At 44.4% G+C, this 576,716-nt stretch overlaps 5 protein-coding genes across 11 annotated transcripts in view; 1 reads left to right on the forward strand and 4 right to left on the reverse strand.

The window, feature by feature from the left end:
* Positions 1-3,582: 3,582 nt before the first annotated feature.
* ADIRF (adipogenesis regulatory factor) lies at positions 3,583-10,615 on the reverse strand. Its single transcript, XM_059729826.1, has 3 exons — positions 10,452-10,615; positions 6,078-6,140; positions 3,583-3,919 (listed from the first exon to the last, which is right to left on the reverse strand). Exons 1-3 carry the CDS (start codon positions 10,510-10,512, stop codon positions 3,813-3,815), a joined length of 231 nt encoding a protein of 76 aa, XP_059585809.1. The 5' UTR covers positions 10,513-10,615; the 3' UTR covers positions 3,583-3,812.
* Positions 10,616-44,298: 33,683 nt separating this feature from the next.
* Positions 44,299-76,565, reverse strand: SNCG (synuclein gamma). Its single transcript, XM_019497064.2, has 5 exons — positions 76,223-76,565; positions 69,077-69,118; positions 68,310-68,437; positions 47,140-47,226; positions 44,299-44,789 (listed from the first exon to the last, which is right to left on the reverse strand). Exons 1-5 carry the CDS (start codon positions 76,341-76,343, stop codon positions 44,769-44,771), a joined length of 399 nt encoding a protein of 132 aa, XP_019352609.1. The 5' UTR covers positions 76,344-76,565; the 3' UTR covers positions 44,299-44,768.
* Positions 76,566-90,026: 13,461 nt separating this feature from the next.
* Positions 90,027-158,051, forward strand: MMRN2 (multimerin 2). The gene is made up of 7 exons (XM_006263166.4): positions 90,027-90,583; positions 128,034-128,156; positions 130,288-130,394; positions 144,390-144,461; positions 145,462-145,629; positions 147,307-149,220; positions 152,653-158,051. Exons 1-7 carry the CDS (start codon positions 90,318-90,320, stop codon positions 153,039-153,041), a joined length of 3,039 nt encoding a protein of 1,012 aa, XP_006263228.2. The 5' UTR covers positions 90,027-90,317; the 3' UTR covers positions 153,042-158,051.
* On the reverse strand, positions 155,463-335,811 carry BMPR1A (bone morphogenetic protein receptor type 1A). Of its 4 annotated transcripts, none has more exons than XM_006263165.4 (13): positions 335,722-335,811; positions 264,151-264,257; positions 206,983-207,209; positions 194,114-194,276; positions 186,797-186,899; positions 181,165-181,261; positions 171,866-171,965; positions 170,804-170,948; positions 166,286-166,478; positions 165,624-165,921; positions 164,338-164,513; positions 161,585-161,715; positions 155,463-160,334 (listed from the first exon to the last, which is right to left on the reverse strand). In XM_006263165.4, the coding sequence occupies exons 3-13, from the start codon at positions 207,047-207,049 to the stop codon at positions 160,209-160,211; spliced, it is 1,599 nt and encodes a 532-aa protein (XP_006263227.1). In that variant the 5' UTR covers positions 207,050-207,209; positions 264,151-264,257; positions 335,722-335,811; the 3' UTR covers positions 155,463-160,208. The 4 variants fall into 4 exon arrangements, with proteins under 4 accessions (XP_006263227.1, XP_059585810.1, XP_019352669.1 ...); XM_059729827.1 differs by lacking the exon at positions 335,722-335,811 and adding an exon at positions 296,236-296,519; XM_019497124.2 differs by lacking the exons at positions 206,983-207,209; positions 264,151-264,257; positions 335,722-335,811 and adding an exon at positions 205,299-205,492.
* A 24,476-nt stretch (positions 335,812-360,287) lies between these two features.
* LDB3 (LIM domain binding 3) overlaps positions 360,288-576,716 on the reverse strand; it is a 222,805-nt gene continuing 6,376 nt past the window's right edge. Inside the window, exons 2-21 of one of the 4 annotated variants that reach the window (XM_059729829.1) lie at positions 567,269-567,373; positions 565,772-565,899; positions 562,242-562,366; positions 510,447-510,598; positions 462,744-462,819; positions 442,464-442,486; positions 437,764-437,967; positions 433,446-433,460; positions 425,774-425,943; positions 424,299-424,335; positions 406,494-406,529; positions 397,824-397,994; positions 395,939-396,046; positions 391,261-391,308; positions 386,941-387,080; positions 374,467-374,797; positions 373,047-373,227; positions 368,898-369,018; positions 366,973-367,088; positions 360,288-364,471 (exon numbers count right to left, since the gene is read on the reverse strand). In XM_059729829.1, the coding sequence (XP_059585812.1) occupies positions 364,382-364,471; positions 366,973-367,088; positions 368,898-369,018; positions 373,047-373,227; positions 374,467-374,797; positions 386,941-387,080; positions 391,261-391,308; positions 395,939-396,046; positions 397,824-397,994; positions 406,494-406,529; positions 424,299-424,335; positions 425,774-425,943; positions 433,446-433,460; positions 437,764-437,967; positions 442,464-442,486; positions 462,744-462,819; positions 510,447-510,598; positions 562,242-562,334 (2,112 nt within the window). In that variant the 5' untranslated portion in view covers positions 562,335-562,366; positions 565,772-565,899; positions 567,269-567,373 and the 3' untranslated portion in view covers positions 360,288-364,381. The other 3 variants (XM_019497157.2, XM_019497172.2, XM_019497171.2) reach the window with 3 other exon arrangements.

The following is a 576,716-nucleotide window of genomic DNA, read 5'->3' on the forward strand; positions in this document are numbered from 1 at the left end:
TCCACAGCTCTGAGTTAAATAGTCTTCCTATATGGTACATGGGGAGAACTGGATGACTGAGAATAGTCATCTAGACAGGAATCAGCTAAAAAAAATGCAAAACTGTACAGTGAACAGGAAAGCCGTGTCTTTAATGAGAACAGGACAGGACTTTTTAAGATTATTAGCTTTACCACAATGGAATACGTCTGTTTTAACCTTTGCAAATGTAACTCCAGAAATCATGTGCGTGTTGGTAATTCTATGGGAATAAGTACTGGAACATAGAACCATTCCTGGCTCTAGTAGGGAAGGCATAAGAACTGTGAAAGAGCCTGAATTCTATGGAGCTTTTAACATCGGGGAAGTAACCATAGAAAGTGCTAAATAATTAAGCATTAGTGAGTGTTACCCAGTAACCGAGAGTACAGCAGGGTAGTGGTTTCTCTATGTACTTGCCCTTGGGTAAATATTTGGGCTTTGAAGCTTGAAGTGACAGGAGACATTGCAGCAGCTTGCTCTGTGCAAGGTATTTCACTCTTTCTTTATTCATAGACCATGTATTATACACAGGTTCCCTATGCAGGCCTCTTTAGTGGATGTAGTCCTCATATAGACTGAAGACAACAGCTTCCCGCAGGTTTCAGTGATGAGTGGCTCTCCTGAGATTCTGTTAATAATTACTAATAGACATATAGCCTGTATGACAGACTCATTTAATCATGCATCCTAATCAATATGTGTTCCGGGGGGAGACTGCAAAGCATCTGGTTTGACAAGCCAACAGCTATATGTTGTTTCATCACACCTAACTGCTTTGGTCACTCAGGCTGCTTGTATATGCCATGGGAATTTACTTTGGTTTAACTCTTCCTAAATTGAAGCGGTGGGTTTTTAGATGTAGTTTAAAACACAATACGCTGCTGACAGTGTAAACAGCAGTGCCATTAAAGTGCAATATGCTGCTGACAATCTAAACAGCAACACCATTAAAGCAGTGCAAAAGGGCATTTAAGCTGCTTTAAAGGCCAATTTTGTGGTGTGTACAAAGGTCCTCAGCTTTTCCTGTAGTCACAGCTAGAGTTTGATTGAGAGCTGCCTAATTGAATCTGGATAGTGTGTTGAAAGAAACACACCACAGAAAGGTAAGAGTGCTTGTGTAGTCCCTCTGATTAGGAGTGTCATTACCTTTTTATTTTAAAGGATACTAGTTAGGGATCCTGTTTGATTCCAGACCATATCTATTTGTCCAGCAACCAGCACTGTGTATCAAATAAGATAATTCTTTTTTTCTCTTGGCAATCAACACTGTCCCAGACAATAGTACCTATGTAACTTCCACATGGGATTACTGCCAAGGACTGTACTCAGGGTTGCCCTTGAACACTACTCAAAAACTTCAGTTCATGTATAATGCAGATGTCCACTTAGTAAACAAAATTTCATGCTGACAGCATATTACTCTTGTGCTCCACAGACTCTACTAGTTTTCATTATTTTTCTAAGTTCAGTTCAGGGTAATAGTTCTGGTTTGTAAGGTTCTTTAAGCTTTTGATTTGTGCAGCTGGGAATGCTGCTTTCTTCTGCACCGTCCTGATCAATTTTTGAGAATGAATGAGATTCTGAAGCTGACAGTTCCTATCTGTCAGGAACTTAGCAGCAGTCAAGACCATTTGTACCTTGGGTACAAATGGTCTTGACTGTTAGCTTGACAAGGTTAGCTTGCAGGGGAGCCCAAGGCTCTCAAATTCACTTCCATCATGGTCTGAAAAAGCAAGCATAGTTAACTTTAAGCATGTTTAGTCAGGCTTTTCTGGAGGAAGTTCCTTAGAAATTAGAAGAAGGTGAAGGCAGGAGGGTTTTAAGTCTTTCTGACATTGTGTCACTGGAACTGATTGTTCATACATATTTTCAAAGTTGTTATTGTACATTCATCTCAAGATAAGGAGTCTAACCTTGCTTTCATTGGGCATATCTACATGCGTAATTAATGCACCCGAATAAACTCCAGCACTGTTCATGCCAGGGTTTATTGCTCCTGGGCACAGCATGTTTAGCTGGGGAGGCATAGCCCTGGCTGATAGGTGGCCCCAGAGGTCAGTCTGCCAACCTGGAGCTGCTTTGACCTGGTTCAACATGCTATGGAGGGACTGGCTGGGACATGAGGTTGCTATAGTGTGAGGCTAGCCAACAGGCAGCCCCTGCACTGTAGCATCCTCAGGCCCCAACCAGCCCCAGTCACTGTCCACACATGCGTTGCTATGGGGTAAATAAGTGTGCCGTAGGATAGTACTTGTGTCAGACAGTACTCCTACGGCAGAGTGAATTACTGTATTTCATGATGTATAGGTTGACACAGTGTATAAGTCGACCCCATTTTTCTGATCCCAAAAGTTAGGAATTTCATAGATCCGGTGTGTAAGTTGACCTAATTTTTTGGATCAGAAATATGGAGTTGACTTATACCAGCCCCTGCATGCCCTCACTGTGGGTCAGGCACCTGGGAGGGGGGACACGTTCTACAGTACCGCTCGCAGGGGACAGGGACGGGCTTGGCTGGCACTAACACATCCCCTGCGGGCAACACTGCTGAGTGCTGAGCCCAGCCCCATAGCCTGTGAGCAGCACTGAGCTCAGATGCTCAGCTGGAGCAGCCCAGTAAGCACCGCTTACAGGGGATGAGGGCATGTCAGCTCAGCGCCAAGCCCATCACCACTCAGGGGACAGGGATAGGTTTGGTGCTTGGCTGGCATGCCCCCATCCCCTGCTAGCAGTGCTGCCTGGGCCATGCCAGCCAAGCACCAAGTCCAACCCCATCCTCAGTGAGTGGTGCTACTGTGTCCCATCTCCTGCGAGTGGCACCAGGATCAGCTGGCATGGTTGGGCTCAGTACACAGAAGCACCACTTGCAGCAGACAGGGCCCCATCCCCTGCGAGTGGTGCCAGGCTCAGTGATTGGCTGGCGCAACCCAGGCAGCACCACTCACTCCCTTGGGGGCAGGTCCCTTGTGTCTTAACTTATCTAACAGTAGAATGGACTCAGTAGTTAGCTATTTCACACAGGGGTTATTGGCCTCAGTGGACTTTGGGCTATGGACAGAGATATTTGTGAAATACTTGGAGATCGTTTGGTGTGTAAAGCATTGGGGGCTAACCTTTTTGGCAGGTGTACCACTCCAATCCCCTTCCCCAGCCTGATTGGCTGCTGTGTTTTCTGCCTCCTGTCTGCTCCCCAGTCTACCAAGAGCCAAACACAGAGGCTGCCCATGCCATTTGTGGCTTGCATGCTACAAGTTGGTCATGCTTGGTGCTTTGCATAATTAATTTCTGTGCATACAGAAAATGTTGGAAAAGAAATCATGTATTTTTTCTTTGCTTTATTCCATTATATGAAAAATATTAGAATAAATGAACAGTTGACTTTAAATGTAACAAAAGTTTATTTTTGGCTGGGGAATGAAGATGAATTTCATAGTGGGGCTGTTTTGCTGTCCTATGTATTGACACAAATATTAGTAGTTTCATCAGTTGTATCAGTATTACTATTTTTATTCCATTTACAAAGTAACAAGTTTTACACTGCCATAAGAAGGAGACAAATCCTTAAGTCATATTAGAACTTTAATGATCCCTATTGAATAAGAGATTATGAATATAATACACAGGATTATTTTTAAATGTTAGAGTGGGGCATTCTGCATGATGTTTTTTAATTAAGTTTAAACAGTCTAAATTATCCATAATCTCAAATAATTTTCACTTTTCAACACAAACTTTGAACAGTAGAGCAAACATAGGTTTTACAATAGCTGATATCTTTTGCTTATATTACATCATTTCTTAAATGAACATTTTTTTCCAAAGGCAGACATTGCTTCAGTTGCTTGAGCAGTTGCTTTCTCAGCACCATCTTGAGCTGTCTTGCAAACGTAATCCATTGCTGAAAAAGGGAAGAAGCTCGCATAAATGCTCACATTAATGCTGCGTCTATACATCCAAGTACACACAAATAGTTACTATGGAACGGGAAGGTGAAAGACTGTATCCCCATGTTTGTTATGCCTAACTATATATTATTCAGTATATCCTTGTGCTCATGTTTACTACTTCACACCATGCACCAGCAGCTTATATTAATGAAAAAAGGCTTCTCTCTGGTACTTGTTCGTGTTTAGAAGTGATGCTGGTGAGTGATGAGTAGAGTTTGGTTCAAATTGCAGGCCCAGCTCATGGCGTGGCATCTCCTTTAATCCTGTAGTTCCACATGTGCCCCCCTATCACTTATTGACAGAGAGGCCCAGTCAGCCACACCACTTGCTGCTTGCTCCTGATGGCCGGACGGTGAAGACTGTGGTTTTAAATATGCTACAGTTTTTGCCTCTGCTTGCTGCTGACCAAATGGGAGGCAAAAACCGTGGCATATTTTAAAGCACGGTTTTTGCCTCGCAGCCCTCAGGAGCAAATGGCAAGCAGCAGGGTAAATGGGGCCCCTCTGCCAAGCAGCGGTGGTGGGAGAGGGGGATGCATGGAGGGAACTCCAAGATTAAAGGAGCTGCTGCAAGGAACTGTGAGCTGGGCCTGCAATTTAAACTGGGCCCTGGTGATGAGAGAGAGAGGCTAGGAACTGTTGGGTGGAGGTGCCTGCAGGGTGCTTATGGGTTCTAGGATTGGATGTTATTAGCTATGGTGTAGGTTGGTGGGATGAATAGTGTGGCAGTGTCTGGTAGCTGATTGTGATGGCTGATGGGTGTATGTTAGGTGCTGATGGAGAGGGTAATGGCACTGATAAGTACAGTAAGCTTCTTCCTCTTACCCAGCAAGTATATGTGTAGTGAATTACCACCTACAGCATGCAATGAGCTTATGCTGTGAGAAGTTGCAGGAACAAAACAGCTGGCTTCCTGCCATTAAGTGAAGTACAGTGTAAGCAGTGAGTGGTGGGGGAGGTGTTTTGGCAAGCAGAGATTTAGCAGCAGCAGTAAGAGGGGTGTCTTTTTCTTTCCTCCTTTTACTAACATTGCTGCTGTCCCAGTAGTGGTCATATTTTAATAGTTTTGCCACATTCTCTCTGTTATCCCAACCCCCAGTGGGAATTTGCCTGCTCAAGAGACCTATTAGCTTGAGATTTTCAGTTGACCTTTTATACCCTGACAATTCTAATTCTTCCTTTATTCATACAATCTATTTAACATTCAGTGAGGTTTTTACTTCTTTCTTTGTCAAGGTTGGCAGTTCTTGTCACCAGAAAGAAATTACTTCTACTCTTCACAATAGTTCTACTGCCATTTAATAATTAACAACATTAGCAGACACCTTGAGCTCCATGTGATGAAGCCAGGGTTAGCATTATTATGGACTCCTGCCCTCAGAGCTGGAGAAATCAAGATGCTTTACCTGCTTGCTTACTCTCTAAGAAAGAAGGGGCAACATTTGGATTGTATCACTGTGATCAGTGATGAAACCTGGGCACAATATGAAATGTGTAAGCCATGAAAAAAGGGTCACTTGATCTGACTTGGTCTATTAGCAAACATATATACAGTAAAAGATGTGTTATCTGGCACCTTACAAGCTGGCATGCTCTATTAACTGGCATGCCGGCTTGTAAGGTAAAACTGAAATTGGAAGTACCCACCATGGCGCTTCTGGTTTCGCCAAGCCCCCATGGTCTGGGGCAAAGCAGCATGTGTGGGGCCTGCCTCCCTGTCCCTTGGGGCCCGCAGAAGGGGTGGTGATGTGGAGGGAGGGGCGGCAATGCCCTGGATGCAGTGGGAGAGGCAGCAGCCCGAACAGGCAAAGACGCCTGTTCGGGCCTCTCAGTTAACCGGCATATTTTGTTATCCGGCACCCCCCATCCTCCATGGATGCTGGATAACAAAGCTTTTACTGTATACAGTCACTAAGGAGCAAATACTGAAATTCTTGCCTCTCACTAAGTTAGTGGGAGCCTTGCCTAAGAAAGTACCAAATAAAAATGAAGGAAGAACATTAGAACCTGACCTTAAGTTCATTGTACTAGTTTTCATTAAATGCTTATGTCCTTTCCTTGTTTTCCTTTTATTCTCAGTATTGCTCATATTGAAAAGACATTCTCATACCTTTTTGACTTGTGTTGGTAGCTTGATTCACTGCATCTTGTGCAGCTTGGCCCAGTGCATTTGCTGTGGTTAGAAAAGACATTGTATTTTACTTTGTTGCTCAAGCTTTATGCTTTCCTACATTCCTTTCCCTTCATCTCCATTAACTGTTATGCATAGACAATGCATAGGGTGGGTACAGGGGGGCATGTGCCCCCCCCTGAGATTGGCCCTCACCAGCCGGAGAGTGGGGGGCAATGGCCAGTGCCCCCCCCCCCCCCCGAGATTGTTGGGGCGCCGAGAGAACTGCTGGTGACACTTCCAGATTTTGCTGCTGGCACTTATGCCGGCGGTGGTGATTGGCCACTGGGGGATTTCCCCCTCCCTCCAGTCAGCAATCAGCCACTGGCGCCCCCCCAGTATCAAGAGACACCACTGTATACTGTATACACCACAAAGTATACTGACCCACTGTCAGTATACTTTGCTATGAAATTAATTTTATAAAACACAGAGCATGTTACTAATAAGAAGGTAAAATGATATGATTAGCAGCATGTTGGAATTTTGAAGTGTAGCTGTACATTGCTAATTTCAGTATGATTTTTATTTGTGTTTTAATTTATTCTTTTGAAAGTGTTTTATTATCTGACTTGTTACCATCTGGGGCAAAATGGCTTTGAAAGGCTTCTGGGCCTCCTTTCAGGATGGAAGGAAAGCTAAACTAGGAGATGAAAAGGAGCATTTTCCCCAAAGATTCTAGAGGAAAAGGAGTTAAAATACAATTCAACAAAAATATATGGGAAAGTTGTATAGGAATGTCCCTGTAACTAGTAGTTTAAAATAAAAGTTATAAGCAGTTTACAAAACACAGTTTTCTTTCAGTGCTCTTGGCTAAATAACTTGCCATATTAGTGACAAGAATTCTGTGAAAATACATAATGTTTGTGGAGGTACCTTTTTAAAAAAGTGGTAAGTACTTTTGGTAATAGGAATCGTTGTAGTACAGTGGAAAGAGCCTTTAAGGGGAAAATCTAAAACTGATTAAATTATATTTACTTCCTAATCTCTTCTGAATTGAATGTCTGTATATACAGCAATAGAAATTTCTATCTCTTGAGTGAAATGCCTTGTATCAGTATATGACCCACACTGATTTCAAGTTAATTTAATTGGAAAACTCTGATTAATGTATCATGAAACACAGATTTATTCACATGGAAGAATCTTGCAGGAAGACTCAATTTTTTTAACTGGTTGAACATTTTACTGACTGGAATTTTCAAGACTATCAAAACAGCACAAAGACACCATAACTTAACTGGGCACCTAAATAAAGCCTCCAATAAATAGGAGGAGCCTAAAAGAAAGACTTTGTTAGAATATCCATATATAAAAGTCAAAGTCGGGGTAGATTTGCCTGAGATTTAAGATTAGCACTGAAGCATCTAAATCTAATTTTAAGTCATCAGCAAATTAGATTTAACCCATACAGAGCTGTGTATACATGTGCTATTATTGCGCATGAATAAGCTTTGGAGCTCATTGCTGTGGTGTTAATTGCTCCTGGGCATGCTGTTTGAACTTGTGGCTGGGAGCAATTAACTCTGGAGCAGTGAGTTCCAGAGTTTATTCATGCACAGCATGTGGAGCTGGGTTGGAGCAGCCCTGGCTGGCAGGGGGCCCTGGGGATCAACCTGCCAGTCTGGGACTGCTGCCTCTGGCTCAGCATACTTTGGAGGGATGGCTGGGACACAAGGGAGCTTCAGGGCAGGGCTAGCCAGCAGTCAGCCCCTTCATTGAAGCACCCTTATGCCCCAGCCAGCCCCTCCATTGTCTACACATGCACTGTTGCAGAGTTTTTTACTCTGCAACAGGATAGTACTTGTAAGTACAAGTACTATTCTGCTTCAGAGTAAATTGGTTTACTGCAGCCTAATAGGGGTGCACGTGTAGACGCTGAGATGTTTACTGTGCAGTTAATTAGTCAACTATGCAGTAAATGTCTCCAGGGCTCACATAGACATGCCTTAGGAGGAGCAAGGAAGAAAAAATGAAAGCAATAGTACTAAAGAAGGACATACTCTAAAGAACAATGTCAGATTATATAACCGGTTTTCAGATTAAAACCACTGCTCTTATTATTACTTAGAAGTAATAATAAGAGCAGTGGTTTTAATATAATGTTAATGAATTGTGTTAACAAACTCAGTTGTTAAATTACTTGGGGAAATGTTAATTTGTACACATCTTTGAATGCATTTGGAACAATATCCAAGGAGAGAGATTCCAAATTAGTATCTCTGGAAACTAGGCTCCCAAAATATGTAAACGTAAAATATGGAGACATCAAACTGATCTGGCTTGCATATATGTTACAAATTTGGTCCCAATGCAGAAGAGATTTAAATATGCTTAATTTTAGGCACAAGACTAATTCCACTGAAGTCAGTGGGATTACTCACATATTTAAATTACATGTACAAATGCGTATAGGATTGGAGCCCTGGATTATATCCAAGATATTTTTCCTACCAGCAGAAGATCTTCTACTGGCTGAAAAGTCCATCTAGCCTCATGATAAACTACAGAAACTTCTGCAGAGGATAAATACATTTTTAAAAATCTATATTTTAAGGAGGTATAAAATCATACAAAGATTGTTCAAAAAAATGTTAATCTCAGATTGAAAAAATAAACCTCTCATACACAATAGCAATATAGCCACCACTGCAATTAGGCATTGCAATATGGGAAATACACTTTATAATAAAAACATATACACGCTTTCTATTTAAATTCAGAAAAATCTGGCATTCCTAGTAGAGAAAAATACACATAGTATTTTATTGATTATAAATAGTCCATTTTAACCAAGAAACACTAACATTCAGGAAAGCATTGCTGTTATTCCAGGTTTCAAATACACTTATCACAGGTAAATTATAGTTTCTTAAAGAGTAGAAATAGATGTCATCTTTCATGGCTACTGTGCTGCTATAAAAAGAATTATGGCACCACAAAGGCCAAGCAAACAGACATTCATGACTCCTGTTGCACCACAAATGCTCAAAATTTGTGGCTGTGACAAAGTTGGTACAGGAAACTGTTGCTATTCACGGTTTCAAATATTCGTGAATGCTGAACCTACATCTTAAATACACTTGAAGAGCTTCTTAGGAGCTTTGCACTTGCAGCCGCCAGGCTCCTGCCATCGCCAGCACAGCCATGCCTCCCCCCGCCAGCCACTGGGGGCACTGTGTTCATGAACGCAGATGCCATTCATGAATGCAGTGCCTTATTCACGGATTTTGCCTCCCAAGATTCCCTGGGGTGCCTCTTTGTAAGCAGGGAAAGCCAGTCAAGCATTTTGGGGGCTTATGGAACCCAGTCCTGCATAGGAAGTCCTGGGGTGTGCAGAATCTAGTCCTGCCCTTCAAGCCTTGGGAGAGAACATTGCCCATTGTCTTATAGCTTCAACAGGCAGGACAGTGGGCAGTGTGTTTGTCACCTAATGAAGGGATCAGTTTTCCTAGGACCCATCTGGACAGCACTGATCCACTTCATTTGGTGATGTCTATTTCTAGCCTAAGAGGATCCATTTAGAGATCATTACGGAGTGTGAAAAAGGTTATGTTGCACATATGTAAGCAATGTTTTTAAAACAAACGCTCAAGTATTTGGAATTGGTAAATATGAAAGGTCATTCCTTGGATAAGGCCCCTAGTGCTTGAAAAATGCAGTTTTAGAATGAGATGTTGTTAGTGTGCATGGAGCTTGGACTACCTCCCAATACTGCAATGAGAAGGTTAAGAAGGTCATTCATGTTGAGCTCACTGCAGGAACAGAGTTTTAGTCCTAAAGATGATTCTCTCTGGATCATGATCTCCATAAATAGAGAATTATAGGCAAGTTCGTTTAAATAGGACCCATAGATTGGATCCTGTTCCCATTGAAGTCAAAGGCAAAACTCCCATTGACCTCAATGAGACAGGCTTAAATCTCATATGGTAAAAGCTCTAATTTGTGCACAGATGATATCTGTCTTCCATGCTGTCAATACAGCTTTTCTTATAAGCACTAAAATACATTTTGTTCTATTTAAAAGAAATCAAATTTAGTCTCGAGTGATATCCACTAACGGTTGTCTAATACCAACTATAAAGTAATTGGATCCTTGCTGTTTTATAAAATAAAATCGATGAACCCAACCTAAAGATTAATAAAAAAAGATTTTAGGATCTTATTTGTTTCTGATTTACACCAGGGAATATCTGAAGTAACACTACTGACCTCAGTGGAGTAACATTTGGAACTATAGACTACAAGCAGAAATTAGCATTCTTTAAATCAATTCATTAAATCAAATAAAAGCATATATTTAAAGTTTCTTACCAGCATCTTGTGCCGCTCCCTCTGCCTGTTGTTTGATTCCCTGAAAACCTTTACTTGACATGATTGCTTTAGCTACCTTCTGGCAATCCTCTTCAGTTTAAAAGTAAGCAAAGCAATTTGTTTTACACTTTGAGAGAACTAATCAAAGTCGTGCTGTTTTTATTCATGTGCCAGACTCCTCCAAATGCCCACTGGGTAAATTGTTTCACTAGGTGGAGCTGCTGGAGGGCTTAGCATTTGAGCCTAATGAATGAATCAGTGCTGAAAGTGTGCAGGGAAAATGCATATTATTTACTTTTCCCAAGGAGAGGGTGTATCCACCTAGATATTTTTATATCAGCAGAATTTATTCATTTATAATCCCTTTTTATTTATAAATATTTGTAAATAAAACTAAGAACTGTCCTAGTGGAACAAAAAAATGTGATATAAAGATGTGGAAAACCACTGAAGCAAGTGTTAGTTATTGGGAGGCTAGGTTCATTTCAGTGGTGCCATTTTCTTTTCTCTTCTTCATTTCTTTCTCTTCGTGCTGTACTGAACTTGCATCTTTGGAAGTCACCAAAAGATCTACTTCACCTATGATACTTGAGTTTGTAGCACTCTGTAAATCAAGGGTGGGCAAAATGCAGCCCACTGGCCGGATATGACCCACCAGACCATTCTATCCAGTCCACAGGGCCTCTAAAAAAAATTAGAAAATTAATATTTATCCGCTCCTGTGTCACAGAGCACGGAGGTGCCCTGCTCCTAGAGAGGGGAAACTGCCAGGGAAAGAGCCCTAGCAGGGAATAAGGAGCCCAGCTGTGGGTTGCCAGGGCAACCAGGAGGTCAGCTGACAGAAAGGGGCAGGGCCTGGCTCCTATATAAAGCACAGACAGGAGGCCAGAGGCAGTTTCCTGCCGGCAGCCAGAGAGGCAGGAGCTCCCTAAGCCAGGATGCAGGAAGAAGCCTGACCGCAGGTACAGCTTATGGTAGCTCTAAGAGGCTTGATCAATGTTGTTATAGCCAGGCAGCTTATGTTTAGGTTATAGCCAAAAGGCTCGAGTTTGTTTTGTTTTATTAGGGGCTATTAGGGGTTGGAGGAGGCCTCATAGGGGACCCACAGTAGTGTGGGGACCCCAGCGCCAATAGGGGCGCAGCGTACGGGGTACATAGACCCCAGCCCCAGAGAGGAGCATTTGAGAAGCCCCAGTGCAGGAGGAGGGGGCAACACTTGAGAAGGCCCAGAGAGGGGCCTGATTGTGATAAGGCCGAGACATACGTATTCCATCGGTGAGGTGTGGACTGCGGTGTAGGGGAGGAAACGGAGCCGCAGATAGCGCCCCCTGGCAGCGGGGCAGCACAAGGGCAGCCTCCTGTTAATTAACATCAATCAATTAATTAACAGCAAGGCATGGCAGATGAGAAGGTGGGCAGTTGCCCCAGGAACAAGTGTGCGGGCCACATTTTAGCCTGGCCCAGAGCGGCCACCTGTTACAATGGTGCATTGGCTGGGAACGTTTCATACGACAGTATGCATCATAGGATGCTGGTTTGGCCGTATGAAGAAAAGAATCCTTGGGTCCAGAAAGTGAGAGAAGGGAGGGCAGATGCCTAGCCCAGATCCAGAGTTACAACCACAGGTTGTAGTGTTGCTACAACAAGCAATACAAGGCCTACAGGAACAAGCCGCCAGGCAACAGGCTCTGTTAGCCAAAATGATGGAAAGCACCCACACACGACCGGAGATCCAGGTGGGGATGTGTGGCTATGGAGCTAGGAGTGGCCCCGAGGTCGGGAGCCACCCGTGGTCACGGTCGAAGTGACAATGGAGGGCAAAAAGGTATGAGCTATGCTGGATTCAGGATCATTACAGACCAGGGTGCAGAGCAAGGTGTTACCAACAAAGAAAAAGGAGATAGTGGATCATGTACAGGTGCAATGCTGTTGCGGGGACTCCCTCAGAGTCGACAGGGTAAGGGTCAGGCTGCAGGTGGGCGACAGAACCCAGCAGATTCTAGTCAGGGTCATTGAGCGTTTACCCTACCCAGTAGTACTGGGTTGTAACTGGCCTGAGCTGTTGGGGGAGATAGCCAGGCTGAGGTCAAAGGAGAAGGTTGAGGGTTTCGCGGTAGAGACGGAACCGGTGACCCCTGAAGAAGAGGCTAGACGAGAGGTGGATGTCACCGCTTTGTGGGAAGATGAACATTTTCAGCTGGAGCAGAGTCGGGAGGCAGATTTTCGCTATGCGTTGCAAGAACACCTGGCTCGACGAGACGGCAAGGACTTACGGCCAGAGCTGATGAAGGTGACACCGAGATTCGAGGTACGGAATGGTTTACTATACCGAATTGAGTGAGGGAAGCCTGGAGGGGAAGAGGTCATACAACTGCTAGTACCTTGGCGATATCGGCGAGCTGTCTTGAAGGTGGCTCATGAACTACCTATGGAGGGACATTTGGGCCGAGACGAAACCGAAGCCCACATCAGGGCAAGATTCTTTTGGCCCAGACTGCTTGTGAGAGGTGGCGAGGTATTGCACCTCCTGTCCGGTGTGCCAAAAAGCAGACCTGAGGTGCCCCCCAAAAGCCCCTTTAATTCCTATGCCTTTGATAGAGGTTCCATTCGAGTGAGTAGCCGTGGACATTGTGGGACCACTTCCCCGAAGCAGCACTGGGAACCAGTATATCCTAGTCCTACTAGATTATGCGACCAGGTACCTGGAGGCCGTGCTGATGTGGACAATATCAGCTCCAAAGGTGGCAAATGAGTTATTGAAAATATTCTCTCGGGTAGGACTCCCTAGGGAATTGCTGATGGACCAGGGGACGAATTTTACTTCCTGCGTCTTCGAGGGAGTGAGTAAAGCCCTAGGGATTAAACATCTGAAGATGGCTGTTTATCACGCCCAAACAGACAGACTTGTGGAACGTTTTAATCAGACTCTGAAACAGATGTTAAAGAAGTTTGTGGCCGAGAGCCCGCAGGACTGGGATAAAATGATACCACCTTTGCTGTTCGTGGTAAGAGAGGCTCCCCAAGCCTCAACGGGGTTTTCAGCCTTTGAACTATTATACGGCCGACAACCCCGGGGAATACTCGATCTGATTAAAGAAGGTTGGGAGGATCAACAGGATAAAGATCAGAACTTGATACAGTATGTGATACAACTGCGAGAGCGCCTCGAGGCTGCTCGGAGTGAGGTCGTAGGAAATCTCAGACAGGCACAGCAACGTCAAGTGAGATATTACAACCGAGGCGCCTCGGTTGTAAGGAAGTTTGAGGTAGGGGACCGCGTATTAGTTCTATTACCAGATCGGGAGAGTAAGCTGCTTGCCTGGTGGCAGGGGCCCTATGAAGTTGTACGCCAAGTGGGGCCCTTGGATTACGAGGTGTATCAGGCCGACAAACAAAAGAAGAAGCAGGTATACCACATCAATCTGCTGAAGAAGTGGGAAGACCGAGAGTGTATGTATCTAGCCTCTTGGCCTGATGAACTAGAATTAGGACCCTCTTTGACAGGGGAAAGCAGACCAGGCGACGTAGAACTGGCCTCGCAATTATCAGAGGACCAGAGGGGACAGGCAGCCAAACTAATCAGGGAGTTTGAAGATGTGTTCCGGGAAACGCCTGGGGAAGCTCGGGGTGTGGTACATCAGATAAAAACTCCTCCAGGCCAGGTGATCCGGGAGAGTTGGAGACGGATTCCCCAGCGACTACAGAGTCCGATAAAAACAGAAATTGAAACGATGTTAGAGAAAGGCATCATATGCAGGTCCCACAGTGACTGGCGGAGCCCCATCGTGGCAGTACCTAAACCTGATGGAAGGATTTGTCTACGCGTTGATTTCCGGAAGGTAAATGCGATAGCGAAGTTTGATGCCTACCCAATGCCGAGAGTAGATGAACTGATAGAGAACATTGGTCAAGCTCGCTACATCTCCACCTTAGACCTGACAAAAGGCTATTGGCAGGTGCCAGTAGCACCTGAGGACCAAGAGAAGACAGCATTCACCACCCCTACAGTGCTCTGGGCGGCGTGCTGAGGGAGTTCGGTGCACAGGTGGTATTCTCTTCCATTCTACCAGTGAACAGACATGGAAGACGGCATGAGAACTGCATTAGAGAGACCAACTGGCAGCTTCAGCAGTGGTGTCTCGAGGCAGGCTTTGGCTTCCTGGACAACAACCCGCACATCACGACGAGGGACATGCTCAGTTGGGATGGGCTTCACCTGTCCCCCAAAGGTAAGCGTGTGTTTTCTTCTAGGTTGGCGGATCTCCTCCGGTGGGCTTTAAACTAGGCTTATTGGGGGGAGGGGAAGATGAGGGCGGGGGAAGCTGTGGACCACCAAACCATGTGGCACCCACAAGGACAGCCCAGCCTGAAGAAGGAGAACATTGGGAACCTGCAAGCCATGGGGCGGCCAGCAGTACAGCACAGGTAAGCAATAAGCAGGTAAGAAATAAGGGGCCCCTTGGGATTCAGAGCTGGGGGGCAGCAAAGGCACCAGTCACAGGGCTCAAGTGCTTATATACTAATGCTAGGAGCATGGGGAACAAGCAAGATGAACTAGCACTCCTGCTTGCAGAAAACACCTATGACGTAGTAGGGCCAACAGAAACCTGGTGGGATTCGCCCCACGACTGGGCGGTACATATTGACGGTTATAGGCTGTACAGAAAGGACAGGGTGGGGAAGAAAGGGGGAGGGGTTGCGCTCTGTCAGTGAGCAATATACATCGACCCTAATCAAGACAGAATCGAAGGATGAGGAAGTAGAAGGATTGTGGGTTAGGCTACATGCGGGGCAAGGAGAAAGGGATTTGGTGGTAGGGGTCTGCTACAGACCCCCACACCAAGGGGAAGAACTAGATTCGGGGCTCCTGAGGCAGCTCTCAGAGACCATAAAAGCTAAGGAGGCGGTAGTCATGGGGGACCTAAACTACCCAGACATCTGCTGGGAGACGCAGACAGCAAAGTCCCACCATTCACGCAGGTTTCTAACCTGTGTACAGGACTTCCACCTGACACAGGAGGTACATGGTCCCACTAGGGAGAATGCCTTACTGGATCTGGTATTGGCAACGGGGGATGACATGGTAGGGGACCTACAGATCGGTAGCCAACTGGGGGATAGTGATCACCTAATAATAGAATTCTTCATATGACGTCGAGTGGGTAAGGTAACTAGTAGGGTAAAAGTGCTAGACTTTAGGAAAGCTGATTTCAGTGAACTCAGGCGATTAGTCAAGGATGCACTGCAGAGTAGGAGTTTTGAAGTGATGGGAATCCAAGAAGGGTGGCTGTGCCTTAAGGAATTGATCCTTCGGGCACAAAGGGAGACAATCCCAATGCGAGGAAAAAGAGAAAGGGGCCAGGAGGCTTCCTTGGCTGACCAGAGAAATCCAGGGCAGCCTACGGGCCAAAAGGGGGGCACATAAAAAGTGGAAACAGGGAGAGATCACCAAAGAGGAGTATACCTCCTCTGCTCGTGCTTGTAGGGAAGCAGTTAGACGGGCCAAAACTACCATGGAGCTGAGGATGGCATCCCAAGTAAAGGACAACAAGAAATTGTTTTTTAGATATATAGGGAGTAAAAGGAAGGCCCAGGGAGGAATAGGACCCCTACTAAATGGGTAGAAGCAATTGGTGACGGACAGGGGGGGACAAGGCTGAACTCCTCAACGAGTTCTTTGCCTCAGTGTTCCTAAGCGAGGGGCACGACAAGTCTCTCACTGGGGTTGTAGAGAGCAAGCAGCAAGGCGCCAGACTTCCATGCGTAGACCCTGAGATGGTGCAGTCACTTGGAAGAACTGGATGCCTTTAAGTCGGCAGGCCCGGATGAGCTCCATCCGAGGGTGCTGAAGGCACTGGCCGACATCATTGCACAGCCACTGACAGGAATATTTGAACGCTCGTGGTGCACGGGCCAAGTCCCGGAGGACTGGAAAAGGGCCAATGTGGTCCCCATTTTCAAGATGGGGAGGAAGGAGGACCCAGGCAACTATAGGCCAGTCAGTCTCACCTCCATGCTTGGCAAAGTCTTTGAAAAAATTATCAAGGCTCACATTTGCGAGAGCCTGGCAGGCCAAATTATGCTGAGGGGAAACCGGCACAGGTTCATAGCAGGCAGATCGTGCCTGACCAATCTAGTCTCTTTTTATGACCAGGTTACGAAACGCCTGGACACAGGAGGAGGGGTGGATGTCGTATACTTAGACTTCAGGAAGGCCTTCGATACGGTGTCCCACCCCATACTGGTGAACAAGTTAAGAGGCTGTGACTTGGATGACTACACAGTCTAGTGGGTGGCGAATTGGCTAGAGGGTCGCACCCAGAGAGTCGTGGTGGATGGGTCAGTTTCGACCTGGAAGGGTGTGGGCAGTGGGGTCCTACAGGGCTCGGTCCTTGGACCAATACTCTTTAATGTCTTCATCAGCGACTTAGATGAGGGAGTGAAGTTTACTCTGGCCAAGTTTGTGGATGACAGAAAGCTATGGGGAGAAGTGGACACGCCGGAGGGCAGGGAACAGCTTCAAGCAGACCTGGACAGGTTGGACAAGTGGGCAGAAAACAACAGAATGCAGTTCAACAAGGAGAAATGCAAGGTGCTGCACCTAGGGAGGAAAAATGTCCAGCACACCTACTGCCTAGGAAATGACCTGCTTGGTGGCACGGAAGTGGAAAGGGATCTTGGAGTCCTAGTGGACTCCAAGATGAACATGAGTCGGCAGTGTGACGAAGCCATCAGAAAAGCCAATGGCACTTTATTGTGCATCAGCAGATGCATGACGAACAGATCCAAGGAGGTGATACTTCCCCTCTATCGGGCGCTGGTCAGACTGCAGCTGGAGCACTGTGTGCAATTCTGGGCACCGCACTTCAAAAGGGATGCGGATAACCTGGAGAGGGTCCAGAGAAGGGCCACTCGTATGGTTAAGGGCTTGCAGACCAAGCCCTACGAGGGGAGACTAGAGAACCTGGACCTTTTCAGTCTCCGCAAGAGAAGGTTGAGAGGCGACCTTGTGGCTGCCTATAAGTTCATCACGAGGGCACAGAAGGGAATTGGTGAGGTTTTATTTACCAAGGCGCCCCCGGGGTTACAAGAAATAATGGCCACAAGCTAACAGAGAGCAGATTTAGACTGGACATTAGGAAGAACTTCTTCACAGTTCGAGTGGCCAAGGTCTGGAATGGGCTCCCAAGGGAGGTGGTGCTCTCCCCTACCCTGGGGGTCTGCAAGAGGAGGTTGGATATGCATCTAGCTGGGGTCATCTAGACCCAGCACTCTTTCCTGCCTATGCAGGGGGTCAGACTCGATGATCTATTTAAGTCCCTTCCGACCCTAACATCTATGAAAACCCTGTGGGGGCTCTTCCAGTTCCGACGCATGCCGTTCAGAGTGCAGCTACGTTCCAGCATCTAATGGACAGGATTTTGGCCCCCCATGTGGGTTATGCTGCAGCATATGTAGATGATATTATTATCTATACTGAAGAATGGGCCGAACACCCCAAAGCGCTAAGGGCAGTGGTACAAGACTTGAGACGGGTCGGGCTGACAGCCAATCCAAAAAAATGTACCATAGGGAAGGAAGAAATGCAGTACCTGGGTTTCCTAGTAGGAAGTGGGAAAGTGAGACCACTATTAAGCAAGGTGGAGGCTTTGCAGAGGTACTGAGCTCCCCAATCTAAAAAAACAAGTGAGGGCTTTTCTGGGGCTAGCCAACTATTATAGAAAGTTTGTACTCCACTTCGCACATCTAGTGGGGCCGTTGACAGAGATGACAAAGGCGGGGGCCCCTGCCAAGGTAAGATGGATGCCGGAGGCGGAAAACGCGTTCCAAGCGGTGAAGGAAGCATTGTGCTTGCAACCTATGCTATATACCCCAGACTTTAATAAACCCTTCCTTGTGCAGACCGATGCATCAGAAGCGGCAGTTGGGGTGCTGTTGATCCAGATAGAGGGGGAAGAAGAATGCCCCATAGCATATATAAGTAGGAAGCTACATCCATCAGAGCGGAATTACGCCACGATAGAGAAGGAATGTTTGGCAATCAAATGGGCAGTGGAAACACTCCGCTACTATCTGCTGGGGAGACAGTTCACACTGATTACGGACCACATGCCCCTACGCTGGTTACAGAGCATGAAGACTGACAACGCTAGACTGATGAGATGGGCTCTTAGTCTGCAACCCTATTGTTTTGAGGTAAAGCATCACCCAGGCATTAAGAACATAAGCGCTGATTTCTTCTTGAGGCAGTATGAAGAAGAAGTGGGGCCAGGAGGAACAGAAAGACCGCAGCCAAGAAAGAGGAGGGGGGGTCAACCCTTTGTAAATGGTGAGTGAAGAAAGCCGAGGGACGGCCAAGAGATGGACTCCTAACTGTTTGCAATTAGTTAAAGGATGTAGGGGAAAGATAGGCCTGAATTGCACCCTACCAGGGGTGGCTAGTGTGGGGGGACTACCTGTGGCAGGGTAACTCCTGACAAATCCCACACGGTGCGCCCTTGGGTAAAAGGCGAGGAAGAGGCACCTGAAAACCTCTCCCTCCTGTATCCAAGTTGCTGGGTGCTGGAAGAAAGGCTGAGAAAAACCCCAGATCAGAGCAACACCTGACAAGAGTGAAGATTCGCCTCGGTGAGTCAGGATCTTAAGGGGGGAGGTGTGTCACAGAGCACGGAGGTGTCCTGCTCCTAGAGAGGGGAAACTGCCAGGGAAAGAGCCCTAGCAGGGAATAAGGAGCCCAGCTGTGGGTTGCCAGGGCAACCAGGAGGTCAGCTGACGGAAAGAGGCAGGGCCTGGCTCCTATATAAAGCACAGACAGGAGGCCAGAGGCAGTTCCCTGCCGGCAGCCAAAGAGGCAGGAGCTCCCTAAGCCAGGATGCGGGAAGAAGCCTGGCTGCAGGTACAGCTTATGGCAGCTCTAAGAGGCTTGAGCAATGTTGTTATAGCCAGGCAGCTTATGTTTAGGTTATAGCCAAGAGGCTTGAGTTTGGTTTGTTTTGTTGTTACACCAGTGGTTTGGGTGAGGCTATTAGGGGTTGGAGGAGGCCTCATAGGGGACCCACAGTAGCGTGGGAACCCCAGCGCCAATAGGGGCGCAGCGTACGGGGTACATAGACCCCAGCCCCAGAGAGGAGCATTTGAGAAGCCCTAGTGCGGGCATGGCGAGCCCCAGAGAGGGGTCACTGTTGAAAAGCCCCAGAGCGGGCGCGGCGAGCCCCAGAGGAGGGGGCAACACTTGAGAAGGCCCAGAGAGGGGCCTGATTGTGATAAGGCCGAGACATACGTATTCCATCGGTGAGGTGTGGACTGCGGTGTAGGGGAGGAAACGGAGCCGCAGATAGCGTCCCCTGGCAGCGGGGCAGCACAAGGGCAGCCTCCTGCTAATTAACATCAATCAATTAACAGCAAGGCATGGCAGATGAGAAGGTGGGCAGTTGCCCCAGGAACAGGTGTGCGGGCCACATTTTAGCCTGGCCCAGAGCAGCCGCCTGTTACACCCTGGCTGCTTGTCATGTGGCCCTCGTTGGCTTGCCAAAACTCAATAAGCGGCCCTCCATCCAAGATAATTGCCTGTTCCTGCTGTAACTGGTATCTTGCCCATTTTTTTTCCCCCTTTTTAGCCAGTGTAAATGTCAGATGTTCCTTGGAGATGTGTGTTCCCATCAAGAGATTATCTAATTGAGAACCAACAAAAAATCTGCTTCTCTGTCAAAACTACTTTGAAACATACAGTGCTATATTTAATAGTTGCGTTTCTTTCATGGCAGGACATTTTCTGTGCTACAAATGGTTTGCTAGCCTGGCCATTACAACAAACTAACTTAATTCATACTGGCTAAGTTTTGTTGCTGTTGCAGCTTCTGCCAGTTTCCTGAACAAAATAAATTTTATGATCAAAGCCACTTTTTGCCCATGTAACTTTATCTAAGGAAGGTTTTGCTTGTTAAGAAGCACATTATGTTCTTCATTGACATTATTATGCCAATGAGATCATAGTGCATATTTCCTGCCGGGCTCCAATTTTCTGTTAAAATTCAAAATTGATCTGTTTTCCACTAGCAATCTTTTGCATAGTGAACTCTTACTCGGATAGACTGCTGTCTTGGAAAGAAGAGAGAGTAGGTCTGTGGAAGGTCCCAGTTGTTTCCATTTATATTAATAAGATAAAGAAAGCAAACTGACATTCGCATTTTTTGGCAGGTTAAAAATTAACGGGCTATTTAGAAAGTGGAATTAATCTGGGTTTGGATTTTGACTTGTTAAAACATTTAGAGATATTTGTAGAAAGAGTTTAGGTAAACTTCCAGGAGATGTCTTTAAGTCAATAAATAAACTTCCAGGGGATAGCATTGAAAGTTTTCTGAATTAGACTCCCTAAAGGACAGAAAAAAATAAGTATATTCTCTAATTCAACATTAGCAATGTTTATGCAAATTAGCCCCTCCAAGATATTGTTTTTAAATAAATAAATTTCTGCATCTAGACAAGATGCATTTCTGTCCAGTACACACAGTCTTTTAGCTGATATTATGATAATATCATCATCATCATCATTGGTGGTCCTTTGAAGTTGAGGATGACATCCATTTAGCTCGATGGGTCCTGTTAAGGAATGCTGACTCCTGATCATTGCCACTGGAAGTCCCCCCTTGCCCCTGGAAGTACTCCTTTTGGAGAGGTGGCCTTGGAACCGGAAGTTATACCCTGTCATATGGTCTGTGTCATAAGACTCACCCACCCAACACCAAACTGCCCTGCTTGCCATATCTGTCCCAGAATCCCCTGCCCTCATCACATGATCCCCGACATTAGAAGGTGTACCCCTTGACTGGGAAACACTGCCCAACACCAGGGCCCATCCTCACAGTACATGGCCTGCTCCTGGGGCCCCAAGAGTTCTGCCCTATGGGCCACGAGGGACAGGCACAACTTGCCAGGTAGGAAGGGGTTGTGACTCTTCTAACATCCTGCCCCAGCAGTGGGGTTTCAGGGGCATCAGACCTCCCCCAGAACAGAGCCAAACCAATTGAGTCAAGGGCTGCACACACAAAATCTTTCAGAACAAGTCATTTTAAAAAGGTATAGATAAAATATCATGTACTAAAAATCAAACATCTACTATAACAGATTTTAATTTTATTTAAAAAAATAATTTGAGTAGTGGTTAACTTAACGCTCCTGAAAACAACATGGCAAGCACACAACCATAATATAAATAACTGAACTTAAATGATTAACTTAAAGACAAACACAGGAACTCAATGCGAAGAATGAAGCCTCTGATGTGTGTTAACCAGAAAATCAAAATTGGGCGTCATCTATGTTGTTGCAATGCGGAGCACTGCTGCAATGTGGCCATTGCTAATTGAAGATCTAAGGTTTGATTTGTTGATTTTCATTACAGAAAATGTCTGCTCACATACGTAGGTTGATCCAAACAGCACAAGTGTCTTTTGGGCATGAGCCTTGATCTTTGAAAACTTCTGTTCATTGAAAGAGGCATAAAAGCTAGGAAGTGGAACTGATTTGAATTGCTCTGCAAGCAGTGCATCACACTGCAGATCAATAAGCTCAAGTTGCAGGTCACGTGGAGTGCTGTCAACAGTAAATGTGAAAGGTGAGGAGACCAAAGACAAGTCTTTTTCTATTATTCGAAAATCTTCAAATCGTTGAGAAAATTCAGCATGCAGCTGCACTAATAGTGATGTGTATCTTTTTTAGGTTTTGATCAGAAACAGTAATCTGCTGCAATACAGGAAAATGGCCAAAATCTTTGTTTTCTATCTGACAGGAGAAAAGGAGTACTTTCATCATAAATGACTTGACACTGGAATGCAGTTCATGAGCAAAAAGCCCCTTCCCTTGCAGTTGTGAATTCAGATCATTCGTGTAACCCATGACATCAACGGCAAATGCAAAATCAGAGAGCCAATTTGCATCATTCAGCTGTGGGAAATCCAAATCTTTTCCTTTCATGTTCATGTTTCCTTTCATGTTAACAAGGGGGACCAGCAGGGAACTAGAGAGACCCTTTTTCCCTGAGCAGTACCAGAAGTAACTAAGAATGACGGCCACAAGTTGACTGAGAGTAGGTTCAGGCTAGACATCAGGAGGCAGTACTTCACAGTCAGGGCGGCTAGGATCTGGAACCAACTTCCAAGGGAACTAGTGCTCACTCCTACCCTGGGGTCTTCAAAAGGAGGCTAGATAATCACCTAGTCAGGGTTGTTTGACCCAGTATTCTTTCCTGCCCATGGCAGGGGGTCGAACTTGATGACTTGCTCAGGTCCCTTCCAACCCTACCAACTGTGAAACCATAAAATTATGAAAAATGAACCAATCTCAGCTCTCAGTTCCCACGCTGTTTTCAAAACATTACCCAAACTGAGTCATCTTACACTGGTATGATACAGAACATCTGTGCGCTCAGATTCAGACTCCTCAAGCAGAGTTACAAATTGCCTATGATTTAATCCTCTTGCTCGAATGTAGTTGACCACTTTTGTAACCATGTCCACAACCGTGCTTAGTTTTAGAACATTTTTACAGAGGGCCTCTTGATGCATGATACAGTGTAAAAATGTAATTTTCTGTTCTGGATTTGTTTCTTTGACTTGATCTTGAATTCTTTTGAGCAATCCAACATGTTTGCCTGTTAAGTTTGGGCTTCCATCAGCGGTCACACCAATTTTTTCCAGTCCTTTCCCAGTTTTGACACACATTGATTTACTAAGTCCAATAAATCTTTTCCAGTTGTTGTGTCTTTCATTGACTACATTGATGCCAATTCTTCTGAAAGCTCAACATTTTCAGTGATTCCTTGAATGAAAATCAACAATTGGGCTTTGTCTTTGACATTACAACTGTCATTGAGTGCCAATGCAAAGTATGAGAAATCATTTACCTTACTTTTCAATTGCTGGTGCAGGTTCTCAGAGATAGCTTCGATACGTCTCACAACAGTGCACCTTGACAAACTGACATACAAAAAACTAGAACTCCTGGTTCCAAAATGATACCTATTATTAGATCAACTGGAAAATGGCAAGAAAATTGTCCTTTTCTGCAAGCTTTTGGGATCAAAGTCCTTTCGTCAGGCTCTGGGAAAAGTGTAGATGGTACAAGATGGTAAAAAGATATAATTCTGGAACCACAAGTTCTAGTTTTTTATGTGTCTTTTTGTCTCAGACCAACAAGGCTGTCAAGTACACCCTTGACAAACTAACATTCTCAAACTGCTTTTTCTTGTCTGGGCACAAATTTGCAGCAAACTTGAGTACACATTTCTTTACAAACTCTCCATCAGAGAATGGTTTGCTCCTCTTGGTGATTATGTATGCAACCTCACAACTGGCTCTCATAATTCTGTCCTATGCTGCCAATGCTTTTGTGAAAAACTTTGCTCTTTCTGCATTTCAGCAACCATCTCCTCTGCTTTCTTTGCTTTTTCTTGGGCTGACAATTTTTCATATTTGGATGCATGCTTCGTCTCAGAATGCTGATTCAAATTGTATTCTTTGAATACAACCACACTTTCTTTGCAAATTAAGCACACAGCTTTTCTACCTACTTCAGTAAAAAAATATTCAGAGGTCTATTCCTTGTTGAAAATTTGACATTCAATATCTACCTTCTTTTTTGATGTGCTCATATCCAAATTATTCTGCTGTAGAGTGTTAAGATTAGGGATGTTATAACAGTCGCCTAGGTGATTGGGGGAAGTTGGTAGGTGTGCCAGTAACTGCACTAGGAGCACTGGGCCAATGTACCTACCCTACCTGTCCTGTTCTGGCTGTAGCAGGTAGTTGTCAGCTGAAAGCCTGGACTTGCATGTAGGGCAAGGAGCCAGCCAGGGCAAGCCTGGCAGCACCTGGTTCCCAGCTACAAGGTCAGGACCTCATGGCCAGACCTATCCCCTCCCAGCAAGTGTTCCTAGCTTCAAAGTGGGAGCTAGCACCCCACAGTACAGCAGAAACCAGCCCAGCCTGCCCTTCCCCTCACCTGTGAGGCAGGACCCAGCTCAGCCCCTCCTTACCTGCAGGACAGCAGAATGTAACCCAGCTTCTCTTCCCCTGACCAGTACTGGTCACCAGACCCCTCCCACAAGCAAGGACCCATCCTATCCCACCAGGCCCCAGGCATCAAAAGCTGGCCAACCCCCCCACCCATCACTGGTGCCAGCATGACCTGGTCCTGACCCATCCCAGCCCAGGCACAGCAGAAGCCAGCTCAGGCCCAGGTCCCCTCACCAGCACAGAACCTTCCAGTGCTGTAGAATCCCTCCTGTCCTGAGCCACAGGGGGCTCAGCCACAGCTTTCCCTCCCTGGTGTGGCCCAGCCAGCCCATCCCATCCCCTATCAAGTGGTGGCTTCCCCAGGTGCTGCTGCACTTTCCCCCTACCTGTGCCAGCTGGTCCCAAAAGGCAGGAGGCTTCACCGCCGCTTCTGCTAGCCATTGCTGACCCAGCTGGGCTCAACCCACCCCAGCAGAACATGGGAAGCTGACTTCAGCTGCATGCTGACTTTCCTGGGCAGTGCAAACCCAGCTGGGTCCGTCCCATCCAGAGCAGCATGTGGCTGTGAAGCCAGCTTCCCACACACTGCTGGGGATGGAAGGAGCCCGACCAGGTCTGCACCGGCCAGCAGAAGTGATGGCAGAGCCATGTGCTGCTCGGGACGGGACAAGCCCAGCCAGAGTGGCGGGGGCTCAGCTGCACTTTCCCCCTGCCTGTGCCGGTCAGTCCTGAGTGGCACACAGCTCTGCCACCACTTCTGCTGGCTGATGAAGATCCAGCCAGGCTCGTCCCGTCCCCAGCAGTAGATGGGAAGCTGGCTTCAGCCTCATGCTGCTCCAGATGGGACGGGCCCAGCCGGATCTGCACCGGCCAGCAGAAGCAGCAGTGGAGCCATGTGCCACTCGGGACTGACCAGTGCAGGTAGGGAGAAAGTGCAGCTGAGCCCCTCCCACTCCAGCTGGGCTCATCCTGTCCTGACCAGCACATGGCTCTGCCACCACCTTTCCTTCCTGGTGCTGACTGGGATGGAGCTGCGGCCTAGCTGCTGTTTCCCCTCCCCAGTGCTGGCCCAGCCCAACCCTGCATGGCCCGAGCGGCACTGCATGGCATGGGGAAAGCCTGCCCAGCAGCCACTTTCCTGTGCTTATCTGCAGGGTAGGGCCCTTTCTAGCCCTGTGCAGCAAAGCAGAACCTGGCCTAGACACTCTTTCCCCTCACTGGTGCCACAGGTTCTGGCCGAGCCCTGCCCCTCTCAATTTGCAAACGTGGCCTGAGCTAGGGGTGGGGCGAGGCCAGCTGCGTCAGGCTGAGGTCAGGGTTGGTAGCTTCACAACCAGAACCCAAGTAAATAGCCTGAGGTGCTGCAGCCAGCGGCTGGTGCCACCGGCTGCTGCTGGAGACTTTTAGAGAGGCAGCCGCCATTATGTGGGTTTTGAAGGAGCTCCATGGGCTGGAGGGAAGTGCTTGGGGGGGTGAATCCAGCCCATGGGCTGTATTTTGCCCACCCCTGGGTTAAGGGCTCCAGCAGGCTGGATGCTATGATGAACCTTGACCCCAAATGCTGTCATACTTTTCTTAGGATGACTGGTGGAAGTCCTCCCCACAAAGTTTATGAACACTCCAAGTAATCTCAAGTCTGTTAAAAGACTACAGTAAAATCTGAAAGTCATGCTAAGCCGAGGCTTATTCACAACAGGTAAAATACAAAACACTGATGCTGACTTCACAGTGCAAGTATAGCTAGGCTATCTGAGAAGATCCGTTCCAGTATATTCATAATAATTTCAAGCTGGCTCCTAGGTGTCTGGTTACTCCTTAAAACTTAATGTTTTTCCTGGATGTTAATCAGTTTCTTGAGATGTTCCAAACCAGGTAACCCCTTGTCACTGAAAAAGGTAATTCACTTAAATTTAAACTGTTTATATAACAGGATTTTCCCTGTCAATTATGGCTTGGGACCCTCTTGATTTACACAATTTAAAAAATGCTTTGAAGAGGCTAGACTGAGGGCATAAGAAAGCTGTAAAGCAGCAAACATTGTGCTTCAAGAGAGAGAAATCTCCCTGACACCATCTGCTGTTGTTCTCAAGAAGTTGGGAGAAAGAGATCATCTCCCCTCAAGGATTGTGCTGAGAACTTTGCTTGTCAACAAATCACCCAAGTGCCTTGGAGCGATGAGATCCCAGCTCTCGCTTTCTTTCTTTCTCTCTCTTTTTTTTCTTTTTCTCTCTAGGCATAGCTTTCTAAACCTGAATTTTATTAGTTAAGCTTGAGCTAGGTTTCCCCAAATACTCAATGAAACCAGAGTAATATTGTAATTGTTTTTGTTTATTTTCCCTTGCATCTCTGTTACTACTAATACCATTATAAATCTCATATACTTAGCAATAAATAACTTTTATAGTCAAACTGGTGGTAACTGGGTGTATTTTTCCTTTTCTACTTCCCTTCCCCACTTGCTCTGCAGCAACACTTCTTTTACCCAAGCCAAAGATCCCTGTGAAGCCCAAAAATATTGCGGGGTCCACTCATCAAGAGGCTACCACTACTAGGACAGTTGGGACAAAAGATTGGGACGTGCTGAGCTTGAGACACACAAAGGGATCAGCTTGTATAGGCTGATTGACCCGGTTTGGCTCAGATGTGCCCTAATGAACTGAATGCTGGCCCATGAGGGTGTTAGCTGGACACCCAGCTGGATTCAGAGGTATTCTGTTCACCTGCGTGCTTGTGTCTGACTGCATTTTATTGTTACCTTAATGAACTGATTCCTGGCATATGAGGGTGTCAGCCTGTACATGCTGATCAACCCAGCCGGGTCAGGCATGTCACATTGATCTGTGTCTGTGTGTGTATTTGACTGATGTGGTGGCTGAAGGAGCCCAGCTCCACTGAAACCGAGTCCTGCAAGATAGCTCCATTGGGGGTGAGGACTTGCAGAAGGGAGAGATACAGCTCCATATAGAAACACAAGTAACAAACAGCACATTGATAGAATTACAAAGACCCTAGAAACATATCCCTAATAAATGAGCACACCCCAGAGTGATAGGCAAATCTGGTAACAGTCCTCAGGTGACTGAAGAGCCTGATTCTAGATACACATGTTCTTTGGCAATGGGGGCATGTTGTTGCACAGGGAAGTGGGATTCAGTCCCAGGTTGATCGTCTTCTCCTTCCTCCACCACTGCTGTTCCACCTCAGTATTGAGTCGTTGGGCTTTGAAGTGGCATGCACCTTGGTGGACCATGTGGCACCACCCTGAACAGTCAGCAGCTTGCTCCTCCTAGCCATTGGAGTTGATGACTCCATGCTCGAGGGCAATCTTGAGTGTGTCTTTGTACCATTTATTGGTTTGTCTTGTACCATGATGACTCACTCTGCACAGGAAGTGCAAGCACAAGAAGTACAAGGAAGCTCAATGCTTCATGTAAGAGACTTGGCCTGTCGGTGAACGTTGCTAAGATGAAGGTTCTTCACCATCCCTCCCCAGGCCAGCTGAATATCCCTCACGCTATGTATGTAGATGGGGAGCCTCTGGAGTACATAAAGCACTTTCTGTATCTCAGCAGCCACCTCTCTCAACAGGCTACCATCAATGAAGAAATCCAGCACTGGGTCAACTGTGCCAGTGTCGCCTTCTTCAAGCTGTGACAATGTGTCTTCAAAAATAGAGACCTTCAGAAGTCAACATAGGTCTTGGTTTATAAGGCTGTCATGCTGACCAGCCTCCTTTACTGCAGTGAAACCTAGGCTGTCTACCAACACTACGTTAAAGCCCTCAAGAGCTTTCATCACTGATGCTTGCGTTGAATCCTGGGGATCAAATGGGAGGACTTCCAGACCAGTGCAAGTGTCCTCCATGAAGCTGCATCTACCAGCATTGAAGCCTTGCCCTTGAGAAATCAACTCCAATAGATGGGCCACTGTGTCCAGATGTCCAAGAATCGTTTCCCTCACCAGATTCTCTTCTCCTAGCTCTCTGTTGGCCAATGCTTAAAGGGCGGCCAAAGGAAACAGTTATGATAATGTATTAACAAGGTAGTTATACAAAAGAGTTTTGTGGTAGCAGGTGTAATTGGGAGTTATTTAAAAGGCTGAATTATAATAAGCATAATTAGAGCCAGTGTAGCCTTTCTGCTAGAAATCAAGAAAAATGTTCTTGAGAGGCAAAATAGGTCTAACTGGGTGAATTTACACTTGTGCTTTACTGTGGGGTTGACTAATTAACTCCACAGTAAAGTGTCACTGTCTCCACATATGCAGTAAATTAATTAACCCATATGGTGGAGTAATTTACTGTGCAGAAATGCACATGTGGATGGTGATCAAGACTGCAGCAGTTTGAGCTGGGTCATAGCAGCCCCAGGCTTGCAGCAGGCTCAGGGGTCAGTCACATACCTCTGCACTTTGGGCAGTCTCATGCCCTAGCCAGCCCCTTTACCACCCAACGCTGCCATCTGAAGCCCAGGGCTGACCCCCTGAAGCTGCTGCCAGCCCAGGGTTGCTCCACCCTGGCTCAAACTGCTGTAGGCTCAGGCAGACGTGAAGATGCTACACCCAGGAGCAGCCACACTGGAGTTTGTGGCATACTACTTGCATGTGTAGATGTGCCCACTGGCCTTGTCTAGACAAGCATGGCTGTGCAGCATGTGATGCCACAGACATATCTGTGGTACCATATACTGCACTTTCAGCTGTTCTTTGTGCTTCATGGGAGCAGTGCAGGGGTTTCTTTTGGCCCCTGGATATCCAGGGGTAAAAAAAGCCCATGCAAAAAAAAAGTGGAGCAGTGCACATAAGGGCAACGTGCTGCTCAAAACCAGAGCCTGGCAAGCCAGAGCTACACTCCAGCTGCAAGCCAGGCTCTGAGTGGCAGCATTGCCACTGGTGCAGCCCCAGGAGTCCTTCAGGACCCAGGTAAGGTTGCTTGGGCCAACCCATTGCTGGCCCAGCCTCCCCTACCCCACCTGAGGTAAACTGCCACATGCCAGAGGGCGCATGGCACAGGCATTTCCTGGGGACAACTAGTGGTGGCACAATGTGTGCTGCTGCTAGCTGTCCCTGGGGAACTAAACATCCATGCTTATGTGGACAGGGCCACTGTGTTTAAGTTTTAAGGCAGTATTGCTGACCTCAAGTGTTCAGACTGTGAGTGAGGTGCAAATCATGAAATTGTAACAACCATCAGTCAACTTGGGAGTCATTTTCTTTGCCCTCTGGCTTCTAGATTTTAGGGTGCACTTATGTAATATGTTCAAGCTTTTTATTTGAAACAGTAAGAGTAAAATCACTCTTTTCCCTACAAAAATGAAAGCAGAGGTTTTCATGCGGTTTTGTGATTTCACACAGCTTGAGTGTTAAGAACGCCAAATATCAGGGTAATGTTAGCAATTGCAAGATTTAGTAAGACTGTTAGTAGCTGGATTTCCAGTTTAACATCTGTCCCATGCAAATGGTAGAGCAAAATGCCACTAGCCCAAGGGCAGTGTTGGAAGCAGAGGAAAGAAGCTGCACTGGTGCTATATCAGTATTTCATGTGTAACACCCTGTTGCTGGGCACTAACCGCTGCCAGTGGCAATTTGTGGAACCCTGGGGCACCAGCTAGATCTATCCTTTCAGTTCCTTTGGGCTAGCAAGGAATCTCAGGATCCCAGTACAAGGATACCTCCTGTAACAGTACTCTGACAGAGCAGGTAACCATTTACAATACATATATCGATACATATGAATTTATAGTAAGATATTTACATACATACATATATTTATATTTGTATACACACACTGCTGTTTGTTCTATGGTTCAATTTGTAACTCAGTTAGCTTATGGAATAGTACTAATAAACTCAACACTTACAAATATATATAACTTTGAAACCACATATATACACATATAGGTAGGTGACCACACCCCTGGTAGGTCACCTGGTAGGTCTGTCATAGACACCCAGAATAAGTCTTTCAGTTGAGTACTGTTATTTTGAAGTCATCTTAGTTCAGGCAAGCGTAATCCATCAGGTGTGGGTGCGCTGAGAGCTCCCTCGATGGCCCTGAGGCTGTACTCCTGGTGATGGCTGGTGCCCTTGCTCAGCCTCCTGTAACACATAAACAACCTCCCCCACAACAACACCCCTTTCTGCCCCTCAGACAGAGCTGGTGGGTCTACTTTCCTGGTTGCTCACTCCCATGGCCCTCTTTGACACTCAGGGTTAGGGCTTCTCTAGTGCCCCACCCACTCCCATTGTCTTCAGCTACACTCTTGCTAGCTGAGGCTGATCTCCCCTTAAAGACCCCTACGTGACGGTTTACTCCGAAGGGAGAGGGCTATGCCCACTCACCAACTGCCAGCCCTAGGTGCTTCCCCTTTAATCTGACCCAGGGCTCACCTCTGGGCTCTGCTCGCATCCCTCACTCATGTGACAGGTGGCTTGGCTCCTGCAGCCTCCCACACTCACCGCTGCAGCCCCCCAGTGAGATCCCTGCAGTATTTCCCCAGTGGTTTGTCCCTCCTTCAGCTCCCCAATGGCCAACCTCCTGCACCAGATCTCAACAGCCAGCCCAATCCTGACTGCAGAATTCTGGCACTCTGTCAGCGACCCTGTTTCCAGGGCCTGAAGGTAGAAATGCTCCAGTCCTTTTGTTCTGTTGTCCTCAGGTGGACAAAAATCTCCCAGGCTCAGCCTGGTTTTGGCTTGCCACAGCACACCCCTTACCGGGGAGTATTTCTTCTGTTACACTTGCAAGCAAGGATGCTGAGGGAGAGAAAAAACAAGGCTTTACCCTGTTCCCAGCCTGCCTTGCCAAATCACCCACAATCTCTGTTGCATTTGCATTGTCTCCAATGCTGTAACCCATGGTTAAAGATAAACCTAGCAAAGTTTGTAGCACTACAAAACATACAGCACTATTGTTGGGCACACATACACAACCCTTTGACTGGAGTGCATCAAATTTGCCCCAGAGATACACTTTCCAACAATGGGGTGATAGAGGGCTGCTCCTTAGGTCCCCCTGCCCACAAGGGAGCCTTTAAGTGACTCTGATGATCAGCTGTTACCATTGTAGCAAAACTGATTAGCACTGGAGATAACAGCAGGGACTGATCCAGCAGTCTCTGGTCTGGGGCTACTTGCTGGCCAGAAATGTTAAGTGCTCCTGGTGCTCAAGCACCAGAAACCCTTGAAAGTTGCCAGTGCAACTGCCTACAAACTGACTGTGCAGGGAAAATGCCCAGTCAGCCCCTGCCACCACTGCAGCCCTGTCCCCGTTGCTGCCAGGTGGCAACTGAGGCAGGGCAGACTGTAAGCCTCCTGGAGTGTTCTTTGCTGGGTCAGGGAGCCAGCAGCTCTCCCTTCCTCCCTCCCTCTTGAACTGCAGAGCACTGTGGGATAGTGGTGGAGGGAGGAAGTCCTAAGATCCATCAATGCATTCAATTTTTCCTGGCAAAACAAATAATTTGCTATTTGAAACAGAAACTCCTGTGTTGTGGATCTACCATTTTTGTGGCAGATCAACCATTTTTGTAGCACAATAATGTGAAAATGTAGTCTTTCATATAAAAAGAGACAAATGTAATGTCTGCCAAGGCCCTAAGAGAGCACATTGACCCCCTTACTCTTTTGTGCAGTGACATATGGTTAGATTGTAGCCTAGAAATTAGATTTTAAATGGGTCTCTATTTGCTATTCCATGTGTCTGAGGTGCATTTATGTCCTTCTGAAATATTTTTAATAAGCCACTTTATAATATAGAGGGGAAAAGTAGCAAAAATGCATTACTTCGTATCCTGCAGAAAGCAATATATGACACACCTGTTTATGATAAAGCACAAGAGGTCACAAATTCAATGGCCTTAAGAACGCTCACAACTCTATAGCTTCTAACTTGAGCACTTTGACCAGATTTTCAGGAGTATTTAGTTGCCAGAGGAGGCAGATAGAAACAGAAGTAATATTTTTGAATATGCTTAACTGCTATTTAAATCAAAAGGATCAGGGCTTGTAGACATTCTTGAGAATCAAGTCTTATCTGCATATTTACCTAGCTAAATGGTATTTTAAAATTGTATCCTTTGTTCACTAGCTTTTTAAACCCCTGGCTAAAATTTTACTTGGGGATGGATCTGTCACCAGGGGGAGCTCTCAAAATCCATGAATGTAATGAAAATAGGCACAGTATCAAGCTTAATTGCAGTTCTTTACAGCTTTGAATAATTTAGTATGTATTACTGTTTGAATGAGAACTGAAATCATTTTAATCCTTTTCCTGGCCATTTACATTGTTGTGATGAGGTCAGCTTTGAAAACTATTGTTTTCTCTGTGATGAAAGACAGATCTGTTTAAAAAAAATAGGAGGGAAAGTTTCAGCAACTGGAAGGGGTGGAGATAGTAACCTTTGTTTTCTTTAAATCTGCATGGCATTTGTTGCAGTGACAAATTTAATTTGGAACTGCTCTAACTTGGTAGACTGGATAGTTTTCACATGTTCATGCAGTCTACTTGAATAAGCCATGACGTTAGGCATGTAAAAAACTCTTTAATCATTTAGATTACTCTGTCAGTGAAAGATTGAGTGTATTTAGTGCTTTGTATTTTCCAGTTTCATGTTTTTCAAGCAACAGGACATCCTATATTTATCACGAAAGAACACTTTACTTTAATATATTTCATTAAACACTTTAATATATTTAAACACTTTAATATATTTCATTAGTATAATTTTCTGACTTAACCAACCTACTTTTTAATTTTCTTAATTTCATCCCATTACCTCTAATTATACCTACTTGCATATGTGTTAAATCTTCCATGTAACAAACCAAGTTCAGAAATACAGTCATCATCTATTAAGCAAATACTAAATAATCTCTTGCTAGTTTTATGAAAAAAACCTCTTTTCACCTTTCCATTCTTGAGACCATTAAGTTTGTGAAAACTTGTGATTCATTATAAAGAGGTGTTACAGATCTATTAAAAAAGCAAAATTATTTCTTATGTGAGAGAAACCTATTTAGGGGCATGTGTAGACCAAACGAAATTTTCTGTTTACATCGACACAACTGCATTTGTGTTTGCATGACCTGGGATTTTCCGCTGCTTTAAAGTCCATTTAGCGTCTTAAACTAACACTACTCAGGGATGTGTTAATTTGCAGCGTTTTTGTTTTATGCCGCTCCAAGTGTGGAGTTTGTTCATTAATCCCCTCACGAGAACAGCTTGCTTTGTGGCCAGTTACAATACAAGTTCAGGAACCATGTTCAGGAATAAGGAGGTCGCCATTTACATCCCCCCCCCCCCCCCCGGGGCGCGCGCAGAGTAAGAGGCAGGGAGGGTGCATAATCACCTGCCTTACACTCAGTATTTGCTTTCTCATGGAAAGGAATTGAACTGTAATTGTAATTCTATATATAACAGAGTATATAGAACATTGGCTACATATATATGGTGGAGGCCCAGGATGTGTGTGATGAATGCAGCATGATAAGGCAGATCTACCTGCTTTGAAAAGAATTGAACCATTTCAATCATTGTTGAGCATTAATAAACCGTAATTAATATTACTCTATTACTATAAACTCTTATGAATATATTAGTATTGGAATTAATAGCTAGCTGCCTCCTACTGTTAGCATTATCTGTTGTTTATTGTAAGTCTGTATTAGGCAGGATGAAAGTCAACTATGATTAGAATGCATCATAATAGTTGTTGAGAGAATGAATCCTGAAGGAAGTGTGATGCTCTTCATTTTCTCTTTCTTTCTTCCTTTCTCTTTCTGCCTCTTGTCACACCAACAGGAATGATCAATCAGACTGCAGCTAGCAGTGGAAGGGGATCTGAAAACAGGAGGGAGGGAGGATAAAAATAATTTGTATTGGTGCCCCTTGTGCACCTTGCTTCACGCCCCTAAAATTCCACCAGCTCCGTTTACAATAAATTTGAACTAAATAATGTATCGCCTCCCCAACTAGAGTTGGCTACATATATATGATAGAGGCCAGGGATGTGTGCGCTGTGTGCAGGGTGATAAGGCAGATCTACCTGCTTTGAAACGAGATGAACTGTCAGAATCATTGACCATTAATAAATCGTCATTAATATTACTAGTAATACAAACTCTTATTTACGTATTACTACTGCAATTAATAGCTGCCTACTATTAGCATTACCTGTTGTTATATTATAAGTCTATATCAGGCAGGATGAAAGTCAACTATGATTAGAATGTAGTTGTTGAGAGAATGAATCCTGAAGGAAGTTTTCTGCTCTTCATTTTCTTTCTTTTTCCTTTCTCTTTCTGCCTCTTGTCACACTAAGAGGGATCACAATGTAGCTAGCAGTGGAAGGTGATCTATAAACCAGAGGAAGAGAGGATTAAAGGAGCATTGGAATTTGTATTGTTGTGGTGCCTCTTGTGCACCTCAAGTACCTTCCTTCACGCTCCCTAAAATTCCACCAGCCAGTCCCATTTACAATAAAATTGAACTAAGCATTGCAGGAGTGAGGGCGGTGGCACCCCAGCACTGTCCCCCAGGCCCTGCCAGAGACCACATTAAGCCACTGGTGCACGACTTTTGGCAATGCCCCACCCTGTGCAGAGCCCATCCCGCATGCCGTGGTGGCAGCAGGGGAGGGGGATTGACGAGCTTGTTTTTGCACACCCCCCCCCCCCCCCCCGGGATGATCCTTACCAATAGTGTAGTGAACCAGGGCATCCTCCTCATCAGTGTGGTGTAGCCACTTCATCAGTGTGGTGTAGCACATTGCCACTTTATGAAGTATCTTCACTGCACCCCATGTCATCAGCCTGCAGTCTTCACAAAGCCTAGATTTGCATTGCTGTGCCCCCCAAGGGCAAGTCTTGCTTCTTGTTAAATTTTCTTCATCCATGAGGGATGAGTCCTTCTCTGCCCCCATTGTGCTATTATCCCTTCCTTACCCACCTCAAATTTCCCTTGTTGATACAGTGAACGCACATCCTGACCTCTGCTCCCCCAATTTTTAGTGCTCGAGCGGGGCAACCCCCTCTTCCAGCAGCCTTGTTTTGGTGTGGAAAATGAGACAGTCTGGTGCCGGGCTGGAAAAGGATGCAAAAAGAAGGTGGAAAATGACACAAAGTCCCTGGGTTTGTGTACAGGCAAAGGTGCAAACCCCAGCTCCCCCACCCCCCCAAGGCCTTGCTCTGGGGTTCCACACATACCAGTGCCTGTCACAAGGAAGCTTTGTGTAGAGTGAGCCAAGAAAGAGCACAAAGAAGGCATGAGACCCCCTGTCCACTAGGGGATAGTCTGTCAGGATCTCTCTGAGGATGCCCATGGTGGCCTGGTTCTGCTCCATGCCTGACCGGTCTTGCACGTTTAGAGTGACATTAAAGTACCCACCAAAGACAAGGCAGTCACGAGGGTTGAGGGTGCTGATGTAAGTGGCCACCTGGCAGAAAAAATCTGCCAACTCCGGGTCCCTCACAGGGGCATATGTGTTCAGCAGGTTCAGGACCAGCCCCTGTGAAGGACTGCCCATAGGGATGCCAATTAACCAATTAATACAGAGGTTCTTAAATCCTCTGTGACCTACAGGTAGTCAGGTCAGGGCATTAAAGTAAGTTAATTTCCCTGAGCATTGATCTATTGCCCAACCCCACTTAGAGTTAAAAGAGTAGCTACACACGACAACACAGGTAGGTTGAGCAATATTGAGTATTACACAACAAAACCCACGCAACAACTACCCGACCCAATATTTCTGTAACACCCAAGCCGCAACACAATAAAATACAATTGATGGGACAATAACCTGATGCACATCCCAATCTCAATGTCCCATGTCACACAACCAATCAACTACACATTACAATGAACTTTGGTCACTATCCAGTTGACGGCTATGGAACTTCACAGACAACCCAGAAACCACAGATGGCAGCTAAAACACCCTGGACCTAGTCAGCAGGAGAAACCCTCTAACAGTCCTTGAGGATTTCTAGCTTTTCCTTGCTTAGGTACTCAGCACCTCAAATGCGAAAAGGGCTGATACTTTACCCAACTGTAGCTTCCCAATGACCAGGGCACATCAAAGAACCTTTACTCGACAAACTCCCAGACCCTGAGAGGCCGGAGTCAGAACTGTCCAGCCAGAGTGATATCAAGCCCGAACCTGAACCCCTGCTGGCTGCTCTGGACAGGATTTATAGCTTTCTAATCACACCACCTGTCACTCACCCAATGGTCCAATCATCACTATTTTCACAATACCCAATCAAATCCAGTAGGAAATTTCAATATGCTAGGAAATCTGGTTGTCACGCCAGATGACAAGGCTAACCTATTTAACAATTTCTTTGCCTCCATTTTCCTGAGCAGGGACCAGATCAGCCCAACTGCCGGGACCCCCTCAGGCCCCAGGGGAGGCGCACCCAGGCCAAGGGTCAGTGAGGATGTAGTCAGGGAACTTCTGGAGGGACTGGACGTATTTAAATCAGCTGGTCCTGATGACCTCCAACCCAGAGTGCTGAGGGAAATAGCAGAGGTCATTGTGGGACCCCTGGCATGGCTCTATGAGCACTCGTGGTGCTCTGGTGTGGTGCCAGAGGACTGGAAAAGGGCCAATGTGGTTCCCATTTTCAAAAAAGGGAGGAAGGAGGACCCAGGAAACTATAGGCCAGTTAGTCTTATCTTGATCCTGGGTAAGCTTTTTGAGAGAATTATCCTGGCTCATGTCCACGAGGGGCCAGCAGGGGAGGTTATGCTTAGGGGTAACCAACATGGGTTCATTAGAGGCAGGTCCTGTCAGACCAACCTGGTGGCCTTTTATGACCAGGTCACAAAATCCTTAGACCCAGGGGTAGCAGTGAACGTAGTCTTTCTGGACTTCAGGAAGGCTTTTGACACTGTCTCTCACCCCATTCTCATTAAAAAACTAGGGGACTGTGTCGTCGACACCTACACAGTCAAATGGGTCTCTAACTGGCTGGAAGGCTGCACCCAGAGAGTGGTGGTGGATAGGTCATTTTCGACCTGGAGGGATGTGGGCAGTGGGGTCCCCCAGGGCTCGGTCCTTGGACCCACGCTATTCAACATCTTCATCAGTGACTTGGATGAGGGGGTAAAAAGCACCCTATTCAAATTTCCTGAGGACACTAAGATGTAGGGGGATATGGGCACGCTAGAAGGGAGGAATAGGCTGCAATTGGACCTAGACAGGTTACAGGGGTGGGCAGATGAGAACAGGATGGGGTTCAACACTGACAAGTGCAAGGTGATGCACCAGGGGAGGAAGAACCAGCAGCATACCTACAGGCTGGGGAACTCCCTTCTCGTCAGTGCAGAGGCAGAAAAGGATCTTGGAATCATTATTGATGCCAAAATGAACACGGGCTGACAGTGGGGGGATGCAGTCAGGAAGGCCAACCGTACCTTGTCATGCATCCACAGATGCATCTCAAGCAGGTCCAAGGAGGTGATCCTCCCCCTCTCTGCGGCGGTCAGGCCGTAGCTGGAGTACTGCATCCAGTTCTGGGCGCCACACTTCAGGAGGGATGTGGACAGCATTGAGAGGGTTCAGAGGAGGGCCACCTGCATGATCCAGGTCAGCACGGCAGGCACTATGAGAAGAGGCTACAGGACCTGAACCTGTTCATCCTCCACAAGAGAAGGCTGAGGGGGGGATCTAGTGGCCTGTTACAAACTAGTCAGAGGAGACCAGCAGGTATTGGGGGAATCCCTGTTCCCCCAAGCACTACCAGGAGTGACTAGAAATAACAGTCACAAGCTGGCAGAGGGTAGATTCAGACTAGACATCAGGAGGCACTACTTCACAGTCAGGGCAGCTAGGATCTGGAACCAACTTCCAAGAGAAGTGGTGCTGGCTCCTACCCTGGGGGTCTTCAAGAGGAAGCTAGATGAACACCTTGCTGGTGTCGTTTGACCCCAGTGCTCTTTCCTGCCATGGCAGGGGGTCGGACTTGATGATCTGTCAAGGTCCCTTCCAACCCTACAAACTATGAAACTATGAAATCAAAACCTGGGCAATATTTGAAAGGACAAATCAATTCAAATAATTTCAACTCAGTACAAGCAACATTATCATAACTACCTTATTGATTAACATATCAACATTGATAAACAGTTGCATTACCATTATACACTATGCATGCCCAGACCTTAAAAGTAGGTCATGACTTCATCAAGGTTGAGAGTTGAAGCCCTCTAGATACTTCTCACCTCTAGTAATATGGTGCATGCATGGACTTTCTGTTCTACACCTGCACTTGGACCCAGAGATGCAGCAGGCAGCCCAGCACCACCTCAATGTCCTGGAGTACCTCCGGCTGCAGGCCTGGGGAGAACAGGGTGGTCACGCGCAAGAGGTGGCCAAGAGGTGACTAAAAAAGACCCTGCCTCCCCACTCCAGCCACCAATTAGGTTCATTGGACAGAGTCATCAGGGTCTCCTGTAAGAATGCCACGGGGTACCCCTCTTGCCCTCGGCACCCCTGGAGGCCCTTCCTGCAGCTGTGGATATTGAGGGTCATGATCTTAAATGACCTCAAGGCCAGGAGGTGTGGAGTAGATGGTTCAGTAGGGGCTTCAGGGATATCAACACCTGGTGTGGGGCCAACCTGCTCATGTAGCACCCTCCCATAAATTTAGAGGGTGTCTATGAAACTGTGGGCCTGCCTATAGATCTGGGCATTGCAGATTTTGGGTCCCTTGCCTTCCCCCACCAGTACCCTCACAGTGGCAAGGATGCTGTCAAAATTTCCCCAGCAGTCCAAGGTGAGCTGTACCTTGCTGGCAGACCACTGGGTGTACTTGTGGTCAAGAAATGCAAGTAGCTCACCCCTGTGGACTGCTGAGACTGAGAGGCCTGCAGGCTTCACAGAGCCTGCTGGTTCTTGGGTGTCCTCCTCCTGGTCTTGGGGTTCAGCAGGCTCCTTAGGTACTGTCTGAACCCCCTGGTCCACTAAGACCCCAGATTCTGGCTGGGATTGGGAGAGCTCTGCAGCCCCTTGGGATGGGGGCAGGGGTAAAGGTGAGAGTGGAGTTCCCTCACAAGATGGCAGGCAGAGCTGGAACCCTGGGAGGTCTGCATGGGGTCCCTGACAAGATCAGACTGTTGGTCTGGGGACCCCATCCCGACCCCTTCTGGTGTGGGACCATTGGGTGGGCTATTAGTGGGGTTTGACTGGGAGGAGGAGACCCATCAGGCACTGGGGTGGCATCAGTGCTTGTCTTGGGGCCCTGGGAGAGAGGACTTCCCACCACAGAACTCACCAGGGTGAGCCCCAGGACTCCCATCTCCCCTAGATTGTTGGAGGGGAGGGCTCCACTGATGGAGCTTCCATTGGGTTGGCCTTAGCCTCAGCACCCCTGGTCTCAGGGGATAGGCCCTGACCAGTGGAGTGAGGGGCTTCCTGCATGGGCTTCTGTTCAGCAGTGTCCAGCAGCTCTGAAGCCTCCTTTACTGGGATAACCCATTTAATCTTCCAAGGGGGTGGGGTGTCAGGCACAGCTGGGGAGGCAAACAGAAGCTGAACAATTCCTCCCCATGTGATGGTCTTGGGAGGGTGGAGGGAAGGGGTGTCCTCTATGTCAGAGGGCTCCAGCTATGCCCAGGCCTTTCTCTTGGCTTTGCATTTGGAGAGGACCTGCACCCACTCTGCCCTGGGGTGGTCCTCAGGTGGACAGGCTCCAGTAGGAGAAGGTGAGGGTTGGGGTGGTGGGGCAGTTACAGCGGGGACACTGCTGGGGATGGGGGGGTCCCGTTCCCCCTCTTCCTCTGGCTGCTGCCCCCCTCCCTAGGACTCTGCCAAACTTGGTTGGGGGCCAGGGTCCCCTGAGATCATGGGGGGGCTGTTAGTTGTGGCTGGGGTTCCAGGGGGGCCCTGAGTGGGGAGGGGTGCTCTTGCCAGTGGGACCTACAGATGCCCTCCCCGCCTGGCCCATGGGGCACTCATGATGCAAGTGCCCCAGGACGTGGCACTAGAAGCTTTGCAGTCCCCCAGCATATAGAAAACTGACACCAGAGCCCCCTGAAAAGGAATCACAAGGAAGGCACCCCTCAACCTCCAGCTGCACTCCTGCTGCCAGCTGGATCATAATTTGGCAATGGAAGGAGAGCACGTGGTGGAGCCTGGGGTCTTGGCACCCCAGCGAGAGGGCCACCATGTGGGAGATAACTCTCCCTAGGATTTGGAGCTAAGGACCACCCTGGTCCCCAGCTGTTCTAGGGGCTCAAGGGGGATGTACTTGCCACTTGTACGTGGGAGCGGAGGCAGCAACAGTAGCAGCATCCCAGGGCAGAAAGGGATGTGGACAACTTGTCCCCAAAAGCTCTGAGAGCAAGCCAGCAGTAAGTAGTAGCCAGAGGCAGGAAGAGGCCTGGCCATATTCTCTCCAGAAGCTTGAGACCAAGGTTGCAGCAAGCAGCAGCAGCAGCAGCAACAGCCTGGGATAGAAAAGGGCATGGCCAACTTCCTCCCAGAGGCTCCTCCCTGAGAAGTTCCTGAGGGCAAGTAGGCCTGAGCTGCTTGCCAGGGCAGGTTTTTATATTGCTGGGCTCTAGGTTCTAGCTCCCCCTGGCTGAAGTTCCAGGAGGAGCCAGGCAGGGTCAGTTTGCCCCAAATGGCACAATTTGTCCCACACCAAAGTGCATGTTCAGACACATGCGCTGAGGCAAAAATCTCCTGCATAAATTTGTGCCACTCCTATTTGAGCTGCTTCAAGCGCACATGCCTGCATGTGTGGACATGCCCACAGTGGAGCCCAGGACTCCTCTTCCATATTAATACCCTAACCACTAAGTTTTAAAGACATGCTTGATTTTTTTCCCTTTCTGTGTAGCCTACTTAATCTTTAATACAGTAAAACCTGTTTGAGACAAAACCTGTAAAAACTGGAAACTTGCTGAAGCCACAAAATTTCTATAGTCCCAGCATGAGAATTATGTATATGAGCTCTGTATAAGCTGGAAACTAATGAGGAAGTGGAAAGGAAATTTAGGGTCCATTTGTAGACTCATCCTATAGATCATAGCAAGTAATTATAGTATGTGTGTGTGTATGAAAGAGAAAGAGAGAGACTACCATCCTGTCAGCTCAGTGATCTACTTGGTCTTACTTCTGTTTTTGTGTTGAATGGGGGAGAGTTAATGTGGTAGCCATAAACACTGTCACCAATGGCAGCAGCAGAGATAAGATTTTCCCCTGTTCAGCAATCTCTACATATTTAGTTTCCAGTACCAAAATTCCCATTTATATCTCAGCCTGTCAAATGTATTAATGTTTAAAACAGATCTTTTTCTCAGTCCTGTGCAGTTCCGTCTTAGACAGGTTTCATGGTATTTGTCTTTCTGCACATAGGAATGGCTTCAGCAGGCGTATTGGAGTAATAACACTCTTGTCTTGAGGTTAGGGCATTCTTAACTCACTAAGAAATGGGAGCTGAAGGTTTCAGGCAGAGAAAGGAATCAAAATCAAAGTGGTCGTACTCAGAGGGTGGTGGTGGATGGGTCATATTCGACCTGGGAGGAAGTGGGCAGCAGAGTCCCCTAGAGCTCGGTCCTTGAGCGCACACTGTTCAATTTCTTTATCAGCGATTTGGACGATGGGGTGAAAAGCAACCTGTTCAAATTTGCTGATGATACCAAAATTTGGGGTGAGGTGGGCACGTCAGTAGGGAGGGAAAGACTGCAGAAAGACCTGGATAGGTTGCAGGGGTGGGCTAACAAAAACAGGATGCGTTTCAATATGGACAAGTGCAGGGTGCTGCAACACACTTATAAGATGGGAAACTCCCTTCTTGAGAGCATGGAGGCAGAAAGGGATCTTGGAGTCATCATTGACTCCAAGATGAACATGGGCTGACAATTCGAGGTCACGGTCGGCAGGGCTAACCAGACCCTATCGTGCATCCACAGGTGCATCTCAAGTAGGGCCAAGGAGGTGATCCTCCCCCTCTACGCGACACTGGTCAGGCCACAGCTGGAGTACTGTGTCCAGTTCTGGGCACCCCACTTCAAGAGGGATGTGGACAACATTGAGAGGGTTCAGAGGAGGGCCACCCGCATGATCCGGGGACAGCAGGGCAGACCCTACAGTGAGAGGCTACAAGACCTGAACCTGTTCAGCCTTCACAAGAGAAGGCTGAGGGGGGATCTTGTGATCGTCTATAAACTCACTAGGGGGGACCAGAAGGGTTTGGGGGAGACCTTGTTTCCCCTAGCGCCCCCCAGGATAACAAGGAATAAGGGCCACAAGTTGTTGGAGAGTAGGTTTAGATTAGACATCTGTAGGAACTACTTCACAGTCAGGGCGGCTAGGATCTGGAACCAACTTCCAAGGGAAGTGGTGCTGGCTCCTACCCTGGGGGTCTTTAAGAAGCAGCTCGATGCCTACCTGACGGGGGTCAATTAAGCCCAATTTTCCTCCTGCCCAGGCAGGGGGTAGGACTTGAAGATCTACAAGGTCCCTTCCGACCCTACTTCTATGATTCTATGAAGAGGATGCAACACCATGTGCTGAAGGTGTTTTTTATAGAAGGACTCAAATATGATGGTCACTTGCGATCCACTATCCAGAATGGCCATATACCTTTTGCCATTCACTGCCTCTGGGATCTCCTGCCCTGGCAGGGGGTTGGATTTGAAGAGCTACAAGGTCCCTTCCGACCCTACTTCTATGATTCTATGATTATGATTCTATGGTCTCTTACTTCATGATTAAATGCTCTAATTACTAAGCTACTGTATAAAAGGAGGAGCAACTCCTCCTTTGGCAATACAGCTATTCCTCACTTAATGTCCTAGTTACGTTCTTGAAAAATGTGACTTGAAGTGAAATGATGTTAAGCAAATCCAATTATGTCACAGTAGTTACTAGCAGGTGGTGGCCAAACATTATAACTGAAAATTGAGCGACTTTAAATGAATATGTTCTCTAATAGATTAGAGATGTAATAATGAAACAACATTAACCGGGACGAATTTAAGTGAGGAGTACCTGTATTTTAAAAGATATGGCAGCTGCCGTTGCTTTTGAGAGGTACCTGATCTTGGTGGTATATGTTAGATATGCTCTGTGAAGACCTGCTGGATCAAGTCCCTGAAGAGACCTGGGTACCGAAAGACCTAGTTTCTGGATCCTGAATGGGCTTTGTTATAAGACAGGTGACAGGTTTCTCTGTTCAGCTCTGAAGACTGAGGTGTTCCTGGCATGTGCAGAAGCAGTCTTGTAGGTATCTTGGGAAAATTTAAAGTAAAAATGTGGGTGCCTATACATGTGCTTTGAGGTGGGGTGAGAGGGGCGTTTTAATTAGAGCAGCTCCCAAGAGCCACTCTAATTAAAATGCTGCAGCATCTTGTGTACTCAGCATCTTGCTGCCAGCGGCGGCTGTGGGTGGTCACTGACTCTTGGTTGGCACTCGCCATCCCCACCCCCCACCACCAACAGCGCTGGCAGTATCTTTCAGGAGCTCCTCCACTTACTGCTGTCGTGCTCCCACCACTGCCACTGTGCTCCCGCCACCGCCGTGGCCCCCCACACACTGTTCATGTATCCTTGAGACTGTCAACACCTTTGTTCCTTTCTCATTTCAGGGTGGCTTTTCCCCTTAATTCAGGCTCTTAAACCTGCCCATTTCCAGGAAGTTTTGGTTTAAGAATTTTAAACTTTCTCTCCACATTTTATTGTAGCCCCATGAAGCAGGTGACTGGATTATTCTCCTTAGAATGCCAAGTGTGCACTCCCGTATATGTTTTGGACCTTGACATTTCAATTTGGGATTATTAGATGCTTAAAACAGCATTTGTAAAGGAATAGATAGAGAAAACAAAGTGAAAATTAGTTCAAACACATTTTTATTTTGTAATTAAAAAAACAAAAATTACTTCCATCATACCTAGGAATTCCAGTTCTGATGCAGATTCACATGAGTTGTTGACCAGTGATTCCAAGCACAATATACTCTCTACTAACAAATCAGACAAAAGATTTACAGTGGGAAGGTAAGGAAGCCACAAAGGAGGTGATGAGAGAGAGAGAGAGAGAGAGAGAGAGAGAGCATAGTAAACAGTTGCCCTTTACATACAATCAAGAGTTTGATGCATATATATGCATGTGTGTATGTGTGTGTGTGTGTATATATATATATATATATATATATATATAAAATGTTTGCGAGGCAAGTGAAAGACTATAGCGTTGAATGTAAGTAGCCTATGGGCAGGGTGATTTTCCTGTAATGGTGTCTCCAACCATTTCCACGTATACTCCTGAAATTCTCACTTTCATACTACAAGTCCTGAAGTTATTTAATTACCTTCATTTTCACCCTGTGAAGAAGCAAGACAAGAAAATTATTAATCTGTTCAACAGAATCTATATAATTGGAAGGGCAGATTCCCAGGGGTGATCACCACATAAAAACTACATAAATATTCCAGTTGAGGAGTTGGGCCTGTGGTGCAGGCAGTTAAGGAACTACCTTTTTGCCTTAAGAATCATATATTTTTCCATTCTAGCTCAAGTACCTGGTGAAAATTAGTTTCAGAGAAGCCCAAGGCTAGGGTGTGGGGGTAGTGTATCACACCATTGAGATGGATATGGGGGATAAAAACTGGATTTGGAAGGTAAGATTTGAGATGCACTGATATATTTTTCAGGAGACTTTACAACCTAGAGGTACACCTAGTTCAAAACCATTTTAGTCTCTTGCTTACATGAGAACTAAAAGGCATACTTAGTCTTTTATCCTGTCTAAATTTCTGTACCAGCCAGTTGAAGTTTCCTGCCTGCTCCAGATGAAATTGGCCTTCAGAATTTAAAAATGTGTCCTGGTGTTTTGAAACTAGTTTATTTTTTTCTGTATTTGTTTTTAGTATAGAAAAATCTAATATGCATTCCCTCTTCTAAATTATGGCTCAGACAGACAGAGGAAAGTTATTTCATTAGACCAGCAGTGTAACATGGGGTGAGTAGGGCATGCATCATTGATTCGGATCACTGTCCCTGATTCGATTCAGCCGAATCCAAATCTGAAGATTCGATGTTAATTCAGAGAATCAGCAATTCGGACATAGACACAGCTTTAAAAGGTTTTTCTACATTCCCTGAGGTACCAGCACGGCTTGTGAATGCTGTGGTGCCGGGGTGGATGGAGCATCCCACAGGAGTGTGTGTGTGTGGGGGGGGGGAGCCATGTGCTTGGTGGTGAATCTGCAAGCGGACCGGAAGTACTTCTGGTCCACTTCTGGGTCTACCGGGGAGTGCGTGGGGGGCCCCCCATGCCCCCACGGCTTGGTGATTGGCTAAGGGGGGACCCCAGGTGCCCCCCTCCCCCAGACCCAGGAGGCACCAGTCACCAACCCAGGGGGTTGCAGGGGGAGCCCCAGTGCACTCTCCAGAAGACCCTGAAATGAACCGGAAGTGCTTCTGATCCACTTCCAGATCTGCTGCTAAGCATGCTGGGGAGCCCCATATGCTTCTGTGGGACGCTCCATCTGCCCCAGCATCATAGCATTCATGAGCCACCTGGTACCTAGAGGTATGTAGAAAAAACATTTAAAGCTGTCTCTATGTAACAATCTCTGAAGCTTTCTGATTCAATTTGGAGAGATTAAAGTGTCCTCTGATTTGATTCAGATTCAGAGATTCAGCCACTGAATCAGGCCAAATCTCTGCCAAATTGAATCAGGGACCAAAGCTTTGCACAGCTCTAGTAATTGTAGTTTTGTAGAGCAGCAGTTTTTGCTGCCCCCATTTTTTTCTGCCAAGTTCAGCATTTTGTTTTGCCCCCTAAACATGGTCTTCAGCAGCAAAAAAATGAGGTGAATGCTTCACCCCTTTGCTGGTAGCAGCAAAATCCACTGCCTTTCTAGAGAACCTCCCAGTCTAGACATAATTCACAGAATGTCTAGCACCACCCAGCTCACTGATTTCTGCTGTTCCTATATCTGCAAGCGAGAACTTAAGCAGAGAGGAAGGGTAAGAGATGCTGTTTGAGGCACATTTTTTCCATGCTACACCTCTGCAGTAGACAGTGAAAACTATGTGAGAACATGAACTGTTATATACATAAAAGAGTGATCAATTAAAAAAACCAGCAATTGTTAAGCAATAGCACACATGCATACACACACATATATAGTATATATATATATATATATATATATATATAAATTAATCTGAATCCTAAGGCGTGTCTACATGAGATGCTACATCACCATATCGATGAGCTACAGTGATGTAGCTCATTGCTATGGCAACATAGCATTGGTGAGCACTAACTGTGATGCTGCCGCTACATTGCTGTAGCAATGAGCTACGCTGCCATAGCTTGTCGTTACAGTGACATAGGGCTGGAGACAACCCGTGTGCAGTCCTAGTGGGTACTGCAGAATCATTTAGTACTTGCTAAAGCAAGTACTAAAATGACTACACAGTACCAACTGCACAGTCATGGGTACATGTAGACATGCTCCTAATGAAGCAAATGGCAAAAAATCCACTAAAATCAACACATCATAAGAAAGTAGAAGTACTTGTCTCACTGCTGAGCAGAGAGGATCAAAAATCGCTTGTGTATAGAAAAGAAATGGAAAACATCATCAGAACATAAAAACAGCAGATACTCAGAAACCATGGAAGGATTCTAGAGTTAGCTGGATAACATCAACACTTTACCTTTCCACTTGCCCCCATGGCTTCTTCAGGGGCCTCTTCTTCTGCAGCAGCTGGTTGTTCAGGCTGCTGTGGCTGAGCCAAATCCTCCTGCAGGTTGTATAAAATGCATAGATCCTTACTGGAGAATCATCCACTTAATTTTAAACAGCCTTTTCAAATAGCCTATGAAATGAAACCCAGGATTCCTCCACATAGAAGGAAAATATCAGGTTTGATGTATAGCTTATACTGCTCTGGTTATTTTCTGTATATCCCAGCTTTAAGTGTAAGAACTCTTGTCTATTAGACAGTAGACCTGGGAAGGGATTTGAGATGGAAGTTCTTAAAGAGTGAGTAATAAACTCCCTTTCTCTTACACATAAACTTTATTTTTTCTATTCTCATATTATTTAATCTAAAGTGAAAAAAAACACACTTGCACCAAAATGGAAGTTTATATGTAAGCAACCTAGGATGACAAAATTGATTTTATTTTTCCCTGAAAGAGATTCATATAGACTTCCCATATTTTTCTGTCTTATACTAATCTCTCCTTTCAAGAGAAAGATCATCTGTTAAGAACTTTCAAATTATACAAGTGGCTTCATATGAAGAAATTCATATCACAAGCAACTCTGTATTTGGTGAAGGTATAAGTATTATCATTTCTTATCTTACTGTCAGAGTCCATTTTAAATGTGCCATAGCATGTATACAAAGTTAGAATTTATGAGGTAAGGGGAAAAACATTACTCATGGCTGGATGAACATGTGTAGTTATATGATCCTTTTCTTCCTGTTGGAAGAAAATGACTACATCTGTCACTGTATACACTAGTAACTTGTGATTCAGTTGCCCTTGATGAACATGTTGTATAGGGTCCCAACCTAGCCTTCCTCAGGGGCCTTGCATCAATTTTGCATGAAATGTCCAAGAAACTAAAGTTAAATCTCTTACGTGAAGGGAAATGATCCACCCACCTTTTTGACTGTGTGTGTATATTTGTAAGGGCAAACATTTGTATGTGGAGAGAACTGGCTATTAAAATAACCAAGACTTCATAGTTCAGGGGTGTACTTGGTAGCCATGTTGGTCTGAGACAAAAAGACATACAAAAAAACTAGAACTCTTGGTCATTTTGGAACCAAGAGTTCTAGTTTTTTGTAAGACTTCATAGAACATTAGGGAAGTTCCTCTTAAACCTTACAAGTTCCTGATGTTCCTTTTCTAATGCATCACATTGCAAGGTGCATGAAGGGTAACTACTAGTCTATCTAGAAATGCTTTCCATGTTGTTTTATGCTGATAAAGTATGGAACGGACTGGGCTGCACAGAGCAAGCCTTTTGGAGCTGGTACTGTACGAAAATCTTATGTGATGTTTCAGTGCTTTCTATGCAAACACTTACTGTTTTCTCCAATTATTCTCAAATCATCTTTTCTTCCCTAATTTGATATGAAAGACAATCTCAGGAATAATTTTTTATGCCCTCCTGGTGAGAACAATGTTACTCGTATAGGAAACAAAGTATGTCTGTGTCTTCTGCTCATAATCTGCCTGGCATTATTGGCCGGAAGTATTACTGCTATTATCAGACTGATCCATGGTTGCTGAACAAGCTTGATGATCTAATGATACTGCATCATGCAAACATGGAGTTCTTCAATTACTTGTCTTAGATTCTCTAAATTAAATGGGGCAAGGAATAGTAGAAAGGTGGCATTGCTCTGACCAAATTACTCAACTTGGGTGTTGGTGGTAGCAAGCTGGGTGGTGGTGGTAGCAAATAGCTGGGGTTTTCCTTGGGACTTTTTGCCTTTTCTTTGGAAATTTGAGCACAGGCCAAGACCAGCCACTGTCCCCCCAAAGGTCACTCTGGGGTAGAGGGCCAAACAATACCACAACAGGCAGCACTGCAACCTGGCTGCAGAAGGATTTTGTGAGTACCATCTGGAGAGGCTAGGCTGGGGTAAAGGGGTGGGTTGGAGCCCCACAGAAGAAACAGGGATTGAGACTAGGCAGGATCACTGTAAGCAGTGCCTCCTAGGAATATATTTCATCAAAGTCATGGCAGGTGAGAAAAACATAAGACCAACTTCCTGGCAGACCAGGTAATCCAAAGCCAAGGTCCACCCTGTTGCCACCCATAGGCAGATGAGCTCAGGGCAGTGGTAGGAAGCCCTACAACACTTACAGCCATTACAAATATAGACATTGGAATTCTGACACACTACAACCTGCCAGACATCAGACTCCCCAGGTACCTCTCCACTTTTATCTGCACTGCTACTTCCCCGATTCCCCCCCCCCCCCCCCCGCAACTGCAGCCTGTCCCTCCACCTCCATTTCCATTTTCACTGACTGGTTTTCTTGCCTGCACTGAATGCCAGCCTCTGGCTTCTTTACTATTCCTTCCATTCAGGAACAGCACACACACCAACTGCAAGTGCTTCCTCACCCTGACAAAGGGTTTTTCAACCCAAAAGCTGGCATCTCAGGCAGCTAAGCTGAGCTGGCCTGGAGCCTCACAACTCCACTACAACCAGCAAGCCTCAGGCCTGTCAAAGATGTGTGCATGCATGGTGGCTGGAAGTTATGGCACCTCCTACCCATCTTTCACCAGGGGGATCCTCAGTCCTGGCATATCCTGGGATTGCAATGCCACTGGCAGTCTCACCAGGCCTCCCGACTTTGACAGAGTGAAGTTTTAGTGATCATGCCCAAGACCTGAGGTCTCCTCCTTACCCATAGCCCTAGCCCATACCTCCAAGTTCATCCTGGCATGGGAGCTCAGCAGGGATATGTTCTTCCCTTGTTGGCTGGTGATGCAGTGAGTGCCCTCTCCAGCTCTGAGAGACGGGCATTAAATGGTTTTAGAAAAAAATGAAAAAAGGAAATAGGTGTGGATGGAGTGAGGAGGGTGGCATTCACTCTATCTACACACGAAAATTGAGGAACCCCAGCAGTGGGAGGTTCACCTTCAGGAACACCAGCTGCTCCACCAAACCAGGATCCAAGGAGGTGCAGTGGGGTGTTACTACATCACCAGGAATGCTGGACACCCTCTCACTTGGAACACTGGCTTGTGAACAGGACAGGTGTTCCTGGGAAACTGTGGCCAGATCTGGCCACATCTGGCTGTGGCTTGCCCAGTAGGCCAAGGGGCACACAGCAGCAGCTCCACATCCTCAGTGACATAGGCAGCCACCAGGCCTGAGTGCTACCTGCATCATGTTAGGGTCTGGTGCCTCTGGATCTCACCATGGAAGCTATGCCCTGTTGTTTGCCAGGCTTTTGTTGTTTGCTACCACCACCACCCAGCTTGCTACCACCAACACCCAAGTTGAATAATTTGGTCAGACCAATGCCACCTTTCTACCATTCCTTGCCCCATTTAGTTTAGAGAATCTAAGACAAGTAATTGAAGAACTCCATTTTTTGCATGATGCAGTATCATTAGATACTTGGCCCACACTGGCAGCGCCTGTGGTGGAGAAGGAGACGGGCTGATGGATGGCATGCTGGCATAGGACAGTGGATCCCCCTCTTCCACATCCCCCCACCTCTCCTGTTCTGCCTCCCTGACTCTTCACCAGCACCTCCATCCACTGATTTGGGCTTTGGCTGCTACATACGCTCCCCTTCACCCTCGGGTCACACATGGCGGCCAGTACAGGGACCGTACTGGATCGCAAGGGACCAAGCCATTTCCTGTTGCCCTCCTTCAGCCATCTCACCAGTGCCTGCACATCTGGTGACAGTGGCTTGCCCCAGCCAGGAACATTGATCCCCTGGAAGCTCTCCATTTGGCTCTGAAGTTTCCTCGCTATAGGGATCACCTGGCTAAGGAGTGCATTGCCAGCCCTGAGGGTCTCAGTGGCATCAAGGAAGGGCTTGAAGACCACCAAGATCTGGGAGATGGCATTCCACTCAGCTCTGTTAAGGGGGCTGCTGATCCCAATCTCCCCAAGCAAGGCCATCTCATGGATGGCCTTCTGTTGCTCCACTAGCCTCTTGAGCATCAGGTATGTGGAGTTCCACCGAGTCTCCACATCCTGCATGATTTTGTGCTGTGAGATGTTCAGCTCTGCCTGTTTGTCCTGCAGTATCTTGCCTTCCTTGATGCTCTGGTGGAAGAAGCCTGCCACCTTCCTGCATTTGGAAATGATTTTGCTGGTGGCGCTGGCATCATCACCACAAGCCCTGTCCCCCTCCAAGGTGTCCCTGACAATGAGGTACAACTTGTGTGTCACATAGTGGATGCCAACAAAATTGGCATCACAGACCACCCTAACCATATTGGCCCCGCTGTTGGTGACCATGAACCCGCAGGTGAGCTCACCCTGGCCAACGAGCCACCCCTGAACCAAGCGGTTTATGGCCCTCATGATCTCTGTTGCCGTGTAGGACTCATCCATTACCTCGGCTTGAAGGAGAGCTCACCAATGGCCTGACTGGTCACACCAGTGCCCTGTGAGGGAGAAGTATGCATGATCTTCATCCCAGCTGTTCCAGATGTCCAAGGTGAAGAGTAAGGCCTTGCACAGCTCCTCCCTCAAGTACTCCTTGCATGCCTCATACAGAGAGGGCACCACTGTCCTGCTGAAGGTGGTGTGCGTGGGCACTTGGTATGATGATGGGGCCACAAGCACCATGAGCCACCTGAACCCTGGTTGCTCAACTAAGGAAAAGGGCTGGCCATTCACAGCAAGCATCTCCCCAATGCTCTGGATGATCTCTCTCGCCCTTGCAATGCTCCCCACTTTCTGTCCGCCTCTCCCCCACTGTTCCAGGATGGCCTGCCTCGGCTTTGGGGGGGATGGGGACTTTGGAGTGAGACGGGGACTTCCCTTTGGGCATGCTCCCACTGGTTCCAGGTTAAGGAGGAGCAAGAGCAAGGGGTGTTGCCTACAGAGATGCATCAGCATCCCTGTGGTGCTTGCTCATGTGTTTTGTTCCCTTGTCCCAGCTGGGTTTTGCTTGGCAGTGCAAGCAGATAGCATATGTGGGATCATCTGCCAGCTCAAAATGATCCCAGACCACACTACCCACTCACTTCTGGGGTGTGGGTGCATGTGTGGATGCTGCAGTTTCCCCCTTCTCAGCAGGCAGAGGCACAGCAACAAGAGGAGCAGGCTTAGCTGAGTCACTTGTCTCCACACCCTCTACCTCAGCCTTCTCTGAAGTCCTTCTGGGGAAGGAGACCTGGCTCTAGGGGAAACTTAAGGGGTGTGGAGCACAATCTGAGATGATTCCGCCTCCTTCCCCTGAATTTCCCTTGCTAGGGCACTCAGCTCCAGCTCCAGCTCTTTCTCTGGCACTGGAAGGCTTAGCATGGGAAGTGAAATGGGGGTAGAGGAGACTGTCATGCTGGTGCTGCTGCTTGTTGTCATTGTGGCGGTGGAGGGGGTTATGGCTGGTGCTCTTGGAGGGGATGCAGACTCAGGCACAGGCAGTGGCACTGGTACTGCTCCCCTCTCTTTGCTGCCTGCACAACTAGTGGAAACCTCATGCCTGCTTGTTGTAGCAAAAAGGCTGTGTTTCAGTTTGGAAGGGGGGTAATTTACAGCTCTCCCTCTATCCCCTCTTCTGCCCCTCCATGAAGGCTTGCCAACTGCCTTTCCAGCATGCTTCACGGTGTGTTTCACAGTGTCTTGTCTTTGCCTTGGTGTGCTGGAAAATCTTTCTCTTCTTCTGTAATGATATCTATCTGATGTATGTAATATATGTAGATAAGATAATTGTATGTATGTGTATTTATGTAATGTATGTATGTTTGTATGTGTGTATTTATGTAATAAATAAAATAAAAATATGTATATATGTATGTTTTCCTATATAAATTCTATATTATAATATGCAATATAATAATTCTGTACTTCCCTGCACAATGAATAAAATGCACACTGAGAGAGAAAGCACAGATTTGAAAAGAATCACAGTAGACCGGGGTAGGCAATATTTTTTGACTGGAGTGCTGAAAAACACCACAATGCCTACCTCATAGTTTCATAGTTTCATAGTTGCTAGAGTCAGAAGGAACCTAAGCAGATCGTCTAGTCCAACCCCCTGCCATGGGCAGGAAAGGATGCTGGGGTCAAATGACACCAGATAGGTGGCTGTCTAGCCTCTTTTTGAAGACCCCCAGGGTAGGGGCAAGCACCACTTTCCTTGGAAGTTGGTTCCAGCTCCTAGCTGCCCTGACAGTGAAGTAGTGTCTCCTGATATCTACTCTCAGTCAACTTATGGCCATTGTTCCACCTCAGAAGGTGCCAGAGTGCTGGCATGGCAGAAAAAAAAAAAATGAGAACCAGGGGTACATGGCAGGATGCCCTGCTTGTGCCCCTTGCCCCCCACCCAAAGCCCCTAACCCCCAGCCCTGCCACCCTGTGCCCCCCACCCAAAGCCCCTCCCTCTCAGCCCTACTGCCCCTTGCCCCTCACCCAAAGCTCCCCAGCCTGGGCTCTGTGGCTGCCAGCAGCTACCCTGGCTCTGGGTAGCTGCTGGAGCCCGGGATGCTCCCAGCAGGGCTTACAGCATCCCAGCTGCCTGCTGGGAACAGCCTGGGCTCTTGGCTGGCAGCACCTCTCCAGAGCTGGGAGGCTCCAAACAGCTGTGCCGGGCTCCAGGCTCCAGCATTAGCTCTGCACCCTTGCACGCACCCAGGCACGGGAACCTTGGGGTGGACAGCAGGGCAGCGCAGCCCGCCCCAAGGTGTGCATGCAGTCACCACCAGCATGGAGCTGATGGCAGAGCTGTGAAGCCCAGCACAGCTGTTTGCAGCCTGCCCGCTGCTTGCTGCAGCTGCCCAGAGCCTGGGCTGGCTACAAACAGCTGCCTTGGGCTCCAGAACCCTGCTATCACCTCCGTGCCGGGAGCGGGGTAGAGACCGGGGCTGTGCTGCCTCAGGTCCCTCCCTCACCACCTGCTCTGACACGTGAGTGCATGGGCCGGTGTGGAGCTGATGCTGGAGCCCAGAGCCTGGCACAGCTGTTTGAAGCCTCCCGGCTCTGGGGAGCTGCTGCCAGCCAGGAGCCTGGGCTGCTCCCAGCAGGCAGCTGGGATGCTGCAAGCCCTGCTGGGAGCAGCCTGGGCTCCATTGCTGGCAGCAGCTACCTGGAGCTGGGGATGGCCGTGGTGTGCCAAGCAAAATGGCTCCACGTGCCATGCTCAGCATGTGTGCCAGAGGTTGCCGACCCCTGCAGTAGACTAAACTAAAAGAGCATTTTGGGGCAGGAATAAATTGAAAGGATGAATCAATCAATGAATATAATAATAAAATAAAAGGCTATAAAAAGAAAGCAAAAGGTATTGCTGAATCCCACTTGCTATGCTAGCAAGCAGGAAATGAATGCTAGCCTTTGTTCTCTGACACTGCTGAGCTTCTGGCAGTAACTGACCCCAAGGCAGAAAGCAGCTCAGTTCAAACAATGCTGCTTTTTATGCTGTTTTTCCATCCCTCCCCCAAATCACTGGGATTGGAAGGGACCTCAGGGAAGGATCACAGTCACTGGCCAGCTACACAGTCAATGTCAGAGCAGTCCTTCCCCCCCCCCCCCCCCCCGCCTCCCCCCCGTTCCACCTCCCTTTTCTTACTTTCTGTTTCCCTGCAGGCAAGCCCAGCTTCAGCTATGAAAATCGAAATGTTTCAAAACTTTTGAAATGTTTCAGTTGCCCTCGTTTTGTTTTGAGGCTGTTTTGAAGCCCTTCATTTCATCTTGATTTCACTGCTTCGAGCTTGAAATGAGTCAAAACAGCATCAAAACAAAACAGCCAGTGAAATTTTGCAGAGCCCTAATAAACAATAGGGATCTCCCCACTCTTAGTCCTCAGTTTTACTTCTAATATTGTTTTTCCTTCATTTTGTGTATTCGTGTGCATTTGTATACATATGTTATTTTTTATATCCTATTTTGTTATACGATATTCTCTCTCAAAATAAACGGAGGCTTTCCACAAGGCTGAAATGTTACATCTGTACATTGCCTTCTCTATTTTTCTATTGGTCTTATATGTCTATATATTAGGTTTTATGGCAGCTGAACTCCAACCAAGTCAAGATGCAAAGACTTGCTCCAGGATCTCCCCTCATCCCCAGAAGATGATGAGCACTTTACAGCATTGGGGATGCTCTCCATAAACATTAACACAACTTTTGATAGGTCATTCTGATGTATTTCCCCAAGGGAAGTTGGGGAGATTGTACATTCTGTTCCCCCCGTCCTTCCCTTTGTGGATTAGCCCAACAACATACAAGAAAAATGTTGAAATTAATCATTTCAGTGCTGTCAGTATCATTTACATTTCATTCTGACTGGTAAAGTAATCGATTTTTTCATGCATCACCAGGAAGCATATTAACTAATTAAATCACTGTGCAAAAAGAGAGGTTTTGCCTTTGTGTTTCCCTGTATCTCAGGATTAATAATGCAATGCCTGTTTACATTTTAGTGCAGGCTTTGTCTCTTTCATTTTAATCTTTGCTTTTTATACATGGCACTTATTTGGCTAGTAAGGTTAGTGTTTGTTTTGCACTTAATGTTTTATGGAACAGATTTCATTGTGTTAGCCTCCACACCATATAGCAAAGAGGTCTGCTATGAGTAAAATAATGAAGGCACAAAAGATTTCTGCTTTCTCATGGTGACTTGAGTGGTAGGTGTGACATTTTAGAGTCAAATTCTTTTAGTCAATTCACATCAGATAAGAGGAGCTGCTTTTTAACTCCTTGGAGGAACATGGATTTTCAAGCAGTACCTACTGAAGATTCTTAAATTCTCAGAATGTGTGTTTAAGATTAGATTTGCACATGTCTTTTTGGATGTTAATAAGTTAATGTCCATTGGAGAGCAAAGTGGCAAAAATCTCTATCCTATGTCTCATACGTAGTTAGAATTTCCTGTTAGTTGTATGGTCCTTTTCATTATTGACCCAAATAAGATGAAATGCTGAGCTTTCTGAAATCCCTCTAAAGTCAATGGGATTTGAGGGTGCACAGTACCTGCAAACACAGGAGTGGCCAACCTACAGAACTTGTGACACAAATGGCATGGTCAGCTTCTGTGTGTAGCATGTCAGCCTCAGGTACTCAGTAAAGACAGCCACTAGATTAGAGGCTTTCCCTGGTTCTGCAGCTGCTATTGAATTCAGGGATTTGAACCCTCATTTGCCATATAAAACTGTGGTGGTGTGGAGCCAGGAAAGGTGTTAACCTGGCTTTTCCTAGTGACACCTCTCTTGCACCAGCAACCTGCTTCTGCTCTGCTCTACAGGGCTGGATGTGAGCCCCTAAACCTCCATTCCAGTGCCCCAGGATGCAAAATCTATCAGGTATGTATCCTGGGATGTGGTTTAGAAAGAGTGGGACACTCTTGTCAGAAAGGTTGGCCCCACCACTGTTCCAGCATACGGTCAGCAGTTCAGGCCCTAAATCCTGTAGCCCTCAGCATGAACATTCCCATTAGCCCCAGTGATAGTACTGCAGTATCACTAAACGGCATCCTGCACTATAGAATCATTTGTTAGCAAGATACAAAGCATTTCTTCCCCTTTTTTATTTTGCAAATAATCTACAAATAACAAATGGGAATTTTCAGTTGCCACAACTGAATATATCTTTCTTGTGGAAGATTAATTTCAGGGGAGGCACTCCAACACTTATTTGGCAAAATTTCCATTGCATATATTCAATGGGAAAAGTACTCAAGAAAGTGACTGGAATGTGAGACATATTTCTTTACTTGAAAACTATCAGATATAACTACTTTTTCTCTCTAAACCAAAAGCTGGCAAAAACTAGTTATAATTGCTCCTGTTCCTACTGATAAATAGCTTAACCAAACACCATGGGACAATATTCTTTGTAAAAGTTGATGATGGCATTATCTGTTAATAATACAGTATTTTGTTATCATGTATTATAACTAATCTTTCAGGAATATAGTATAATTTACTATTTTTGGTAAACTTTCATGAACATAACACTCAAAGAATGATTTTATAGGTAAGCAATGTTATTATAGAGAAATGTGAGACATCCAGACAAAAATTTTACAATCCAAAACTTAATCTTAATCTTACCCCATATCATGTTCAGAATAGGCATATGATTAGTTAATTATTTCATAATTATATATATATATATATATATATATATATAGTATATTTTATATACTCTCTTTCTCTCTATATATAGTATCTCTCTATATAGTATATTTTAAGTTATGTAAGATATGTACTATCTGTAGATACTGTAAGACACACATTATATATATAGAGAGAATATTTTGAGATATTATGATGATGATTACTATAGAAGTATGTACTGTAGTTAAACTATTGAATTTGCATATTCATCAGGAGAACAATATAATTCTTTTATGTGAGGCTTTAGTGTCTCGTTATGAGACAGAGAAATGAAGTTCTGGAGGTGCCTAGCCAATATTTTACAGAATGACTTGTGGCTGAAAGAATGTTAATGTCTGTCTTTCTGTGAGAGGATGCCTCTGTGAATATGTTGTTTCATGAGCCTGCCCAGATGTATGGAGATACTCATACCTGCCACCCCCAAATATATAAAGAAAGGCAAGCAATTGTTGTTATGAAGGAGTGGAAGGTTAAATTGGGGAAGAGCATGTGTTTGGGTTTTGACCTCAAATGTGATGATGTGTTTTGGATTTGTTTGTAAAGTGAGGCAATGATTTGTGGTCCATAGGAGCGACTTGGTACCGTTGTTGTAGCTTGGTTATATGGTAACTGGTCAGAATTGATATTATAAGTGAACTGCTGAATTGCAAAACGGTTCCTTTCAGTTTTAGCTTTAAGTTTTAATTTACAGGCTTTACTTTTAACAACAGTCTAGTAAAACTAGTTTAACGTAATCATCACCATATCACTAATGATAATCTTAAATATATCTAAACAAAATTTTATTTGTTTGGGAATTTCCTAAGTCTTTTAGATAGCATTCAGAAGGAAAAATAGTATGGATTTTTTTTCTTTTACTAGAGGGAGATTATATTTTATTGAAATTATTGAAAGGGTACATACATGATAGTAAGTGAAATACAAGATAATACAGTATTAGGGGGAGACAGAAGAATGATTCAGGTGACAAAGCTTACAAATCATGGCAGATAGCTGTCCTGGAAATGGAGATTTTATGTTGGACCAGACCTTTTGGCAAAATTTATAAAGTCTATAGAAAATTCAAAAAACAGTCAAATGTTCAAATATTCATAGTGGATAACACATAAAATTAGAATGTGACCATAGTGGAAGTAGTCCTATTTAGTAGATTTTGATTTAAATGACACAAATTTGAAGTTTCTTTCTTAAAAAATTAAGATACAGGTTTACAAGGTTAAACAAAATAAATTAATGACTTTTTAGATTAACCTCAATTGTGCTAAGTTTTGCTTTGGCTACAGAGCTCACATACAACAAGGTATTTGAGAAAATGAGATTGGAGAAAATGTTGGTGTACAAAAAATCGTAACAGGAGTTGCTACAGCCCTGAATAACAGATTTAGTTTTATGATTGTGATATACTGTTACTGGGGGAAAGACTGCAAATTCTCTGGAAAGCAGGATTTCTTTCTTTAAAGCTATATAATTAGAGAAACTGATAATAACTTGGCCTACTATAACCAATAAAGGGTATACAAACTTGCAGAAGATATAGAGAGAATTTGTTCACCATGGAGCTAATGTTTTCAGGCAGTGAAGCATGAACAGTGCTCTTCGACATTAGTTCCAAGCCACTCCCTTGCAAGCAGTTTCTCTCAGGGTTTTCAGAGGTTAAACACACCAACAGATTCTGCAGGGTTGTTCAGGTGAATGGGTTTAGGATGAATGCACTCTAAATGATGTGGTAACTAAGAGAGCAGTCTTTGTTAATAATAAGCAGAGCACATTCGCATATAGCAGTGTATTACGTATATAGCATATCATAGTGCATTACAATGCATAGCTTTTCTGTCTTTAATACACAATTTATAGGGCTAAATCCTCACATGAATAAGTGTAGGATAGGTTTTTTACTCATGTGATGGCAGGGTATTCCAGGCCAAACTACTTTTGTGATCTTCTCCATGTCATGGTGAAGAACAGCTTAAGAGCTTGTCAGGATAGACTATCATGAAAACTATCCACAAAGGAGAAGAATCCCTGTTGTACATTCAACCTAATTCTGATATAATTAGACTGTTGAGTTACTGGTTCTGCCTGTGCCTGTGTAACTTTATTGATGCAGAAAATGTTTTGGTAATTCTACCACGTGAGCTTCCATACACCCTTTTGCACTGCTCCAATGACTGAATTTCACCCTAACTGAATATATATAATGAAAAAATAATTACTCAGATTCTGCTTCTAATTCCTTCAGTCAAGCCCCATAAATGCCAGTGAGATTGTACTATAGTTTGAGTAACAAAATTAGGCCCATTTATGTCAAGTCTTTGATTTCTACCCCCACCATCATATTAAAAATATGCAGCCTTTATGAAAATGTGATCTTAAGGTAATCAGTATGTATGGGTGTGGTATATCAAGCAGATAAACCAGTTATAGTTTCATAGTTTCATAGTTAGTAGGGTCGGAAGGGATCAGAGCAGAACATCAAGTCCGACCTCCTGCCATGGGCAGGAAAGAGTACTGGGGTCAAACAACCCCGGCAAGGTGTCTATCTAGCCTCCTCTTAAAGACCTCCAGATCCTAGTTGCCCTGACTGTGAAGTAGTGCCTCCTGATATCCAGCCTGGATCTGCTCTCTGTCAGCCTATGGCCATTGTTCCTTGTTACTCCTGGTAGTGCTCGGGGGAACAGGGATTCTCCCATTGCCGGCTGGTCACCCTTGGCCAGTTTATAGATGGCCACCAGATCCCCCCTCAGCCTCCTCTTGTGGAAGCTGAACAGATTCAGATCCCATAGCCTATCCTCATAGGACCTGCCCTGCTGCCCCCGATCATGCGGGTGGCCCTCCTCTGGACCCTCTCCATGTTGTCCACATCCCTCCTGAAGTGTGGCGCCCAGAACTGGATGCAGTACCCCAACTGGAGCCTGACCAAGGTCACATAGAGGGGAAGGATCACCTCCTTGGACCCGCTTGTGATGCATCTGTGGATGCATGACAAGGTGCGGTTAGCCTTTCTGACTGCATCCCCACATTGGAGGCCCATGTTCATCTTTGAGTAAATAATGACTTCAAGATCCTTTTCTGCCTCCGTGCTGGCAAGGGGAGTTCCCCAGTTTGTAGGTATGCTGCTGGTTCTTCCTCCCCAGGTGCAGTACCTTGCACTTTTCAGTGTTGATGTTATGATGTTCAACAAGTTAAATGCACACAGGGTGGCTGCAAATAACTGAAAACTACCGAAACATTTAGCCAAGTTCAATTTAGGAGGAATACAGCCACTTTAAACTGTGTGTGCCATGGACTGGCAACTACATTGTGTTACAACTAACAAAATAAGTTCTAAAGAGGCAAAAAAATGAAATAATTGAAAAATGTAAATGAAAGAAATGGAAAATTAGGTACTGGGGAAATTCTTCATCCCCAGAGGAACATTTAATATAAGACAGAGAGCACACTTGTTTCTGATCACATGATATCTGCAATGCAGCAAACTTAGTGCTGTGTCATGCAGATGAAAAGTTAATCTTTGCTCTAGGACCAAGACATTTAATGGAGGTCAGTTTGTGCAAAAGCAGTGCAATCTACCCAGAGCAAAGAGGAAATTTAAATATCTATGTTGATAGTTCTAATTCACAAAAAATGTGGCATTAAATATCTAAGACTAAAAAAACCCAACAACACTTGTTTACTGCTGAAGAGTATGTGGTTCAACAGTGGTAACCAAGCAAAGAATAGAAAAATTATTAAAAAGATTTTCTCAGTGACATGAGTGATGATGAGGATGCTTAGCACCCTCATTTGCATCCAGAGTTATCAGTCACACTTTTTCCTGTATGGTACTGAACCTCCTTTGATGTTCTCTCTTGGGTGCCAGCTGTGTACCCCCAGTGAAATTATTTGACATCATATATGCTAATCCCTCCCAGGACCATGAAATCTTAGAAACGTGGGGCTGGAAGTGACCTCAGGGAGGTCCTGTAGTCCAGTGTTTTCTACCCAGTGTGCCATGGCACAAAAGTGTGCTGTCAGAAATTAACAGGTGTGCCGCAGAATTTTGCCATGGCAATGATCTACAATAGGTATGAGGATGGGGAATGCCTTAAAAGGTGAGCCACAGCAAATTTTTATTAATGTATGTGTGCCTTGGGCTGGAAAAGGTTGGGAAACACTGCTGTAGTCCAACCCCCTGTTCAATGTAAGCGTTAATCTAACCTCTTAAAAAACTGTGGCAACTACATTAGTGCACACCTACCAAGTATGATGCCCCAAACATAAAAAAAACATTTTAACTTGGCATAGGTGTGTTACATTGACAGGTCCCTGTCAGACAAAGGAGAACATGCTCCACAGAACTGATATACAGAGTATTACATTCCAAATTCAAGAGCTGCTGCAATATTGTTGAATGTTCACTATGGAGTTACAAAATTCTTACCCCAAATATCATTGACTTGATTCCAATAGGGAATCATGTTTCTAAAAAGTGCACAGTAGAGAATTACATGTCCTATATATTTATCTTTGGCTCATCTTGACCCTTCCTTTTCAGCTTCCTGTTTAGCTCCAGGGTGTCCAAGATGGTTCCTGCCCACAAAGCCCAGGCTGGGAACTTCTGGAGGGGCTGGGAATTTGGGGGTTGGGTGAGCGTTAGTAGGACCTGCTACCAAATTCCAGCATATATCAGGTGTATTGGGGACATATATCAGAAGTGAAAGGGCAAGTGATGGGTGTGTTAATCCAGGGGCTCAGGAACATGTCATAGTTAATACTGACGTCACTGTTGCTGTTCTCCCTGCTCCTGGAGGTAGGTCTAGATCCACCTCCAGCAAAGGAATCTTGTTGTATGGATCTGGCCTGTAAGGAGCCCCTGTGGTCCAGATCCAGTCTGGAAGGGCCAAGGAAGTTTAATGGCCCTGAGCTGAACCTAACTAGTATTGTGTTAAATGCAGCGTATGACATACTTCTCTCATACACTCTTGTGACAACCCGATAGAATTCAAGAGGGCTGCCATGAGGATAATGAACAAAAGAATCAGGGCATTAGCATCTATTCTGAAAATTAAATGAAGTGGCAGGGGAAAGGAAGCAAAGGTCTGGGTTAACCCTATTAGCTCCCTTAAACTTCAGGAGTTCAAGGGTTTCTTGAGTATTTCAGTGTTACCAGCACTACTAGGAAATTTGAAACAAGCTAATCTCTTAGGCTAGGTGCAGACATTACGCTTTTTCTGGTTTAGGTGGTCAGAAGCTGATCAACAGAATGGAAGTTCAGGGCACACAGACTGCTTTAAAAATAGCAGATCCTGGTCTAAGATAGACCTAGATCAATGTAGATTTACTCAATCTAGGTTACTGGTGTCTATCGAACATCAGTGTGGGGTCTGCTCATGAATGAAGGTAGGTCGCTGTCCACTGTTGTCCCAGGGGACTTTGTGAGCCCCTGCTAGTCCTCCCTCATAGGGAGCTGCAGCTCAGCCACTCCAGCTGAGCACCTAGCCATCCCCATCCCCAAGCTCTTTTCTGCCAGCTGCAGATAGGATAGGGGAGCAGGGCTTGTGAGCTGTTGTAGGGAGGTGGTGCCAGCAGCTCCCCTTGTACAGCTGTAGGGCTCCAGTCCCTAGGGAGGGGTGGCAGTCATGCCGTTGCTGCTGCAGTCTGTCAGGGGGTGATTCTAGCACTGAGATCGGGGGCAGAAGCAGGTCCCTGTGTTGAGCTGAGTTGGCAGCAGCCCGTCCCCTGCCCCTGTAAAACAATTATCCTGAGCTGACCAGCCCAGCTGGCAGCAGTTGGCACTAGCAGCAGGCAGGGTTGGGCAAGGGCTCCCCAGGATGCAGCTTCTGTTCCCTCACTGGAATCACCCCCCACTAAGCACTGTAGCTGCAAGGGCATGCATGCCTCCCACCTCTCCAACTGGAGCCCCACAGCTGCACAGGGGGAAGTGGCTTTAGCCAGGAACTCAGAGCTGGCTCAGAGGGGGTGGAAATCCTCTGAACCCTTCCCAACCCACTCCAGTGTGTAGTCCCAGGGCTCAGGACAGAAAAGGGACTCTCAGTGCCCTGCCAACCTGGCCAGGTGCACTGCTGGCACTGCCTCTCAACAACAGCTCATAAGCCTTACTTCCTCCACCTTTGTCCTGCCTGGGGTGAACCTCCGCACCCTTCACCCTGGACAAAGCCCAGAGACCCCATGCCACTGAGTGTGAAAAAAGCATGCTTTCTTCTGCTGGCTGGCTGCAACTGAGAGCTGCCTCACAGATGACAGAGGTGGGGAGACATGTGCCCAACAGCCAGTGAAGGATAGCCCCCATTCTGCTGCTTTTGGTTGCCCTCAGCAATGTCCAACACACTGGGAGGCATGTGGGAGTGCCCTCAGCATTCTGGCCTCAGCCACTGCAGGCATCTGCCTGCTCCCTTCCACCAAAGGGTGAACATGAGTTCTGTTCACTGCTAGTCCAATATATGCATCATAAGCTAAACATGTTCTGTTCATCGCTGTCATAAGGAAGCCCAGTTTGTACTTCCCCAGTCTGGCTGTCTTGCTCCATGCCAGCACAGGTCACAGGTGGATTAATGCACAGGCCAGCTGGGCCCAGGTCCAGGGGACCCCAGAGCCTGAAGGTGGGCATAGAGAGGAAGGGTGGCAGCTTGACATAGACGAAACTGGTGGCTGGCTCAGTTTGGACAGGCCATGGCTGCCAGGTACCAGGCAGGGTGTAGGGCACAGGGTGCAACCAAGCCAGAGCCGTGGGGGTAGCTGGAGCCACTGGCAACTGGAGCCACCAACAGCAGGGAGTGGAGCCTGGCACGGTACATGGCCGGGATCTGCTAGTGGTGGGACAGTCCCAGTGCAGCCAGGTCCTACACATTTGCCGGGCACCTTTGCAGCCAAACTGACCTGCAGTGGCTTGAGGGGTCCCCTGGCGGACTGAGGTACTGTGCCCCCAGTGCCACCCAGCCATGGGACAATGTGCAGGCCCCAGGCTCTGGATCCTGCATGGACCTGTGGGTGGGGGCAGCCACAGCTCCTGCCCTGGGCCTGGGGGGCAGCGTGTTCTTCTCTGGCTTCTGCTCTGGCTGCTGCTTTTGCTGCGCCAGCTGGGGACAGAGTCTGCGACTGTGGGGCAGGGCACAGGTCAGGAGGGAGGACCTGGACTATGGTTAACAGGGCCCAAGCTGTGGTGGGGGGCCCAGGCCTAGGGCCCCAATAAATTTTAATCCACCTCTGGCACTCTGCATTCTTTCCATTCTACCTGTTTTACAAGACCATAGAATGCATGGCTTGTAGTTGTAAGTCCTCTTCTTTGCTGAAAGACTTCCATAGGGTATGGAATACCAAGTTCATCCCTTATATAGAAGTTTAGTTTCATGTAGTTACTAGATTTCCTGACCTAACAGCAAATACAGCATTAAGGGCATTTATACGTGTGCTCCAGGAGTGTTGGGGGGTGGGGGGGTGGGAAAGGGTGTCAAGAGGAGCACTTGAAATAGACTGGTTCTTGGAGCTGATCTAATTAAACAGCCCAGAGTGTCATGTGAATCAGTGTCCCCACGCTAAAAAATGGTGATGGGGGTGCTTTAACTAAAGCTTGTCAAACGAGCTTCAGTTAAAGTGCTCCCGCTGCCATTTTGCAGTGTGCAAATGTTGATACATGTGATGTTGCAGTCTGCTGGAGTACGGTAATTACCATGCTCCAGCAGACTCAATTAATCGAATCTGCTCTGAAACACTGTAATTACAGCACGTTGGAGCAGCCCCGCTGCATGTGTATAGGTGCCCTAGGTGTCTGACAAGATTAGAACAATTTTGGTCAGTCTCACTTGGGGTTGATTCAATTTGTAGCTAGGTAGTCTGAGTCTAGCTTTGGTCATTGTCAATTCTCTTGATTCAGCCCACTAACATGTTAAAAACCCAAAGAGCTACTAGCTCTATCAAAGGGCTCCACAGGGCTACAAATTAGGGGTATGCAAGGCTTCAGACTGTGCTTCGAATCCGGAGAAGCTTTGGATGCTTTTGCATCCGAAGCAGCATGTCCAGATTGAAGTTCTGGCTTCTTTAGGCTTTCTGAAGCAGTTTGGAGCTTCTGAACCATTTCGGAAAAGCTTTGGAGCCGCTTAGGAGAGCTGGCCATAGGTATAATGGGGAAATCGATTAAATATCTATAACTTTGTTGTTTTTTGTCTGATTTGGATGAAACTTGCAGAGATGGTAGCCTCTATTGAGAGCATGATGCATGCCAAGTTTCAAGAAGATTGGTGCAGGGTTTTTGGGGGAACTGCACCCCAAATTCTTGAAAGCAAAACTCATGTCACGTGTATGTGTTACACCATTGGGGGGGGGGTGGTGAAAACTGCAGCACTGGTAGCCCCTGTGGAGACCACAAAGCCTGGGAAGTTTCAAGAAGATACGTCCAGGGGTTTGGGGGAAACTGCACCCCAAATTCCTGAAAGCAAAACTCACGTCATGTGTATGTGGTAAGGCACAGTGGGGTGAAAACTGTAGGGATGGTGGCCCCTGGTTAGGCCACAAAGTCTGCCAAGTTTCAAGAAGATCAGTGCAGGAGTTTGGGGGGAACTGCACCCCAAATTCTTGAAAGCAAAGTTCATGTCACATGTATGAGCTACACCACAGTGGGGTGAAAACTGCAGGGATGGTCACCCCTGCTGAGGCCATGAAGCCTGCCAAGTTTTAAGGTGATAGGTGCAGGGGTTTGGGTGAAACTTCACCTCAAGCTGCTGACAGGCAAAACTCATGACATAGATGACCCTGTGTGTGTTAAGGTGCAGTGGGCTGAAAACTGCAGGGGTGGTGGCCCCTGCTCAGACCACAAAGCCTGCCAAGTTTCAAGGCGATAAGTGCAGCTGCTTCGGCCGGATCGAAGTGGGAACCCGGTCCAGAGCTCTGGATCAGATCGCTGGTATTCGAATCGGCCGGATCTGAAGCCGGATTGAATAGCTGCCTACTCCCACAGGCCTACTACAAATATGGTTGCTATTTACTGTCACATTGGGAAAGCATCTTGCCTAATGAACAATGTTGCCTTCATCCAGGAAGTTCTATTCTTTTATGTGCTTCTCACCCATTAATTTTGAGCCAAATAAAGCTTTCACATGGTATCTGAGAACAGAGCTTCTTTGTTTAAAACTGGCTTAACAAATGCATAATTTAGGTCACATGGTTCTTATCAACAGATGCCTATTTGTTGTCAAAGTTAGCACAGAATTGGAAAGGAAGGGTAGGACAATCTTGCATCTCTTAGGGGTCAAGTGTCTGGAGAGTAGGGACTAGATAGAACTGGTCTAAATTAGCACTGCCCTCTATTGTTGACAAATAAGTACTGTCCTAATTAAGGTGTACAGGTATTAACTCTCGAGGTGGGGAGAAGTGGCTTATATGTATATTTGAGAATGAAGTGGATTAAGAGGTGCATATATAAGGTTCTTCTAAGCTGTCTTCACAGTTCTGCAACAGAGATCTGCCTTACAAAGAGGCTGAAAGAAAGTTGTAAATAAGTGCGTTCAAAGTTTGATCACACCAACTGTCTCCACAGCTTAGACACCTGGCAGCAATTATTTTTTGAGGCCCTGTCTTGCTCTGACTTTAGTCTATGGAAGATGCACATGTTCACTTCAATGGGAGTAGAGACAAGCCCAATATTTTTATAAGAAAGCATTCCCCCACTCTGGAGTGTTCAGTGAAAATGACAGAACCCAAAAGTAAGAAATCAAAACTAAAAGGTGCTTTAGTATATTTTAATTCTATACTTGATTTTAAATTACACATCAACACAAAGGGTGATCTGAAGCAAAGCTTTGGGTCTAAGCAGACCCTCCCAAGTGGGGTGGGTCACACCTTGGGTATAGAGCCAGTTTTAGACATAAATGCTGTAGTTAAACCATAATGTTTAGTTCTGAGTACCTACTGCCTTTGGGACAACTCAAATTGAAATGCATACTTTGTGGCTTGGTACAATATATTTTATGGCCCTGCAGGACTCAAACCTGCAGTAGTTTTGAGTAAAATGAATATTCTGTTCTAACATATGTGCATTTCACAAATATGTACTGACTCATTATCAAAACACCACTGAGGTTGAAAAATATTATTTGGTCCATTTAAAACAGGATAGCAAATGCTGGCAGATTAGATATTTGCCTAATGCCACAGAAGGAACAGATGTAGTACAACTGGGAATAAAACTCACATGTTCCTGGTACCCAATCTTGTGATTTGGTTTGTAGATTGGTTCCCTAAGTAAAGCAGTGATTTTCAACCAGAGTGCCTTGTCATCCTGGGCGATATAAACCTTTTAAGGATGCTAGTGTGTCATCCAATATTAGCACTGTTAGGTATACAAACACCTACACATGACTGACAAGATAAACTTAGAGATTTCAAATAGGAATCCATAGTGGCAAAAACTTGCTGACCAGTTGTGGTCTCTCTGAGTTCTTTGCAACAGAAGAATTTCTCTATTATTTTTTTCATAGTAAAAAAAAAAAATGAAAGCTAAGAGTTGGCATTTTCTGAGGAGGGCCTTGAGTCTATAAAGGTTGAGAACTATTGATGTAAAAAAATGTAGATCATCTTAGATGTCAGGTGCTATTACTACATATTAATAACTTTAATTTCTATGCTTATAGACCGTATGACCTAACACAAGACAACTTGACATGTAGAGCATAGATGCTTATAGCATTCTTAAAGCCAGATCCAATTAAACAATCTGAACAAAAATGGAGGCACTCAAATAATTAGTCACTTTTGAGAATCTTGACTATAATGCCCAGAGTAACGCTACCTTTGAAGATTTTCTAAGTTAATATATACCTCTATATTAACCTGTGTTACATAGCAGAAGATAAGGAGGTACCTCTTTATGTAGCAATAGGAAGTATTCTATTAAACAGTATTGCGCTTGATTATCACAACAGGTTTTCTGATTTTAAAAGTGGGTACAAAAACTCAAAATGTAAGAGCCTCAGAAACCTTCTCTAAATGTTTGAGGAAAGCAATGCTAAAACAAACCTCTTCTCTTTCACAGGTCTCGAGTGAAAAAAAATACCTTTTTTACCACTCCTGTGGTTGCTACAATGGTCTCTGCTCCTTCTACAGTCTTGTTTGCCACTGTATTCACACTGGCCACCACAGCTTCACCCACAACATTGGCCTGCTCTTTGGTCTTCTCAGCAACTAGTGATCAACAAAAAGTCAACAAAAGGCTAGTGAGCTAAGTTAAAAATCAGTTTTCAATTAATTAGGTTTGACTAAGCCTATGATTGCTCTGAAATAATAGCAGAATTTAGCTCAACACTCTTCCTAATCTGGACTTTTATAATCTAGTCTGCATAGAGACCCTTTGATTTTAAAGTACAAGGGGGCTCATTCTCACCTAGACTGCTTAGCTCAAGAATAGGCAGGTATTGAAACTTAGCAGTCTTCAGTGGGCCAGAGCATTAGTACAAAAGAGGCTCTGTATATAGTAGTCTGCAGTGTACCAGACATCTTCAATCCAACCTTTTCTCAGTTCCTGTCATGAAAATGTCAGATTGTAGTTTTTTCAACCAGCTTTGCTTATGAAACATTTTTGTCCATTCACCAGTACTGAAAATGCAACATCCTGCAGCATTATCCAGTGCCATATAGAAAGCATCTTTGATTATCTCATAAGCAGAACCAATCCCCATTCTCTGACAGGCTCTAGAAGTAAATGAAGCATCCTGTAAACCATGCATGTTTGTTAATTTTTACACAGGTAAGAATTATGGCCTTATCAGTAATACATGGTTGTACATATTGATTTATACAAACCTGTAGAAGTTGAGCTCTTACCTGAACTCACACTCTGTACTACACCTTCCTTGGTTTTGGTGCCTGTAAAAGGAAACATAGAACCCTATGATCATCAATATTATCCCATATGGTTCTTACAAGCAGACTACTTTCTCTTCTCTTCTGGTACGGTGGTTCTGAGCTGTTGCTGTTGAAATATATTTGAAACAGCTGCAGAGCTCTGAAGTAGCTCTTCAATGGGAATAGTGGTAGGATTACTCCAATAAATGTTAATGTGCATTGATTTGAAGATGTTTCCACCTGAAAAGGATTGATTATTTAAGTGCCAAGTAAGAAACAATCTCCCTGATATTTTTTTCAAATTAAGAACTAGCTTTTATACATTGTAGGCAGATCAATCACAATTATTGAAAAGAAATAAATATAATTTCCTTTTTCATGTTTTCAAATATGACTTTGATCTGAAGTTAGCATTATCTGTGGCACACCCTATTTTATAGGGTCTATACAGTTCTATACAGTGAACTGGGATTTTGTCACATAGGAGTAGGTTTGGAGAAACCCAGAGTTAGATTCACAAAGGACTGAAGCTACATATACATATACCATATTTACTCAAATAAAGATGACCCTGATTTTAAGATGACCCTCCCCATAATTAGATTATATATGTGGAAAATGTATAAATTTGGTATAATTTTTCAGGTATAGAATCTAATTGGATGTTTGTCTTGAATTTGGCCTCCTCTCAGTGCTACACCAAGGAAAATAAATCTGGCAGATCTGGTAGGTCCTTTGCCCCCTACAGCTTCTTCCCCCTGCAGCTCCTTTCACTCTCCTAAATGCCAGACCCTGCTTTCCCTGAGCACATGGAAGTGAGAAACAAATTTAAAAAAACTGACCTTGAATTAAATATACCTGTAGTTATTTGCATATAGTACCCATAGACTAGTTCATCCAAAATTTATGCATTTGACTTTTAAAAACTGCTGCAAGCTTTAGCACAGGTACTTCATAAATACATTTTTAAGCAGCACTTGTATACCTACTTATATATAGTATAAACTATCTTTTTTTTTCCTTTGTCACACCATTGATTGAAATTAACAGCAGAGGCTGCCACCTCACTTAAAAGTGATGCCTTCCTGTGCCCTTCTACCACAACTCCCTAAGCCACTTGAACATAGACCCAGCAAACTATTCATGATATTCCTTGATAGTTGATTTTCTTTACTGGGCATATACTGTTTCAGCAGCAGTTCAAAGATAAATGACAATGTATTTAATGAGGTTTCCTTGTATACAAGTGCAAAATGAGGTGCTTTTCCCCCCATGCTGACTGGGGGGAAAAGCTGCATCTTGTATTCAAGTAAATGTGATGTGCATATTTCCTGTGCTAAACACTGGTGCCCTCAAGCATACCACTTCACTTTGAACTTGGAAAGAGCACAGGCATGTCCAAATGGCATGCAGGTAAGTTAATTAGTATGAAAGTAGGCTTACCAGAACTGTCATTAAGCAAATCCAAATTAGTCTGCCTAAAGCACCATGCATCAGTCTTATCTGTTCTGAGCAACTTGATACCTGTCTCATGCCTAATTCTTGTCAGGATCCACAAATTAGGTGATTCTCTGCTTATATTTCCTGCAGGCTTTGATTCAATATGTATTTTCTGAGCAAGCCTAATTAATGATTCAGATTTTTCACAAAAACCCTTAATGAAGATGATACTGTTTTATCCACTTAGTGAATAGAGCACTTGGCCAGAATGTGGAAGACCTGGGTTACATTTCCTTTTCTCCATAAGAGAATTCAAAGTCTTCCCTCCCAGGAGAGTGTCCAAACCTTGAAGATGCAGGCTCCTGTGGTGTTATTTGAAACCCACTTATCCCCTCCTGATGAACTTGCTGCATGTCTGCATGGAGTAAATAAAGATTAAGGATTAAAAATAAATTGGGCTAGAAAGACGAGGGCATGACACTGTTGCTTAGTGATGGGTCACTCATCTGGGAAGGGGGAGATCTGGATCTCTGTCACTGAATCACTGACTACTTTAATATAAAATAGTGAAATACTCTTCAGTACAATGACTAGTTTAGAACATGAGTGCTTGAACCATTAGGTGAGATTCTTGCTTGGTCTGCCTGGACATATAATCCTTTACTCATTCCATGCTAAACAGAACTCCCTCAACAAGACAGGCAGAATGCTCCCTCTCCAAAAAAGCTATAGCCTGGTGACTAGGGTACTCTCCTAAGACAGGAGAAAGGTGGGTATGGCTGCCCTCTTGTAGAAAAGGGGATTTAATCCAGGTCTCCCACATTCTGGGTGAATTCTGAAACCACTGAAGTATTACATAAAAGGGAACACTATCATGTTCTCTTGTTATTACACATTGAGCACATCTACCAGATCAGGTAAACCTGTCAGCCTAAGTGACATGGCTGGAAATTGTCCTGGTTTGTGAATGAGCTATGTGCCAAGCTGTTCAGCACTGTAGAGACTGTAGTATTTTTGCACATCTCAGAAACACACCTTTTGGCACCTAGGGTGTTGTAATTTTTAAAACTGGAGTGTCTGTGGTTATTATGTGCCTCCAGGCTGAGCTGAATGCTAAGCAAGGGTTTTGAAAATTGTGGTTTTGGCCTTGGGAGCCTAAAAGGGGAATTAGGTGAAATTTACAGATATAATTCCTTTTGTGGATCTAACCCAAAGTCTTTCTGAGGTTTCACTCTGAGACTGCCACGCACTGTAATGGTAGTGGTAAGGCTGCAGGTATTTCTAAGTACAATTTTAAATATGTATGGCATGAATTCTTAAATAGTTACTTAGTTGCCCAGTCCTGTGAGGTGCTAAAGTGAATGTAAGTTAGGGGCACTTGGCATCTTGCAGAACTGGCCCCTACAGAATGAAATTACAGACTGTACTGACCCCGTTGTACCTGGGTGCTGCAGCATGTTATGTCAGATCACTTGCTGGTTGGAAGCCCCTGCAGTGGCTCTGTTAAAAAGTGGCATCGGCAGCCTCTTGTGAAAGGCACAGTGCAGACTGGGGAGAGAGCAAGGAGAACAGTGACAGGCCAGGAAGCAGAAAGCAGAGCAGCAGATCAGGCAGGGAAGGGGGGTCACAGTGCCACTCTAGGACTGTGCAGGGACTAGCTTGTGGCATACCTGCCAAAAAGGTTAGCCCCCACTGTATTAACATATCCAGAAGGCATATTGCAGTAGTCTCCTATATAACAGCAATTAGCAGAATTGCAAACAAACTATGACTGCATGGTATGAATCCCAAAAGTCATTAACAAAGTCCCCACATATGCACAGTGCACTAAGTCCTAGTTTCATGGTTGGTAGGGTCAGAAGGGACCTGAGCAGATCATCAAGTCCGACCCCCTGCCATAGGCAGGAAAGAATGCTGGGGTCAAATGACCTCGGCAAGGTGTCTATCTAGCCTCCTTTTGAAGACCCCCAAGGTAGGAGCGAGCACCACTTCCCTTGGAAGATGGTTCCAGATCCTAGCTACCCTGACTGTGAAGTAGTGCTTTCTGATGACTAGCCTGAACCTACTCTCAGTCAACTTGTGGCCGTTATTCCTAGTTACTCCTGGTAGTGCTCGGCGGAACAGAGACTTTCCCATTCCCCGCTATTTATATGTAACCCTGCTTTCATGTTCATTGTTCCTACAAGTGCCCATCTAGCTAGGCTATCCCTTTCCAATATAAACCAGTTTTAATACTTAATATAATCTAGAACCACTCCTTGCACCAGGCACAGCTATTTATTTCCTGTCCTGCTTTGTTGTTGCTTCAATATCCAAAGAACAGTTTGCTAGGAAAGCAAGTTGCTTAATTAGCTTTCTTAAATTTATGTATTAGGATTGTTGTGTTTTTGTATGTTCTTTTCTTTTAATTTTTCAGTAAACATATCAATCCAGACAAGAATTTTAATTAGTTTTTCTTCTGTCATACATCTGATTTTTGCTAGAACTCCTATTTGACTGAAAGGAACAAGGATTTGTACATATCTATGAATTTTAAAAATCTTATTGTATAATGGGAAATAATGAGAGGAGAGAGCTTGGCAAAAGAAAAAATTCTAAGTGCATTTCATGAAAGAAGCAGAAGTGACAGCAGCAAGGATTCACTGCAGTTTGTAGCAGTATGGATTTTTAAAAATAATTTTCTCAAGACCACACCCAATGACTCAGACGTCAACATTCATAATGTGCTGCCTGTAGTCTGACCTTCCAGCACAACACTTGCCTGCAAGCAACAGCTAGTGAACTGAAGAGCATTCAGTGTATACTTACATGTTCCTACCATCCCTGTCTCTGCTGGAAAAGGGAATAAAACCTATGCTTTACAAGATGTTAATGAGCTTTGTTTTGTAAATAGTTATAGTATAGTGATAGTGTAGAACTGCGTAATAGGAACAGGCATGTACAAAAACAACAAAACAGGATGGGGTATATACTACTTATGTTTGAGACATTTGCAGTCTCCTTATCCATAAAGGGTATCTCCTGACTGATGTATGAAGTCACTCTTTGTTAAGATCTGGATCTTATTTTTTCTTTTTCATTGCCTACTGAATGTGATGATGATGATGATCTTTCCTGGTATTTCTCAGCACCTGACAAACAGTACTGCATCAGATTTGCCACTGGTGTAAACTGGTATAGCGCCACTGACTTCAGTAGATTTTATGCCGGTTTACACCAGCGAACAATCTGGAACAGTGAGTTAGCTGCTGTTTATGCCATGACTGTGGAGGAATCTGCAGCAACCATCATCTCAATAATAGCTGCAGCACGGACAGGTGGACTTGTGCTTCTCCTTTTGAAAATGCTATATAATCTTTCATTTGCCCCTTGGATAGCTATCATAGAATGGCTGTCCCTAATGGAAACACCTATGGCTGATGCCTCAACCTAAAACCGCACTGCAGTATTATCACAGGCTAGCAATCACCCAAGCACTAGTGTAGATTATGACACTGAAACTTTCTGGCCTAGTGATGTGAGTGAAGATGCCAAGTGGACCATGACAACACTGTAGACTCCAGGAAGGTGTATCCTGTAGTAGATCTTGCCAGACTGCCAATTTTACCTCATGTTCCAGTGACACATCAGTATTGATACTGGCACTTGGCTAACTGGAAATCTTAGGGATGTGGTGGCTTTTGATTAATCAGACCAAAGTAATGTTAAAAATATAGTTCAAATAAAGGAGCCTTGAACCTCTTCCATCCACCGTCTTGGTTTTTTTTAATTTCTTTTGGTTTGGGGCCTCTCCCCTGATATCTGGAAAAGACCTCAATATTCCTGAGTGGTTCCAACTACACAAGAGCTGCCTTCTTTCCTCATTAAGCTTTTAAAGTTCCTTTATACAATGTGTCTTAAAACAGTGAAGTTGTTTTTAGGTTATATGGAGAGAATGAGTTTCATTGGGTGTCATGATAACTATCCCAAAGGGTAAACAGCAAGGGAAGGTGCTTTGGCTTGCAGATTGTGACTGCATCCATTATAATAGGGGAAAGGAATGTACCTCTTCTGTTTGTTTGAACCAAATCATCATTTGGCTTTTAACAACCCCATTCTGTGAAGTCTTTGACCCCTATGAAAAGGGCTGAACATTTTCTGGCATGCAGTAGGCCCCAAGCACCATTTAGGAGAGGATCAGACCATGAATCAGCATCATGAAAAAGATGGAAAGCACTTTATAATCCTGATTAAACTACCTGATGTGAGTTTAAAAATTACCCATGAGCCTCAAAGTTGGTCTCTAACGTGATTTTTATTCAGCAATTTAACTTTAAAAGAAGGCATTAAAATTGTTGAAAAGATTAGACATAAGATCATGCCAGAATATTCTACAGATAATATGACTGGAAAAAATGAAATGACAGTCAAAGGCTGGAGATGTTAAAACTCTTTGGAAGAGATACTTATCAAAAATTTGAATGTTCGTGTTTGACCTTGCTCGTATTGCCTAGAAATGAGCAATAGGGTACAAGAACAATCTGAGCATTTGGCAGTTAGGTGTGAGATTAACAAATCACTGTTTTTAGTTATTTTTAAAGGTCTTTTAAAGGATTCTGCAGTGCTGAATTTCAGATCCAAATTAAAATGTGTACTAGATATATACTGTAAAGGGTGGGATCCACTGTACCTTGTCAGTAGATTGCTGTATAAAACTGGAAATTAAGATGTGGCCAGATTGCTACAAATAAAGTTTTTATTTCTGCTGCAGTTTGAAAATGCATATCTCAAGCTCTATAAATACAGCAATGATACTCTGTGGATAATGCAGTGTTAACAGCAGGAAGAAGTTGTATGTAAACTTTCCTATTTAAAAATCATAGTTTAGCAACAGCCAGCAAATAAATAGCAACCATCATTTTCTGAGTATGACATGGGAAAGCAATCTTACAAAAACAGTGCTATATTTTAGTTCACTGGTTTTCTCTGGCATCAGGATTACATGCATAATCACCGGATGGTGTAGTTATCAGATTTCAAGGACAACTTTCAAATGGTTGGTGTGAGGTTAATGGAAACAGAGAGAATTCATTATGCCAGAAATGTTTCTAAGGAACAGCCCATGCTGTTATGTAGCACCTAGCCATTGAGCAACATAGATTTAGAGGAGTTTGAGTTTTGTCCCTCTTGGAAAGGCAGCTGATGGATGGATGTGAGTCTGGAAAATGGAAAGAGAGCTCAGAGCTTATAGAGGAGGATGCCAGAAACAAACTGTGTGGTGGTGGTGCTGGAAACAAACATTCCTACTAGCCTAATTTAACATGAGCCATCACATCTGCAGTCACTGCACTTCTAATTGGTTGAAGGTGAAATTGAGATTGTGATCCACCCTGAAAGCAAACAGTGAATAATAATCATAACATATATCTTCCATCTGAGGATCTTGGTGCCTTTTGGACACTAAATGCATTTGCACTTGGCAACTCTCCCTTTGAAGTAAGTGTAACTCACTATCTCTGCTTTACAGATGAGGAAACAGGCATGGAAAGGTTCTGACAGCCCAGAGTTAGGCACTGAGTGTATCTGTGCTGGGGATGGGGTTCAGCCCTCCAGCTAGCCAGTTCTAAGCTTTACCTGTGCAACATTCTTCAAGATAAGATGAGGCATTTCATGCTCAATCAAGTATTAAAAATAAGTGTCTCTTACCTACATACATCACACCCTCTTTAGTCTTCTCTGCGGCTTCAGTCACTCCCTGTTTCGTCTTTTCTGCAGCAGCTACCACACCTTCTTTTGCAATGGAGAAACCTTTCTTAAAGACATCCATTCTTCCTTGATTATTTTGATACTATCTGCAGAATTTGACTGAGGAATAGTGGTAAAAAGGCACCTCAGGACACTGCACAATGCAATCTCAATGGCTGTTTAATTTTTCCCTCTCTGTCTCTCGCTATCTTTTGCTCTTATTCCTCTGCTGGACAAAGGCAGAGTGGTGAACTACGCAGCCTGTGCTGGCTCTTATTGATGAGATGCAGTGCAGTGTAGCCAATGCCTGTGAATAACTGATACTGAAATATTAATGATATGGGTCTGCTTGGTAAGGTTTAGGAAGGGAAGGGAAGGAAGAGGGAGGGTGGGAGGAGAAGGTAGGTGAGGATTTTTGGAAAAAGTCCAGATTGTTAAAGCTTTTAAGATCTGCTGCAGTGCTCTCACTTAAGGATGCTCTGCGGATGCTTTTGTCTGGAAAAAGAGGTTTTAGCAGCTAAACTCTAAAGCACTGGAGTTCTGAAAGAACTCTCTGAGATCATGGGGGGTAGAGTAAAGGGGAGTTCTTGAGGGTTACTGGAAGCTGGCAAACAGGTACAGCAGGTAGCCTTTTAAAATCAGCAAATGGGGTCTGGTTTCTTTTGCTTGCAGTTACCAGAACTCATACAGAACAGAGGTTGACAAGAACATCCCAATGTATTGAACTCTAACAGAAAGAAAGAATGAGAACCTTTAGCAAAAAGCTGAATGCACAACTAAAGGGAGTTGTAATGTTTACTTAAGTTAGGAAATTTTAAAGTTAGCATCACGAGGCACTTAATGCAAATTAGGGATTTTTCTTTGCCTGGACATCATGTTACAATCATTTGCCTTTGAAAACTCACATTAATTTGGGGGTGGAAATCCTGTTTGCTACTGGTCTTTGTGTTGCTATAACACATGGCTTAGTTGCTGCAGAATGATACAACATTTTATACAGGCATCATCGCTTGTGTCAAGAATCTGTGTTGCAGGGTATTGTGGGGAAATCAAACCTTTGAGCTGACACGGGACTGTGGAAATCTTTTAGGTTACCTATCATACCTATCCAGAATTAAGGCCTCAGTTCAGCAGAACACAAAGCATTTTCTTAATTTTATGCAAACCAGAACTATTCAAGTACTCTACTAATGTACTAGGTTGCTTTGCTGAAACAGGTCTTAAGTACTGAGTGGTATAAATAGCGATTGTCTTCCTGAGCAATTGAAATTCTCAGGACTAGCTTTGACAGCAATCTTTATGCTATTTCCTAATGTCATCCATAGCATTGACTATGTGGTCATATAAAAAGTTGACAAGATCATTTTTATTATTGTCTTGTATATTACAATTATGTATGCGCATGCATGATTGGGTTTTTTTTCCATCTTCCATTGGAGAACTGGAAAAGAATAGTGATCTGGAAAACATTACAACATCATCTTTTATCTTTTATTTCTAAGAGGTTCTTGATGATAACACAGAAGGGAATTTGTATTTGCATTGAGAAGATTCAGACCTCTGATAGATTGTAAGCGCATCAATCATTAAACATTTAATAAAAGAAAAATAGGAGAAATTGTTATGCCTCAGCTCTGTATTCTTGGGCAACCCTGGCACAGGATGCAGTCTGTTTGACTCACAAAGGACTCACCCCCTCCCTCCCCTCCTCTACCCAAACGAAACTGATTAAGATGCAGTGAGAGACGCACCTAAGACCCTCACCAGATAAGGGTGACAAGAGTGAATCAACTGCCCTAGGTCTCATTTACATCCGAGATGGAACCAGATGACCATTCATTTACATGAGAGGTGGAAAACAGAAAGCCTGAAGCAGAGACTGCAGTGAATTCTGGGACCAGAGAAGCAGGAGAGCACTGCATGATGGGGAATCTGTGCTTCCAATGTTAATCAACCCATGTTCACACACACTCAGCTCAGCATTTATCAGACCAGTTCTAATCTGGATTTGCTAAGGACTTTTCTCCCCCCAGACACACACACACAGCTCTAAGTTTAATAGGCATCTCGGGCCGTACATTCCCCGGTCCCACTATGGGAGGCCTATTTAAACTTGATTGACTAAAACTCGGTTGCCGGGTTAGGGAATGCTGAGGCAAGAGACCGAGTCAGAGGGGGTACGGGCAACATTTGAACAATGGTTAAGGGTTCATCACAGCATCCAGCCTGCTGGAGCCCTAATCACAGGTGTTGTCATATCTTTCCTGAGACGACTGGTGGGAGTCCTCTCCACAAAAGGTTATGAGCACCCCAATAATTGCTTTAAATCTGGAAAAGTCATGCTAAGCTAAGGCTTGTGCACAACAAGTAAAAATCCAAAATCCTGATGCTGCAAGCTATCTATTGTTCCTGAAGAAACCATGAGATATCCCATCAGTATATCTGCCATCCATAGAAATCTCAAGCTGGCTCCCAAGTATTTGGGTTACTCCCTAATCTTAAGTGTTTCCTGATTATCAATCAGTTTCCTGAGATGGTCCAAACCAGATAACCCCTTGTCAATAGAAAAGACAATGATTTACACTACTGAGGGTGCTTTGAAGCAGCTGAACTGAGGGTATAAAAATCTGTAAGAGTGTGTGCTTAAAGAAGAGGTAGAAAGAAAAAGAAGAAGCAGAAGGAAAGAAGAAGAAAACTCCTGTGCTGACACCATCCCCTGTCGTTCTTGGGACGCTGGAAGAACAGATCATCTCTCTCTTCAAGGATTGTGCTACGGACTGTGCCTGTCAGCTTTACAGCCTGAGTACCGTGGACTCGGTGAGATTCCCAGCGTTCTCTCTCTCCTCTCTAGGCATAAACTTCTGAACCTGAACTGTATCAGTTAAGCTTGAGCTAAGTTTCCCCAAATACTTAGTGAAACCAGAGTAGTATTGTCATTGTTTGTGTTTGTTTTTCTTTTGCATGTCTATTACTACTAGTACTATTATATATTTCATATGCTTAGCAATAAATAACTTTTATAGTCAAACTGGTAGTAATTGGGTATATTTTTCCTTCTCTGCTTCTCTTTCTCCCGTGCTCTGCAGCAACGCTTCTTTTACCTATGCTAAAGATCCCTGTGAAGCCTAAATTATTGTGGGGTCTGCTCATCAAGAGGCCAAAGATTGGGACGTGCTGAGTTTGAAACACATAAGGGGATCAGCTTGTGCAGGCTGATTGACCCAGTTTGACTCAGACGTGCCCTTATGAAGTGAATGCTGGCCCATGAGGGTGTCAGCTGGACACCCAGCCGGATTCAGAGGGATTCTGTTTACATGTGTGCTTGTGTCTGACTGCATTTTATTGTTGCTCTTATGAACTGATTCTTGGCATATGAGGGTGTCACCCTGTCCATGCTGATCAGCCCGGCCAGGTCAGGCGTGTCACGTTAATTTGTGTGTGTTTGTGTGTATGACTGATTTGGTGACTGGAGGAACCCAGTCCCATTGAGATTGAGTCCTGCAAGATAGCTCCACTGGGGGTGAGGGCTTGCAGAAGGGAGAAATACAGCTCTGTATAGTAACACAAGCAGCACATTGACAGAATCACCAAGACCCTAGAAACTATTCCTAATAAATGAGCACACCCCAAAGTAATGGGCAAATTTGGTAACAAAACAAAGGAAGTCGCAGAATATACTGATTCTGGTTTGGACAGTTCTAATAAAGAAAAAAATATGTATGCAGTACCAATACAGATCTGATTGAGATTGCAATTGTATCTGTTTTGGCTGTGCTAGGTCAATGATTCTCAGCCAGGGTGCTGCGGCATCCTAGGGTGCCATGAGATCCTTTTAAGGAGGCCACGAAATGTTAGCATTGTTAGGTGTACAAACACCTACATATGATTCACAAAATAAACATAGGGATTTTATATAGGAATCCATAATGTTAAAAACATTCTGACCTGGTTTTTCTGATTTTTTTGCAGTAGAAGAATGGGGCTGTTATTTTTCCATATTCAAAAAATGAGTGAAAGCTAAGAGGACATTTTGCAAGGGGTGCCGTGAGTCTTAATAGAGGTGTCTTGAGTCTGGATACTTCTGGCAGGGAGCACCTGAAAAAGGAAAATCTAATTTGATTAGCTGATTGGCCATAGTAGCCCAAAGATTTTTTGCACTTAAAATTAATAGAAAAACTGCCATTGACTTCTAGAAGAACAGGATTTCGCCCTGCATTTCTTCAATGCTTGCTAGTAAGACAGAGTCCAGGTAGCATCAACAGAGAGAGCTATGTTCCAGCCAGCCTGAGACAACTGTAACAAAATTATCACCTCAGTCCTGATATTAAGAGATAATAAGTAATATAGGAGGCCCCTATTCAGCAAGATGGTATAGCATGCATCTGCCTTTAAGTACAAGTAAATCTTCAGTAGGGTGACTCATATGCTAAACACCTTGTTGATTCAGAGCCGAAAACAAAATGAACTGGGAGAAAGTTTAATTTGATTTCTTCCCAAAAGAGAGATTTCTCTCATTACTTTTTATTTAAAGGTTTTAATTATAAATGGTTACAAAACATTACTGGAGGATGAGTAGATGATTACATTACTAGAGGATGAGGATTAGAAACATTGCAGTTTTGAGCATCATACATACATATATATATATATAGATATATGACGTGTAGATTTTGACCTTTCCTTCCTTATTCATGTCCTTGTGACAAGCTATTTAGCAGAATTCACAGATTCATTAGAATCTGACAGGCCCCATCATGAACGCTTCTCCTATGGCCTTGAACCTGCAATCTCTCAGCTGTCAACCATGCACCTTAGCACCTGGTTTTGACATATAGGCCTTAAATAGTATGAAATAAATACCTTTACTAGCGTACTGCTTCACCTGTTTCCAGGGGACATGTTTATGAGAGAAGGCTGACTGTAAAGTAGTCTGTGGGGATGGAACTCTAGTCTCAAATAGTCTGGATTTACCAACCTTTAGGGAATGCCTCAGGGCTCATGTCTTCCAGGTCTTTGAGGAGTGTTAGGGAAGGATACAGTACTCTCCAGGATGCAAGGTGCTATTATTTTCATCAGGAACATCTGCTTTGAAGGGGTGAGTCTGAGTTAGAAACATATTTTAATTTTCTAATTTTAAATAATTGTCCAGGGTGCTGAGGAACTGTATATACCGTACTCCATATTGTTAAAAAGCAAAGTATCAGTAAATATATGAAATATCAAACCACCATGGTTTCAAGTCATTACTGCTTTAAGGGCTTTTGTACACTCTGCTTCCCTGATGACCTTGAAAAGCAATGCAACGGAGGCACTTAATATTTTTGGAACATACTCCAAGGCTGAAAGCAGCTTATATTGGTATTGTATTACACTTAAACCCTTTCAGGAAGGCTCTGGACTCAAGACAATATCATAGGCTTAATAGTAGGCATAATTGAAAAGTTCTTTACATTGTCACTCCACAGCAATTTTGGTACCATATTTTCTATTCTGAGGAAGCTATCATTACTGATTTTGCTCTTAGCTACTCAACTTAAAGATGACTTAAGATCCATGTTCTATAAGCTTCTGTATAGCATTGGTTTTAAAGCTATATGCACAGCTGTATGCCTAAGAATTTCTCTCTTTCCATTTTCAGTAACTTACAGCAATATTCTGCAATTAAAATTTAGATTAATTGGTTGTATATTGTACTCTAATTGAAAATGTCTGTACTGTACATCAATGGTGTAAGAGTGATGTTGTACCCAGAAATTATATGAGAGGCAAAGATTTCCTACCTTTAGGTAATGCCACAGGACATGTTAGACAAACTTTTGAATGTAAGACCTTCTTCCTCAGGAATGTCTTTCATTCGAAAGGTTGTCTAACTTTGTCCCAACATAGTTGCTCTAATAAAAGATATCACCCTAAGAAATTCTTGCCTCTGTGCTATATCATCATTATTATTATTACCTATCAAATTTATTGATTGAAGGTAGATACAATAGGCAGTTTGTACACCTGGAGTTTACTTGTGAATATTGATTATTAAACTTGGTATGACATTTGTCTAACAGGCCAAATGTGGTACTTAACTATTGCAACAGCCAGATCTCTTACTTGAACTAAAAATACTTTATTGCTACTACTGTAATGGGGCTAACTTACAAACTTGGGTGCATAAGTCAGAGTACCATATTAAATGTTTGGGTACACAAATTAGCACTTAGGAAATTAAATAAATGCCACAGTTTTAGTTTACACTTAATCATCTTGTCAAGATATGTTTGTTGAAGAGCAGTAGGAAGAAGTCAAAATGTCCATTTAACTAACATATTGAATCTTATTTTAAATTCAAAATCTAACAAAAAACAGAGAAGTAACTTATGTGGAGTAACGGGAAAATGTGAGATAAGGCAAACTCATTGCCTGTTAAACCTATACATATTGTTTATTTTTGTTCATCTTATGAATCAAGACTATGAATATTTAGCTGACCTGCATAACAGAAAGAAATCACTGACTAGTATAGTAACTGTCAGGCCAATGGAAACCTCTTTCTATGGCTTTTCGCCAAATTACCCTTTCTTAATGTATATTAGGAAAAAGCTCAGGAAACCTTACAACTGAAAATAAGATACATTATTAAAACAGGTACAGTATTAAAATGGAATAGCACATAATCAACAAACTTCTTAAACAATACCCCAAAACGTATCCATTCCTGCTAACAGCCTACCCAAATAAAAAGGTTTTACACTGTTTCCCATAGATGTCCTAGATGTCCAGGCTCAGACTGATAGGCAAAGGGGAGGGAATTCCAGAGCTGAGGTGTGACTACTGAGAATGGCCTCCTGTTATTTTTTGCCAAATGAACTTGGCACACAGATGCTACTTACAGGAAGTTAAGTTGTTTTGGGCTGTCCTTAGGAATTGCAACCTTAGGTATGTAGGGCCCAAGCCACTTAGGGCTTTAGCAAGACCAGCACCAGAGCAGCACCACCACTATTAGTCTTGCTAAAGCCCTAAGTGGCCCAGACACTTAGGGCTTTAGCAAGACCAGCACCTGGACTGCTATGTTCTTCTGCAGCTTCCAAATGGTCCTTGAGGATAGCCCAAATACAGTGCACTGTAGCAGTGCAGCTTTGAGGTTCCAGGAACATGGACAATGGTAATCATATCTGAACCTGAAAGAAAGGGGCACAGCCTTCTCATCTGTTGGAAGTGGTTAAAGACACTTCTAGCCACTGCTGAGACCTGAGGATCCAGGTGCATCAAAGACTCCAGGAGCACTCTAAGGTTGCAAACCTGAGTGACAAGAGAAAGCCGAACCACATCAATGATGCGTGTTTCAATCCTTCACAGGTCAAGCAGTCTGGTTACTACTATCACTTCTCTCATCTGAATTCAGTTTCATTTTGTTCAACTGCATTTAATCCCTCACTGAGTAAGGACTGAGATTGTGGGTCCTTGGTCGGATGAAAAAGGGAGAGAGAACTCATAGCATCCAGATGTGCCCAGAGCTGTGGGGCAACCACTCATTCAATAACCTTCCCTAAAAACAGGAGGTTGAAGCTAGGGTGATAACTGACTGGAGAGTCACTGTAGACTTAACATCTGACACCTTGCCCTCCCAAAGAAAGGCACTGGTAACCCCCGCCAGCAATGGCCTCAAACTCTTTTGTTGAGCTTTTACAAGTCAGGATTGGCATGGGTTCAGTTTACAGCTGGTTGCCTGTATCCCCCCCAAGCACATCCTCTGTATTGGTGAGGGACAGTAATTGTTGATCCATGTAAATTAGATAAAACTGAGTTTTCCCAAACTTGAACTGATGCTCTCCAGGAGGAGGAATTTGATAGCCATCTTCAATTAATAAATATATATATAGAGAGAGGATGGTGACCAGTTGTTCTTCATATCCATGGATCTTGAAAGATCTCCACCTTTTTTGAACTTTTTAAATAAAGAAGCAAACATGTTTTTACCTGTTTGTCTGGGATGGCTTAAAAAGGATGAGCCTATCTTCAGGAGGGGATTGGACTAAACCCACTTCTGAAGGGGATTCTATTGGACTAAATGATCTATTCAGGTCCTTTTCAATAGTATTTTCCTGTGTTTCTATGACTGACAAAGACTCAGTGGATAGGATTTCAGTAAGATTTTTTTTTCACTTTTTATCTTTAATCTGACATTTTGATTGGAGGCTGGATACAGAAAGAGATCAGTTGCCTTTGTAAACATCCTTTGGCTGGAAGACTTATGTATGCAGAATAATATAGGCTTTGTCATACTGGATCAGACCACTGCTCTGTAGAAAGAGAGATCAGTTTCCAAAGCTCAAGTTTCTCAGCAATCTACCCCGTCTAAAATCTGTAACATATATTTAGTAATAAAACTGAAACAAAAATGCAGAAGACAAGGATTTTCCATTTCTTCATTTCCTACCTCCTTGCTCTGGAAAACGTGCCATGAAAAGCATAACCGCTCCCCTTTACTTTTTAGTGAAATTCTACTCCACTGTTTTCTTTGTGGTCCCACTGGTACAGGTTAACAGTATACTCAGTCCCAGGGGTCATTACACTGAGAGTGCTTGAGTGCGCATGTGTGTATGTGAGCATGCCTGCATGAGCATGAGACAGAGGGAAAATGAGACAGCATTTTCCTGGCCTGGAAAATCAATATTGCATGAATATTTATTCCCTTTCTGAATAGGGATCAGCAGAACTGTGCAGTCTGTCCTCAAAAATCACAAAATCCTTTTAACTTATATAGTCTGTTTGCAGAGATTTGAAACCAGAATATGTCTTCCTGAGGCAACAAATGTTCACTAAAACCATTCCAGGTTTACTACTTTTAAAAGGTGGCCCGTTTTTTGATGATCAAGCCATTCATGTTTATAGCCACAGTCTATCATGTAGATTATACTGAATTTAAATTTTCAGTGGATTTACTCGGACATAAATTAAAAAAAAAAATTAATTCTTTCCTTTTTATGTATAAAGTAAGGGCCTTGTTATACCTTACACTGTGAGCCATACAAATGTTGATCAATGTTAGTGCTAGCTTGAGCAGTTCACATTCATGCCAGCAGGGGCCTGGAAGACTGAAGGGTAAGAAACCTTCCCCCTATTCCAGGCTTACAGCTGGCCCCCTGGGGCTCCCCTGGTTTCTCTCTACTCCTGGGACTTCTCTGGTCCCCTCTCTTTTCCCAGAGCTCCCCCTGCCTCTCAGGTGTTCCCCCTGAGATTCCCCTGCCCTGCTCCACACCCCCCCCCCCACCAGATAACTTGAGCTGCCTGCATTGGCTGTCCCAGGGACCACAGAGGGACAGGGTTAACCTGTCTGCTTGCCCTTTCCACTGCCACTGCTGGGCTGCTGCTCTTCTCTAGGCTGAGCCTGCCTAGAGAGTTGTGGTGGCAGTGGCTGGGCCAGCAGGTTAACCTTTCCTTGCCTGCTTCCCCAGGCCATATAGCACAGGCAGCCACAAGTAAATGGAATCTGGGATGCTGGAGATGGCAGGGCTCAGGGCCTAATCCAGGCCAGTATGAGAGTGGGGTGGGTAGGCTGTTTACTAGGGGTGTGTGAAGTGGGCCCTGTTTGATCTGGATTTGTATTCGGCCCAAATTAGGTACAGTGATTCGATTCGTTGATTCAGATCACTGTCTCTGATTCGATTCGGCCGAATCTGAATCTGAAGATTCAATGCTGATTCGGAGAATCAGCAATTTGGCCATAGACACAACTTTAAATGTTTTTTCTATATACCTTGAGGCACCAGGCATGGCTTGTGAACGCTGCGATGCTGGGGTGCATGAAGCATCCCAGAGGAATTCAGGGGGCCCCTCCCTGTGCTCAGTGGCGAACCCAGAAGTGGACTGGAAGTACTTCCAGTTCACTTCCAGGTCTGCTGGGGAGCACATGGGGGGCCCCCCACACCCACCCCCACTCAGTGATTGGCCATGGGGGGACCCCAGGTGCCCCCCCCAGACCCAGGAGGCACCAGTCACTGAGCCATAGGGGCACAGGTGGGGTGGGGGCCCTGAGTGCTCGCCGGTGGACCTGGAAGTGGACTGGAAGTGTTTTTGGTCCACTTCCAGGTCTTCTGTTGAGTGTGGTGGGAACTCCATGTGCCCCAACATTGCAGTGTTCACAAGCTGCCTGATACCTAGAGGTATGTAGAAAAAACATTTAAAGCTGTGTCTATGTCCAAATCTCTGAAACTTTCTGAATTTCTCCAACTTGATTTGGAGGGTTCAGATTTGATTTGGAGAGATTAAGGGTCCTTTGATTGAATTCAGATTTGGAGATTCAGCCACCAAATCGGGCTGAACCTCCGCCAAATCAAATCAGGGACCGAAGCTTTGCACAGTCCTAGTGTTTACACTAAAGTATAACCTTAGGTGTAGCACTCTAGGCCAGTGCTTCTCAAAGTGGTGGTCCATGGACTGGTGCCGGTCTGCGAGTCACCGGTCGCCAGTCCGCAGTGAGTTGCCAGGAAAGAAAGAAACATATTTTCAGAAGCATAACATTGATATGTCATAGCGCCACAGTTCGTATATTCCAACACTCCAGGTGATGTCACATCGTGCGAGGTGAGGAAAGAGAAAGAAACAGCCGGTCGTGTATTTGTGTAGCACTGTTGCACGCAGTTGCTGCCACCGGCTGAACCGGGCACCTGTCCTTGACCCACTGGAAAAAAAATTGCTGGTCCACCACATCAGATAGTTTGAGAAGCACTGCTCTAGGCTACCACTTAGTGTAATACTGGTCAGAGATAGTTCTGCCCTGGAGTGGCATAACGTTGAGTGATATAACGTGTGCTTAAAACTAGTTTCAGGTGTTAATGTGAGGATAATCCAGGTATTCAGAGCTTCAGGAGCCACCCAAAATTATCATGTAACAAGGCCCTAAAGAATGAAAAACTGTGAAATGAATATATTGTTTCTAAGGACTTTTCCTCTATGAAGAAATAAATTCAAATGGCTATTGCAGAATATGCTTTGGCACAAGTCTGAAGTGCGATTCCATTTTCATCTGCTTCCAATTAAGAGTGGAAAGAGAAAAAGTCACAAGGAGAAGGGACTAAATCCAGACCTAGTGTACATGGGTGCAACTTCACTGCCTTTAATGGTAGAAGATAGGGGTAGAGTTAAGACTTTATCCTCCCAACCCATAAGCAGACATTGAAGCAGGTTTGCATGTAACTATCTAGAGGAGATGCTATATGTTTTGGGCTGTGTATTTTCCAGTCGTTTGAATTGAATGAATGACCTAATAATTATGCATCCAGATATGCACTAGACTTTTCACCCTCTTTATTTGATTCATAGATTCATAGATTCATAGTTGGTAGGGTTGGAAGGGACCTTGCAGATCTTCTAGTCCAACCCCCTGCCCTGGGCAGCAGAGAAAACTGGGCTCAAAGGATTACAGCTAGGTAATTGTCAAGCCTCCTCTAAAAGACCCCCAAGGTAGGAGCCAGCACTACTTCCCTTGGAAGTTGGTTCCAGATCCTAGCCACCCTGACTGTGAAGTAGTGCCTTCTAATGTCTAGTCTGAACCTACTCTCTAACAACTTATGGCCATTATTCCTTGTTACTCTGGGAGGTGCTCAGGGGAACAAGGTCTCTCCCATTCCCCGTTGGTCCCCCCCTAGTAAGTTTATAGATAGCCACCAGGTCCCCTCTCAGCCTTCTCTTGTGAAGGCTGAACAGGTTAAGGTCCTGTAGCCTCTCCTCAGAGGTTCTGTCCTGGTGTCCCCGGATCATGAAAGTGGCCCTCCTTTGGACCCTCTCAATGATGTCCACATCCCTCCTGAAGTGCGGCGCCCAGAAAGGACACAGTACTCCAACTGTGGCCTGATCAGTGTCACATAGAGGGGGAGGATCACCTCCTTGCCCCTGCTTGGGATGCATCTGTGGATGCATGACAAGGTATGGTTAGCCCTACTGACCCTGTCCTCACATTGGCGGCCCATGTTCATCTTGGAATTGATAATGACTCCAAGATCTCTTTCTGCCACTGTGCTTTTGAGAAGAGAGTTCCCCAGCCTATAGGTATGCTGCTGGTTCTTACTGCCCAAGTGCAGCACCCTGCACTTGTCAGTGTTGAATCCCATCCTATTCTCATTTGCCCACCCCTGTAACCTGTCCAGGTCCAGCTGTATCCTGTCCCTCCCTTCTAGCGTGCCCACCTCACCCCAAATCTTGGTGTCATCTGCGAATTTAAACAGGCTGCTCTTCGCCCCGTCTTCCAAGTCGTTAATAAAGAAATTGAACAGTGCGGGCCAAGGACCGAGCCCTGGAGGATTCCACTGCTCACATCCCTCCAAGTCGAATATGACCCATCCACCACCACTCTCTGAGTGCAGCCCCTCAGCCAATTTGCTATCCATCTGATGGTGTAGGCATCAATGCCACAGTCGTCTAGCTTTTTAATGAGATTGGGGTGGGAGACAGTGTCAAAGGCCTTGCTGAAGTCCAGAAAGACTACATCCACCGCGACACCTGCGTCCAATGATTTTGTGATCTGATCATAGAAGGCCTTCTGACAGGACCTGCCTCTAATGAAACCATGCTGGTTGCACCTGAGCATCATCCCCGCTGCTGGCCCTTCACAGATCTGCTCCTTGATAATCTTCTCAAAGAGCTTCCTCTGGATTGAAGTAAGACTAACGGGCCTATAGTTGCCCGGGTCCTCCCTCCTCCCATTTTTGAAGATGGGGACCACGTTGGCCCTCTTCCAGTCATCTGGCACCTGGCCAGAGCACCACGAGTGCTCGTAAAGCCGTGCCAGGGGCCCCGTGATAACCCCTGCCAATTCCCTCAACACCCTGGGGTGGGGAGCATCTGGACCTGCTGATTTGAACATGTCCAGCTCCTCCAGAAGTTCTCTAACTTGGTCCTTCCTGACCCTAGGTCTGGCAGAGTCTCTCCTAAGTCCATCCTGAATCTCGATGGGGAGTCCTGGTCCCTGCACAAAAAAATCTGTGTAGCTTCTTTCCTGAAAATGGTATCCTCAACCATGGTAGGAAGTTACATACTGCAAAACAGAGCAAGAGAGGCACCTCATAATCTAAAATAGAAGCAGAAACCATGCGCTGATCACCTGTTATAAAATTGTGGTGTACAGATTTCCACCATTATTTCCACCATTATTACTTTCTAAGTAGGTGGGGTGTTTCAGCAGCTATTGCATGGAAGGCTTTGTCAAATAGTGATATTTCAACAGTGACCACAGCGTCTATCATATTATATCAGTCAGGTTGAGACAAAGTGGTAGAAGCAAGGTTTTCAACTATGCTCAGTATTTGCATAATTCTATTCCCACTGAGATCTAGGATATAATGACCATTGACTTCATTAGGAGCAGAGTTAGATGAGCACTGCGTTCTTTTGGAAATCCCACCCAAGGTAGAGAAAGAAATCTTTGTAAATTGCTCATTATTCTTCATTTACCCAGGTTTACCCTCCACTCTACTCTGAGTAACACCCATTCAATGGGTAAGCCTAGCTGTAGCTTATTAAATGTACTATAACTATGCTAATCAGTGTGCCCCAGCCTTTAACTTACAGCAGAGACGTTTAAATAGATCTAGAAATGGTTGGTTTGTGATATGTTTCCTGGCTTGCGAATGTGAAACTTAGAATCTGCTACATCACTCAATATTTTTTTTCTTTTCCTTTTCTTTCTTTAAAGCTAACATCCTTTTCCTGTGCACCAGGGAGAAGTCAGCTGTTAAAGACTTAGGTTCCTGTTCACAGATAAGTTTAGAAGGCAACCAAAATCAGAAGTTCCCTGAATAAAGCATAACACCATCCCCACATTTTTCCTCTCTCTCAGACTCTTTTGAGCCCTACACAGGAACCAGCTTCACATTGTTTAGTGGCCTCTTGACATTTCCAGAGTAGCTGGGAGGGTTGAAAGTTTCTTCCGCTCTTTGTTACAACCATTTTTTTTTCTTTTCCAAGTTCTAACTTTAAACAAAATTATAGCAGGAATTCCAGGAGTAACTCAGTTTGAGCTGTGGGAAAAAGAACAAGAGGCAGGAGTGACTGGTTAGAGAAAACAACAATGATACTTCAGCTTTTGCTCATCTGCGGTGTAGTAAGAGTGGTGGAGCTGGTCACAAATTCAAGAAATCATGGATACCAACATCGTTCTTTCCACAGCTTAAAAGCACAAGTATATGGGACATCTACATATCCTCTACAACAGGAGGGTGAGTGGGAAGCAGAAGGGCTTGAGGAAGAAATCCCAGACCATCCATCAAGCACGGTCATTCCATACCAGGGAGAGAGAGATGATTCTGAAGCTGGAAACTCACAACCCAGAAATGGGTAAGTACAGAAAACGAAGATGTTTCTTTTTATATACTTAATGTTCTTGGTATCCTGTCTGCATGAAAAGGGATCCCGTAAAAAAAGGAGCAGACTCTGGGATTAGACTATGCCTGAATGAGAGAAGGTTGATTTAGTAGCTACAGAAATAAAAAAAAAATGGTGCTCTGCAGAAGCACGGATGATCTGCGTTCAGTACTTGTTCCCTGTCTAGAGGGGCCGTATCCTTATTAGATGTACAGATCACACCTAGCACTATGGGGTAATCTTGGCTGGGGCTTGAAGGTATAATCCAAGTAGATAAGTAAATAATGATATTAGGGTACTCATTCAGTGCCTTTATCTCTTTAGGAACTGATCTTGATATATAGATGTTTATTTTCTGTTTGAAGATATTCATTGAGTAGCATGTACAGAGAAATTTCAACTGAGGATATGTATGTGTGAAGCATCCATTCTGATTTTGCTCTTCATTGTTTCTGGCTCACGTGAACAGTTTGGTTGTATGATTTTGTTTCTGTTCCTTGCTGGGGTAACATTTTTAAAAAGAGGATAATAAATCTCAACTAATGAATAGAGAATAGGATCATAGTAAAGTAGGGCAGGAAGAAACCTCACAAAATGGTTCTTAGTATTTGAGAATGGTTCTTAATATTTGACCTTTGTCTCTTCAGTCTTTTGTGAGCAAAACACTGAGACTATAATTTGGCCCTAGAAATGGATAAAGATATGGAGATGGAAGGTATGTTACCAGCATAGGAGAATTAGGATATTTGGATGATAAAATAAACAACAAAATGAGCTTATTTTGAAGCAGAAAAGATCCAAAGTTATGTATTATTTGTGATAATCTATAGGGAAGAGAAATCCAGATTGTGAAGTGTGTTTTGGGGGAATATTTTCAAACTGTGCTTTTCAAAGTCTACCAGGGTATGTAAGTAGGTTTTAAAATTATTTAAAAAAGGAATCTAGGCAGGAGATTGAATTAATCTTTTATATCTCTGGCTGGTACTGCAGAGGGGGATCTGGGCCAGCTAGAGCAGCAGCCTGGTAAGTGCTGTTCATAGTTCAGTGGTTCAGGATGTACTGTCTTCTTTTTTCTCTTCTGTGAATGCCCTTGAGGAAAACCATTTTTTGTGAGGTGGAGGGGGTGAAGCACCAACTACAGCTAATGTCATGGTTCCCTTTCACACAGACAAAAATGTAGCTGGCTACTTTCAAAGCTTCCCCTGCTCTGGTGATAATGCTAACATCCCATAAATCTTCCGTCACTTGTATTCCTTCAAGCTCCATATCATAGCCATTCAGTTTTCCTTTGTGGTCTGTTTGGTATCACTTTTGAAATATCCAAAGGGATAATGATACACACTGAATGATGTATCATTGAATAATGATACATTGTCAATTCAGTACACCTTAAAACTTAGCTTTCTGCCTTTAAAACACATCCAGTGCCGTTCTAGTACACAGAAACAAAACAAACAGAGTACTCATGTCTTTCATGTTACAGAGCAAGGTGCTAAATATTGGACCACAAGCCTGGACAGTAGTGAAAGAGTTAAGCTGAAGAGGAACTGAAAGATATGCTGCTTTTATGGATAAAAGGCAATTTCTAGCTCCCAGTTCAGATTCTCAAAGTCACATGTGCTGGCATACTGCTTGCATACACGTTTGTACTTGATGTGCACTTACAGATTATGTATTCACATACTTAGTATCCAGTTAAGTGTGCATGCAAATTCTTGGCATGAAAGTGGCATTTTTCCTCAGCAAGCTAGGGACATGCTTGATTTTGAACAGTTGAGTCTATACACCCAATAGAAAAGAATTAATAAGACTAAGCAGGAGGTGGTAAATAAAGGGCAAAAGAAATAAAACTTCGTAAAAGCAGCTACAAAAAATGAGTAAAAACATGCCTCACTACCAAGTTAGGATCCATCAATAGCAATTTTGCTTTTGAAATAAGGGAATGTTAATGCCATGTCAGCTTTCTGCTAAGGGTGCAGAAAATAGTCCTGTGTCTAAATCTATGCCAAACCCTTAAAAATTCTGAGTATATCTCAAATCCTGCTACTTTTCCTGAATATTTAAGAAGCAGGGGGCATTACAAAATAGGATAATTCCCCCTTTAAAAAAATGTTATATTGTTTACTGCTTCTGTTTGATGCCACAGTGAGTAGTATGTTAAAATTACCCAAGATAATCAAAGAAAGTTAACAGATGGCTGGTAATGGCTGTAATACCTGCAGTGAGGTGTTTCATTAGCAAGTATCAGATGCTTGAATGAGTCACTTCATCAATGAGCCACTCTCAAAAATAACAAAACTATTCTAACAAAAAGAGTTTAAATAAAAGGTCTGTGGTTTATATTCTTCTTGACCCTGGACTCACATTGTGTGCATGTAAATAAACAGTTTTGCAAGATGAATGTGTTTCTCTGCTCAGAAAATTAATTAACTTATAATATAGGATTTGTCTAGAGCCACATACACCATCTTTTCCTGAGTTGGTGGAAAATGTCAAGAGCTGCACAAAAAGTGTCAATATTTCAAAACTTTAATTTAGGATCCAGTTTCATATTTGCTAAACTTTTCACACTTTTGTTAAAAATTTAAAACTATATTTCATTTTCATTCTTTCCCCACTACATACTCATTTGCAGGAATAAAGAGAATTCTCAAAAATGTTAAAGAATAAAAGGGAGGAAAAATACAGAACAAAAGGGAAAAAGAGAAATACTTCAGAATAGATAAATTTACCTCGAAAGGGGCTTTTTGTTTTCAAAGGAAAGTATCTCATTTGAATAAACTTAAGCAGTTCTGCCCTGTGTGAATTCACTGTTTACAGAAATGCCTTTCTTGAGCACTTTACTCAAACAGTGCCTTGATAAATGACTGTAAATTTGCCCATTTTTGGATCAGAATAAAGAGCAGGAGGGAAGTCATGGATTCTTAAAGAGTTATAATGAGCAATCCCCTCATTATTTAGTATCAATCAGCCTTTGTCAGATTAGATGTGGGTATGAGAGCAAGACAGAAAATTTGATTCCAGACTATACATATATTCAACACAGACAAAAATACATTTTTGGTCATTTTCTCATATTTGGGATATTTGTGCCATTTGCTTAATGTGTACAACAGATGACCTAATACAGAGTTGGCTCAGAGAAATGTCATGTTTAATTTGGCTTTCCTGCTTCTGGAGGTGGACAGTTAAAGTGAAGCTTGGAGAGGAAACTAAGGATCTGGCCAGATATGAGGAGACTCTGAAGTGGTCCAGCACTAGAATAAAAAAGGACTTTTGAAACTGCATTAGCTCAACACCCATTGTATTTGTTACCAGTAGATATAGCCAGCTGGCAACCTTAGATCCGTGCTTAATGAAAGGGACAAAATATCAGACACATGGTATGTCACTGCTCATGGCCACTCAACAGCCTTAAAACTCAGCTTAAACAAATGAGCATTTGAAGCAGTTCCTAGTGACAGTTAAATGTTGCATGTTGTCATAGGCTTGGGTAGGGCATGGTGCTGAGTTTTACCATCCCATGTGTAGAACAGGAAGGAGAAATGTCCAAAAGATACATGTGAAGGGGGGATAAACCTGTACATGGTTGACCGTTCAGACATGAGACGTATATAAGTAAAATAAGGTGTACACCACTCAAGATATACAAGGCCAGAACCAAATTAGAGTATAGTACTCTAGAATTTTGCCAGGGACTTTATTTGAATATCAGAGATCCATGTGAATAGCAAATGCTTTGCCTTTATGATTCACCACATGGTGCCAACCAAACATTATGTAACTTCAATGTATTTTAACAATGAAATGCTACTTTTCAATAACTACAAAGTAAGAATTCCTCTGATCAAACAATGGTTTAAAATCACCCAGAATTTAAAGCTAGGGATTGCATTTGCCTTAATGTAATTCTATAGAACAGTAGGTTCTGTGCAAAGCTTCAGTCTCTGATTCGATTCAGAGGAGATTCGGCCTCATTTGGTGGCTGAATCTCTGAATCTGAATTGAATCAGGAGACCCTTTAATCTCTCCAAATTGAACTGGAACCCTCAATTCGGAGTGATTTGGAAAGATTCGGCGATTCAGACATTGACACAGCTTTAAATGTTTTTTCTACATACCTCAAGGTAGCAGGCAGCTCATGAATGCTGCCATGCTGGGGCAGACGGAGCATTTCACAGGAGCGCGGGGTGGTCCCCAGTGTGCTCGGCAGCAGACCTGGAAGTGGACCAGAAGCACTTCCCTTCCACTTCCAGGTCCTCCGGGGAGCACTCCGGGGGCCCCCTTTACTCCTCCGACTCAGCGACTGGTGCCTCCTGGGCCTGGGAGGGCACCCAGGGTCCCCCCACAGCTGCTCACTGAGCCAGGGAGGGTGTGAGGGGTCCTCCTGTGCCCCCCAGTGGACCCGGAAATACTTCCAGTCCCCTTCCGGGTTCTCCGCCAAGCATGTGGGGGGCTCCCCTGTGCTCCTGTGGGATGCTCCATCTGCCCCAGCACGAGCTGTGCTTGGTACCTTAAGGTATGTAGAAAAAACATTTAAAGCTGTGTCTGTGGCCAAATCGCTGATTCTCCAAATCAGCATTGAATCTTCAGATTTGGATTCGGCCGAATCAAATTGGGGACAGTGATCCGAATCAGCAGATTGAATCACTGTCCCTGTGTTAGGCCGAATCCAAATCCAAACTGAATAGGGCCCATTTAGCACACCCCTATAGAACAGTAAGTTGCCAACTCTGATTCAGTATGGTTTAGTCTTAATGAATTACTTATTTGAATTTCATTTTTAAAACAAACCAAGCACCTGAAGTCAGAGTTAGACGAGTAAGTTACTAAACAGTTTCAAAGCTGAAATCATTGCCATCACAGAATAGACATAGCTGCTCCTGATTTGGACTTTTCAAGTCTTCAGTCAAGTTCAGTAGTATGGTTTAGACCTCTCCCTCTCTCTCTCTCTCTCTCATGCACATGCAGATAATATTTATCTACTGCAGTTTTCTACCCTGTGGAAATATAATAATTAAAGCTAGGTACAGATGTTATACTTATCACATGTTAAGCTTGCAGAATGCACTTTACAGATCTCAGGGCTGTCCCGGGGGTTGGGGGGGCAGTGAATTGGGGTGACCACCCTAGGCCCCATGCTTTGGGGGGCCCCACAGAGCCAGGTGGAGTGGTGCGGCGACTCTGCACTGCCACTGATTTCACATCCAGCCACTCAGCACCCGCCCCGACCATGCTGGCAAATCTGCCACCAGCTTCCTCGCATTTGGGGGTGGGGCCCTGCACAGGCTGATTTGCCCTGGGCCCCGCATTCTGCTTGGGTTGCCTCTGACAGCTGTAACAGAACAGATGCTCACAATACATAAAACAATTTAAAAATGGCTCCTGCTCTAAGTTAACCCTGGATGGATGTGATATCAGACTAAAGCACTTTAGGTTAGAGCACTTTATCTAATGTCTGTACCACATTCCATCCTGAGTCAAAGCAGGTTGCATTCTCCTGGCATTCCAGGGAGCCCTCACTGGATGGCTTGCTAGTCTCAGCAGGTTCTCTTCTGCTCCTAGCAAGCACTGACTCAGCCGTCCCCCACACTAGGCAGTCACAGGGAGGACAGAGAAAAGGCTCTGTCTCCTCCCTGCAAGGCCAGGTGGATGGTGGGAGAATGAAGCCCCTGTGCCACATGGACCCCTCCCCCACAGATTGCTGGGTTAGGCCTTTGCGGGGGCTGAACTGGGGCTGAGCCAGATCCATGCAGCATGAAGGTTCCCTTCCCACATCCCCCAGTTCCCAGCAAGGCAAAAAGCCAGGCCAGCTACCCCATGCTGCAGCTCCTGGCTGCATCTGTCAAGAAGCTGGGGTGAGGAAGAGGGAACCCTTGTGTTGTGTGGATCCAGCTGAGTTCCCCCAAGGACCAGACCTAGAAGTCTGGGGGGTCCTGCTCAACATGGGGGCTCCACCACCAAAAAGTGTTTGTTCAGTTCATTCCTGCTCTAGCTTATAGCACTTTAAATTAACATTTTTGAACATCCGTATTTAGGCTAAAACTACATTCCCTTAAGTATAGCAAAGGAAAAACCTTTAAAAAGATCTCCATTCATTTGATAATTACATTTATATGTTTAAGGGCATATATACACCATTCTAAGTTATTGCCTTTTCTTATTATAGCAAGTTTTCCTAAAGTCACCCTAGGTGTGTTATCTCATGATAGCACATGATCTGTCCTTCCTTTAACACAGTATTTAAGTCTGGTGCTGGAAAAGTCACAAATGATCAGGTTCCAGTTTACTTTGTTTAGGTGACATAAAGACAGAGATACTATCCAAAGTGTTGGAAGCAGATAAAAAAACAAAGCTATCTCCCCATCATTCTTATTTAAGAGGAAGTGAGAACAATGCTTAATCTCAGTAGTTTATTTGGCTTGTCTGCTTTTACAGGAAAACACCCATGGATTTAATCAAGCCTTGTTTCACATTGACTGGTTTATTCCCTCAAAGTTAAAGAGGGACTGGCTGGCTACTAAAAACTCCCATCCCAAATTCTATTTGGACAACATGTCTAAAAGTTGGGTATAAATATATTAGATGTGACCTTAAAGCACTTTCAAATGCTGGTAGGGCAGTGATTGTACAAACAAAGGGAGCAGCCATTGTGCATGAGCAATAGTTCATACAATCATGGGGCGCTTGTACACGTGAAGGGGGTTTAGTCCTCAGGGTTTTATTCTATGCCCCCTAAATTGAAACGGTGAATTTTTAATTGAAACTCATTATTTCAATTTTTCTGTCACATTACGGCGAGGGACCTGATTTTTATTTTTTAATTTTGTTGGAGCTGAAGCCTGCCCATAGCCAGGGAGCAAGCTACCGGTGGGCAAAGCAGTCCCTGAGCTGTGGCGGTCCCTGGTCCATCCCTCTGTGGCAGCAGCATCCCCCAGTGCTGCCTGGGTGGGCTGCTAGTAGGCCAGATGTTGCCCCAGCTCAGAGGCAGCATCCAGCCTGATCCAACTGCTCCCTGAGCCTGCCTGGGGAGCAGCATCCAGTATGCTTCCAGCGGGCAGGCTCAGGAAACAGTTGGATCGGGCGGGGTGATGCCTCCAAGATGGGGCAGCACCCGGCCCACTGTCAGCCCACCTGGGCAGCCCCAGGTGGTGCCACCACTGTGGAGAGAAGGACCTGTGGCCCCTGCAGTTCAGAGGCTGCTTGGCTCACTGGCATCTCGCTCCCTGGCTGTGGGAGAAGCAGGCAGGGCTCCACCAAAAAAAAAAAAAAAAAAAAGGATCAGGCCCCTTGCCTCTTCTGCCTTCAGAAGGCACCTGCTGAAAGCAGAAGCAGTGAGGGGCCTGACCCTCTTTTTCTGTGGTGCCTGCCTGTGTCTCCCATGGCTGAGGGGTGAGTTGATGGCTGTAATGCATCATTGCAAACTATGTCCAGATGTAGTTTAGTTTGCAATGATGCAAGTTCATCTAACCCCCGCTTCCCCCTCCAAACTGGTGCATCTGTAATGTGTGATGCCATTAAGTCACACAAATGACAGTTTCGTCATGTTCACGTTGAGATGACTGTCACGTGTACAAATGCCCATGGAGATTAAGGGGGATATTTTCAGGGGCAGCCAGAGTGGAAGCTCCCAGCTCCTACACAAATCAAGTTTTAACTACCCTTTATGCCTTGGGAAATTTTCACTTAAAACTAAACATTTCTTTAATTAAGACAAGGAATACTGAGCAAGGCATAGGCATTGTCCCTGCTCTTTAAAGAATACCGCTTGATTTAACTTTCTTGTGAAAACTTCCAGCTACATGCAAAAGCATCTAATTTGCAAGATTTGTTTGCATAAACTGCAGCTTTTCCACATGTTACCTATTGGTGAGTGTGGGTTACAGATCCCCCTCTGAGCCTGGTTTACACAGCATATCAATTGTTATAGTCCCTAGCCACACTAGCTATAGTAGTTTGTTCATTTAGTTTTGGAAGTCCTTTGCCCAGTCACCAGTATATAAGCCATAGAAAACTGGCCCCATTGCTGAGTAATGTAAACAGCAATGGCTGTAAAAGCAGACAGGACAGAACCACTGTCAGCGGCATTATCAAACTGATTTGAGGCATTCCTGCACTTGGGAACTTAACAATCAATGGCCAAAAATGAACAGAGATATGCCAGTGCTGACATGAAAGCGTGGGCAAGGACCGGCCACTCTGCATTATTAGTTGAGATAGGAGAAACCTTGATTGGCACGAGTAATGCAAGCCCTAGCTTACCCTGATTAGCGCCTATGGATCAGCAACACAAAGGCGACTCTGCAGATTTTCAGACATGAATTACTTTTCTCAATTATATACAAGGCCTGAGATTGAAGCAGTAGTTATTTTGTGGATGAACTTGGCCCACAGCCTCTAAAAATGAAACCAAAATGTAAACCTTCTTTGATTTGGCTGAAATCCATTCAACCCATTTTGTGGTGAGGATAATGTGAATTAGGTAGCAATCATGGCTGCTTTGAGAAGACATTAAGTATCTCATAATTGTGTCTCAAAGGACCTTGTTGCATGGAAATACAGTGGGTCATACACCAAAGAAAATCAAGCCTAATTTGCCTTCCTTTGAACCCTGCTTATAGTGGAGATCTGACTTCACGTTTCTGTAAGCCAGCCCTTACACACCAGGTTTGTTCACAAAAAGGTCTAATTGTGGATTAGGGCATGCAAGGTTCTTTGAATAAGACATTTTTAGGTAGTAATATGGTCACTAGCATCATGAGTCACACAACATGATGTGCTCTATGTCAATGAGCAATATACATCAACCCTCATCAAGACAGAATCGAAGGATGAGGAAGTAGAAGGATTGTGGGTTAGGTTACATGGGGGGCAAGGAGAAAGGGATTTGGTGGTAGGGGTCTGCTACAGACCCCCACACCAAAGGAAAGAAATAGATGCAGGGCTCCTGAGGCAGCTCACAGAGACCATAAAAGCTAAAGAGGCGGTAGTCATGGGGGACCTAAACTACCCGGACATCTGCTGGGAGATGCAGACGGCAAAGTCCCACTGTTCACGCAGGTTTCTAACCTGTGTACAGGACCTCCACCTGACACAGGAGGTACACAGTCCCACTAGGGGAAATGCCATACTGGATCTGGTATTGGCAACGGGGGATGACATGGTAGGGGACCTACAGATCGGTGGTCATCTGGGGGACAGTGATCACCTAATAATAGAATTCACCATAAGACGTCGAGTGGGTAAGGTAACTAGTAGGGTGAAAGTGCTAGACTTTAGGAAAGCTGATTTCAATGAACCCAGGCGATTAGTCAAGGATGCACTGCAGAGTAGGAGTTTTGAAGTGATGGGAGCCCAAGAAGGGTGGCTGTGCCTTAAGGAAACAATCCTTCGGGCACAAAGCGAGACGATCCCAATGCGAGGAAAAAGAGAGAAAGGGGCCAGGAGGCTTCCTTGGCTGACCAGAGAAATCCAGGGCAGCCTAAAGGCCAAAAGGGGAGCACATAAAAAGTGGAAATAGGGAGAGATCACCAAAGACGAATATACCTCCTCTGCTCGCGCTTGTAGGGAGGCAGTTAGACGGGCCAAAGCTACCATGGAGCTAAGGATGGCATCCCAAGTAAAGGACAACAAGAAATTGTTTTTTAGATATATAGGGAGTAAGAGGAAGGCCCAGGGAGGAATAGGACCCCTACTAAATGGGCAGAAACAATTGGTGACGGACAGGGAGGACAAGGCTGAACTCCTCAATGAGTTCTTTGCCTCAGTGTTCCTAAGTGAGGGACACGACAAGTCTCTCACTGGGGTTGTAGAGAGACAGCAGCAAGGTGCCAGACTACCATGCGTAGACCTTGAGATGGTGCAAAGTCACTTGGAAGAACTGGATGCCTTTAAGTCGGCAGGCCTGGATGAACTCTATCTGAGGGTGCTGAAGGCACTGACCAACATCATTGCAGAGCCACTGGCAGGAATATTTGAACGCTCGTGGCGCACGGGCCAAGTCCCGGAGGACTGGAAAAGGGCCAATGTGGTCCCCATCTTCAAGAAGGGGAGGAAGGAGGACCCGGGCAACTATAGGCCAGTCAGTCTCTCCTCTATCCTTGGCAAAATCTTTGAAAAAATTATCAAGGCTCACATTTGCAAGAGCCCAGCAGGACAAATTATGCTGAGGGGAAACCAGCACGGGTTCGTAGCAGACAGATCGTGCCTGACTAATCTAGTCTCTTTTTATGACTAGGTTACGAAACACCTGGACACAGGAAGAGGGGTGGATGTTGTATACTTAGACTTCAGGAAGGCCTTTGATACGGTATCCCACCCCATACTGGTGAACAAGTTAAGAGGCTGTGACTTGGATGACTACACAGTCCGGTGGGTGGTGAATTGGCTAGAGGGTCGCACCCAAAGAGTCGTGGTGGATGGGTCGGTTTCGACCTGGAAGGGTGTGGGCAGCGGGGTCCCGCAGGGCTCGGTCCTTGGACCGATACTCTTTAATGTCTTCATCAGCGACTTGGACGAGGGAGTGAAATGTACTCTGTCCAAGTTTGCAGATGACACAAAGCTATGGGGAGAAGTGGACATGCCAGAGGGCAGGGAACAGCTGCAGGCAGACCTGGACAGGTTGGACAAGTGGGCAGAAAACAACAGAATGCAGTTCAACAAGGAGAAATGCAAAGTGCTGCACCTAGGGAGGAAAAATGTCCAGCACACCTACAGCCTAGGAAATGACCTGCTGGGTGGCACGGAAGTGGAAAGGGATCTTGGAGTCCTAGCGGACTCCAAGATGAACATGAGTCGGCAGTGTGACGAAGCCATCAGAAAAGCCAATGGCACTTTATCATGCATCAGCAGATGCATGACGAATAGATCCAGGGAGGTGATACTTCCCCTCTATCGGGTGCTGGTCAGACCGCAGTTGGAGTACTGTGTGCAATTCTGGGCACCGCACTTCAAGAGGGATGCGGATAACCTGGAGAGGGTCCAGAGAAGGGCCACTCATATGGTTAAGGGCCTGCAGACCGAGCCCTACGAGAAGAGACTAGAGAAACTGGACCTTTTCAGCCTCCGCAAGAGAAGGTTGAGAGGTGACCTTGTGGCTGCCTATAAGTTCATCACGGGGGCACAGAAGGGAATTGGTGAGTATTTATTCACCAAGGCGCCCCCGGGGGCTTCAAGAAATAATGGCCACAAGCTAGCAGGGAGCAGATTTAGATTGGACATTAGGAAAAACTTCTTCACAGTTCGAGTGGCCAAGGTCTGGAACGGGCTCCCAAGGGAGGTGGTGCTCTCCCCTACCCTGGGAGTCTCCAAGAGGAGGTTAGATAGGCATCTAGCTGGGGTCATCTAGACCCAGCACTCTTTCCTGCCTATGCAGGGGGTCGGACTTGATGATCTATTGAGGTCCCTTCTGACCCTAACATCTATGAATCTATGAAACACTATTTAGCTTGTTTGGTGAGCAGTCTTTTTTTCTTCTAACCTTTCGGTGACACACCCTAAGGGCAAGCCGATTCACTGCTCTACTGACAAATCACATGCTATTTGTATACTTACATAAAAAATCAGTGTTTATTATGGCAAGCTTTGTTCCCACTCAGACACAGTATGCCTTTTAAAAGAGTTAACAGCCTTTTACTTCCTGCAAATCCAAGAACTGAAAAAGGTGTTATATAAGTTAGGATAAGTCAGTTTGAATTACTTTAATTCACTATTTTACCTTTATTCAACCCACAAAAATCCATTTCTGGCAACTGGAGTTTCCCAAATGAGAAAAAGCTGAAAAGCACTTTATTTTATTTTGCTTTCAAGGCTTCATTCCTATCTCATTTAACATGGTGTAAATCAGGAGTAGTTCCAGCATGACTGATTGAGAATTTCTTGTGTAAGTGTCATAAAAATCAACCTCTGTGTGTGCATGGTGGGTTCTTTTATGAGGTGGAGTTGTTTTTTTAACTTGATCATGAAGAGGAGCCAACCATTGCTCTGCTGCTGTCTTGTACTGTTCTGGGAAAATAAAGTGTTAAGAGTCCAGTAAGCTTTTTAACCCTGATGGAGATAGAGAATACTTGAGGTGATAGGACATGATTTTTCAAAATAAATAAATGAACAGAACAGAAACAGTAGAAAATGAGCAACCCAGATAAAACCAGTTCTCACTAATGGGTAATAAAATTTATGAGATATGAAGACAATTTCAGGGTCAGTCCTGCATGCTTTTTTTCAGGCTAATGTCACATTACTTTCTTTAGGCATTTTTCTTGGGCAGGGAGATCAAGGATCTCAGGCTTTTCTCTTAGAGAAGACAGGGTACATTTGCATCTTACAAATTAACCAAAGTAGCTTTAATGAGCTGAAATTTACTTAATCAGATGCTTGTCTGGAAAACTCTTCCACTCTGATAAACTGGGTCTGGATTACTCACACATGTAAAGATCCCTGGGTATACATAATGCTAAGTCTTCATAGCTAAAGGAAAGTGAGATGATTCACTGAAGTTGTCTAGCTTGCTGTAGAAGCTCTTGAAGATACATCTGTATAGACTCTACTGGGATGTCAGCAAGGAGGTCAGACTTTGGTAGAAGGGGTAGTACTAACCTCAGCCTAGTACATCACGGTAAGAACTGTATATGGTAATTAATACAAGTCAAAATATTTGCATTAGCTGTAGTCTGTAGTTTTCACATACTAAGTTCCTCTATCACCTTTAACTTGACCTTAGTTTACCTTAACCCACTAAGTCCTGTAAATACAAGAAACTGCTTTGTCTTCACTTTGGTGTTACCGTTAGTTATCATGGGTGCGTCCAGACAAGCACTCATGTGCCTCTTGCAGCATCTAAAACCCCTTTGAGATGCTGCAAGAGGCAGGTGCGGGAACCAAAAAATGATCCCCATGCTGCAAATTTGGAGCAAGGGGGAAAAATTAGACCCCTGGATATTCAGGGGTCAAAAAAACCAAAACACACTGCAAAATAGCAGGGCAAGGCATGGTCCCAGACCATGTCCTGAGGCAACCAGAGGCTCAGGTCCTCCACAGAGACATTCTGGTAGCCAGCCAGAGCATCTGTATGGCTGGCCCTTGCCCCAGTGCTGAAGCACGCTGCTTGCCTGTGCAGGGCAAGCAGCGGTGCAGGCTGCAGTAACTGGGATCTGGGTTCTGTGCCAGGTAAGTAGGGAGTGGAGGGGGCTGGAAAAGGGGGGAGGGGACCATGGAGGGAACCCCAGCTGGCCCCAGCCCACGCTCGCTCCCCTGATCATGCCCCCCATCCAGCCCCAGCCCCTGCATACTCCCCTAGCCCCCTGGTCACTGCCCCATCTGCTCCCAGCTCCTTGCTGGCTGCCCCAACCACCCCCTGTGCCACGTGGGGGGGCTCTGCCATGAGTTCTCAGTGGCCCCAATGGCCACTACTATAGCCTGTGAGTGAGGGACTTTTTTTTGTTGAGTGCCGAGAGGCTGGGGCTGGGTTGTGCAGTAATAGGGGTGGAGGCTGGAGACAAACCCCTGGAGGAAGGGGATGGAGATGAGCCACTGGAGACAAGCTAGAGATGTTCCCCTGATCACCTCCAGCCTCCTGTTTGTTTCCTTGTTCTACTCCAGCCCCTTGCTCATTCCCCTGCTTGTCTCCAGCCTTGGGAGGCTTCCAGATTGCTTTAAAATTGTAAATATATCAATAAAACATTGCCCAACTGATTTTATCTCTTTCTCTCTCTCTATAAATATATATATCTAGTGGTCTTTTGTTTTACTTATGGAAGAACATGGATTTGGGGGTATTTTAAAGAGTGATTTGGGGATTTTTTAAGCAGGGATTTTGCAGTTTTTAAATAGGGAGCACCAGAATTCCTGCTAGTGAGCCAAGTGGCAGGACCCACTCAGAGAAGCGTTCTCAGAGCTGGCACAAAGGACCCAGCTGGAGGTGGCTGACCTCCTGGTAACTTGGGGCCAGAAAGACATGCTTTGACAGTTCAAAACAGGCTGCCACACTGAGAACATCTTCTGGGTGATAGTTGCTCAGATGGCCAGGCGGTGGCACAAATGGCAGCAGTGCCACACAAAGTCCAACTGTATAGCCACAGTCTACTGACAGCTGGCCCAGAGGTGCAGATGCCTCTAATGGCCATGCAGTCCCCATCTGAGTCTGGCAGGCATGCAGCCTTCAGGCCACATGATGTCTCAGGTGGCAGCAGGTCATATCCAGGCTGCATCCCTCACTGTCAGACTGCTGCAGTGGGTAGAGGGTTCAGGGAACTGTCAGGGCTGCTTCAGCAATCCAGCTGGCACCAGGGTTAGTGTCCACAGGTACCAATTGGCTGGGCCCCAGAAGTTCCTGTCTTTGAATTTGTAACATTAAAATACTGTGGGCCCTAAGGCCCACTTGACTAACTAGTAACCCCGTGTGGGGCTAATGAGTGAGTGGTACAACTAAATTCTTGGGACAACTAATGAAAAAAACAGGATAGGAGTGTTGTGTTGGTCAGAGGGTCAAAACATGAAAATAAGTGTGCCTGAGGGGGACACCAAGCAGAGTCCCCTGGGCCACACCCATTAGTCCTCAAAGGCAACCAAGGAACCAGTGGACACTGCCCACTGGTGCTCTGCCCAGAAATGTGCATAGATAAGTGAGAGGAAAGTGTCCCCACAGTCTCTGGGCACTTTCCTGTCCAAAGCCTCCTTCCTAGTCAAATACAGGACCCACGTGGCCAGGACTAGAGGGAAGTTGACCAGAGGTCCTGGGACTTGGTGGGACTGTGAATGAGGTGATCAAAAACAAAAAGGTGGGGGGTGAAATTCAACCAGAACATCAGGAGGAGGTTCTGGAGGTGGAGGGACTGCAGCCTGTTGCACTCAAGGGTCGTATGTGCCAGCATGAACTCTGCCCACAGAATGGACAGGAGACATGGGTGTCTGTGAAGCGTGCAACATACATGACCGGGGGAGCCACCAGCTGAGGTCCCCAGTGGCTCGTGGGATGAGGGTGGAGTACAGACTCAGACACTGAGGTGCCCCAGCTATGCCCTCACTGAGCAGGTCCTGCCACTAGTTGTCTAGGCGGGACGCGAGGGCAGCATGATGGATTGTGCAGCACATGAATGTGTAGAGGTGGCAGCAATGGACATCTAAGTAGGGAAAAGCAGACCGGTCTGGTGTCCTCCAGCCAGCTTAGGTGGTGGAGTGGGGAGTGCTGTGAAGCTGGGCAGGGTGCCGGCCCCATGACAAACTCCAGTGGGCTGGAGGATACAGGCGGGTGGGGAGCGCCACCTCAAAGGATCTGGTTAACAAGGGCAAGGGCATTGGGAGGTAGGGCAGATTTCACCTCCTGGACGAGATGGCAAGTCACATGTGTCTTCAGTAGACCCATGCACTGGGCTACCACAGCGGGGTCCACCCACTTCTGCTTATCGTAGTCCAAAAGGTCTCTGATACGGGTGACATCAGCCAGGATCAACCTCTGTCACAACCGGGACCCCTCTGCTGTCAGCACCTCCAGCTGGGGGTTCATGAGGAGGGGCTTGATGAGAAGGTCAGTACCCTGGGCGAGTGTTGCAGGGGACCTGGAGGCAGAGACCAGCCTCCAGGCCTGGAGGAGGTCCTGGTAGAACTCTGGCAGCCCACACAGGTCCTGCAGGGAGAAGCCCTGCAGGCCAAGGAGCTGCCAGTCATATTGGAGTCCCTGGAAATGGAAGAAGAAGGTGCACCACAGGTAGCCCCCTGCCGCATGGCTCCTGACCATGAGGCATGGTCAGACCATATAGCAGTTGCTGCAGGGCCTGAAGGTGGAACATCAGGACCTGGTTGTGCAGGCAAACCAGGCCTTGGCTGCCTTCCCACAAGGGGAGGCTCAGGACCTCCATAATGACCCAGTGCCATCCTGGCCAGAAAAACTCCAGCACCTGTCTTGAGCCCTGCCAGGACATCAGGGGTCACAGGCAGGGTGTGTAAGCGGTGCCAGAGCATGGACAGGACCAGCTGGTTCAGCACCAGCACTCTCCCATGCAGGGAAAGACACCTCAGGAGTCCTGCCCATGCCTGAAGCCACTTCATCACCCTTGCCTCCAGCTGGTGCCAGATCTCTGGCAGGGAGGGGTTTGTGGGGGACAGGTAGACCCCAAAGTAAAGCAGTGAGCCTACGCACCAGCAGATCCTGTGGAACACGGATGGGAGTGAGCCCGCCTGCCACCTGTCACCCATCACCAGGCCAAAGCTCTTGACCCAGTTGACCTGGGCATAGGAGGGTGCCAAGTACAATGCCTGACAGGCCTCCACCTGCACCAGGTCACCTGAGTCCTGGACCACGATGAGTATGTTGTCAGCATATACTAACAGGATCAGCCACACTGCTGGCTCCTGGAACATCAGGGAGGTCTTTTTCTTGCTCCTCCCAGTTGTGGGTCATAGGCTGAGGAGGGAGACGGGTCGAGGTAGTCAACCAAAGACTGCAGCGCTGGTGTCATCGTGAAGGCTTCAGCTTCCACGATCACAGTCCACTCTTTGGTGACAGAGGCAGTGGTCTGCTGGGGAGAGATGGCCTCCACCTCACTCCACTGGGGAGGAGGCTCTTCTCAGCCAGACCGACTGACCTGCTTGACCAGGCTTTAAACTAAGACCATCGGGTTTGGAGGGATTACTGCCACTGCAAGCCCACTGGGCAACCTCTGTAAATCCAGCAGGCTAAGGCACTCAAGGGAACCCACCCCTACCCTAGCCCCGGAACGATCTGTGGGGAAGGCAAGGGCCCTTAATGGGATACTTGCCTGCCTGTATACAAATGCCAGGAGCTTGGGGAATAAACAGGAGGAACTGGTCCTCCTGCTAAACAAGAATGACTATGACATCATAGAGATAATGGAGACCTGGTGGGACTCCACCTATGACTGGGCCACAGGTATAGATGGCTATACCCTGTACAGGCAAGATCATGCAGATAAAAAGGGTGAAGGTGTATCTTTCTATGTCAAGGACAGCTACACATCTCTGCAAATTGACATTGGCACCCAGGAAGAATGGCTGGAGTCTCTCTGGGTTAAAATATGTGGGAACATGGCACAGGGGACATCATGGTAGGTGTCTACTACAGACCTCCTAACCAGAAACAAGAGCAGGACCAGGAATTCACCAGGAAACTGGCTGAGGCTGCACACTTTCAGTGCATGGCTGTCATGGGAAACTTTAACTACCTGGACAGCTCATGGGAAGAGCGTTTGGCCAAATAAGCTGATCACCTTTACTATCCATCACAAAGCTGGCAAGTCAGTCAGCAATACAGAAGTCCTTGACTTGAGGAAAGCTGACTTTGACAAGCTCAGGAGGCTCATCGTCAAGGCCCTAAGGGACCAACAGGAAGAGGAGTCCAAGAGGAGTGGTTGCTCCTCAAGGGAGGGATAGCCAGCACGGGTTTGCCATGGGTAGGTCTTGCCTGACCAATCTCATCTCCTTCTATGACCAGGTGACATATCACCTGGACAAGGGAGAAGAGATTGACGTCATATATCTGGACTTTAAAAAAGCCTTTGATTTGGTGTCCCCTGACCTCCTCATGGAAAAATTGGCCAACTGTGGCCTCAGCTTTGCCACAGTTCGATGGCTGGGTAATTGGCTCTGAGGTCAGACCCAGAGAGTAGAGGTCGATGGTAGTGAATCACCATGGTGCTCCGTGTCCAGTGGCATCCCCCAATGGGTCTGTCCTTGGACTGGTTCTTTTTAACATCCTTATCAACGATGTGGACATTGGTGTCAGAAGCACACTGGCTAAGTTCACCAATGACTAAATTTTTGGGCATAGTATCCACATCTGAGGACAGGCTAGTGATCCAGGCTGACTTGAATAAACTTAGTAAGTGGGTGGATACAAACCTGATGACGTTCAGTATCAATAAGTGCAAGGTACACCACCTTGGGGAAAAAAAACCTGCAGCATACTTATATGCTCAGCAGTGCTATGCTTGCCAGGACCACGGCTGAAAGAGACTTCATAGTTTCATAGTTGGTAGGGTCAGAAGGGACCTGAGCAGATCATCAAGTCCGACCCCCTGCCATGGGCAGGAAAGAATATTGGGGTCAAACGACCCCGGCTAGGTGACTGTGTAGCCTCCTTTTGAAGACCCCCAGGGTAGGAGCAAGCACCACTTCCCTTGGAAGTTGGTTCCAGCTCCTAGCCACCCTGACTGTGAAGTAGTGCCTCTCAGTCAACTTATGGCCATTATTCCTTGTTACTCCTGGTAGTGCTCAAGGGAACAGGGACTCTCCCATTGCCTGTTGGTCCCCCTGGGCAAGTTTATAGATGGCCACCAGATCCCTTTCTCAGCCTTCTCTTGTGGAGGCTGAACAGGTTCAGGTCCTGTAACCACTCCTTGTAGGGCCTACCCTGCTGCCCCCTGATCACGTGAGTGGCCGTCCTCTGGACCCTCTTGATGCTGTCCACATCCCTCCTGAAGTGCGGTGCCCAGAACTGGATGTAGTACTCCAACTGTGGCCTGACCAGTGTCGCATAGAGGGGGAGGATCACCTCCTTGGACCTGCTCATGATGCATCTATGGATGCATGACAAGGTGCGGTTATCCTTCCTGACCATGTCCCCACATTGGCGGCCCATGTTCATCTTGGAATCGATAGTGATTCCAAGATCCTTTTCTGCCTCTGTGCTGACAACAAATGAGTTCCCCAGCCTGTAGGTATGTACCTAGGTATGTACCTTGCACTTGTCAGTACTGAAACCCATCCTATTCTCGTCCACCCACCCCTGTAACCTGTCCAGATCTAGTAGCCTATCCCTCTCTTCTAGCATGCCCTCAAGATGAACATGAGCCACCAATGCGATGTCACAGCTGGCAAAGCAAACAAAACTCTGGCTTGTATCCACAGATGTTTCTCAAGTAAATCTCAGGATGTCATCCTCCCATTGTACTTGGCCTTGGTGAGGCTGCAGCTGGAGTACTTTATCCAATTCTGGGCTCCACAATTCAAGAAGGATGTTGACAAGCTTGAGAGAGTCCAGAGGAGAGCTGTGCACATGATCAGAGGGCAAGAGAACAGGCTTTATGAAGAGAGTCTGAGAGCCATGGGACTCTTCAGCCTGGAAAAGCGCAGGCTCAGGGGGGACCTGGTGGCTGCTTATAAGTATATAAGGGGTGTACATCAGGATCTGGGAGAATGTCTGTTCACCAGACTGCCCCAAGTAAAAACAAGGGCCAATGGCCATAAACTCCTCCAAGACTGGTTTAGGCTGGACATAAACAAAAATTTCTTTTCTGTCTGAGCCCCTAAGACCTGGAATAGACTCCCTCCAGAAGTGGTGCAGGCACCTACTCTGGACTCATTCAAGAAACATTTGGATGCTTATCTTGCTGGGATCCTTTGACCCCAGCTGACTCCCTGCCCCTGGGGAAGGGGGCTGGACTTGATGATCTTTGAGGTACCTTCCAGCCCTAACATCTATGAAATCTATGAAATCAACCCCACCACCCGTCTTTGCAGGAAAACGAGTAATGGCTCCAGGGCTTCAGGCTTGGGAAGAGCAGGGTGGCCACCCTGCAAGAGGTGACCATGAGGCAACTAAAAAATAGCCTGCTCCACCACTCCAGCTGCCAATTAAGCTCACTAGCTGGAGTCGTCAGGGTCTCCAGCAAGAATACCATGGGGTACCCCCCACTTCTGAAGGAAGGAGAGAACCTGGCATCTCTGGATACCCTTCCTGCAACTGTGGACATTGAGGGTTGCAGTCTTAAAAGACCTCATGGCTGGGGAAGGTGCAGTGGATGGTTCAGCAGAGGCCTTGCGCATCTCAATGCCTGGTGTGCAGCTCACCAGCTTGCATAGCACCCTGCCATAAGTATAGAGGTCATCTACAAAACTGCGGGCCTGTCTATAGATCCAGGGTTTGCAGCTTTTGGGCCCCTTGCCTTTCTTCACCAGTGCCCTCGCAGTGGTGAGGACGCTGTCAAAATCTAACCAGAAGTCCAAGGTGAGCTGTACCTTGTGGGTGGACTGCCATGTATCGTCGTGGTCAAGAAATGCAAGTAGCTCATCCTGGGGACTGCCAGGAACAAGAGGTCTGCATGCTTCATGGAGCCTGCTGGTTCTTGGGCGTCCTCCTTCTGGTCCTGGGGCTCAGCAGGACCCCTAGGCACCATCTGAACTCCCCGGTCCTCTAAGAACCCGGACTCCAGTTAGGATTGGGAGAGCTCTGCAGGCCCTTGGGACAGGGGTGGGGGTAAGGGTCGGGATGGGGCTCCTTCACAAGATGGTAGGGTAGAGCTGGAGCCCCAGGGGGGTCGGCACAGGGTCCCTGACAAGATTGGCCTGTTGATTAGGAGATTCCACCCTGACCCCCTCTGGTGTGGGACTATGGGGCAGGCTGGAAGTGAGGTTTTTCTGGGAGAGGGAGGGAAGAGACACATCAGGCAGTGGGGTGGCTTTGGTGTCTGCCTTGGGGTCCTGGGAAAGGGGACCTCCCTCAGGACTCACCGAGGTGAGCCCCAGGGCCCCTGTCTCCCCCAGATAGTCAGAGGGGGGGCTCCACTGCCAGACCTTTCTTTGGGTCAGCCTCAGTCTCAGTCTTGGCACCTGTGGTCTCAGGAGGTAGGCCCTGGCCAGCAGAGTGAGGGGCTTCCTCCATTGGGCTTCTGTTTGGGACTGTCCAGCAGCCCCAAATAATCCTTCATGGGGATCACTCATTTGATCTTTCCCAGGGTGGGGTGTCAGGCATAGCCAGGGAGGCCCCTGGAAGCTAGGCTGCTCCTTCCCCCTGTGTGGCGGTCTTGGGAGGGGGGGAGGAGTCCTACATGTCAGAAGGCTCCAGCTGCACCCGGGCCTTCCTCTTGGCTTTGCACCTGGAGGGGGCCTGCACCCAGTCAGCCATGGGGTGGTACTCAAGTAGACAGGCTCCAGTAGGAGAAGTTGAGGGTTGGGGGGGGCGGGTGAGGCAGCTACAGTGGAGGCATGACTAGGTGCAGGGATCCCCCGCTCCTTCTCTTCCCTTGGCTGCTGCTCCCCTCCCTGGGACCCCGCCAACTTGGTTTGGGAGTGGGGTCCCCTGAGCTAACAGGGGGACTGAATGATGTGGCTGGAGTGCCAGGGCAGCCTGATGGGGGAGGGGTACCAGTGACAGGGGCACCCTTCTTGCCAGTGGGACCCATGGATGCCCTCTCCCCCTGGCCCATGGGGCACTCAGGATTCAAGTGCCCCATGGTGTGGCACCAGAAGCATCACATGTCCACTAGTGTATAGAAAACCCTCACCAGGGCCCCCTGAAAAGGAATCATGAGGCACCCCTCAGCCTCCAGCTGCATTCCTGCTGCCAGCTGGATCATAACCTGGTGACAGAAAGAGTGCACATGGCGAAGGCCGGGGTCTCGGCCCTGCAGCGAGAGGGCCACCACCGGTGAGATAACTCTCCTCAGGGCTTGGAGCTGCTGGAGCAGGGCCTAATTAGGGATATAGGGAGGGATGGAACTGAGGACCACCCTGGTCCCCAGCTCTTGTAGAGGCTTGAGGGGGACGTACTTACCCCCCACCATGAGCCCCCTCTCCACCTTCTTTTGTGCAGCAGCCTCTGAGGCAAGGAAAAAGACCCACTTGCCATGAAAGCAGGAGGCAGCCATGATCTTGGGGGCCCCCACTACCTGAGCCAGGGCCTGCACCCAGGTCTCAAAGTGCAGGTTCTCCCACTTGGGTAGTTGTCACTTCACCCTGTGCCTGTGGGTGAGTGCTGAAAAGGGGGCCCTGCCACCCAAGCTGGAAGGGCCAGCGGTGGAGGATTCAGGCCCCCTGGCTTCAGGTCACCTTGCAGCCATCTGTGCAGAGCTGTGGTTCCCCCACTGGGGTGGGGCTGGGGCCAGGGCCAGGCTGATTGGTGCTGGTTGGTGTGGTGCATGTGGTCCCCTCAGGTGCTGGTAGTCTAGGCTTGGGGGCAGGGCCCTTGCCTTTCCCACCCCCAGCTGTGGAGGAGGCTGAAGAGGAGCCCTCCCCACTGCTCTTGCCCTTGGCCCCTGATGGTGGGGGAAGGGGCTTGGAAATTCCTCCAGGAGGGGCCTGGCCAGGGGAGACACCCTGGACATGTTATTGCCCTGCCAGAGTCCTGCCTGCCCCTGCAGCAGAGGTTGCAGGCTTCTCTACCCATGGAGAAGGTTGGTTGGACTCTGCCTCTGGGATGGGAACTGCAGGGGTATGCATCAACTTGGGGGCTGGGCTGGAATCTACCCCCTTATGGGGGCTTCAGAAAGCTCTATGGGAGCATCTGCCCCCCCCCCCCCCCAGATTCCTGTCCTGCAATTACTTCACATGAGGGAGGGGAAAACAATAAAGAAAACCAAAATATACAGTGAGGCTGGTGAATCTAATGGAGGCAGGCTAAGGTTGTGGGGGTTAAGAATGGCAGGGAGGAAAGGGCCTGAAGCTCACTGAGCTACAGCCCCATAGGAAAAAAAATCATGATGGCTATATTTGGGGAATGTGGGGGAGGAGGAAACACACAAGGGCATGGGAGACTCAAGCTGGCTTACTCAGCCATACAGCAAACACCAGGGTGGGGGGAGTGGACCACAGGACTTCCCACACAAGGACAAAAACACATAGGGAAAGCTGCTGAGACAGATGTAAAAGATGCCTTGAGCAGTGGATGGGATTTGTTTGTTGCAGATCAGTCCAGGAGCCCCTCAGACTTCCAGCCAGGCACTCAGCAGTGGGACAGTAGGCAGGAAAACAAACCAGAATCAGATGCAGTGAGGCAGCTGTGGGGGAGTGCAGGAGCAATCAGTCAGTTAGGGAGTAATCCAGTGCAGATGTGGTGTTGAGTGGTGCAAGGTGGTGCAGCAGGGAATCTCCCTCTTTCCTGAGAGGAAGCAGCAGCAGAACAGATGGCAGCAGCAACAGCAGCAGTGGTAGTAGCAGCCATCTAGTTTAGCCACTCAGGGTGTGCTTAAGGTGAAAGTGTAGGTGAAGGCGGGGGTGGGGGTGGACTTGCCAAGGCAGTTGGGGCAAGCAAGACACCTTTAGGCTTCGGTAGTGATGGTGGGGGAGGGGCCCACAAACAGTGCAGGCTCCCTCCCCAGGCTGTCTCCCAATCATGGCTTGACAGTGGACTGAGCAGCTGGCTGGAACAGGAGTGGAGAAGCTGGGTTGCATTGCTGGGGTGCGTTTCTGGGGTGCAGTGGGTGTGGTGGCCCCCCCTGAGGTGGGGGCAGCAGCATGCAGTGTGCAGCAGAGGACCCCCCTGTGTGGGGGGGGCAGTGACAGCAGCAGCAGCCCACGTGCAGCCCCCAGGACTCAGCTGGAGCTGTGCACTGGTGGGGACTCTGCCTACTGTCATGAACACCCCAAGGACCCAGTGCCTACTGCTGCTGAGCTGCTGGTGGCAGGGGATGTGCACCGTTGTGGGGGACATGTGGTGGCGAGGCCCACACCCACCCATAAACCCCACACCCATGCACACACACTCCCACAAACCCCAAACACTTCCCTACCCACCCCCCACAAATCCCACCCCGCACACCCCACAAACCCCACATACACACCCACACCCCCAACATCCCTTCAGAACACCCCACATCCACAGCCCCCATACTTTCACAACCCCCTACACACCACTCTCACAAATCCCACCCCCACACACCTCACACCCACCCCCCAACCATACAAAGTATCCGCACATATTTCTAAGGAAGGTTCAAATAGCATTATAATAAAAATATAAAAGTAATTAATTTTGCATACTTTTGAATTTTTCTGTGCATTATTCCCTGGAGTGTAACAAGTTAAAGATTGGCAGGCATGGTTACCAATCTAGAATTGAGAGAGAGTCAGTTAGAAGTTAAGTCTATTGTTGGAAGATAATGGGGTACATTTATTTCTGGTCATTGGAGTTAAATCAGGGATTAATTTGTCTCAGTGCTTGAATCCAGGTAGATTCTATAACATGAAAAGTAGCTACTATATTATATTATAGCCTATGGGCGAAACATCAAAACAGCACTGAAACAACAAAACAGTTTCAATTAAACGAAATGGTACAGTACCTCAAAACGAAACACTGTCCTGTCGAAATGGTGAGACAGAAGTCCAAATGAAATGGTGCTGTTTCACACAGCCCTAATAGTAAAAACAAAATGTGGCATTTTTACACTGTTCAGATTCTACTAGTAATATACAATTTAAGGTTGACTTTCCATAAATGATTATTCAGGAGAAGTGAACAGAAAGGACTGTACATATAGTCTATCCCAAAGGGAAATTCTGTTCAGAAACTGTCAAACTACTTGCAAGTATTTTTTTCCTTTAGTTACCCAACTTCAGTGTTAATAACTGACCAAAGTAAGCCACAGGCATAGTGAATCACTGCCTCCAGTTCTCTGTTATGATATGACCCTTTCATACCATTTGAGCAGCTTAAAGGGTGATCACATGACCCCTGTAAAATACCTTCAGCCAAATGAGGTCCCATCCCACTAGTTTAGGCTGGTGCTTTTCAACCGGTGTGCCATGGTACACCAGTGTGCCATGAAGAGCTAGCTCCCTGGTGTGCCGCAAGAATTTCGGAATGAGAAGAAAGTTCTCCACCCTCCTAGTGCTAATGAATAAGCCATGTTGATGAGGTATAGTCACAGAAGACTGGCACATGTGTTGGCTATTGGGGAGAGAGAGAACCAGCTGAGCAGAGGGAAAGTCATCTACTGTGCATGTGCTGGCTGTGGGGGATGTACAATTCATGAGCCTCTGAACAGCTGTGCCATGGAATTTTGCTGCAGCACTGAGCTACAGTGAGCACCTAAGTATGGGGATGGGGAATGCCTTAACAGGTGTGATGCAGAAAATTTTTATTAATATAAGTGTGCCTTGTGCTGGAAAAGGTTGGGAAACTCTGTTCTAGGCCCCCTCTAGGGAGCTCTAAGCTCCAAGGGAGTGTTTTGGAGAAAGCTGAGGGAGGGGAGCAGTCAGCAGAGGTCATGAATGGAATGAACTAGGCTTTGGCTATGCTATGCTGATGTGACAGCTCATGTAGGGCCTCTGCAAGCTAATCTAATTTAAATTAATTTGGGAACCATGTGAAACCTAGTTTTTAGGGTTTTAAGGTCATATCTACTATTCATAAATTTTTTTGAAAGGAATCTATCTTTCCACAGTTGTGTGTATATTTGTGTATAGACAAAATAAAAATACATGTGGAAAATCCAACTGCCCCCTGATAGATTAAACACATATGCACAGTTTGCAATTAATTCATACTGGATTTGTTGCTTCAGAGCAGTGTCTATGAGAGGAAAACAAATCAGCAAATATGATGATTCACAGGGTATGGATTGTTTTCTTGGGAAAGAATAAAAACACTAGAGCAAAAGAATCCCATTTTAAAAGGAGATTTCCACATTGAATACAGACCCCTGGCTGAACCTGGCAGACTTCCCATGGAACGGATCCAAAGTATTGCACTTAAAAACAATGCCAGCTAGTGCTGGCAGCTGGACTCAAGTTGCATAGTTTACTTGGAAAAAGGTAGGGAGGCTCAGAGTGGGAAGAGCCTCAACCAATTTTGGCTTGCAGGGTACATAGGACAGGACTCAGGAGACAGAAATGCGTTCTGGGCTTTCAGTTTTGACTGCAGCAGTAAAGGTCAGATTATTAAAGGTATTTGGGAGCCCATCTCCCAGTGATCAATTGAAGAATGGTACCTAAACATCTTTAAACAGCTGTCCCAAATTCATGTCATGCATTTAGATGAATCCACACCATAGGCAGACTGAAAACGGGAGTGCAGGTGGTGTGGTGTAACATCACATATAACACAGGACCCCTACCCTGTTTTTAGAAGAAGAAAAAGATCTAGGGGTGCCTAGCCCTCTTTTCCTCTCTCAGTTCATCCTTTTCCTTTTGCTGTTTTCCTTTTTCTTTTCTACTCATGCTTTTTGTGTTGCCGAAGCCTAATAACAGACAGAAGCCTGAAATGAGATGGCCACTAAGCCCAGGTGCAGGCAGTACCTGAGGGCCCAGTGGTGGAAGTGGAGGGCCAGGTGACCTATAAGAAACTTTATAAGTCCAAGCCTCAGGCCAGAGAGGGAGTCTGGCTGTAGGAGCTACAGTGTGCAGAGTTCTGGAGAGGAAAGCCAAGGGGCCAAACCAAGGACAGATTCAGGACAGCCAGGGTGAAAGAAACCTAAGAAACCCTTATTGGGAGTGAAACAAGTACCCTGAGCTTGTTGTTGTTGCTGTTGCTGTAAGCATTGTTGCAGAGTAAGGCTAACCCAGAAGGGGCATTTTGTTTGAGCCAAGGCAGGTGCCTGTGTTTGTGGTTTTAATTTCATCCAATAGACTGAGTTATGGCTGTAAGGGGAATGTGTGGAGGCTACTGAAAGGGGTGCCTGGGGACACCCTGAATCAGACTCGATGTTAAGAGGACAGAAGGTAGAGACTGGGGATAAGTACAAAGCCTCTGAGGGGCAAAGTCTGCTAAAAACTGAGGGTCGGAGCCTGTGAAAGCAGGACTTGTGGCATCAAGGCTTGTGTAAGGGTTGTGCAGGGCCTAGACCCCAAGGTCATGAGGATGTGACCAAAGCTGAGCCAGAAACTTGTGGCCCTGGACCATGGGCTCCAAGCTAGAGGGTGCAGCCAGAGTAAAAGTGGTTTGAGGCCAAGGGAACTGCAGTCCAGACACAGGTCCACTACTCAAAGCTCTCTTTGCCCTTAGGGCAGCCTCCCTATCAATTTATTACATCAAGATGTGGAAGGTGAGAATACAAAGGTGGGGGAAAACTCTGAGGAGATGAGGGGTGTTAATGGATAGAGGCCTGCTAAGGTGGTTGCACAACACTGGCACCAGTAGATGCCCTACAGTAAGACATGTTTTTCTTCAGTCAAAGAGAAATGAGAAGATTTATTAAAATGCTAGATACTCAATGCTATTATTCAGTTTAGGATCAAAGCAAAAAACAAATATAAATTTGTCAGGTGCACTAATTTTCTAGTTTATATATTAATTTAAAAAACACAAACTGTGCAAAATTAGTCCAAAATATTACTTTGAGTCCTATAATCATTGTAGTTTAATATTCATAGATTATAGAGAAGTAAGGCTAGAAGGGATATCTCTTATTCAGATTTGTAAAACAAAATCTAGCCTTCCTGAGTGTCCCACATGTCACTGTCCATCATTTCTACACCTGAGTTATTGTTCACTTGCATTCATGTTACCACACTTGAGTTAAGGTTTTTAGCTAGAGCTAAAAGCAGTCTGCAGCTAGAACTAAAAGCAGTCTGAAATAGAAGAGAGATTATCAGAAATTGCTAGCAACCAGCAAAATTGTAGATGAAAGGATAACTTGATTAATGGAACTTCACAACTATTTAAAAGGAAAGAAACTCATTAACACCAGTGGAGTAAAGAGAGATTAGCAGGAATTAGGTACATTATAATGAACCATGAGGTCAATTGACTCCTTTGGCACTGCCTGAACAGAAATGTTGCTGCCTGTCTGGGGCAGTTGGATGGAGCAGGAATCAAAGTGGGGGGAGGTGATTGCATTCCCCCCCCCCCCCCCAGCTCTACCCTTGATTCCTAATTTGCTTTTATGAAGTTTTCAACAGGCAGAATTTCTAGAAGCAGAAACTCAGCTAGCAGCACTTCTCTCTTGACTTTAATTGATTGATACCAGCTGAAGATCTGGCCTTCAGAGACTAATGACTAGATAAAGGCTTCAAAATTTGATCTATAATTTAGTCAGTGAAAAGCAGATGCTTCTAGGATGTTTACATCTATAAATGGTAGCCACACATGTTTCTCAAAGCTGCCTGCAAAAAACTTATACCTGCAGTTGTTTCATCAAAATAGTTGGGCACATAGTTCAAATCACAGCAAAACTATCAGTAAAATCTAACCCAGTGCTTCCTAAACTTTTCCTCAGCATGACCTTATTTCCTCAGCATGGCCCCTCACTCCTAACCTGCAGCCCCCTCACCTCCCAGGTGCCCCTCACTCCCTACCTACAGCCCCCCTGACCTTGCCAGTGCCCCTCACTCACAACCCACAGCCCCCGGCACACCTCCCAGCTCTTCTAATGGGGGGCCCCAGCTGCCAGGGTTATGGGACCAGAGCCAGGGCCCATAGCCTGCCCCCTGCCCTTTCCCACCAGCCCCCAAGTCCCAGTTGCTGCCTGCAGGAGGTGTCAGCGACTGCTGTGACTGGAGCAGAGCACACCTCTTTCTACCACCCTCCCCCTTGCTCCCCAAGGCCAGGCAGCACAGCTGGAGTGGAGCACATGGGCGGGGGGTGGGGGGGAAGGATGTGGGCTGCCCACTGTGGTCTTGGGACTTCCTGCTTTGTTGCCCTCCCCTGAGGGCCTCCGCAGCCCAGCTTGGTGCCAGGATCCCCACACCAAACATGGAGCCATAGTGAGGCACCTTCTGCCTGCCCAGCAGCAGTGGGCAGCAGCATAGAGTTATGCCCTGCTGCTGCTGGGTGGGCAGGGAGCAGCTCATCATGACAGTGTAGCCAGCATGGGGCTCCTGGCAGTGACATTGAGCCTCCCCTCCCCACTCTGCTGCGGAGGTCCCAGGGTGAGGACACTGACCCCACCCCACACATATTTGGGGGGCATGTGCCCCCCCCATGCCTCTCTCCCTAGGTATGCACGACGCTATTTTTTATCACTGTGACCACAAATGGGACCCCTGAGATTGGGAACTGCTGATCTAACCCTTTGCTTAGCTCTGCACAGGACACTACAGTCTTCCTCCAATTCCTGTGCTTGCATATCTCCTTTTCAAGAAACAAACTTTTGTTTGGCATCAGTGGCAACAGAGTCTCAGAAGCAATATGTTTTCTCTGAAAGACTGTCATAACAGATTGACTTTTATTAGTAGAAGTTTAGGATTGTGAATCCAAAAAAAAGATGACAAAGCCAGTAGGGAAATACACTTGATCTTAGCCTTAAAAAAAAGGCCAAGAATTGAATACTTCACAAAGCCCAACAAGCCCAAGTGCTGCATTCCAAGGGCACATTCCCACAACTGCACACATGCATGCATTTGCTATGCTGCTAATTAGCAGTATGGTGGGTTTTTTTGACACAGGGGATCCTGGCATAAAAAAACTGCTGCTAAAAAGTGTGGTGCGGTGCACACAGCAATGTGCACTGGCAGACAGAGAGCCTGGCTAGCCAGAGTCACACGTGTTGGCTTCAGCCCCCCTACTCCACTCAGGGAAATTTGCTGTGTGCTGGAGTATGTGTGCAGGGGCATGCCAGAGATAAATAGCAGTGGGGGAACAAATATGTGCCACTGCTATTTGGCCTGCAGGGAACGCGTGCCCCTGCATGTGTGCTCATGAGGACATGCCCCAACAGTCTAACTCCTTTGCTCTTCCAATTGACATTCCCAGCTCTGTCCTCACTTCCTACTTTCTCACTGATTGCAATGCTGGTCTCCTGGCTGGTGACATCAGCCTCAGCTTTTGTGCTCAACTAAGATCCCCATTGTTTCTGCAGCTCAATTTCTGAAGCAAACTTTTTCCATATCTGCTAATTATTGGAGCTGTAGTTCCTGTGTTCCCACTTAAAAATATACTCTGTAAAGTTCAGCTGTTCTTTATCAGGCACAGTCCTCTCCCCTAAACTAACAATGCTCCCTTTTAATTTTTGTTAAAACAGTCTCCAGGCATTTACCAATGTCCTAGATGACGTTTGCCACATTGTTTGGAGCTTTATTTTTTGTTTTGTGTAAACAGTTAGCTTCTTATGGGAAAGCAGATTTTCTATTACTTTACATAGCTGCATGTGAGGTGAATGTTAAAATTTTCCTAGACTTGAGATAAACTGTGGAGAACCTATCTTGAAGTTGCTTACATAATAAAGTTTTAAAGATAAGGCCTACAATATGGCTATAAATACTGTATTTACTCAAGTATAAGAATTCCCACTCCCCATCAACCTGGGGGTCACAGGTAGACCTTCATTTTACATTGGAATACAAGGAGACCTCATTATATTACATTCCCTAATTTTGAACTGCTGCTAAAAGCAGTATGTGCTCAGTAATGGAAACAAACTGAAACTGATTAAATACATTCAGCACTGAGCATGACTATAAAACATGCTGGTGGAAACCCACCACAAGGATAGGTTAGTGCAGCTCTTCTGAATAAGACATATGTTAGTGCCTATTGAGCACAGTTCCTCTCACTGCCGACTTTTTCAAGTCATGGTAACCATGACATTGCATACCTTTTGACTTGCTTTTCATTCCCACAGCTGAGCTATGCCTTTCTTTCCCATTTCCAATGAGTCCTGTTTTGGTCTGGCAAACATCACCAAATGGGGCCCCAAACAGTTCACCCAGAATCCCTCTGTTGCCCCCTCTCTCAGCCTGTTGCATATGATTAATGTGGCCCTGCCCTACATGAGGTGAAGCTGGACCAGGTTGCCCTATGTTTTATCTTCATATACATTTTTGGAGGATCCCAGGACTCATGACAAGAACACCCTCTTCCAGCCATGAATGGTGGGGTAATTAGCACATGGATCCTTTGTAGGGTCTATCTGGAGTATACGATGTGGGGAATTGATGAGCAGGTCAGTGCCCTGGGCGACTGTTGCAGGGGACCTGGAGGCAGAGACCAGCCTCCCAGCCTGGAAGAGATCCTGGTAGAAATCTGGCAGCCCTTGTGGGTCCTGAAGATAGAAGCCCCTCAGGCTGAGGAGCTGCCAATCATACTGGAGCCCCCAGAAGTGATGAAGGAAAGCACGCCCCAGGTGGCCCCATGCCGCATGGCTACCAATACTGTATTCAGTTGCTGCAGGGCCTGAAGAAAGAACATCAGGGCCTGGCTGCACAGTCAAACCAGGCCCTGGCCTCCCTCCCACAAGGGGAGGTTCAGGACCTCCACAGTGACCCTAGCCAGACAAACTCCAGTGCCCATCTCTGGAGTCCCACCAGGACCTCAGGGGGCACAGGCAGGGTGTGTAAGTGGTGCCAGAGCATGGACAGGACCAGCTATTTCAGCACTAGCACTTTCCCACACAGGGAGAGACTTCTTAGGAGCCCTGCCCATGCCCGGAGCCACTCCACCACCCTTGCCTCCAGCCGGTGCCAGCAGGGCGGGGTCTGTGGGGGATAGGCAGACCCCAAGTACAGCAGTGAGCCCACACTCCAGGTGATCCTGTGGAGAGCGGGTGGGAGTGAGCCCACCTGTCATCTGTCACCACCACCAGGCCAAAGTTTTTGACCCAGTTGACCCAGGCAGAGGAGGCTACTGAGTACAATGCCTGGCAGGCCTCCACCTGCGCCAGGTCACCGGAGTCCTGGACCACGAGGAGTACATCATAACCATATGCTGACTGGACCAGATGCACTGCTGGCTCCCAGCGCATCAACCCTGCCACCCGCTTCTGCAGGAGAATGAGGAAGGGCTCCAAGGTGTACAGCTGGCCTGACAGTGGGCAGTCTTGATGGAGCCCTCTTCTGAATGGAATGGGCTCTTTCAGGGTCCAGTTGAGCTTAACCAAACAGTCTGCAGAGGTGTAAAGCACCTGGAGAGCTTACACAAAGTGGGGCCTGAAGCCAAAGGCCCACAGCATGCCTGTGAGGTACTCTTGATCCACTCTGTCAAATGCCTTCTCCTGGTCCAGGGATAGGAGGGTGAAAGGCAGGCTCTCCTGGCATGCTAGCTCCAGGTGGTCCTGAACCAGGTACAGGTTGTCAAAGATGGAACATCTGGGCACCATGTACGTCTCATCGGGATGGATCACGTCCATCAGCACAGACCACAGGTGCAGTGAAATGGCCTTCACTGCCACCTTGTAGTCCATGCAGAGGAGGGACATGGGATGCTAGTTCCTCAGGCTATGGGGATCCCCCTTCTTCGGCAGGAGGATCAGCACGGCTCTCTGGCATGATGGGGAATTCTCAACTTCCCTTGGATTTGGCATTTCCCACCTGAGCTGCTCCCAGATAGCCTGTCTCTGCCGGGTGTGCCCCCGAATGTAGCTTTGGCAAAAAAACCAGATGTGCACCTTCCCCACATCCTATCATCTTTGAGCTGAAGGGAAAGCTGCCCATTGCTCCCACCAGGCCAGCCAGAACTCCTGGAAGGCCTTCCTGAAGCCCACATCCTCCAGCAGACTGGCAGTGAAATGCCAGTAGGCTGACCCCGGATGCCCAGGCCCCAGCGTGGCCTGGGCCCAGACAAGGTGGTGATCGCTGAAAGGGGTCGGCTAGATGCCAGAGGATTGGGCCCAGGCAAAGTGCAGCAAAGAGATATAAACCCGGTCCAACCAGAAGTGGCACAACTGCTCCTCCCCCACCCTCACATAGGTGAAGGTAGGGGGTCAGTAGGGTGACAGGTACGCCAGACATCCACCAGGGAGTAGATTATCAGGATCTCCCCAAGGACACCCACAGTGGCCTGGTTCTGCTCTCTGCCCGACTGGTCTCGCGCATCTTGGGTGACGTTAAAGTCCCTGCCAAGGACCAGGCACTTATGAGGGTTGAGGGTCCTGATGCAAGTGGCTGCTTGGTGGAAAATTCTGCCAACTCTGGGTCTCTTGCAGGGGTGTACACATTCAGAAGGTTCAGGACCAGCCCCTGTACCTGGACCCAGAGATGCAGCAGGTAGTCTGGCACCACCTCAACATCCTGGAGAACCTCCAGCTGCAGGCCTGGGGAGAACAGGGTGCCCACCCCACAAGAGGTGCCCGAGAGATGACTAAAAAAGACCCTGACTCCCCACTCCAGCCACCAATTAGGCTCGCTGGCTGGCGTCATCAGGGTCTCCAGCAAGAATACCATGGGGTACCCCCACTGCTGAAGGAAGCAGAGCACCCGGTATCTCCGGAGACCCTTCCTGCAGCTGCTGATGTTGAGGGTCACAATCTTAAATGACCTCATGGCTAGGGGGGTGGAGTAGATGGTTCAGCAGGGGCCTCGTGCATCTCAATACCCAGTGTGGGCCATGCCAGCTCACGTAGCACCCTCCCGTACATATAGAGGGCATCTATGAAACTGCAGGTCTGCCTATAAATTTGGGTGTCACCACTTTTGGGCCCCTTGCCTTCACCCACCAGTGCCCTTGCAGTGGTGAGAACGCTGTCAAAATATCACCAGCAGTCCAAGATGAGCTGCACCTTGCTGGCAGACCAGTGGGTGTAGTCATGGTCAAGGAATGCAAGTAGCTCACCCCTGGGGACCACCGGGACCGAGAGTTCTGCATGCTCCATAGAACCTGCTGGTTCTTGGGCAGCCTTCTCCTGGTCCTGGGGCTCAGTGGGCTCCTTAGGCACCATCTGAATCCCCCAGCCCACTAAAACTCCAGACTCCAGTTGGGATTGGGAGAGCTCTGCAGCCCCTTGGGACAGGGGTTGGGGTAAGGGGGGGGTGGGACTCCTTCACAAGATGGTAGGGTAAAACTGGAGCCCCAGGGGTTCTGTGCAAAGTCCCCGACAAGATTGGCCTGTTGATTAGGGGACCCCACCCTGACCCCCTCTGGTGCAGGACTATGGGGCAGGGTGGAGGTGAGGTTTGTTTTTTTTTTTTGGGAGGGGGAGGGAACACGCCCATCAGGCACTGGGCTGGCCTCGGCATCTGCCTCGGGGTCCCAGGAAAGAGGACTCCCTCCCTCAGGACTCACTGGGGTGAGTCCCAGGGCCTCTGTATCCCCCAGATCAACAGAGGGAGGAGGCTCCGTTGCTTGGCCTTCCTTTGGGTAGGCCAAGGCCTCAGCCTCAGGGCTTGTGGTCTCAAGCGGTAGGCTCTGGTCAGCAGAATGAGGGGCTTCCTCCATGGGCTCTTGTTTGGGACTGTCCAGTAGCCCCAAAACCTCCTCCATGGGGATCACCCTTTTGATCTTTCCTGGGGGTGGGGTGTCAGGTGCAGCTAGGGAGGCCCCCAGAAGCTGGGCTGTTCCTTCCCCACCATGTGGTGGTCTTGGGAGGTGGGGAGGAGTCCTCCATGTCAGAGGGCTCCAGCTGCGCTTGGGCCTCTCTTGCCTTTGTGCCCAGAGGGGACCTGCACCCAGTCAGCCATGGGGTGGTCCTCAGGTGGACAGGCTCCAGTAGGAGAAGGTGAGGGTTGGCGGGGTGGGGCAGCTACGATGGGGGCATGACTAGGGTTGCAGGGCTCTGCTTCCTCTCTCCCCTTGGTTGCTGCTGCCCTCCCCAGACTCCGCCAATCTTGGTTGTCAGGGAAAGGTCCTTTGAGTTCACTGGGGGCTCATAGTTGTGGCTGTGGTGCCAGGGGGCCCCGAGGGGAGAGGGTTACTGATGGTGGGGGCGCCCCTCTTGCAGTGGGACATGCGGATGCCCTCCCTGACTGGTCCCTGTGGCACTCATGATGCAAGTGCCCCAGGGCATGGCCCCAGAAACACTGCAGGTCCCCCAGTGTATAGAAAATCCTCACCAGGACGCCCTGAAAAGGAATTTCCAGGCATGCCTCAGCCTCCAGCCACGCTCCCAGCACCAGCTGGATCCTAACCTGGCGATGGATACAGTGCACATGGCGGAGGCCGGGGATCTCATCGCTTCAGCGAGAGGGCCACTGGGGAGATAACTCTGCCCAGGGTTTGGAGCTGGGGGAGCAGGGCCCAATTGGGGATATAGAGAGGGACAGAGCTAAGGACCATCCTGGTCCCCAGCTCTTCTAGAGGTTCAATGGGGACATACTCGCCCTCTATCCTCTCCACCGCCTTTTGTGCTGTGGCCTCTGAGGCAAGGAAAAAGACCCCCTTACCATGAAGGTGGGAAGCTGCCACGATCTTGAGGGCCCCCGCTACCCAAGCCAGGGCCTGCACCTAGGTCTTGAAGTGCAGGTTGTCTTTTTTGGGCAGTTGGCACTTCACCCCATGCCTGCGGGTGAGTGCCGGAAAGGGGGCCTCACCACCTGAGTTGGAAAGCCCGTGGTGGAGGGTCCAGGGCCCCTGGCTTCAGGTCTCCCCACAGCTGCCTGTGCATAGCTGTGGTTCCTACCCCAGGGGCCCCATTGGTGGGGCCAGGGCTAGGGCCAGGGACAGGCTGAGTGGGTATGCTGGCTGGTCAAGTGCATCTGATCCCCTTAGGTGCTGGTGGCCTAGGCTTGGGGGCAGGGCCCTTTCCCTTCCCATCCCCAGCTGTGGAGGAGGCTGAAGAGGAGCCCTCTCCACTGCCCTTGCCCTTGCCCTTGGCCCCTGATGATGGGAGAGGGGACTTGGGAGCCCCTCTGGAGAGGGCCTGGCTAGGGGAGTCCCACCTGCCCCTGAAGCAGAGGTTGCAGGCTTCTCCACTGCTGAAGGAGGTTGGTTTGACTGTGCCTCCGGGGTGGAGGCTGCAAGGGCATGCATTCCCTTGAAGGCTTGGCTGGGATCTGCCCCCATTGTGGGGGCTGCAGGAAGCTCTGTGGGGGCATCTGACCCCCCCCCCCGAAGGTTCCTGCCCTGCCATTGTTTCACATGAGGACAGGGTAGACAATAAAAAAAAACAAAATATCCAGTGGGGCTGGTGAATCTAGGAGGGGCAGACTAGGGAGGAAGGAATAAAACCAGGAGGGCTATGCTTTGAGAATGTGGGTGAGGGACCGCATGCAGGGACCGCATGCTGGGCCAGGCCAGGTAGCACGAGCAGCCTGGGGCCGGCAGGACCTGACTCAGCTTTGTGCGGTCCCTGCGTGCTGGGCTGGGCCAGGCAGCACGAGCCACGTGGTCCCCAGGCTCCTTGTGCTGCCCGGCCTGGTGCATGGGGACTGCACGGAGCTGAGCCGGGTCCTACCATTCCTAGGGCTGCTCATGCTGCCCAGCTGGGCCAGGCAGCACGAGCAGCCCCAGGGCCAGCAGGACCCGGCTTGGTTCCACACGGTCCCAATGTGCCGGGCCATGTCCTGCTACTATAGGAATGGCTCAGCCGGGTGGCAGAGCAGCCCCAAGGGCAGCAAGATGTGGCAGGGCCCAGCATGCAGGGACTGCATGCCGCGCTGGGTCCTGTCACCATGGGCTTGGCCCGGCTGGGCTGCAGAGAGGCCCCAGGACCTGGCTGGGCCTGGCATGTGGTCCCCGCATGCCATGCCGGGTCCTGTCACCATGGGTCCAGCCCAGTTGGACAGCAGGACCCAAGGGTGGCAGGACCCAGCTGGGCCCAGTATGCAGTCCCCACGTGCCTTGCTGGGTCCTGCCACCATGAGACTAGCCCAGCTGGGTAGCAAGAGCAGCCCCAGGGCCAGCAGGACCTGGCTGGACTCAGTGCACGGTCCCCCCATAGTTGCTGTGAAAGATTAGTTACAGTCCCTGGGCAGGGGGCTGGGGCCCTCCAGAGTGGAGCTGGGACCCTGGAGGGGGGCCCTCCAGGGTGCCTGGGACCCTGGGCAGGGGGGCTGGGGCCCTCTGAGGGATAGGGGCTGGGGCCCTCCAAGGAGGAGCTGGGGCCCTGCGGGGGGGCATTCCATGTGCTGCGTGGGGGGCGGCACCCTGTGGGGGTCAGGGGACACACCCCCTCCTGAGCAGCCCCCCCACAAGGTTCCCCCCACACCCACAGTCCCCCTAGCAATTGCCTCACTCCTACCCACAGATCAACCCACATCCCTCCACACACACCCACCTACCTTCCCCCACACCCCTTCTCAGCCCCTTCCTGCAAACACCACATCCCCCCATCACACACCCATCATGTGTGAAGAAAACCAAAAGCACACATCAACACATATAGGTATTTAGAATTTATTTTTTCATGATGATCGAGACACTGGTAGTCTTCCAAATTGCTTTAACATTGTAAATATACCAATAAAGCATTGCTCAACTGATCACTCTCTCTCTCTCTCTCTCTCCCCCCACCAGATGTGTGTGTGTGTGTGTGTGTGTGTGTGTGTGTAGAGTGGTTTTTTGTTTTAACCATGGAAGAACATGGATTTTGGAGTATTTTAAAAAATGGATTTGGGATGCTGCTGCAGCAGTCCAGCTGGCACAAGGGGTAGTATCCCCAGGTGCCAATTGGCTGGGCCGCAGAAGATCCTGAGAGTGAGTAGCCCTGAGCTGCTTGCCAGGGCAGCTTTTTGTATGGATGGGGCCAGGACAGGGCAGCTTTTTATACAGCTGGGGACAGCGCAGGTGCTGGCTCCAGGCTCTAGCTCCCCCTGGCTGCAGATCTGGGAGGAGCCAGGCAGGGTTATTTTGCCCCAAGTGGAACAATTTGCTCCACAACAAAGTGCATGTCTGAGCACGTGCACTGAGGCAAAAAGCCCCAGCTCAAATTTGCACCGCTTCTATTTGAGCTGCTGCAGGTGCATGTGCTTTCATATGTGGATGCACTTATAGTGTCTATAATCTGTGCTATATGAAAAAGAGCATGAGTGAGTTTTGTTTCTGCTTCCTGTCATTCACCTTGAAAAGGATGCCCCATTGTATGTTGTAGCTCCCTTGCATTATTGTTATCAACATCAATTTTTAAAAAGCTTGAATTCCAAACTTCTTCCCTGTGATTTTTCCCTTCAGGAATTGGTGTTCCTACTTGCGGTCCCGACTGGTCACATACATAGCTACCTGTAAAAAAGAGAAATATGTTATTAAGTCCCAGCAGCCTTGTCTAAATGGAGTCCCAGACTGCCAGAAGATCATGTAAGTATCCTGGTAAAGCCAGTAAAAGCAGATGTATGTTTTTCTTTTGGATACTGAAGGCAAAATTTTCAAAACTGCCTAGGAATGATATTTATTACATAAATTTAGGCATCCAATTTAGAATGACTTCAACTGGAATTATGGCCAGATTAAGGAACCTATGGAATTAAGGAACTCATTGAAGGCACTTCAGTGAGTAAGTGAAGAACACAAGTTTCATTTAAAGTTAGTAAAGAGTTATACTCCTAAAATAATCTACATACTTTTAACTGATCTGACTTTAACCATGAATGCTGCGTGCCCCTGGAGGCTGGGGGGGCACAGTGACCACCTACAGATGGTAGTGTCAGTGGTGGGGGTGATTGGGGACTGCCCACAGATGCTGCTGGTGGTGTTGGTGGTGGTGGGGGGTGGCAAGCAGCAACTGCTCGCAGGTGCCACAAGTAGTGTTGGCACCGCTTTTGGCAGGGGGTGCACTGCCAAGCTTAGGGGGTGCACATGAACCTGTGTGCACCTCCTATGCATCCCCAATGCTTTAAACACAAAAATAGAAAGGCTGAGGTAATTATTAAGGGCCTGGTCCTACACACCCTTACAAACACTCCACTTTATGCAGTCTTTCCATTGGTTTCATTAGGATTATTTCACAGTGCATCCAACCAAATGGGTGCATAAGTATCTGAAGGGTTAGGGCCTACAGACCCAGTGGATGCCATTGCATGAGAAGAGAGTGGTTATTAAAATAATAATGGCAAAACCTTCATGTGGCAGGGCACTTGATGGGCCTGCCACTTTAAGAGGTAAGGCAGCCTGCTGAGCCACTGGCAGGTGGGGGTCAGGGCTAATTGCAGAGCCAGCTAACCCAGGAGAGAGCTGCCCATAGAGCAGGGAATTTCAAAATTTTATTTTTGGGTATACACTGCAACACTTCAGGTATAAGCAGCTGGGCAACACTGACTCAAGGACCATTTTCTTGTTGGAAAATAAATAAATAACATACATAAATTATTTAATAAAGAAAGAAAACAGATGTGTATCTGTGTGTGTGATTATATATCTATATCTATAAATTATTAAATAAATAAAACAGGAGCGTCCCACAGGAGTGTGTGGGGGTCGGGGCCCTCCATGTGCTTGGCGGCAACCTGGAAGTGGACCGGAAGTACTTCCAGTCCACTTCTGGGTCTGCTGGGGAGCATGTGGTGGGGGTGTGCCCATCCCAGCTTAGCAATCAGCCATGGGGAGACCCTGGGTGCCCCCCCGACCCAGGAGACACCAGTCACTGAGCCAGGGGGGACATGTGGGAAGAGCCCCAGCGTGCTCCCCAGCAGACCCTGAAGTGGACCAGAGGTGCTTCTGGTCCACTTCCAGGTCTGCTGCCGAATATGCTGGGGAGCCCCCCCGCACTTCTGTGGGATGCTCTATCTGCCCCAGCATTGTAGCATTCACGAGCTGCCTGGTACCTAGAGGTATGTAGAAAAAACATTTAAAGCTGTGTCTATGCCCAAATCTTTCTGAATCAATTTGGAGAGTTCCAATTCAATTCAGAGAGATTAAAAGGTCCTCTGATAAGATTTGGATTCGGAGATTTGGCCACTGAATCAGGCCAAATCTCCACCAAATCGAATCGGGGACCAAGGCTTCACACAGCCCTATTGCATTGTTGATAGCTACATGAATATAGTATACCAAATATACTACCAGATAGTCTAGAAACCCCAGAATTTCTATGATTTAATCTAACTCCAACACTTAAGGGAAACTGCTGGACTGTACAGCAAGTAATGGAACAAGCTATTGGAGTTCTGACAGCAACAAGGTTGAGCTTCCACCTGTGTGTCTACCTGGATTTACATACACAACACTACAGAAACTGGCATCTAGCTGCTAACAAACTCCCATATGGACTGTATCACAATGATAATGTAGCCTTATGAAAGATGGCTGTATCAAGGAGCCTTTGTAGAAAAGTCCACTCTAATAAAAGAAAAGTGTTTGTACCTAAGGACGGGGGGGAGGGGAAGAGGAGAGTGCTCCTATCACATGGAGGGTCAAAATGCTTTGCCAAGTAGCATAGATACAGTTTAATCTCACTTTAATCTGCTCCCTAATCTCTCTGTCAATTGTCCAGGTACAGGGCAACTCTGAAGCCAGTCTACCAATTGAAGCAGAAGGTTTTAAATTCTTTGGACTGGAAGTGCTGCCCTGGCTATATCGGCAAGGACTGTAAACACCATGGTAAGGAAAGTCTAGAACAAATATAAGAGTTAAGAGTAGGTAATGGTGGTGCTGGAACACCAGCAGAACATCTCTTTGGGTTTTAAAGTACTAGGAACAAGAGATCAAAGCTGGTCAGAAACACTTTATTTCTAATCTTTATTCCATTTCAGATGTCTGTGATGCTTTTAAAAATCTTGCCTGTGTTTTAAACTGGGAGCTCCCAGCTGTTTGGGCACGGGGACATTGTCCTCACCTGGGCTCCAGTAGCAGAGCCCACCTTGGCAGTAGCCAACTGCAGGGGGCAGGAGCAATCTCTTGCCCTCTACTGCCTGGCTGGCTGGGAGTAAATTTGCTCCCAGGTGGCCATGTACATGTGCTGTACTGTGCAGTAACTACTCAAGTAAATTTGCTCTAATCATGATAATCTAAATTTCATGAGATAAATTTCATTAGATAAATAATCTAAATCTAAATCATAAATACAAGTAGCAAATTACTGTGCAGTAAGTGCCACCGTCTACATGTACAGATGCTTACTGCACAGTAATTAGCTCTAATCTCCAGTAAAGCATCTCATGTAGATGTGCCCAAAGATATATGGGAGGTGGCATCTTTAAAATCAATACTCTGTAATGTGCCTCAAAACAAGACCAACCAAACAAAACTGCCTGTAAACTGCAGTTGGTGCAGAATGTTGTGATAGGGGTGCATCACTAGCAACACAACTCCAGAATCTGCATGGGCTCCCAATAGATTTCCAGGCACAATTTGAGGCATCTACTTGACAAAAACACATGGATGGTTGTTTTTGCAGTTGCTCCTCAACTCTGGAACTCCTTCACTCCTGAGGCCAGGCAGGACCTTGGTATCTTTTGGAATTGCTGTAAAACTTCTCTGTGCAGGCATTTAGCAAACTAAGCTAGGGTGAAATATTGTTTAGGGAGATCTCTGTTTTACCTTGATCTTCTTGTTCCCTTTTAAGTTGTTTTATTCTCATCGTTCTCCTGTTTTTATAAGTTATTCTGTCATCTTCTTGTAAACAATGCTGAGCCTTTGTCTGGAAGGATGGCATAGAAATCAAATGAATAAATAAACCAATCTCATGTTTACCTGAGACACAGCTGCAAAGGTGAGCTCATCCAGACAATGCTCTGTTGGCCCCAGCTGGTATTGATTCTGACCCTGGCCCATGCTGGCTAAATACTAGCTCTAAGATCCTTAAAGAGGCTGAGCCATTGCTGAATGTAAATACCATTGGAGTTGGTTAATCCATCACTCCAAAGAGATCTGTGGTGATTAAGCATAACTAGCCATTTTCATATGTGCACATGTGCTAAATAAAAATGTGAGTTGCTCCAATATGACTAATTGCTTATGAGTGACTGATTACCAGTAGTTAGCCATTTTTACTTTCTTGTAAAAAATGTTTTGCATGCCCCAGCAGGACAGTGAGAATTATTTTTGACACTTATAAAGGAGGAAAAATAATACAAAAATTCTAACTGCAAATTGTATTCACTCTGGCCCATTCTGAGAACTGTGTGATTACAGATAAATGCTTACTGTATGGCTTTTTACTACAAAAAATTGGAGTAATCTCTGTATAAAAATCACACGATTTATAGTGGAGTGCACTCTTTTGCCACTTAAAAGCATGATGGGATCTGATTCACGATCCCAACAGTTGCACTTCCTGGCATGCCACACACACATGACAGGATGCATGATTCTGAGATTGGGAATTAGATCACAATTGCACCTTGCTAGTGCAGGGGGAGCCTGGGATCATGAAAGCTCCCCCTACACCAGAAATTTAAAAGCAGGTGACCACAGTTGGCTGATTGTCAGCTGGGGACCAAACTGGGGTCTAGAACCAACCCTACTGCAATCCCTGGCCCCTGCCAAAATCAGCCGATTGTCAAAACCCTGCTGGACAACGCATACAGGTTTACTCATCCTGGCACACAGAGACCCTGAGGTTGGGCTGCCATAGCTCAGTCCCAGGGTTCCCATGTACCAGGATGAGTAAAAACTGCCTGTGCTGCCCATTTGGGAGGCACATATGGTTTTAAAGGTCCTGGAGCACAGGGTCCCTGGGATTGGGTTATGGCAGCCTGTTCCTGGAGTCCCCATGAGCCAGGATGGGCGAGTGAAAATCGCATATGCAGCCCAGGGGCCCATTGTGGGGAGAGCTTTAAAAACCATATGTGCAGCTGGTTTTTGACATCACTGGGTGCATGGGGACCTCAGCACCAGGGGGAAGCTCCTTGAACCCGGGGTCCCTAGGTGCTGGGGATGTCAGAAAAACATCCATGCAACCCAGTTATATACGTGGTTAGTAAAAATCTGGGTTTCAATGAGCCTGGGATCAGGGAGATACTCCCTGATGGTGGGCTCACAGATTAACCAGATTTCACTGTGTTGGCTACAAATGTCCAACTCGGGATCCTTAAAATTCTAGTTTATTAGGCAGATTGAAACACTGTAATCATAAACCTTGGGGCTGGTCCCCACACACACACACACACACACACACACAGTAGCAGGCTACAGAGTCAGGTATACCTATCCTACAAGCACTGGAGTCTGTCGTTGAGGCTTCTTTCAGCATGGTATCATCTTCCAGGAGAGGGTCGCCGGCTGGTCCTTCTGGCTGGACAGGTCTGGTTGAGTTGGAGATCAAGAGGGCGCCTCTGAGGGTCACTTTTCACTGCCTTTTATCTGTCCTTGGCAGACTTTGGTGACTCCCCAGTTTTCAGGTTTGCCCAATCCAGGGGTCATTGACCCTCGTGGGACTTCCCCCCCCCCCCCCCCTCGGTGGCTACTGGACGACATCTGTCAGCCCCAGGGGTCATCTGCATGAACGTGCTGGTTTGGGAGTCCGTTGATTAATTTTGAATAGGGCTCTGGGAGCGGTTGATCTGGAGATACTCAGCCCAAAAGTTGGTCCCTGGCGTTGATTAACTCAGGCCAGGGCTTCTAGCCCTTGATCAGTGACATTTAGAGATTTCCGGGTTGTTATATTGTCTTATATTGAGTTCTTCTGTTGGCTGATCTGCAGCTTCCAGGTGTTAATTGCTGTGCATTACCTTGTTACACATTCAATCACTGATTCATTGACTCTTTCAGGGGCCAGCCTGATACAGAGAAGGACAGTTTGATTCCTGCCCTTGTTAATATTGTTACAATGTATAACTTACTAAAACACATTTAGTTGAAAGGTGAGGAGTATAAAATATAAGCTACAAATGCCATGGCACACAAATAGATAAAAATACCAAACTACAAGGGGAGATACAAAATGCACACATACAAATTTTAAAACATAATTCCTTATCTTAAAGTGAAAGAGAGAGGAAGGAAGAAAAGGTAGAAAAAGAAAAACATATCCAAAGAGGGGAGAGCAAATGCAGGCAAGAGGAAAAGGGGGCTTTCTGCTACAACTGTTATATTTAAAGAAATCCCTATATTCTCCATTTGCAGCACATACAGGCAAGATTATCGGAATCACAAATAAGATGGATTTGTTTGAAAATGAGGATAAATGCTTATTTTGTAACAAAAGCCTTAGTGTGGCTTGTGGGTGCATGTTAAGCTTCAGCTACCTGCCTAGGGCTTCAAAAGAAAATATAGGGCATTTGAGCTGCTTTACCAACTCTCCTTTAAAATAATGTGTTCCTATATTTTTTTGGAGGTGCATCTTTAATGTTTTGGAGATACAGCTCCTCCCCCCCTACCCCTTATTGTGCTCCTCAGGCTATAGAAATCTCTCTTCCACAGTGACTGCATGACAGATCCCATATAATAAAATACGAAAGAAAATGTTATGGTTCTTTTCTAGATTAGATAATGATTCATCCCTGCCCTGTAATCAAACATTCTGTTTTTGGTTTGCTCTGAGCCTTCTAAGGCTTTTGACTGATGCATGATTTATTTGATATCTACTTTAGGTTCTTGAAGCATTTTACTTCCAATGTTAACTTGATAAAAGTACCAGATTGTACAAGACTTCATAACTGCAAACTTTGTGAGCCAGTAATTTGGCATCACTCAAGTTTTGGTTCCCTCTAGGCTTGAATGTTAAAGCATCATAGACTTTTGAATCTGGTACTGAGATACACGATTCACACCCCTTTTGCCTTTCCTATCATGTTTCATAACAAAGGTGTTACAAATAGATTGGCCACATGTTGACCATTATATTTGGGCTCTATGCTGAGGCTGCAAAAAAATATAAACAGCTTGTGCGAGAAAAAAAAAATGCCATGGTTTAAGTGCAGAAACTCATAGCATCACTCAGTTTGAGACTCAAAGGCTGTGTCCAGATGAGCACAGATGTGCAGTATGTGGCACTGGAGATAGGTCTGCAGCGCCACACACCGTATATGCTAGTGTTCCCCTCACTGCTACCTTGCAGTGTGATATGGGGGAGGGGGTTGACCCTGGGAGATCCCGATCTTGCCTCACACTCACCTGTATGTGCTCAAAGACTGCTTGTAGAATGGAACAAAAATGTGCACTCTTGTAAAAATCCCAACTTCTCTTCTGAATTGGGCTTGTTTGCTTTTCCTATGTTCCCTACTGGTATTGTCAAATCACTGAACAAGATTAATTTACAATTAATTACCTTTTCACTATTCAAGATCATTACAACACCAGTGGAAACTGTTACAATAAAAAGTTTTATGAAATGTTCTTAGATTGTAAGATTGCAGCTGCTGCTTCTGAACTACATTTAACAATCTTAGTCGCTTGCTCTCGTTTATCAGTATCTTCAATGCAGCCAGCTGTTATGGAATAAGACTTAGTAGTTTTCAAGGCAGAAACTATTTCTTTTTTTAAAGATGTTCCAAAATTTTTAATAATTTTGCTTTTTGCATATTTTTGCCCAAATCATGATAATGAATTTCCTTTGCTGGGGATTCTTTAGATATGTTCTTTTATCTCAAAGTGATCTTTTCTAAGAGTCTTCTAGTTTAAAAAAAAAATCCCATTTTGGGATTAATAGAAATCATCCACTAAACATGTTTTATCTATTCTGTACAGCCTTATTATATCAAAAAGACTTCCCTAATCAGATACAATCCTATCAGAGAGTCAACTTATCATTAATATAGAAAATCAATGCTATGATTTCTAAGTTTCTTCATATAGGATAGCTATATTTACATATAGGATAGCTGTATGAACACACATTGCTAGTTTTTCTTCTTTTTTTTCTCCATGTTTCACTTGTACACTAGGATGCTATTCCCATTTGAAATGGAAAAGATTTCCAAGTAAAACAGCCTTTAGCAGAAATAATAAACAGTCAGCTGAAGTGGAAGAGAAAAGGCAGTCCTGCTTTGTGTTTTTCCTTTGAAAGCTGGTGCAAAAATGGAATGTTGAAATTTTTTTTTCCATTGCTTAAAAAAAGAAAACCCTGCTGATTTGTTTGCACTGGATTAGCATTTCCATGGAAAAGGCTAATTAATGGCCACTTGGCAGGAACAGTCAGAGAATCAGTACTCAGTTTCCTTTTCTAAAGCTTCCTCCCTCTTTCTTAAACTGCATTTGCATCAAATTACTATTGCCGAGATGTGTCCACACCTACCCTGGGAGCTACCTCAGTGGCAATTTTACTTGTTTGCTTCTTTCAGACTGTAACAGGGTGGCCTCCTCCTCAGGTCTCTGCCAGCTACCCTGCTCCTGGGGTAACCAGCTGCTTCGTTTGCCTAGATGGAAAAAGATGAGAGTTGTTACTAAGGTGGGAGGCTACCCATTACTCACCCTGCTGACAAAGGCCTTAATGCCTACTCCGACCTCCCCTCCGAGGTCCCATGCTTCGCAGATGTTACTCTGTGTGTGTTAACTCTCTGGCCTATGGCTAGAAAAAACTAGGCGTACAGTTGTAGCTTTATCCTGCTGCCCTTGGGGCTGCTCACGCACCACCCCACTCTCACCGGGGTCCCACTCAAGCAGCTGGCACTCACCCAGCCTCTTCCATACTGCCCTCTTGCTCAGGGCCACATTCATACTACCCAGCCTCATCCAGCTTCGGGCTTACATCTCCACACCTTGATCAGCCCCGGCGCAGTCTGTTGGGTGTCTCCTGTTAGCCTCTAGGCCTGTGCGAAGCAGCTAGTATTCGCTTTGGATTCAGATTTCATAGTTTCATAGTTGGTAGGGTCGGAAGGGACCTGAGGAGATCATCTAGTCCGACCCCCTGCCATGGCAGGAAAGAGTACTGGGGTCAAACGACCCTGGCCAGATATTCATCCAGCCTCCTTTTAAAGACCCCCAGGGTAGAAGCCAGCACCACTTCTTTTGGAAGTTGGTTCCAGATCCTAGCCTCTCTGACAGTGAAACAGCACTGCCCTGACAGCGAAATAGCACTGTCTAGCCTAATGTCTAGCCTGAAACTACCCTCTGCTAGCTTGTGTCCATTGTTTCTTGTAACTCCCAGGAGTGCTCGGGGGAACAGGGACTCTCCCAATGCCTGCTGGTGGTCCTTGACTAGTTTGTAGACTGCCACTAGATCCCCTCTCAGCCTTCTCTTTTGGAGGCTGAACAGGTTCAGGTCCCTCAGCCTCTCCTCATAGGGCCTGCCCTGCTGCCCACTTATGCGGGTGGGCCCTCCTCTGGACCCTCTCGATGTTGTCCACATGCCTCCTGAAGAGTGGTGCCCAGAACTGGACGCAGTACCCCAACTGGGGCCTGAACAGTGTCGCACAGAGGGGGAGGATCACCTCCTTGGACCCGCTTGTGATGCATCTGTGGATGCATGACAAGGTGCGGTTAGCCTTTCTGACGGCTTCCCCACATTGGAGGCCCATGCTGAGTAAATAATGACTTCAAGATCCTTTTCTGTCTCAACTCTGGCGAGAAGGGAGTTCCCCAGCCTGTAAGTGTGCTGCTGGTTCTTCCTCCCCAGATGTATTACCCTGCATTTGTCAGTGTTGAACCCCATCCTTTTCTCATCGGCCCACCCCTGTAACCTGTCTAGATCTGCTTGCAGCCTGTTCCTTCCTACTAGCGTACCCACTTCACCCCACATCTTAGTGTCATCTGTGAACTTGAACAGGGTGCTTTCTACCCCCTCGCCCAAGTCACTGATGAAGATGTTGAATAGTGCAGGCCCAAGGACCAAGCCCTGGGGAACCCCACTGCCCACATTCCTCCAGGTCGAATAAGACCCATCCACCACCACCCTCTGGGTGCGGCCCTCCAGCCAGTTAGTGACCCATCTGACCATGTAGGCATCAACACCACTGTCTCCTAGTTTCTTACTGAGAATGGGGTGAGAGACCATGTCGAAGGCCTTCCTGAAGTCCAGAAAGACTATATCCACTGTGACACCTGCATCCAAGGACTTGGTGACTTGGTCATAGAAGGCCACCAGGTTGGTTTGACAAGACCTGCCCCTGATGAACCCATGCTGGTTGCCCCCGAGCATAACCTCCCCTGCTGGCCCTTCCTGGACATGTGCCAGGATAATTCTATCGGAAAGCTTCCCGAGGACCAAGGTAAGACTCACGGACCTATAGTTTCCTGGGTACTCCTTCCTCCCTTTTTTGAAGATGGGGACCATATTGGCCCTTTTCCAGTCCTCCAGCACATCGCCCAAGAACCATGAGCGCTCGTAGAGCTGTGCCAGAGGTCCCGCAACGACCCCTGCTAGTTCCTTCAGCACTCTGGGGTGGAGATCATCGGGACCAGCGGATTTAAATACACCTAGTCCCTCCAGAAGTTCCCTGACAAGGTCCTCATTAACCCTAGGCCTGGGTGTGCCAATCACAGGGCCCTCAGCAGGGCCAGTGGGGGAGATATCCAGGTCCCTCCTCAGAAATATGGAGGCAAAGAAATTGTTGAATATGTCAGCTTTATCGTCAGGTGAGATGACCAGATTTCCTAGTGTGTCCTGCGGAGGCCCCACGTTACCTGGCACCTTCTTTTGCCCCCCTATGTATTTGAAAAAGGACTTCTTGTTGTCCTTGATCTGGGTCACTAGTCCCAGCTCCATTTCTGCCTTGGCCTTCCTGATTGCCCCCCTACATTCCCAAGCTACTGAGGTATAGCCCTGTCTTGTGATGGCCCCTCCCTTCCAATGGGTGTACGCCTCCTTTTTTGTTTGGAGACATTCCTGGATGCTTTTGGTGAGCCATGGGGGCCTTTGCATCTTCTTGCCCCCTTTGATTCATGTAGGGATTACTTCCCTTTGAGCTTGGAGGATGGTCTCCTTAAGGAGCAACCACTCCTCCTGGACACTCAACTCCCTCCAGCTCTGGGACCTCAGTGCTTCCCCCACTAGTTTTCTTATTTCATTAAAGTCTGCCTTCCTGAAGTTGAGGGCTGCTGCCTTGCTGGAGGCTTTCACCACCTTGCGCTGGATGGTGAATTCCAGCAGACGATGATTGCTATTGCCTAGGTGGTCGAGCACCCGCAGACCCCGTACCACCAGGTCCCCTGGTGGGGCTGTGTACCTTCTGGGTTAGATGGAGGTCAGAACCTGCGTGAGTGGTCAGACCTGGCTGTCTGCTCCTCCCAGCAGATGTCTGGCAAATTTAGGTCACCCATGACGACCACATCCTTGGACCTAACTATCTCCGTGAGCTGACTTATGAATTCCTGATCTTGATCTTCTCCTTGGTTGGGTGGTCTGTAGTAGACCCCCACCGTTAAGTCCCTTTCTCCCAAACCCCCTTGTACTCTAGCCCAGAGCACTTCCGTTTGCTCCGATTCGGTGGACAGTGTTTGAGTATGGTGATTCAAATTACTGTCCTGAATCGATTCATCTGGATCTGATTTGGAGAGTCAGCTGCTGCTGACTCTCCAAATCAGCCAGGCCCATCCCCCCCCAGCCTGGCAATGACTACCCCATCCACCCCAGCTCCCTGCTCTTTGGAAAAAGAAAGCCCTGGTTTACCGGGTGCTGCAGGGCAGGGGGGGTGATCCCTGATGCCCCCCACTGCCCCACGCTGTGGGGAGCTCTGCATGAGCCCCCCCATGGGTGCCCCACCTGGGCCGGCTCCAGCCCTTTAAGAAAAAAAAAAAAAGAAAAAACCCCCGGACTTACCGTTCCTGCTGGTTTGGGGGGGTTGGGGGGGTGATCCCTGCATGGGGGACTCTGCACAAGCCCCCTGAAGCCCCAAGGCCACTGCAGGAGTGGTGAGTCCCAGGGCTTTTCTCATGTCCACCCTCATCAGGCACCTGGCTGCTGCCTGTTTTCTGCCCTTAAAGTGGCAGGCACTAAAGGTGCCCTGCCACACAGACCTATTGGAAGAAAAAGCCTCCTTTCTTAAGAAGGTTATTTTCAGTTGTAGGAAAACTCTCATTTTTGTTGAACAGTCATTCACTAACAGAAATTCTGGTGTGTTAGTTGGAAGCAAAACTTGATTTCAGAAATACTAAAAGTGCTTGAGTTTGCTGTTGTCACTTTCATCCTTTCTTTTGATATTGAGTCCAAAAAGGATGTTTCTATTTTTATAAAAGATGTAGCCTGCAGAGTCACCTCATTGAGCCCCTTATGCTGGCCCTACATGGGGCCAGTCTAGGGCCTGCCTCCCCTTCTGCATGCTAAATCCAGTGGCTGCAGCTCCCACTCCAACTGGTCTGGGACTGTGCTGCCAGCAGTGCCTGCTCTGGACTGCTTGGAGGGGGGCACTGGTCCAGAGTGTGTGTTGCATGCAGTGCAGGTCCCAGACCACCAAATCAGCCTATAATCAGTTGTAGGCACTGGATCTGGCATGGGTTCCCCATACCTAACGGGAAGAGCACTGTGGGTTCCCCCATGCCAGATCCAGCTGTTCTGGGGCCTGTGCTGTGTGTACCATCCACCCCAGACCAGCTGGAGCAAGTGTTGCAAGTGGCTCATGTCTTGGAGGACTGGAAAAGGGCCAGCGTGGTTCCCATCTTCAAGAAGGGGAGGAAGGAGGATCCGGGCAACTATAGGCCAGTCAGTCTCACCTCCATCCTTGGCAAAATCTTTGAAAAAATTATCAAGGCTCACATTTGCGAGAGCCCGGCAGGACAAATTATGCTGAGGGGAAACCAGCACGGGTTCGTAGCAGACAGATCGTGCCTGACTAATCTAGTCTCTTTTTATGACCAGGTTACGAAACGCCTGGACACAGGAGGAGGGGTGGATGTTGTATACTTAGACTTCAGGAAGGCCTTCGATATAGTATCCCACCCCATACTGGTGAACAAGTTAAGAGGCTGTGACTTGGATGACTACAGAGTCCGGTGGGTGGCGAATTGGCTGGAGGGTCGCACCCAGAGAGTCGTGGTGGATGGGTCGGTTTCGACCTGGAAGGGTGTGGGCAGCGGGGCCCCGCAGGGCTTGGTCCTTGGACCGATACTCTTCAATGTCTTCATCAGCGACTTGGACAAGGGAGTGAAATGTACTCTGTCCAAGTTTGCAGATGACACAAAGCTATGGGGAGAAGTGGACACGCTGGAGGGCAGGGAACAGCTGCAAGCAGACCTGGACAGGTTAGACAAGTGGGCAGAAAACAACAGAATGCAATTCAACAAGGAGAAATGCAAGGTGCTGCACCTGGGAAGGAAAAATGTCCAGCACACCTACAGCCTAGGGAATGACCTGCTGGGTGGCACAGAGGTGGAAAGGGATCTCGGAGTCCTAGTGGACTCCAAGATGAACATGAGTCGGCAGTGTGACGAAGCCATCAGAAAAACTAATGGCACTTTATTGTGCATCAGCAGATGCATGACGAATAGATCCAGGGAGGTGATACTTCCCCTCTATCGGGCGCTGGTCAGACCGCAGTTGGAGTACTGCGTGCAATTCTGGGCGCCACAATTCAAGAGGGATGCGGATAACCTGGAGAGGGTCCAGAGAAGGGCCACTCGTATGGTTAAGGGCCTGCAGACCAAGCCCTACGAGGAGAGACTAGAGAAACTGGACCTTTTCAGCCTCCGCAAGAGAAGGTTGAGAGGCGACCTTGTGGCTGCCTATAAGTTCATCATGGGGGCACAGAAGGGAATTGGTGAGTGTTTATTCACCAAGGCGCCCCCGGGGGCTTCAAGAAATAATGGCCACAAGCTAGCAGAGAGCAGATTTAGATTGGACATTAGGAAGAACTTCTTCACAATTCGAGTGGCCAAGGTCTGGAACGGGCTCCCAAGGGAGGTGATGCTCTCCCCTACCCTGGGGGTCTTCAAGAGGAGGTTAGATAAGTATCTAGCTGGGGTCATCTAGACCCAGCACTCTTTCCTGCCTATGCAGGGGGTCGGACTCGATGATCTATTGAGGTCCCTTCCGACCCTAACATCTATGAATCTATGATCTAGCCAGAGTGGGCACCACGTGCAGCACATACCTGGATCCAGTATGGGAGGGAGGGGCAAGGAATCTGTGGGCCCAGTCTGGCCTGTAGGGTCTGCCCCATGCCATTCACCTGGCCCCTAAGGCTAGATGAGTTTGACACCCCTGTTTTACGCTGTTACAAAAGACGAGAAACCAACTATACATACTCAGACACAAGCAACCCAGGAGCTCTAAACAAACAGTTCCCAACTAACTCATCCAAACAGAAAGTCCTGTCTGTTGTTTGCTGTTGTCCAACAGTCAGTTCCACAACATCATCAATCTGCCAGCTTTAACAGCAAATTCATATTACTAATGAATAATAACTGCTTCATATCTGTGAATTTGCTTTTTTTGCTGTTTCTACCTTCTTACCACAATAGAAGGCCACTTACTTTACCTCATGTTTACCCACCCCTGAACAGTGCTTACCCCATGGAACCCTTGCTGTTCAATTTCTTCATGCATATGCTATTATGAAAGTGCTGTTATAAAATAGGGGAACAAGCAAGTGCATGGCTGACACACACATGCATGTTGACCCTAATCAAAAGAGGAAGGTGAAGTCCACACGACATTATTACAATGCAATAATTCTGCTTTATATTTGAAGAAGCTACAGTCAGAGGTTAGAGAAACAAATATTTTGAGGAAGGATTTTTCTTAAGCCCTTCGTTTTTTCCCCCACTCACCTGTCCAAATAAAGCATTTAAAAATTGGAGGTTTTGTTTCTAGCTTGTGGCTTTGACTCTTATATGAAGACTTAGTCCTTTAAAGCAGTGCACATTCTGTATATGTAAAATTCATTCTTCTATTTATACTGTTAGAAGAATTCCATGCAATACAAGTAAATGACTGAAGCAGAGTAGAAAGCAAATACAACTGTCTTCTCTTTAATTCCCTCTCCACAGATTGGCATTAGAACTGAGATCAATGGCAATGTGTATGAATTCTTAGTTAACTAGAGAGCCAGCATAAGGAATTTACAAAGATTAGCTTTTAAGTTTTAAATAAGAGCATGCTATGAAATTGTTAAAATGCATGAGGTAGATCCAATTTTCAGCCTATTTTTAATTAAATGTTAAGGGCCAATTGATAGTCCCTCTTAGCTCATTTCTCAGGGCGCTTGTACACATAATGCCATTACCATGTATACGTGACAAAAATGTCACTTTGTGTGGCTTAATGGTGTTACAGTGTACATGTGCAAGACTTGAGGGTTTTAAATGACTTTGCATCATTGCAAACTAAACTATATCTGGATGTAGTTTAGTTTGCAACATTGCAAATTGCAATGAGGTAGCTGTCAGCTCGCACCCGAGCCATGGAAGAGGTGGGCAGTCTCCATAGAAAAAAGGATCGGGCCCCTCACCGCTTCTGCCTGCCCCTCGCTGCTTCGAGCCTGCCCGCCTGTCCCATGGGCAGGGGATGAGCTGCCAGTGGGCCAAGCGGCCCCTGAAGTGGGGCGGGGGGGAGCCCTGGTCCTTCCCTTCACAGCAGCAGTGCCCCCCAGAGCCACCCAGGTAGGCTGCTAGTGGGCCCAGTGCTGCCCCAGCTCAGAGGCAGCACCCGACCCACTAGCAGCCCACCCAGTTGGCCCTGGGGGGCGCCGCTACTGCAAAGGGAAGGACTGGGGCCCCCTGAAGCTCAAGAGCCATGTGGTCCACCGGCAGCTCACCCCCTGGCCACGGGAGAGTCAGGTAGACTCTGCTGGGGGGAAAAAAAAGGTGCCTGCTAAAGGCAGAAGTGGCAAGGGGCCCAATCCTTTTTTTCTGCAAAGCCTGCCCACTTCTCCCATGGCTGGGGGGCAAGCTGGCAGCAGCATCTTTGCAATTTGCATTCAGATGTAGTTTAGTTTGCAATGATGCAAAGTCATGTAAAATCCCCCAAAGTCTTGCATGAGTACACTGTGATGCCATTAAGCCACACAAAGTGACATTTTCATCACATGTACATGTTAATGGCATCATGTGTACAAGCACCCTTGAGGATTAAACCCCCATCACACGCACAAGTGCCCCCTGAGGCCAAATCATCAGCAAGAATAGAAGACTTAAGTTTTGTATTTCCTTAGCTGCGCTGTAAGTGTATGTGGCACTGCAAGAACTGATCCAAACAAGTAACCAGTTCACTGCCCCCAAGAACTGATTATCCAAAAAGCTATTCCTTAATCATTTAGATACACTAGGTTAGTGATTCTAAACAAGGGTACCATTGAATTCTGGGGTTTCTTGAGATCCTTTCAAGGGTGTTGTGGAGTGCTGCACTATGTTAGGATTGCTAGGTTTACAAACACAATTCACAAGATAAATCCAAAGATTTCAAATAGGAATCCATAGTATTAAAAGCCTTCTGAGCTGGTGTGATCATTCTGAGTTCTTTGAAGCAGCATAATTGCTCTATTTTTCTATAGTTGAAAACTAAGTGAAAACTAAGATGGTGCTGCAAGTTTACCTAGGGATTGTCTCAGGTCTGAAAAGGTTGAAAACCACAGCTCTAGGTTTTGCTTCTCAATGCATGAGTAATTGAAATGCATAACTGACTGTCTTGTGACGGTATAATGAGGACTGACACTTCCCCAGATATAAAATGGGAAGAAGCCACTTTGGCATTATGTAAGGTGGTTGACTTGTCCAAATTAAGTCAGAAAAGACTGGAGACCAAGCCTTGCCATTAATGTACAATATCTCACAACTCAATTGCAGATCCTAATTTTGTTCCAGTACCAGCCAATCAAACAGGAGGACTGGAAAGAGATGAAGAATTCTCAACTCAAAGTATGTTTTTTAATTCACTTCTGTGATTGATTTTTATCTCTTTTAACTTCACAAAAAACTCAGATGTAAATATGAGGGGAAGGATTTTTCTGGTGCTGTATGCTATGATATACTATGGACAATATCTGTATCTAGTAAATTGGTTTACTTTGGGAAATCCTTTCCTTCTTACAGAAGAAAGTTTACATGTGTACATCTCCCTCTGTTAATAGGCACTACCAGGGTAACAATTCCACAAATTATGATGGGAGCAGAGAGACTTATCTGTATAAGCTGTTCTCCAAACCTTAAACATGGGAGAGTTATTATTTGTGAGCTTGTAAGTTTAAGTCAGGATCCTGTCAGACTTTCCAAAAGATGCCATATTTTTCAAAATTGGGTACCTACATCCTGGCCCACCTATCATGGGTAGGTGACTAACCATATGGCCTAATTTTAGAATACAGTGTGTAGAGTACCTGATAGCTCTTTAACTTCATGTATGTATGTATATATTGTGTAAGTCCATTCCTGTTCCAGAATGCAGCTTTCAGACTTTTGAATGAAGATGCAGATAAATGGGATATGATTTTATGTAAGACAGATTTCCCTAGGCTTTCCTGAAGCTTGAAAGCACTAAGGCATCAAAAGACATTTATGGCATAGGGAAGGCCTTTACCAAAGTACCCACATTGAAACCAGTGGCGCTACACTGATTTTCATCAGCTTCTGAGGTCACCAAAAAGCTGTAACTCTTCTATTAATATTTCAATGCTGAATATAGAGGCACTGGATGGCTCAGTGGTGAAGAATATCTTTCATCAATGAGCAAGGAAATCAACATTTAGCCTAGTACATGGCACCTGTGGTCTACCAGGCAAATATGTACAATAGAGAATTTTCACTACACAGAGTAACCCACAAGCTACAGACCTTGCATTGTTTTGTAGAGCATTTGTTTCCATATTGTAGTTTGCTAAATACTTCATGACAATGAAGATTTCCTTAATCTTGATATTAGTGTCAACAGTGGAGTCAAAAGAAATCATGCAAACAAACCAGAATCATGAAGCACTGCTGAAGGACCTTCAGAACGATATTCATCAAACAACCAGCAACTTAGGGGACTTGCAGAGGATATTTGATAACATTACTGCCAAGGCATTGGAAGCAGACCACAATAAATCAGGTGAGAAGATTGCCCCTGGAGTACCAGTGTTGTAGATTCATCCGCCTTCTCCCCCAGAAAGGAAACATGACCTTGAACCTACTACTCTCTGAGAACTGTTCAGGGCAGTTTGATTCAGAATTTTCTGGCTTGCAGTAAGTGTGCAAGTTAATGAGATTCTGCCAAAGGGCTTGGCAGGTAAAGCAATTTGTAATTCACAATATAAGGTAAAGCTGCCTGCTTATTTTCACCTTATTAGTAGTTTGCGGTGGGGGGTGTTGTTGTTGTACCTTCTGCCTTTCTCCCTTTTTTGGGGTTCTTGAACACACTTGTGCACACAACATTATGCTGAATGCCAGGCTGATTAATGTTACATCATGCAACCATTCACACCCTTCAAATCAGCCTATAATCAGTTGCATGCATGTAACTGCTGAATTGGACCTCCTAACTAGCAAACCCTGGGTTCTACCTTGGTTCCTCCATGAGATAGATCAACCTCTGAGTTGATTACCTTTAAGTATTGTGAGAATTTCAGATACCTTATAGATCTGGTATATACATATGGTGAACCTATTGTTCCACTATGTGGCACCTTCCTGCATGCTGTGTTGCTTTGAGCAGGAAGCAGTATAGCCATATCTGTCTGGTGCTCCAGAAGGGCTAATTGGCCTGGCTACAGTATCATATGGATGCAGTTAAGCTGCTTTTGATTTAGGAGAACCCATGTGGAAGAGAACAACATGCTTGAGAGTATGATTGCAGGGGAAAATAAGTTTTTCATTTATTTTATGCTGGCCCTAATTTTCTGATTTCAGTGCTCTGTAGAATTTTATGTTCAGCACACAAAGTTATGGGGTATATATCAGAGGGGAAAGCATTACAGAACTGCAAGATAATTTTTCACTAGATGGTGGCTTTTGCTAAAATGGCTATAAAATTGATGTCCTTATGGGCCTTGACAGATGTCATGTTTATGATGCGGTTAATTTCTTAATCGTACAGTAAATTGCAAAATACTGCATGCTCAGCCAATTCAAGGCACCATAAAATGGCAAACCAAACACAAAGAAGTTCTATATGTAATGTAGAACATTTTTGTAGCTAGTTTGTGTGGCACCTTAAAGTAAATGTATAGCATTTGTCCCAAACAGGAGGCTGGCCTAGCCTCAACGCTGACAGTCAGATGATTGTCAGCACCTGATTCCTAACCAAGGCTGCAAAAGTGTTGGGCCTGTCCTGCAGCCTGCATGTAAGCTGGCACATGTGGCATAGCAGGATGTACAGCATTTGAGATGGGAGACAAAATTCAGCATAGCCAGTTGCTCCATTATTTGAACATCCACCAGGGACCTAGGTTTCAAAGGTATCACTCTTCCAGTTCATCCTTCTCAGAGGTGTTGTTTCAAACTGTCTGAAGACTCAGGAAGACTATTCCTACAGAGATGTTCAATTTAAAATCAGATTGTTTTTGCTGTCAAACGGTTTAGAAGCTTAATTCTTACTTTAAAGGAAAGCTTAAGTTTTGGGAAATAAGATGGAGGTTTGCGTGGCAGATTGTTTAGTCAGTGACCTGATAGTATCTGGTCAGACTGTTAAGATGCTTTCCAAATATGTTATTTATATAATCCATTTTAGTTTTAGGTAGGGATCTTTTTCCTAATATTTTACTTTTTACAGTTTAATGTTTTGTTACAGAAGTACATGAACAGCTTCTTCAGCAAATGCTGCTTCCTTATGTGGAGAATTTTCTAAAGGAACATTTTACGCCCATGTGGTCAAGCTTCAATAAAAGCTTACTGAATCTTTCTACCATGGTGAGAAACCTGTCCCAGGATGTGGAGGCTAACAAAAAAAGCATAGAGAGATTCCAGGAAAGTACTGTGCCCAAGAGAGAGTTCCAGGAGCTGGGAACTAAGTTTGACTCAAAAGTTCAAGAAAATGTTGTGAAAGTAGAACAGTTGAAAAGGGATATAGACAATCACCTACACCTGCAGCAGGCAGCCATTCACTACAATCTAACCATGATCAAGGCAGATGCTGACATGAAGTTCAAGAGATACCATAAGATACAGCAGTCCCATTTGTTAACATTGAATAACAGCATGACAGATTTGAAACAAGAGCAAGAAAAACTGGAAGGGGCTATTGAGGCTTTGAATAGAAACTTAACAGAACTTTCTTTATATTATGGCCCTAAAGATGACACTCTACAGCTCTCCATTAAGCAACTAAATGAGACCTTGATAGGACATGCAAAGCAGCTTAAAGAACTTTACACGGACTCAGATGTGGCCTTTGAAGATATTACTGTTTTAGTAAAATGGATTAATCAGTTGAAAGATGACATTAAACATGCAGCAGAGGATGTTACAGTTTCCTTAATGGAGAAATCACTTGTTATAGAAGAGAACAAAGAAGCACTAGAAAGGCAAGTACTGGAGCTCAACTACACACTCTCAAATCTTCAAGAAAGCCATTGGGATCTGTTAAAGTATATGAAAGAGTGTAAATGCCAGAAAATATCTTCTGACATTGACAGGCTGGAAGATGTTCAAAAAAATATCTCTCATCCCCTTAATGGTACTCAGTTAGACTTAATGGACACAAAGCAATTACAGACATATTTTTTGGATCTCTTGAGAAGTGAAATTGAGCTCTCCCCTGCTTTTCTATCTATCCATGAATCTTTTAATTTTCAGCAGGAAAAAAGCAGACAACTGATGGATAGTATGGTTCAGATTGAGTCACAAGTCCAGTCCTTAAGTAAGAGAGATGAGAAAATTCATGGCCACATCAAGTATCTCAATAGTTCTTTCAACTCTCTTTTGGAAGATGCAATGAGGCATGAAACTGCATTAGAAGCTTTGTTGGGAGAAGAGATGATGGACATCTTGTCTGAAGAAGACCCTGCTACTCTAATATCATCAGTAGATCAGCTGCAAGAAGCTCTCAGCCATAACTCAGATATGCTCAAAGAGCAAAATATGACTTTAGAATTCCTTATAAAGAAAATTCATTTCTTGGAGATGAATTGTGAGAGTAACCATGATGCTCAGAACTCCTCATCTAGGCATCCTATGGATGCAAAGCAAACCAAGAACACTTTGGAGGAAGTTGATAGCCAACATGGCAATGTAGAACATTTGGAACCCAACTATGAGGCTGCCAAGGATGACACTTTGGATAGTCCAGCATATAATGATATCATGAATCTAAAAAATGATATCAAACACCTAAGCAGGGAGATCAAGAAGCATGAGTCATGGATGGATGGTAAGAATTACTGCTGCAATCGTACGGTAGTAAATCTGGTGGAACCACTTAATATTTCCATGGAGACTTTCAGGGCAGACTTAGCAACCTCCAAGCAGAAATTTGAGGAACATCTACAGATTTTTCAAAAACTGTTTGGAACTAATGAAGAATTAGGTGCCTCAAACATAAGTCTGGATATTACAACAATTCAGTCACTTCTGAACAAAAAGATGAGGCGGCAGTTGAAAGGTCAAGATAAGCAAAGAAAGAAAGACAGGCAGCAGACTGAGCACAGAGAAAACATGCAAATGAGGAATGGAAGAAATACAATACAGTCAGAACTTTTAAGGAAAGGTAAACTTTTTCTCTCACTCTGCTAGCTTGTGTTCTAACATATCCATGCTATGTATTTATACTATACATACATACTATGGAAAGATGCACATATTATAATCTGAACTATTAATGCAGAACTAGATTTTAGGTCAGTGGTCCTCAACCTTTTTAGACTCAAGGCACCCTTCAGAAAATGTCAGCTCCTATTTTCCATTGTTGTTTTTTTTACTACAGAAAAATAATAAAAGCAATTCTCCTTTTGCAAACAGCTCAGAATATTCGCAAGAGGTCAGAATGCTTTTAACACTATGGATTCCTATTTGAAATATCTAGGTGCATCCTGATGAGTGTGCATGTGTGGTTTGTGGTGCCTCAAACCCATCTGAGGTGCTGCAAACTATATACAGTACACATGCACCACATGCCGCGTTGCTTATTTGCAGTGCAGCAGGGTTTTTTGACACCAGGATATCTTGGTGTCAAAAAAAACCCAGACCACTAAAAAAAGTGGTGCAGTGCACATGGCAGCAGTGTGCACCACCAGAAACAGGTTGTGCCACTGCTATGTGTCTCATGGGAAATGTGCACCCCTATGTGTGTGTTTGTCAGGATACACTGTTTGAGATTATCTCATGAATCATGTTTGCATACCTAACAGCACTAACATTGCATGGTACTCTGCAGTACACCCAAAAGGATCACAAGCCACCCCAAGGTGCTATGGCACCCTGATTGAGAATCACTGCCTTAGATTGTATAGAGTGGCATAACTATGAAGTCAGTGGAGTTACAGCACTGGGGAACTCAGTTTTGATAAAGCATCATCTAGTCAGGTAACTGGCCATGGGGTTCTTGATTACTGTTGATTTCAACTTTTTTTTTTTTTTTTAAACATTTTCTGGTGTTGGCATATTAATGGTTTTCTCCGAGACTGGTTGAAAGTGCTAGGCCTCCAGACTTGGTATCTGTCTTCTGTATTAGCTGAGAATACAGTGGAAGAAATGTACTCAGGATTGAATCATGGGCAACATAATTAGGCTGTGATAACTCATGTTGATGCTCTGCCTAGCTGCTCCATCTCATAACCAGGGATCCAGGCTTTCCATTTACCGTGGAGACATGGAAAAACCCACTGATTTTCCCTTGGACTGAGAAGAACACAGATTTTTCATTTTAACAGAGAAACATATGGGTTTTCCACTATTGCAAAGAGCTCTCTGCAGGCTAGCAAAATTCCAGCCTGCAAGGGGCTGGTGGGAAAGGGAGAAGGAGAGTCAGGCATGGGGCTCCATGTGCATGTGTGTGCCCACACATGCACATGGCTACTAGGCAGCCTGGAGAACAGCTTCTGTAGCTAAGTCTGGGGGGGTGGGGAGAAGGATTGAGGCCTCCATAGGGTGGGAGGGATGGAGGGAATGATTTGGGCAGGGCTGGGACTGTGGCTAGGGCTGGGGCTGCTGCCCAACCTGGGTGGTTTGTGGGGCTTGGGGCCTGGGGTTATGTATGGCTGCAGGACCCAGGCGGAGAGCAGGACAGGGCCATGGGCTTCTTGTCCAGGGCAAGTGGGGATGGGGCTGGCACCCTGCTGCTGCTTGCATGCCAGGGAGGGCATGTGCCCCACAGATTTGTGCATGGGGTGGGTGTGGGCTGCCCACTGTGGGCTTAGACTCCCCACCCTGCTGCCTTCCCCCCAGGGCCTCCACAGCCCAGTGGGCAAGACCTGGCACTGCAGGGCAGAGTGGGGCCAGGCAGGAAAGTTCCTTGCTGCTGCAAGTCCTGTGCTGCCCTGGCGAAGCACCCCCCAGCCCACCTGGCACCAGCGGGGGTGGCAGTGCAGAGTTGTGCCCCTTGCTGCTCCTGGGTGGGCTGGGGGCACTTTGCCAGGGTGGTGCTGAGCTGTAAGTAGTGGCAATGAGCTTCCCCACCCAGCCCCGCTCTGCTGCACTGGGTCCTGCTCATTGGGCTGCAGAAGCACTGGGAGGAGGGCAACAGGGTGGAAAGCTGTCTGCCCCCCCCCCAACACAGTGGACAGCCCACTCTGGCCATGCTGCCTCTGTGGGAGGAGGAGCTAGGCTCCATACTCTGCTCAGCTGCAGCAGTTGCCTCCTCCCGTGCGCAGCAACTGGGGCTCAAGCACTGCTGTGGGGGTATGGGGGGGGGCAGGTTGCAGGCCCAGGTCCCTGGCCCCATAGCCCTGGCAGCTGCGGGCCCCAATCTGGCAGGGCTGAGGGGCTGTGGGTCACGAGTGAGGAGCATTGGCCGGGGGGGGGGGGGGGGGGAAAGGGCTATGGGTGGGAAATGAGGGGCACTGGCAGGGGTGGAGGGGCTGTGGGTGGGGAGTACAAGGCACCAGCAGGGCTGGGGTGCTGTGGCTTGGGATTGAGGGGCCTGGATCTGCATCCTCATGAAAGAAGGGGCCAGGGAGATCTCTGATTTTCCATGATAAAAAATGCAAAATAAAATACCAAAATTTATAGCTACTTAAAATTTATTTAGTTATACTGATTGAGGCTTTAAAGCTTTCAAATTGAGATGTTAAAGCTTTCAAATTGTTTTAAAAAGGTAAATATATGAATAAAACATTGTGTTCAATTGGTACCCATATAGTGGTGTTTCATTTTAATTGTGGCTTTTTGGATTTTTTAATCAGAGAATTTGAAATTTTTATCAGAGAAGTTATGATTTTTAAACAGAGAAAACCAGGATCCCTGCTCATAACTTCAAGAATATCAGCTTAATCCCCATTTCCCCAAAACCCCACAAAATGGAGAAAATGTCGTTTGTAAACAGCACATACCCAGTTTATGCAAGTAAACAAATAGACAATTCTTCTTTAAATGCCAAGTATTTAACATAAGGAAATTTCTGTTACATTTCAGCAGCACTGAGGTCTGAGGTATAGTATGACTAAATAAGGTCACTAGATATGTTGGCAGCATCCATTTACCTGCACTTTTTAATCATCGTTTGGCTTTTCCTTATGTATTGTACATTTAGGGCATGACTAAGCAAGATGCTTTACTTGAGATTAGAAATAATTACTGCACATCACTGTCTACAGATGCAGACTCTTACTGTGCAGTAATTGGCTCTAATTGCAAGTAATTTTGCTACTTGTAAATACAAGTAGCAGATTTACTTTCGATTACTTACTGTGTAATACGGCATGTGTAGATGGTCGACTGATGATAACAGTTAGTTGTTTTTAGGAGTGTAGTGCCTAGATGCCTCAACAAAGCTTGAGACCTATCATTACTGGTACTATGTAAGCTTGATAAGAGGCAGGACCTGCACTACTGAGAGCTTAGACTAAACAGACATAACAGGAAAAGTGTGAAGCAGCCTTAAGTAACTTGTCCAGCATTGCACTGCATAGTCAGAGCTCCCAACTCCCAGTCTAATGCAGAAGAGTTACTGAGTGTTAAATGTTCCTCTCCCACTTTGTTTCAGATTCATCAGTGGCTTTCTATGTGGGATTCTCAGAAGGAAGAGATAAGGGAAAAACTCTGAGGTTTAATGAAACATATCTCAATTATGGAAACTGCTATTTCCCTGAATATGGCTACTTCAAAGCACCTCATAATGGAGTCTACATGTTTGCTGTTGATGTGGAATTTAGCCCAGGACCTGCACTTGGAGAGCTGCTGTTTAGCAGTGGGCACAGGAGGACCCTGTCAAGAAGTCAGAAGAAAACAACAAATGGAAACTCCATGACCACTTTTGCCATGGCAGAGCTGAAGAAAGGGGAGAGAGTGTGGTTTGAGTTGCAGCAGGGCTCTCTAGTGGAAAAGAGCTTGCCTGGAGCCACTATGGGTGGATTTCTTATATTTAAAACATGAAGAGTGGTGGCATGATTTAATCAAGAGATGCTACACAATCAGCTCTTGCCTGAGCAGTGATATTTTTTATATGTCAGTTGTACTGTATATTCAAACCTAGCATTATCCTAGATTCACCTCCAAGTTTATTTCTAGAAGTGTTTGGCTTTTGATTAATTGCTTAAGAAGAACAATGGGTTATATTAAGTTTCTTCTGCATGATGACCTAATACTTTGGATTTGGAATGTCTCAGTTCAGGTATTCAGAAATGCTTTCAGGGTGAGGATCACACACAAGTATTGCCTTGCACACACTACCACCAAGTAACCTCTCTGCAGTAGCACCAGCAAATGCTCCCAGGGGAAAGTTGCATTAGGGAACTATACAGCTTTAGCTACTTTTGATGCAGTTTATCAGTTGGAAATAAGAAGCGGGAACCATCTTCACTGTCCATTCTCTGCATGCCACTACTGACCTAGACTGTAGTTCTAACAACTGTCAGTTATCCCAATCCAGCAGTATTTAAGCAGATGCAGTCCAATAGGGCACAGCCCAGGCTTTGACTTAAGTACACTATTGAGCAGCTGCAGGACTGGGGCTTTTGTCAACCTTTGCAATGAAGCAGATGCATTTCTGTGAAACATTTTGATTTTAGGCATATCAGATTTTTTAAATTTCCCCTGACAGGCATTACATTAATCATGCAATTAATACTTTATCGCACAGCAAATAGCAACATGCAGGACATTTATGACATCATAAAATACCAAACCAGCCACACATGTTCCACATCATTTAAATGTGAACCACACATTTCACTGTAAACCACATTTAGCGATGTGGAACATCTTTATACGTGGTTTGTATAACACTGTAATTTGAACATGTGGCAGGCTGGCATGTCCAAAGGGTGGCGAGTGCAGCTGGGCTGTCTGCATAGTTTTTAAAGGTCCCGGGGTGCTGGCAGAACAACACTGGAGAGCCTCTCCCAGATACCAGGTTCCTACTGTCCCAGAACGTAAAAATCCTGGCAGTCGCATGATTGAGATCTAATTTTATGCAGGCTCCCAAAAATCAAGCATCTTGCCATGCACACATGGCATGGCAGGATAAGTGATCTTGGGAATCTATCATAAAATTCATCACATTCCGATCGTATGACTAAATTAACATCTACCAGCAGCCATAGAATACTATTTTAGCAGTTAACTTCAGTTGTTGTATTTGTGGACATTAAGCTACAAATTTATTAAAAACCCTATAGGTGCCACATAACACCATACTGAAACTCGCCATAATGAATCCTTTGCTTTGCGGGTACATACTACAGTTGTCCAGATGTATTAGGTTATCTTCAATGATGAAGAGTTACTTGGTAACTGGAGGAAGAGAAATTAAGTGAAGGTATGGAGTAAAAGCCTTGTCTCAAAGTCAAACAAGAGCTTTGACACTGACTTCAGCCAAGTTTGGATTTTATTGATTGAACCATTCAAATTCTGAGAGAGGGTACTGTGATACCCAAAAGCTTGCCTATATCTATCCCAATGATGCAGCTGGTCTAATAAATGATATTACCTATAAGAATTCTTGCGTCTCACATATCTCTCTGATACTCTTAGAGCAAGAGTTTAATGTTATACACGTTATAATGAATTTACCACTTCTATTTTCATTACCACAGTTTGTGTGAAGTTCAGATATCACACAAACCTTTACCCTTATAACCAATATATACATAAAAGATCTCTCTGTAACAAAGATATCAGTGCATAACCATACCTTACTTTTCCTGTGTGAGGTAATGAGACAATTATAGAATTATAGAGAATGCCACTCACAGATGTAAACATGCTAATTCATGCTAATTCGTAGTCTAACATAATAAATCCTCTTCTAGTAGTGTCATTCTACTTATGTCAAAGTATAAGGAAATTAGCTAGACATCGAAGAAAGTAGGGTAGTATTCTGACCAGCACTGTACTTCTGTTTAGGTATATTGTGCCCTGTTTGCATTCATAGTTACTGGAAAATGGTCAGTCTTAATTCAGTACAGCAAACCCTATGGTATACCAAATCAAGATATGGTAGACTTACCTAGGCATCACATTTTAATTTATTCAAAGCTGGCCTTTTGCCTTCTTCCCCAGTAGGGGGGAAAGAGAAGGGTGCAAGGAAGCCTGGTCATTTTACTTCTATCTCCAGCATTATGGTGATAAGGTGTCATACTGGGTACAGTAGACCACATGACTTGAAGCATCACTAAGAAGGATTAAAACAATTAATTACCAATATTAACTTACATAAGAATTTTGCATAGTTAACCAAATACAAATACAAAAATATTGAAGTAAGGAAGTATTTGGTTAGGCATTATAATTTCTAAGGAATCACACACTTATATGACAAAATCTGATAGTAATACAAAACACATTACTAACGTGTACTAAAATAAGGTTATTTACTTAAAAATGATACATTGGACGTACTCTGTGTACAGAACAAAGCAATTTGTGGTAAACTGAATAAGGCACCTTTTAAATCAGATGCTGTACAAAATACATTAGTATGTTACATTTTAAAAGATTATTCTACACTTCTGACATAAACACAAGTGTCAGCATTCTGCTTGTTTTTACCCTTCTTTCGTATTTTATTTACATCTTCTCTAGGTTAACTACAATGTTATTCTTTTTTGTATACAATATAGTACATTTCATGTTGAGCATATGGGTATATTGGAGCATAAATGTCATCGCTTTATGGGGATTCTATAACTGCATTTAAAGGTAATGTAGGACAAGGCAACAGTTGCAAGAGTTTTATTGAACAATTTAAGTAAAAATAGTGTTCATTCTACCTTTGTTATAACCAGTAAACCGAGGCTGATACACCTTGACTCTAGAAAGCTCTGTATCACTTAGCACTGTATTTCATTTTAAATTTCACCCCGACATAGGGTTTAGAGTGGGGAGCAGGGTTGGGTTATCTGACTTCTTTCAGAACCAGTCACAAGAACAGAAAACTGCTAAAAAATCATCTACTTGACCAAAATCAAAGATAAATAATTCCCTTTAAACATTATTACAGTAACCAAAAAAGGCTGTAAAGTTTAATTTCAAGTAATATTTTGGTTCTTGAAATGATTTATCTCTTAAATTAACTTTAAAATAAGAGTGTGTGAAGGCAAGACAGCTAAGTTGTATCTTAAGAATTAGCCTCATAGCACATTCAAATGGTCTTTTAGATGCAGATCTAAAATTTGATTCTTGGATTATTCTGGAACGTTAAGAATCTTGTGAAATGAGCAAAGTCTTTAATTTTTTTAAACTTTTACCATGAAAGCTGCTTAGAAGCTGAAGGGAGTTGCATGTTGCTTAACTTAAATTGTGTGCGCTGGGTACTATTTTTTTAAAAAGGAAAAAAAAAATCATGGTAAACCCAGTACAATCAATGTGTGCTTGCATTTACACTTTGGGTCTGCTCAATCCTTCAGGGATTTACAGGTTAACCAGAAGTGCAAATGCTATTTCCCTCCCCTGAATATAGTGGCCAGACTTATTATTAAAGCTTCAACCTATTTTTCATCCAACATGGAACAAGCTAAACGGATCTCCATATGAAGTTGTTCAATGGCTTTCAAGGCACAGATTAGATATTCACAGGATGTTTCACACATTACAAGACATTTGCAAAGATTTATTTATTAGATAACAAATGCTCACAAATGTAAGCCTTACCAACAAAATATGATGATCACACACTAAACTAACAGTGTGTTTATAAAGTCTTTGGAATTCTTACAACATTGAATAAGGCAACAACTTGGTTTAAAAGTCTGCACTGAGTATACTTAGCAATATTTATTATTTATCAGTTCATGAAGATTAAATTAAAAAACCCCAAAAAACCCAGGTGCCTAAAATTATTAAGTTCTTTGCATGCGACCTACTTGTGGGCTTCAGGGCTCAAACAGAACCTGAGTCAACAGATATTCAGATGTTCTGTACATCTAGCAACTCCCATGTAAGCCAATAAAAGTTGCGGCATGCTCAGCAATGTTAAGCATCAGGCTGGTTGGTTATTGGGGGTGTAAACACAGACTTTGGAACCTAATTTTAGGCATACATATATACATATACATATATATTTTAAGGTAATTTTGGCTAAGGGTCCTCCCTTTTCACAACCCAGCTCAGCCCATTTCCTTTATTTAAAAGTGAATTTGCAAATTCTTAAGTTTTAAGGTTTATTTATCCAGTAACACCAACTTTTTGTCATACAAACTACTAAGCACTAAATAGAAGGGAAAACTGTGGAATAACTGAAACTGGTGTCACATTTTTACATGCCCTTTGTTTTATTCAGCCTATTGCCAACAGTCTTGAAGATTTGAGAAAGAAATCAAAATCAAGATTAAAATTTTAGCACAAGTCACAGCTAATACAGGTGTCCAATTCACATGGCACTTCATTATAAAAAATACAAATGTTCTAACTGAGAAATAGATTAAATTAAGAAAACACTTCCATTATTGTGAGAAAATAAGCTAGTGAGATATGTGAATAAAGATTTTCCTTTTTACTGTTAAAAACCCTAGAATGATACTAATAACAAAAAAAAATCAAAACAAGCTTTTTCCTTACTAATGATATCTTGGCTCATGCCAAGTATTTTCCAACTACCTGTGCAAAATGTATGCGCAAAGACATGCTTAACAATTTGTCTCATGATATATGCTTTGGCAGTGGACGGAAAAAACCTTATTTAAAAAGCCCTTTGTCATGAGAATTGTGGCACGATGTTGTCTCTCACTTGCTGTTTTTAAATAAGTTAAATCATACTTGATGCACCCATGAATTGTTCAGCCAGAATACATATTAATACTTAAAGGCATTACTGAAGAAAAGTAATGACTTTATTTAAAAAAAGAAATGTCCCTTGAGATAACTAACTAGCTTTCTATAAAATATGTAGCACTGTTAAATAAAGTCTGTACATCACAATAGACAATAAAAAATACTGCAATCTTTTGCCTGACAATTTACTTTTTGCAAACTATGGAACAAAGTGAAAAAAAAACCATGTTAGAAGTTTATTTGCAATTGTTAACAAATCACATTGGTTCTGCATTAGGCTAAGTTTTCTATTAGCTGTACTTCCAAGGGAAATTTAAACATATTTTTAAAGCAGCAACCTCCATATATGTATTTTACCAAAGTAAAAAATCTTAATCTGAATTTTTTTCTTTGATCAATTTAAACTTTATTCTCAATGTTTCCTTCAAATCTGTGTATGTACGCGCGTGCTTGTTTACATGTACCTAAGACCTGATGTTTTAAATAAAGCACAATTCACACTATATAAATAACTTCCCTTTTTAAAGTTATCTAGTACAAGGCTTACAGTACAGCTTACAGGCACTTAAATTATCATCAAATAGGTCTAACTGTTTCAATACTGTGTGCTCATTCTTCAGAAGATTCATGACACGGGAGCTATCAACCTGTGGTGGTGCTTTCTGACTGCAAACTTGTAGTGATGAACTTAATGGTATATAACCAGTGACCTAGCTTTACAGCGGCTGTTTTCTTTTTTGGCCTCTTGTACCAACTTGTCTAAAATAGTGAAAAGAGGGAAACAAAACTGATTCTGTATGAATGAAGCGGCTTTCATGTGACCAGGTGTGATCAGCTATCACTTTATTGGAGAATCATAAGCAGAGCCATGTGCACTCCGTAGCAAAGTGAGACCAAATTCTGCAGCACTGTTAATTTAACCTGTCTCCACAGAGTCTTTCCCGGCCACACCTCCCACGCATAATGAGAACTCTTATTTAAAATATTCATTATTTTATAATAGCTCCATGTCTATCTCTGATTGTTTTTTCCCTGTGTTCTCTAGGCAACCCAGCTCTATGAACAGCGGTTCATCATCTTGCTAGCAGTTACAGCCAGACAATCCAGCTCAGTATTGCCTTTCTTTGCCCTACCCACACTGATCAGTTTCAGCAGTTCATCATCTTGCTCTCCATGCCTCGAGTGCCACTCTAGCCTCCAGATGTCCTGGCTGCCCAACTTGTATGTCTGGCTGCCTTTCTCTCCTTGCTGCTCACCTGATTTGGTTCTAACCCTCAGAACTTCCTTTCTGCCTGGTTCTTTATAACAGTTAGAGAGCATGAATTGAAATACAATTCACTTGCCCTTTATGGGGAAAAGTACAGAGTATGCAGCAGCTATGGGCAGGTCCCAGCAGGTTAGGGAGGCAAAAGAGAACTGTCAGTGGGCTGGCTGTGGAGACTTCCACAGTAAAAATGATGATGTATGTAGTATTGTGAAAAAATGCCAGATTCCACAGTCATGTAGTCAAGGAGCCTACTGAGCCTCAAGTGAGATGACTAAAGCAAAGTTACCTGTCAGGTGTTGTTTCAGACTATTTGCATATTCAGGTGGGCACTGCTTTATAGTCAATTCACATTTTTGAGGTTCCCTTTGCAACCAAAAAAAGAAATACATTTTAATTATATTAAACTGAAAACTGAAGCTCTTGAGTACATTTCAATGGCAAGGGATTAATTAAGTGGCAAATTCTGCAATTGTGGAATCATGGAATATTATACAGCCCTTCCTATAAATTTAAATGGTTTCCTATGTATTCCAAATGGCAGCAGAAGAATCCTGGCACACACAAAGAAGACCCATAAAAGGCATAAGGAACTGTTAAATTGAATAGTATCTCAAATAGATTCATAACCTTCATGCTGTTGAATAAAAACTGGTATGAATTGACTAGATTCTATCAGGTAGAAGGCAAAAAGCTTATATTTCTCCATCTTTGTTGAATCCATTTAGCTTCTTAAGGCTTTCACAGAAAGCACTGTAATCTGAACATGCAATTCAGTACCCATAGTTTTACTGGAAATTCACTGTGACTGAAGTCTCAATGCAGCTCAAAACAAGAACAAAATACGTACTTAAAACAGGGCTGTCCAAATACATAGCATGTAGCACACAGAGGCTCTCAACATCATCATCTTCAAAGTTCTGAAAGATGTAATTAGCAGCCTGTAAAAGTGCGGTGAGGAAATGGACTGAATCTCAGCTGACTCCTCTTCCCACTTCGATCCCACCCTTGTTTGGGTGAAAAGTTCTAGGAGTCCAACTCTGCTCCTGAGTAACCGTGTTACTCTGTCAAATCTTTACATCTTGTGATTCCACCATCTTTGCAAGCGTCTTCTTGATCCTCAGGGCTGTAAGTCTAGAAGCAGGATTGTGGGCCCAGCATTCAGACATTAACTTCAGTATTGCTCTTAAACACTGAAAATTAAAAGTGCAAAGGAACTTTGTTATAAACACTTAATCCACAGTAAAGCACAGCCTTGGCTGACAGTTCATTAATGGTATGCATTTAAGGAAGGCAATGGTTAAGCTAGCAGGCCAAAAGTCTAGCAATGCAAGGACAATATCCTTTAACAATCACTCCCCTGATGAAAAAATACAATTTGCATTTCCAACACTGAATGGACTCAAGGTTCTTTTACTTTTCAATGCACTGCCTGAATTTAAGAGCAGAGAAGAATTATCAATATTCAGTGAGTCAGACTGACATCAAGATGCCAAATAATAAAGTACCATGCTGAGGAAAACCGGTAAATTCAGTGTTTCTCATTGGGGGAGTGCTGGGGAGAAGACATTTTGTGATGGACAAGAAGAAAAAAGGAAAAAGAATGGCACCTCTCAAAAGAAATATCCTCCCTTTTGTATAGAAAATACTTGCCAACCCTGCTTGGGAGATCTATTCAAACCCATCTACTTCTCCCAGCAGTAGTTCTCATTCCATAATGCACCCGGTGTGACAGGATGACATGCCAGAAGTACTGAAACTGATTCTGATAAATTAAAGTGACATGTGCTGTACAGTTTTATTCAAAACACAAGAAAATATTCTGGTATATAAGAGTGAGATCTAGTTTAGAGAGGCCAATAGTGAGACTGGCTGAATCTACATGTGCAATTAATGTGACACAATAAACACTGAAACTGTTTGAGCCAAAGAAAACTGCTCTCAGGTGCAGAGTCTACACGTGCGCCCAGGATAGCACCAATTTGAGCTCGCGTACCTCGGCTGGCTGGGCTGACCGGGCACAATTTACGCTCACAGTCCACAAATGCGTTTCAGTGCATTAAATTACTGTACCATAAGATAGTACTGTCACTGACTATTAATTAATGACAGTAGTGTTAATTTACTGTGCCCTAATACTGGTGCATGTGTAGACGGTGATGCACTACTGAGGAGCTAATTAGTTTACTCTGCAGTGAAGCATATGTGTATGGATCCTGATATGTTGCTTTTCCTTCTCTCCCAGAGGTTACAGATGTGTAGAAAATTTACAGCCGATTTCAAACATTAGCCTTTTTATTGTACCCAGAGAAATCTCAAACACCAAAAGACAGGACTGTGCTGCCTATACTACTTCAGTGTGAGTGAGCTTTGAGGACAGACGGAAAAAGTTATAGGCTACTGATAAATTTCTCCCTCCCATTTTTCATTTCAGCATACTTACTTCATCACTATTCCACCTATTAGATACTATTGGGCGTAGTCGCTTGACACACACCACCTCTCTCATATCCTCATAGGATGGATCATTCGGCACCATGTCATAATATGGCAGCTGGTACTCTTCAACAATTCCTGCAATAAGTACGAAAGACCAGGGAAACACATGAAAGAACAAACCAAATCCAGAAATCTGCTACTAACAAAATTCCTTAACCAACAGCAGAAGAACAAATTAAACACAGTAATCTCTAGCTCTTGGACTGATCAATCAGAAACCAAAAAACTCAAGGTAACATTTGCTGAAAATTTACAGTTGACAATGGGCATTAAGGACTAGAATCTGAATTTATTACCTGTACTCCCTCTGAACTAAATGTGTAGCGCAGAATTCATCTCTATCCAGACTGTTATACATATAACTTTCCCTGCACCAAGAGAATTTTACATGCAAATCCATTAGCTTGTTTCTGCAATTCCCATGAATCCTCTCATTTCCACCTGCTTTACCACAGCCAACTAGCATACTTTAGAAAACAAATGAAAGAACTGTTGTCCTGAAGAAGACTGAAATCTAAATTAGGAGGTTATAAATTTCTGAAGAGAAAGACTGAGAACCTGGGAGAAATGGAAACAAAAGGAAAATAAATATACTAAGGCTTATGCAGGGGGTCGGACTCGATGATCTATTGAGGTCCCTTCCGATCCTAACATCTATGAATATGAATCTATGAATCTATAAGGTGGCACCAGAGCAGAGAAAAAGGGAAAATAGATTCTAAAAACAATGAAGAAAAAGGTCCTATATGCATTCATTATAGGAACGGAGAAAGAAAATTGAGTGAAACCAAAAAGGTGGTTTAAAAGGGCAAGAGTCCCTTATTTATACTTAAAAAAACTGTTAAGAAGACGGGTAACTCATAATGTTGCAATTAAACAAATCAGACAACTGGTGCATTGTTTGAAAATGCAGGTAGAAGATCCTGGAATTTGCTGAAAAAGAACCTTCTCACCTTCAAGGTAGAAATTTTGAGACACTTTTTTTAAAATACTAAAGGAGACAGCAACTTCTGAGCTAACAGTTGAGAACAAATTTGGAATGAATTCAAAATCTAAAAGCAGAGGTGGGTAGAAGATAGCGAGCCTTGTATTATGCAGTCTTGAATCCTAAAGCAGGTACAAAAGAGACAAAGAACCACAGAAGTTTGACACTGACTATAAAACAGAGAGGAGCTGTGAGAGACCAAAGGGAAGAGAAGAAGAGAACACAAGACTGTGGACACTGACTTGTGTGAAAGTAGTACAGCTGATGGAAGGCAGGTATTAGTGTTTACATATACCTTCAGGCAGAGGTGCTCACCACAGGCCAGATCTGGCCTCAGCTCTGTTATCTGCTAGGGCTGTGCGAAGCTTTGCTCGCTGATTTGATTCGGAGGAGATTTGGCCCAATTCGGAGGCCGAATGTCTGAATTGAATCAGGAGACCAATAAAAAGGTTTGAATCAATTCGAAGCTCTCCAAATCGATTCAGAAAAGATTTGGAGTGCTTCGGCAATTCAGACAGACCACACTCACCGCCGCAGGGAGCTGGACCCTCCATGCCGGTAGGTAGGGGGCAGAAGTGGGGAGGGGAAAGGCTGCAGGAGGGGGGGGAGACCCCTACCTCCCCCATGCCTTGCCTGCTTCCTCAGCCCCCCTGAGCACCCCTGACTGCTCTCCAAGCCATGTCAATGGCTGCCCTGCCCGGCCCCGGCTCCCGGTTCTTTACAAAACAAGCAAACAAACAAAAAGCCCCGCTCTCACCGGCTGCTGCAGCAGCCTCAGGGCTTCTGGGTCTCATGGCAGAGCCCCCCATTAAGCATGGGGCAGTGGGGGGTAATGGGGATTTCCCCCCCCGCCCACCTGCCAGGAGCCAGTGAGTCTGGGTTTTTTTGTTGTTTTTTTTTTTTAAGAGAACCAGGAGTTGGGGCCGAGCGGGGCAGCCATGGCGGGGTGGGAGAGCGGGCGGAGAATGGGGACTTGTGGCAGAGCCCCACAAGCAACATGGGGCAGTGGGGGGTAGCAGGGATCACCCCGCTGCCTGGCAGCAGGTAGCGAGTGCAGGGCTTTTTTTTTTTTTTTTTTTTTTTTTTAAAGAGCTGGGATGCTGGGGTAGCCATTGACAAGGCTGGGAGAGCAGGCAGGGGATGGGGCCTGTTTGATTCAGATTTGGCCGTATCAATTTGGGACAGTGATATGAATCACCAAATCAAATCACTGTCCCCCGAATCAACTGAACCCGAAGCGAATATTAGCCATTTTGCACAGGACTATTATCTGCCCTGCAGGGCCCATGGATCCAGAAATTTGACTGCAGGGGAGCTATGGCACTGCTTCCCCACTGCCAAATTTCTAGATCTGTTGGGAGCTCCAGGCCCTGTGCTAGTCCTGGTGTGTGGGGCTGGAAGTAGTAGGGCCAGACCCCAAGGCCCAATCCCAGGATGTGGAGCCCAATTCAGCCCACAGATTGTCCCCATGCTGCTCACTTGGCCTGCAGGGCCAAAAGCTTAAGCACCACCGCCTTAGGGTAATGGACATGTCTTTAAATGTTAAAGCTGTTGATTCTTTAATGATAAAGTTTATAAAATTCAGGTGACTACTGCAGGGATTTTTCATTCCATGCAGAGGTTTAGTTCTTGAAAGAACAGCAGTCATTGGGTGAATCTACTGAAGCTATGGTTACACAGATCATTCTGAAATAGAAGATTTAAAAACATACCTCCTGTGACACAACGCCGAGCCATTTCCCAAATGATTAAGCCAAAACTATAGATGTCAGCCATGATGTATGGCTGGAAGTGATTTTTATTCAGGCTTTCATCTAGGACTTCTGGGGCCATGTAACGTTTTGTTCCCACTCTAGTATTCAAAGGGACATCAACTTCATTTGTATCACTACATACAAATAACAGAAGTTAAATGAGTTGTAGAGCAGTACAAAAACTGATACAATATCCCACATGACACAGAAAGAAGCTATTGTCAAGTTGGTACTTATAAATATAGTGTTTCTTCCTTTTAATAGCACCGTCGTACATTAGTATGCTTCCTTGAAACATACTATATAGAAAACAGTTATAAATAACCAGAAGAAGGGTATTGTTTTGCAAAGACAATCAAACCCCGTCCCCCCATCACACACACGTACACGTTAACATGTCTCCATACAAATCCAAGCAGATAGATGCAAATCATTGAAAATGGTCATGTCATGAAGTCACACTGAAAAATCAATTCTATACACCATAACTTTGGGCAGAAGTTTGCTTGTATGCTAGCATATGATGCTCACTTACAAACTTGGGAGGCCATGGTCTCAACTACCTACTGTGTATATATATTTAAATCTATATACAGTACTGCATATAAATATTCTGATTCTACTATTCTGAGCATCTAAAATGGGATTTGTAAAACAAGCTAGTTCTGTAAAAAGTGAGTACATTACATATTTGTAATGCTGTGCTACCATACTAATTAGTTTTGGTCTACTCAAGTATAAATAGAAGCTATCTTCAAGGCCAATACTTTGTAGTAACGAATACATACAGTACATTCTTTTCTAAGGCCTTTTGATTTTTTTTTGGCATTCAAGAGTGGCAAAGTAAAGTTCTGTGGCTTCTTAGATAAAAAAAAATGCTGTAATAGTTGTTCATATTCATTCAGTAATACAACCAGGACTATTTCTGTAACTTTAACATCTAAATCATTTGACATTGGCCAGATTTTCAGTGGCTTAGATTTGCTACTGAAACACCATGATATCATTAGAAAGACTACCCAGGAAAAGCTTTATGGTCTGGATGCTTGATTTGTTTCCTTTTTATCCCCTCACTGTAGAGACTGAAAGAAGAAGAAGGAATTTTAAGTGACTTGAAACCTGAGCTCTCTAAAAAATGCAAATTTTGACAATAACCTCCTTTCAACAACCAGCCTGCATTCAAAGCAGAAGGCTGCCCCAGATTCTCAACAACAATAAAGTACATAACCTGCAGTTTCATCTACCTGTTAAACTTGACTGCAAGGCCTAGATCAGCAATGCAGCAGGTCCCATTTTTCTTTATCAGGATATTTTTACTTTTCAGGTCCCTGTGTGCAATAGCTGGTTTGCCTTGTGTCCCAAAAATTTCTGTGTGTAAGTGGCAAAGACCACATGCAGCAGAATAAGCCAGTTTGAGCATAGCCCTGTTGTCAAGTGTTGTGCACTTTAGAAAGTCACACAAGGATCCATTTTCATGGTAATCTGTAATCAAGTAAAGTTGGGTCCAGGAGCCTGTGCCTTTGATGTCTGCTGCTATAAAACCTGTGAAATGCATAAACGGAGTCATTATGTACTGTTACACAAAATCACATGACAAGAAACACTGTTCATGAATTCAAAAAGCAAAACTTTCATTTAGACTAGGAAAAGAAAGTCCTACCACCTCTCACTGGGAACTAGGAGTGCTGTGTACCTTAGATTTCACCATATTGGTCCATCAGAATCTCACATTTCCACCAAAAATATATATAAGATACTACTATACCCAATTACAGCATTTTATGAATATGCACTAAACAACCATCCAGAGATTATATAAAGGAAGAAGTTGCTTCATTAAGCAACTACAAATCTTTGACATTCAAGTCTGCTACTACCTATTCAAATCAACATATTTCTTACTTACCAAGTATGTTTTCATGACGCATTAAAACAGTTTGGTAAATCTCAGTTTCTCTGAACCAACTGGCTTCTTCTGTGGTAAAAAATACTTTGACTGCCACTTTTTCACCTCGCCATTTACCCATCCAGACCTCTCCATATCGACCTTTCCCAACCTGCCGCACCATCTGAATTTGTTTGGCAATGGTACGCTGAACCTAAGGACATTAAAATAAAAAAAATTCACAATTAAAAGGCCTGTCAGGCATAAAAATTTTCCTGTCTTGATCCTTGATAATGGTCCTATTTGAAGGATCTATTCTAGATTCTTTTGAGCTATTCCTTTTTTGACTAATTATTGCTAGTTCTGGAGAGAAAATTAAGGAGGTATTAAAAAAATGATAGTTAAAATTTGATTTTCTGTATGTTAGATTTGCGTTTGGTTTCTTCTGGTTTGTATAGGATTATAACTATTCATTTTATTAGCTAGGCTTAACAGGAACTATTATGAACAAGTAAGTAAACAGGATGACTATTTAATTGAATCCCCCTGTTTGCCTGTTTTACAATTCATCACCAATAGATATTCAGTGAATTTTATCAAACAATAAGCATGAAATTGGAGAGAAAAATCTTATAGTTAGACTAAAAAACAGCTACTCATGCTATCCAAGTCTAAGACCTTTCTAATTTAATGCCTTTAAGCAGACTAACCAATACTTTACAGATCTCCAAGTCCAACAGATTTCTTGGAGAAGGATCTCTTTTACTCCCTGATTTTGGTTTATTATGTAAGAGTAAGACTGACTTTAATTTGTGTGCACACATGTATTCACACAGTGTCTTTCATAATAATCGCATCCCAAGATAATTTGCATAATCAAACACCATACAGATAAGCAGCAGTTCAAGAACTCTGAAATGACTGCCACAAAAAGTTACAGAAAACCCGAAGGATCAAGGATTGAAATATTGGCTTGCTCAAAGATGCAAGTTTTGAAAGATTAATTTATAAACATAGAGTACAAACATACGGAAGAGTAGAAACACAGCAGTAAAACCGTATCAAACCCATTAGTAATATGCAAACTAATAATGCATATGGACCAGTGATTCTCAACCAGGAAGATACTTTTTAGGATTCAGGGGAGATGCTTGCTTTTTTTCTGTTATTTAGTAACTGGCTGAAGCTGTGGCTGTGAAGGTCTGAGTCAGGCAGGAGTTCTCCATAAAGGAGAAGCCAGTCCCTTTCCCCTCACTCCCTGGGAATGGCAGGTGAGAGAGGCCTCTCTCCAGGAGGCTCTTCCAGAAGGAAACTATGACTTGGGACAAGCTGGTGGCAGCTGCTACTGGATTGTGTTGCACTGCCTTGCCCTTCATTGCACCATCCCGGCTGGACTCTTGCAAAGCTGGTAAAGATTTGGGGTGTTCAGACCCCATGCTGACATAATAGTATCTTTCTAAAGCAGTGATTCATGTTGTTTTCCCAGTTTGTTTTAAAAATATGTTTCCAGTTTTTTGGGGGGTTTTTTTTTGTTTTTTTACACACACTAATAAATTTATAAACATATATATCTATATATTAAATGGGGTGCCACTAAATTCACAAGTTATGGATAGGCGTCTGGAGTCTGAAAAGGTTGAGAACCACTGATATAGACCAACTTACTTAATATCACAAGTGTACCTTTATTCTAGATCCTACATAAGAATGTAGAAATGAAACTGCACCCCCCCACATGTATTATAAATCTAATATGAGGGGATTAAAATGCATATTTGTTTATATAGATTTGAATTGTATAGGTCGTAGATGGGACAGAGTAGGGAGAAAGGGGAGGGGGGTGTTGCTCTCATCTATCCTAATCAAAATGGGATCAGAGGAGAAAGTTGAGGTATTTTGGGTTAGGATACATGGAGGCTAGGGAGAAAGGGACTTGGTCATGGCTACAGACTGCCACATCAAGAGGAGGAGCTAGACTTGGAATTCTTGAGGCAGCTCTCAGAGGCTGTACAGTCTATGGACGTGGTTGTCATGGGCGACCTAAACTTCCCTAACATCTGCTGGGAGGAACAGTCAGCCAAATCCAATCATTCACATAGGTTCTTAACCTGCATACAGGACCTTCACTTGACACAGGAGGTATATAGTCCCACTAGGGGCAATGTCTTACTGGACTTGGTATTGGGGGATGACCCAGTAGGGAAGTTGCAGATTTGTGGTCACCTTGGGGACAGTGACCATCAATTAATCAAATTCACCATATGGCATGGGGTGGGAAAGATAACTACTAGGGTGGAAGTGCTTGACTTCAGGAAGGCTAACTTCAGTGTGCTCAGGAGTTTAGTCAATGACGCACTGCACGATAGGAGTATTGGCGAGATGGGAGTCCAGAAAGGGTGGTCGTTCCTAAAGGAAGTGATCCTTTGGGCGCAGAGGGAGACGATCTCACTGCTAGGGAAAGGGGGCAAAGAGGCCAAAAAACCTCCTTGGCTAAACAGAGAAATCCAGGGAAGCCTAAGGGCAAAAATAGAGCCATAGATACAGTGGAAGCAGGGGGAAGCTACAAAGGAGGACTATACCTACTTGACCCGCACTTGCAGGGAGGCAGTTAGCAAGGCCAAAGCAACTATGGAGCTGAGGCTGGCAACAGGAATTAAGACAACAAAAATTCATTTTTTAGGTATGTAGAGAGTAAAAGGAAAGAGTAGGGCAGCACAGGACCCCTACTGAACAAGCAGGAGCAGTTACTGACAGACAGGGGGTACAAAGCTGAGCTCTTCAATGAGTTTTTTGCCTCAATGTTCCTGAATGAAGGTCAAGACAAGTCTCTTAATGGGTTCTCAGATGGGCATCAGATGGACACCAGCCCATGGACTGTCAACGCTGACTTGGTGCAGAGACACTTGGATGGACTGGATGTATTTAAGTCAGCAGGCCCAGATGAGCTGCATCCGAGGGTGCTGAAGGAATTGGCCAGTGTCACAGCAGAACCACTGGCACGGCTGTTTGAGCAGTTGTGGCACTTGGGTCAGGTCCCAGAGGACTGGAAAAGGGCCAATGTGGTCCCTATTTTCAAGAAGTTGAGGAAGGAGGATCCAAGTAATTATAGGCCGGTTAGTCTCACCACAATCCTTGGAAAAGTCTTTGAAAAATTATTAAGGATCATATTTATGGGAGTCCAGCAGGAAAAATAATGCAGCAGGGCAACCAGCATGGATTCGTAGCAGGTAGATCATGCCTGACTAATCTTGTTTCTTCTTATGACCAGGTCACAAAACGCTTAGATGCAGGAGCAGAGATGGATGTCGTTTACTTGGATTTTAGGAAAGCCTTTGATACGGTATCTCATCCCATTCTCATAAATAAATTAAGAGGCTGTGACTTAGATGGTTACACGGTGGCAAACTGATGTGGGGGTTGCACACAGAGAATGGTATTGGAGGGGTCGGTATCGACCTGGAAGAATGTGGGCAATGGGGTCCCACAGGGCTCAGTCCTTGGACTTATACTGTTCAGTGTCTTCATCAGTGACTTGGATGTGGGCGTGAAGTGTACTCTGTCCAAGTTTCTGGATGATACTAAATTGTGGGGAGAAGTGAACACACTGGAGGGTAGGGAATGTTTGCAGGTGGACCTGGACAGGTTAGAAAAGTGGGCAGAACACAATAGGATGCAGTTCAATAAGGACAAATGCAGAGTGCTACACCTATGACGTAAAAATATCCAGCACACTTACTGGCTGAGGAATAACTCTCTCAGCAACACAGAAGTAGAAAGGGATCTCGGAGTCCTAGCGGCCTCCAAGATGCATATGAGTCGTCAGTGTGAGGAAATCATCAGAAAAGCTAACCGCACTTTATCATGCATTAGCAGATGCATGATGAACAGATCCAAGGAGGTGTTACTTCCCCTCTACGTGGCATTGGTCAGACCGCAGTTGGAGTACTGTGTCCAGTTTTGGGCACTGTACTTTAAGAAGTATGTGGATAACCTCGAGAGGGTCCAGAGCAGGGCCACTTGTATGGTTAAGGGTTTGCAGGCCAAGCCCTATGAGGAGAGACTAAGAGACCTGGATTTCTTCAGCCTCCACAAGAGAAGGCTGAGAGGTGATCTTGTGGCCACCTAAAAATTCTTTGGGGCGGGGGCGGACGGACACAGCAAGGAATCAGAGATGCTCTATTCAGCAGGATGCCTCTGGGGGTAACAAGGAGCAACAGTCACAAAGTGATAGAGAACAGATTTAGGCTGGACATCAGGAATAACTTCTTCACAGTAAGAGTGACCAGAATGTGGAATGGGCTTCCAAGGGAGGTGGTGCTCTCCCCTTCCTTGGGGGTCTTCAAGAGAAGGCTGGATAGGCATCTGGGTGGGGTCCATCTGACCCCAGCACTCTTTCCTGGCTAGGCAGGGGGTCAGACTCAATGATCTGTTGAGGTCCCTTCTGACCCTAGCATCTATGAATCTAAGACTTGTAAGAATGTGTTAAAGTGGATATTTAAAGTACATCAAGAATAAAAAAAGATGCAGATTGTGTCATACCAAAAGAGGTAACCCTGATCCACTGCCAGAACTCTGTGACTGGTCAATAAGATCCTTTAAAGATTCTCCAGCCGGTATAAATGCTTCATCTTGCTCCAAATCACGATTATAACAACGTCTCTTTGCTACCCATTTACAGTAATGCCTACAAAATAAAAAATGAAAAAAAAAACAGCACTTTATAATATAATTTTACAATTTTTTAACAGTAGTCAGCTAAGAAAAGCTACATGTGCACCTTAATTTTTTTTAAATGAACAATTTTTATTACACATTCATCTTCTATTTTTAGAAGATGGCTTGAATAATATTTATAATTTTGTATGAAGATATTCCAGGATTTATGTGGACATGTCGATTTTTATGAAACAAACAATATTTTCAAGATCTGAAATTCAAAATTGTGCTGGTAATTCCTAAATTAGTATTGTCATTTCATCCTGGCCTATGCCAACTGCCAACCATCATAAAGTAGGATTTGGTAATTATGGTAGAGTCCAAATGAATTCAAGTTTATCTGGATAATGATTGAATTATCACTGATGTCAGCACTTTGAGCTCAAAATGCATGTTTCGTTAGAATTTTTTCCCTCCTTTCCTTTTCTACTAACAAGGCACACAGGCTAATACAGGAATCATTTGCACATAATTTTAATAAAGATACATTTTGCATATTCAATTCTACTGTTGCAGCATACTGACTTATGACAGCTTGGCTCATGAACTAAACCCAACAGGGTACACAATAAGCACTGTTCTTGGAAGTGTTGTGGTATTTTTGCTTATGGAATTGTGTAGTGCCAACATGGTACACTGTTCAGAAAAACGGCATAGTTTTCACACTGTTCTAGAACAGAATGTTAATTTTGATGTAATTTCACTTAGCACGTTAACTTCTATAGTTTTGACTAAGAATACTATATACCAGTGTCCATAGTAATATAATGATAAATTTAAGTGGCTATGAATTTTATCTAAATGCACCTTCAGAATGAGACACTGTTTTGTACAAAATCATGTACAAACCAAATTGTTAGTACTAAAGAAAATATGCCTCCTTACTTGTAACAAAAGCAGCTAAATAAGATGATCATAACAATTATGCAGACTGCCATAGAAATCAACACTGCCATCCAACGAATGCTGCCATCAAAAATTCCACCTGTTAAAAAAAAAGTTGCAATATGATTATTTCCTAAACTGTTTTTTGGAAACTGAATCTAATCTGAAAAAGTATTAACTGCATAGATATTTAGATCGTGTATTTTATAAAGAAGTACACATCCGATGCAAACTTCAAGCTGTAACTGTACTTGACAATTCCAGCACTCCTTCCAGAACATACATAAAATGCTTTTAAAACTTTAAAGCACTGTGTCGTCTTATTTTCTGCAGCAAATCTGACAAACACTGTAAGTGTGTACACATGCATTTCATAATACAAACAAAGATTTTATGGCTAAGGCTGTTTACTCACCCAAAACCTATAACAATAATTTTCATGAATGCCATGCCACTTTCATTTTAGTGACAATGCTGATAACTTGCTCCACTAGGCATTTGATTCCAACAGATGCCAAACAGCAATACCTACCCCACTTCTTATTGGTCACAAAGTGAAACTAATAGGTAGTAACTTTAGAACTAACAAAGAGAGGTTCTTTTTTCATACAGTGTGTAATTAAAGTGTAGAACTCGTTGCCACCAGATGTTGTGGAAACTGACAGTTTAGCCAGATTCAAAAAAGGATTAGACAGCTTGGAGGAAAGGGGCATCAGTAGCTAGTGAGCATGGGTGTCAGAGAGACAGTCTATGAATTGGGATTTCTTAGACCTTAAACGCTGGAGATCGAGACAGGAGCAGTGAAAAAACTAGGGCTGTGGGAAGCTTAAATGACTGATACGATTTGGAGGAGATTTGGCCCGATTCGGGGACTGAATCTCTGAATCTGAATCGAATCGGGAGACCAAGTAAAAGCTCTGAATCAATTTGGAAAAGCTTCAGCCGATTCGGAGATTTGGTCATAGACTAAACAGGCAGCTGACAGCCGCCTCCAGCTGGCACGTCTGTTGGGGTTAGCGGAGAGGGGAGGGAAAGGGCATGGGGAAGGGAAGGATTGGGGCTGGGACAAGCTGCCTAGCCGGGATGTGTTACTTGAGGAGGGGGGGAGGATGCAGGAGCAGCAGCGCTGGGAGCGGGGGCTCTGCCTTGCTGCCGCTTGCCCAGCCAGGGTTGGAGTGGGGTGGGGAATGACACAGGATGCAGGCACAGCTTGCTCTGGGTGGAAGGGGGCAAGCAGCAGCATGGCATAGCCCCTGTTGTCAGCGCTGCCACACCTGCATCCCATGTCCCGGTTTGAGTCCCCAGATCCTGGTTTAATTCCCCAGGGAGCTGGGGTGGCTCCATGTGTCAGCTGAAGCCCGGCACCACTCAGCCACAGTGGTGCCAGCTCCCAGACAGCACGCACTGCCCTGCTGAGCTGAGCTCCATGCGCACCATGGGACAGCTGCTGTGAGGGTGCCAGGGGTGGGGGGTGATCCCCACTACACCTACTGCCCCACTCTATGCGGGGGTGCCAGTGCCCAGAGGCCCTGATCACTGCTCCTGCAACCGGTGAATGCAGGGCGTTTTTTTGTTTGTGTTTTTTTCTTTAAAGTGCTGGGACAAGGCTGGGGCTGGGTGGGTATGGGAGCCAGGCAGGGCAGCCATGGGAGCTCCTCCTGCAGCTCTTCCTGGCCCATCCAAATCATTGCCGAATTGATTCAGAACAGTGATCCGAATCTCCGAATCAAATCACTGTCCTCTGAATCAGCCGAATCCAAACCTGAATAGAGTACTTCCGTATTCGCACAGGCCTAGGAAAACCCCCTTGTCATATCCAATTCACTCTCCCTTTCAGTATCCACTCTCTGCCACTGAGACACACAGGATACTGGGCAAAGATGGATTTACCATCTAACCAGTAAATAGCAGTTCTTATGTTCCTGAAACACCAGTCATGAAAATCATTAATGGCAACCTGAGGTCGATTTGCACATCTGACTATCACACAAGCCTTGTATTTGAAAATTAATTCTGTATTTATACTGCTGAAACCTCTGTTAAATTTTTTCCATGTGGTTAGAGTAGATGCATTTGAAGAGACACGACAATAAGCACCATCTCTTGTATGTCACCGATATTTCCAGAATTCTGGATGTCAAGCCTAATTTCTCAAAAGCTGTTTTGACTACAGGACAGGTTCTCTTAGGAAACTGATAATAGAATTACTTCCAAGTTACTTATCTGAATCTAGGTCGTGTTGTTAGCAATCAAACATATATATTATAGCCATTTGTGTGCCTAAGTAATCCAAATTGGTACTCTCAAAGCAACTCCACTTTGTTACTTTTCAAAACACAAGAACTCATTCTACCATAAACCTTGTGGGAGGTCTTACTAGAGAAGCCAATATGTAACTACAATTTAACAGCACATACTTCACTAAAATAGAAAAAAATAAACACGGATCTAATGACTTCAGGCATACGTGAGCAATCAGTAACTTAACAGAACTTGAGTTTGATGACCTCCAGGTCACTAAGACTCATTTGTTTTCCATATTATTTCAAAGGGTATGGAGGAATTTCGATATGCTTGGAGAAGATGGGAAGAAATATACCTATTCCAAGGGTCTGAGAGGTCCATTCATGCTCATTTTCTTTTGCTTTTTGACTATATTCTCACGTACACACACAAAGCTCAGTCAGAAAGTAATGAATGTCTCTCTGCAAGCTGATATATAGGCAAACAGTTATGTAGAATCAGCACTTCAGACATTTCTTTGTCAGGATAGACTCTTTGCATGCAATGTTTCAGTTTCTAAAGGGTCTTGACACAAATACCTGAGTTTCTTGTGGCTCCCCCCGAGGCAAGAAATCAACAAGCAGAACACTCTAAATGTTCACGGCTTATTTAGGAAATAAAAATTAGGAGACATTACTTTCTGACGGACCCTCGTACAACGTTGAGACATGTGCCTTGTCCATCAGCAAGGATCTAGGTTTTCTGTTTTCCATGGAAAAATGGATTTTCCTGTTTCACTAAGAAAAATGCAGATTTCTCATTTTAATGGAGAAACACACAGATTTTGCACTTTTGCAAAGAGCTCTCTGGAGGCTGGTAGAGTTCCAGACTGTAAGGGGAGCGGGAGGACGGTGGTCAGGCAGAGGGCACCATGTGCTGTATATAAATATGGGCGTCAGGCAGCCTGAAGAGCAGCTCCCGCAGGTAAGTTTGGCGGGGTCGTGGCAGAAGGACCTTGAGTCTCCCATAGGGAAGGAGTTGGGCAGGGCTGGGACTGTTGCCCAGCTGGGTAGTGCATGAGGCTTGGGGGCTAGGGCTGGAATGCATGACTGCAGGGCCTGGGTGGGGAGTGGGACAGAACCATGGGTGGCTTATCCAGGGGACAGGGGTGGGGCTGACTCCCCACTGCTGCATCCACTCCCAGGATGGGGCAGTAGGAGCACGTGCCCCCCCAGACCTACTTGTGGGGCAGGGACAGGCTGGCCACTGGGGGCTTGGGTTCCCCACCCTGATGCCCTCCCCTGGGGCTCTGCGGCCCAGCAGGTGGGACCAGGTGGGGCAGGGCAGAACGGGGATGGGTGGGGAAGCTCCTTGTCGCTGCAAGCCCTGCACTGCCCTGGCATGGTGCCCCCTGCCAGCCCAGCAGCAGCAGCGGGGGCAGTGCACAGTTGTGCCCCTTGCTGCTGGATGGGCAGAAGGTGCCTTGCCAGGGTGGCGTAGGGCTTGCAGCAGCAATGAGCTTTCCCACTCGGCCCTACTTTGTCTTGCTGTGTTGGGTCTCGCCTGCTGGGCCACTTAGGCCACAGAGGGAGGGCAGCAGGGTGGCGAGCTCAAACCTGCAGCCCACATTTCCCCCCCATTCCCCACAGACTCTGCTCTGGCCAAGCCACCTGTGGGGGAGGAGGAGCCAGGCTCTGCACTCTGCTCCCTGCTTAGGCCACAGCAGCCACTGCTGCACATGGGTAGCAACCAGGGCTTGGGAGTTGCTACAGGGGCAGGTGGCTGTGGACCTGGGTCTCTGGCATTGTAGCCCTGGCAGGGCTGGGGGGCTGTGGGTAGGGAGTGAGGGGCCTGGACCTGCCTCCTGGTAGAGTGAAGGGGGCAGGCAGAGCTCTGATTTTCCATGATAAACATCCAAAATCAAATACCAAATTTATAGGTACTTAGAATGTACTTTATTATAGTGACTGAGGTACTGGTAGACTTCTAAATTGCTTTAAAATTGTAAATATATCAATAAAACATTGTGTTCAAGTGATACGTATATACTGGTGTTTAATTTTAATCACAGATTTTGGGTTTTTTTTTTTAAATTAGAGAATTTGTGTTTATCAGAAAACTTGCAATGTTTTGAAACAGAGAAAACCAGGATCTCTGCTCATTAGTTACAGAGGAGGTTGATGGAGGAGATTGCTGCAAACAGTTGTGCTTTCAAATATGTTGTACAAATTTTCTGTGCAAGTTAAGGATTTTTTCAATAATATCTGAGGAAAAAAACTGGCATTAGTTTGTGACTAAACTTTGTGTACACATAATTAATATTTTGTGCCTTATGAACAGAATCCTTCATAAATATGAGTAAACAAATTAAGAGACTTCAGAAGGGCCAACTTCAATGAGCTTAGGAGACTAGTGGGGGAAGCACTAAGGGCCCCAGAAGGTAGAGGAGATGGGAGCAACTGCGGCATTGATGCCTGCACAGTTGGATGGGTAAAAAATTGGCTGATGGGGCGTACCTAGAGAGTAGTGGTGGACGGGTTGTACTCAACCTGGCGAGATGTGAACAGTGGGGTCCCCCAGGGCTCAGTCCTCGGGCCCGCACTGTTTAACATCTTCATCAGCGACTTGGACAAGGGGGTGGAAAGCACGCTGTCCAAGTTTGCTGATGACACTAAGATGTGGGACAAGGTGGACACACTTGAAGGGAGAGAGATACTGCAACTAGATTTAGACAGATTACAAAAGTGGGCAGATGAGAATAGGATGGGGTTCAACGTAGACAAATGCAGGGTGCTGCACCTTGGGAGAAGGAATCTACAGCATACATACAGTCTGGGGAGTTCCCTTCTTGAAAGCACAGAGGTGGAAAGAGATCTTGGAGTCATTATTGACTCCAAGATGAACATGAGCCGCCAATGCCAGACCACAGCCAGCAAGGCCAGCCATACCTTGTCATGCATCCAAAGGTGCATCTCAAGCCGGTCCAGAGAGGTGATACTCCCCCTCTATGCAACTTTGGCCACAGTTAGAGTACTGCATCCAGTACTGGGTGCTGCACTTTAAAAAGAATGTGGTCAGCCTGGAGAGAGTTCAGAGGAGGGCCACCCGCTTGGTGAGAGGGCAGTAGGACAGGTCCTACGAGGAGAGACTGAAGGACCTGAACCTGTTCAGCCTCAGCAAGAGGAGGCTGAAGGGGGACCTGGTGGAAACCTACAAGCTCATCAGGGGAGATCAACAGCAAATAGGCAGAGCCCTTTTCTCCCCAGCACCACCTGGGGCAAATTCAAGAGGAGGTTGGATGATCATGTGTCTGGCATCTTGTGAACCCAGCATTCATTTCTGCCTGTGGCAGGGGGTCAGGCTAGATGATCTGTTCAGGTCCCTCCTGACCCTAGCTACTGTGAAACTATAAGATGCTCCATTTAAGTAACATGCTACATACTACTTCTCTAGTTCTGTATAACAGGCTTGGTTGCCCTCTCTCTTGGAACAGTGAAAATTCCAGATGGAAAATGGAAAACTTCATACCCTAGAGGAATACTAATATACTCATAGCTCACAGTACATACATAATAAGAGATACTGCCACTTGAATTTTAAATGCTACTGCTGGTCCTGAAGCAGCAAAAGCCTGGGACTTGGAGGTCTTGAAAGGGGCTATGTCAATCTCCATAAGACTAGCCATGTGCCAAAGTCACAAGTTACCAACAAAGTGGCAATAAGGATGCGGAGCTATACTTGGAGTTATTTGCCTAAATGGCATTATTGGGAGGGAAATTCAAAGTTTTCTTCTCTGATCTACTTAATATGCTAAAGCCAAGCAGACTTCACAGATGAAAATACTGTGAACTCTGAAAATCCCTTGGGGACACTGACCACCAATCAACTGAATTCACCATACGGTGTAGGGTGGGTAAGATAACTACTAGGGTGGAGGTGCTTGACGTTAGGAAGGCTAACTTCAGTGTTCTTAGGAGTCTAGTCAATGACACACTGCAGGATAAGAGTATTGGTGAGATGGGAGTCCAGGAAGGTTGGTCATTCCTAAAGGAAGTGATCCTTCAGGCACAGGGGAGATGATCCCAGTACAAGGGAAAAGGGGGAAAAACTTCCTTGGCTAAACAGGGAAAGCCAGGGGAGCCTAAGTGCAAAAAAGAAGGCATATAGGTGGTGGAAGCAGGGGGAGGCTACCAAGGAGGAGTATACCTACTTGGTCTGCACTTGCAGGGAGGCAGTTAGAGAGACCAAAGCAACTACAGAGCTGAGGTTGGCAACACAAATTAAAGACAACAAAAAGTATTTTTTTTAGGTATAGGGAGTAAAAAGAAGGTGCAGGGCAGCATAGTTTCATAGTTGGTAGGGTTGGAAGGGACCTGACCAGATCATCAAGTCCGACCTCCTGCCATGGGCATGAAAGAATGCTGGGGTCAGATGACCCCAGCAAGGTGTCTATCTAGCCTCCTTTTGAAGACCCCCAGGATAGGAGTGAGCACTACTTCCCTTGGAAGATGGTTCCAGATCCTAGCCACCCTGACTGTGAAGTAGTGCCTCTTGATATCTAACCTGAATCTACTCTCTGTCAACTTATGGCCGTTATTCCTTGTTACTCCCAGTAGTGCTCGGGGGAACAGGGACTCTCCCATTGCCTGCTGGTTCCCCCTTGTCCAATTTATAGATGGTCACCAGATCCCCTCTCAGCCTTCTCTTGTGGAGGCTGAACAGGTTCAGGTCTTGTAGCCTCTCCTTGTAGGGCCTGCCCTGCTGCCCCCGATCATGCGAGTGGCCCTCCTCTGGACCCTCTTGATAGGACCCCTACTGAACAAGAAGGAGCAATTTGTGACAGACAGGGGAGACAAGCCTGAGCTATTCAATGAGCTTATTGCCTCAGTGTTCTTGAACAGGGGCCAAAATAAATCTCCTAATGGGATTTTAGATGGACATCAGAGGGACACCAGCCCACCAACTGTGGACGCTGACTTGGTGCAGAGACACTTGGATGGACTGGATGTGTTTAAGTCAGCAGGCCTGGATGAGCTTCATCCAAGGGTGCTGAAGGAATTGACCGGTGTCATAGCAGAACAGCTGGCATGGCTGTTTGAGTGGTTGTGGCGCTTGGGTCAGGTCCCGGAGGACTGGAAAAGGGCCAACGTGGTCCCTATTTTCAACAAGGGGAGGACAGAGGATCCAAATAATTATAGGCCAGTTAGTTTCACCTCCATCCTTGGAAAGGTCTTTGAAAAGATTATGAAGGATCATATTTGTGGGAGTCTAGTGGGAAAAATAATGCAGGAGGGCAACGAGCATGGATTCATAGCAGGTAACTCATGCCTGACCAATCTAGTTTTATGACAGGGTCACAAAACGCTTAGACACAGGAGTAGAGGTGGATGTAGTTTACTTGGATTTTAGCAAGGCCTTCGATAAACTATCGTATCCCATTCTCATAAATAAATTAAGAGGCTGCAACATAGATGTTTACATGGTCCAGCGGGTAGCAAATTGGCTTAGCTGTCACACCCAGAGAGTGGTAGTAGACGAGTGGGTATTGACCTAGAAGGATGTGGGTAGTGGGGTCCCGCAGGGTTCAGTCCCTGGACCTGTATTGTTCAATGTCTTCATCAGTGACTTGGATGTAGGTGTGAAGTATACTCTTTCCAAGTTTCTGGATGATACTAAATTGTGGGGCGAAGTGTAGAATCAGGAGGGTAGGGAATGATTGCATGCAGACCTGGACAGGTTAGAAAAGCACACAACAGGATGCAGTACAACAAGGACAAGTGCAGAGTGCTGCACCTAGGGCGCAAAAATATTCAGCACACCTACTGGCTGGGGAATGACCCTCACAGCAGCACAGGAATGGAAAGGGATCTCAGAGTCATAGTGGAATCTAAGAGGAACACGAGTCGTCAGTGTGACGAAATCATCAGCAAAGCTAACCGCTCTTTATCATGCATCAACAGATACATGACAAATAGAACCAAGGGGGTGATACTTCCCCTCTATGCAGCATTGGTGAGACCGCAGTTGGAGTACTGCATCTAGTTTTGGGTGCCGTACTTCAAGATGGATGTTGATAGACCTCAGAGGGTCCAGAGGAGGGCCACTTGTATGGTTAGGGGCTTACAGGACAAGCCCTGTGAGGAGAGACTGAGAGACCTGGATGTCTTCAGCCTCTGCAAGAGGGCTGAGAGGTGATCTTGTGGCCACCTACAAATTCATTAGGGGGATGCAGCAAAGGATCGGAGAGGCACTATTCACCAAGATGCCTCTTGGGGTAACAAGGAACGATGGTCACAAACTGACAGAGAGCAGATTTAGGCTAGATATCAGGAAGAACTTCTTCACAGTAAGAGTGGCCAGAATTTGGAATGGGCTTCCAAGGGAGGTGGTGCTCTCCCCTACCTTGAGGGTCTTTAAGAGAAGGCCAGATAGGCAACTGGGTTGATCATGGTTATTTGACCCCAGCACTCTTTCCTGCCTAGGCAGGAGATAGGACTCGATGATCTGTTGAGGTCCCTTCCAGGGGCTAATACTGGAAAGAACAGAGAGTTGAAGGGAAAAGGTGCTTGTTTCTTTGTTAAACTGCATATAATACTTCAGCTAGAAAGGAACAGAGTACAACAGAGGAGAGGGAGAATTAACTTACAGGAAAGAAAGAAGACAGGTCATCTCACTTCTTTCAGAGACCCTAAACATCACAACATTATTAGCAGATAGTAAGAAGATAAGAAGCAGATAGTTAAGGGGAGAGAACCAAGAAACATGGAAAACAGTCAATGGCCATGAGGTGAGAGGTAAAAGCAGACAAGGAACGGATAATGCAGAAAAAAATAAAAACAATGATTGATGGGAGAAGAAAATCTGAAATGGAGAATACCAAATAGGAAAAAAATATCTGTGAAGTTCAGACAGAGACAGGGATTAACATATCAAAATAAGATTTAGAAGGGATGTTACAAACACATAGAGAAAGGTAAGAAAGGAATAGTCTATGGCATCACATTCCACTTCTACCTATTCTCTTTACATTGCCTCAATTGTCAGGGTGTTACAGTGTGATAACACGTGCAATATACCTGGCTTATAAGGTGGTAGGGTGGGCTGTAAATCTTGATTGCAGAAGTCAGTCCGACAGCACTCAATTGTTCGTCGTAGCTGAGCTTTTGGTGAGTCCTATTAAAAGACAACAGAGAAAAGGGAAAAAAAAAATCAGGAGTTTTGAAATGGCCAAATAAGAATGCGAATACAACTGTTACAGACTGCAGAACTCAACTATATGCTGAGTTTACTAAAACCTGTTACAACTGAAAACTCCCACACTTAGAGAACTTGGCTACAGAATTAATTTTCTGAGAATGTGCAGGCAAATTCATAACTTGAAGTAAAAAATAAATTTAAAAAGCTCCTTTAAGAAATGGAGCCCCTCTGACAGTTTCAATGTTCCCTGAATGATCTCAGTCAGGAGTTGGCAACCCATGGCCAGCCCTCCCTTCCTCTGCTGTAGGCCATCAATCCCCTCCACAGTGCCTAAGACGCCTGGTGATGCCTCAGCCCTCCTTGCTTTGTGCTGTGGGGTCCTTTCTCATCCCACTTCACTTACCTTCACTGCCAAATTTGGTGTTCCCCATTGCCATGTGTGATGAGAACTAGCAGCACTTGGTGGTGAGGGTAAAAGGAAGTTGCATTAGGGGGCACAAGAGCAGTCCTCAGCACAAAGCAGGGAGGGATGGGGCATCGCATAAGGGGATGCTGCAGAAGGGATTGGCGGCCTGCAGTGGTGGCTGAGTTGGAGGCATCAGCCTGCTATTCTTAAAGGCTCCCAATTGAAAATAGATCCTTCAAAGGCCTGTCAAACAATCTTCTCAGTCTCTTTCCCAACCTCATTCAGTCTCTTTTCCAACCTTCGCTCCTCATCCCAAATCCCATTTTCTTCATCTCCCAAGTCTTGGTCTCTACTCCTCAGGCCATTTATCTCAGTTCCAGTCTACTTGTTCAACAAGTACCAGGCCACAAACAACCACTTTTTCGAGTGAAAGAATCACTGTTCTCCTGGTAGAAATTGGCAGTGTGTTCAGTTTCTCCTGGAGGAAATATGTCTCACCCAGGAGAACGATCTTCCCTTTGACAGCATTTCTCTTGCTACAACACTTGCACACTGGACTACTCTATAATAGGGAAGAGTCAAGCAGCAACTTCTGCTGTGTCACTTTTCTCATTTGCTCAAGCCATGAACTATATTGGTGTAGCAGTTGCAACAAGTTGGGTGATGATTGTAGATGCTGGTTTAAGTTACAAGTTCCTTACTTTAATAAGTTCTGTTGACCCACTGGAATTCATTTGCTGTTCCTGATTTCTTTGAGGAGAACAGCTGGATTCTGCTTTCAGTTGCCTGCTTAGCTTTACTGTTTATTTAATGATGGCCTTTGTTTGCTATGTCCACAACAATCACAAAATCATAGAAAATTAGGTTGGAAGGGACCTCAGGAGATCACCTAGTCCAACCCCCTGCTCAAAGAAGGACCATCCCCAACTGCATCAACCCAGCCAAGGCTTTGTCTAGCTGGATCTTAAAAAACTTCCATGGATGGAGATTAAACAACCTCTCTGGGTAACCAGTTCCTAGGGAGAAAGTTTTTTCCTAATATCTAACCTAAACTTCCCTTGCTGCAACTGAAGACCATTGTTCCTTGTTCTGTCATCTGCCACCATTGAGAACAATTTAGCTCCATTCTCTTTGGAACCCCCCTTCAGGTAGTTAAAGTCTGCTATCAAATCCCCTCTCAGTCTTCTCTTCTCCAGACTAAATTAGCCCAGTTCCCTCAGTCTCTCCTTAGAAGTCATGTGCCTCTGTCCCCCTAACCATTTTCACTGGTCTCTCCACATCCTTTCTGTAGTGGAGGGTCCAAAACTGGGCACAGTACTCCATATGCGGCCTCACCAGTGCCGAATAGAGGGCTGAATCATTTCCCTTGATCTGCGGGCAACACTCCTACTAAATTTAGGCCTGTATGCCATTAGCCTTCTTTACAACAAGGACACATTGTTGGCTCATATTTCACTTGCTGTCCACTGTAACACCCAGTTCTTTTTTTGCACAGTTACTGCTTAGATAATCAGTCCTCAGCATGTACCAGTGCATGGGATTGTTCTGTCCTAAGTATAGGAGTTTGTGCTTGTCCTTACTGAACCTCATGAGACTTCTTTTGGTCCAATGCTCCAGTTTGTTGAGATTTCTCTGAATCCTAGCCCTACCCTCCAGCATATCTATTATTCCCTCCAACTTGGTGTCAACTGCAAACTTGCCGAGGGCGTACTCCATCCCATCTTCCAGATCACTGATGAAGATAGTGAACAAAACCAGCCCCAAGACTGGCCCCTGGGGCACTCCACTTGATACCTGCCAACTAGCACGTGTGTAGATGAAATGGGGGCCCTAAATTGAAACAGTGGGTTTTTAAAAACACCCCTTCAATTTAGGGCCAATTAAACCCCCATGTCGTGGACACACCCCGCTGACTTACCTGCCTCTCTGGCAGTGGGGTGGGGAGGGGAGGGTGAGCTGCTGGCAAGCTGAGCAGTCCCTGGGCTGCAGTGGGGGGGCCTGGTGCTTATCTCCGTGGCAGCGGCGGCCCCCTTCCCAGGCGGCCCCTGGCTTGGGCAGTCCCGGGGGTCACCACAGGCACAGAGGGAAGCACTGGGCCCTTGCACAGCACACGCAGGCAGGCAGGCTCCAGGCTGGAGGATCAGGCTCTCTGCTTTTCTTGGGAGAAGCCTGCTGTCCCAGGCTGCTGCCAAGCTGCCTGAAGAGCCCCTGAGCTGCACGGAGCCTAGTGCTTTGCTCTGCAGCTGTAGGGGCAGCAAACTAAAACTCCTTGGACTACTTGGTCACACCTTCCTTTGGACTTGTGAATCTGAGAATAAAAGATGCTCCCAAGTAAGATTTGTCATTTGCTTATAAACTGCCCACAAATTTGAATCACCACAGAAGAGCAGTACTGACTCTTGCTAAATGCCCTCACGAGTCTATTAACCATACATGTATGTGCTAACAGTGACTCATCTACTTGAGGATAAGAATCTCTTTCACCAAACTCTAAAAGTGACATCAAGTTTGTCTCATGCAATAATAGGTTTATCATCTTAGGGCATAAATAGATGTAACAGCTGTATTGATATAAAAAGACACCAACATAATTCATATGTTACAGCAGTTCCAGAAGTAGCAATGCAAATGCAGTAAAACTGTTCCAAACTTAATCCTGATTTGATCAGGATCAAAGTTAGGGCAATTTAGTCAATTTATATTCCTACATGTTCATGCAGACATAACTGCTATGGCATAACAGCTGATGCATGCTTAAGAGCAGCCACTAACCCTTGCTTTTTAAAGCAACCAAAATGTATGCTTGTCCATACCCATAAGTAATTTCAATGCCAGAGTGGTTGCGACTATATAACATAGGGCAGTTCAACTGGTCATCATGAAGCTAGTCATGATATCTCTAATGGCAGGCTACTATTTTCCTCACAAGTCAAACAACTTAGTCACCATCAATCCAGTGCCTTATTAGGCCAACAAGTATAAGATGACCCAGATATATCTGGTTCAAAGCACTAGCACATGATCAATTACAGAACTGTGGAACACAGAGCTCTCCATGACAGTTTTAACCGAGTCAGTGAGAGGCACTAACTGTTAGACTGAAAGTCAGATGTACTTTTATAGTGCCCCTTAAACAGCCACACAGGCCAGTAAGAAAAATCAGTGTAAGAGAATCATGACAAATGCAAACTCCAGAAAAAACTTGCCAGAAGCACTGCCTGTAGTATTAGAAGCTTCAGCTGGTGATGAGACAGCCTGGAAATATCTTTAGGGTGCTGTGTACAAGGTGGCTTTGGACACTTAGGTTATTACAAAAAAATATGACAACACTGACACAGGAGCCTTTATTCGGTTCCATACTGACAGAAATTTGTTCATATTCTGTAACCCTTTGCATGGAATCGGCAGCCTAATGAAATCAACATTTGATCAACTGCTGATCACATCACTTACGCAACCAAGCACTTTGGTATCATGATCAGCCTAAAGAAAACTGAAGTACTCTTCTGACCTATGCCAATAAATATGCATTTCGGCTTAGTTGTTATGATTAACAAAACTCTTTTCAACTCTGGGAAGAGTTATTGTGATCTAGGAAGTAAAGGCTCACAGAGCACCATGATTCAATGATGAAATTATCCATCAGATACATAAGGTCAGTTCTGTATCTGGAATGCTATCAAACTGCCTGTAGATCAACACGTATAGGAGAAATTAAGCATTGAACTTGTGCATCAAGCAGCTCTGCTCAACAGTCTTATATGATTGCAAGACATCTGCAATATATCACTGCCATGCCAGAAGGCTTGATCGCTTTTACATGCATTATCTTCACACCAAGATTAAATGGTGGGAAGAGGTTCCAAATACTAGAATCCTTAAAAAGTTCTGGAAGTTGGTTGCAATGGTATGAACATCTTGTTTGTCTGGGCAACCTAATACCACCCAAGATAATATTTTATTACAACTTAAAGTAAGAACCCCTGCTCCCATGGGGGTCTGTACGAAGGGTACAAAAATACCATAACATACAATCCGAAAACATGCTGAGTTGACACCAACTGTTGACTCCTAACAGTTGGAAAACAACAATGATGCTTGCTAGGACTGTACAAAGCAATTGCAATTTCAGTTCTGAACAGACTATTTGAAACAAGGCATAGCAACCCCTTGTGAAAAGTCTGAGCGGTGCAAAGCAAGAACAGATCAGCCTGCACTGGTTATGGACAATTTCAGTTATCCCATATGCAATGTCTGCATACTAAAATTAGTCTGTTCTCACACATATGCATATAGTACTAGTGTTTACTGAATTCTAATGTGTCAACATCAATGCAACGCTCCATCAATACAGTGGAACATTTCTATTTCTTTTAAATTATGTATTTCATTATCAAAGTCAAAATTTTCAGAAGTGATTAATTATTTTGTCCACTCTGACAGCCTTGAAAATACTCATTTTCAGAAAGCATGCGCTCAATGTTTTCTGACAATAACACACCCCTTTTAGAATGTTTTGAGTTGGACACCCAGAGATAAAAGATTCTAAAATGACTGGTAATTGGGGAATTATTGACCCAAGTATCTAGCATTGTCCTTCTTATTAAAAAATACTTATTTCCAGCTCAGTTCTTATCTGTTCTCTCCCGTTTTGAATTTGTTCATGTTCATATTTGGGCTCCAAGCCTGCAACTGATGAGTTGGTGTCCATTCAAGTGTAGGATAGGAGCTCCCGATGTCTCAAAAGCTTGATTTCTCAGTAGCATCTACTACAGCAGGGGTGGCCAACCTCTGGCACGGGTGCCAGTAGTGTCACGGGCAACCTGTGTGTGTGGTATGTGGCAGTTCAGGTGGGGGACAGGCAACGCAGTAGCAGACAGGGCAGAAAGCAAAGCAGCAGATCAGGCAGGGGAAGACAATCAGAGTGGCCCTTGGAGAGGCTCTGGGGCCAACTTGTGACACACCTACCAAAAAGGTTGTCCCCAACAGTATTAGAGTAAGGGAAATTTACATGAATTCTTATATACTGGTTATTATCTACACAGATTCAACTACCTGCATCTAGCCTTTGGGACAATTTTAAAGATAAATGAACTTGTTTGTACCTTGCACTGGAAGTCTGAACCTTCATATTTCATACATCCTGAAGCAAGTGTAGGTTCTCCATGTTCATCTTCTTCAACAATTGCAAAGCAATGTCCATTAGTTCTAGAATAAATAAAACCATTTCAATTTACCAAACACTGTGCAACATAATTCCAAGTGCTAACTGTATGTGCAGACTTCATTGTTTCTCCTCCTAAAATAATCAGCCACAAAATAAAACAAATAAAACACAAAGAGCTACTTTGTCTTGTTTGAATTAAGTAAAATGACACCAATGGGAACACAATGTCAGAGGTATGTACTTTTAATATAAACCGCTTAATTTCATAGGCAAACAGAAAAGCTCCCAATCTTTAATAATAAAAATTGAGCAAACCATTATTTCATGTTAGATATAGATATCTATATCTATATATTTGTGTGTGTGTGTGTATGTGTGTAGACATAAGATTGTTCCAGTTACATAGTAGTCTGAAATCTTAAGCAGTATATGAGATATGTTTCTTTTTGTCTTCCTATGTGATGTACAGAAAAATCAGCTGAGAACCTGCAGAGAAAAGATTTCAATCCACCCTTTTTCTGAGTCCATATTAAATTAGCCCTGGCACAAAATTTTAAAATGGTATCGGGCAGGATTCTCCCAAACTCTGAAGAACATCTACCTGCACCATCCATTATGAAAAATAAAAGTTAAAAACCATACTGTATTAGCAATATACTGAACATATTTTCAGGGGCCAAATGGATAGTATATCTAGATCTATTAAATCTAGATCTAGACCTTGTACCTATATCATACCTGATAGAAATAAAAGTGTTAATATAAACCCTGGTGACAAGATAAAACTCTTTTTGAAACAAAACAATATCTTTAAAATTCCATGCTGCTTCTTGTGAACATATATACTTGTTTTTGAAATGGGAGTTATAATGAAAGGACATACAGGACCTTACTGGGATCTCTGGACATGAAATGATGCAGAATCAGGACTTTAAATGGAAAAAGGCTCCTTCATCACAGATACGAAGAGGCTGAAAAATCTTCCCCTTCCATTTCAAATTAGATTTGGTTTGTTTTGCCAAAAATTTAACTCACATTTATGTTTTTAAAACTGAGCACAGTAAAGATATGAGGAAGAATTAGGACTTCATAGAAGTTCTTTTCGACAAACATACTGCATACACATACTGTACAAGTGTTATTAATTCTCTCATAGATTATAGGATAAGTTCATACCCACTAGCTTTCCTTTAAAATTTTAAGGATCATGCTAAAATCCAAACACCAGGGGGCGATAAAAAACAACAAATTTTCTGATATCATAAAACTGTTTAAAGAAATCTTAATTGTTACCTCCTCTAGTTTACAACATTCATCTGGAAAAAGCGCTACATAAAAGTGGAAGTTATAAAATTCTAAAAAAGAGCTTGTTCTAAAGATACTGAACTTAAACATTTAATCCTTCAAAGACATTAAATTCCCCAAATAGTTTCACACACAAAAAACTGTAATGTAAATATTACATGACTGTGTGATATACAATTAATTGATGGCAGACCCTTCTACTTTGCTTACTGTAATTTCTGTAAAAGTCTTCAAGGCATTTTATGAACATTAATTATTTTTAATGCCACAAGTCCTCTCTAGGGTAAATGATGACTATTTTCTTTTGACAGATAAGTGTCTGAGGCTAGGTACAAAAATTACACATAAACCAGTATAAGGGATCGGAAATTGGTTTAAACTGGTAACAGATGAGAAGTTCAGAGTACACAGACTCATTTAAAAAATGGTAGAATCCACTCCAAGATAAACCTAAATGGATGTAGAATCAGATTTAATATCTTTATGTTAGACCAGTCTATTGAACTTACATTCCAGATCCCCTCCTGACTCAACTTAGATGTCCTCTGGCATCTCAGGATAGTTTGCTGGCCACCACTAACTCCCCTTTCATGCTGGACAGCTAGCTTCTGCCTGTGTTCATCTGCTCCAGATGAGCACCGGGGCTGGCCCCAGCCTTGGAATAAATCACAGAGCTGAGGCAGCAAAGCCTCTGCTCCTCAGCACTGCATCCATGGGGAGGAAATCAGAGGCCCCTGCCTTCCCCCAAAACAACTGGAGGGACCATGTGGCAGGGGCTGCCCCTCTCTGCGGCTGACCAGCCCAGTGCAGCTTTCGTCCCCAGCCCCAGCCCCAGCCTAGCAACTGTTAGTGATTGGGGGTAAGTGGGGAAAAGCTGCCCATTGCCTTCTGGCCTCGACCAGTGCTTGCCTCCTCCTACCGAAGGGTTCTGTTCATTTCTGATCCAATCTATGCAGCTTAGAGAAACCCACGTAGATTGTACTGATTCTGCCTTGGACTTTCTGTATGTCTGTACTTAGCCTAAGGGAACAGACAACTAGAACCATACAGCCACCTCACCATACCCTGCTTTGTCAATAAAAGCTATCTTTTAACAACCAGCTGTGTCCCCACTGTCTACTTAACTGGAGTCCCATATGATTCTCCCCACTTCTCCAGAAGTAAAATGCGTGGGACCAAAACACTGTCCCTCCTCACTCCCCCACTGCAAGGAGTCCTAGGCTGGGTATTCACTCTTACTCCTTGGTGTCAGAACCACAGTATTTTATTAAAGTGTGAACTGGTTCCCAAACAGTGCCGTGTGAGAATGGTTCAATTGTATCATGTGTCAGTGCCCTGGCTCACAAGAATCATGAACAAATTTACAATCATGGAGATGCAAGAACTCTGCCACAGAGCCAGAAATACAAATTATATTCTCCTGAATACTAGAGGTGCACCAATATAAAGAAAATTGACTGTATCAGAAATCGGCCTGACGTGGCCAATATTTCGGCCGATAAATGGCCTGTGCATGCACGCAGCCACAGTGCGGCATGTAGGTGGTGAGGAGCAAGGTTCGGCAGCTTGGAGAGCTGCATCTAGCTGGTAAGTCTGTTATAGTGGACTGGGGGGGGGGGGGGGGCGCAGATCAAGGAGACCCTGCGGTGAGGGAGGAAGTGGGGCTGGGACAGGCACTGTCCAGCCGGAGTGAGGCGGGTGCAGGACAGAACTGTGGGGGATAGGGGGCAGCTCCCACTACTGCATGCACCTCGGGAGGGCACTGAGGGCACGTGCCCCACAGATCTATGTGGGGCAGGGTGCAGCTCCAGGCTGGGGCCAGGGCTGCACCAGGCTCTTCTCGGCAGTGGCTGGGCTGTGCTCAGGGCAAGGTAGGCAGCAGCACTGGGAGGAGGGGTTGGGGGAGCTATGGCAAATTTTGGGGTGGCTGCAACCCCCTCCCCCCCCCACACAGCCCCTCTCCCAAGCGCAGCCCAGCTCAGCCTCTGCTGGGAAGAGCTTGGTGCAGCTTGTAGTGGCAGCCCCGCCACAATGCCCTTTCAGGGTGTGTGCAGCAACGGGAGCTGTCCCCACCTCCCTGTACCCTGCTCCACCTGGGCAGCACCTGTCCCAGCCCCACTCTCTCCCTCACCACCCCACTACCTCAGTGAGTCGTCAGTGTGACGAAGTCAACAGGAAACCTAATGGCACTTTATCGTGCATCAGCAGATGTATGACAAATAGAACCAAGGAGGTGATACTTCCCCTCTATCGGGCACTGGTCAGACTGCAGTTGGAGTACTGCGTGCAGTTTTGGGTGCTGCACTTCAAGAGGGATGCGGATAACCTGGGGAGGGTCCGGAGAGGGGCCACTCGTATGGTTAAGGGCTTGTAGGCCAAGCCCTATGAGGAGAGACTGGGGCACTTGGACCTCTTCAGCCTCCGCAAGAAAGGGCTGGGAGGTGACCTTGTGGCTGCCTGTAGGTTCATCATGGGGGCACAGAAGGGAATTGGTGAGGCTTTACTCACCGGAGCGCCCCTGGGGTTATGAGAAATAATGGCCATAGGCTAGCAGAGAGCAGATTTAGACTAGACATTAGGAAGAACTTCTTCACAGTTAGAGTGGCCAAGGTCTGGAACGGGCTCCCAACGGAGGTGATGCTGTCCCCTACCCTGGGAGCCTTCAAGAGGAGGTTAGATAGGCATCTAGCTGGGGTCATCTAAACCCAGCACTCTTTCCTGCCTATGCAGGGGGTCGGACTCGATGATCTATTGAGGTCCCTTCCGACCCTAACATCTATGAATCTATGAACCTCCCTCACTGCTCTCCCCCCACCCTTCCCTTCCCCTCCCCCACCCCTTCCACCACAAACCACTTACCAGGCAGAAACTGCTCTTCAAGCTGCCGGGCTGCGTATTGGAAATCAGATCGATTTCAGCTGATATGCCTTCTTAAAAACTGTCTATCGGTATCAGCCCCAAAAATCTCTATCACCCCTACTGATTACAATACTCCTCATTAACTTTCTACATGGGAAAGCTGACACATTTATGTGAAAGGATGAGTAGATGTTCTGCTTAATAATTGTTTCAAAGTGAATGGTCAAATGTTACAAGACCACCCCCTGAGCATGGCAGTGCACCCCCTGTGCAAAGGTGCCATCCACACTGCTGGCAGTGCCTGTGGACAGTTGCCGCTCCCTGCCCCCTGCTGCTGACACTGTCAGTGGCGTCTGCGGGCAGTCCGTGATTGCCACTGGCTGCCGCTGCCGGTGTCTGTGCGGTGGTCACCGACCCCCGGTTAGTGCTCACCACCCCCACTGCCACTGCTGATAGCATCGTGGCTGCCTGCAGGAGCTCTCTTGCTTGCCGCTGCCACGCTCTGGCCACCGACAGTGCCGCTGCCACCTGGCAGAACTCACCGTGCCCCCCCACAGCCTCCAGGCACACGTGGCATTCATGTACAAGACAGTATTATTAAAAAGTATGTCATGTTAGGTCCCTCTGGAATACAGTATAAAATTATTTTAGATTTCTAATTATCAAGGGAGAAGGGAAAGAAAAAGCTAAAATAAGAGGTCCAGTGTGTAGGTCAAGAGCTAGGGATCGCAAGGGAGAGGGAACAGGAAAAATTTCAAAACATTCTAAATTATTTTCAACCACCATAGAAATGTTTGCAAGTTAAGTCTGCTGTTCCATATTGGACACGCAGTGATGTGAATAACTTCTGGTATTTCAGCACCAGATTCCCTAAATATAATTACAGATTTATTTTAGACTGCTGTGGGAAACACTGACTGATTTGCTTGGCAGTTATGCCACTTTGTGAGCACAAGCATAGTAACTTTACACTGGATGGAAACAGATGCTGGAGAATTTTCCTTCCAGTAAATAAAAGATCTCACAGGAACCCTAATCCAGTTTTCTTCCTTTGTTAAAAGAAGGTTTGTTGGGGAATATATTAGGGTAAGGAAGGGAGAAATGTCTCCACTATGTCCTCTCCTTTGCTGGCCTACCAGTAGCTTACGGTAAGGCTGTTCCTGTATAGCCTAAGGCCAGGTGATCCTAAACACAGAATCTCTAACAAGCTTTCCCATTCAACTCTTAAATGAGGATCATTTAAACAGCAGCATTTTCTTATTTATACTTTTACTAAAATATATTTTCTAAAGTAAAACAAGTATGCAATCAACACAAAGCTATTGTATTAGAACTTAAGTCTATCAAAGATAAATGCTATCTTGCTTCTTTACACACACTTTCGGTCCCTTGTTCAAAGGCTGTCTTTGGTTTTTCCTTTTCCAATTCATTCCTTCTCTCTACTACTGATGTATTTGTAACATGAAAAAGCATTGTGTAATACAGAGTTATATGATGTTTTTTGTACTTGTGACAGCAAGATGCAGGTAAACTGACATGCTATCACAAGAAAATTCTGTAGAAAAAATAAGCTGACAAACACCTAAAAGGCCATAAACAGATGTTTGTTTCTACTGGTGGAAATTTCTCAGAAATCTTTCTGGGGGAGGGAGTGTACAGACATTCTGTCACCCCCTCACTTCTGATCTCCCTGCCTTCCCCAGACCAGGGTAATCCTAATCTGGAGACAGTATGAGATATAACACCTGCTTCATTCCTCCCAGTCCCTGGGGGAATGGAATAGTGAGGAATGTCCCTCACTAGGGGTGGGGGTCTGGGCAGGGAACAGTTTCCTCCACCCCATTCCTGGTCTGGGAGCTGAGCAGAGGGAGCAGTGCAGCAAATCCCCCAGCCCTTTCCTCAAACCAGGTGGTGTCTCATCTTCCCAATCCCAGTCCAGGAGTCAAAAGGGGGCAAAGAGACAAAGCCCACAGCTGGGAATGCCCAGTTTGGGGAAGAAGGGAGCAACAGTGGCCGCTCCTCTCTCGTCCTAGACCAGTCTGGGAGGGGAATGGAGAAGCAAGGCAAAGCCCCCATGCTCCCTCCCTAAGCCAGGCAGCTCCTGATTTGGGAGAGACAGGGAGCAGTGGTGGCTGCTCCAGGGAGGCTTTGCACCCTACTTTTTCCCTCCCTTCTTGGACTGGTCCAGGAAATGAGGGGAGAAGAGGGGGAAAGCCCGGGGATCAGGCAGGGAGAAGTGAAGAGCTGCTTCTCTGCTCTAATCCTGGTGTGACAAGTGGGTGAGTGCTTTGTTCTGTCACCCCAGGGACAGCCTCTCTTGGCCTGGTCCCCACCCCACTGGCTTCCTGTTGGCCCCACACCATCCAAAGTTGAACTGTGAGGGTAGTGATTTACAATCCAACAGAGCCACGAACTACACTTAGGGATGCTTTCCCCAAGATACTTCCCAGTCCCACTGGCTTTTAAATCATGCCAGGACCCCAGCCCTCTTCTCACTCTGGGGACTCTGGTGTGAGAAGCAGGCAAGCGGCTTTTAGCACTGCTACCTTCACTCAACTCTTGGTCCCTGGGAGCTCTTGGTTCCTTCCAAGCAGATGGAGCTGCGTGACAGCCCCTGCCTGCTTCTCACACCAGAGTCCCTGGAATCTGAGGAACTGGCAGGAAGTAGTTAACAGCTGCTTCTTTTCTCACCTCCTGGTCTATGGAAGGGGAAGGAGTAGCTGCCCCCTTCTATAGATCAGAATGCTCCAAGTCTGCGGTGACTTTGGTCAAAGGAAGGTACAAAAGCCTCTACCCCCAGCTCAAATCCTCCTGGTTCCTGGATGTAGTTAAGCCAGGAGAAAGTGTACAAATGTTCATTCTCCCAGGAGAAACGTGCCCAGAACCAACCTCTCTGGTTGAAGTCATCTTATTTTTCTTCCAAAACTTCCATTTCTGGTCCAGAAAAAGGAGCATGAAGGTTTGCATCCTTTTGGTTTCTACTAGTAGAAACTGAACATCTGTACATTGTTAGTGACAGCCTTCAAAAGATGCTCAACACTAATGAGCGAGAGAAACTGCCAAACTCTTATATCTCGTGTACAATACTTACATGCATGTATTATTAACAGCATCATCTGGGCAATGTCCTGAGCAGTAGCACTTCAGAAAAGGTAAGGTGTCTTCTGGAGCCAGCGTTACTCCATTTGCCTGTTTCTTCTGGTCAGGATTTGTCTTCATTCCTGTGCCATGAAGCATACTATCTGGATTTTGTCCTGTGCATCAAAAAACATAAAAGGAATGATTCATGTATATTCCTCCTTTGCAATTAGATACAAATTTCAGAGTGAAATCCAATACAGTAAAAAATGGAAATGTAAATCTGATTATACACCATGTAAAAGAAACTTCTCAAATATCTTGTGTCAGTAACTTTGTGTAGGGTAACTATTTTATTCAGAAATACTTATCAACTGAATTCTTAAATATCTGGTTTAGCCAGCAGATCTCATTTACGTTCCAATTGTGAAAAGCATAATGTGAAAAACTGAAAAAAGGGTAACCACCTTTTAATTCTTATATTGCAGATGAGGTTTTAAAGAATTTTCTCATTTCTTTCTGAAACTGTCTTTTTAATTCACATATTGCATGGACAAATGTACAGAAGGGATTGACAAAGATGTTACTTTATGAATGATTGTAGGTACTTAACACATAGTTTCTTACATGTTAAGTAAAACTGTCTGCAGCCAAATTTAACCGGATTTTAAATCCTGAAGAGTAGTAGTGGTAATTCCTGCCACCCTTAAGGTTTCAGACCTTTGAGAAATCTTCAGTGTTAAAGTAATTTTCATTTTCACTCAATGTAGATGCCTTGAAATATATATCCATACATAAAATTGCTTTAACAGACTGTAAACAGGGCTAAGTAACATTGCAAATAGTCTTAGAATTCTCAGACTAAGGCCTCCATGAAAGACCCTATGAGGGGAGGTTGAGAGATCTGGATCTCTTCAGCCTTCACAAGAGATGGCTGAGGGGAGACCTTGTAGCTGCCTATAAGTTTATCAAGGGAGGACAACAGGGAAATGGTGATGCACTATTTACCAGAGCACCCTAGGGAGTAACTAGGAATAATGGGTGTAAACTAGCAGAGAGTAGATTTAAGTTAGATATTAGGAAGAAATTTTTTACAGTAAGGGTGGCCAGAATCTGGAATGGGCTTCCAAGACAGGTAGTACTATCACCTAACTTGGAGGTCTTCAAGAGGAGGTTTGACAGTCACCTGGCTGGGGTCATCTGACCTTGGTCCTGTTTCCTGCCAGGGGCAGGGGGTCGGACATGATGATCCATTGTGGTTCCTTCCGACTCTACAATCTATGAATCTATGAACTGAGTATCACTTCAGGTTGCTGGAGTGCAAGTAGAGAGAGACACTGGTCATGGGAGAGAATTATGAACAGAGTTACTAGCTCATATGCCTGCTAACTTTATTCCCCAGCAGCTGCCTCGTTGAATGTCCTCTTTGTTTCCTTTCAAACCAAACTACCTACATAACTTCCCCAAATTAGGGAAATGTTTCTCTCATTCCCTGATCTACTTCTACTGTTTCCAATGCCACAGATCCTCAAAGTGTGAGTTATCAGAGATTTGCCGACATTACACATATTTAATGCTAGAACTGTGGCCATTTCCAAAGGTTGGGTTGGAAGCTCAAGGTAAAAGAAAATGAGTGTGTGTGTGTGTGTGTGTGTGTGTGTGGTACTGTTAGAAGAAACCACATGCAACTCAGTGGAGGGAAGGAGCATATCAAGGAGCAAGCAAGGCTTCTACTAAACTGCACGTATTCTTTCTGCCTTCAGGTGCCAGGTGCCAAAAAAATGCCTGTTACTGACTGGTTCATATGGCTCCCTGTCAAATTTACCAAGCACTAACTTTAGAGAAGTAAGAATATTTTTCTAACATTGCATTTCATTCTTTAAAATGTAAAAAAGGTATGCCAGATGAGCCCTTGCACTTTGCGCAGTTACATGTGAAAAGAAACATGCATGAAACTTAATCTTACTGCATTAATCAACATACAGACTTCCATCTTTCCCTCCAGATTAGCACAACATACTGTGTGCATTTTCTTGCTTTAATTATCTGAAAGAAAATACTTGCAGAAAGTTTGCTTGGTTCAGGCAATTCTGAAAAAACATATCCCCCCAAAATAACAAAACATTACAAAAAGACTTACTATCTTTTATGTAAATATTATTTTCATATTATATACAAATATTTGCTTTTAATCAATCTTGATGTTATTAGTAATAAATATTTGAAATATGTTATTACTATTAAAGAACTGTGTGTTCTATATGGCCTACTAGGTCTATTTGTACAGTAGGTATCCCTGATTTACTTGGCAAGAGTTCATTTAATCTCGCTCCCTTTTTACTTCTCTTTGCTATGGTCTTTCCCTGCAAAGTCTGAAAAACAATTTGTAATACTCTGCTGTTGACAGTGCCATAAGCTTTAACTTTTGCATTCAAGAACAAAGGCATAATGAGCAGGCAGCTGTGTTTTGAAGGCTTTGGCATGTGTTCAATTTGTGCCATTCCAACACAGGAATTTTGCGCTGTAGCAGAACTTGGGATGTAAGAGGATAAGCACATGCTTAATGTGCCTGCCTCAGCGTGCAGTACTCAGACTCCACCACTAGAGGGACATGGAGCAGATATTCCAGCACACCTTGGCTCAGTTAATTCCTGAGAACAGTGCAGAGGAAAGCACTGATTACCTGCCTGGCTGACACTGTTCCTAACTCATGGGGGAAGCTGAGGCTCCTGGAGCTGGACGGCTCTGGGGCTCCAGGGGCTGTAGGGCTTTGGAGCAGGGGGAAGGGAACTGAAACTCAGGGGGTCAGATGGTGGTGGCAAGGCATTACCTTGCTCATTCCCTGGGTACCCCAGTAGAATCTTACCATCCATGTGCAATGGGCCAGTTCACAGCTCACTGAGACAATTACAGGTTAATTTTTGCTTCCAGAGCAGGGAGCAGTGCATTATAGAATGGTAGAGCAAAATGGTATCTCCTTGGAGTAGGCATTGGTCTGATGTTCTGTCAAAGATACCACTCTCCAGAGATAAACCTCAACTGATAGGGAAACATTTTGCAACTCCTTTCTCATGCTTGCAACATCGCACAAGGCTTGAATACTTCTGCTCACACTTTGGGATGTCATCAAACTATTGGGAACATTAGAAATTGAACTTTTTTCCTCCAACCTTTGTAGAACTACCAAGCAACAGGTTTAAATGACAGCAAAGTAAATTTAGATTATATCTCAGGGAAAAAAAAAAACTTTCTAACTAAGAACAACAGGACAATGGAACCTCCTTCACTGGAAGTTTTCAAGAGGCTTTGAATAGGTTAGTTATTAGTAAACATGCATCTTGCAGGGGCCTAGATCAGAGAACCTGCATGCTCCCTTCCAAAAACTATGTTTCTATGATTTCCTAAATAAAACTTTTAAAAGAAGTTTGTTGTTAAATGGTAGACGACTTACTTTTTGAAGTCCCCTACCTTTATGATCTTCCAAGCTAGAAACACTTGGACTGCATCCTCCTTGGGAAGTTCATAGTTTCATAGTAGCTAGGGTCAGGAGGGACCTGATCAGATCATCTAGCCTGACCCCCTGCCACAGGCAGGAATGAATGCTGGGTTCACAAAACCCCAGACAGGTGATCATCTAACCTCTTTTTGAATTTGCCCAAGGTAGAGGCGAGGACCACTTCCCTGGGAAGTTGGTTCCAGATTCTGGCCACCCTAACTGTAAAATATTGCCTCCTGATTTCTAACCTAAACCTATTTTTCATCAGCTAATTACCATTGTTCCTTGTCACCCCAGGTGGTGCTGGGGAGAAAAGGGCTCTGCCTATTTGCTGATGATCTCCCCTGATGAGTTTGTAGGCAGCCACCAGGTCCTCCCTTAGCCTCCTCTTGCCAAGGCTGAATAGGTTCAGGTCCTTCAGTCTCTCCTCATAGACCCTGTCCTGCTGCCCTCTCACCAAACGGGTGGCCCTCCTCTGAACTCTCTCCAGGCTGACCACATCCTTTTTAAAGTGCGGCACCCAGTACTGGATGCAGTACTCCAACTATGGCCTGACCAAAGTCGCATAGAGAGGGAGTATCACCTCTGTGGACAGGCTTGAGACGCATCTTTGGATGCATGACAAGATATGGCTGGCCTTGCTGGCTGTGGTCTGGCATTGGCAGTTCATGTTCATCTTGGAGTCAACAATGACTCCAAGATCCCCTTCCGCCTCTGTGTTTTCAAGAGGGGAACTCCCCAGCCTGTATGTATGCTGTGGATTCCTTCTCCCAAGGTGCAGCACCCTGCATTTGTCTACATTGAACCCCATCCTATTCTCATCTGCCCACTTTTGTAATCTGTCTAAATCTAGTTGCAGTCTCTCTCTCCCTTCAAGTGTGTCCACCTCACCCCACATCTTAGTGTCATCAGCAAACTTGGACAGTGTGCTTTCCACCCCCTTGTCCAAGTTGCTGATGAAGATGTTAAACAGTGCGGGCCCAACGACTGAGCCCTGGGGGACCCCACTGTTCACATCTCGCCAGGTTGAGTACGACCCGTCCGCTACTACTCTCTGGGTGTGCCCCATCAGCCAATTTTTTACCCATCCAACTGCGTAGGCATCAATGCCACAGTCGCCTAATTTATTGATGAGAATGTGGTGAGAGGCAGTGTCAAAGGCTTTCTTAAAGTCTGGAAACACTACAGCCATGGTGACACCATCTTCCAAGGATTTAGTTACTTGGTCATAAAAGGCAATCAGGTTGGTCAGGCAGGACCTGCCTTTGATGAACCCATGCTGATTGCCCCTGAGCATGATCTCTCCTGCTGGGCCCCCACAGATGTGCTCCTTGATGATTCTCTCCAAGATCTTCCCGAGCATCAAGGTGAGGCTTACAGGCCTATAGTTACTTGGGTCCTCCTTCCTCCCTTTCTTAAAAATTGGGACCACATTAGCTAGTTTCTAATCCTTCAGCACCTGGCCAGATGACCACAAATGCTCATACAGCCGGGCCAAGGGCTCCACGATGACCCCTGCCAGCTCCCTCAACACCCTTGGGTGGAGGACATCTGGACCTGCAGATTTAAAAATGTCCAGCCCTTCCAGAAGATCCCTAACTACATCTGCACTGACCGAAGGCCTGACAGAGCTACCCCGAGATTGTCCCTACCTCTGGTAGGAGGGATGTCCTGGTCCCTGTTCAAGAAAACAGGCAAAGAAACTGTGAAAAATATCAGCTCTCTCAGCTGGTGTAGCCACAAGATTACCATTTGAGTCTTGCAGGGCCCCCTACATTGCCTGGTGCCCTCTTCTTGCTCCCAATGTACTTGAAAAAGGACTTTTTGTTGTCCTTAATCCTGGACGCTAGCCTGAGTTCCATCTCTGCCTTGGCCTTCCTAATAGCCCTCCTACACTCCTGGGCAGAGGAGGAGTACTCCTCCTTGGTGATAGCTCCTCCCTTCCACTGGTTGTACACCACCCCTTTTAATCCTCAGACATTTCTGAATGCCTTTGCTGAGCCAAGGGGTTTCTGAGCACTCTCACCCTCCTTGCTTCTCTCAGGGACTGTTACCCTTTGGGCCTGGAGGATCGTCCCCTTAAGGTATGACCATCCCTCATGGACTCCCATCTCCTCTGCCTTCTGGGCCCTCAGTGCCTCCCCCACTAATCTCTGAAGCTCATTGAAGTTGGCCCTTCTGAAGTCAAGGGCTTTAGACTTGCTGTAAGCCCCTGATACCCGGTGCTGGATACTAAATTCCAGCAGGTGATGATCGCTATTGCCCAGGTGGTCAAGGACCTGCAGTCCCTTCACCAGGTCATCCCTAGTGGCCAGGACCAGGTCCAGCAAGGCATTACCCCTAGTGGGGCTGTGCACCTGCTGGATAAGGTGAAGGTCCTGTAATACAGCCAGGAACCTACGCAAGCGGTCAGACCTGGCTGTCTGCTCCTCCCAGCAAGTGTCTGGGTAGATTAGGTCACCCATGACAATAACATCCCTTGACCTAACCGCCTCCATAAGCTGATCGGAGAAGTCCTGGTCCAGCTCTTCCCCCTGGTTGAGTGGTCTTTGCTATGGTTTCTTTCCCTGCAAAGTTAGCCAAAGTGTGAACTTTGCTGTAAGGGCAAAAGACAGGGTAGATTTGCATCATATAGACCTACTAAATCAAAGATTCGTAAGCATCAGCTTGTTTTTATTAGGTGTTATCAAGGGACTGATTTAGTTAGTCTGTAAAATGCAAATTTACCCTTCCTTCTGCCGATTTCACACTAACGCTAATTACCTCTCTCTGCTGTAAAGCCATACTAACCCATATTACTGTCTCCCTATGAAATTGGCAGAAGGCAGCGTGGGGTGGCACCTCTGAGACCATCTTGTTCATAAATTTATAAGCGTAGGTTTTGTAGGTGACTGCCTAGTTTGTCAGATGTTGTATGAATGGACTTGCAGGGAGCAGGTATACTAAACAGAAAGGAATAAAGTAACTTAAATAAAAAGGATATGGAAAGGGGGAGGGGACACTGCTAAGAAAGGCAAAGGTAGGTTTAAGGATCAAAGAAATAAACAAAGCAGTTAACCCAGAGGGACATAATGGCTATAAAACAGGGGTGAGCAAAATCCAGCTTGCAGGCCTGGCCCATGTGCCATACAGCCTGAGGCACACCCTGCTGCTCCTGGGCATGCAGCAGGGCTGGGGCAGTTGTGAAGCCGGATTCCATTTCCCAGCAGCCCCAGTGCCAGCCCCAGGCCCCAGGAAGACTGGCCAGGATCCACATGGGCAGGGCCCAAGCCCTGGGCTAAGCACAGGGTGCAGGTGGTCAGGAAAAAACTGCTGCAGGGGGTGGGGGGCAGGGAGGAAAGCGTGCATACTGACCTGGCTTGCAACAACTCCCTGTGTGGCCTGCGGACCCAAATAATTGCCCACCCCTGCTATAAAAGTGAATTCAGGTAATGTAGTAAAAAAACAGTGGCATATGGGAATAGAAGAGAGACAGCACCCAGAAACTCCCTCTGTGATAGTACCAATGCCAGAGACAATGGAGCTTCCTGGGTTGCTAGGTTTGTGGATCTTGGGTAATAAATAACAGGTGCCTAGCCTTGGTTCCTGGAGGGTGGGATCATAAATTCTCTTCTGTTTTCCAGAGGTAGTGTTTTAAGAGGTTCTGTAGTTCCCTCTTATATTGGTCAAGTTCCCTCTGGTATTGTTCATAAGATCCAAAGTCAAGTGCTGTGCTGGAAAGTTGTCTCTCCGCTTCCTGCATGCATGCTTTTTTGTCCATGCTAACTTCCTCCCTTCTCCCACATCACCCTGCTGTGTGATAATAATATACTGGAGCATATCCTAAAGAAAGCTATTTGCAAGCATCTGGAGGAAAGGCTGATCTCAAGCAGCCAATATGGATTTACAAAGAACAAATCGTGTCAAACAAATTTGATCTCCTTTGATAGATGGATGGATAAAGGGGATGCTGTGGATACAGTGTATCTGGACTTCAACAAGGCTTCCAGCAATGTCCCGCACAACCTTCTCATAAATTGGAGAAATATGGGGTAGACAAAATTACTATACAGTGGATAGACAACTGGCTCAATAGCTGCAAGCAACATGTAATTACTAATAGATCAATGTCAGAATGGCAGGAGGTTTCAAGTGGAGTCCCACAGGGGTCTGTCCTAAGTTCAGTGCTGTTCATCATATTTATTAATGATTTGGATGTTGGCACAGCATTTTTATCCCTCTCTGTTGGACTCTTTCCAATCTATCCACATCCTTCTTCAAGTGTCAGGTCTAAAACTGGACACAGTATGCCAGGTGAGGCCTCACCAGTGCTGAATACAGCAGAAGAATCACCTCCCTCAATCTCCAAGGGATACTCCTTTTAATAAAACCTGGTATGCTGTTGGCTTTGTTTGCAACAAGAACAGACAGTTGACAGTCTACTATAATGCTATAATACTATAATGCCCAGGTCCTTTTCTGCAGTACTGTAGTCAAGCCAGTTATTCCTCAGTCTGCATTTGTGCATGTGCTTATATGCTGTCCAGCTCACTTTCATCTGGTTGACTGCAAATCATTTTTCCAGTTGTTTCTGGATCCTAGCCCTACCCTCCAGAGTGTCTTCAACTCTACCCAACTTGGTGTTCTGCAAATTTGCTAAGTATGCACTCAATCCCATTTTACAAATTATAACTGAAGATGCTGAACAATACCAGACTGAAGACAGACTCTTGGGTAACCCCATTTGATACTCCTCGCAACTACACATTGAGCCACTGAGGACTATTTGGCAAGTACAATAATCAACCAGTTATATATCTACCTTGAAGTATTGTCATCTAGTCTGTATTTCCTTAGCCTATTACAGACACTGTTGTGGAAGACAGTGTCAAAAGCCTTGATAAATTCAAGGTGCATCACATCCACTGCTTCCCCCCCCAATCAACAGACCTTGTCACCTTGTCATAAAAGGAAATCAGGTTGATCAGACATGACTTGCTTTTGCAGAATCCAGGCTGGCTCTTCCTCTCCACCTTGTTCTCCTTCAGGTACTTCCCAAATGATTTCCTGGGGACCTGCTCCATTATCTTTCCAGGTATCAATGTCAAGCTGACTGATCTGTAATTCTCCAAATCCTCCTTCTTCCCTTTTTAAAGATGGGCACTATAGTTGTCCTTTTCCAGTCATCTGGGTCATCACCTGACCTCCACGAATTCTTAAAAAGAACCAATTCTTTCAATGCACTAGGGTGCATCCCATCTTTCCCTGCCAACTTGAAAGCATCTAGCTTCTCTAAGTAACCTCTAACTCATTCTTCTATTAATCCTGGAGTGTTTGTACACGTGACAAAATTGGCCACTAAAGTGGCTTAATTGCCCTTTTGCATTGCTTTAATGGCATCAATATTTACACCTGCAGAAGTGTATTTCAATTTAATTTCATCACAACGTACACGTGCAACAGGGTATTTCACTTTAAATGACCTTGTTACACAGCAAGGTAAAACCCATCCGATGTATTTTAGTTTGCTATCTAACAAATCATGACAGTGCACGGGGCGCTAGAAGCCCAGACGTTTTTGGGGAAGCTCGGGCTTGGTGGGCTTCCAGCACCCTGTGCACCATCCCCACCGCGTTCTCCCCTTGCTAGCACACCCATCCGCCCTCCTGCCGTCTTGCTGCACTACCCCAGCGGCAACCCAGCCTGTTCCCGGCTGGTCCCAGGTGGCAGGAAGGCAGCAGGAACAGTGCACAGGGTGCTGGAGCCTACCTGCCTCTCCTGTGGCCGGGGGGCAAGCTGCCAATAAGCTGAGTGGCCCCTGAGCTGCCCGGGACCCTGAACCTTCACAGTGGTGGTGCCCCACAGGCGGCACCCACCCGGGCAGTCCTGGGGGGGCACTGCTGGAGGAGGGAAGGACAGGGGCCCCCTGCAGCTCAGGGACCACTCGGCCTGCTGGCAACTCACCCCCTAGGCAGGGGAAATTCAGGTAGGCTCTGGAAAAAGAAAAAGGATTGGGCCCCTCACTGCTTTTTTTTTTCTCCTGGAGCCTTCCTCCATCTCCTGCAGCTGGGGGATGACCTGCTGGCGGGCCAAGCAGTCACTGAGCTGTGGGGGGCCCTAGTTATTCCCTTCATAGCAGCAGCACCCCCTGGAACCACCCAGGTGGGCTGCTAATGGGCAGGTGCTGCCCAGGGGGTGCTGCCACCATGGAGGGAAGGAGCAGGGCCCCCAGCAGCTCAGGGCCTGCTGGCAGCTTGCACCCAGTGGCGGGAAAGATGAGCAGGCTCGGGGGGCGGGGAGGAGGGAATAAAATAAAATAAAGGATCAGGCCCCTCACTACTTTTTTTTCCCCCCCTGTGGAGCCTGCCTGCAGTAGTGGGGTGGGAAGAGAGGGTGGGGGCATCACTGTGATGTGACGGAAGCCCCTTATTTGAAATGGTGGGTTTTTAATCGACACAACAAAAAACCCACCAGTTAAAATCCCACCGTTTCAATTTAGGGAGAACTAAACCTCCTTTCACATGTACAAGCACCCCAGGCTGTTGGTCTCATGCGCAGGTCCAGAGTGAAGCTGTGACCCTCAGGCACAGTCCTTCTTCCTGTGCTGTGTAGAGGTCAGATCTACTGTGGGTTGACACTCAACATTTTTAAGTCGTGGAAATATTCTCTAGGCCTACTTCATCAGATGCTATAAATGGACTTTCAGTCTAAGACTATCACCTACAAAAGCTTATGCCTGTCTGAATAAATTAGTCTCTAAGGTGCCACCCTGCTGTGTCTTCTGCCTGACTTCAGACTAACCTGGCTAACTACCTCTCTGTACTGCTATAAATCTGGGAATATTCCAGGTTGTTTGTGCTAAGGCACACTAGGATTCTTTACCAGCCAACTGTGGGAGAACTTTTCAAAATTTTCCTCAGGATGAATTATTAAAAGGCACTGAAGAACCATCAGTAGTTAAATGATTTATTCTGAATCCTGACCATTTTAGCCTGCATCCCACTAGGCAAGACAGTTGTAACTTAAGTGAGCAGTTAACAAGATAGATGTTATTCTCTTTGTTATAATAAAGCAGTTAGTTTTAAATGCGAGAATCTGTTAGATTTTAACATTTGGGATGGTTTCTTGTTAAGAGACACAAATAAACTCCTGTCTTCTCTTGTCATTACTACTTCGTCTGGCACACTTCTAGTCCCTGACCAAACATGCCTAAAACAAAAAAAGTAATGGTTAAAGCAACACAAGTTATCCTATTTGCTTCTTTTTGTTATGCTGAGGGGCAGTTCTTACAACATTCCAAAAAGGGGGCTTTAACCACAGGATTCTGAATAGACTGCGTTTTTACTGTGCTTTTCATTAAGGTGTGGTTCATCTTTTTCATAATATAAGACTATATTCTTATATTAAGGCTACATTATTCTTATGTAAGGCTACAAAGTGCAACAAGGATGCACAATACAGGGCCAGTGATACCCTATCTTCCTTGAAGGCTAAGGAATGGGAGAGAGATAATGCCATAGTTTTGTTAATGCATAAGCAATTCTTAGGAGGGCTATCATGGGAATACGTTGACTCTACCTTTCTTAGTACTCTTTAAAAAAAAAAAAAGGAAAGAAAAGTATTGCCTCTTTGTTAAGCCTAGCACAGATTCTTACTATCTGAAGCTGATGATAGTGTGACTATGCATTTATGGACTTAAAGAATCATTATATGCTGAACATACTGCTACTTTACTCTGAGCTCATCTTCATCTCACAGAGCTGTCCAAACAATCTTCACACCATGCGTCTTTCATTTCCCAAATCCACCAGGGCACAATTCTGCAACATGTTGCCAAAGCTGCTGTCCTCCACTGCTACAGTCATCCTCATTTTGCACTTTGAAAATGTAACAGTTTGTTATAATCGAATACAGTTTCTCTTTCAAGTGACAAACCTTATAGCAGCAGGGCACTGGCAGCCATTATCCCCATTTTTTTCTGGGGCAAATTATGGCTCCTATAGACTTGCAGTAAGGCTGCTTTGATGTGCTGTAAATCCAGCATGTCAGAGCAGACTCAATTAACTGGGTCTGCTGGAGTGTGGAAATTGACATGCTCCAGCAGCTTCCAGCATCATGTGTATCAGTGCCCCATGCTGAAAAATGGTGGTGAGGGGCTTAAAACTAAAACTTGTCCAATGAGATTTAGTTCAAAGCATCCCACTGCCATTTTTCAGTGCAGGAACCCTAATATCCATTGTGCCTGGGCGCTTTTAATTAGTGCAGCTGACTAATGAAAGTGCTTCCCTCGACTGCCCCCACCTCCCAGAGCATGTCTATAAATGCCCTTAGGGTGTCATATTTGTATGTTTTATTTGGGGTCATGTTGTATGAAGAAAATATGGTAATAAATACTGCTATGCTAAACTGCAACTTGCAAGATCATAGAATAAGCTTTAAAGCACCCCCAGTGCCATTTTTCAGCACGGATGCTGATACACTGGAGTCTGCTGGAGCACAGTAATTTCCACACTATAGCAGACTCAATTAAGAGAGTCTGCTCCAACACACTGTAATTGGAGTGTGCAATTACAGTGCGTCAGAGCAGCCTCAATGTACGTGTATAGGCACCCATAGTTCCCATTCTTTTATGCCAGAGAGCCTTATGGCAAAAAACAGTAAGATTTTTTGCTTCTTGAAACATTTGGAAAACTCTGGGTGCTAATGTGGAGAGACTTGGGAGAGAACTACATTCAAAAGTAAAACATTCATGTACTACTTTAACAAACTTGGCAAACAACTATTGATTTATGTCCAGAATATGAATGACAGTTTAATTACCATCTGCAAATCTGCTTCTCTGAACTGTGAAGATGACTAATCATTTGTCCACAATGATATCTATACATACTCATGACAGGAGATCCAGAGAAAAAGCAACAGTTATTTGCAATGTGAATAAGATGACAGTATAATTGATAAAGACTTTAATTATTTAGCTTTAATAATTTTTTTCATATGTGTATCACAGAGGAGGACAGACTGATTTAATGTTAAGTTTAAACAAATCAATCGATCATGTCTTTATTTCCCATCTTACTTTAAAGTTTTGGTTTTTGTTATCAAGTGCAGTATTTTTCTCTAAATACATTTCTTATTGCATATGTGTTAAATCTGATTTAACTACTTCAACCTAACATGCAAAGATACACATTTTTCTGTTAAAAGCCCTTTATATTTTCTAGACAAGTAAAAAGATAAAAGCACTTCAGCCACCTGAACTTTTTCCCTGTAAGAGCATGGGATTGTACAATAAGATGTGTAAACAGAACTAGTTTCATAAACCTAAGGGAACAAAAAGGAACTCCGTTACAATTATTAAAAAACCAAAATAAACCATGAGATTATTTTACTAAATATACACTTACCTTGAACCTGAAAAACAATGAGCAGATAGGCTCCTAGTAATCTGACATAAGCCTTCAGGCGAGTCATTGTTCACTTTGAAACCTTCCTGTGTACTGTCACCTGTAGCAACTGGCCCTCCTGCTTGACAAATTTTAAGGTCGATTGGTTCAGGGAAGTCTCATATAAGCTTTAGTAGCTAAATGATTTAGTAGCTAATGATGATTTAATAATTATTTCAACTTGCCTCCTGAAAGATATAATGAAAGTAAGATGTTAAGTAGCTACTTAAAATTCTTCCACATTTGAAAGAAGGGAAAAAAGCAGAATATTTTAAATGGATCAAATGTAACTGCCCTACTGCAAATTAACTGCATACATTTATTGGAAACAAAAATCACTGAGATTAAGCCACTTTACAGAATACTGTAATTATACTGAAGCCACAATTTCAGTATGAATACTCACAAGATATTTTTGAGTGCACCTTAGGATCAAAATCATATTTAGAATTTTTACCAAGATCATAAGATATAATGCTACACCCTACTTTGCAAACATAGTCTTAGGAATATGTGTTGTTTTACCACTGAAGAGATTCAATCCATTTAAAAACTGTTAGCCTCTATACTCTTAGCAATGTATTACTACTATATTACTAAAAAATGGTTACTAGTAAGTGAGTTCTTTAGTTATGCCTCTTATGCAACAGAAACATTCCATTCAGATACCACACTTTAGAAAATGCTTGTAGAATAGCAAACACCTAAATGAAAATAATACTGCATGGAAATCTAATTAATTACTCAGTTTTTTACCATTATAACCACTTAAGATGTGTGAGCTGTACAAAACTATTAAAGTTATTTTTTAAAATGTAGCTGATCTCATTTTACATTCGGGCTCCAAGAAATCAGATAGAGAAGACAGTGGAACCTCTCCCTCTCTTCTCCCACTATAACCTATTCACGTTTTTTATGAGTCAGTAGGGTGAAGCATTTGCTGAAAAAGATAATGTATTCCAGCAGACAGCAATGCAATAAATTATTTATAATCACTTTTGCACCATCTCAGAACATTAATTTCTTCTTGGATTCTCATTTGGGCAGACAATAAACCACCACTGAGAAATCAGGCCAACTCATGGGAATGCAACCGACTACAAAGTTAAAATATTTATCTGCTTATTCACTAAATGAAAAAACAGCTAAGACAGTTAAACTAAAAAATTCACCATTCCAGGCCCGTAGCTGGCAGATATTCTACTTGCTTTAAGTTGAATTGTTTTGTTCTCTTGCTTGTTCTCCTATTTATAAGTTATTTTGTTGTCTTACTGTAAGCTGCCCTGAGCCTTTGTTGAGAAGAGCGGCATAAACATTGAATACATACATACAATGGCTGCATTAAGTGTAGCACTTTTAGTCACTTTTTCCATAATTAAGTTTTTACTATGATTAATAAAGCAAGCATAATTAGGCCTCAAAGGACTAAAAAGCAGCTTGAACACCTAAATAGTTAATAGAGACAAAGAAGATTCTGTATTAAGATGAACAGAGTACTGATTTTGCCTTTCTTTGGCCTCTTGTTTCAGTGGGCTTGACCCCCATGACCTCTGTCAGCCTGGCGCTATTCCTGAACGCAAAAGCTTGTATTTGTTCAAGGATATGCTGCAATTACTGTTGGTGGCCGCTTCCACCATAAATAACTCAATCTGTCTGTTGGTAGACCCAAGAACTTTTCATTTTAATTAGTGATTCAGAGGCATTTAACATGGAGGCAAATTACTGGCAGAGCAGGGAGGCGTCTGTCACTTTCAATTTGTATGGGTAGAGGGCATGGAGCCTTCGACCTGTGGCCTACTTTTCACACATCTGTGACTTCTTAGTAATGAAGTAACAAAGAAATTTCACCACTGCAAGATGCAGACAGAACTGATACAAAAAGAGAATATATCTGGATACAGAACTATAAAGCCATAGAACTGGGACAGTTCTAACCGCAATGTACAATGAAACAACTCTACTCGCATTATTATGACAGAATAGGAAACAAGAATTGAAATAAAACCATGACAGAAGCATTGGTCTATACAACCTTTTCAGTAATACACTAGGCCAACAGCCTGAAAAAGTAAATGCAACATACTTTAATCTTACCTTCAGAAAAAGCTTTAAGCAGTGTCTGAACAATAAAATAACCAAACCATTCTAAAGCAATTGACTGTAAATGAAACAATAATAATGCCAAAGTCTGGTATGGAAGAAGCTTTATAGTTAGGAAACATCAATACAGTAGTATTAAATAATGAATGTCATCACTTTTTCTTTATTAACCTTTTATAAGGAGGAAAAGTCTAGAAACTTAAATTCTTAATAAAATACTTGAAATTAGAAAGGATAAGCTGAGTTTGTATTCAGTGCAAGAGTAAGGAAAGCCTTTAATGAAATGACTTGGTCAGCAGTTCTGATAACCTGATATATACATGTTTTCCTTGTTTCATAAATAAAAATGCTTATTTTTAAAATGTATTTCTTGTTGAAGTTTGCATGAAATAACAAGTACAACAGAATCTCCCCATCTTGCTCTCTGTTAAGTTGTGATATTAACTGCACAAAAATTAGTGATCTCACTCCATGGCTCAAAAATTGAATAGACGAATGTTCTGGTGAAGTCTCGTAATAAATGCATGTTTCATCTACCAATGCACTATGAAGTAAACTAAAACTTAACAGTCACAAAGAAATGAGTTAGGTCATTTTATGTGATACATTTCCCCTGTTCAGAAAAACCTCAAATGTTCTCAGGAGGGCTTCGTATAGAATCTGTGCATTCTCTTAGCAGGATCAGGGCCATTTTGCACAGTTTCATTTACAAGGCAATGTGCAAACATAACCTCAAAACGGATTTCCCAATTCTTTGTGGAAATTAGAGAGCTTTTCATGAAGAGTTAAAAGTAGCTTCAGAATGCTGTTATACCTGGGTGCTACTAATTTTATCTCCACATTGAGAATCAGTCATATATATCTAGATAGCTATATCTATTTAAATATCTATATCGATATAGATATCGATATAGATGATTTATTAAATAATCTCTAGCATATATATATATGCAAGGGACTAGGGACAGGCATTCAAAAAGCTGAAGCCTGAATTGATCCAATCTTTACAGGTTAGAGTAACCTGCAAAGACTGGTCCGATTTGCAACTGAATAGACATTCACTTTTGATTCTGGAAATGCAGGCACATGTCTGCAGTGGCTCAGGCTAGAAGCTGGGGGTGTTAGAGTAGCCCTTCCTTCCCTTTGGCAGCAGCCACAAGGCCAGAGGGAAGCTGACCTGGGGGGCATGGCCAGGCTCTGGCAGGCTGCTAAGTATGATTGCGGAGGGTTTAAAACCCCATCCTGGCCTATAGGGACCCCCACCGGGGTGTATCTGGAGGGGTAGGGGGAAGCAGCCCTTGCCAGGCTTGTGCCAGGGCAGGGGGTGGGGGATTAAACTCACCTGTCTCCAGGGAGGCATGGGACTCCAGCCGGGGTCTGCCCACCTTTCCCCCCGATCCTGCTTGGGGATCAGGGAGCCTGGCCAGAGCTGGCTGGCATGGTCCTGCTATCCATCCAGGGCTGGGGCTGTGGGGTTGAGCCAAGCTGGCCTGTGGGTGCTGCTGAGGGTGGATGCAGAATGGCCAGCCTGGGCTGGGCTGGGCTGGGCTGCCAGAGCCAGGCCCTTCCCAGTGGGCTAGGGCTGTGGGGGCTGCATTACCAGATTGCTCCCAGCTCCCAGGCCAGATATAAACATTTATCTTTTACTAATAAGAATTTCTGATAAATCTTAGAAACTTATTAGCTAGAAATGACTTAAAAAGGGAAGAACCTGGGCATACTAATTGATCACAATGAGTTATGAGTGTGATGCAACTACAAAAACAAATGTGACCATATGATGCATTAATCCAGATACTTCCTACGGAGACAGGGTAGCATTAATATCAATGCACAAAACACTAGTTAGACTTCATCTGGCATTCTGTGTATAGTTCTTGTCGTGTATGTTCAAGAAACATGATTTGAAACTGGAAAAGTGCAAAGAAGGGCTACTAGGATGATCAGAAGGGCTATAAGGATGATTCAGAAAGCCAATCACATGAAAGGAGACTTGAAGAACTTAGCTTGTTTAGTCTAGTAAAACAAAGGCTGACAGGAAATATGACTGTGCACTATAAATACACTGGGGTTTATAAACACCATTAAGAAGAAGAGCTATTTAAGCTAAAGGACAATGATGGCACAGGAACTGGCCACAATTAAAATTAAGTCTGGTTTCTAACCATCATGAATGAGAGTGAAGTTCTGGAACAGCCTTCCAAATGGGAACAAAGGTCATTAGTAGTAGATGAAGCTTCACTAATTTGTGACAGGTATTATGTCAGGGCACTGGACTTGACCCAGGGGAGAGAAGGCCAAACTTTTTGGCAGGTGTGGTACAAATTAACCCCTCACTCTTTCTGAGTACTACTCTGATCCCTTACCCTTGCCTCTGCCCAATCTGATGCTCTGCTTTGTGCTCCCAGCCCTCTGCTCCTTGTCTGATCTGCTGCTCTACTTTTGGCTCCCTGCCCTATCTGCCACTGTGCTACATGTCCTCTTTCTGATCTGCCATGTGCCACATACAGAGGTTGTCCTGCCACTTGCAGCACACAGGTTGCAAGCTGGCCACTCCTGGCCCAAGGGATTCCTAATAGGCCTTCGTGTAATATATTTAAAAGGGACACAAGTTCAAAATCTAATCACAATGACAACCATGTTAAATAGTTTCAAATTCTGAACCTGCAGACTTCCCTGGTCAAATTTAATCATTTTATATCCATTCCTTTTTCCTGGAGAACCTTTTCTTTTCTCTGTGAGAGAATCCTATACAAAGAAGCAAAAGCTAACTATACTTAAGTGCTGACAAATTAACACACAATACAAGGTAATTCCCAACCCATCAGATTTAAGTGCACTGCATTATTTTAATGTATTATGAATAAATGAAACTAACACATCATTACAATTCAGAAGCAAGACAATATACCTGGGCCAGATTCATAGGTAATATAAACCAGTTTGGCTCCACTGAAATAATGCAGCCAACATACATTTTTAGAAAGAACATAATCAATTTATTCTTAGTAATTTTTAAAACACATTCTGTCCTGTACTAATTCATGTAACCTGAATGGGATTTGCTAGTCCAATCACATGCAATTTATTATGACAGCATAATTAAGTTCTACAACCTAAAATGTGACAGAAATGCACATTTCAATGCTCTGTGACAAAGCACGTCAAATTCTATAGAAGTTTTAATTCAATGTGCATTTGTGTACATCATATACTGTCAGGTGCAGAACAGGAAATAAAATAAAAAATTGTTTGGAGAATGTTTATAAATAACAGTAGTTTGCTTTGTGATAGGGTAACTCAACCCTGCTGTTACTGCAATAGTGTTTCTGTTCATATGGAAGTTAGTAGCAATTTTGCTTCCTGAAACAAAGTCATAATCAACAGAACATATCTCAGGGGCGGGCAATTATTTCGGGCAGAGGGCTGCTTACCCAGTTTTGGCAAGCTGTCGAGGGCCGCATGGATAGCCCTGCCCCTTGACAGGTGCCCCGCCCCCATGTCACCATCTTGGGACCAATGTCTCAGGGCCAGCTCCGGTGGGGCCAAGAGCGGGGCGCAAGCTGGCAGGGATCTGTGGAGCTGGGTTGGGCTGCACCAGCAGGGAGAGGGGGGAGCTGGCCCAGCTCCATAGAGCACCTGCCGGCCAGAACCCTGTACTCCTGCTGCCCTGCTCTGGACCCCACTGGCGCTGGCCCTGGGGACACCAGTGTGGGCCCCATGTACCTGCTCACTCCCAGTTACCCGCCAGCCCTGTGGTACAGGTGGGGGGCAGCGCACAGCTCTGACCCCCTGCTCGCTGGCAGGGAAGAAGTTGGTGCTGAGCATGGGGAAAAGTGACCAACCCCCCAGCCCCCATGGCCCAAACTCCCTGCTGCAGCCGCTCACAGCGCATGCGGGGCTGTCCTGAGCAGGCACAGGTGATGGCCAGGGTGGAGAGGCAGCAGATTTTTGCAGTTGGCCCAGGTTCTCGGTAGCTGCTGACAGGGGCTTTGGGTGGGGGGCAGGGGCAGCAGGGCTGGGGCACAAGCAGGGCATCCTGCCATGTACCCCCTGCCCTCATTTTGTTTTGAGCAGACACAGGCAGCCCTGCCTGGGCTGTGAGTGGCTGCAGCAGGGAGCTCTGGCCACGGGGCGGGCAAGGGGCCACTTTTCCCAGTGCTCCACACCAGCTCCTTCCCTGCCCTTCCCCCACCCTTACCTGAGGTTCCAACCATGTAGTCCCAGGCCAGAAGCCCCTGTTGGGGGTTCCAGCTGGGGGGGTGGGGCCTGGTAGGCCCTGCTGTTGTGGGAGCCCGCTGGGCTTTCCCTGGGTCCTACTACCCTTGGTTCCTGTCATTTTTGATAGGAACCAAAGACAGAAAAATATTCATTTTCAAAATTTTTTAGGGGCCCCACCAGTCGGATAGAATGGCCTCACGGGCCGTATTTTGCCCAACCCTGACATATCCGAAGGGGAAGAGATAACTGTCAAGTTTCTTACAACTTTTGCTGAATTCTCATCAATAGGATTATTCCTCCATTTGTAAAGTGGTAAACATTTCTCTCTCTTCTCCCCCCCCTCCCCTTAGGAGAGAGCTGGCTGTCACAGTTATTAATGATGAAGAAATTACAGTATAGCTATTTTTTTTTTTTTTTTACCATGTCCTGGAGAATTGGGGTAGCTTTACTCCATGATGCCTGTCTCCCTGTTACTCAGGAACTCTCTTTAATTGTTACAGAATTTCTCCAAAATTTTACAGTACTGAAATTCCGATAAATATTTTCACAGTGCCATCAGATGTTTACACATATACTTGCCATAACCAAGTCGAGCAAGTGCCCATGTCACAATAGACCGTATGGACCGACCTCCACTCCCAAATTTGGTCATGGAAGTGCGCTGTGACATCAGCCATTCCGCGCTCTATTTAGCAGCCCGTCATTGGCTACTCTAAACGTATAAAAGTCCGTGCAGTTTCCGCCCACTTTGGAGAACTCCAGATACACCTCGGAGTAAACTTGGCGGACTGATCACCCACCAACGACTCCCTGTCACCGACCTCCCCGACTTACCCCCTTTCCTGCGCGCTCGGTAATTCGTTTATGGAACGTCTTGTCTCGCTTCAAGGGCTCTTGCTACGTTTCTCTCGCTACGTTTGTAACTCGTTTGTAACTGCAATTAAGCCAGTTCTTCCTACGCTGCACACATCAGTAGCGTAAGTAAACAACCTTGTTGCAACCAATACGCATCCGTACCTAATTCCACACTACGCGTCAAAGTACCCACCTGACGGTTCGGGCTCCTGGCCACAGCCCAGCAGCCGGTCGGCCACCACAATACTATGCTACAGACATCACACATTTTCTAATTTAATGACCCTCATTCACCATTTGACTTTTATTCATCTTGACTCATGATTTTCCTCTATTTAACTCTATTATTGGTTGCCACTGGGGCAGCATCTTTTACTAAGCGGGACAATAGATGGGGTAACTCAACCCTGCTGTTATTGCTGTTATTGTTTCTGTTCATATGGAAGCTAATAACAATTTCTAACTTGACACCCTTGCTCCTTCCCAATAGATCTGACATCAATTCCTTCTATTATTATCCAGCAAGGTATATGTAGCCCAGATAACTTGGGAATATACTCTCCTTCTCCAATTGAAGGGGATTGTTAGCTGGCAGGTGTGTTGTGGGGTGGGCACTGCAGACCGCTCAGTTTCCCTCCATCCCTATAGAACCAGGCCAGGAGAGTCAATAGACTTAACTATATACACATGTATAGTGTATATAGTTAAGGGTGATGATTTTGTGGTCAAGCAGCTTCTGCAGATGCAGCCGGACCTCTCCCATCTCAGCCAGTGGTATGTGATATGATCTTTCACAAAAGGGTCTGTGATCCCTAAGGCATATCTGGTGCTCAACTCCTTTTGCCTCCCCTACATCCCAGTCCTGCAGGGAAAATACATTGGCCTAGGCCTGGAGTTTTTTCTGTAATCGGACCTTCCATTCCTCAGGTGCGGGGGAATCCCCAAAGAAAAACCAGTTAGGATGGATGTGCAGGGCACTGTCCTTTTTTTCCAGATTCACCATGTCTGCTTCCCATACAGGGGCCACTTTTTGCACTGGGTGCACGACTACATCTCTTAGGGAAGGATTTTCCAACACTACAGTGACTTGCTCCCCTTTCAATTCTCGAGCCTCGAATACTCCATTGGGGACTCTCAAAGTCCCCAATCCCCTTTTTTCAGACAGGGTCTCTACCACAATGGGTCCTAGCTGCTGGGGCTCTCCCCGACACCTGCATGTAGTGGGTAGGGCCCACTGGCTTTGGGCAGGGATTTTCTGGGGGGCCATCCCAGAGAAATGCAAAGCTCCCAGTATTTGGGAGGATTTTCCCATACATTTCCTCTCCCAGCGGGCATAGGAGTCAGAACATAGAGTGTGCATTGGTAACTGCTCCTGATATTCCGGGCCAGCCTGTTGCCTACAATATCAGGCCAGGTCTTAGAATATAATGGAGTTGGTCCCAATGAGGAGGGAGGCCCCCTTTATCCAACCTGGGTCCGGGCACATTAGGGAAATGGAGTTCACCTTCTTCTCCACCCCAGCCACAGACGTGGGGAACTTAATACGAATTTCTAAGTACCCATGGTATGGGTATGGGTTCTGGCTAAGCCCACATAGACCCAGCCCAGTAAGGGGACTTGCTGGGGCAAGATGGGCTTCACCCCTCTCCTAAAGGCAAGCGTGTCTTCTCTTCCAGGTTGGCTGATCTCGTACGGCGAGCTTTAAATTAGCCTCGCCGGGGGAGGGGACTGCAGGAAGACATGGAGACACCACCCAAGCAAGACAGGTGACACATGCAAGGAGTGCCCAGGTAAGAAACAGGGGTCCAGATAGTATTCCTAATTGGGGGGTGGCATGAGCAGCTATGCAAGGCCTTAAATGCCTGTATACCAATGCTCGTAGTATGGGGAATAAACAGGAGGAACTCTCCCTCAGAATAGCCAGTTCAAACCCAGACATAGTAGGGCTTACAGAAATGTGGTGGGATTCATCCCATGACTGGGCAGTTAGCATTACGGGCTATAGATTCTACAGGCAGGATAGAGAAGGAAGGAAGGGAGAGGGTGTGGCGCTCTATGTCAAAGAGCAACACACATCCTCTGCCAGCAAAATGGGGTTGGAGGAGGGACAAGCTGAAGTGCTCTGGGTCAAGATACAAAGGGGTCATGGGGAGAGGGATTTAACAGTGGGGGTCTACTACAGACCTCCCAAACAAGGGGAGGAGCTGGACTGGGAATTTTGGGGCCAGCTTGCAAAGGCACTTAAGGGAAGGGATGTAGTTGTCATGGGTGATCTAAATTACCCAGACATCTGCTGGGAGGAGCAGTCAGCCAGGTCGGACCGTTCCAGGAGGTTCCTGGCTGAGATACAGGACCTCCACTTAACCCAGGAGGTGCACAGTCCCACTAGAGGAAATGCCCTGTTGGACCTGGTCCTGGCCACAGGTGATGACCTGGTAAAGGGGCTCCAGGTCCTTGACCACCTGGGTAATAGCAATCATCGCTTGCTGGAATTCACCATCCAGAGCAGGGTGACAAGGGCCTGCAGCAAGGCGGTAGCCCTAGACTTCAAGAGGGCCAACTTCAACGAGTTGAGATTGGTGGGAGAGGCGCTGGAGTTCTCAAGGGCAGGGGAACTCAGTGTCCAAGGTGAGTTGTCGTTCCTTAAGGAGATGATACTCAGGGCCCAAGGGGTGACGAACAAGAAGTAAGGGGGGCAAGAGTGCCCAAAAGCCTCCCTGGCTCACCATGGATGTCCGGGAATGCCTGGTTGCCAAAAAGGCGGCGTACACCCAGTGGAAGGGGGGTGCTACTTCCAAAGAGGAGTATACCTCCACTGCTCGGGCCTGTAGGGGGGCTGTTAGGAAAGCTAAGGCGCACATAGAACTAGGACTAATGTCCAAGATCAAAGATAGTAAAAAGTCCTTTTTCAAATATATAGGGAGGATGAAGAAGGCACCGGGAAATGTGGGGCCCCTGCAAGATACGCTGGGCAATCTGGTGGTTGCGTCAGAGGAGAAGGCAGACCTCTTTAACAAATTCTTCACCTCCGTTTTCTTGTGCAAGGACCGGGACTCCCCCACCGTGATTCAAGACAGACTAGAGGGGAACACCTCAAGACCTAAGGTTGAGGAGGACCGTGTTAGAGTGCTTCTGGAGGGGCTGGACGTGTTCAAATCAGCAGGTCCAGATGCTCTCCACCCCAGGGTGTTGAGGGAGCTAGCAGGGGTTATTGCAGGGCTCTTGGCACGGCTTTACGAGCGCTCGTGGTGCTCAGGCCAGGTGCCAGATGATTGAAAGACAGCCAATGTGGTCCCCATCTTTAAAAAAGGGAGGAGGGAGGACCCAGGCAACTATAGACCTATCAGTCTTATCTCAATCCTGGGGAAACTCTTTGAGAAGATCATTAAGGAGCACATCTGTGATGGGCCGGCATCAGGGATGATGCTCAAGGGCAACCAGCACGGTTTCATTAGGGCCAGGTCATGTCAGACCAACCTGATTGCTTTTTACAATCAGGTCACAAAAGCATTGGATGCAGGTGTCGCCGTGGATGTAGTCTTTCTGGACTTCAGCAAGGCCTTTGACACTGTTGACCACCCCATCCTCATTAAAAAACTAGGCGACTGTGGCATCGATCCCTACACAATCAGGTGGATTGCAAATTGGCTGAAGGGTCGTACTCAGAGGGTGGTGGTGGATGGGTCATATTTGACCTGGGGGGAAGTGGACAGCGGAGTCCCCCAGAGCTCGGTCCTTGGGCCTGCACTGTTCAATTTCTTTATCAGCGATTTGGACGGGGTGAAAAGCAACCTGTTCAAATTTGCTGATGATACCAAAATTTGGGGTGAGGTGGGCACGTCAGTAGGGAGGGAAAGACTACAGAATGACCTGGATAGGTTGCAGGTGTGGGCTAACAAAAACAGGATGCGTTTCAATACTGACAAGTGCAGAGTGCTGCGCTTGGGCAGTAGTAACCAGCAGCATACTTATAAGATGGGAAACTCCCTTCTTGAGAGCACGGAGGCAGAAAGGGATCTTGGAGTCATCACTGACTCCAAGATGAACATGGGCTGACAATGCGAGGTTACGGTCGGCAGGGCTAGCCGGACTTTATTGTGCATCCACAGGTGCATCTCAAGTAGGGCCGAGGAGGTGATCCTCCCACTCTACGCGACACTGGTCAGGCCGCAGCTGGAGTACTGTGTCCAGTTCTGGGCACCCCACTTCAAGAGGGATGTGGACAACATTGAGAGGGTCCAGAGAAGGGCCACCCGCATGTTCCAGGGACAGCAGGGCAGACCCTAGAATGAGAGGCTACAGGACCTGAACCTGTTCAGCCTTCACAAGAGAAGGCTGAGGGGGGACCTGGTGACTGTCTATAAGCTCACTAGGGTGGACCAGAAGTGTTTGGGGGAGAGTTTGTTTCCCCTAGTACCCCCCTGGATAACAAGGAATAAGGGCCACAAGTTGTTGGAGAGTAGGTTTAGTTTAGACATTCATAAGAACTACTTCACATTAAGGGTGGCTAGGATCTGGAACCAACTTCCAAGGGAAGTAGTGCTGGCTCCTACACTGGGGGTCTTTAAGAAGCAGCTTGATGCCCACCTGACGGGGGTCAATTAAGCCCAATTTTCCTCCTGCCCAGGCAGGGGGTAGGACTTGAAGATCTACAAGGTCCCTTCCGACCCTACTTCTATGATTCTATGAAGAGGATGCAACACCACGTGCTGAAGGTGTTTTTTATAGAAGGACTCAAATATGATGGTCACTTGCGATCCACTATCCAGAATGGCCATATACCTTTTGCCATTCACTGCCTCTGGGATCTCTGCCCTAGGGCCTATTAGTTCTTCAGGCAGTGAGTTTGAGACCAGGGCTTGGGAGTCTGGCAGGCTCTGGGGCACAGCCGACTTCTCTGCTCCACCCGTCCCTCATTTCCCGCCCCGCATTGGGCCTTTAGCCGCTGAAGAACTAGGTCTGGGTTGTCCAGCTGTGTACACTCTTGGGCCAAGTGCCCATATTCCCCACATTTATAATAGATCCCCAGCATCTTAGTCTCAGCTTTGGTCTTGGCCCGGGGTGGGGCAAAGGATCAGGTCCAGGGCTGCCTCCCTGGAGGAGCCCTGGAGACCGCGGCTACCCACACTGGCTGGGAGGACTTTTCTTCAACCTCTGAGGGGCCCTCTTCTTGTGGGGTCACTGCCATTACCTGACTAAAAGGTCCCTGATGTGAGGAGACTTCTTGACAGACCCACATGGCATCCTGGAGGTGAAGGATCTCCTCCTCCTCCTTCATTTCTTTCACTAATTGACTGAAACCAGGAGGGTTGTTTTTCTGACCAGCCAGATTCAAATCCCTAATAAGGGCCAGGCTGTATCGGGCCCCTACTTGGACCTGCTGGAGACTCACATGATCCACCTCGCTCTTTGCAACACCTGCTCCAAGCGTAACAAATACGAGGACGCAGCCTTGCCTTTGTGCTGGAATGTGCTAAGCAGTTCGTGGTATGCTCCCCCGCCATGGGATGGCCGTCCAAAAACATCCTGTAGGGTCTGAAGGCACTGCTGTGTGGTGATACCAGGATTTTGGAGCTTAGCGGTATGGATGACTCCAAAGTCACGTCTAATCTAAACCTACTCTCCAACAACTTGTGGCTGTTATTCCTTGTTATCCTGGGGGACGGTAGGGGAAACAAGGTCTCCCCCAAACCCTTCTGGTCCCCCCTAGTGAGTTTACAGACGGTCACCAGGTTCCCCCTCAGTCTTCTCTTGTGAAGGCTGAACAGGTTCCCTTAGTACGTCAAGAAGACGCCGCTGCTTCTCTTCATCTAGTATCTGCCATGTCATCAGAGTTTCCTGTATGTGGGCATTCCAGGACTCAAACCCTTCCTCTCCCAGAGGGACTGGGAGATTTCCTGAGAAGTTCCTCTGTCTTTTATGCGCAGCTCGGTCATTTGAAAAATTTACCACTTCCCTGATGACCTGTTGCAAAGCCACAAGCCATTCAGAGGTAACACCGGGGGAGGCTGTCGCCCTTCCTTGCTCAGTGGATCCTTGCCCATCCTCTCCCCCAGATTGTTGAGGACTAGCAGGATCTGACATGATTCCCTTTCTGGCTCTCTATAGAGATACACACAGCACCTTACAATATCAAATTACCTGCTAACAGATCCCAGGCGAGCCCCCAAAATATAACCCAGGTAACGTGGGTAATCTGCCGCCCCAACCTCTTAGCCCAGGAAGTTTGCTGCTTCCTGGGAGCCCGCACCCGAGACATTGCGGAGAAGATCCCTAAGCTCCTCCAACCCACTTACCACTATCCCATGCTCCTCATCCATCTAGGCACCAGTGACACAGCTCAGAGTGCTCCTAGCCAGGTCATGAGGCGCTACAGTGTGTGGGGCTAAAGGGTCTGGGGGCACAGGTGGTGTTTTCTTCGATTCTCCCAGTCTTGGGCTATGGGCTGAGGAGGGAGAGGAGGATCCAGGTAGCCAACCAAAGACTGCAGTGCTGGTGTCATTGGGAAGGCTTTGGCTTCCATGACCACAGTCTGCTCTTTGGAGAGAGAGGCAGCAAGCTGCTGGGAAGGGATGGCCTCCACCTCTCTCTATTGGAGAGGAGGCTCTTCTTAGCTAGACTGGCTGACCTGCTACACTGGGCTTTAAACTAAGCCCGCTGGGGGGACTACTGCCACTACTGGCCCACTGAGCGGCCCTTGCAAAGCCAGCAGGCCAAGGCACATAAGGGATCCCACCCCAGCCCCAGCCCTGGAACAAAATGTAGGTAGGGCAAGGGCCCCCAAGGGGACACCTGCGTGTCTATACACAAATGCCAGCAGCCTGGGGAATAAACAGGAGGAACTTGTTCTCCTGCTAAATGCAAATAACTATGATGTCATTGGCATAATGGAGACCTGGTGGGACTCCACCCATGACTGCACCACAGGTATAGACAGCTATACCTTGTACAGGAGGGACTGAATGGATAAAAGGGGCACGGGTGTAGCTCTCTATGTCAAGGAAAGCTACGCGTCCCTGCAAGCCGACATTGGCACTCATGGTGGATGACTTGAGACCCTCTGGGTTAAAATCCGTGGGGAACACGGCACAGGGGATACTACGGTGGGGGTCTACTATAGATCCCCTACCCAGTGTCAAGACCTTGACCAGGAGTTCACCAGGGAATTGGCTGAGGCCGCACAATCCCAGTGTATGCTTGTCATGGGAGACTTTAACTACCCAGACATCTCATGGGAGGAGCGCTCGGCCAAATCCAAGCGGTCGCAAAGCTTTCCCTCGTGTGTGGATGACCTCTGTCTGAACCAGGAAGTCTACAGGCAGACAAGAGGTAAAGCGCTTCTCGACCTTGTACTGGCAACTGGGGATGACCTAATCAGTGACCTAACGATCAAAGGGAAGCTGGGTGACAGTCACCATGTGCCGATCACCTTCACCATCTGCCATAAAGATGGCAAGTCAGTCAGTGATACAGAAGTCCTCGACTTCAGGAAAGCTGACTTCGACAAGCTAAGGAAGCTTGTCAGAGAGGCCCTAAAGGGCCACAACCTAAAAGGAGAGGGGAGTTCAGGACAAGCAGTTGCTCCTCAAGGGAGCAATCCTGGATGCGCAAGCAAAGTCCATCCCGTCTTGGAGGAAAGGCAGCAAAAGGGCACAGCAGCCCCCTTGGCTCTCCAAGGAACTGGTGGACCTCCTGCGTCTTAAAAGGAAGACCTACAAAGGATGGAGGTTTGGAACCGCCACCAAGGAGGAATACTATGCTCTGGTCCGGAACTGCAGAGAGCAAATCAGGAAAGCCAAGGCTGTGATGGAACTTCAGCTAGCTACAAATATCATATCAAGGAAAATAAAAAGTCCTTTTTTAGATATGTGGGGAGCCGGAGAAAAAGCAAGGGCAACATTGGACCCCTGCTAAACCAGATGGGGCAACTGACAAATGACGCCCAGGAAAAAGCGAACTTGCTAAATGGGCACTTTGGGTCAGTCTTTCACCAGTCCCATGGGATGGCCCTGCCCACTGTGGGTCAGGGAGGCCCAGGTTAGGGAGATTCCTTGCCCTCCATTGAAGCTGACCTCGTGAAGGAACACCTTGACAGGCTGGATACCTTCAAGTCAGTCGGCCTTGATGGGTTACATCCAAGGGTACTCAGGGAGCTGGTGAGAATCATAGCTCAGCCCGTGGCATGGATCTTTAAGAGTTCTTGGTGCTCTGGTGAAGTGCCCAATGATTGGAAGAGGGCCAATGTTGTGCCTATCTTCAAGAAAGGGAGAAAAGTAGATCTGGCAAACTACAGGCCCATCAGCCTGACCTCTGTCCTGGGGAAGGTCTTGGAAAAGATTATCAAGGAGGCCATCCTTAACAGACTAGCTGAAGGCAATATCCTGAGGGATACCCAGCATGGGTTTGTTGCGGGTAGGTCTTGCTTGACCAAGCACATTTCCTTTTATGACCAGGTGACTTATCACCTGGACAAGGGGGAAGAGACAGACGTTGTATATCTTGACTTTAAAAAAGCCTTTGATCTGGTATCCCACGATCACCTCTTGGCTAAACTGGCTAAATGCGGCCTCAACCTCACCACGATCCACTGGCTGGGGAATTGGCTCTGTGGCAAGACCCAGAGGGTGGTGGTCGATGGGAGCCAATCGTCTTGGTGCGCTGTGAGCAGTAGGGTCCCTCAAGGATCTGTCCTAGGGCCTATACTATTTAACATCTTCATCGATGATGTGGACATTGGTGTCAGAAGCGGACTGGTCCAGTTTGCCGATGACACCAAACACCGGGGTAAAGCATCCACACACCTGAGGACAGGAGAGTAATCCAGGAGGATCTTGACAGGCTCAGGAAATGGGCAGACAAGAACCTGATGGTGTTCAACACCAAAAAATGCAAGGTTCTCCACCTTGAGAGGAAAAACCTGCAGCATGCTTATAGGCTTGGTAGTGCTACGCTGGTTAGCACGACAGATGAATGGCACTTGGGGGTCATGGTTGACCACAAGATGAACATAAGCCTTCAGTGTGATGCTGCGGCTAGTAAAGCGAGCAAAAAGCTGGCTTGCATCCATAGATGCTTCTCAAGCAAATCCCGGGACGTCATTCTCCCATTGTACTCGGCCTTGGTGAGGTCACAGCTGGAGTACTGCGTCCAGTTTTGGGCTGCACAATTCAAAAAGGATGTGGAGAAACTTGAGAGAGTGCAGAGGAGAGCCACACGCATGATCAGAGGTCAGGAAAACAGACCTTATGATGAGACGCTGAGAGCCATGGGGCTCTTCAGCCTGGAAAAGTACAGGCTTAGGGGTGATCTGGTGACCACCTATAAGTTTATCAGGGGTGCTCATCAGGATCTGGGGGAACATCTGTTCACCTGAGTGCCCCAAGGGATGACAAGATCGAATGGTCACAAACTCCGCTGCGACCGATTCAGGCTGGACATAAGAGAGAACTTCTTCACTGTCTGAGCCCTCAAGGTTTGGAATAGACTGCTGCCAGAGGCGGTTCAAGCACCCACTTTGAATGCCTTTAAGACACATTTGGATGCTTATCTTGCTGGAATCCTATGATCTCTGCTGACTTCCTGCCCCTGGGGCATGGGGCTGGACTCGATGATCCTCCGGGGTCCCTTCCAGCCCAAGTGTCTATGAAATCTATGAAATCTTCTTCTCCAATTGAAGGGGATTGTTAGTTGGCAAGTGTGCTGTGGGGTGGGAACTGCAGACTGTTCAGTTTCCCTCCGTCCCTATAGAACCAGGCCAGGATAGTCAGGGGACTTAACTATATACACATTTATTTACATTAACTTATCACAAGGGAAAGGAACATGGATACAAACATATGTACAATGTGTATATATAAGATAGCTAAACCAGTAACACAAAATACCCTCTGGGTAAATGACAGAAAATCTTATACCAGTGCTCCAGATACAGGTAAGTCACAGGTAAGTATCTGATCTGAAACAGATAAACCCCAAAGATAAACTCAATCCCAAGGGGAAACCCCAATGCCCTTGGGCTTTTCCCAAGCCCTACAAAGAAGCTGGTAACTTTAGGGGGGCCCTCTCAGTGGGACCTCCCCTTTCAGGAGCCTGTAACTAACCAGGGGGAGGGACAGACTCCCCTCCCCTGTGGGAATCCTCTTTTCTCTGCAACTCACTGCTCCCAGGCCTGGAGGGTGGTCCTTGTCCTCTGCGCCAGGCTGCTCTCTCACCTGCAGTGGGCTTTGGGTGGGGGAGGTGGGGGGGTGTTGCTTTCCCCTGGAACAGGGCTCTGCAATGCAGGGCTTCTGGGGCCTCTGGCTCCCTGTCAGCTGGCTCAGTAGCCCAATCACTGCCTGGCTCTCTGGACTCAACCTTTTGCTATGGGTCGGAGTCGTGGGCTGCCTCCTGTAGCGCCAGGCTCGGTTCGCTCCTGGACCCTCCATGCAACGCCTCCTGCACCGAGCTCCCAGCCTCGTTCTGGGGGTTGAGGACCTGAGCTGCCCAATCACTCCAAAGGTCCTACTCTGTGCACTGTCCTGTGCACTGTGTCTCTGGCTGCATGCCAGAGGTTGCAGACCTGAGCTGCCTCGCGCAGCTCCCAGGGCCTGGATGCCATGTGCCGTGCTGCACACTGAGAGCCTAGCTGCTGGAGCCGTCCACCGTTTCCCACTGATGGAAGTCTTCAGGGGCACTTCTGGGCTACTGCTCTGCCCTGCTGAGCAGCTCTCCTCAGCAGTTCTAAGCCCCGCTCTTCTCTCTTCTCACTCCCGGATGTGCTCCCCTCATGCTGGGCAAACAGCTCCTTTTATATGTTCCAGGGCTCCGCTCCTGAAGTTTTCTGGACCTGAGTGTTGCAGTCTTCAATCAGGTCCACTGGGGGTGGGGGGGAACTCCTCTCCCTGTCCCCTCAGGAAAGGAGCGTGAGTGAACTCTTGCTGCCTCCTGATTGGGGGATGAACTCCACCAATCAAAACAGCAAGATTTCAAGCCTGGGACTCAACCCAAGCTCCAAAAGGCAAGCCTGCTACATATAGTAGAAGTCTGTCAATTACTAAACTTTTGTCTCTAAAATCCCATTGAGTATGAACATGAAGAAAATGTAGGAATAGCTCAAAATTTAGCAGAAACCCAAATTACTAATGAAATCTTAGTTAGAAGAATTGAATAAGAAAAAAAAATATTAAGTTAATATAACAGGATACCATTCACATGCTTTGCTTAAGCTCCCATTCCGAGGCAATAAGGGAAACATGAATTATTAAAAAAAGATAATAAACATTATGTGCCATTTTATTCACTGTGTATCTCAATAATTTGTCCATTTGATACTGTCTACTGGGCAGCAAGCATAGATTGGGAGCTATAAGAAAAAGATGCTACAAAGAAAGTTAACGCCTGCATGGATTCATTTAAATTTATGTACACGTGTATTTGCACTGAAGCCTGGGCTGTAAAGTTTAGAACCAAGACAATTTGTTTTATAGCAGTAATTCTCAAACCAGGATGCCACAGCACCCTGGGGTGCCTTGGGATCCTTTTAAGGGCACCACAGGATGCCATGCAAGTTAGCACTGTCAGATATGCAAACAATTCACAAGATAAACCCAGAGATTTCAAAGAGGAATTCAGCATTAAAAACATTCTGTCCTCAGTGCTCTTGAGCTCTCTGCAACAAAAGAACTGCTCTATTATTTTTATATAGTCAAAAAATGAATGAAAGCTGGGATCTAGCATTTTCCAAGGAGTGCTTCAAGTCTTTTGAGGAGTGCCTCAAATATAAAATGTTGAGAACTACTGTTTTAGAGAATTTTTTTAATGCTTTCCAGTTTATGAAAACACATGGGAAGAATGGTGTCAGTGCCATATAGCACATCTATTAACATGTGCTTTAGTGTTTTAAAATATTTGATCACATCTTCAAAATATTTTGTACAAATAATAATTATAACAAATTAAGAATTATAGGGGCAGGTTTTATTCACTTAATATCTTCAGTATTAATCTATTACCATTGCTATCCATAACACTCACAAAATACGTCTATAGAACTAAAAAGGATAAGATAGATATTTTAGCCTGCACAGTCATTAAAAACAAGTGCCCCATTTGACCCCTAAAACTTAAAAACCAAAAAGTTATGAAATTATAGAAATTCTCTCACATAACTGTTGATTTAAGCAATAATCTTGAAACCTGAAGTGAGTTATCTTAAGAGAAGAGAAATTCAGTGCTTCAGAAGAGAAATTAAGAAAAGAATGAAAATGTTATCTCTTCAATAAATATTTCTGTTCCTCTTGCACATATTTTTTACTTCATGATGCCTTCAGGGAACAGAGTTTCTCTTTTTGAATGCTAAGGATGACGAAGAAAAGGAAAATGGATTACACACTGAATTTCTGACAAAATGTGTAGTTAAATGAAGCTGGCTTTACAGCTACAAACAAGTTTTTCTACCTAAATACCTGTGGCTTGCATAAGATAATTTGTGATCAGGGGCATTTTGTTAAAATGTAGAGTTTTTCTTTTCTAGAGTATCCTTTTAAAATAAGCATATGTAAAAAGAAAGAACACTCCAATTTTATGCTTGGCATGAATGAAAAGGAAATAATACTGAAGAGCAGCAAAACACAGCCAAACTAGTGGTTTTATGCTGAAAGAAAAGACTACCAGCTACACTCCCCCCCTTACATTCCTCCTGCATCTCAGTCCGCACCTTAATTCTTGCTTCTTATATAGTAAGGTTTTCTAATTTTTCTGGCCAGCTGCCAGTTCCATAAAACAACTCAGAGTAAAGTTTTCTCCTTTCCTTGGGCCCCTCCCCCCAAAGCAGCTCTAGGTGCCCTGCCTGACATGCTTTTCAAGGCATGCTAGACTACATAGCAGACTTTCTGGCTCCACTTCCATTGTTTGCATGGCTGCTTTGCTCCTTATCCAGAGCCTGGATTAGCATAAGAATACTTACTGTCTTCCTGCTCAGCTAGCAATCTCCCCTTCCACAACGCCTCCACCCCCGTAAAAAAAGATTTTACTTTTTACATTCTCTTTCCTCATCTTCCAAATAACCTTTTCTTATTCAAGGTCCTATTAAATATTCTGATCAGGCTCATAAATATGTTTGCTTGAATAAGTGATTGTCAATAGATTAAGAGTAATTTTTGTTATTGCTGTTACAGATCCTCTACTCTTCCTGGTAATGATTTTATGTAGTACTTCATTACAAGGATAACCTTCAAAGCAAAGAGCACTGTGCATGCAGCACAGAAACAGAAAAGATGTAGGAGAAAAAGAGCATCACGATCATAGAAAATTTGGGTTGGAAGGGACCTCATCTAGTCCAACCCCCTGCTCAAAGCAGCACCACCCACAACTAGATTATTCCAGCCTTTGTTGAGCCAGGACTTAACAACCTCCAAGGATGGAGATTCCACCACCTCCCTAGGTAACCTGTTCCAGTGCTTTACCACCCCACCAGTGAGAAAGTTTTTCCTAATATCCAAACTAAACTTCCCTTGCTGCAACTTGAGAACATGAGCAACCCTAGCCCATTTTCCCTCTTAAAAAAACAACCCCCCCTGACGTAAATTTGTTAAAGAATTTGTGCAAAAATGAATTTGAAATGTAGTAAGGAACACAGGATTTTGTACTGCTTTGCCAAAAACAAACTGGCAAATACTAGTAACAGGTTAAAAGTGGGAATTTCTTTTGCTACTTATTTGATAACAGATGTTTTTCATTTGGCTTCCAACTAGGGATGCCAGGAGCTGTCCCCCCCCCATTTTTGATAAATCCCAGCAATAATGGTAGAACCTATACTACTACTATAGGGGTATAACATGGTACTTCAGGACCAGGGATAGTAGGTAACTTGCTCTTATTCCATTTAAAGTAGTTCTTGTCAGTTTAAACAGTGTAAACAAAAAAAATTGCTTCAAAATAGATGCAAATATTTTTTTTCCATTATTTTTTGGGTGTGGTGTCATTTGGTTCAAGTTAATCCATCAAACCCAAAAATGTGTAAACAAGATAAATCACACCCTGTGAGTTTTATCAAGTAAACAAGTGATACTGTTTTTTCTGGTGTACACGTTTAGCACTTCCCACTTATAGTGGGATACCTGAAAAACTAGTTTGCTTTGTGTTTATACCTGTGCCAGAATCAAGTCACCCTCCCAAAGTGGCTATGATACCCTTTAGTGGCCATGCAGCTCCTGCCCCACTCTCATTCCCTGGGTACCCTTCCTTTTCTCTCACCTGCCATGCCTTTAAGTAATTAATTGATTTGTAAAAAGGGAGACTATTGTAGGGTCCCAGAGCAAGCCCTCATCCATCCTTCAGCCAGCAGGGCCCTCCTGGACACTACTGGTCCAGTCCTGACCCTCAAACACTAAGTGGGCCCTCCTGGCTCCACCCATGCCCCAGGAAACCTGTTGTCTTAAGGGCTATTTCTGGTCTCCTTCCACCCCTACAGCCACATAAATCCATGCCTCGCAGATGTTACTGGTTAATCGCTTCATTGGGGCACCTTGACCCAATATATTTTTAGGCATCCATGTCTTTGTTGGGTCTTTGGCCTTCCCAGCTTAAGCCCCTTCTTTCTACCTAGGCCTAGCCTAGGCCCATTGCACTGAACTGTGGCTTCTGGGCTCCAGGCTCTGTCTTGCCCCTGTTAGGGGCTGAGCCCCCAGCCCTAGTTTTGCCCCTCTAGCACACTGGGCCCCTAGCCCTCCAAGCCCCAAGTCGTCCCTGGCTTACATTCTGCCATGGCTTACGTCCTACCCTGGCAGGGCTCTAAACCTTGGTGTGCCCCTCAGGCAGCCCACTGTGCTCTCCTCACCCACCCCATATAGCCACACTCAGTCCACTAATTTAAAGCTTAAACAAAAATATAAGTCCACTGGCTACAACTAAAACTATCCCCGCTCTGGGTCATACTATCCTGCAAACCTTTAGCTCCTTTACTTGCACCTCCTAGGGCAGCTCTGGTGCCACTCAGCCCCTCTCTGGGAGCCATCATGATCAGGAACTCCTTTCCCTGCCTACAGAGCTAAACTACCTACCTGATCTCCAGCACTGGTTTTATATGCCTCCAAAGCTCCACTCCTTCCTGTCAGCTGGCTCTCCAGCCACCCACAGGAGTTTCCTTTCAGGCCTGTGGACCAGTTTGCCTTTCCTTGCCGCAGCGTAGCTCAGCTGCTTCTGGCTCTGTGCTTCTGAGATGCTTAGACGCCTGCCCTGGCACAACTTACTGCTCTGCAACTATTTCCTGGGAGAGTTACTCCCTAGGGTAACCTACATCTATGTGGCTATGAGTCTCCCTGTTTGTGCATAGCTAGCTCATTAGTAGACAGCCTGCTTCCTGGCTGCCAGCCCTCCCAGAGACAACTCAGTCTGTTGCAGCCTCCTCTTAAAAGGAGCCCCCAGAAGTAAAACCAGAATCTTACATCAGGGCCACCCAATTTCACCAATAATAATGCAAAACAATTTCACTAATGCTTAATTTGGAGGGAAGATGACCGTATCAGAATTAGAGGCTCAAACTTTATCCTTCACTCCATAAAGCATACAGACTTCAGGCCAGGGGCAGGCAATTATTTTGGGCAGCAGGCCACTTGCTGAGTTTCGGCAAGCCATCAAGGGCTGCATGACAGGCAGCCCAGGGCAGATTAATATTAAATTTTCTAAATTTTTTAGGGGCCCCACAGGCCGGATAGAATGGCCTAGCAGGCCGCATCTGGCCCCCAGCCGCATTCTGCCCACCCCTGCTTCAGACTAACATGACTAATCGTCTCTCCATGAACCAGCATAGCTTTACATCACAGCATCACATCCTTCTTCCAAGAGAACCAATTAAATTCTGGTCACCCCAAAGCAGATCTTTGTCACCACCAGCTGATAGAAACAGAGTTAGACACTTTCTGAAGTTAGTTATAATCAGTAATAGCCCAAAGTAGTACTTAAAGGAGCAAGCAGAAAAGTAGTGTTTAAAAGGAAGTAGTGTTTAAAAGGAAACTCCCCATCCTGCTGCTAAAACTTAAAAAGCACAATGTTACGAATTATAAAAGACCTCTGAGATAACCCATCCTAAAAACCTAAAGGAGAAAACTGAAATTTTTAGAATGTAGAAGTGAAATTTTAACTACCTTTAAAAATTTTTTAATGATAGTAATATTATTTCCTGAGCTTTTTAAAAAATAAGATACACTTTCTTGCATTACATCTGTATATTATTGTTACTGTGTTATGCAGATTCACAGTAGGTTGATCTAGGGTTTCAAAAAACAAAAACAAACACAAAACAAAGATAGAGCCAATCTAAAATGCAAAACAGCATTTCAAATGACAGAAAAGATACCTTAAAATGAACAATGTCCACTGCCTGTTATAGAATGTGTGAATTATTCTGACACTCATTACAAAAGCATCACACATCACTACAATAGCTCATAACAGATTAATGCATAGACAGGTATTTCATAAATCAGCATGGTGTATTAACCACCGGGCTTTCATAATACAAAAGAAAATATTCATTCCACTCTAAATAGAAGTATCATAGCTACAAGTAAAGATAACCACAATTCTTAACTGCAACGTCTGTAAGAGAACTATAACCCTTAAACTCTGGGAGTAAGCCTCAAGACCTTAAAGGTATGAGTGTATACCCTGAGTTACTGTCAATGCTTTGAAAGAGGCATTTTACAACAGCTTTCCTGATTCAAAATGCAGTCTGAGGCATAAAGAAGTTAAACTAGTATATCTTCTGTATATTCAGCCTTCCCGTAAATCTTCTGTGATTAAACTGCAGAAACATTGCTACACACAATGAGAATAATATACTTCCCTTAGTTCATACAACGTTCTTTCAAACAATATGGCTTCAAAGCAATTTCTAAACCAAACTGTCATCTTGCAGTAACTAGACAAAGGCAGGGTTCAAGGGTAATGTTTATATAAGTGTTAAGTAACATTGTGAAAGTCCTTACACAAACTACCAGTAAACAATAAATCCATAAAGAATGTCTTGAGATACACAATACAGAGACAAAAATACTTTTTATTCATGAAAAATTAGTTTAGTCATTCTAAAAATGGTAAAGTATTTCTTCTATTATTGACTCAAGCAAGCTTAACACCTGACCCACCTTCTGCTTGACTCAAAAAACTATCATTGTTCTTACTTTAGATATACCATGAAACAAGAAAAAGTGTCTTAATGATTGTGAACTGAACATAAAATGTACAATACGAAAGATATTTAATTAAAAATGACATTTGAAACTACTCTACTTGTCTATAAATTCCCCTTGCCATTTTTGTGATTTTACATTTATACTTTTTTGTCTTTCTGTATACAATGACATGTGAAAGATAGTAGGCAACTGTCAATCCTCAGACACTAGTAGCTAGGATAACTAACAGAATAGATGACTCAAACTACACAAGCAGTGATGTCCAGTGACTAAAACAAACTGAAAAAAGGCTTTAGTTAGCTGTCATTTTCTGCATGCACAGTAACACGTAAAAAAATGAAATGTAAATCAGATTTTTAAACTAACAATATTCCTTTAACAAATGCTATATCTGAAAATGGATACTAATTGTATGTATCTAGATTTATGTGAACCCAGCCAATAATGATCAGGTCAAAACTTCTTTGTTTCCAAGTTTAAAGGGAGGGAGGCATCTTACCCATTCTCTTTAGCATTCTGAAGTCTCTGACACCCACTTCTCTAAAAACCTATTCTCATCCAGGAATACTGTCATTTTATTGCTGTAGCCTTTCCACTTCTGTCCTTCAATGACGTAACATGATCTCCGTCTCATTTCTACACAAATGATTCAAGGACCAAGAGCTACAGGCCAAAGCAGCCTGAGGACTGAGGCCAAAACTGCTCACCTGGGAGTGTCAGAATAAAGATCTAAAGGTCCCTGGTGCAAACCAGGGCATTGGCAGGCCCTGGCACCTCAGTGAGCCTTCTTAAAGAACCCTGGGGCCAATATTTCTTTTACCTGCCAAAATAGTTCAGTTGAAAAACTGTGTTAGACTGAGGATCTAAAGGTCTAAAGGTTCAATCCTGGGTTTCAGAAGAGTCTTTCTGGCGGGTGAATACCAAAGCCCTAAGGTAAGTGGGGAAGTGGCTGAGCTGCAGGAAGCACAAACAGAAGTGGATAACAGGGAACGCCTTCCCATTCTTCCAGAGAAAATAGGACAATTGGTTAGTTACCTCAGGTGTCTGTATATGAATACACAGAGCCTGGGAAACAAGCAGGAGGAACTAGAAGTCCTTGCACAGTCACAGAACTAAGATGAGTGGAATAACAAAGACTTGTTGGGATAGCTCATGTGATTGGAGCACTATAATAGATGGGTGTAAACTCAGGAAGGAGAGGAGGAGGAGTTGTGTTTTATATACAGCTGTATGACTGCTTAGAGCCCCACGGGAGGTAGGCCTGTTGAAAGTTTCTGGGTTAGGGTCAGATGGGAGAGCAACAAGAGTGATGTTGTGGTGGGTGTGTTGCTGTGGTGGCTGTACAGACAACCAGACCAGGTAGATAAGGCTTTCTATGAATCAAACAGCTAGTGGAAGTTTACCAAACAGACCCTGGTTCTCATAGGGGAATTCAATCACCCTGTCATCTGGTGGGAGGGGAATGCAGCAGTGCACAGGCAATCCAGGAAGTTTTTTTAGAGAGTATTGGGGACAATTTCCTGGTGTAGGTGTTGGAGAGGCCAACTAGGGCCATGCTCTTTTTAATCTGCTATTCACAAACATGGAAGAATTGGTGGGAGATGTAGAAGTAGATGGCAACTTAGGCAACAGCAACAACGAGATGCTTTTGAGTTCAGGATCCTGAGGAAATGAAAGAAGGAGAGCAGCAGAGGAAGGATCCTGGACTTCAGAAAAGCAGGTTTTGACTCACCCAGGAAACTGATAGGCAGAAGCCCCTGGGAGGCCAGTCTGAAGGGAAACGGACTCAAGGAGAGATGGTTGTGTTTTAAAGAGACCTTAATGAGGCTGCAGGAATGAACCATCCCAATGCACAGAAAGACTAGAAAATATGGCAGAAGACCAGAATGGGTTACCAGGGAACTCTTCAGTGAGCTAAAACACAAAAAGGAAGCCTACAAGAAGTGGAAACTTGCACAAACAACTAGGGAGGAGTATAAGAATTTCTTGGGCATACAGGGATAAAATCAGAAATGCCAAAGTGAAATTGAAGTTGCACCCAGGAATGGATGAGTAGGGTAACAAGGAGGGTTTTACAAGTTTGTCAGCAGTTAAGATGATCTGGGAAAGGGTGGGACCATACTGAAAGGGGGAGGCAACTTAGTAACAGATGATGTAGAAAAGGCTGAAGTACTCTATACCTTTTTAAACTCAGTCTCCACAGGCAAGGTCAGCTCCCAAACTACTGCACCTAGCAGCACAGTTTGGGGAGAAGGTGAGCAGCAACAGTGGTGAAAGAACAGATTGGGGACTATTTAGAAAAGCTGGACATGTACAAGCCCAAGGGGCTGGGTGTAATGCACCTAAGGGCACTGAGGGAGTTAGCTGATTGGACTACAGAGCCACTGGCCATTATCTTTGAAAACTTGTGGCAATTGGGAGAGGACCAGATTATTGGAAAAGGGCAAATATAGTGCACATCTTTAAAAAAGGGGAGGAGGAGGATCTGGGAAAATACAGATCTGTCATGCAGCAGGTCCTCAATGAATCAATTTCTAAGCACTTTGAGGAGGTGATTAGGAACAGTCAACTCATATTCACCAAGGGCAAGTCATGCCTGGCCAATCTGATTGCCTTCTATGATGAGATGACTGTGTCTGTGGATGTAGAAAGGGCAGTGGATGTGATGTACCTTGATTTTAGCAAGGCTTTTGATATGGTCTCCCACAACTCTCTCTCAAGCAAGCTAAGGGTTGGATGAATGGACTGTAAGATGCACAGAAAACTGGCTGGATCACTGGGCTTAAAGGGTAGTAATTAATGCCTTAATGTCTAGTTGGCAGCTGGTATCAAGTGGAGTGGCCTAGGGGCTGGTCCTAGGGCCAGTTTTGTTCACCATCTTCATCAGTGATCTGGAAAATGGAATGGAGTACACCCTCAGCAATTTTGCAGATGACACCAAGCTGAAGGGAGTAGTACATATGCTGGAGGGTAGGGCTAGGATTCAGAGAGACCTCAAAAAACTGGAGGATTGGATCAAAAGAAAGTTCATGAGGTTCAATAAGGACAAGCACAAAGACCTGCACTTAGGATAGAACAACCCCATGCACCAGTACAGGCTGCAGACTGACTGTACTGTAGAAAACATCCTGGAGGTTACAGTGGACCGTAAGCTGAATGTGAGCCAGCGTGCCCTTGTTACCCAGAAGGTTAACAGCATACTGGGCTGCATTATTAGAAGGCACTGCCAGGAGATCGACGAAAGTGATTATTCCCCTTTCTTCAGTACTGGTGAGGCCACATTTGGAGTACTGTGTCCAATTTTAGATCCCCCTCCACTACAGAAAGGATGTGGACAAACTGGAGACAACCCAGTGGAGGGCAATGAAAATGGTCAGAGGACTGGGCACATGACTTCTAAGGAGATGCTGAGGGAACTGGGCTTATTTAGTTTGCAGAAGAGAAGACTGAGAGGGGATTTAATAGCAGCCTTCTACCTTGAACGATGGTTACACAAAGACAATGGAGCTGGACCAGAAGTGGGCAAAATGGCAGATCCAGTCAACACCTGGACTCCATTTCCTAGCAGCCTCTACCCATGTCGCTGCAGGTGATTTCCACGGAGACCCCAGCAGCCAGGGTGCTGTGACAGTACAGGGCCAGGGGTTCCATGGAGACTGGTCCCAGCAGCATTGGCAGGGCGCACAGCTGGGTGGGGTGCTGTTCCGGGGCCACGGCTGGGATCCTGAAGCAGTGACAGCATGGTTCAGAGCTGGGACAGAGCCATGAACCACTGCCTACATGCCACTATCCAGGGTAATGCAGGCAGATCATCATGGCTCTGCCTCAGCTCCAGACCACACTGTCACTGCCACAAGATCCCCGCCCAGCTGTGCACTCTGCCAGTGGTGCTGGGGCCAGTCTCCATGGAAATCCTGGCTCTGTGACATCATGGTGTTGCCACTGCTGGGGTCTCCATGGAAATTGGCTGTAGCGGTGCAAGCAGGGGCTGCTGGGAAATGAAGTCCACAGCAGGCACGATCCAGCTGATGGTGAGACTTTGTCCACCCCTGAGTTAGACTGTTCTTAGTAGTAGCAGATGACAAAAGAAGAAGAAATGACCTCAAGATGCAGGGAAAGTTTAGGTTAGATATTAGGAAAAACTCCTTCACTAGTAAAGCACTGGAACAGGTTACCCAGAGAGGTTGTGGAACCTCCATCTGGAGGTTTTTAAGACTCAGCTAGACAAAGCCTTGGTTAGGATGATCTAGTTTGGGATGGTCCTGCTTTGAGAAGGATGTTGGACTATATGACCTCCTGAAGTCCCTTCCAACCCTAATTTTCTTTGATCTAGGGATACATGAACAAGTTAAGACGTGGTAAAAGAGACTGAGGTAGATGTGTAAACTACTGCAGGCTGACTGTCACCCACCACAGGGTAAAAGCGTGCATATGGGCAACTACTGCCAAGAGGCTATGTGCTGTAAATCACCACAATTCTCTAACTTGTTCTAACAGGTTTGTGTGCTCTTGCCTTTAGATTTAAATACTCCATCAAAAATAACCCACCATTTATACCCTGGACTAAGTGTAGCAGAAGCTGAATTTATCCTGCCTTCTAAATCTCTAAACCAATGACAATTTCATTATTTCTCTAGTCACTCATGGTTGTGCTTTTGCGACTGCTTCCTCCTTTTCCAGTTCATGTCAAAGCTCTCAACAGATCTAAAACCTGCTGCTCTGTTTCCACTACCAAAACCATAATTGACTTAATGATTCTTCTGCATCTTTACTCTTCCATTTTCTTTCCTGTGTTCTGGGATCTGAACCTTCTTTATTAGAATTTCTATGGTAAAAAAATCTTTCAGCTATCAGACCTGTGCATCTTTACAAGGGGGCAAGGTTGGGGCAATTAAAGGAATATTGCTAATGTTGCCTTGGAACTAGTGAAGAACTAGCTATACGTCAATGGAATCATAACAAATATGTATCACAACTTTACTCAGATACATTTGTGCTGTAAGAGTGAAGCCTAATATGGATAAAACAATGGAGACTTATTGACTTGCCGGTGATATGCCATGTTGTAAGAAGTTGTTTTACATAGGATTCTCTTTATTTTTTTGGCAAGGATATTCACCTAATAACCTGTATTCTCCTCCAAGTGAAAGAGGACAGAAGACAGATACACAGGCATGTTGAATCTTACGCAGGGGTTATGTTCTAAAGGCAGCGCATAAAGGCGAAAATCACATATAGTGAAATCGCATATTACCGTGCCATCGGTGACTGCCTCTGCCTCCAAAACCTCCCACTGCAGCCACAGAGCTGCGCTTAGAGCTGTGTGGCCAGCGGCAGCGACGCAGCAGGGGGTGGTGGTGGGGATGGCTGCGTGCTGCCAGGCCACCACCACGCCCGGCGGCTGGCCACACAGCTCCGGGCACAGCTCCATGGCGGCAGCAGGAGGTTTTGAAGGCAGAGGCAGTCACCGCTGGCAGCGTGGTGGTGGCCGGGCCTCCAGGTAAGCGGCAGCGCCATGTGCAGACTGAAGCCCCACCCCCTCTCCCCACCTGTGTATAGTTGAATTCGCGCAAGTTAAATGCGCATATGATACGACATGCCTGTATGGTATTACCAGCTTGAAAAGAGACCATCTTGGTCATGAATTTTGAGAGAGACCATAGAACTAGACATGGAACTCTATTTATGCAAGGTCAGATATTTTGGAGCTTGCATCCTGTTAACTTTCTTTGCTCAAGTTAAAGCTATGAGGAATTGACTTTCACCGTCTGGCACAAAAGGAAAAAGGTCAGTTAAGAGTATCCTGTAGGAAATATGCTTCATGTGTCTTCCTTCAAAAACCTTTGGATGCAGGCTGTGGAGAAATCAATATAACTTGGTGAAGAATTTCCATATATGCCTTATGCTACATGAACCATTCAATGGAAGGTCAGGTACTAAGCTGAAAGAAGGTTCTTCAGCGAGGCAACAAAAATAAAAATGTTCATGGCTGTGATGATGGTGATAATGATGACTGACATCAACAACCAGCCATTCTCAAAGTCCCAGAAACCCCACCTCTAAACCAGGACAATGGTCATGCTGAGAAACTGCTAAAAGACTTAACTGATATGGTGCCTTCCAGTCCTTGAGAAAAAAAAAGTCAAAAACGTAAATCTTTTCCCTTCTCTCAGTTTCTATATGAGTACTCTCCCCATCAAGATCAACTTAGGACTGCTAGTTAAGAATCAACAGAGAAACCTCTGGCATTAAACTTACCATCCCATTTTTACTTGGCAGAGTCTTTGATGCAAACATGCTGGGTGTGAGAACTGCTTATTGCTGAAAAGATCAAAGGGATTTTTGATGTCGCCAGCACTGGACACTCAGCAACTGTCAGCCGGACCTCAGGCACTTCCCTCCATTGGAAAGGGAGCAACTAAGACCTTTTTTTCTCTAGGTTGCTTCTGTCACCCGAAATTCTAGCAGCAGACAGGAGTCAGAAAAAGGGAAGCCACCAGAGCACATTCACATTTGTTTGACTCCACTCACTGTGCTAAAAGGTGCAAAGTGCACCCTGAGTTATTCCGGCTATAAAAGGGCTTTGGTAGCTGGCAGAAGACAGAAGAAGAAAGCCTACAAAAGCACCTTCTGACAGCTATTAGGTGATAACAGAACCCTTCTGTCAGTTGGAGAGCTGGCAAAAAGAAAGGATTTTGTTCATAGGCCACTTGAGTTCTACTGGAAAACATATAGCGTAAATTAAGCCTGAAGACAGAAGGAAAAGAAAAGCAATTGAGAATGCTGGTAAGCTCTGAATTTTTTCCTCCATTAATAGTCATTAGCTTTTAATCTTTTAGGAGAATTAAGCCAAATACTGTATTTACTCAAATCCAAGATGAGGGTTTTTTCTCCCATTTAACATGGGGTAAGAAGTCCCTCAACTCCAGCTGCTGCCTGCCCTCAACCCCGCCCTTCCCTCTTGCTCTGGCCTGGCACTAACCTGAGGCACAGAACACTGTCTGGCCTCTATCTGGCTTGGTAACAGTTGATGCGGCGGCTCCAGCTGAACCCCGTAGCCTGGGCTGCAGAAGGCTAGACAGGTGGAAGGAGGCAGAGGGGCTAAGTGGCAGAGGCTTGAGAGACAGCAAGCAACAGGGATGGCCAGGTAGCAGGGAGCCACTTTTATATCTTCTTATGAATTAAAGTGTCTGTATGGCCTAAGTCACTGCTAATTAGAAGATTTTGAGTTCATGCACATGTATTAAGTTGAGAAAATTCATACAGGCAATTTTCAAGAGCACTTACAGCTGACTGCTACATTACACAAGTCAGTATTAGTTCATCTGCCTCTTTTCTATACCATTCTAAAGCTTTGCAGCATTATAGCACTAAAATCTTATTAGTAATATTAATAGCTCTTGCCTTCAGATTTGTGAGTACTTTCATTCTGTATTTAAAGGGACAGTAATTGGTTCATGAATATTACAGTGGCAGCAGTTCAGTTCTTAGTCTTTAACGGTTCAGAGAAGGGCATTTCCAATGTACAGATAAATGAAAACCTTCAATGAACTTCATAGTCTAATAACTTTCCTTTAACCCTGAAAAGTAAACTTAATGATGCTTGATTATGGTATCCTCCACTAAAACGGGCCACAGCTTGAACTGTCAAATGACCATCAGTTCAAATGACTGTCAGACACTCCTGAAGGCAAAAGTCATCATCATCAAGGATCTGGGTTTTCCATTTCCCATGGAAAAGTGGAAAAAACTACTGATTTTGCCTTTTTTTGGAGGCAAACATGGATTTCCAATTTTACTGGAGAAACTTGAGGATTTTGCAGTTTTGCAACAAGCTTTCTGCAGGCTGGCAGAGTTCCAGCCTGCAGGGGGTTACCATGTGCAGCTGCAGGGCCCTGTCAGGGAGTAGGAAGGGGGCAGCTCATCCAGGGGATGGGGCTGGCTCCCCATGGCTGCATGCACTCCTGGGACGGCAAGGGGGACCTGTACCCCCCAGATCTGTATGCAGGGCAGGAGTGGGATGAGCTGCCCGCTGTGGGCTCAGATGGGGCAGGTGCAGCCCACTGCTGCTGTGTGCACTCTCGGTGGGGCAGGGCAGACCTGTGCCCCCCCAGATCTGTGCATGGGCCGCAAGTGCAGGCTACCTGCCTCAGGCTTGGGCTCCTGCCCTGCCCGCGCAGAAAAGCTGCTTGCTGCTGTGAAAAGCTGCTTGCCGCACTGCCCTGGTGAGGTGTCCCCTGCATGCAACCCAGTGCTGCCACTCCCACTGCAGCCACACATGCAGGGGACATGTCACCAGAGCAGCGTGGAGCTCGTAGCACTAAGCAGCTTTCCTACGTGGCCCCACTGTTCTTTGCAGCACTGGGTCTCATCCCTCTGGCTGCGGAGGCCCCAGGGGAGGGCAGCAGGGAGGAAGCCTGAGCCCACAGCAGACAGCATGCAGCCCCCGTCCTGCATGCAGATCTGGGGGGCACAGGTCTCCCCTGCCTCCCAGGAGCATGCATCGTGGTAGGGAGCTGGCTCCACCACACAAGCCCACAGTAGTGTGAGGAGCTGGGCTCTGATCTGCTGCAGCAGCTGCCGCCTCCTGCCAGGGACAGGGGGCTGTGGAGTCAAGTCCCTGGCCCTGTAGCCCTGGCAGCTGGGGGCCCCCTCCAGCAGGGGTAGAAGAGCAGGAGCTGGGGGGTGAGGGGGAGGCAAGGGACATGAGCAGGGCTGGGCGCAGGGTGGGGGGGGAAGGGCTTTCATTTTAATCATGGATTTGGGGATTTTTTATCAGAGAACTTGCCTTTTTTTTTTATCATGGAAAACCAGGATCCCTGATCATGATACAAAATATTCTTGAAACTTGTCATAGTGCCAATAATCTTCAGATGTTTTGATAACATCAGCATCATTTCTCAAATACTGGGTAGAGAGTTCATCTTTATATAAACCCTGATAATATCTTAGAAGGAATCTCCTTGAATCTCCTCAGGTTACCTACACTTCATGTAATGAAAAATTTATAGACTTGTTCTGTGTATAAAGAAGGAATTAAAATTTTATTTCCAAGGCAATCCACTACAGCTGACTAACTAATAAGAGTAGTATGTCATTCTATAGACAAAAACAATTAAATGATTTCAAGAAGCTACAGAGTACTGGATAAAAAACGAAAGCAATTTGCTAGTCAAATAATATTCTTGCTTCAAAGGTACGCGTTTCATTCATCTTTTTGGGCTGGGGTGCTCAACCTCTGGCCCAAGGGTCTGGAAATTTGGTGGTGGGAGTGGTGCCACAGCTTACCTACTGCCAAATATCTGAACTCATGGAGGACCCAAGGCCCTTCATGTTGGATCTGGTCCCTGATCCCAGGGTGCAGGGCTGGGAAAGGACAGTGCCAGGCCCATAGGGCCTAATCCTGGTGCACAAGGGCTAGGAGGGGGCAGTGCCAGGCCCCTGCAAGCCAATCCTGGCACACAGGGGACAGGAGGGGGTGGTGCTTGGCCCCTGGGACACTATCCAGGTGTGCAGGGGATGGGCAGGGGCACTGCTGGACCCCCAGGCCTCATTCCCAGCACATGGGGAAGGAGGGAGTAGTGTCAGGCCTCCAGGGCCCAATCCTGGTGCACAGGGCAGGGAGAGGGCACTCATCTGGCCCATGGGACCAAAAGGTTGAACAGCACTATTTTAAGCCTAATTCATGTGGGCACCAATGACACGGCTCGGAGCGCTCCCAGCCAGGTCATGAGGCGCTACAGGGATTTGGGAGCGGGGCTAAAGGGTCTGGGGGCACAGGTGGTGTTCTCGTTGATCCTCCCAGTCTCAGGCTATGGACCAAGGAGGGAGAGGAAGACCCACGTGGTCAACCAAAGACTGCGGCGCTGGTGTCATCAGGAAGGCTTTGGCTTTCATGACCACAGCCCGCTCTTTGGCGAGAGAGGCAGCGAGCTGCTGGGAAGAGATGGCCTCCACCTCTCTCCCCTAGGGAGGAGGCTCTTCTCAGCCAGACTGGCTGACCTGCTCCACCGGGCTTTAAACTAAGCCCGCTGGGGGACGGGGGCACTACCGCCACTGCTGGCCCGCTGAGCAATCCTTGCAAAGCCAGCAGGTCAAGGCACTTAAGGGAGCCCACCTCTGCCCCAGCCCTGGCAAAATCTGTGGGCAAGAAAGGAGCCCCCCAGGGGGCACTTGCTTGCCTGTACACAAATGCCAGGAGCTTGGGGAATAAGCAGGAGGAACTCATCCTCCTGCTCAATGCAAATAATTATGATGTCATAGGGATAACGGAGACCTGGTGGGACTCCACCCATGACTGGACCACGGGTATAGATGGCTATACCCTGTACAGGAGGGATCGTGTAGAGAAAAGGGGCGGGGGTGTAGCTCTCTATTTTAAGGAAAGGTACACGTCCCTGCAAGCTGATATTGGCGACCAGGGTGGACGACTGGAGACCCTCTGGGTTAAAATCTGTGGGGAACACGGCACAGGGGACACAATGGTGGGAGTCTACTATAGACCTCCCACCCAAAGTCCTGAGATTGACCAGGAGTTTGCCCGGGAGCTGGCTGAGGCCGCATGCTCCAGGACCATGGTTGTCATGGGTGACTTCAATTACCCGGACATCTCGTGGGAGGATCGCTCAGCAAAATCTGAGCGGTCGCAAAGCTTCCTCCCGTGCGTGGATGACCTCTACCTGACTCAAGAAGTCTATGGGCCAACGAGAGGCAAAGCGCTGCTCGACCTGGTGCTGGCTACTGGGGATGACCTAGTCGGCGACCTAGTGATCGATGAGAAGCTGGGTGACAGCGACCACGAGCTGATCACCTTCACCATCCGCCGAAAAGCTGGCAAGTCAGTCAGCAACACAGAAGTCCTTGACTTCAGGAAAGCTGACTTTGACAAGCTCAGGAGGCTTGTCAGTGAGGCCCTAAGGGACCATGACCACGGAGAGAGGGGAGTTCAAGAAGAGTGGCTGCTCCTCAAGGGAGCGATCCTCAATGCACAAACTAAGTCTATTCCATCTCGGAGGAAAGGCAGCAAGAAGGCGCAGCAGCCACCCTGGCTCTCCAGGGACCTAGCAGACCTCCTAAGGCTAAAAAGAAAGGCCTACAAAGGATGGAGGATGGGAGTCACCTCCAAGGAGGATTATTCTGCACTGGTCTGGTCCTGTAGGGAGCAGACCAGGAAAGCCAAGGCTGCAACTGAACTCCAACTAGCTTTGAGCATCAAGGACAAAAAAAAGTCCTTTTTCAGATATGTGGGGAGCCGGAGGAAAAGCAGGGGCAACGTTGGACCCCTGCTGAACCAGATGGGGCAACTGACAACTGACGCCCAGGAAAAAGCCAGCCTATTAAATAGGTACTTTGCGTTGGTCTTTCATCAGTCCCATGGGACGCCCACGCCTGCTACGGGACAGGGAAGTTCGGGTGAGGGTGATCCCCTGCCCTCCATTAATGCTGACTTTGTGAAGGAACATCTTAAGAAGCTGGATACCTTCAAGTCAGCCGGCCCTGACAATCTTCACCCCAGGGTACTCAAGGAGCTGGCGAGCATCATAGCCCAGCCTCTAGCACGGATCTTTGAAAACTCTTGGTGCTCTGGTGTAGTGCCCGAAGACTGGAAGAAGGCCAATGTGGTGCCTATCTTCAAGAAAGGGAGGAAAGTGGATTCGGCTAACTATAGGCCCATTAGCCTGACTTCTATCTCGGGGAAGATCTTAGAAAAGTTTATTAAGGAGGCCATCCTTAATGAACTGGCCAACGCCAACATCTTAAGGGATAGCCAGCACGGGTTTGTTGTGGGTAGGTCTTGCTTGACCAATCTCATTTCCTTCTACAACCAGGTGACCTATCACCTGGACAAGGGAGAAGAAATTGATGTCATATATCTTGACTTCAAAAAAGCCTTTGACCTGGTTTCCCATGATCACCTCTTAGAGAAACTGGCCAATTGTCGCCTTGGGTCCTCCACGATCCACTGGCTAGAAAACTGGCTCTGGGGTCGGACCCAGAGGGTAGTAATTGATGGAAGTCACTCATCGTGGTGTCCTGTGACCAGTGGGGTCCCCCAAAGCTCTGTCCTTGGACCCATACTGTTCAACATCTTCATTAATGATGTGGACACTGGAGTCAGAAGCAGACTGGCCAAGTTCGCTGATGACACCAAACTTTGGGGAAAAGCATCCACACCAGAAGACAGGCAGGTGATCCAGGCTGACCTGGACAGGCTCAGCAAGTGGGCGGACGAGAATCTGAGGGTGTTCAACGCCGATAAATGCAAGGTTCTCCACCTTGGGAAGAAAAACCCGCAGCATCCTTATAGGCTCAGCAGTGCTATGTTGGCTAGCACTATGGAAGAAAGAGACTTGGGGGTCATCATTGACCACAAGATGAACATGAGCCTGCAGTGCGATGTTGCGGCTAGTAAAGCGACCAAAACGCTGGCTTGCATCCATAGATGCTTCTCAAGCAAATCCCGGGACGTCATTCTCCCCTTGTACTCGGCCTTGGTGAGGCCGCAGCTGGAGTACTGCGTCCAGTTTTGGGCTCCACAATTCAAAAAGGATGTGGAGAAGCGTGAGAGAGTCCAGAGAAGAGCCACGCGCATGATCAGAGGTCAGGGAAGCAGACCCTACGATGACAGGCTGAGAGCCCTGGGGCTCTTTAGCCTGGAAAAGCGCAGGCTCAGGGGTGATCTGATGGCCACCTATAGGTTTATCAGGGGTGACCACCAGTATCTGGGGGAACATTTGTTCACCAGAGCGCCCCAAGGGATGACGACTAGGTCGAATGGTCATAAACTACTACAAGACCATTTCAGGCTGGACATAAGGAAGAATTTCTATACTGTCTGAGCCCCCAAGGTCTGGAACAGCCTGCCACCGGAGGTGGTTCAAGCGCCTACATTGAACACCTTCAAGAGCAAACTGGATGCTCATCTTGCTGGGATCCTATGAACCCAGCTGACTTCCTGCCCTTTGGGCAGGGGGCTGGACTCGATGATCTTCCGAGGTCCCTTCCAGCCCTAATGTCTATGAAATCTATGAAGCCACAGACCAAGCTGTTCAACTTCTAAGTGGATGGGCTTTGAACACCTCATGGACTGTACAAGGGGCCACACACACTCAGGCCACATCAGCACAAGCCATGAGACTTCCCTTGGGCCGCATGCCATGCACCAATGGCTATACTGTGTGGCGCCCCCTTCAACCAGCTGCTGCATTGAATGCCCACACAGCTTTTGGCTCAGCAGTGCAAAGGCAAGTGGTAGAAGTCATAAAAAAAAAAATGGAGGGTGGGGAGGGGGTGCAACTTAGCCCCTTAGAGACCATATACAGCCTGCAGACACCAGCAGGACAGCCTTGCATTGGCTACCATGCATGGAAATTGTCCAAATCTTTCTAACCAAATTACTCGTAAGAACTGTTTTCTCAATATTTAGATAATAATTCCTAGGTATATCTTACCCACACGTGATCTGACAGGAACAAGTACAGACTTATAAACTGAGGCAAGTAAGCTGTCACATCAGTGTGCGCTATATTCTGCCCCTGTTAATGGCATACAGAAGCACCTAACTCTCTGCCTTCAGCAAATGCAGTAAGTTAAACTGCTGAGTTTGACAAGCCTTCCTATAGTAAAACAAACAAACAAACATACAGTTCCGTACAGACAAGGTACAGGACTGGAAAAAAGATCACAGCTTAATGACAAGGAAAAGAATAAAGCTAATAAAGGACATTTGGCACTGGTGAGGCCACATCTGGAGCACTCTGTTCAGTTCTAGGCAGCCTTCAACTACCTGAAGGGGGGTTCGAAAGAAGATGGAGCTAGACTGTTCTCAGTGGTGGCAGATGACAGAACAAGGGCCAATGGTCTCAAGCTGCATCAAGGGAAGTTTTAGATATTAGGAAGAATTTCCTTACTAGGAGGCTAGTAAAACACTGGAACAGATTACCCAGAGAGGATGTGGAATCTCCATCCTTGGAGGTTTTTAAGACCTGGCTAGACCAAGCTTTGGCTGGGATGATCTAGTTGGGGATGGTCCTGCCTTGAGCAGGGGGTTGGACTAGAGGACTTCCTAGGGTCCCTTTCAACCTTAATTTTCCTTGCTTCTATGATTAGGTGGGGGACACATCAGCTCAGGCCCTGGCACACATTATTTTCATTATGCAACAGGTACTGAGGAATTTTGTCATATGATGAAAATGAGCCTGACCTGCTGTTGTGCTGAAGCCATAGGGGCTCTTTCACATGCCTCATGCACAGCGGTCACTGCAGTTCTGTACAAGGGGTGGGGGCAGACCCTAGCACAGAACTGAGATGACAGACCAGTCAAGGACCCCAGGCAGCAACTGGGATGCAAGAACAGCCCCTGTTCCCCACAGGGGTGAGAAGGCAAATATCATGACCACTCCCCACTAGGGCAGCAGATTGTGTTTGATAGCCCCACTGCTGCTCTAGGACTAGTCAGGGCCTCAGCACAGCAGTGGGGCTGCAATTACAGCCCCAATTCATCCACAGGGTGAAGGAATGACATCTTTGAGGCTCCTTCACTATTTTTATTGCATAATAAATTGCTTGAATATGTGTCATGTTACATTTTATCACACTATTAACACATTAATCACATGATAAATGTTAACATCAACCAGGGGAGTTATCATAACTGAATAACTATAGGCCAGAACTGGCTGATAATCAGAACCAATCTGTGACTGAAAAAGATTGACTGTTACAGGAAAACCATGGGAAGGAAGCTGCAGACAGATAGGATAGAAAAAAAAGCCCTCAGACTGAAGGCTTCAGGGAAAAGTGAACCATGTTTCCATCAGAACACTTTATATTTCTTTCCCACAATGTCACTGTCCTGACAAAGAAAAGAAAACTGGGAATACAGAACGGAAAACAGAATGGGTGGGGGGGAGAAAATCTACTGAAGGAACACGCTAATCACCACCCTGCTGGTGCCTTAAAACGTTACCAAACTTTTCAAGGTCACGCTCCTTTTAGAGTACAAGATCTTTAAGGCTGAGGTAAAAGACACCTACTAAAAATTGGAGAATATCAAAACATTAACAACAGTTAACTCATGAAATGTGTTTAGATGAGCACAGAGGATTGCACAGCAAAAGAGTTATCATTTATATCCTAAATTGGTGGTACCCACCACCCCAACCCTGCATGCCTGGATCTGACCGGGTGCCAGCCTGACCCTGCACACAGGACCACACACAGGGGACTCCCTATGTGTACAGAAATTTGGCAGCAGGGGAACAGTAATTAATGCTACTGCTTCCTTGCTGTCAAATATCTGGACCCTTGTGGGCCAGCTGGGGATTGAGCACCCCTGTCCTAAGTGAATTGCACATGTTAATACTGATATACTAGCTATTAAAACAGTGTCTTCACTGTCAAACTCAACCAGACACTAATCATTGGCTAAACCAGATCACATGATCCCTTGTCAACCTTTATTTACTGCAGTGCTTCCCAATCTTTTCCTCAGTACAACCCCATTCATTACCCCATTTCCTCAGCATGACCCCTCCTTCCCAACCTGCAGCCCCCCACTCTCCATCCAGAGCCCCCTGGACCTGCCGGTGCCCCTCACACCCTACCTTCAGTCCCCCACCTCCACAGGTGCCCCAGGGACAAGGCCCACAGCTCCCTGCCCCACCTCAGTAGCGCCCAAGCCCCAGCTGCCACCTGTGGGAGGTAGCTGCTGCTGTGCCCAGAGTGCAGAGCTCACCTTCCCCCCATCTCCCTCATGGGCAGCACTGCCAGACCAGGGTCCATAGGGGGCAGCAGGGGAAGGATGCAGGCTGCCCGATGCAGGCTGGAAGCTCCTCACCCTGCTGCCCTCTCCCTGGGGGATCCCTGGCCCAGTCAACAGGATGCAGCGTGCAAGGGAGGGAGCACTGCACTACAATGGCTGCCAAACTGGGGCATCCCCTGGTCACCCAGCAGCAGCGTGGGCACAACTCTGCACCGCCACCGCACCTCACCTTGGTGGCCATGGTGATGTGGCACTCCCTCCCACAATGGGTTCCACCTGCTGGGCCGCAGAGGTGGCTCCTGCCCAGAGCTGGTCCGGCCCACCTGTAGCCCCGCACCCCACTGTGGGTGCAGAAATCTCAGGGGACATGTTTACTGCAACCCCATCTGGTCATGTCATGACCCCATTTGCAGTTGCAACCCACAGTTTGGGAATCGCTGCTTTACTGTGTTGCGTAGTCCAAATGGCAGAACCTTTTCCCTTAGGAAGGTTTTTTTCTTTTCCATTTCAGATGTCAAGTGGTATTACCAACTTTTCTGTTTGAAAGCTACTGGAACAACTAGAATCAAGTTGCCTAGCAAGTCATGGCACCTTATGTTTAGTTACCAGAAAGCACAATACCTGTACAACTTCTGGACAACAACCACAAGTACACCAGAGCTGTGAAGATGCTGGAACAGACTGTGCTTCTTATGAAACAAAGTTTGTTTGTTTGTTTTTTTAATCTAATAAAAAGACAAGCTACTATTGGACCCTCACAGGCATTAATACTTATAGCTGCTCCTTTAAAGCACTATAGCAGCCAACACAATACATCCTGAGACTTTCCAGAACATTGAAATGCCTGCTGTCAAAGCTCAGCAAAATGGATTCTTACTGCAAATTACAGGTTGGCTGGGACTGGAGTAATATGTCAGCACTGTGAACAAAGAAGAGGTTGCTGAATGAGTGGGAAGATTGTGCACTTAAAAATGGCCCTGACACGAGGACTGAGTTTTTAAATTATTATTTTTTTAATTGTACTGAAATCTGTTGTCCCTTCACCTAAGTCACTTTCAGCCTATAGGCCAGGGTTACTATTCTTTTATTATTCGTGAACTGCAAGGACAAATATTTGCCTCAGAGTGCCAGCAAAGAATACAAACTACATTGGGGCGGGCAATTATTTTGGGCAGAGGGCCGCTTACTGAGTTTTGGCAAGCCATTGAGGGCCGCATGGCAGGCAGCCCAGGGCAGATTAATATTAATTTTCTAAATTTTTAGGGGCCCCGCGGGCCAGACAGAATGGCCTGGCGGGCCGCATCCGGCTCCCGGGCTGCATTTTGCCCACCCCTGCTATACATAAAAGCTTATTCAATTCTTCATTCAAAACCTATTTTTATTTTATGACACAGATTAGCTAACAATCCTTTTTAAAGCACAATATACTTCTCCCAAATCATGGCTATCTACAATGTCATTACAAAACTGCTTCCCCTGTTATTAAACCACGTAGCCATTACCTCTTAAGAATGTACATATAAACAAGTAAAACCATCTGCAAAAGAGATTAAAATATATATCTTTAACAAATATATACATTAGATCCACGGGTCGTCTTCAGAATTAAATATGAAGCATCTAATATTAACTTTTTTGCCCCCCTGGTTTTTAAATATATATATTTTTTGGTTTATTTTCCCCTTTTATTCAGGCTAATGGTATTTTATCAGATAGATCGGAGATGCATTAAAATACAGAATTAAAACAGAAGTTTAATCATAATTTCAAAATATTAACAAACAGCTATTTTTTTCCAGGGACCCATTCATTCTATTTCATACCTGACCTTAAAATCCTTACTAATGCCACACTGTCTATTGACATGGCATACACAAAACTAATAGAAACGTGATGAAAACTACAAACACTAATCTCAACACATATCTTCACACCAGAACCCCTCAAGTAAGCAAATAAATAAATATTTATCTTTTGCACTCCATGTTTAGTTTCAATTTACTCAATACTTAGTGAACTTTTAAAATCTCCAGCCAGTTTTATGTACCATATTTACTCAAACCTAAGTCAACCTCAAATTTAAGATGACCTCCCCCACAATAATCAGATTCTATATATGGAAAATTTATAACTTTGCTATACTTTTCCAAGTATAGAATCTAATTATTGGAGGGTTGTCTTAAATTAATCTGTATGCCCCCCCCCCCCACATTAGTACAGCAGGGAAAGCAGTGGCTGGGGTGGTCAGGTGGCCAGAGGGCATCAGATGGCCCCCATGCCCTCTGCCCATCCCCAACTTTTCCCCCCTTCAGCCTTCCTGCCCCCCACCACCTGCACTCTCTATCCCCAGCTCCCCACAGACCCTGCGCTCTCCAGTCCCTGCCTCTCTATGCCCCCCCCCCCTTACTGTCAGATGCTGTTGGGCTCTGTTCCCTCCCTCCCCCACCTAAGTACCACCCCTGCCAGCAGGGAACAGAGTTTCCATGCACTCTGTGTGGGGTAGGGAAACTAGCCTGACTGAGCTGAGCTAGGCCTGACAGTAAGGGAGGGGAAGGGGGCAGACATGGGGTGGGGGAAGGAGGCTGTTGTGGGTCTGATTCTGGCCCCAATCTGGGCCTAGGGCTAGAGGCAAAGTCGCAGTAGCCACCTGTCCCCTCCTGCTTTATATGCAAATCTAAGATGAATCCCCACTGCCCCTGCCAATATGGAGGTCAAAACCTTGTCTTAGATATGAGTAAATAGAGTATCTCTTCTCAGCAGCAATTAATTCTTAATGTGAGCCTACATGGCTCACTTACAGGTTTCCAAGGACTGAATGTTTCTGAATGCCAACAACTAAAACTTTTCAAGAACAGAACAGTTGTGTCATTCAGGAACAATATCATCTTTGACAGGCAGCCTGGGGCAGATAAACATTAATTTTCTAAATTTTTTAGGGGCCCCACAGGCCGGATAGAATGGCCTGGAGGGCCAAATCTGGCCCATGGACCGTATTTTGGCCACCCCTAGTTTAGTACCTCAGGGCACTTTTACACATTGGGGGGGTGGCGAGGCAGGGACAGCGCTTTAATTAGAGCAGCTCTGAGAGCCACTCTAAAGTGGCACACTGTCTCATGTATCAGCGTCCCTGCACTTAAAAATGGTGGTGGGGGGCACTTGAACTAAAGCTCGTTTGACAAGCTCTAGTTCAAGCACCCCTACCACCGTTTTTAAGCATGCGGACATTGATACACAAGATGTGGGAGGCTTCTGGAGCACAGTAATTACCACGCTCCAGCAGACTCAATTAATCCAGTCTCCTCTGCTGTGCTGTAATTACAGCATGTCAGAGCAGCCTTTGCGCTCGTGTACAGGCACTCTTACATTGGAGTTACTAAATTTAGTGAGCATTAGAAAAGGTGCATTAATGCATGTGTAGACACACCTAGGATCTCCCTACTTCTATTCCAGTGAAGAAAACCCAGTTTCCCTGCTTAAGACCTGGCTAAGGTTTCTATTTCTCCACAAGAGTTGACAACATCATGCATTTCAAGCTGAACCAAAAAAACCAACTCCTTGCATTGTTTGAAATGTAGTTGTGACTACAATCAACTCTCATGAGAAAGAAGTGGACCCTGATTGTTGTCCCTGACAGATTTTTTTTTAATGTTAATACATTGATTTAAAATATATATTAAATTGAATATACTATATTCACACCTGGGTCTAGTCAGTTTATGTTACTAACATCTGTTTAAACAGCATAACTTACCTGTCAATAAAAAGGTTAATGGCAACATCATTCTGGCTTGCATTTGTAGAGCTCCTAGTACAAGGTGGGCCTAGTCTATGACTGAGGTCCACAGAAGCTAACAGGAGAGTAAAAATAGCAACAAAAATAACATTTTGCTGGCTAAATGCTTCATTTAAAATCCCTTCTTTGTCTTAAGAGAATTTTTTTTATGTTGAAATTGTGGCATTTAATACACAACCACAATCCCATGACTCTTCAGCCACGAGATTTTACAAAATAATTTTAAAAATTACATCTACCTGTTAGTTATTTCTCATCTTAAGCTTCTTATGTTGCATTTCTCTACACTATAACACTGCCCTGGTACAGGGGTTTCAAATTCACCTTGTGCATTGGGTAAGATCTCCCCCACAGGCTTCTTTGTGGGCCTGATCCAGCTCAGGGGATTCAACTGCAGCAGCTCCTACTCCAACTGGGGGCACATGATGACAGTGGCAGCAGCAGCTCTGACACAAGGCATGCAGCAATACTCTGGTTCCCACTGTATGCCCTATGTCAGAACCAAAACTGGCACATGCCAGGTGCCACAGCAGTAGCACCTGGCATGTGCCAGTTAAAAACTATTAAATTCTAAAATGTCGAAACTAAAATTATTAAAGTTGTAAATGCTTTTCAATTATTGGATAGACAACACCACAAACCTCTCAAAAATACTAAAAACTGAAAAAAATCTGGAAAATTCATATTCAGAAGTACAGAAATACTCAGTGAAGTTTAACCAAACAACCTTAAACTAAATCTTCATCATTGATTTCTTTCAAAATTGCTTATATGTTCTATTTTGCATTCATTGGAAATAATCTGATGACAAAGGGAGGTTATATCATCTAATTATGTATCAAAATAATCTATAATAATAGGCCTATTCTGTCTGTCCAGAGCACTCTGATTGGTTGTCTTGGCAGCCAATCACAATGCTTACTGAAACAAGCAGAGTGCACTGGACAGACAGTACTCTGGACAGACAGAATAAAGTATGTTATTATTATAGATCCGGAGGCATTTCAAACAGATATGGAAGCAAATCAGAGCTAGAATGAAGTACTGGGGCCCCCTGCTGCGGAGTGGGCAGGCTCTGCCAAAGGAAAAAACAAAGCGGCGAGGGGCCCGATCTCCCCCTCTCCCGAGCCTGCCTCCCTCTCCTGCAGCCAGGAGGTAAGCTGCTATCAGGCCCCGAGCTGCAGGGGGCCCCAGTGCTTCCCTCTGCAGCAGCAATGCCCCCCCCGCAACCGCCTGGGGAGGGTGCCAGCAGATGGGTGCTGCCCAGGGGGTACCACCACCGTGGAGAGAAGCACCGGGGTCCCTTGCAGCTGAGGGGCTGCACAACCCTTTAACAGCTCACTCCCAAGCCATGGGAGATGAACTGCTGGCTAAATAAAATCAAATTAAGACAAATTAAGACAAAAAAAAAGAGCAGTATAATGATAGTGTTAATATCACCAATGTCCAAAAATGTGACAAAGAAAGATACTTTGCTTTTTAGTAAATGATTTCTTTAAAAAAAACCAAAAGTATGAATCCATATACCTTAAATATAGGTTTATAGAAATGGAAGAAGAGAAAGAGCATACTCTGTCAAGAAAAATCTGTTCCACTATAGTCTGATCCCCACCAAAGTCAGAAAGATACTTAGACAAGGGTTTGGCAATCTTCTACACTGCAGGCCACTGCTTGTGACCCAGATCCACCACAGACTGTATCCCTGCACCTTCCAGCAACTGGTAGATGCTGCAAAGGGAATAGATAGAAAAAGGCAGGAACTAGAACCCTGGGGATGCCTCCCATGCTGTAGTAGACAGAATAAATGGAAGACATCAGGCAACAGGGGAGGACCCTAGCGACACCTCCTCTGCCACTGTGGCTGGAGCGTATTACTGATTTCCTGAGCTGCAGTGGGCTGGATCTGGCCCAAAGGCCATAGGGAGGGACTGACTTGGGAGGGACAAAATCAGAAAGGCAAAGGGGGAAAAAAATGAACTTCACCTGGATAGGCATGTTAAGGATAACAAGTTAAGGATAATAAATATTTTGGCCAGAAAAGAAAGACCAAGGAAGCTACAGGTTGGCTGTTAAACGGCCAGGAGAGACTCTTAATAGAAGAGGTGAAGAAAGCAAAGCTGCTCATTTATTGCTTTGCCTCAGTCTTACTAAAAATTAGGTTGTAATCAGAAAGTTAACAAGGATTACTTGTATAAGGAAGAGATGAGGTAACAAAAGAAACAGCTTTTGATGGGTCTAAATCAGGTGTTTTCAACCTTTTTTAAGGCGAATACCCTTTCTGGTGGATACTCCTCCTGGTGGGTACCCCCTTCTGGACAAGGGGGGGGTCCTCCCCCAGTGGCTGGTTGCCAAGCGGTGGGGGCAGAGGGTGGGGGGGAGCAGGTGGATCCCCCAGTGGCTGAACATGAAGCAGTGGCGGTAATGGTACGGCAGCACACAGGCAGCAGCACTTCCCAAGTACCCCCAGGGGTACGCGTATTCCTGGTTGACAACCCCGGTTCTAAATGAATGCAAGTCAGCAGGGCCTGTTGAACTTCATCCCAGGGTACTGAAGAAACTGGCAGAGGAGATCTTGAAGTCCTTGGCAAAAATATTTACTAAGTTGTGGGTGATAGGTGAGGTACCAGAGGACTGGAAAAGGGACAACACAGTGCCCCTCTTTTAAAAAGGCCAAAAGGAGGATCAGGAGAAACTACAGACTGGTTAACCATATCTTGATACCCAAGAAGTTATTTAAGAATATCATAAGGAAGCTTGTCCGCACCGGGAGAGGAAAGGCTGATCACAAGCAGCCAGCGTGGATTTACTATGAATAAACTGTGCCAAACACAGCTGATGAAATGGATGAAGGGAATGCTGTGGATACAGTGTATCTAGATTTCAGCAACACTTCTGACAAGTCCCAAAGGACCTTTTCATAAACAAATTGGAGAAGTGTTGGCTAGACAAAACTACTATAAGGTGGATAAACAACTGCCTCAATAGCCACAAACAAAGAATAATTATAAACAGAACCATGTCAGAATGGCAGATGTTTAGAGCTGAGTCCCACGGAGGTCTGTCCTGAGCCCAGGGTTATAAAACATGTTTATTAATGATTCAGATACTGGAATTGAGAGCTTCTTCAGCTAATATGCAGATGACAATACATTGGGAAGGACTACAAACACAATGGAGGACAGGAGTACAATTCAGTTAGTATTTGAAATAAAGGAAGAAAATAAGAGTAACATTCACCTGCCTTCCTGTCCTGACTGGAACTGAACAAACTAAAGTAGGGAGATTGAGTCAGGCTAGCATACAGTTTATGGCAGGGGAGGTCAATTAGTTACACTGGAGGGCTGCTTAACAAGTTTTGGTGAGCTGTTGAGGGTTGCATGGGTAGCCCTGCCCCTTGACAGCTGCCCCGCCCCACCCAGTTGCCATAGCAGCATGGGAAGTCTCACCCCTTAACTCCTGACCTTTGCCACCAGAAGTCCCCCCACTTACCCCCCAGAAATACTTCTTTTGGGAGGGTTGGTTGCCATCTTAGAACTAGAAAAAAACCCCAAATCATACTCGAAGTCAAACACTTACTATATTTTAATTATTACAAAAAATATTTGTCATGATTTGTGTTTTTGTTGTGTATATAGAAGGGATTGCATAATAACTCAAAAATAAAGTCTCACTCATATTGTGTGTGTGTGTGTGTGTGTGTGTGTGTGTGTTTATGGTGGGAGGTGGGGGGGTTGTGATGGGGTATGGCTGTGTGTGGGGAGGCATAGGGTATGTTGGGGTGTGTGTATATATGTGAGAGGGTGTGAGGGCAAGGTGTGGGTGGGTCAGGTTTATGAGGTGTGAGGGAGGGTGGGGGTGTGGGGACCCACCCACACACACTCCCACATGGCACGCAGACCCTGCTGCCAGCAGCAACAGCAGGCAGGGGTGCTCAGGGCGCTTGTGCCTGGTGCAGGTGCTGGCACCCAGAGGGGCACAGCTCTGGCCATCACTGCATGCAGAGGGTTCAAGGAGCGCAGCCTGCCCAGCTGCTTCCATCATGTCAGCAGTGGGGTACCCCAGGGCTTGGTCCTCGGCCCCGCACTGTTTAACATCTTCATCAGTGACTTGGACAAGGGGGTGGAAAGCACACTGTCCAAGTTTGCTGATGACGCTAAGATGTGGGGCGAGGTGGACACACTTGAAGGGAGAGAGAGGCTGCAACTAGATTTAGACAGACTACAAAAGTGGGCAGATGAGAATAGGATGGGGTTCAATGTAGACAAATGCAGGGTGCTGCACCTTAGGAGAAGGAATCCACAAATTACATACAGGCTGGGGAGTTCCCTTCTTGAAAGCACAGAGGCAGAAAGAGATCTTGGAGTCATTGACTCCAAGATGAACATGAGCCGCCAATGCCAGACTGCAGCCAGCAAGGCCAGCCATACCTTGTCATGCATCCAAAGGTGCATCTCAAGCTGGTCCAGAGAGGTGATACTCCCCCTCTATGTGACTTTGGTCAGGCCGCAGTTGGAGTACTGCGTCCAGTACTGGGCATCGCACTTCGAAAGGGATGTGGCCAGCATGGAGAGAGTTCAGAGGAGGGCCACCCGCTTGTTGAGAGGGCAGCAGGACAGGCCCTATGAGGAGAGACTGAAGGACCTAAACCTGTTCAGCCTCAGCAACAGGAGGCTGAGGGGGGACCTGGTGGCTGCCTACAAACTCATCAGGGGAGATCAACAGCAAATAGGCAGAGCCCTTTTCTCCCCAGCACCACCTGGGGTGACAAGGAACAATAGTAATAAGCTGATGGAGGATAGGTTTAAGTTAGAGGCAATATTTTACAGTTAGGGTGGCCAAAATCTGGAACCAACTTCCCAGGGAAGTGGCCCTCGGCCCTACCTTGGGCAAATTCAAGAGGAGGTTGGATGATCGTGTGTCTGGGGTCTTGTGAACCCAGCATTCATTCCTGCCCGTGGCAGGGGGTCAGGCTAGATGATCTGTTCAGGTCCCTTCTGACCCTAGCTACTATGAAACTATGGGAGCTCTGTGCAATGCAGCACACTTGCAGGTCCTGCACTTACACTGGGAGAAACCCTGACCTTGATTCTTCAGGGAAGCAGGAGGGGGAGCTCCCTTCACTCCTAGCAGAGTTCAAGGACATGTGCAGCATGAGATGGGGAAGGCAGCCAGGCCAGCACAGGGCTTCCCCCAGTGTGAGAGCTGTAGCTGCAGGCATGCAGCCTCTGCCATAGAGGCGGCCAGGCAGGCTGTACTCCTCAACCCCTGTGTGCAGTGCTAGCCAGAGTGCAATTCTACCTCCTCCCTACCCCCACTGCTTTCCTACATGCTGCCCAGAAAACGCTAGAGATTGGGGAAGCCAAGCAGGTTCCTATGGGGTGGCTGCAGCAGAAGCCCTGCTCAGAAGCTGTTCCCAGGCTAATGGACAGAAGGGCTGGGTGGGGCACAATTCATGGGGAGTGCCAAGGGTTGGATGAAAGTGCTTGGTGGGCCTGATTCAGCCTGCAGCCCATATTTTGCCTACCCCTGCTTTATGACATCATCCAGGCAGGTCAGGCAAGAAATTTCCTTGCTGGCAAAGTACGTTAGCTACTTGATTACAACAATATTTGCAATCAACAAAAGTTTCAATTCTTGTCTTTGTTGCATCTGCTTTTATTGTTGGTTTTGGGCTGCAGCTATATTTTATCAGGTTTACAAAGTCTGTCTTTACTTTCTTATGAGCTGTCCTTCTGATGCTAGGAACAATGGCTCATAGGAAAGCAGGGTTGGAATGGACCTCAGGAGGTTATCCTGCTTGAGGCAGGATCATCCCTAACTAAATCGTCACAGAAGACAAGGTAGAGATGCATCTTACAGACTAGATCAAAGATGCATGTGCAGAATATTATATATGCATACTGCCAGCCAAGTATCCATCTAACCGTCTCTTGAAAATGTCTAGGTATGGAGAGCCCACATGCTCTACATAGTTTGTTTCAATCTTCATCCAAATTTCCTCTGCTGCACTTTGATGCCACTGCTCCTAGTCCTGTCCCCTCCAGCCACAGATAAAATGCTACCTCTTCGTTTTATAATTGTCCTTCAGGTACCTCAAGGCTGTCATCAAATTCCAACCCTCCCAGCCCTCTCAGTTTCCTCAAGACTAAATAATCCTAGTCCTTCCAGACTTTCCTCGCAAGTCTACTTGTGACAAAATGAATTGTATAGTGTACTTCTCAAGATAGAAGAGTTGTACATGAGCCATTGCATGCTACGTGCAAGATGAGCCTATTCCAAATCCATCTAGCATTGGTTGCCATGGTGAAAAAGTCACAACTGCTGAAACCTGCTCAAATGAAGTGTGCGTTACTGGAAAGGGATCACCATTGTGGTGAGGGACAGAGGTCTAGGAAATACTGTGACCTCAGCTACACACCTTCTTCTTCAAAGGGAACATGAAGGAAGGTTAAAAAAAGGGAACATGAAGGAAGTTTAAAAGAGAGTCTAATCTTATAAGCCTGTGAATGTTGTTCAAACTGTTGTTATTTTGATGGATAAAGGACAGAACAAGGGTCAAGCTTCCTCCAGAATCTCTTTTTATGGTGTAAACACTTGGGTACTAGCTTACAGGGGTGTAGGTTGCAGCTGTGTTGGTCTAAGGATACAGGCAAGTAATAGTGTGGGTACTAGTTTGGGTTCTGACAGTGACTAATTAAACAAAACTGGAGTGATTGTAATCATACAGAAGAATAAAAAGGAGTCATGAGTTAGTACTTAAGGATTTTTAAAGTTTAGTACAGTATTTCAGAAAAAAATTGAGATATGCCAGGGTGTTATGCTGTTTTGCCTTTGACTATCACCCAAACTTACAAAAGAGATAATTACAAACCTAAAAATTTAACTGCTTTGAAGGTATCAAAGAAAAAATTATTTTGCTCTTGATTATATCTCAAATTATTATATTTTTGGCTCCCCAGCCAGCAACTGAACCACAAAGAATTTTGGCCTTGAGGTATTGAACCTGTTGTTTCTCAGGGTCTACTGGAGCCACAGGAGTGGCTAAGTACTTACTGCTAGGTAAGAAGACTGGTCAGTCTTCTATAAAATAGTCCCATAGCAGCACTATAAGCTGTGTCAGTAAGAAAGCCATGGGATGGGAGACATTAAATCCTGAACAATGCTTCTTATTTTTTCCCTTATATCTTCCTGTGACAAACCAGCACGGGTTTGTCACAGGTAGATCCTGCCTGACAAACCTTGTAGCCTTCTATGACCAGATCACACACTGCCTGGATGCGGGAGCTGAGGCTGATGTCATCTTCCTGGACTTTAGGAAGGCTTCAACACAGTCTTGCACCCTATCCTCATTGGGAAGCTAGCAGACTGTGGAGTGGACGCCTACACGGTCAGGTGGGTGGCCAACTGGCTTAGGGACCGCACCCAGAGAGTGGTGGTAGATGGTTCCTTCTCGGCCTGGAGGGAGGTGGGCAGTGGGGTCCCGCAGGTTTTGGTCCTCAGACCGGTATTATTTAATATCTTCATCAGTGATTTGGACAAGGACGTGGAGAGCACCCTCTCCAAGTTTGCTGATGATACCAAGTTATGGGGCAAAGTTAGTATACCGGAGGGCAGGGAGCAGATTCAGGCTGACCTGGACAGGTTGGATCAATGGGCAGAGAGAAATAGGATGCAATTTAATAAAGATAAATGTAAGGTACTCCACCTGGGAAGGAGGAATCACCAGCACACCTATAGGTTGGGGAGTATCCTTCTCAGCAGCTTGGAGGCAGAGAGGGATCTTGGAGTCATAATTGACTCCAAGATGAACATGAGCCGGCAGTATAACGAGGCCACCAACAAGGCCAATCGCACTTTGTCGTGCATTAGCAGATGCATGACTAATAGATCAAAGGAGGTGATGGTCCCCCTCTATGCAGCACTGGTCAGGCTGCAGTTGGGAGTACTGCGTCCAGTTTTGGGTGCCACACTGCAAGAGAGACACGGAGAATCTGGAGAGGGACCAGAGGAGGGCCACTAGCATGATTAGTGGCGTTCGGGAAAGACACTACGGGGGGAGGTTGAGAGAGCTGAATCTCTTCAGCCTTTACAAGAGACGGCTGAGGGGAGATCTTGTGGCTGCCTATAAATTTATTAGGGGAGGTCAACAGGGAATAAGTGATGTGCTGTTTACTAGGGCGTCCAGGTAGTGATTAGGAATAACGGGTGTTAACTAGTTGAGAGTGGATTTAGGTTAGATATTAGGAAGACATTTTTCACAATAAGGGTGGCCAGGATCTGGAATGGGCTTCCAAGAGAGGTGGTGCTTTCACCTAGCTTGGAGGTCTTCAAGAAGAAGCTAGATAGTCACCTGGCTGGGGTCATCTGACCTTGGTCCTCTTTCCTGCCAGGGGCAGGGGGTCGGACACAGTGATCCATTGTGGTCCCTTCCAATCTATGAATCTATGCTCTGGGTAATCTGTTTTTAATTACCAGTTTAAGTCAACTTTTTGACAAGCACAAAATTAATTTGTTATGAAACTAAATATGATGGTTAAGTTGTCAAAGAACATTGTGTGCCATCACCGGGACACTCATAGTGATCTTATACGGCTCCATACATTCTACTTCACTGTTATTAGAGCATACAGTATACTCCCCGTAACTGGAAGGGTGCACTGATAGAGCTTTTTTTGGCTGATACCAATATCTGATTATTCACCAAGTATATAAGCTGATACCAATCTGAGGGAGGGAGTGGGGCAGGGGCTGGAGGTGCTACCCAGCCAAGGTGGTGAATGGGATGCCAGGGCGGGTAGCCTGAAGCAGGCAGCCTGCATCTGCCCGCAGTGTCCCAGTGCTTAAAAATGGCAGCAGTGGTGCTTGAACTAAAAGCTCGTTAATGAGCTTTAGTTCAAGAGCTGCTGTCACCATTTTTAAGCACAGGGAAGCTTTTAGGAGCAGAGCCGAGTGGGGTGAGGGCAGATGCCAGCTGCCCACTTCAGGCTCAGGGCTGTCCACCATGCTGCCTTTTGCCCCAGGAGCTGCACACTGGCCATGCCACACCCGCAGCCCGCCTGGCGGCAGAAGGCACAACTCACTGCCCCCACTGTTACCGGGCAGGAAGTGGGCATGCGCCCAGCGCACGGCTCTCAGGGCAAAAGACAGTAAGGTGGACAGACCTGATACCACAGCAGGCAATTTCCATCCGCCCTGCGCACAAATCTAGAAGGGCACATGCTCCCCCCATGCCTCCCCAGGGGGTACATGCAGCAGAGGAGAGCCAGCCCCCCTTCCTTCCCTATACGAGCCGCCCACATCTCTGTCCTAACTCCCGGCCCTGGGGTCCCATTTCACTGCCCTGACTGGGCAGTGCCCCCAAACCCTGCTCCTGCCCCACTCCCTCCCTCACCGTGGAGGCCTCAATCTACCCCCCTGCCACGCCCCTTCCCTCCCCCATGGCTCTTCCCTTCCACAGACTTAACTGAAATGTACTACTCTGCATGCTGGGCTGCATTCCTGGCCACATGCAGCTGCATGCATGCACATGGTGTCCAGGTGCTCTGGCCAGAAGGGATATTGTATTTATCAGTACATTATTGGCTACACCAGCCAAAAAAAGCTAATAATGTCAATTTTCCTTTTATCAGTACTGATCCAATTTGGCACCAATATATCGTTGCACCTCTATGTGAATGTGTGGCCTCCAGACAAAATAAACAAACAAAAGCTACCCTAATTCACACTTAAGGGAAGCAATGTTAATTAAACTAGGCGAACAGCATGCTGTCAGTTTTTAAACACCTTAAAGGCTCTGGTTTCTCAGAGTACCTTAAGACCAGGGATCCTAGTTTTCCATGGGAAATAAGCAGAAAATCTCCATTAAAAAAAAAACACAAAAATCTGTGTTTTCCCCTGACCTACTGAAAATATGATGGCATACCATGGCAATCAGCACCATTTCTGCTCTCTCTTATTTTTGCCTTAGTTTTTGTGTCTCAGCCAAATCAAGAATCCAACTCCCCACCTCCACTGATTGGCCAAGAGGCAAAAACCACAGCAAAAATGAGACCAGAAATGGCGCCACTCACGATAGGACACTGCCGCACTACTGGTACATTGTGAAAAAAAATGCTGATTCCACTGTTTCCCATGGCAAATGGAAAACCAGGATTCCTGCTTATGACACTAATAGCAGCCTTGATTTTGATAAGAACTGTTCAAGGCTGTTTTAAGAGGCTTGAAATTGACAGCTCCCAGTTTTTTCCCCCACTACAAATTATGCAGTTAAAGAAAGTACAGTCAGGCTTTTCAGGTTACTGAAGAATCTTATGCACTGTAGCAGTCCATGGACCTAATTGACATGAATATATCAGTGTTTCTTACAATGTAAGAAATGGTTAAGAACCCAGAACTGATGCTTTTACAAAGTTAAGCAAATTATATACTTATCAAATATGCAGATTAGTGAAGTATACTGTCTGTAAGTCTAGACAGCGTCTCAATTAGGCAACAGGTTCAGATTAAATGAACACAAAATAATGCATAGAGCAGCAGTTCCCAAACTGGTACACCTACCACCAGTGGCACACAGATGGCCTGTGAGTGGTATGCAGAAGCCTGGGGAGGGGAAAGGCCGCACACATCCAGAGTCCAGCAGCAGCCTGCTGTATACAGCCTGCTGCACACAGCCAGGATCACAGCACCATGTGTGGAATAGCAGCCAGCAGTAAAGTGTGTTGGGGGGGAAGGGTGGGGACAGGGGCTGGGATGAATGGGGCCCTGGGGTGGGTGAAGGGATGGTCAGAGCCCAGGTGGCTTGTCCAGGGGCATGTGGGGGGCTCCCTGCCATTGCACATACCCTGAGGGAGGCATGTGGGGTATGTACCCACTAGATCTGTGCATGGGAAGGAGGTGGGCTGCCTGCTGCACACTGGGCTCTGCATCCTGCTGCTTTGGAAGCCTTGCCATGTGCCTGCCACACGCTGGCTGCACTGCATGCTCTGCCTGCCTGGCAGCAGCAGGCACACAGTATCCCACACAACTCCAAAAACAGCAGGATGCAAAGTGCAGTGGCAGCCCACTGCTCCCTAGAGGTTTTCTCCCCTTGGGCTCGTTTGCCCCGCACTGTGGCAGGGCTGGCTCAAAAGCACATGGCCCCTTCCAGGGTGGCCTACACCTTCCTAGGGGCGTGGATGGCTCCTGGTGCTGTGCGCACCCCAGGGCAGGCATGGTGGCATGTGCCCCACAGATTTGTGCGTGGGATGGAGGCAGGGCGCCTGCTGGGCTCTGTGCCCTGCTACCGCTGCCTTCGGACCCGCGCAGAAAGACATGTGCCTTCTGCCACTGGCCAGGCATGGGAAACAGCGCAACCAGTGCATGGAAGACATATGGTGCCCTGCATGGTCCAGTGGCAGTGGCACACAGAGCTCAGCACGCAGCTCGCATCTGCCCTGCACACAAATCCAGGGGGCAAATGCCCCCCCATGTCTCCCTCAGGGGTGTGTGCAATAGTGGGGAGCCATGCCTCCTCCCCGTCCCAATACCACTGGACGAGCCTCCTGTGGCTCTGTCCCATGACCTGCCTTGGCCCTGGGGCCCCATTCACCCCAGCCATGCCCCTGTCCCACTCCCTACCTCACCATGGGGGCCTCAATCTGCCCCTCCCCCTGCCCCTCCCCCTCCACAAACTTACCTGCTGGGTGCTGTGCCTGTGTTAACATCTCTGTGTCCATCTGTGTTAGCATGTCTGTGTGTTTGGTACTCCCAAGCTACAGACCCCAGTCCTGCTGCTGCCCCTTGCTCCTGACCCACAGTACCCCACATCCTACCAGGTCGTGCAGTGACCTTCCCCCACTTTCAAACCCTACACACACCCACAGCCCTCCACACCTTCACAAATTCCCCCCAACACTCCAACCATACAAAATACCTGCATGATTTTGAATTTTTCTGTGCATAATTTAAGAGTTTTTAGCTGTGTGATTAAAATCACAATTAATTGCAACTAATTTTTTTAATCATGCAACTAACTGCAATCAAAGTTTTAAATTTTAACTATTTTATATAGCTACCGTAACTGATAAAACAATGTTTTATGATTACTAAAGGTTTTGCTGTTGTTTTAATACATAGTCTGTTACCTAGGAGTATGAACAATCTGCTGGTGGTACTTAAGGCTGTATCGTTTTAAATTAGTGGTACACAATCTGTCAAGAGTTTGGGAACTGCTGCTCTAGAGTTAATTATACCCATTCAGGGAAAAAGACTTCGGTATTACAGTGGTTGGTTCAATGAAAATCATAAAAACACAGACACAAATAGGGTTTTGAACTGTATTAACAAGGTCAAGAAAAAGAAGCTTTAAATATTTTGGTCATTCCATAAAAGCCCTGGCCCACTCTTAGACCGAGCACCGTCAATTACTGTGGTCCCTCCATCTAAAAAGTGATGCAACAAAAACAGAAAAAGGGGTAATAAGCAACAGATTAAAGGCTTGTAAAAACTTCATGTTGTGTAAGCATAAGAACAGGATGATGATTATCTAGTTTATCAAGATAAGACATGCATGAATGACTAAAATATACAATTTATCCTACAGAAGTGGTCACTTTGGTACTTCAATTTATCTACCCAAAAGGCAATAAGAAAAAAAGTAACCTTAATAAGATTAGAAGCAGGAAATGTACTGTCAAAATTACTAGTTTAAGATATAGAGGCAAAGGATTTAGGATTAAAAAAAAAGATTATTTGTATTTATAATAAGCCTAATTTCAGTAATATAGATTAGGAAAAATATTTATAAGCCTAATATAATCTTATTTATAACAACACTAGGCAAATACAGGAAAACTTGCCCCACAGTAACTTCTTTTTATAGCTGCTGAATACTGAGACTCGCCAGGAACAGACATATCATACCAAGCTAAATGGACTTTCAGTATCATATGGCAAGACAATTCATGTTTTCCAATGCATATCTTTTTATGCTGTGATTATACAGGCATTTTGTTATTTTTCATAGTTGAAGAAGGGCCAGAGCAGTTTAGGCATTGGACTTCCAATATTACATTAAAAAGCCATGGCACAATGTGAAGGAATAGGGAACTGTGAAGAAGTGTTTACAGTCCATGTTTTTAACAAGAAAGAAAAAAGATTAAGGTTGTTTAATCATGCGCTTACTACTCTTAAAATTAAATCACTGATTCTGAAGGTTGAGTAGTGGAGGGAGTTGTATGTTACCTTACCTCAGCTAGATGAAATTGTACTTCAAGTTTTCTCCAAACTCTTTTCATCTGTATTTCCACTTCATTAATTCCAGGATGATATTATAGCAATGCATATTTCTATCAATCTGTAAAATAGGAAGAGGAGTAAGCTTTGCATTTGGAGCACTGCTTCAGTGTCTAAATGAGAAAGTAACACAATGGTTTACACTACTGGCACTTAACCTTTTCCCCCACCAGGCTGGATGGGCAGTGCCCCATCTGTCAGGAGGCCAGATCCTGCCGGTTGTCCTGAACTGGCACCAAGGCAGATGTGTCGTGGAGGCAGGCAGGAGACAGCCCAGCTGCAACCATATCTTGTAGGGCAGGGGGGTGCAAAATACAGCCTGCGGGCCGTTCTATCTGGCCCGTGGGGCGCCCAAAAATTTTAGATATTAATATTTCTCTGCCCTTGGTTTCTGTCAAAAATAACAGGAACCAAGGGCATTAGGACCCAGGGGAAGCCTTGCGGGCTCCCACAACAGCAGCCCCCCCCCCCCCCCACTGGAACCTCAGGTAAGAGGGAAGGGCAGGGAAGGACCCCTGGCAGGGAAGTGGCCCGGGGAAAAGCTGAGCAGCAGGGGAGGGGGAAAGCGGCCCCTTGCCCGCCTTGTGGCCGGCGCCTTGCGCTGCAGCTGCTCGCAGCCCACATGGGGCTGCCTGTGCCTGCTCTGGACAGCCCTGGGGGCTGTGAGTGGCTGCAGCAGGGAGCACCAGCCACGGGGTGGGGGAGGGGCCGCTTTTCCCCACCTGCGCTCAGTTTTTCCCTGGGCTCCTTCCCTGCTCCTTCCCATATGGGGTGCGAGCACCTGCAGCAGGGAGTGCCGGCCATGGGGAGGCCGAGGGGCTGCTTTTCCCCTCTGCACCAGCTTGTTCTCTACCAGTAAGCAGGGAGTCAGGGCTGTGTGTTCCCCCCCGCCTGTACCACAGGGCTGGGGGGCACTGGGAGTGAGTGGGCGGGGAGCCAGCAGGAGCACGGGGCCCACACTGGTGTCCCGGGGCCAGTGCCGCTGGGGCCCAGAAAAGGGTGGCAGCAGTGTGGAGTCCCAGCCAGCAGGGGCTCTATGGAGCTGGGCCAGCTCCCCCCTCTCCCTGCTGGTGCAGCCCAGCCCAGCTCCATAGACCCCTAAAAGCCTGTGCCCCACTTTGGGCCCCACCGATGCTGGCCCTGGGACATGGGACCAATGTCTTGGGACCAAAGACATTGGGACATTGGTCCCAAGATAGTGACCAGGGGGTGGGGCACCTGTCAAGGAGCGGAGCTACCCACACATCCCTTGACAGCCTACCAAAACTGGGTAAGCGGCCCTCCACCCAAAATAATTGCCCACCCCTGTTGTAGGGGCAGGGATTGTGTTGGCCTTGCAGAGAAAAAAAAGGGTGTGGCTTGGCCTGCGGCGGGGTGGAGGGGGAAGGTGAGCGTGACAAGGCATAGCCAGGCCCCAACCCAGCCCTATGGAGGAAGGGGCGTGACCTGGCTTGGTCCCACAGGGGAAGGGGACATGGGCTGCCCCCTGCAACCAGCCACACAGGGGAAAGGAGGCATGGCTTGGCAGGATGGCGAAAGGAGTGTGGCCCAGCCCCAATCCAGATGTGGCGGAGAAGGCATGGCCTGGCTGTGACCAGCAGTGAGGGGCGGGGGTGTGGGATTCAGGGATTTGGTGGTGGGAGGGTGGTTGTATTAATACCTACCATTCCCCTGCCACCAAATCTCCCACCCCATGGGGAGCCCTGTGGGCCAGATACAATGGCCCTATGGGCCGCATTTGGCCCACGGGCTGGAGGCTGAGCACCCCTGGTTTACACTACACAACATGAATTGCTTATTGCAGGTTTAGACATCCACAGTTGGTGTTCAACTGCTATTAAGTGATTGCTGTTCTGAAAAAAACCCTGTCAAGCAACCATGCTTTCAGTATCTTATATTTTTAGTTGTATTATACATAAAATAACAACAGACACAACATATGGATTTTCTTAATATTCCACTCAATTTAAATAATTATAAAAAATAATAAAAATGATTATTGTTCCAAAGGAAGGGTTTTTTTATGCTGTACTTGAAAGAACTGGGTTGTCTTAAGAAAACCATTTTCTTAAAGTGTATTTTTAAATAACTTTGGGGCAATCGTCCAAATTCACAGTGCAATTCAACATTCATTTAACAACATTTTTCTTCAGAAAAATCAGACTAAGAAATAATCAACAGATTTACAGGGGACAAACATAAGCATGCCTGCTTCTGAAAGAAAAAATAACAGTAAAAGAGTTAAGGGAGTGCTAAAAGAAGTAAAAAGAAGTGTATTGGGCACCTTCCTGAATAGAAGAGGAAACCAAGGTATATTAGGAACAGGTTCTTACCTACCATCCTCACTACATACAATATTTTCTTAGGAGTCAACCTTGCATGTATTCAAGTAACAAAATATTCAGTTTTATCAGCAATACTTTTTCAATTCAACAAGGATGTAAGTATATGCTCAAGTGCTGTCAACTATGTCAACTCTATTATGACTCTCTATATTTTGGAGTTATGCCTGAAAACTGAAACTTGTGGAAATGTAGCAATACAAAAATTCCAGCTTCCATTAAAAAAAATGAAAATGATATTTTCGGAAAAACATGAAATGTTATCTGACTGTTTCTGAAAGACTCAAATTCATAGTTTCATAGTAGCTAGGGTCAGGAGGGACCTGAACAGATCATCTAGCCTGACCCCCTGCCACAGGCAGGAATGAATGCTGGCTTCGCAAGACCCCAGACACACGATCATCCAACCTCCTCCTGAATTTGCCCAAAGTAGGGGTGAGGACCACTTCCCTGGGAAGTTGGTTCCAGATTTTGGACATCCTAACTGTAAAATATTGCCTCTAACTTAAACCTATTCTCCATCAGTTTATTACCATTGTTCCTTGTCACCCCAGGTGGTGCTAGGGAGAAAAGGGCTCTGCCTATTTGCTGTTGATCTCCCCTGATGAGTTTATAGGCAGCCACCAGGTCCCCCATCAGCCTCCTGTTGCTGAGGCTGAACAGGTTTAGGTCCTTCAGTCTCTCCTCATAGGGCCTGTCCTGCTGCCCTCTCAACAAGCGGGTGGCCCGCCTCTGAACTCTCTCCAGGCTGGCCACATCCCTTTCGAAGTGCGATGCCCAGTACTGGACGCAGTACTCCAACTGCGGCCTGACCAAAGTCACATAGAGGGGGAGTATCACCTCTCTGGACCAGCTTGAGATGCACCTTTGGATGCATGACAAGGTATGGCTGGCCTTGCTGGCTGCAGTCTGGCATTGGCGGCTCATGTTCATCTTGGAGTCAATAATGACTCCAAGATCCCTTTCCGCCTCTGTGCTTTCAAGAAGGGAACTCCCCAGCCTGTATGTAATTTGTGGATTCCTTCTCCCAAGGTGCAGCACCCTGCATTTGCCTACGTTGAACCCCACCCTATTCTCATCTGTCCACTTTTGTAGTCTGTCTAAATCTAGTTGCAGCCTCTCTCTCCCTTCAAGCGTGTCCACCTTGCCCCACATCTTAGTGTCATCAGCAAACTTGGACAGCGTGCTTTCCACCCCCTTGTCCAAGTTGCTGATAAAGATGTTAAACAGTATGGGCCCGAGGACTGAGCCCTGGGGGACCCCACTGCTCACATCTCGCCAGTTTGAGTACAACCTGTCCACCACTACTCTCTGGGTACACTGCATCAGCTAATTTTTTACCCATTCAACAGTGCAGGCATCAAGGCCACAGTCGCTTAATTTATTGATGAAGATGGGGTGAGAGACAGTGTCAAAGGCCTTCTTAAAGTCTAGAAAGACTACGTCCACGGAGACACCATCATCCAAGGATTTAGTTACTTGGTCATAAAAGGCAATCAGGTTGGTCAGGCAGGACCTGCCTTTGATGAACCCATGCTGATTGCCCCTGAGCAAGATCTCCCCTGCTGGCCCACCACAGATGTGCTCCTTGATGATTCTCTCCAAGATCTTCCCGAGCAGGGAGGTGAGACTTACAGGCTTATAGTTACTTGTGTCCTCCTTCCTCCCCGTCTTGAAAATTGGGACCACATTAGCCAGTTTCCAATCCCCCGGCACCTGGCCAGATGAACACGAATGCTCATACAGCCAGGCCAAGGGCTCCACGATGACCCCTGCCAGCTCCCTCAACACCCTTGGGTGGAGGGCATCTGGACCTGCAGATTTAAAAATGTCTACCCCTTCCAGAAAATCCCTAACTACATCTGCGCTGCCCGAAGGCCTGATAGAGCTATCCCCAAGATTGTCCCTACCTCTGGTAGGTGGGATATCCCAGTCCCTGTTCAAGAAAACAAGAGGCAAAGAAACTGTTAAAAATATCAGCTTTCTTGTCTGGCGTAGCCACAAGGTTACCATTTGCGTCTTACAGGGGGCCCTACATTGCCTGGCGCCCTCTTCTTGCTCCCAATGTACTTGAAAAAGGCCCTTTTGTTGTCCTTAATCCTGGATGCTAATGTCAAAATATAAATAAAGTCCACATTTAATATATTTAAATATGATACTTAAGCCATATCTCATTACTTTTGGGAGACATTTTTGGATGAGTGAAGCTGACAATACTGGAATAGGGATGGACTGAATCACATGCTTAAACACACTCCTGAAAAAAGGAAAGTTTCAGTGTTTGCTTTTTCTACCCTATCCTGTTACAAGAAGGTCAAAATAACCGTCTCATTACTTACAAAATAAAAGTCCATTTATAAGCATTGTTTCTAACACACTGAGGTTTAATATTCTTGGCAATATGTAGTAACATTTGCGTAAAATGGGCAACCTGAAACTGTCCTAAATAACAGGCAGCACCAGTTCTTAAAGACAACTGTCTCCTGAGGAGACAGACTGCAACAGGGCTGTTAAATCATCCATGGTCCAACTGAAAAAAACTGGACTGATGCTGGGAAAAGTTTTATTTTCCTTGTAAGCTTATAAAAATCTATAAAATAAGTATAGGCATCTTTCCCAAGTTCTGAAATATCTTTAGTATCTTTATAACAGTTATGATCCAAAAATGAACTACTGTGAACAGAAATGAGACACTGGTTTCCTTTTTATTCTGCCTACAGTGACCATAAATTATAAAAGCCATATACCAGTTATCCAACATTCTAAATTTGTAGAATAGCCTTAAAAACACTACATTTAAATGGGAAATAAAAGCGACTTTGAACAAGATTTGAACTTCTAAGATCCTCTTGGTAATTTTCCCATCCTTAATTCTCATAAAATTCACCATTACATTTCCTAGACCCACCGTATAGAACCAGTAGCATTAATTACTAGTAATCCACCATATAGAAACATTCTAGTTCACCAAAGTAGTTCTCTTGCCTTGATGAAAACCAAACAATCCTTCTGACTTTGGAACAGCACAGGTGTTTTGGTGAGTAAATGGAAGGTTAATTTAAGTCACCATTTTTAGGCAGCCTAACTCTGAAACCCCTTGGCTGACTCAACCAGCCTGTTCTTAAAACTAATTCAACTATGCTGCTTGTAGTACAGAGGTAGTGCATTTTCTCGCATACAGCACACACTGGAATTAAATGCAGCTCTTGTTTTTGAAAAGCAGAATGAATTTTAAAAAATCATTTCTTGTAGTAAGTGGGCGTACCTACACATGTATTAATGTTCCATTGTTACTGCACAATAAGTTTAGTACCTCTGAGTGCCAGTGCGCAGTCTTTTAGTGATGTTTAACATGCTAATTAGCTCTGGCCATGATGAGCTGATGCACAATAGACTTAGTCTACTGCGCATTAAGTGTGTTGTGTAGACTACTGCGCCCACTGAGTAGCAGTAAGGAGGGAGCCAAGCTGGCTCTCTGTGGGTCTCATGCAGATTTCACTTCCACTTTTGTGCCGTAAATGGCAGAAACTGTTTTTGTTTGTTTTCACTAATTCATATTTCTCATACAAAACATGCACTGTTTCTAGCAGCTGGTTTTCGAGGGGAAAAAAAGTGTGTGGGGGGCATGTAATAAAGTGTGGTAATTTATTTCAACCCTTCACCCAAGAACTTGTAAGATGTGTCATTGAGTGAGTAATATTTAATACCAGTCAAAAAATAAATTAGGACATAGACATTAATTTATTTTTTATATATGAGAAAGCATTTTATTAATCTCTCTTTTTTTTCCATCTCAAATGCTGGAAAACTTCAAATGGATCAAAGGAACTTCCTCATTCACCTGTCAATTTTTTTTTTTTTCTTAACTGCCCTTTTGAATGCATTGGCCAGCTGCCTATCAATAGTTTTACACAAACAAAGCCTCTAGTTCAATTTCACAGAAGAAATTTAACTTAATGTGACTTCTCAAACCAATACAAGGGTAGAAAAATGATGGGCATACCAAAGATTTGGCATCACCCTGTTAGTGTTTCTCATTAAAAGCTTAACTAATGCAAAACAAAATGATCAAAATACACTTATTTCCATGCTTCCATTCTCCTCTACTGTTGTCATAAATTATTTTGCAAAGAATAAGAATTAATTATTTGAAATCAATTAAACTTAACACACCTTGAATACCAAAAGGGTGTTAAAGAAACAGCATGCTACTTCAGCAACTGATCAATTTTTTGAGTTCTGAGTGAAATCCAATGAACATCAAAAGTGCATTACCTGGCATAACTAATTAGGAACATGCACCAAACAAAGGTTAAAGTTCACATACACTGGAAAGTTATACCACAAAAAACAGATGGACAAAACCAAACAAAAGTGAAATGCCAAAGCCCACTATAAGTCTAAAACCACAAAACTGGCATCTTCCTTCATACAGTGATCACATTAATTTTCTGGCATGGGCTTCAAAGATAACAATTTAAATGAAGGTCAATAAAAACATCTGATAAATTGCCTACTATATTATAAATATATAAATAAATAAAAATAAAATATAATATTATTCACTACATAATAAAATATCTAGTCTCAGTGCTTCCCATAAGTTAGTAAGTGCCCACATAAATGGGAGTGTATTAAATGGGAGTTCAGGTTGTGTGTGTATCAGTAATGTTTAAGGGTAAAAACATTCAGATGTGGTGTAATTATCCAAAAGAGATTTATTATTAATAAAGGAAATTCAGGCTTAAGGTAAAAACTTGAGACCCCTAAACATACTAAAATGCAGGAATATGTACTTAAATAAACTTAGACAACCTTAAGTATACTATGTACTTTTCATAAATTGTGACGGGTACATAACAGCATTTGTAACCCTAGTTTACAAAAGAAAAATATTTAAAGACATTATATTTCCTTCCCATAGCCTCAAATCAGATCAAAAGCAGGCAAAACTAAGGTTAATCAGTTGCCTTTACAGGGGCGGGCAATTATTTCGGGCAGAGGGCTGCTTACAGAGTTTTGGCAAGCCATCAAGGGCTGCATGGGTAGCCCTGCCCCTTGATAGGTGCCCTGCCCCCTGACCGCTATTTTGGGACTGGAAGTTCCACCCGCTAACCCAACCTTTGCCACCAGAAGTCCCTCCCCTTGCCCTCCAGAAGCACTCCTTTCAAAGGGGTTTGCCATCTCAGAACCAGAAAATACCAAATTATATTTTAAAAATCAAATGTGTACTACAACCTCCATTAATTTAATTTCAAAAAATATTTTCATTCTGATTTACATGCATGTGTCTAGTATACATAGAGGTGATAGTATAATAGCTTAAAATGAAGTCCTAATCTTGTATATTGTGGGTAGGTTTGTGGGGTGCTGTGTGTGGGGGGAGGGTGGCTGGGGAGGGTTGTGGCTTGAGTGCAATGGGAGGGTTTGCCTACACCGCCCCTGCCTACAGCAGGCAGAGCCCCCCAGTGCTCTTCGCAGCCCGGGCGCTGCACTCCTGCTGCTCCTGGCCCCAGATACCAGCACAGCCCCATGCTCCCGCTTGCTACCACTTCCCATCTGTCACTGCTGCCCTTCTGCTGCTTCCCTGTCCCCCTGCCCCCCACGCTCACTGCTCTAGCACCATGTCCCAGCTACTCCTGCCAACCCCAGCATTAAAGCTGGGCCAGCCAGCCAGCAGGTGGGGTGAAGGGAGAGAGGGAGTGGGGAAATGGCTGCAGCGGGCAGGGGAAGAGGCAGTGAGCAGGTGCGCGGAGCGTAACAACAACCAGGCAGGAGCGCAGGGCCAGGCTGCCAGGGCTCTACGGACCCAGGTGCACTGCATCAGGAGGGAGGTGGGGGAGCTGGGCTTAGGTGGAGGGTTTGCCCACAGCCTCCCCCCCCTCTCCTGCCACAAGTAGAGCCCCCACCAGTGCTCATGCAAGCCTGGGTGCTGCGAGCTGCTCCGGCTGACTGGCCGGTAGACCAGGGACGAGCAGGGAAATGGCTGCAGCAGGCAGAGGGAAGGGGCAGCAGGGGAAAGGGCACATGGAGTGCAACGACAGCCAGGTGGGAGCGCGGAACTGCGCCGGTGGGGCCCAAAGCAGGCTGGAAGGAGCCCGGGGCAGGGACTGCCTGGGGCTCTATGGAACTGGGCTGGCTATCCCAGCTCCCTCCTGGTGCAGCGCAACCTGGATCCATAGAACCCAGGCAGCCTAGTCCTGCACTCCCACCTGGATGTTGCTACACTCTGCGCACCTGCTCACTGCCCTGGGGCCCGCGCCGGCTCCAGGAGTGTTTGGCTACAATGAGGATTCTTCACTGCTGCTTGTGAGCTGCCCAGCACGGGAGCAGTGGCCATGTGGAGCAGCCACGCTGGGAAGCTTACAAGCGTCAGTGAAGGATCCGCATTCCAGCCAAATGCTTCTGGCAGCTGCACCGAACACTGCCCAGCAGTGGCAACGAGGAGCCACTTTCCTCCACCTCAAGCAGCAGCTTGTGCCCAGCTGCTGCTGCCATTGCTGCGAGCCTAGAGCTGGTGCAAGGCCCAGGCTGAGCAGCTGCAGCATTGGACAAACTGGTACTCAGCACGGGAGAAAAGTGCTGTCCTGCTGCGGGTGCTGTGTGGTGCAGCCACTCACAGCCCATGTGGGGCTGCCTGTACCTGCTCTCCGCTGGCAGAGGTTTCATAGATGTTAGGGTCGGAAGGGACCTCAATAGATCATTGAGTCCGACCCCCTGCATAGGCAAGAAAGTGTGCTGGGTTCAGATGACCCCAGCCAGATGCCTATCTAACCTCTTCTTGAAGACCCCCAGGGTAGGGGAGAGCACCACCTCCCTTGGGAGCCCATTCCAGATTCTGGCCACTCTGTGAAGAAGTTCTTCCTAATGTCCAGTCTAAACCTGGTCTCTGCTAGCTTATGGCCATTATTTCTTGCAACTCCCAGGGCGCCTTGGTGAGTACAGCCTCACCAATTTCCTTCTGCATCCCCATGATGAATTTATAAGCAGCCACAAGGTCGCCTCTCAACCTTCTCTTCTGGAGGCTGAAGAGGTCCAGGTGCCCTAGTCTCTCCTCATAGGGCTTGGCCTGCAAGCCCTTAACCATATGAGTGGCCATTCTCTGGACCCTCTCCAGGTTATCCACATCCCTCTTAAAGTGTGGCACCCAAAACTGGATGCAGTATTCCAACTGCGGTCTAACTAGTGCCCAATAGAAGGGAAGTATCACCTCCTTGGTTCTGTTTGTCAAGCATCTGCTGACGCATGATAAAGTGCAGTTAGCTTTGCTGATGACTTCATCACTGTGCCTGCCTGGTCTCAAACATCTTGCTCTGTGCCTCTCTGGTTCGGGTGCTCACTGGGATCCACCCTGCTGTCGCAGGTGATCTTCCGAGGAGGTCTTTACACACGACGCAGATCACCCCTTTCTCGTCTGCCACGACTTTGAATCTTCTTCAGTGGGGGGCTCAATACTGTGCGGTTTCCCTCACTGGCCACTCGTTCCTTCAGCAGTCTTCCACGAGGCTCCATCTCCCGTCTACCTCACCCTATACCCAGCTTGGCAGGTCTCTGTCGATCCTGCAGCTGATCTTGTGCACCACGTCTTTCAATCACTAAGCGTACAGCCCCTTATTCTGCTTTCCTTTGCCTCAACCCCTTCCAGCATGGGGAAACCCAAAATACTCTAAAGCAAAAAGAAAAACGTAAGAAAACCACCACCGACACCGTGCACTCTGCGTGCGCCCCAGATACACCCCGTGCTCCTATTTGACCGCTAGGGTCCTTCTTTGTTCACCTAGCCCCGCGGCTTGGTCCCTACAGACCTGGCTATCGTTGCCTTCTCTCTGGACCTTTATAATGTCGTCACCCTCTCTCTCTGGGCCTTTCGGTGTCACTGCCCTCTCTCTGGGCCTTCAGTATTGTCGCTCTCTCTCTGGGCTTTCACAATAGTGGTGCTCCCCTTCCCTGGGGCTCCTCAGTGATACTGCCCTCTCTGTGGGCCTTCACAACACTGCAGCCCTCTCTCTGGGCCTTCACAATAATACTGTCCTCTTTCTGGGTTTTCACAATAATGCTGCCCTCTCTTTGGAGCTTCGCAGTAAGGTTGCCCTCTCTCTGGGGCTTCACAACGTTGCTCCTCTCTCTGGGGCGTCTCCTCAGGTACCCTGGGTCCCTCCACTGTCCCACCTGTTTGGAAGCTGGAAGAAGGGCCAGTGCCTCCCCTTTCTCCACGGGGGCGCTAGTCCCGGGGTTTCTCCGGCTTCTGTCTCCTTCACCCGCCTTTCCCTGCACTGGAGCTCCTGCCCCAAGCGCAGGTTTGTCTTTGCCGCTGCTGACGGCTTCTCCCTCACCGCATGAGGCGTCGGATCCGCCTCTGTTGGGGATCATCATCTCTCGCTCCGCACTGTACTTCCGGCTGACTCCCCAAGATGGGATTCCTCCCAGCGTTCGCTCTCCCCCCTCTCTGTGGGCCATCCTTTTCATCTCTGCCGGCCAGAAATTGCTGCTGACGTCACCAGCCGGCTGCAGCTGGATGAAAGTGCGGCTAATGGCCCATGTGGGCTTTTCCTGGTGTTCCTGCTTTGCCTCAGGTCTTGCTGCAAGTAAGTGTTCTTTTTTTACTTTTGCTTTTTCTGTTTCTCCCCCATTTTCTGTCCCCGGGGTTCCCCGCTTTGGCTTTGGGGTCTCCCCTGTTTGTCTCTCCCTGTGACAATCACACTGATGACTCATGTTCATCTTGAAGTCTGCTAGGACTCTGAGATCCCTTTCCGCTTCCATGATGCCAAGCAGGTGATTTCCTAGGCAGTAGGTGTGCTGGACATTTTTCCTCCCTAGGTGCAGCACTTTGCATTTCTCCTTGTTAAACTGCATTCTATTGTTTTCTGCCCATTTGTCCAACCTGTCCAGGTCTGCCTGTAGTTGTTCCCTGCTCTCCGGTGTTTCCACTTCTCTCCACAGTTTTGTATCATCCGCAAACTTGGACAGAGTACACTTCACTCCCTCGTCCAAGTCACTGATGAAGGCATTGAAGAGTATCAGTCCAAGGACCGAGCCCTGTGGGACCCCACTGCCCACATCCTTCCAGGTCGATACCAACCTGTCCACTACCACTCTCTGGGTACGACCCTCTAGCCAATTTGCCACCCACCGGACTGTGTAATTATCCAAGTTACAACCTCTTAATTTGTTCACCAGCATGGGGTGGGATACCATATCGAAGGCCTTCCTGAAGCCTAAGTAAACGATGTCTACCCCTACTCCTGCATCCAGGTGTTTTGTAACCTGGTCATAAAAAGAGACTAGATTAGTCAGGCATGATCTACCTGCTACGAACCCGTGCTCGTTTCCCCTCAGCATAATTTTTCCTGCTGGGCTCTCACATATATGAGCCTTAATAATCTTTTCAAAGACTTTACCAAGGATGGCGGTGAGACTGACTGGCCTGCAGTTGCTTGGATTCTCCTTTCTCCCCTTCCTGAAAATAAGGACCACATTGGCCCTTTTCCAGTCCACTGGGACCTGGCCCATGTGCCACGAGTGCTCAAATATTTTTGCCAGTAGCTGCACAATGACATCAGCCAGTGCCTTCAGTACCCTTGGATGGAGCTCATCCGGGTCTGCCGACTTAAACACATCCAGTCCTTCCAAGTGACTCCACTATCTCAGGGTCAACGCTTAGCTGTCTGGCACCCTGCTGTTGTCTCGCTACGATCCCATTGTGAGACTTGTCTTGCCCCTCGTTTAGGAACACTGAAGCTAAGAACTCATTAAGGAGTTCAGCCTTGTCCCCACTGTCTATCACTGATTGCTTTTGCCCATTCAGTAGTGGTCCTATACTGCCCTGGGCCTTCCTTTTACTCCCTATATATCTGAAAAACAATTTTTTGTTATCCTTAACTTGGGATGCCATCCTCAGCTCCATGGTAGATTTGGCCTTTCTAACTTTCTAATTTTAGGGACATCTAGCTGCTAGCACGTTAAAAGCTCCTATTAAACAGGTGAAAACAACAGCTTTGTGAAAGGTTTGTAACTTAGCCAAATTGGGTGGATTTTCCTGTCCCTGACAAAGGCCAAAGTCTTACTCAAGCCTGAAAGGACATTGGAGTTTTCCAAACAAATTTTGCAAGAATTTCTCAAATGAGGCACATCCTAGTTCATAATTTTTAGGATCAGAAAGAACCTGAACAGATCATCAAGTCTGAACCCTGCCCTGGGCAGAAATGAGTGCTGGGATCATAATACCCCAGCCAGATACCTATCCAACCTCCTCACGAAGACCCCCAAGGTAGGGGAGAGCACCACTTCCCTTGGGAGCCCATTCCAGAGCCTGGCAGCCCTAACTGTAAAGTACTATTTTCCCCTAGCCCTATATTTGGAAGTGTCTAAACTGTGTTGGATAAAACTAATTAGAAATATCCACTAGGGCTGTGCGAAGCTTTGGTCACTAATTCAATTCGGAGGAGATTTGGCCCAATTCATCAGCAAAATCTCCGAATCAAATCGGGAGACTCATTAATCTCTCCAATTTGATTCAAAGAGATTCAACGATTCAGACATAGACACAGATTTATGTTTTTTCTACATACCTCAAGGTGCCAGGCGGCTAGTAAATGCTGAGATGGTGGGGTGGATGCAGTGCCCCACAGGAGTGCAAGGGGTCCCCAGTGTGCTCAGTGGTGGACCAGAAAGTGGACCAGAAGCACTTCCGGTCCACTTCCAGGTCCGCCGCGGTACACGTGGAGGACCTCGCTGGCTCAGCAACTGGTGCCTCCTGGGTCTGAGAGGGCATCCAGGGTCTCCCCTGTGGCCGATCACCAAGCCAGGAAGGTGCAGGGGGTCCCCTGTGCACTTGGCGGCAGACATGGAAGTGGACCAGAAGTGCTCTTGGCCCACTTCTGGGTCCACCACCGGGCACACTAGGAACCCCCCTGCGTTCCTGCATTTCTGGAGCTGTCTGATCCATTTCTAGGTCCACCACCGAGCACACAGTGGCGGACCCCTTCTAAACAAGAGATATGCATCATATGCAATTTCAGACCAAATTGTTAAAAACTGGGAATGCAACTATAAAGCACACAATCTAGACTACAGGACATCTTCACTTTGATGTAAGCATTACACAAGAAAATAGGTTTGACCAGCATAATAGCTTACTTTGAACCACAGATTCTCATATTACACGAACAAAAATAGCAATGTAGTCCATGAGTAGGCCCTTCCAAAATAAATAGGACTCTCTCTTTGAAGTACTCTTCAGACTGAGCAAAGGTATCAAAATCCAGCTGGTTTCCAGACAGCAGGGCAAATAAAGCCATTTGCAATGCAGATTAAACATATTTATTGCATCTCTCTTCACAATGTTGACCAGTCAAATATCTCTCAGTATTTAAGTTGCCTTTATGCTTCAGAGCCAATAACCCACAGCAGTTAAGAGACTGTAACAAAAGAGTATGACAGCAACCCACTTCTTCAATCAGAGGTCAAGTGCGTCCAGGTGAGTATCAAAGGGGCCTGGTGGCTCAGACTAAATGGTTTTTAATCCTTTTTTGATTTATTAAAATCAATCAATCAGCTGAAAACAAAAGTACAGGGAGAGGGATAGAGATTTTACCAGTCAGACATCCAAGCAGGTTTCAGATTGGGAAAAAGGTAGCAATGGTATTCTCTGCCATTATACTCACAAGTCAAAATGTCAATCAAAGACAACTTGTATATTTTTTAGATATGTTCAATACTGTTTCCTACATCAACAGTAGATCGTATTCAGGGATAATATTTTAACCTCCCCCCCCCAAAACAAAACAAAATATTGGATTTGGGGATTAATGTACAATCAAGATAAACATGAACATTTTATGTTGAACAGCTACTGTTTCAGGCTATCTGAAGAATCAGAAAAGCTGAGATACAGGACCTCCACCTAACCCAGGAGGTGCACAGTCCCACCAGGGGGAATGCCTTGCTGGACCTGGTCCTGGTGAGGGAGCTATGGGTTCTCGACCACCTGGGCGATAGCAATCATCGCCTATTGGAATTCACCATCCAGTGCAGGGTGTCAAAGGCCTGCAGCAAGGCAGCAGCCCTGGACTTGAGGAGGGCCGATTTCAATGAATTAAGGAGATTAGTTGGGGACGCACTGAGGTCCCGGAGGGGAGGGGAGTTGGGAGTCCAAGGTGAGTGGTCGTTCCTTAAGGAGATGATCCTCTGAGCCCAAAGGGCGACAATCCCAATGAGAGTCAAAGTGGGCAAGAGTGCTCAAAAGCCCACATGGTTCACCAAAGGCATTCAGGATCATCTGAAAGCTAAAAAAGGAGGTGTACACCCAATGGAAGGGAGGGGCCATCACCAAGGAGGATTATACCTTCATTGCTCAAGACTGTAGGGGGGCTGTTAGGAAGGCTAAGGCAGAGATGGAACTGGGATTAGCAACCCAGATCAAAGATAACAAGAAGTTCTTTTTTAAATACATAGGGGTAAAAAGAAGGCATTGGGTAATGTGGGGCCCCTGCAGGACAGGCTTGGCAATCTGAAGGTTGCACCAGATGATAAAGCTGACCTCTTTAACAAATTCTTTGCCTCCATATTTCTGAGCAGGGACTGGGACATCCCCCCCACCAGAATCCCAGATGAACTCAGGAGAGGCACAGCCGGGTACAGGGTCAGAGACGACCTGGTCAGGGAACTTCTGGTGGGACTGGACGTCTTCAAATTGGCAGGTCCAGATGATCTCCACCCCAGGGTGCTGAGGGAATTGGCAGAGGACATTGTGGGACCACTGGCACAGCTCTACGAGCACTCATGGTGCTCTGGCAAGGTGCCAGAGGATTGGAAAAGGGCCAATGTGGTCCCCATTTTCAAAAAAGGGAGGAAGGAGGACCCAGGAAGCTATAGGCCCATTAGTTTTACCTCGGTTCTGGGGAACTCTTTGAGAAAATTATCCAAGAACACATCGATGAGGGACCAGCATGGGAGATTATGCTTACGGGCAACCAACATGGGTTCATTACAGGCAGGTCCTGTCAGACCAACCTGATGGCCTTCTATGACCAGGTCACAAAATTCTTGGATGCAAGTGTCATAGTGGACGTAGTCTTTCTGGACTTTAGGAAGGCCTTTGACACTGTCTCTCACCCCATCCTCATCAAAAAATTAGGCGACTGTAGCATCGATGCCTACAAAGTCAGATGGGTCACAAATTGGCTGGAGGGCTGCACCCAGAGAGTGGTGGTGGACAGGTCTTTTCAACCTGGAGGGATGTGGGCAGTGGGGTTCCTCAGGGCTCGGTCCTCGGGCCTGTGCTTTTCAACATCTTCATCGGCGACTTGGACAAGGGGGTGAAAAGGACCTTGTTCATGTTTGTGGATGACAGTAAGATGTGGGGAGAAGTGGGCACGTTAGAATGGAGGGACAGGCTACAACTAGACCTGGACAGGTTACAAGGGTGGGCAGATGAGAGTAGGATGGGTTTCAATACTGATAAGTGCAAGGTACTCCACCTGGAGAGGAAGAACCAGCAGCATACCTACAGGCTGGCGAACTCCCTTCTCATCAGCACAGAGGCAGAAAAGGACCTTGGAGTCATTATTGATTCCAAGATGAACATGGGCCGCCAATGTGAGGATGCGGTCAGTAGGGCCAACCGCACCTTGTCATGCATTCACAGATGCATCATGACCAGGTCCAAGGAAGTGATCCTCCCCCTCTATGCGACATTGGTCAGGCCGCAGTTGGAGTACTGTGTCCAGTTCTGGGCGCCGCACTTCAGGAGGGATACGGACAGCATCAAGAGGGTCCAAAGGAGGGCCATTCGCATGATCAGGGGGCAGCAGGGCAGGTCTTATAGATTGATAGATTCATAGATGTTAGGGTCGGAAGGGACCTCAATAGATCATTGAGTCCGACGCCCTGCATAGGCAGGAAAGAGTGCTGGGTCTAAATGACCCCAACTAGATGCATATCCAACCTCCTCTTGAAGACCCCCAGGGTAGGGGAGAGCACCACCTCCCTTGGGAGCCCGTTCCAGACCTTGGCCACTCGAACCGTGAAGTTCTTCCTAATGTCCAATCTAAATCTGCTCTCTGCTAGCTTGTGGCCATTATTTCTTGTAACCCCCGGGGGTGCCTTGGTGAATAAATCCTCACCAATTCCCTTCTGTGCCCCCGTGATTAACTTATAGGTAGCCACAAGGTCGCCTCTCAACCTTCTCTTGCGGAGGCTGAAAAGGTCCAGTTTCTCTAGTCTCTCCTCGTAGGGCTTGGTCTGCAGGCCCTTAACCATACGAGTTGCCCTTCTCTGGACCCTCTCCAGGTTATCCGCATCCCTCTTGAATTGTGGCGCCCAGAATTGCATGCAGTACTCCAACTGCGGTCTGACCAGTGCCCGATAGAGGGGAAGTATCACCTCTTTGGATCTATTCATCATGCATCTGCTGATGCATGATAAAATGCCATTAGCTTTTCTGATAGCTTCGTCACACTGCTGACTCATGTTCATCTTGGAGTCCACTAGGACTCCAAGATCCCTTTCCACTTCCGTGCCACCCAGCAGGTCATTCCCTAGGCTGTAGGTGTGCGAGACATTTTCCTCCCTAGGTGCAGCACTTTGCATTTCTCCTTGTTGAACTGCATTCTGTTGTTTTCTGTCCACTTGTCTAACCTGTCCAGGTCTGCTTGCAGCTGTTCCCTGCCCTCCGGCATGTCCACTTCTCCCCATAGCTTTGTGTCATCTGCAAACTTGGACAGAGTACATTTCACTCCCTCGTCCAAGTTGCTGATGAAGACATTGAAGAGTATCGGTCCAAGAACCGAGCCCTGCGAGACCCCACTGCCCACACCCTTCCAGGTCGAAGCTGACCCATCCACCACGACTCTCTGGGTGCGACCCTCCAGCCAATTCGCCACCCACTGGACTGTGTAGTCATCCAAGTCACAGCCTCTTAACTTGTTCACCAGTATGGGGTGGGATACTGTATTGAAGGCCTTCCTGAAGTCTAAATATACGACATCCGCCCCTCCTCCTGTGTCCAGGCGTTTCATAACCTGGTCATAAAAAGAGACTAGATTGGTCAGGCACAATCTGCCCGCCACGAACCCGTGCTGGTTTCCCCTCAGCATAATTTGTCCTGCCGGGCTCTTGCATATGTGAGCCTTGATAATTTTTTCAAAGACTTTGCCAAGGATGGAGGTGAGACTGACTGGCCTATAGTTGCCCGGGTCCTCCTTCCTCCCCTTCTTGAAAACGGGGACCACAATGGCCCTTTTCCAGTCCTCCGGGACTTGGCCTGTGCGCCACGAGCGTTCAAATATTCCCGCCAGTGGCTCTGCAATGATGTCGGCCAGTGCCTTCAGCACCCTCGGATGGAGCTCATCCAGGCCTGCCGACTTAAAGGCATCCAGTTCTTCCAAGTGACTCTGCACCATCTCAGGGTCTACGCATGGAAGTCTGGCACCTTGCTGCTGCCTCTCTACAACCCCAGTGAGAGACTTGTCGTGCCCCTCACTTAGGAACACCGAGGCAAAGAACTTGTTGAAGAGTTCAGCCTTGACCCCCCTGTCCGTCACCAATTGTTTCTGCCCATTTAGCTGGGGTCCTATTCCTCCCTGGGCCTTCCTTTTACTCCCTATATATCTAAAAAACAATTTCTTGTTGTCCTTTACTTGGGATGCCATCCTCAGCTCCATGGTAGCTTTGGCCCGTCTAACTGCCTCCCTACAAGCGCGAGCAGAGGAGGTATATTCGTCTTTGGTGATCTCTCCCTGTTTCCACTTTTTATGTGCTCCCCTTTTGGACCTTAGGCTGCCCTGGATTTCTGCGGTCAGCCAGGGAAGCCTCCTGGCCCGTTTCCCTCTTTTACCCCGCATGGGGATCATCTCGCTTCGTGCCCGAAGGATCGTTTCCTTAAGGCACAGCCACCCTTCTTGGACTCCCATCATTTCAAAACTCCTACTCTGCAGTGAGTCCTTGACTAATCACCTGAGTCCATTTAAATCAGCTTTCCTAAAGTCTAGCACTTTCACCCTACTAGTTACCTTACCCACTCGACGTCTTATGGTGAATTCCATTATTAGGTGATCACTGTTCCCCAGATGGCTACCAATCTGTAGGTCCCCTACCATGTCATCCCCCGTTGCCAATAACAGATCCAGTATGGCATTCCCCCTAGTGGGACCATGTACCTCCTGTGTCAGGTGGAGGTCCTGTACACAGGTTAGAAACCTGCGTGAATGGTGGGACTTTGCCATCTGTGTCTCCCAGCAGATGCCTGGGTAGTTTAGGTCCCCCATGACTACCTCCTCTTTAGCTTTTATGGTCTCCGTGAGCTGCCTCAGGAGCCCCGCATCTATTTCTTCCCCTTGATGTGGGGGTCTGTAGCAGACCCCTACCACCAAATCCCTTTCTCCTTGCCCTCCTTGTCTTATGAGGGGGGGGCTACGGAACCTGAACCTGTTCAGCCACCGCAAAAGAAGGCTGAGAAGGGATCTGGTGGCCATCTATAAACTTACCAAGGGGGACCAGTGGGAAATGGGAGAGACCCTGTTCCCCTGAGTACTACCAGGACTAACTAGGAATAACAGCCATAAGTTGACTGAGAATAGGTTCAGGCTGGACATCAGGAAGCACTACTTCACAGTCAAGGCAGCTAGGATCTGGAACCAACTTCCCAGGGAAGTGGTGCTTGCTCCTACCCTGGGGGTCTTCAAAAGGAGGCTACATAACCATCTTGCCGGGGTCACTTGACCCCAGCATTCTTTCCTGCCCATGGGAGGGGGTCGGACTAGATGATCTGCTCAGGTCCCTTCCAACCCTACCAACTATGAAGCTATGAAACTCTTGCATCACCTTTGTTGGAAAACATTTTGAAGGCTGTTTTCACAAACTGAAGCACAAAAGACTTTCTTGCAAAGAATGTCTTCAATTGTGAAATATAAAACAACAGCCTTCACCAAGCATACAAGTCACTGCATTCCTTAAATTACTATCACTGAGCTCAATATAAACTATGCCCCAGTATGGGCCACACAGAGATCTGTTTCACTGGCTGCCTTCTACTAGATTTGAATTAAGTCATGAGTCCCTTTACTAATTGAGGCTAATGGTTTTGGATAGAGGTCCCAGGTTCAATGGTCATGATACCATAGCTTGGGACATGTTACAAAAATGTCTTGTGAGTAAGAACAGCTTCAACTCTACCTCTGTCTTTTACATTCAGAAGAGTTGTGTGTTAAGGTTGGAAGGTGATTTAGAAATGGATAAGTGCTCTGCTAAACAAAAACAGGGATCCAAGCCTCACATTGTTAACACAACTGTAACAGTTAAGTTGTACCACTAACTACAATTAGAAATTGGACAGACCACCTATGTAGGAAGCACTGATTGTGTCAGACCTGAAATGAGCTGGGTTTTCCCTGATCTGCATACTAATAGGTAGGCTTGGCAGGATTCAATTTTTATTGATAAACATCGATTTCACCTGACACTACAGACTGATGGAAAGTAATCCATCCAAATTTACATAAAAGGAGGCAAAAACAAAAATCTGTGTACACACACGCACTCTGTGCGGAGAAGCGGGGGTTGAGGGTCAGGGCTGGGAGCAATGGGGAGCAGGGGCCAAACTCCTGTGAAACCTGCCCCAACCTCTGTAGGAATTTGGTCCCTGCCCTGATCACAGTGGCCAAGCTGGGCTCCACAGGAGTTTAGCCCCTACGTGATCAGGGCAGGGTCCAAACTCGTATGAAATCCAGCCCAGCCCCTGCATGATTGGAGCAGGGGCCAAACTCCTGAAGAAGCCAGGCCAGTGTTGGGCTCTGAGTGTATTTGGCCCCTGCTCCAATTAGGACCCAGGCAGAGTGAGTGGTTGGCAGCACCGGGCTCCCTGCTGCTCCCAGCCTTGACCCCTCCAGCCTCTCTTCCTGACACAGTCTTACTGGCATGGCCCCCAGCTCCTGCAGCAGCTGCTGCACCTCTGTGCATTCATACAGAGCTCCAGTTTTTCTAACTACTCAGTTGGTCTAATAAAAGATATCACATCTACTCAAAGAATCTTGCCTGCCTACAGAGCTCCAATGCATTATATTGCTAGTACACTACTCAAAATCCTTTTGATCTTCAAATTGCACATTTTTAATGCTACCTTGGTTTTTAGTAGAAGATCTCTGAGGAATGATGTCAGGAAGGGTAGAATAAAGTTGCAGCTTACAAATCTAACACAGAGAACTCTAACACCATAAAATTCTGTGAGCATGCTAATTTACATATGGAAGAATGGCCATCTTGTCTAGCCACCTCCATTTGTTCTTTAAACTCACCTATATCTTCACAAGTAAGGAAACATAACTCTTGCTGTGAACAAAAAGGGAGTTAATCTGTGGGTAGATCCAAAGTGGAAGACACCTTAAATTATTAAAGGCTAAGCCTCCAAATACGCAATGCAAATTGCCTTAACTGTGGAGTTGAAGCACTGCTTAGCAGCTAAGTGAGTTTTTCAAATATACACGTACTTAACGGTTTTAATTCAATTCTGTATGACTTAGTAACTGAAAAAATAATCACAGGGCTGGAAGATACCTCAGGAGGTCACCTTGCTCAACCTTCTGCTTCAGGTAGGATCATATCTAATTAAACCATCCCACTTAAATGTCATCTAACCCACTCTTAAGAACATCCATGGATGAAGATGCCACAGCTCTTCTGGACAGCCTGATCATTACCCTCATAGAGAGAAAGTTCCAATCTAAAATTTTCCTTGCTGAAATTTAAGGCCATTTTTAGTCAATTTGCTGAGGCCACAGAGTGTATAATATCTCCATCCTCCATGTAACCACCCTTCAGGTATTTGAAGGTGGTTATCAAAACCCCTCATATTATTCTCTAGACTAAATAATCCTAGTTATTTCAGCTTTTCCTCCCAAGTCATGTTTCCCCAGTTTTCGAATAATTTTTGTTGCTTTCTGCTGGACACTAATTTGTCCACATCTTTCTTGAAGTGAGGGGCCCAAAATGGGGCACAGTACTCCTGGTGAGGCCTTACCAGTGCCAAACAGAGTGGGAGAATCACTTCCCTTAACTTGCAAGTGACATTCCTATTAATATAGGCCAGTAATATACAGCTAAGCACTCCAATACCACCAAATTTGCACTGAGAAGAACACCCGTGATCAATACCTTATGAATCTCAAAAGGGCTTTCACTCAACAAGAACACTCTTTCAGAGAGACAGATTGATAGAACTTTTGAAAGAGCCACTCAGATACCACATGAAGAATTGCTGCAGTACAGAAAGAAAACCCTCACGAATCGCATGCACACCACTAAGTTATGACATATCATCCCTCCCTGGATCCTATACGGAAAATCCTCAAACAACCGCAACCCATACTAGAAGAACACCCACTTCTTAAAGAGATCTTTCCAGAACCACCCATCCTAGCCTTTAAACAAGAACTGAACCTTGCCAGCCTTATCACCAGAAGCAAACTTCCTCAGGCCCAAAACACACCGAATGGATCCAGACCATGCCATGACAAGGAATGTAAAACTTGCCAACATATCTCCAGTACCCCCACAATTACTACATCCCACAACAGAACCATCAACATTCCTGGATCTTACAGCTGCACCTTCAGAAATGTAATACAGATTTTCCTCGCTTTGTGCAGTACACGCATTCTTTGAAAATGGCATGTAACTCGATTTCACATAAAGGGAACCCACTTTACAATGTAATGAATCTGTTCCAAGACCTGCAGACTCATTTCTACCACTTTTACAAGACAATGTTGGTACTCACCAACAGAAGACAGTACACCCAAGCACAGGGTGGTGGTGAATGTTTAATTAGTGTGAAAAGAGGGTGGTGAAGGGTCTTCGGTGTCAGACTCCACATCACTGGTGGACCAGGGAGAGGGGTAGGAGAGATAAGCTAGCAGGATACTTAGAAGCCATAATGGAGATGGCAACTACAGAAACACATCGCAGACAACAAGCAAGGAGCACAGATCCACACAAGAGACTATATGTTGGCGTGTATTACTCTACCAATGCACTACACACAACAGCTGACCACAGGCTTCCACCACAGCGTAAGAGTGATTTTACCTCGCATATAACAAATTTTTGGTATAGAAAGGGTCATTGCATAAAAGCAAATTCGTACATACAGAACCCGCATAAAGTGAGGAAAACCTGTACATCTTATCCAGTGCACTAAATGCCCTGATGGAAAATATGTAGGAGAAACCAAAAATGACTGTGCACCAGAATGAATGCACACCAAAAATCTATCAAAGATAAGAATACCCAATGACCTGTGGGGGCACATTTCTCACAAGAAAACCACTCTCTCTCCAATCTCTCAGTTCTAATCCTCAAAGGGAATTTACACAACACCTTTCACAGACAAGCCTACAAACTTCACTTCATCAACCTATTGGATACAAAAAAATTATGAACTAAATATAGACACTGCATTTATGAGACATTATAACCTGCCTAACATCTGACACTCCAGGTAACCTCTCTACTATTTACCAGCTATATTCTTATCATCAGGTCTACATTCCCCTTCTTCCACCCTGACACCTGCCTGTCACCCATTGAATGCCTCAATTTGCATTGTCACCGACTGGTTTTCTTGCATGCATACTGGCCTCTGGCTTCCTTTCTATTCCATCCAGGAAGAGCACAGATCAACTGCAGATGCTTCCTCAACCTGATGAAGGGTGTTTGTACCCAAAAGCTTGCAAAGAAGAATTTTGTTAACTCATTAGCTCGTAACTCGTTAGCATCCGTGACAATGCAAGCAAGCTACCTCGAGGCCTGCGCTGCCATTCCACGCGGCGTAAGTAAAAGCAGTCTTTTAAAACCAGTAAGCTGTCTCACCTCTCCATCGCCAGCCCGCCTGACGACCGATTAAATTAGCGATCCTCTGGTCGGCTCTGGCCGCCCGAGACAGAAAGTAGTATTAATACTGCATTTCTAACAAGGGATACTGATACTGGAATAATGTGTCAATTTATGTCCCCACACTTCAAGAAGGATGCCACAAAACTGAAAAAAAGTAAGAGCCATAAAAAGTGAGTTGTGGAAATCCTGTCTTATAGTCAGGAAACTAAGCTTATTAAATTCCTATCTTTTTTTAAGTGGTGACTTGATTACTGTTTTTAAGTAGCTACAAGGGGAAATTTCTGACACTATAAAGCTCTCTTACCCAGCAAACAAAGCCATCACAAGATCCAATGATTGGAAATTGAAGGTACACAAACAAACTGGAAACAAGGTATATGTTTTTACCATCAAAACACAATTAATCATTGAAAAAAATTACCAAGGAACATGATGAACTTTGTATTGCCTCAGGTTGTTCGAGACCTATTAGCTATTTGTATATGCTGTAGTACAACTATTAGCCGCTCTTATACAGGTGTCACGGCGGGGTCCTCGCGGAGGGCCGTGATCTCCTTGAGGCCCTCTCACCGCGCTACTTCGGCCCGAGGGCACCCTCCATTCTCACCCGCCACGTCTTGATGCAATATGTAATAGGGAGGCTGCCTTGTGTTTCCTTGGGCACGTAAGCTCCTGGACCCCTCGTGGGTCTCCCCGTACAATGGGCGCTACCCAAGCGCCCCAGCCTTATGGGCTACGCGTGGCTCCTACCTCCCCTGATACCACGCCCCAAGCCTCGCAGATGTAACAGACGTTGTTGGGTCTGTCTCTCTTGTGCCCAGCCTCCCGCTGGGCCTCCCCTGATGGTACGGTCCCGCTCAGGGACTCCCTAGCGGGCCTCCAGTCCTATGGGCCAACCGCACGGGCACCCTCTCTGACCCTGGCTCACCGCACTGCTACTCCCTGTCTTCTCGGGGCAACCGCAGGGCCCTGCCTCAGTCTGAGGGGTGTTACCGCACTAGCCTGCGGCCGGGCTCGCTATGCCCGTCTCGGGCTCCTTGGTATGGCCCCTCTAGGGCTCCTCAATAATGGCGCTCCCCCCTCTTTGGGGCTCGCCGTGCCCACACTGGGCTACTCAATAACATACAATGGAGCTCCCCCTCTTTGGGGTTCGCCGTGCCCACACTGGGCTACTCAATAACATACAATGGCGCTCCCCCTCTTTGGGGTTCACCGTGCCCACACTGGGCTACTCAATAATATTGCCCCTTTCCTGGGGCCGGGGTCTATGTTCCCCCCCCCCACGCAATCCGGGGTCTAGGTCCCCGTCTGCAACCTACAGGTTGCGCCCGCGACCCACTGGCTGCGCTCCTCACCGCCAGCTGCTCACGCCCTGGCGTGCGAGCTGCGCCTTCCCTGGCGCTATGCAGATAATGCGCCCTCTTGGCGCTAGGGCACCCTACACTCTCTGGGGTCCCTATAGTTGAGGCCTCCTCCAACCCCTACAGCCTCACCCAAGCCTCCGGGTGTAATAATACAAACACAAAGCAAAACCACAAGCCCCTAGGCTGTAACACAAATGCAAGCTCCAGCCACCTGGCTATAACTCAAACCCGAAGCCCTATGGCCATAACACCTTGCAGCTAGGCTCCTTTCCAAATCCTCACTCCCAGAGCTCCTGCCTCTCCGGCTGCCAGCAGGGAACTGCCAGCCTGGCTTCGGCCCTGGGCTTTATAAGGGCCAGGCCCTGCCCCCTACAGGCAACTGGCTCCCCTTAGTTGCTCCGGCAACCCACAGCTGTGCTCAATTAGCTCTGCCAGGGCTCTCTCCCTGGCAGTTTCTCCTCTCTAGGAGCAGGCACTAAGGTGCCCTGCGACAACAGGCCATTAGAACTATTAGAGCCTGTCTTATACAAGTCTGGTTACATATTCATAAGGGACCCGTGTGGCCATAAAATCTATTACTAGGAAACATAAAAGAACACAACTTAAATCTGCAAGAATCTAAAGTGAACCCAGCCCCCACATGAAGCACACTTGAATTCATGCAAGATCCACATGTAGATATTCACCTACAGTGTTCTTCTGGAAGACTAACTGCCTTGTATACTAACATCCTACACGTCAAGATTAAGTAACTATCTTACTTCTTTCTTCCTGATGACTTCCTTTTAGCAACATCAAAAAATATTTATAAAATAACTCTGTAAGAACAAGGTTAAAATACCAGAACTTTTTTGGGAGTACACATTTTTTTGCTGGATCTTGTGAGTTGTATCTTGTGACAGACAGAGGATTAGATTAATTATTTAAAATAGCTATTTTAAATAATAATTTAGCTCAGTGGTGTTCAATCTTTTGGCCCCAAGGGGACACAAGTGGGGCAGGGCCACTCCACATTACTGGCACTGACGCCTCCTACTCCAGAGCACCAGTACTGGGTCCTGGAGGCCTAGCCTCTCCTTCCCCCCGGTTCCAATACCAGGACTCAGCCCTGAGTCAACACTATCTCCTCCCAGACCCTCGAATCCCACGATTGGGCCCTGGGGCCCAGTGCCACCCCCCACCCAGCTGTGTGTGCTGTGATTGAGCACCTGATCCAGCATGAAGGGCCCTAGACTCCCCCCGAGTCCAGAAATTGGGCAGTGGGGGACCAGTGCCAGTGCTTTCCTGCTGTCAAATTTCTGGACCCTTAGGAAAACTAATGGGCCAGATGACATGGTGCTGTGGGCTGGATCTGACCTGGAGGCAAGGGACTGAGCACCCCTGACATGGCCTAAAAGCCATTCCATCCTTCTTTTAAGTACCCATAAGCTTCAAATGAACAAAACCCCAAAAGTTTATCCATTTCTCCCTGGCTCAGATGAGTTTCTTGGGAAAAGAACTAACAGCCTCACACTGTAACCAAGAAGAAACAAAAGGAATTCAAGTACAGAGGTAAACCATGCCCTGTTCCACATTCAAAAACATCTGGATTGCATTAAACTGTCAAGCAAGTAACATTGTGAATAGTGAAAACTAATACAAAAAAATAAGGCATAATTTTCCATACTATTCAAATTGTAATAGTTTTAATATGGTTTATAAAATAGGTAACAGATTAGCACACTTATGTTTGTATGTCACCTGTTTTTAACATTTAAAAATTTTTTTTTTATGCAAACAGCTTCCTCCCCTCCTCCTCAATACTACCCTCTATCAAAAAGGAATTTTCCATATTCTGCAAGTTCTATATTGTTCTAAAAGAACAATTTTTCCAACTATTTAGTTGCTCTAAAAAAAGATATCGCATTGACCCAAAGAACCTTCTCTACCTATGTCCTTAAACTAACACAGCTACAACCAACACCCCTGAATCATGGATGATATCATATTTTGCCATTTAAAATGGAAACTCCACAATATGAAGATAAAAGAAGCCAAACTCAACAGCAACATATATTTTCTAAGCTTATGTAAGAAACACAACATCATTCCCAGAGGACTGAATATCTACAATCTTCTGACTACTACACACAACTTTAAATACGTTTCACAACTATGCAAGAGAGCTTCAGAAAAACTTCAAAATTATTTCCTTCACATAACGTACTCCAAAAGAGATCAACTCAAGAAGGAAATCGATATAGGCTACAACTACTTGAGAGACAAATTTGGATATCTTCCCAAACATTATACAACATATGCAAAGAGACTACTAAAGAGGTTTTTTGTTTTTTTTTTTTAAACAACATCCATCCAACATAAAAAGAAGAAATTGAACCAATTAATACAGGAACAACTTTCTCAGCCACAAAACAACCAGAGAAACACCACCATCTAACCTCATACTCGATGAAACTGAAAGAATCAATCAACCCTCAACTGTTATCAATCTCTCCATGTACACACTTACCAAAACTGAAAAATCTGTCCTCTCTAAAGGCTTTAATTTTTGTCTGGAAAAATACCCTAATTGGATACTACAATGTGGAGAACTAGAAGATTTTTTCCAATGCCTCCATCTCAAGGAATATTTGCATAACCAAAATGAATCCACTTCCAACAACACTCCATCCTTTGACGAGAAGAAAATATTACCCCCCACCCAAAACAAGCAAACAAAAATCAGACTGGACACCTCACAATGGGTGAAATTCTAACCTCGACTGCTATATTAACTGCTTCAGGGAAAGAATGAACAATGAAATAAACAACAAACACCACCATAACAATCTCTCCCTCTCTGAGAGAAGGGCCATAGAATCTCTAAGATCCAACCACCAAATAGTAATAAAACCAGCAGGTAAAAGGAAGAGCTACAGTTATCCTTAACCATGAAGACTGCATAAAAGAAGCCAACAAATAACTCTGTCAACACCTACTGCAAAAAACTAGAGGAAGATCTAACTTCCCTTTTCACCTTAAAACTCAAAACCACCATCAAATCATTTCCATCTGAACTACAAGAAAAACTACAGAACTTGGTCTCTCCCACTACCCTACCCTACACCCTGGGACTTCTTATATGCTCCCTAATATCCACAAACAAGGGAACCCAGGTAGACCTATAATATCCAAACCATGGAACCCTAACTGAGGAAATATCAGGTTTCATCAAATCTATCTTAAAACCTCCTGTCACCCAAAGAGCAAGCTTTGTCCAAGACACAACAGACTTCTTATGAAACTTCAAAAATATAGATCAGCTTCCCAGCAATACCCTCCTAGCCACCATGGACATTACACCAGCTCATATACCAGCATCCCACACCAGGATGGAATCCAAGCCTACTGTACATATCTGCAAGAGCAAAACTACAACTCAGAGTACAGAACTAAAGATATTACTGCACACAACAACTTCAGTTTCAATAACCAAAACTTCCTCCAGATAATGGGCACAGCTATAGGAACCAAAATGGCCACAATATGCCAACATTTTTATAGGCCACCTGGGAGAATTCTTCAAGCACAGCACCATCAAACCCATGCTATACTTAAGATACATAGATGGCATTGTAATTTGAAGCGAAAAGCTGCAATCTCCAATTGATTTCCATCACAAATTTAAATCACCCCTCCAGCAGACTGTCTCGAATACTCCAGCACAAACATTGCCTTTTTAGACAGTATGATCAATATCCAAAACAGTAAAATACAAATCACCATATACAAGAAATCCACAGACCAACATATATATTTACACAAAATCAGCAATCACCCTAAACACACCAAGAAAGCTGTAATAAACAGCCAAACCCTCCGATACCACAGAATTTGCACTGAGGAGAATGCAAGTGATAGTCACCTTGTAAACCTCAAAAGGGCTTTCACTCAACAAAGACACTCTTCCAGAGAGACAAATCACACTTTTGAAAGAGCTACCTGAATACCACGTGAAGAACTGCTGCAGTACAAAAAGAAAATCCTCACAAATCGCACATTAGTTATAACATACCATCCTTCCCTGGAACCTATACGGAAGAATCAAACATCTGCGTATCAGAATAAATGCACATCGAAAATCTATCAAAGACAAGAATACCAAATTATTTGTGGGTGCCCACTTCTCACAAGACAAACACTCTCCAATCTCTCAGGTCTAATCCTCAAAGGGAATTTATAAAACACCTTTTGTAGATGAGCCTACGAACCTCACTTTTTTAATCTACTGAATACAAAAAATTATAAAATAAAAAACATTGGATTTATGGTGTATTATATGCCATCTGATAACCCCAGGTAACCTATCTACATTTTACCAGTTACATCCCATCACCAGGTCAACATTCCTCTTTTCCCCACCCTACCTACCTGTCTCATGCCTATTGTCTCCCTTTGCTTCTGATCCTCACTGCCACAAATTTGCATTTTCACAGACCTGCATTTTGCATATTGGCTTCTATTCCATCCAGGAGAACACAAAACAACAGCAGATCCCCACCTATACCGAAAGAAGGGCATTTGTGCCTGAAAGCTTGCAAAGAACAATGTTTCCAACTATTTAGTTGGTCTAGCAAAATATGTCACATGAACCTTATCTACTTATATCCTTAGACCAACATGGCTACAACCAACACTCCCCTATATTCTAAAAAGCACACTTTAATAGCTGGTATAGAATATGCCTTAGCCTTGTAGTAGGATACCTTTGGGCAGCTATGGGTTGGCATGTACTCATTTAGGAAGATGTAAGTGGAACAGGAAAAAGAAATTTGGTCGTGTTGACCAAATTTGGTCAGTGGACTCCAAAGTGGACCGGAAGTACTTCCAGTGCACTTCCAGGTTCGCCGCTGACCACACAGGGTCCGTCGTCCCGTGTCCCCCCCCCGCACTCCTGTGGGATGCTCCATCCACCCCAGTATCGCAGCATTCACAAGCTGCGCCTCGTACTTCGAGGTATGTAGAAAAAACATTTAAAGCTGTGTCTATGGCCAAATCGCTGATTCTCTAAATTAGCATCAAATCTTCAGATTGGGATTCAGCCAAATTGAATCAGGGACAGTGATCCGAATCAATGAATCAAATCACTGTCCCTGATTCAGGCCGAATCTGAATGGAATACGGCCCATTTCGCACACCCCTAGTACATATGTGCCTCCAGGAAGATGGCAGGGGAGGGGCCTGGAGCAGCGCAACCCTGACCCCTCCCTTGTCGGCCATGCGGAGGTACATGTGCAGCTGGGCTGCCATGGAACCTAGCCAAAGGCTCTGGAGCCCGGTGCAGCTGTTTGCAGTTGCCCAGCTTCCTGCCACAGCTGGTCCCAGCTCTGGGCAGCTGTAGCAGGCAGCCAGCAGACTGCAAGCAGCTGCACCGGGCTCCAGAGCACCAGCACCAACTCTGTGGTGCCACGGCTACACACACCTCTGGCTGAATGATGGGGAAGGGGCCAAGGCTGCATTGCCCCAGACCCCTGCCCTGACATCCGTCTGGAGGCACACATGTAACTGCCACCACCATGAAGCTGTTGCAGCTGTTTGCAGTCTCCTAGCTGCAGCTGGCCTGGGGTCTGGGAAGCTGCTGCCTACCATGGTGCCCAGACTGCTTGCAGCAGGGATTGCAGCCTCCTAGCCACCTACTGCAAGCAACCCAGGCTCTGCGGCCAGCAACAGCTGCCCAGAGCTTGGGCCAGCTGTGGTGTGCCAAGCAAAATGGCCTTGTGTGCTATGGTCTGACATGCATGCTGGGGGCTGCTGAATGCTGACTCCTGTTCTAGTGTTTAAAGTGCCACCTGCATACACTCTTTAGCAAGAAGTGGAACACATGATTTTTTAAGCAGATGATTGGAAACTCATAATGAAAGGGCCACTCCTGGGGCAGGAAAAAGAGGCATACTTTAAGAAAGTCTTAATACCATTAGAAGGTCTCCTTGATACATAAGCATACTTGCTGTGCTATCACAGACCAGAAAATAATCCATTTCAGTGCCCTTGGAGCTCTTCAGAGGCAATTTTAGTACGCTGACAGTTTACAGCATGCATCAAGTTTGCTGAAGAATAGTCTGAGACTAGGTATGGGAAGACTGGTGGTCAGATCCTGTGAAAGAATTTAATAAAATAAATGGTTTCCAAGTAAAAGATTTATCAGGCAGCAATTAGTCAGACAAATATCTAATAAATTCCACTTAAACATAGCAAGTCTCTGGATTCCATGAACAAGACTAAATAATAATAATAAAAAAGGTCACCTGGAAGGTAATTAGCAAAAGGAAAAAATGGAGGTTTTTTCTGGAACCATTTATAAAGCATTAGACATTTAAGTCTCATCCTGTTTTTCTTCCAAAGGACATGGATGGCAGGTAGAATTTCAACAATGACTAAATGTAATTAAAAATTATTTCAAAGGGAAGCAATTTATTTAGCTTATTCTCATGTCTGCCTTTTATTGTTTACTTGTTCAAACCTTTTACACTTGAATACTAGAGAAGCAGTTGAGTAAAAGGGGGGGGGGCCTTGATCAAGTCAACACTCCCTTTAATTAGAGGCCAGGAAAGTTCAATATACACTCAAGTCCTTAACAGCTAGGAAAGCCTGATAATCTTGGTGTTTCTAAAAAAAAAAAACAAGCTTAAAATTAAATTCTTAAAGGCCCCTTCTAATATTATTGAGGAATATACTGGCAACCCCCACATCGGTGCTCTTTGGACTCTGACAGAAGTACATTTTTTCTTTTTATGTTACCATGAAACTGACTCAGAAAACAAAAATTTAAAAAACAGTCTCATACTTATTGTAGCATAACCAATATATAGACTCTATTCTGTTTAAAAAGAAAAACAATTAGGTTTTTGGGGGGGTTTTTAACTGCCAGTCCAGCACACACTACCTGAGGTAAGTGTTAAAACCAATTTTTTCTTTAATGCATATCTTTGCCAGTAATAAATCATGTCCAGGGCATATTATTCCCCAGTTACATCAATACATTTCATTAACTTGAAGTATTTTGCATACGGGTATGTGACTGCAAATTAGGCAAGCAGTTCTTTGGGTGTATAACAAACACTTTTAAACTGTGGCCAATTCTCTGCTATACTGGCTTTACAAAAGCCACAGAATAAATAAAAAAGCATTAAAACTAACAAAAGTGACTAAATATGCTCAAATATCAATTCATGCAGAAAAAAACCCTCAATTCTATCTTTATAAAGCTGCTTTTAAAATAATCAATATTAAAACAAAAACCTAAGTTAACACTGCTTCTCTTTAAGTGTCTCTGTTCAATCTAACCAGAACCATAGAAAAGAGGGGTACTTAGCCATGTTAATCTGAAGGTAGGCAGAAGGCAGAGTATAGATGCATCTTATAAACTAACAAACTACATACAGAACCACCAGATGTAACAGTCACTTACCAAGAGGCATCCAGCCATGAAGCCTAATCATAAACACCTTCACTCCTTAAAAGATGATGAAGGAAACAATTCTGTTCAAACTTTCTTGATCCAACAACCACCTGACAAACACCAGTAATATCCACAACCTATCCAACCACTCTTAGCTGCAGGTACTACTCCATGGTCTTTTTTTCTGTACGTTTAGTTCTATGGTGGGACACAAAACCCCCCATCAATCCTCTGGATCACAGTGTACATGTAAGAGGCTGGTAAGATGCCTCACAAAGCTGACACGCCCAATTCAATAGCAACACAGCTTGTTACAAGTTTCACAGATCCATATGCTGTCTGAGTTAGAGTCCAAATTTACAGCATGCTGCTTTCTTTTCTTTCTCGCTTTGCTTCCGTTCTCTGGGTTAAAGCTGCTTCGTGTTGAGCTGCACTCAGTGCCAGATGTTCCCTTCAGCTGAGATGAGATCCTGCATGCTCCTCACAACCTTGTGTTGGTGCTAAATAAGGTTATATAATTTTTGCATATATTGTGGTACTGCCATAGAGGACAACCCCACTTCATAGGGCTGTTGCCTTGAATCTCGCTATACAAAGTATTCTTGGGGATGTGGTCTCTGCCCATTCTCCTGACATGGCCAATCCATCGCAACCTCCTCTTTTTGATAGTGGTTTCTAAGCATGTCAGTCCTGCATGCTCCCATACCTCTGCATTTGGTATTCCGTATTCCTGATTTTATGGAAGCTGTTCAGTCTCTTGATGTGCATAGCATGTGTAGTCCACGTTTCTGAACCATAAAGCACAAGCATCTCACAGATTCGCATCTTCACCTTAGCCAATAATTTGCTGTTATTCTGTGCACATGTCTGTAATAGCCCAAAATTCTTAGCTGCTTTTTTGATTCTGTTAGTTCTGGCTTAAGGTCGAGATTGCTCCTGATCATGTAACGCAAATAGCAAAACAGTCAATGACACCAAGAGAAGAAATTTATCTTCCAGAGTGATGTCAGGTATTGTTTTTTCCATCCTTTGGTACATAATCACAGACTTCTTGAAACTAATTGCTATCCCAAAGCTCTTGCATGACTCAGAAAAGCTGCCCAAGAGATTTTACAGGGAAGATTCACTGCAGGAAGCCAAGGCCACATCATTCACAAACAAGAAGTTCCTCAGAACCACCTCTTTCACCTGGGTTTTCACTCTAAACCTTGCAATGTTGAACAACCTCCATCTAGTCTAGTTCAAAGATAAATGCCATCATTGCTGTCCTTGAATGCATGAAGAAGCAGGAATGAAAAATAGATGCTAAAAAGTACAGGGGCTAAGACACCCCTGTTTCACTCTGCTGTTGATGTCAAAGGCTTTTGATTCTTTGTTTTCATACACTACGGTTGCCTTCATACCTTGACCTTGAGGTAGTGAGCAAATAATGTTCAATAGTTTGGGGGGACACCCAAGTTTCTTCAGAACAGTAAAAAGACCCTGTTTGTTGACTGTATTGAAGGCCTTTGTCAGACTGATGAAGGCTATATACAGTGGCATAAGTTGTTTTCTCTACAGTTCTCTTGCTAGTTGTTTGACCAAAAATATATCAATGGTGGAGTGTCCTGGAATGTACTGTATTACTTTTAATGCAGGATCAGGAAGCACCTGGAAGGCAAAAAGCTATACTAGGCATTTTCTTTCTGGTAAAACACTAGGACACATTTAAATTAATTCCCTTGTCTTCTGGTCATCTATCAGTTAAGTATGGGTTTTCATTACTGTCTGGGAAACAGTCGAAGTGTTCTTGCAAAGATTAAAAGTAATTAAAAAATTAGAAGTCCCTTCTTTCCCATCTATTTCTTTGTACTTGTTGTCCTCGTAATGCTTATCGATGACTGCAGTTATATGAAAACAGTATCTGCTACATTTTTATTCAATAATAATTAAACTGGACAGAGTGAAGGGAAGTACTAGCACAGTGATTAAGACCGATTTAATATTATATACAATTTATTTCATTTCTATGCAAGTAGGGCTTAATACTTCATAGTAATAAATTACTGTTTGTTTCCACTAGAGCCAGAGTTTCATATTTTTCCCAGTGACTGAGAAAGCACTTGCATCTACTTTTCCAAGGCTGATGGACAAGCTTTTGGAATATCTAACAATAGAGTTGCTCCAAAGAACTGATCCCAAAAAATAGGATGCCAGAAAAGTATTGCTATTCAGTAGGAAAGCTTTTTGCTTACCAAATGATACATAGAAATGTCCTATTCTGGACAGCATTCTAGTATGTGGAGCTTATACATCTGCAGGAGGAATGTTGGACTGAAGGCTTCTGAAACCAAGCATTCATCCTGATGTCAAAAAGCTGCAATTTCAGTTCTGTAGCCTACCTAGCAGGGAGCGGTTGCTGAAGCAGTACTGTTTTTTCCACACTGCTTCTCTCTTTCTTAGCCCCTCCCTCCCAAATCTTTGTTTTCCTGGGGTTTCATGCTGAAAAAATCGTACTTTGTAGCCTGCAACCTTTTCTTAGATTTAAAAGAAATAAAAAACTTTCTTCCTCTTCATATTGTGTTGCAGAGTAGTCCTCCTAACCCTATATAGCCGTTCAGACACAGGAGAAGACAAACTAACCCGAAAGCACTTAGCACAAGATGGGCGCGTCCACACATGCAGACATGTGAGCTTGCAGCAGCTCAAATAGAAGAAGTGTGACTTTGAGCTGGGGCTTTTTGCCTTGGCGCATGTGCCCGGAAATGCACTTTGGTGTGGGCCAAATTGTGCCACTCGGGGCAAAATAACCCTGTCTGACTTCTCTTGGATTTGCAGCCAGGGGGAGCTAAAGCCCAGGGCCAGCACCTGTGCTGTCCCCAGCAGTATAAAAAACCATCCTGTTCTGGCCCCATCAGTACAAAACCTGCCCTGGCAAGTAGCTCAGGGCTATTCGCTCTCAGGAGCTTCTGGGGCCCAGCCAATTGGTACCCCTTGTGCCAGCTGGACTGCTGAAGCAGCCCTGAGAGTTCCCTGCACCCTTACCCATTGCAGCAGTCTGACAGTTGGGGCTGCTGCCTGGCTGTGACCTGCACACCTGCCAGACCCGGATGAGGACTGCACAGCCAGGAAAGGTATCTGCCCCTCTGGGCCAGCTGCCAGTGGGCTGTGGCTGCAGAGCTGGTCTTTGTGGGGCACTACTGCCATCTGTGCCCCCTGCCCAGCCATCTGGGCAGCTATCGCCCAGAAGATGTTCCAGGTGTGGTAGCCTGCTTTGAACTGTCAAAGCATGTTCTCCTGGCCCCAACTGACCAGGAGGTCAGCCACCTTCAGCTGGGTCCAGGCAGGGTTCTGCCACTGGCCTCCCTAGCAGGCATTCTGGTGTTCCCTATTTGAAAACTGAAAAAAACCCTGATGAAAAAATCCCGAAGTCACTCTGTTAAATACCCCATGTTCCTCCAAATCCATGTTCCTCCACAATTAAAATAAAAGATCATGAGAGAGAGATCAGTTGAGCATGTTTTATTGATATATCAACAGTGTTAAAGCAATTTGGAAGCTTACCAGTGTCTCTGTCATCATAATAGGCAATATGTTTTGTTGCCTCCCCCAACAGAGGCCAAATGGCCCCCACATTGGCTACCCCTCCCTGCAGAGCCCACATGCCCCACCCCCACGTGCTCCCCCAGCCCCCCAGATTTCTGCCCTGCCTGGCCCCAGCCCCCGCCAGCTCCTGAAGCCCCCCATGGCAGCCCCACGCCCCGCCCAACCCCATCCCCTGCTTGCACCCCCAGCCCTCCAATGGCTGCCCCACCCCCCCACCCCCAGCCTCTGGCACTAAAAAAAAAGCCTCTACTCACAGGCAGTAGCAGGGGCTATGGCAGCTCTGGGGCCTCCTGACAGAGCCCCTCACACAGCAGGTGGGCCCCAGTGAACCCGATGGCAGCTGCTACTGCCATTGATTGCGGGGTTTTTTTATTTTTTTTTCAATTGCGAGGATGCTGGGGCCCGGCGAGGCTGCCATGGGGCAGCTTGGGGGGCAGGCGGGGCAGTTATCAGGGGGCCTCAGGGGACATGTAGGGGGTGCGGCTGGGTGGGGCAGTGATTGGGGGGAATCGGGGGGCAGGTGGGAGCTGGGGTCCCCCTCCCCCAGCTCCCCTACTTACTGGCACTGGAACCCAGGTCCAATTCCCTGCGGCTGGCACACTGCCTGCCCTGCATGGGCAGGCAGCATGCATCAACACCAGGGCGAGGGGCAACCATAGAGATGCTCTGGGCCCTACCAGAGCATCTCTGTGGAAGACCCAGCCTCTGGTTGCCTCACCTGCCCCCAGCTGCCTCACCTGCCCCGCTTTTTTTCACTGCAGTTTTTTTTAACCCTGGATATCCAGGGGTCTAATTCTGTCCCTGCATTGCAAATTTGCAGCACGGGGAACCTTTTCTCATTTCCGCACATGCCTCTCGCAGCATCTCAAAGGGCTCTGAGTTGCTGCAAGATGAACATGCACACTCATCTGGACGCACCCAACGTTTCACTGTTCCACATTTTTGAGACACTCTTCTCAATTTGTCATGCAAGAGGAGACTTTTCAGAGGAATGTAATAGGAGTTTGATGTCCAAATCCCATTATTTTTCAGCATCTGAAAAATCCTTTCAGATAATTTAATAAATCTTTTGCTTTGTTAAAAAGTAAGGAGGCACCAGAAGCAAGTTATAGCTCATAAAGAATAATTTCTGTTGGATTACACAAAACAACCTATTACTGAACTGTGAAGATAACCACAAAGTGCTAGATTCTGTTCACATAAAGGAAGATATGAAAACTTCAGTAAGCTTGTGGACTGGAGGAGTACACATTATTTGTTCAGAAAGTCCCTGAAAGCTCAGGTGTTCGGCTTCTACAGCAATATATGAAAAGATTTAATAGACTTCATAGACATTAGGGCTGGAAGGGACCTCATAAGATCAGGTCCAGCCCCCTGGCCAAGGGGCAGGAAGTCAGCTAGGGTCCAAGGACCCCAGCAAGATAGGCATCCAAATGTTCCTTAAAAGTGTCCAGAGCAGGTACTTGCACAACCTCTGGCGGGAGTCTGAAGTCTTTGTCACCATTGAATAGGTTCAGGCAACACTATTAGCCCTGACTTTGCCCCTTGTACGGGGAACTCAGAGCTTTGACAAGATGTGCTTCTGTAACGCTTCATAAGGACGTTATTTTGAAGCATTTTCTTCATTTCCATTTTCCCTTGAGTTTGTTAAAGACCAAGGCAGACCATGATAGTTGATACTATGAAATGTTCCATCCTGGCATTGGTACATCATCCATCAATAATAAATTAAGGATCAAAAGGTTTTACATGGCACCCCATGTAATCTTAGAGTTATTGTATCCTACTTGAAATCTAGGCCTATATTTGCAAGGAGGTCACGTTGCTAAGGCTCCCCGAGGACATCAGTTTTTTCCTTCATTAGAATTATAGAAAATTAGGGTTGCAAGGGACCTGATAAGGTCATCTAGTCTAAACCCCTGATCAAAGCAGGACCATCCCTAACTAGATCATCCCAGCCAAAGCTTTGTCTAGCCGGGTCTTAAAAACCTCCATGGATGGCAATTCCACAACCTGATTGGGTAACCTGTTCCAGTGTTTTACTCCCCACCTAGTAAGAAAATGTAGCTGCTCCTTTGGCACTGGAAGGCTCATGCTGGAAACTGAAATTGGGGTACAGACTGCCATGCTGGTGCTAGGGGTTATTACTGGTATTAGTGGAGATGGTGCAGGTGCAGACACTGCTCCCAATTCCATGCTCCCACTAGCAGCAGAAGACTCATCAATGCCAGGAAAAAGTGTGCATCCATTTGGGGAGGGGAGGGGGAACTTGCAGCAATCCCTCTGCCCCCTCATCCTCCCCTGCCAGAAGACCCTAGCACCTGCCTTTCCAGCACAGTTCATAATGTTTAGTGCACTGCAAAATGTGTATGTGTCTGTAATATATGTTGTGCTTTAGTGCAGTGCACAGTGATGACACACTGTCAGGGAAAACACAGAATAAGAGAGACTAGCTAGCTACCAAGAGACTAGATAGAAAGCCAGAGCCTTTCAGATGCTGCTGGTCCAACAGAAACAGGTCACAAAAGGCAAAGCTCATTTCACACACAGCCTTATGTGCTGTTTCTATGTCCTTCCCTCAGAGCACTGTGGTTGGAAGGGAACTTGGGAAAAGATCACAGACACAGCCTGGAGTTCAGGTGCTTTGTGCAGGCGTCATTTGGAGCCCTGGCTTTGTTTTGTTGTCACCTTGCACGTTATCAAGTATTGGGGTGCATGGCACAGGTAGGAGACAGAGGTTGGTACAGCGTGTCTGGCTGGCTTCAGCGACGTGGAAGTGCGTCAACTGAGCCTGAAGTTGCTAGGTGAGCACAGGACTGACAGTGATGGCCAGATCTTTCCCAGCATGACTAGCTGAGGAATGCGGTGCGACTTGAAGGTATAAAACTGGCTGCCTGGCTCATTTGAGCATCTGAGGGTTGTGGTTTGGCTGGGGCACCTTGTAGGGTATCCGAGAGTGAGAGCTGTCTGGTGGGTGGGTGTGTGTGTGTGGCAGGGGTGGGGAGGAGCAGTAGCCAGTGGCCTGCAGTTTGTGTGGTGCCCTGCCTGTTTGAATCTTTTATTGGGACCCATTGTCTGAGTTGATTGCCATTTTGTGCCTGTGCAGCCATACCTGGGAAAGCATTTATTGTTGCTGCATCATTGTGGTTCTGCCTACTGCCACACACTTTCACTGACCTGATTGTTACTGTTTTATCTGTCTGGTATTCCCTGTGGTTATAAGTGCACCTAGTTATATTTTGCACAGTTACGCTTCTATTGTGTGCATGACAGAAGTGAGGCCTAGTGGGTCATCCTTGACGCTTTCTCTAGGAGAAAGTAGGCAGTGGTGCTGAAGGTGCCCATTGAACAACATCCCTCTGCCGTGGCTCTCTAGGAAAAGATAAGGCTTGGGGTCATTGTAGCAAAAAGGCTTTTGGGCTTATTCCGTGTGGTGGAAGGTAGGCTTGAGCTGCCCCATGCAGACCAGGTGAATCAGAGAGTTCTTTAGTGTGGGGAAGTGTAGGCATGTCAGTATGGTCCCAGCCATGAATGTCAGAGGCCAAGACATGAAAATGCTGCTCTAGGAAATGTTTTGATTGGAAAGGAAAAAATATGAGATTCAGCAGCAGGGACAGAGTTGCTGTGGGTCAGTTGTCTGCTGGCTGTGGATGTGAGAGAGGTATGAATGGGATTCTTAATTCAGTAAGCTAAGGCTTATCCCATGGAACTGCTTTTGCATCCCCTCCAGCTTCCTATGCTGTACCTCTGAGAGAGGGCAGGCAGCATGGAGCTGTCACTGAAGACAGGTCTCTCTTGGTGTGGTCCCAGGCAGTGGCTGCTGTGGGCAGGAAATTGCTTGCTTGCACTCAGATATATTTCTGCCATTGTTCCACCCATTTGAACAGTGACTTCAACTTGGGCCTAGCTCTGATTTCCCTCTGAGAGGGACTTCCGTAGACACTCGCCAGCTACACGTGCCAATATCAGAGCAGTCTTTCCACCGCCCCCCGCCCTTCCTCTTCTCAGTTTCTGTTTCATGCAAGCCTTCTAAATCTCCAAACCTTTCTGAATCAGAGACTTCCACGTCAATTCAGAACTTATAATAGGTCTCCCAATTCAATTTGGATTTGGAGATTCAGCTGCTGAATCGGGCCGAATCTCCTCCGAATCTAATCAGCTACTGAAGCTTCTCACAGCCCTATTATTTAGTTTTATTTTACAGGTAATCTCCCTGGGGAACATCATTGGAAAAACTGTCACTCATATTACACTCTGTGAGTTGCAGTCTATCCTAAAAGTCAATGCAGTTTTCGCGCAGGACACCCCACCATTGATATTTATGTTCAACCAACTACAAGAGAAGTGTAGAGAAAAACAAATGCCACTGTACATAGACTTAAATGATCCAACTAAGGCCTTCAATACTGTGAAAAGACAGGGCCTTTTTACCGTTCTGAAGTAGCTGAGATGTCCCCCAAAACTGTTGAACATCATTTGCTCACTACATCAAAGTATGAAAGTAACTGTAGCATACGACAGTGTTTCCCAACTAGTGTGCTGCGGCACAGAAATGTGCCATCAGAAATGAACAGGTGTGCTGTGGAATTTTGCCATGGCAATAGTCTACAATAGGTATGAGGATGGGGAATGCCTAAACAGGTGTGTCACAGAAAATTTTTATTCATGTAAGTGTGCCTTGCACTGGAAAAGGTTGGGAAACACTGGAGTATAAAACCAAAGAATCAATCAAAAGCCTTTGACCTCAACAGTGGGGTGAAATAGTGGTGTCTTAGCCCCCATGCTTGTTAACATCTACATTTCATTCCTGCTTCTTTATGCATTCAAGGACAGCAATGATGGCATTTATCTTTGAATCAGACTAAATGGAGAGTTGTTCAACATTGCAAGGTTTAGAGTGAAAACAAAGGTGAAAGAGCTGGTTCTGAGAAACTTCCCATTTGTTGATGGTGTGGCCTTAGTTGCCCACAGTGAATCTTCCCTGCAAAACCTCTTGGGCAGCTTTTCTGAGTCATGCAAGAACTTCAGGATAGCAATTAGTCTAAAAAAGACTGTGATCATGTACCCAAGAGTAGAAGAGTGGAACATCACTCTGGAGGAAAAATTTCTTCTCTTGGTGTCACTGACAGTTTTTGCTACTTGTGTTCTATGATCAGCATGAATTTTGACCTTAAGACTAAACTACCAGACTCAGAAAAGCAGTTAAAGACTGATGCACTTTGGGCATTTATACACATACTTCTTTGTCCTCGATGCGCTAGAGATCCGCCACTTCAGAGCAGACTCAATTAATTGAGCAGTTGTATAAGCGGAGAAATGCACATTGGGGTATAGAAAATGGCAGCAGTACGCTTTTAAACTGAAGTACCTCCGATATTTTTTAGCTCAAAAGTGCACCACCACCATTTTCTCAGTGCTGACGTGCATTTCGCTACTTATATAGCTATAAGTGTCACAGTGATGGGCGCTTTTCAAAGCACCCGGTGCCGCTGTCCTTACACACGTAAAAATGGCCTTAGAAACCACTATCAAGAAGAGAAGGTTGAGGTGGACTAGCCATGGCCGAAGACCACACCTCCAAGAATACTTTGTGTAGCAAAATTCAAGACAGCTCTGGAAAGCAGGGTTACACTCTATGGCGGTACCATGTGTGCAAAAGTGATATGAAGTTGTTCAACATCAATGCAGAATGCTGTGAGGAGTGGGCAGAATCCCATCTGATCTGAAGGGAACATCTGGCATTGGGTGCAGCTTAACACAAAGCAGCTTTGATCCAGAGGATGGAAGCAAACTGAGAAAGAAAGCAGCAGGCTGTAAACTTGGACTCCAACTCAGACAACATATGGATCTGTGAAACTTGTAACAAGCTGTGTCGCTCTCTAACTGGGCTTGTTAGCCACAAAGGGACCAGGCAACTCACTCAGGCTCTTACATGTACACCACGATACAGTGAATTGATGGTTGCCTATTACATTCCAATTCTATGTACTTTCTCTTTTTAAACAAAGATAAGTTTAAAACTTTCAGAATCACCCCTAGTAATTCTTAAAAATTTTAATTTTTTTTTAAGTTCACTTACATTGCTTGGTGAAACACAGGGTAAACTAATACAATGTATACAGGGAGTAATAAAGCTGTACATAACACTGTTCGATACACACCAAATAAACAAACTGAAAGACTGGATACATTTTCTCTCTGTTCTCAATAGCTACTTGTAACTATGTTCTTAATAACTTGACACTATTTGAAAGTTACCATCATGCATTCCTACTTGTATAGTATGGACATTGCTGTTTTCAAAATGGTCTTAATTGTAGGATAATAGTTTAAGTAGACCAACTGAGAGACAGCTTGATCATACAGGTTTGATATTTAAAAAAAATAAGCCAAGTAATGAATTTTAAGGATGACCAGATTTATTTTTTCAGACTGGTAAATCTGCATTTTCTCTAGAACAATAGTATACTTTAAGGTTTTTGGTTTTCTGCCAATTTATAGGTTTTAAAGTTATATAAACTTAAAATTATGTTGGATTTGGAGCTGGATGTGTTTCAGTGGGACCAGATAAGCTCCATCCAAGGGTGCTGAAAGAATTAGCTAATGTCATAGCAGTGCCACTGGCACAGCTGTTTGAGTACTCATGGTGCTCAGGTGAGGTCCCAGAGGACTGGAAAAGGGCCAATGTGGTCCCTATTTTCAAGAAGGGGAGGAAGGAGGACCTGGATAACTATAGACTGGTTAGTCTCACCTCTATCCTAAGGTAAACCCTTGGAAAAAAATTATGAAGGATCACATTTGCAGGAGTCCAGCGGGTAATATAATGCTGAAGAGCAACCAGCATGGATTCATAGTAGGTAGATCCTGTCTGACTAGCCTTGTTTCTTTCTATGACCAGGTCACCAAATGCTTAGATGCAAGAGTTGAAGTAGATGTCATCTACCTGGACTTTAAGAAGACCTTTGACACTGTATCCCATCCTATTCTCATAAACAAATTGAATGGCTGTGCCATGGACAATTATAGTCACGTGGGTGACAAATTGGCTTGAGGGTCATACCCAGAGAGTGGTGGTGGATGGGTCAGTATCGACTTGGAAAGATGTGGGCAGTGGGGTCCCCCAGAGCTTGGTCCTTGGGCTAGTGCTGTTCAGTATCTTTATCAGCGACCTGGATGAGGGCGTGGAAAGCACTCTTTCCAAATTCACAGATGATACAAAACTATGGGGTGAAGTAAACATGCTGATTCGAGGAAACCGAATCCAGGCAGACCTGGATAGGTTAGAGAAGTGGACAGAGAACAACAGGATGCAGTTCAACAAGGACAAATGCAAAGTGCTGCACCTAGGGAGAGGGACTCACCAGCACACCTATAGGCTGGGGGATGACCGTCTCAGCAGCACTGCAGCAGAAAGAGATCTGAGTCTCTGTTAACTCCAAGATGAATATGGGTCATCAATGTGATGGAGTAATTGGCAGAGCTAACCGCACTTTGTCATGCATTAGTAGGTGCATCACGAACAGGTCCAGGGAGGTGATGCTCCCCCTCTATGTGGCACTGGAGTGCTGTGTCCAACTCTGCACACCACAATTCAAGAAGGATGTAGACAACCTTGAGTGGGTCTAGAGAAAAGCCACTTGTATGGTTAGAGGCCTGCAAGGAAGGCCTGATGAGGAAAGCCTGAGGGTGCTGGACTTCTTCAGCCTTGTGGCAGTATATAAATTTACCAGGGGGAGGGGGGGGAAGGCAGCAGGGAATAGGAGATGCTCTATTTACGAGGACAGCCCTTGGAATAACCAGAAACAACAGCCACAAGCTAAGAGAGTAGATTTAGGCTGGACATCAGAAAGAACTTCATGGTTAGGGTTGTCAGAATCTGAAACAGGCTTCCAAGGGAGCTGGTGTTCTCCCCTACCTTGAAGATCTTCAAGAAGAGAATGGACAAGCACCTGGCTGGGATCACATTGTGACAGCTGGAAATTATGTCTGTGTGATAAAGGTGCTTGCTGAAGGCTCTATAAAGATTAGACCAAGTGTTTTTCTGTCAGTTGTTTAGATATTAAGCTATATGTTGATGTTAAGAGCCTAATTAAAGTTTAAGATGTAGTAAGGCCTTGTATGAAGTAAGGCCTAGTAAATTTAGCAAAGCCTTGAAGTAGTAAGGCCCTGTGGCATAGTTAAAATTAACCTCATCAGAAGAATGCAAGGCTTGTAGTGCTATTCGTCAGTCAAAGGACAGTTGAAGTAAGAAGAATCTGAATGGCTTTAAGTTATCAGCACAGCTCAGAAATTATGAATTGGCTGGCACATCCGGAAATCATTCAGAAGGAAGATACAGCTCTGTGAAAGGGAGTAATTACCTGTTGACCTGGATCAGTGGGCCCGTGGATGTTGAGGAGCCCAAAGACTGAATACAAGGGTCCTTCCCAGTACCTCTTGGACAGCACTGATCGGGGACACCTGACTTCGCTGAACTTTGTGGAAAGAGAAACTTGTCGTACATCAGGAATCAGAGGGGACTGCCGATAAGCTGCCAACATGAATTATTCTTGTCTGTCATTGTTTGTCTTGTTACTAAGCGTAGTTGTGTTTTTGTTAAGTCAATAAACCTTTCTTACCTTTCTACCCCCAACCACATCATTTGTCCACATCGTTTCTGTAGTTGGGGGCCCAAAACTGGACACACTGCTCCAGATGTGACCTTACCAGTGCTGAAGAGGGGAATAATCACTTCCCTCAATCTGCTGGCAACACTCCTACCAAGGCAGTCCAATATACTGTTAGCCTTCTTGGCAACAAAGGCACACACTGTTGGCTCATATTCAGCTTATTGTCCTATTATACTGTCCTAAGATGTAGTCTATCAATGCTTGGATCATGGGTGTTGCCATGATGCCTTGTACCTGTTTTCTGGTGGAACAGGGTTTTGGTAATTGTGAGCCCACATTCCATGCATATGCCACTGGAATTGGCCTTTTCTACTCCTTCCTTATGCAGGGTTCCATTCCAGAAATTAAATTCCCTTCCCATTCTGGTGTTGAAATCACCAAAAAGAATAAGTCTGTCTCCCTCCGAAATGTAACAAAGGACATTGACACTGTTGGCATAAAATTTCTCCCTGGTTTCACTGGGATTGTCAAGTCAGGTCATACACACTGATGAGACACTGGTGTACTGGCTCCCTACCACTTTACGGTTGGAGTCATGAGGTGCTCATTCATTTCCATAAGCAATTCATTGACTAGGTTTATGAGTTCATTCTTGGTGGTAAAACTAACTGTTCTCCTTCCTGTTTACTCTTCCAGAAGAAGGTATAGCAGCCTCCATGTTCTTTGAGCTGCCCACCTCACTGACGTCTTGTGACATCAATGTTGTGTCACCTGAGCTCTCAAGCCATGCCTGCAGTGCAACACTCTTGGTGTTTACTGATAAAGGTTTTTCTTAGTCAATAGTGATAGCTAATGATTAACCAACCATATTGGCCAATGTCAACCTGACAACTGATATTTAGTAATAGTGCAAGACATTTGAAACTACTGATATAAATAAAAACTCTTTTTTCTGTTTTTGCATTTATAACACACACATGCGTGCCTCCTGCCTACTCTGGCCCTTGATGAGGAAGGTGTTGACCGCCTTATTCCCATGCATGTCGTTCCCTCACCCACAGTTCCTACGTGCAGCCCCACTCCCTGAGCAGCCCATGCTGCAGTCCGGGGTGGGTAGGGCAGACCCTCATGCAGACAACAGCACCAGGTGCGTTTGGAATCCCAGAACACACCGCTTCCTCAGTGCTGATGGGCCTGGTACAGCCAAGCTCCCATGGCCACTGGCGAGAAGCTGCTTTTGCAAAGGCACCTAGTGCCCGATGGAGCAGAATGCCACCATGCAGTACCTTACCCTGCCCGCATGCAGCCCAATGTCTCCACATGCAGCATTGCCATGGCAGTGGCAGCAGTATCCAATAATAGTCCCTTTGCTGCTGAGCGCAGCTCCCAGTGCCCTACTGCTTGCCAGGACCTGTACTCTGTTACAGGCTTGGGCCACCAGTGAGGCACAGCAACTGGACTAGGTGCACCAGGGTGCTCCAGGCACGTGGCCATAATTAAAATTGGCTACGATGAACAAAAAAAGCTGATAACGTTATTTCTCCTTTTAATTGGTGCTGATTTGATAGCCAACTGGTGCATCTCTAGTGTTCACTACATGGATTGTCCATGAAGGTCCTGAGGTTCCAGGTCACGTGCCCATAATGGCAAATATGTCTGCACCACCTAAACTACATTAGAAGCTGACCGCTGGACTGATCACCAACTCATCCGCACAGTTATGTCACTCAAACTGGCTCCCAAACAGTGGCTGTAGCAGAATTAATGCTGACAGAAGATTAACACCAAAGGACTCGGGGACCCAGTCAAGCAAGACCTCTTCCACCAGTGACAAAGAACTGGCATATTCTAATGAACAACAATGGGAGAATGTTGGTAGCGCCTGGGATGCTTTCAAGTCCATTGTTCACATTTGTGAAGAGACACTTAGATTCTTTATCAGGAAACATTAAGACTGGTGTGATGAGAATGCTGGGAGATTCAAGAGCTGATCAACCACAAGCACAAGGCCTTCTGTGCTTGGCAAAATGACATCAAGTCCAAGCAAAAGAAACTGAATCTCCAACAAGTCAAGGCAGAGGTCCAAAGGAAGACCCACAATATGAAGAACAGATGGGTAGGAAGACACAGCAAAGGAGATTCAACATCTCGTTGACATCCATGATATGCACAGTTTCTTCAGTGCCACCAAAGCCATCTACGGTCTGAGCATTCAGGGACCAAGCCCCTTGAGACTTAAGGATGGATAAGACCTGATCAAAGAAAGGGGAACCATCAACACTTGTTGGAAGGAGCATTTTGAAGACTCTCTCAATTGAGACTGTTAATGAGAGTGTTCTCAACTTCATTCCAAAACACCCAGTCAGAGATGATCTCAGAATCCCTTCAACCCTTGATGAGGTGAGGAAAGCCATCAAGCAGAGAAAGAATGACAAGACACCTAGACCTGATGGAATCCTCACCAAAATCTTCAAGCAGGCGGGGAAGAAGAGGAGCTCACAACACAGCTCCATGCCCATGCTCCACAGCTCATCTCAAGGATTTGGAATGATGAGGAAATCCCAGATGATGCCATGACTGTGACAATCTTCAAGAAAGGAAACAAGTCCAACAGTGGAGATTACAGAGGGGTCGCCTTGCTGTCCACCACAGGAAAGATCATTGCAAGAACCCTGATAAACCATCTCCTTCCACTTGCTAAAGAGCTTGTCCCGGAATCTCAGTGTGCATTTCGCGTGTCAAGAGGCACAACTGACATGATCTTCACAGCTTACTGGCTGCAGGAAAAATGTCGGGAACAACACAAACCTCTCTACACAGCCTTCTATGACCTCACAAAAGGCTTCAACATTTGTCAACTGAGAAGCGCTGTAGAGGATTCTTCTGAAGTACAGATGCTCAGCGAAATTCATCACCATTCTCTGCCTGCCCCATGACCGTATATAAGCAGTAGTTCTCAGTAATGGATCTATCACAAGTCCCTTTAAGGTTAAGGCGGGCATTAAGCAAGACTGCATCATCACTTCAACATTCTTCTTAATATTTATTCCTTACTGTGATGATCTGACCCACCAACAAGCTTCTAGCTGAAGTGTAGCTAAGCTACCAAATGGATGGCAAGCTGTTTAATCTCAGCTGACTCAGAGCCAAAACCAAGCTCACGTCAACCTCAATCATTGAGCTCCAGTACACTGATGATACTGTAGTCTATGCTCACTCAGAAGCAGGCCTTCAAGCAATTGTCTACATCTTTACCGAGGCATAGAAGAAAATGGAACAGGTATTTAACATTCAGAAGACTCCATCAACATGCTCTTACTGAGCAGTCCCCAGATCCTGTACCTTGGAAGCCATCTCTCACAGAAGGCTGACATTGACAAAGAAATCCAACATTGCCTCAAACATGTATGTGTAGGCTTTGGACACCTGACGAAACGGATGTTCAAAGATTGTGACATCAGATGCAAAACCAAGCTCGTGGTTTATCAAGCAGCTGTGATCGCCACCTCTACTGTATGGGGCTGAGATGTGGACATACAGGAGACACCATGTTGTTACAGAAGTACCATGAACGCTGCCTACAGAAGACCCTTCAAGTCCAGTGGGAAAATAGATACACCAACATTAGTGTCTTCTCACAAGCAAACATCATAAGCATCCAAGCAAAGATCATCTGCCATCAACTTCACAGGGCCTGCCATGTCATCTGGATGTCTGAATCCAGACTCCAAGCAAGTTTTATTCTCCCAGGTCAGTCAAGGCTCAAGAGGAGGGCAAAGACACCCTTAAAGCCAACTTGAAAAAATCGCAACATCAACATCAACTTGTGGGAGACTGTCGCCCAGGACCACCGCAAATGGAGGAAAAGTATGCTGCAAGAACCTCAGTACTATGAAACCTTACGATGACAACAGGAGATTGAAAAGCAGGAGCAGCAGAAACTGTGCGCCATGGACCAAATCAAGAATTCAGAGCCACCCACCCCAAACAGAAACACATACTCAAGTTGCAATAGAGTCTATCAATCCTGGATCAGCCTTGTCAGCCATCTTCGAACACACAGATGAAGACATACATGGAAGACAATCATCCTCGATTGTGAGGGATTGCCGAAGAAGACTGTCCTATGGATACTGGATTAATTCTTTTGTTAACACAGTCTCGGTAGCATATACTTTTGGGTTCTCCATGAACATGATTTGTACATGTTTTGCTGGGGTTGACATCTTTCATGTCCCTGCCAGGAGTTTTCTGAGAAGCCTATCACTGTTGACCTGCAGGAATCTCACTTCTATTTATTCCACTGCTCCCTGCTTTGCGTAGACTGGTATCTGGTAGAGGGTGAAAACCCTATGATCATGTGGATAAACAGTGTTCTTCCTGAAGATAACATAGAGACTTGTGTGTGCAAAGTCAATGTAGACCAGGTTAACCTGAGAAGTGAGTTGTGTCCAGTTTTAATTTTTATGCTAGGGGATGGGAGAGGTTCATCATAATTGATTTATGAATATAGCTGCCCGCAATTCATCGGCTGTGGTGAGTGGCTCTGACTTAGACTATGAACTGTACTGATTATTCAGCCAGAGGGAGACCACAGTATTCACGTCCAGTGGTACTTGGCATACGAGCAGAAGAAGACATGACCCAAGTATATTTTGCCCCAACTAGTAGGCTTGGAATACATCAACACTTCATGCCACTAGCTTGTTTACAGCCAGCATGGGTAACACAAGCAGTCTAGCTGCAGCAGCACAGAGCTCTATGTAGGTTTCTCAGTAAATTAGGCCTTGCAAAGCTACATGCAAGTAGACAGCTTGCTATCTTGCTTAAACATAGTTCGGATATGATTACCTTACACTGCAGACTACACTGTAGATATACCTTTAAGTTCACTGAAGAAGTTATTTATCTGAAGTGCACTTAAAGAGCCCAGAACATTAACATGTATATCTATTTATCTATAGATTCACAGATGTTTGGGTCGGAAGGGACCTCAGTAGATCGAGTCTGATTCCCTGCCCTGGGCAGGAAAGAGCACTGGGGTTAGATGACCCCATCCAGGTGCATGTCTAGTGTCCTATTAAAGATCCCCAAGGTAGGGGAGAGCACCACCTCCCTTGGAAGCCCATTCCAGATTCTGGCAACCCTTACAGTAAAGAAGTTTTTTGCGATATCTAACTTAAATCCGTTCTCTGTCAGTTTTTGGCCATTGTTCTGTTCCTAGTTACTCCAAGGGGTGCCCTGGTAAACAGAGCATCTCCTATTCCTTGCTGTCCCCCCCTCCCCTCAATGAATTTGTAGGCAAGATCACCTCTTAGCCTTCTCTTGTGGAGGCTAAAGAGATCCATGTCCCTCAATCTCTCCTTGGAGTGCTTTGCCTGCAGGCCCCTAACCATACAAGTGACCCTCCTATGAACCCTCTTCAGGTTGTCTACATCCCTCTTGAAGTACAGTGCCCAAAACTGGACACAGTAACTCCAACTGCGGCCTGACCAATGCCACAGGGGGGAAGTATCACCTCCCTGGACCTGTTTGTTATGTACCTGCTAATGCATGATAAAATGTGGTTAGCTTTGCTGATCACTTTGTCACATTGACGACTCATGTTCTTGGTATCAACAATGACTCTGAGATCCCTTTCCATTGCTGTGCCTCTGAGAAGGTCAACCCCCAGCCTGTGTTTGATGATTCCTTCTCCCTAGGTACAGCACTTTGCACTTGTTTTTGTTGAACTGCATCCAATTCTGTTACGCCCACTTTTCCAACCTGTCCAGATCTGCCTGGATTTGTTCCCTACCCACTAGTGTGTTAACTTTACCCCAGAATTTGGTATCATCTGCAAATTTGGACAGAGTGCTCTCCACACCCTCATCCAAGTTAGTGATGAAGACGCTGAACAGCACAGGTCCAAGGACTGAGCCTTGTGGGCCTTGTACCCACATCTTTCCAGGTCAATATCGACCCGTCCACCACCAGTGTTCCCTCAGCTGTGTGGCATGTGCAGCCACGATCATGCCACGCTGCCAGGCACACCCACATAGCCAAGCAGCTTAGAGGGAACGCTGTCCATCACCATTTTCTGGGTGTGACCCCTAAGCCAATTTGCCACACACCTAACCATCTATGGCACAGCCGCTCAGTTTATTTATGAGAACAGGATGAGATACCATATCGAAGGCCTTCTTAAAATCCAATTAAATGACATTTACCTCAACTCCTTCATCTAAGCATTTTATGACCTGGTCATAAAAAGAAACAAGGTTAGTCAGGCAGGATCTACCTGCTATGAACCTGTGCTGGTTGCCCTTCAGCATCATTTTTCCCTCTGGACTCTCATAAATGTGATCCTTAATAATTTTTTCAAATGTTTTCCCCAAGGACAGGTGAGACTAACCGCTCTATAGTTAACCAGATCCTCCTTCCTCCCCTTCTTGGAAATAGGGAATGCACTGGCCTTTTTCCAGTCCTCTGAGACTGGACCCGAGCACCATGAGTGCTCAAACAGCCCTGCTATGACACTGGCCAATTCCTTCACCACCCTTGGATGAAGATTTCATAGACATTAGGGGCTGGAAGGAACCTCGTGAGATCAAGTCCAACCACCCCGCCATAGGCAGGAAGTCAGCTGGGATCAAGTGACCCCAGCAAGAAATACATTCACCTGTTTTTTGAAAGAGTCCAGAGTAGGTGCTCGTACCACCTCTGAGGGGAGTCTGTTTCAGACTCGAGACACATTTTTCTTATGTCTAGTCTAAAATCAGTCTTCCTGGAGTTTATGGTCATTAGACCTTGTTATCTCACGGGCAACTCTGGTGAACATCTGTTCTCCCAGATCCTGATGTACCCCTCTTATATATTTGTAGGCTGCCACTAAATCCCCCCCGAGCCTTCTCTTTTCCAGACTGAAGAGTCCCAAGTCCCTCAGCCCCTCCTCATACGGCCTGCCCTTCAGGCCTTGGATCATATGAGTTGCTCTCCTCTGGACTCTCAAGATTTTCCACATTCCTCCAGAATACAGTACTCCAGCTGCAGTCTCACCAGGGCCAAGTAAAGTGTGAGGATGACTTCCTGGTTTTGCTTGGGATGCATCGCTTGATGCATGCCAGAGTTTGGTTAGCTTTGCCTGCAACTGCATCACATTGGTGGCTCATATTCATCTTGTGGTCAATCAAGGCCCCCCCAAGTCCCTTTCAGTCATGGTGCTAGTGAGCGTAGCACTGCCAAGCCTGTAAGTATGTTGATAGTTCTTCCTACCAAGGTGCAGCACCTTACACTTCTCTACACTGAAGGCCATCAGGTTTTGGTTGGCCCACCTGGAAAGTGTGTCCAAATTGGCTTGTATCCCCAGCCTGTCCTGCAGGGTGACCGCCTTTCCCCATAATTTGGTATCATCCAAGAACTTGCCAGTTCGCATATGACTCCTGAATCCAGATCGTTAATGAAGATGTTAAAAAGTACCAGCCCAAGTACTGAGCCCTGAAGGACTCCACTGGTCACCCTGCACCACGTTGATTTGCTTCTGTCAACTAGTACTCGTTGGATCCAACCCCGTAGCCAGTCACCTAGCAATCGGACCGTAAGATGATCAAGGACATAGCTCCCCAGCTTAACCATGAGAACATCATGGTGAACTAAGTCAAAGGCTTTCTTGAAATCCAGATATGACACCCATGTCATCTCCCTTGTCCAGGGCACGTTACCTGGTCATTGAAGGAGATGAGGTTGGCCAGGTAAGACCTGCCAGTCACAAAGTCATGTTGGCTGGCATTCAGATGCTTGCCTTCTGTTAGATTGGTATTGATGGATCCCTTGACAATTTTCTCCAGGATTTTTCCAGGGACGGACATCAGACTGATTGGTCTATAAGTCCGCGGGTCATCCCTCCTCCCTTTCTTGAAGATAGGGACCACATTGGCTCTTTTCCAGTCTTCCGGGACCTCGCCCGAGTGCCACGAATTTTCAAATCTTTCTGCCAAGGGGGATGCAATGATGTCTGCCAGCTCCTTCAAGACTCACGGGTGTATTCCGTCTGGGCCTGCGGACTTGTGAATGTCCACTTTCTCAAGGTGTTTCCTCACCTGATCCACATCAATTTTGGACCTGTCACCTGCTACCAGGATGTTTTGTGTCCTTTCTGAAGTGTGATCTCCTTGGGAGGGTGAAAAACTGATGCGAAAAAGTTATTTAGGAGATTGGCCCTTTCTTGGGTATTGGATGTCAGTTGCCCTGTTAGATCTGACAGGGGCCCAATGCTATCTTTGCTCTTTTTTCGACTTCCCACGTATCTGAAGAAGGACTTTTCGTTGCCCTTGATTCCTGCTGCTAGCCTAAGTTTGGTTTGTGTCTTGGCTTTTTTGGACCAATCTCTATAGGTGCAGGCGAGTGCTGAGTAGTCCTTTTTGGTGATGATGCTTCCTATTTCTCAACTAGTGCAGGCTTCTCTTTTGAGTTTAATGAGATCCAATGGTTCCTTTTCAGCCAAAGGGGCTTCCTTGCCCGTTGATTGCATTTCTTGTGAGATGGAATGGCTTTCCCCTGTGCTTCAAGGATTATGTTTTTGAGAGATGACCATTCCTTGTGTAATCCCTAGGGTGGTATGTCCTTTAATTAGCTGACTGACCAATTCTCTGAATTTGTAAAAGTCAGCCTTCCCAAAGTTAAGGACTTCTGTTTTACTGAGGAGTTTGCCTGCTCTTTGGTAAACTTAGAAGGTAACTAATTCATGGTCGCTATCATCAAGATCCCCCTCAATCCTCACATCGTTCACCAGGTCCTCCCCGTTGGCCAGGACCAGATTAAGCAATGCCTCTCCCCTAGTCGGCCCATAGACCTTCTCAGTTAGGTAGAGGTCACCGATGCAAATGAGAAAGCTATGCGACCTGTCAGATTTGGCCATGCACTCATCCCAAGAGATGTCTGGGAAGTTGAAGTCCTCCATGATGATCGTGCATCAGGAGCGCACGGCCTCAACCAATTCCCTATTGAATTCCCAATCTAGTTCTTCCTCTTGATGGGGAGCTCTATAGTAGACTCCTAACAAGTATGTCACCTTCCCCATATTCTGACACAGAGGGTATCTTGAGACCCTTCCTGGTTAGAAAACTCAATCTGCAGGGAAGTGAACTGAACCTTTACATAGGGGGCAACACCCCCAGCCCTCTTGCCTACATGGTCTCCCCTATACAAGGTGTAACCCTCTAAAGCAACAGACGAATCATAGGTGGAGTCCCACCAGGTCTCTGTTATTGCTACAAGGTTACAGTCATTTTCACATAGGAGAAGGGCCAGTTCCTCAAGCTTGTTTCCGAAGCTCCTGGTGTTCATGTGCAGGCAGTTAAGTCTTCCATGAGAAGTCCAATGCTTCCCTAAGGGGTGAAACGGAACCTCTCCTTGGGCTGTTGCCAGAGTGGGTTCCCTTGGGCTGCCCAAGTTATTGGTAATGCAGCTGACCTGATCTGGGCTGGAACTGTTAATAGACTGCCTGTCCTCAAGAGGTCTTAGTTTAAAGCACTGTCAAGAAGGTCAGCCATTCTAGCTAAGAAGAGCTTCTTCCCTTTCCAGGTGAGGTGGATCATCCAAGCCTGCTGACTTAAATACATCCAGTCCTTCCAACTGCCCCTTCATCAAGTCAGTGCTAACAGTTGGTGAGCTGGTGTCCCTTTTCTGCCTGTCTATGATCCAACTGGGAGATTTTGTCTTCATATATATATATATATATATATATATATATATATATATATATATATGGATCAAGACAAAATCTCCCAATTGGATCAGGTAACCAATTCATGGTCGCTATCATCAGCTTGATGACAGCAACCATGAATTGGAAAAAACTAATAATAAAAGCCGCCTCTTTTTTTTTTTTAAACACTTTCTTGAATGGCAACACATATGACCAACCACACACTTTCTGAAATACACTATGAGGTTCAGCAGGCTAGAGACAAGTAGGCATTTAGCTAAGTAACAGGCAAGGTGAGATATAAAGTAAGTTTCATTTTTGGCCTTAGGTCAGATATTCTTGATCACATAGTACAGCTTCAAAATTTAAGCCTGGATCTACAACTTATGCAATGCATAGTAAGCAATTTTATTTCCATCCATCCAGGAAACGTTTTTGATTGCTCAGGATGATGGAAAAGATTTTCCCTATCATGTGCATAAGGATTTTATTGTAGGAGAGAAGGCAGGCAAGAAAGAAATGACTTAGTTCATTGTATCGGTAGCAATGGATCAGTTTGGTTTCTTGAGAGCAGGAGCATTAACAGGGTTAAGCACAAGCTACTCATGGAAAGAACAGCTGTCTTGGGATAAGGAATTGTCTGGTGACTACCTTTTCATGATGTAGTACTTTATGAGAGTTAGGATGTCCCCATTTCAATAGGTGATTTTTCGAAGGTATAAGAAAAGGAGGATCCCTCTCACAGGAGAAACTTAACCACTATAGAACATTGGGGCACATTAAATACCAGTTCTCTTGCTGCAAGCAAGTCCAACACCATGAACTTTGACTCTAGGATGGACATGAGCCGCCAGTGCAAGGAAGCAGTCAGCAAAGCTAACCGCACCTTGTCGTGCATTTACGGATGCATCACAAGCAGGTCCAGGGAGATGATCCTTTCCCTCTATTCAGGCCACATTTGGAGTACTGCATCCAGTTCCAGGTGCCGCACTTCAAGAGGGATGTGGCTAACCTTGAGAGGGTCCAGAGGAGGGCCACCCACAGGGTCAGGGGGCAACAGAATAGGCCCTACATAGATAAAGGGCCTGAATCTATTCAGCCTCCACAAGAGAAGACTGAGAGGGGACCTGGTGGTTATCTATAAACTCACCGGGGGGAACAGCGGAATATAGGTGAGGCTCTGCTCCCTTGGGCACCACCTGGGATAACAAGGAATAATGGCCACAAATTGATTGACAGTAGGTTCAGGCTTGATATCAGGAGGCATTACTTTACAGTTAGGGCTACCAGGCTCTGGAATGGGCTAGCACAGGAGGTAGTGCTCTCCCGTACCTTGGGGGTCTTCAAGAGGAGGTTGGATAGATATCTGGCTGGTGTATTACGATCCCAGTCCTCGTTCCTGCCCAGGGCGGGGGGGTCGAACTTGATGATCTGTTCAGGTCCCTTCTGACCCTAGAAACTATGAAACTACAAAGGAAAATCCCACTGACTAGAAACCAGGCTTATTATTTTGCAAATAACAAATATATCCAAATGATTACAAAATGTTTTCAGTTGAATTACTTTATGCGTTTTACTGTACTTTATGACTGTCTGTCATTTAGGTAATTGCCTATAAAGAGAGTCACTAACAAGGACTCCTATATTCTACGTAAAGTACTATGGGATTTGATTAGACACCACAGAGTATAGGTAGCAAATTCTATGCAAAACTAAAGCAGTAATTCAACTTGTTTTAAATAGGCCTCATGTACAGTCAGAAGGTAGAAAAAATGTAACTGTTGAGCTTATTTGCAACCAGATTTAGCACTTAATAACAACAAAAACAAAAGTATTTATTTTGAAATCTAGTCAATTAAAAGTTTCCCCTGAAAAGTATCTCCCTGTAAACGTTTATACATATAAGCATTTACACAAATAATCCTACAAGATTACTTGTGTATGAGATAAAGAAATGATTTAAACCTAAATTAGTACTTTCTATTTACACTCAGAACACCGTTCCAAAGTCAGGTTGAGACCCAGAACGCACATAAATATTTATAATATAAGAGTCCTACTGACATGCTTTTGTAGGTAACTTGGGGTGGGGGTGCGGGAGAGGCACAGACTTTTTATATGTGCAGGAGCAGTGTATAGTAAGCTGATCCCTGATGGGGCCTCTAGGCAGTTCTGAAATGCAAACAATAAGTGAGAATGATGACAATTCTAAAATTCTGTTATTTATAACTTGTCAGGAAAACAAGAAAAGCAACACAATCAATTACACATTCATAAATGCCCATTGCCAATAAGAAACGGTTAGCCACAAGCAAACATTCAAATCATTTAAGTAACTTTAACATTCCATATAGCAAATTATAAAAAGAAACAGGAGGGGAGTAAGCATACCTTGCAGTTAATTTACTTTAACAACTCTCCTCACAAATGCTCTTTTACTCTAAGCAAAGTAATCCATTTCCCACAAAATCCTATATGTAACTTTAAATTAAAGACAAATTTAAATATTGTACACACCGCTGAGAGCCCTCTAGACTTCAAACACACTCCTTTACAAAGAATCTTTAAGTTTATATAAGAGTTAAAAACAAACCAAGCACAAATAATTAATGCTCATAAACAATTAAAATTTTGAGAGAAATAAGAAGTAGTACTACTTTTGTTGCATTTATGGAGATTGTATGGCAGGAATTATTAGGTCAAGCTAATGCTTAAAAAATACTTGAGAAAACTGTGTTCCCTTTTTCAGGCCCCTTTTAAAAGAAAATCTCTTTTGGTCTCTCGCCTCTAAGTGGGGGCAGGGCTAGAGACGACTGGCAATTGCGTATTCGAGCCTCGCCAACATGTCTCCAGCCTTCAAGTGTAGTGGTAGGCTCTGGAATGCAGAATGAGTAACTTGATCTCTTCCCTTCCCTCCTCCTTCACAGCAACATTTAGAAAGTAATTTAACCTCTTAAAATGGCATCTCAACACTACTTAGAAAGGAGCTGATCTCTCTCTATAGTCTCCTGAAATAGGAAAGAAAAAACATTGTTTTAAAGAGCTTTTCTCATCTAATTCACATGCACCAAGTATATACTACATTCAGATGGGTCATTCGTAACTAGCACTATGTCCATTAATTCACAATTAACACATCTGCTTTCAGGTCAAAAGCAACTCCTTTTCTGAGAACCATTAATTTTAATTTAATATAGCTATAGGAACTTACTTGATTAGGTTTGAACTAAAAAAATCCACTTCACTGTTACTACCCTTAATAACTAAGAGCAAAAGGTTACTTAGAAACAAAAAGATGGAATACATAACAAATGGAGAAGAGGGTTTTTCATTAAAAAATTGTATTTCTGACATCAAAATTGATATCATCTTAACCAAATTAATGTCATTTCATTTATTCATATTAAGGGAACAATTTAGTTAGGAGTCAGATTTTTTCAGAGATAATCATATGGTTATTTAGGGCACAAGTATATAATAAGTCTGGGTTCTAAACCTTTCATTACTTACATGCACAAAAATATCCAGAGAAAACATTATAGCTTTAATTTAAAAAAAATGAAATACATCTTATGAAAAAGAAATAACATGGACTTTAAAGCTTCATTTCCACCTTTTTCCACCAAAGTCTGATAGTCCAAATATTTTGCATGCTAAGATATTTAAGACTGTCAAAATTAAAAAACAAACAAAACCCCCTCCCACAACTCCCCTGCAAAGATTCTGAAAATTATCCTGCTATGTAAGAGAGTAAAGAACTTTACTATTCTGAAAGAAAGTTCAGTTAAAACGAACACCATACAAGCAGCTTACATACCGGCCTTCTTCTGAATGAATGTGTATAGCCTTATTAAACTCTATTAAAATGCATCAGATAGTTAAATATATTTAAACAGTTATTGAATCCAATTAAATGAACATGATTAAAATGTATGTAAACCCTCATTTAGGGCTGGAATAGCAGGTAAAGACATGCTCAATGGACTTAATTAGCTACACATGGTAATGCCTGCCTGACACCTGTTCAATTGCTTCTGTAAGTTGGCCAACTCAAGTCTCTTATTTGAGGTCCACATATGATAGTACTGTCCAGTGGTACCCTTAAAGTTTTGGCCAATGTCAAGAATAACACAGAAATTCAATTATTTTCTCATTACTACTGGTTCTTACTTAAGCCGATGCCCCTTAGTAGGGCAGTGCGCACTACTATTTCAGGTACTGGCAAAACAAAACATTAGCTCTTTGGACAAAGTGAATACTCTCCAGGCTCAAACCTATCCTTACATAAATAAATAAATAAATAAATATGCATATTAAAAAATACAGCTACAATACCAGAGATGTTGGGCTTCTCAGAAGGCCCATTATGCTATAAATAAAATAATTTTCAGACAACTTAGGGCAGATTTTCTGCTGATGCACTTCTTTATTCAGCAGTAAACAAATATGACCATAATATTTAACGAAACATTCAAACATGTCTTCTGATATTTCAGTAACAACAAAAGTTTCATGATTACAGCCAATCACTGCAATATAAGTACAACATGGCCTCAGCTCTCACTAGTATGGTAAATATATTAAAAATCAGATGGCACTAAAACAGCATTATCAAAGGGCTCCGTTTTTATTTTGGAAAAATTAGCAATCTGTTAGGTTAAGGTAATATTATTTGGTAGCTGATTTACAATGTAAAATATCAGCCCAACAAATTAAAGTAGTTCCAAGAGCTATACCTAACCTGACAATTTGTTGATATTTTAGTACCACAGATTCATTAAGGGAAAAAAAAAACCCCTCTCCCCCACTGCTGTATGAAAAAGCCAGGGAAACCAAATGCCAAATGACCATCTGCACAAGAGAAACAGCGACAACATAATATACAAATACTGTAAAACAAAATAACTTTTAAAACCCTCAAGCTTTTTTTTTTTTGTTTTAACTCTGAATGCTCTTAATAAATTGCAGATGAGTGGTATTTTTAACTCAAGCATCCCTTTAAACACACTGAAGAAGGGTGCTCATTCATTTTCTCACTGGAAAAAGGCCTCGACCTTACAAGCATGTTCATACATGAAATGCCCCACTGAATTATAACGGAACTCATCAGGCCTACCTGCATGTGTAAATTTATTTATACACATTAGTATTTGCAGGACTGACAACATGAATGGAAAGTAATATCTTCTTAAAGGTATACGTTTATTTAGGAGAGCATTAGCTTTAAAGAGAAGACTGATGCATCATAATTGTCTTGTATTCTATAGATCAGAAAAGTTAACACTGAATCTCAACAGCTTATAGATACTGACAAATATGTTAGCACCAAGTTCAAATGTCTCCCTCCAATTTATACCTCCTGAGCAGGTCAGAAGAATATCAAATGTGTACCCACTGAAATGATATGATGCAAAGAAAGGGTGTTCTGAATATCTATCAGCATTCCTGCAGCTCATTATAAGTAAGTTTGTAGCATTCTGGTCATTAAAAAAATCTGTTTTTCATTATCTGAAGGGCTTTAAGAACGTTAGAAACATACTGTTCCACAGATACGTTGCTGTATCACTGTTCCTATGACCTTGTCACACATTTCAGTATTGTATTTTTAAACTGCCCATCACACAATTGTACTGTTAAGCCTGCATTAATTCCATATGTCCAACAGCAAAAGCTAGTCCTCTAACTCTTGACTGTTGAAGTTCTTTGATTTGTACTTCTTTTTTTGAAAGTCATGCTTCATCCCAAATGACTTAAAAAATAAAAAATAAAAAAAATCAACCTCTGAGCTTTGTGTAGTACATAAGATCAATAGCACATTTCACTTGCAACAAATTTCTAAATAATTACAAGTTCCTTTCATCACTTGGGTCATCTTGCTTGGATTTGGGAACAAAAGAATAAAGATATTCTCTTAATTTCTGTCCTTGAAGTCTGCAAAAAATCACAGTACAGGTGTTACCACAGTGCCTTTTGGCATAGGATACCCTCAGTACTGACAGACACAAGACACATGAGGAGTCTATAACAATTTTAAAAGCTGGCCCCTTCTACCCTGACAGGAAAGCAGGAAAAAAATCCACTTTCGGTCCTCAGCTAAAGTTCTTACCAGCAGTCCCAAAAATGCACCATGTCTTTGAAGCCTTAGGTGAATTCTACAAAATTAGCAAGGTTGTGCTTGTTATACCTCAGTCAGAAACAAAACTTAAATGAACTACAAAGCTGGATAAAGGCATAACCTCTGTGCCATTACATTTTTTCTGGTGGCCTAGACCAAGCAAACAGATATCTATGCCTCTTCTCACACCACAACTGCCCAAAATTCTTGGCTGCAACATAGGCGGTATGAATTTGTGCCACTATTTTGCAGTGGATGTCTGTTTGCTTTAAGGCAGGAGGCAGTCTGTGCTCCCCACCTATCTCAGGATGTGCAGGTTAGCGCCCTTGAAGCCCCAGGAGTGCCTGCCCAAGTTCCCCCATTTGCAAAGGCATGACCAAAATCAGATACCTTGCACGCATGTCCCTGCAAGTGGGGAAAAGCAGGATTTTCCTAGATTGGAGGGACAGGCTTGCGGAGTCCTTTAATAAACAGGAAAACCCAGGGTCCCCGTTTGCAGAGATGTGCCTCAAGTGTTGTCCCACAGGACCAGGCCCCCAGCCGCGACTGGGAGCAGAGGGGTCCTAACTCTGTGAGACAACAGCCAATGCCTGTTTTACACAATGAAGTGGGTCAGCTGTGCCAGGCAGTGAGATACTGAAGCAGTGAGCACCCACCATATCGTGCTCCGCTGGTGGAAGCACACATTTCAGAAAGCGCTTAAAAATGATCCTTTTTCTTCAAGGTCATTTTTGAAGTATTTCTTCAGCCACAAATGCACGCACCCTTACTTGTAGGAGCTCTTCAGGTGCACCTGACCCTTCAAGCAGCAAGTTTGTCCATGGCCTCAATATATTAAATACAGCTGTTATTTTTTAACTTCTTCATAGAGGCCACAAAAGGCTACTTCACTCCTAGATCCTTAGATTTCATACAGGCAGAATACAAGTAAAAAGCATTATTTCATCAGCTCTCCTAATTTCCCTTATTTCAATAAAACACAGTATCCCCTCACCGCTCAAACTGTTGAAAACAAACAACAAATGAGAATTTCTTTTTCCTGAAGAATTCCATCAACTTTGGCAGAACTCAAGCTTTTGTTTGTTGTGTATAATAAAACGTGTAGCTTCAGATATCAGATAAAAACAGAGTTTACCATACACCAACTTCTTCCTAAATTTAGAAAGAGATGGATCATAATCTCTTCCTAATCCTGCTGCGGCTCATAGTTTTATCCAGTTCCAGCAGACTGAAAACTGACTGACTTGAATCTTGCCTGTTCTTATTGTTGTTATTAATCTGACAGGTCTTTGTAAGAATGACAGTCATGCTACTTTGGTAATATTGTTAAAACAAACACTGGAGTTATTTAAGAAGGAGGATGACTGTAAAACAGCCTGAGAGGTGAAAGAGTAGTGAAAACATCCTTCCACATCAGCCAGAAAAACTGGGAGAGGACAGAGTAGTTTCACAGTTTCATAGTTGGTAGGGTCAGAAGGGACCTAAGCAGATCACCTTGCACTTGTCTGTATTGAAACCCATCTAAGCAGTCCAACCCCCTGCCATGGGCAGGAAAGGATGCTGGGGTCAAATGACCCCAGCTAGGTGGCTGTCTAGCCTCCTTTTGAAGACCCCCAAGGTAGAGGCAAGCACCCCTTCCCTTGGAAGCTGGTTCCCGATCCTAGCCACCCTGACTGTGAAGTAGTGCCTCCTGATATCTAGCCTGAATATACTCTCAGTCACCTTATGGCCGTTGTTCCTTGTTACCCCCAGTAGTGCTCGGGGGAATGGGGACTCTCCCATTGCCTGCTGGTCCCTGTTGGCAAGTTTACAGACGACCACCAGATCCCCTCCACCTTCGTTTTGTGGAGGCTGAACAGGTTCAGGTCCCGTAGCCTATCCTTATAGGGCCTGCCCGGCTGCCCCCTAATCATGCGAGTGGCCCTCCTCTGGACCCTCTCGACGCTATTAATAGAGATGCCTCTCTATTTACATCCTTCCTGAAGTGTGGCACCCAGAACTGGACATAGTACTCCAACTGCAGCCTGACCAATGTTGCACAGAGGGGGAGGATCACCTCCTTGGACCTGCTTATGATGCATCTATGGATGCATGACAAAGTGCGGTTGTTCTTCCTGACCATGTCCCCACATTGGCAGCCCATGTTCATCTTGGGATCAACAGTGATTCTAAGATCATTATCTGCCTCTGTGCTGACGAGAAGGGAGTTCCCTAGCATGTAGGTATGCTGCTGGTTCTTCCTCCCCAGGTGCAACACCTTGCACTTGTCCATATTGAAACCTATCCTTTCAATAGGATGGGTTTCTCTCCCCAGGACTCTCCCCATACCCCTCAGCAATCCTCAAATCCAGGCTAGCGGGGGGGGGGGGGGGGGGGGGGGGGGGGGGATGGGCAGGCAGGCAGGTGGAGTGTTCACACCAATATTCAGCCTAGAGTGACTACACACGTTAGCATAACAAATGCTGGGTAACAGTGGATCACAGATAAACCTAGGCTGGGGTGGTATAACTTGAAGCCACCTAAATAGTTCTTAAAACTAGTTCAGGGTGTTAATGTGTAGACAATCCAGGAGTCAAGATTTCCAGGAGCTACCTAAAATTAACATGTAACAATGCCCTGAGGTAAACCCAAGTCTCTACTAAGGCACCTAGCTGGGGTCATGTTGCTAAAACTAATCAAACCATAACCTCTCTCCTACTCTGGGCAAGTCACAAGGGCTATAGAAATAATAGAACAGGTACACCATAAATGATTACAAGGAAAATGGAATGAAGCCAGATCTCTGAAAGGGAAAGATGGTGTACAAACAAAAGATACAGTACTTTTAAATTACAAATACTGTATCTAAGTTGATTACAGGACTTGCTCAATTTAATGCAGTTAAAAACTGTTTTATCCTTTTAAACCATAGTAAAGCAAACAGGTATTCTTAACTCTGCCCACCAATTAATAAATGTAAGCACTATAAATTCATTAACCCTTTGGAGTCCTTTTGTAAAAAGTACTGAACTGTGAACAACTACAGAACAAGTCTGTTCAATTTCAACAAGCATTACCTCTGACTATTTGCCATATTTCATTTTGAAGACACTGACTGAGGAAACCTCTTCGGTTTAAGCATTTATTTACTTTCTGGAGTCTTGTGACTTTGAAAATAAGGATCTCCTCTGACTGTATGGTAGCCTTTTTCAGCAAGCACTAATTTAAAGTCTTCCTAGTTGATGGTACGTAGCATCTTCGACAGCTGAGCACTTAAATTATTAATCTGTGTACCCTCACAAGTCTGAAAATGTTAACCAAAATTCTTTGAAACAAAGATTATTTTTGGTCATATATCTTTTTCAGAGCTAAGTACATCATAGGCTCTTAAACAGTAATTGAATCACTAGTTTTCAAATCAACACAAATCAACAAATATGCACTAAGATGACTTTTAAAAAATATATATTTGGTGATGATCTGCCCTAAATTTTGAGTCACTGGGATCAGAAATGAGAGGTCTCTTGAAAGGAACAAGTGGATATGTAGAATTTTTCTGAGTGACTTCTACAGTCTGAAGAGAAACCAGACCTTTTCTGAGTACTTCATTTTTTGAATTTCAAATACTACAATATTTTATTTGCTGGTCTTCAGATACTTCTCATAAATTAAAAATAAAGCTCTTAAAGTGGTGTGATACAATAATGAAGTGAATTTGATAGTTATAAGCATATATACAAACAACAATGCAATCCTAGGCCTAAAAAAAAAAAAAAAAAGTATCTAAAGTTCCATTTTATTTCCATCACTGCAGCAATTCACTTCATATAATGAACGTACACAAACAGCTTTAAGTTTAAGACAGTGTGTATTAGAGCTTCAGCAGGCTTCTAATATTGGTGGTTAGGTGGATAAAGTTTCCTGGAGATAGATATCAAGTCCATAGGTGCATAATGCAGGATATGCCTTTACTCTGAAGCATCTGATGCTGGCTACCCCTGGCAAAAGAATACTGGACTAGATGGGGCACTGTTTCGTACCTATTTGAAAGAATCCTATGCTTTGAATGTTAAGCTATTCTACTTCATCTCTGGCAAGTTAGTCCACATATTTTTTATAACAATAAAGGCTCATCCTTCAAGTTAAAAAAAATCAGCTAAAATTAAAATATACCCAAAGGGGATTAAGTAACAAATTTATATGATTTTTATTGAAACATACAAAAAGGGGCACATCAGTGAATTAGGAATGATTAAAGATTCAGATGCCATTTTAAGATTTTTTCCCAAAATAATTTATGCAAATATTAATTTATTTATTTTTACAGATTTATATCTTGTAAATTCTCTTTCTAAAAGTTTCAGTGCTATTTCTATAGCAGACCCCCTGGACAAGGAATGCACAGCTGCCAAGCAGATGTAAAATTTCAGCATTTAGATTCCATTATTTCTAGTTTCTTTTTACTAGATATTTTCAGATTTTTTTCCATTTGTTTTTGACTTCCTTCAGTTTAGTTTTCCCCCTTTCTGTTTTAGTTCATTATGCCAAAATAATTCTCTAAGTTAGAAACATCTTTTCACTTAAAAAAAAAAAAAAAAAAAAGTGAATTTGAAAAGAGGTAGGGGAGCATGTGGGGCCAGGGCACAACAAAAACAGACAATTCTAACAGAGGCTTGGATGTAAATAAAATGTGTCCCGTCTGTACAAGGTTTTATTTCAGGGTTCTTGGTTTAAGACAAATTAGCAAGTCTTTAAATGCAATCCTTCTATGCAGTTTTAAGACCAGAACCCCCCATCAAAAAAACCCCCAAAATAAACCATGCAAGGATTAGTCCCATGTTTCACCAGAGCTCCCTGCCCTAATTCCTAGTTAGTATTCTAATCTGTGATTGTGTCTCCAGGTACTTGTATTGTGTTTTATTATAATTTCTTTTTAAAGATTTTAACTAAGGGTATTCTTGAGACTCCCCCTCTTCATTACTAACATTAATGAAATTAATTGATGCAAGTGATTGGCTTAATTTAATTTATTCATGCCTATCTGATATTAACAAGGCTTAAAAAGATTTAACACAGTATTTGGATATGAAATTTGCAGCAATCTAATGAAATCAGTGAAGTGTAACTTTGTATACAGACAAGGATCATTCATCACTGCTCTAAGTTCTGACTTTTCCCCATTCTGAGGATGCTTTCTTTCTAAGTTAAAAGATTTGTTATATCTCTTTTTCCAGCCAGTCTATTCTTTCCCATCAGCAGAAGGGGTCATTAGGGAGCAATGAAAAGTGTTCTGTACCTTAGGAAGTCCTTGCCCCAAGCACAAAGCAATAAGACTATACCTGGATCTACATAGCACCTGCACATGGCAAATTTCCAGTTGAGTGAAAACAACAAGGAAGGGAGTTTGGAAAATATTAATGACAGCATCATAAAGATCTGCAAGTCTACCCAAAATGAAAGCTCCAAGAGTGTAGAAGGGAGCAAAGAGGCATGAGAAAATGTAAGGCAATCAGTCCTTCAAAAAAAATGAAAACCCTGATAGACAACATACTCATTTCCTGCAAGGAGAAAACAGCTACACAGTTAAGAGCTTGAAGTCAATTAAAGTCTATCTACTGACCTTATTAGTGTTGGACTAGGCCTTCAAAAGCAGAATTGGGTGCCTTTAAAGAGATCTTCAACAAGAATATATTGTTCATATTAAAGACCACAAATAAGATGGGTGTAAAGTGAGATAATTAAAAAAATTCTCATAACTCTCTCTCAAAAATTCTCATAACAATGTGCAGCAAATAAAGAGAATACTACCAGCACCTGTTAGGAGTATAATTTTACTGTAAGTATTATGTGGTATTATTTTTGTCTATTCCTGATAAAAGAATACTTCAATTTTATCCGTCAGAAAGCAACAAGGTTTCATATTTTAAAAAAAGGTGATGAATTGTGGGAAGATATATTAACAGTAACTGGAACTACCATTCCATTATACCAATGCTTTCCACTGATGCTTTGGCTAGATTTAAATATTTTAGTGCTCTCAAAGGACTGCTGGCCTAAAACAATTATTTGAACATGTACCAAAAAATATAAAAATAGCTGAGGGATCTTGAGGCAAGTGGGTAGGAAGAGATTTTTTCTGTATCTAGATTTGAATGGGGATTAGGAAGCAAGGTTGGGATGGGCCAGAGGGTTTGATCTATGGGTAAAAGGTAGGAATGTAGAAGTGGGGAAGCTGAAGGTATGTCTTTTGGAGTGTCTTTTGGGGAGTTCAGATATTTCTTATCCTGTGGGTTGTTGATCTTTTACTGCAAGCACCTTGACCCTTTCTGGGTATGGTGGGATATAAAGCTGATGAACAAGAAGGCATTTTTCTGAGTTAGCAGAGGGAACAATACTACAGGATGCAGTTGTGGGCTGCTGAAGTGAACTTTACAAATCTTCCCTTCGTAGGATTTCTTAAATTTGTTTTCAATAATTCCAACTGCATAAATGTTTCCCCATAATAGTATTCATACAGACATTTGCTTATTTGTCCATTTTGTGATTTTTTTTTTTTTTAACAACATATATACCACTAAGGTTAGTAAATGTATCTGAAGACCAAATCAATGCGATGACCATAAAACAGTCCCAAACTTCAGTGCTGCCCAGAAAGTACAAAACAGAACCAACTGATCATAAAAAGTCTTGCTTCACAGAGCCAGTCAACATTAGTTTGGTTGAAAGACCTAGATGTCAAATGCTGAGACAGTAAGGGCACGTCCAGACATATGTGGACGTTTGGTTCCCTGGAGAAGGGTAGCAGCAGCATGGCCTGCACCACATGGCCGCTTCTTGTCCCCAGGGAACACCCATGCCATGCGTGCTTTGGTGAGCAGCAAGTTACCCCAGGAGTGGTAGGGGAGGCTGAGGCCAGCACAGTGCTGGCCCCAGCTGCCTTACCTGGGGTCCTGGGGGCCTCCCAGGGCTGCAGCCATGGCGATTCTGCCATGTGGAGCCTAGCTAGCAGCGGAGCTGTGGGCAAGCCGGCTCTGCTTTTCAACAGCACTTGCTAGCCAGCACATGTTACTCCATTTATTTTTTCCCCCATTAATTTTTGTTTTGACCCCTGGATATTCAAGAGTTCAACTACTACTGTTCTTTCAGTAACAGTCACGTCTTCTGCGTATTGTAGCATTAAAACAGATTTTTGTCAATTCTATACATTTCATTCAGTAATTCCAGCATCAGGTAAAATAACAATGCAAGCCATCTGTGACAAAATCCAATAAGGCAGTTTTGATAAGGCAACAAAACTTCCCTGACTATAAATATCCAACAGCAGGATTTTATTTTCCATCAATACTCCCAAGCAGGTTGGTGCATCTTGCCACTAAACTAAATATCAAATTATTTAGATTTATAATCTTCTCAAAATGCAAAACAATACAAACAAAAATTCTCAACACTGTATACCTAATAGGCTTGCGCAAAACAGGCCATATTCAATTTGGATTCGGCCCAAATCAGGCACAGCAATTCGATTAGTTGATTCAGATCAATGCCCCCAATTCGATTCGGCCGAATCCGAATGTGAAGATTCGATGCCGATTCAGAAAATCTGTGATTTGGCCATACGCACAGCTTTAAATGTTTTTTCTACATACCTCAAGGTACCAGGCGCGGTTCATGAATCCTGCAATGGTGGGGCGGATGGAGCATCCCACAGGAGTCCAGGGGGGCCCCCCCTGCATGCTCGGTTGTGAACCCAGAAGTGGACCAGAAGTAGTTCCAGTCCACTTACGAGTCTGCCACCGAGCATGCAGGGGACCACTCCCCACCATACCCTCCCAGCTTGGCGATCGGCCACAGGGGGAACACCAGGTACCCCCCAAGACCTAGGAGGCACCAGTCACCAAGCCGGGTGGTGGGGGGCATGCTCCCTGGCAGACCCAGAAATAGACCAGAAGTGCTTCTGGTCCACTTCCAGGTCCGCTGCTGAACGCGCTGGGGACCCCCCCACCACATTCCTGTTGGATGCTCCATCCACCCCAGCATCTCAGTGTTCACGAGCCGCCTGGTACCTTGAGGGATGTAGAAAAAACATTTAAACCTGTGTTTATGTCTGAATCATCGAATCTTTCCAAATCGATTCAGAGGCTTCCGATTCAATTTGGATTCGGAGATTTGGCCACCAAATCAGGCTGAATCGCATCAGTGACCAAAGCTTCACACAGCCCTAATACCTAGTTCAACAAGCTGCAGAAAACGCTGGCCTTTTAAATTTCTGTAGCCACTTGCTCTCAAAAACAAATTTCAAGAGACGTGACTTAGAAACATTTGGCTCTTTCTATTACATAGCTGTAGAGATCAGATAGGTAGATCAAGAACAGCACTGTAATCTGAAGCTTGAATCTGTCTCATCCAGCTCCTTGTGGAACAGGGAGACAGTGGCAAGTGCTCTTGGAGATCAGCAACAGGAGTGAACTTCTCCATACCTACCACTTCACATTCATGCATGGAAGATTTACAGATTTTATAAAGGATTATCTGTAAATATTCCAGATGACTTCAGGTAGATTGCCTCATAGTCTTATCTATCACTTGAAAGAGCAGGAACAATGCCACCACCCATGAAGATGAGTAGGGATGGAGTTTGGGGATTTTTTTTCAGGAGGGTGGAGGAAAAGAGGGCCGGCTTCTCTTGTAAAAGCTAGGCTGAGTGTAAACAGTGTATTCATACTCCTGGCAATCTGTTCTCTGCTCCTTCCTTAGGGCAGAGCTACATTACTTCCCTTGCCGCAATACATGTGTGGCCTTGTGCCCCTTAGAGCCATGGGAGCTTTCAGGTATATCAAGCCAAGTGACAGAAGGTATTAAAATGAAATTCACTAATACACAATGAGCCAGTATTAGTAATACCTATTTTTACCATTTTTTTTCTTTTTTAAAGGGTTTCTAATACACTAAATTATGTTACAAATGACAGTAAAAATGTCATAAATGTTATCAATGTTAAACACCAAAGTCACTTTTTATTTAAAACAGTTCCTTAATTAAACATATTTTTTCACTATATAAACACACAACTATTTTTCAACACAGAAACTAAATAAAAATGAACTTAAAAGTTATGTGAGAAGCAAGGATTGTGTGTGTGCAGCCAACTTTTCTGGACCAATTGCATGATTGGATAGACTCAGGCCTACCATAATGCAAAGGGGGTTTTGTTTTTTTAATATAAATCAAAAACAATACTATTTAAGCCATGTCCTCTCAGATGCTCTAACTTTTAGGGCAGCCTCTGGACTACTGCATCCTCAAAGGCCTCCCTCCTATCAACAGTTAAACATCTGCCCTCAACACCTGAGACAACAACTCCTGTCTCACCTCCTTCAGGGCATGTTACTAGGACACTTCTTCTTAAAATCTGACCACGGCCAAGAACAAAATCTAACAACAAATCTGAATATAAAAATTAAAATAATAGCTGAAAAACTAATCAAAACTTTAACAAGACCCAAATATATCAGAAAGTTTCTTTAAGAAGTTGGGTCAGTTCCCTGACCACACCAAGTGTTAGACAACAAAATACAAGCACTAAGGGCTGTGCGAAGCTTCAGTTGCTGATTCAATTTGGCGGAGATTTGTGAATCAGGAGACCCATTAATCTCTCTGAATTGAATCGGAACCCTCCAAAACGATTCGGAGATTTGACGATTCAGACAGACACAGATTTAAATCTTTTTTCTACATACCTCAAGGTACTAGAGGGCTCATGAATGCTGCAATGGTGGGGCAGATGGAGCATCCCAAAGGAGCGCGGGGGTTCCCCAGCGCGCTCGGCAGCAGACCGGACGCGGACCAGAAGCACTTATGGTCCACTTCTGGGTTCACCGCTGAGCGAGCGGGGGCCCCCCCCCCGCACTCCTGTAGGATGCTTCATTTGCTCCTGCCTCACACCATTCATGAGCGGGTACCCAGAGGTAAGTAGAAAAAACATTTAAAGCTATGCCTATACTGAATCGCTGATTCTGCAAATCAGCACTGAATCTTCAGATTTGGCCGAATTGAATTGGGGTACTGATCCGAATCAACAAATTGAATCGCTGTCCCCGATTCGGGGGCGAATCCAAATTGAATACAGCCCGTTTTTCACACTGCTAACAAGCAGGCACTTCCCTCAGGTATTGCTGAATTTAGCATTTTTGTGGTTCTAGTACTAGGAGAGAAAATTCTGGCTCTAAAGATCCTTTAGGATCAAAGTCAGGAAGTTTAGGATTTGGTACACTATAATACTTTTGTCACTTGTCAGTCGGTTTGTTTTTTTTTTTATTTAGAGTTACCACACAATACTTTAATAAGCATATTTTGGTCAATAGCATTAAATCTAAAATAGTATATGTAATGACAGTATAGTAGGCATACTATGTTGTCATGATTTATAATTTCATGTCTCTTTTCCACCCAATAACCATAGGAATCACATTTAGCCAAATGCATGCATGCCTCTGTCAACTGAATAGCAAAGAGGCCATACTCAGGCCTCCATACAAGTGTAGGGTTTGACGTTCACAGCCACCAGACGAAAAACCCAAGGCTTGCTTGTACTTCCTCACAAAAAGTGAAGAAGGGGAAGCCGATACATTGCCCCTTATCTTGATTAATCACCAATAGTATAGGTATCACCAATCACTGCCATGTAATAGTACATCCCATATCAGCTTGGACCAGGTATGCTACATTCCTGACCCAGATCATTTTGAGGGCGACCTCTGAGAAGAGAGATCTCTCTGCGGAAGTATTCCCAAGCAGCAGCACATGCAGGGGTCAATGTGGTGGGTCTCCCGGCCACTGACCCAGGGTGGGCAGCACCAAGTGAGTAACCAGGGCTGTTGTCAGAGGTAGGTGCCCTTCCCCCACCCCTTTCCCTGCCACCAAATCAACTTTTGGGGAGCATGAAAGTGGGGGAAGGTGGGCAAAGGGGCAGAGGATAACCCAGCTGTATAAACTCCTTGGGTGCTAGCTGGAATTAGGGCTGCTATTTGGTTGAAGGCCATGCTCCAGTCTCTATCCACCCATTCGTTCCTCAAACGTGCCCACGCCCAGCGACAGGTGCGGCCCCTTCCCTCGCCGGCCCGGCCCGCAGCGCCTGGGGCTCGATTCAGCAGCCATGAAAAGCGCGGCGGTGCCGCTGGCGGGTACGCTGAGGCAGAGACAGGCGCAGCGGCGCAACCCTTCCCGGCGAAGGGCAGCGCGGAGGCCCGCGGGCCTCGCGTTTCCCAGGCGCGCCCCCGCGTCAAGCGAGGCAGCCCAGCTCCGCACCGCGGGGCCCAGTCCCACAAGCGGCTTCTCCCGAGCCGTGTGAGTGCGGCGGCAGCGGCCCAGGCCCCCTCGTCCGCCTGGGCCGCGCTCGCGGCCGCCCCAAGCAGCGTAGAGGCGGCTCCCGTCGGGGTGCGCCAAGCCCACCCGCAGGCCCGGGCGGCGGCGGACTGCACGCGGCTCCCCCCAGCACGGCACCCACCCTCCCCGGCCCCACTCACCTGCGGCGGGGGGCGCTCATTGTCCCGGCGCGGAGCGCTCCCTGCACGGGCCGCCGGCTCCTCGGGCCTCGCGCGGCTCCAGCAGGCGGGGAGAGGGGGGGCGGGACGGGGCGCGGCCGGGACACGGCGCAGGCTCGCGACGCCCGGGCGGCGCGGGCGGGGCCGGATCCCAATCACTGCAGCGGGCCGGGCCGGGCCGGGTGTTGAGCGCCCCCGTCCGAGAGTGGCCGAGCGCGCGGCGGAGACCGCCGAGGTTCCTCCGTGCCCCCCCGGCGGCCCCGCCCGCGCCTCAGTCCCAGTCCAACGCGGCCGATGGCTCGGCCTGCGCACGGAGGGCGGGCAGGGGGCGCTCTCCTCGCTGGGGAAGTGGAGGGGCGTCTGGGAGGCGCAGGAGGCCGCAGCCGCCGCAACTCCGCCGTCGGGTGCGGCCCCAGGCGCCAGCCCTGGGTAGAATTGATCCAGACACTTTCATGGGGGTGCCGGCCCGGCCAGGCCATCGCGTCACATCTTGCCCTTTTTTGCTCTTGCTCTCTGTGTACGTGTTGGCGCCCCTGATAACAGAGCGCTGTGGGTCCATGCTCACGTACTCATCAAAAACAATAGAAAACGCGCCTTCAATCCTAAGCGTTTTGCAGCCTGGCTTTAACCGTGTTGGGTTAAATGCACAATTCATAAATATGTCTGGGGGCACTGTAGCAACAGGAATGCTAATTAAAAAACGGGAAATTTTTCTTAGATTTTCAGAGAAAAGCTGATCACAGGCCATGGTGGGAAACCCAAAGCAAGGACAGTGAAACAGACAGACAAGTCACAGAACCCAGGCATTCATATTTATAGTATCAAACAAGTCACCCTCTACCTCCACTCTTACCATCTACTCATAACATAACAGACAGGCAACGTGGAAGAAAAATGTGACACAGATGTGAAGCCAGTGCTGGACAAAACTGTTAGCTCGAGCCTTAAGGGACGCTAGTTTGAACACTCTTTTGAAGTATTAAATAGAGGTTATGCATGGTTCTTTGGGTAGACTTGATATCCTTTATTAAACCAGTTGAGTAGTTGGAAAAAAATCTTTTCAAAATGTAAATGTTGCAAAATGCGAAAGTTTTCCAAGCTTTTGGGTGCAACTGCCCTTCTTCTGGCATAGGGAGTCTCTACTGTTCTGAGCAGCAAGGAATTAAAGAAGCTAAATGTGTGGCAGGATGTCAGTGCGATTGTAAATAGGTGGAAATTAGGAAAACAAGTAGAGCAGGGAAGGGAGTGGGAAAATAAGGGAGGAAAAAGTCAAAGGTGAGTAAGGGAGATGACAGTAGAGTAGAAAAGAAACTATGAAAAAGTAAATAGCTGGAGGTAATGCAGTACTAAGCATCTCAAAGGTAGTTTGCTTATTGAGCTTAATATAAGTTAATGATAGCCAAAAGCTGTTAGTATTGATCATTTGTTTGATGCCTTAATGAAAAACATGACAGTGGCTGCATTCAGCTCTCCATGAGTGACTTTGTACACCACAGAAACTGGAATCACATCTGGTACTTTCTAAGTCAGTTGCTGAGATAAGTACTGAAAGCATGTGAAGCAGTTGTTCTGGTCAGGGTTGTAGCATGTTACGCATTGGTTTCTGGGTGAAGTTTGCATCACTCATGTTATATATGTTCTCAGGATGTTAATAGGGGTTTCAGAAGCACCCCTATTAATAACATAGTGTAATACACTAAAAATAATTGTAGTAGAATAATATGAAGCCTGCACGGGACGGAGGTGTGTTTGGGGCTAAAAAAAAAAGTGATGATAACCTTTTCATTAAAAGGTATTAAAGTGATAGGTGTGGGATGGGTGTAAGAATCCTGTGATTTTCAGCTAATGCTAAGGAAATATTCAGAACAGCAAAGGACACAGAAAACGTGATTTAAATTTCATATTCACATAACTACTGGAATTAATGGAATTAGAATACCATAAATCCAATGTATGTAAAGCAGCTGGAAGTCTATCTAATCCATGATTTTATTGAAAAACAACTCATATAAAATAGACAAAATGAGGAATTGGTTGTAGGCCAGAGTAAACTGGGATGCAAAAGGAGCAGCTGTAGTAAATAAGAAGTATCAGCTATCACTTAAAGGTTTCTTCAGGTACTGCATCAAAGGCCTAGTCTGCAATCATTACACAAGCTAAAGCTGGGAATTCAGTGTTTTTTCTAAGTAATAATGAAGGATTATGCTTGAGTAGATCATACGAGTGGATTTTTCTTTTTTGTTTTTTCAATTTCTGTTTAAAGGCTAGGGTGTCCATATATGCCAGATGTGGCCAGGGGTGATCTATCCATCTTTTTAAACCAGGTTTTTTAACAGATGAACATCTGCGTCATTGAACATCATGCAGGTAGCCCAGTTACAAATAGCAATATATCACCTAGTTAGTCATTCAAGACCATAGCAGTTGCAAGAACTGGGGCAACTTTTTACAAAATGTATTACTTTCGTAACAGAGAAATACTCTGAAGACATTGAAGCAAGCTCTAAAACCTCATGGTCATCCTAGAGTTGGACATGATGTGAAATGTATTGAGTAGTTTAAGGCTGATGGTCATGATGAAGAAATCCAAGTTTAAAAAAGTTCAGTTATTCAACGAAATCATGTTAGGTCAGGGGCGGGCAATTATTTCAGACGGAGAGCTGCTTACTGAGTTTTGGCAAGCCATCGAGGGCCGCATGACAGGGAGCCAGGGGAAGATATATATTAATTTTCTAAAATTTTTAGGTGACCCGCAGGCTGGATAGAATGGCCTGGTGGGCCGCGTCTGACCCATGGGCCGCATTTTGCTCACCCCTGTATTAGGTAGTCTTCCAGCTGCTTTCTCTGTGATTTCATATCTAGGAATTTCTTGTTAGTTCTCAGAATAATTTGGAACCTGCATATTTGAAATATCAAAATATCTTTAAGAACAAAGAGGCATATGTAGAGAGATCAGCTTTGTGATCAGACTTCATATGTGTATACCCTCCTTCATTTTAGGCTCTGGAATTCATACGCCTAAAATTTGCAGTGCAATACGCAATCCAAACGCTCTTTGAAACTGCTTGCAATTAGATGAGAAGTGTTTCTCTCTTACTGTTCCCAAAATAAATATTTCATGTACCATATAAAAAAGAAGGCTGACAGGCACTATTTTTCCAAAAAAAACCATGAGCACCATTTTTCGTCTTTAAAATAACATTAAGTTGGCCCATCCAGTACCCTCTCATCTTTGTTTGAAAGCATACTTGCTGAATTATAAATTCACTGTACCTGTCCAGTATTAAGAAATGTCAGTGATTAGATTATATATTGCAATAGAAGAGGAATTAATTAGAGACTTTCTTCAAATCAAAGGTATCTTTCCAAGGTTGAAGCATAACAATTAAAAAAACAAAAGCATTCATGAGCAAGAGGTCTCTGAAAGAGCCCTAAGAATATCGGCCATCTTTCATTCCAGCAAGTCTACCGTAGAATGAAACCTGAAATAGAAATGTAGAGTGTTAGGATGCAACATATAGGGAGGATGTAAAGGAAAGACTACTTTGCGTTGTCTAGTTAGTTGGTGTGTTTGAGTATTACTTCACTGGTATATTCGTTTTCAGAAGCCATAGTCTTCCTAGTGTGTACATGGTGAAGGGGAAAAAGGACAAAATGAGTTTTTCCTGTCCTTGCCTTATCTATTAAAGACCAGGCAAACTTGCAGTTTCTGCATTCAGGGAAGTATGCAGAGACAACTCCCCACTCCTTCCTGCAGGACAGTAAATAACTTCCAAAAAGGAATGATGGAAAGACAAGGCCATGACTTCAGCTCCAGCCCTTTTCCACTCCCCTCCCATTAATTGAGCTGGTTGACTGCCCAGACGGACCAAACTGCAGCCCATGAAAGGCCATACCAATGGGGCAGAACCCAGGTGTGTCCACATGTTCTGGAAGATGTTTTGTCTCCCTGAGGGAAATAATTTCATATGCTGTGGGACATCCATAAGCATCCATAATTTAGCATTACATTTGCCCCTGTTTTTATGGACTTTATAGCATAGCATAAATCAATTTCTTTCCCCATCACAAAATAACTTCCCAAACAGCTTTCCTTACAAATACTTCAAGTGGTTTTTTTCTTACATCTAACTCTTCATAAGTGCAGCTTATATTATAAGTCTTATCCTGATCAAGAAGTATGTATGGATGCCGTAGATGGTGTTGGGGTTTTTTTAGAATGGGTATAGATGTTATTCTGTCAAGAATTTGAGGTTGTCATAAGAAGTGGTATATTCTGCTCTCAGTGTGTATAAAGGAAACACACATGATTGTAAGTATGTTGTACTAAGAGGAGAATTCCTTAGGCCAGGATACCAGCACTGATTTTAATATTTGTGGCATTCTGAACTACCACTGCTTTCTAAAGGAGAAGGTCTGAGTGAGTTAATTAACTCCTTTTCCTGGAGAAATGGTCCTACTTTGGAGGGTTTGCATCTGTATAAGAAGTGAAGTAATTCTTAGCTCTATTTCATTTTGTATTTTTATAGAATTTGTATATCATTTGGCCATAGTTGTTTATTTTATGCTACAACTGTCTTTCACATATTGCCTTTTGTTAATGTAACACACAGTAGGGCTGTGCGAAGCTTCAGTCCCTGATTTGATTCAGCAGTGGAGATTCGGCCCAATTCGATCACCAAATCTCTGAACCTGAATCGAATCAGAGGACTCCTTAATCTCTCCGAATCAAACTGGGACTCTCTGAATCAATTCGGAGAGATTTGGAAAAATTCGGAGATTTGGACATAGACACAGCTTTAAAAGTTTTTTCTACATACTTCTAGGTAGCAGGCAACTCATGAATGCTGCGATGCTGGGGTGCACGGAACATCCCACAGAAGCAAGGGGGACTTCCCAGTGCACTTGGCAGTAGACCTGGAAGTGGACCAAAGCACTTCCAGTCCATTTCTGGGTCTGCTGGGCAGAGCACCGGAACCCCGCCCCCTGGCTCAGTGGCTGGTGCCTCCTGGTTCGGGGGGGAGGGGGGTGTCCTGTGCACTCCCCGGTGGACCTGGAAGTGGACCAGAAGTACTTCTGTTCCACTCCTGGGTTCGCCACCAAGCACGTGGTGGGCCCTGCACACTCCTGTGCAATGCTCCATTCACCCCAGCATTGCAGCATTCATAAGCTGTGCTGGTAACTTGAAGTATATAGAAAAAACATTTAAAGCTGTGTCTGTGTCCAAATCGCTGATTCTCCAAATCAGCGTTGAATCTTCTGATTCAGCCGAATCAAATCAGGGACAGTGATTTGAATCAACGAATTAAATAGGGCCAGCTTTGCACACCCCTAATATGCAGTCAGGCTTCTAAGAAAGAATGATTGTTTTTCCAGTAAGTTAGGTGGGGAAAAAAAAGAGAAATATGTTCAAATTTATAGAAATTGTTATCTGTATAATCATGGCCCCACTGTTATACAACTTCTACTTAAAATACTACATGCTGCAATGATAACAAGCATGTATCTACAATACAGCAGTTTTCAGTCATTTTCTTAAGAGCAACTCCATTGAATTCCATGAGAGTTGTTTTATTTTTGCAACTTGTGAAATCAGAGCAATATTTGACCTAGAATGGGTAATTTTTTACTAAATGTATGTTTCTACATGTACATTCACTCCACCCATGTGCATGTGTGATATTTGTGAGTACAGTCAAGATGGAATCATTGTCTGCAACAATAAGCCTACATCCCATGAAACTTGTTGCATACCAAGAACCTCACTTGGTGACTGTGTCAGCAACGTGTTTCCTTGAGCAAGTCTTGAAAATAGTTTAATTGCAACTATAAGAGTGAAAACAGTTTTTCCAATGCTGTTAAAAAGGTAAGATTTTTGTGTGACAAAACCTTGGGACATCAGGGTACTCCCAGAAATCACTATTTAGCACAGGCACTTCAGTCAAATAACCGAAGAAACAAAAGGATTATTTATTATATGGAAAGAAAAAGTGATCAAATACTTTGACTATAAAACAAACCTGCCAAAAAATGACCAAAATCCTTACCCTACTTTTAAATTACCACCCAACTATCATAACATTTCTTTGAAAAGCCCTCAGGGTCAACCTCCCCTCAGTTGTAGCTAACTCCCCATACCAAGGATCTGTAGTCCACCTCTCATCACAGGGCGCCGCCCTCTATCACTACCTCCAGAATATTTATTACTTTCCCAACCTCGCACCCACAACCTTCCTGGGAGCCAGAGAATCCTCTCTGATGTCATTGCCTGTGACTCTGTGACACTGCCCTAAGAAACATGCTAGAAGTGGCATTGGCCTCAACTGTGTAGAACTGGGGAGAGGTTTAAGAAGACAAAAATTTACTAGATTAAAACAGTGTAAACCTTAAAAGAGACAGTTTTCTATCATGCTTGTTTGAATTATATAGATTATAGTTCTTTAAAAACAAAGCATAGAATTTTAATAAATTAAGCCCCTGATTGTATTTGATCGTTATCATAGTACATGCAAACTTATGTACTAATGTATTACTACATTTGTATAGGCACATATGCCCCTAAGTGACTGGACCATCTTTCTCTTCATACATATAGAATTGTAGTACATAATACATGTACATCCTTTGCAAATTCCAAGAGCAAGCAAGTTCTTTATAAATTGCCCTCTCTGCCATTCATAAAAAGAACTGCAGTCATGCATTCTAACATGTACTTTTTGGCAATATTAGAGAGAGTGCAATGAAGAGATAACTCTCCTGCATTTTTTCTTAAAAAGAAGTAACAATGCTTGTATTTCAACCAAATAGGTTTTTTGGGAGCAATGCAGTAGTTATGTTGGAATGCATAATAAAATATTGCAGGCAAATAAATCCCCACATTCGACACATGTACCCACACACATTTGGAAGTGAAACTTGTTCAAGTTAAAAAAAGAAAAAACGCAAGCAAGAGTCAAATCCTGCAGTCTTTAGTTTGGAGCAAATCCAGACAGACTGTCTACAGCTTCTGTAGCATTCCTGAGAGTCTGAAGGTGCTAGCAACTCCTAGGATTTGGCCTCTAGTAACTCAGGTAAATCTCCCACTGAACTAAACAGAAGGTTCGTCTGAATAAGGGATGCATGATTTGGCCATAAGAGAACAGTATGCTAATGATTTGATTTTTAATTCAAAAGCTACTACTTAAAGTTAAATTCAGCGAACAATAAAAGTCTCAAGACAGTTGACTAGTTTTCAGCGTGCATACTCAAAACCTCAAACAATATGAGCTATTGCATGTGTGGTCATCAGGAAACACAGCTGTGCTTCTTTCTGTTACAATTAATTACTTCCGCTGTATATAAAATTGAAAGTATTGGGTACTCTGGTGCGGAAAAAGGATATCCTGATACACTGCTCCTATTTCCTTACTAAAGGCTATTACTGAACCTTTCACCATTAATTCGTTTACAATGTCTTAACCTGTGATGAAAAAGGAGAGGCTGAAATGCATGGCTAACTGTAATATCAAAAGGCTATTTTCCTTTGTATTTTAACACTCTCATAAATGTATTTCATTTGACTACTTTCCAGGATAGCAAATGTTCAGTTTTAAGTTACTGAGACCTTAATAATAGTAAGGTCTTAAAACAGAAGTTTTGTTAACCATCGTTTTCATGTAGCTGTGATGTTCCACAATGAGGAAAAAAAAGTGGGTTTTTTGTTTGCTTTTTTAAAAGAAAAACCTCAGGCAGGAAATATTGTGTGTTAAGTATTTGTGGCCAGATTCACTGAAGCTTGCACAAGGATATGTAATTTTACTCCTCTCTGCACCACTGAAGTCCCCTGCACTGGAAAAGGAGGGTCCTCACTTGAAGTAACAGGCAATAGTACAACTAAGTTCCTTCAAGACTGAACATCTGTAATTCCATAAGATTACAAATGTTGGAGACTGCTGTGAGGAAACACTGAATCAGGGCAAATCTGGCTGAACTACACTGATTTGCTAGAGTTTAGACAACAGAGAGCAGCTTCAATGGGAGCGTCCAGATGAGCCTGCAAGTGCCTCTTGCAGCATCTCAAACTCCCTTGAGCCGCTGCAAGAGGCATGTGCAGGAACGAGAAAATGTTCCCTGCGCTGCAAATTTGCAGTGCAGGGGCAAAATTAGACCCCTGGATTCAGGGGTGAAAAAAAAAACACTCTGGGAAACAGCAGGGCAAGGCACAGTCCAATACCATGCCTGGAGGCAACCAGAAGGAGTCCTCCAGAGAGACACTCTGGTATTGGGCCAGAGATCTCTATGGTTCCCCCTTGCCCCAGTATCCAAGCACGCCCCTTGAACATGCTCGAGAATAAAAGTGGGTCAAGACTCCAAGCTTCTTTGTGGGTGAGTTGGAGATAAGAAGGTGTGTGAAGAAGTTGCCGAATCTGGAGGCTGAAGGCATGGGAGATCAAGGTAAGATGGGGGAGGGTGGGAATGGGAACTTTCTCCCTAAAAGGGAAACCTAGGTTTCCCTATTTGCAAAGGGCTCTTTGCAGACTGTCAGTCTCAGCCTGCAAGAGCCACTTGCAAACTGGGGAGAAGTAATAGCCAGAAGCCATGGATCCCACCCGGCCCCAGGGTGGGGGACTGTGTGAGGGCCAGGGGAGTTCTTGGGTGGGTGTTGGGGGCCAATCTGGAACATGTGCGGGGCTGGGGGGCTTTTGGGTAGGTGTTGGGGGAGTACACTCCCACCCCAACCTCTGCTGTGCACAGCTGCAGGAATGTCAGCAGCTGTGGGCCTACACATGGTGCAGGGTGCCAACCCAGCCTGATACCAAATGCCCCACTTCACACAGTGGTGGCAGGACCTAGCCTGGTCCTGCCTGAGGTGATGGCATCAGGCCAGGTCGGCACCCTGCGCCACGTGCAATGGGGATAAAAGTGGTGGTGGGAGCCAAGGTAGCAAAGTGGGTGTTGGGGGCGGGAGTGGCCCACACTTGCCCAATTCTTGCCCAGTACAGTCCTGCCTGAGGTGGGGCATGTGGCATCCGACCAGGTCGACTTCAGCCACATGCAGCAGGGATGTAAGCGGTGGCGGGAGCCACCGGCTGACGTTGTCGGAGCCAAGGGAGCAAGGTGGGTCCTGGCAATGTCAGCTGGCGGCACCCACTGCCACTTGTATCACTGCTGCACATGGCTGAAGGTGCCAATCCAGCCTGATGCCACATGCCCCACCTTGGGCAGTACCCTGCTGGCTCTTGCCCAGGGTAGGCATCGGTCCAGGTCAGCACTCTGCACCACATGCAGCAGGGATACAATCACGGTGGGAGCTGCCCACTGACGCATGGGGTGTCCTGTGGCTGCCTTTTGCAGGCAACTACTGAACTGTGCAGCAGGGGCAGGAGTGTGGGGCTCACCCAGAGTCCCACAGCTGCCTGCAAAGGGCAGTTGTGGGATCCTTCATGTATTGGCCAGTGGTTCCCAGCAATGTCGGTGGCAGCACCTGCCGCTGCTTGTATCGCTGCTGCATGTGGCTGAAGGTGCTGATCCGGCCCAATGCCACATACCCCACCTTGGGCAGGACCCTACCAGATCTTGCCCAGGGTGGGCATCGGGCCAGGTCAGCATCCTGTGCCACATGAAGCAGGGATACAATTGCAGCAGGAGCTGCCAGCTGACATTGCTGAGAGCCACTGGCCAACTCATGGAGGGTCCCGTGACTGCCTTTTGCAGGCAGCTGCAGGACTCTGGGGGGCCCCCCCACACCCTTGCCCCCACTGCACAGAGTCCAGCAGCTGCCTGCAAAAGGCAGCTGTGAGACCCTCCATGCACTGCCCAGTGGCTCCTGCCATGATTGTATCCCTGCTGCATGTGGCGCAGGGTGCTGACCTGGCCTGATGCCCTCTGCAGGCAAGAGCTGGCAGGGTCCTGCCCGAGGTGGGGCATGTGGCATTGAGCCAGATCGGCACCTTCAGCCACATGCAGCAGTGATACAAGCAGCAGCGGGTGCTGCCACCGACATTTCTGGGAGCTGCTGGCCAATACATGAAGGATCCCATGGCTACCTTTCGTAGGCAGCTGCTGGACTCTGCGGCGGGGTCGGGAGTGTGGGGCCCCCACAGAGTCCCACAGATGCCTGAAAAAGGCATCCAGGGGACCCTCTGTGTGTTGGCTGGCAGAACCCGGCAATGTCAGCCAGTGCCACCCTCTGCCGCTCGTACCACTGCTGCACGTGGCTGAAGGGGCCGATTCAGTCCGATGCCACATGCCCCGCCTTGGGCAGGACTGTGCCAGTTCTTGCCAGGTGTGGGCATTGGGCCAGGTCGGCATCCTGCCCCATATGCAGTGGGGAGATGAGCAGTGGTGGGAACTGCTCACCAGCCTGGGGACAGTCCTGCAGCTGCCTTTTGCAGGCAACTGCAGGACTCTGTGCAGCAGAAGTGTGGGCCGCACCCAAGGCAGCTGTAGGGCTCTGGGGCAGGAGTGTGGGGGACCCCCCCCAAGGCAGCTACAGGTCTCTGGGGCAGGAGAGTGGGCCTCCTCCCTGCCCATACCCAAGGCAGCTGCAGGGCTTTAGGGCAGGAGGGTGGGCCTCCTCCCTGCCCATACCCAAGGCAGTTGCAGGGCTTTAGGGCAGGAGGGTGGGCCTCCCTCCCCTCCCAAGGCAGCTGCGGGGCTGTGGGGCAGGAGTGTGGGCCTCCTCCCCCCCATATCCAAGGCAGCTGTGGGGCTCTGGGGTGGAAGTATGGGCCTTCCCCCCACCCCCACAAGGCAGCTGCGGGGCTCTGTGGGATGGAGTGTGGGTCTCCTCCCCAACACCCACCTTGCGCCCTCAGATCCCCTCAATGTCCGCCGGTGGCTCCCACCGCTGCTTGTTTCCCCACTGCATGTGGTGCAGGGTGCCAACCCAGTCCAATGCCATCACCTTGGGCAGGACCAGGCTGGTGCCTGCTGCCACTGTACTGAACAGCAGTAGCAATGGGGAGGGGCAGCCCAGGGTGTCACCTACGTTACTGGAGAGCACACCCCGGTGACCTTGTCACCAGCCCTCATCCCCCCCCCCCGGAGGCTGGGTCCAGCTCTGCCACTCAACCCAGCCACCTGTCACCAAGACCAGGTAAGTCCTACACATGCCGTGGGGAATTGGGAGCTTCTCCCCCGGCCCACTGCTCTTCAAGGCCTGTGTGTGCCTCATGCCTGTCTTTGACGCCTCCCTCCCTGCCTTCCTCCTTTCCTGAACCCCCCGCCCCCATCAACCATGCTGTGGCCTACTTCCCAGCAGGGCCAAGACAATCCCCACACCTTGCCAACACTCCCTGCTGGATGGAGCTGGCCCTGGCGATGAGGGCAGGGGGGAGGATCTCCATAGCCTGATCTGGTTATGATGCTTGTCCCCAGGAGGATCCCTCCAGGCACATAGCGGGAGGGGATGACCAGATCCCAGGATGACCATGGTCCTTGTCAAGGGGATGGGCCCACATGGGTCTGGGCATGGACACATGGGCTTGGTCTGCCTGCATGGCCATCTGCCCAAGAGTGAGGCTAATCCTTGGGGACCCTCACGAGGCTGTTCTTGACCCATGCCAGATTGCTGTATCTAAAGATGGCCATCCACTTGTCTCCAGAGAGCCCATCTGCAAGAGGAGAGGCCACTGCCCTGCTCCCAGGAGCTGCCCGCCAAGTCTCTCAGACACCAGGGGCTATCCGGATGTGCCACCTGCGGTGGGAGCAGCACACCTGGTGAGAGGGCTGGCAGGAGGAGGCGGTTTGGGAGGAGTGGTTACACCACCAGTAGGCTCAGGACTTCCAGACCCAAGTTCTGTTGGAGCTCCATCAACTCCTCCACAACCATACTGTGGCCATTGGGGAGTTGCAAGTTGAGAGGGTGGCCCTGGAGCTCCTGGTCACCCTGATTGAGAAGGAGCAGCAGCTGGTCATGGAGACCCTGGAGGAGATTCAGGAACTCCAGGCCTCCATTGATATGGCCATAGCACTTGAGCGCAGGGTCAGTGACCAGCCCATGGCTGCCATTTCTGCCCCAGCTGCTCCTGCTGCTGTCCCCCAGGCTCCACCAGCTCCACCACAGGCATCTGGCCAGCCTGTGCCCCTGGCAACAGGTGTAGGGCCCAGCTGGGAGCAGGTTGGCTGGATGGTGCCACAGTTGCCCCTCCAGCAGGCCCCACAGACCCACTATGGGCATCAAGGGGCATGCGTCTTGCCTCCCCCTCTCCCAGGCCCAGATCAGCCTGCAGTGACTGCCCCGCAGGAGAAGCACCTGCCCTCCTCCCCAGAGCAGCTGCGCCCTGGGCCACATCCTCGTGGCCCATGTACATGTGGTGGTAGGCCCAGGTCCCAAGGGCCAGGTTGGGGCCGTAGGGCAGCTAACCCCTGAGTCCCTCCTCTCTGTGTCCCTGTTCCTCTGGATCACATGTACAGTATTTATATTTGCTTTCACTATTGGGATTGATGCAGTGGTGCTATTTGGATAGTTCTGTGTTGAGGAGGAAGGGGAATAAAATTGCTTGGGTTTTCAACATGACCATGCTGTGTGTGCTATCGAGGTCCTGGTCGTGGACAGGGATGGAGGCCCCTGAGCAGGTGGCCTGGTGCTGGTGATGAGAAGTGTGGTGCCCTACTCAGATGGGTGGGCCAGCAGGTGGGAGGCGATGGCATCCCACACTCCCCAGGGGAGGAGCAGGTATGCTACATTTGCCACGATCACTGGTGGTATGCTGACATCCCCAATGGTTAGGTCTTGGATCCCTGGGGCAAAAATCCATGCCTGCATCAGTCCTGGAAGTGGCGAGTGGCACAGCACACGGGCATCGTGGGAACTCCTAGCCCACCCGGTGTAAATGTGGGTGAAGCGGCCTCGATGGTCTATGATTGCTTCAAGCACCACCGAGTTGCTGCCATGGTGGTTGATGTACTGCTACCCTCCCCCAGGGGGGCAGAGGATGGGGATGTGGGTCCCATCAAGCACCCCAACACAGTTGGGGAATGCAAGAGCCCCAAACTCTGCCACGACCTCCCTTGGGTCAGCCAGCCAGATGATTCGGCCAGCTAAGGTGTTGTGGATGGCCCCACATACATCCAGAACAGCCTGGCCAGTGGTTGACTTTCCCACCCCAAAGGAGTGGGCCATATACCTGAGGCTGGCAGGCGTGGCCAGTCCCATGATGGCTATGGCCACAGGCTTCTCCAGGGATGCATCACAGTGTCTTGCTGCTCAATGTTAAGGGCCACCTGGGCCACCAGGTGCATGAATGTGCCCCTTGACATCTGGAAGGTCTGCGTCTGGCATGCATTGTCCCAGGTGGGGAGGACTATACACTCCCACCAGTGTTTACTGGTAGCCCAGGCCCAGATGCAGTTGCACATGCAGGGAGTGATGACAGGGTCTTCACTGTGTGATGGGCTAGGTGGCAGTGACTTAGCCCTGGGGTTTTGAAAGGGTAAAAGATGATTGGAGGACTTGGGATTCCCTTTCCTCACCAATCAGGCCCCAGAGACTCACCCTCCATGTCCCCTGATTTGCCCCTTGGGCCACCTGGAAGGGGATAAAAGGGGCAGCGCAGCTGACTCAGGAGAGACCAGTGAGGGACCACAAGGAAGGAGTCTCAAAGAGCTGGCAAAGAGCTGGGCCAGTGGCGGGAGCAGTTGCCCCAGAAGAGCCTGAAGGAGCGGGACCTGCAGGTAGCAGTTGGACCCTCAGCAGCATGGCATGTGGCTGACAGAGGCTTCCTGCTGGGCTCCAGGATAGCCTACGACAGGCTGTGGCCAGCAGGAGAGGTTCCCCAGATCCAGCAAGGATCTGAGCAGCAACCTGAGAGGTTCCCAGCTCTGCTTCCAGCTCTTCCAATAAGAAGCCAGGCAGCTTGATGTGAGGCCAGGGCTCCTGGAAGGTCAAGATCCCTAGCAGTTTAGAATAACATCAGCACAGGTGGCTGTGTGGTAGAGTTTCTGCCTACCATGTGGGAGAGCTGAGTTTAAGTCCCAGCTGGGGTGAGTGAAGTAACAGGAAAGAATTCTTATTGCAGTGGAAAGAGGGCATTGTGTTTACCTCCTTTCTCCCCCTCCAGGTACCTAGGCCCTATATTCCTTGTCAGCTGACATTTTGTATTTTGTGCCTTTTATATTTCACCAACCAGTATTGTTTGTTCTGCTGTTTTTTTATATTTTGGTTAACCCTCTCTTTTGTCAACTGAGTGAATATGTCTATGATTGTAAGTGTCTAACCTTTGTTGACTCCTGCCCCCTCATGGCGTTGTAGTGTCCCCTATATCCCCTGGTTTATACTGGTTATGTTCCCAGTACTGTTCTCTCATTAAAAGGTATATGGTTAAGTCCCCATTGGTGGTCTAGCTCTGCTCTATAGGGGGAGGAGAGTCCCTACACCTCCCACAGCGCTCGTGCACCTGCTTTGATCTCTTCAATTGGAGAGGGGGGTACCTCTTGGAGTACCACCTGGGTTACAACTGTCAGCTGCTCCCTCTGTTGGATCTGACCTGGCAGTAGTGGGGTGGAGGGCGGCAGCAGGGGCTAGCAGCATGCTGATCCCCAGCAGGGCCAGCAGGTACGCACAGCCCCAAGCTAGGCAGGTGTCTCTGATTCCAGACTGGGCTGTCTGGATGTAGTGATGCTGCTGTGCAGCCACCACCCACTGGCAGCTGGCCCAGAGGTTCAAGTGGCTCTGCTGCAGGGCCCATACCAGAGCCCAGGTGGCTGTGTGGTCTCTGTCTGCGTCTGGTAGGTGTGCAGCCATGGGGCCACAGGTATAAGGAGGCAAGTTCTGTTGCAGATGGCAGCAGGTTACAGCCAGGCAGCAGTCCTCACTGCCAGACTGCTGCAGTGGGTAGAGGGTTCAGGGGCCACTTTAAAGGGCAGCTTCGGTAGTCCAGCTGGCACAGGGGGCTGGTGTCTCCAGATGCCAAGTGGCCAGGCTTCAGAAGCTCCTGTCTATTTGTATCCTTCAAATATCATGGGCTCTAAGGCCCACCTGGCTAAATAATAGCCCCTACTGTGTGGGGCCAATGGGTAAAAGTTACAACAGAATTCTTGGTACAACAGAGGCAAAAAAACAAGATAGGAGTGTCATGTCAAAACATGAAAATAAGTACACCTGAGGGGGACACTGAGCAGAGCCCCCTGGACCACACCCACCGGTCCTCAAAGGCAGTCAAGGAGCCGGTGGACACTGCCCACTGGTGCTTTGCCTGGAAACGTGCATGGACAAGTGAGAGGAAAGTGGCCCCACAGTCTCCGGGCATCTTTCTGGCCAGAGCCTCCCTCCTGCTCAAGTACAGGGAGGAGGTTGACCAGGAAGTCCCAGGCCACGGATGGGATGACCAAAAACAAAAAGGTGTGGGGTGAAATTCAAAACCTCAAGAGGAGGTTCTGGAGGTGGAGGTGAAGCGGCTGCAGCCTGGCACGCTCAAGGTCATGTGCACCAGGGTCTCCCTCTGCCTTCAGAAGAGGCAGGAGACTGGGGTGTCCATGAAGCTTGCCATATACATGCCAGTGGTGATGCCTCCATGGAGAAGCCACCAGCTGAGGTCCCCAGTGGCTCATGGGATGAGGATGGAGTATAGACTCAGCCCCTGGAGTGCCCCAGCCACACCCTTGCCGAGCAGGTCCCACCACTTGTTGTCTGGGTGGGACATGAGGGCAGCATGATGGATCATGTGGCACATGAGCAGGTAGAGGTGGCTGCAATGGACAGTGTAAAAGACAGTGTAAAAGCGGACTGCTCTGGTGTCCTCCAGCCAGCTTAGGCGGTGGAGCGGGGAGCTCCATGAGGCCAGGCGAGGTATCAGCTACTTGGTGTCTGGGAGGAATGTGAGGGTGGCATGATGGACAGTGCAGCATACGAGCGTGTAGAGGTGGTGACGATGGATGGTAGAGAAGTGGACTGGTCTGGTGTCCTCCAGCTGGCTCAGGTGGTGGAGGGGGGAGTGCTGTTAGGCTGGGCGAGGCACTGGCCCCATAACAAACTCCAGTGAGCTGGAGGACACGGGCAGGCAGGGACTGCCACTACATAGGACTTGGTCAACTAAGGCAAGGACATAGGGAGAGAGGGCAGATTTCACCTTCTGGACCAGACGGCAAGTTGCATGTGTCATGGGTGGACCCATGTGCTGGGCCAGTGCAGCGGGGTCCATCCACTCCCGCCTATCATAGTCCAGGAGGTCTCCAATATGGGTGACACCAGCCAGGATCAACCTCTGTCACAGCTGCCTCTGTTGTCGACACCTCCAGCTGGGGTTTCCAGAGGAGGGGCTTGATGAGCAGGTCAGTGCCCTGGACAACTGTTGCAGGGGACCTGGAGGCAGAAATCAGCCTCTAGGCCCAGAAGAGGTCCTCGTAGAAATCTGGCAGCCCTCGCAGGTCCTGTAGGGAGAAGCCCCACAGGCTGAGGAGCTGCCAGTTGTATCAGAGCCCCTGCAAATGGTGGAGGAAAGCACGCCCCAGGTTGCCCCATGCCACATGGCTACCAACACCATAAGCAGTTGCTGCAGGGCCTGAAGGTGGAATGCCAGGACCTGGCTGCACAGGCAAACCAGGCCCTGGCTGCACTCTTGCAAGGACCTCTGCAGCATCCCAGTGCTGTCCCAGCCATAAAAACTCCAGCGCCCTTCTCTAGAGTCCCACTAGGACACAAGGGAACAGGCAGGGTGTGTAAGTGGTGCCAGAGCATGGACAGGACGAGCTGGTTCAGCACCAGCACTCTCCCAAACGTGCGCTTGCAGCAGTTCAAATAGAAGCAGTGTAAATTTGAGACAGGGCTTTTTGCCTCAGTGCATGTGCTTGGACATTAACTTTGTTGTGGAGCAAATTGTGCCACTTGGGCAAAATAACCCTGCCTGGCTCCTCCCAGATCTGCAGCCAGGGGGAACGAGAGCCCGGGGCCAATACCTGTGATGTCCCTAGCAGTATAAAAAGCTGAGAGTTCCCTGCACCCATTCTGCACTGCAACAGTCTGGCAGTGGGGGCTGCTGCCTGGCTGTGACCTGCTGCACACCTGTCAGACCTGGATGGGGACTGCACAGCCAGTAGAGGCATCTGCCCCTCTGGGCCAGCTGCCAATGGGCTGTGGCTGCAGGGTTGGCCTTTGTGCAGCACTACTGCCATGTGTGCCCCTGCCCAGCCATCTGGGCAGCTGTTGCCTGGAAGATGTTCCCAGTGTGGTGGCCTGCTGTGAACTGTCAAAGCATGTCCTCCTGGCCCCATTTGGCCAGGAGGTCAGCCATTTTCAGCTGGGTCCAAGATGCCAGCCCTGAGCAGGCAGGGTCCTGCCACTCGCCTCCCTAGAAGGAATTCTGGCATTCCCTATTGGAAATCTGAAAAATCCCTGATAAAAAAATCCCAAAGTCACTCTGTAAAATACCCTGAAATCCATGTTCCTCCACAACAAAAACAAAAGACCACTTATATATATATATAGACAGAGAGAGAGAGAGAGAGAGAGAGAGAGAGATCAGTTGGGCATGTTTTATTGATATATCTACAGTGTTAAAGCCATTTGGATATCTACCAGTGTCTTTATCATCATGATGAAATGAATTCTAAATACCTATATGTTTTGCTGCCCCCCACAGGGGTTACAGCCCCCCACCAGGGGCTACAACCCCCCACCAGGGGTAAAGGCCTCTGCATAGGGGCTACAGCACCCCACCAGGGGTAACAGCCCCCCCCCCCCACAGGGGCTACAGCCCCCCTAACAGGGGCCAAACTCACCATAAAAGCAGCAGCTGTGGGGGGGCTTTGGGGCCTCCTGGCAGAGCCTTCCTGGGCAGCACAGGGCAGCAGGGGCAGCAGGGCCTGGGCTGGGGCCACTGGGACTGCCACCTGGCCCCGTGCTGTGTGTGTGGGGCCCCAGTGACCCCCACAGCAGCTGGACTGCCAGTAAGTGCCAGGGTTTTTTTTGGGGGGGGGGTTAATTGTGGGGATGCTGGGGTTGGGGGCCAGGGACTGGAGAGACTTGGGGGGATGGGGGTGGTGCCAGGTGGGGCAGGGATTGGGGGACTTGGGGGGCTGGAGGGGTGGGGCTGGTCAGGAAAGGAATTGGGAGGGCTTGGGGGGCAGGCAGGGGGTTGGGCCAGGCAGGGCAGGGATTGAGGGGCTGGGGGAGCAGGCAGAGCCAGTAGAGGTCCCCTCATAGTCCCCTCCCCCCTCTTCCAGCCCCCCAATCCCTTACTTACCGGCACTGGAGCCCTGCTGCTGGCACGCTGCCTTCCCTGCACCGGCAGAGTTCATGCTTCAGCACCAGGGCGAGGGCAACCACAGAGATGCTCTGGCAGCCAAAACGTCTCTATGGAGGACCCAGCCTCCTGTTGCCCCACTTTTTTCACTTTTTTTTTTTTTTATCCCTGGATATCCAGGGGTCTAATTCTGCCCCCATACTGCAAACTTGCAGTGGGGGGAACCTTTTCCTGTTCCTGCACATGTGTCTTGCAGTGTCTCAAAGGGGTTTGAGATGCTGCAAGAGGCATGTGCGGGCTCATCTGGACACGCCCTATGAGTGCATAAACTAAGAAGCTGATGAAGTCTCTTGTTGCAACCAGCCATACATGTTTATAGGAGGTAGATAATCCCCTTAGTATTTACCACTAGAAATGTAATAATTTAGGAAGCTCCTCCTATCCTAAAAGTCATAGATGGATACACAGGTGTAATCAACACCATCAGACTTTTAAACGTGTTATAAAATGTGTAATGCAAAGCTGAGTGAGTGAGTGACTCGGGGGAAAACTGGAGCCTTTTAAAATCCATCAGCTCAAAATTAAATCTACCAAATAAACTGAAACTTCTGCGAGTTTGGGTTCAGCCTAGCCTACAGTAACGCAGCAATGCCAGCTCAGAAAAACTCCAATTCTGAAGCTAGTTCACATAATGCAGGTGGCAGAAATTTGTTACTCACATAAAAAGACCTTTCTTCTTTCTCCTCTCTTTTCTCTAGAAATAAGTTCTTGAAACTACAGACCTCTTCTATGCTGCTATCATGATAATGTTGACTTAGCCTGTTGCAAAACTATTTTCCTTTAATTTTTGTATTCGTTGTAGCTAGAACTTAGACCTTTTTAGGCTTTCTAACTTCTAGCTTACCCTTATATTCTTCTTAATAAGGAATCGTACCACTAATAATTCTGAAAAATTGCAGAAATTCCACGTTAACCATCAGATAACAAGAACTGGTATCACCTATTTAGAAGGAAGTTAGGAAAAGTCCAGTGACCTTCCACTATGTACACTGTTCTAAATAAGGCACATAGAATAACCCTACCCTTCTGGTACTATTTTAGTAGACAGTGTTGACACTTTTGAAGATGACTTTTTTTTAAATAAAAAAATGCACTGTATGCTTAAATTCCAAATCAGTAATGGCTTGATTATTTCAACAGTACTGCTCAAACTAAAGGGAACAGAATTAAGCCCTAATAGAATATGTGGATGCTTTCAAGTGATAGCAAAGTACTCAGTTTAAAGGGTATTTTGTTCATTTGTTTTTAAACTTTGATTCTGTATTGTGTAACTCTTCTGCAGAAAGTGATAGTATCACTTGCATCTAGAGCACAGTGATCTTCATTCCTTCTGCCTTAGAAGTGGCTGATTGCTTCAGCTGTTGCAAAAGCTTGAACTCTAGTACTGACAGATAAACACAAGGAAATTATTTTCAAATGTTTTGTTAAAAATTGCTATATTTGCTCTTATTTTCTTTTAATTATTTAGGATTAATAGGAAATATAAGATGCAAATGTTTGGTTTTTAGATAAATCATGCCAAATGCTGCTTCTTAAGATTACATATATTACTCGATACTTGTGCTGGCTTTTTTCCAAAAATATACATTTTGGTCCTTCACATACTAATCCTTTTCATTTATAGTGTGGAAGACAAGTAGTACCATTCCTGTTTTCAGATGGGGAAAGAGATACAGCAAGATTAAGTGATCTAAACCCCAGAAAAGAAGGCAGAGTCAAAATTACAAGTTGAGGATATTCTGATTTCTAGTTTCATGCTCACATAACTAGATGATGACATTGTCTCACCTATAGGCTTGATCTGAAAACTTTGCTTGTTACTCATGAAAACTTGATAAAGTTAATGCCATCAAACATTGTCCCAAGAAGGAATTATTGTTTTGATTTAAATATTCACAATCTTAGCACAAATAATAATTTATTTTATTCCTAAGGGAATGTTTTTTTTTAGAGCCAAATTTTCATAATTAAGTTTTTCCATTAAGCCTTCACATTTTCAGTTTAGCCAAAAATTAGTCACATCATAAATTACAAATATTTAACTACCTGAGAGCAAGGACCAATCAGGTAGTTAAAGGGTCATGTACTCAGCATAGGTAATTAATTCTTTACATATAAAAATGCAGGTTCACATTTTGCAGGTACAAACTGCATTCATCAAAAGGGAATCTATGTCTCAATGTTGTCTCCTAGTACGCATATGCCTCACCTACATATTTTTGTTTACATGTGACAATACCGACTTCTAGGTGTCTGAGGCACCCCTCCGGCAGCCTCCCAGGGTACCACCCTACTACCTTGGCTGCCACCCCTTAATGGTAAACTGATCACACAATGGGGAGACTGCCCTAGAAACCAGAGTGAACTTTGGGAGCTTCACTCTGCTCTGCTCATCACTGGGCTCTCAGTTCCATGCCCTGAGCAGGGGACCTCTTATTCTCCATGTCAGTCAAATTGATCATTTAACTCTGGCCTCTTGGCCCCTTGACACAGACCTCTGGGCTCCTTCTGGCTGGCCTGAGCTGCCTTGCTCTCCCTATATCTCTCTGCACCAGTCCCCTTGGTCTGCCTAGATTCACCAGGCCCTAAGCCTGCAGTCCAAAATGCAGAATGCAACAGTAACTCCCTCTGGCCTTCTAATTCTCCTTTTATCCAAGCTTAGCAGATGGTACTATCAACCAGGTCTCTTTGGTACACAAGGCCACAGGTGGCCAGGTATAGGACTGAGGTGCTGACCAGGGTCAGGGGAATGAACAGATTCCAGGGACAAGCCTGGTCAGGAGGCCAGTAGATCAGTCCAAGAACAGGGTCTAGGTCCAAGAACAGGCTGAGTCAGGAAGCTAATGAATAGGGAAGAGAGCAGAGTCAGACAGCAAGCTGGGTCAGGAAGCCAGGAGCTCAAGTAGAGACCAATTAGAGCACAAGTGAGAAGGAACAACTAGGCTGCCTGGGATCAGCTAGAGGCTAGTTGTGCAGACACTTCCGGTTCCAGGTCAGCCCTTTACATAAATAGGGCTGCTCCAGGTCAGGAGTTTATATGGGGGAATTGGAAGGTCAGCTGACTCTGGCCAGCCACTCCAGTGCTAGTGTATGAGCAGAGGGCTAAGCCCTGCTGGAAGCTTCAGGACAGCCTTGAACAGCCTGAGCAACCCTGCTGATCAGGCCAAGGCCCCTGGTTCAAGGCCACAACCAGACACCCTGGCCCTAACTTAATCCAATGGGCTCTAGGCCTACAATTAAAAACATTCAGTGCCTCTCCAGCACCACTGTGGCCTGTCCCACCAGTCCCTGTAGAGGTATTTAATGCTAGCCTCCCTGATGAATGGGTTTGCCTGGGTCCTAAGTCTGCTACACTAAGCTGTCTTCCCTGGCCTCAAGCCATAGACATGCCCACACCTCACAGCCTTTACAGCTGGTGTAAACAAACTATCCCCCAATAAAATGCTCTCTCCAGCCTCCTGCATTTGCCAGCATTCTCTGGCCCAGAAGTCAGGCTTCTAATACCTGGGCTTCATCCCTTCCAATCATATGGTCTCCAACTAGACACAGATTTTCTCATAGCCCCATATTTCACTTCCTCTCCTCTGCTACAGTCTTTATCTCCTTTGGCTACTTAACTTCTTGCAACTCTTTTTTACTCAGTAGCCTATATCACATTGTAGCCCTTGTGGCAAGCCAGTAGGGGGTGCTTCTGTGCTGAGCCACCCATCTCACTGTGCCCGACCATCTTCCAGGCTCTGAGTGCCTTCCCGGGGGTGCCTCACGTCTGGCCACCCCCTTACCTGGAACACACCTACTAGCCTGGGGGTATTGCTGCCACCACCCAGGGATGGGCTTGATCCTGGCATGGTGCCCCCTGGGAAATACAGGCCTAGTAGCCCTTGAGGATACTTGACTCACTTCAAGAACTCAGGATGCTTTCCTCAGTTGGAAGCACAAATAGTGGTCTCCCTTAGTCAGCCGAACCAAGGGAATCCCAAGGCATAATCTAGACCCACTCCCAATAAATCTCCCATGCTAGGTACAAAGGAGAACCCCATTGGTTACAAGGAGTAGGTTTGGAACAGGGCACAGAGTTGAGCAGTATCAGAAAAATCTCACAAAGCAAACAGGGTGGCTGGGGTAGCCTTTGATCTGCAGGGCCCATACTAACCAAACTGTCAGAGGTAGTGTGGCAGAAGGCCACCTCTGTTTCTTCCCAAAAACTCTGCTCTGTGGCAGCCCTTGCCTGTTGTTTTTCCCCTGCTTGAAGTAACAGAGGCCCTTGAACAGAGGGCTCAAAGGGAACTCCTAGACCCAGAGGTCCAGTCTCCTACAGTTGATTCAATTTATCAAGACCAAACAAACTGTTAATGTTAAATCACAAGAAAAATGCCTCAGATGGAACTTGGAAGGAACCAAAGAAAGCAAGGAGTGCTGTCCAACAAGTATTTTAGAATACTTCCAATGAAATGGTATCTGTGTAATATAAGGATTTCATTAAATTATTTATTTATTTATTGTGGTTTGCCCTTCCTCAGAGGAACAAAGCCTGCATCTTTAAAATTAGTTGGTCCAATACAAAAGTTCGTCCAATAAAAGATACCACCCTAAGAAATCCTTGCCTCTTGCATAATTTCTGGACCACCGTGGCTACATCACCGTTACTCTACTGTATCATGGAAGATATCAAAATCTGCTGCTTACACTGGAAAATCCACAACCTAAAGATAAAAGGGGAAGACCTGAGAAAGAATATTTTGCATTTGAAAGCTTGTTGAACTTTATCCCAACTACGTAAAGAACTTTATCCCAACTACGTTATTGGTCCAATAACAGATATCACCCTAAGAAATCCTTGCCTCTTGCATCTTTAAAAGACATCTAATGTCATACATTAGGTATACAGGAAGGAATTTTTGCCTAAACATTCCATCTCATCTATAGCTTTGTTTTGGCCATGAGAATAAAGCAAGTTTTTATGCATTCAAGGATGGTTTACAGTCATTTTTTTACAAATCCTCTTTCTTAATCAGCATAACTCCAGTTAATATTTGTTGTTAAAAATAAACAACAGCAAACATAATAGACTCCATTCTTAGTGAAGTACAATTTCCCTTACATTAAGGATTTCTTAAATGCAAAATGTACAGGGTCAGAATAGAAATATATGAACAACAGTGATTCAGCATTAAAGGTGAATTACATGTTGCTTTCTATGGACTTGTTTATCTAATGCATTCCTGTGTAACTGAGTCTTACTTCTTTCACACACATCATAAACAAGTATGGCTGTAGAATAAAATCAAAATGCAAAAAATTGCAGTTCCTGATAGAGAGCTTTCTTGTGCCATTTAAAGCTCAGGTTGCCACTTTATTATCTATGCAACTTTTAATCAAGTTTAATATAATCTATAGTAATTAGATCTTTTAAATACCTTTGTGAGGAGACAAAAGAGAAGAGGTTTATGGGTTACAGTAAGAAAAAATTCTGTTTTAGTAGTTTATGCAATAAAAATTCTTTATAGTGTTACATGAAGAGCCATTTCTTCCATTGGGAGTGCAACCCAGCATAAGAGTTCAGTTAGAGAATTAGACTTTTTTTCTATATTTTTTAAATTCACTTTGGCTTGGAAACAAAAGAAGAACAACCTGCACAATGGGGGTGAGCCTACAAACTGCACCAATGTGCCCCATTTAGAATTTTCCCTTTGCTCATTAAGTTACTTAGGGAGTATTTCTTGACGCAATAAGGCCTGTACTTTTACAAGCCCTGCCCAGTTGCAACTTGCAGACACTACTACATCAATGATTCTCAATATAGGTGCCATGGCACTGGGGTGCCTTGACATCCTTTCAAGGGTATCCCAGGGTGCCACAGAATGTTAGCACTGTTAAGTGTGTAAGTATGCTTCATGAGCTAAACCTAGAGATTTCAAATAGGAATGAATAATGTTAGAAACATTGTGATCTATTGCTCTCTTTCTGAGTTCTTTGCAATGGAAACACTGTTCTCTCATTTTTCTATGGTCAAAAATGAGTGAACTAAGAAGTGGTATTTTCTGAGGAGCGCTGAGTGTAGCAAGGTATACCTTGCGTCTAAAAGTTTGAGAACCACTCACTACATCTTTAGAGCATGCTCATATTTGTTTAAATGGTACAATTTAGTTAACACCAGGTTCTGGGTTTGTATAGTGCACTGGAAAGCTGAATCAATTCATTTTCTTTTATCTTAAGGCTCTGATGTAGAGAATATGTTTGCTTATGCCTTCTAATCAGCATTCTTTGGCTGAAAGCTATCAACTGCTGACAAGCCATATTAATAAATATGCCCCAAACAGAAAGCTCTATAAGTATTTGCACATCCCTTTTATTGCTAGAATATTTTATTCATGTTGGCGCTGATAATTCATGCAAGATATGTTCACTCACACCTCATAAACCATACTACATTCTGTTTCTGAAATAACAACTAGAAACTTTTAAAAAAATCTAAAAGCAAGGGCACTTGTAGTATTATGTTAATATTTCAATACACTATAAAAGCTAGACTTCCAGGATGATCACTGCATGCAATAAATCAATCAGCTGCAAATTTTATCATTTATAAATACTAAACAAATTAATGCCTACTACCAGGAGACAAGTATTGCAGCTAAACATACTGCCCAGCATTAGACACTAATAAGTGTTTTTAGTGCTGTGGATATTCACATTCTTAAACACAAATAAAAAAAAATCTTAAATCATTTCATTCAATTTCCTGACCAATGAAGGACCAAAGTCAAACAATTTGGTAATTAGATTTTTGTGTGCGTGTGAATCTAATATACCAAACTAAAATTTTTTTTAGTTAGAAGATGAAATGTTTCAAAAGACCTCAACAAATGGTGACCCATTCGATTTACATTTTGTGCTGCAAATAAATAAAAAAAGAAAGAGAGAAAAAAATTCTAGAGTCTCATGCTGATTTTGAATCTTCAACTACATAGAGAGTTCACTGTATTTTTAACTGCAAACAAGATGGGTTTTGATGCTTTATATCTTTATCCATTGGTCATTCAGTGGTACAGTTTTTTTTATCTTCTAGACAGAAATCCTCTTGGAATTAGAATAAAAAGTTTTGTATGACTTACACCCAGGTAATTATTAAAACACATGAAACATAACACACTTTATTCACCCTATAAAAAATATTTTGCTACAGCAGTTGTGCTAGTGACAGATTAAGGAAGGGCCTTATTCTGAGTTTGACGTGTGTATCTTATTTTTTCTTATGAATTTGCTCTATGTGGCAGAACAATAATGGTGATTTCATGGTATTCTACCCAAATAAGATTCAAAATAGTACCCATTTTTGTCTGAGGTTTGTGCAAAAATGGTATTTGACCTCAAGTGTGGGTAACTATTCCCTATTTTTAGGCTACTAGGAAGCAACGCAAATCAAAATTGGAAATTAATTGTATGCTACTAATATGGACATGCCTACAATGTAGCCAGAGGCAACTGCAGCACATATGGGCCAATGCAAACTGGCTTTAATCTTAGTAGCTCGTGTAACAAACTGAAGTGAAGGAACATCAGCATTAATTTAAGCTTGGGCAAGCTGGCCAAGGAAACTATAGTACTCTGATCAACTGCACGCTGCCACACTTGTTTGTGCCATGCTTTTCCTTTTTTTTCTCTTCTTTCATCTTTTTTAAAGTTCTATAAAGAGTTTTTCCTCCTTTTTTATTAGGAAATTTCTTGCTATACTTAAGAGCAAGAGAAAAACTAAAAAATATGCTAAATGTTCTTACAATATTTTAACATACAATCTCATTTCAGTTATGTTCTGGGATCTTACAAATCAATTGTTTATTTTCATAACAGTACCAGACTCAAGTCTGGCATGGCTGTTTAGTGTCCCACTGTACCCAGGATTTCTGGCAGGCTTGTACAGCCCCTGCTGAAGCCCATGACACTGACTTTTTCACTGCTGTAGCCAGATCAGCATTGCTAGCCAGACTGAAGCTAGCTCCGCAATGGCTAAATGGGCTGCAATCAGCTACATGTAAATGGCTATTAAAGTAGAGAAATACTGATACAGAATAGCTCCTATCTGTGGACTGGGCACACAAACTGCTTGGCAGAAGTGCTTCAGTGCAGCCTGTTTATGCTGTAACATATATATTAATACTGACTCTGTTTCTAAGTGACAGAGAATGATACACTCTATTGTCTGTTGAACAGCAGTAGAATTGTCCTCTGAAAGAAATACAAGTATATAAAAAATACTATTTTGGTATCTAGAGAAGGAAGTAATAGAAACTGAATGTGAATGGAAATTAATTTTAACTTGCACTGCTTATAACTCACTGGAGAATACAATGACCTGGATCCTTAGCTAATGTAATTGATGGAGCCGTATCAGGCTGATGATTTGACTCTTTATTCAGAAGCAGAAAACTTTCTTTTCTATAGAAAAAGAGAAAGTACCTAATATGTTCAAGAAATTGTTTTAAGATGAATTCATCCATGTAAAAAAAATTAACCTTTGTAACACTGCTAAGATATATGAGAACTAGGATACTCTAATATATAAGTGCAGGCTACTTGAGTCAAAGCTGCAAATGGGCATGTTTAGACTGTCAGTTTTTCAAAATCTAAGTGTGGATTGAGCAAGCACAGTAGAGCCAAAAGTTCCTTTTATTCTCACCCATTTCCCTTTGGATGTGCCTTTTACCTTATAAAATAAGATAGCAAATATCCTAAAATGGCATGAAAAATAGGAGGGAAAAGTTAAACATCACTAAGCAATCCACTTCTATATTCAGATTATGCAAAAATCCAAGATGCGTGGGGGTCAGAGTAGAAGGGAGAGTAGGCCCATACACTTTATCCTCAGGTAGCTGGAACCTCATACACATTAACTTAAAACTGCGAGTCACTATACAATCATAATGTTCACTCAAAGTAAACAAGTAAAACTTGAAGAGTGATGGAACATTCTATAGTTGAAGTCAGAATATTTTTCTTTGCTGAATATCAATAAACTACTCTCTCTCATACAAAACAATTGCAGATACTTAAATTTAAGAATCCAAAGCTATCATCAATACCATAAATATTAGCTGCTTTTCACAACAATACATAAGCTTTTTTAAATAATTGCTAGAATAATGTGGAAAATGTATTATAAAGTGTTAGAAAAGGTGAAATGTTAATACTATCCTAAATGTCAGATTCTATCTTCTCACAGCAGCAAACACAACCACACTTGGGATGTTTTTTATTAAAGAAACTAATCACAGTAGTAAGAGCATGTGCTTGTGATGTGGTGCTGCTTTAAGATTTTTTTTTTAAATAGGTATTCATTGACTTCCTTGGGGAAAAAAGATATGTTTTTTTTCTAAACATTTGGGATTGACTAGAGAACACTAGGGAATGGGCTATCCTACTCCTATCCTCCTAGCCATGCTAAATGGAAGCTGTAACTAGTAACTAGCACCCAGTTATTTGAAATCAGGGGAATTAAGCATCAAAATAACTTTAACAGTATGATGTATTTTCAGGACAGGTAGAGGAAAAGTGAATCTACTTTGAACAGAAACACAATATGAATCCTTTCTAAACTCCCCCAATTCCTTAATTCCCATATGCAAAAAAAAAGAAGGAGAAAGCCAGGTGCCTTTTATACTCTAATTCAACAGTGAAGTGTTCTGTTGTGCTTGGAAAGGACTTCTACACTGATCAAATGTAAACCTAAACATTTTCTTATCTCAATCCTAGTTGGGGCTAGGTTAAGGAATTTATTGTTCTGTCTCTCTTTCTAATAATTCTCAAAGTCTGAATTACCCATTATGTCCGTAGTATTCCAGTTCTATGTGGATTCAAGGCAAACCTCTTATTTGGGATAGCCTGTGAGGTGTCTTTAGGCCTTCAAAGTCTAAAATGTTTGTTGCTCAGGTTTCAGTGAGGATATCCTGATCTAGTTATTTTTCTTTTAAAGCTATCATTTAGATTCTACAAATTATCCTATGTTTAATATTTTGGCGCTTAATTTTTTTGTTACAAAGAATGACTTTCAGTTATCATTAACACTAGTGTACGGTCTCAGCTGTAAAGCTGTTCTGGGTAATTTATTAGAACAAGTACCTGATGTTTTATTATTTTTTTTAAATATGAAAGGTTAAAATTTAATCACATTTTTTGTCTAACTTTTGAAGTAATATTCTTCTTTCTATAGATTGGTTAGTTTGCTTTTGGGTGTTCGTTCAGTTTTTTTTTTATAAAGACCATGCAAAAGCCCATATAAAATGAACTAAAATCAAACTTCAGAAATGTTCAGTAGCTTCCTAGCTTTTTTTCCCCCCAAAGAGAAATGTTAGCCACTGTTATCTTTTTTGTAACTGCTCATTTTTCCACTTTTCTCTCCATGCCACTGACTTCCAGCTCTTCCTTTAGACATTGATGGCATGAGCATGCTTCTTGCATAATGGCTTATCCTTCTTGGAGTAAAATGGCTGCCCTTCCAAATTTACATGGCACACCTAAAATTAAAATAAACAGAAAACAGGAATATGATTAATTAATTGTATCTGTCTTCAGCCTGCACTTTCATGACTAGATTTGGGTATTCTTAACTCTGAGTAGTACTGTAACACATGAATTATAAATCAGTCAGTTTATTAGAATCTAGTCCTCAGAATGAGCTATAATTAGCTGATCTCAATGCCTCCTCAATCTTTGATCCCAGGCTGGGGAAAGGGGGGGGGGGAGGGGTTCTGGAATACAGGGTACTAAGTGTAACAGCATGCTATTTTAACTAGAGGGAAAGCACTGCACAATGATAACACAGCAACGAGTATGTTAGAAATACATGGATAGATAACATGCATATATCCCTGTTTGACTTGAATTGTTCATCCTAAAGCAACTAGGATGAATTGGAGTGGGGCAGCTGTGAGAATTAAGATAGAACAAAGACTTAGGGCTAATTCCTGTTTTCATTTGTACACACTGGTGGTATGTCTACAGCTCTTTAACTGTGATTTTTGGCACTTACAGTTTGTGATGCAGCTTGTGTGTGCCCATTGTGCATGTTCGGTAGGGCTGTGTGATGCTGGGCAGCTGCACAGCAAAATAGGATGGCTCAAGAATGCACATAAATGTTGGACCTGCCCTAGACTACAAAAACTATGATGACTGGAAGGGGAAGAAACTAGAGCATTCTGACATGTTGTGGTCCTTCTGAGTTCTTTGCAACAGAATTACTCTAGTATTTTTCTACAGTTAGAAAGTGAGTGAAAACTAAGAGGTAGGATTTTCCAAGGGGTGCCTTGAATCTATTGTGGAATATCTTGCATCTAGAAAGCTTAAGTATTTTAGTTTATAATAAAGCTTAAGTATTTATGACTAGTCTAGGTATTACCCATATCTCTCTTCAGACTTTGTTTTGAAGCTGGCTGAGTGTACCTTGCATTTAATAGTCACTAGGTAAAATGGATAAAGTTTCCACCCATTGGGTACAGGACCTAGGCTGGAATCCAGAGCCCTCTCCTTTCTAGGGCAGCATCCATCTCCTCAAGTTGTACAACCTCTGGCTTACTCTCCTCCTCTTGGCTCCACATCTCTCTCTCATGGATGTCCATGCACTAGCTTCAAGTGAAGGGGTAAATAGTGCTCTGAGCAATTCCTGACCTGTCAGGTGATGGTTAGAGCACTTTGCTGGGAAGCAGGAGATGCAGGTTCCAACTACCTCTGGGTTGGCAAGGGGAAATCAAGAACCTGAATCTCGCCTTCCCTGGACAGGGTCCTTAACCACTAGGCTACAGGTTGGCAAGGTCTGGGGCTCCCCCTCTTCACAGGAATGTGCACAGGGCAAAACAGAATACCAAACTGTATCTAAGAGGCAAAAACTGCTGGTATGTGACTTCATGCATGTCCTTTATGTGCAAAAGCAAAACAGGGTTTAGAGTACAAACACTCCACAACCACTTTGGTTCCTCCTAACTAAAAGAACAGTTAAGTCAGTGGTTAAAATTGCAAGTGGACAGTAGGGAATATTCAAAGAAGGTACCTTAAGTGACTATGTATATTTTTGTGCCAAAGAGTGATATTGTTGACCAGAGAGACATTAGCTATTAGTTTGTGCAAACAACAACTTGTTTTCTGACACAAATGGGGAAAATTGCAAAGATACTTCCAACTTCAGAAAAGTAGAATATGTCATCACTTAATATCATGTCTCAGGGAGATGGCAGGAGAAAGTTAATTTAACGTGGATGTTAGTAATTAATTTTACACGTCCAAATATTCAGTTTGAGGAACAGGGGAGTTCAGTGATTGGTGGAAAAGCTGTCATTGTAGTCTCTGACAATGTCTACTCTTCATAGCTAAAACAGACTTTAAATTCCATCACCAGTTCAAGGAAAAGTGATTTAGTGGATCAGTGCAGGTGAGGCACACAGTGCTGTTTATCTCATTGATTCTACCAGCACTTACATTGCGTATATTACATATACATACGCACACACTCGGCCTGATTAATCTGACTAACATCTATGCTAATTACTATTCGTTCGCCCTGTTCCTTTCTGCAAGTTTCCTTAAGTCCTTTGTGTGACAAAGTAAATTGCAAAACTGTGTAAACAGAATGTTTGGTCACACTTTTCAGTTTGATGCTAATCTCACTGCTTGATGCCTATTTTAAAACCCAGTTTGCCCTTTTGTGCAACCCAAGTTAGGAACAACACTAAACAATGCTCTTTAAAACAGTTTGTACCAACTGTTTCCAAAAGTGAAATGTGTTATTTTATTGTTCTCAAGCATTAGCAATGAAGATCAAATGTCATTATTTAGGTAAAAATTGGAAGAAAGTAAAAAGAAGGGGAAAAAAGGAAAACAATCCCTCATCTGTAGCTAAAATAAATTGACGTGTCTGCAACCCGGGCGACATTATATTACCACAGTCTCCAGTTCTTCCAGTGTAACTTCACAAATTCTGACAAGGTTATACAAAAGTTATGTAGTTTTTAGTATAAAAACTTACAGCACAAATGAAGCAGGTATCATGCCAAGTGTGTCCAAGAGCTTCTATGAATTTATCCCCTGCCTCAACAGGAAAATCACAGCCATGGCATTTTGTGCTGAATAAAGCAACATAATCTAAAATAAAAAAAGCAAACTTTAGACGAACTCTGAAATAATCATATTACAAACTATGGTAAAATCATATTACACCAAAAGAAACAGAGTTGTGCTTGGTAATGGTTCTTGGAATGTTTTGTGCTCAGAATTCCTTTCTACATCCCACTGAAACTCTTCCATAATGAAAATTCAGAGCAGTTTTTCCCCTCCCCTTCCTTTCCTTCTTTAAACAAAATTCTATGTGAAAACCCACATCAATTCAGATCCTTGGTTATGAATATAAAAACAAAAGGTTCAGCATATTCAACGTTCTGTTTCTCACAATATTTGTAAATTAGCTGTAACATGTATGTGATGTATAAGTCATAGGTACCAAAAACAGCAGACAACATACTATGCATGGACTATGAAAAATTAAGGGTGCTGTAAAAAGGACATCTTATATTTACATGATTGGTGTATGTTTATATTCACCAATGGATATTTTATTATTATTTATTATTTTAATGTTGGAATACCATCCTGTCTTACATTAAATAAAAATGAGTGTAGCAGCCATTAACACTGGTTAATACTAACTCACATTAATATTCTGTTAATTTGGAGTAACTTTTATCTTGGAAAAGATATGGCCTAAGCTGAAAAACCATGAGAATTTTTTTTAAAGTCATTAAAGTCATTGAGGCTTCTAAGCACCTGGAGGAAAACAAGATGATCAGAAACAGCCAGCATGGTATCATCTGGAGCAAGCAATGCCTGACCAATGCAATTTCCTTCTAGGACAAGGTGGTGAGCTTTGTGGATGGAGAGGGATACCTTGATTTTAACAAGGCTTTTGACCCTCTCTCCTGTGACCTTATTAGTAAGCTAAGGACATACAATCTAGATGAAAATACTGTAAGGTGGATACAAAACTGGTTGGATCACTGTGTTCATAAAGTAGTCACTAATGGCTCAATGACTACTTGGGAGGATGTACCAAGTAGGAGTCCCTAAAGGTCTCTCCTGGGTTCCAATATTGCTTAATATTTTCATTAATGACTTAAAGATGAGACTGAATAAACACTTAGCGAATTTGTGGATGACACCATTGGGTGGACTTGTAAACTCTCTGGATAGTAGGGTTGGGATTCAGAATGACTTTGATAAGCTGAAGAATGATCTGAAATCAATCTTTTATATCATGTCTGAAGGGTACAAGCCACTACTAAGAGCACACTGGTGAAAAATCTTGGAGTTGTCAAAAAACTAAATGGAAAGGTCCTGTACTGGAAAATGCTATTGAGCAATCACAAATTGGGAGCATTTCCTGTGTGAAGGTCTGATTGTGACAGGAAAATAGGTGTATGAAGATCAAGAGATGAGAACTGAGTTTATAGATTAAACTGTTGAATTCCCTAGATGGTAAAATGGACCCTTGGAGCTCCTAATGGAAGTCTTTCCAGAAATATGTAGCTTTTGGGTGAGGGGAAAGCCACCGGGAGTTAAAAAGAAGAAAAAAGCAAACCCAAATTTGGAGAAAAGAAAAAAAAAGATGAAATGCAAAAAGGTAAGGCGGGGAGGGGGAGACAGCATGCTATGGCATAAAGAGAGGGAATGTAGATGTAGATAAGAATGTAGATGTGGATATAGATTGCTACAGTCTACCAATTTATCACAAGGAGAGGAATAACATTGTAGAAAAATGCAGACTGAAAAACACTTGTATAAGCTTGTTTAGTTGGTATTAAAGACAAGATACCAGAGTAGGTAGGCCATTGGTCATATTTTCCACACAACATAAAGAACACTAGTACAGAACAGAATTATGCATTGAGAGTGCTATACCTTTCTCACAGTAGGGCTCCCCATCCTCCATATGGAAGAGGCTATTCCCGAATGGCTTCTTACAGGCAGCACAGACAAAGCAAGTTGTGTGCCAAGTTTGCCTGAGGGCATGCATCACTTCCTGTAAAGCACAGACAGTGGCTCACACATACTGAAACCACCTACTGGAAAACATACATTTTGAAATCAGCTAATTCTTTCCCTCAAGATATAAAACAAGCAGGTCATGTACCTTTTGAAAAGAGGAAATACAAATCCCAGTAGCAATGTTTAATCATCTGGGAAAAATCTGCCTCCATTTGGAGCACAGGAAACCTCCTAATAAGATTTATTGTCAAAACAAAACCACCAAACATCTAACAAACAACAGCTCAGTTCAGCCAATTAAAAGCATCAGCACAGCAGATGGTTCTCTCACTGGGGCAGTTGGCATGGAGGCAGTTCTCATTCCTGTCCTCCCTCCCCTTGCTTTGACACCGCTCAAAAGCTCTTAACTACAAGGTGGAGTGATTTGCTAATCTTTATCACTAGAAGCAACTTCTTATATATAAATACTGCAACTCTAAAAATTCTAGAAACCAGTTTGCAAAATTCTATAGCTTTTCTTTTAACATAGAAGAAAAACATAAGACCAAGAAAAGCATACTGGTGTGGAAGCATTTCAGTTGTGCTGGAAACTAGAATTTTCAGAGAAGCCGGTCTCCAAACTCTCACTGGCATTCTTCCGTAGGCTCCTTTAAAAAATCCTGGTATTAATTTTTAAACCTCTGAACACTTGGACTCTCTTAAATTGACAAGTGAAAATGAATTTGCTGGTTTAAGCAAGAGGTGTAGTGGACATGTCTTTAACAACCCCCCCAAATGTTAACCTAATTCTGCACAACTGTCAGTCTTCAGTGACAGAGGGTTAGCAATAGACTGGTTGCTTTACGTATAGTCCAGGTACTCACAACTTGGATGCTTTATCCAGAAATGACTCATGCCCCCAGTGGCTGGGGGGGGCACGGTGGTAGCAGGAGCGCGGCAGCAGTAAGTGGGGGAGCTCCTGCAGATGCCGCCGGCACTGTTGGTGGTGGGAGGGGTAGGGTGGTGAGTGCTGTCCAAGGGTTGGCGACCACCCGCGGCCACCACCAGCAGCATCGACGGTGGCCAGCAGGGATCATGGACCTCCTGCAGATGCCACCAGTGGTGATGGCGGCGGGGTGGCAAGAGGCGACCTCCTGCAGGCACTGCTGACAGTGGAAAGCAGCGACCAACCACAGGTGCTGCCAACAGTGTCGGCGGTGCCTTTTTGTAGGAGGTGCACCGCCACACCAGGGGGTTCACGTGCACCCATGTGCACCCCCTACACATCGCCGTTGGCTTTATCTAATCCAACGAAGGTCACCTGTTTCTTCCAAGCAAGCACTCATACAGACCCTTCTTGCATAACTTTCTTCTCTCAGACAGAACCTGTAATATTCATCCTGATCTTTATGCAGTTTCCAGTCCCTACTAAAACTTCTTTTCTGTGCAAGGAACTTTTCTCTACCAGGTTCTCCTGAGCTCTGAAACAGGACAAACTGCTAATTTTTTATTTTTACTTGTGCCCATGACAATACAGTATATTAGGGCTGTGAGAAACAGCACCCTTTTGTTTCGACTTCCATTTCATCATTTCAAAGGGAGTATCTCATTTTGCTGTTTTGAAGCATTATTGTTTTGTTTCATTGAAACTTTTTCACTGTTTTGATGCTGTTTCAACACATTTCAATGTTTTGCCCATAGGCTATAATGGGGAATCACAAAAATGCCTATAACTTTGTCATTTCTTGCCTGATTCAAATGAAAATTGAAGGGATGGTAGCCCGCTCTGAGGGCATGAAGCTTGACATGTTTCAAGGAGAGAGGTTTAGGGTTTTTTGTGAAACTGCACCTCAAACTGTTCAAAGCAAAACTAATATCACTTGCTGGCAGCGGCAGCCTGCTGTCATCCTGCATGCTGATCTGGGGGCCCATTCCCCCCAGGAGGAGTCTGGCACAGCCCAGCAGGGGGTGCGGCTCCCCGGATCTGCATGCGGGATGACAGCAGGCTGCCACTGCCATCTGGGGCCAGCACCGGAACTGGGTACTTCCCAGTGCTCGGCACGGGCTGCGCCAGGCAGACTTGGGAGCTTTAAAAAAAAGTCCCACATTTGCTGCAGCAGTGGCAATTGGGGTCTCTGAGGGCTTGTGGCAGAGCGCCCCCCATGAAATGTGGAGCAGTGTGGGGCAGTGGGGATCCCTCCGCCCCGCCTGGCACCTTCACGGCAGTCACACCATTGTGCAGGTACAGCATGGCTCAGCAGCAGCTGTTGAGCTGGCCCCAGCTTGCAGTGGTAGCCTGCTAAAACCTGGTGCACAGATCAAGGGCCCACACCCTCGGGGAAGAGCTGGGGAAATTATTAGAGAGCTGGGGAATTGATCCAGGAGCTAGATGTCAATATCAGAGCTGTCCTTCCCCCTCCCTCCTTAGTTTCTGTTTAGCTGCAAGCAAGCTGGCTTTGAAACTCAAAACATTTAGAAACTTTCAAAACATTTTGAGTGCCCTCGTTTAGTTTCAAAGCTGTTTCAAAGCCTTTTGTTTCATTTCAATTTCACTGTTTCAGGCTTGAAACTAGTTGCAACAGCTTTAAAACGAAACACTCGTCAAAATTTTGCACAGCCCTACAGTATATCCCTGAAAGCTAGTTTAGAATTCGAAGGGCCAGAAACACAGCTAGTGTAAATTAACCTAGCTTTATTAACTTAATGGATTTTAACTGCCTGGGGCTGTTGCCCAAAGCAGTTACTAACTAGCCTGTTGGGGGAGTAACTTTTTAAGCTGTTTTATCTCCTTTTTTCTCCTGCTCCTGATTCATTCTGAGGTTCTTGCTCCTTATACATTTTTAACCTTTGTTGACTGAGGCACAAGGGAATGAAGTTAATTGAAAGCTTTCATTCCATTGCTTCAACTGACAGACTACACAGTCCCTCATTTATATTTGCCATATCTCTCATTACAGAAACACCAGTAATATTCATTAACTTCTATTACTGTTTGCAAAACAATTCTGTCTGACAAATAGGCTTGGATGAACCTCACAGAGCTAAAAAGCAAGAAACAGATTGACAATCTTATTAATGCAAACAGAAGCAGCTGGTAACTTTGCTAGTCTACTAATGAAAATCCATAAAGGAGAACTGACTTGTGCTGGCATTAACTGGAGAATATTAAAGTGACTTTGCTTTAACATTACTCCTAAATCTCTAGAAACAGGACTTCACTGGGGCTAAAACCTGAATATTTGATGCTGAGTATTTGATGACCCAAGTATATGCTGTTCTTCCTAACTGGTAATAAAGCACTGTCTTCCAGGGCCCAGAGATGTCAGGGGTAGAGGCCGACTGGTTAAAGCCAACACTTTATTCCTCATGTGCCAGTTTTGGAGAACTGGTCACATCTTGGTCATCTATGCTTGAAACAGCTTTTCTTACCCACTGCTAAGATTGTAATGATCTTCTGCTACTCTAGTAACATTACCTGCTATCTGAGGACAGACTGCCAATCATTCTTATATGTAGGCATGAACAATATTACAAGTATGTAAAATATAAAAAAAAAGTGGGCTTTATTTTTTCCTTTCTTGTTTTCACAGTTCCATTAATTTTAGTTACTGCCCCTTAAATTAATCTCTGGAGCAAGTGAGGTGCACAGAGAGATGGATGGGCCTGCTCCATAGAACTTTGACTTATTACAACATTTGATGAAGAACCGTGTGAAGGAGATTGCACACTTTCATGTGTGCACATTTTTTACTAACATTAGCAAGAGCTGTAGAAGCAACATAGTGACTATCTTATGATGACATCAAAGGAAGGGCATGAAAGAGTAGAAAAAAATTAGAATGCACTTAGATTTTAAAATCTGTATAAATAGATAAAAGTAGTCTGTTAAATCCAAGATTTCAGCCATCTTTCTAATCCCAGCTGTTTCTTATTTTAGGAGAATTCTGAGACTAGGAAACTATTATTAAAACAAGCTGGAAAAAAATCAATACTGAATTAGACGTCTATAATCAAAATGATTCTATTTCTAATTTCAGTGGAGTGAGGATTTAGAGTAGAAGTTGTGCTGTTCTTCAGACTTACCCCCATGATCTTGGTATGGCATCTGGCACAGGTTGGTGCAAAGAACTGCTCATAACAACGCTCACAATAGACACTGTTCTGCTCCTCCACAAAGCACACATCTGCCAATGAAGTCTTGCAGTAAGCACAGTTGAACTCTTCTGGGTGCCAGGAACGACCCATGGCTACCAGGAAAGGACCCCTGTGAAATATTATTACTTTATTTGTATCACAAAAGCATCTAATGATCCTGATGCTGCACCACGAAATACCAGTATCTAAGATGAATGATACTATTGAGGATGCTTTTTAAAACAAGGTCCTGCAACCTGCAAGGGGTCTCTTCCTCAACAATTTTGAAGAAAAAACATTGACAATTACCTATAATATTTCATAGTTAAAAAAAGAGTTCAAAATTACTGCTGGAAAGACTTGCACTCTTTCTTTATCCAAAAATGGTCTTTGTTGATTTTGCTGGGTGGTGACCAGGTGACTGCCCAGCAACAGGTGACCAGAAGAAACTGTAAACTGCTTGCACAGAGAAGGGCACTTAAAATAATTCTTAAAAAATATCACACAATATAAAACAACAGGGTGAGTTCAAATAGGAAGCTCTCATGCTAACTTTTGTAATATGGAGTACAAAGCTGACATTTGAGAGCATGACCAAACTTGCTAACAGTTAATATGCACATCCATAGTTTATAGCAGCTTTAAAAAATTCTGCTTTCTTGTACATTTTAAAAAACAACTGCATTCCCTATGTCCTTATATATAAGTCAGATCATCAGAATGGCAAACTGATTAAGCTGAAGACAAATTCAATTTTATTTGGTGATTTACTCTTCATTATACAATTAGATATAATAATTAGAATACTGTTTTATTACTGAAGTTTTCCTAGATGGGAGAACAGAAGAGTGACAATCAGCAATTCTCCAGTGCCAAACTAGTTCTGTCTAATGGAGAAGACTGTCATTAAGCCTGGATTACTTGAAGTCAGGCAACATTCAATGGGGTAACAATAGGCATCAGTCCAGCACAAGGAACTGAAGGATGGGAAGGGAGAAAAATGCAGTGAATCGCTGTTAATAGAGTGCAGGCATTATCTTTCTCCAGATACAATAACAGCAATTACATTTGGCTGCTACTTCAAAATGATGTCTCATTTTCCTACCTCCCCACAAATATTTCCTCCCCAACTCCCTAAACTCTGCACAGTGTCCTTTTAATTTAGTTGCTGATGTACCTGGGTGACCAGAAACTTGGTGAAACAAAAAAAGAAAGAAAAGATTATGTTAGAAAAGATACCATAGCATCCTTGAAATGATTACCATGCACAACTTAGCTGTGATAAAAAGTGAAATACACAATAGCAAAAATCCTCCTTTTCCTCCTGCATACCCCACCCCACCCCACAACCAGAGGCTCATAAACTTACCGAATGATGCTGTTACAGTGTCCACAGAGAGGTGTTCGGCTGCTGGCTGGAAAACGCTCAGCCCTTTGAATAGTTCCCCGGGCTACAGCAGGAGCCTGGGAAGAGGCTGAAATTGAAGTCGGGTAGGCTGAAGTCGAGGCAGGAGATGGTGCTGGAGCACCCCGAGGCAGGATATGTTTGGTGACACTGGTGGTGGTTTTCCCAGGTGCAAATTTCTGGGAAAAGGAGTCATCTGTAACCCAGGGAGGACGGCTTGCTGGCTCTGCTTGGCCTGGCATGTAAGAATGTGCTGGTGCTAGGGTCGGCGCTGGGGCTGGTGCCGGGGCAGGGGCTGTTTTAAACATCCAAAGAAAACCATGGGTTAATTCAACATTTTTTTTTTAGAATACAAACATGCACAAAAATAATCTTCATGCTACAAACAAACAGAAGCCTTACATGGCTTAATTATAGCCTCTCCCATTATCACAGATCAGTGTTGGAGGGAGTCCCAGGATATCAGCATGCGATCCCTGGCTTCATATCCAAATAGATTGTAGAAGCAATTATTTCTGTGTTTTCATGGTGTTTATAAAAATTACTTAAAAGAACAACGCTGTGTTAAATTTTATTTAGCAGGAGACCATATATATAAATTGTTGTGATTACTAAGGACTAGCATTTCACCTGTACTAATCTAGGTTAAACATACAATGGCAAACTAGATTCAAAGGGCTAGATCAAGTCATTAGCTCTGAGGCAAAACTTGCAGTGATTGTAACAGGAAGCTCTGTTTAAGTACTAGTATCAGACTTTGCCCTGGTTCTGCCATAGACTTTGGGCGTAACTTTGAAAAAGTCAATCATTTTGTGCCTCAACTCCCATTTAGTAACCAAGACATACTTCCTTTCTCCTACCCTTTATCTATATTTTTTTATTTAGACTGGTTCTTACTCCATGTTTGTATAGTGCCTAGCACAAAAGGATCCTGATCATGAACGAAGTCTTATTTTTTGTAGAAAAAATAACCAGACTCTAGAGTCTGTACTCATGGAAAAGTTCTTCTATTATCTCCTCTCCTTTAAAAACTGCAGAGCCAGTGCTCAGTAAGACTGAGGATTTAACCTAAGAAACTGCCACATATACTAGTCATGATGTAGCAAAAGCAATCTTTATTTATTTATTTTTGCAAATGGAAAAAGGAAGCAAAAATCTGTTGATCTATATAGTGAAAAAGAGAACAGGATGATCAGGAAGGGGGTTGCATCCATCCATTCATGTGCTTTTTACTCTTGTCCTTCACAGTGCTGCCCTGCTAGTAATGACCTCTAACTGTAGGCACCCTTCCTTCTCAGTAAAATAAGTGTCTTGTTTAGACAAAATTCAGGCAAATATATAAAGGAGACAGGGAAGGAAAGGCAAGGGAGGTATTCATTGAGCCACTGCTGATCAGCTATGAGTCCTTCTTTTTAGGGAACTTTCTCTACTGACAAAGCTCAAAAATAAGGATTTGGGGTGATGACACAATTCTGGAGCCACAGAGAGTTGAGACAGAAAGACACCCTCCTGATTTTGCCTAGACTGCTAGAGAATCTTAATGGACCAGGGATGCAGGGCTGAGGAATGCGGGTAAATACAGTTAGTAGGACTCTGGCAAGGGCTAAGGAGGAAAAGAGAAGTCTGGGTTGAACAAAACACCCATAAAAGTGCCAGAAGCTCCTGGTGCTCTGTTTGTGCTAGGGTCACATACTGGTGAGATCTTTCTTTTTGTAAATTTTCCCACCAAAGAAATTGTGCAACAGGGGGTGCCCTCTCAGAACTCAGTGCATAGACAGATACTTGGATGCTGCACACACTGTCCTTCTTTATGAAAAGAACATCAAGGCCTTACAAATACTTATTCTCATACATTTAATCATATTCCTCTGTGTTTATCTAGAGATTATATCACTATTATATCAAAGAATTTCCCTCATATAGAACCATATTGCTTCCCTCACGGTTAGAATCTTTTGAGGTATAGTACAGAACCCAACTTCAGCTAAGAGGATAAGCAAGTCTCTGTAAATTAACCTTCAGTATGTGAGCCAGCCACTACAAAGAAAAATTTACTGGTGGGTTTTAGAAATATTTGCTGACAGTAGAGGAATGCTGATACTCAGGAATTCTGAATTCTATTCCAGAATATTTTGCTCCTGTTTTCCCTAAACCTAATCCCTTCTGTGCTGGTCCTTTCTGTGCATCCTTGTTCAGTCTCAGCTGGCCTCCCCACTTTTTACAACCCCTCACAACTCCTACAATCCATGGAGCATCCTCCTTCCCTATCTCAAGATGTATGAAGTTTAGGTGTCTTCCTGACTTGAGAATTTAGGTATTTGGAGTCCCATTTCTGTGCTCCATATTTTGGGCCACAATGTCCATCAGCTGATGTTGGAAGGGAACAGTGGGTTCAAGGTGTTGAGAACAATGAAGATGATTCCCAGGATAGTGGAGGGTAAGTGAAAAGGTATCTTAAGCCAGAAAGAAGTTTGGGACTATAAGGGTGCTTGTAAATGTGATTCCACTAACATGTACTCATGATAAAAATGTCACTGTGTGGCTTAATGGCATCACCCTGTACATGTTCAAGAGTTCTGCGAATTTTAAATGACTTTGCATCATTGCAAACTAAAGTACATCCAGCTGTAGTTCAGTTTGTAATGATGCATTGCAGCTGTCAGCTCACCCGGGCTGTGGGAGAAGCAGGCAGGTTCCACAGAAGAAAAGGATTGGGCCCCTCACCATTTGTGCTTTCAGCAGGTGTCTGCTAAAGGCAGAAGTGGCGAGGGGCCAGATCTCCCCTTTTTTTTTCTGGCAGAGCCTGCCCACCTCTCCCACAGACAGGGGGTGAGGTGCCAGTGGGCTGAGTGGCCTCTGAGCTGGAGGGGGCCCTGCTCCTTCCCTCTGTGGTAGTGGCACTCCCCAGGGCCATGCGGGTAGGCAGCTAGTGGGCCGGGTGCTGCCCCAGCTCAGAGGCAGCACCCAGCTTGATCCAACTCTTTCCCAACCCCAAGCTGGCTGTGGCAGCACCAAGCCCACTGGCAGCCCACCCAGGCAGCCTCAGGGGGCACCACTGCCATGAAACGAAGGATCAGGGCCCCCCACAGCTCAGGGGCTGCTCGACCCACCAGTAGCTCACCCCCCAACTGTGGGCAGACTCCTACAAAAGAAAAGAAAAGAAAGGATCAGGTCCCTCACCATAATGTGATGTAAAAATAGAAATGGTGCGCTTCAATTAAAAACCCACTGTTTCAACTTAGGGGGTGTAGAATGCAACCCCTGTCACGTGTATAAGCACCCTAAGGTTGCGAACAGATATTGCTTTTGTGCCTCCATAAACATTTTGATGGCAGCACAAAACATGAGTGAACAGAAGTACCTGCCCTTTATTCTGCCATATATACCCAAAACTTTGACTTGATGATTTGTAATACTAGTGGTTCCTGCCTTTTTACAGAAAATGTCTGGTTGCTAGAGGTGCAAGAGTACAGGCATTCCAGTGTTTGCAGGACCTCTAAAGACAATTTGGCCAGGGAGAATATTAGATGCTGTTTAATACTCCTCCCACAGTCCACAGCCTGCTACATGAGAAGTACATTACAAACACACACTGATAAGTGTGTATTTGAGCTGCATGTATACGAATCTGCTGAGATCACCCAAATGATTTCTGTAGGGGTGCACTGATAGAGATTTTTTTGGCCATTACTGATGGCTGATTCTTAAGGAGCCATATTGGCTGACACCAATCGGACATGTAGTGAGGCAGCTTGGAAACCAGTATCGGGCTCCTAAGTCTGGTGTGGGGGAACGGGTGGAGGGAGGGCAGATTGAGGCCCCCAGAGTGAGGGAGAGAGTGGGGTGGGGCCATGAGTGGCTTGTTTGCAGGGCGGCTCCCGCCCTGAACACACCCCAGGTGGGAATGGGGGGGGGGTGTGTGCCCCTGGATCTTCATGCAGGGTGAAGGCAGGCTGCTGCTAGGGGCTGGGCCTGGGGCTGGGCCAGGCCATAGCAGCACTGGGAGGGGGCTACAGGAGGCTGCAGCCACCCCAAAATTCGCCATAACCCACCTGTATCCCTCTCCCAGTGCCATTATCACCCACCCTGAGCGCAGCCTGACCTAACACCCCTGCTGGGAAGAGTCCAGCACAGCCCCAGCCTCAGATTGCAGTGGCACCCCACCCCATGTACAGATCCAGGGGCACATGCCCCCATGCCTCCTGGGGTGCATGCACTGGTGGGAGCTGCACCCCCCCCCCGTCCTCCCGTACAAGCCGCTTGCAGCTCCGTCCTATGCCCTGACCCGCCCTGGCTGAGCAGCACCTGCCCCAGCCCCACTCCCTCCCTCCCTCACCACAGGGGCCTCCATCTTCCCCTTCCATGCCCCTTCCCCCACACCAGACTTACCATCCCAACACTGGTCTCCAATCTGCCAGGCTGTGCTCCTGGACCCATGCATGCTGTGGCTATGCACATGCACGGGGCATTTATTGGCCACATTATCAGCCGCATCAGGAAAAACAATCCGACTGTCAATTTTCCCTATATTGGTGCCGATCCAATACAGGACTGATGTATTGGTGTACCTCTAGATTTCTGTTATTCTACTTTTTGCTGAGCTCAATGGCTAATGTATTTTCTCTAGAAGGCATTAACATTTTCACTGCTTCATAATCCCACTTTAGCGCTCCAGGCTTCTTTTTTCACCCTGAATTGGTAAACAGTGTTTAAACATCTCACAAAAGAGTTTATATCTAGTTTCTCTAAACCCTGGGGCTGTTTCTATTTCTGTATTATGATATTAAGCCAGTGAAAATTAGAAGGCAATATTTCATCACTAATTGATGAATTCAAGAAGCTCCCACATATGGGGCTCTGTAATTAAATTAGATGATTTCTAGGTACTTGTTTTTGTGGATTTTATTGTTTTCAAGAGCTATCACTCATTCATGAAAAATAGGACACATCAATGTATCCCACGGAAGACTTCATAAAATGATCTAGTTTCTCATATTTTCTTCATAAGAACAAAAACAAAGTCAAAGGACATAGTCAAAATTAAACCTTCCTCAGTCAAAAGAGCAAATGCAGCCCCTGCATTTATAAGTATCATTCTTAGGTTGTCTTTTACCATAGTTATCAAAATAAATATCTTTCTAGGCTTCCTATGATATTAATATGTTACCAACCAAACTCACTGAAAACATGAAGGCACATACACTTTTTTGTCCTCATTCTCTTAACATGTATTAGAATTGACATATTTTAGCAGCTCTCATCCAAACAGAATCAGACAACATATTCTTTCCATGGACTGAGACCTTGTAGTGATGGAGAGGCCACCACCATAATCATGTCCCAATGATTACGGGCCTACCTAACTCATGGAGGCAGCCAGCCGATTTCACGGGGAGGTCATGGGACTGGCTATTATATTCATGAGCTGATTGCAGGTGCTTGGCTGAGTGACCCCAGTGAGCCTGTCCCTTGCCACTGACTGGCTGCAAGGGCTGTCCATCAAACAGCCCTGCCTCTCACCACTGATTGGTTGTGAGGGCTGTCCATTATGCAGTCCTACCCTTCACCACCAATTGGTGGACAGGGCCAGGACCTCTCAGTTAATCATTAGCAAGGGGCAGGGGCAGCAGGCATGTTGGGCTGTCCTTCATGTAGGCAGCCCCCTCTTCCTCCTGGGAGGCTGTGCAGCTGGGCTGCAGCACTGTGAGAATTACTGGGTCCCTCTGGGGAGCCAGCATCTTATTTTCAGTAAGTTTTCTTTTTTTGTGTGTGTGTGAATTTTGTGGAGTTCATGGATGTTGTCCACTTTTGCAGGCAATGCCAGATTTTGTGATTTCAGTGAAATTGTGATTTTGGTAGGTCCCTCCCAATGATCCTCAGAGCTATGTCATACAGAGTTTCACAATCATGACTGGGTCACCCATAGCAAACAGGCCTAAGGGGAGGTTCAAGAAAAACCCAGTCCAGCCCCAAGTCCTCAACAGTAGATCAGGCAGAAGATGATGTCAGGATCTCAATGACTGTAAAGACAGAAGAAAGCTGCAGCAAGATGGAGGTCTCCTGTTGTCTTGGGTTCTCCTGTAATCAAGATTGGGTGGTTGCTGTTTCCATGCACCAGCTTCCTCACATTAAACAAATTCATGTGCAAGCTTCTACCACAGGAAATAACAGACTCTCCTGTAACAACCTCCTTAAGCTCTGTGGCAATGGAGCAGTGGTGACAGAAATAGGACTAGTGAATCCAGAAATCTCCAACCTCGAGTCTGCATGCAGGTGGTGGTAGCCTGATGTTCGTCGTGTACCTCAGTTGAGACAAGGGTGCAATTTGGCAGCTGCTACTGTGACTGACCAGTCCTATTCAGGAACCTCTCTGCTCATCTCACATGGGGGAAGGGGTAGAAAAGGTGCCCTAAACCTAGATTATCTTATATGCTCCTGACTGGATAACTGCATCCAATGGGATCACTCTTTCTAAGGTCAAAACCATCATAAGATAACAATGGTTTTTGCAACATTGGAACCTTGGTGGATAACGAAGACAATGCACAACCAGAAAGAACTGCCATCATCTCCAAGAAACTTGTGAGATACAACATTGACACTGCAGCTCTGAGTGAGACAAGAAGACCAGGTGAGAGCTAGGGGTGTGCAAAGTGGGCCCTATTCAATTCAGATTCGGCCTGAATCAGGGACAGTGATTCAATTAGTTGATTCAGATCACTGTCCCTGATTTGATTTGGCAGAATCCAAATCTGAAGATTCGATGCTGATTCAGAGAATCAGTGATTTGGATATATACAAAACTTTAAAAGTTTTTTTTACATAATCTCAAGGTACCAGGCGTGGCTCGCGATGGCTGCAATGCTGGGGTGGATGGAGCATCCTACAGGAGTGCGGGGGCCCCCCCAAATGCTTGGTGGTGAACCCAGAAGTGGACTGGAAATACTTCCAGTCCACTTCTGGGTCTGCTGGCTCAGCTATGGGTCACAGGTGGACCCAAGGTGCCCCCCCAGACCCAGGAGGAACCAGTCACTGAGCAGGGGGTGTGGAGGGGTCCCCCAGCATGCTCCCCAGTGGAACCAGAAGTAGACTAGAAGTGCTTCTGGTCCACTTCTGGGTCCACTGGGGAGCGTGCTGGGGACCCCCCCAAGCTTCTGTGGAACACTCTATCTGCCCCAGCATCGCAGTGTTCATGTGCCGCCTACTATCTAGAGGTACGTAGAAAAAACATTTAAAGCTGTGTCTATGTCCGACTCTCCGAATCTTTCCTAATCTCTCCAAATCGATTCAGAGGGTTCTGAATCGATTCGGAGAGATTAAAGGGTCCTCTGATTTTATTTGGATTTGGAGATTCAGCTACTGAATCGGGCCGAATCTCCGCCGAATTGAATCGGGGACCGAAGCTTCGCACGGCCCTAATGGATATAACTTCACTTTAGGTGTTGAATATATTTACAACAGTATGATCAGTTTTCACATCAGTAAATAAAAGGAGCAGAAACACAATGCATGGCCCTTACAGGTGTAACTTACTTGAATCTGGTATAGAGTTGCCCTGGGAAATCCCAGGAGTAAAAATACACCGCTGCAGGTATCATATGTCTGCAGTCTATCCCAGGATAACTATTTGCTAAAGGCTAACAGGCTATTATCTGCTCCCCGACTACCCCAGCTACTTCTGGAACTGTCCAGATCCCAATGTAATTTACATCTGAGCACACAATCAATGTAAATTACACTAGTGTAAATGGGCACCTATACACGTGATGGACTTTTGCTCCATGTACTAACTAGCATGTATCAGAGCAGATTAGTTCAGTCTGCTGTGAGCCTGATGGAGTGTGCTAATTAGCATGCTCCAACAGCCTCCATGTCACATTTATTCAGCACCCCTGTGTTTCAAAATAGTGATGGGGGCACTTTACATAAAGCTCATTGAATCAGCTTTAGTTAAAATTTCCCACCACCATTTTGAAGTGCAGGATGCTAAATACACATGACACTGTGGGTACTTTAATTAGAGCAGCTATCAGAGAGCTGCTCTAATTAAAGCACCCCCCACTCCACCCTACAGCACATGCATAAATGCCTAATGTGTCCAGCTACTTAGAACTTTACACATCCTGCAGTGGTCCAATGCACTGGTCTAGATACCCCTCTTGCATGTTATGAATTTAAAATACCCATGGATAGAAACTAACAAAAGCAATTTACCATCCCTAAAGTGTTTCTAGATGTAACACATCATTGTTATAACTGTTGCAGTAACAGTTTTCTGGTAGCAAACATGATATGGGATTAGATTATAACTATTTATACTGTGTTAGTTTAGATGTCTCACTTAAGTCAAGGCTCTGTTTTTCTAGGCATTTTAAAAACATATAATTAATGGAAATGCGTGCCTGAAAGAGCTTATTTGGCACCATTCTTAAAAATTTACACAAAAATTATATAGTTCCTGTTTGGAGAGCTTACAATAAGAAAAGTGCTTACAATCTTTGACCTCAGTCCTGCAAAGGTTTATATGTTACAAATTTTACACAAATGAGTAGAGTCATCAAACTTAAGGCATTAAAAGGAATGATTTCCTGCTTTCAATTATCTGACTGCTATGTGAAATGAAACAGTGGCCTGTGAATTTCTGTAAACATATACAGGCACTGTCCTGCTCTGCAAAACTAGAGAGGAGGAAGAACTAGGCGTTTCCTGCCATCTAGTGGCCTGAATCAAGAACAACGATCTTGGTTTCTTTTAAGGTTTAGTATATTTAAAAATTAATATTTCTGATCAACACTAGGAATCATGTAAAGAACCAGAGAAGCCAAGCAAAGCAATTTCCTAACAGCAAAAGATTCCATGTGCGATTACCAGGGTTTGAAGTGTAGCTTTTTATTAGCAATGGCCTACATAAGCCTGCTCTTTAGCTGGTATAAAACAGTTTAGTTCCACAGGAGTCCATTCCGATTTAAACAAGTGAAGATAAAGTCCTATGTTAAAATGCTGAAAACCAGATGACAGGTTTCAAGAAAACTTCTTAGTTATGGGTTCTGCTTTCTAGAAAGAGATTGCATATATTGTAATGTATAACATTGAAGGATATTTTGATCTGAAGGGAATAGCTGATACCTTAAAATATTTTAGACTCATATTATAAGGTATTTAGCAATGAAGTCTCATTGGAATAAAGGGATTGGCATAGCATTAACCCTTTCCCAATGTCTCTGTGGCTGCATCTACATGAGATGCTAACTGCGCAGTAGCCTAGTAACACTGTGCAGTAGCATGCTGGACAAAAAATGTGCTAATATGCTACTGTACAGTAGTATTAGGGTACTGCACAGTAAGCGTCACTAAATATCTATGTGCCAGAATTACTGTACAATAGCACAAGTTACTGCACATAGATTTAGTACTTGGTTAACCAAGTACTAAACTGAATGCGTTGTAACTCTGGCACATTAATGAACATGTAGATGTGCCTTGTATGCAGTAAATGCAGTGTGTCACCCTTTGTGTGTAGCAGGCTCTCAAGGATAGTGTAAGAACCAGTTCACTAATTTGAAAGCGTCAGTCTATGGCTCAGTGGATAAAAAAATCTTTAGAGAACAAAGCTCAGATTACATTTGGACAACAAGGGAAACATGGATTTAGTGATCTCAAATGTGGCCCATAGAGAATAACTGTCAATATTATTTATATTTAAATGTATATCCCACTCTATCAGACAGTACATGTTGCAAGTCAGGTATTGGCAAAGCAGTTTGAGAAAGTTTTCACAATGCCTAACTGTTCTATATGGTAGTTGGTTTTAAATCCTTCACTTTTATAAATAGCAGGATATACTATTTCTTTCACCCCTTAAGTGGTCAATTTGTAATAACACACTGGATGTGAGACTCTTGATTTTAGTGTAAGTTTACTGCAAAAAATAGCAGCAACACTTTATAATTTAACAAAAACTTGTTGGTCAAAACTTTTTCCATTCTTTTCTAATGAATATGTTAAAATATTCTCTCCTACGCATGAAACCTCTTTGGGGTTAATTAAAATGTTAAAATATCATCTTATGATCATTCTCAACCTCCTTAGCAATAGGACTTACTGTTCCTCACTGCCAGGATTAACACTATTTGCATTTCCCTCTTCTTTCTTTCTAATATATCACATTACACTTTGTTCAGAATTTCTCCTGCTCTCTGGAGGACAATATCTCTCTGAAGCATTCATTGAACAACATTTTCCCATATGCAGACACACAATAAGAACACTGAAAATGAGTGCATTGTGTCTGTAGACACTCAAGGCTCAATTTTCAGTGTACATTAAAGTCTGAGTGAGGGGCAGTGATGCACAAGGACAACAATTTAAAGAATTACAAATGAAGTGCTCAGTGTAATGCATTGCACGTCCTGATTGTACATCTCATTTAGGGTCTAATCCTGCAAGAAACTGTTTCTGAATCATTTATTTCAATGGAAGCTGTCTTTTTAAGGGGGTCTAGAGGTTTAGGTTTGTCCAACTATGTGTGCAGTCTGTCTTCAGTTTTCTCAGAGGTGTTTTCAATTCCTTTTATTTGTGATGTTATCTGCATCATGGCAGTACCAGTATAGCATTTCTTTCTTTCAACAAATGGCTGGGCATGCGTCCCTGACATCCTACTGCATATCAGGAGTAACTATGAATAACATCAGTGAGAGTTATTCCTTTTCCTTGGGCTAGGGACAGACATTCAAAAAGCCTGAGCCTGAATTGATTAGTCTATTTTGCAAAGATCAAACCAATTTGGAGGTGGATAGACATTCCCTTTTCATTCCAGAAATTCAGGCACATGCCGGCAGTAGCTCAGACAAGAAGGTCGGAGGGAAGGGGAGGCGTGGCCAGGCCCCAGCAAGACACTGTGATTAGGGAGGGTTTCCCCCACTCCTGAGCAGCCCAGCAGGGAATGTTTGTCACCCCTAACTCAGTGTTTGTCAACTCATGAAGAAAACAACTGAGGGATATTACCAGCTATCGGTTGATTCTACCTTTGTCCTGTGTGCCACAGCTCCAAGGCAGCCAGCATGTGGCCTGCTAGCTAATGCTGAGAGGTGTCTGTGAAGGATGGGGGAATGCCTGCTTAGCAGAAAGTGGGGAGGGAAATTTGGGGGGGGGGGGGGGGAGAGCAGAAGCCAGGCAGATGCCTGTAGAGACTGCTGGAGCTGCAACCAGGGAGCAGAGGGGAGGGGCCAGCCCTGCTGTGGAGCAAAAAGCCCTGCCCTGCCCAGCCCAGAGAGCATGCCGGGATGCTGGGGGAGTCTGGTTTATCTTAAATCAGCGATGGGTCTGGGACAGACATTGCATAAACTGGTTTGACCCAAATCAGTTAAGTCTCATACTACAATCAACCAGGTTTATCTCAAACCAGTTTCAGCCATTTTCAAACTGGTTTATGTGCACTGGACTTCTGTTTTGTTACAGGTTTAAACGAGTTTCTGATCACTTAAACTGGTTTAAGTGTAATGTCTGTCCCTAGCCTTGGTGATAGACTATTGACTGGCACATGTAATCAAAAACAAATTAGCAGAAGTTAAGGGCTTTATTGTTAGTGGTGATGAGACCAATGATGGAATAATGTATCTTCTCAGATACAAGTACCCATTTTCCAAAATTAGTTGCTTGAAATGAAGGGGTGCATTGTAAGGAAGAAAAAGTAGAAACAGCAGCTTCTGCTGCTTAAGCCTATGCCAGAAGAAAGCAAAAGTAAAACTGCATGCTGCACTTAGGGCTCCCCCCACCTGCTGGCTGTGGATGCCCTTCCACCCCTCACCGCCAGAAGCTCACAAGGAAAGACTTTTTTTCAGCATTTCAAAACCAAGATGCATATTTTATTAGGGGTTTGTTGCATATGAGAAAATACTGGTATTTTGCCTACTTAACTTAGAATTTCTCAAAGGATTTGGCTGGGTTTTGTTACATCTCTACCTGCAGAATACTTGCTCCCCCAATATGAGCTTTTTGCCACTGTTCCACTGCAAAATCTCTTCTCTACTTGCACTGAACTCTTGGGAATTATAGATAGAATTGGCAGACATTGTTTATTTAGTTGGCTTGCAAGATATAAATCAACCTGGAAAGGTATTTTTTCCCCAACAGGAGAATAGTTATTTGTTATCAGAATTAAGCTTGAGCTAGTGGACGGAATATGAACATTTCCTTATTATTTAATTTATTTGGAGATGCACAACAAACAGAATACAGATCCAGCATCATGATGAACCCACAATATTAGAGAAGGCTTGATATCAGGTAAAACAATGTTATCCATCCCCAACATGGCTTGAAGGATTTGACTCTATGCAATTAAATAAATGTTGCATCTTCCAGCAAAGTAAACATTTTAGGCAAAAAAGCTGTTCTGCATTGGTCAGAATATTTTCAGCTATTTGCAGCTCACATTACCTGAATGGTAGACAGAAGGCTTTATGCTGGCAGTAGTGACAACTCTTGGTTTTGGAGCAGAAACTGGACTTTCGCTGTAGCTTGTGCTAGGAGCTGGACCATGGGAAGCTGGTGCTGGCATATAGGACTGGCTCGGACTTCTAAAAGCAAAATGAAGCTGTGAGCAACTTTACAGGTAGTAACAGATGTGATTATGAATTCAAGAGTTTTGGCAGTTTCCATAATACCCCATGTGATGTGTCCCTTGAAGCCACAGAAAGAAGACTGAGATTCATTAGCCTTTGAAGCCACTGGTGCCACTCCATACACCAAGTGCAGCTTCCAGCACTGTGTTTAATTTTAAACATATAACTTCAATATGGAGGAAGAAGTTTGTTAACCAGATGTTGCTATGTGTTTAAAACACTGTAAAGGTGGACCAGTGGTATGGAAAACTAACCGCTGTGCAATCCAACTGAACTATAGTTACGTGTGTTACACAAGCTGAGTGTGACCTCCCTGAAGGAAGAGCCCATCTAGTAGGGCCAAACATTTGAAAATAAGCTTCTTAGTCTATTTACCTATACTGTGCTCACTGAAATCAAGGGGAAATTGCTGTTGATTTAAATGGGATCAAAATCAGGAACAAAATATGTGGAATTTCTGTCAGGGATTTATACTGGTGTTTCTGAGGAACTGTCATCCATTTCTGGAAGAGATTAAAATCTTTCAAAGGAATTAGAGACTGGCCTTTAGAAACAGGGAAAGAAATAGGTCTTATTTCTGAAGCAGGCCCCTTTCCAGGTGTAGATGGAGATCATAATGTATTAAATGAAGCACAAACACTGCATGTAATTTACAGTTAAGATGGCTCTTCTATGCCTGGGAATGTACAACTCTGTCCAGAGCTCCAAATGGCTGCAGTTCAGGACTGCAAGGAGGAAAGTCAGCCCTGAATGTATTCTTTGTCTCCCCTTTCTTATGGCTCATGCAATGACCCTTAGTTTAATTACAATAAACAGAAGAATAATTTGCAGCCTCCATTTAGTAGACTTATCATCACCTTGCTTCATGGAGCATTCAAAGATCCTGACCTAATTATTTCACTCATAAATAATAGTAATTTTTACTGTGAGAAAAACTGCTTATTTAACCATAATTATTGTGAGGCAATGACTATGAGCAAAAAGCCTTTGTGTTATGATCTTTTTAATCAAGCACTGCTATATTGCACTATTATCTCTGTAAGTAACTCCAGTGCTTGCTGAATCAGTATAGATCTGATTCTATAAATCTTTATACAAGTGTTTGTCAGAAAGTAAAGCCTTCTAATTTTTATCTCCTAAGTAAGCCAAGCAAGCCATAGATATGGAGAGCGTTCCTGTTGATTTCTTGTGTATGGGAACTATAGTAAACTCAGAGGTCTATGTTAAGACCCTAAAGAAACCGAAACATTGCAAGCAAAGAAACATATCTGAGGTACTGTTTTTGCACGACAGTGTTTGCCCATGCATCAGCCTATGTATCATAGAAGCAATCTTATAGAGGTACCATGTGATCCTATCCTCTGTACAGCCCAGAGAATGAAGAATGGACTACAGGATAACTTTTCTGCAGGGGAAGCAAGGTGATGGAAGCTGTGTGATAGTGGCTGTAAAACAAGAACAAGGGTTTTACAATGTCAAGGTACATGCCCTTGTCCACCAATGGAAAAAGGTCATGGATGGAGAAGAAAACTGTTGAAAAACAGCTGCTTGTTTGGCAATGATGTACAAGTTTTCTGTGTAAGTTTAATATTTTTTCAGTAATATTGGGCTGAAAAAGATAGGCATTACTTTATGACCAACCCTCTAAATATGAGTAACTTCAATGGACCTACTCAATAGAGTAAAATTCCTCAGATGCACAGGTACTAGCTGGATATGGCCCTTACTGTTAGGGCCCAGAAACTTCTGTTATAGAATATATATATTTTAATTTAGCATTCTTAAGACAATGATCCAAACATACATTACTCTGATCATACAGGTGATCACTTTTCCCTTTGATTTTACAATTTTATAATTTTTTATGTGCCATGATACTTCAGGACATGGGCAGGTCTCTCATTCATTGATTTTGAGCCCAGAAAAGGACCATTATGGTTCCCATACACAAGATATTGCACCCAGATCTGTGCTGTATACTGGGCTAGACTAAAGTCTCTTATGGTCTTAATATTTATGAAGCCACATCAAAGTAGCTATAAAAAGATTAAAAAATTAACTTTTCCTCAAAATCACATCATATTGTCATCATTACAAGAGGTGTGTGTAATTGTCTGAAGAAGTGAGCACTGGATTCAAAGCAGCATCTATCTACATCACAGTAGTCAACATCTACCTACTTTACAGCTGTCTTGTGGGGCACACAGTGACTAAATATATGCAAAGTACTATTACCTCGGTGAAAAGAACAATTCTTACTAGGACAGTCAGTGGCATAAGAGGAAATAAAAAAATCCTGGTTTTCAGGATCTGTTCAATCTGCCTTGACTGGACTGATTCTAAGGAGTGTGTACAGATGATAATGTTTAATGATATCCCAGCAGATAGATAAACAGGGTTCCTTCATTTAATGGGGATGAGGGTAGTTAGGAATCAGGTCATTGTGGCAACCTGGGAAAAGAACAACAGAAGGCAGAAAGAAGTGCAAGAAGGGAACATGTCAGAAGGAACAAATTCAGAGGCTTATATGGAGGTCTGCATCAAATGCCTCACTCCACATAGGAAGAGTAATTAAACCCATCCAGGACTTGAAAGCCTCTCTTCTCTTCTCAGTCACATCTGCTTGTTTCCCAAACTCCTTTTTCTTTCAGTCCCATTATTTCATTGAGTATTACTCAACTGGAGCTAAAGCTTTGCTAAGAGCCCTATATATTTCTGCTGGCGGTGTGAAAAATTTTCCTGCCTACAGAGCTAACCCTATTTTGTGTGCGTGCACATATACGTGCATACGTAGACTAGTTCTGAATTTAGAGTACCTGAAACTTAAATTATGATCAAATATTCTGATAGGTGGACTTGGCTGTACTGTGGCACAGTTTTATAACTTTAAAAACTGCTCTGACTTAAATCAACAATCACTGTAACAGAATCAAACTTTTTGATACTGTTCATATCTACATATATTTCCTGTTGATTCCCCTCTGTAGTGTTAGAAGACACAGAATCATTGATCTTCTTTGTATCCCTGACAGAATAATTAAATAAATCAAAGCTTATGCCATTTTAGAACATTATCCTGAGGTTTTTGGAAACAACTGCGCAGATGTAACAGAATTTACCTCTTATGAGGCTATCAAAGGCTAAAATAAAGACAAAATGAATATATTCAGTGTTTCAAGCTTCGTGAGAAAGTAGTTATCCACTATTTATCCAACTTCATGGGAAACTAGTTATCCAATAAACCAATGCAACATGCTACTTTTAAAGGGTCTCTGATCGGTATCTACTGTGTAGAATAAGAGGTTAAAAATTATACCACTTATACAGCAATCATTTGAATTATACTGGACCCAGCATTGCAGAGTATATTTCAGTTCCAAAAAACCTGCATATACTGGTACAAAGACTTGTTTCTAAAACTGAATTTTTGCAATTCATTTGGAAGCTCTGAGTCAGGTTACTAACATTCAGCCTGTTAGGAAGAAAAATCTTTGTATAATAATGAAGTATTTCCTGATCTTAATAGTACTTTACAACACTGAACTCACTTTCCTTGTGCATCTAGGAAAATGAAGTTCGGCAGAGAGAAAATCTCAACTAGAGGAAAAAATAAGTTTGTCTCCAAATAAAAGACCAGCAGCACAACCGAGTTTAAAAAAAACAACTATGGAACTGTTAAAAAGACAGTAAAGTAAGGATGCAGATTAGATTTATTGCTAGAGAAAAAAAGCTCCTGTAAGAGAAATAGAGCATTATGCTACATCATTAGGGGTTTTAGTAAAACTAAATCAGGCTTGGAAAGATTTGTCAGCTAAATTTCTGCTGCAGAAAGTGAAACAGTAGTTAAGCAAGTGATAAAAAATCCCAAGGACTGAAGATGGTTAAATGGAACATTAAAACAATGGGATCTCCAAGAAGCAGTGAATGCATTCCACCTTTACTGTAACAGACAGCAGAATGTAAGAGGCAGCAAATAAAATATACTTGAAAGCTATTAGTCATCAGGAAAAGGAGAGAGAAAATATTTTAAGTTCATTCTTTGGTTAATACTTCTCTAGCAATCTACCAGCAGCATTAAGGTGACACGTTACGTTTTTTAATGTGTACTATAGTTGCACAAGATAATGGTTTATACCTCTTTTTAGACTGGTAGCTGATGGAGGTAGAAGAATGCCTGTTGAAGCTAAAATAAGACAAAAGTTGGTATTTTTATGTGAAAGAAAACATCATTGGAAACTGAGCATTAAATATATCAGGGGCAATGGGACATCTTACCCTATATTGAGTTTCCTTATGAAATATGTAATTAACATGTACTGTGTCAAGATATGTTAAAGCATTGATAACAAGCATTACTTTTATACAGGTTATATAACAGTGTTTAAGTGATATTGTGCTGAATTAATTTTAAATAGTAATGCCACTGCAATCTGAGTAAGGTGTTCAGGATTTGGTTTACAAACTAAAATGCTCCATAAATCACTAATTCACCCACTGCTAATTCTTTGGTTGTAGTTCTAGTTTGGCAACTAATAAGAGCCCTGGCATTCTCTATACATTAGCAACCAGAAGAAAGGTACATTTCTTGATTTGAGCACCACAAATCAGAAGTTGCACGATATCTTAAGAAACCTGAATTAGAAAATTAGTTTTTAAGGAGGAGCTGTTATTCTCAAACAGGATGTCATGGCACCCTGGGGTGCATTGAGATCCTTTCAAGGGTGCAACTCAGTGACAGCATTGCTAGGTGTGAAAACACGATTCACAAGATAAACACAGATGTCAAATGGGACTCCATAGTGATAACAATATTCAGTTGTGTTGTGATCTTTCTGAATTCTTTGCAGCAGAATTGTTTTATTATTTTTCTGTAGTCAGAAAATGAGTGAAAATGAAGAGCTGGCATTTTCCAAGGGGTGCCTTGGGTCTAAAAAGGTTGAGAACCACTGAGGCAGAGCCTATCTCTCAAGTTAGCTATGGTACATTCAGGGCTACTCTATAATGAGGACAGATGGGGAGATAAATGAAGCCACAGCACCAAGTTACTGAAACCAGCTTTTCCCTTTCATCTACTGTATACATTTTGAACAGAACTGGTAGGAGGCAAGAAAGCAGTTTTCTGCTGTTGAAACGCTACAGGTTCAAAATACAAGGGATCCACTTACTTGCATACAAGAGGTAATCCTTAAAAGCCTATATAAAATTTGACCTTGTGAAACACAATGTGAATGAACTGGATAGTCACCTGTGCTTTACCCCTTTTAAGATAAATTGTGAAAGAGTCAGGCTAACATTATAGGCTTTAAAATAAAGGGAAGAGATGATCACTCAGTAATGACAGACTCCAAAACCATTTTGTAGTTCTTTTCTCTGAAAATTCTTCTTGAGGAAAAGTATATAGTTAAGGCTGTATGAAAGCCTTTTTCCACCAAAAATAATCAAAAATCAACAAACAGCCTTAAATCAGATTGCATTAGGTAAGAGCATGATCAAACTTTTCTGACATCCAGAGAAAAATCACTAGACTGGATTAGGCAAAGTGGAAAAGTCTTATTTCCAATCAAGCTAAATAATTTTGTGTAGGAAGCAGAGGCTGAAAGCTGTTTTAAGAACAAAGCTGCCTCATATTTCAGCTTGAACCAAAATGTTCTATAAACCATTGTAATGGACAAGACTGTCTGATAAAAGCAGCAAAGGTATTCAGTTAACAACTTTTTTCTCCAATATTTTAGGACAAAGATTTCTAAAAACACATGTTTAAAGTTGGGCCTCTAAATCTATATTTTTGGCACTGAAATAAATAGCAGCTTCTCTCAGTGAAAGCTGCTGGGCACTTAGCACTTTGAAATGTCAGGCCATTTGTTTGCATGGCAAAATACGGAGTCAGGAACCTAGTGTTAGGAACCCATTATGGGTAGAAGTCTGCTTTCCAAGTGTAAATGAAAAAGGGTGTGGAATTAAAAGGAAATGAGAAACAGATAAAGCACAATTTTCTGTTTCAAGGATGAAGCAGTTATGCAAATGATATAATCAAATTAAGACTAGTTTGATAATACAGGGAAATTTTGTGTAGTTAGCACGTGATTTGTAGTTTTGAAACTATCACTTCCAGGACAGAAGTGGAAATACTATTCATTTTACAACAAAATGTATCCATCACAAAGTTAACTGAACAATTAAATGTATACCAGCAATTATCATAGAAAATGGAAGACATCTAAACAGTTACCAGTCTGTCAGAGTAATTGTTACACAGATATTTACAACCAAAAAATTAATTACCACATTTCCAACTGAAAAGCACATGTATGTGACTAAGTAATGCAGAATTGAACACTACTGTCATGAGAGGCTTCTAGGAGGACATTGTTCTTTTAATTCGAACTGGTTTTGAATATGAGGGCTATGACTCTCTCACACCCAACACTGGGAATGTATACAGCCAGAAACAGCATTTACAGTGTTTAGAGAAAGTGAAACTACACTTTGCCTTGCCCTTGCGCTACCCTAACAGTCGAATGCGTAGCCTGTGTGTGTGGTGCACAGATCAGGGAGGGGACAGGCAACCTACCAGCAGATAAAGGTAGGGAGCAGAAAGCAAAGCAGCAGGTCAGACAGGGACCATAGGGTAGGGAGCAGAAAGCAGAACAGCAGATTGGGTAAAGGAAGAGAATTGGCATGGCACTTGGAGAGGGTGTGGGGCTAATTTGTGACGTGCTTGCCAAAATGGTCGGCCCACCACCAATGCCCTAGTAAATATACTGTGGAATAACAGGAGATACTACCAAGCAGGGTTAAGTGACCTACTAGCATTGCATATATGCACAAAGACCAATTCTGGACTAATTTACACCACATTAATTCCACTATAGTGCCTGGGGTATAAATTAAAGGAAAGACATACAAGATTTTTTCCTCTGTTATTTTATGTTTTTCAAAATGTCAGGTTCAGGGGAAGCTTCCTAGCTTTGTTTGCAAAGTGCTTTGATAATTAACCTGTCAACCAAGTCTGACTGCAAAACATAGCTCTGGGATTTTATTTCAAGAAGACTCAGGAATTCTTTTAATTTCCAATGGCTCCATCAATTGAAGGAAGAATTAACAAAGAACCTAGGCAACTTAAGTTTCCTGTAATATCTCCTGTATCAGTGCATATATTCCCGGCCCATTCCTTTTTTGGCAGATAATGTTTCTGAGTCAGAATAGCAGCATCAGGTCTGGTGTCGGTAGAGTTGTTACAAATAACAACCATGCTACAAAACTGTGGTGTTGTTAAAAAAAGAGTGTCAGTTTAACTTGTTTATTTCTCCTTCATTTTTGATGGATCTACCTGAAGTATACATAAATATGACTCCTCTCCCTTGATTTATAGATTCACAGAGTGCTGCCTGACAACCCAGCAACTGTGATAACATAAGTTCTTTGGTACTTAAATGTCAGAAGTCTGGAGTATTAGTTTTGACATCACTGAGTGAAGTAGGCAGCAGGGAGAAACTGAACGTAAGACACGAGTTTTGTCACAAATAAAGAATCTGAATAATCAGCTGGGATAAATGCTCCTAAGCATAACCTGAAATATGTATCATGAAATGTTAAAGAGCATATGGAAATAATGCAAATTAAGAATTCTATCGTGTAAACATTACTACCAGATGTCTACTGTCCACTCTTGTACAGCCAACTTGGTGCTAAGAGGAGCCATGGTGCTAAGTGCTTTCCAGAGCAGGCCGTAAAAACATGAATATACAGAAACAGATAACCAATAAATTTGCTCTTCGGTGCTAATGAAACAGTGTCAAAGGAGTGAGACTGGTGTAAACTCTCAAAAGAAATCTGGTGTATTTTCACTGCAGGATTACATCAGGACTAAATTTGGCTGGTAGTGTTTTAGCTGTTGCATATAGGAATTATAGAAGCAGATGGAGTGTTCTACATGGTTGTTTAACATTCCTGAATCCAGACTTCTTTTCCATTCTTTACCTGTTTCATTTCTGCATAGGTGTCAGACCTCTGAGAACAAACATAACAGTCTGAGCTATTATAACTTCCCATACTATGATTGATAGGGGTATTTATCTTTCCCCAGTTTTAGCATTTGAACTTATGGTCTTTCTTCATTGCAAGTCATGCCCCTGGGTGATTCCTCACAGCCTTTTTATGCTGAAGTTTAACAGACATAGATAATGATTACCTCATTTCTTTTACTTACTCATTCTCTCTCCTCATGTTGTTATAGATTGGGCTCAAATAACAAATCTGATTTTTCTCCGTTGTTAGGCTTCTTGAAGGGTTAATGAACAATAGCAATTGGGAAAGCCTGACAGAAAGGCATTATAGCACTGTTTTTAAAGTTCCACCCCAGCTATCTGTCCTTAGTTAATCATGGTCTAAAAACACAACAGAAGTAGAACCAATGAACCTTTAGAAATGGATCAGCTAGTCACATTAAAATCCAAAGTTTAAAACAAAAAACAAAACCAAACCTAAACCAAATAGTCGGGGGTTGCCATATGCCCTAATTAGACAAATGTTCTCAGCTTTAGAGTGCAAACACTTTACAAACTAACCAGTTTAAAGCTGACATACAGGGATGGGTTTAAGCTCTAAGGCTTTTTTTATTTATGTTTTAAAGCTAATACTTGAATGATCAAGGCTTATTTTTAACATGATCTTAATTCCAGACAACTAATTGGATCAAACAACCGGGCTGCTCCACAGAGTGAATTTGATTCAGTGCTTTCCTAAGCCAGTCTGGGAACCCCAAGAGTGAAAACAAAGTAAAAAAGAAAAAGGAGAGATATTTGCAAATGTACCTAGACTGAGCAGAGATAGCACACAAAATAGTTGAAGCTGCTAGTGACACGTTCTTGGACCCAGTGAAAGGTTTAGGCTGTGAAAAGGAGGTGGGGGCTGCAAACACTCTGCAGAGGACACAGTAAAAGCATGAAAGCATATACAAAAGAATTTAACAAGGACGAAAATAGCAACATCTCAGAATCAAGCCTTGTATGAGTTCAGAGACAAGAGGACCACTGTATAGTTACCAGCAACACATGTGTTTTCTGTGGAATACATCTGCAGACTTACAGTATAGCACAAGCAAGCACATTCCTATAGAACACAAGACAAAATTCACAGGTTATGGAAAGAATATTAAAACTGGAGTGTATGGATTGATAACAGAGCTGGTATTTCAAGCAAGTATTTTTTGTGGGTATATTTGTAAAGAACAAGATGTACTTTGACTTCCTATTCAAACATCTCAATACATCTCAATATTCAGACAATGCCAAAGGTAAGTGTGAAAGACTCATGATCAATATTTTTGTGACCAATCCCATAAGATATTTATACTTTTAACTATATGGAATAAGAATTGATTTTCTAGGTTTGTATTACATATTCCATTTTTATCATATTGCAGTTTAAATAAAGCTCAACTATGGGCTAAATTTATTTAACTTATGCCATGTGAAATGGTTTTCCACATAATGGGAAATGATGGCATTATACTTCATTTTGATTTCCTCCTACTGGATGGTTATCTGACTCTCTACCATCAGTTTAAAAATATTAACGAGTCCTACAAACAATAGCTAGGAAGAAACTTGCTCTTTCATCATTGTAATAAAAATACTATAGAGTCCAACAAATCATGGCTAGAAAGAAAACTGAAATATTAGCAAATACAAAAAAGGTTGCTATTTCTAAATATTAAAAAGAAATGTTTTGTTTTTGAACATTAAATTGTGTTAAAATGTGCAAGACAAAAGAAGCAAAAGTAAATAATTTCCCTAGCTTTTAGGAATGATTCATGTAACAAAAAACTGTAAAGAGAAAAGAAAAAGAAACCCCCTCCCCACACATTCTTTCTTATTCTTTTAGCAATTACTATAATATGAATGGCAATGACATACATACATTTTCCCTACAATTTGAATAGTCTCCTAATTCTAGATATACATTTATAACTCCCATTATTATACAAGATTTATCATATACATCCTGGGTCTTGTAGATGTTCCTTCTCAAATTTTACTTTAACTGTACAGTTAAACTTCATTACAGAATAAAAACAATTAATGCAATAAAGACTAATTGATTTAGTGTCATAGAGAAATCAACCATTAAGTGTATGGATCTTTGATGTCCTGTACATTGCACATACCATATAGCTGAGCACTGTCACATTCTACTAAATATGTAAGGTCCTTATTTGTACAGTGTGTTATTATTCTTAGAGCCTCCAAAGTATAATATAATTAATTAGATATATTGAAACAGAAACACTTCTTTTTGCTAGCTTGTTTATTAATCTGGATATTTCTTTACAATTGATTTGAATACCTCAATCATCAATATAAAGAATTTCCACTCACCATTTTAAATACTGTCAAAATGTAGTGTCCTTACTATATCAGAGAAAATATTTATATTTTAATGTAAGTTTTGACTTTTGAAAATGTAAATTTTATTCCTCATTTGAAGTAACATTTGATGTTGTTTGGAGATTTGCATTATATTTTGCAATTTCCTTGCAAATTACACAATACAACAACAAATTCAATCCTGAAACATAAGGAACCATGCACAGTAGGATAAAGCTGTCCAGGATTTAGCATTAAAGAATTTGTGTACAGCCTTTTTTTAGGACAAACAGCGAGACGTATGCAAACAGATAAAGCAAAAAAGCATTACCTTTGGAAAGAGGATGAGAAGGAGTCTTGTGCTACTGAAGTAGGGCTGGCTGAAGGTGGTGTCATCTGATTGGTTGTGTTTTGAGCAACAGTAGCAGGCTGATTGGCTGAAGTAGCTGGCATAGGAGCAGAGGCAGAGCTGGTAGGCACTGGAGCATGCTCAACAGGGGTACTAATTAGAGTTAAATTGAATAAAACAAGCATCTTAAAAAAGTGTATGCTTACTGTGTAAAGGTATAAAACCCACTGTGTTTGGGCAGAGCTGCAAACAGAGTGGCAAGCTATGTTATTGGGAGACTAGCACAATTATGCAAAGTAAAACAAGGACATGTGTTAGGCTTCTTCTGTAATTGCAATTAGGAGTAAAATGCAGTTCAATGCTCAGTTCAATAATGATTTCACGTGAGTGAAATACACCCCAGATCTTATATAGTGCATAAGGCCTCAGTGCCAAGTCCTGCTTCCACTGAAGTCAATGGCAAGAGCACCCAGCCTGTGGGACTTAGGAAATGGTGTGGAACCTCTTACGAGCTCTTGGCATGGGGGTAGGTTTCATCCACTCACACAAAATGTTAACTTCCAAATCAGGTTTAAACACTTGAAAAAACATGGATGGATGAAAATAATTTATAGAATATTATCATAGCCTTTTATAGCAGAATAGCTACAACATTGCTACTCATCAGATATAATAGGATAGAGTTTCAATTTGGGTGTAATCAATTTTCTGCAATATATGGGAGGAAAGGAGTTAGAGAGGGTACTGTGGCTCAGTGATTCTCTACTTAGCTCTGACATAACCACATCATAGAATAGAGAATCTATCTATGCCACGCCCTGCCCATATACACCCCACGAGCAGAGCTTAAAAAAAGAAAGCAGCATAGACGCATTTCTATATCAGCTTTTTACAAGCCCAGTTGAGAACTGAAGGTGGCTTCTACACCTCTTGTGGCACACATGAAGGTCTGTAGAACAATGGTTATCTAACTGCAAAGCAGACTTGCTGGGTAGGTCAACACATGAATAGTAATGCAATGAAATAAACTCCAGAGCATTTTGTGCCAGAGGTTATTGCTTCTGTGTGCAGCATTTACACATGTGCCCAGGGACACAGGACATACAGTATCCATTTGACCAGGGGTATCAGACTTGAATGAGGTGGCAGGCTGCATCTGGACCATGTGGCTTTTTGTGGACCAGGTGACCTAATTTTGGATCTGGCCCATGGGGCTTCTTGCCATGGCTGTCAGAGCCACTGTTTCAGCAAGGCCACTACATGGGGGTTAACACTGCTGCTGTTCTGCTACAGATTTGCATGTTGAGTGGTAATCAAAAACTTAAAATTTCCTGGCAGGTAAGGGCAGAAGCAGCATTAACCCCCTGGGTATGGCTATGTTGATGCAGAGAGTCTAGGAGCTGCAGTGAGAAGCCACAGGATGAATCAGGAAGTGACTCATTTGGCCAGAGAGAAGTCCTGCAGGCCAGATGACCCACCTCTGTGGGCTGAATCTGGCCTGGATAACCCAACCTCATGAGCTGTATGTTTGACATCCCTTCATTAGACCATCTTTTCTTTCCCAGTTTTTAGTAATACTGTGTTTCTGAGGAACTCTACACGAGCTAAGTCTGACATTGGAATACTTTAAAAATAATTACATTTAAAAAGAGAATAATGACAGAGAATAATGACTGCTGCACCAGCCAGTTATACCAAATGAGATAAACAAATCAGACTCATAGAACAATCTCATTTGAAAAAAAACCCAAAACAAAATGTGAATGAAAAGAAAGTGAAAATCAAATCTAATTTAATATTTAGAAACCAACAGTTTGTTCCCTTTCTGCATTTCATTCATCATTGTCTGCATAATAAATATGCCTCTGAAAATATCAATCTATAATTTGGGTTTTCAAATTATTATGCAAGGTTTTTACTGAAACTTCCACTTATAATGGAATACATAGAGTTGAAACCCAGACCTGACCCATATTGTTCTTGACGCAACATTTAATGTGCTGTGGATTCATTTGTCCTACCCATTATCACAGTACAAGACAGCTATCATTACATCATTAATCTAGAGCTGTAGATTACACAGTAGCCCTGAATTCTGGCAAAGCTATTATTGCAATACCATGTTTAAAGATTAACATAGTTACTTCTTTTGACCTTAATAGGAAGACATAATTCTGGGGCTTGTAGGTTGTTCAGGTTACGAGGAGATAATGGTGATTAATCATAATTTTTATGACGCAATCCTGTTTATTTACAAAGAATGTATAAAGATTCCTCCTTTATTTACACAGATTTCTCCTTGAACACAGCAGGAATCAAACAAGATGCAGAGTTTTTATTCACAGTTCCTCGTTTACAGGTAGCCCAAAAGCTCTCTGTTAGTTTTATCTCAGGACCACATTCCCAATGCTTGTTCTCACTTCCAGTTTTCTTCCAAGTCCCTCAAAACACAGATACAACTCTGCTACTCAGGTCAGGCTCCTAAATGTATTTGCTCTATCAGGGTTTAGGAAAACCCTCTGTCTATGTGGTACATATTCTACTCATGCTTGTCAGGTGTGTGTGTTTTATGTGGTAGCCTCTATTATTTCAGCTCTTACTAAACAAAGGGGCCTTCTTCTTTAGTCTGAATGGAAGGGTGACTGATTCAGTGGGTTTTAACCAACTCATAATAATAAAAGTCAAATCCATAAGTCAAATCCATAGTTACTACTTTTATGTATTTTATCCATCATTATCTACAGAATTCCACTGAAAATCCCTCCATTGTCTACAATTTGGGATTCAGAACATGCTTTGCAACTTTTTCACAAAGCTTTCTCATCACAATACACACATACCTGAAACAAATCTAAAGTTCCTTGTTCTGATGCCTTATTTTAACATGTGAATTCATTTACCTTAGTCATTGTTTCAACATTATACATTACTATTTATAGGAAGAGACATTGTACAATTACAATGCTGTACATTACACAGTAGCTCTGGCTCAAGAAATATGAATCGCATTTGTTTCTTTGCAAGCAATGCATAGCTGAGTGTCTTCTGTTTTAAGCAGTAGTCATACCAAAATAAACAAATTCTAAATTTTACACTTGTATCTTAGATTTGGCAAACTTGGGTGGACAGATGAAATAAGATGAAGTTTATACAAACAAGATGAAGTTTACTGTGGCTCTTTCCTAAACAACAAACACAACCCAGGAAGGCAAAATAAAGAAACGGAAATCCTTGTCTCCTTTGAGATCAATGAGAATTTTGTCATACGTTTCAATAAAGGCCAGAGTTTCACCTAGTGAATGTAAGCATACAGTGGGGGTGCTCAAGAGTTGCAGCACAACATATACTTACTGATTAATCAAACAAAGGGAAGTTAAGGACCTGTGTGGACATGAATGTGTGTCGGAACAAGTTTGGGGTGAATTAATGTATTTTTGGAGATATAAAAAGTGAATGTAAGCATATTAGAACACATGATAAATATACAAACCATTCACATCAGAATATTTTTTGCAAGGTGTCTTAGCAGCCTGAAATCTAAACGCTAGGAGACTGGATCCCCCTCCTACAACAGCAGATCACCATGATATATAGTCAGTATTGAATAGAATAAGAACATCAAAATATGAAGCATATATAAACAGCAGAGACAGCAAGGTGATCTGGCTACCTGTATCTTCTGCACTTATGGCCTACTGCTTCTCTAGTTCTTAAGGAAGAACCAAGATCATCTTTGCTATCTTTACCAAAATCACTTAAAATATACAACAGGATAAATAAAAGAAGAGTTTGGCCCTTCATTTTTATGCTGGTACTCAGATCACCTGAACTTTTTTTTTTTTTTTTTTTTTACATATCCTGTAAATCATCAAGGAGAAAAAATGGTCCCACTGAAGTCAATGGGTGGTATGCTACTGACTACAGAAAAGCCAGGATTTCACCCACTGCTCTACAGAAGGGACATTTCATACAGGTAAAAGAATGGCTCATTTCTGCAGCTTGTTTAGTAAATCATCATTCTTGTTATATAGGAATAATAGTATTTGGTAGAGGTGTGTGAAACAGGCCCTATTCAATTTGGATTTGGATTTCACCTCAATCAGGGACAGTGATTCAATTCACTGATTCGGATCACTGTTCCCGATTTGATTTAGCCGAATCTGAAGATTTAATGCTGATTCGGAGAATCAGTGATTCGGCTATAGACACAGCTTTAAATTTTTTTCTACATACCTTGAGGTACCAGGTGCGGCTCATCAATGCTGCAATGCTGGGGTGGATGGAACATCCCACAGGAGCACAGGGGGGCCCCCTGCATGCTTGGCGTTCAACCCTGAAGTGGACTGGAAGTATTTCTGGGTCCTCTGGGGGGCCCCCTTTCCCCCTCGTGGCTTGGTGATTGGCTGCAGTGGGATCCCAGGTGCCCCCCCCCAGAACCAGGAGGCAACAGTCATTGAGCCAGGAGACGTGGGGGGGCCCCCGGTGTGTTCCCTGGAGGACCTAGAAGTGGACCAGAAGTGCTTCTGGTCCACTTCTGGATCTGCTGCAGAGTGCACTGGGGACCCCCCTGCACTACTGTGGGATGCTCCATCTGCCCCAGCATTACAGCATTCATGAGCTGCCTGCTACCTTGAGGTATGTAGAAAAAACATTTAAAGTTGTTTCTATGTCTGAATCGCCAAATCTTTCCGAATCTCTCCAAATTGATTCAGAGGATTTTGATTAGATTCGGAGAGATTAAAGGGTCTCCTAATTTGATTCAGATTAAGAGATTCAGCCACCTAATCAGGCTGAATCTCCTCCGAATCGAATCAGGGACCAAAGCTTCACACAACCCTAGTATTAGTACATATACAAAGTTACTGCCCTCAATTACCACATGCAATTCACTGAATGGTGTAATTTGAGACTGAATAAATGCTACAGTGGGAATGAGTGATGGAGACCATATTATAATTTAGGAGGTTCCTGGTATATAATCCTGAGACTAGTGAAAAACAGAATTTTTAGCTAATCTGAGTTCCTTATGTTTGCTAAGGAAGTCACATTACACAAAATGGATTTGGTATGGAACATCAGAGGTTAAAGAATAGTTTTCTGATTAAATATCTTATAGACATTTACTGTTAGGTTCTTCAGTCCATTTTTAGCCATTGCCAAATTCCATCAGTCTTTACAGAATGTTATATTTTAAGCAGATAATCAGAGGAAATGTAAGATCTCAGTCAGTTCCATACTTTTAATCACACATGAAAAGGAATATGTATCAGTAGAGATTAAGCAGGTGATAAGGATTAACAAACAAGGTAAACACATACACCCGTGTGCGTATGCGTGCACGCGCGCACACACAAAAATAAGTAGAGCTCAGTCTCCTTTGTCTCAGAAGAGTCCTAATTTTGAGAGATTATTGGTTTAAGAATCTTGCAAAAATAGCTAAACAGCAGATTATTAAATTTGTACTTTATTTCATATAGGCAGTGCACAAAGTAATATTTCTGGGTCCTCCCATGAAATCTCAAATAGGATGAAATACTGAAATTATACAGGAGCATAAATCAAAGTGAGCAATCAAAGAAACAATCTCTCCTCCTGTATGCTAATGTTAAAAATGTAGGAGGCTGCATCTAGAGTGGGACACAATTTGAGTGTTCTATATTTGCATTTGTAGAAAGAAAAACAAGTCAACATTCACCAAGCAAATAAAAGGGATCGTTGTTCATCTGTTACTACTGCCTTTCTGGCTGCCCCCTCCATACTGGTAGTAGCAGCCATTAGAAAAGTCACTTAGAACAGGATGTTTACATAAATTAAAAGTTAGTAGAATTCATAGTACATAGCTACCTAGATATTTGTCTTAAGGTAATGGTATTTTCCATATAAAAGAGTTAGAGAAGGTTATTACAAAACCATACCAAAGCTGCAAACCAGGTCAGTTATGCAGTTACATGTTGCAGTGTACCTTTGATTACTGGAAGAAGTAAGAGGGGCTTTCTTGCCAGTACTGCTGAAACTGGCTTCCCTCTGACTTGAACCCTCGGAGGCCACTGGTTTAGCTTTGTCAATGTTGGCATCCATGGTGCGTGACTTAGTAAGATGCCATATACTTGAGGTCACATACTGTGGCACATGTGTAGTACTTGTAGGCCTGAGTAACAAAGATTACAAGGGAGCATGTGCATGAGATATATTCTTAACCATATTACCAGTTTTAAGTGAATAGTGAAGAATTTCAGCCTAAAGAAGAGCCAGTGCTTTTAAAAAAGGGGTTTATTTGTTCCACATCATTCTCCACGTGCTAATCATGTAACAAGTGAGGGAGCATTTCGAAGTCCTCTACTGTAGGATTTAGTATTTCAGTGCCCTGGGCAAGGACATAGGAGAAAGAGTGAGAAACTGCTGGCCTTATTGTAAAGCCAAGTTAGTTCTCGGTTTGACAATGAAAGCCTTAGTTTTCTATCTTGTATTTTAGTGGGAAAAATTATGTTAATCACCACTGTCCTCTTATCTTAGTCTCTTTTCATACCATTGCACATTCACACAGCATTATAAGAGAAATCATGCTAGACTTCAATGGTAAACTAAAGACTATGGCTGGGAGAGGTTCTGAGATCCAAGACAGATCTAGGCAGATTCATTAGAGTTTCTTTATACTTCAGCTAAAACTGCAAACCACATCACTGACATCAAAATAATACATGTAACAGAAGTGAGACACTGACAAGTGGAGAAAAGATTACAAATCACTTGAGTTTCAGCAGCTTTATCATGACACCAAAATCACCCACATAGGAGAAATTGTTCAAATAATAAAAAAAAGATTTATTATTCAGTTTCAGTGGAGCAACTCTGTAATCCAATGGGCGCTTTTAACATAAGCAGTAACATTGGTAACATACTACCATTCACTACCTGCTTCTGATACTTAGTTTAAATATAATTATTTAATGAAATCAGGTCTTTCCCCTGCTCCAAACTTATGGCATGACCAAGTAAACTTGATTTTTCCCCCCTCCTTTTGGGATTATAATTCATCCCAGTTATAACTGTATATGTTGTGAAAGAGAATGCTGGCAATTATACTGGTTTTAATTCTATGATGCCTTTCTTCAAACATGAGAAATCTTAAAAGCAGAAGGAAAAGGTAAGTGCTTATTGCATGTAATGTAACCAAGAGTCAGAGGAAGACATTTTCATGGATCTTCCCATCTTGGCATACACTAAATTCACTGTGTTCATGGGCAGAGACCAGTGCTGCAGGGGTGGCTGTATCCCTGCTCCCAGTTCCTCCCACACCTATCAGTATGGACAGACGACAACACCATGAGAACAACAGCCAGGACTTTTTTTTAAGTCCCCAAATCAGCTAAGAATCCCATCTTCACTCTCCCTTTTTGGCACTCCCTCCTGCCCTGCCCCATGCTCAGTAGTGCATCACCTTTCCTCCCATTCCCCCACTCCCCTACTCACTCCTGCTGCTGTCCCTGCCTGACCTGGGGGCAGGGATATGTCCAGAGCTGCTCCTGCCTTGCTCCAGGCAGGGCTGCAAGGAGCAGCTACCCAGGGAGCCAGGCTCAGCTGAAAACAGCCATGGTGATGGTCATGGGTAGGTTGTCCTCCTTGTGCTGGCTCCCAGGCTGGCAGGAAATACCTGGAGGGGACAGGGGTGGGAGTAGGAGGAACCTCCTTCAGCCACTGTCCCTGGCTGAGCCTGGCTCCTCACACAGCTACTCCCTGAAGCTCTGGACTGCCCCCCTGCCCCTAGTTCAGCTGGGGACAGCAGCAAGGGCAGGCAAGGGAGGGGTAGGGAAGGAGAGGGGAATTCTTGCCTGCTTTGGGGGCTCAAAAAAGTCCCTGGTCACTGCTTTTGTGGTAGGGCCACAAAAAAGGGTGTGTGACCATGCTACTACACTTCCTTGTGATTTGCTCCTGGGTGTGCTCACTTAGAGTTGCACTGTTTAGCTCTAGAAATACTGTAGCTGCATTTTAGGTCTTAGTGTTGGAATTATGTTTTTCCTTTATGAGATATAGCCACATAACTAGTGCATGCTCACTCTTGCTCACTTTCTCTAAAACAAAGTTTTAAAATGCATTGTGAACCTAAGGGAGGAAAAGCACTTTCTAAATGCAGGTGATGATTATATTCAGGAAGAGGTAATATTTTTAAACCCGAGATCTACCAATACAACTCAAGAATCAGACATCGAATTGTATTTAACATACCAAGATTGCTTTAAAATGCCAAGAAGTTCCACTAGTTTGGATTTTACAGAACAATTGAGCAGCTTAAACTATAACATTGGATTTTCAAAAGTGAAATTGTTATTAAACTCCTCCTGTGCATCTCTATCAAGCCACTGCAATATTCTCTTTCAAGAACATTGATAAGAAGTTTCTTTTTTTTCTGGTTTCTATAATCTGAACATAATGTATTTTTGCACAATTCATATACTCTGCCATCCTGTCACATATGTTTTGAAAATCTAAATTAAAATAAAAATCTCTAGCAAACCTCCTTAGCTGGAACAACACAATAATTCACTTGTTCAAACAGTGCATATACCTGATGGGTATTTCAAGATAATAACTTTATGGAGTAAGTGGGACAGAACCTTTGAACAGAAAGAAAGCAGAACACACAGCAAACATTACCTGTTTTCAGCTGCTGCCGCAACATTTTCCTTGCCTCTGTGAAAGGAGGGGATAGAATATGAATAAAGGAAGGGCAATTACCAGTAGTGGGGGAAACAGAAAGAAAAATAAGCAAAGAAGGCAGATTGAGAACAGTTGTTTGGTTGGCAAAAGCTTTTAAAGTGGTGTTCCAGTTATTCCTGATAATTCCAGTAGTGAAAAATACCCCAGACTCAGAACACTTGTTTTTGACAAAGAAGTAGAGAATGTGTTGAAACCCTCCCCATGTGGCACCTTGTTGGCAGTTTTCTTTTTTCTTTCTTAATTGCAGACAACTATTTCATTGCAAATTGGACGCTCAGTGACAGAGGCTTATCGAATTATCAAATTTAATTGATAATTGGAGGCTCAGTGACAGAGGCTTAGTTAAAAATTAGCCACTATTTTCACAACCAATACACTGTTTCATGGACAGGTTTGACTTTAGCAGTGGCTCCATCTTTTTTTTTTTAAAGACCAACAGCATGTCAGTAGGATATATTCCTGGGTCAACTCCAACTTTTAAAGACAAACAGTCAGAACCAGCATGTGCCTGGACATCCAAGGTTCTGAGAAGATGTACAAAACCATTGTGTGCTCATTGCCTTTTAATGTCTGGCTCTTGAAAATCCAGAAAGGTAGTTTGTCCAGCCTAGATACAGAGCCTAGGCATGGTTTTTCTGCAAGGGGGGTGGAGATCTGCTAGTGCTAAGCAACATAGCAATCCTACAGATCACAGAGACATGGCCTTCTCTCTCCTCCCTATCCAGCCTTTATGCCATTGCTTCCCCTAAAAGATACTAAGTTTAATTTGAAAGAGAGGAAGGAAGGTGTTTTGGGCTCAACACTCCATCCCTATCACTCTTCCCCACATTGTCCTCTGCTGCAAAGAGAGGGCAGGATGCCTGGAGGGCCACTGGAAGGGTAGAACCAGCAAACACATTTCTGACCCTTATCCCCTGGTCTGAGCAGCTCCACAGTTTAATGGAACACTTAAAAAAACCTGTTTTATTTTGAAGCTTGGAGGTGGAAAGAGATGTAACATTTGAAGCACTTCAAAAACAGAGCATTTCAGCTACAGGCAGATGTACAGCTCTTTGCCAAGACATCCTGGCTGGAGTGATTCAAAACCACTCAAGGTCTGGTGTACTATCTAGCCAGGGGGAGGAACACTGAACTGCTGAGGCCTGCAGCTCCAATTCCTGCCTTCACTTCCAGCCCCTCAACCTCAGGAGAATGGGGAAAATGTAGTTGACTGTCAGCACTTTGCACCCTTCCATCTCCTGGGGATGCTGTAACCTCTGGCTCCACTCCTGTCTGGTGCCCCAGTTCTGGGGTCTCCTGGTTCTAGTGGGGGGAAATCTGGGAGAGCAGAGGTGAAGTGTACAGGAGAGCACCCACTGAGAGTCTCCTAACTGGATTAATTTACCACTCTGTAGCACTGACAAACCAAACAATATCTTTATGTTTGACCAAGTTTCAAGTTCATTGGAATATAATGTATAGAGTAGCCAGTCTGAAACGAGGGTATTAGCAAGAACAGTTGGCAAAAAGCAAAGTGTTAAAATAATAAACCAAGAACTGAAGTCATGCAAGAATGTTAAAAACACTCACAGCCTTGACAATCCAAAGCATGGTTTATTTTCAGTGTAGAAAAATATGGTAGAAAAAATACATAGTCCCAGCCATAAAAGATGAACAATTGGGACAAAGCTGCTAGCAGCATTAAGCCTCCATATTTAAAGTTAGAGTCCATCTTTCAGATATACAAACTGGGTGAAATCCTGGCTCCAGTGGAGACAAATTTCACTTGACTTCATTGTGGTCAAGATTTCACCCTAACTCTTTCACTGAGGTAATATGTGTAGGGCACTGCTGAATGGTGATAGCAGGGGAACTGTGAAGGTTAAAGAGAAAGAGGTATGAAATGATTGTAAGAAACAAAATCCCACAGAACACAGCAAGGGAAAAGGAAGTGATTCAGAGCAAAGGGAAAGAAACTCAAAGGTGCGCGCGCGTGCGCACACACACACACACACACACACACTTTTAATTGCTGAAGACATTTCAGCTTGAGGGACTATTTCTCTTCTCTTGTGTCACATCTACATGTGTGCTTTACTGCACAGTAGACTAATTTACTGCACAGTAAAGCATCACCATCTACACATGCATGGCAATTGGGTTGGTGTAGACTAATTCACAGTGCCATCAGATAGTCCTGTCAGACAGTCAGACTAAATTACTGCACTTAAACACTAGAGATGGTAACACTGCAGATAGTAACATCTGGATTAGTTTACTCCGGCTCAAATTGTACCAGAGTTTATTGTCACATTAATAGCATGTGCAGACACACCCTCAAACTGAAAATGGCTTGAGCTAAGAATGAGATGGTTTAGAGGTCAGATTTGGCTAACAGTGCTGATAGATGGGTTTGAGGACCAGACTGAACCCTAACCCTTTACAGTTGGACATTTTTTACTACTTAAATGGTGAATTAAATTGTTTCTAAAATCACTATACTTATTTTACATAGTAAGTCAACTCATCCCTGGTGCAGGCCCAGTACCGTTAATGCAATTGCATCACAGAAATATTTAGCCCAAGGAGATTTAAATAAGTTTAGATCCTTGTGATTATAGTGAATCATACAAATATGATTACAGAGGAGAAGAGTAAATTGAGGTCTTAGAGACTGAAGAAAAACTAGTATTTAAACTCTCCCTAAGTGGAAACAGCTTTAGATATTATGACTTCAGTTAATGTCCTTTCTAAGAAAATAAGAGCAGCTCTCATACATTTCATTAAGAGTTGCACATATGTATCACAGGTCATACATTTGTCCATTAAGCTCATAATCCCAATTGCATAGGGAAGTATATAGTGGATATTATGGAATGTTTGCTTTCCATGCGAATACAATGCATGAAACGATCATGAGGACAGAGAGAATGAACTGATTTTATACCTTTAAAAAGTCTACTGAAGTATCAGGCTCAAGGGCCCTTATAATAAGTCCACAGATGTGAGTTCAAGCCTTGCTCCAACCTTGTGCCAAAGACAACTTCCAGTGAGATTAGCTGTAAACATTTGGACTAGGTAATCAAATGTAATTGAAAGTGTACCTAGCCATATCATTCCTTTGTGTGGCAGCAACTACAGAATCCTACCAGTTTCTTAACCAAACTAGGCTTAGGATAATAGTTGATGATTAAGCTTGAAATTCGTAATAAAAATGGTAACAAAGTGAATTAAAAAAGGACAATTCTTTTTATGAATTTTTCAATGGATCACAAGGACAGCTCCTAGGAAAAGATTTGGAACAAACAGGGCTGTCCCCTAATTGGGGTGATGGTCCCAGACCCCGTGCTTCAGGGGGCCCCACGGAGCTGGGGCAGAGTGGCACAGTGACTCCATGCTGCTGCTGGCTTCACATCCATTCGCATGGCACCCTCCCCCCCTACTGCCACCAAATCTGCTGCTGAATCTGGTGCCTCCAACTGCTTGCCCCCCCAACCCCAAATCTGCTGCTGGCTTCCTCACATCTGGGGGCTGATTTGCCTGGGGCCCCACCCCTTACTTGGGTCGTCTCTGGCAACAAATTAACATTGAGGGTTAGAACTATTTTGCAAGGCTCACTCCTGCCCTGCTTTCCATTTTCTGGGCTCATTTCTCCAGCTCAGTAGTGATCTGTGCTTCTGCATTAAAGGAGTTTCTCTGAATGGGCTTGCTGCACTTTTTGCTATATAAGTCATAACGCATTTTAAATGGGATTTAAAAAATGAATTTGAAATTGTTCCTACTGCTTTAACTGAAATCACTGGTAAGATCCCCATTAACATCACTGAGAGCAGAGCTAAATCACTACTAAATACTGCTTAAGATCCTCCTGTAGAATGTAAACTATCTCGGCTTACTTGGCTAATCTGTTTCTAAAGTGGAAATTATTTTAACATACAAGAATTGTTACCATGATACCCTGTTTGTTTGTTTTAGCGAGCCACATTTTTGGCAGTATCTTTGTACTTTCACAGTGCCTATCTTAAATTTAGATCTGTCAATTTGAAGCTGTCAGTATTTAATAATCAAGTTACAGTCCCACCAAAGTAAACCAATTGCTGGATTCTGTGTCATCTGGATTTGGCCCAGTCAGGTACTTGGATCCAAAATTACTATTCTTTTTTTCCCGCCCCCCTAAATAATGATTTCTTTCAAAACTTTAGACTAGGAAAAGTCTGTTGGCTTCAATGGAAACAGATTTGGATTGGTTAATGATATTTTGTAAGAAAATTCCACTGAAAAGTTATTTGGAGGAAAAAATCAAAGTTTGGATTTAAACATTTCCCAGCAGTGTTTACACTTGGAACTCTACATTCTAGGAGGGACATATCAAGTATCAATGACTGAGAAATAGAAAGGTCCCTTTTCAGTGTTCAAGTTGAATGGACTATAAAAATGCCTTGTATGGAAAGAATTGAAATAGTTTTTAATCCTTGCAACTGTAATAGTTGGAGTATTACTAGCAACCACTTGAATGATGACATTTTTTTAAAGACATTATTTTAAATCTGAAAAAGTTCACTGAAACATTCCAGGACTTATTAATTCAATGAAGTGCATGATTCAGCTGATATCTCTTCAGAGATAGACCTGACCTAGGTGTCTATACTGCAATTTTTTTGGATATCTATCTATCTATCTATCTATCTATCTATCTATCTATCTATCTATCTATCTATCTATCTATCTATCTATCTATCTATCTCCACACAATATGTATATGTACATCAGTCTAAAGCCAATTAAATTCCAAATGTAAAATACCAAACCTCAATATCTATATCCTTCAATATCCCTGTGCTGGGCTGGCATCCTATGTACAAGTCCCAGGCCCACAGGCCCAAGAATTCATTATGCTTGATCTTCCCAAAAAGCTAAGTTTTGTCAGCACAGGTATATTGACTCCCTAGCTGAAGAAGCTATGCCAGCAAAAACCCTGGTGTGGATGAAGCTAGGCTGATGGAAAAGGAGTTTTATCAATTGATGTCAGTTGGGGAGGTAATGTAGTTAGGCTGACAGAAAAAAGATCTGTTCGCATGCTCTGCCTTGTGACTTGGGGACTTTCCCAACATAGTTATTATATGGCATTGCTAGAGTAGGAGAGGCTCCATAGTGTAGACAAGTTCTTAAATCAGTTTAATGTCTCTCATTGTCACAGGCTTAGGGGTAGGGCACCTAATTCACACTAGCAGTCTTATTAGATAGGGTGGTAAAAGCCCCCTGGGAAATACTTGTGCTTTCTTTTCCATGCTCTCTCATTGCTGAAGTAGCACCTACGTGCTGCACAAGCATTTCTGAATTTAAACTTGGTATGTTCCCAAGCAGCAGGGAAGTGAAATCCCTATATTATAGTCATGGGGGTAATGACTTCCTTGTGGTCACACAGAAAGCCTGAGGCATTGCTAACAACAGAACCCAACTCTCCCGTATCTTCACCATCCTCTCTCTCTCTTTTTTTGTGAACCCAATGGGGATTAAGGATGGTCAATACTTTTGCGTGACTGGCCCCTAAAAAAAGGGTCTGAGAAAAGAGTAAGAAGCATGTAACTATCCATGAGCGACTGGTGCCTCCTGAACCTGGGGGGGCACCCGCAGAAGCCGCTGACCCTATCGGGGGGGGCACCAGCCCTACCAACAGCATTCATGTTGGCTGTCGGGGGGACACGTGAACCCCTACCAGTCGCCTATGTAACTACCCCAGTTTATTGATATTCTGCTCTGCTTACCATTCACTAATCTGCCCAACCTGCCAGAGCACATACAGAGGTCCATGCTCTTTGGAGAGGAAGTGATTGAAAAGGACAATTTGTGGATTATCAGGAACTAAAGTTATAGGGATTAAATGCTCTATTTTTCCCCACTGATGCATGGTAGATTTAAGGGAATTATTTACAAAAAGGTGCTGTCAGTCAAAGGATGAACAGAGCATGCTACATGTTTTGCTGAAAAACTTGTTCTTCCTAAATGTTAATGGTTTTCCTTATACATGTTATCCATTCTTTGCAGTCTCCTTATTTCATCAGGAACATATTTAGGTACAAGTTAGATTTTTTGGGGGGAACAACAATCTACTTGACATTAATTTCTAATTGGAATTATGAAGCAACTGTCTTTGCTGGCCAGTTGCCTATTGCACTATGTCCTATACTTTCCTCTAAGGCAACTGGTACTGGCATTGTAAAAGACAAAATACTGGACTAGACTGAACCTTTCTTCTGATCCATTTTAGTATATTCCTATGTGTTAGTCAGTATTTTTGTTAAATCTCCTATCATCTTGACAAAGACATTTCAAAACATAAGGAGAAAAAAATGAAACAGTTACCAGGACTGGACAAAGGGATGAAAATTACAGCAATTTACATGCTGGTTTAGTTTATGACTTTAGTTTGTGACCAGGAAAGGGGGCAGGAGAAAAGCCAGTCTCTCTTTCTCAGCCACTGCAGTTAAAAAAAGTAGAGCAGCCCACGCCAAAACTGATTACAATTTATCCCACTAAGTCAGTCTGTTCTTGAATTTATAATGGGGAAATATTCTTCATAGTCTGTGCAAACATGAGCCAACACAGGAGGAGAAAACAGTCATCATACATTAGGTGAAGAACAAAGCAATCAATTCTGTGTTTGCTCAACAGCCAGTACAGAAATAAATCAAAACAACACCCTGCTATGTGTACATTTTAGTGACATTCATTAATATGCTGTTGCATAAGGGCATAACCAAATAACGTGTCTAGAAACATCACAGGAAGAGTGCTTCCATAATATGTATGAGATACAGGTCTGAATGCCTTTCCAACATAGAGAAGTTTGAATTATGAATGCATTTCAGAGAAGCAAAAAACTCTCCTTGGGGTAAATCTCTTCTATCTATTCAGATAGGTACAGACATTACACTTTTACTGGTATAAGTGATCTGCAACTGGTCGATACCCATAACGGAACAGAAGTTCAGGACACATAGACTGGTTTAAAAATGGTGAAACCCGGTTTAAGATTCGCACCCCTCCCCACCAAAGGTAAATGTGTGTTCTGTTAGCTACCAACGTAAGCTACGCCACTTAAAGAAAACTGCGTAACTTGGATCGATTCCACTTCAGACTTTTTGAATGTCTGTACCTAGCCTCCATCTGACATAGGAGAGGAGTTTGTCCCTAGTCACTCTGTCCATCCTTGGTGGACCCACTGACTGAGCAGGCACAGAAAGGTGCCAGAATAGACACAGTTGTAGAATCACTTGCAGATAAATATGACTTAAGAATAAAACCTAGAGGCTGCATAATGGGATATGATTTCTCTCTCAATGCCAGGGTTACACTAACTCCAGCCATTCTCTAGTGCAGGTGAAAGAATAACTGGATCCAACAGATCTTAGGGAATGACTGATGACTCTTTAGAGCAGCTTTTCATTCATTATTTTTTTTACATTTGCTGGTCAGCACTGGCATAAGTTTAATGCTCTACCTCAGAGGCCAAGTCAAACAACCTGAGAGAGTCAAAAAGCCTGAGGCTGAATTGATTTAATCTTTGCAGGTTAGTCTATGCAGCATAGATTGAATTGTTGAATTGATAAGCAAGTGAACACACATTCACTTTAGATTCCAGAAATGCAGCTACATGCCTGCAGTGGCCTAGGCCAGAAGCCAGGGCGGGTACGGGGTGCTGTTAGAATATGCCTCCCTGCTCAGCTGCAACAGACAGCTTGAGCCAAGGCTAGCCCACCAACCCTGCAAGGTAGGGGAGGGAGGGGGTTGCAGGGAAGATGGCAAAGCATCTTGGGATGCTGGGGGATGGTGAGTTAACATGAATCCAGAGGGGATCTGGGATAGAAGTTCAATAAAGTCATTGTTCAATAAAGTCAGTTAAGTTTGATACTCAGGGCCATCCCAAGGGGGTGGGGGTGTGGCAAGTTGGGGTCTCCAGGCCCAGGCCCTGCATTTTGGGGGGCCCTGTGCACAGTGCCATACAGGCCTCGCCGTGGGCATCATGTGCCGCTGGCTCCAGGCTCCAGCTGCTAACTATCTGCCCCTCATACTCTTTGCTCTGGCCACTCGCCACCCCCACCCTCCCCCACTCTGGCTGCTTGCCAAACCCCCTCCCCCTGGGTCCATCTGCTTGCCACACCCAGGCCCCGCACACCTCTAGGGACAGCTCTTCTGATAGTGCATCTATCCAGGTTCATCTTAAACCAGTTTTAGCCATTTTGAAAACAGTTTATGTGAACTGTTGTGTTACAGATTTGAACCAGTTTCTGATCACTAATACTGGTTTGCATGTATGTGTCCCTAGCCAGGATGTTTAATTTGCATTTTCTGCCCTGTTCCTGAGCCAAAAGTCTAAGCAGTGGGGATTAGAACAAAGATTCTCAAGATCTTTCACATCACAGATCAGATTTTATCACAGATATTGTCTTGTGGACCTTATTAACTTCCCTCCCTTCAATTTCTGACTGAATGATAGTTCTGTGGCAATTGCAGCAATTGCTTACATGGAATAGATATATTGAGAAAGTATTGAGTGTGGTTTTTCTCTCCTGAATGCATTTAGAAGCTGGCAATAAGGCAGAGAAGCCATTGCCATGTGATCATCCAGCACTTCATGCATAGTGGCCAGTGCTCTGTGTACCATCGATGGTGCACAGATGCCAGTTGGAGAAACCACTGGATTAGACATGTCTAATTGAAAGCTTAGTACATACACAAGAACTTTGTACCCTGTTGTATTGAAGGCAATGCAAGAATGCAGGCAAGCCACAGAGACAGTATTGCTAGAGTAACATCTTGGTTAGTCACCTGTATCAGCTGAAAGACATGCCCTCATATACACTTAGAAGACTTGTACATGAGTAATGAACGCAATTGAGACACACTACAGACCACACAGGAAACATCAATGATACGTAGGAGCATGCAAAGGACAAAAGAGAGGTGAAGAACATGGATTGGATTGAAAGGTACCCTTTTCTTTTCCCCTGCAATTCCTAAACAGCAATATTAGCTTACATATGTTGCTTTCTACAAACTGTTTTGAGAAGGGTTCACAGCATTGGTTAACTTTATTTAGACTACTCACATTATATTTTAAATGAATATGAATTGGGCATACTACAACTGATCATTCTGGTCCTTGACTATGTCATCTTTACAGAAGCAAGGGGTGGGCCTTGGAAACAAGCAGTCGCACATAACTCCAGGACAAAGCTTGACTGGTGCCAGTCTACCTGATTTGGTCAAGTTTCCTTTTCTAAAATCACCCATATTTCCACAGAGACTGATACCCATATATATTCATTGCCCCTAAGTCTCTGGGACTCTGATATGTGCTAAAAGGTGGGAGGGGGACTGATTCCATTCTCATGAACTCCTGATACTAGGTAAGGTACCACCTTATGGAGCTAAGGACCAACTTAGCTTTGTTTTTCGAAATAAGATGTGTGGGTGGATATTGGTAACCTACACAGCACATTTATAGATGTGAAGATTTGGGCAATTGAGGAGGTCGTAGGTCATATCTCCCTGGAGATTACAACAATGGAGGAAGATCTAGGTATTATCCTTACTTGGAAGAATCACAAGGCTTTTACCAGAACAAATGGGGCACAAAAGCTTTTTTTGCAACTAGGAGGGGGACTGGAGTAAAATATTTTTCAAGATGAGAGGTAGCTACGCAATATCTGAGGGGTAGGAGGTGATGGGCAACTACAAAATTGATACATTTGTAGAATATGCACTAACCAGTAGCAATATTCTATAACAAAATTGGGCAAAAGATACTCAAGCAGTTCCTATGGCCATAGTGGCAGGTCTGAGTCAATAAGACCAGTGCAAGAGACTGTTGCAAACTACATAAAAAATTTCAAAATTAAAACTTTTTTGGAAGAACCTAAATTTAAGGATTACATAGCAATGTCTGATCTCTGCAATTTCTAAGGAAGAATGAAATCAGCAGTCCTGCTGTATACAAATACTGGATTTTTTAGCTATGCTAGTATGGTGCCTACATCCCTCCCTGCTGAAAAAATACTAACCCACCCTTTTCTACATACAATGATAAAGAAATCATGATCAAGAGAAAGTGATCTCTCCATTGACTTACTTCATAGCAAAAGCTTAAAATCCCTCCCATGTGGGCAAGGTGTGAAAAGAGATAGTTAAGAAAAGTAAATATCAGAGCCTCTCCTTTCTTGCTATGCCTTCAGGCAGGAAGCATGAGAGGTCAAGTTCTCCAGCTTGGTTTCTTACAAATACATACTTGCATGTCCCAACATGCAACACATGCAGTCAGTATACCTTAGGAATCTAGTCACTGTCAGGGGAGATCTGAGAAGAGGGCAAGAAAAGGTTATTCATGAAACAGGTTAGTGGGGATCAAACAGGCTTAGATCACAGCAGAACATGAGCATTTCCCTGTGTCATAACCAGACAAGCAGATTTACCTGGAAGGCCTTTGGTTTTGATTTCCTAGTAGCACCACCTTTGCTGTGTCTTCATTAAATGCTTAACACTGGGCTTTTACTGGCAAGATTGTGGGGGTGGTATATCATTGTCCACATACACATTATATCTCACTATTTGGCTTGGTTTTTTTGTTTGTTTGTTTGTTTGTTTTTTTTACAAGACAGTTCTTTGGAGCTAAGCCACTGCATCATCACCAATGTACTTCCACAGAACAAACAATTGTGTTTCATAATATATTGAGACTAATATAGTTGCCTACCACTAAGTGCTTCTCTAAAGGGTTACATCTCACAAGGTCCTGAGTAAGAAGCTCTACTCTGATCTAAACTTGCTTTTTCTAGACAAAACAAAAGGGTCTTGAAGATGTTACTGTAACTGAGTAGCCTGAAGGACCAGGCTGAGGAAGCAGCAGAACCACAGTGTGAAATTATCAGTTAGCACGTAAGCCGACTTAGTGGCTTTGCATCTAAACTTGACTTACAAACTTAACTCATCAGTTGGATCTTTTTAAATTGAACTGAACAAGACACTAGAGCTGCAAAGAGCTAGCAGAAACAATGCTGCAATGGGGATGAAATACTGGTCTTCCAATGAATGGCCTTTATTATCAGTGATCTCTAGAATTCCATTTGTGAACCTTTGAAAAATTACATTTTTCTCTAATTTTTTTGAACCCCATAAATATATTCAGGAAATTAAATCCCTGGTAAATGTTGAGAGCATTAAGCTTGTGTTTTCTGCATGGTTCCAGGTAAGAGGATGACATCTATTTTCCTAGTTGGTTGAATTATTGCCTGCTTTGAATCTGGCATTGATAATTACACAGTTCATATGTCCACTTATGAAGATAAAGGTGAATAACTGCATATTAAGTTGCTTTTGTACTACATTGCAAATCTGGCCAGCCTGTGTTTTCTGACTACTGAAGGCACAATATATATTAATTTAGTTCTAAAGCGCTCAGATAAAAGCTGTGCATTATCTTTCATTATTAGTGACATACACCAGTACTTACTAAAACAAATATACCACTGTTTTGATTGTTAAGAATTAAGCATATAAAATATCTATTCATATTAAAATACTACCTTGTGTGTTGATCATCCAGAAATTTATTTTGACTTTAAACTAGACATGAAATATTTTTGCCTAGAAACATTTGCCAATAAAAACAAGCTACATGAAACACACTACTGATGTTTTAAAGCCTACATAAATATTAACAGAATTTCATTTATTTTGAACAAGATTCATATTGGAATGACACCTGAATAATCCAGAATATCTGTCCTGAGTTTAGTGCAATTCCTCTGGATTTATATAGGTATTAATGAGATCAGAATCTGGTATTTTGCATTCACATAAATAAAAATTATTAACAGATATTTGTATTATGCATAGATGCAAAGCTTCTTAAGTAGATTTTCATGATGAGTACATAAAAAGAGAGGTATTGAATATTTAAACAAGCTGCTGCCCATATTTTCTTAAATATTTTTCCTAAGGGTTTTTGAACTAGATTTTTTAAAATATACTTCCATGGTGTAACCTTATGCAAGGTTACATAAGGTTCTACAACATGGAAGACAGGAAGGAAGTTTTACTGAATGTTGTAGACTACTATGAACAGAGGGTGGGAACTAGCAAAAAAAAAAAAAAGAAACAGAATTTTATTTTAATACAATGATCTAGTATTTAGCCTACAACTAATGCTATCAGCTAAGGGCTTGATCCAAAGCTTGCAGAAGTGAACAGATGTTGGACAAAAACCTCACAAATTTAACCAATAGTTCTAATGGCAGACACCTGTGATTTAGTACTAAAGCTCCTTGCTTCAATTCATGCTGATGATTCACACTGCAAATTGTTACAATACTACCACCACAAATTTTTAATTAATTACATTTTTTTAAAATTGATCCGATGATCATGAGAACATTAACTGTATATAATAGAAATGGTAGAGTCCTCAAAAACAGCAGTATTTTTGGATTTGTGTGATTGACTTGCCTGATATTTTAAAACAAAAGTATCATTGTGATGTTTCCAAGTTACCTGAGGAAAAAGAGTACCCCGTTCTAAACACTAGCAATGGCTACAATACCATTATATTGAGCACATATGAACAGTACACCATCAGAAAATTCAGCTTATCAAAGAGTGTGAAATTGCATTTATGCCTCCCCCTAGAAAATTCATAAAGGATGTCGTGCTCGCTTTGCTTCTTGTCCTTTATTTTTTGTATTCTATTCTCTTCTTTTTAAAACTACATCAGGCCTTCAAATTCAGACCCTTTTGAGGACAGGTAGGAATAAAGGTTAACAGGAAAGGCCAATTGACAACACTCTCTCTTTCTGATATTTTAAGGCATTTTTGCCCCTCAGACTAAAGTTCTTTTGTAAAACAGTCACATCATTATTTTAGTTTTAAAAAATCCTTTTATTTCAGATACAGCATGCTGCTATATACAGAAAAAGTATGGGAACAAAAGCAAAAGCAATACAGAATGGGCAACAGTTTGCCTAAACCTTACAACATGTTTTTAAAAGCCTCAGTACATGATTGTATCTCATATATTATTCATACTCCTAAGTCACCTCTAAGAAAATATGTCCCCTTTCCTTCACAGGTCCTGAGATACCACTTTCCACCTCTCTCTTAAAACAAATTCTAGGTTCAACTGGAAAGCTTTAAGCAGTGTTTTCAGAGATGAGTTTAATAATAGAGCACATTCAAGAAAAATACATTTATCATGTGTAGCATCTTATTTGAAAAAAACCCAATATTGAACCAGGCAAACTAAAAAGATTATTTATTTAGCAAACTTTTAAGCTAGGCTCAATAAGTTTCCTTTGTAATCCTCTACCTTCAACTTAATTTTCTTTACAGTAACAATACCCTACGGAAAAATATAATTTCTCCACTTTCTAAACAGTCTGAAAATGACCTCTGTCCCATTTCCTTTTTTATTTATGGCAAGAAAGTAAAACACCTATGCCTTTCCTTCATCAATGTTTTAAAGTTATAGTTCACTTAGCACATGGCAAAAGAAATACACCGTACAATGAAGAAGATTAAAAGGGCTGGCTTGCTTTTATTTTTATTTTTACTTTTTTGACAGTGGAGAGATACTAGGCTAGCAACAGAAAACAATCAAAGACAGGCACACAGAGAAAAACCTCTGTTAGGTCTTTATATATGATACTTCTAGACTAACTCAGAACAGCAGTTAATTTCTTAGTGTAATTATGTCTTGCACTTGTGTTTGTTACATGCGGGCTTTTAACTTTTAACATTAAGGATTTGCGCCGACAGGCCGTGATGCCAGTTGCGCAATTTGGCAAAGCGTGGGCTGTTACGTTCCGTTTCAAACCTTTCCCTGTGGCATGGAGAAAGAGAGAGAGAGAAAGAGAGAGAAAGGAGGAAGAAAGAAAGGGGTTAGGGAATGTGGCCATCACTCCCCTGCCTTAAAACTAGGGCAATGGCAATTTATTTGGATTTATGTTACTGCCCAAATCAGTGAAAAGTAGGCTGGGCATGTCCAGCACAGGCATGGAAAGCTTTTGTTTTTTGTGCTTTTGAGGTGTGATTTAAACACAAATTTGTATTCCCGCATTTGGAGTTCATTTGACAGGGCTGCTTTTGCTAGAAACTTTGAACATAGTCTCACTGCTTTCCTGCCATCAGCTTTGCAGCTATTTTTCCATCTGAGCAGGAAGAGAAATTCAGTTCTGTACAAGAGCATAATCACTGCAAATATTTTCAATCCTGTAATATCTAGGTCAATCTACCTCTTGACTCATAAGGACAATCAACCTCAAATTTGAGCAACTCTTCTTTATGCCCATTCCACTGTCATCAGAGATTGAGTAATGAGGGCCTGAAAATCCTGCAAATGTTGACCATTAAAGAAATATCTCTAGTCAATTGAGATTAAAAAACAGTATTTTCAGGGATACAATTCTAGGTTGTGTTTATCCCCTCCTTCCAATTTGTAAGTGCTCCCGACACACTTTAATTTCAACATGAGATGATGGTATTCAACCCCTCACAGTCTGGGTTCCTTCAGGACTGGACATTTTCTGGATATTATCCTGTAGTTATGATCTGGGATTTTATTTTAGATTTTAAAGGAAATAGGGAGATAAGGAGAAGGGAGGAAAGATGAAGGAAGAGAAACGTATGAAATGTTCACATTATCTGTGCACATGTTTGATTTACTGCAAACAAGTTAATTTCTCCTGCAGTGCTGGAACACAACATAACTGTGTTAGTGCAAGAGAACCAAAAAGTGAAAATGGCTGGACAAACAGAAGATAGCAGACCATGATAATCCCACTCTCCAGACAGAACAAAGCACAAACAAACAGCATGAATGGCGACAAACACAATATTTCAAATTCTTCAGGTTCTAATTGCTTAAGGTGATACAAATAACATAGCTAAGGGATTATTTTGATATCTGACTTCTTATATTCCCTTGCACGTTTATCAAAAATTAAAAGATTCAGAATATTGCTAGGTGGGATGTTGCAACTGCAAGCTGGGCGGCCTCAGCTGTATTTAAGGATAGCCATGAAGTTTAGGAAATCTCTCTGTGCTTTGAGGATCTACCCCTCCATCTACACATGGAGAAGGGTATTAAGTCAAGAGACTTCTGTTTGACTGGAAGTAGACAAACTACTAAACAAGATTTTCAAGAAAAAATACATAAAAATCCCAATGCAAGGGAAAGTTTCCAAAGCAAGTAGTAACCTTAGATAAAAAAATTCCTTACAGGGCCTACAGGTACCTTGGCAGTTGGAGTAATTTAAGCAAGAGAGAGCGCCACCTAACACATTAAGTGAAGTTACCACCCCCCGGAAAATTCCTGCACACTATGGGCTCTTTTTAGACTATATGTTAGTGAGTGTGAAGATAGGAATGAAACTCCAGAAACAAATACTACCATTTACCAGAGTCCCCAGCAAGGACAATTACTTGTTTTTTTTTCCTTCTGTGAAGGTGTTTAAAAGAATTCCACAGATATTAGAGCTCAAGCTGGATTATTGTCCATATTAAACAGAGTTGAAATACAGAGAAGAGAAGGAAAGCACAAGGAATAAGGGAGCAATTAATTAAATAATTCTGGTGCAAAAATTTCTGTTATAAGAGAATTCTGTTACTTCAACTTACAGAAAATATATGGAATTCTTTAGCCAGGGATGGAGTAGGGCAATCTGGTAAAGAGTCCAAAACAATGGACTCAGGGGAAGTGCGCAAGGCAAGACTTGCCAAAACAGTATGAGGCTAGCTATGTTGGACCCAGAGATCCGGAAGGTCCCAGTGCCCTTGATTTTCCCTAAGAACCCACTCATGGTTTCACCTTAGGGCTAGGGGTAAAAAGTGACAGTTACTGACTATCAGTAGTAATTTATACTGCTGCAAGCTAGGACAGGGCTTGGTTAATGCCCTATCCCTACTTCCAAGTTTTTTATAATTAGGACACTGTGGAAGGGTTGCTTTTGCTGGACTGGGGGTGAGAAGGCAGAATTAAATGGATGTAGTCTACAAATTGCACTTCCTCTTTCCACCCCTGCCAAAGCCAGATTTGGTACAACTTTTGTATCAGTAACCAGAGCAGAGAACAGGGCCCTAAGACAGTATCAAGCAAATTTGTAACTTCCCAGTTTACATTCCCTTCAGCATGTTTAATAAATGAAACATGAAAGTGCTCTTTATTTGACTAATATTCACCAGTAATTGAGAATATTCAGTGTCATTAATATTTCCTTATAAAATATAACACATAAGGATACATCAAAAGTGCAGTGCACAAGGCTGACAACACACAGTACACAAGGGATATATCATCATGTACTTTAAATTACATCAAATAAAATATGCAATTTATAGTACATATGCTTATACATTATTGACATGTTATTTTAAAATATTTCTGATACCATGTTTTATTTTCAGCATCGAGCCTTTTCTAAAGGCATCTTCTATTTATGGAACATCTTTGTAAGGGCAAAATTCTAACCCTTACAGTCATGCATGGGAATCAGGCATCTCATCCACAAGTAGATTTGGTCCTAATGAAAGTCCTTTTTATACCTGCTGTTTGCTTGACAAACAGGATGTGCTTTAACTTTCACTGTAAATTAAGAGAACTCAGTTACGTGCTTGTTGCATTTAGAATACAATGCACAATAAAATCAGTGGGAATTGTATTTCCACATCTGAGGACAGAATTAGTTCCCGGGAGGTGGGGGGTATAACTGATGTGCAGGCATTTATATGTGCACCTGTTGTGAATTACAATGGAAAATAGATGGCAAACATGCCAAGTGTGAGAATATTACTGGTTGGATTTGAACTGTAAATTACAAACTCATGTACATAACCTACCCTGAAGCATACAGGGGTCCAAAGTTCAAAACCAGCACAAAAGTCATTTTATTGTAGCAAAATTTAAATGGAGTGGGCTGGATACTGGGCATATCACAAACCCAGCAAGCTGCTTAGAATATCTAACACAAGCTCAGGTATGTTAATAGAATGTATGAAGGCTGAAAGCCTACTTTAACCAAAAGTTATTGAACTAGTTTTGGGAATCTCTAAGTAAAAGCTATTAACTTTGTTATGTAATAAACAAAGACCAGATTATCATAACCATCCCTAATAACACAAATATGTTCAGCCTTATTGGTAGAACAGCTGAAAATGGACACATACATTTCTCCAGTAGCAAAAGCAGTCCTGTACCCTCATACTGTGCATTATCTAAGAAAAGTACCAAATTTTGTTTTGTTTTGTATTAAAACATACTATGGTGATAATGATTCCATTATACCATCAGAAACAACTCCTTTACTGTATCATTTCACCTGAATCAAGTGCCAATCACAGGGTCATCCAAATAAATTGCTCATTAAATTTCAACACTACCACAACAAAATATATTTTCATCCAGTTACAGAATTTAATGAAATCACATAAGACCTGTGAACCCATTCTACAAAGCGCGCCAGTTGAAGTCTGTGTGTAAAGAGCTTGCATGACTGAGTACATGCCTCAAAAAATTTGCTCTCTATCCTATTTGCCACTTTGTTACCCTTTCAATTTAGTGCTTCTTGCAAACATTTTAGTGATTTTTGAGTAAAAGTGTTAGAATATTTAAGGAAAAAAATCAAAGTGGTGTATTTTCATATTAATGCCATTTAAGAGCATTAGGCCAAGTTATCAGTAAGAAGATGGCTATTGTGCCATCTGCTAGTTGCCTACCTTGATTTCCTCAGGGCTTCTTCATCTGGGTCTTGCACTGCAGAGGAGAAAATGATTTATTTAACAAAAAACTCCTCTGTGCTACTCAGTGCTACTGTTTAGTCCAATAGCAGGTTAACCAAAAATATCACTGTAAATTTCATTTAAGGAGATACACATGGAAGCCTCACAGCAATGCATTATGTAATCAGTGGCATTTAGTATCAGTGTCAGTGGGCAGACATAAGACATTTACTACGGAGCTGCCTAATTAGCTCCGCAGTAAAGTCTCCGTGTCTACATGTGCAGTCCTATTAGGCCACAGGAAACTAATTAACTCTGCTGCAGGTTAGTACTTGTAAATACAAGTAATATCCTGCTGCAGAGTTCTTTACTATGCAGCAGTGCATGTGTAAACAATGACAAGGCTGGCTGGGGCACAAGGGTGCTTCAGTGTGGGGGCTGCCTGCTGGCTAGTCCTGCACTGAAGCACCCTCATGCCACAGCCAACACCTCTGCAGCACCCTGACCTAGGTCAGAGCAGCTCTGGGCTGCTAGCCTGACCTCACAAGCCCCCTGACAGCTGGGGCTACTCTGACCTAGCTCAATGTGCTGCGGTCCTGGGCACACATGAAGATGCAGTGCCTGGGAGCAATAAACTCTGGCGTGACATGCACCAGAGTTTATTGCTTTGCATTAATAGCATGTGTAGATGCACTGAGTCAGGTAGTAGAAGGGAAACTGCAGTTAAACTACTTTTGCAGTCATCTATTAGCAGCCAATCCACAGCCTGTTAGGATCATGGAAGATGAACCATAAGGAAGTAATTGGATGCTGTCTTTTCATGCAGAGAAAATGAAGAGAAAACATTGGGGAAATGATGCCTGCCTCCCAATTACAGGATAAAAATAGTAATCGACTTCCCCAAACTCTAAGCTATCTAAATCAGGAGTAAGATATGGAATGAGTACTTGATGATCAGACAAAAGAATTCCACGGACAGCAAACATGGAACCTTTTGTGCCAATGATAGGGGCAGAGTCTTATGTAGGATATTATCTAGGTAATAGGGCTGCTTGAAAATCATATGTACATTAAACCTGAAGTTTCAGGCTGTCCTGGTTTCAGCTCATCATGTAGGATCATAATGTAACTGATGCTAAATTGTTTGTCCCTCTAAGTGAATCAGCCGCTCATTAGTTTATTTCCCTGAGACCTGGGCCATTTCGCTAATTATGCTGTAGGGCTGTGTTGAATGTATTAGTCCTTATTATAACAGAATCTGAATAGAACCCAGGGGTGCTCAAAGGATTTGCTTTATACAGAGGAACATGATACATAGCATTTATGTTTCTTAGCATCCCCTTGGACTAAGATTCAGGCTCCTATGATATTAGGTCGTATTGGAGATGATCACTGTAGGAAGGGGGTCAACTATGGAAGTCAATAGGCATAAATTTGAAACCCAAGTTTGTTTTAATTGCTGCTTGACTTACTGTACTCCGTTCCTGTCATCTGGGCAAGGATGCGGAAAGACTTTGACTGCAGATTCGCAGAACGGCGACTCCAGTCTTCAAGCTCTTCTTCAGGCTTGTTCTGAGTTTTAAGCACAGCCTGATACACTGGAGAAGCACTGTCTACATGAGGATCTTTAACAGGAAGTGTACTGCAATATAGAGAGACATGCATTATAAAACAGCACTTGCTGGGTTTACCCCACTTCTCCCCACCATCATCTTATGGCTTTTCTTCAAAAACGAGCAGCAGAAAAATCCCATACCTCCATTTTTCCGAATAACAAATAACCTATAGTAGATCAAAAAATATGGGAGTAAAGAATATTCTAGCTTACATTGTCTGAAAAATCATTATTTTTCTTCAAACCAGCATGTGTGCCTTTTGGTCAATGGATATAGTAGTCTGTCCATGATCCCTAGGCCAATGCAACAACAAAGTTATATTGAGCACACAACTACAAATGCACCCACCAACAAATGTTCATGACACCACATAGCAGCAATTGAGTTAAGCTCTTATTTGATTTATGATGCAAACTGGAAGCAGACACAGTAATTTAATAGCTTTTTTTTCCATAAGAGCATAGCTTTTGCATAGTGTACAGTTAAAATTAAAAATTAACAGAGCAGCAGACACATAACACTGATGATGATGTGTGCAGTCATGTAATAACTTGGCTCCATGGCTCCTCTAAATGCAAGATCTATTTTTGAAGTGAATGATTTATTGGAACTTTTTTAATGTGCTATGCCACAGAGCATTGCAAGCACCATGCTCAACTTCATGAAAACTGAGAAATGGCTATTTTAAATATTAACAGCTATATGGTTCAGTGAGCTCCCTGGTGTAAAGTACAGGGAATCAGAGAAGCCACTTGCTATAAAACTTGCCTCTCAAAATGAGGCTCAAACTTCCTATATGGAAGGATACAGATAAGACCTATAGAAAATAATTAAAAAAAAACAACAACCCCAAGACCACATAGTCTTACAGACCAAAAGGAATCAAGAAAAAGCCAAAATAGCATTTATATGAAGGGACCTACTAAATTCATGATTTTCACAAAAACTGTGGATTTGGTCAGTCAGGGAAAAGTATGGGGACTGTGAAAAGGCATGAAATTGGCAACAAGTTGTGGAGGGAGGGGCAGGGAAGAGACTGCTGCAAAAATAGAAAAGGGCAGAAAGCCCTGGCATCCTGAAGAATGGGGAGAGGAAGGGAGAGTGGAGATTTTCATAGGGGTGCGGTGCCCCCTCAGCCCCCCAGACTTCTAACTGATCAAAGGGCCTGGAGATGGTCATCTGTCAATCTCCAGGGTGGAGCAGGAATTCTGGGGCCCCTGGGCCAATCAGAGGCGTGTTTATGAGGGGGGGCAGCATGCTTCACTGTGAAAATGGTGGGTACCCAGGCTAGCACTGTGCTCGGCATATGAAATTGGGGGGCAGCCACCCTGAATTCAGCAGGTCCCTATTTATCTGATAACTTGTGAAGAGTAATGACATTTATCATGCTGAAAAATAATGCCAATTCCTAGTGCCCAGGGCAGCAGCTATCTACTATTGACAGGCATCCCTGCTTTAGCCTTGCATAATATGAGCCATGACAATGGATCTGCATCTGCTAATACAATAGTGAAATGTTTTACAAGGGGCCTGGATACACTGCATGTACTAAAGTATTCCATTAATCCCTATTTCAATTTCTGGCACCTGTGAAACACTTGTATATTACACATTAAGGCTGTATGAAGCTTTGGTCCCCGATTCAATACGGCAGAATTAAATCAGACGACCCTTTAATCTCTCCTAATTGAATTGGAACCCTCCGAATCAATTTGGAGAGATTCTGAAAGATTTCGAGATTCGGACATAGACACAGCTTTAAATGTTTTTTCTACATACGTCTAAGTAGCAGGGGCTTGTGAGTGCTGCAGTGCTGGAGCTCATGGAGTGTCCCACAGAAGCATGGGGGGCTCCTCAGTGTGCTCAGCAGCAGACCTGGAAGTAGACCAGAAGCATTTCTGGTCCACTTCTGGGTCCACTGGGGAGTGCGCTGGGGGGGCCCCCTATACTCCTGTGGGACCCTCCATGTGCCCCAGCACTGCAGCGATCACAACCTGTGCTACCTTAAGGTATGTAGAAAAAAACTTTTAAAGCTGTGTCTATGTCCAAATTGCCGATTCTCCGAAGCAGCATCATGTGGATGTGGATTTGGCTGAATCGAATCAGGGACAGTGATCCAAATCAATGAACCAAATCACTGTCCCTGATTAAGGCCAAATTCAAATCAAATAGGGCCTACTCTGCACACCCCTATTGCACATCATGTCCTTTAGACTGCTTTCCAATGGGGGTATTTGTACTTGAACCACACTTTTTTATTTCCTGAGAATCTGACAGGATACAACTTAAATTTCTCATTTCCCTGAACATCATAACACAATGGGCAAATGAAGTAGTCAATGGAGGGTGTCTTTCTGTGTAAGTCCTGCAAAAAATGACATGGCAAAATATGTCATCAGGAAGATTCAGTGATGCTCTCTCTCCCCTTCCTCCCCTATTCCCCCACCCTGCTTCTTCCTTTTCTTCTGTCTAGTTTAACAGTTTTTCTACAGCATCATTCTTTATAATCTTGAAAAACTGAGAGTTATGGAAGTATAGAGGAAGACTAAAAACGGAAATGGTCCTGTTGTAAACTACATTCCTCCCTCACCCAAGCTCTGAAGGGAATCCTGACAGAAGACAGGGACAGCATCACCTTCCCTCAACCTACATGATAGTAGGCCTGACTGGTATAGGAAAGTATAATTTCCCTTCCAGTCATGTGTCACAGGGCACTAGGGTGTCCTGCTTCTTTAAGGGCTGAAACTGCTAGGGAGAGAGCCCCAGCTGCTGGTTACCAGGGCAACCAGCATGTGATAGTTGGCCCACACCTGCCAGCTGGTCAGCTGGCCAGAAGGGGCAGGGCCTGGCATATATATAACCCCCAGGGCTGAGGACATGCAGGCAGCTTCCTGCTAGCAGCCAGAGAGAGAGGAGCCTCCAGGGAGGAAGTGCCCAGTGATGCAGCAACTGCCTGATATGCTGCACCTAGGGCTTGTGGGGCTCCATGAGCTCTGCAGGTACCCTTTCCTACTAGACACTTAGTGCCAGGGATGAAGTTTGATGCTTTTAAAGGGGCAGAGCACACCCTGGTCTTTTGTATTATGTTATAGTCCAGAGGCTTATGTTTGTTTGCTGTTTATAATACCGGTGGTTTGGGAGAGGCTACTGGGGAAGGAGGTGGCCTCATTGGGGGCCCACTACAGTGTGGGGACTCAGGCGCCAGTGGGGTGCAGTGACAGGGCTGTGGAGAGCCCAGGCACCAGTGGGGTGCAGCGACAGGGCTGCGGGGAGAGGACAAGGGAGCCAAATCACAGCAAGGCCTAGACAGGACAACGTTGATGTCATCTGCGAGGCTTGAGGCATAGCAAAGTGGCGGTTGGAGCCACACATATATCCGATAAGGCTGGGGTGTCCCAGGACACCTATTTTGTAATGGGACCCGCAAGGGGTTCAGGGAAGTCCATCAGGACCATGCCCAAGTAGACTTAAAGGCAGCCTCCCTACTCAGTACAATTACATCAAGACGTTGTGGGCGAGAATAGAGGGTGCCCAGCAGGCCGAATTAGCACTGTTGAAGAGGCCTAGGGGTAACACACCCATCCTTGAGGACCCTATCCCGTGACATCATGGCACAGTAGAACCCAGCCTTACATTGCCTTAAAATAGAAACAGCTTTAGTATAAGGGCTAATAAAGACATTTTGTAATGTTAATAGAAATTAGAGTGTTATTAGGACCATTCAGTTGCCACAGCTCCCCAATCAAACTATTCTTTATAATGAAATTTGGTTAATTCACTACTTTAAGTATTTACAAATTATCCGGTGCTGACCAATTATCAGGAGATCATAATTGAGGGAGGGAAGAAAGGTAAGAGTTTTTATCTAGGAATTAAAAGCAATGACAAATTAAACCAAAAAGGCAAAGTAATTCACAGGTGAATTACCTAAAGTTTACTATATTTCTAGCATGAAATCCAAAACAATAAACAAACTTCTCTGAATCTTTGAAAAGGATCTTGTGAAGGCTTCCCAACAGATTTCACAATTTTCATGTTTTCAACTGTATTTTATGTATTAATTTCTTTATTGTCTTCACAAGCAACATCCCTTGCCTTTTTTACTGCACTGGATGATTAACTACCTACTGCTGGCTAACAGTTGATTAACTTTCTATCCCCAGCCTCTTAGTTTAGTCCCACCGGAGCTTAAAACACTGCTCTGTCTGATGGTAAATTTCACAGCTGTCAAGTGATGGATAGTGGGTAGTAAGTCCAGTAGGTAGATGGTACATCAACTATCAGAAATGTACTATTGTGACAACATTGGCATTTGGGTCATGGACAGACAGCCCGGTTCATTAGGCTGAATACTCAAGCTAAGCTGCTTTGTTCTTATAACTGATTTACAAAAAGCTTAATTGAACTGTAAATACAGAAACTCCCATTAGCTCAGATGTGGTTGTCCAGCTGTAGAGACTGGGTCAGGGATTCCAGATTGGCAACATATATCATGGCGCAGTAATATTTTTACAGTAGACAATCAAAACAGGAAATGGAGTCTGGTATTAACCTTTCCTTGTGGAGAGAAGTACTTGACTACATCAAACTATGTTATATAGCTGAGCATAAATGTACTGGAATAGTTCCAACTCTGTCTTTTAATGTAATATGTCATTATCATTTTTGAAACATAATTATACCACAAACAACAAAGGGGATATATGAGCCAGTCATTTAGAATGGCAGTGTAAAACATGAAGTACTACTGGTGATGTCATTCCATAAACTTAGATGAGAAACTTGACACTTCCAGAAAACCTGATAATGGAGATAGTGAGAGCTAAGTAGTGACTACTACACCTTTCCCTTATTTTCAAGTTCTTTTCTGTGTGTGTGTGTGTGTGTGTGTGTGTGTGTGTGTGTGCGCGTGCACATACTACTGAAAAAAGCACACCACTGAAAAACAATTCTACCCAAGTGGTTAAATGCTCTTCAGGGTTTGCACATTGCATCTTTGTGTATTTTATTAGACTTTGAAAGAAAATAATACTTTTGTGTGTATTACGTTCATATCACATTTGATTTGTATCAAAATAGGCTCTATAAACAGTTTAAACCTCTTTAAATAAAGAATGAGATGATTGTTACTTCCACTTCATTATCAGCTATAGTAAACATATAGACTACCTAACTAAAGTCTTTACTTGAGTTTAATTTAACCCTTACTCAGGTAACTAATGCCTGAATAAAAACTTAGGAAGAGGCTCCCAATTTGATTCTTGATTTAAAAAAAATCTAGCTGAATAACTATGAAGTAGGATAGTGCATCTTTATGACTATTGAACAGATGGCACCTGGATTTCAATTATTAACAAAAGAATTATTGAAATGAACAATATTTTGTGAGCAATTGTAAAGTAACAACCACTTTCATTTGCTGTAAAAAGCTAGGGTTTCAATAGGTTGATTAATTCATTTTTTCACTTTAACCAAGAAGGTTAAGTCCCTTGTTAGTGTTAGGTGTTACACTATGAGTGACTCAGATGTCACTGGCTTTGTGTGTAATTATATGAGAAGTAAATTTGGCCAACATTCCTTTAATGACTTTTGAAAGAGGTTCTGCTGAAATGCACATGAAACACATATATGTTCTCATAAAGATCAACTCTTGGTTCTTAGTATAAGTTAAAAAACAGCAACATGAGCGTAAAGAAGAACAAGAGCATTGTAAAGATGGGGCATTACAACTTTGCTACCTTTTTAAGTTCTGGCATGAGGTTTTAATAATTCCAATGTAAGTAACTGCTGGAATGCTTTCCTTGACAATGCAGTATAGTTACACGAACAACATGACCTTTTTCATATAATCTTTGATGCCACTGATTTCAAATGATAAGACCAGAAACAGTCCCAATGAAAAAAAATATGGTAGTATTCTTCCTTCATTGCTATAGAAGCCTAAACAGTGTTCCAGGGCCTGAACATCATTGGAATTCTCTCTCAAATGGAAACCACACCCTTCATATTTGGAATTTGAACCCACTGACAATATAGCATACCATTCCTCATCCTTTTATTTAATCCTATGCCAAAGAGGAGTTTAAAAGTGTGGAGCTGAATTCTTTGTGGAGAATTAAGACTAAAGGAGTTAGGCTCATTCAGAATTTGTTCCACTATTTAGGATTACTGTTCCTATAAGCATTTTTTCTGCTAAATGTAAAAATAACTATTTCAGACCTGAATCAGCAAACTAATATCCTCAGCTTTCACTGTAAACTGGACTTCAGAATAGTCAGCACATTACAGGAAGCAAAAGCAATGCCTTAAAGACTAAAGCCAATGGTATTAACAAACAAATATAGTCCAATTGATGGTCAAGCCTTTATTTTTAAGACAGTCTGATCAGAGAGAATAGTATGAAGTTTGCTTTCATGTCTAAATATAAAAGAACTATTAAAAGCACATACTTAATCTACTAGGGGAAGTGGACAATCACGAAGTAAAAAACTACGAAGCTCAAAAAAGAAAGGTGTGCAAGCAGGCTGGAGTTCTGAGCATTGCTTATTTACAGAGCTATCTGGATCTGACAACTCATCATGGTAGAAGCACTACTCTGCTGGATGAAGCCCAGCTCAGTTGCTGGGCTTGTGAGTCACTCTTCAAAAGGCAAGCTAATGGCTGTACGTTAGTTCATGTAGCAAAGCTTGCACAGCAGCTCTTTATTTAAGGTCAAAGGGAGACTGTAGTCTTGGACATATCTACCAAGGAATAATGGCTCACTAGAGATACCTATCTAATCCACAAAGATAAATATAAATTATTATTTCATTTCTAAACACGCTTTGAAGTGTAAGATGCAAAATGGGAAAAAAACCTATGTATGAAAAGAACTGTGGCTGGTAGCACCAAAGAAATCAGTGGAGTGAGGCCATGTATTTTATACAATACACCAAGAGCTGATTCTCAGCTCTCGTTTAATTGCATTTATGTCAGTTTGTCATTTATGCAGTTAAAGGCACATACTTGTGTGTGTGGGTGAGAGAGATGTAGGCCTTTACTACTACTCAATTTTCCCATCCTCTAAGAAAAAAAAAGTGTGTCAATAGTGCAGATTTTCCCCCATTACAAAATTCATAACATTCTCAACTCCATCTTTACTTAATGGACGTTCTCTCATCTTATCTGGGATTTCTGGAAGGGCCAATTTTTCCTCCCTGTGAAGCATCAAGTACTGGGCTCTTCACCAGGAAGGACAAAATGGACTGGTGCTCTGATACATTGCAGTAGATGTTTGCTTTGAACTGCACCAGATAGATCCTATGTGTGTGCCATCTATTAAATGAGAGATTCCACATACTCAACAGTCAAATGGTACAATCCTGGGCATGTGTTACAATTTATATTATATGACTTTACATCAGTTTGTTAAAAGGGCTAATATATAATAAAATGCCTCCATATATCTATGAAAAAAGTGAACCCCTTTAGAGTACACACATGCACTGCCCTTCTGTACTCTGCCAGTTAGAAATATGGATCTACTTACGCCAATGGAGATTCACTGAGAGTCATATTGTCAAAATGCAACAAAAGGTATTGTGTAGGATCCATCATTAGCGAGAGTCGTGATGCACGCAAAAGAGTAATGTTAGTATCAGAAATTAGTGAAAAGGGAATGAATAAAAGAAAAAAGAAGAGAGAAATGATCAATAAAAGGTAGCATAAGTAAATACATACAACATTAGCATTTTGAATAATCCTTCTGTTTGTTAAAAGTATAGCATGTTTGCTCCTATAATTTCAAGACAAGATTAAAGTTTTCTATTCTACACAGAAAAATGTGTTCTAAGAAAGGCATAGGGCTGCACATAGCTCTTATAAAACCAGAGGAGTTATTTCATAGATCTGATTATACTTGGGGAAGCTTGAAAGAAAATCAAATAGTTTGTCAAGAGCAAATCCCTGATCCTGCAATCAAGGCAGACTTGTGATCTTGCAAAAGTCCATTTACTTCAATGGGAGAAATAAACAGATTAAAGCCTTAATTTGTTTGGTCCACATCATTCATCCACAAGTTTTGCTGCATAGGAAAAAGTCAGGCTCCAATTCATCTGCCACTTAACATTGTTTCACACTGGTATGATCTACTGACTCAGTGGGGATCAAGGGGGTTAATTCTACATTTATTTCAGTGTGAGAGAGGAATCGGGTTTCAGAAAAGTGTATTATTCAATAACTTATAGCATACCCTTTTAAAGGCATATTTTTTATTCATTAAATCCATGTGATGCTTCTTAGAGTTAGACTGCTATTGTGAAAATATTTGCTTAAATAATTCTGAAGATACATACTGACAGGTACAATATATGTTATTAAGGAAAGTCGTTCTTGAACATCAGATCTCATCAGTCCTCCTTAGGCGAAACCTGAAATTGCCCAGAGCACAAACAGTGCCTGATTGAGGACTGCCAACTCTGGCCTAGGAAGAATAAGCTTTTGAAGTTTCTTTTAGACAACCATGTCCCTTATATTAAAGAGCAAAGCCCTGACTCCAGTGGGAGTTTTGCATCTATATACCTTTGAGGGTAACAACTCAAAAGATAGTTGAATGGTAACGACTCAAAAGATAGTTGAATGGATACTGGCAATTTACAGCTAGTTTTGGGTCTTATCTACAGACAACATTTCTTAAACCAGTAGACACCATGCAATTATACTTGTATGCCCTAAAAGCAGCAAAAAAGTCTATGTAAAGAAAGGAAAATAACACACATCCTGGGCTGTGACCCAGAATGCATAATTTCTATTTGCAACAAAAGGCTTTGATGTAGAAGTCCCTGAAAAGACATGTACACACCAACCTGCGCTCAGACACTGTTCATCTATGCCTCTTACAAGAGCAGGTCTATGAAATTGGGTCATTCTCTAGGGCAATTTCAGAATCCCAGCTGTCAGCTGACCTTCAGTTTCAGGTAGCTGAAGCTGGAATTCGAAATGATTAGAGGACAAAAATAAGCTGTTATTTTCTTGTTACCTATTTTTATTTCAGGCTGGAATAAGAATAATTTTAAGGGAAGAAAGGTCTTCCGTCTCCTGGAATATTTTAGACTTGAGACTAAGAGAAATAAAAATTGGAAAAACACAATTATGAAGTACTGTAGGTAAAGCTGAGGATACCGAAATAGCTTAAAGATCCTAGATGATACCAGATTTCAATACAGCTATATAACATGTTTGCATAAAACATATGCCTTTGGTCCCTTTATGCTGGATTTGTTCAAGATAGGCTGTTTACATATTCCTTTTGCACACCATCATTAAACTTCTGAGGGCTGAAAAAGCCATAGAACCGTTAAGAAAAGTAATGATAATATACAGCGCTGCAAAAAATCGAATGTGCCTATTAAGAACAATAGAGGATCCTGCTATCCCTGCTTTCCATATACAGAAACATCCATCTGATTGCCAAAGACAACAGAGACAGGTAAGACACCCATATATAGCTTAGACCAGGGTGGAGAAGACTAAAGTTATTACTTCTTATTGGTATACATAGTCCTGCAAAAAGATCATTTTTAACTTAAATATCTTCTCATCTGTGAAATATCCAGGCTTCTAATAATCCTAAACAAGAGGGTTCAAGAAAATAGCATTAGTATTACTTAAAATAAAATGATGATAACTTAAGAGAGGGCTCCATTCTAAAAGAATGGAAAAATAACGAATAATAAATGCATATATTGCACTTTTACATGCTCATAACATCTGTCTTCATCCCATGAATGTTGCACTATGAAAACAATGCAAAAGTTACACTTAAAAGATTATAGGGCACATCATAAAAATAATAACTATCCATATATCCTCCTCCCCATTTATATTTTTCCTACAGGTGAAGCTTACAAAGTAGATATTCATTTGCATTGTGATAGAAAAATATATATCATACTTGAATAACTTCAACTTTTATGCTTAAGTAATCCTCTGTTTTTCTGAGATCAAAAGTGAATATCATTCAAACCCAAACCCAAAATCTGCTCTCAGTTATACCAGGGTGAAAACCAGAAGACCTCATTTAAGTCCATGGAAATACTCTGGCTATATACCCTTGTAAATGAGAACAGAACCCAAATTGCAGAGGTTGCTTAAAGAAAGCATGTCTACTTAAAAACAAAACAAAAACACTGAAGTGATAAAGCAATGAATTCCTTATAACAATAATTTGATGGCTCACTTTTGTAATCCCACCCCAGAAACATCTCTCCCTCTCAGATTTGTATGCTTCCTGGTTTCTCAGATGAGTGTGTGTTTCTCATTCCACATGTTTAACCTGCATCCATAACAGTTGGAGGAGACAGACAGTCCATTGGTAATAAATGGCTCTAAGCAGTTTCTAACAGTTTTTCAGTAGGTCAAATCTGGTGCTTATGCTACTGAACAAGGCAGCTCTAACCAAGGATGGCTACACTTAAGTGAGACAGGCTGGGAATGACAATGTTTTTTGCTTCAGGCAACATATACAGATGGCCAAATTGTGCCACACATTATAACACTGAACTCTCTGATTAGCCCCATATATTTCAACAGACTGGTGCAGTAAAGTTATTACCTAGTATGAATGGTGGCAAAAATGTGACGTTAAATAAGGAAATGACCTAAATAATAGGGTATTTTGAAACAAGTTTCTGACAGATTTTTTTTAATGATGGCAGTTCATCTCACTCCTTAAAACATCTATTGCCATCATGAAAGAACCATATGCAGGTTTCCCTCAATTTATCTTGTACATACATTCCTGAAGAATGGCACATAAATCAAATTCACATAAAGTGAACTCACTTTACAATGCAACAAATAGGGATAGGTTCCCATAGTGGGGAGGGAGTGAGTGAGGCTGGGACTAAGGAATGGGGCAGGGGAGGAGTGCTACTCCCAGGGCTGCACAAGGCAGCAAAGCAGAAGGAACAAAGAAGCACTCACCCCAGACCCAGGAGCTACCAGCACCCACTGCCTGCAGCCGCTGGGCTGCACCGTGCTCTGCCTGTCCCCACTCTCCTCTGCTCCTGGGCTGTGCCATGCACTAGTGCAGGCAGCTGCTGCAGCTGGGGTGAGTGCTGTGCCCTGTGCCACCCAGGGCTCCACTTGTCCTCACTCACCCCAGCCTGTGCTGGAGCAGCCCTAGGAGTAGCCAACACCAGCTGCCTGCACCATGGCACAGCGCAGCCAAGGAGCTGAGGTGAGCCCAGGCATGGGTGGACAGGTGGAGCACAGTGCAGCCCAGTGGCTGCAGGCAGCTGGCACTGGCCACTCCTGGGGCTGCTGCAGCCGGGGCTGGGGTGAGTGGGACTATGGCCCTTTCCCTTCCACCCACAGACTTATGTGCTTGGGCAGAGTGGGGAGGGGCTCATCTATTCTGATCGCATAAGAGCGAATTTACTTTGCATATAATGAATTATGGGTCTAAATATGCTCATTGCATAAGAGCAAATTTGCATATAAAGAACCTGCATAAATCAAGGGAAACTTGTAGATTTATGTACATGAGTCACAATACATATACACATAAATACAACCACACATGTATGCGTGTATGACCCTATGGGATTTATGACATTTCTGTTAGGCATTATGGCTCCCAACTCTAGAAAAAATATTGAAAAGGGAATTACAAATTTACAGTTCTATACTGCCTGCCTTCTTATAGTTTTAAAGGCATTAATTGCACTGCATAAACTTTGAAAGAAATACTAAATTCTATTCTTCTGCGTACATACAATGCTTCAGAGAAAAGGAGCAGGGGAAGGGAATGGTGTACGTGCACAGGACAACTATTTGATGTCATGCATACAAGGAAATAACCTTACCCAGCAAATTCACCACCTTGGGCCTGTGCCTGGCCTGCAATGGCATCCATGATGGCATCCTGGGAATACATGCTGATCGGGGTATTATACTGGGCATGAATTATAGTAGCCTTGCCACCTGGGCCTTTCACCTCAATAGGTTTGTGTGTAGACAGGGCAGAGTCCTTCAAGACATTGGGGTTGAAGCGTTCCACATACTCCGTGCTAGGGTTATATGAGAGTAAATTTTGGAAAGGGAAAAGAGAGAAGGGGAAGAAAAGACAAAGGGGTGAAAATAGGTGAAAGATAAAACAACAGCGGAGGAACATGCATGTGCTCATGACATCTCATCCCAAAAGCTTAAATACAGACCAGAACAGAGACAGAACACATATGTTGTAACGTAATTAAAAGGGGCCTTCTAAACTTCTAGAAAGTTTAATGCATCGATGTAGATGCCTATTTCTCCTATTTAGAGGGTTATAAAATTTCTACATGGTTAATTAATCATGGTGATATTTACTAATAAACATTTTTAATCTTCCAACACTTCACAGACACTATATAATTAATCCTTATAGAATCTTTGTCCAGAAACTGTGAAGGTTACCAAAAAATGTCACCACATCTTAAAGCTAAACTCTATCTGTATTTCCTAAATAATAGTTGAGGTGGCAATTAAAAGTGATGTATCATGGGATAGTTACACTTTATAGTGACCTCCATTGTGGGTAAAGTTTTTTAGTAGAGAAACTGTCCACACAGGTCAAGTGATACATCCAAAGCCACAATCTGTCCAGTATCAGAGCCAGTTATGGAACTCAGAGGTCCAGGCTCTCATACTTATTTGATATATAATGATATACCTCTTATGATTTACTTAATTTTCTTAAGTTACTGTTTTATACTCCAAAACTTCATTTAACTAACTGCCTCTACCTAGCCTGTGGGAGACCTGCACAAAACACTAGTACAATATCCTTTATCTTTCCCCTCAGACCTGCCAAAAAAACAGGGGCATCCCTGAGTGCTGCAGACACTATATGCTACCTTACGTTCGTTGAAATTCAGAATGTCCAGTCATAGAAAAAAAAAACAGGTTGTGTGAAGGAGTCATTCTAGTTCAACCAAAACTAGAAGCAAATAACTTATCAACAAAAAAAAGAAATGATGAAAGTTTTGCATTTTGAAAAGAAAATAGGTATGTTTTAATTTTTCAAAAATGAAAGAAGAGTTGGGTACTCCTGACTGCCCTAGCTAACCTTATGGATAGGAGCATTCCAGGCTTCAAACAGAGTCCAAAACTCTGGGAGCCCCCATCTCAATTTTGCCACCCGAGGGTTCAGGACTGTTAGGTTCTCTGCTGCGAAGAGAGCAGCTTAAAACATTCTCATCTCAAACTGTCCCATTTTGTCAAGATTTTCCCATACCCTCCTGCTGAGCCAGGAGCTTCGCCCCCAAGAACGTCTCCTAGAATCATGGTCTCCCAAGCTTACAGACTTCTGACTCCATGACAGGGAGCCTGATACCCTACACTCCTCAACACCAAAAGAGTCCATGTGGAAAGACTGTCTTAGAATCATGGGCTCTGAAAGCAGAAGATAAGCTACTCACAAGGTAAGCAAGAAGGAAACCAGCATAAGTTTCCGATGTCTGCTGAAACTAAATTTGTTTCAGCAGAAGTTCACCAAACTCCAAACATTTCTGCAATAAATTTTGATTTTTACAAACCAAGATTTTTCAGTGAAAAATGGTTACATCAGAACACTCCTCCTGATAAGCTTACTGTTAAAAGAGTGGAAAATGTTCCAGCTGATTAGCTAACAACAGGCACATCTACATGTGCGCTTAAATTTGCATTATCCTATTTGAATGCACATTAAAGCGTCACTAAAAAAAGTACTATTTAGCACATTCAAATAGTTTAATACACATTGTCACTTAAAAAACCATGGGCATTTTTACACATACAAGCACTGCAGTGCTGGGTGCTTCAAAAAGTGCCCAGTGCTGTGACACTTGCAGTTGTATAAGCGGCGAAATGCACATCAGCACTGAGAAAATGGCAGCAGTATGCTTTGGAACTAAAACGCATAGAAGGTGCTTTAGTTCAAAAGCACACTGCCACCATTTTCTGCATGCTGATGCTCATTTTGCTGCTTATAAAACTGCACATAGTGCAGCACAGTTCGCATCAGCTCACATGTGGAGCAGACTCAATTAATCGAATCTACTCTGAAGTGGTGGATCTCTGGTGCACCATGGGACAAAAAAGTATGTGAATAAATGCCCTGTGCTCTTTAGTTAATGCACATTAAGACAGTTTAGTGCGTATTTTCCTAGTACCTCATAATGGAGGTGCTAGATTTAATGTGCATTAACTAAAGTTTGTTAATGCATGAATAGACGCGCCCACTGATAACAAGTCCTGCCTTCTAGGAGTCACCATCTTCCCAGGTCCAAAGGATGGTGGACAAAGTTTGTTCCCATGGATTCAACATGCACCCCCCAACCCTCAGACAAGGGGGAATAAAAAAGCCAGAAAAAAAATCTCTTCCTACAAATTGTACAGACTCTTATCAACTAATTGACTGGAAACTTCCCTGGCTATCAGTGGATTCCATTTAACTTTGCTTTAAAACAGTCTTTTGTTCAGTGAGATGTCTTAGGTAGGAAGGATAATAGGAGAGAGATAATTGAGCAGTATGCCAAAATATTTTAAAAAGAACATCAACAGCAGCATGCAGAAGGAAGAGACACATGTCATGTTACAATCAGAGCTGTGTAATACATGCATAGACATTTTGAGGGGGGGAAAGGATGCATTATGCATTCAGCATAAATTAAAAAGCACAATTACACATATGTTTTCAGTACTTTAAATGTCTGTTCATGAACACACAATTAACCTAATAAAACTACTTTTTGATAACAGCTTTTTATGGAGCAATTCATGAAAGAAAGAGAAAGAAGCTGCATGTTGTGCCCAGTTTTGTTTTGTTTTTTTTAAACACGCTCATACCTTGTTATAGTAACGTCTTCTTTTACCCTTGTAATGCATAAAGCCATGAGACAACAGTTTGGAATGTGTAGATTGTTGAGATTAAGAAATGTGTTCTCCTTTCTCCTATCAAAGAACTTCCATATCTGAGAACCAGGAGTGTCTGTGTAGGGTCATCAATTTAGTTTTCCAAACATGCCATATTTTGGAAAATGTCTAAAAATGCAGACCAGAGCAATTAACTTAAAAAAAACCCCAGTTCTTACACTCTGCAAAAAAAAAAGGCTTGAGGTCTCAAGGATGACTACAATTCCCATAAACACTAGTGATTTTAGTTTTGGAATGTGGAACTGAAACAATTTTACCAATCTTTTAGAAAAATGGGGCTCCAACCTACTGTTCTAATTAAGCCAAAACTTTCATTGAAATCAACAGGTACTTTTATAGAAAGAATCATAAATGCCATGGACTTTAAACTACCGAGTTTCCGTTACAACATCTGATAAGGACAGGATAATGCCAATATGAGATGCCTCGTTGAAAGTGGAGATCCAGAGCCAACAGAAGCAAAGGACTAAAAGCTAAGAGCTGGGGTTCTGCATTAGATATTGCTGACAGGACATTCAGCAGGTGGGCAAATTTGTGTAATTTATATTCCCAGATGACAAAAAAATGGTTGTAAACAGAGGAAGTAATAAACAAAGTGCAGCATAAAAGAGGCCACCACATGTGACTCATGGTACATCAGCCCCAATACTCCATCCCCAACTTAAATGGACAAAGAACTGCTCGCTTCAGTGGAAGCTGTATGCATCTGTATCCACTTACTCCAAGGATTGAGTGTGGTCATCAAAGAAAGACAAATCCATGTAAGCTATCCCTATTTTGCTCATTCAAGAAATATAATTTTCAGTTAAACTACTCTTGCCACATCCACCAACTACGTTACCAGTTTAAACTTGATATTTTACTTGTACCACTATTTGCTTCACGGTTCAGTTTAGAGTTTAAGTTTCCAACATTTATGGATCTCCAAGATGTTGAATGGTCATGGGCACTTTCTGGAACTCTAAAGTGTTGGATGGTGTATGGGCAAGTTCCATGGCAGAGGGATACAGTAAAAATGTAGAAAGAATCTTTTGCTTAGTTTTTAAAATTTAGGGTCAAAGATGACTAAACAAGTCAAATCATCAGGTCTGTACTAAATTTCCAGTGAAGTCAAATACTTCTTAGATTTAAAAAAAAAAAAGAATACTGAAGTCAATGGGAATTTTGATGGAACAAGATTTCAAGATTCGTTTCCAGCCTGAGAGTAAAGAAACATGTGCAATTATATTAAGAAAAAAAGCCTGTGATCAAGGTCCACAAAATCCTGAAAACATCAAGATTACCCAAGAATTAAGAAGAATGGTACATTTAAAGCAGGAGCTTTAAAAGATCTGAAAAGAGTTTGCAAGAGTTAAACAAGCTCAAATCTAACAGTGCAAATGCAGCTTAGGACATCAACACAAAACACCAAACACGTAGCAGAGTTTCAGGGATATTCTTAGAACAGGACCCCACTGGATACAGTAGCAATGTACAATGCTCAGCACACCAATGAGATATTTTTAAAAGCTATCTGCTAGCAGGCAAAGCAGAAAACAAGGGCTCATGCTAACCCAAAGAAAACAACTCTTCATACAGATAGTATAGCATGTCCACATTATTTGATACTAACTTGGCAGCTGTGTTGGCTATGACCTAGGGGAAGAGAAAAGAGAACAAACAACATGAAGGGAAAAAATAGAGAACGACAGTTTTAGAGTGTAAAGGGCAGAACATATTTGCCAGGGCTTAATACTGCTTTTTTTTCAAACTGTCTACAAATAGGAATAGAAAGCTACTATTAGCCTGAAAAATTGCTATGTGATCAAGAGAGGAAAATATGTAGGGTTTAAAGTGTATCCACAGAGATTTAATAAGGTACCAAACGTTTTGGCTGACTCTTGACATGTTTTTCTTACTGTGCATCACTGGAAGTATGATTTTTGGGGGCTATGGAAGCAAGGAAGTAGAGCTCTCTATAGGCTGTACACTCATCTGAAAATAATTTTGAGTGGCAGAGATTATATCTTCTCCTAGACTCTAAATATTCAAGAATGCGATGCCATTCCTATTAGCCCAAACACAATAGTGCCAACTGTAAGCACGATCTGCAAGCATTTTGTTTGCTGTAGAATATCCAAGAAAAGATCAAGAGATGTTTTTTAAAAGATGTACAGAGAAGGGGAAGGCCTCCCAATGAAACATCTATGATCTCATCTAAACTTTTTACTTTGGTGTTTGTCAACTGACTTAAATACAGTACAATCATTCTTCAGTTATACCACTTAAAGTGAAAAGCAAATCAGACCTACATGCATTAATTCTGTACCATGTGTCCTTTTGAGGTCAGCTACAAGAAATATTCTCTCACATGTAGCATAAAATACAGGAGGAAACTAGGTGTAGCACCTGCTTTGCTGCATTAACCATAACTGGTTGTAGCTTACCTAGCAGTTCCCAAGTATCATGATACTTGGGATCAAAACTTGGGTCTCAGGCAGACAGAACTTGGAAGCATTGCAGAGACAACACACCTTGATTGCCTTTCATTTTCTAGTGACCCCTTCTGCAAACATAGACCGTGTGAACCTAAGCGTCCAGAGGTCTTTCTCAAAGCTTTCCAAACCCGTCTTTTCTCATCTGATGGTGAATAGGAGATTATGCTCCTGACCTAGGAAGAGTGAACAACATTCCAAACAGGAATAGTCATCAGCAGTATTTTTAATTAGTTTATGTTTGATAGAATGAGACATCACCCCCTTCCCCAGTTGCTTCTGCAGTATTTGGAGTGTTCAGATTTCCCATGTGGCACAGCAAAGCAGCATGACAACTGGGACAAGCCTAAAACTGCTGTGATCTCTGTAGTTCTTTGAACTGACTTCTTTAATGTGGGGCTATTCTGCAGCTGGCTCATCCAAACTTAATTTGAATTATCAAAAAACACTGCATGGAGCCACAGCTGTGGCATGGGGCTCTGTACTGTTGCATTGCTCTGCCAGAACAGTTGTAAACTGCATTTGTCTCAGCTTCTGTTCCTGAGACTCTCAGGTTCGAGAACATTCTGACAACTCTGTACACTGTCTATTAAACCAAATATATCTGTTTGTTACAGGAACCAGTAGAGATATATTAGGAACAAGTTGTAGCCTGCAAGCAGATCAGTGATTCTATATCCATTTTAGGTATGTGCTGGACAGCTGGGCAGATGCTTACAGTGAAACGTGGTATAATAGTATCATTTTCTGAAGTAGGTGCTGGTGGCTGCTCTGATCCTCTGAACCATGTCCACTTGTACCAAAATATATTTAAGGTAGAACTGGAATCTGTAAAGAACCCATTAAAAAGAGAGGAGCCATTCTCTGTTAGTGAAATATGAAGAGCCTATATAGAAAAACTGCAAATTTAATTGCTGGAAAATATATTGTGCACACTCTTGTGAGAGGAGTTCAACAGCGCATCAGTAGGAATTTTTCAGATCTAAACAGATTATCAAAGCTCCGTACAGCATCAGTGAAGCTTGGCCTCCCTTATATGCTGGGCTGACATGATATCAATCCTTTCCACCTCATCCCCATATGTCATTTTAGTTTATTTCTAAATACAGATCTGCACTGCAATGCTCAACTTGCTCACTCAAAGATATCACTTAGTAATGAGCTTGTAACTCTATGCTCTTGGCACACATACTCACATGGGATAGGCGTTTACGGCTCTGACCTACGACATGCAGGATAGTGTATGCCAAAATAAGAAAGAACTATATGTGAGAGTCTGTCTCTCAGGTCCCTGGCAGACATTGTACTTAGGATCCAATTAACCTGTTTATCACACATTCAGGGAATTAATGGCACAACAAAATAAGAAACCAGCCAAAAAATGTTCCACAAAATATGAAGATATGCAGTAGTAATGGGCATGGGGCATCTCCTGCCATTTTCTTTATCAAATGTCTATGTGGCCCTACATTCAGGCCTTAGTACCAGAAGGGCATAAGAACAAGAGACTGGAAACTCTACAGGTGGGAGGGGAATCATCTCAGTGAACCTTTGACCTTTCTGATAAAATGTAATAATCTTCTCAGTGCTCTCCAGGGGGTCCCCTTCAACATACCACTGGATCCCGTTTAAAAATTCCAAAGGATAAATTAAAAGCCTGCAACATTGACATATAAAATGTGCCTTGAGATAGACCTGCCTACCTACCTAGGTTCTAATTTAGCTACCACCATCTAAACACCTGGGAGCTCATGGATTCAAAGCTTTTCTGAATCACATTCTTGCTCGGTACAGTTGCCTGTCATGCTACTTAATAGTAGTGTGCAAGACAACCCAGTTCAGAGATGCCTTGTACAGACAGTTTTGCTTTTTCAAACAGCTTTTTATGGAGGGAAGTAGGTACGCTAGTAGGAAGGAACAGGCTGCAAGCGGATCTAGACAGGTGACAGGGGTGGGCTGAAGAGAACAGGATGGGGTTCAACACTGACAAGTGCAGGGTAATGCACCTGGGGTGGAAGAACCAGCGGCACACCCGCAGGGTGGGGAACTCCCTTCTTGCCAGAATTGAGACAGAAAAGGATCTTGGAGTCATCATTGATGCAACAATGAACACGGGTCGACACTGTGGTGATGCGGTCAGGAAGGCCAACCATACCTTGTCGTGCATCCACAGATGCATCTCAAGCAGGTCTCCCCCTCTACGTGACACTGGCCAGGCTGCAGCTGGAGTACTGCGTCCAGTTCTGGGCGCCGCACTTCAGGAGAGGGTCCAAAGGAGGGCCACCCGCATGATTGGGGGCAGCAGGGCAGGCCCTACGAGGAGAGGCTGAGGGACCTGAACCTGTTCAGCCTCCAAAAGAGAAGGCTGAGAGGGGATCTAGTGGCAGTCTACAATCTAGTCAAGAACCACCAGCAGGCATTGGGAGAGTCCCTGTTCCCCCGAGCACTCCTGTGAGTTACAAGAAACAACGGACACAAGTTAGCGGAGGGTAGTTTCAGGCTAGACATTAGGAAGCGCTATGTCACTGTCAGGGCGGCTAGGACCTGGAACCAACTTCCAAGAGTAGTGGTGCTGGCTCCTACCCTGGGGGTGTTTAAAAGGAGGCTGGATGAACATCTGGCCGGGGTCGTTTGACCCCAGTACTCTTTCCCGCCATGGCAGGGGGTAGGACTAGATGATCTCCTCAGGTCCTTTCCGACCCTACCAACTATGAAATGCTTAAACAAATTCAGAGAAAAAGAAACTCATGGATAATATATGGTTCATAGACAGCTAGTTTTCCTATAGGTTTTAGGTTACCATCCCCAGGGCACTGACAGGAAAGACTCCCACTCCCTGAGTGACAGTGAAAATTAAAGGGCCATTGAACACTAAATTCTCACAATATGTCAGCTTTACAGAGACATTGTTTCAAATAACTTTGGACTTTGTTAACTGTTATCAAAACAGCTTTTTCTTTCCCATTAATTCCTTACTGAACAACACTATAAACCCTGCATTTTGAACACAGGTTTAAGTCCTTTTAATGCGTTATAAGCGTGAATTTTATTTCCCTATTTGTTCATTTATACTTAAAAATTGGGGACAGATTGGCAATAACTTATTTAGATATTATAGCTCTTCATACAAGAGCACCCAGAAGCCATATTCAAATCCAGAGAAAAATCTCAGGAGAGGATATTAAGATACACGCAGCATTTCTTCATTGAAGTTTTCTATTGTGACTTGGTATATTGACAATAAACCACATGTCTACAGCAATAAGGATCTTAAATTATTTATGAGTGCATATATGAACATAAGAGTGAACAGAATGCATGGAAAGGCAGTGGTATGAAGTGGGGCTGAAGCTGGCTCTGTGTCCATTACTTGTTTGCTCTCCCATGCCACCTCCTACACCCCCATTCAATCAATCATAAATATATGTATATGTAGCCCTGCTGCCACAAGTACTAAAAACTACAGAGAGACTCCAATGGTCCTTCAGTGCATGGCAACAGCAACACTGTGGTGTGTAATTTGTGTCATAGTAAATATCAGAAATACTCAGGCATTTGATTTACCTAAAACATAACCATTGGGATATATAAGGCAAAAAAGGTTAACAGACATTTGGAGTAGAACAGGGCAGAGGTGCTGAAACATGCTCCTGAAAAGCTGTATGTTTTAAACTAAGCCCAAAAATGATGTTTCCCTCTGTGAAATATGTAAATACAAACATAACCTAGGTTTGTTTTTGTCAAAATTCGCTGAGGTTTTTTAAAAGTCCCAAAATGGAGACAGAATAGGATAATCTTTGTGAAACATTTTCTGCAAAAACCTTTTGATGGAAAAATTTCTACCACCTGTAGCGAGCACTCTGGAAAGCACAATGCACAAACTGGGAGCCTTCTGAAAGGTCAACAAATAGCCAAGCACTATGGGATATATAGGGAGATGGAGAGCTTAACTCTAGTTTCACTTCAGTTTTATGGCAGTGTAATTCCAAAGAAGTCATGAGCAGTATTCCTGATCAGCACTAGCATAAGACTCAGGCATTGTTTCATGCAGTTTTGCTAGACAGGCTGGCTAGCCTACCTGCTATATGAAGGCTGCTTTACCTACTTATATCCATCTGAACACTATCCTAAACCTCACCTTTTGGGAAGGGGAGTTGGCAAAAGGGAATCTTTGCTATAATCCTTTTAGGAAGAGGGCAAAATGTAATTTTGGAGTTTTGTTTGAATTTAACTCTTTTATGACTGTGTAGAAGGAGTCTTGAACTTAAAATGCTGGGGCCATTTGACCCTGCCTTATAGTAATTTACACCAATGGAAATGGTGCATATGGGGCCCATGTATGTCCAAGAAGATATCCCACTGCCAGAACTTCCCACTACTTCCCTGTTTCCAAATTTTCAGAGTTGTTGGGAGACTGGTGGGCCAGATGGCATGGCTCTGGCCTGTGGACTGGGGGCTAAGTAGCCCTGTTTTGAACTATGAATTGTTTAAAACTTCACACCTTTTGCTAACTGCCTTAACTTTCCCAAGTGTCTGAAAAGCCCCCAGCTTTGAAAATTCATTTGTTTTTCTTAAAGCACAATGAGGAACTTCATTGCAGATAAAGACAGCATTACAGTAACCCAGTTACTGAGAGCTGCTTCCATCATAAACAGGAGAAGAGATAGAAAGTACCTGTTGTTGAACACAAACACACTGGGAGAGTATCTTAGCCACAGTGTTCCTCCTCATGCTAGGGTAGCCAATGACAACCCATATTGCAATTAAGATACCAAGGACCAAGAGTTATCATGAAATAAAACTATATCTGTCTTTTTTGGAGGTGAGAGAATGTTAAATGATTTTTCAGGATATCATTAATGATGAACACAATGAAGTAGCTGTGGTTATGCTTCACTCTTCAGCTAACTACTTATGGAAACAATTAACATATTACTACATTACATACCCTTTTGGAAGTCCACCTTCTGAAGCCCTTCGTTTGAGGCTTAATTTATGCATCTCAGCCATTTCCTTTAGTGTCTCTGCTGAGTAAAGGCCAATAGGGTTGTTATACTGCCTTGCAGGGCTCAGCTGGTGTTTAGGACTACAGCCATCAGTGAACACAGGGCTTTGTTTTGAACTTAGATTACTCTTTGGAGGTGAAATGTCAGGTGTCACTGATTGAGAAGACATGGAAGTTCTAACTGCAGTAGTCTTTAAAAAGGAATAACTATTTGAATAGCTGATTTCTTGCTTGCTGAGGTAGCCTGAAAGTGTTCCATTGGTTGCTAAAATAGCACTCAAAGGCCCAGTCGCTGTGTTAGTTAGAAGACTGAATGTTGTTCTGCTGCCATTGATTTCTGAAGCAGGGTCCTGTAGTAGCAAACATGCAGGTGAAGAAAAGAAAAAAAAGAGCAATCATAGAACACATGCAAAAATAATATATTTATATCTATTGCTTTTGACACATTCATACAATTAATGGCCTTCATAGCAAGTCTTTCAATAAAGGAGAATATACAGTTCATCTCCCAATAAGACAGAGCTACACACTCAGGCATTCTTTATTTTTTTATTTAAAATGTACAAGTTATATTGACTAATAGCAGAAGCTCTTCAGACATTAAATAGCCATAATTTGAAAATAGGGCTATAGCTTCTATTCATTCTATGGATAATTAAGAAAACATTTGAATGTTTTGAAGTCAGTCCCAAATGAGGCAACAATATAAAATTACAAAATTCTATATTATTACTTTAGTCATATAAGGTTTAATGTTTCACAGATCATGCCATTCAATTTTTAATGTATTGCCTTCAAGTTATTGAAGTCCATATGCTGTAATGCTTTCACAGGCTCCAGTTCATGCTAATTAGGCCATGCAACAAGGTTAGCAAGTAAGGTAGAAAAACTTAAGAGAATGTATAAACCAATAGAAATTGCTCCTCTTTTATGCATGTGCATAATTTCCACTTGAATGTATGGAAGTTATACATTCACAAAGCATGGACACTGTCCCCTAGGCATGTGATGGAATACTCGTGATTCAGAAAATACTTCTAGCTAAAACACTATGGCATGTTATTTTGGTAGGGATCATTGGAAGCACGCCCAATAATAAATACATGTGCAAGACCTCATGCTGGTCCTTCATATTGGGCACACATGGTATCTTTCAAAAACACTCTGGAAAACAGGAAATTATGCCTTTTGTTAAATATGATTTCAATATTTTTTTTTTACTAATGCAACTTTGTACATAATAAATACACTTAATGCTAAAAATAAATAAAAACAGTTTGACATTTTCAGCAACATGTCATATCTTGTTAGGAGAACTGAACATAAACTGGGAAAAGATGTCTCACTACATTATCCTACTTTTAAGTACTTTAATTCAAAACTTTCAAGCTAGTGCTTGCTAGAACCTATATTGTTGCCTATGCCCCTTCAATGCAAATTTACCATGATGGAACTCCACCTAAGTCAATGGGTGATAGGTGCACCTGGCACTTCTGATATCTCCTGCATCTCCATCAAGCTTTCCTGATCACAGAGAAAAAACTTGAAAATGGAAAACAGAAAGATGCATTATTGTATAGATCTCATCATTTGGAGGTCCAACTGCCAATTTCTGAATATTTGAAATTGGCAATGTTGGAATGGTCTTACTATAGGACAGTCCAAAGGCCTCCTTTGACTAATGAAAGGACGTTAAATTAAAATTTAGTCAAAGTAACGCCAATAAATAAGCTCCTAGATCAAAGAGGCAATACATGTTTAAAGAAGTTTATGGATTATTTTAGTACATATGTAACTGTGTTTAGTACATATGTCACTTTGCAATTTATCCCAGAAGCCTGAGCCCAGAGTTATAACTTGTCTCTGATGTAGGGTGGTAGAAGGAGCATTTTTCCCCTCCCCACCCCTGAATACATAGCAGCTATAATTAATAGCAAAATGCTTGGAAATGCAAGACTTCCAACCAGCATTTCTGCCAGTCCTCAGAATTTGATTTGGTGCATCTAAGATGCCCTATAACCCCCAATTTTGCCATAGTAAAAGTCACTATTTCTGGACTAATGTCCACTATTTCTCATACAGTTGAAAGATCAAAGGCTAAATCTTTCCCAGGTATAGAAGGAGACCCAGTTCATTTGGCACCCCTAGGAGAATCTGCCTTATACCAAATTCTACTGGATTGCAGGGCCACAGTTAGACATCACAATGATTCTTATGAGGTTGCCAAGGATGAAAGACCTGAGCAGAATTTGGTCTTCGAGGGCATGTCCAGACAAGTGCACACATGCCTCCTACAGTGTCTCAAATGCTGCAAGAGGCATGTGCGGGAACAAAAAAAAAAAAAATTTCCTGACTGCAAATTTGCAGTGCAGGGACAAAATTAGATAGCTGAATATCCAGGGGTCAAAAAAATACCCAGGGGAAAAAAAGTGGGGCAGGCCACAGTCCTGGACTGTGCCCTGAGGCAACCAGAGTTTCAGTCCTCCAGAAAGCAGCTCTGGTAGCCAGCCAAAGCATCTCTATGGCTGGCCCTTGCCCCAGTGCTGAAGCACAGTGCTTGCCCATGCAGGGCAAGCAGTGGTGCAGGCTGCAGGGACCTGGACCAGCTCCATGGCAGGTAAGTCAGGGGCAGAGGGGAGCTGGGGGGATGGGGGAGGCGACCATGGGGGGGGAGGTTGTCCATATGGCCCCAGACCCCTGTTGGTTCCCCCAACTCCCCTTTCATTCCCCCCCACCCCCATCTCCTGCTCACTCTCCCACCTGGCCCCAGCCCCCTGCACTCACCAGCAGTAGCAGCAGCCATTAGGGCTGTTTGTGGCCTCATGGCACAGCCCCTTTGTGCGGGGAGCAGCGGGGCTCAGCCTCAGCTGCCTGGCACCCATACTGCTGCATTGCATGGGTGCAGCTCAGCTCAGCAGGGCACCCTGTGCTGTCTCAACTCTGGGCTGCTGAAACTAAGCAGTGGCCCTGAACTGCCAGACAGTGCACAGCACCCTGCTGAGCTGGGCAACACAGTCTACGTGGCAACTGCAGTGCAGGTGCCAAGTGGTCAGGGCTTAGCCCCACTGCACCCTGCTGCATGCCGGGGGGGGGGGGGGGGGGGGGCTGTGCTATGAGGCCCCAAGCAGCCCCAACTGTTGCTGCTGCTGGTAAGCTGCTGGCAGTTCAGGAGGCTGGAGCTGAGTGGGGGAGTGATGATGGGGCAGGAGCTGAGTAGGAGAGCAAATCAGGAGGCTGGAGCTGATGGGTGGAATCCCCGAATTGTCTCCAGCCTCCTGATCATTCTCCTGATCATCTCCAGTCTCCGAAGACTGCAGACGAGCAGGGGAATGAGCAGGAGGCTGAAGACATTCCTCTGCTCTTCTCCAGCTTCCTGCTCACCTCCAGCCTCCCGAAGCTGGAGATGAGCAGGAGCTGGAGATGAGTGGCGGTCTAGGGCTGGGGGGCACTCTGGGCCCTGTGGTGGGGGCAGGTGCTATAGCCCCTGGTGGGGGGGGGGGGACTGGAACTGGAACTGGAACCCTGTAGGTAGGGCACTCCATGCGCTGTGTGGGGGCTGTGCCCTGTGAGGGGAAGGGGACCCACCCCTTCTAAGCAGCCCTTCCCACACAGTCCCCCCACACCCACAGTCCTCCCACACACTTTCCCACCTCCCTCCACACATCTCCCAACCCCACTTTCCACTCCCCTCCTGCAAACTCCATATCCCCCCCCAATCACACACCACCCATGTAACAAGGAAACCAAAAGCAAACATTAAAACAAAGATATTTAGGATTTATTTTAACATGATGATAGAGACACTGGTAGGTTTCCAAATTGCTTTAACATTGTAAATATAGCAAGCATGATGGATCATGTGGCACATGAACATGTAGAAGTGGCGGCAATGGACAGTGTAAAAGCAGACTGGTCTGGTGTCCTCCAGCCAGCTTAGGTGGTGGAGCAGGGAGCTCTGTGAGGCTGGACAAGGTGCCAGCCCCATGAAAAACTTTGGTGGGCTGGAGGACATTGTGGGGGGGGGGGGGGGACCCTCACTGCACAGGACCTGATCAACAAAGGCAAGGGTGTCGGGAGATAGGGCAGATTTCACCTTCTGGACCAGACAGCAGCTCGCACATGTCTTCAGTAGACCCATGTGCCGAGCACAGCAGGGTCCACCCACTCCTGCCTATTATAGTTCAGGAGGTCTCTGATATGGGGGACACTAGCCAGGATCAACCTCTGTCACAACTGGGGCACCTCTGCCATTAGTACCTCCAGCTGGGGGTTCCAGAAAAGGGGCTCGATGAGCAGGACAGAACCCTAAGCGACTGTTGCGGGGGACCTGCAGGTGGAGACCAGCCTCCAGGCCCAGAGGAGATCCTGGTAGAACTCTGGCAGCCCTCGCAGGTCCTGTAGGGAGAAGCCCCACAGGTCAAGGAGCTGCCAGTAGTGGTGGAGGAAGGCACACCCCAGGTGGCCCCATGTTGCATGGCTACTGACACCGCATAGCAGTCACTGCAGGGCCTGGATGTCAGGACATGGCTGCACAGGCAAACCAAGCCCTGGCTGCCCTCCCACAAGGGGAGAATCAGGACATCCGCAACAACCCAGTGCTGTCCTAGCCAGAAAAACTCCAGTGCCCATCTTTGGAGCTATGCCAGGACATCAGGGGGCACAGACAGGGTGTGTAAGGGGTGCCAGAGCATGGACAGGACCAGCTGGTTCAGCACCAGCACTCTCCCATGCAGGGAGAGACACCTCAGGAGCCCTGCCCATGCCCAGAGCCTCTCCACCACCCTTGCCTCCAGCTGGTGCCAGTTCTCTGGCATGGAGGGGTCTGTGAGGGACAGGTAGACTGCCAAGTAGAGCAGCGAGCCCACACTCCAGCAGATCCCATGGAGCATGGGTGGGAGTGAGCCCACCTGTCACCAGTCATTCACTGTCAAGCCAAAGCTCTTGACCCAGTTGACCTGCGCAGAGGCAGCTGCTGAGTACAATGCCTGGCAGGCCTCCATCTGCACCAGGTCACCTGAGTCCTGGACCATGAGGAGTATGTCATCAGCATACACTGACAGGACCAGCTGCACTGCCAGCTCCTGGAGCATCAACCTCACCACCCGTTTCCTCAGGAGAATGAGGAAGGGCTCCAGGGCCAAGATGTACAGCTGGTCTGACAGCAGACAGCCTTGACACAGCCCTCTCCTGAAATGGGATGGGCTCCATCAGGGTGCAGTTGAGCTTGACTAAACCTCTGCAGAGGTATACAGCACCTAGAGAGCTCGCACAAAGTGGGGCCTGAAGCCAAAGGCCCACAGCATGCCTGTGAGGTACCCATGATCTACTCTGACAAATACCTTCTCCTGGTCCAGGGTCAGGAGGGTGAAAGACAGGCCCTCCTGGCACCCTAGCTCCAGAAGGTCCTGAACCAGGTACAGGTTGTCAAAGATGGAACGTCCGGGCACCTTGTGGTTGGAATAGATCATGTCCATCAGCACAGACAGCAGGCATGGGAAGTCTATGCTTGGGGAACATGGGGGAGGGGGAACAAACACACAAGGGCTGGGGAGACTCGATCTGGCTTACTCAGCCACATAACGAACACCAGGGCAAGGGGAGTGGACAACAGGACTTACCATATAAGGGAAAAAACACACTTGGCAGCTGCTGAGGCAGTTATAAAAGATGGCTGGAGTGGTGGAGGGGCTTTGTTTGTTGAAAATCAGTCCAGGAGCCTCTCAGGCCTCCAGCCAGGTACTCAGCAGCAGAGCAATAGGGAGGAAAACAAAGCAGGATCAGATGCAATGAGGCAGCTGTGGGGGAGGGCAGGAGCAATCAGTCAATTAGGGAGTAATCCAGTGCAGGTGTGGTGTTAAGTGCTGCAAGGTGGTGCAGCAGGGAATCTCCCTCTCTCCTGAGAGGGAGTAGCAGCAGAACTGATGGCAGCAGTAGCAGCAACAGCAGCAGCAGTAGTAGCAGCCATCCAGTTCAGCCACACAGGGTGTGCTTTAGACGAAAGTGGAGGTGACGGCAGGGGGTGACCTGTCAAGGCAGCTGGGGCAGGCAAGACACCTTTAGGCTCTGGCACTGATGGTGGGGAAGGGGCCCACATGCAGTGCAGGTTCCCTTCCCAGGCTGTCCCCCAACTGCAGCTTGGCAGTGGGCTGGGCAGCAGGCTGGAATAGGGGTGCAGAAGCTGGGGTGCATTGCAGTGCAGTGGGCCCTGCCCTGAGGGGGGGATAGCTGCGTGCAGAAAAGGACCCCCCCCATGGGAGGAGGGGAAGCAGCAGGAGCCCAAGGCAGGAAGGGTTGCGGCCAACTTACCCCCATAAGCTCTGTCTTGGCCATCTTCTCCGCAGAAGCTCCCAAGACCAAGTTTGCAGCAACCAGCAATAGCAGCAGCCTGGGACAGGAAGGGGCATGGCCAACTTCCTCCCAGAGGCTCCTCCCCCAGTAGCTCTTGAGGGCATGTAGCTCTGAGCTGCTGGCCAGGGCAGGTTTTTACATTGCTGGGGCCAGGACAGGTGGTGGTTCCAGGCTCTAGCTCCCCCTGGCTGCAGATCCAGGAAGAGCCAGCCAGGGTTATTTTGCCCCAAGTCACACATTTTGGCCGACACCAAAGTGCATGTTTGGGCATATGCACTGGGGCAAAAAAGCCCTGGCTCAAATTTGCACTGCTTCTATTTGAGCTGATGCAAGTGCACATGCTTACATGTGTGAACACGCCTCCAAGATTGCAATTTACTGCTTAGTTAACACTGTCTACTATTGATGAAAATGAAATATTAGTTACTTGCACTGAGGCTCTTTCTCCACTGTTAAATTTACCTTCTTTTGTAATGCCATTGACCTCAAATCACCAAGTAAAATGTGTCCCATACAGTGGAAAGATATTAATTTTATGTCTTCTTGTCCAGAATAATTTGCTATATCATATATTAAATTACATAAGGATCATGTTTAAATCAGCAATGAACCAAAACAATCTGGCTATATTGATTATTCTTAATTTTGAAGAAACACTCTTGAAGGTAGGGATTCAACTAAATCATATATTGAGCTTCAATTTGAGAGAGGCATTTTTGACCAATGATATATTGTAAGGAAATATAAAAATATTTTTTTCCCATTATCTTGGCTGTAAAAAACACAGTAAGAGATATTAACTGTTATTTATAGAAAACTGGGCCTGGAGATGTAGCTAATCTTGATGATGATTTGCAGACTACTGATTTTTAATTTTTTGCCAGGTTTTTTCTGAAATGTATCAATATTACGTGCTTTAGTCATCGTGTTCTGACCTCCAAAAATTCTACAAAAAACAGTCACTAAGCAGTAGGGCTATGCAAAGCTTCAGTCCCTGGTTTAATTCGGAGGAGATCTGGCCCAATTTGGTGGCCGAATCGCTGAATCAGAATCAAATCAGAGGACCCTTTAATCTCTCTGAATTGAATCGGAACCCTCCAAATCGATTCAGAAAGATTCGGTGATTCGGATATAGAGACAGCTTTAAATGTTTTTTCTACATACCTCAAGGTACCAGACAGATCATGAATGCTGAGATGCTGGGGCGGATGAAGAGTCCCACAGGAGTGCAGGAAGCTCCCCAGTGCACTTGGCAACAAACCTGGAAATGGACCAGAAACACTTGTGGTCCACTTCCGGGTCTGCCCGGGAGCGCACAGGGGGGCCCCTGCGCCCCCCCAGCTCGGTGACTGATGCCTCCTGGGTCTGGGGGAGGGCACCCAGGGTCCCCCCATGGCTGATCTGAGCTGGGGCGGGGTGCAGGGCCCCCCTGCCGTATGTTCCCTGGTGGACTCCATCCGCCCCGCTATCACAGTGTTTATGAGCTGCACATGGTAACTCAAGGTATGTAGAAAAAACATTTAAAGCTGTCTCTATGGCCAAATCACTGATTCTCTGAATCAGCATCAAATCTTTAGATTCAGATTAGGCTGAATCAAATTGGGGACAGTGATCCAAATCAGCAAATCAAATCACTGTCCCCAATTCGGGCCAAATCCAAATCAAATACGGCCTGTTTAGCACACACCTACTAAGCAATCTATTGTAGGCATCCAAATACCACTAAATAAATAGAAAACAGGATTTTCTTCTAAAAATATATTTTAAAGAATTAACAAATGCCAAAATCTTTTCCCAGAGAAAAAAAGTCATCTGTTATGCAGAGCAGGTTTACATCCTGCAAAAATCAAGGCAAAATAGATACAATAACTGTAAAAGGAACAAACAGGAGCTGGAGTTAGATTTGCAGGTTAATTTGAGAAACATTGAGGTCAATGTATATTCAATGAAAGGTTCCCTTTCTTCCCTCCCAACGTAAGCAAGCTGGTGTTAGCATGAGCTGCAAAGAAGATAAACAACAGACCCTTTTATCAATAAAATGCATCTGGATAATGCTTGGCAACACGGCAGATAAAATAAAAATAAAAAGAAGGTTATAGGAAAGGGAATATTGAGAAAGCAGGGAGACAAAATAAAGCTAGTGAGGATACCATCCTTGAGGACTTTGAAGAAGTTTTAATTCTATTTCTTAACCATTTTCCATCTTAAGTAAAATGGAATGTGTATTTGTAACTGCACACTAGAATACTGGATATAGTGATTCTTCTTAGTTGCTCACTATTAGCATAGAAAAGCCATAACTATATTCTTCAGTTTACTCTGGACACTATTTTTAACTTGAGGTTGCTCTTCTCTAGAGGTGTGTCTGTGTGTTTGGGGATGTTAAGGAAAGGGAGTTCTAGCAGCAGTATAATTTCAATCTTCTACTGATCAGGTCGCTTAGTTTATAAATCATGGAACAGAAAAACAATCTGCTGTTTGGTTTATTCCTAGGAGGATATTTTAGAGTAAATGATTGTTCTATTTGTTTCAGTCTAGTGGCAAGAACAGACCAATGCAGAAGAAATTTATTGTACTTGTGAAATCTGAAGGTCAGGCATCTAGTAATGAGCAGCAATGTGACTTCTAGCATTATATCAAAAGAAGTGATAAGTAGCCAAACAGTGACTAACACTTCTCTGTTCCCCATCTCTCTCCCGTTCCACTTCAACATTTCATCTCTCTAGCTGGAAATGTGAGCTAATATTTTAATCTATACAAGCCAGATGCTACCCTTCAGCCAACCAGAAGAGGAGGCTCTGACACTGGGCTTCCTTCCTAGAGAAAGATATTGTCACCTTGCAGAGATTCCTTCCTCTATAGAGAAGTCAGAAAGCTGATTCTAATTTCCCAGTGTAACACTGAGACACCTGTCAGTGGGTAAGTTTAAAAATGGTGAGTGCAGAAGAGAACACAGAACGTTTAGGGATGGAAAGAGGTTATAGAGCATTCGTTCAGCACATTCTTTTTTCTCAGTAATATTTTTCTTACTTTTCTAAGAATGAGATGTTTGGCCAAATTCTCTACTTGCGTGAAATAAAGTGAACCTGAATACAGCTGTTCTCAGTCTGAAGGAGGCCTACTGCATCAGCATTAATTTGCCAGGATTTCTTCCAGGGTTGTAAATCCCCATGTAGTATCAAGGCAGGTCAAGGTACCATAGAGAAGGATATTTTGTTAATGTAGTGTTAAGCTGTACTGCTTATGTTGGGAATATGAACCTTAATTCTGAATGTACATTCTTGACTTGGACCTTATTATGCAATACTTCAGCATAGTTTTATGGTTTCTTTATACTGCTATCTAAATTATTTCAATGTTTTTCATAAATATTAATTAACTGAGACTCATAACTCACCTGTGAAGAATCTATTCACTTTGATCACCTGTTAACAGACAGGGAAACTGAGGTATAGGGGAGTTAAATGACTTCCCCCAAATCATACAACAAGCATTTTTTAGAAGGGCCAGAAATAAAATCCAGTTCTCCTGCCACATAGGTTATTGTGCAATACCATCTTGCCTCCAATTATATGATTGTAGGTCATTTTATACATATACATTTTGAGGGTAATCTAGCTCATGAGCACAATCAGGTCCTAGTTGTGATCTCTGAGCGCTACTTTAATAAAATAGTAACATTTACAATTTACATTGCTGTATTTGAGAGAGTACAGAATGTGATACTGTATTAAATACCTAGACATAATGCCTGTACCAGTGATTCTCAACCAGCATACATAAAGCTTTACTCTACCCTCTATTCTTCCTACTCCATTTTGAATGACTCTACCTACAAATGCCTTCAATCTTGGATATGTCTCTCTGTTCTTTCATGTACCTCACACCTATAGCATGCGACTCACCTAAGATCAGTACTGTTTCAAGTTACACCCTATTGTTTGATGAGGAAAATGTGAAAACCTGGTCAAACCTTTCTTTTCCTTCAGCAGCCTCATGGCTTAGTTGCTCTCTCATAAAAAGAGTCACAGATATTGCATCCATTTCAGACATTCCTCCCAACCTGAAAGAGGCTGAAGTTGTACTTATAAATTCTTAATCTAAAATGTAATCAGCTGCTGGCAGGAACTGAATAGAAACACAAGCTTGCAAACCAGTAGCAATTACATTTGGATCAGCAATAATGTTCAACAGAGAAAACAAATAATACTAATTACTGATCTTGCATAAAAGTGAGCAAACTTCCCTGTACTGCCCTAACCCTACTATAACCTTGTGTGGGGAAGACCACTACTCCAGGTGAGAGTACACTGGTGAAAGGACAACTCTGTATTGATTGTTTTGCAACATAGCCTCTTACAGTCTGAGAGCTGAAATGTAATCAAACTCTTCGTACAGGCCATAGTTATAGCCAACTGATTCTAACACTACCAACCTGGACTGGAATTAGTGACCTAAAAGGGAAAAACTGACTTTCAATCTCATTGACAGTTCTGTAAACCAGCCATTCCAGCCAGCCAATAGCAACAGTGCTATTGTTATCTGAATTTGTTTAAAAACCATGACAAGCAAACAAAACTAATTTTAAAAATGCATTTCCTGAAACATGCCTTACCTCACATACATGAAACTACAGTTTACATCAGTAAGTTCTTTCTTTATATTTGAGATCTCTGCTCCAGAGTTTCAAAGCATTAATAATTTACTGCATTTCCTTCCCAAAACACTCAAAGAGGACTTATTTCAGTTATTGAACTTGGACAATCTTTTAGCACAGAAACCACCTAAACTGATTCTCAGCTACTGCAATCCTTCTATTTATCAAGCAGATGTCCTAGCTGAACAGAGAGCTTAGACATCTCTTAGGGCTTTTGCTAGCTACTAGTTGGGGCTGGGAAGGAATTTTTCCCCTTTATAAATGCTACTGGCCTCTGATAGAAAGAAGATTCACCTTCCTCTAAAGCCCTAGGAAACTGGTCACTGCTAAAGCTGGAATTTTTGACTGGGGTGCACCAATGCTCCTGCCCAGACGTAAAAAATCCAGACCTTTCTGACTAGAGGGTCTTGCTCTTCTGCTCAAGGTCCTACTGATCACCAAACCTGGGATCAGAAAAGAATTTTACCTCCTCCACCATGTCAGATTGGCATGGACTGTAGAGGCTAGGAAGGACAGTTGCCTTTCTTTGTAGCTTGAGGCATGGTCATTTGCCTAGGATTTCTGAGCATATATTAATCACTGTCATTGCAAAGGCAGGCCACTGGTAGTGCTCGTGTCTTCACTGCTTTTACCTATGGCATGTTATATAGGGCATTCTTGGTGTTTCAGGTACCCTACCTTGTAGGGTACTCACCTTGTGAGTGAGGATTTGAACAAGCAATTTTAGGGTTACTTTGGTAAAAAAAATGCCTATCGGTGTAGGGCACTGGACTTAATAGCCTAACTGGCCTCCTCCAGTCCTCTGTTCCTATGGGCTCCCTCACTCCTCCTGGTTATATGTTCAACCACCATCCCTCTTGCTTCAAAACATGCAACATCGTTCACATCCTACCTGCTGGCTCCCCCACATACCCTAGAAAGCAGTCTTAGCTGATTGCCAGCTTTCAGTTTCTTTCCAGTACCAAAAACAATCCCCCCCACATATAACTTATTCCCAGCTGAGAGAATACTTATGTTCAAGCTAACATGATCTTGGAAAATACATTTCTATGCTTTGGTGACTCATGGTCTTTAATCCTTGCATCCTGCTATAGGATTAGATAGGAAATAAGGTAACATGACACTTCAACTATTGCTCAGCTAAAATAAAAAAATATAATAAGCATCTTAGTAGTATGCATTTAACCTTTCCCCTGCCCTTATCTTTTTACCTGATATAAACGGCTCTGCAATATGAACAGCTGCAATATGGGATCTCCTTACTGAGGAAGTTTTAAAATCAACTTTTGGCAAGGAGAACATATAATTATGGAGTATTCAAATATGGTGTGGAAAAACTATTACATGATCATGAATCGCCAAATGCTTAAGCTATGCAATTCTGTCACATCTGTCCAGATGTCACTAAAAGACCTGAATGACATATGGTCATATAAAAATTTCAGTGTATGGAGAGACAGTCTATTGAGTCATTCAAGCTGCTTTGGAGGCTAACAGTACTCTGAAGGGATTTTGAGGGGGGCGGGGGTGAAGGGGGCAGGACAGAAAACAATTCCCTCCTGTGATGGCGCAGCGAGAGGAAGTTCTCTTCCATGAAAGCTCATATTGCTGTCCAGTGACTCCTTTCCAATAACCTTCAACTCAACAAAGTCACTATGTAAATTTATAAGCTCCATTAATACAATGTAAGAAGAGGAAGGCGTTTTTCCAATCTCCCTGAATGAAGCAAGGGGCATACACATTGACTATCCCTTTATCCCAGAACCTTCTGTATTCCTCAGAAGCAATAATATGGAAGAAAAATATTCTCAGCAAAGTCAATTTTTGCATGTCTCATTCCCTTGGCCCAATATCAAAAAGAGACTACAGTTGATGTAACATTTCTGACTCAGTCACAAAATGGCCAAATTACTTCCTTTCAAATTCAATAAATAAATAAAACCTAACCATTTACTCCTCAAGCTCACTCTTTTAGGTGAGTTTCAAAATGTCAGCAGCTGCTACAGGGAGACAAATCTCCTGAACCCTGAAACCGGAAGGCAGAGTATTTTGGAGCGATTCATAAGGTTGGCATGCCCATTCTGCTTCTGATTTGGGATCTGACAGTCTGTTGATTTTCTTTCATTATTGTAAATAGTTATAACTGTTGAAGGTGGCACTCACTAAATGAGTAGGATTGATAAGAGCAGGGATTATTGAGCCCCCTGTGTTTAGTCAATTAATTGGAACAGCTTGAACACAGGCAGTGCAAATTTACTCTCCACTGTCCTGCCAATATGATATATCTCAGATATGGAGGGAAAACCTCTGGGAGGAAAAAGATACATAGTCTTTCAAACCATTCATGCTCTTCTGTAATGCCACAGAGGATGCTGACATGAACGACACTAAAGCCCCAGGCAGACGTGTGCCTCCATGGCTGGGAGTCTGAATCAGTAGATGGGGCTCCCAGCTCTGGGCACACATCATGCACCCCCTGCAGCTGGGAGCCCCGTCAGCTAAAGGATTCTAGTCTTGGGGGCAAATGGTGAGCTCTTAGAGTTGGGAGCTCTATCATCTGAGAGGGCTCCCAGCCTCAGAGATGCACCCCACAGCTGGGAGTCCCAGCCTGGCCACACTTTCAATTAATGGCATGATAGGAATCAGCCACAGTTATTACACATTTTTTATGTAATAACTTTATACCTTATTCCTTGTTTTATCAAGTCATTAATTGCATTAACATATAGCCAGGTAACAATTTAAGATATGATTAACTGGTTAGTCACATCTTAAAATGTAAGAAGAGTAATTGAATATCCATGGTATTTTTGTGATATAGTATTTCTCTCTCATGGGAGATGTTGGATTTTTACTGCAGAAACAGAACTGTCCACTTTCTTTATCATTTATGGCTCAATTTTAATTTTAATATCCTTCTATTTTTGTAGGAGATCTATAGATTAACACAATAAGCCTATCAAGCTAGAATGGCACTAGCTTTTAAAATGCCCTAATTTGTTTTTACCAAGTCAATATGTTGTCAAATTTACTGAATTTTTAAATGAGCTGAGACACAGATTATTAGGATTTTTTCTAGAAAGCAGCTATATCTTTTGTGGAGCTCTGATAGATAACCACAAGCTGTAAGGGAACACAATGAAAGAGACAGGAATGTGCCAGCTGCTCCAAGTTTAGTGTTGTAGAAACCAAGCAAATAATGAATAGCTGCTCCAGGTCTGCAAATACCAACTAGAAAAGGAAAGTTCATCACTGTATTACATTTATTTAGCAATTGTGACACTTCACATATTGTGCATTCCATTAATGCATATACTTGGGGTAGGGAGAAAGGGCTATTTTTTTGTGTTGGTTTAGGTTTTATAAAGCATGCTCATGTTTTAAGAGGAAGAAAAATATGCCACACACCTTCTGATGGGGAATTACCGGCCTGGGAGAGTCAACTCTGGGCATTGCTGTTGGAACTGGTGCTGGCCGTTTAGATCTGCAGATTAAAAAAAAAAAGAAAAGAAAAGCAGTTAAGGAAAAAAACCAGCCTTTTGATTTCTAACAATATTTTTGTATTTCACAGAGAAATACTTCATCAAGAGTAAAAGTCCTACATAAAATCTGGCCTTGCCTTTTACTATATTGCTGTTTTCACAAGGCATGTGCTGAACCTATTGGATACTCCACTTACCATCACCAAGACTGGTTTGACAAGAACAATGAGAAAATCCTAGCACTTAGCCAACAGCAGAGACCCACATTCTGCAGGTGGCAAAATGAACCCTGCAAGCAGCGAAAATGAGAGGTTTACTACTGGCTCAAAGCTGTAGTTCAGAGCGGGCTATCAAGAACCAGTGGTAGCAAGTGAAGGCCATGGAAATCCAGAGTTTCACTGACCAACATGACATAAGAAGCTCCTTTCGAGCAATAAAAGCCACCCATGGGTCATGTTCCAATGGCCCAATTTCTTGTAATACCAGGACAGCTCCACCCTTCTCACGGACAATGTAAGCATCATCAAGCAATGCTGGAAGGAGCACTTCAAGACTCTACTCAACTGCAAATCTGAGGTCTCAGCTGCCACCATCAAGTCTATCCCTCAACATCCAGTCATAGAACGTCTTGCTAATCCCCCATCCTTCAAGGAAGTCTGGCATGCCATCACTCAGACCAAGATCAAAAAAGGCACCAGGCCCAGATAGCATTGCCACAGAGGTCTTCAAGACGATGGAATAGCACTAGCACAAAAATGTCACCAACTTCTCATCAAAATATGGGTTAACGAGGAAGTTCCACCCGACTTAAAGGATGCTAACACTGTGACCATCTTCAAGAAAGGGGGCAAGTTAGCATTTGGGAACTACTGAGGCATTGCCCTCCTCTCTGTTGCTGGGAAGTTTCTTACTAGCATACTTCTGAATTGCCTCTTCCCCCTTGCTGAAGAAGTCCTTTCAGAATCACAGTGTGGCTTTAGATCATCACGGAGTACCACCAAAATTATTTTTGTTGCACAGACCTAGAAGTGTAGAGAGAAACACCAGGAGCTGTTTATGGTATTCATTGACCTAACCAAGGTCCTCAACTCTATCAATCATGTAGCATTATGGAAAGTGCTGGCTAGATTTGGTTGCCCACTTAAGTTTATCAGTCTCCTCAGGCTACTCCATGACAGGATGACTGCCACAGTCCTTTGCAATGGATCAGAGACAAACCCATTTACCATCTGTACTTGTGTCAAGCAGGGCTGTGTCATTGCCCCAACCATTTTTTCCATCCATTTTGCTGTGATTTTGATTCTTAGCTTTAACCGCCTTCCTCCTGGACTTGATGTTGAGTATCGAATGGACAGTCAACCTTTCAACTTGTGGCACCTTTACAGCAAAACAAAAGTTACCAAGACTGGCATCACCGGTATTCAGTAGGCTGATGACTGTGTTATCATTGTGCACACTGAGACCGATTTGCAGTCTATCCTTGACCTTTTTCTCAGGTGACTATCATACCCTTGGACCCTCCCTTAACATTGGGAAGATGAATGTGCTCCATCAGCCTGCCCCAACACAAGCTGCCCTCCTCCCCCCACAAATTACTATTGCTGGAAAACCCCTGGAAAACATTGAGAATTTCCCATAACTTGGTAGTCACCTCTCCCAGTCAGTCAGTCTTGATGTAGAAATCAAAACACAGGATTTGCTGTACCAGCATATGCTTCAGCAAGCTGTTTCACCATGTCTTTGCTGACTGAGATCTGCAGATGGGAACTAAGATCCTGGTGTACACTGCAGTGGTTATCTCCATGTTCCTCTATGGATGAGGCATGGGTGCCATAGCAAAGCCATCTTAAGCACCTGGAATGGTTCCATCAGCATTGCCTCAGGAAGATTCTTTGCATTATAGGTTCATAGATTGTAAGGCTGGAAGGGACCTCAGAAGATCATCAGGTTTAGCCCCCTGCACCAAACAGGAAAGATAACTGGGGGTCAGGTGACCCCAGCAAGGTGACTGTCTAGTCCATACACGACTGATGAACTCAGACTGATGGGGCGGTAGGGCGTTCCATGGGAGTGGGGAAGAGGGGGAGTTTGCAACCAGCCAGCAGTGGGGTGGGGTTTGCAGCTGGCCAGGCACTGCAAACCCCCCTGCTCCTGGCTGGCTGCAAACCTGCACCCCCCCCACCCCACTGCCAGCTGACTGCAAACCCCCCCCCCGCCACTCCTGTGGGACACTCCACCAGTCTGAGTTCACCAGCCACACCTGGTCTAGTCTCCTCTTGAAGATTTCCAGGGTAAGTGATTGCACCACCTCTGGAGGGAGCTTATTCCACAGTCTAGACACCCTGACTGAAGAAGTTTTTCCTAATGTTGAGTCTGAATTGATCTTCCAGGAATTTGTGGCCATCACTCCTGGTTTTTCCCTTGGGTGCCCTGGTGAACAGTTGGTCACTGAGCCCTTGATGTAATCCCCTAGTATAGCGGTGATGAGAAGACCACTGCACCAATGCCAGCATCCTCTCTCCAGCTAACTTAACCAGCACTGAGGCAAAGATCATGAACCATCAACTCTTCTGGGCTGGCCACTGTGTGCAGATGGCTGACACTCATCTGCCAAAGCAAGTCGTATTCTCTCAACTTAGTCATGGAAAGACAACCCACAGAGGACAGAGGAAGCGCTACAAGGACAACCTGAAAGTGAACCTTAAGAAGGGAGGCATCAACCCTACAAATTGGGGGTTTGTAATAGGTTGGTAACTGGCTGGTAACAGGTCTCAATGGTGCTGCACCGTACATCAAGGTACAGCCTACTTCAAAGAGAACCATCTTGCCCAGAATGCCGAGAAACCGCAGAGGAGGAAGGAAAGCACACAACATCCTGACCAACAGTTGCCCCCCCCCCACCAAGACACCACTTGTCATATCTGTGGAAAAACTTTCAGGGCATGGATTGGACTCCTCAGCCCCCTTCAAATTTACTAGTAATCCCCCACACCCTCCTGGCAGACATCATCTTTGTATCGAGGGATAGTTAATTTCTGTTGTGCTGTTTTCATCAATATCCAAGGACTTCTCTTCCTTATTTAGAGAAATCTTGGAAATCAGAATTAAACTTCTGATTTTTAGTAATACTTACAGGCAAATCTTTAAAAAGGGTTTGAATAAGTAGAAATACAGAATCTTATATTTCAAGGCACAGTTGAACTGCTTAGACTGCAGGATGGAAAAACTTTCTGTGGCAGGCTATTCCATAAATGTACACAACACTTGAAGGTGACTGCACTTTTCTTTTAAAGTATCTGGCAATGGCAACTACCAGAGGCAGACTACTAGAAGATGGACCAATGGTCTGATCCAACATGATAATTTCTATATTACTATGCAACTCCATCTTGGACAGTGCATTTAGATGTGGTTCCCACCTTTCAAAAATGTACTTAAGTCCAGAGAAGAACAAGTAAACTCATTAGAGGTACTGGAAGATTTCCACATGTAGAAAGGTTACAAAGATCTATTTCACTTGAGAAAAATGAAGACATGACATAACAGATGTCTACATACTACAAGATGATATACATATGGAGCATGACACCTATAAAAATAATGGAACAATGAAATAAAATAAGTTTAAAATGGGTACTCTTTTATTCATGTATGATTAGTCTGTGGAACTCACTGCTACAAGATATTATTGAAACAAAGGGCTAGGAAGATTTCTAAAGGAGTATTCAACAGTTGTATCCATAACAGGAATATATTTACAATATAGTTCATACAACATGAAAGTATTGGGAATAAAAAAACCCCTAAAGCCTCAGAACAGGCAGTTACAAATGTTAACCACTGTGCCTGGGTTTAGGAACAAATGTTGCTTGTAAAATGTGACAGCGTAATTAGTTATACAGGCAACCCCCACTTAATGCTGTTTCACTTGGCGCTATTTCGCTATACAGCTCATTTTAAATTGATACCTGATTCCACTTAGCACTCAGCGAGTTTTGCTTTAACACTCGTGGTTGCCATCTTGGGTCATTAAAAACACTTACGGTCACTGTCTTGCATCAACAAATACTTTTGGTTTCACTTAACGCTCGTTTTTTCAGGAACCAATTAAGAGTGCTAAGCGGGGGTTTCCTGTAGCAATGGAGCAGGGGCAGTAGGGTCCTTGCAACTTCCTCAATCCATTTTAACCACAAAAAAGTAACCAAGCATAATCAGGCAGAGATTTATGTGGGTGATATCTCCTATTGGACCAAGCTGGGGTAGATTTAGACAAGCTTTCAAATGTAGTGCATTATTCTTCAGGTCTGAGGGAAAAGAAGGCACAACAAGGACTAATCTGACTTGAAGAATTGACTGCATTCAAAAGCTTCTAAGTCTATCCCCATTTTGCAATTTGTCCAATCAAAGATATCACCCCTAAAATTCATTGCTTCTCAACTATTTTCTGGACCACCACAACTACAACATCACTCCAATGCTACCATAACCAGGCAAACCTTTCATGAAATAACTGAGGTGAGGTAGCAAGCAGCAGTGGCCAAGTACCCAGAAAGTGTCATTGACCATCTGTTGCAATTTTAGAGCAGATAGATATGAACAAATTGAGAGCCAGATTCTGGTTTCAGTTATATTCTCTCAATTCTCACAGTGTAGTCAATAACTTAGAGTCATCCTGGATTCACCCAAGCCTATCCAAGACCAGATGCAAGCCCTATAATCCATCCTGAGCATCTATTCTTGTACACACACAGAAGTCATGAATTTTTGCTTCCCACACACTAAACGCTGTAAATATTCACAGTCACTAGCAGAGGTACAGCACGCAACAAGATATGTCCATTTGATGCTTGTCTGGAAAATCATTGTACTGCAGCATAGGGATTCATTTTCCAAACTGTTCCATCACTCCCACTGTTTATTTTATGTCCACTCTTTTCCCCAGCTGCCATCTTCTCATAAAGGAAGCTGTTAAAATGCTTTATTTATTCCACAAGTTATTGCTATGCCACATTTGTCATCCATAATGCTACACAGCTAAGGCTTTTAGATTACATTAATTCTGCAAAACGTTTCAAGCCATCACTTTGAAATAAAAAAGGTTCCTAAACAATTCTGCCCTGAACCTCTACAGCCCTGGCTTTTATAACAGAGTGCTAAGATTTGCTGGCTTTAGCATAGCTTTGAATTGAAAGGGAGGGCAGCAGAGGTGAAGTCAATAAAAATATATCCATCTGTAGAACAAAGCATCTATTTATGTAAAAGCCATTAGCCCTCAGAGAAATCTCTCAGTTAAGGGACATTTTTCTCCCCCTTCTTCAGTGGCTCAATTCTTTTATTTTCAGTTTCCTTTCTTACCTGTCTCACAGATAGAATGAGTCATAAGTTTGAATTTTTTTTCTCTAAGATATGGTCTGAAAATACAAAATAGATGACTTATCCATTTAAGTCTGCTACAAGGTTCCAAAAAGGACCATAGTCCCCCTAAAAAAATGAAGCTCAAAATAGAAGATGAACTATTAAGCTTTATTTTTGCAAATGAAAAATCTAGATCAGTAGAAAGAATGTCATCTGCATACATCCCACCTGAAAAGGTTCCTGGCAACACATCTGAACAAAGTAATTTCCATGCCTTTTGACCATGAACCATTTCAAAACAAGATTCCTTCATGATAATCAGGGTCCTGTGTTTTCTCTGAAATAACAGATGACATCATAAACATCTAACAAAGTATAGATACTGCTGGATGATAAACCTAATGAGATATATATTCTGTAAGATGAAACAATCCTGTGCTGGGAAGGAAGCCCCCATTCAATTGTACAGAACATGGGTGGCAGGGGGGTCACGGCAGTGGCGGGGGGAGGGGGGGAAGGGGCACGAGTGCTGACCAAGTGTCAATGACCACCCAGAAACTGCCAACAGTGTTGGTGGCACCTTTTTGCAGTGGGTGCATCGCCATGCTCAGGGGGGTGCAAGTGCACTCCCTATGCATTGCCCTGGTACAGAACAAAAATTAGTGCTATTAAATCAGCCTTGATATTCTATTTTCAAATGTAAATAGTTTGCTAATATTAGGTTTCTGCCCCTTTTCTGTTAGGTATCTGTGATCCTGGGAGGTATAGTTTTTTAGTAACTGAGAATATGGATGCAATGGAGGTTCTTTTTCCCCGAAGTATTTTTGAAATTTAGAAATTTGGCTTCTTTACAAATTGAAGTAAAAATAAAGAAACCTTGAAATTCTCCATAAAAGAAAACATTTTAAACAGTTTCATTTCAGGTTGACTAATTCATACTAGTTTAATTCATTCTGATTTAATACTGTAATATTTCATAATCAACTTTAAAAATAGAAATAAAAAGTCATTTCAACATAAGAAATTAGAATGTTTTGTTCAAAATATACCCCAATTTCTTTACTAAATTAAATTCTAGTAAAACTATCACAGCTCCATTTCCACAAATACATTTCCAATGAGGTTACTCTGAGCAGCTCTATTGATTACTTATGTGGGGTAACAAGGAACAGTGGTCACAAACTGACAGAGAGCATATTTAGGCTAGATATCATGAAAAACTTCTTTATGGTAAGAGTGGCCAAAATTTGGAATGGGCTTCCAAGGGAGGTAGTGCTCAGCTCTACCTTTGGGGTCTTTAAGAGAAGGCTGGATAGGCATCTAGCTGGAGTCATCTGACCCCAGTACTCTTTCCTGCCTAGGCAAGGGGTCGGACTCGATGATCTGTGAGGTCCCTTCTGACCCTAGCATCTATGAATATAAAGCTGGATGATACACCATCCAAACCAGACTTGATTGACTTAAAAGGGGACAAAAGATAAACCTGTGCTGTGATGAGCACTAGTCACAGCCTGGAATTAACATCTTGTTGGCGTAAGGCGGGGGGTAGGGGAGGCGGAAAGCTGGACGGAAAGTTTGAAGAGGGGATCCAGGAAAGGCAGGACACAAGATCTTCCCCCCAATAACGAATATATTCCAACAAAGAAGTGGCAGGAGAGAGCCCCTGAGGACCACCCAAGATATCTGACTGGACGGTGAGCTGGCAATCATTAAAGGGATGGCAGTGCCTGAAAAGCCAGTTCAGGTGAAATGCGCTAGTGAGCGGCATTGGAGGTTACACAGATGTAGAATGACACGGCATCTGGAACAGATAGAATCCCTGCTGAAATCGTCAAGCAGTGGGGAGTGGAGCTTACATCACAGCTTCACGCTCTCATCTTAAGGATCGCGAATGATGAGGAAATCCAAGACAGCCTCAGGGATACCATGATTATGACAATCGTCAAGAAAGGAGACAAATCCAACTTTGGAAATAGTACTTTCTGACTGTGAAAACTACAGAAGTATCACCTTACTGTCCACCACAGGAAAGATCATCGCAAGAACCCTCCTGAACCATCTCTCCTTCCATTTGCTGAAGAACTCCTCCTGGAATTTCAGTGTGGGTTAAGGGCATCAAGAAATACAACTGACACGATCTTAACAGCTCACCAGCTGCAAGAGAAATGCCGGGAACAAAATAAGCTTCTCTACATGGCCTTATTTAATCTCATGAAAGTGTTTGATTCTGTCAGCCAAGAAGCGTTGTGGAGGATCCTTCTGAAGTATGGATGCCCACTGAAATTTGTCACCATACTCTGCCTGCTTCATGCTCAATCAAGTGACTTCAATGGAAATTGCAAATACAAACCGTTCCATACTTCTTTGAACATTTCAGTAGCTTACATACTACTTAAATACAACTGAGGTAAATTTTGAGCTGGACTGAGGCTTAGTTTCACGGTATGTGGCAACAATTTGTGCCTGTGATAAAAATACAAGCATTATTAATTATTCCTCCTCCAGAAATTTTGTACCTACATTTTATGGTGGGAGAAAACATTAACACTTGGCTGCAATATTAACATTTGATCTGTTAATTACTTGTCTTCATGGTGCTGTATTTGGATAACCAAACAGGTAGCTATCCATGGATACACAGTGAACTGCAGGCGCACATTCTGTATTCATTAACTATATTAGGACAAGGGAAGCCAGCCAACCAGAAGCACACCCCAGACTATAAAACTAGACACATAATGGCATAGTGGGAGTGAACAATGATGAGAAGTCAGAAGGAGCCTGCTGTAGTAAGAGGGGACTGCAGTAAATCAGTAACCTGTTGAAAAGGGAGGGGTGGATTCAGAAATGTGGGCCAGTGTCCTCAAATCTGCTCTTGTTCCCATTAGCCTTCCCTTTCCATCCACCCCACATCATCCATGTTGCTTTGTGTCCCTCATTAGCCCTTCTCTACTTTTCTGTTACCCACGTATTCTCATTCCCACTTCTCTGTCCACAATTGCACCCTTTCTTCTGCCCTTTGGTCTCAGTTCTCTCCCCTTGTGGTTTCATATATTTCATAGGCATTAGGGCTGGAAGGGACCTTGGAAGATCATCGAGTTCAGCCCCCTGCCCAAGGGGCAGGAAGTCAGCTGGGGTCATAGGATTCCAGCAAGATAAGCATCCAAATTTCTCTTGAAGGTGTTCAATGTAGGTGCTTGAACCAACTCCGATGGAAGGCTATTCCAGACCTTGGGGGCTCAGACAGTAAAGAAATTCTTCCTTATGTCCAGCCTGAAATAGTCTTGCAATAGTTTATAACTGTTCAACCTCGTCATCCCTTGGGACCCTCTGTTGAACAAACGTTCCCCCAGATACTGGTGGTCACCCCTTATAAATTTATAGGTGGCCATCAGATCACCCCTGAGCCTGCACTTTTCCAGGCTAAAGGGCCCCATAGCTCTCAGCCTGTCATCGTAAGGTCTGTTTTCCTGACCTCTGATCATGCGCGTGGCTCTTCTCTGGACTCTCTCAAGCTTCTCCACATCCTTTTTAAATTGTGGGGCCCAAAACTGGACGCTGTACTCCAGCTGCGGCCTCACCAAGGCCAAGTACAAGGGGAGAATGATGTCCCAGGATTTGCTTGAGAAGCAAATCTATGGATTTGCTATGGATCTATGGATCTATAAATCTATGGATGCAAGCCAGCATTTTGCTTGCTTTATTAGCTGCAGCATCGCACCGAAGGTTCAATGATGACCCCCAAGTCCCTTTTGTCTGTAGTACTAGCCAGTGTAGCACTGCCGAGCCTATAAGGATGCTGCAGGTTTTTCCTCCCAAGGTAGAGAACCTTGCATTTTTCAGTGTTAAACACCATCAGGTTCTCATCCACCAAATACCTGAGCCTGTCAAGGTCTACCTGGATCACCCACCCTCCTGTCCTCAGGTGTGGATGCTTTGCCCCAAAGTTTCATGTCATTGGTGAACTTGGCCACTCTGCTTCTGACTCCGATGTCCAAATCATTAATAAAGATGTTGAACAATATGGGTCCAAGGACAGAGCCTTGGGGGACTCCACTGGTCACAGGGCACCATGATGATTGACTTCCATCAATTACCACCCTCTGGGTCCGACCACGGAGCCAAGTTCCCAGCCAGCAGATCATGGTGGACCCAAGGCCACAGTTGGCCAGTTTTGCCAAGAGATGATCATGGGATACCAGATTGAAGGCTTTTCTGAAGTCAAGATATATGACATCAATCTCTTCTCCTTTGTCCAGGTGATAGGTCACCTGGTCATAGAAGGAAATGAGACTGGTCAAGCAAGACCTACCCGCTACAAACCCGTGCTGGCTATCCCTCAGGATGCTGGCGTCGGCCAGTCCATTAAGGGTGGCCTCTTTAACAAACTTTTCTAAGATCTTCCCTGGGATAGAAGTCAGGCTGATGGGCCTATAGTTTGCTGGATCCACTTTCCTCCCTCTCTTGAAAATAGGCACCACATTGGCCTTCTTCCAGTCTTCGGGCACTACACCAGAGTGCCAGGAGTTTTCAAAGATCCATGCCAGTGGCTGGGCGATGGTGCTCGCCAGCTTCTTGAGTACCCTGGGGTGTAGATTGTCTGGGCCAGCTGACTTGAAGGTATCCAGCCTCTCAAGGTGTTCCTTCACAAGGTCAGCATTGATGGAGGGCAGGGGATCTCCCTCACCTGGACCTCCCTGTCCCGTAGTGGACATGGGCATTCCATGGGACTGATGAAAGACCGATGCAAAGTACCCATTTAATAGGTTGGCTTTTTCCTGGGTGTCAGTTGTCCCATCTGGTTCAGCAGGGGTCCAATGTTGCCTTTGCTTTTCTACTGGCTCCCCACATCTGAAAAAGGACTTTTTATTGTCCTTGATACTCAAAGCTAGCTGGAGTTCCATCACAGCCTTGGCTTTCCTGGTTTGCTCCTTGCAGGACCAGACCAGTGCAGAATATTCCTCCTTGGAGGTGAATCCCATCCTCCATCCTTTGTAGGCCTTTCTTTTTAGCCTCAAGAGGTCTGCTAGATCCCTGGAGAGCCAGGGGGCTGCTGTGCCCTCTTGCTGCCTTTCCTCCAAGATGGAATAGAATTAGCTTGTGCATTGAGGATCGTTCCCTTGAAGAGCAACCACTCTTCCTGAACTCCCCTCCCCCTGGGGTCACGGTCCCTTAGGGCCTCACTGATAAGCCTCCTGAGCTTGTCAAAGTCAGCTTTCCTGAAGTCAAGGACTTCAATGTTGTTGACTGACTTGCCAGCTTCACGGTGGATGGTAAAGGTAATCAGCTCTTGGTCGCTGTCACCCAGTTTCCCCATTGATCACTAGCTCGCCGATTAGGTCAACCCAGTTGCCAGTACCAGGTCGAGCAGCACTTTACCCATAGACTGTTGGCCCATAGACTTCTTGAGTCGGGTAGAGGTCATCCATACATGATAGGAAACTTTGCAACCACTCGGATTTTGCTGAGTGATCCTCCCACGAGATATCTGGGTAGTTGAAGTCACCCATGACAACCATGGTCCTGGAGCAAGCGGCCTCAGCCAGTTCATTGGCGAACTTATGGTCAAGCTCTTGACTTTGGGTGGGAGGTCTGTAGTAGACTCCCACCACTGTGTCCCCTGCGCCGTGTTCCCCATGGATTTTAACCCAGAGGGTCTCCAGTTGTCCACCCTGGTCACCAATATCAGCTTGCAGGGACGTGTAGTTTTCCTTAACATGGAGAGCTACACCCCCATCCCTTTTATCTACTCGATCTCTCCTGTACAGGGTATAGCCATCTATACCTGTGGTCCAGTCATGGGTGGAGTCCCAGCAGGTCTCTGTTATCCCTATGATGTCATAATTATCTGTGTTAAGCAGGAGGATGAGCTCCTCCTGCTTATTCCCCGAGCTCCTGGCATTTGTGTACGGGCAGGCAAGTGTCCCCTTGAGGCCTCTTACCTTGCCCACAGATTGTACCAGGGCTGGGGCGGGCTCCCTTAAGTGCCTTGGCCTGCTGGCTTTGCAAGGGTTGCTCAGTGGGTCAGCAGTGGTGGTAGTCCCCCCATCCCCCAGCAGGCTTAATTTAAAGCACAGTGGAGCAGGTCAGCCTGTCTGGCTGAGAAAAGCCTCCTACCCAGCGGAGAGAGGTGGAGGTTATCTCTTCCCAGCAGCTCACTGCCTCTCTCATCAAAGAGCCGGCTGTGGTCATAGAAGCCAAACCCTTCCCGATGACACCAGCACTGGACCTTCCTTGCCAGCAGGCCAGGGGACAGCTGGTTTTAGCTGCCTTATCTTCTTCCTTCTCTTCAGAGGTATTCTGTGCTGGCTTGGATCTAGGACAAAAATAAGGACTTAAACAGAGGCATCTTAGTTGTCTGCAATTTGTCTACCACAGCAGCTTCTAAAGTCCAAGAGGAGAAACTGCTGCTTGGATGTGCAACAACTCAGGAGGGAGATCGGGGCAGTATGCCAAGGCTGACAAAGAGCAAAAAGGGTCACACAAGAGAAAATACATTTGGCCCCCCATTTTGTGTCCTCTGCCCAGGCGTACCCTATTGTAAGTGTGTTCCAACTATGACTCATACCTACCCCTCCTATACAAATTGGTTCCTGGGTGAATGAGAATGAATGAGGGTGCTTGAGACATAATGGTAGTAGGCCTGAAAATAGCTCCTGATCAATGTCCACCATCAACTCAATGACTGGACCATCAGCTCAGTGACTGGACCACCACCTTGCATTGACTCTCCCTGAAACCACAGACCCACTCCCAAGACCCAACGATAAAGACCCTCCAAGAAACCAGCAACATGGAAACAAAGAACAGAATAGAAGCCAGACACTCCACCATAGTATCCAACTGGACAATGAGGACACCTGGAACCGCATGACTTCATCTGAACAGGACTGGTCCTTGCCTGGGCATGTGCTGCCCATTGGAGTCACAGGTAGCCCACACCCATAAAAGGGGTGGTAGAATGTGACCTCCTTGGGATACCCTCTCCATCTGGACCAGCACTACGCCATGCCAGCTATCCACGCAGAGGCCCTGCCAGCGACCCCCTCAGGACAACATCTTGCTGGAGAAGACCCCGACTAGCCATCGAGGATCAATGCTCAGCCTAGGATAGGTAGCTATCAACCACATCTTTCCTCCAAGCAAGGGACCCGAGTTCTATTTCTATTCACCTTGACTCCAATTCCTCTACTAAGCCTTTTTCCTCCTGCTACGTAGATATGTGTGTGCGTGTGCATGTGCACATGTGCATATGTGCGCATGTGCACGAACCAATAACTTCATGGTCTGTATATTGTGTTGACTGTCTAATAAAACTGATATTTTTGGACCCTGAGCTGGCCTTTGTCTTGCTGAAGGCTCCCCACTTAATCCCCACTGTTTGCCCCCACCTCTGACCCAACCTTCTGTCTAACTCTCATCCCTCTGCTCCCCATCCCAGCTCTCTGCCAGATACTCTACAGTACACTGGGGATGGGCAGAGGTTTCAGAATTGGGTACAGGCAGCTCAAGAATGGGTGACTTAAAGGGAGTCTTTAAAAGATATGAAGTTGAATATACTTTATTGCAAAAAAAGGAATATAAGGAACAAGAGATTAATGGGCTGTGTAAGACCCGAGTGAGATCACCTTCTATTGTACACATAGGAGATAGCATGCTCTGGTTCCAAAATTTCCAATCATCCTCCAAAAAAAGATGGAATCTGTTTTTCCCCTTACCTATCTCAGTGTTTCTCTAATAGCGACTGTGCTCAGGGCTGGCTGAGCATCCTGACAATAACTTAAAAGCTGTAGGAAATTGCAGAAATTAATACAATATATTTATTTAGCTTGTTTCCATCTAATTTCTTGGCATTTGGGCATTTCAATGTACTACAGAGGCTTCTGGAGCATTTCTAATTGGCATATGTGAGAGACAGAGAAACAGAGACAGAGAGCTCACAAACATGGATAATTATATTATAGCTGCACTTTGGCTAATGCAAGACCTTGATTTCTTTTTTTTGCTTCCAAAATTAAAAGTACGTCACAAAGAGATCTTCATTCATTCTTTTTCCATCAGCTCTTCTGTATGTTCAGACAAGGGTAACTGTAGTTTATTCTTCCTACACAGCCAAAAAATGAACTACCATTCTCCCCTAAAAGAGGAGATTAACCATTTTCAAGGCATTTTTTATGACTTGCGAAAGAGAAATGAAGATTGGTAGCCACTGCTGGCAGCAGGTATTATGCAGGTAGACACTCTTCAGGAAAACATACAATGGATTTAATCTGTATTTATCCCACATTGACATGTTCCTTTCTTTTCCAGAGCTCAGAAAACCTACTTTGAAGATGTTTCTCTCACACTTGTGCCCTCTTTTAACTTGGGTCCCCATAGGAAGAACATTATTATTCTTCAGCACTGATTCTCCAATATTCTCATGGGCTTCACTAAGGCTAGACAACCAGAAGTGGCAAAGAAACTTATCAACATTTACTGCATCCTTGAAATAAACAACTCATAATCTACATAGTGGATCATGGGTTGGCTCACATGCCTGGATCTAGCCACATGCTGGAGTGATCTAGGATGCATTTTATGTACCCTGAGGGGCTCCCTACAGATCTGAAAATTTGGCAACAGGGGCATGGGCAATTAATGCTGCTAGAACTCCCCAACTGCTAAATTTCCAGATTCATAATGTGCTCTGCTGGCCACTCTGCAAGTGTCCACAGGGTGGTTATGGCCCACGGACTGGAGGTTAAGCACCTCTAATTTAAGTTAAGTTAGCACTGATGCCAATATTTTTTATTCTTGTTAACTAGATTGTCTGTGTAGCACCTTAAAGATTTTACCAAATTCCAAACTGAGAAAAACAGGCATCACATCTGCTCCATGGATCAATAGTCTCTGCTCCCTTTCTTTTCTTATTTTGAAAAATCAATGGCATCCAGCTCAATCTATTCTGGATGACTCTATGCTCAGAAAGAGTTCATACTCTCCTTTTCTTCTCAGGGAGGTACTGTTTCAGGACTAATGATGATTCCATTACATTTTTCAGTGAGGCAGCAGTCCATTATGCCATAGAGGCAGGATGGTCCAGTGATTGTCTCCCAAATCCTAGTGCCCTAGATTCAATTATCTGCTCTGCCACAAATGTGATGCATTACTACAGGTATGATGCTTACCCTCTCTGTGCTTTACTTTCCCCATCTGTAAAATGGGGACAACAATACTTCCCTCTGAAAATAAAACGTTCAAGTTGTAAAATGAGGCAGTACCATGGTGATGGCATCATATAAATATCATACCTAGACAGGTTCTATGATGGTATTACACAATTCAAAAATTCTGAAGTAAATCAAATCTGGTTTGAGTGGCAATTTATAGGTATTGTTGAATATCTGAAAGATAATCAGAGAAGTGCTTTCTCACTTAAGTTTGGACATTAATAACCACTTCTATTGTGAAGGCCTGGCAATCTAAATGGATTGCAAAAGGCTCAAGGATTCAGTTTAGACAAAAACCCAATAGTCAAAATTTATTTGACTACAAGTCTACAGAATTAGACTGGATAGCTTATAAATATGGGCTTCTCTCTGAAGTGTGCAACAAAGTTGACCAACAAAAAACAAATATATACATATTGTTTTCCAAACTTAAAGATTCAGTTTGAGTACTATTTTAAATTTTAGGTAAAGGTTTGGATCGGTTCTTATTTGATATGAACCAGTTCACCCACCCTGACCATGCTCGGATCTCACTGTATTCCAAATGCATTAATTCCATCCCTACTGAAGCCCATAATGTCTAAAATGGTGGTTCTCAACCTTTTTAGACTCAAGGCACCACTTGAAACATGACAGCTCCTAGCTTTCACTCATTTTTTGACCACAGAGAAATAATAGAGGAATTCTTCTGTTGCAAAAAACCTCAGAAAGACCACAATAGATCATCATGTTTTATACACTATGGATTCTTATTTGAAATCTTTGGGTTTATCTTGTGAAAGAGTTCACCCTGTAGCACCCTAAGAGGATCTTTAAGCACCCCAGTATGCTATGAAAACCTTGGTTCATAATCACTGGTCTAAAATGTTATTCTTTCCAATGTTACTAGCGTTTTCCCAACCTTCTGCACATTAAAAAAAGCTGTTTGCTAGATGCTACTTTTTCTAGAGAAATGGATTGACTCAACATATACATCATGTCCTTTCTCAAACTAGTAAGGTGAAAATGTTAAACAAGTGACAGAGATTAAAAGGAAACATTACAGCCGCATCAATCAACTTCATGTTTGATGGCCTGTCACAGATGGGATGCAAAATACAGCACAAGCTGTATTTAAAGTGAACTGTATTCAAAGGCCAACATATTTGTGTTCTATTCAATGTTCAGCAACATAGCCGAGATCTGGCTAAGAAGTACTTAAAATAAGTACCTGTTTGGGACATCAAGGAGGCAAACAATTTCACAAGGACAAATATGCTGCAAACTGTGTGGCTCCCTCACAAGGACCATAGTGTGAGCATCTCTGTTGCATCAAAATTGAAGGAGACAGCATGCAAAATCCAGACATCATTAAGAAAACCCTCAAATGAAAGTAGCAGGGTATGAGTATTACTGAAGCAGCTGGAGGTCACCAGACAGTTTATAATGGTAGAACTTCTAGGAGAAAGGGATATTATATCTTATGTAAATTAAGTTATAGGGAGATTTTGGCTGAAATGGTAATTCCATGTTTCAGATGGCTGAGGTTAGCCAAAGTGTTTGTCAGAGAAAGTTGGCTCCTTCAGATTTTTCAAAGTACTGTGAAATGCTGTTTGCAAACAGTAGCATAGTACTGCCAAGAACATTAAATTGCAGCCAGCCCTCTTCCTGTGTTCTGCAATACCATTTTGGGAACTTGCTGCCAGATCGATTGCTTCAGAAAACAGGGGCAACCTCAGGGACTGCCCAAAAGTTCAGTGTCCCAACGGGACGACAAGAGAGGGGCGGAAACCACCTCCTATGGCCTGGGTCATGGTGGGGATAGCCCACCATGACACCAAGAAACTAAGCTCCTTTAATGGGGCAAACTTACCTCCCACAGAAGCAGCTGGCCTGGACAAGCTGAGGAGAAATGAGGCCTCTGTGCAGTTTATCAGCCTCCTTTCTGTGTGGCTGGAGCCAGTGCGGGGGATGATGTCATAGAAAAACACCGCCCAGCTGAGATAAAAGTCAGTGGTGGGAAAACAACCAGGGGAACACAGCAGGGAAGGAGCTGCAAGATCTTCCCCCGTGCCAGCCAGAAGCCTGCTGGCCACTGAAGGGAAGAGCTGGTGAAGGACCCAGCAGGGGGTCTGTGCGCTGATTTAAAGGGCTCTGACACCTGGACCAGCGAGGGAGCTGGAACCTGGGAGCATGCTGAGGGACTTTGGTGACTCCAGATGCAGGACATGTGAGCAGGGAGGAGGCTGAGGCCCCTTCCTGAAATTTCTCTTATCTTTCTCTTATCTTTTCCTTTAACTTTGAAGCCCCAGAGGCCAGAAGAAAGGCCACAGGACTTACACCAGGGGCTGAATGTCCCAGAGCTGCTCAAGGACTCCCAACATTGCTAGGCCAACTCACCACTGGGGTTGCCCTTCCACCCATGTAACCCTGTGGGGTGGAACATTTGAACTGTAGGTAAGCTGCGGCCTATAAGCTGTGGGCCACAGCCCTCAAAAAAGAGGCAGCAGGCTAAGTTGATGCACCAATCAAACGCTGAGGGTAAGAGAGAGCGAGATCAGAACACTTCAGGCCATGGCACCCAAGTGGGGTCAAACTGTCCATCATCCAGCTGTCCCAATAGGCTGGCGCATAGCTGAGGTGTAGGGGAGGTGGAGCCCCAGGAACATCCACTGGTGACTACACCCAGCATGTCCCCCCACAGATGGGAACCCCACTAGTGAACTTAACATACAAGATGTGGCAGGTAATTATCTGGGCCTTCCTTGGGGAGAACGCGAGCAAACACCGAGACAGCTGGAGCTGACTCTGTGGCAGACTCAGAGCTCCCACTCCAGGGCCACATGGAAGGCTTCAAAGCCAGACAGATGAATTCAGGTAAAATAATCACTTGGTCTGCTCTCCCTCTTGGAATAACAAACAATGGATCTGAGTCTCCTCTCATGCTGATGAAAGTAGAGATAAACACTACTGAAAAAAAAAAAATAATCAGTGAGTTTGAAAACGTGCAGGAGGCAAATCAGTCCTTACATTTTTCAGTAACCAAAACTATAAGGTTTCTCATACAGGTGGCCAGGTGGTAACTTCCATGAGTTACAAAGGCCAAAGCAAAACAGTAGCAGGGCATGTACAAATAACAAGCTGCAAGCACACAGCAAAGGCCAGGTATTATAGTTACATGACTCACTCTACATTTCACTTTTGTTAATCCCTTATAGATTCCCCGTATCTATTAATTCCAAATGTGTAGTTCACTGTTTGCCACATCAGTATCTTAAGATAATCAGCACTAATCAATGAGGAAAGGTTCTAGTTTTTCCTGTCTACAGTAGTATTTCTGCTAAGATAGGGTGTTTGTAGACATTCTGGGAGGCGGCTCTGATGTGCTGTAATTACAGTACATCAGAGCAGACTTAATTGCTAATTGCGCTAATTAGCATGCTCCATTCAGCCTCTGTGTTGCATGTATCAGAGTCCCCACACTTCAAAATGGCAATGGGGGCACTTTAACGAAAGCTCATTTGAAGAACTCATTTGGTGAGATACTGTAGTGCTTAAATTAGAGCAGTTCTCAGAGCCACTCCAATTACAGCAGCCCCCCACCATCCCCAGACCACATGTAAAAACACACCTATACTGGCTTCCTTTTTGCAAAATGCAGTCAATAACTATTTGTTGGAAAGTTTATAACTGTCACTTTTATTGAGCATTTTATATCAGTCTATTGACTCTGATGAGATGTACTAGTGAAACCAGGCATAAGCTTTTCCTAGTGAGGGCAATGTAATGCTGTGGAAAAACTCAAATGGAGATTATCCTCAACTCAGCTAGGAATATTTCTCAGATAAATACAAGGACACATTTTAACCTTACTTCTATGACAGCATTTTGGGAAAACATGAGGGACATTCTGAAAGCAGTTCCAATACTAAAGTGGATCTTCCATGAAATGAACTTCATTGCCCTTTAAAGTCTTGGCAGTCATCCATGGTTTCCAGGCTATTCTCTAAAACTAAGAAGGACACACTCTGTGCAGGGTGTGTAAACAGCAGTCCATTAAGACAGTGACTGAAACTGCTCATCTAAGGAAAATTACATCTATTTATTTAAGTGACTAGCATTGATATTTTATTTTTGTTTCCCATAGAAAAAGCTCCTCAATTTTAACCTTGCTGAACTTTACTACTCCAGAAGATAATGCATTGTAGAGCCCTAGTTAGAGTCTGCTACCTAACAATGAAATCTCTTATCCTCTCACTGTGCCCTGGTACAGGAGTCAGCAACAGACAGCCGACAAAGTCACTGGATCTAGCCTGTGGAATTGGGGAGGCTTTGCTTGTGCCTATGCCCATACCTGCACCAGGGCAGGCAGTGAGGAATGTGCCAAGGATGGGCAACTTTTAGCTATGCCTGCATGACTGCCACCTCTCCCCGTCCTCCCAGTTGCAGTCCAACACAGACCAGGGGGTTTTGGCAGTGCGTAAGAAGTTGGATACTTTGCCTGCACCCACACTGGAGCCAAGAAGTTGGGAGCTGCGCCTGTGCCATGACCACTTCCCCAGCTTCCCACTTCCCAGCTGCAGCATGGAATCTTGGCTCCAGTGTGGGTGCTAAATGAGTAGTAACATTCAGCAAGGTTAAAAGTGAGGAGCTGTGCTGGGACCAGGTAGCTTCCAGCTGTGCCCATGTCACAGCTGGGAAGTATGGGGGAGGGCAGAGAGGGGCAACATGGATATAATTTGAAGATACTTGGTCCTGGCACAGCTCCTCAGTGGCTGGAAGCTACATCTGCACTGCAGCTGGGAAGCAGGGGGATGGAAGAAGCAATAGCAGCAGGGGTGTATCTCCCAGCTGCCTGACCCTGCCATGGGTGGGAGGGAAGCCCCTCAGGTTGTTCCTGTCCATGACCTGTAAAAAAGTTGCTGACCCCTGCTTTACATGCATCCTTTTTCACATCGTCTCACACTTCCAAAGGCTGGGTAAATATCATTTTCTCCTCTTTACAGACAGTAAAAGTAAGGCAGGAAGTCACTTGACCCAAGACTCCAGACCACATCAGTGCAGAACTGTTTCATAGTCAGGATATATTTTCCACAGTGCTTTTGTTCATCCCAGTTCTTAATTATTCCAGTGTTACAGGTTTCATTGATTCCATCAAAAGACCATCACAAAGGATACATCACAGTTCAGTTATTTTCTCATTTAGCCATCTCTTCCTTAATTGTATCCTAACAACCCAAATGATGCCTGTAACCAATATGTTTAAATATAAGATTATGTAGATGCTAGGGGGATACCTCTAAAAAAGCAGCTTCATTTTCTTTTTGCAAATGCTGTATCATTAAATCCAAAATTATATTCAAATTTTCAGTAGGAATTAAATTAAAAAAAACCCCAAACTTTAAAATGCTCCTATACACTGCAAAGTTTATAACAACTCACATATCATTTCTAGTGAAATTTGGTCAAATTTGAGATGGAATATGAGCGTCTGCATTAGTAAATAACAGGATACATATATCTGTGTTTCACACAGAAGCAAGAGATTCCTATGCTCAGTAAGTCAGAGTCTGCCATATCTTTGCTACAGCCCTGAGGATCATCCTGTTTCCCTTAAGTTTTAAGTACTACCATGGAGCTGGCCAGGGAGTACAGGAAGGGACTCCCCAGGCAAAAGCAGAGAATATGCTGTGGTGTGACATACAGGCTGTCCCAAATTGGCCCTGTGTCTTAATGCACTGTGGCATTCTCAGTCTGAGAAAAAGTGATCCAGCACTGGGAATCAGACCCATTTTCCAGGTCAGTGCATTGCCTCTAGAACAGCAGTTCTCAACTGTTATGGGCTTGTAGTAGGACGCCCTGCTCTAGCAAATTGAGGAATCCAGCTTCCTCAGTTTGAAAATTGTACTAGGGAGTCAGAAGGGGAGAATCTCAGATTGCGTAATGAATACCAAGTCTGTTGAATACACAGAATGTAAAGCTTCTGTTCTTACTCCAGGACTCTAAGGGCACCTATACATGTGCAGTGAGGCTGCTCTACTCAATTAATTGTGGTCTGTGCAACTAATTACCGTGCTCCAGCAGACTCCAGTGTCACATGTATCAGCATCCCCACACAGAAAAATGGCGGGGTGGGGGGCGCTTTAACTAAAACTTGCTCAATGTTTTTCAGTGGAGGGATGCTGATACACGCGATGCTCCAAGCACTTTAGAGTGGCTCTTGGAGCCACTCCAATTAAAGCGCCACCCCTCCCTCCCCCTCCAAGCATGTATATAAACACCATAAAAGACTGGTTCTAATTGCTAAACAAATTTCTTAATGATCAGGTTCAGTTAAACAGACTTCAACTTCTCTGTTCTGCTGATCAAAGCTGTAATCATCTGTTTTGCTGTACTAGAGATTGGCTAGACTATAGAGGAAAGTGGACAGGTCTTAAATTGAAACATATCGGATACTGACTCTCTCTGCGACCTTGAGCAAATCAACAGCTCACACAGCAAAACTCTGATCACCCTTTCAGTACTCTGCTGTAACAGATTCTGATTAGGCAATATAAAGCTAGAATAGGCCTTCTGGGTTCTGCACATCATCTAGTCCGGTCCCTTGAATTCTGAAGCAATCATTTGTCCAGGGACATGCATAAGACCGGATGTGTCTATGAGAGATATTTATTGCAGAGCTGTCTAATTAGCTTCTTAGTAAACATCTCAGCATCTACTGAGATGGCCCTATAAGGCTGTAGGAAGCTAATAAACTCCATAACAGGTTAGTACCTGTAGTATCCTGCTGCAGAGTTTTTCCATGCACAGCAATGTACATGTAGATGTTGACATGGCTGGCTCAGGCATGAGGGGGCTTCAGTGAGGGGGCTTCCTGGCAGCTAGGCCCACACTGGAGCACCCTTGTGCCCCAACCAGCCCCTCCATAGCATGCTGAGCTGGGTCAGAACAGCCCCAGGCTGACAGGCTTACCCCTCCCACGGCTGCTCTAACCCAACTCAATGTGCTGCAGTCCACGTTAAAATGGCAAGCCCAGGAGCATTAAACTCTGGCACAATATGCATTGTAGTTTATTGCTTTGCATTCGTTGCATGTATAGATGTACCCACTTTGACTCCTTTTATACACCACAGTGGCAGAATATCTTACAATTCTCCCTGCAATACACACAATACACCATAGGTTAAAAACCACAGGAGATAATGCCTTAGGCACTTGGCATCTCTGCCCCTGCCTTTACATCTTCAGAATGGGGATAACACTACTTACTTAGCAATTCTAAGGGAAAGCTCTGGAGATTAGTTGATATATCTGATAATAATGGGAAGGGCTAAATGTTATTACTTGAATAAATTCAAATCATAGTCAAAATTATTTCTTCACTTTAAGGATAGCTTCAAGAAAAGAATTCCAAAAAACCTGATGTCCCTGTGTGCTGCTTGCAGATCCCAGTTAGAGATGAATCTGCCAGTTCTTAAAACAAATATTTGTGCTCTATCAAGCCTTGTAACAAGGTCTACCACAGGGATAATTCTATGTGGTGACAGATTTTGAGGCTTTTCATGTTCTTTTCACAGACTATTAAAGACAGAACAAATCAAAGTGTTTTGCAGATGTCTTAACATTACATTTCAATACACTGATTACCAGTGTGGGACTATAAACACTGGGATGACAGAGGAGACTCTGCCAGATTACAATAAAAATAAACAAGGCAAAATATTGAAGCCTTTAAATAGGGCAAAAGAATTAATCAGATAATATGCTTCTGTTCACTGTTAGGTTTGATAAATCTACGACACTCGGATACATCTAAGAAATCCACAAACTATCTCCCAAACTAATTTAGAGAAAATAATTTTATCTGCCTGTGTACAAGACCAGATATCAGTGCATAAGATGCAGCATTACTGTGACACGTGACTGGACAGCTCCTGGTACTGGCAGTAGGTACCAAGCTTTCACCTTCTTTAAGTAGACTGAACTAGGTCCAAAATGGTAATGACAGAGTCCTTATAATCTGACAGCCGTTTGTTGACCTGTGTAAAGTGAACTGGTAGTCACACTTCTATTCTTATTCATGAAAAATCTCATAAAAACAACTGCTTTTATCAAAAGTTCCACTATTTCAGGGTGCAATTTCATGACACTGCTTACAGGATTTCAGCGCTTTCAAAATCGGAACACAGACCCTTAGTCTGATTCACTTCCAAACTCCAACCCTTTTTGCACATTTAGAGAACAGCTTGCTACTCATAGCTTGAGATAGATGAATTTCTATACAATATGCAATAACCATTGACTCACCGTTGCTTGCAATTTGCTATCATCATAGATTTTATTTATACTTTAGCCCTAAAATAAATGCTACTGGATTTGGTACAATGCAGGAAAAAAAGCCATTTAATATTTGCAATATATCACCCATAGTGTAGGGTCTGATACTTTCCCTTTTACTAGAGAAAGATTATTTAGCTCTTGATTTTCCAGTGGAAGACAGGATGCCACTGAATGGTAAGAGCAAATCACAAGCCTGGAAAAGAAGAGACGCGGCAGTATGCACGCTGCCAGAAAGATGTTATATCACCTTCACTCTTCTTCAGTAACACAGTGATCATCAGGGAGGCATTTTACAAAGTATTACAAAAACTTCCAAGTAGGCAGAACATGGTGCTGTCCTTTTAGAGCACTTTCCAAAATTGACCCTGCGTATTTGATGAATCCTTTCCAAACAGGCTGACTGGATTCCTAGTGTGAAGAGCTAATAAACATGGCAGACTCTCCAGGGAAGAGTGTAGGGCATGAAAGTGCAATATTTTCCATTTATCTTTAGTAGGAGTTTAAAAGGAAAACTGATTTTCACTGAATGAAAACAGATCTTGAACATATGTTGTTTAGTTCATAAATGAGAAAACACTACAGTGCAATGGGTTGCATCTCTGTGGAGTTGTCAGGCACCATCATACACTTTAGATGCCCCAAAAGTTTAAGGTTTCATGGTAGACTTCAGGGTTACCCTTTTTGTTAAAAAAAGAATGTAAAAAAAAATAGTCGCCATAATTGACAGCTTGCTTCTAAGAATTAATCCCAAGTCAAACATGAGAGAATCAAAAGTAAAGCATTAATGTTTTCCATTTACTAGCACTGCAGGCACCCTACAAGTCCCATCACAGTGCATATCACTACCTATTAGAACAAGCGTTGAACCTTATTTCTGTGCAGGCAACCCAAGCTTCATGTCTGAGATATATATACCTGTTAATCTAAGCGTGTCATTTTCTTAAATGATCAGACTTTAAGCCATTTGCTTCAGTAAAACCTGCAGCATTGAGTTCCATTAGTAATTACACACTACACAAAAAGAAAAGTCTTTTCTTCTTTCCCCACAATTACCCTATTTTCCACAGCAAGAGAGAACAGACCTAAATTACTGGGGAAAAGCTTTTGCTTTCTGAATTGGGAGAAGATAGGGGCAGGGCTTGGCCCAAGATAGGGGCATGGCAGGACTGGGTTCAAAAGGTCCCATAACTTCCATCCTGTGTCATGATGAGCTACTTCCCCTCTCTGCATGTTCCAGATACTTGAAACCCTGCCTCCTGCCTGCCAACTCCTGGGCTAGGGACAGAACTCACACATAAACCAACTTAAGTGATCAGAAACTGGTTTAAACTGTAACAGAACAGATGTTCAGAGCACATAAACCAGTTTGAAAATGACTGAAAATGGTTTGAGATAAATCTGGTTGAATGTAGTGTAGCAAAACCCCCAGTTTCTTTTTGTTTTTTTTCTTTTTTTTTTTAAATGGATTCCCTCCCCTTCCCCAACCATTTCTGACTGACTTTCTCTCCCTCTCTATTCCCTATAGATAAGTAAAAGTGAGCTAAGACATAGGATAAGCTTCAGCATTTTATTTTGGTAGCAAGTTGTATTTGTTTTGTTTTTTTCTCCTTTATATTGTATGTTTATATTGATTTCTACTGTTTCATATTATTGTTTTACTGGTACTATATGATTTAGGCCTACATATGTAAGTTAGCATAAGTCATCTGCCTGCCCCCAGCACCATTCTCACTGCACAGTTCTCAGAAAAACACTTTATTGCCCTTATAACAGACTCCCTCTCTCCCTCCTCCCTCCCCAACACCAGAGCTCTTCCACCAACAATAAAACACCTATGCAATCCTAGCCCTGCTGCAGGCTACTCCTGCTCCACATCCATGTTGAGCCAGGGGGAGTGACCATTAAAACCAATACCTGGACCAATGACTCAGCCCTTGGAACCACCCTCAGCATTAGAGAAAGAAAAGATGAGGCAACCCACCATTGTGCCAAGGGTGCACATGCTCAGTAAGAACACCTGGAACCCTCTGGAACAGAACTGACATTGCCTGGACAGGCCCTCCCAATACGAGATCATAGGTAGTCTGCCCCATAAACAGGGGTAGTGAAGACCGACTCCTTGGGATGCCCTCTTCATCTGGACCAGCACAATGCCACACCACCTATCCACCCAGAGGCCCTGTCGGCAACCCCCCTCTGGACAACACCTACTGGACAAGGACCCTTTTCCAGCCTGGATAGGTAGCCATCACCCCCCAACCCTCTCTTCAACCAAGGACTTGGACTCTGCTTCTCTTCCCTACCTGGACTCCAGCCCTTCCACCGAGTCTCTTTCTCCTGCTGCGTGTCCATGTGCGTGCGCACCAATAACTTCATGGGGCTGTGTAGTGTGTTGTCTGTTTAATAAAACTGTTATTTGGACCGCTGAGTTAGGTTTGCTTTACTACAGTCTGGCCCTGCTCCAATCTCTGCTCCTCTAACCTCTAACTTCTGTCTCATTTCTCCCTCTCCTGCTTATGGCTCACCACCACCTCCAACACCTGTCCTGAGCTCCTCTCTGCCTGCAAACCCCCTGTTTCTTTGCCATTGTCTTATCCCCATGCCTTTTCCCCTGAGCTCCCAGGTTTCTGCCTCAGTTTCTTTCCTGGCTGTCTCCTCCTTGCCACCACTTATCTGCCCCTTCCCCCCAGTATCTCAGCTGTTTGCCTCAGTTTCCAGCCCCAAGCTCCCAGGCTTCTGTCTCTCTCTCTTTCCTGGTTGTCTCCTCCTTGTCACTAGGCTTTTTTCCCTTGCACCAGTGACCTTGAATAACCCTGGGGCCACTTGATCTTAAGTAACCCCAAAGCCTCAGTTCCTCAGCCAGCTTCTCTTTAGTTCACTGGTTCTAATCTCAGTTCTGGCAACTTTCACTCCCTACACTTTCTCTCTCTCTCTCTCTCACCTGAACCTTCCCCCAAGTATCCCAGGTACCCCAAGCACACACATACCTACCATACCATCCAAGTTAGGAACTTACCTGTGTTTATATGTAGGTGGGTTGTGTGTGTGTGAACTGGTGAGTGTGTGTATATATGTCATCGTGTGCATGATATATGAATTAGTGATCTGTGTATGTGTATTGAGTGTGCGGGTATGGACAATTGATTTTTGTCTACCTTTTGGGGTGTATAGTATATCTGCTTGAATTGGTGATAGGTATGCATGTGCCTAGGCTGGAGTGTGTGTGTACCCAATTGATTTGCGTGTTTGTATATGTGCAGTTGTGTCACACCCTCCTGTCTAACAGCGCAATATTGAGATCCTGAGAGTTGGCCTGACCCCACAGGGCAACAGCAACAGTAGTATCAGGCTTAACCGATTCAGCTCAAACCAGTTTATGCAATGTCTGTCCCAGATCCCTTGCTGGTTTAAGATAAACCAGATACCCCCTAACATCCCAGCATGCTCTCTGGGCTGGGCAGGGCTCTCTGCTTCACAGCAGAGCTGGACCCTCCCCTCTGCTCCCTGGACAGAGCTCCTCCAGCACAGACTTGCAGGCACAGCAGGGTTTGCTGGCTTCCCCATGCCCTCCTCCCCCTCTCCTCTCACCACTTCCTAATTAAGCAGGGATCCCTTCCTCCTGTCTCCCACAGCACAGACCATAGCCACCATGTGGTATGCCAGTTAGTGCTGTATAAGGCTCTGGCAGAGATTGCAGACATAGCAGGGTCTGTTGGTTTCCACCTGCCCTCCCCTCCCCTTCACTGCTCAAACAGGAAATCCCCGCCTCCCTCCCTCCCTCCCATCTCCCACAGCACAGCCCCCAGCCCCATGGACCCTAGGCATGTGGTGTGCTAGCTAATGCTGAGAGGCGTCTGTGTGTGTCTCCAATTTAGTTGGGACAGGCAGGCAGACAGAACAGGGCTTTTGGAGCTAATCAACAGGTCACCCTTGTAAGTGGTTTAAGATGAGTTTGAAGTAATAGGAGAGAGGATATTGTTTTGCCAATCAGGTGATAAAGACTTATCAGCTCCAGGCTACCTTGCTCACCTGTTAGTTTGCTGCAGACAGTCTGACAAGCCCAGGGGGACAAGGCTACCTGGGGCTGGTCTGAGGCCTCCACCCAGACCGAGCCCATGGGGGAGCTGATGTCCCCCTACCTCCTGGCCTGTGGGGGATCCCCAGCAGGGCCGGGGGGGCAGAGATTGGGGGCCCCCACACCTGTCTGGCAGGAGCCCGTCTTAGGGCTCTGGAGGTGCAGGTGAGGGAGCTCCGGGAGGAGGTTAGCAGGCTGAGGGGGATCAGGGAGGCGGAGGATGAAATTGACAGTTATTTCCTTTCCCTGCAGGCCCAGGCATCGAAGGAAGAAGCAGCCCGGGGAGTGCCCTCCACAGCAGAGTGGCAGACGGTCACAGCCAGGACCGAAGCAGCTCACAGCGAACCGGTACCAGCTTCTCCAGTCCGACTGGTGAACAGGTACAAGGCCCTGGCGACCCTGCAGGAGATGGAAGGGGAGGAGGAAACCCTTGGGCAAGAAGAAACACCACGTTCTTCACACTCCGAACAGATCAAGAGATCCACGAGGACCCAGAGGAGGAGGCGACGAGTGCTCGTCATAGGCGACTCCATCCTGAGAGGTACGGAAGGACCCATCTGTCGCCAGGACCCCTTGGCACGAGAGGTATGCTGCCTCCCTGGAGCAAAGATTCGGGATGTGACGGAGGTAATCCAGGCCAGGATCAAGCCCACCGATTACTACCCCATGGTCCTAGTCCATGTGGGTACTAATGATGCGGCCAAGAGAACCCCCGATCACCTGATGGCGGACTACAGTGCTCTGGGTGGCGTGCTGAAGGAGTTCGGTGCACAGGTGGTATTCTCTTCCATCCTACCAGTGACCAGACGAGGAAGACGGCAGGAGAACTGCATCCAAGAAACCAACTGGCGGCTTTGACAGTGGTGTCTTGAGGCAGGCTTCGGCTTCCTGGACAATGACCCGCACATCACGACGAGGGACATACTCAGCTGGGATGGGCTTCACCTGTCCCCCAAAGGTAAGAGTGTGTTTTCTACTAGGTTGGTGGATCTCCTCCGGCGGGCTTTAAACTATGCTCGTTGGGGGGAGGGGAGTACGAGGGCAGGGGAAGCTGTGGACCACCAAACTATGTAGCACCCACAAGGACAGACCAGCCTGAAGAAAGAGAGCATTGGAAACCTGAAAGCCATGGGGAGACCAGCACTACAGAACAGGTAAGAAACAATGGGCCCCTTGGGACTCGGAGCAGGGGGCAGCAAAGGCACCAGTCGCAGGGCTCAAGTGCCTATATACTAATGCTAGGAGCATGGGGAATAAGCAGGATGAACTAGCGCTCCTGCTTGCACTAAACACCTATGACTTAGTGGGGCTAACAGAAACCTGGTGGGATTCATCCCACGACTGGGCGGTACATATTGAGGGCTATAGATTGTACAGAAAGGACAGGTCGGGGAAGAAAGGGGGGGGGGGGGAGGTTGCACTTTATGTCAGTGAGCAATATACATCAACCCTCATCAAGACAGAATCCAAGGTTGAGGAATTAGAAGGATTGTGGGTTAGGCTACATGGGGGGCAAGGAGAAAGGGATTTGGTGGTAGGGGTCTGCTACAGATCCCCACACCAAGGGGAAGAAATAGATGCGGGGCTCCTGAGGCAACTCTCGGAGACCATAAAAGCTAAAGAGGCGGTAGTCATGGGGGACCTAAACTACCCGGACATCTGCTGGGAGATGCAGACAGCAAGGTCCCATCGCTCACGCAGGTTTCTAACCTGTGTACAGGACCTCCACCTGACACAGGAGGTGCATGGTCCCACTAGGGGGAATGCCATACTGGATCTGGTATTGGCAACAGGGGATGACATGATAGGGGACCTACAGATCGGTAGCCATTTGGGAGACAGTGATCACCTAATAATAGAATTCAACATAAGACGTCGAGTGGGTAAGGTAACTAGTAGGGTGAAAGTGCTAGACTTTAGGAAAGCTGATCTCAATGCACTCAGGCGATTAGTCAAGGATGCACTGCAGAGTAGGAGTTTTGAAGGGATGGGAGCCCAAGAAGGGTGGCTGTGCCTAAAGGAAACGATCCTTCGGGCACAAAGCAAGACGATCCCCGAGCGAGGCAAAAGAGGGAAAGGGGCCAGGAGGCTTCCATGGCTGACCAGAGAAATCCAGGGCAGCCTAAGGTCCAAAAGGGGAGCACATAAAAAGTGGAAACAAGGTGAGATCACTAAAGATGAGTATACCTCCTCTGCTCGTGCTTGTAGGGAGGCAGTTAGATGGGCCAAAGCTACCATGGAGCTGAGGATGGCAACCCAAGTAAAAGACAACAAGAAATTGTTTTTTAGATATATTGGGAGTAAAAGGAAGGCCCAGGGAGTAATAGGACCCCTGCTAAATGGGCAGAAACAATTGGTGACGGACAGGGGGGACAAGGCTGAACACCTCAATGAGTTCTTTGCCTCAGTGTTCCTAAGTGAGGGACACGACAAGTCTCTCACTGGGGTTGTAGAGCAGCAAGGCGCCAGACTTCCATATGTAGATCCTGAGGTGGTGCAGAGTCACTTGGAAGAACTGGATGCCTTTAAGTCGGCAGGCCCGGATGAGCTCCATCCAAGGGTGCTGAAGGCACTGGCCGACATCATTGCAGAGCCACTGGCAGGAATATTTGAACGCTTGTGGCGCACGGGCCAAGTCCCGGAGGACTGGAAAAGGGCTAACGTGGTCCCCATTTTCAAAAAGGGGAGGAAGGAGGACCCGGGCAACTATAGGCCAGTCAGTCTCACCTCCATCCTTGGTAAAATCTTTGAAAAAATTATCAAGGCTCACATTTGTGAGAGCCCGGCAGGGCAGATTATGCTGAGGGGAAACCAGCACGGGTTTGTGGCGGGCAGATCGTGCCTGACCAATCTAGTCTCTTTCTATGACCAGGTTACGAAACGCCTGGACACAGGAGGAGGGGTGGATGCCGTATACTTAGACTTCAGGAAGGCCTTCGATACGGTATCCCACCCCATACTGGTGAACAAGTTAAGAGGCTGTGATGTGGATGACTACACAGTCCGGTGGGTGGCGAATTGGCTGGAGGGTCGCACCCAGAGAGTCGTGGTGGATGGGTCGGTCTCGACCTGGAAGGGTGTGGGCAGTGGGGTCCCGCAGGGCTCGGTCCTTGGACCGATACTCTTTAATGTCTTCATCAGTGACTTGGACGAGGGAGTCAAATGTACTCTGTCCAAGTTTGCAGATGACACAAAGCTATGGGGAGAAGTGGACACGCCGGAGGGCAGGGAACAGCTGCAGGCAGACCTGGATAGGTTGGACAAGTGGGCAGAAAACAACAGAATGCAATTCAACAAGGAGAAATGCAAAGTGCTGCACCTAGGGAGGAAAAGTGTCCAGCATACCTACTGTCTAGGAAATTACCTGCTTGGTGGCACGGAAGTGGATAGGGATCTTGGAGTCCTAGTGGACTCCAAGATGAACATGAGCCGGCAGTGTGACGAAGCCATCAGAAAAGCCAATGGCACTTTATCGTGCATCAGCAGATGCATGACGAATAGGTCCAAGGAGGTGATACTTCCCCTCTATCGGGTGCTGGTCAGACTGCAGTTGGAGTACTGCATGCAATTCTGGGTGCCACACTTCAAGAAGGATGCGGATAACCTGGAGAGGGTCCAGAGAAGGGCAACTCATATGGTCAAGGGCCTGCACACCAAGCCCTACGAGGAGAGACTAGAGAAACTGGACCTTTTCAGCCTCCGCAAGAGAAGGTTGAGAGGCGACCTTGTGGCTGCCTATAAGTTCATCATGGGGGCACAGAAGGGAATTGGTGAGTATTTATTCACCAAGGCGCCCCCGGGGGTTACAAGAAATAATGGCCACAAGCTAGCAGAGAGCAGATTTAGATTGGACATTAGGAAGAACTTCTTCACAGTTCGAGTGGCCAAGGTCTGGAACGGGCTCCCAAGGGAGGTGGTGCTCTCCCCTACCCTGGGGGTCTTCAAGAGGAGGTTAGATGAGTATCTAGCTGGGGTCATCTAGACCCAGCACTCTTTCCTGCTTATGCAGGGGGTCAGACTCGATGATCTATTGAGGTCCCTTCCGACCCTAACATCTATGAATCTATCTATGAATCTATAAGCAGGGAGGGGGATTGAAAAGCTCCATATCATCAACAGAAGCATGCACTGCCCCCCCCAAGTCTCAGAGTGCTAGCAATGGTCTGGGGGCTGATGACTCTCCCAACCCTTGAGCAGCCAGCAGGATAAAGCCTGGAATGCTGCAGGCAGACATCCCTAATGAGAGAGTCCTGCTGGGGCCTGGTCACACCCCCCTCAGCTCAACTCTGTGCAAGGGAAGGGAGGGCTCCTCTAGCACACCCCACCCCCAGCTTCTAGCCTGAGCCACTGCAGGCATGTGCCTGAATTTCCTCAGTCCAGAGAAAATGTCTGTCCAGTTTCTAACCAGTTCAGCCTAGCTAAGGTAGACAAAACTGCAAAGGTTGAATCAATTCAGGCTCAGGCGTTTTGAATGTCTGTCCCTAGCCCTGATGCTCAGGTAGCAGTATTTGCATACATCTTTGTAAGCTCCATGGCAGGCTATGGAAATGGGGATGCCAGAAAGTGAAGATGATGCCCAATTTTCCTTGCAGAGAACAGAGAAAGGACAATAAGGAAACTCGGTGTTGCAATACCAGAGTTAGACAGGAAAATAGGCAGTTCTCTGGCTGAAGGGCAAAATGTACTGTATTTGCATTTGCATTTGCTGCGGGGACCTACTAGGAATCTCACAGTGCAACATTCTATCCATTTACTTGTCAGGGGTAGGTCACAGCCAAGAGGGGGTGAAAAACATTAATTTTGCTGGCTTACCCTTAAGCAGAAAGATAGACAAGTCAGATTTCTTTCCATAACAATTCTGCAATTTTGTTTCCAGGGATCCCACTAAGAACACTAGGACGTCCTTGGTCTACCTATGGGCAGTACTGAAATAGCCATGACAGAAATCTCATTCTGCCCTTCTTGTGAGGTGAGAGGAAGGAGTGCGGGGAGAAAATCAGGGCAGAGAGAGATCATAGAAACTTGGAAAAATGAGGGTTGGAAGGGACATCAGGAGGTTATTTAGTCCAACCTCTGCTCAAAGCTAGACCATCCCCAACTATATCATCCCAGCCAAGGCTTTGTCTACCCAGGTCTTAAAAATCTCCAACCTAAGAATAGAAATTCCACAACCTCTGGGTAGCCTGTTTCAGTGAACAGTCTTGGTCCATCCTCCTTGTAAACACCTTTCAGGTAGCTGAAGGCTCCCCCTCCCCCGCAGTCTTCTCTTCTCCAAACAAAATAATCTCAGTTTCCTCAGTCTCTCCTCATAAGTAATGTTTCCCAGCCCCCCTAACCATTTTTGTTGCCTTAAGCTGGACTCTAATTTGTCTACATCCTTCCTGTAGTGGGGGGCCCAAAACTGGATGGAGTACTCCAGATGTGGCTCCACCAGTGCCAAATAGAGGGGAAGAATCACTTCCCTTGATCTGCTGCCAATGCTGTAACTAATGTAGCTCAGCATGCTGTTAGCTTTCGTGGCAACAAGGGCACACTGTTGACTCATATTCATCTTATTGCTCACCGTAACCCCCGGGACCTTTTTTGCAGAGTTGCTGCTTAGCCATTCAGTCCCCCGCTTATACTGGTGAATAGCATTTTTCCATCCTAAGTGCAAGACTTTGCACTTGTCCTTATTGATCCTCATGAGATTTTTTTTTCTGGTGCACTCCTCTAATTTGTCTAGACCATTCTGAAACCTTGCCCTATCCTTCATTGGATCTATTATTCTCTCCAGCTTGGTGTCATCTGCAAACTTGCTGAGGGTGCACTCCAGCCCATCTTCCAGATCATGGATGAAGATGTTGAACAAAACTGGCCCCAGGACTGACCCGTGGGGCATTCAACTTGATACCAGCTGCCAACTAGACATCAAGCCATTGATTACTATTCTTTGAACCTGATCATGCAGCCAGTTTTCTGTCCACCTTACAGTCCACACATTGAACCTGGACTTCCTTAGTTTGCTTGTGAGAATATTGTGGGAGAACATATTAATGGCCAAAGGCTCTGCAATCACATCAGCCAACTCCTGCAGAATCCTTGGGTGGATCCCGTCTGACCCCACATATCCAGGTTTGCTAAGCAGTCCCTATTCCTTCATGACTGTTGGCTGCTCACCTCCTCCTCAAACTGTGTGGACAGGTATAGTAGTCTGGGAGATGACCTTGCCTGTGAAGATTGAGGTGAAAAAGGCATCTAGTACTTCAGCCTTTTCCACAGCATCTGTCACTAGGTTGCTTCCCTCATTTAGTAAAAGACCCATATGCTCCCTGATCTTCCTCATGGCTAACATCCTTGCAGAAGCTATTCTTGTTACCCTTCATGTCTCTTGATGCAACTGCAATTGCACTTTAGCCTTCCTGATTTCAGTCCTGCATGCCCAAACAATACTTGTATACTCCTCCCCAGTCATTTGTTCAAGGTTCCACTTATAAGCTTCCTTTTTGTGTTTTAGCTCATTGAAGAGTTCCCTGCTAAGCCAAGCTGGTCTCCTGTGTACTTGCTGGTCTTATTCCACAACAGGATAGTTTATTCCTGCAACCCTAAGTTTGTTCTTGCACCCTTTAAAGTACAACCAGCTTCCCTAGATGCCTCCCCTCCATCCAAGATAAGCACCCCAGGGGATCCTGCCCATTAGTTGCGAGCAAGTCAGTCTGCTTTTCTGAAGTCCAGGGTCCTTGTTCTGCTGAAGATGAAAGTCTTCAGAAGATACCCCAACTTCTTTCCAAGAACATCCCAATTCTCCATGAAACATGGTGATAATTAGGTATATCATAGATTTATTGGAGTTTTGCAGTCTTGTACTTTCTTTTTTAGTTCAGCATTCCAGCAAACTTGAGGCACTAACTTCTTATACTAACTATTAATATCTGGACATTGTAGGATGTTGTGCAGAAAAACACTGGGCATATGCCAATATTCTTTAGTAATTATTGAGTAATTATCATTGGATTGGTGATTATGCATGGAAATACATTGTATATTCATCTGAATCATGCAAAATGAGTTCCCTTTTCTTCAGGGCTGGTACACTGAGTACCTTCTTAAAGGGCTTATGACAAGCAACAGTGTAGACTGATTATACCTAAAGAATATGTTTAACATATATAAATTCAGAAGCTCACTTTGGCTTAGAAAGTTATACTTGAGGACAAAGTCTATGCTGCTTGAAGCCTGATTTTTGCAGTTTGTTCTGATGTCCTGCACAAACTACAGGATGTCCAGCTTTTGTGAACAATCAAATAAAAAAAAAGTTAGGAGTTTTAGCGTGGTACTATAAGTGAGCAGAAGCAAACTCCATTTGAACTGCCATGTTATAAACAGTACTCAGGGAATCTTCATGACCAGGATCAATAAAAAAGAAACATCATCTCTCTTAAAGCCAGGAGCCATTAACCCCCCCTCCCCCCCCCCCAAAAAAAAACAAACAAAACAACAAAAAACAAAACACTGCTGTCTTAAGGCATATTTTAGGATTTCACATTTCACTGCTTAAAAATGAGACTCATCTATTCAATGGTACTGTATGCTGAGGAAATGAGCAATCTAGCTCCATTTGATCATTAGCATTGGAACAGCAAAGCAAAACTACTGATTCCCTGACAGCCTGGGGCTTTCATGACCTAGGGTCACACCCGATACAGCAGCAATGTTAACTTCAAGCACTGTCCTAAACCATTTCATTTTAGGAGAAAAGTGCCAGCCCCACCATGCTCTCTTTCTATAAGCATATATACTTTCTGCCATGGCTTTTACTGTAATACAGGACAACACCAACATAAACTTTAAATAGTAATTTAAACAAGCAATACCCAAGATTTTCCTTATTTATAAATCTGTTAAATATTTCCTTATGTGTCTCCATCCCATCTTTAATAAGTCTTGAGACAAAATCCTGGTTTCCCTTTTCCCCTTAACATCAAAGAAGCCATTACTAAAGGAATATGAAAATGCACAGAACACTCTTCTGGCAGCTCTGTTCCGAGGGGTGTTTCCCCTGTCCCTGTCAGCTCTTATTCAGTATGAATACTACCCTTACCTTCTGTGACTGATCAGAAGTTTCCAGCTTTTTCCCCTAAAGTAGTGCCTGTGGGTGCCAGGTGCCTGTGGGTGGATGCTGCCTGCAGTGGGGCCGCTGCTGTCACAGAGGGAAGCACCAGCCTCCCCTGCAGCCCAGGTATTACTCTGCCCGCCGGCAGCTTGCCCTCCCCTCCTTGCCACCAGAGAGGCAGGTAACTGGGGTGTGTGCACGACATGGGGGTTTAATTGGCCCTAAATTAAAGCAGTGTTTTTAAAAACCCACCACTTCAATTTAGGGCTCCTGTTTCATCTAGACATGCCCACAGAGACCACAATCTCTTTTTCAGAAGTTCCCTCAACTTGACAGCAACTACAGATGCTGTCCTTTGTATTCATTTTTTTCAACTAATGCATCCACCTTTTGGTGATTCCATGTAGACCCTATTTCCCTAACTTGCTTATGGAAGCATGTAGCATCACAGAGACAATTGCTTCTTTAACATGATTTGAAGAAAACCAAATTAGGCTTAGTACATTCCCACTGAAAATAAGGCTATATAATAATGTCTGATATAAAATTGAACACCAGTTATAAACTTCACTGAAATCCATTGTAAATCTCTCCTTCCACTACAGCCTCCATACCAGACCACTCTAGCTCATCTATTGAAAGCTGCCTTCTCTGAAATCTCTGGCGTTTTGGCTGAAATGGTGGGAATACAGTCTATGAAAGTAAGTTCCAACTGCACTTGCTATGCATGAACAGTGCAAAGATGTTTTAGGGCATGTGTAGATGGCACAATATTTCCCGTTTACGCTGATACAACCCGCCTCTCTAAAAGTCCATTTAGCGCCTTAAACTAACACTACTTGGAAATGTGTTATTTTGCGCCACTCTAATTACGCTACCCCAGCTATGGAATGGTTTTGTTCAAACATCCACAAACTCCAAAGACTTACAATTGATCCCCTTCACCACCAGGTATCATTCTGTTCTGTCCTTTAGCCAGTAGATGCCGCTGTGGGGGTTTGTTCATTTTTGGGGTTTTTTTTGTTTTTTACTTTTGCTCACTCCTCCTCCCTCCCTCACAGCAGTGGCTGCAAGAAGCTTATGTACCCCAACCCCAAGTAGTATACTACCCCCTCTTAATTTGTCCTCCCCCCCATCTATAGTCTATGCCTTTCACTGGGGTGATAACTGGCTTGGCATTTCCTGGGGGCTCCCATGCCACTGAGAGCCCCACCAAGCCACCCACTCCCAGCAGGGTGCAGTTTTAGGTCATGCCCAGGACCAGGAGCCTCCAAACCATCCCCTACAGATCCTCCCTTACATCCAGGATGTTGTATGTAGCTTTGCAACCAGGCAATATTGCTGCCTAGACTGCCAGCACCTAACTGCTCTGTTTATATAGGCAGCCAGGGATCTAAAATGGCTGCCACAATCAAGCACCTGCTGGCTGCTTGGCTCTGCCCTTAAAGTGGCAGACACCAACAGTGTTCTGTCACACCTTCCACCCCTGCCCATGTACCCTCCACCTGAACTGCCTCGCTCCACCCATGCTCCCCGCCATGTGCCCCCACTGTAGTGGGCATAGTTCCTGAGGAGCTCCAGGAGCATCCCTGGAATGGTGAGTGTTTTGCAACTAATTTGAAACTTTGGAGTCAGTGGCTAGATGACTTCCTTCAATATTGTAAACCTTCTGGACTTCACATTCCATTTCAGAAACATGACGAATAGTCCAGGACACTGGCTGCCAGACCTGCCAGCCAGGATATGCAGCACCACAGGTCATATTTAGGTAATATGTCCTAAAGATATTTGGAGGGGGGGAGGGGGAGGGAGAGTCCATTTTTTTGACTGTGCGCCAAACCCCACTCCTCTTCTCCTTTCTTCCTGCAGAAAACTTTTGCGGGTGGAAATCACCAGGAACAGGGGCAAGCAGTAACAAAAAAGCAGTAAAGGAAGTCCTGACCTGAGCTGTGTACATAGATCTGATGTGTATATATATATATATATATATATATATATATTTATTTTGTATATTTTTAAAAATGTTATATTGTAATGGTGCTGGGGGAGGAAAAATTCCTGTTTTGTATGTTGAGTATGTTATAGGAGTTTTTTTACATTTGTTTATATTTTATTTGTTTTATCTTGATATTTAATATATTATTATTTTTATGTAATTATATATTATATTTCTTTATTTGTTTACATTTATATTTCCTGTATATAGATAGATAGATATTATATTGTAAAGGTGCTGGGGGGGAGGAAAAATCCCCATTTTTAATATTATTTCTGTTATTATTATTTAAATTTATTATTTAAATTATTCAATACTTGTTATTGAAAAATTACGTATTATTTAAATTCTTTTTTAAGTATGGAGCAGGGAGCAGTCTGTGTACAGCTTAGGTGAGGCATGCTCATGGTTTCACCCTCAGAAAGGGCTGTTACCGCCTCCTCCTCCTGCCCAACCCCAGTGCTGAAAGTCTCCATACCCTGGTCATTGCTCACATCCTTGGAGAGAAAGATGGACAGCTTGTCGTAGAAGGGAGCAATTGTGCGACCTGCCCCAGAACGAGAGTTTGCATCTTTGCCTTGGTAAAAGGCCAATCTGAGGGACTTGATCTTGCACCAGACCTAGGTCCAGTCATGATTGTGCCCTGACTCTTGCAATACTGACAAACAGGCTTATTCCTCCTACTTTCCAGCCTATGATCCTTTGCTCTGACCAAATGTCAGTTAAGTCCTCCAGTTCTTCCTGGGTCCAGTTGGGTCCACAGGCATTGGAGATATCAGCCTCCTGGGCCGTCAGCTCCATACTGCTGGCCTTGGCTTTCTGAGACATGGTGAAGCAGTTCGTGGTCAACAGCACAAGCGATTTGTAAGAGGTGCATGGAGAAATTTGGGGGGAGGGGGGCACTTTATACTCAGACTGTGCTTTCATGAGGTTCTTGGAAAATTCCAATGATTGTGAAGTCATTACCTGTAAGGATCAAAGCACCCAAAGTTGATCAAGCACCCTGTTTACCAACAAAGACCTGGTGATGGGGTTGAGCATGGGCTAAATAGGGCCATTGTCCTTTGGGATGCCTGCTCAATGGCTCAGAACATTGCAAAAATTGGTGATACCTACCTGCCTCCTTGTGCAAAATAATTTTATTGCAGAAGCACACACTGTTTTCCCTGAAGTGGCAGAAGTTTTGAGTAGTCAACATTACCAGGAGAGGAGCAGGCAAAAACTGTTTTTGTTTGCAACCTTGATTACACTGGGAGACGAGTGGCTGCCAATCTCAGGATGAAACAGATGCACAAAAGCCCCAGTGCCCCAGGGTGACTTGTTGAAAAAGCAGCTACACTAAGCTCCAGACCACAGAACACCCTACAGTCTCTGCCCAACACTTGGTGCAGATGGGTGAGAAGCCACTGCTGCTGCTGGAGACGGGGAAAATGGAGACTGAGGGCGAAATGCATGATAATGGAGAACAACACAGTGAAGAGTCCTCCAACATGGAGAATATGAAGGACATGAGTGAGCAGGAGGAGGAGGAGGAGGCAGTACTGCTTCTGCAAATGCTGCTTACCTGGCGATCTTGGCTGCATTGCTTGAGATGGATAAGAATGATGACAGACCTCAGTGGCAAGGTGTGTTACTGCTTTAACAGCAAGAATAACAGCTATAAAAACAAGACGATACAGATACCTAGAGGATGTAGAATACCTAGAGGGAAGCAAAGAAGTGGAGGATGACTGGGCTCTGTTGAGAAACCTGAGAAGGACCAGCATCCACACGATGTGGGCCCATGAGAGCAGCTCGGACTGGTGGGAGCGAATTGTACTGACCACTTGGAATAACCAGCAGTAGTTGGAGATGTTCCAAATGAAAAGGGACACATTCTATCATATTGTTTCAATGCTGCAGCCCCACATTGCGAGGCAGGACACTAACATGTGTCGGGCCATCTCGCCAGACAAGAGGGTTGCAATGGCCATCGTGAAACTGGTCAGCCCATCCAGTCTCCACTACATCGTGAACCAGTTTGCCATGGCTACATGCGTGGCCAGGTTGGCAACTCATGAGGTATGCCACTTGCTGAAGGAGATCACTTCAAACAGAATTATCTGCCTGATGAATTCACAGCAAGTCATAGATGGCTTCAATGCCAAGGGGTTCTTGAACTGCATGGGGGCTTTAGACAGCACTCACATCCCACCGCTCTGCCCTGCAGGGAGGGAGAGGGCTTTCACAAATTGGAAAGGATATACCTCTGTGATCCTGCAAGTTGTGGTGGACCACTGGGGCTGGTTCACAAACATTTATACCAGGTGAGCTGGCAGCATGCATGATGCATGCGTGTTCAGAAACTCCCCTCTGCCTGCCCTTATGGAGAAAGGACACTATGCACCCCACATAGAGAAGACAGTGATCCGTGGTGTTGTTGTTCCCCCGGTTATATTAGCAGACACTGCCTACCTTCTAAAGCCCTGGCTCATGAAGTCTTATGGAGGGAACGTCACCGACCTACAGAGGCTGGTTTTTAAATACTGTCTGAGCAGTTGCAGGATGGCTGTGGAATGTGTGTTTGGCTGACTGAAAGGATAATGGAGGGGACTTCCATGCCGGCTCAAGATGGAGCAAGAAAATATCATGGCCTTTGTAGTGACAGCGTGTGTGCTGCACAATATCTGTGAGAGCCACGGAGAGGTTTTCAGGAGTCATGGGAAGAAGAAGTGTGACAGACAGTGGCCAGACAGAGACATGTCTGGGCAGCAGCACAGGGACCAAGGAGAAATCCTCAAGGAGAAGCTGGTCAGGCAGCCCTTGCGTGTGATTGTCTGGCAGGATATATTGCTGACAACAACACCTTGGAGTGCTTTGTTCTTTCTCTTGGTTATGTTAAAATAAATTCATTTCCACTTTAAATCTGTGTCAGTCCACAGGAGTGTGCGGTGTTAAGGATGGGGGTGTGGAGGGGAGGATGGTCAGGGGAGGGGGGGAGGAAATGTGGACTGGGCTAGGGGTTTGCTACTTCCACACTATGAGTCTTTTGTGGGAGGGAGGCATTACACACTGTCACCTACATCTGAATCAGCCTCTCCCTCCCCCACAGGTGAGAAGGTTAACTATATCTCTTGGCAGGCTAGGTGAGTGGGGGACCAAGTCAAACAGCAACCCACATTTTCAAAAAGATTACATAAATGTTTCAAAAACTTTTCACAACAGATCTCAAAAAGCTCTATGTGGCACTACACAAACAAACTGACAGTGCATCCTGGGCAGGAAAGGGGAGGATTCCAATGGGAGCCCTCATTGGAACCTGTACAAAGATCAATGAGCTTGGGAATGCTGGGAAATGTAGTCCAAAAAACCAGAAAAATAAGCCGGAAGAGCTCGCCACCACCACCAGCATCGACAGCAATTGCCAATCAACTGGGTGGCAACAAACACACACCCACCCAACCACCTGCTATTCTAAACCCTGAACATTTTATGATATCATAGCAGTTACAGTAAATAAAAGAAAAAACACATATATTTGTAACATGGTGGGATGGGAAGGGAAAGGAACGGAAGGGGAGGATTCACACGGTTTGTCTTTAAGATTGGGATGGGGTCTTTGGGATTCTGTACTGACTGCCCTCATACTGATGGAGAGAGCAGACTGACTGAGCATAGGTGGGTGCAAGTGACAAGGATTTTGGGGTGACCGTGCCCAGGGGAGACTCCCAGGGAGAGTCCAGACTATCCAGTGACAGTTCGGGGATGGGGACTGGGGAGGCCAGTTGGTTTACATGTGCCTCCTGCTGTAATACATTAGGGAAGACATTCTAGGGGGTTAATTTGTATTTGACTCCCCTTGCTGAAATCTGCAGGGAATGACACACAAGACTTAATTCGCTCGAAAGTGATGTGTCGTGCAAACACGAATGTACCGCACTAACTAAAAGTCACATTAAAATTTTTAGGAGTACCACATTAGCACCTGTCATCTAAACATGCTCCTGGTAGCCAACAACCAAGTGAGAGAGTTTATTAAAATCCTATTACTCTACATGGTTTACCCAGCTCTTTGAAACTCAGATTAAGATTAGAGTAGAAAAGGATTTTCATTTAATTATTACAATCTTTCAGTCTGTTTAAAACTTCAAGACTTGTCTTCACTCACTGTAGGAAAGTTCTAATGGTCTGTTGTTATTTTCAGTGAGTGCCACTAGGAAAGACGTTACTTGATCCCTGCTATTTGAGCATTTATCACTACTAGCTGGCAGATCAGTTCCTTCTCTTTTTATAAAAGGTGGGACAGAGAAAGCATCAGCTGCAGCAGCTGAAGGACAATTTGTGGGGGAGAACTCAGAATGCAGTTTCCCCCCTCACTAATGCAATTAGCCCAACCTTGCAAAATTCTATGGGGTAGATTCTACTCCATCCATTAAGCACATAAATACAAATTCACCCTGGAATAGACTGGAAAAAAAACCCTGTTAACAGAAAAGGTGGGTATGTCATTTTCCTGGCTGATTTTTTGTTACTCAGACTTAAGAGTTAGATGTGTTACAAAAGTGTATGCCAAAGTGGCCAACTGTTTTGTGCCATAAGCTGAGTTGCATCTTCTCTCTGCTGCTCAGAGGTATACCTGATATAATTTGCATCCTGGGACAACAAAACAGAGGCAGGGGGGATGCATGGGATAGAGCAGGAGCAGGACACTGTTGCTAGAGGTGGTATCGCTGCCAAGAGCCAGTTTAACCCTTCCTTGACTCCACAACTGCTGCAGTTTTATATGGTAAGCAAGGATCTAAAGTCCAGATTTCAGCAGTGGCTGCAGGGCTAGGAAAAGATTAACCTGGTCATCTGACAGTGACCTCAACACCTTCTCTGGCAGCAGTATCCTGCCTCTGCTTCCCTCCATACAGCTCAAGCCTCAGGTCTCCCTGCCTCTATTTTGGTGCCTGCCTCTACTGCAGGGGAGGGTAAAATCTGGCTCATGGGCTGGGTTTGGCTGGTAGTGGACTCCATTTCCCAGCAGTCCCTGCCTGCATGGCTGGGGACAATCTCCATGGAGACCTCAGCTGCTGGACTGTGATAGTGCAAGACTGGGGTTGCCATGGAGACTGGCCCCAGTTGTGCTGATAGGGCATGTGGCATGGCAGGGCAGGTCAGGGGGATGCTCTGGAGTTGCTGAGATCTTGTGGCTTTGTCCAGAGCCAGGGCACAGCCATGATCCGCTGCCTGCATGCTCCAGGCAGGCACATGCAGGCAGTGGATCATGGCTCTGCCCTGGCTTGGAACCATGCTGTCACTGTTACAAGGATCCAGAGCAGAGCTATGATCCACTGCCTGCACACCCCTGCCTGGAGCAGGCAGGCAGCAGATTGTGGCTCTGCCCTGGCCCTGGCCCAAGCTGCCCTTGCCACAAGATCTCAGTGTCCCTGCTCTGCCCTGCTGTGCTGCATGCACTGCCAGAGTGGTTGGGACTGATCTCCATGGTAACCTCAGCCTTGCACTATCATAGCACAGCAGCTGATGTCTCCATGAAGACTGGCCCCAGCCATGCAGGCAGGGGCTGCTGGAAAATGTAGTTTGACTCCTGGATCCACTGTTTTGTCCACCCCTGCTATCCTGGGTGCCTGGGTTTGTGTGCTACACACTGCAGCTGCTTGTGCCTCTTGTGGTATCAGTAGTGCAACTAAGACAGGGCAACCAGGGCATCAGTCCCAGGTACCAACTTGTGGGGGGCAGGGCCACAGAAAAATAATAGCTGCTATTGGCTGGCTGTACAGTTGGGAATTGTTGCTGCTCAGGGCAATAAGCTGCCCTATTACATTTCTGTATGGTGCACAAGCCATTGGTTCGCCTCCCCTGGCATATTCAATATGGATTTTCAGGGAGTTGAAAAAAGGCAGATCTCTGTTACATCACCTAACAAGAAGATCTATACCTAGCATAGCAGTTACGTACTATAACTCACAATGAGGTATAACAATTAGCTTTAGGATAAGGGACTGGTTATATATGTCCTTAATTTTCAACCTTATGATAAATGTAGGAACCTCCATAAAATAACTAGGCAAATTAATGGAAAAACTATGAATAGGTCAGTCTTAAAAGATACCTGATCAAAAGACTGAGATTATACAAATGATTAAAAGGCTGCTGTCTGTGTATATCCCAAATTGTCCAAAATGAACTTGCTTATGGTATCTGATTCTAGTTTTGTAAGCCTCCTGAAATTTGTTTATGTACCATACTGCAACGTTAAAAAAGGTCTGCATTAATTTCACACTTTATATTCATTATTCCTGTTTCTTTTAGAGTCTAACAAGGCTGAACAGACCACAAATTCTGACTGATAACCAACATCCAGGGGCAACAGTAAAATGGAAAAAGAACATGATTCTAGAAAAAGTGTTATTTGTAGCATGAGCATTTGTTAAAGGTCTTATTGCTAATAGAAAAGCCACCTGAATTATAATTCAAGTAATATTCAGTACAACTATAGCTTCCTTTCCTGTTCACAAACTGATATGGATACTGTCATCTATGCCAATATATTTCAGACCATAACATTTTCTGGTACTTCTAGGTTTGACTAGCTGCTATTCATACCGACAGCATGGTCAGCTCAGTTCCATACTACTGGTTTTGAGCCATGAATAGTTTACCAGAACTTTCTAAAACAGGAGAAATAATGTACAGCAGTTAAATAAATGACTGGAGATCACCACAACTTCAGTTACAACTTGCAGACAAATAAATATTTATCCTTAAATAGTCAAATCTTTCAAGATTTTAAAAAATTCTTAACAAATACTTATCATCGATTGAATAGCCAAACAATGAATAATATGACCCCAGAAAAAACACAAAATTCTTGTGCATAGTCATAAGACTTCCTAGCTTTTTTATGTTATAGTTCTGTGTTCTTGTCCATTCATCCTTATTCTGCTAAGACTAATGACAAACTTGTCAGTTGTGCTTGTGATGTGGAGTTACTAAATGGTCAGGTACAATCTACTCCTTTTGTTGAAGCAAGACGTTGTTACATTCCAAAACTATTGAAATATATTAAAACCAAAAAGAATGTAACATTTATCATACTTTTACAATTACATTAAAAAATAAGCTAAAAATAACAGTTATTTGAAAATTATGCATAATTACACTAGTTCCAAGAAGATAATAAAGGAAACACTGTTAATCCTGAACAAATTTCAGACTTTTCTAATAAATGAAAGAATCCTGAGACAGCAAAAATAATCCAAGAAAGATTCAATCTTATTCTAAAAAGCATTAGATCTCTATGACATCTAGTTCCATCCATTACACTGCACCTGGAAGAAATCAGAAGTTGGCATGGGGTAGAAGTTCTACATCTACATATATGTATGCCACAGCAAGGGATCAAGGGATCACTTGTCTGGATATAGGACATGGTCTTACCTCCTGGAACTATTTTACAAATCTTGAGCATCTCTTTTGAAACATAACTATATGTGGATGAAATAAATTTATTCTTTCCCATCTGCTGGTTTTAGGCTGACCAAAGTCCATCTAAGTCAATGTGAGTCTACTTATTTCACTACATTTGAGATCAGGTTCTTGGTCTGAACATTTGTTAATTTTGGCTGAGACTGTGCCTGGGGACTTTAAAGGCACTCATGTACTTTATGTGGAATGATGGAAATAATTCCACATGCCTCTCTACCTCACATATTCATTTAAACAGCTGCACTGTAAGTTTATTTTTTATTTTCTTAGACATCTTTATAATTAAATTTAAACACACACTTTCCAGGCAATGTTTAAATCAATGCAACTTAAAAAGAAAACTAAGAAATATTCTAAACCATCAAACTCTCTTGTAGTATGTTTCATATTCACTTATTTATTTAATGCATTAACATGAACACTTACTATAAAAGACACTTGAAGTTTTCCAAGCAGTATAGAGAATTCTGTCACACATCTTCCATTAGAAACCCTTGCACTGCTATAGAAATCTCAGTGCAGGATATCTGTCCCTTAGCTGTTAGACTGCTCTTGATGCTAAGTGACTCCGTGGTGCAATAGCACAAAACAGCTTTTTTTAGGTTCTCAGTAAAGGTTGCCAAAAGCAGTATGACCAGTCTAAGGCTAGGCACGGATGTTACACTTATTGCACAATAAGTGTGCAGAAAACATTCTACAGTCATGATCAAACAGAGGTTCATGGCACAAAGACCACTTTAAAAATTGCAGATCTCACTCTAGGTCAGGGGTGTCCAAACTTTTTTGAATGTGGGGCTGGATCACGAACTTTTTATCAACCAGTGGGCCAGCGAGCCATATTCAAAGACCCCACAGGAAGTGGTATCACATCAGGAAGTGATGTCACGTGACCTCTGACACCAATGAAGTTGCAGGAAGTGACAATGAAATGGGTCTGGAAATGTGGTTTAAAATCCAAAATAAAAACAATATAAAAGCAAGAATGAAATAACACCAAACACTTGACTAAAATAAACACTTTCACTTCTACTCACTTCTCAATGAATGAAAGAAGCATAATGCAAGTCAACAGATCAAATGTCGAAAAGATATCAGCCAAAGTGGAAACTAATCAAAGCAACAAAATATGGGCATTTTTGAGAATAATCTTCAAGAAGATTTACTTTTATTGAACTAATAACTAGTTATGACTAAAGGTTACATAATAAATCCCTGGTTTTAAATGTTGACCATAATTTAAATAGCAACATCAGAAGGGCCTGTCAGCATCATCCAGTCTTGAAATAAATTGCCCTTTTCTACACAGAGATTGATGGCAACATGAAACTTGACTGCTAGGGAAGTCCATCCAAATATATGTGCTCCCTTCACACCTCCTTACTCATTCCTACAGGTGTTCCCCAAATCCCCATTTCCCCCCCCCACACACACATGCTCCCTATACCCTTCCCTACATACACCCCCATTCATCCCTACGCCCACTCCCAGCCCCCCCACATCACTATGAACCCCACCACACGCATACTTCTTTTTGGCCCTTTCACCCCAATGCTGCCCTCACATATGGACCCCTGCACCCACACCTAACACACATACAGGCAACACTCGCCCACCAAAGTGTCAAGGGACCTGCATGCAGCCTCTCACCCTCATAAGATTCCACTGATTCAATTGCTGGCAGCCTGCTTTTGAGCAAAGTGCATCTAGTGTGGTCCTCACGGTGCACCAGACCAGCAGCTTCCACTTTTAATAAGGGCTGGGGCATTAGGATCGCCAGTTGTGGCTGCACATAGAGTGCCTCTGGGCCGGGCTCCTCCAGCCTCCTGCCCAGCCCAGCTCTGGCAACCGCGCACCCCACAGCCCCGGCCCAGCCCTGAGGCACCCCCAGCTCTGCGCAGGAACTTACCCGTGCCTCCATCCACCACGCATGCGGGCAGGACACGGGCCATGCTGCAGCTCCGCCAGCCACACACTGGGGGCAAGGGGCAGAGCCAGAGAAGAAGCTGCATGCACTGTCCCCAGCTTGTCTAATCAGGCGCAGCTGGGGCAGCCCCACGCTGCGCAGCCCTTGGGGCAACGGCGGCAGGACCCGGCTCACTGATGAGCCCGGCCCTGCGGAAGTAAGCAGATCCCCTCCCCTTGCTGCCGGCTGGGACCCACGGGCCGGCACTGCCTGCCTCACCTCACCTTGCTGCTGCCCTGCTGCTGCTGCCGTGGCTCCGTGTTCTGCGGTGGTGGCAGCTCTGTGCTCCGCGGCGGCAGCACCGCTGCCACAGGCCAGATAAAATGGCTTGGTGGGCCATATGTTGGACAAGCCTGCTCTAAGTTAACCCTGGATGGATATGGTATCAGACTAAAGCACTTTACCACATCTAAAAATGGCTTCTTATTCTGAAGTTCTTCAGCTCTAGCATAAAAACATCCCTTCCAAATTGCAATGCAATGAAGATAGCAGCTACTTTATTTTTTAGTGTTATGTAGCTTAAAATATTAACGCACATAGTAAGCACTGTGCAACTGCTTAGAAAGCGTGATTACTACGGTCTAAATAAAACACGCCATAAGTGTAAAGTACAACAAACCTCTTATAAAACATTTGTTTGACTTGTTTTACATTATCTTAGTCCTCTGGACAGGGCTGGATCAGGCTGTGAGTTGGACAAACAGCTGTTTGTCATTCCCAACCCCAGCACTGCATTGGAGCCAGCAAGGACTTCTGGTATTATCTCTATGAAGCAGTTCCACGATAGCATAACATGTGCTTGAAAGTGTGAGCACTCATGTTTTAAATGCAGTTAACACATCCTAAGTGTAATGTGTGACAAGGCCCTAATTAATGCTCGTGAAATATCCATGCAATGTCACATATGCATGTTTTATATTCATCAGGCTGTACTTCTACTCAGGTTTACATGCTGTGCAAACACACTGATTTCTGTAAGCTTGCATATGGTTTAAGTCAGAGCAGAACTTAGACCATTTCACTTTTACATCCAAATCACCTGGTCCAATCTGACCGACAAAAACTCTTGGTATTTTCTAATGTTTATTATATCCTGTGGTCAACTGCTTTCATGCAGTGCATGCAGTATTAACTTATCTCCACATACTTCTGAAGAGTGAGGCTCAGGTTGTAGCTGGCTGATTTGATCTTGTTCTGGGCTTCCAGGTGGGTCATGCCATCTGTGTTGACTCCATCAATGGCCACCACAAGGTCCCCCTGATTCATGTGTGACTGGGCTGCCTTGCTACCTGGAGTGATCTGTGAGGGAGAAAAAAACAGAAATTGTCTTCATGATATGCTATTTTGTGTGCAAAATGTTTTGAGAACAAGTCCTATCCAGAGTTACTGGGGAGGGGTGTCTTCTTCATTCACCTCAATACCTGCAAATAACGATGTTACTGGAAGCTAGGCATACTCATGACTCTGCAAAGGTCAATATGCCACTTAAGGTCTATTATCTCTTTATTTTTGATAAAGACAGAACAGGTAGTCTCAAATTTTCTTTATATAGTGAAATCCAATATGAACACTACTGAACAGGTTATTACTGTTCGTATAATTGTCATGTTATTTATCTAAGAAGTGGTATTCATTAAAATGTTTTATTGTCAGCCCAGATTTGACCGTAAAAAAGTTAATCAAATTACCAAACTAAATTAAATGAAATGACACCATTTGAGGACCTGGTCTCTTATGAGTACAGAGTGACTTATAACTGTTTTTCAAGGCTAAAAGCCTTTTTCTGCCAGTTTCTTCATCTACAGAGGGTGGCAAATAGGTCAACTACAACATAATAACCATTAGAAATGAATCATTTCCCCTGTTCCAAAGTGCACTCATTTTCAGATCCACTGTTGCCTTACATTTTGTGATTATTATTATCCGCAATGCAGTCATGCCTAAAAAAACCTCAGGGAGCTACTAAATTGCTAGGTGTCATACAATTTTCACATAAGATCAAGATTTTTTTTCTAAAATCAATTTTATTGTCTAAAACTGAGAAAAGTAAGTAAATGTGATGGTGTGAGGATCTCCAGTTTTTTGTTCCGCCTTAGTTGCATTCCTTTCTTCTCTTTTATAGCAAGGATCACTAAGATAGCCTAGGGTATGGATGAAGAACACCTGGCTAAGGCAGAACCTGACCGATGTGATGCTAGTGGAAAGATGAAAACACTTTGAAGAGTTTGCAGCCACTGTGCACTCTGAAGGCATGCGGCAGCTACTGGTCATGCCTGTCTGTTATTTATAGGTGCTCACAGTACTAAAAACTCATGTAGCAGCTTCCACATATAATGCTTTCTACCATCTCAGGCTGGTTCAGAGACTCTCTCTCATATTGGCAGGCAGTAGCCTGCCCTCAGATATATATACCTTTGTCATCTTGTATCTGGACTTCATATTTATGTACCTCAATAAGAAACTATCAGCTCTAAGAAAACTCCAACTAGTAAACAACACTAATGGTAAGCAGGTTCAGATTCAGCACCTTGTTCTTAGCTTTACACACAAAATTACATGGGTCCAGCATATTACCCAGTTGAAAACCTTGATTAATAACTACACTCCTTGGCTACCTTTACATGTGCTCGGGGGTGGGTGTTTTAATTAGAGAGGTTTCCAGAGAGCCACTCTAACTAAAACACCTCATTGTCACATGTATTAAGCCCCTGCAGGTTTAAAAATAGCTGTGAGATGCTTTATCTAAATCTCATTCAACAAAATAATGGCTGTATCCCAGCAGCCATTTTTAAACCACAGGGGTTTATACACATGACCATGAGGCCACACTGGGGTGTTTTAATTAAAATGTGGAGCTGACTTGATTGAGTCTGCTCTGATGTGTTCTAATTAGAATGCAAACCAGCATATATAGCGACCCCAAGTCTAATGGAGCTCTCTGCCACAAAGGTATAGCTCATCTGGGCAAAAATCAGATCAAAATTGTGGAACAAACCTCTAAGGAAAGGAGGGGCCCTCACAAACTTTACCACATTCCAGCCTAAGTCAGAGTTAAAGTTAAAAGTCTTTTTTTCCTTCACCATGTACATACATTTCAAAACAAACAAACAAACAAACAGAAAACAATCTACCAAAACAAACCACTGAACTGCACATGCAATCCTCCCCCTGGAGAGAAGATGAGAAAGAGAATGAACCACACATGATAGATATTAGTCATTTTGCTGAATGCACTATTAGACGGTGCTCAAAATCAAGAACCCAAGCAGAACAGAACAAACCGTGGCCCTGGGAGTTGCCAACACTGTAATGGGACACAGCACACTAAGTGGTTGAAGGCTATACTTCTAAGACATAAAGTAATTTGCAATCCAGTCACTATAAATAATATATAGCCGGAGTGGACCTTACTGGAGATGGGATCATTCTTTAGCTCCTCAACGGAGATAAAGCCAGTAAGAAATGCATGTACTCTGAATCAGATAGAAATGTATTAAAGTTCTCTGCATTTACTTTACATTTTTTATTAATACCAGCAATTAATGGTAGAAAAATGTTCTACCAGAAAAATGTTCTCTCTGTTTTTTTCTGATCTTAGGAAACTGGAAAAGTTTAAGTCAGTCTCAAGAATGGTATTATGTCCTACGCTTTTTTTGTGTCCTCAGTTGCCTATTGCATTTGGGATGTAAAAAACATGGGACCTAACACATTTCATACTACAAACATAATTAGTCCTAATTCATAGAAAAGTACCAAAGAACTGTGGCGGTTCAAGAGACTCCTATGCTTCTGTACATCTCATTGATCTCAGGGGAAGAACACTCTCTCTTCACTTACATGTGTCATGCTCATACAATCTAGCATTCTGTAAGGTCAAATGAGATTATAGTTGTCATATTTATTTGCACAAATAATCTAGTTAAACATTCTTCTCACTCTCCAAAATATTCCCACAAATGTAATATGAAAAAAGATGGGTAGAGTAAGTTAACATGGAGATAAGGATCGAATATCCAGACAGTTCAATCAATCAGAATCAAATTAATCTGACAGGACTCTAAAAGATTGAAAATCTTGGCTTGAGTGAGATTTTTAGCTCCTTTATTCAATAAAAGGAAATTGGTTTTCTGTCAGTCTAACACCAAAATGTAAGGCTGGCAGATGAAGGCACTTAAAAAAAGTTATCCAGCCATCATTTCTGCAAGGCTGCACCACTTTCTCACCCACTGAGGAAATGTGCTTTCTCTTGCCAAAGAAGTGTTAATTATGCTGTGCTGCTGACACCTCGAGACTCCAGACTGTTGACTCCCAAGTGCCCTGCACACCTGGTCATGCTTATCAAGAATGAAAATGCATTGCCAAATGTAGGTGACACGTAGGGGGTGCACATGCACCCCCCGAGCATGGCGGTGCACCCCCTGCATAAAGGTGCCACTGACACTGCTGGTGGCGCCCGTGGGCAGTCGCCACTCACCATCCCCGCCCCACCACCACCAACACCACCAGCGGCATCTGCAGCTGGTCCATGATCGCCACCGGCCACTGCCAACACTGGCTGGTACTCACCAACCCCTCCAGCCCTCCTGCCACCGAAAGCACTGTGGCCGCCTGCAGGAGCTCCCTGCTTGCTGTTGCCATGATCCTGCCACTGACAGCACCACTGCCACCTGTGGGAGCTCGCCATGCCCCACCCCCCAGCCGCTGGGGGCATGCAGCGCTCATGATTGCGAACATGCCCCAAGATGTGGTCCTTCATGAAGGTACAACTGTGTGTAACTACACAGAAATTCCCTTCATTGGTCTACAGGTCTCCTTACATAGACTCATAGATGCTAAGGTCAGAAGGGACCTCAAAGGAGCATTGAGTATGACCCCCTGCCCATGGCAGGAAAAAGTGCTGGGGTCATGTGACCCCAGCCATGTGCTTATCCAAGCCACTAGGAAGAACTCCCTTATTAATCAATGTAGAGTACACAATTGAGAGCTGCAGCCTGGATAGTCAAATAGTGGATTAGGTGAAACGAGTGTTAGTCCCCTGAACCTAACATGCGACTGGTTCCACTGAATTCAACAGCATATTTATATGTGCTTGCAGGATTGGGAGTTGCCAAGTTTCTTTTTAGTTGTTCTTTCACCCCCTCTTTTTTAAATTTGGATTCATTTCAAGGCAGATTTTCATTATCGCTTCTCCTAAGAGGTCAGATGTTACTTAATGTTTGGGAACTTACCTATAAATATGTCCCTTCAGATTGTTGACAGCTTTGTAGTTCCTTGAATTTTTTAGTCTGTGCCCCTTTTTTCCTTTATGCAGATCCTGGTTCAGGCACAATTTAGCTTGCTTCCCGTTAAGAGCATGAGCAATAAACTGAGAGTTTTGTATGTTTTACAATTGGCTGTTATACTAGAATAACTTTTTTCTTCTTACCTCATTCTTCTTAATGCATTTTACTGTAAATAACTAATGCCACATTATTTTATTGCAACTTTGTAGGATTCTTTTTGATCTATTCAGCAAGAATGAAGCCTGAACTCAAACACTAAAAGGGCATTTGAGATGAAAGGAAGAGTTTTAATTTGGCACTCAGTGGCCTGGAGCCACTTCTAATATTCACCAGCTCAAAATAGCTTTGACTTTGAATACGTCCTGTAGTTCCAGGCAAAGATTTGGCTTTTGTGCGAAGTGCCTTTGACTGGTCTGTCCCAATTGGACAAAAGCCTCCTGCGGCGGGACCCGAGGCTGGGTTGACTAAACCAGAGAAAGAAATAGAAAGTCCTGAAAAGAGGGCATACTTACCACCCACAGGAAAAGCAGAGCCGCATCGAGAAGGGCTGCTGGCATGATTCATTAGCCACTTTTATTGCCGGCTGGGAACAGCGCTGGCAGATGACATCACCAAAAACCACTGCCTGGCAGATTTAAAAGCTGGCGGCAGGAAAATGGAGGGGGGAAGCAGGAGAGCGCACCTCTCTATGCGAGCACCTCTCTATTCAACACTGGTCAGGCCACAGGTGGAGTACTGTGTCCAGTTCTGGGCACCCCGCTTCAAGAGGGATGTGGACAACATTGAGAGGGTCCAGAGGAGGGCCACCCACATAATCCGGGAACAGCAGGGCAGACTCTACAACGAAAGGCTACGGGACCTGAACCTGTTCAGCCTTCACAAGAGAAGGCTGAGGGGGGACCTTGTGACTGTCTATAAACTCACTAGGGGGGACCAGAAGGGTTTGGGGGAGACCTTGTTTCCCCTAGCGCCCCCTGGGATAACAAGGAATAACGGCCACAAGTTGTTGGAGAGTAAGTTTAGATTAGAAATCCATAGGAACTACTTCACAGTTAAGGCGGCTAGGATCTGGATCCAACTTCCAAGGGAGTTCTTACTCTTTAAGAAGCGGCTTGATACCTACCTGGCTGGGGTCATTTGAGCCCAGTTTCCCCCCTGCCTAGGCAGGGGGTCAGACTTGAAGATCTACAAGGTCCCTTCCGACCCTACTTCTATGATTCTATGTGTAATGTCTGTCCCAAGCCTTAGTGGGTTCCTTTCACTGCCATCTTCCAGAGGCAGATACTCTGCTATGAATAGCATATTCCTGGATGTCAGTCTGACTCAGCACATAGCAGACCAGAAATGGTTACTACTCACTCCCATACCTTGTCCACTACTGAGTTGGTAGTTGGTAGGCTAGGGTGCATGCAAGAGGAATGGCACATTCAGAGGTGCTGTCCTGGAGATCAACATACGAAACATGCTGTCTGCCTCAGCAATCAGTACAGCTGAAAGCAAAAGGTCCAAATGCATATTTTGGGAAGAGCAAGAGATAAACTTGGTGAAATGGCCATTATTCACATGTCCAAGGTAATATGAACCCCCCCAAGGAGATCTTCATGTAGGAGTGTACTTCCTGGAACTACATAGTGAATATTCCTCTTTCCTCCCAAGAATAGTGTTGACCCTCACCCCCTCCTGTACTAACTATATTATCACTGCTCTCTGTGGGTAGAAAAAAAAGCAGATACAGGCAGTCCTCGGACTTGTGACACAATTGGTTCCTGAAAACCTTGTCTTAAGTTGAAACGTAACTTGGAACCAATTTTCTCATAAGAAACAATGTTATAAATGGGGGACTAGTTCCTGAACGATAGCCCAATACCCTATTTTCACCAAAAATACCCCAGAATTTTGTACTTGATCAATTATAAGTGAGTAATATAGCTGCATTGATGTATTTATATTGTAAATAGCAATCATATTGATTTGGAAAGACTTCTTTGAGGTGACTTTGCTGGACTTTTTGAAAGGCTCTTGGTTGGACTTTTTGAAGGGTTCTTGGCTGGAGTCTTCTCAGGAGTCTTGGCTGCAGGTTTTTCTGGAGTCTCGTCTGCTTTCTTAAAGAAAGTGTCCAAGAAAGTTTGGACAGATTTTCTCCAGGGAGAGAAGTGACGCAGCGAACTTGTTCACTGCTGTGGCGTTGCATCGGATCAAGCATTGTAACTCGAAACTGACATCATAAAGTAGAAACAGGTGTCAATTTATATACGTTGTAAGTGCGAAATGTTGTAACTCGAAACGTTGTAAGTTGAGGATGGCCTGTACTGCAGTCATCCATGTATTTTTCCACATTCAGAGTCCAAATGACTCATTTCACAATTAAAAGAAACAAGAAGAAAGTACTTCATTAGAGAAATCTGTATGGGAGTCTCCTTTATAACAGATTGTATCATTTGTCTCATAAAATGGGACCCAGTCTTGTATTCTTGCAAATTTGAAGATTCAGCATACAAAAACCAGTATCACAACAGTTACACACCTGCATGCATCATCATGTTTCAATTGGCTGGGGGATGTTCACTTGTAAGGAATAACGAAAATGTCAGTTGCAGTCATCTGAAATTAAATTTTGTGGTTTAAAAACTGCTGCTTAAATCTGTTCCCAGGTGAGCAGGTGCAACTTGCTTTGTAATAGCAATGTAGCGTGAAGCAAATGGGAATTATACCCATATAACAGAGAAGAATTTGACACAAACAACAACAGTCCTGAAAACAGAAGACAGAAGGCCTGGCACTGGAGTATGAGAGTTTGTCTTGATTCCCAACAGAGGAGATAGATGAAAGAATTGAAAGCAAAAAGAAACAATGTTGTTTTATATTCTCCCTTTGCCTTGAATAATGAGAAGTGTAGATGTTGCTAAGGCTATTGTTCATCTTTTACAGAGGCCTACTGTGTGTTGATACTGTTTCTGGCTCAGAGCGGCTGTGTCAGAAAACCCTGCCACTGCAGCTGCCAGCACAAATGCTTAACAAGCAATTATTGAAAAATCAAGGCCAACTGAAATCTAAGAAGACACTATCTAAAATTATTTCATTTGTGGAGAAACAGAGACCACAATGCCAAGCTGACCCCTCCCCCCCACAATAATAATAATACTATATTAGTCTCCCAAGGAAATTGTAAGAGACTGCAAGCTTCCTATTTCATTTCTGTGGTGTGGTTTTACAAATATCCTATATCCACTAGGTCTACTTCAAATACACCCATCAAGATGCATGTGGACAATAACTTTGAATTTTTTCATTTCAAATTCATCACCTCTGGTAAAAGAAGGTGGCATGTGCTTAACAAAATACTAGCAAATAGCATACACCATTTTCTTTGTTTAAAAATGTTCCCTTGAACTGTGCTGTGTCATATCTATCAGCTTGGAAACCACACTACAGTAATGTAGTTGCATACCTCCTCTTCACTTGTCCCACAGTGGCTTCCATGGGAGATAAGGGTAGTCAGTTCATAGAAGTATTAAGCTCAAAGTTTTCCCAGAATACTGTTTCTCACTGCTAGCAATGCATGCTGTACTGTTGCCCTGTGGGGTCAGGCCAACTTTCAGGATCTCAATATTGTGATGTTAGACAGGAGGGTGTGACACAATTGCACATATACAAACACACAAATCTATTAGGTGCATACACACACACACTACCAGCTCAGGCACATACACATCCAAACCAGCCTAGGCACATACATACCTATCATGCATACCTACCAGTTCAAGCGCATACACTATATACCCCAAAAGTTAGACACAGATCACTAATTCATATGTCATGCACACAATGCCATATATATATATATATATATATATACACACACATGCACTCACCAGTTCACACACATACAACCCACCTACACATATACACAGGTAAGTTCCTAACTTGGATGGTATAGTACGTATGTGTGTGTTTGGGGTACCTGGGGGAAGGTTAAGGTGAGAGAGAGAGAGAGTTAAAGTGTAGGGAATGAAAGCTGCCAGAACCAGGATTAGAACCGGTGGACTACAGAGAAGCTGGCTGAGAAACTGAGGCTTGGGTTTACTTAAGGTAGACTGGGGATGGAAACTCAGGCAGACAGCTGAGATTGGGGGCAGGGGAAGGGGCAGATAAGTGGTGGCAAGGAGGAGACAGCCAGAAAAGAAACTGAGGCAGAAACATGGTTGCTCAGGGGAAAAGGAAAAGGCAGTGGGGATAAGACAGTAGGAAAGAAACAGGGGGTTTGGAGGCAGAGAGGAGCTCAGGACAGGTGTTGGAGGTGGCAGTGAGCCAGAAGCAGGAGAGGGAGAAATGAGACAGAAGTTAGAGGAGTGAGGAGCAGAGATCGGAGCAAGGCCAAACCACAGTAAAACAAAACCCAATGTAGCGGTCCAAATAACAGTTTTATTAAACAGACAACACACTACACAGCCCCATGAAGTTATTGGTTCACACACACACACACACACACACACACACACACACACACACACTCTTTCTCTCTCTCTCTCACACACACACAATGGCAGCAGGAGAAAGAGACTTAGTGGAAGGGCTGGAGTCCAGGTAGGGAAGAGAAGCAGAGTCCAAGTCCTTGGTTAAAGAGAGGGTGGGGGGTGATAGCTACCTATCCAGGTTGGAAAGGGGTCCTTGTCTAGTAGGTGTTGTCCAGAGGCGGGTCGCTGCCAGGGCCTCTGGGTTCATAGGTGGTGTGGCATGGTGCTGGTCCAGATGGAGAGGGCATCCCACTGGGTCTGTCTTTACTGCCCCTTTTTATAGGGGCAGACCTTGTGTGACCCTAGTGACAGGAAGCATGCCCAGGCAAGGGTCAGCCCCTGGTGTACTGAGCATGTGTGCTCCATACAGGGATGTGCAGTTTCGGGTGTCTGTAATGGTGGAGTACAATGGTAGAGTTGGTGGTTCTGCAGGGTCTTTTGTCTTACAAATGCTGGGTTCTTGTCTCTGTTCCTGGGTGAGGTCCATGGTTCCTGGATGAATCAATGCGAGGTGATGGCCTGGTCATTACAGGCCATTCAGTAGAGGCCTGCTACCATTGTATTTCAATAATTTCCAATCACTCTCATTCATTCGGGAACCAATTTACATGGGAGGGATACGTGACTCATACAGTTGCAACACAGGGGATGCTTGGGCAGAGGACACAAGATAGAGACTTGACATACAAAATGGAAACTTGACATGACTTTGGCTCACTTACAAACACAGGCCTAAACCATACAATATCCATGTGAAACAATAACAATCAATATGAAAATGATAATAATACAATATACAACAGTAAAAATCAATACAAACCTAATAATAATATAATATAAAACAGTGGATATCCAAAACCAAAAACTTGCTACCAAAATAAAAATGTTAAAGCTTATCCTAAGTCTGAGTTTGCTTATGCTTGTCTATACGGAATAGAGAGGGAGAGAAAGAAAAGCCAGAAATAATTGGGGAAGGGAATGCATATCTATCGTGTGTGTGTCTGTGTGTGTGTGTGTGTATTAAAAAAGAAAAACTGGGGGTTTTGCTACAGTACAGTATCCAATCCTGAAATGACTTGGGAAGATTTTATAGTTTTACTGACAGAAATCAAAACAATATTTTGAAATGGGAAATTTTAAAGTTTAGTAGTGTTCCTCCTGCTGAAGGCTTTTACTGATTCAAAGACATAAGACTAATAAATAAGGTGATGGTGAAAAAGGAATCTCTCTCAGCGTAGAATGCCACAACAATTATTCAGTCAAATACTGTTTGAATTAAAGAGCACAGAGAGGATGCACTAACTCTGATAAATTATTTGCATGCAGTCTCTCTCCCTTTCTTATTATATCCCACCAGTAATGTTTGGATAAGCTAAGGAAAGAGGCCACTTGAGCTGTGACAGAGTGGTCCCCAAACAGATGAGGCAACACAATCAGTGCCTTTTATTTTTGGGTAATAGAAGGAAGATGGATGCTAGAGAGGTAACCTGAATTAGCAGGTTTTTACCCCCTCCCATTAAGTATTTCTTCACCTAGGTTTCCTACTCTTGGCTTTTCTCCTGTTGAGCACCCGGGGGGAAGTAGGGCACAGACGTTTAAAAATAATGAAGAAAAAGATATTCCTGGATGAAAGTCCCTTTAGATTGGTATAAACAAAGCATTCACTAAACTAACTTTAATTTTGTTTGTGAGCCCTTGTCAGGGAGCATGTGAGGGGGTGCACGCTCAGAAAGCACAACATAGATTACTCTTATTTCAAGACAGAGGTCAAGGAACAAGGAGGTAGGCAACCACTGAAGTAAGGTTTTAACATGAGTTCCTCAAGCCTCTGAAAACCCATGAAAGAGGAGGTGCTAAGGAGGGGCATTTACAAAGTAAATTCTAAGTCTTGGTGTTAATAAGTGTCAGGGCCTAGTGGTTGAGTGCCTTGGCACAGTGGAACTTTCTAGCACAAGGGACGGTGAGATTTTGTACGAGGGAATTTCTTGGCACGGTGGAGAACCCCGGCGTGGAAAGGTTCCCGCCACTCATATGCAAATTCAGACACTACTATTGGCCGGTTCTAAATTATTCCTACGTGGTGACTAGCAATTGGCTCGCTAGCCGTATAAAAGGTTGGAGCAGTTTCCACCCAAGTTGGAGAACTCCGCACCCATCTCAAAGTGAACGTGGTGGACTGATCAACTGCTGACAACTCCCCATCGCTGACCATCCCAACATACCCCCGTGTCCTGCATGCTCGTATTCAGACCCATTAGAAAGATATCTCGTCTTATCAGAGCTCCTCGGTTAAACTGAAACTGAAGTTTGAAGTTAACTTTCTTCCTACGCTGTACATCTCGACAGTGTAAGTAAAGCCATCTTTGTTTGAACCAGTACGCGTTTGTGCCTAATTCTACTCCAGCGGTCGAAAGTACCCATCTGTATGTGCTGGGTTTGTGGCCACAAACCAGTCGACACTTTCCCGGATCCCCCTTGGCCCCCACATGGCGTCACGAACAGGATCAGGATCAGGACTGGGAACAGGATCAGGATTGGGATTTGGGGAAGACCCGATGGAGTTAGAATTAGTTGGGAGCTGCCCCTGGCATAATGGGAGACGCCACGTGTCGAACGCCGCAGAACTAGGCACCCACATCGCCTATCATAAGGCAGGCGGAATAAGTGAAAGGTGCGTCAGCGGCTACCTTTCGCTGAAGGGGGAAGAAGAGGATTTGGAAGAATGGGAAGCACATCTACACCCCGGAGCGTTCGGGTGTGTGATGAGCAGTGAGCGGGTCTTGTTTAAGCCCCGGGAGGAAGGGGGCACCGCATCCTTCGCCGGGTTCGAGCTGAGTGAGGTGAGCCCGACCCTCAGCCAGGAGTTTGCCCGCTATGCGCGACTCATGCGGGAGGGTGGAGAACCGACGCCGACTGACCGGTTCAGTCCCCCAGCCCTGGTGTTTGGGTTGAAGGGCCGTGAGGTTCTTTCCAAGCTTCGCGAAGGTCTAGAGGCGGAGGAACACGCCACGGCCGAGAGGGCAGGCCTGAAAGACAAGGGGAGAATGTTGAGTGTACTGTTCCGCGCCGTAACAACGTTGCTGCGGAAGAATGCAGATTTGGAAGCCCAACTGCTCGCAGCCGTTCAGGAGGCTAAAGAAGCAGCAGTAGAGAAAAGCCCCCAGTCGACGCCACTCCAAGATGGCGCTGAGGAAGGAGCGAGCTGCCCGGAGAACCCGGAAGAGAAGGGCAGAGTTTCAGGAGAATCGGCGGGAATCCGCCCAGCAACCCCGCCCACCGAGGTGACGTCACTCCTGGCAGTCCTGCCTCCTTATCACGGGGAGGGGGCATTGAGTGGAGGGTTACATCCGCCCCTCCCACCAGATACAGCAACAGCTCCGACAGCAGCTTGTTCTGCAGCGACAGTCAGCCGAGTAAGTAACGTGCAGGGTACAGTCCACACCACCTATCGCGCCCGCACTTGGACTGAGTTACAGGAACTGTGTAAAGAATCAAAGATAAAGCCTGAAGAGACTCTAGCCATGTGGTTAGGACATCTGGTCGTGGGATTCGGATCTGACTTGTTAGACTTGGAAGAGGCTAGTTTCCTAACCCAACAAGCCTCGTGGAGTAGAGGGCACACCACTGACATAGACCTAGTGACGTGCAATGTTCATTGGCCCATTCCACTTCCAGCGCTTGTCGCGGGCCAGGTCGATCACAAATCCCACATGTGGCACGACGGCCGCCCATCGAAGATTAGTGCAGAGCAGATTCTACTGGTGATAATAGGAAGCTCATACTGTTCCTGGAACTCCTGAGCGCACGCGCTGGGACTGACAGCGCCCCAGCAGTGAAGACCGTGGCTTCACCGCCACCTGAAAAACCCAGGAACTGTTCCGGTGACTTTCAATGGCATAGAAGCCCGTGTTGAAGTTTATGGAGGAAGGAATGCCACCATCCTTCGAATCCTCCTCAACCCACTAGCTGGCCAACCTGCGAGTAATCTTTTACGACAACTCCCATGGTTACAGGCCCTCATGAAGTTGGACACAGGAACCTCTAGCGAGTTAGAGCGAACATGGCAACCGCCGCAAAGAACATCAGAGGAGAGGATCATGTTTGGATTCCTCCTGCATCATTCTAGGCTCACGAAGCAGCAGCTGCAAATCCTGGGAGACGCGGGCCAATGGCAACTGGCCTATGAACTAGGTTTCCAGTATCCAAGAGAGTCAGACGATGACTCCGGGATGTCCTCATCTCGCTGAGCATAGACAAGACCACGCAGTGTCTGTGCATGGATCGTCATCCATGACGGTGCATCTGCGGGGGTGTGAGAGTCGTCCAGAGCCGAGTCGTGTCCGAGCACCTGTATCGTGTGCTTTGAAAAAAGTGGGAAGCCGCGAAAAAAAAAATCTGATTAGCTGTTCCATTGCGCGCGCGGCTCCATATAGATATTGTAATATAAGTTAATTAACTGTTCAAAGAATTCTTTCTCAACAGTTGTTTTGTCCGAGGCTCGGGATACGTGTCAGGGGCGGACCCAGAGAGAGAGGTGGAGAAGACGCAGAAGCCTGACTTCGCCATGACACCTATTGAACTCCTCGTAATTGAACTTTTTGTAGCCAATATACTTATGTGTGTTTGTGTTTGTATTGGTTATTATTTGATTCGATCTGTTGAGGACGAACTTTTTTTGTTGTATGTTTTTGTATATAACTGTTTACCTCATGAACTCCCCGAGAGGAACGACGATTTAGATGACGTGCATGTGCTCCAATTTCCAGCTGTGCCATCAGCAAGGGGGCATGTCAGGGCCTAGTGGTTGAGTGCCTCGGCACAGTGGAACTTTCTAGCACAAGGCACGGTGAGATTTTGTACGAGGGAATTTCTTGGCACGGTGGAGAACCCCGGTGTGGAAAGGTTCCCGCCACTCATATGCAAATTCAGACACTACTATTGGCTGGTTCTAAATTATTCCTACGTGGCGACTAGCAATTGGCTTGCTAGCCGTATAAAAGGTTGGAGCAGTTTCCGCCCAAGTTGGAGAACTCCGCGCCCATCTCGGAGTGAACGTGGCGGACTGATCAACCGCTGTCGACTCCCCGTCGCCGACCATCCCGATGTACCCCCGTGTCCTGCATGCTTGTATTCAGACCCGTTAGAAAGATATCTCATCTTATCAGAGCTCCTCAGTTAAACTGAAACTGAAGTTTGAAGTTAACTTTCTTCCTACGCTGTACGTCTCGACAGTGTAAGTAAAACCATCTTTGTTTGAACCAGTACGCATTTGTGCCTAATTCTACTCCAGCGGTCGAAAGTACCCATCTGTATGAGCTGGGTTTGTGGCCACAACCCAGTTGACCCTTTCCCAGATCCCCCTCGGCCCCCACAATAAGTACTTTCCATGTCAAAAAGGTGAGGCTCCAAAAATGTTACGCACTCTTATTAGCATGACTCCTGCTTTTGATAGATATGCTTTTGACTTGGCTTGGACATTCCAAAGTACTCAGAAAGGTTGTTCTTGTGGCATTTGAATTGCCAAAAAGAGACAGAATCTTGCTCTGACAAGCATTGCAGCCGAGGTCAGCAGCATCAGGGGGCTCTGATAGTCCCTAATAATCTTTGGCTAAGAAATCATATCTTGTGGAAGTAGATTAGATTGAGAAATACAGCCCAGTGGTTATACAGTAAAGAATGTATTTGACAGGAGTCCTGTAGTCTCAATTCAGAATGAAGGGATAAATTGCAGCTAAACAATAATAGCACCAGTACAGTGCAGGCACTCAGTGATCTGTAGCTCAGAGGGGCTCTTGATGACAATGGTGTTTGTAGTCCAGTGTTGGTCTAACCCACTTCTCTACCTTCAACTCTAGGGCTGTATGTAGACTAAATTAGGGGAGTGTGTGCATGACACTTTAAAGTGGGCTAAATGCTTTTGCACCACTTTAATGGTGTTGATGTTTGCATGCCTTGACGGTATATTGCACATTAATTCCATCCATGGGTGACTGGTGCCTCCTGAGTCTGGGGGGGGCACCAAATTGTCAACCGGGGGGGGGTGTCCCTCCCAGTGGCCGATCTCTGAGCTAGCGGCAAAACTGGAAATGCATTTCTGCCAGCACAACCAGTTTCACGCTGGCACTTCCAGGGGGTGCATGGACAATTTCAGGGGGTACATGTGCACCCCCTATGTGTTGCCAATGATTACAGCTGCTGTAGAAAATTTGGTGGCATAATACACCTTAAATTACTTGGGGCACAGCAAGCTAAAACTCCTCTGAGGAGTTTTAGTTTGCTGCCTCTGTAGCTGTGGAATGAAGCACTGGGCTCCATGCAGCTCAGGGGCTCCACAGAAAGTCCTGCAGGCAGCCTGGCAGCAGCCCAGGAAGGCAGGCTTTGCTCAAGAAAAGCAGTGAGCCTGATCCCCACCTGGAGCCTGTCTGCCTGCCTGAGCTGTGCAGGAGCCAGGTGCTTCCCGCCATGGCTGCGGTGCCCCCCGGGACCGCCCAAGCTGGAGGCCCTGCAGGCAGGTGCTGCCTGGGGGGGCCATCACTGCCATGGAGGGAAGCATCAGCACCCGCCCCCCCCAGCCCAGGGACCACTCTGTCCACCGGCAGCTCGCCCTCCCCTCCCCACTACCAGAGAGGCAGGTAAGTCAGTGGGGTGTGTGCATGACACAGGGGTTTAATCAGCCCTAAATTGAAGCAGTGTTTTTAAAAACCCACTGCTTCAATTTAGGGCCCCCATTTCATCTACACACGCCCTATGTCCTTTAAACATTCCCATTTTTTTTTAAATGCAATTCTACATCTAATGACAGCAGAATGCAAAACAACCAGAGTAATTGGGGCCCACCCCATACAGTTATGAAAATGTGTCACTGTGGCCCTCCAGAAAAATGAACACTTAACATTATATGATCATGCTAGTGTAGGGATAAGTGTAGCAAAACTGTTGTATGTTTAACTTTGTTTTATTTAGGGTTACATTTTCAGCATTTTTAGCTAATGCTGGATCAAAATGCCCTTATTCGGTTGTTCTACTATGATTGTACCATTGATGAACCATTTCAGGCTCAGGACCCTTATAAAGCTCCACCCCAAAGGTGTGACCATAATTTTGAAGTACCTACATGGTGTAGGAGCCAAAGGTCCATTCTGAGGAAATACTTAGGTTCTTAAACTTAATCTAATTAATATTCTTAGGAGCCTAAATGCATATGTCATATATTCTAGTCACATAGATTCCCTTATGTCATTTCAGTTGGTTATTACACCTCACAGAAAGGAAACCAGTTGCTTATTTAGAGCTAAAGCTTCTTTTATAGGTGTGGGGCGCACATCTGTCATGGATGTTTGAGCACATTCAGCTAAAACTGGTGAAAAATTCCTTATCTCCCAAAGCTTTTATGTTGAAAAATGCCATTTCGTCAAAATAGAAAGGATCTGCAGAATGAAATTGTTTTTTTTTGGGCCAGCCCTATGTAACATACAGATTTCATGGAGCAATTTGGGAGAGAATAAACTAATCACCAAAAAGTGAAATAAACACTTTAGTCTCATGCAATCTGCTCTAAAAAAAGGTGAGAGACATGGCTTGGCTACCTGCTTTGCTCAGACAAATCCTGAAGTTCTATATTTTTCAATGTAAAGAGCTTCACATTTTAGAAATAGTAATTAAAGATGCAGCTCATCACCAGGAGAACCACTCTCCAATTCTTGACTTTGCATAGAGTTTTATAAAGCAGAAATGCTAAATACTGCTCAGCTTACTATTGCTTGTGTTATATTGGTAGATCCTGAAATCAAAATGCAGAAACTGTATACACACAGAGTAAGGGAGAGAGCTCAGGCCCTGACAGCCTTATACTGCAACCAGATAACTTATTTGAAAGTAAAGGGAATGAGAAAGCCTGGCCTATACCCATTTTACAAAGCAGAGGCTCTGAGAGGTGAAACAGCTCAAGAAAGTATGGCAGAGCTAGGAACTGAAACCTGATGCAAGTTCCAGCCTTCTACTTTAAATACAAGGCCATTCCTCTTAGCAAACAGAGTGCTCTGATTTCCCAGCTCATTTACAATTTTACTACACTGGGTGTCTTTAAAAAGTAACACACCAAATACAGTGGAAGCTTCCAATCCACCCTAACTCTTCCCAGTGAAATCTAGCCACCTGCTTTTCACTGTAGCATCAAAGTACCCTTCCCTTCTACCATGGTTAAGGACAAGTGAATTCACTAGGGAGTTTTCTGAGAGAGAAAATTATGTAAAGCCAGAAGAAATACTGATAGATTTAAAATGTTATACATGTTAAACCAGGACATACACATACATAGACAGAGAGAGAGAGATAGCAAGAGATATACTGTGGGTACACACAGATCTGAGAGTTAATTCCTTTTCTTCTTCCTTAGTCTATGGCATTCTTTAACTTAGCTGCACTCCCCATCATGATTTTGGGCCTTCAAAGAAAATTTGCTCTGTATTGCACCTTCTGATCTTCCAGAATCCAATGGATTTTGCAGGTCAACAGGTCAGATATATGGGGGTGCGAGAGTTGCTTTACAGGATGCTGCTTCTCATTTGAAACCCTCTACTTTTATCTCTTGTTCCTTCATAGTTTCATAGTTGTTAGGGGCTGGAAGGGACCTTACAGATCATTGGATGCAGGCCCCCTGCACTTGGGCAGGAAAGGCTGCTGGGATCAGATAACATGGCTACAACAGGCATTTGAAGCATCAATGCACACTGTAATTAGCATAGATACAAAGCTGACCTCACACAATTTCTTAATTCAGGGTTTGATTTAGCAAGGTCCTTTCTTCAATACTGAAGTGTAAATACACAAGTATGATAATCTATAGCTATACCTATAGCTATTCAGGGCTGAGGAGGGTCTCCTATTAAGTCTATGAAGTACATACATCAAGGACAGGATTTGGCCTTGATAAATGCTTTAGAAAGCTGTCCTTGGTGGTCTCAACCACTGCAATTTTTGCATCAAGGAATATAGAGGTAGCTGGTTCAAATGACAAATATTTCAAAAAGTGGGAGGAAGGAATGGTCTGTTCTCCTACCTGAAACGTTGTTCCTCCATCTAGCAGTAAATGACTAATTAAAGAGCAACAAATTGATCAGGTAAATGTAAGATAGTTACTTTAAATTGGAGTATCTGAGGCTTATAAACTTGAATTCACTTGATCTGTTTAAAAAGAAAACTAGAAAGACAAACAAGAAAAAAAAATCACTCACCACTCTATCTTCCAGGAAGTACATAGTTAAATTTCTGCACGTGCAAGGGGTTCTTCTACTACGCCTTGCAAACTCAAGACTGGATTGCTAAATGAAAGTGACATTTTGGATTGCATAAAGTAAAATGTTAAAGGGCCAAAGAAATTGGGGTATTGGAGTGGATTAATGTACCCTTGGAAACTTGCATGCAAATCCTGCATTCAGCCAAATCTGCAGCAATCTCACATCTGGCCAGAAAACACCAGTCCACTAAGTACATTGCACCACAGACCACTGTGCCATCTGACTCTTAAATCAATATGCTCATATAAGTTAAATTTTTTTATTTCTTTTATAAGCAGGTAAAGCAAAAGTAGAGAACATAGCAAAAGCTCTCATCATACTGAGGTTGGACTAGTAGATATGTCACTCTGTATTTAGATTTGTTGTATTTTAGCTATAGTATTTGCAGTATTTTGCCCATGATCCTCCATCTGTTGATGGACGGGTATATTTCCAGCAGTACTTTTCTGAAGTTTTAACCCACATGTGGCTATAACTGGAGGTGGTTTTGGTGTTGAGTGACACATCATTAGAAATTCATCATGTCCAAGTCCCATTTTTTCTAAGCCTTGATAGATGGAGGCTACTCCTCAGATGCTTGACTGGTATCCTCCTTACCTTTGAATCTTCTTGTCTAGTTTATCCCACTTCCCACCCTTCTCTCTCTCAAGCACACAGAACAGCAGACATGTTGCTCAGCCTGATGATTTGTGTTGCTGGGAAAGTGTTCCATGATTATCAGCAACAAGGCCTTGGTGTGTTGTGCTTGGAAAATTTGTCAAGCCCCAGGGCAGCATGAGGACACCACTTTTCACCATGAACACACATCTTTGTTAATGAGGGAAAGCTAGCATGTGCATACCTAGGGGAGGACAGGAACCAAAACCAAGAATGCAGGATTAATTTCACTCGGCAGATGGCAGAGATGCAAGTGCCCATTGGAGATGTATTAATAACCCGTGTAAACACCAGGATAGGATTCCTATTAATAGCAGTCCCTCTCTGGGACTGTAAAATTACATAGGTATCTGTTATTAGAGCAGCATATGAACTTTGCATGTTATTGCTCAGTGAAATCTAAGGATATTCAAGAAGCTTTTCAAAATGTTCTTTGATTAATTTTAGAGGAAAATGTCCATCTGATCCTCTCAGTTGGCTGAGGCATTTTCTTTTGAAGAGCCCTTCCCTTTGCTCAATTTACACAGTACTAAGGATTATATGAAATTCACTGTCTAAGGCTTCCATTTTCTATACCTCTGAAAACACATATTACTCAAGAAAGATCTCTCTCATGGCCCCAGATAATGTCATAACATCAGGTCACATCCAACTTAACATACCTTCAAGCCAAAAGCCCTACTGTTTGATATCACAATGTGATCATCTTGCCTTTTATCCAGAAAGAAGTAGGCAATTCAGATTTCAGGTCAATGCTTCTATTCTGAAGCTATCCAAACTCCGAACTAGAGACGGATTCCTGCTACATATTAGAACTGAGTCACTAAAGGGTAACATTTTTTTCAGCAATATTTTTCTTATTGAAGTGGAGAGTCTGTCACACTTCTAAAGTTAGAGAGAGAAATTAAGTAAACAAATTATGCAGCATTAAGGCTGTGCACGTGAAATGATTCAGAGAGAGAAATATAATATAAGAACAGTAATGAATGCAGCTGAGTAATGAATGAATCTTTCCTGGTATAGGAAAGACATGTTAGAAAATCATTTGACTAAGGACCCCACCGCTGGCCCCCCCCCCCAAAATTCCTTTAAGAGAAACGTTGATCTTAGGGGGTTAAAAAAACTGAACTAGAGCTCAACTTTGAGCTTTGCTGCAGCCTTCCTGTGTGTCTTTAAATAAATCACTTAATCTTTCTGCCTCAGTTCACATCTGCAAAATGGAGATAAGATTCCTTCCTTTTCCCCACCCTGTATCATTAATATTTGTGTTATAAGATCTTGGAGGTACCAGCTGAATTATGCTGTGCATGTCCAGGGCCTAACACAAGAGGGCCCAATTCTATTTGGTGCCTTCAGGTCTCCTGTAATATTAACGATAAAAATCCGTGTACTAAAGAACTGAAATACTTTACAGAATGAAGTATAGGGCAATGTGCAATACAGCAGAGAAACAGGAGAAAACTGCAGCCTAAAAGGAGCCTTGTAAAAAATGTCATGATAAAGCAGTGATTCTCAACCAGGGTGCTGGGGCAACCTGAGGTGCCATCAGATCTTTTGACGGGAGCCATAAGGTATGGGGAGATAAGTGAGGTACTAAGAGATAAGCAGATAAACTAGGCAATTAAATGCAGGCTCAGGCTTGTCCCTGGGATGATCCTCCATCCCCACTTTTGGCAAGGAAGCAAGCACACTAATATACAAATTATTTTTTTTAATTGGGTGGCGCACAATTCATAAGTTATGGAGAGGTGCCTTTCATGCAATGAGGGGTGCTTTGTGACCAAAAAAGGTTGAGAACTACTGTCATGAATCAACAACACAAAGGATAGGAGAACTTGAGACTAAGGAAAATGAGAAGGGTTATTCTAAAACAAGGTTGTAAATATGATGGAAAAAATCAGAATCGTCACTCTGTCATAAACAATTGGCTACAAAAATTCCTCTGTTGACACTGTGGATCTGATTGGATAATGAAGGCCAATGGACTAATACCAAAAACACCAATTTCAGACCCACCTGCCTTGCAATGTAATCAATAATCCTACTTTTCATCTCATCCTAACCTCTGTGAAGAGATCTATTGGTTTAGGTTAATTTGAAGTGAGAGAACTGGAGAAGGTTAGAGGTCAAAGCTTTGCAGACAATAAGATATGGGTCATGTCCCTTAGGAGGCCTCTTATCCCTTTTTATCATGCATGACCCTGTAAGAATGTGCAATATGATAGTCCAGAGAGCAGAAGTACTGGGCTGTCAAGTTGGGCTTTTGTTGGCTGCCTTTCAGAAATTATACAAAGTCATACCCATCTTATGTAAAGGCTGATAAGAAGGTAGTATGCTGTTTGTTCTATATCGGTATATAATTAGAAGATCTTGTGCTTGGTACTAGCAGGTACTATGGTAACCAGTAAGCCAAAAAGACCAGCATGGAGAACTAAAAATTAAATATGAAAAGTGGCTAAAGTGTCTGTATGCATTTACAGGGCTTTGACACAGCATGATTTCAAGTACAGTATCAAATAGGATTTTTGTTAAAATGCTGTGGAAGGAAGGATGGATGGATGGAAGAAAGGAAGGAAGGACGGATGGAAGGGAAAAAGTTCCCTCCTTGCAAGCACTAGGTGGACTGTGCAACTTCTCCTTATACTCTTGGTCTGGCCTTTTTCCTCATAGTAGGATGGGCTCCTTCAACTTAAAAAATATATTTAGTGTTCGGATTTCTTTTGCTATTGGTGGAAACTTTAATAACGAAACTTTACCACAGCAAAAAATGATATGGTCCCAGCTCTCCATGACGCTGTGCCATACATCATCATTTACAACACTGCAAATAGTACAAGCTGTTTGGATAGTGTTTCAGCTCCCTTGCACTAACTTAAATGACTGCATAACCTGCAAGGCAATAGTGAATTAGGCCCCTTATATCCAATCTCACTCCATTTCACAATGATTCTCTCTCAACCAATATTTGAAAAAATGCTTTTTGGACTTATGTTTTAATGTGTCCTGGATCAAAAAATATCTCAATTATGGGCTTTTTTTGGTGAATTCTAGGGATCATGGAAATAAGTGAACAGCACTGGCTAAAGTCAAGGAACATGCGGAGTCACAGTACTACTATCCCCCTGCTCCTAGACCCTGAAGGACAACAGTCCCCCATTCTAAATCACAAACAGCAGCCTGCAATTCTGTCATAATTTTGCCTTGGTTTTATGGTTACGGCAAACTCATGTAATTGTCTGGGTTACGTGTGAGCCTAAGGTACAGTACACAGGCCTCCTCGCTGTATCTGATACATCCTTCAAAGAACTTCTGCCATGTTTAGAACTGTGCTAACTGAATACTTTAACTGGTATAATTACTTTAGCTCTTCATGTTAAATATATCAAGTTAATTTCACATGCATTTGCCTAATTTACAAATTTTAGTTCCTGGAATTACACTGTTCCAAATCAAACACTGGTTTTGCTGAGCAATCACATAGATAACCAGTTTGGCTAGAAGCAGCTAAGCATGCTTTTATTTAGCCAGTTACATGAGCATTACAACTGCCAAGTTCTAATTCCGCTCCCACCCCCAAATAGCTACTTGGAACTGGATTAATAATCCTCTAGTATTAGTTGATTTCCAACATGCATGGTAAACTGTAACAAGAAGCTATTGGAAAAAGATTCCAGTGGGCAGTAGTGATAGAATACATTTGAATGGATGTTAATAAGAAAGGAGAAGTGACAAATTCCCAGCATCAAAGATTTTAGTATATGTTCAAAAGCATTTTGACAGAAAGGTACACATGAACTAATTGGCAGCCATGCAACTCCAGAAAGTCAGAACTGTCTGTAGAATCAATGGATGAGACTGCCTAAACTTCTGCACAGGATCTCCTTAAACATACCATGCAAGTATGCTGGGCTTGAAATTAGGAAGCAACTGAGATCTACAGAAGAACAAAAATGTGTGCAATGACATTCGGGAGAGATTTTGTTTCTGAGTTGTGAGGCTTAAGACAGGGGTTCTCAACCTTTCCTTTTCAAAGCATCCTTTCGAAAACGCCAGCTTTTTGCTTTCACTCATTTCTCGACAATACAAAAATAGAGCAATTCTTCTGTTGTAAAGAACGTAAAAATACCACATCATGTCAGAATATTTTCGATGCTAAGGATTCCTATTTGACATCTCTAGGTTATGTTGCAAGGCATGATAAACCCAGATGTTTGCACACCTAACAATGCTAATATTGTGTGGCACCTTGTGATATCCTTAAAAAGATCTTGCACTATCCTAGGGTTCCACATCATCCTGCTTGAGAATCATTGATTTGGGAAGATGCACACTTACCTCAACAGGAAGAAGGACCATGGAAGACTGAGATAAATACAAAAATATTAGGATTTTTTTTTATCCCTCCTTCCCCCAACAAAAAACATAAATTTTGTTTTTCATTTTGGCTCCATTATTATTTTTCAATTAAAAAAGCAACTTAACCTAGGAAATAGCCTCTATCCTTATTTATTGCAGGCATTGCAAGCTCTCCAATCAGTTCAGAATATACTACATAACATATCTGCCACAGTGCCTATGCACTTTTGCATGAGTTATGTGCAAAGCATCTGTCAGGCTGTATCGTGGATAGATCAGTTAGTGGGAACCAATATTTATAGGATACATTAGTATGTAAAGCCATCGTTTGTAATTGCTATAACTTAGCAAGGTATATCTTGAGGGGCACTGTGAAGCAAAAAGAGTATGTGGTAAAATAAGCAGTTTTATTAATATCACTTATTAGAATTTTATATTAGTCTTATTTTCATGCTATATATATGTAACCTAAGCCTTGGGCATATTGTAGCTATAGCCCCCGTACTTAAAATACACACTGGGAACTTCAAAAGGTGCTTAAGAGCATTTACTGCAATGGGATTTAGGAACATAACTCTTTTAGGTGCTTTTAAATATTGGTCTTATACAGTTCGCTTGTAACTGACAATTGTTTTGTAATTGACAACTGATAGGTTTGCTCTTATCATTACTGCTGCTTAAGAGACATCAGTCCAAATCACTAACTATTAAATCTCAGCTGAATTTCCTTTATGAATTATGGCAAGTTGTGCCTCTCTTCATTTTGGAGTAAGCTATACATTTTTCAAAACAGGGTGTTTGTTACAGACATGCTGACAAGCCCTCTGACAGTGTGGTGCTGTGCACAATGCTACTAAAAGTTATTTGAACAATAATTCTTGGCAGCCACCATATGGCAGTGCATAAATTTTACTTTATATTATAACATAGAATATATAACAAGTACAGTGCCGATGGGGAGTTTGTATGTGAAGCTTAATAAGGATGTGTGCCCTGAATAGCTTGGAAGAGTAGAGCAATGAGAGTACAGAGATAAAGTCATAGCTAAAGGAGTTTGAATAAATCCTGAAGCAGCACAATAATAGTTATTTATAACTTGCATTCATTATGAATACTTCCATAGGTAGAGGCAAATTTTTTGCCACCCCCCCAGATAAAAAGTTCATAACATAAGCTTCTGACTAACTTATCAGATTGCATTTATTTTAAGTAATTATTTCAACCATAGATCTGTAAATAATTGAACCTATGTTACAACACACAAAAGCAATCAAGGAATTGCCTGATTTGCTGATAAATAACTTCCTTATAAGAAGGTTTTGAATCTTTGTGCCAAGTCCAGCTTTGTGGTAAGCAGGTAACCAAACCTAAAGCTGGCTTTTGGGTACAAACATTGGGATGACGGGAGCACAGATAGCTGAAATGTCACCTTTAGTCTATCTAGGGTCTTCTGCTGCATCTAGCACTCAACCATTTTCCCTTACTTAGCATAATTATTTCTTGCAGGCCAAAATATAGCTACCATCCATTGGTGCCTCATGGTCAAAATGACCCTGGAGTAAAGATAACCTCTCCTATACTTCAATACACTATCATGAAGAGTTAAGATGAGGCAATCTGCCTTCCTGGCTACAGTCAGAAAGACACGCTCGTCTCACTTCCATCCATTTTTACTCTAGTACCACTGTAGTACTGATCTGTGCAAACAAGGAGGAAGGTGATTTCATCCTTTATCAAACTCCTCTAACAAACGAATTCAGCTTCTCATTTTTCTGACCTTCACAATACCTGCTTCTTCAGTTGCCTTTGCTGTCCCTTTCCAAATGCTTTCATAATGGTATGGCTCCCTATAGATCTTTCATTTCTACAAATTACTGGTAGCCTTTCATAAGTCATTTCTAAAATTACTTTACTGCCCTGAGTGTGAATTAAGTTCATCAGTAACTTGTAAAAAGAAAGAGATGCCTCTACCCAGGCCACTTGATAGCCATTTTACTGGGTTAACACATGCTGTTGTGAAGATAAAAAGGAAGATTTGTGGAAAATCATGGAAAGACCTTGGTACCTCATTTTGGAAACAGCCTCAGCAGAGCATGGCAAAGGATATCCTTCCTTATGTAATTCATAAGAAATACCCAAAGAAACCAACTGTGCATTAATAACCTCAGTCCTATCCTCCCTATTGCTTAAAAACTATGGGCTAGATTCTCAAATGGTTTAAGTCAGCATTGCTTCCTTTATTTCAGTATTTTCCATGGAGCCTTGCCAGTTTACATTATTGAAGACTAGAAGGTTATATCTTCACCTGCTGTAATGTTTCTGTTATAAAAAAGAATGTTAACATAATATTAATTGCCATTTTCTCTGAAGTATCTGTGAACAGTGAAGTAATCTTCCAGTTCATGAGACTTCATGAACCAATTTTATACCTTGTGTAGCTCCAAAGTTAACAAAGCTATACCAGGAATGAACTTGGCCCAATAATACCATTCTCTATCTGGGAAATGTTCATTCTCCTGACCTTCAGTGCAATGCTAAAAATAGATATTGTCTGTCATCAAGAGCCAGCGAGATCACAAATAAAGCAGAAGTCACAGCTCCATTAGTGAAATTCCAGGAGTGCCCATCAGATACTTGCCAACAATAGCAGCATCCTTACTCAGTCAATATTTTTGTACCTTGATAAAAGAAAAAGAAGAGAGTATATCAAGTTCTGGACAAGGGCTATGACATTTTGGATCTGACATGTCATGAAGATTTAAGGTGCAGTCCAAAGTTCAATGAAGTCAACAGAAATCTTTCAGTTATACCCTGATCCAGCTTTGCATGACTTTGATATGCTTGGGTTAGGTCCTCAAAGGACCAGCTTTATGCACAAACTAAAGAAGCAGATTTTATTTCACTACAGCCAGCTGCTTTGCACACCTTTAAACTCAGTCTCAAATGATACACAGCTCATTTGCTAAATGGTAGAAATCTTCCTTCCATGTTACTAATAATGCTAACATTTAAAACTAACATTTAAGTCAATGCTTAAAATCAACTTTACTCCATTAGATAGTACCATTAAGTAGGTACTTTCATGAGCAGTAACCTGGAAGTGGGAGCTATTTTTCTTTTCTTTTTTGTTAAAAATAATATAGCAAGTGAATGTGGTGCTTATTAAGGTAACAGCTGTTACTAATGGGATTGTTAATGGTTGTTAGGATCAGACAGATGTTAAACATCCTTCCTACAGTTCTATTCTTGTCACATACTCCTCACTTGCAGTCCTTCCTGATATTTCAGAAATGTCTTCCCACGTTTCTATTTGGGTACATTAAGTATAACTTAAGCCTTCAAAAACTCTCCCATTCCTGGCAGAAACAGTGCTCTTTGTGCCAGATATTGATAATTTTATGAACATTATGATCTCTAGTAGAATTACCACTTTACCTCAAACTAATTTCTGAAATCAAGACTCCCCACACAAACATCTGGTTTGTTAGCACTACCCCACTCTTGCACAGCTATCCCCAACACGTGCTTGGCTGTGTTCAGTCTTGCTATCACTCCCTGCCTGCATCGCTACTTAACACAATTCAAATTCATAATTTTTCAAATTTGTAAAAAAGGAAAGGGATATTATAGTGAAGGCTCCTGTGTAACCTGAACAATCATGTGCCCGTGTGACAAATAGGGTGGTATATACCTTGCTCCCAAAACAGAAGACTTGTTGCAAGGAGGTGATTTAATATCTAATTAAAATAGGCTGTGAAAAGGTGAGACAGAGACTTGGGAAAGGGGAAATAAAGATCATCTTAAAAAAAAATCAGAAACTACAGCAAAGACACCTCAGATACAAAGCTAAGTAGAAGTTAAGAATAATACAGGCACTATTAAGCAAACCTCAGACACAGCTGATCACAAACATGGGACATTGGTACTCCCTCTCTTACGTTACCTCATTAAATTGAGAACCGGTATACTGTGAATAAAAGCTTGTTTAACCCACCTCTTCTAGAGTCACCCTCATATGAGGCAAGCAGCCCAACTCTAAACAGGGCTGCTTGCAAATTTTGGTAGATGCCTCCGGGGCCTTGTGCCTCTCTTGGATTCCTGTGGCCATCTTGCCAAGACCTTCATCACATACACCTAAGCAGAGTTTTGGAAGAGTGGAAGCTGCCATAGACCTGATGTCCCCTCTTTACACCACTGAGCCAACATCCAAAGGCCAGAATGAGTCTAGATTTTCAATGACACAGAAGTTGTAGCTTCTGCCAGAGGGCAAGTTGAATAGAGCTGCTAACTGCTTGTCACTTCATTGTGAGTGCCTTTTCCATCAGAGTGAGGTCCCTTAGCCTTTCTTTAACCAAGAAGTGACCACAAGACAGTGGAGGATGCAGTTGAACATCATTCGCATCCTTTGGAATCTCTGTGGATAATTGGAAAAGGAGTGCAGAATGCTGCTCTGGCTGATGGAGTCGGCTTGCAGATGGAGTGAGGCTCTGCAAGACAGACTGGATCAAGTTTTGTGATGACTGGCATCAGAAGAGGAAAGAATCTGCTGTTCATATTCAGAACATTTCTAGTGCATAGGTGGGCCCTACCTCTTGGTAAGACTGTCAGTCATGTATTGGACTCAGCAGCCAAAAAGCTCATCAGAGCATTCACCATGCTCTGTAAAGAGCAATGGTGCCAACTGATTGATGGGTACAGTGTAAGCCATTTGTAATATAAAGTCATGCAAAGCACTATAATAACTAACAAATCACACACAACAATGGAACCGTGAAGAGATGTACTGTCAAATTAACGACTATTTATTATTTGTATTATAGCAGTGTCTAGAAGTCCCAATACAGATGGAGAACACATTGTGGTAAGCTTTGCACACACAGAATAATGTGCGTTTCTGCCCTGAAATAACTAAACAAGAAAAGACAAACTGGGTGGAGAAACCAAGGAAACAAAATATCTAAGCCTCTAAGTTCTCAGAGAAGCCAAATCCACAAAACCACCATTTGTTGGGGTACAGTAACAAATGGGTGATTTATCACATCACGACAGAACAGACACTTTATTCTTGCACTGAAGCAAAAGAAAGCAGTGATGATGAATAATACAAAAATACAAGAGAAGGCTGTAGATTTTAATCAAGGAGACCTGTTGATCCTACAACTATACAAAAGCTAAGCTGGAGAGGCTTTTATGGGTCACATAAATTACTAGATAAATATACTTTTATCTAAATGTGTGCACTTTAGAGGGAGTGGAAGCTATTTATTGGGTAACAACCAAAAATATGAAGCAAAAACCAAAATAAAATTATACCAAAGACACCAAAAGTCAATATTACCCACTATATTATCCATTTACTCCAGGGGTTTGCTATCTTTCTAAATAGACTTGCTTTTATTTGATCTTCTATTTCCTTTTGATTCTCTACCATAAAGAATCTGGGAAACTTTGTACGGTTTAATGTTGCAGTTTATTAAATAAATATATTAGAAAATGTTTGTCTCAACTTTTACATCTTCAGCCTGGTCACCCTGCTAGTCATAACATGACCATAGGTAATAAGCACATGTGAAAGTTAACTCACATGAAAATATGAGGAGAGAAGGGCACAACACCAGTTTCAAAGGATGAGACACATTCTCCTATTTTCCCTTCTGTTTGAAAGAGGCCAGCTGCTCTCATGATAATTGAGGCATTTCCCTGAAAAATAAAGCTTTGTTTTTTTGGTAAAAAAAAGTTTACATGGGGTTTACATAGGAAAAGCTTGTCATGCTGAAGAGAACTTTATCACATTGGTTCATTCAGAAGAAAAGAGGACCTTGTTATACCCTGGGGTATAACCAAGTAAGATTCACAGGTCATCAACTGCAGAACCCTGTGTCCAATGGTGGTCTCCACCAGATGAATCAGAGGAAGATTAAAAACAAAGATTCTCTACCCACTGTAGGTCTTAAAGCAGGGGTAGGCAAAATATGGCCTGTGGGCTGTATCTGGCCTGCTGGCTACCACCAACATCCTGACAAGGGAGGGCTCTGCCTTGTGCCATTCCAGTCTGCCACAGCTAGGGCTGGACCAGGCAGTGCGCAGACTCCTCCTCCCCACCTGCATCCATTTCTGCCCCCCTGCCCCCCTCCTGTTGGTTCTGTGGCTGTGCGGTCCTGGCACCACATATGCCAGCAGCAGAACCAGCATGGGATGAGGCACAATGCAGCACACTGAGTAGCCATCCCACCTTTCTACTGTGATAGGCCGCTGCTGCTGTGGCACTACTAGTCCCTTCTGGCTGCAGGGGCAGGGAGGGAGGGGGCACTCAGCCCAGCGTAGCTGCTCCCAGCTTTCCCATATGGCACAGGGGTGAAAGAAGCTCATTGTGGTGGGCAGGTGGGCAAGATGGCTACTTAACGCTTTGCAACACGCCCCGTCCCATTCAGGCCCTGCTGCTGGTGGCCATGGTACCAGGACTGCACAGTGCCAACAGGAAGCCAGGTGGAGAGGGATGGATGTGGGGGGAGGCAGAGGAGTCTGCATGCTATGTGGCCCAGTCCCAGCTGCAGCAGAGTGGAGTGGCATAGGGTGCAGCCCTCCCTCCTCAGGCACTTGGCAGCAGCTAGCAGGCCAAAAAGAATCAGTTAGCATTTCCCACCCTCCCTCCCACCAACAGCTCACCAAAATTCTTTAAGGGGCCCTCCGGCCCAAATAATTGCCCACCTCTGTGTTAAAGAATAACCTGCTCACAATGAAGATTTCCTCCTAACCTCAGTGACATACAGACTGTCCTGAAGCATGAAGGCTCATAAGTATCTGTGATTTAATTTCCTCATGAAATTGGCTTTAGAGACAAAACTAAGTTCTCTAAACTTAGGTCCTGAAGCATGGATGAAGACTTGTGGTCCCCAATCCTTGGAATGGAGGCAACATGTTACCCACCAGATCCTCTGCCATTGCTGTGGTCTTAGGAAATTAAAAAGTTAAAATTAAAGCTGAAAGGGAGGGAAAATCATGATGTTGCCTACAGTACATTACATGTTCACCATTGCTGCTCATGGATCAGCTGCGGTTGGAGACTACAGATATAGGCATTTAAGACTGCAAATGCCCATCCTGAAGCCAAAATAAATTTTGTGGAAGAAAAAAATGAAGTTGGGCAAGGTCTTGGATTAGGTACATAAAACAATTTATTTATTTATTTATTTATTTATTTTTGCGTTTCCTCATGCCTCAATTTTCTCAGATTAAAGCTAATTGTACTGTCTGGATACCAAGAGACAAAAGTCATCCCTAGGTGTTCTAATTCACAATTTTAAGATGGTCTCCTGAATTTAGATTCCTTTCCCTTGAACATTTGTGGGTTTTTTATAAAAATTAGGAGTACAAAAACATTACTAAAAGCCAAAAACTCAGATCAATGGAGATCTAAGATAACCACTTAACCCATACGATATCATGAAATTCAGGTACAGCCCTGGTTTCATTCACTACAGGCACCATCGTATGAGCCTATATATAAAATGCAATAGTGTACAAGAGACTCTCCTGTCTGCTTTCCAGGTTAAGTCTTTAGGATGTACTGACCCTAGGACTTTGGGCAGAGAAGACAAAAGCTCACATTGCAGGTGCCTGCAGTGCACCTGTTCAAGGGATAAATAAAGCATCTCAGTTCTAGTTTTGGTTTCATTCACTGCCAGCCCCTTGCTATGAGTGATCTACCACCACCTCAGTCTGTCAGTCAGATTGAAAATATTGCTCTGCCCAATGAATCCTCTCACAAATAAAACAATTGCTATTCTGCAACCCTTTTACATACATTATGAAAGACTAACATCTCCCTATCTGGGTTTCTTCTATACTTTTGAGGGTGTTAATCACACTGTAGTTCTGTGCATTGAACAATGTATATTAGTGATCTCCAGCTACTAGGAGAAAGGGATCATATTTAGGAATTGAACTGTAGACTCACAGAAGTCTCTTTAACTGCTGCTGCTTTATTCTGTATTTATTTTACTCTACCTCTGTGCCTCCCACAGCAAGGAACACTTTGTGCAAGCTGCATGTAGGAGACCATGTTTTTGAGATCAGATCCATGCGTGATCATTCAGGACTCAGTCCAATGCTCAAGTCAGTGAGAATTCTCTCATTTTCTTGAATGGGGGTTAAATCAAGTCCATTCGAATTCACTGGTGAATATGAAAAAATGCCCCTTTTCATGTATTTCTAATACACGTATATATATATATATATATATATATATATATATATATATATACACACACACACACACACACACACACACACACACTCCCTAATCCAATAGGCATCCCTGCACCCACTTACTAGATGGACTAGATGGTAGTTAGCCTTTACTTCAAACATTACAGGCTTACACTTTTTTGATCCAAAGGTCAGAGATCCCCAAAAGTGACTTGTTCACTCATGGGGTTACATTCACTCATCAACTTTTGAATTTAATCTCCAGGTCTGGCGCAATAACTCTTCATGCAGCCATTATATTTTAGAGGCATTTTTTAAAGATGATGCACTTTTGCAAAGGAGACATTCTTAAAAGCTCACGTGATAAAATTTTGTCTCATATTCTCCATTTGCTTGGTCATTTAGTTTAAGGACAACCAAATGCACATATTTCATACTCACACCTGTGATAAGCAGAGGACTGGTCCTGGGCACAAATGATGGGGGGAAGCCAGAGTCCCCCATCCATTGGGAGTCTGCCATGGCACTGGCAACCCTGTGCTATACTACAGGAACACCAAGCAGGACAGTGCTGCATCTGGAATGCAGGCAGGGATGGAAGGGAGGGAAGTGGAGCAAGCAAAATGGTGCCTGGGAGCCTTTGCCAGAGCAGGAACAGCCCTGAATCTAAGGTGTAAGCATTGTGGGGCTGGTGGGGGGCAGGGAGAGCCTCTGCTCACACAAACATGTTGAAAGCACCTTTGACAAAAGCCACTTTGAACAATCTAAAACTAAGCTCATGGCAAGTTATTCACCTACATTGAGAAACTTAATTAACCTTTGGCAAGAAGAGAAAACAGAAATCCTGAGATGGATCAACTGCTTGTGTTTTCTGAGGTAACCAACCTGTCATGCCATCTGTACTCAGCATGTAAACTCTGTGGTGGTCAAGATCACAGTACTAAGGGGACAAACTGGAGTCCAACTGACTCTTTTGAAAATGGAGGATTTAGCAAGTAAGAGGTAAGAGAAGAAGGGGCTGTGTATAAGCAGGACAAATATCATGAGTCTGGGTTCTGTAGGAGGTCTTTATCGTAGGGATTCTTGTTTTCTTTGCAGAGGCTTCAATCCCAGAACAGAGGCAGATGCACCATGGGGAAGCACTCAAGTACTGCCCCATGGTCTTACTACAGATACAGTCAACAGGCTTTCCAGCACAGCTACTACTACTTGTGCTGCTGTATCTGGAGGATGAAGCATATAAAGGGACATCCAGGCAGCAGTGCAATGATGAGCTGTTGTTGAAGCAATGCCTGAGGGTCAACATCCTGGGCACTTCATGGTCCCAAATACCAGTAATTCTTGATAGAGAAAAAGACATTGTGTTCAAACACTGACAAAACAAACCAGCTCGCAACAAAGACCACATAAGAAAGGTGATTTGACAAGGTGTCAGGAGGGTGCTTTCATTTTACAGCTTCTAACAAAACCTCAAAGTTCAGGAATATTAATTTGTTCCTTAGAGCAACTAATCCCATCAAGATCTGACTAAAGATCATGTCTTGATTTAGTTGCCACCTCTTTTATTTTTAAACAATCCTCAGAGCCACCTACCTTGCACTGTTCTTGAACTAGCTCTGACTAAGCAAGATAGGAATGCTGACATTCTCAGTTAGAGGACAGATCCAAGTTACCCCCCAGAATGGAGGAAGGGCAGCACAAATGTACCCTAATACCAGAGAGTTCTGGATTTGGCACTGTGTACTAGAATCTGTAGTTACAAGATGTATTTTGGGAGTTTTGGATGCCCTGTCCTGAGCAAGCATTCCAGGGGTGTGAAGTAAATGGAGCTTAGCTCCAATTCAGAATAGCTTCTTGTATTACAAGGTGCTTTAAATATAGAATACTAGTCCCTAAACAAGGCTTTAGGGGGTATGCTTAAGGTCTAGGCCAGGAATAGGTTATGTAGCACATTACAGTTGTTATTTGTCATCATGTCACATAGTAAGTTATTCTGACTCAAACTGACTGTACATCAAAGAGTTAAATAAGTTTACAACTTTGAGACAGTGATCTTTTAGGAGAAAGCAGGTTTAGGTCTGTATCAACAGCAAGGATGGTCAACCAACAGCAGCAAAGGAGATAGCCAAAATAGCTTAGCAACTGGCACTTGGACTCAAAACAAGAGAGATAGAATGACCCAGTGCAAATATCACTAAAGGTGGAGTTCTTCCTAATCCGTCAGCTGTCATTGCTACAAATCAGCGTGTTTGGAAGGATTTTGAACAAAGAATGGTCAATAATCTATTTATTCATGGTATCAAACCACTGTCACCAATTTCAGTTATGTGAGGAGGAGGTGCAGAAGGTAACTTTATCCGTACCAAAGGATTTGCAGACACTTATGACAGCAGGACATTTAGTTCATTAGATTTTTCTAAAATTAGCAGCAAAAGGGCTAGATCTCATTGACATCTGAAAAAATGTCTGTCAGCTACCTTATTAAGAAATCATTTTGTATTAAAACATTAAGGATCCCATGTGGAGGTATTGGTTAAAGATGCCAGGAACTGTTTGTTTTCAGTGCCCAATCCCAGAAGCTAAACTCAATTTTGGCTCTCAGAGGACAGAGCTCTCACATTTACATCTGCGGGAAAAAAGAAGGAAAAGGTCCCCCCCGCTTCCTACAATGAAAGCAAAAATGAACAATTCCTTTATTATTTTTTTTTAAAGGAACAAAAGAGCCTCCCAAGAGAATACAGACATGGATTTGTCCATTCCTTTGAAACTCAGAATTTACCACAATGTTCAGATATAAATTTATAAGGCTGTTCCCAAAGAATCCCTGCCACTATGAGTGGGCTGAAAAATAGAGCCAACTTCAGAGTGAGCACATATGTGATCTACCTATTGTTCTGCAAGACATTCTCACTATATTCCAATGGTCATGACCATCTTATGATAACTATAAGCCACTATTATGATGCAGCTGTGAAAAATGTTAATGTAATTTTAGGGTGTATTAATCGGATATATGTAAGAGAAACAAGGAAATGCTAGTACCATTGTAGAATACTCCTTTTTGGTCACCACTATTCAGAAAAGGTTAGCTTAAACTGGCACATGTTCAAAGAATGGCCACTATGTAGTCAAGGAGCAGATACTGTTTCTTCGATTAAAGAAACTTGGGTTGTTTAGTTTAACAAAATGGAGACTGAGAAGGGATTATCATCATTCTTTACAAGAACATTCATGGGATAGATGTTAAAGAAGGGAAAGAGCATTTTAGGGTGAAAAACACTATCAGCACAAGTTCAAATGGCTATATGCTGGCTATGGATAAATTTAGAGTGGAAATTAAATTTCTAAATATCTAAGGAGTGAAGTTTTGGATAGTCAGGCATGTAAAGTGGTGGGGAAAGAAGTTCTCTCTCTTTAAGATGGAACTGGACAAGTTTATGGAAGGTATGAAAAGACAGGACAAGGAATTCTACTTGTTTAATAATCTGCTTAGTTATGTGGGTCATATTTGCAGTCCCCAGTTTGGGGTAGAAAGATAGATCTTGTAGTTGCTTGCCTTAAATGCCTCTATACAAATGCTCATAGTATGGGGAATAAGCAGGAGGAACTCGCCCTCTGAACAGCCTGTTGAAACCCAGACATAGTAGGGCTCACAGAAACCTGGTGGGATTCATCCCATGACTCGGCGGTTAACATTAGGGGCCATAGGCTTTACAGACAAGATAGAACAGGAAGGAAAGGAGGGGTTGTGGTGCTCTACGTCAAAGAGCAATACACATACTCTACCAGCAGGATGGGGTCAGAGGAGGGGCAGGCTGAGGTGCTCTGGGTCAGGATACAGGGGGGTCATGGGGAAAGGGACTTAATGGTGGGGGTCTACTACAGACTTCCCAACCAAAGTGAAGAGCCGGACCGCGAATTCTTGGGTCAGCTTGCGGAGGCACTTAAGGCAAGGGATGTAGTTATCATGGGTGATCTAAATTACCCGGACATCTACTGGGAGGAGCAATCAGCCAGGTCGGACTGCTCACTGAGGTTCCTGGCCAAGATACAGGACCTCCACTTAACCCAGGAGGTGCACAGTCCTACCAGGGGTAATGCCCTGCTGAACTTGGTCCTGGCCACAGGCGAGGACCTGGGAAGAGGGCTCCATGTCCTCGACCACCTGGACATAGTGATCATCACTTGCTGGAATTCACCATCCAGCACTGGGTGCCAAGGGCCTGCAGCAAGCCAGTAGCCCTAGACTTTAAGAGGGTCAACTTCAATGAGTTGAGGAGATTAGTGGGAGAGGCGCTGGGATCCTTGAGAATAGGGGAACGCAGTGCCCAAGATGAGTGGTCGTTCCTTAAGGAGATGATACTCAGAGCCCAAGGGGTGACAATCCCAACAAGAAGCAAGGGGGGCAAGAGTGCTTAAAAGCCCCCCTGGCTCACCAAGGGCATTCCTGAATGCCTGATTGCCAAAAAGGAGGCGTACACCTGGTGGAATGGAGGGGCTATCACCAAAAAGGAGTATACCTCCACTGCTCAGGTCTGTAGGGGGACTATTAGAAAAGCTAAGGCAGATATGGAGCTAGGGCTAGTGTCAAGGATCAAAGATAATAAAAAGTCCTTTTATAAATATATAGGGAGAATGAAGAAGGCACTGAGTAATGTGGGGGCCCTGCACGATATGCTTGGCAATCTGGTGGTTGCACCAGAGGAGAAAGCAGACCTCTTTAACAAATTCTTTGCCTCCATTTTCTTGTGCAGGGACCAGGACTCCCCTACCGAGATTCCAGACAGACTCAGGAGAAATGCCGCCAAACCTAAGGTCAGGGAAGGCCAGGTTAGAGAGCTTCTGGAGGGGCTGGATGTGTTCAAATCATCAGGTTCAGATGCTCTCCACCCCAGGGTGTTGAGGGAATTGGCAGGGGGTTTTGCGGGGACCCTGGCATGGCTTTACGAGTACTTGTGGTGTTCTGGCCAGATGCCAGATGACTGGAAGAAAGCCAATGTGGTCCCCATCTTCAAAAAAGGGAAGAGGGAGGACCCGGGCAACTATAGGCCCATTAGTCTTACTTCAATCTTGGGGAAACTGTTTGAGAAGATCATCAAGGAGCACAGCTGTGATGGGCCAGCAGCAAGGATGATGCTCAAAAGCAACCAGCATGATTTCATTAGGGGCAGGTCCTGTTAGACCAACCTGATTGCCTTCTATGATCAGGTCACAAAAGCATTGGACGCAGGTGTCGCAGTGGATGTAGTCTTTCTGGCCTTCAGCAAGGCCTTTGACACTGTCTCCCACCCCATTCTCATCAAAAAACTAGATGACCGTGGCATTGATGCCTACATAGGCAGATGGATTACAAATTGGCAGAAGGGTTGTACTCAGAGGGTAGTGTTGGACGGGTCTTTTTCGACCTGGAGGGAAGTGGGCAGTGGAGTCCCCAAGGGCTCGGTCCTCAGGCCCACACTGTTCAATTTCTTTATTAGTGACTTGGACAATGGGGTAAAAAGCAGCCTGTTTAAATTTACTGATGAAACCAAGATTTGGGGTGAGGTGGGCATGCTAGTAGGGAAGGACAGATTACAGCAGGACCTGGACAGGTTACAGGGATGGGCTAACGAAAATAGGATGGATTTCAATACTGACAAGTGCAGGGTGCTGCAGTTGGGCAGTAGGAACTAGTAGCACACTTATAAGCTGGAAAACTCCCTTCTCGAGAGCACAGTGGCAGAAAGAGATCTTGGAGTCATTATTGACTCCAAGATGAACATGGGCCAACAAGGCGAGGTCATGGTCAGCAGGGCTAACCATACCTTGTTGTGCATCCACAGATGCATCTCAAGCAGGGCCAAGGAGGTGATCCTCCTCTTCTATGCGACACTGGTCAGGCCGCAGCTAGAGTACTGTGTTCAGTTCTGGGCACTCCACTTCAAGAGGGATGTAGACAGTATTGAGAGGGTCCAGAAGAGGGCCACCTGCATGATCCGGGGACAGCAGAGCAGACTCTATGAAGGGAGGCTATGGGACCGTAACCTGTTCAGCCTTCACAAGAGAAGGCTGAGGGGGGACCTGGTGGCCGTCTATAAACTCACCAGGGGGGACCAGCAGGGTTTGGGAGAGACCCTGTTCCCCCTAGTACCCCCCAGGGTAACAAGGAATAACGGCCACAAATTGTTAGTGAGTAGGTTTAGACTAGACATCCGAAGGCACTACTTCAGTCAGAGCAGCTAGGATCTGGAACCAGCTTCCAGGTGATGGCTCCTACCCTGGGGGTCTTTAAGAGGAGGCTTGATGTCTACCTGGCTTGAGTCATTTGAGCCCAGTTTTCCCTCCTGCCCGGGGCAGGGGGTCGGACTTGGTGATCTACAAGGTCCCTTCCGACCCTACTTCTATGAATCTATGTAGGTGATGATGTGCAATGGTGTTTTTAGAGATTTCTTTGGTTAACAATTGTGAGCAATGCAGGGGACTAGGCTCAATGGCTGAGCAAGTCCCTTCCAGTGAGATGTTCCTATGACAGTGACAAGAAATGGGATTTTTAAATTTTGTTGCTTTTGTTTTTGCCACCTCAGTTACTATGCCTGTTTCAGCACACTGTGGAGAAAGCTATTTTGTATGTGTAAGTTGTTTATGCTTGGTATATTTGAAATGTAAGCAATGTAATTGGACAGAAAACAAGAACCCCCCCAAACAAGCACAAACTCAGTTTCTTATGAAATGCTGTTTGTTAAATATTATGTGGTTTAACATGTTAAACTAATTGAAGAATTTAAAAGGTTTATCTTTGGGTTACTGTATTAATATGCAGTCAGTCATAAAGCTGGGCAGTTGGAATTGCCCTTTCACACAGTCTTTTCCCCATGTGCAAGCCATTCCTTTTCAGTTAGCATTATTCCCAATTCATATTAAAAGTGGCAGATCAAGTACACTGTCATACATTAAGCTTTCTTCTGCCTCAGGACCTGCAGGGGAATCAGTTTTCAACTTGCATGGCAAAGCTTTCTCTCCTAATTGTCCTACAACCTCTTCTAACTGGAACCAAAGCCACAACCTGCACTGTATGTGGCTGAATGCTTAGCACAGCATAAGCAACCAAAAAGGGGCCAGAAGATATCAGATTATAGTAACTGTTGTTTTGTTTCATTATGTAACAAATACCAGGAGTATCAGAGATATGGTAAAATTCTGTACCTTTGAGTACCATACATGGGCAAGATAGCACACCTTAAAATGCTAGGCTGGACCACAGTGACAGCAATTGCCTCCACTAAGGCAAAAATCTGAGAAATATGTTTGTCCCAGACACTTGTATTGCAAAATTGATGGGAAACACTTATAATAATGGCATATTATTGCTGAACCTGTTTCCCTGATTTGCTACCACTGGCAAATGATATGGGGGCCTCCCTCCACTGGTGAACCCTACCCCTGAATCTCACCTGGTACTACCCAAACCCAAGCTTCCTCAGCACAGCTTGCCATCATAACTCCTTCTTTCACATTAAATGCTAAATTTCCTTCTACACTTGCCTGACACAGATTTTCATAGTTGTTAGACAGTTGACCTCTCAGGGATTATTAACCTTCTGTAGGGAAATACAAAAGATCAGCATTTTTATATTGTGGGTGTAGCAGCACAAAATTCTAGAGCAATGTAATGTTTTAGTCCTGTCACCTGCTTATTCCTTTCCATCTCGTCTGTCTCTCCTACACTGAAGTCACACTTTTGGTACTGTGGCTTCAGTATATTTCCTATGACATCATATGATGTCACACACAGATTGGTGACCCAACAGAAGGCAAGGATAGGTTGCAAGGAAGAAAAAACCCCCCGCACTTCAGGCAAACATGAACAAAACAGTTGCATTTGGCAGTGGAAATACAAAGGAAAGGTTTCTGACACCTAATTGGTATAACTGTGCCAGTATGGTCAGCACAGAGAACTTTGTTATTTCAATCCACCCAGCAAACAGTTGGGTAATGTTTGTTCTTGTTAATAATTTAACAAAGCTGATTATTTCATCTAAAAGTCAAAATGTGCCTGGATGTCAGAAACTGGAAGATATATACAGAAATAAGATATGCACACAGGATGAATACAAGACATATTTTGTATGCATAGAGTTACTGTGTCTTCTACTTACTGTTAGTTGAAGGCAACAAGTTCAGAAGCTAACTGTATCTAAAGGAAAAGTCACTTAAGCAACAGTTGCCATTAATCCCATATCCTCACTGAAAGCAAATCATTGGACTGGCAACTTTTTCCTCTCTCCTCCCAAGACTGTGCACATTTTTTTATCCTATACCAAGTATTCAAAGGGAGCGTGATCTGCCTGGTCAGCTTCCTGGCGGGCCAGGCCAAAATGGAATCCTTGAAAAGCCATGGAAACTGGCTCACAGGGGATGGCTCTGACAATACCCTCCCACACTTCTGGCTACTTGAACCAGGCACATGTAACACTCGAGTTTCGACACTTCACCACACAACACAACATGAACCAGTTTGTGTCCCACTGGCCATTGAGGAAGCACTTTCCAAGATGAAAAGCTAGTCCTAAATGTGTAACTCCATGAATGTCATGAGGAAAAGGAGGTTCTATATCTGATGATGAGTGTTTTCATTACCAACAAGTGTTTCATGCTTTGCCCCTGGGAGGACCACACACTTTTGCACTTTTATTATACAAATACTAAAACAAAAGGTGAAAGTTTGTCTCTCTCTCAGAGACACACATACACAGAGTATATTGCCATGGCTTTAAGATTAAAACATCATGCATTTACAATATCCTTAATTTAAGGCAGGATAATAAGTCTGTGATCTTTACCAGAAAGATTTCTACAAGGAAGGACATCAAAAATATCTTGTTTACACTATGATAGTAAAGCCAAGAAAACGGAGGAAAAACCCCACCCATAGTAGATAAATGTAAGAATTTTGAAAACTTGAAAATTTAGGGGATATGGGAAAAATATAACCTAATATAATGCCTAACATTTGAAATTATATTTTTACAGTTGAAAAAACCTTACAATTTAAAAGGCATCTAGAGGAAGAGTAAAATATTGACCTATGAGAGCATCTAGAAAATATTTAGTCTGATCTATTTAGGCTAAATTGTGGACAAACCACTCTGATAGCAAGGAAGGGATGGTGCTTTAACAATGTGATGTGGGGCTTTTCTGACTTTGGTACTAAAGAAAACTTAGGGCTCCCATTATTCTGAAAGTTGCTGCCTTTGAGTGCTCTGATCTATCTCTACACAATTCCCTCAAAAAGGGGGCAATGGTATTACAGTGACACCTCTTTGATACAAATAATCTCTTTCAGTTTTTTTGTTTCTGGATGGAAGTGGGAGAGGAAACAAGGAGAAGGCCTGTGGTAAAAGAAGTCAATCAGAACATTATGGAAAACTTTCCTTGTTCTTCCATTGCCACAAACAGCACATGTAAAATGGTTCATGTAAGCAGCACCAGAGAGTTTTGCTTGTCAAAGTATACAAATTGGCACTTTCCCCTTCATCTTAGCCATCATTAAGTCAACAAAAAATTGCAAAAAGAGAAAAAAACAGATGTGATTGAGTACCTTCTCCACTGAGCTATTCTTAGTGTACCTCTGCTTCTAGCCACATAGTGAGACATATACAAAGTTCAAATAAATTATTGTGCAGAAAGAAAAAAAGTTTTGCTGGCATGATTTTGGAATGGTTTTGTGGTATATAAATAACCTGTTTAACTTGCAGGTCATCACAAATGAACAGTAACAAACCCTACATACCACAACAGATAGCACCCCCATTGTGACCCATGGATCTGTGTGGTTATTATATTAAAAACTAATAGGTGGACAAATCTTTTTAGGAATATTTAGAATTGTTCTTAAAAACTGCACTGGGATCATTTTATATCCCTGTGCTAGTAAAGCTATTTATTGGAAGTTCAAGCATAAAGGTCTAGAGAGAAAAATAAATTTGAAAACAGCTATGAAAGAGATCATAAAGTGACCTAAAATCACTTGTCCAGTCAGAAATGTGTCATGACATTAAAGTCCAATATCTTGGGCTCACTTTCAGAGCTTGAAGCAAATGCTATGCATTTTATGGAAGAAAATAAAGGTCTATTTACCCAAGGCAGAAAAGTCCCATTTCCAACCATGGTAGGTAGCAAATTAGGAGACTTTAAGTCTGCTAGCTGTCTAGAACTAATCATTTATCCTGGCCTGTGGATTTGTGAACTATGAAAAATTAAAAATTTAGGGAAGAAACAACAATATCTTCTCTTTGAAAAACTCACAGTATAACAGCTGCTTAGGAAGTTAGAAATCATCCTGGCACAGGATTAATGAATAGAAAGAAGGCAATAGGAACAGATAGGAGTGTTAAATTTCTCATTTTAATATTGTTTTTACACGTTTATCATGTTTAGGCCTACAGTATGCAACCCGGGCAGTACTCCAAGAGGTACCCCCTCTCCAGTTGAAGGGATCAAAGCAGGTGCACAAGTGCTGTGGGAGGTATAGGGACTCTCCTCCCCCTATAGAGCAGACCCAGACCACCAGTGGGGACTTAACCATATACCTTTTCATGACAGAACAATACTGGGAACATAGCCAGTATAAACCAGGGGATATAGGGGACACTACAATGCCCCAAGGGGGCAGGATTCAACAAAGGTTAGACACTTACAATCATAGACATTCATCCAGTTGACAAAAGACAGGGTTAACCAAAGTGTAAAACACAAACAGCAGAACAAACAATACTGGTTGGTGAAATATAAAAAGGCACAAAATACAAAATGTCAAATGACAAGGAACATAGGGCCTAGGTACCTGGAGGGGAAGAAAGCGGGAAAACACAATGGCCCCTTTCCACTGCAAAAATAATTTCTCTCTGTTAGCTCACTCACCCCAAGTCACCCCACCTGGGACTTGAACTCAAGTCTCCCATATGGTAGGTAGAAACACAGCTACCAGTGCTGGTACTACTCTAAACTACTAGGGGTCTTGACCTTCCAGGAGTCCCGGCCTCACGTCAAGCTGGCTGGCCTCTTATTGGAGGAGCTGGAAGCCGAGCTGGGAACCTCTCAGGTCACTGCTCAGATCCTTGCTGGATCTGGGGAACCTCTCCTGCTGGCCACAGCCTCTCATAGGCGATCCTAGAACCCAGTGGGGATGGAGGCCAGTGGAGAGCCTCTCCTGCCGGCTGCACACTGCGCTGCTGAGGGTCCAACTGTTACCTGCAGGTCCCACTCCTTCAGGCTCTTCTGGGGCAACTGCTCCCGCCCTGCTGGTCCAGCTCTTGCCAACTCTTACAATCTCCTTCCTTGTGGTCCCTCGCTGGTCTCCCTTGAGTCAGCCGCGCTGCCCCTTTTATCCCCCTCCAGGTGACCCAAGGGGCCAATCAGGGGACATGGAGGGCGAGTCTCTGGGGCCTGATTGGTGAGGAAATGGAATCCCAAGTCCTCCAATCATCTTTTACTTCTTCAAAACCCCTGGGCTAAGTCACTGCCAGCTAGCCTATCACATCTATATATGTACTGCACACAAAACACACTGTGATGCTGTACAATTTCATATGGAGTTACATAGTTAAGTGAATTTGTGGTTCAAAGACCATATGTATAAGTACTACGCAAAAATGAGTCCACAAACTGCTTTGTTAACTCCCAAGTTAATAACTGGAAAATGTGCATATCTGCCAACAAGAATTCATCCTGGTTTTTATGGCAATGAAAGCAAATTCAGTCATTAGAAAACTAAGTAGTAAGTGCTAATTATAATTACCCATAAAGGTAGATAGGAAGAGCCCAAACACATATGTTAAGGCTCTCTACTTACTAAGTTTTAAACACACCTTCTTGGATCTAGCTCAGTGATTCTCAATCAGGGTGCCATAGCACCCTGAGATGCCTAGACATTCCTTCAAGGGTGCTGTAGGGTGTCGTACAATGATAGAACAGTCAGGTTTGCAAACAAGATTTAGAAGATAACACCAGACATTTCAAATAGAAATCCATACTTGTGGACTTTGTGTTCTGTGCAACAGAAAAACTTCTTTATCATTTTCTTGTAGTCAAAAAAGGAGTGAAAACTAAGGGCTGGCATTTTCTGAGACATACCTCAAGTCTATCTAGGATTGCCTCAAGTCTAAAAAATTTAGAACCACTGGTTTAGCTAGAGTAAGAGGGGATAGGAAAAGAAGATATTTTGGGCTGCTTTCCCTTTAAAGAGGGAAAAGGGAAAAGCAGGTTTGATAGGACCTGATGTGTCATGTAACCAGCAACAGGAGTTGTTAGAATGAGATTCAAATATTCCATACCAAAAAAGGCTAGAATATCCTCGTCCCTTCAAAGGCCACATCTCTGCAGTAGACAAGGCAAAGAGCAAGATAAAGTATAAAGCTGGTGTACTAAATAGTCAAATGTTTGATGGCCCTAAGATGCTTGGCTTTTATACTACAGCACTGACCATAGCAAATTCTTGACTTATGCTGTCATTCTCACTGTAGATGCTCTGGTGAGTTGTGTTTTTATACTCAAACTCTTGTCCAAATGATAAATATGACAAACCACTCTGATAGCAAGGAAGGGATGGTGTTTTAAACAACGTGATCTGGGGCTTTTCTGACTTTAGTACTAAAGAAAAAACTTAGGGATCACATTATTCTGAAAGATGCTGCCTTTGAGTGCTCTAATATACTCTGGTCTACACAATTCCCCCAAAAGAGAAATATGGTCACACTAACACCTTTTCGAAAGAAATGATTTATATCAATGTTTTTGTTTGTGAATAGAAGTGGGAGAAGAAACAAGGAGAAAGCCTTTGGTAAAATAAATCAGTCCAAACGTTACAGAAACCTTTCCTTGTTCTTCTGTTGCCACAAACAGCACATGTAAAATGGTTCACGTAAGCAGCACCAGAGAGTTTTGCTTGTCAAAGTATACAAATCAGCATTTCCCCACTTCATCTTAGACCTCATTTAAACTAAAAAGTATGGGCATCCTTTAATATCTCAGTCAGTTTAAGTGCTACAGCTCTGAACTGGCAGTATAAACAATGTTATAAAAAGCAATGTAAACCAGTGTGTCTAACCGTTACAGTAGCAAATTAATAAAAAGATACAAGTGTGGACGGGGAATGTCAAACATATGGCTGGTGAGCCATGCCTCTTGCAACACTTCCACCACAGCAGGCAGCTGCCTGGCCTGCAGCCTCTTGCTTTATTGTTGTTGTTGCTACTCCTGCCAGCACTACAGATCCAGGTCACCAAGAAGCCCCATGGTCCAGATTCACCCTAGGGCACAGAGCAAACTTGACAACCCTGGTGCAGATCATTCAGTCACGTGGCACTGTTTGGGAATGACTAGGACAAACTCAGAGTATTAAGTCTTGCCACCTACATTCCATTTCAGGTCATGGCTTCAACTATATACCAGATCACATAACTATTGTGGTCCCCCCTCCACTCTCACTGAACTGTTACTAAAATATCCTTAATTTCACTGGAACATAAAAGGAATCTAACTTTTTTGTGGTGCCCAGCCATCACAGTATCTAAGCATAGATGAATACACACAGCTACTAGGGCTGTGTGAGGCTTCAAACAGAGCTTTGGATCCAGAGAAGCTTTGGATGCTTCAGCATCCGAAGCAGCATGTCTGGATCAAAGTGCTGGCTTCTTTAGCTTTCTGAAGTGGTTTGGAGCTTCTGAAGCACTTTAGAAAAGCTTCAGAGCTGCCTCGGAGATCTGGCCATAGGGTATAATGCGGAAACAATGAAATATCTATAACGTTGTTGTTTTTTGTCTGATTTGGATGAAATTTGCAGAGATTGTAGCCTATGCTAAGAGCATAAAGTCTGCCAAGTTTCAAGAAGATCAGTGCAGGAGCTCAGCAGGAACTGCACCCCAATTTCTTGAAAGCAAAACTGATGTCATGTGTATGTGTTACATCACAGGGGGGGATGAAAACTGCAAGGGTGGTGGCCTTTGCTGAGGCCACAAATCCTGCTAAGTTTCAAGAAGATCAGCACAGGGGTTTGGGGGGGAACTGCACCCCAAATTCTTGAAAGCAAAACTCATGTCACGTGTATATGTTACACCACAGGGTGGCCTGTGAGACACTACTGCAGGCCTGGCTGCTAAGCTACTGTGTTACCGGTTACCAATCGGTCATGATTCACTCAGGGACCACTTCAATACACAGTAGCTAGCTAATGTAGCCAGTTAATAACCATCAATTAACACCTACAAAAGCACAGACTAAAGAGAGGAAAGAATCAATACAGACAATCAACTGCCCCAAGACAGACCATCCCTGCAGCTTTCACCCTGCTGTGTCTTAACACACACACAAGGTCACGCATGTCATGAGTTTTGCTTGTCCACAGCTTGAGGTGCAGTTCCCCCCAAACCCCTGCACCAATCTTATCAAAACTTGGCACACTTTGTGGCCTGAGCAGGGGCCACCACCCCTACAGTTTTGAACCCCCCCCCCCCCCCGTGTTGTAACACATACACATGACATGAGTTTTGCTTTCAAGAATTTGGGGTACAGCTCCCCCAAAACCCCTGCACCAATCTTCTTGAAACTTGGCAGGCTTTGTAGCTTCACCAGGGGCTGCAACCCTTGCAGTTTCACCCCCCCCCCGTGGTATAACACAGAGATGTGACGTGAGTTTTGCTTTCAAGAATTTGGGGTACAGTTAACCTCAAACCCCTGCACCAATCTTTTTGAAGCTTGGTGGACTTCATGCTCTTAGCAGAGGCTACCACCCCTGCAAGTTTTATCCAAATCAGACAGAAAATAACAAAGCTATAGATATTTCATTGATTCCCCATTATACCTTATGGCCAGATCTTCGAGGGGGCTCTGAAGCTCCAGAGCTGCTTCGAAGCATAAACCCAGTCTGGAGCTCTGGATCAGATCCCTGGCATCTGAAGCGGCCAGATCTGAAGCCAGATCAGATTGCTTCCAACTCGCACAGGCCTAACCGCCACTCTTCTCTCACAGGGCAGAATGAGGCAGAGGTGTATCAGTTTAATTGCATCAGAACACCTTCCTTCTTACCACCAAACACTTATGCAGACCATAAAAGAAAATAGATCATATCTATTCTGGTGGTTTTGCTGCCCTCGTTGACCCAGGAAAGACCAGACTCATGCTATTAGGTTATTGGTGACAGCTTTCAGTGCAAAACACATCCACATCAGCACAGAAGTGACAGGTCCTCTGCTTCATGGGAAACCAGTGGATCGCATTCTTCTACTCCAATCATTTACCTGTCCCAGCTCATGGCAGAATAAGACTTAGAGAAACTGTGGGACTGGGCTAAAAAAAGAATATCAGTGTGCAAAATCCTCACATTTATTTGCTAATGAGTATGTGGTTCCAGAAGTATGAAGCTGAAGGGTGACTATAGTTCTCACATGCTCACTTCCCTCTCCTTGCATCTCCCCAATGATGACACTATGCAGGAACTTATTTTTATATAAAGAACAGGGTATTAAGCATAATGCTATATTTCTCGGAAACACAAACATGAGTTTTCACCAGTCACCCAGCTAATTGACTGGCACTCCTGTGTCTTAACACATGAAGATTCAGCAGGTATCTGATTACCTGGGTTAGGGAAAGACATTCAAAAAGCCTGAGTTTAAATTGATTCAATCTTTGCAGGTTAGTCTAACCTGGCTAGGCTAAACCAGTTTGTAACTGTGCAGATATCCGAGACATGTAGACACATGCCTGCAGTGGCTCAGGCTAGAAGCTGAGGGGCGCTAGAGCAGTCCTCCCTTCCCTTCCACATTATGGAGCTGAGGGGGGCATGGCCAGCCCCGGCAGGATGTTCTGATTAGGGAGGGGTTCCCCTCCCCCCCAGCCCAGGTGGAAATTAATAACACAATGTTTATCACCCCAACTCAATTTATCACCCCATTAAGAAAACAGAGGGACATTACCAGCTACCTGTTCAGTCTGCTTTTGTCCCGTCTGTCACCACATGGACTGTAACCAGCATGTGGTCTGCTAGCTAATGCTAAGCGGTGCCAGTGTAAGGTAGAGAGGATGGGGAGGGGAGCGGGGGAGCCAGGCAGATGCCTGCAGTCTCTGATGAGCTCCAGCCAGGGAGCAGAGGGGAGGAGCTAGCCCTTCTGTGGAGCAGAGCGCCTCACCCAGCCAAGAGAGCATGCCCAGATGCTGGGGGTGCCTGGTTTATCTTAAACCAGCAAGGGGACCTGGGACAGACATTGTATAAGCCGGTTTGACCCAAATCAGTTAAGTCTGATACTACATTCAACCAGGTTTGTCCCAAACCAGTTTCAGCCATTTTCAAACTGGTTTATGTGCACTGAACATCTGTTCTGTTACAGGTTTAAACCAGTTTCTGATCACTTACACCAGTTTTTGTGTAATGTCTGTCCCTAGACATGGACCTCCCAGAAACAAAAAAAATGACAGTGCTTTGGAAAGCATTTTAAAAGGCCCAAATTAACTAGAAAACATTTCATGCTATAGTAAAAACCCCACTTTCTCTTTTTTAAGATTTAAAATACGTTCCCTCCCCATCCCCTACCATTTCTGACTTTCTTTCTGAAACTCTCTATTCCTTGTAAGTAGTTATAAGTAGTCATAGATAAGCTAAGCTAAGTTCTTGTATGCCATTATTGTGACAAGCCTCTTTTTATAGTCTAAATAGTGTTCTGGTATTTTTTTGTATTCATTTTTACTGTTTTATATTGTATTCCTATTATATTTGTATTGGCTTTTATTGTTTTACATTGATATTGTATGATTTAGGCCTGTTCCTGTAAGTTAACCTAAGTAATGTCAACCTCCATCTTGTAATGTCAAGTCTCCATTTTGTGTCCCCTGCCTGGGCATACCCTATTGTAAGTGTGTTGCAACTATGACTCACACTTACCCCTCCTATGCATATTGATTCCTGGGTGAATGAGAATGAGTGAGGGTACTTGAGACATAATGGTAGCAGGCCTGAAAATAGCTCCTGCTAAATGACCAGGCCATCAACTCAATGACTGGACCATCAGCTCAGTGACTGCACCACCACCTTGCATTGACTTTCCCTAAAACCACACACCTACTCCCAGGACCCAATATCTGAAAGATGAAGACCTCCAAGGAACCAGCAACATGGAAACAAAGAATAGAATAGAAACCAGACACTCCACCATAGTATCTCACTGGACAATGAGGACACCTGAAACTCTTTGCCCCCACCTCTGACCCAACCTCGTGTTTAACTCCCATCCCTCTGCTCCCCATTCCAGCTCTCTGCCACCTTGGGCCCTGACTCCAGCTGCCCCTCTATGACCCAGCTTCTCTGTCAGCTTCCTGCTCCCCCAGCTCACCACTGCTCCATCACCTCTACCTCTCCTGACCTCCTGGCTTTGCTCCATCACCCCCACCTCCCGGCTTCCAGCTTTCTTTCCCCAGCTCTTATTTTCCTCTATTTCCCAGCTCTCTACCCTGGCTTTTCCCACCACCAATCCAGCTTCTCCCCCAGCTCTTCCCCCCTGCCCCCAACAGCTTCCTACATCCACTTCTACTGCCTCCACTCTCCCAGGTCCACGGCCAGCTCTTCAGGTTCCATCTTCACTGTGTCATCTGCCTGGGGACCCAAGTGCCACCTAGTCACCAAGCACCCCAATTACCCCTAAGTGCCCCCTAGTGTTAACACACACAGCCACTGAAGTGCCTGTTTGCATGTGTGTATATGTGCATGTGTGTGGACCCATGGTGTCATTTGTGCAGTTTGTATGTGAATGTATAATTTTGTGTCATGCCCTCCTGCCTAAAAGCACAATATTGAGATCCCAAGCATTGATCTGATGCATGTCAAGTCAACAATGCCATCTTGTTTGGCAAAACAAGATCAATTCTGCTTTCTGTCCCAAATTTTCTTATTGTGCACTCCCTTCCAGATTTGCCAACTGTTCATGTAGCCTTAACAGCATGTTTTATATTTTAATCCCTTAAATGCCAATTATTATTATAATGAAAATTAAATCTGCAATTACACAATTTCTCCCACAAACGCCCCGAGAGCTTGTGTATCCCCAGAGGTATGAGCACCACAGTTTGGGAACTCCCATGGGCAACTGGTGTCACCTTAGTCAGGGGGTACATGCCCCCCCAGTGACAAGTCAGTGATTGGGGTGGGGAGAGGGAGGGGGGGGAGCTGCGCCACGGCAAAACTCACTGACTGGGAAGTGACTGGGTGCTCGCAAGGGGAGGCACCGGTGTTTCTGCCTGCCTCCCCTGCCCCTTGCCTAAGTGGGGAGTGTGGCCTGTTAGGGGATGCACCAGCACCCTCAGGGGGTGCATGTGCACCCACTATGCATTGCCACTGGGAACTCCTGCTCTAGGCTTTGAAAAGTCTGGTCCTGTTCACATGCAGTTGTGAGCCAAATCTATCCAATATCTGTTGACACCACTTGGGAATTGAGTGTACTTTACTGAAAATAACATTTAGCTTATCAGCATTTTAAAATTATAGTTCTTACTAATTTCTGAAACAAAGCATTAAAGTACATTTTTTCCTCACCATAGGAATGCAATTATTGCTGAGTTCACAGTTCATCTCACTTACATCTGCAAATTGGTTGGTGATAATGAGTTTGTGTGTTTTAGAATGTTATACAAAAGATACTATAGAAACTTAAGTTTATTAAAATATAAAATCAACAAAAAGCACAATGTTCCAATTTAAAAAAAGGCTCCTTTCCTTTACTGTGCCTAATCACTAGTACCTTACAAATACAAAACAAAAAGCTCTAAATTATGAGATCCAAAATGTCACAAGAATGTCTTCATGATAACACTAGTATGCTTGTCATAAGCACTGTGAATCCTTACCTTGTGGAGGTTAAAGGGGAAGAAACAATAACACCATTTACTGTACCAACATTAGCATAAGCTTGGGAAAATGAATTCGTATTTTTGAGGCAGTCCTTTTGTAATATTGACAAGAGGACAGCCACGACAGGACAAAGTCACTAACAAAAAGGGTTCCTCCCATCATAGCATGAGCATATAAAATTTAGCAGCCTGAAATTAATGCAGACTCAGCCCTGTACAGAAAGAGAGATCCTAGGCATATAGATAGACAAGGAAGATTGCATAAAGGCAGAGCTTGAATATTTTGGAAAATTCCCCAAGATTGCAGATTCTTGCTGATATCTTTGGCTTATGATCACTGCAAAGAAAATCAATTTTGTTTAAAAAACATAAAACAGATTGTATGCAAAGCTTCAAATGTCTGAGGACCATATAAACCAGATTTCTAAAGGAGTATAACTGCTGCATCTCAATTTTTTTTAACCCACCTGTTTATCCGGATAGAGATTTGGTTATTCTTTTTACAGTTCTTAAATGAGTGCCCTCTTGTGTCCCTGCACCACAAACTGGAACTCCTGCTGTTGCTAATTTTGTGAAGCAATTGGAGAGCATCTAGAATGCATATTTATGCTTCTATGTCTAAGTACTCTATCAGATTTGCAAAAAAGCCTTTCCAGTTGCATAAGAATCTTTACAGAACTATTTAGTCTCTGATCAGAAATAAAATCCTGACTCATCAACAAATGGAAAAGGTATTCAGTCTTAATACAAGAGAGCTATTACAAAAAGTCTTTCAGATTAGTGAAATAGTTTAGACAAGAGCCCTCCCCTAGACTGCCTTAAAAACTACTCTGACAAAATAATGTGGAAGTGGAAATCAAATAAATGGACCAATTCAGAATCAATAAATGCAGTGGGTAATTAATTATTGAAGTCATACATTACTTTACAGCTACTAATGGAAGGCCTCTATATAATTTAAGACAATATTTTCAGCTCTTTTGAGACTCATCTAATTTCAAGCCCATTACACACCTTTTGTAAGGGGCGGGGAGGGGAGGAAGAGTACTAAAACTTCCAGACCATCTTTTATCCTTTTTTCAGTCAGAAGACTTACTGAAATCATCACTGAATGGATCTTACTAGTCATCTTGACAGGACCTTATTCTGTACCAAGTAAAGGGAAAAAAAAAAAATTACAGATTCCAAAGCTCAGATGGACACAAAGAATATTAGAGAGGAAAAAGAGAACATCAAGCAACATATACTAATAAGGAAGCTACCTTTTCATTCTCTGCAAATTTCAGCCTATTTCCTATGCTCAGTTCTTCCTCCCATCTCCTCCAAAGCTCATTACAGACAAAGTTAATCAGACCCCTTGTCAGCAACAAAAAGGCAACATTATGCAATATATAAATTGTCTTGCAGCTTTACAGAAACAGTAATTTAAGAGGAGTTTCTCATCACTGAAGTAAAGATACAGCTTCATCTTTCTTACACAATATATCCAACCTGTCCCATCTCAGCATTATTGCTTATGTCAAAATATGCTTCGAATCAGCAACATTTTAATGTACCAGAAGAAAAACATCCTATTCTGCTCAGTCCTCCTCATAGTCTGTTTAGTCCCTACTGCCTGAAGGAAAATCTCTTGAATGCAAACAATCAACCTCAATAAAGGTTTGCCTGTCCAGGTCAGGGTGTGGAGTCAGCACCCAGTTTGCAGCTATTTTCCAGCTAAAGTAAACCCAAGGTACCTTTTGTGATCATTGGCACTTACTCTGGAGATGGTCAAAGGCATGTTGAAGTCCTTTCCCCCTTGCAGTCGGAAACCCCATGGTCCAGGTCCATTGAGAGTCACATTGTAAGACATTTTGGAACTCTCTTACACCAACCACCAAGGCTCTAAAGGACAGGGAAGAGGGGGGCGGGGGTGGAGGAATAGAAGAAAGTGTTAAAAATAAATAAAATCAAATCAATAGAAAAACCACTAAATGTAAAAATAAAGAAAGCACAATAATTGTCTCTTTTTGCCTTGCCTGCTCAGTCCTGCTGAAGTGACACCTAAGAATAGATAGAAGCTATAATGCAGATACTGATATCCCAGCTGAGCTGGGCCCATAAAAGGCTTGTAACCAAACACCTACTATGCAAGGATTTCATGACTCAGAGAGCTAATATAGTCCCCTGGGAGGTTAACAGATTTTTCTAGGCTCCCCAAGACACTCTGCATGGTTGGAATTACTTCATGGGGGAAATATTTTATAAAAAACAAAAAATACCCCTAAGTTTTAGTAAAAACCCAACCACTCAAACCTCACTAATAACCTGCTAACAACTGCAAGGGTTTGTTGTTTTTTTTTTTTTAACTTATTTGTTACATTTACTTCAAAGAAATGAGATTCCATGTAATACAAAAATCAGGTTTTTATATTCATATTTTCTTACATGCAGTCACAGGAATTAGAATGCATTTACTCATTACTGTACACTGACTTGCACATAGACAATTATGAAAAAAATGATTTTTGCCTTTTAGTTTTATAGGCTTTTTCTTTTTAAGGAAAATCTGTTCTGGCTTATTTTGTTATCATGCACGCAGATTTTTTTGGTTTGAGGTGATCTTTGATTTAGAAGATATTTCTACAGGCAGGGCCATCCCTAGGGGGGCTGAGTCAGGATGATCACCCTGGCCCTTATGCTTTGGGGGGCCCTGCAGAACTGGGAGAAGCAACCGCGGTGACTACTCACCACCACTGCTTGTTTTGCATTCAGCCACTTGCTACCCACCGCTGCTGACGGTGGCGGCAGCTTCTTCGGGTGTGGGATGCATGAGATCAGAGTGGGAGCAGAGCCCCGCATGGGCTGATTTGCCCCAGGCCCCATACCCTGCTTGGGTCAGCTCTGTCTACAGGTAATACATATTTTGATTGCATAACCAATCAGGTTATTTTATTCAGATATGTTTTTTAAGATTTAAAAATTTGGAAAGGAGATGGTAAAGACAAAACATATATATAAATAAAACTTTTCTATTATTTGGAAGCTTTGCTAATTTGTCCTGATTTCTTAGTACATTACATGATTTAAAAACAAAATAAACAAAAAATCCCCAATATCCTCCAGAAAAATCAAGGGATAATAAATAACTTTTTAAAATACCATTCAACTAAATCTCAGAATGACAATTTGGTATATGCACAGGCATTATGCATAATTGATTTTGGGGGAAATGTAGCATAGAGAAGTAAAATGATTTATAAAGGTCATGGCAAAGCTGGGAACAGAAAAAACGGAATTTTTTGGTCCCAGGGCAAAATTCCAAATAATAGATGCTTCTCCCTTGCATCAAACTTCTTCACTAGCAAACAAGCAGAAGAAACTGGGCAGTGCCAGAAGAGCATATAATTAGAGTGTGGAACTCATTGCCACCAGAAGATTGTTGTGGAAGCTAACAGTTTAGCTAGATTCAAGGACAGAATGGACAAATTTTTGGAGGAAAGTGTCATCAGTAGCTATTGAGCATCGGAGTTACAGATATAGCCTCTGAATTAGAACTTCCTACACCTTAAACGCTTAAGCTGCAAGTGAGAGAGGAACAGTGGAAAATAGCCCTGATCAAACCCAGTTCATTCTCCCTTTCAACATCCACACACTGCCACTGAGAGACACAGGAGACTAGGCAAAAATGGACTTATGGTCTGACTCCATAAATGGCAATTTTTATGTTCTTATGGAACAATATTTGTTTCAGTTATCTCCCTGGTAGAACTTCTTGGACATCTGGGAAAGACAGTCTCTCCCACTAGCCCAGGATCACGCATCCTCAGCACTCCATCATTAGAAACAACACAGCATAAAAGCAAACAACATTTGTAGCAGAACATCAGTTTGTACCTGCCTACCAATTGCTATGAGTAGATTCAAGGTCTGTGAGATTGGAGAATACCCCATCTTAAACATATCGCTCACTTCAGGACTCACTTATTTGTGCTAAAATAATCCAGTTAGTAGTTCTTAAAAGTTATGAAAGGGACAGTCTAAGGTCAAACATCTACATAAAGTACCCGGACTCATTAACGAGTGCTGATGCTGCAATATAATACTGTAAAGGAGATTTCTCTGTTATTATAGTCGCTTTTTCCTCTAAGAAACTCTTTAGATCAAACTGCTTCAGGTGCGGTCTTTCATATTCCACAAAGCCAGTTACTTTGCATCACCAACATGGTACTCCCCATAAAAAAGTACTGTTGTGGCTTCCAATTTGAGTCTGCTTACTTGTATTTCCCATTTAGTTTCAAATTAAACATAATATTTTTCACTTGCTAGACCTCCAGACTTATTTTGCAGCATTTCTATGCATGGCTACACAGTTCCTTTCTGTAACCCTAGGCTGTTGGGTGAAAAATTCCTATTTATGTTAAAAAGTGAGAAACAAATACATAGCTTCCCTCTCATAAACAAGAGTCATTCAAAGGCACTTAATGTACTAGTGCTGGAATGAGTTCAGTGTTCTCAAGGGAGGTCAGTCTATAGATGGCACTGTTGCTCTAGCAGTAATCCTAAAATGCAAAGAACTTAAAAAGTAAATATCACCACTGGTCTATTTACTGTTTCTAACAGAAAGAATAACATTTGAAAACCATGACAAATTAAGGAAGAGCATATTCAAGTTCATGATATATTGTGGCAGAAAAATCAATTTGAAAACAAGAAATAATTGTGCCCCAACAGAGGACTGGGCTAGATCACTAGCATATATTTTCCCAGCCAAAGGTCCAAATATTGCCTTGAGTTACACAGATGCTGTTTCCATGATTTTCATGAAAGCTGTGCTTGACAATAGAATTTACCACAATCCAGTATGTGAAGAAAAAAGGGCCAAAAAGCTCTGTGGTTTTATTTATTTCTCTATAGACGAACCCCCCCCCCCACTTTTTTTTTTACCCATGTAGGCCAGGGAGTGCTCAACCCCAGGCCCATGAAGCCATACCATCTGGCCTGCAGGGCTTCCCCTGGGTCAGGAAATTTGGCAGTGGGGGAGCAATAGCAATTAACACTGCCACCCTACCCCTGCTACCAAAATCCTAAGCCCTATGTGGCAGGTCAGAGCACCCTAACTCTGGCCCTGCACCCTAACTCTGAGGCCAGTCTGGACTGGGACTCAGGCTGTCTGTGCTGCCCTGCTCTATTTTACTTCTGACCTGCACATACACAAGGCAATCCTAGTCTGTCACTGGGGGAACATAATCCTGAACTGTGAATAAGTGCCACATAGGTGCATAGATGTGGAATGGCCATGATGCTTACGTGTGTGAAGGCGAAATAGGATCTGTCCCTCAATGTCTCACTGCTGTGTTTTCTCCACTTGTTCCATTCTGTGGACCAGCGTGTGAAAGAACTTCTTATGGAACAGTGAATCACTAGGAAAGACAGGACTATGGAAAGGAGTGAGAATAATTACAAACATGTTATGAAACTCAAGTTTGAAGAACCCTGTAAATTCTGTGCTAGTTAATGGGGCATTAAAAAAAAAAAAAAAAAATTATTTCTTGACACAAATGGTTAAAAGGCCAATGAAGGCAAGAAAATGCCAGCAAGAAATCCACGAACTGAGCAGTCGGTTTGCCTTATTATTTAAGAAATAAAGAGGCCTTTTTTATTCAGCCATTTTGCACTTGAATCTGATCTTCAGATGTAACATAACATTTGCTTACCAGTTTAGCATGTTTGTAAAGAGTTATGGGATCTTTCAGGATGAGTGATGCACTGTGAAATTAAAGTAGTAATCTTATTAGCAGGACTGTCATTTGATTAAAATGTTAAACTGAGGTCACTTGTTCCTGTTCCCTTGGTATCTGTCTGGATCCATATGAAAGTTCAACAAAGCTTGGCAGCTTTTGAAAGTGAGTAGGAAACCCCACTGTCCTGGCCAACATTCCTGTTCAAAGCAAGAAATCGAACACCCGTGGCTTATATGCCCCTACATGCAATCACTGCAAATAGCACATTTGGAGACAAGGGATTCAGGAATTTTCTTTTCCTCAAACTTCCTTCATATCTACAAACTCCTTTCCCCTCTTCCCCCTGTTCAGTAACTCCATCACTTACACCAATATAAGCCTCACTATTTTCCAATAAAATAAACGATCACTGTGCCCTCAGCAACAACAACAATACAATTAAAAAAAACCTAAGTTTGCATGTTATTCTCCTCCCAGAAAGAGGAAGGGGGGGGGGGGGAGGAAAAAAATAGAAATAAGAGATATTACTTATATTTTTTCCATCCACTACTGGACCCAGTAGCATGGTGATCCATGCAGTATGAGACCTGAATACTGCATTCTGACTGATCAGTGGGCACCACTAGAGATGTGAAGGCCCGGGGGTGAGGTGTTGGGGGGGGGGAAACAAATGGAAGAATTCAGGAAAGAGGGTTTTTTAATCTTTCCCCCCCCGACAACTTTTTTTTTGTTTTTTTTCCCCCCAAAATTGAAAATTTTTTGGAAAAAAATGTAAAAACCTTGTATGAATTTTTTTTTTAGAATGATGAATAAAATGTTTAAGACAAGGTGTTCATTCATTGCCACCCTTTACTCCCCAAAATGTTTTTTAATAACTGTAATAGGAAGACTTTTATGTAAGACTACCTTCAGTATCAGATCATTACAATTCCTGTATACTGAGGAGAAGCAGTACAGTACAACTCTCATATGCAAGAACAAAACGCATTTCTGTCTGCAGGGGTACTGCCATTTTTACAAGAGAAGGAAGAAAAATTCAGTCACTTCTTTGCTTGTGGACTACCTCTATTGTTGACTTTTGATCTAGAGGTTGCTGGATCTGCTCCTGTCCTCCTGACTAGGCCTCAAAGGACTGGGAGTGGACGCTGGCAGCAACATCCATTTGTTCCTGCATAGATTAGAAACAAGGAGCTTATTACCCTGCTTGCTCAAAAGCCTCAGGAAAGGACTAATAAGAAAAAGTCTAGAGGTTTGAGTTGGAAGGAACCTGGCCTCCTCCTGGTGTTGTGGGAGAAAACTCTCTAGAGTCCGTTGTCTAGCTGTATAGGGACCAGACAACACGGGTAAAGGGTTAACTGCAGTTTATTTGCTCGAGCAAATGACCATAAACTAGCAAAGAGGCAAAATGGCTCGACTTAAGAGTGGGGCTGTCTTTTATACCTTTTCTAATAAAGAGAACTACAAGGTCATTAAATATGCAATACTTATGGTCATCATCTCCTTATATGGTACATTACAAATTTCCATAGTAACACTACATTAATTTATTACAGCTAGTACTTTTCCAGAAGCAAAAGTTACGTGTTATCTTACACATTCCAATTTGTTTTCCTGTCCTGGCTGTACCATCTTCTCTCCTCCTGGCCCCCCTTATCTCGTCCCTAGCTGTAACTGGTACTCAGTACACAGACTTTCACAGATTTACGTTTTGCTTTTGTCTCAGCCGGGAAGAACCGACCGAGGGAAACGCTGGTTAATTAAGCAAACGTCAGGCGGGCTGGCAGATGGAGAGGCGAGACAGCGTATTGGTTGCAAAATAGTTTTTACTTACACCACTGGTGGCCGCGACACAGGTTGTAAAGGCTGCTTTCGTAGTTGCAACGAGTTGCTCCAACTGGCAAAAACCCGAGCCAGTGAGTCCACAAATGAACCGGGCATGCAGGGAAAGGGTACATTGGGGATAAGCGCTCGGCGACGGGGAGAAAAATCGGTAGTTGATCAGGCTACCGATTCACTCCGCCACGAGTCAGGAATTCTTTTAAGTCACTCTGCAGCGTGCTCAAAGTTCTCCAACTTGGGCGGAAGTCGCACAGATTTTTATACGGCTAGCAAGCCAATTACTAGCCGTCAAGTAGGAATAATTTAGAATCAGCCAATGATGGGGTGTGAATTTACATACAAATGGCAGGAACCTTTTTGCACCGGAGTTTACTCTTTGCAGCAGAAAATCCTACCGTGAAAGAAGCTCCAGTGTGGCGGGAAAATTCTACTGTGCCGAGGCACTAAAATCATTGGGTTATGACATGTCCCCTTGCCGATGGCACAGCTGGAATTATAAACACGTGTACGTGTTACAAGTAATTTTCGTCTAAGGACTCATCGGCTTTACAAAGCTTAAGTAATTAACGAATACATATAAACAAACAATTCTATAGACCGGTCTTCAACAAACTATGAAATACAATAACTTAAACATATAACAACAATTATTGGTCATCATCTGACTGGAGAACATCTATTTGGGACTCCCCTTTTTTATTAGTTAGTGAAATGTGGTTCATAATGAAGTAGTCGCCACGGAGCGCCTGTCTGTTTCCATAGCAGACAATGCCAACTAAAATACTTATAAGCATTAGAAAGAGAGTTCCACCCACTGCACTACCGATGATGGTAGCCCAATTGCCTTTCTGCATTACTGTTAAGGTTAATGTTGACGCTAGACCTGTAATGCTATTAGTTCAAGGATACCATGAAACCGTAGGTGGTCGTGTGGTAGAACGATCTAATATGTAAATAGTCTTTTGATCGCTTCTTTGACCAAGGGAATTTGTCATCCTACAAATGTAAGTCCCAGCATAATTGTGGGTTAGTGGGCTATTGAAATGCAGAGTATTGTTTATAGACAGTTAGCCTTTAGGCCATTGTCCATCTAATCTGGCCCAGGTAAATTTTATAGGTGGTGGATTGGAATTAGCATTGCACTTGAACATTTTTTCATCTAATAAACCAATTTTCATCATAGCCAGTTATTGACACTTCAGGAGCGTATTGAATGTCTAGTGTATAAGAATACCTTATCTCCTTGTCCAAAGCTGGGTGACTTACAACACAAGTTATGCATCTTCCGTTTGCAAATCTAGTAGGAATGATTTTATATTGACTTACAACTGTCACTGTTTCATTTGGAAAGGAAGTTGAACTAAATTCTATTTTACCAAGGTCTCCCTCCCAATGAATACCTGCAGCAGGTTTTCCTGTGGCTGCTATACACTTGGCTGCTACTGTCCAATCTTTGCCATCTATTAAGGGAGTTGGTCCCTTTGTAAAGCTCACAGTAGGTTCAACAATTACAGTTATAGTTGTTATTGACTCTGCATTTCCTAATGGGAATGTAACTGCTTTGCATACATACTTTCCTGCATCATTGTTTAGGTTGATCATTATATCACCGGACAAAGAGGTTTTAAATGACTCTCTTTCATGGTATTTTCTTTGAACAGAAAACCCATATTCAGGATGATGTACAGCAATAGTTTGTGTACTTTTACCATGCAATTTTTCCCATGAAATTTGTATTATGGTGTCATTTATATTAATTATGCACTTTAATGTGACATTCTTTCCCCAAACTGCTGTTACATGTGGATCAACAACTGGTTTGACTAAAGCACCACAGCAGAAATGGGAAAGAAGCAGTGTAAGAACAAGTTCTAACCCAGCAAACATTTGCCGTCTCGGTGTCCCCGCGGCGGCCATTGCTGCGTCGACTTGAAGGTGCTGCAATTTGGTGCTTGGTAGATCTAGCGATCGAGCAGCTGCAGATTACCACTTTGTTACGATCAGACCTGTAGGGAAACAACAACAAAAACAAGAGAAAACCGTAATCGGGTTCACTATAAGGAAACTGGGGGAACGTCAGAGCGGCGAGTCATCCAGTTGTGGTGAGTGATAATAGAGGGACGATCGGGCTTTTCTTCTAATAAGACAGAATAGGTGTTAAGATACTGTTCCGACCGTTGAACTACTCCCTTGTAGACCTGTGGATGAGATTGATGAGGGTGCGGTATTGAAACCTATACTACTTCATTTGGTTGGAATTTAGGTTCCCAAGGTAGAGGTTTTTTGGTATTAGTCTCATCCCATAGTGGCTTTGAGATGTTTAATGAAATGAGGACGTCATGGTTATACTTAGTCCAATTTTTGTATGTCCCTCCTCCCTTGAGACGAAGTTGTTCCTTATATAAGCCGATGTGTCTCTCCACGACGCCATTAGATTGTGGGTGGTATGGCAGATGAAGATGCCATGTGACGTTATGAAGACGAGCGAATTTGTCCAGAGCGCTAGAGTTGAAAGGGGGTCCTCCATCAGACTGAATTTCATGAGGAGGTTGCCAGGTGGCAAATGCAGCGGTTAAGGCAGAGACAACAGCAGGGGCGTTGCTCTTTTGTAAGGGGATGACCTGTAACTGACGTGTTCCCAGATCAACAATGACTAACCCCTTATTCGGTGGTTCAGACCCTGGGAGGGGCCCAAGCAGATCTACTTGCCAGACCTTTCCCGCTTGAAACTGCGAAGTGTCAAAAGCCCCAAGTTGATGTTTGGTTCAATGGCATTTCTCCTTGGCACATAGCTCACAGGCTTGTGCTACCTTTTCCCAATTGCATCAAACTCCATACGAGGTCATCTTGGTAGTGGCTTGGCGCCAGCGTCGATGGCTGGCCCACAGTCCCGGGTGACCCCAGTTTTCATGGAGCCACGCGAGGAATGGGTTTACTTCAGGACCGAAAGTAGAGGTGATAGGCAAAACTATGTCGGTCCGGAGTGGGTCTTCTAAGAGTTTAATCGATGACCTCATGTACTGACTGGGTCAGTATCCGGACGGTGTGACTTGGTCTGTTTAATCAATGGGAGTCGTGTAAATTTAGTTAGAGTTTTCTAGATGTCTTCCCACTCACCTAAATTTTCACTGGGAAGGGCTGTACCAGTGAGAATCTTATAAATGTACTGTGAGTCAATTGCAATAATTGGAACTGGGAGGGTGTCATCGTGGTGTGCTAGACAGTGTTGTAATACTTCGAAGAATCCCAACAATTCACATTTTTGGGCAGAGGTGTCATTCGGGTGGACCCAGAATATTTTCACATCGTGGCAAGCCTTACAATAATACCCATAGCCTCCACTGTGTCGGGAGGTCCCATCTGAAGCCATCCAGGCCGGGGCGGAGGTTCCATATAGCGTTGGGAGCTTTTCCTCATCCTCCAGGCTAGGACTAGGTTTTGTGTCCTCCAATTTCCAGCAGCACCAGTTGTAGTGGTGGGTAAGCACCAACGTGTTCCATGTCTTAGGTTCCCCCTGAAAATGCAGGTCGACTTTCTCTGCATCTAGCAAGGGCAGCAACGTGGCAACGGGAGCGTGAAGTGTCCCGTGCCCCCTTGCTAATGGCTCCACTAGCTGTCCAGCTAGGAGGATTTTTCCTATAGCTCCATACCAATGTTGTGCTGCTTGAAGAGTCTTATGGGCAGTGTATACCAATTCATCATGAGGGTTGTGCGCAACAGCCCACACGTGGTTCATGGTGAATCCAAGGGTTATGATCAATGGTTCACCAAGATTGATTGTGTGGAGCTGCATACTCTTGACAGCGGCTAACAGGCGAAACAGATTCTGCTGGTCCCCTTCCGTTCAAGGCGTGGATTTTCGGGACTTATTACGGATCTGTCGCTGTAGTTTAGTAAGGAGTGCTAGATGACTAGGGTTAACATAATGCCGATACCAATTTAGGTGACCTAAGAGCTGCTGAAAATGTCTTTTGGTCACGGGCAGGGATTTCTTTAATGGGTCGATGTCAGGACCATCATGTGAGATTCCGCGGCGGATAGAGCCAATGAATCGGGTGCCAAGGAATGTGATGTCATCTAAGGGATGTAGGCATGACTTTTCCTCGTTAATCATCCATCCCTTACTCTGAAGGTGGGCGACCAGTTGGTTGACTATGCTGGTAACGATGGAACCGTCACGACCCATGATAGCGATGTCGTCAATAACTCCAGATTCTCAATTCCTCTTCTGATGGAAGGGTATGTGAGGTGCGAAAGTTCTTCAGGGTATCATTCATGGCACCGGTGGCTAGTGACGGGGCATTGCAGTATCCCTGTGGACAGACCGTCCATCTGTACATGGTTCCCTCGATGCACATATTCAATACTCCTTCAGGGTCAACGATCGGGATTGAGAAGAACATGTTCTTTAGGTCCAGTGTGACCCCGACCCATTCGTTTCGCTGGAATTGAGCCATTTCGAACATACATTGTGGTAGGGTAGAAGGGTTGGGTTGCTGAAGCACTCAACACCTTTTGTTGGCCTCCCTGTAATCAACAACTAGCCGAGCTTCGTTAGGTTTCCCAGGCTTTGCAACTCCCCACCCCGGTGACAGGTAAGTACTGGCAGTTACTGGTTTGATGCAACCTTATTGTTCCAGTCGTTGCAGGAGATGAATGAGAGATTTTTTTGAGGGGACCCTTGGTTGGAATTGGTCGGTATCGCCAGGTGGAGGTGTTGTAAAGCGTCGGTTGATGCCAATCCGTCTTCGGGATAATGATAGGTAGCGCTTGTAACACTTGTTCCTTGAGGTTAAGCGCTTTGATTCCCAGAATTCCCAGAATATTGATGCCCCCTAACACTGCCCCTAGAGCGCGTTGATGGCCTTGGACAGTAAATCTGACTTTTGTTGTAACTGCAACAGCATTAAGTCCCTGTACCCTAATTGTTTTTGTAGTTTTCTGGTGGGGTATCGATGAAGTAATTACATTAACTTGAGCTCCAGTGTTGAGGAGGAAGAACACTTGTTCTTGATTACTTGGGTCGGTGGGATCATAGACAGTAAGTTCGGCGTAGGGACGGAGATCAGTGGGGTCAGGCTCGAGTTGCAGAAGGCCACCGGCAGAGCCGCCGGCCGTTATTCGTTTTTTGGCTCATCCCCGAATTTGAATCCCAGTGCGTCGGCTAGACGACGTTGGCCCTCATTCCCAAGGATACGCAACTGCTGCTTTGTAAGTCCAGAGTGGCTGAGGAGGAATCCGAACATAACTCTTTCCTCCGCTGATCTTTGGGGTGACCACCATGGCTCTCGCTGTAAGTCAAATTCCTGACACCTCGGTCTTGGTGCTCTAACCGGATGCACCAAAGGTCAGTCTTTTGTGTCAATAGGAGTTCCCTTGCTTTGCTTCATGAGCCCCTGTAATCGTGGGAGATGACCCAAGAGGTTTCCTACTGGTTGGCCTGCTACTGAATTAAGAAAGAGTCAGAGTGTGACAGCGTCCGTCCCTCTGTACACCTCTACACAGGCGTCTATAGCTTCCAGAGACGTTGGAATCACTCCGGGGTTTGGTAAGTGGTGATGAACCCATTTTTCCCTACGCTGGGCAGCTGTTAGTCCCAGTGGATGCATTCTTGGGTTCCACGTAAGGTATGACACTCCAATTATGGCCAAGAGAAGTTGTTCCGCGCTGGTCTTTTGTGGGTGGCGCTCATGCCAGGTGTGGGATTTATGGGCTACCTGTCCCACCACGAGCACCGGGAGAGGAATGGGCCAACGTGTGTTTTCCGAGACCACATTCAGATCAGTGGCGCGTCCTCCACTCCACACCGCTTGTCGGGTCAAGGCACTTGCCTCTTCTAGGTCTAGTATGTCGGATGCAAATTCCACAATCAGTCGTCCCAGCCATATGGCCAGAGTTTCCTCAGGTTTCATTTTTGAATCCTTACAAAGTTCTTGTATCTCTGGTCGGGTGCACGTGCGAGATGTAATGATAGTACGTGTGGTACCTTCCTCATTTGCAACATGCTTTATTAGTGCTACTGGGTGAGCCGCAACTGAGAAAGGGTTAAATTCATCAGGCGGGAGCACTGGATACATCTCTCCTCCCATTGCCCCCTCCCCGTGGCAAGGAGGCAGGGCCGTTGGGAACAACGTCACTTCCAGGGGTAGGCTTGCTGGGCAGATCTCCGCCTGTTTTTCTGAAGCCCCGCCCCCCTTTTCTGGGCTCTCTGGAAGGCTTGTGTTTCCCTTGGCACCATTTTCTGGCCGCGAAGCCATGCGACCGGCACTATTTCTAAACGCCGATTTGGAGTCCTCTACCGTCTGCTCCAGTAACTCCTTGCCCACTGTATATAGCTGAGCCTCTAAGTTTGCATTCTCCTATAGTAGACCCGCTACTGAACGGAATAACACATTTATTATTTTTCCCTTTTTCCACTTTGTTATCCCCCATCTTGCCATGTGGAAACCCTCGGTCTCCAAGTCTTCTCGGAGCTGAACAGGGAGTTCGTGACCACGCGACCCAGGCACTAAAGGTGGACAATTAAACCAGTCCGTTGGGGTGGGTTCCCCTCCTTCCCTCAGGTACCGGGTGCACTAGGCAAACTCCTGAGCGGGGGCCAGCTTTTCCGCCTTCCTCACCTTCACCCCCACTAGGGATAGGGTTGGTGTTTCCTCCGGAGGTCGATAGTAAACCTGCTCGCTGCTCATTACACACCCGAACTCCCCGAGAGACAACTTTGTTCTCAACTCCTTTATGACTGCTCCTTCCCTTTTTACTGAGAAGTAGCCATCAATATTTCTTCTATCCCTCCTTCCGCCTGGTGGTAGGCGATATGCGCCCAGAGCTCGTTTGCGCTTTCCACGCGGCAGATCCCAGTGCGCCAGGGGCAGCACTCAATTAGATTCATGTCCACCACCATGCCCTTAGATCCTGTTCGTGATGCCATGTCTCGGCCGGGAAGAACCGACCGAGGGAAATGCTGGTTAATTAAGTGAACATCAGGCGGGCTGGTGGATGGAGAGGCGAAACAGCTTATTGGTTGCAAAATAGTTTTTACTTATGCCGCTAGTGGCTGCAATGCAGGTTGTAAAGGCTGCTTGCATAGTTGCAACGAGTTGCTCCAACTGGCAAAAACCCGAGCCAGTGAGTCCACAAATGAACGGGGCATGCAGGGAAAGGGTATGTCGGGGATAAGCGCTCGGCGACGGGGAGAGAGAGAAAAAAGAATCGGTAGTTCATCAGGCTACCGATTCGCTCTGCCATGAGTCAGGAATTCTTTTAAGTCACTCTGCAGCGTGCTCAAAATTCTCCAACTTGGGCGGAAGTCGCGTGGATTTTTATACAGCTAGTGAGCCAATTACTAGCCGTGAAGTAGGAATAATTTAGAATCAGCCAATGATGGGGTGCAAATTTACATACAAATAGCGGGAACCTTTTTGCACCGGAGTTTACTCTTTGCAGCAGAAAATCCTACCGTGTAAAGAAGCTCCAGTGTGGCGGGAAAATTCCACTGTGCCGAGGCACTAAAATCATTGGGTTATGACAGCTTTTTCCTCAGAAAAAGACTGGCACAGTTAAAATGGTTACTTAATGTAAGTAAATGGCTGGCTTAGCTATTATTCTGCCTTGTGGTCAGCCGCATTGCTAGGCCACAGGTCATGCCTTGTGTTCAGCTGCAAATCTAATATTTCTCAATAATCTAAATTATTGTTAACTTAACAGTATGGCATCAGAAAACTTTTATTTCAGGGTAAAAACAAACTTTCCCATTACACTGGCCCTGTGACCTTGAGATCCACAGAAGTACAAAAGCAGCATAAAGGAGCTGAAAGTATACTTCTTTATTGAAAGGTAAGAGTTTAAGTGTCTCTGAATTCAGTATATTAAATTATATTTTTTAGCTGCCATAGTATATTTTCATAACCTATGTAATTCATAATTGAATTCCTACTAATCTGATGTCTTGTGACAAATTACCCAACCTTAGCAGTGAGATGAGGCCTGAAGGGCAGGGAAGTTGTTCACAGTTAACTAAGGAGGCCTCTCCTTCATCCATTACTAAATTTGTACAAGCTGTAGCTTAGTGTTTATATATGCAAGCTAGCCACTAAATTACATTTTTCTTCCTCAGCAAAATGGTGCAACCAACTTCTAGCATATGGAAGCATTTCCACACTGCAAGTTATTCTGCGGAAAAAAAAAGAGTGATTTGCAAATACTGTCAAATGAAATACACATTTCCAAATGCTACTAGGATGACCAAAGCACATCCTTTTATGCAAGAAGTATCCTGAAAACATTAAAAAAAATCCTTCATGGGTATAAGTGAGGAGGAGGTAGATCATGATGCAAGTGCATGCTCTTTCTAGCAGCCTCAGTCCAGAAGTCCTCCTACTGCTGCTGCTTCTATAACATCAGCATCACAAAGGGTTGCCCAATCAACATCTTCAAGTAACCAAGTATTGCAACCAACTATATACAAAAGACTTTTGATAGCTCCATTTGTAGACAAGACGACACCTGAACAGGAAAAAATTGACCAAGCTCTTGCAAGAGCAATATATTCTTCAGGGACACCATTGTCAATAACTGAAAATGCATATTGGCAGGAAGCTTTGAAGTTACTAAGTCCATCACGGTTTGCCCATTCTTTGAGACATTCTTTGAGCAAGTGTCTTTTAAAGTCTGCA

The sequence above is a fragment of the Alligator mississippiensis genome, chromosome 6, assembly GCF_030867095.1.
Source record: "Alligator mississippiensis isolate rAllMis1 chromosome 6, rAllMis1, whole genome shotgun sequence".
NCBI classification, from domain to species: Eukaryota; Metazoa; Chordata; order Crocodylia; family Alligatoridae; genus Alligator; species Alligator mississippiensis.

What these genes read in the sequence shown, in the direction of transcription:
- MMRN2 (XM_006263166.4), top strand. Translation starts at nt 90,318, where the DNA reads ATGATACTTCAGCTTTTGCTCATCTGCGGTGTAGTAAGAGTGGTGGAG. An exon ending in AGCAGACCACAATAAATCAG is followed by an intron (nt 145,630 to 147,306) that starts GTGAGAAGATTG and finishes GTTTTGTTACAG; the next exon opens with AAGTACATGAACAGCTTCTT. An exon ending in GTCAGAACTTTTAAGGAAAG is followed by an intron (nt 149,221 to 152,652) that starts GTAAACTTTTTC and finishes ACTTTGTTTCAG; the next exon opens with ATTCATCAGTGGCTTTCTAT.
- SNCG (XM_019497064.2), bottom strand. Translation starts at nt 76,343, where the DNA reads ATGGATGTCTTTAAGAAAGGTTTCTCCATTGCAAAAGAAGGTGTGGTA. An exon ending in AGTACAGAGTGTGAGTTCAG is followed by an intron (nt 68,438 to 69,076) that starts GTAAGAGCTCAA and finishes GTTGATCACTAG; the next exon opens with TTGCTGAGAAGACCAAAGAG. An exon ending in CCACAGGAGTGGTAAAAAAG is followed by an intron (nt 47,227 to 68,309) that starts GTATTTTTTTTC and finishes TACAACCTGCAG; the next exon opens with GAGGATTTGGCTCAGCCACA.
- BMPR1A (XM_006263165.4), bottom strand. Translation starts at nt 207,049, where the DNA reads ATGACTCGCCTGAAGGCTTATGTCAGATTACTAGGAGCCTATCTGCTC. An exon ending in CCTACCACCTTATAAGCCAG is followed by an intron (nt 171,966 to 181,164) that starts GTATATTGCACG and finishes TTTTTTTAACAG; the next exon opens with GTGGAATTTTTGATGGCAGC. An exon ending in GCGTCATGAAAACATACTTG is followed by an intron (nt 165,922 to 166,285) that starts GTAAGTAAGAAA and finishes TGCATTTCACAG; the next exon opens with GTTTTATAGCAGCAGACATC.
- ADIRF (XM_059729826.1), bottom strand. Translation starts at nt 10,512, where the DNA reads ATGTCAAGTAAAGGTTTTCAGGGAATCAAACAACAGGCAGAGGGAGCG. An exon ending in GGGAGCGGCACAAGATGCTG is followed by an intron (nt 6,141 to 10,451) that starts GTAAGAAACTTT and finishes TTCTAACCACAG; the next exon opens with CAAATGCACTGGGCCAAGCT. An exon ending in TACCAACACAAGTCAAAAAG is followed by an intron (nt 3,920 to 6,077) that starts GTATGAGAATGT and finishes TCCCTTTTTCAG; the next exon opens with CAATGGATTACGTTTGCAAG.